Source organism: Prionailurus viverrinus, chromosome D2 (genome assembly GCF_022837055.1).
Source record: "Prionailurus viverrinus isolate Anna chromosome D2, UM_Priviv_1.0, whole genome shotgun sequence".
Lineage (NCBI taxonomy): Eukaryota > Metazoa > Chordata > Mammalia > Carnivora > Felidae > Prionailurus > Prionailurus viverrinus.
In genome coordinates, this window is record NC_062571.1 from 33,348,689 (window position 1) to 33,853,784 (window position 505,096).

At 41.2% G+C, this 505,096-nt stretch overlaps 5 protein-coding genes, 2 long non-coding RNA genes, 2 other non-coding genes and 1 pseudogene across 23 annotated transcripts; 3 read left to right on the forward strand and 7 right to left on the reverse strand.

The window, feature by feature from the left end:
• Positions 1-449: 449 nt before the first annotated feature.
• Positions 450-112,540, reverse strand: ASCC1 (activating signal cointegrator 1 complex subunit 1). Of its 7 annotated transcripts, none has more exons than XR_007145254.1 (11): positions 112,522-112,540; positions 109,751-109,884; positions 108,342-108,441; positions 102,345-102,442; positions 94,555-94,733; positions 61,325-61,461; positions 53,994-54,113; positions 32,993-33,117; positions 25,843-25,928; positions 9,008-9,267; positions 450-2,674 (listed from the first exon to the last, which is right to left on the reverse strand). XR_007145254.1 is itself a non-coding variant. In XM_047824733.1 (11 exons), exons 2-10 carry the CDS (start codon positions 109,860-109,862, stop codon positions 2,558-2,560), a joined length of 1,074 nt encoding a protein of 357 aa, XP_047680689.1. In that variant the 5' UTR covers positions 109,863-109,884; positions 111,840-111,978; the 3' UTR covers positions 450-633; positions 2,516-2,557. The 7 variants fall into 7 exon arrangements, 3 of the variants coding, with proteins under 3 accessions (XP_047680689.1, XP_047680688.1, XP_047680691.1); XR_007145251.1 differs by lacking the exon at positions 112,522-112,540 and adding an exon at positions 111,840-111,978; XR_007145253.1 differs by lacking the exon at positions 112,522-112,540 and adding an exon at positions 111,487-111,579.
• LOC125148497 (U6 spliceosomal RNA) lies at positions 32,745-32,851 on the forward strand. The gene has a single exon (XR_007145580.1). It is a non-coding gene; the product is annotated as a U6 spliceosomal RNA (small nuclear RNA).
• On the forward strand, positions 111,641-123,656 carry ANAPC16 (anaphase promoting complex subunit 16). 2 transcript variants are annotated; one of them, XM_047824741.1, is made up of 4 exons: positions 111,641-111,773; positions 115,928-116,096; positions 121,965-122,039; positions 122,824-123,656. In XM_047824741.1, the coding sequence occupies exons 2-4, from the start codon at positions 115,955-115,957 to the stop codon at positions 122,937-122,939; spliced, it is 333 nt and encodes a 110-aa protein (XP_047680697.1). In that variant the 5' UTR covers positions 111,641-111,773; positions 115,928-115,954; the 3' UTR covers positions 122,940-123,656. The 2 variants fall into 2 exon arrangements, with proteins under 2 accessions (XP_047680697.1, XP_047680698.1); XM_047824742.1 differs by lacking the exons at positions 111,641-111,773; positions 115,928-116,096 and adding an exon at positions 116,458-116,679.
• LOC125147661 (uncharacterized) lies at positions 116,069-141,495 on the reverse strand. Its single transcript, XR_007145257.1, has 3 exons — positions 141,449-141,495; positions 138,971-139,160; positions 116,069-116,137 (listed from the first exon to the last, which is right to left on the reverse strand). It is a non-coding gene; the product is annotated as an uncharacterized LOC125147661 (long non-coding RNA).
• A 2,272-nt stretch (positions 141,496-143,767) lies between these two features.
• On the reverse strand, positions 143,768-150,098 carry LOC125147660 (uncharacterized). The gene is made up of 3 exons (XR_007145256.1): positions 147,024-150,098; positions 145,114-145,209; positions 143,768-143,820 (listed from the first exon to the last, which is right to left on the reverse strand). It is a non-coding gene; the product is annotated as an uncharacterized LOC125147660 (long non-coding RNA).
• A 320-nt stretch (positions 150,099-150,418) lies between these two features.
• Positions 150,419-152,605, forward strand: DDIT4 (DNA damage inducible transcript 4). 2 transcript variants are annotated; one of them, XM_047824739.1, is made up of 3 exons: positions 150,419-150,557; positions 150,682-150,943; positions 151,230-152,605. In XM_047824739.1, exons 2-3 carry the CDS (start codon positions 150,742-150,744, stop codon positions 151,721-151,723), a joined length of 696 nt encoding a protein of 231 aa, XP_047680695.1. In that variant the 5' UTR covers positions 150,419-150,557; positions 150,682-150,741; the 3' UTR covers positions 151,724-152,605. The 2 variants fall into 2 exon arrangements, with proteins under 2 accessions (XP_047680695.1, XP_047680696.1); XM_047824740.1 differs by having other exon boundaries at positions 150,428-150,557; positions 150,706-150,943.
• Positions 152,606-197,325: 44,720 nt separating this feature from the next.
• Positions 197,326-215,300, reverse strand: DNAJB12 (DnaJ heat shock protein family (Hsp40) member B12). 4 transcript variants are annotated; one of them, XR_007145255.1, is made up of 10 exons: positions 215,086-215,300; positions 206,751-206,922; positions 205,899-206,044; positions 204,326-204,511; positions 204,120-204,199; positions 202,921-203,030; positions 201,118-201,290; positions 200,463-200,560; positions 198,820-199,250; positions 197,326-198,179 (listed from the first exon to the last, which is right to left on the reverse strand). XR_007145255.1 is itself a non-coding variant. In XM_047824736.1 (9 exons), exons 1-9 carry the CDS (start codon positions 215,216-215,218, stop codon positions 199,221-199,223), a joined length of 1,128 nt encoding a protein of 375 aa, XP_047680692.1. In that variant the 5' UTR covers positions 215,219-215,300; the 3' UTR covers positions 197,326-199,220. The 4 variants fall into 4 exon arrangements, 3 of the variants coding, with proteins under 3 accessions (XP_047680692.1, XP_047680694.1, XP_047680693.1); XM_047824736.1 differs by having other exon boundaries at positions 197,326-199,250; XM_047824738.1 differs by having other exon boundaries at positions 197,326-199,250; positions 200,415-200,560.
• A 9,583-nt stretch (positions 215,301-224,883) lies between these two features.
• Positions 224,884-481,217, reverse strand: MICU1 (mitochondrial calcium uptake 1). 4 transcript variants are annotated; one of them, XM_047824728.1, is made up of 14 exons: positions 481,085-481,206; positions 437,729-437,803; positions 434,643-434,804; positions 409,408-409,582; positions 397,697-397,859; positions 369,493-369,536; positions 368,715-368,888; positions 342,191-342,305; positions 313,116-313,198; positions 299,523-299,720; positions 265,165-265,302; positions 251,399-251,507; positions 230,517-230,606; positions 224,884-225,888 (listed from the first exon to the last, which is right to left on the reverse strand). In XM_047824728.1, the coding sequence occupies exons 3-14, from the start codon at positions 434,801-434,803 to the stop codon at positions 225,728-225,730; spliced, it is 1,611 nt and encodes a 536-aa protein (XP_047680684.1). In that variant the 5' UTR covers position 434,804; positions 437,729-437,803; positions 481,085-481,206; the 3' UTR covers positions 224,884-225,727. The 4 variants fall into 4 exon arrangements, with proteins under 4 accessions (XP_047680684.1, XP_047680685.1, XP_047680686.1 ...); XM_047824729.1 differs by lacking the exon at positions 437,729-437,803 and having other exon boundaries at positions 481,085-481,217; XM_047824730.1 differs by lacking the exon at positions 230,517-230,606.
• Positions 250,349-250,454, reverse strand: LOC125148518 (U6 spliceosomal RNA). Its single transcript, XR_007145601.1, has one exon. It is a non-coding gene; the product is annotated as a U6 spliceosomal RNA (small nuclear RNA).
• Positions 307,208-307,626, reverse strand: LOC125147657 (transmembrane protein 230-like; annotated as a pseudogene).
• Positions 481,218-505,096: the final 23,879 nt, after the last annotated feature.

Below are 505,096 nucleotides of genomic sequence, written 5' to 3' on the forward strand. Positions count from 1 at the left end.
ATTATGAATTTAGGATTTGGGGGTGCTTGGCATGTGGCTCTTCATCTCAGGGTTGTAAGTTCGTGCCTCACATTGGGTGTAGGGATTACTTAAAAAATAAAATCTTAAAAAAAAAAAAGAATTGAGGATTTGGTATATAGTTACATTTTCCAAAGATAAAAAAATTTACTAGAAACACAAGTCATAAATCTCTAACATCCAAAATAAGACCTCTTTAGGGGCATCTGGGGGGCTCAGTCAGTTAAGTGTCCGACTTCAGCTCAGGTCCTGACCTCATGGTTCCTGAATTCGAACCCGCATCCGGCTTTCTGCTATCAGCACGGAGCCTGTTTCAGATCCTGTCTCCTTCCCTCTCTCTCTCTCTCTCTCTCTCTCTCTCTCGCTGTCCCTCCCCCACTTGCACTCACTCATCTCTCTCTCTCTCAAAAATAAATAAACATGAAAAAACATTAAAAACAAAACAAGACATCTTTACTTCCTGGGCAAGGCTGCCCAGTGGCGGGTGGCAGAAAGAAGGCCGAAAGAGAGATGCGCGGAGATGAGGTGAGGGCACCAAACTCCACTGTCAACGTTGCTATGCAGCACAATCTCTGGGAGAACTCGTTGCACCGTGCACACCTCGCCATCCAACCACTGAAGGTAAACGAGATAAAATCTCATGTTACTAAGTGGGGAAAAACCAACCCTGCAGGCACGAACATGTAAGTTCTGGAGGAACGGTTGACAGCTATGCCAGCAACTAAGTGATGGCAACACTGTGTCCCGACATACGTTGACTAAGGGAGTCAAACTAAAACTGTGTGAGAGTGAAAGAAAAACAGTAACTCTGGAAATTCATTTATTCACAAGTGATCTGGGCAGTCGCACTGATAAGCAAACCTGAGTGTTCTACACAGCCCTTACTAGGTAGTGGCCTTAATGCACAGGGTTCAGAATCACACTTTTCAAACAGAAAGAATCAAGAGTAAGGAATGAAGGAAAGAGAAAGAGGGGACATGGAGGGAGAAGAAATGTGAAGAGGAGAGGAAGGTGAGAGCGAGGCTGGAGCAAGGAAGGGAGACGGTCCTTCCGCAGCTGACTCTACCCTGTGGAACCGTGGACGGCCCTGCTGGTGCCATCGCTGTTTCTACTGCTGCTGCCCCGCGGAGTTGACACAAAGGAGCTACGATACTGCAACTCCATCACTGGCCTGGGAAGGCTGGGGGTGGGGGGGTAGGATAAGGAACAGGAATCCAACAAACATAAAAGGCTACCAACTTCAGAAGAAAAAGGACAGACCAAAGTAAAAGATCAAAAAAAAAACGTGATGTTATTTCGCTGAAGATAAAACTGAGTAGTAAAGGAACTGAAAGCAGGATCAGGAAGAGGTATCTGTACAGCCGTGTTCACAGAGGACTGTTCACGACAGTCAAGGAACCCAAGCATCCATCGGTGGCTGAATGGATAAACAAAACACAGGGTACACGTAAAACAAAGTATTATTTGGCCTTTCTTAAAGGGAGGAAATTCTGACATGCACTACACAACGTGGATGAACCTTGAGGACGTCACGCTAAGTGAAATAAGCCAGTCACAAAAAGACAAATACCGTATGATTCCACTCATATGCGGTATCTAAAGCAGTCAAGCTCATAGAAAGAGAAAGCAGAAGGGTGGCTGCCAGAGACTTGGGGGAGGGGGACACGGAGAGTTGTTTAATGGGTATAGTTTCAGATTTGCAGGATGAGAAAGTTCTGGAGATGTTTCACAACAACGTGAATATACTTACTACTACTGAACTACATACTTACAAAGAAATGGTTAAGATGGTAAACTTTATGTCGTGTGTTTTTTACCACAAAGGAATTCTGGGTAGTGATTAAAAGTTACAGTACAAAGGGAAGTAAAAATCAAACCTGGTTAAAACTGGAGACATTCGATTTACGTGGAGACGGTAATGAAACCATGTCTTTAAAACTCTCTTTCAAGGTTAGAGTGGGAGAGAGCCAAAGCGTAAGAGACTCTTAAAAACTGAGAACAAACTGAGGGTTGATGGGGGGGGTGGGAGGGTGGGGAGGGTAGGTGGTGGGTATTGAAGAGGGCATCTTTTGGGATGAGCACTGGCTGTTGTATGGAAACCAATTTGACAATAAATTTCATATATTAAAAAATAAAAATAAAAAAATAAAACTCTCTTTTAAAGTGTTAAATATGAAAGAGCTTAACGGCTGGGGCAAAATCAGTATGTGTGTAAGAAATAATGTGAATCTTAGCTCCAGTGGGCTTGAGAGGTACGTTTCCAGAGAAGAGCTTCAGAAAGAAAGTAGACCCTGTGAAAGAGGAACAAGCCAAGGGTTCCAGACACAAGTTCCCCTTGTGCCCACAACCACCTGGGCTGACCGGCAGTTTGCTGACTGTGGACAAGTATTATATTAGAGACCATGCTGTGTTGTGGGGAACCACCCAGGAAAGTCACCATCCAAATTTCCACATCCCTCGTCGGCAATAAAAACAAAGATCTTCTTTCCCCTGGCACCTCGGGAGGATGTTCAATTTTTGGCACTTCCCAAGATCCTCCTCAGGAGAAGTCAATTTGCCCACAGGAGGCGTAGTTCCCAAAGCTGTCTACCGTGAACCTCTGAGAGATGTGAATGGAATTGAGCTTCAGGGTGCCAAAGTAGAAGTTCTCAAAGAGCTGAAAAGAGAGAATACAAATCCGAATGAGTATCCAAAGAAAACTAAAGGTGAAAAGAGCAAATAGCAGATTCTCTTGTAAAAAACACTGCAACAGTCCCAACAAACCTCTCATGCTTTTTCTTTTCGGTATTTATTCTGAAAAACGATCCTGGATGTGGGTGGGAGTGAGAAAAGAACAGTAGCTCTTCTCTCCGGTGAATTAAAAACAAATTTTTTTTTCAATATTTATTTTTGAGAGAGAGAGAGAGAGAGAGAGAGAGAGAGAGAGAGAGACAGAGTGTGAGCAGGGGAGGGGCAGAGAGAGAGGGAGACCCAGAATCTGAAGCAGGCTCCAGGCTCTGAGCTGTCAGCACTGAGCCAGATGCGCGGCTTGAACCCACAAACTGCGAGATCATAAGCTGAAGTTGGACCCTTAACTGACTGAGCCACCAAGGCGCCCTGAATTTTAAAGCCTCCTCTAACAAAATGCACTAGGGGAAGAGAGCTGAAAAGTCAATTTTAAAATTTATCTGCTGAGCAGCTCTGACCAAGAACTTATAACAAACACCCTGACTCCCAGGGCCCAACAAAGCTGTCTCTATGATTTTCAGCCCTGACTTGACAGGACCCTCGATGGGATCTTATGACAGTCAAGAGAAAATTTGATATGGTACCTTCCTCCAACCAGTCAACAACATTTGGTAGAAGCACTGACTAAAATAAATAGAAGAGAAGGTTCCTAACCCAGGAGTGATCCTGACAACCTCGTGAGGAATACAGAACACTTATATATACCAAATAGTCTTCTACTGGATGATATTACACGTGCAAACGATAATATATTTAAAAAAAATTGTTTTTTACATTTATTTATTTATTTATTTATTTATTTATTTATTTATTTTTGAGAGACAGAGACAGAGTGTGAGCAGGGGAGGGGCAGAGAGAGAGGGAGACACAGAATCCGAAGCAGGCTCCAGGCTCCGAGCTGTCAGCACAGAGCCCAACGTGGGGGCTCCAACCCATGAACCGTGAGATCATGACCTGAGCTGAAGTCGGACGCTCAACTGACTGAGCCACCCAGGCACCCCCAAAATGATAATATTTATCAACCTTCCACCTGACTTGGATTCAAGCTAGCATCCTAAAGTAAGTTTATATTATAATTCTTCACTTTTTAAAAAAATATTTTATTTTATTTTTTTAGAGTAGGCTCCATATCCAACCTGGGGCTTGAACTCATGACCCCAAGATCAAGAGTCACATGCTCTACCCTCTAGCAACTGAACCAGCCAGGTGCCCCAATTCTTCACTCTAAAAGCTTTCAAGGGTATCAGAGAGAGGGATGAGTCATACTCTGAGAGGGACCGGCCCTTGTGATTAGCACAATTATAAGGCAGAATCTAAAATGATAATCAGAACTCATCCCTGCTTAGGAAAATTAACTGCTTAGATAACGTTGTTGAAGTGTAAAGGGTCTGCCTTCTGTTAGGATACAAGACTTGCCGTTTCTTAAAATGTCAGTAAAATCTCAAGAAAGTCTTTTAATACACAAACCCAACAATGCTTGGGGAGAACCTAGGATGGGACGTTTGCACATAAGCAAGTGACCGTCTCTTCACTTATTTTTACACAAGCTCCACAGCCATGGACTTCAATAGCTGTTGCCTTTCCTCTTCCTGCAATTAATGACCTAGCAAAATGCCTGGGGTTCATTAAAGGCTAACTTTATAAAGCCCCGTAAATATTGATCCTTCGACATGACATCAACTTGACCCCAAAGATCTATTTAGAGGTTGTATGCTGCATTGTCTTGTCTTTCAGAAAGGTGATCAGCTCTTGCCTGCATTGATTTATACAATTAACTTCTCTTCCTGGCTTTGGCAGCCTGTTCAAACCATATCCACCCTTTTGTGTAAAGAAATACAGCCCGAAACGGTTATCTGCTAACCCCTTTGCTGAACATTAATTTGAAGTGAAAGCCATGTCGACAAGACTGGCAGATTTATAGCTTTGCAAACCCAAGCCTTCTACATGCTAAAAAGGTATCAACAAAGGGGCAATAAAAGACAAGACAAAACTAAACTAAAAGGGAACTCATAACACTTTCAACAAGTTACTTTTTAAGGATTAGCAGCCTAAGGGTGGGTCCTCTACCTTCCATTCCCTCTGCCTATGTTTCCAAGTGATAGAGCCACAGCTGGGAGCTGGCAAGTGATACCCCTGTAACTTTACCTTGCCTTATGCGGATAACCTGTAGACGGCGTGATCTGCCAGAGAGATCCTCATGCTTTAGGTTTAAAGTAAATAGTAAATATGGTGATAAGAGCAGCCTGGGAGAGTGCTGCAGTCAGCGTAAACTTACACCCGGCACACGGGAGCTGCATGACTGTGCGTAGATGATACCACCCACTGTACGAGATCAGAGTGGGCAAAAATCCAGTAAGAGGAACAAGTCAAAGTACCTTCCTTATAAACTGTAAGGTGCTCTTGAAAATTGAGTATTTCCTATGATGGTTTTGACATCTCTCTGTTCTCTCTAACCCTGAACTTGTTTTACCTTTCTGAGTAGCCATCCTCTTTCATACCTTTTGATAATATCATAAATGGATTTCTTACCCAGAAACCCCTAGGGTGGTGCTAATCTTCCTTTAGCCTCTCCTATCTCCATGTTCTTTTTCTCTCTGTATGTTGATGAGGATTTTGTAACAATTTGTCAGTTATCGTATTGTTTAGTCCTTGTATCTTTAGTCTTAAGCCTTTCTTTCAGTTCTGTCAACTACTTCTAGTGACTCATTAAAATATAAGCTCTACAGAGGAAGGATCTTTTATGTTATTCACAGCTGAATAGCACCGTACACTGGAACCGCACCTAGTAGGATGCATGTGATCAATAAATATTTGCTGGAGACAATGACAACAAAAACTCATACTGCATATGTCTGTGAACATTATGTCTGAAAAGAGAAAGTATGACATGGCCTTGTTGGCAACAGATTTAAAGGTCTTATTTACATACAGGTCACCATCTAGGAATCCTTGAACAGGACTCGCCAAAGCTGTATTCCCTCTAATCGTGCCTCAACTGTTAACTAGTTGTCAAGAAAGAATTTGTAGTTAGTAATGGAAATTTCGTGTACTCCTTTAAATTTCTATGTATTTCTTATTTGTCAAAGCCTAGACCCCTTTCTTAGCTCCAATTCCTGATCTGAAATGTCACCGAGTACCTGATGTGATGCATTTTTATGCAAAGGCATGGGATTTGGTTCTATCTCCCAGGTGCTTACCATCTAGTTAGGGAGACAGGGTGTGAATCAGAAGAGAGAAACATGGATGACAAGGGTGTGTCCACCTCGTGAAAAGTTACTGACTTACTCTGTGATCTAGGTACTTTTCTGTAGTATGTCCTGCTTCAATGAAAAAGTTTACCGAAGACGACAAAGGTGGCAAAGGTTAAGTGTGAGAGGGGAGGTACAGGCAATCAGTAAATGCATCAAGGCAAGAAAACAATGGGCGCTGAGGTTGGGCACCTAGGACAGCCATCTAGAGGAGACGGGAACTGAGCTGGGGCTTGCAGCAAGTATAAGACTCAGAAAACAGAAGGAGGAGATTAGCACGAAGGCAGAAATGGGCATGGGCAGCAGGGTCAAGCAGACCAGGTTAGGTGTTTGGAGGGTCCCTGAAAAATCATAGTGAGAAAGACTAAGTTGAGAGACATAGGACGGTGAATCACATTAAGGGACCCTGAGGGTCTGGTTCAGAAGTCAGACTCCGTTCTAGATGGTGGGGAACCACTGAAGGTCTCTGAGCAGGTTGGTGGCCCAACATGAAACCCTGTTTTAGGGAAATTGATCTGGGTGTGGTATACTGTGCCGAATGGACGAGGGAACAAGACAAAGTAAAGGAAACCAGGGCAGCAGCTCAGTCATGACAGAGATTAGTAGTTGCATGACTGGAAAGACTGCAGCAGAGATACTCTGCTCTGAATGAAACACAGAAAAGACTCAGTGACTTTCTGGAGATGGGGGAGTCAGGAAAAGGAGATAAGAAAAATCCTGGATGACAGAGTAAATATGAGGGTACCATGGACAGTAACAGAGCATTTCTGAGAGGGGGCTATCTTATGAGGAAAAACAAAAATTTCAGGTCTGTTTACACACTCATGGCCGTTTCTTTGTCAACATGTGTCCCAAGCCCCGCTCCAACCTTAAGTTTTCCTGTTTTGCTCGGAGTATATACGTATTCACAACATGAAATCTGTAGCACAGTTAAATGGAAGCATATCACCATTAAAAACTTTACAACTGTCTACTGTTTTAGTGACTAGTAGTTCTTTATACAGTAGAGAAGTAAACCCTTTTGTCTATGGTATGAATTGCAAATATATCCCCCCTTCCTTTGTCCTTTGTCTTTTGACTTCCCTTATGGTGGTTTTTACCAGGTCCATTTAAATTTTTATGAACTCAAATGTATTGTAACAGGAGATTCTTTTTTTTTTTTAAAGTAGGCTTCAGGCCCAATGCGGAGCCCAACGCGGAGCTTGAACTCATAACCCTGAACTGATCAAGACCTGAACTGAGATCAAGAGTTGGATGCTTAACCAACTGAGCCACCCAGGTGCCCCCAAAATAGGAGATTTTTTTTAACAAAGTTACCAATGCCGGTATTATTAAATGTCTATTAAAAAATCAGAGTGAACAGTACATATGTATTGACAACACTAATAAAATAAAGATTGTTACTGGCCAACTTACTGGGCAAGTATGTGTGCCAGGCATTATGCTTTGGGCTTCATGAGGCCATCTGACTGGATCCTCAAAACCCCAAGGAGCAGATACTAATTACTAGTTCCCATGTTATAGCTGAACTTGAAGTTTAAAAGGCTTAAGTAACTTGCCCACAGGTACATGGCCAGTAAAGGGTGCAAAAGTGAGATTCATAAAGCTGGAAAAGAAAAAGAAAGGCAAATGGAGATGTAAGCCTAGGCAGCCTAACTTCTGGAACCTGGGCTCCTGTACCCCTGCAGCCCCAGCCCCTTTCTGTGGGTGGTGCCCCTTCCAACACCCCAGCTCAAGCCCCAGTGAGGGCACCCCAGCCAGTCACGCTGAGGTGACTGAAATGAGCACATTCTTTCACCTGCTACTCCTACTTTCCTTGCCACCTTTGTATCCGGAACCTGCTGTGGGATTGCTCTAGTTCAGCTGGAAGAATTCTACTGGAATTCTGGATGAACATAAGCACAAGTGGCTCTATTTAATTAGGTACCTGAGACAGGAAAGAGGAAAGAGCTTAAACTCAAAAAAATTCTCTCTAGCCTAAAGTAGTTCAGGAAGAGCAAAGCAGTCTATTGTTTGGGAAATAAAAGACCTAACAGGAAAAATTTAAATTAAAAAAGAATCATGTTGAGGTATTTAAATCATGCTGAGTTTTTTCTCCTCACTGTTGTTTTATAACAACTCCCTTGGGAATTTTGAAACCTAAGCCACTTTCTTTCTGAAAACATCTCTGACACACACTCACACAGAGCCCTGTTGTGCTGGAAGCCAGCATTTTAAAAAAAGCCTGCTGTACAGGAACATAACGATAAACAGCTACACAAAACTACAAATATTTGATAAGGAAATAAAATTAGAATTTAAGACTTCAAACATTCGTGACACTATTTGTAATTAATAAGTACCAAACTGGACAATTTAAGAAGAAAAACGTAAATCTAAGTAAGTATAAATACAACATTTGAAAACTGTTGTGCACGCAGCTGCTATCCTTCACCGAATACTCCCAGTATCTTTAGAAAAGTGAACAAACCTTTCCTTTCACCAAGTAAAGACAGAAGTGTGGATTATCAAGATGAAACATTTTTGCTCTGTTAAAAAATAAACAAATAGGGGCGCCTGGGTGGCGCAGTCGGTTAAGCGTCCGACTTCAGCCAGGTCACGATCTCGCGGTCCGTGGGTTCGAGCCCCGCGTCAGGCTCTGGGCTGATGGCTCAGAGCCTGGAGCCTGTTTCCGATTCTGTGTCTCCCTCTCTCTCTGCCCCTCCCCCGTTCATGCTCTGTCTCTCTCTGTCCCAAAAATAAATAAACGTTGAAAAAAAAATTAAAAAAAAAAATAAACAAATAAAAGCAGGCCCCAAATGGAGTCACCTATGCTAAACCCGACGCCAGCAAAGACTTAATAACTAACCTCACTACAGTTTCAGCCTCTCCCAGGAATGTGACCTTTCACCAATCTGGAATTACCTGGTAAGTACTGGTGAGGTCATCTGCCTGACAGACCCCTGCCTTCACCCTAAAGGAAGGTGGCCTTGCCTGAAACAAACCATTCTTTGCTAGAAACTGCTTTTTCTCACCCAACTCCCTTCTTCCAATAAAAGCCTTCCATTTTGTACGTCTCCTTGGAGCTCCTTTTTATCTGCAAGGATGAGATGCTGCCGGATTCATGAATCATTTAATAAAGTCAATCAGATCTTTAAATGTACTCAGTTGAATTTTGTTTTTTTAATAGGTCAAAGCCAAGGCTTCCATGACAGATAAAATCCAACCATCCTGCTTTCCTCTGTTCACATGATCTGTGAAGCCTATCATTTCTTAGTTTGTACATGTTTGTTTCCTAGAGAGAACACAGAGAGAATTATTGATTTCTAGTAATGTCGTGGTATACACTGAAAGAAAACAAACAGCAAGATTTAAAGGCTAACTGTGGTCATTTTTCCTTGCATTCCTTTCAGACCTACTTCTCCCTTCCTAGGACCTGTGACACAACCACGAAAGACCAGAAATAACTCCATGTGTGACTAGGCTGCAAGATGAGACTAAAAGTCTCAGACACAGGTGGGAAGAGGGTGGAAAGGGGCCTTCTATCTGTGACCTCAAGCCACAGAACTGAATGAACGGCCGATCCTCAACAGCACAACGACAAATCTGTTGGGGACCTCTGCCCAACTGGCTTCCCAAATGAGGCTTGTTCCCTCTCTTCCATCTTAGACAGAGTAGTGGCCTCCTCTCTCCAAAGATCTCTCTTTTACGGAAATCCAATTCTTGTGCTGAGAGGCCCCAGGGAACTATATGCTGTCCAACATGACTACACTGTGAGGAAATTCAGTTCTGAAGTCCAAAATAGATCCAACGTATAGAAGTCCTGTGAAATGTATACTCATTCCTGGTAGATGTGAGTTAAACTAACCCTTAGAACATAAAGAAAGTAGTGCAACAGAAAATAAGTACTGGTGTTCAGTTAATGCAAGTATGCAGAAGGATGTGCCGGGTCCCATTTCTCCAGAAGAAGGGATGTTTCCTATTGTTTTCATGTATAGCAATCAGACTTATGAGACCCAAAGTAAACAGCAACGTCAAAAGCATGATACTCTGAGGTTTTCCCCAGTGTTTTTCTTCCATAATCTGTTTTACCAAGTTCTACTTTTTTACAATTACCCCGTTTTCAGATAAGAGTAACAGGAATAACACTATTTTGTACTTAATAACAATGCTTACCCACCTGCCTCCCTAGCAGGGAGGATGGTATGAGCATGAATGGAAGATAGTCTGACAAGCACTTGGGGTTCTGTAGGAAGGCAATCCCAGCATGAAGCCTTGCTGTGGTTAAATCACACCTTTCCTCTAAGGATCTAAAAGTATCTCAATAAGCCCAGCTCGTTAACCCTTCAAAAAATTGCTGTGATGTAAACCAGAGCTGAGCTTTATTAGCTCCATTTATTTTTTATTTGTTTATTAAAAAAAATTTTTTTTTTCAACGTTTATTTTTATTTTTGGGACAGAGAGAGACAGAGCATGAACGGGGGAGGGGCAGAGAGAGAGGGAGACACAGAATCGGAAACAGGCTCCAGGCTCTGAGCCATCAGCCCAGAGCCTGACGCGGGGCTCGAACTCCCGGACCGCGAGATCGTGACCTGGCTGAAGTCGGACGCTTAACCGACTGCGCCACCCAGGCACCCCGTATTAGCTCCATTTAAAAGAAAGGAACCAGATAGGCCAGAACCACTAACAATGGGATATAAATTTAAGAGACCCCAGGACCAGGCCCAGAACACGGGCCAGTAGAAGGCCACACCCACAAGCCAGTGTGTTTTGAGGGCCACGGTTCGAATAACAAATCTGTGCCAAAGAATGCCAAGGGGAGAAGTGCCATCCTTGGGCTACATGCGTGAATCAGACTGCAAAGAAAGTGTTCACGTGGCTCTGTGGCCAAGAATGAGAAACAAATGATGTGAAAAACGATCAGCACGGCCCCTGGCAGATCCTCTCTGAAAAGCAACAGAACAAGTAACGGTATATGTCAGAAATGCTCTTCATGAAACTGGCCTGCACGTCCAAGAGGAAGGCTTTAGGTAGTAGACAGAAAGTAATGGGCACCGGACTGAAAATATAATAGGTCTGAAGAATAGCACAGCTCTGCATAGGTCACAGTACTAATCTCACTTAGAATTAGGATCACAAATAAAGGTTTTTTCCCCACAAATAAGCTTTATTTCAAAGTTTTGTTAAAATTCCCCTCACCTAAGGAAAAAAAAAAAGATTCTGGATCTCTGCCCAGGTAGCATGCAATTCAAATTCTCAAGCCTTTCGGTACTTTACATTTTTCTTCTGGCTACACGCGACATTACTTCTGAAGCGAGGAAATGTGGGAGATAGGAGACAAGAAGGAAAACGGAGATCCAATGCATCCAGGGGTCAAAAAAAAAAAAAGCCTCCCATCTACTTTTAAAATACTCATAAAGACTGTACTCCTATGGATTCTTCCTAAATATCACAAAAGAACACAACCGAGCCTATTCATACTAAGCCTTGTTCCTCTACACACAGACAAAACACAAATTGGTCTGAAAACCAGAGATAGAAACTTCTTTTCTATTGAGAGAGAGGTCAAAATGGTTCTTAGGGCAGACTAATGCTTTCCTGTCAATGACCACATAGCCACTCTTTCCCCCAATTTCTCCATCTTTAAGCAGCGACAATGCTTTACAAGGATGTGCTGCACTACAGCAAGATCAATTATGAGATGGAATTTTGAGCTCTGATTACGATCATCACTCACTGACTATAACCATTAATCCATCATCATAGGAACCAAAGAGCAGAGTTTCCTTTAAAGAAAAAAATGAAAAGGTTTAGTAGGAACTGTGACAACTTACAGCCTCTGCAGTCATCATCTGGTCTCACAGGGCTGTAGTATTTTTAAAGACTGGAATAGGGACACTGCCTTCAGAATAAACAGACTGGAATAGGAACACCTACTTCAGAATAAAAGACAGAGTGGCCGGCAGGTACTTATTTTCCTAGAATCATCTCCAAATACAGCCCTAACTCTGCCCAAAATGCCACTTTTAATGTCTGAAACCACAAACTGCAGTGAATCAAGTGGTGAGAGGGCCAATAATAATAGCTAATAATAGCCAATACAGAGAGGACATGATGTACTTCCAGAAGGCCTGGGACACCGCAGCCCCAGGCAGCAAGGTGAAGGCCAGTCTGTGGGAGGAGGTCCCGATAACATCAGTGCCTGCATCAGGACCGCGGCAAGAAGTCTGTGAATCAGTGGAGTAGCTCTTCTACCATCGGCACGTCACTCCTGCTTCTGCACACATCCGTTAAAGGGGCACCAAGAGCCGGCACGTCACCAGAGCACAAGTCCCATCTCCAGTGACCGAAAGGGCTCCTTACACGGAATGGGAACGTGAACGTGAACGTGAGAGTCCTTCGTTCACTCTGCTCTCCCGGACCACCTGCCTGTCTTAGCCGCAGTGAGCATGAGGGATGTTAACAGCATGACCCGAGGAGGCACCAGGCAGAAGCCAGCCAGACACAGCCAGGGAATAAAGGCTTCAAAACTTCCCTCAAATCATCACTCAGGGTTGCACTTTTGGATGTTTGGCCTGAGCCTCACTGCTGACATAAGGATTATCAAGTTTAGTTTAAGACTCTGCTGGTAAGGCCAAATGACCTATCAGAGAGTGAATTAAAACAGCTACACACAAACAGGATGCCAGGCAGTTCTGCTGAGCACCTCAATACTCAAAATGCCAAGGGACTTCCCCTCCCTGCAGGGCTGTTCAATTTTAAAAAGCAGCAGGAAAAAAATGCGGGGTGGAGGTAGAAGGAAGGAAGAGGGAGGAGGCCATGCTGCCAGGGCTGCAGAGTCTGGACCAACCCTGCACACAAAAGCACGCTCTGCCCTGGTTCCACAGCAGCAGGTAGAATTACCATCAGAGATGGGCAGCTGGGAGTTCGTTCGGCTACAAAATCTATTCCAGAGAAGGCACTGCCTCAGGGCATGGGTATTACTGCCTCAGCAGGGCAAAACTGCTGCTGGTGGCTCCTGGTGGCTTCTGGCTAGCAGAGGCTCTTCCAGGCCCCCGGGAGGTGGCTTTTCAGAACGAATGTAGCTAATATTTCTGCAGATAAATTCTTGCCCTCGGAAGAAGGCCTCTTCACGGTCACTCAAATATGTCACCTCTCTTATTTTCAGTTTGGTAATCATCCCTCAGATATTATTTGTAATTATCCCTCAAACAAACAAATGCAACAGAAGAGAAGTGTTTGATCTTTGTATTATATATCAGACAGGAGGCGCAAGTCGGCAGAAAGAAATCCCTGAAAGGGAGCACGGGGGACAGCAGCAGAGATGGTTTCTCCTTGGCCTGCGTGTCTCTAGGCAAGTGGCGTTAGGGAGGCTGGGCATAAAGGGGCTGACTCCTGTGCCGAGCAACACATTCAGAAAAAGAACAACGTGAGAGGGGAGAAAACAAGGTCATCAGGCTCCGTCCACTCTGTTCCAACTTTTCCAACGTGAGAGCAGCATCCAGAAGCTGAGCGAATCAGATGGCCCTCAGCAACATCAGACGGTGGCAAGAGTATAAATACGTACAAATAACAGTTGCCCAAATAATAGCTGAGGTTGTAGTGGTTCCCGGGAAGATGAGAGAGAGGTTGCCACATGTTATCCTGGACTTTCAACTAAGTCATCTTATTACACAGGGAGGCATGAAATACTTCGTCCTCTGGCAGAACCACAGCCCCAGCAGCACCAATGCGGCATTATGTATTATGACACACACTTAGTTGTCCGTAACTCAGTTCAGACAGCCTCCTTCCCCTCTGCAAAGGGCTATACCTCAAATAAGCAAAAGGCCTCGGAAGCCCTGCCACACTTCAGGACTTAGGAGAACAAGACCTCTATAATTTAAGAAAATGGTGTCAATGTTTTAATCCACAACTGAGAGGGTCAACTCTGAATTGGTGTTTTGGCTGATTTACATCCTGTGTTTTCACTTTTAACTTGTAATAATGTTCACATTTGAGCATGGATTGGAAAACTGTTTCATCCTTGGGATATGGGAAAGAGGACATTGTTTCTTAATTAGTCATCAACTTAATATGTTTCCTGGCATAGTGGACTTCACTCTTGTTTCTTTGATCTGTTCGCACCAGTGTCCTTTAACATTTGGAATAACACTTAGGTATTCTTGGCACCAAGCCACCCAATCTAACACGGTCTTTAAACAATAGGCTGCTCCAGAGAAGACAGTGCCCTGTCACAATCTCTGGGTACAGATTTATATTTGGCTACTGGCTTGTCTACACTGTAGCTAAAAACACAATGGAGTATATATACGCACTGGGACATTATTCATTCTTAAAAAGAAATAAAATCCTGACACATGCTACAACATTGAGGAAGCCTGAAGACATGTAACTGAAATAAGCCAGAAACCTGAGCCTGGGTGGCTCAGTCAGTTATGTGTCCGACTCTGGCTCAGGTCATGATCTTGCGGTTTGTGAGTTCAAGCCCCGCATCGGGCTCTGTGCTGACAGCTGAGAGCCTGGAGTCTGCTTCAGACTGTGTTTCCCTCTCTCTCTGTCCCTCCCTTGCTCATGCTTTCTCTTTCTCTCTCTGTCAAAAATAAATAAACATTTAGGGGCGCCTGGGTGGCGCAGTCGGTTAAGCGTCCGACTTCAGCCAGGTCACGATCTTGCGGTCCGTGAGTTCGAGCCCCGCGTCAGGCTCTGGGCTGATGGCTCAGAGCCTGGAGCCTGTTTCCGATTCTGTGTCTCCCTCTCTCTCTGCCCCTCCCCCGTTCATGCTCTGTCTCTCTCTGTCCCAAAAATAAATAAAAAAAAAAAACGTTGAAAAAAAAAATTTAAAAAAATAAATAAATAAATAAATAAATAAACATTTAAAAAAAAGCCAGAAACAAAAGGGCAAAATATTGTATGATTCCTCTTATATGAGACACCTACAGTAATCAAATCCATAGAGCCAGAAAGTAGAATGGTGGGTACCAGGGAAAGAGGGGAGGAGAAGATGAGTACTTCCTGTTTAATAGGTACAGAGTTTCAACTGGGATGATAAAAAAGTTCTGGAGATGGATGGTAGTGGTGGTTGCACCATGTGAATTGCACTTAATGCCACTAAATTATACACTAAAATTGGTTAAAATGGGAAATCTCCTATCATGTATGTTGTACCACAACTTAAAAAAACCACAACGGGACACTTGGGTCGCTTAGCCAGTTAAGCGTCCAACTTCGGCTCAGGTCACGATCTCTCAGTTCATGAGTTCAAGCTCCACCTCAGGCTTGCTGCTGTCAGCACAGAGCCCACTTCAGATCCTCTGTCTCCCTCTCTCTCTGCCCCTCCCCAGTTTGTGCTCTCTCAAAAAAAATAAATAAACATTAAAAAAAAAAACCAACAACTACAATGGACCCCAAATGAACTATAACACAACTCACTAAGTTTGTGATATATACCCCAAGTGATATGACTGGATCCCTAGAAATGAGTACATAAAAGAGATTACTATTTCCCACAATGAAAACAAGCACCCTGTTCAAAGAGTTCACAGGAATGTAATTGGAGGGACAAAAGACAATTATTTATTCTCCCTCCCCCAATACACCGAGCGTCTAGCTTAGTGTTTTATATTTAGTAGGTATTCAAGAGGATATTTTCTACTGTCATTGTCTTTGCCAAACCATGGCCTAGATCTTGTCATTGTGCAGTTAGACCCTTCCAAACCCATCATTCCCTGCCTGAGCCAAGACAACACATACAAGTATTCCAGCACCAGTGCAAAGATGAATAACCAATAAGCATAAATTCAAGAGAGTGAAATACCATGTACGAACAGACAGCAACAGACCAGAGAAGGTGCATTTTTCTAGAATGGATGTTGGCTTTGTCGAAAATCAGCCAAATGCTTCTCTTCCAGTTTCATTTCAATGATGGTTTCACCTCACTGACAATCTTGTCTTTGCTTGCCCCCATTAATGATTTAAGACTTCGCTTTCCCAGCAAAGTGATACATAAACAAAGGCAGAGGAAAAGTTATGGTAAAATACTACCTAGGACAAGACATTGTCCCAAAATATGCATCTTCCCCATCCCCTGGCTCCCACCCCAACCCAACAGCCTAAAATAAGACTATGTAAAACTAAACTAAAGCATTCCAAATTGCACTTTTCTTTTACCTCTGATGCCTGAAGAAACTGTCCCATCACCTGTCAGAATATTTCATTTCTTTTCAAGTACAGTATGTTATTTCTATTACTAGTAAAATATCAAAAAGCCTCTAATGATTTCCTGCAATCTCCCATTTTCATGAGTTTTGTTTTCAACCGTCAAGAACAGGAGCACCTGGGTGGCTCAGTCAGTTAAGCCTCTGACTCTTGATCTTGGCTCAGGTCATAATCTCACACGTCAGTGAGTTTGAGCCCTACATTGGGCTCTGCACTAATGGCCCAGGGCCTGCTTGGGATTCTGTCTCTCCTTCTCTCTGCCCCTCCCCTGCTTGTGCTCTCTCTCTCTCTAAAAATAAATAAATGTTAAAAAAAAAAAAATGAATGAAGGCAGAGCCATATTTTATCACTAACTGCAAAATAATAGTGGCTGTATTTTGGCAAGATGTCTTGTCCCAGGCTTGTTCTTAAACTCCAATTTTTCTGATATTCATGCTAATTATAAAATCAGCACAATTTACTTACAAGTGCAATGCACTTTATTTTTCATTCAATAATTTTTATTAAAATATTCTGTAATAAGGCATAAATAAAACTGTTAAAGAAATCATTGTTTGTCTTTCAAGTTAATGAATGTATACCACAGAGAAATATAAAATTAGTTTTGGATGTATTCTGAAATAAAAGGAGGTTAAGTGTAAATTCAAGTTCATTATGATCTGTATCAGCTGAATCTTGCTATATGGAGTACTAAAGTTGCAATCAAATTTAACTGAAAAATGAACTTCACTTATTAACAGAAGATTACGAGTATGAGCTATAGGTATATTTAATTTGGGACTCTCTTTTTCTTGAATTTAGTAAACTCATTTTTTTAAGTGTTTATTTTTGAGAGAGAGAGAGAGAGAAAGAATGAGAATGAGCAGGGGAAGGGCAGAGAGAGAGGGATACAGAGGATCTGAAGCAGGCTCCACGCTGACAGTAGTGAGCCCCATGTGGGGCTTGAACTTACGAATCGAGAGATCATGACTTGAGCCAAAGTTGGATGCTCAACTGACTGAGCCACACAGATGCCCCTAGTAAACTCATTTTAAAAAAGAAACAAACATTTGTTAGAAAATATTCAAGTAGATAGAAATTCAATAGGATTGACTGTTAACTAAATATGACATAGTTAGTATATCTTGAGGGTCTATTAAATATGAGCATCACGTCTAATCATAAAGCAGGAAGTTGTGTTGGGTGGAATAAAAGAAAATTAAACTAAACTCTAACCACGTAGGTGTCAGCAAAGTTTTTCCATAAAAGGCAAGGTGCCCATATGGTGTCCGTCACAACTACTCAACTCTGGCACTGTGGCACAAAAGCAGTCAGTGCATAAACAAATGAGGATGGCTGTGTTCCAATAGAAATTTTATTTATGGACCCTGACATCTGAATTTTATATAATTTTTGCATGTCCTCAAGTATTGCTCTTCTTCTGATTTTTTTTTTCAACCGTTAAAAAATATAAAAAACAGGGGCGCCTGGGTGGCGCAGTCGGTTAAGCGTCCGACTTCAGCCAGGTCACGATCTCGCGCTCCGTGAGTTCCAGCCCCGCGTCGGGCTCTGGGCTGATGGCTCAGAGCCTGGAGCCTGTTTCCGACTCTGTGTCTCCCTCTCTCTCTGCCCCTCCCCCGTTCATGCTCTGTCTCTCTCTGTCCCAAAAATAAATAAACGTTGAAAAAAAAAAAATTAAAAAAAAATAAAAATAAAAAAAAAATAAAAAACATTCACAGTTTGAGGGCCACGTGCAAAACAGGTGGCAGGACATATTTGGCCCTCGGACTGCAGTTTGCTGGCCCCTGCTCTGAGCGTTTACAATCTCATGTATGGGGTAAAACTATCTCCTTTGGCAAACAAAAACTCTTTTTCGTCTCCTCTTCTAAAATCTGATTCCTGTAAAAAAAACAGTTTTAGTCAGTCCAGAAAAGCTTCCTGAGTGGTTGCCAGGGACAGGAACATTGCTCAACACTGGGGAGCACATGACAGGTCTCTGCACAATCAAAGTAAGGAGAGGGGGAAGAGCGTCATCAACCATTAGGGAGGATGTAGTATCTGTACGTGAAGAATGAGTAGAATTTGCACAAAACAAGACTGCAGTTAAGAGAAAAACATAGATAAGGACAAAACCTTAGCAGGTAGCCCTACAAGGCAGTGAATGTTTAAAAAAAAAAAAAAAAAAAGTAGATTCACTGGCACAGTAGACACCAGGAGAGCCAATTGCCACTGAAGCCAAGAGAAGAGAACATTTGAAGGAGAAAAGCGCTTAATACTCTCAATGTGGTTACTGGAAAAAAGTAAAAGTGGGTCAAGGCACTGAACAAATAGGGACTACTGGTGACCTTTACAGTGCTGTTTCAGTTCAACAATAGAGGTGAGAGATAGGTTTCAGGGAATTACATAGGGAAAACTTTGAAAGGGATGACAGCAGGGAGAATGAAATGAAATGGAACTCTCATTTCTTAAAACAAAAGCATTCTAGGGGCGCCTGGGTGGCTTGGTCGGTTAAGCGCCCGACTTCGGCTCAGGTCATGATCTCACGGTCTGTGGGTTCAGGCCCTGCGTCGGGCTCTGTGCTGACAGCTCAGAGCCTGGAGCCTGTTTCGGATTCTGTGTCTCTCTCTCTCTCTGCCCCTCCCCTGTTCACGCTCTGTCTCTCTCTGTCTCAAAAATAAATCAACGTTAAAAAAAATAAAAATAAAAATAAAAAACAAAAACAAAACAAAAGCATTCTAATGAAAGATGCCACTACCTTCCTAGTAGCTTGTTCTAATATGAAACATTCTAATCAGAAAATTGCTCCTTATGTTAAATTCTTATGCCCTTTGAAATCAAATGGCCCAATTTTTGCAGTAAGATCAACAATTAATAAAAGCTGCATCTATTCTAAACACTGAAACAAAACACAGCTAAGATTTCAACTCTTCTCGAAGGTGGTTATTAAAAATACAGCAAATGGCTAGTGTCCTATTCCCCTCCTATGTGCACGTCTGTCTTTCCTACATTTAGAAATTTTTATTCTGACAGTTTCAGAGCAAAGTTATACGAATAATAAAAAGACTTCCTGGATACCTTTTATCCTCCTTTTTTTTTGTATCATCTACTTTAAGAAAAGCATTCTTTAGCTGAATTTTCTGTTTTGTTTTTTTGTTCTTTGTAATGTAGCTATTGCCAACAAATTTCAGTCACTCAGTTTAATAAGTGTTGGGGCCCAAGTAGTTTAGTTAAGTAAGGCTGTCCGTTTTGTTGTCCATGATGCAGTCACAGGTTGTAGGAAAGAAAAGTACAATATAAGCTCACTTCACAAAACTCCTGTTTGGAATTCACGTGTCTTTCATCAGCTCTGCTCCATTTGCACTCTTCTCTCCTGGGACTTGGGACTAGATGCACGTTGGATCTTCTCGCTCTATCCTACAGGTCTCTTATCCTCTCAGCTCTAATTTTTACCTTTCCCTCTGTCCATGCAACGTTCTGGAGGATTTCTTCCGACCTTCCAGTTCACTGCATCTCTTTCTCTCTGTCTACGTTACTGCTGAGCTCCTAATTTCAATTACTGCATTTTCCAGCTCTAGCATTTCTATTTGGTTTAAAAAACTGCTACGTCACTTTGCTTTTGTAACAGTTCCCAATTACCTGATAACATTTTAAGCTTGGCTTTTATTCCTTTGAACACAGGAAGCACAGTTGTTTTTAGTCTGAGTCTGATGACTCCAGCATGTCGTGTCTGAGTTTTGGATGTCTGTTTGCTTACAGAGAGTGGTCTCCTCAGATGCCTCGCTATCTCTGTGTACTGGCCATTTTGGGGGGGGGAAAGTTCCTTGGAGGGATGTTAGTAGGTGGAGGGTGATGAAACTGTCTTCTGGAGAGGATTTTTCTTTGCAACTCCCAAGTGCCTGGGGGCAACACCAGAGTAGAGCCTCCTTCATCCAAGTTCAAGAACAGTCTCTCTATTGTCTCCTTTTAGAATCTTTTTTTTTTTTTATTTTTTAACTTTTGTGTGTGTGTGTGTGAAGTGGGGAAGGGGCAGAGAGAGGGAGACAGAGGACCCGAAGCAGGCTCCACTCTGTGAGCACAGAGCCTGATGTGGGGCTCGAACTCGTAACTATGAGATCATGACCTGAGCTGAAATCAAGAGTCGGCCACCTAACGGACCTAGCCATCCAGGAGCTCCCTCCTTTTAGAATCTTAATTTTTGCACTGTCTGAGGATCCTCTGTGTCATATTTTCCCCCTCATATTTTCTCTCTCTTCACCTTTGCCATTTTCTTAACTCTATCTTCCAATCCTTAATTGAATATGTGTGTGTGTGTGTGTGTGTGTGTGTGTGTAATTTCCACGGATTCTCTTATTCTCTAAATGACCTTTTCCACATCTTAACTTGACGAGTCAAATTCTTCAGAAAGTTGTATGTTTGCTCCTCTAACATGTTTCCTACTTCACATGATTATCACGAATAATGTGACTGTTTTCAATGCTATGGACAAAACTATTACAAACTATCTCTGTGTCCAAGGGAACTGAACTTAGTATCAATAGTGTATAAGCATAAATAGCTTAGAGAGGAAGTGATGTCTGTTTAGTGATTTTACTTACCTAAATAAAATTAAATTTTCAAGTCACAGAAAAAAAAAAAAACGTCAAGTCACAGAGACAGCAGTTAGTAAAAACACCACCATACTTACGGTGGTAATGAGAGAGAAGAACTTTAAGCCACGTTCAATTTGCTGTTATTTATCCTGATATAATAGTGCAGTGGAACAAGTAGTGATAGACTCTCAAGGAAAGTCTTTCTGAAAGAGCAGTTTTGAAGAAAAAAATTCTAAACAGTCATGTGACTAAGAAGTAATTTTCAATCACAGTATATAATATGGCTGAATACTGAGCTGGATAATGAAAGACACAATGTTTTCTTCCTTAGAAATAATAGTAGTCTTTCTTTGTAGTCATTAATATATATAAAATTTAAGGACGTTCCTTAAGAACGTTCCATGCCCAGTCTACGGCCATACCACCCTGAACGCGCCCGATCTCGTCTGATCTCGGAAGCTAAGCAGGGTTGGGCCTGGTTAGTACTTGGATGGAAGAACGTTCCATGCCCAACGTGGGGCTCGAACTCATAACCCTGAGATTAAGAGTTGCATCATGCTCCACCAACTGAGCCAGCCAGGTGCCCCTTGTATCTTTTTTTTTTTTTTTAATTTCTACATAGTTCCCAGTCTCACATCTCTTCCCTAGAAAAAAACAAAAATGAATTCAACTTTTCAATAGTCTTCTAATACTTTGAAACAAAGTAATCATTCAAAACAAGAATGTTCACTGAGAGTGTTTAAGAATTTAATTGTGCATTTGTTACCTAAGGAGAAACTAAAGAGTTGGCCAGGGAAGGACATGGGGGATATGTTCTACTTTTTGACCTTGTTAGTAGTTACACTGTTCATGATTATTTGTTAAATGTATATGTATGTTTCATTCACTGTTCTATGTATATGTTTTACCAAAAAAAAGATAAAATATTTTTAAACAGCTTCCTTAAGTAAATTAAATAAAGCTCTCATTTAAATTTATTTATTCTAACTGTCCTTTTTTAAAAAGAGGTTAAGGGACAGAGATGGAACAAAAGCAAAAATGAATGGAATATTTGAGTTACTCTCATTTACACCTTTCAAGAAAAGCTTCAATGATGCTAAACAGATTTAAAACATATTTTCAAAAATAAAACCACTTTTCAAGTAAAATATTAAAAAACAATATGGCTATTTTTGAGAGAGAGAGAGAGAGAGAGAGAGAGAGAGAGAGAGAGAATGAATGAATGAATGAATCAATATGGGAAAAGAGAGAGTCTTAAGCAGGCTCCATGCCCATCATGGAGCCCTGATGGAGGGCTCGATCTCATGGTCCTGAGATCACGACCTGAGCTGAAATCAAGAGTTGGATGCTTAACCTCCTGAACCAATAGTTACTTTAATGGCACCAATTCCCTCTTTCTCTAAAGATTCCTATATATAAAATGGAAAGGCACAAATTCATCTCCTTTTTACTTGGTTTATATTTTCCAGGATTTTCAAGTGTCTGAAGAAATGGCACTGTGATGATGTCCTTTGATTCTGGACCTATAGAACTTTCTTTCTATTCTTTTCCAAATACTGTGTCAACTGTGCCTTTATTTGTACGGCATCACCTCCTCTACTAAGTACAACCTAGGGCTCTAATATCTCCTCCTCTTCACTGCAGTCAGAAGCTATGCTTTCGAACAGTTAATACTGTACTCCTGTTCAATCTGCTGAGAGCACAGTCTTGGAATAATGATTCTACTGCTTAATGTAGGTTCACAAGCCCCCCAAACAGACTGCCATTAAGACCACTTCTCTCTCTGGGGCTGGCAGTTTCTGACTGTTCCACTTGCGAGGGAGCAGTTATTTCTGGCAGTATAGTATGTCTTTAGGTCAGCATGATTTCTCCAATTACAAGTTTATCACTGCCTTATAGATAAACAAATAGCATCTTTGTTCCTATCTCTTAGATTAGAAATAGAAACTGTCTGAGGGGACATTACCCTGTGAATTTGGCCTCAGTCATCTTCATGAGTACATGCTCCTTTCAGAGCTATCTGTCCGTCTTCATAAAAACCCATCACAACTACATATGCTCCTTTTCTAATCTGAAAACCACAGGAGAATGATTCTTTTACTTGTCAGTTCTTTCAAAGTCCTTCTTCAGGTAAAATTCTTATTTTAGTTATGAATAACCCAATACTGGTCTATTACAGCTGCAACAACTCTCAAAAGAGCCGTACAAAAGAAAAATGTGGCTTCTACCTCCAGAAGACATTAAAGACTTTTTTCTTTCTTATTAAGGCACCCAGAACGCATAATATTACACCAGGCCAAAAGGACCAATTCCCTTCATGGAGGAGAAGAGCAGTTGGCTGTTACTTATTAAATTCTCAGAGCAACGTGCGATGGCTTGCTTTCTCCTTTTGTTTCTCTTTGAATAGTAGATGAAGCTGATTTTTTTCCAAGGCTGCTTCTCACCACCCGCATTCCTGATCCTTGACCTAAGCAGCTGTTAATATGCTACACACATATGCTTGGGCTCCTGAACCACCAATGCAGTTAATCTTTCGGTTTTCTCCACGTCAGTTCCTATCTTGTTAGTGAAATTGAAGTTTTTTTTCTTTCTAAATGTAATCATTTTATCTGATACAAAAACTACATATACAATTCACTGGTTTTTTGGAATCTTTTTTGTCCCCAAAGGTGTCGGGGCCCATGGATTCTTATGTTCTAATTGAGAAAGGCATGTTCATTTATGGAAATTCCAAAAGGTGGGCTACCATAGCTACTTCTGCGTTTAGGGGTGGGTAATCGTTGGAGGCCACATATTACCTTTATTCTCAAAGAAAAGTGAATTCCTTTGATTGAATATAGGTGAAAGATTATATTTTCTGCAGCTAGTGATTAGAAAGTAAAATATTAGTGTATCAAAAGACACTTTGTTCTAACTATCTGTGTTCAAAGGAACTTCTCCATACTCGTAACCCGCCCCCACCATTTTATATTATAATTGCCTATTAACAGTCTGTACCCCTCAAAGACAGGAAGCTCCTAGAAGACAGGGATTGTATCATAATGACTGTTTTATCTGCAGGGCACATGGTCTGGCAGATGGTATACAGCCAATAAGTATTTCTGCTGGTGTTGGTGTTACATTCAATTCAACGTCTAATTCTTAATTAGCCACAGTTTTAGACTAACTGGCATACACCATTGCCCCAACATTTATGAAACAACTTCTCATCAGACATTATTACAGTTCAAACAGATACGCCAAACTGCAAAAACCTAATGATATCTACCTAAACACTGAGCTTCTTTATGAGAGGCAGCAGAGACGATGCTAACTTGTGATTTGAATCTTTTTGCTCTCATTTCAGACTCAGCTACTAACGATCGGTAACCTTTGGCCAGCCACTTTAATTATGTTGGATCTTGTGCCCTTAGAAATTAAAGTGGGAAACTGGATTAAGTAGTCTCTAAGTCCCTAGCTGAGCCCAACTTTGACACTGTGATGAGGCACCAACCAGTTAGGGTACTACTAACATAGCAAGCCCTTGTTAACACTAGAGGGAGCTGCACCCATGCCATCACTGGGGTGGATAGGAAGATTTCAAGGCAAAGCATCTTTAAATTGGAAGATGGACTTTTCAGAAAGAGAGGAATTAAGTATTAGGTGAGACACCCATACTGTTCATACAGCCACTGCACAGGCTTTCTGCCATGACCTCCCTCTTGCTGATGTCAAAGTGCCTCACACTTGACTTTGATCAGCATACCTTCTGAGCTCTAATTCGGATTCCAAAAGAACCAAGACAGCTTGAGTCATTCCTACAGATTTCTTTCCCTATTCAGTCTACTTTTCTTTCTTAATCAAACTAACAACAATGACAAAAAAAGCAAAATAACTAATGCTATTATTGGAAAAGGCCCAGAAAATGAGATAGAAGAAGAAAAAGATTCATATCACACTGAAGATGTGGCCTGGGAAAATCAGTAAATGGCTGCGGAATTCATTAGCACCTTGCCACTCAAACCAAAGCTACCATAGCTACTTTGAAAACAAGAAAAGTACTCAGAAAGAGGAAAGATATCAAGGAAAGAAGGAATCAACACAGCTCTATAAACTGTAGAAGCCTGAATGCCTGCCTACGAGTGGATGCGGTCATTGCCTTGTTGGGTTCTGTGGTATGAAGTCTGCAGGTGCTGAAGTGAGGTCATGAATTAGAGGTAACTGGATCACATTAGGCATCTGGCAAGAAAAGTGCCAAGTGACCAGATATGGCAATGGAGGATGAGGTGGGGAAGGAAAAAGAAAGAGCATTTTTAAAGCTAAAGTTTTTTCTGAAGTTATATACACAGACTCTCTTCCCAACTCTAAAAACCATCCAATGGCTTTGAAAATGTATGACCTAAACCCCTTACAGAACAAGTGAAATGAAGAATTAAAAACCTCTCCATTGTATCAATTTGTTTGTGTTTGCCCAGAGGCACAATGACATGTTAACCTGATGGAGAGGGTATAAATCATGGATATTACAGAATGTGGTCTGTAGGAGAAAGATAAATGCAATCCTGAAGAACCCTTTTTATGGGAATTTCATAGATTACTTTAACACTCAGGAAAGCAAAACCTCAACAGTCCGAGACAGACTGCCTACTTTTCAGACAGAGGCTATTCCTGAGTAAAAACAAATTACAAAACAACTTTAGAGAGCAGTGAGTGAAAAGTCTATTAGAACAAAACAATTCTTTTTCACTTAAAAAATGCAAACTCAGACCTCCAGAGGTAAAATACAAAGTAAAACTCACCACATTAAAATCAACTTATTGCTATGGGTCCAAGTAGTTTAGATACTTGTTTCTTAAATCATCAGTTTCAAGTACTCTAATAAGAGACATCACAGCCTCAACAGATTCAAAAAGATTTCCCTTTTCCTTTAGGACATTAGTTGTTTTTTTTTGTTTTTTTTTTTTTTTAGCCAGCCTTTCAATCAATGATCCTTATGGGAAGCATGAGAAAAATGTACTTTACTGTTAAAAGGAGAACAACTTGTTTTCCTCTCTTATTTTAGGATACATGCCAAAGAATTTCCAATTCACCTGCTATGTACTGACCTTTAAAATGTTTCGGCCATCAAATGATTCTCTTTCCTTGAAGATGTATTTGCCATCCGCTGTGTAGAGATTGTACCTGCCTTCAGCTGTAAATATTTCAAAGACAATATTAGAAGAGAAGCTTGGGTTATATACGTTTGTTTTCTTTTGGGTTTCTACAGGTATAGCTAGCAAAATGTATTACCTGGAAAGTGGTACAGTGGGAGGGAAAAGCAGCAGGCTGAGTCAAGAGGCCCGGGGTCCAGTCTCAGCTCTGTTATCAACTCCATACACATTTATTCATCCAACACTGTCCAAGCACTCGAGGTAGGTTATGTATGTCATTAGCCATAGTCTTTTTTTTTTTTAATTGAACTATAGTTGACATCAGTGTTGTATTCGTTTCAGGTGTACAACACAGTGACTCAACAATTCTATACATTACTCAGCGTTCACTGTGGTAAGTCTAGTCACCATGTGCCATACACCATCTGTCATACAACATTATTACAATATTATTGACTATATTCCTTCCCCATGTTGTACTTTTCATCTCTGTAAATTATTATTTTTTTAATATTTATTTATTTTTGAGAGAGAGAGAGACAGCGCAAGAAGGAGAGGGGCAGAGAGAGAAGGAGACACAGACAAGTATCCAAAACAGGCTCTAGGCTCTGAGCTGTCAGCACAGAGCCCGATGTGGGGCTCAAACCCACAAACCGTGAGATCATGACCTGAGCTGAAGTTGGACGCTTAACAGACTGAGCCACCCAGGTGCCCCTATTTTATAACCAGAAATTTTTACCTCTTAATCCTCTTCACCTATTTTGCCCACCCCACCTCTCATCAAACCCTCTGGCAACCACTGGTTTGTTCTCTATAGTTATTAGTCGGCTTCTGTTTTTTGTTTGTTTTTTAGATTCCACATATAAGTAAAATCATTGTGGCATTTGTCTTTCTCTGTCTGATTTATTTCACTTTGCATAATACCCTCTAGGTCCATGTATGTTGTCACAAATGGCAAGAATTCATTCTTTTTTATGGCTGAGTCATATTCTGTTGTATATGTATATACAAGTAGACACACACCCCCCCCCCACATCTTCTTTATCCATTGTAAAAAAAAGATAAGAAATAACAAGTGTTGGCAAGGACATGAGGAAAAGGGAACCCTCATGCACTGTTGGTGGGAATGTAAACTTGGAGCAAAAGGATGGAGGTTCCTCAAAAAATTAAAAATAGAAGTACCAAACAATCCAGTAATTCCACTTTTGGGCATTTACCCAAAGAAAACGAAAACACGAATTCAAAGATATATACACCCCTATGTTTATTGCAGCGTTATTTACAATAGCCAAGATATGGAAGCAGTTAAAATGTCCATCAATAGATGAATGGATAAAAAAGATGTGGGGTGTGTGTGTGTGTGTGTGTGTGTGTGTGTGTGCTTGTGTGTATAAAATGAACCATATTCTTAAGCAAATTATGTCTCTTCTATGGACCTCAGTTCATTTACACAGTTACGGGTTAAGATTAGGTATCTCCAAAGGTTCCTTGAAGTCTAAAAGCCCAAGATTTTGTGTAAGCTGCATGCCTTTTAAAATATGTAAAAAAAAAACAAAAAAAAAAACATACAAAAACTCACATTAAGTAGTCAAAAGTGCTGGCAACACTGATTTGGGTTGCAACCAACATGATGTGGGTTGATTTAAGGAACCCCCCCCCTGCAAATGAGAAAGCCCCCTTCAGTTCAAAGGTATCTTTACAGACATTCTACACAGAAATGCAGCAAATCTATGACCTTAGCCTCATCAAAGCTATGCTCTAACTCCTTGTGTTAATTTAGCATGCTTATTCCGAAGGACATCCTTGAAATATGGCAGGAAAGAGGATTTCAAAGGAAAGGGATGACAGGTAAGAAAGAGTGAAACACCTGATTCCTATCCCCTTTTCAAGTAAAAATTCATCATACAGAAGAATCCAAAGTATAGAAAATTCAAAGCATCCTTAAGAATTATTTAACCCTCGGAATATTTTCTAAGATATTTACCCTTTCCTGCCTACCAACAGACATTCCAAAAGTATTTGTATTGCCACTTTTGAATATGCTCTTTTATTGTATACAGCTATGGAAACTACCAAGTCAGAACTGGTAAAATATGTCCAGAGCGCTAACTCCACGTGCATAATATAAGTTAGCTAGCTCACTGGAATTACACACTGGTAACTTCTAATGACAAAGTATTCACTTAATCAAAGATCAATGACAGTTTCAAAATCTGTAAGTAGCACTAGCCATCAGGGAAATGCAAATCAAAACTAAAATGAGATACCACCTCACATCAAAAATGACAGCAATAATCAAAAAGATAGATAGTAACAAGTGTCAGCAAAGAAGGAGAGAAACTGGAACCTTCACACACTGCTGGCAGGAATGTAAAATGGTGCAGACACTTTGGAAAACAGTCTGGCAGCTCCTCAAAAAGTTAAACACTGGCTTACCATATGACCTGAAATTTCACTCTTAAGTATATACCCAAAAGAAGCGAAAATATATGCCCACACAAAAACTTGTATGAAAATGTTCACAGCGGCATTGATCCTAATAGTCAAAAAGAAGAAACAATATAAATGTCCGTCAACTGAGAAATGGATAAATAAGATGTGGTACATCCATATAGTGGATGATTATTTGGCAATAAAAAGGGAATGAGGCATGATACATGTTATCACATGGATGAATCCTGTATGCATTATGCTAAGTGAAAGAAGCCAGTCACAAAGGATCATATATTGCATGATTCTATTTATACAAAATATCCAGAGAAAAGGCAAATTTATAGGACAGAAAGTGACTGATGGTGTGTAGGACTGCAAGGTTAAGGAGTCACACCGCCAATGGGGTTTCATTTTGGAGTGATGAAAAGTGTTCTAAAATTGATCGTGGTAATGGCTGCGTAACTCTGACTATACTAAAAATCACTGGATTATATGCTTTCAATGAGTGAATCATACAGTATGTGAATTTATCTCAATGAAAGTGTTATATTCAAACTATCTCTAAGTAAGAAAGGATAACTATACCGTGAACACAGAACATTTTCTTACATGAAGCTCTGGTGCTAACTGAATATAAATCTGGATCCACACAATTTAGAAGATACAGGTTCCTGCATAATTCAACTCTTACATGTCAAAAGGTTAGTTAATAATGGAGCATGGTAAGAGCTCCAAAGAAAGATTTAAGGACTAGGACATTTGCAGAACGTACTACTGATGGTATTAAATGTCTCATAAAATACCGTCTGTACCTGCACAGTCCAAATCAGTAGCCACCAGCCATATGTGATTAATTTAATTAATTAAAAGGAATTAAAATGAAAAGTTGACTTTCTCGGTCTCACTAGCCACCTCCAAGTGCTCAATAACTACATGTGGATGGTGGCTACCATACTGGACATTATAGATACAGAATATTTCTATCATCATAGGAAGTACTATTGGATGGTGCTGGATACAATGTATCTTCTGAACCAACGAATCTATTGTATACTCTAGAGCTCTAAAATTCTGTCTTTACATAGTGATGTTAAGATGTACATCACATCAGACGATCTGTGTTTCCAAACTTAAAACTGACCATCCAGAAGAAAATAAATATCAAAAACTCCTTTAAATGTTTGCTCTGGACAAGGTACATACATTTATAAATATGAAGTATTCCAGAAATTTTTTTCCTGAAATTCTACATATTCTTCTGCAATACTATTATCCAAATGAAAGAAACGCATTCCATCAGAAAAAGAGCAAGCATAGAGCTTTGGATTCTATGAACTACCCAAATAAGAGTCTATAGGCTTTGACTGAGTCACTTGAGCCATTTTTGATCTCAGTGTTCCCAAAGGTAAAACAGTGATTTATTTAGAAAAACCTTAAATAAAATAGGATCTAACATCACAAAACGCTAGAACTGAAAATTAGCCAGCTACATATCTCTTAGTCCTACAATGGCTCTAACCAAATGGGCTTAATATTAAATGACTTCCACTTGGGATCTTTGGTATATATCTGAGATAAAGAAAAGATGCACAGATGACCTTGAACAATGGGGATAAGGGACAACAACCCCCATGCTGTTGAAAATTCATGTGTAACTCCTGACTCCCCTAAAACGAAATTACTATTGTTGACTAAAAGCCTTACTGATAATATAACCAATTAATATATATTTTGTATATTATATGTATTATATACTGTATTCTTATAATAAAGAAAAAAGAAAATATTAAGAAAATCATAAGGAACAGGAAATACATTTATAGTATATACTGTATTTATAGAAAGAATTCCGTGTGTAAGTGAGACCCACACAGTTTAAACCATGTTGTTCAAGGATCAACTGTACTTTGACAAAAAATGGGACACACAAACTGTCCTAAAGTATAAATCTACAAATAGTTTATGGGGTCAAGTCCTGATGGAGATCTCCTCTTCCAACCTAGACTTTCTAAAACCAAGGTCAGGGTCCTAAGCAAAGGAAATAAAACCCATTTCAAATACTTGAATTTGTGGCTCCTGATCAGATAGATGCTGAATGTGCTAGAAAAGCTTTCACTTGCTGGGGAGAGGCAATGGGAAGAAAAGAAGAATCCTTTTTAAATGTAGATTACTGTCCCAAATCAAGGGTTAAAACAAGGCATTTTTATACAAAGGCTTAGAATCCATTTAGATGGATTCTATGCCTTTATACAAAGGCTTAGAATCCATTTTAGAGTAATAAAAAATTATTATTCTAATTCAAGGTTCCTCAACTGTGGTGATACTGACATTTCTAGATACTTCTTTATTGAGGTAGGTTGTCCTGTACACTGTAGGGAGTTAAGCAGCATCCCTGGCCTCTACTCACTAGATGCCAGTAGCAAAGCACCCTCAACTCCTTATTTTTTTTTATTTTTTATTTTTTATTATTTTTTTTTTTATGAAATTTATTGACAAATTGGTTTCCATACAACACCCAGTGCTCATCCCAAAAGGTGCCCTCCTCAATACCCATCACCCACCCTCACCTCCCTCCCACCCCCCATCAACCCTCAGTTTGTTCTCAGTTTTTAACAGTCTCTTATGCTTTGGCTCTCTCCCATTCTAACCTCTTTTTTTTTTTTTCCTTCCCCTCCCCCATGGGTTCCTGTTAAGTTTCTCAGGATCCACATAAGAGTGAAACCATATGGTATCTGTCTTTCTCTGTATGGCTTATTTCACTTAGCATCACACTCTCCAGTTCCATCCACGTTGCTACAAAAGGCCATATTTCATTTTTTCTCATTGCCACGTAATATTCCATTGTGCATATAAACCACAATTTCTTTATCCATTCATCAGTTGATGGACATTTAGGCTCTTTCCATAATTTGGCTATTGTTGAGAGTGCTGCTATGAACATTGGGGTACAAGTGGCCCTATGCATCAGTACTCCTGTATCCCTTGGATAAATTCCTAGCAGTGCTATTGCTGGGTCATAGGGTAGGTCTATTTTTAATTTTCTGAGGAACCTCCCCACTGCTTTCCAGAGCGGCTGCACCAATTTGCATTCCCACCAACAGTGCAAGAGGGTTCCCGTTTCTCCACATCCTCTCCAGCATCTATAGTCTCCTGATTTGTTCATTTTGGCCACTCTGACTGGCGTGAGGTGATACCTGAGTGTGGTTTTGATTTGTATTTCCCTGATAAGGAGCGACGCTGAACATCTTTTCATGTGCCTGTTGGCCATCCGGATGTCTTCTTTAGAGAAGCGTCTATTCATGTTTTCTGCCCATTTCTTCACTGGGTTATTTGTTTTTCGGGTGTGGAGTTTGGTGAGCTCTTTATAGATTTTGGATACTAGCCCTTTGTCCGTTATGTCATTTGCGAATATCTTTTCCCATTCCGTTGGTTGCCTTTTAGTTTTGTTGGTTGTTTCCTTTGCTGTGCAGAAGCTTTTTATCTTCATAAGGTCCCAGTAATTCACTTTTGCTTTTAATTCCCTTGCCATTGGGGATGTGTCGAGTAAGAGATTGCTACGGCTGAGGTCAGAGAGGTCTTTTCCTGCTTTCTCCTCTAAGGTTTTGATGGTTTCCTGTCTCACATTTAGATCCTTTATCCATTTTGAGTTTATTTTTGTGAATGGTGTGAGAAAGTAGTCTAGTTTCAACCTTCTGCATGTTGCTGTCCAGTTCTCCCAGCACCATTTGTTAAAGAGACTGTCTTTTTTCCATTGGATGTTCTTTCCTGCTTTGTCAAAGATGAGTTGGCCATACGTTTGTGGGTCTAGTTCTGGGGTTTCTATTCTATTCCATTGGTCTATGTGTCTGTTTTTGTGCCAGCACCCTCAACTCCTTAAATGTGACAACCAAAAACGTCTCCAGACAATCCCAAATGTCCTCAAGGGGGGCAAAATTGCCCCTATTTGAGAACCACTGGTCTAACCTTTACTTTTACTAGCTAATCTTTCTTCCTTCTTTCTTCTTTTCAAAAAAAGTCACCAAATATTGCATGGGACACACTTATACTTTTATTTATTTTTATTTTTTTAAAGTCCCCTCATTTATTTGAAGGGGCAGAGGGACAGAGAGAGAGAGAATCCCAAGCAGGGTCCGCACAGTCAGCACGGAGCCCAACGCGGGGCTCAACCCCAACGAAGATCATGACCCAAGCCAAACTCGAGAGTTGGACACTTAACCAACTGAGACACCCAGGCACCTCTGGGACATACTTATATTAAAATAATTATTCACTGTTTACCTAAATTCACCTGGGCATCCTGTATTTCTATTTGCTAAATCTGGCAATGCTATGGGCAACAGAAATCAAAGATCTAGAATGTCATGGTCCCATGCTAGATGTCTCTGCCCACTTCCACTGTGCTCATCAAAACAAGGCAAAGGTTTGTGCTCGCTTCGGCAGCACATACACTAAACTTGGAACGACACAGAGAAGATGAGCATGGCCTCTGCACAAGGGTGATGCGCAGATTCGTGAAGCTTCCATATTAAAACAACAAAACGAAAAAAAACAACTCAAAGGTTCAAAAAAAGATATACCAGAGGCTCTTTGATACCCTGTTTTGTTTGAACCCCAGGGATATCATAAGGCCTTACTGATCACAAACTATGCTATAGTTCTATGTGGGACTTACCATTGGGGTCCTTCCTGAATAGAGTGTTCATGACTGTAGCATGGAGTTTCACACTATTCCACTCTTTCACTATTAGTCCAGATGCCTGAAAACGTTCCAGCACTCGATCGACTAATTCTTGCAGCCTGGAGCAATTGAAGACAGAAGTATAAAAATCTTAGTAAAGTCCTAAATCCCTGATTACTGATTGAACATTTACAGAGTATCTGCTCTGGGCCAATCACTGTACAAGACTGTGCGTAAGAGGAGGGAGAGAAAAGGCACGTGGTGCTCACAGCCTTATGGAGCAGATGGAGATGGAAACCAATAACTGTAATATATCATGGTGAGCGTTAAGGAGGGTTCAACCGTACATGGAGAGGGCCAGGTTTTCACAGGAGGTTTAAACATGACCTTGAAGCTTAGCATCTTGGGACAGGGCTCAAGAAGCCAGGCTCAATAGAGACATGCCTAAAAGGAAGTGCCTTATTGCTTCATCCCGTCACAGAACCTAAAGCTACCAGGTGGGCAATATGTTTCTGCCAGGATCAAAGGAGGTCTGGCACAACTCTTAAGACATTTGCTCACTGGGAAAGAGCACGCACTGTGAAGATCCCCGTAGCCTTGGACACTATCTCAGTGTTTCACTGAGGCTGAAGCATAGTACCCATAAAGACAACTATAGGAAAATCCATAGGCTGCGTGACCATTCCTCATGTGGACTCCAGGTAGCTCTAAGCAGTAAGGGTTCTGCAGTGGTTGTGTTCTATCTCGGCAACGACCATTCACTCTAGCACCTCCACCAGAAACAATGCTTGCACAGAAGTTTTCATTCTATGCAGGTGTTTTGCTCAACAGCTTGAAGAACTTCCTTTAACACTTCTTGTAAGGCTATTCGAGTGGTGATGAACTCTTCAGCTTTTGTCTGTCTGGAAAACTCTTTTCTCTCTCCTTCAGTTCTGAAGAACAGCTTTGCTGGTTGTGCCGACAAGAGGGGTCAGCATCCCAGCAAGTGTGTGGTGAGCAGGCCTCAGGAAGCAGCCATCTTCTGTGACCACCCACTCATCTGATGGTAAAATGCAGCCTGTGGTTTCTACATCATGTGCCAAAATGTCCACTCTGAGACTGAGGCAGCTGTCACTGGATATGTACCGAGTCCGTATCAAATGACAGAGCAGTGCACCTGGTGGCAAGTGCAGGGAGCAGCCTGCACCTTCAACCCTTCCTTAGCCACCTCTGAGATTAGTGCTGATCCTGACATCCCTGACCCAAAATAATCTCCCATTAGTCACTAGCGTACTAATGAACAATAGACTTCACATTTTTTGTACTTCACATTTTTAGATGTGCTGGTAAGAGTCTTTTGGGTCAAACATCACCTCTTTTCCTGGATACAAGTAGCCCTGAGAAACTTAGAGAGTTTGGGAATCTTCCATTGCTTCTTGGGCCATGGCCCAAGTGTAATGGCCCACAGTGTAAGCACTGTGGCCAGTGAGCAGAGCTAGACAGGTTTGCTTTATGTGAGATATGGGCCAAACCCACCTGTGTGGCCCATTTTGTGGCCCATCTTGCCTCAGGCAGAATACTCTGGCTACAGCAACTCAGTTGCTTGAGGTCTGTCTCCAAGTGGACAGCAGCCTCTAGTACCCCTACCCTCCAGTGACCTTTCACTCGTTTAGACGTGGGCAAAACAACTCTTTTTACTTGCACTGCATACACTGCAGCAAGAGGAAGCTACGTCCCCCAGAAACTGACTCGGGAACACAAACAATTATCTTCCTTTTCATGGTCTGCAGGTTCCAAAGTTCCGAATGAATCTTCTTAAAATTCTAAGTTCTTTATCTTGTGTTTTTTTTTTTTAATGAAATACTATCCATGAACCAAAAAATATTTGTAAATGAGTAAGGCATAGTTAACATTATTATTTATGATAATAATAATAATAATAATAATAATAAATTATAATCATAAATACTCATGTCCCCTCCACCAAACTTCAGAACTAGAACACAGGGCTGGCACTAGGGTGAAGCAAGTGAGGAAATTACTTTGGGCACAAAATTTAAGAGGGTGCCAAAAAATGCAGTAACCTAAATAAATCATACAGTTTATTTTTTTATTAATTTATTATTTTAAAGTTTATTTTGAGAGAGAGAGCGAGCACACGTGTGCAAGAGTGGGGGAGGTGCAGAGAGAGAAGGAGAAAGAGAGAATCCCAAGCAGGCTCCACGCTGTCAGCGCAGAGCCCAATGTGGGACTCGAACTCAAGAACCACGAGGTGATGACCTGAACAGAAATCAAGAGTTGGACACTTAACTGACCAAGCCACCCAGGCGCACCCATGTGGTTTTTTTTTTTTTTAAGATTTTATTTTATTTTGGAGAGAGAGTGTGAACATGTGAGTGGGGGAGGGGCAGAGAGAGAGAGGGAGAGAGAGAATCCCAAGCAGGCTCCACGCCCCAGTGCAAAGCCCAACATGAGGCTTAATCTCATGACTGTGAGACCATGACCTGAGCTGAAATCAAGAGTTGGATGCTTAACCTACTGAGTAACACAGGTGCCCCAATAAATCATGTCTTAATGCAGTATTTTTAATAATTAAATTAATGAAAAAAAAATCCATGACGAACAGAGTCTCAAAATTTTGAATGAAGTTGGGGCCAGTACTGCCGAGTCCGCCCTTTGCATCAGGATCCAGTGTGGCTGGCATGGGGTAGAACGTTACACAACACACCGGTCGCTCAGGATGCTCCAGGCTCTGGAGACCCTAGGGACCCCCTGCTGCCCCATGACCTCAGCACTCCTCAACATGCACATTTTCTTACCAGGCTTCCTCCACTGAGCGGCTTGACAACTGCCACCTCTGTGCCTTCTGTTCCCTGGGCTACAGTTTCCACCTATGCAGATCCTTCCAGGCCCAACTCAAATCCCACTCTTCCATGAAGCCTTTATAGCCACCCTAACACCCCCACTCCCCTGTATCTGTGAGCAATGACTCTGCCCTTCTCTGAAATGCTGCTTCACTTACGTGTGCTTTCCTTAGCATTCTCAGTGACAGTCCCTTGCTATTTCAAGTCTGTCTGTCCTGTTCCTCTACTAGATTATATGCTCAAGAGCATGTTGTATTTGTTTTGTATCTTCCAGTGCACCATTATACTTGGCTTTCAGTAACTACTGGCTGTGATTGGGTAACTGATGGATGTGACTGATTAAAAACTGAGAAGTGAATGTAAAAAATAAAATAAATGAGGTCTTGAAGTATCGCTGAGGATTTGCAGATAAAACCAGTGAAGGAAGGACACTTCAAGCAGAAGAAACAGCATGTGCAAAGATGCCAAGGCATGCACGATCACATCTTATTTGGAAAACTGATTACTGAATATAGCTATAGCAGAGAATGAGGGAAAAAGAACAGTGGAGATGAGCTTGATATAAGTAGTGGTTGGACCATCAGAAGCCACGGAGATTTAAAAAAGAGAACGACGTGGTCAGATGTCCATTCCTGAAAGCTGACTCTAGCAGAGTAGAAAACACTTTAGAAGGAGAAGAGACCAGAGGTACAGAAGTCAACTAGAGTGGTAGTATCAAGCACTATTCTAAGCACTTGAGATCTGTTAACACGTTTAATCCTCACAATGAATTATTATCCCCATTTTACCAATGAGGAAACTGAGGCACAGACAAGTTATAAAACTTGACCAAAATCATATTAACTAATTGGTGGCAGACCCCAAATCAGAATCCATGCCGTGGGTGGCTTCCGAGTACGTGCCTTAAGGACTGCGCTATAAAGGGGGAAAGGATGAAAACAACTTTGTCCCCACATTTCTAAAGGGAAAATAAAAATCTATTCACACTGCGCAGAACTCTAATTTTACAGTTAGCTGATTCAATTAATTGTGCATGTGGATCTCCAAGCAAAGACCTACATTATTTTGGGTCTAAAGTTTCTGATTAACTAACACCATGACAGAACAATAAGGTTTTGAAATACTTCTGAATGCTACAACATAACTTAAGTCTGAATATAACCAAGGACTTCAAAATCTACCTCAATTACAAATCACAGCAGAATGATGCCCTTCTTTTCTCTCCCCTCTATTAAAGAAAAAGAAGTGAATAGGGAGTTCAACTAGACAGAAACAGGGAGCAAGAAATATTAGAGGAAGGAAATTAAATAGACTAAATGAAAGAAACCAATTTCCAGCTCTGTCTTTCTGGAAAATTAAGATTTCTGTCCAATTCAAGACTTATTAGGACTTTGAAGGAACTGAAGTCCTTTAAAAAGTTCTAGTCTAACCTCTCATTTTATGCAAGAGGAGTAAAGCACAGGCAGTCAGGACAGAGACCAGAATCCAAATCGGTTCTGCTGTTATCAATTCACTGTGCATTCCACAAAGGCTGGCTCTTTATCTTATCCCGTTTCACCCTGGCACCTAAATTAATGCCTAATTGACACATAATCAGTTCTCAGTCAAGAGCTGTTGCATGCACACACGATTCACAGATGACAAATATTCTGGAGTTCTATTAAAAGAATTTAAGGGTACTTGGGTACAGTCACTAAATTTCAGGTTGATGTCATACATACCGCGTTGGACAATATGTCCATATATTTCTAAAAGTATAGCCTCCTGATTCTTTCTTCATTGATCCTTTCCTGGTTGACTATGAATGAGTCACAGAGCTGCTCTATGCCTTTCTTCCTCATAACAGAATTAAAAATAATATAGGGTTGCTATGTACAAATGATGTATTATTCTTAAGTAGCTTTATCATTTAGACAGTGCTTTGAATTTGAAAACAGAAGCCAGTTATTAATGCCTTAAATCTAAGCTCTTAGTTTAAAAGGCCTGTAAGCGCTCCAGAGCTCAAGCATTCCAGAGGCATCTTTACAGATATGTATTTGTATTGCAGGAAGATCACTGACTTCCTAGAAAGTACAAATTCCAGGCTTTTGTTTGGGATTTTTTTTTCCAGTTTAATTCAGTCCCATACAGTTAGTATTTCCTGAGAGATTACTGCATACAGGCATTATGCTGGTCTCTAAGAAAAAGAAGAACCACACGAGGGGCGCCTGGGTGGCTCAGGTGGTTAAGCATCCAACTCTAGATGTCAGCTCAGGTCATGATCTCATGGTTAATGAGTCTGGGCCCTGTGTGGGGCTCTGCGCTGATGGTGCAGAGCCTGCTTGGGATTCTCTCTGCCCCTCTCTTTCTCTCACTCTTTTTCAAAATAAATAAATAAATGAACCTTAAAAGAAGACTAAGCAAACAGCCCTTTGTATTAAGGAGCTTATAATCTACTGAGATAACTATAAAGAAGACTCTGATAATGACACAAGCAAGACAAGGTGCTTCAGGTAATTTAAACGTGGAAAAGAGTATAGCTGCTTTGGGAACAGAATAGGCTGTTTAGGAGGATGGGCTCAGGACAGGAAGCTAACTATACTCAATTCATCTTGTGTATCTGCTGAATGAGTGAACGACTTAGGTGAATAACATTCACTAAACATCTATGAACCTGAATTTTAAAAGTCACTGGATATACAGTGCTGAATAAGAGTACTCCCTGCCATGAAGAATCTTATAGTCTATTTAAGAAAAGGAAAAAAAAGATAGCAAAAAGGAAAAAGATGAGGAGTAACATGAGAGAAGTTTTAGTCACAAGACACAACACGAACAAAGACCCAAAGAATCATCAATAAGCAGTGAAGTTGGCTAGGGCCTGGGGGTAAGTAAGTGCAAAGCAGTGGAAGATCAAGTGGAAATATTAAGTTGGTTTCCTACTGGAAGATCTTGAATGCTAGACTGAGGAATATTAATTAATTCAAAAGGTATGTGGGACACCTGGGTGGCTCAGTCAGTTGAGCGTCGGACTTCGGCTCAGGTCATGATCTCGCAGTTTGTGGGTAAGAGCCCCATATCAGGCTCTGTGCTGACAGTTCGGAGCCTGGAGCCTGCTTCGGATTCTGTGTCTTCCTACCTCTCTCAAAAATGAATAAACGTTAAAAAAAAAAAAAAAAGAGAGAGAGAGAGAGAGAGATGAAATGATGGTAGATGTTTTCTCTCTCTCTTTTTTAAGGTTCTTATTTAAATACCAGTTAGTTAGCATACAGCGTAATATTAGTTCCAGGAGTAAAATATAGTGATTCAATGCTTCCATACGTCACCCAGTGCTCATCACTGCAAATGTATTTTACTTCCCATCACCTATTTTACCCATTCCCACCACACAACTCCCCTCTGGTAACCATCACTTTGTTCTCCATAGGTAAGAGTCTGTTTCTTGGTTTGCCTCTATTTTTCCCCTTTGTTCATTTGTCTTGTTTCTTAAATTCCACCTGAGTGGAATCATATGGTATTTGTCTTCCTCTGACTTATTTCACTTACCATAATACTTACTCTCTAGCTCCATCCATGTCACTGCAAATGGCAAGATTTCATTCTTTTTGGCAGCTGAATATTATTCCATTGTGTGTATGTATGTATGTACGTGTACACACATACATCTTTATCCATTCATCAATCAGTGGATACCTGGGCTGTTTCCATAATTTGGCTATTGTTGACGATGCTGAAACACCAGGGTACATGTATCCCTTTGAATTAGTATTTTTGTATTATTTGGGAAAATACCTATCAATGCAATTTCTGGGTTGTAGGGTAGTTCTATTTTTAACTTTTTGAGGAACCTCCACACTGTTTTCCAGAGTGGTTGCACCAGTTTGCATTCCCACCAACACTGCAGGAGGGTTCCCCTTTCTCCATATCCTCACCAACACTTGTTGTTTTTGTGTTGTTGAGTTTAGCCATTTTGACAGGTGTGAAGTGATATCTCATTATAGTTTTGATTTGAATTTCTGATGGGAAATTTCTAAGCAAGTAACTCCTATGGCATATAGGTTATGCCTCAGGACAAATGCAGTTTTATTTCATGGGATCTACAGGCACTGACATAAAAGTAATTTCTAGGTTACGTGTTATGAGAAGAATGAACTGTCAACCCACGTGTGTAATGTGGTCCTGTCTGTGTAAAACAATATGCATAGTACATGATGCCTCTCAGCATTATTTGTCCTGTGTACCGTCTACCGGGTGGCAGGGTCAGGGCAGGGGGTAAGGGAGCCAGTTAATTTTCACTTTACCCATCTGTAAGCCTTTACATTCATAAGAGAAAACAATGTAAAGAGAAGAAGCTTGGCTGTGAAAGGAAGATGGCAAGCCAAAAGATATGCCAGGCTGCACAGCTGTGGATTTTAACTCTTAACTGCACACATACATACACTTGTCTCATCTTCTTTTCACCAAACTTCTCAAAAGAGCAGTCTGTGTCCAAGACCTCTGTCTTCTTTTTTAATTTTTCATTTATTTTTGAGAGACAGAACAAGAGTGGGGGAGGGGCAGAGAGAGAGAGGGAGACACAGAATCTGAAGGAGGGTCCAGGCTCTGAGCTGTAAGCACAGAGCCCGACGTGGGGCTCAAACTCATGAACCGCGAGATCATGACCTGAGCTGAAGTTGGGTGCTTAACCTAACCGAGCCACCCAGGCGCCCCTGTCTCCAATTGTTCTTAATCCCCTGTTCTGCCCCAGCATGAACACGAGCTTCACAGTCAGAGCCAGGTCAAATTATAATTCTACCACTTACAAATACACACTAATTACTGCTGACCCTAACCTGACCAAGTAAAGGTGGACAGGTAGAACACTTGCCTGTTATAGCCACATTATTGAAAAGGAAAATCAGATAAGCTAAAGGGAAAAAAAATCACTTGCCATCTGGAAGGAACCACTGATAAGATTTTTATGTATTGAGATTAAGGGATTTATTTGTCTCTTGCTCTCTCTTCCACTTCCGAGGGGGAGAAAAGTAAACGTGTATTTATAAATTGTTTTGTAAACTGTTTTCATCACATAATACTCTATACGGTGAATATCTGCCATTTTTCCAAGACACAATTTTTAGTCGATCCCTAGTATTCTCTATTCTACAGTGTTCTATAGTTTATTTCCCACTCTTCTGTTTGTGATATTTACATTCCTTCCAGTATATACTATTACAGGCAATACTGTAATAGATCTATCTCCCACATACAGTGAACTGTCCACATATGTGATTAATTCCACCAGAAAAATTCCCATAGGGAGAATTAGCAAGTCCAAGGAGTATAAAATAAAACTCTTGGTATAAAGTGCCAGCTTGCTTTCTGAAAAGCTTTTCCTAATTTATACCTTTAGCAGCAGTGGACTTCTCATGTCATTTATCAAACATCTACTTAGTTTTCTTCTATTTTTTAAAATTTGTGTTTTTTTTTTTAATAGTTTAGTGCTTAGGTAGATTTCAGGTCCTTAAAATAAGGGTCATTTTACCCATTTTTGTATCTCTTATGGTGCCTAAAACAGTGTCTAAACAGTGTCTAGAACTAACAATTTGTTAGTACTGAACTACTTATTTTGGGGTATTTATCTTTTGTCCAACCACTTATTACACTGATTAGCACTTTTACTGTTTCCTTATCAATTTTAGAGCTTTTTTTTAGTAGACTATAATGTTATCCTCAGTGGCAATTTTTGTCTTCATCTGTCTTCTGTTTTATAGCTTAGGATTTAGCATGAACTTTCTGAACAATGTGTTTAAGAGTGGTGGTGGTTACATCGTGCTTTATTTCTGAATATAATGGCAATAACAAACCCAGTAAATTACCATTCAATAGGATTGTTGGTTTCTGCTTTAAAATTGTTATTTATCACATTAGGCAATATCTTTCTGTTTTCTGAAAGTTTTTAATGAAAAAAAAACAGGCTGAATTTCATCAGCAGGCTTTTAGGCATGTATTTAGACATTTTTAAATTTGATCTATTGAGTTGGATGTTATTAGATTTTCTGGTCTTACTTCATCTTTGTGTTCCTGAGATAAACCAGCTTAGTCATAATGGATCCTATTCATCGGACTCCTACACACCACCTTCAGAAAACTGCCAAATCCAGCAGATTTTACTCTTCTTGCATCCACGTACCAATTCTCATAGCTCTGTTCTAGTTCAGGCCTTGTTTCTCACCTGCATTCCTGTAATGACTTTTAACTACTTCCCCCTCCTGCTCCTGGCTCTTCATTTCAATTACATATGTAGTCTGTAATTTCATTAAGTTTATATAGAACATTTGGGGAGAACTGACATCTTTATGAAATTAAGTCTATCAATGAACATGAGCAATCTCTCATGTATATATATTGTAATTGATAAGTTACAATTATACTGTAACTTATAATTATTGAGTATAATTTATAATTTTCTGCAAAAAGGTCTTACACATACTTTATTATAGTTATTTCCTAAGTACCTATGAGTTTTGTTGCTACCATAAATGGATGGTGTCTTCTTATTTATTTTTCATTTCCTCATTGTTACTGCTCTAACCTGGCTACCTACTTTCATCTCTAGCCTAGATTGCAGTATGACCTGATTTCCCCACTTGCATTCTTTCCCCCTCTAATCCATTCTCCCACACACGACCTTTTTAAAAATATCATGTCATTATATTGCTTAAAGCCTTTTGGTCCACCTAGGGAAAAAAAATACCAATTCTTTACCAACTGTCTAAACCTTGTGTAATCTGGTCTCTCTGCCTCTCTGGCCTCATTTCCCTTGTTTATCTTCCTGGTCTTCTTTAAGTGCTGAAACACACTAGGCTCTTTCTCAAGGTCTTTGCACTTGCTCTTCTCTCTGCCTCATACACTCTTACCACAATTCCTTTGTATCCTTGAAGTCTGAACTCAAATGTCAATTCCTTACAGATGCCTTCCCTGGCCACTGCATCTAAAAGTAGGTTCCCCTATGTTATTCTTCTTATCCTCCTGTTTGTTTCTTTTGTAGAATCTATTATAATTTATAATTATTCTATTTACTCTTTTGGTCTGTTTCCTCTTTAGGCAGCTACACCCGGATCTGGAGGATCCAAGAGGGTCCCACTCACATGACTGGAGCCTTGGTGCCGGCTGTCAACTGGGGACACCTAAATTCTTTTCCTTGAGGTCTTTTTTCCAGCCAGAGAGTTTGGACTTCCCTAAATAGCAACCAAGTCCTAAGAGGTTAACTTTGAAAACAAAAGAGCTGCAAAATCTCTTCAGGCCTAGCAATGACAGATTTGCAAATCATTCCTGTCCCATTCCGTTAGTCAAAGCAAGTCACAGGGCTGGGTATCTTTCATAAATGACATTTTCTGTTTGTTGCTCCTATACAGAACTATACTAATTTTATAGCTAATCACTTTGTTAAACTCTCTTCTTATTTCTAGTAACTTGGTCATTGTAGATAATAACCTTGCTGTATTTCTGGTCAGAAAATGTGATTTGTAAGATACCAACTCACTGAAATGTATTAAGCCTTACTTTACAGTCTACTGTGTGATCAATTTTTGTCAGCTGTTACGTATACCTGAAAAGAATATGAATTATCTAATTGCTGGGTGTATAATTCCAGAAATGACTTATTGCATTAAACTTGCTCATTGTTTTTATATTTGCTTACTTTTTAATTTACATCCAAGTTAGTTAGCATATAGTGCTATAATAATTTCAGGAGGAGATTCCAGTGATTCATCCCCTATGTATAACACCCAGTACTCATCCCAACAAGTGTCCTCCCTAATGCCCCTTACCCATTTAGCCCATCCCCCTACCCACAACCCCTCCAGCAACCCTCAGTTTGTTCTCTGTATTTAAGAGTCTCTTATGTTTTGTCCCCCTCCTTGTTTTTATATTATTTTTGCTTCCCTTCCCTTATGTTTATCTGTTTTGTCTCTTCAAGTCCTCATGAGTGAAGTCGTATGATTTTTGTCTTTCTCTTAATTTCACTTACCATAATACCCTCGAGTTCCATCCATGTAGTTGCAAATGGCAAGATTTCATTCTTTTTGATTGCCGAGTAATACTCCATTCTATATATATACCACATCTTTATCCATTCATCCATCGATAGACATTTGGGCTCTTTCCATACTTTGGCTATTGTTGATAGTGCTGCTACAAACATTGGGGTGCATGTGCCCCTTTGAAACAGCACACCTGTATCCCTTGGATAAATACCTAGTAGTGCAATTGCTGGGTTGTAGGGTAGTTCTATTTTTAATTTTTTGAGGAATCTCCATACTGTTTTCCAGAGTGGCTGCACCAGTCTGCATTCACACCAGCAGTGCAAAAGAGATCCCTTTTCTCTGCATCCTTGCCAACATCTGTTGTTGCCTGAGTTGTTAATGTTAGCCATTCTGACTGGTGTGAGGTGGTATCTTATTGTGGTTTTGATTTGTATTTCCCTGATGATGAGTGATGTTGAGCATTTCTTCATGCGTCTGTTAGCCTTCTTCTTTGGACAAGTGTCTATTCATGTCTTTTGCCCATTTCTTCAATGGATTACTTGTTTTTTTGGGTGTTGAGTTTGATAAGTTCTTTACAGATTTTCGATTCTAGCCCTTTATTTTATAGGTCATTTGCAAATATCTTCTCCCATTCCGTCAGTTGTCTTTTAGTTTTGCTGATTGTTTCCTTCTCCGTGCAGAAGTTTTTATTGTGACGAGGTCCTAATAGTTCATTTTTGCTTTTGTTTCTTTTGCCTCCGGAGATGTGTTGAATAAGAAACTGCTGCGGACAAGGTCAAAGAGGTTTTTGCCTGCTTTCTCCTCGAGGATTTTGATGGCTTCCTGTCTTTTGTTTAGGTCTTTCATCCATTTTGAGTTTATTTTTGTGTCTGGTGCAAGAAAATGGTCCAAGTTCATTTTTCTGTATGTTGCTGCCCAGTTTTCCCAGTACCATTTGCTTAAGAGACTGTCTTTATTCCATTGGATGTTCTTTCTTGCTTTGTCCAAGATTAGTTCACCATACGTTTGTGAGTCCATTTCTGGGTCTTCTACTCTGTTCCATAGATCTGGGCGTCCGTTTTTGTGCCATCGTTGTTTTTTTTAAACTTGTTAATTGTTAAAATCTTCTGTGTCGGGGGCCTGGGTTAAGCTGTCAGTTGGTTAAGTGACCAACTCTTGATTTCAGCTCAGGTCGTGATCTCACAGTTCATGAGTGAGCCTCTCATTGAGCCCTGTGGGAGTCTCTCTCTCTCTCTCTCTCTCTCTCTCTCTCTCTGCCCCTCCCCCACTCGCACAGGCACATTCTCTCTCAAAAAAAAAAAAAATAAGTTAAAAAAAAAAGCTTCTGGGGGCACCTGGGTGGCTCAGTCGGTTAAGCAGCTGACTTCGGCTCAGGTCATGATCTCGTGGTGAGTTCGAGCCCCGCGTTGGGCTCTGTGCTGACAGCTCGGAGCCTGGAGCCTCTTTCAGATTCTGTGTCTCCCTCTCTCTGACCCTCCCCCGTTCATGCTCTGTCTCTCTCTGTCTCAAAAATAAATAAACGTCAAAAAAAAAATTAAAAAAAAAAAAGCTTCTGTATCTTTACTGACTTTGTATCTGCTTGGCCTATCAATTATTGGAAGATATGTCACAATCTCCTCCCATGATGATGGATTTCTCAATTAAAAAATTAAATTAAAAAATTAATTATACAAATTTGGCTGAATCTACTTTGGGGATGCTCGAGTGGGTACAAGTTTAAAATGATAACATCTTGGTAAATTGTTTATCATTATGTAACAGTACTCTCTGTTACTAATATTAATTCTGTTATGCCAACTTCATAATTTAATTTTGGTATTTGCCTAGTGTTATCTTTTTCCTTTCTACTACTGCAACCTCATGGATGGATGTATCTCTGGTATAGAGCATATAACTGAATTTTTTTTATATCCTTCTTATAATATCTTAAGCTGCAACTTTATTCATTAATGTGTATCATTAACGTATATATATGTCTGGACTTCGTCCTGCCATCTTACATTTAAATATTCATCCCACTTTTTTCTACGCTTGTTCCTTTTTGGATTTAATTTCCATTTGTTCCTTTTTCCTTTTTCTCTCTACTTGTTTATTATTTATATACTCTTAGATTTACTTTAAAATTTTTACTATGTGCATTTAGCTTAACAAAGTTAAAGAAATATCTTAACACCACTCTCCCCAAATAATAATAATACAAAAAATTAGAATACTTCAACTTCAAAATTCTCCTTAGTCTTGACTTACAGTGCTCTTAGCTGCCAGTTATGTTAACTGAACAATGTTAGTTCTTTTTTTTTAAAGTTCATTTATTTATTTTGAGAGAGACAGAGACAGCATGAGCAGGGGAGGAGGAGAGAGAGGGGGAGAGAGACAATCCCAAACAGGCTCCATGCCATCAGTGCAAAGACTGATGAGGGGCTCAAACCCATGAAGTGTGAGATTGCCCCAGTTTTTGTTTTTTTTTTTTAAAACTCTCCCAAATATATGGGGCACCTAGGTGGCTTAGTCAGTTGAGCATCCGACTCGATCTCAGCTCAGGTCTTAATCTCAGGGTTGTGAGTTCAAGCCCTGCATTGGGCTCCATGCTGGACGTGGAGTTACTTTAAAAACAACAACAATAAACCCACAACTCTCTCAAATTTTATAAAATAGTTATTTTATACAGACACTGTTTGCCATTTTATGTATCTACCATTCTTTTCTGCATCTGATACTAACCTTCCTGTATCTCAGACGTTCTGGATTCCTTTTCCCTTTCCTGAAATACATCCGTTACTCGTTCCTTTACTGCAGATCTCACAGTGATAAAGTCTCTGGGATTTTGTTCATCTCTAACAGTCTTCATTTCACCTTTGTTCTTAAAGATTTTTTTTCCTGAGTACACAATTCCAGGTTGATCATTATTTCCTCTAGAAAATACTCTGCTGTCTTTTCACTTCCACTGTTGTTACTGAGAATCCTTATACCTGCCATTCCTTCGTGGCTGACTTCTTTCGAGATCTCTGTCTTTAGTGCTCTGCAGTTCTATCATGATTTACTTTGATATGGATCGGTTTTTAGTTATTCTGCTTGTGTTTAATCTTCTTTCTCTTATCTATTACCCAAGCCCCTCTAATTTCTTCACATGGCCATCTCCTGTTACCCCATCCTCTCCCTCATTAAGCCTCATCCATACCTGGAATTTGCTAGACTTTTTCTTGCCTCAGGGCTTTTGCTCTATATTTTCTTTTGCCTAGGACAAAAGGTGAGAAGAGCCTTCCCACCTCTCCTTTGCCTGCAAACTCTCAGTCCCTTAGATCTCAATTCAATATTGGATCCTTAGAGACTTTCCCTGACCCTGTCCTCCTCCAGTCCACATTGCTATGATAGTTTCCTCTTTAATGGAGCACCATTTCCCCCCTGCCTCACCTTTATCACACTTTGCAATTATAGTTGACACTCGAACAATGCAGGGGTTAGAGGCTCTGACCCCCATACAGTTGAAAATCCATGGATAACTTTTGAGTCCTCCAAAATTTAACTACTGACCATCCACAGTTGATGGGAAGCCTTACTGGTAACATAAACAGCTGACTAACACTAACACTAATACTAACATATTTTGTATGTTATATGTGTTATGTACTGTATTCTTACAATAAAGCTAGAGAAAAGAAAATATTAAGAAAATCATAAGGAAAATAGATTTACAGTTCTGTACTGTATTTACTGAAAAAAGTCTGCAAGTAAGTGGATTCATGCCACTCAAATCCATGTTGTTCAAGGGTCAACTATTCGTTTCTGTGTTATTTGTTAGCATCTGTTTCCAACATTAGTCTGTAAACTACGTAGGGATAATGATTGCACCTGGCTTTATTCACCAGTCTATATTCACAGCCTAGCACAGTGCCTGGCAAACAACAGGCACTCAATAAATTTTTGTTGAATAAACAAATGACCAAATAAAAATCCAACATACTTTTTACATGGTACAAAACAGTGCTTCTAGATCTGTCCTTGCTATTATTCCCTTTTCCTAAAATGCTACTCTCTTGGCCTGTGAACTCCTTATTCAGCAAAGAAACCTTCTCTGTAAAGTCTTCCTTTACAAAACTTGCTCACCCATGAGCAGAGTTTTGCTGCCCATCTACGCACCTCTAGAATCTCAACCAGAGCCCTCACCCGACTGTACTCTAATTACTGACATCTGCCTCCTCCTTAAGACGGAAGCCCTGGAGTCTACTGCACCACACACACTGGGCATCTGGAAAATGCCTGAGGGAAAAGAAGCCTGAAAATGCACTGCAGGGTGGAATAACTGATGGAGCCAGGTCTTTGAGGAAATAAGAAGGAATGAGGTCAGGAGAATAAGAGGTTAGCCTCATCAGAGATAATGCATGCCATTCTTCAGAAAGAGAGTGAAACTGAGTGGGTTAGGGGTGATGAGAATAGCAGACTGTGAGGGGAAAAAGGAAGGAAATTGAGTTGACTTTGTATTGCCAGGAAAATGCGAGGAAGCCATTCTTCTTAGAGGGGCAAGGATGGAAGCTTGCGTGACAGTACCAGACAGAACAGCCACTGTGTTCAATACTTAAGTCTTAGCAACAGCTGACTACTAAGTAATGAGTAAAAGATTGCCACAGCTTCCTCACCCAGTCACGCTTTACCAAACCCAAGAAAGCATCAGTAAGTAAACCTCTCGCTGTCCCAACTGCAAGTTTCCAGACGAAAAATCTGAGCTAAGCAGTTCTATCCTTTTAAAGGTCAGGCACTTCACACTCAATCATTTTGAGGGAAGAAATCTCTGATTTAAACTACATGAAATCATACAAAGAAACTTGAATGTGTTTTTATTACAACATGGTCTCTCTCCCATGCCTCTTGTCTTGAGCAGGATCTCTTCATATAAACAAAAAAATTTAATGTTCCTTTAAAACAGACCATGTCTTACTCAATTCGTATCAATTTGCACAGCCCTCCAAAATACCCTGCACAAAGGAGGCATCTGAATTGCTTTAAAATTGAATTAAATAAGAGGTGTTTAAGTCTCTTAGTGTAATGCCCGAAGTTCCGAAACCTCCCACAAAAGTCCACCAGAGTCCTAAGTCAAAGCCAAGCGGCAAGGATCGTTTATTGCAGGTTCGAACCTGGTCCTCTGCGCACTCGTCGCCGGTGACGCAAGAGGCCACGATCAGGGTTGGTACAGCGTTTTTATAGACAGAGACAAATAGCACAGGGGAGGTTTCAAATTATGAGGGGCCTGATTAGTTGATTTTAAAGTAAGGACATTTGTTGTTCTCTGATTGGGCGTCCTTTGTCTGTCCTTTGGCGGGAAGGCTTTGTCCGTTACTTGTGGCGGGAGGAGAAAGGGGGAAGGGGGAAGGGGGTAGGGTAGGTGAGGAATGTGCTAAGCAAGCAGGTTTACAGAAGCGAGAAATGCCGGTTAGTTTATGTACAATCACTCATTCCATCACATATCAGACTACATTTAGGAAGGTTTACAACCCATTCTACTACACAGCGGGTTACATTCAGGAAAGGCCTCACAATGCTCGTAGCAAACAGCAAGCAAAACAGACTTCTCAGCAATTGTATTTCTTATCAAAGATCCATAATAAGCAGAAAAGAGAACTTTAGCTTTAAACTAAGGCAGGGCTGTCATTTGGATTTAAAGCTGTTCTTTTCGTTAGTAATTACCACACATTTGAGGAAGGAATTTTACAAATCTTTTTGAAATAACATAAACATGTCTCTCCCTGTGGAAGAGGAATGGGCAAAAGAGAAAAAAATGGGCAGGAGGAGAGATGGGAATTATTCAAAAATCTTCTTGGTTGATCACACTAGTGGATTCGGTGGATACTTCATAAGATCTTTCAATTTACAAAGCCTTGACAATAGTAAGTGTGCACAATTTCTAAGGGCTGGATCTTTGGGAAAATAATGAGTGTATTCACCTTTGGAGCACTCACCATTCCATTAATGTGGGTACCAATCGTGTCTGAACTCTGTCTTCAAAAGCCACCTAGCTTCTATAGCTCTTATTTTCTTCCAATCTCAAAAACATATTATTCTTTACACTTGAAGGCCTTCTATAGAACCAAGAGTCTAACTATTAAAGCAAAAGGTAAAGATACCCAATGGAAAAACTCAAAGTAATGATTTTATTATCTCTTCCCAGTAACCTCTCTTTTTCCCTCTGGGGGCCACCAAGAATAGAGTAAATAAAAAACTGTGATGTCTATGACATATGCAGACTTGAAGCCATAGATTAGGAAAAATTCACTATTGTATTGCTGTAATCCCATGTAAATTTTCCATATAGCTTCATGTTAACTGTATGTCTATAAGCTATCAAAGATTTCAGTTTTACAACAGTAAGGTTTAAACCAGTATGAACAAAAATTAAATAAATCCCATAACAGATACTAAGAAAGCAAATTAACAGAGGTCAGGCTCAGTGGCTATGATGTCCTATAAAACTATAAGGTTAATCAAGGAAATAAAAAATGTAATACATTTTAGAAGTGAGTCAGTCCAAAAGAATTGAAGACAGCTCCATTTACAATAGCCAAAAGGTGGAAACAACCCAAATGTCCATTAACTGATGAATGGATCAACTTGAAATGTGGTATCTCCATATAATGGAATGTTATTCAGCCATAAAAGGGAGTGAAGTACTGACATTGTTACAACAGGGATGAGCCTTGGAAAGCATTATGCTGAGTGAAAGAAGTCAGGCACAAAAGGCCACATATTGTGTGGTTCCATTTATAGGAAATACCCAGAATAGGCAAATCCATGGTGACAGTAGATCACTGGTTGCCAGGAGCTGGGGAGAGAACAGGGGGTATGGAAGAGTGACTGCTTAATGGGTACAGGACTTCCTTTTGGGGTGATAAAGATGTTCTGCAACATTGGTGGTGGTGGTTGCACAATGTTGTTAATGTCCTCAACGCTAATGAATTATACACTTTAAAATGGTTAAAACGGTAATTTTTATGTTATGTGAATTTTACCACTTTCAAAAAAAAAGTGGAAATAAGAACTGGAACATAGTCTATTCTACTCAACCTAGCATACACACACTGAAAACCTTCTTTATTCTGGCATAGGGATTCAGAGCATGGTTTTGCAGACTATATGTTCCTTAGCCAAACTACTTAAACTCTCTGAACCTCCCTATCTATAAAACGGGCATACGAATACTATCCATCTTATACAGATGCTGCGAAGATAAAATGAAGATAATACGATGTAAGCACAGTGCCAAGTAAGAGTAATTGCTAAAAAAAAAAAAAAAAAAAGTTACAATTTCCCCGGAAACTATGCAATCTTCAATATTAGAATTAAAACCTTACCTAGATGAAAGGTTGTTGCAGTAAGGTCTGTGGACCTTTGGAGATCCCTGAGACTCTTTTAGGGGAGCCCATGAGGTCACAACTATATTTATAGTAATTGTATGACACTGTCCGCCTTTTTCACTGTAATGACATTTGCACAGACGCTGCAAAAGCAATGCTGGGTAAAACTGCTGGCACCTTGGGGCGCCTGGGTGGCTCAGTCAGTTAAGCATCTGACTTTAGCTCAGGTCATGATCTCGCGGTTTGTGAGTTTGAAAACCCGCACTGGGCTCTGTGCTGACAGCTCAGAGCCTGGAGCCTGCTTGGGATTCTGTGTCTCCCTCTCTGCCCTGACCCACTCGCATTGTCTGTCTGTCTGTCTGTCTGTCTCTCTCCCTCTCAAAAATAAAAAAACATTAAAAAAATTGTTTTTAAAACAAAACAACAACAGAAAAACTGCTGGCACCTTAGTATAAACTAAGGCGGCGGCAGCAAATTGTATGAGCAGCAGTATATTCTTCACTATATATACATGGTTTTTAAAAAAACTAGTTTCATTTATCCTTGATGAAACTATAAAAATAATCGATTTTATTAAATCTCAGGCCTTGAGTACATGTCTTTTTAATGTATCTGTGTGATGCAATCAGCAGTATGGATAAAGCAGCTGGGCTGTATGTGGAAGCAGATGGCTGTCTGGAGGAAAAGCACTTGTGAGGTTGTCAGAGCTGGAGCTGAACTAGCCTCTTTGTCCACGAACACCATTTTTATTTGAAAGAACGACTGACAGACAAATTATGGTTATTCAGACTTGGCTATTTGACAGACATTTTCTCAAAAAAGAACTTCAAGGAAAACAGTATTTTGGGCCAATAATAAAATTTAAGCTTTCAAGTGAAAATAAGAATTTTAGAAAATGTGTCTCTGCTACCATGAGCTTGACAGCAGCTTCTTAATACTTAAAAGTCTGTGGTGAAATTAATAGTGCGATCAATACGTTTTTAACATCGCATAACGAAATATGTCAACATTTGGAAGATGTGCATAACTCAGTGAACCGGTATCTTCTAAATGACCAATACAAAACTGTGCATAGATTAAAGGTCCGGTCAAAATGTAAAAGAGATCAATGGATTTTAGTGCAAGAGTATGAAATGTTCGCTGATACGATTTCTGACCTTTACCGAACTGTAACTTGTCAAGTTTTAGTGTAGTATCAAATATCCAGAATTAGCTGAAAACACTGAAAGTACTCTTCATTTTTCCAAATACGTTTCTGTGTGAGTCCAGGTTTTCTTGTATACTTCAATCAAAACAACATATTGCAATAGACTGAACAGAGAAGCAGATATGAGAACCCAGCTGTCTTCCATTATGGAAATTCACAAAAATGTGAAGCAATGCCTATCTTCTCACTAAATATTTTTGATTTGGGAAATAGATTTTTCATGAAAAATGCATTATTTATGTAAACAAAAAATATTACTATTTTTAATGAACCATCAAATAAATTTCTAATTTTAATTTCTAATAAGGTAAATATTGATAACTATAATCCATATAAAGAAAGCTCTCTCGTGTCCTCAATAATTTTTAAGAAATTAAGTGATTATGAAGACAAAAAGCTTGAGAACTGCTATCTTATCGTTCACTGTTTTTGTTCACAAAACTGAAAAGTAATCTACTCCATACACAGGAGCCCTATAACTGGTGAAGACATCGGACTGTTATAACTCACAATGCAAAGGAAATGATCCATACCGGATATCAAATTCCAAGCTCATAAGAAATGTTTTGGGATGTCCTGAAAGAACAATGCGTCCCTACTTTTTAAGACAAGGTCATTAGTATGCTATTTAGGCACATGCCAGGTATCCAAGACAAATCTGGTCCAAAACACACACAACATTTGATTCCATACTGTGTTTTCCTTCCCCCCCACCCCCTCCCCCCGCCCAGCCCCGCCCCAAATTCACTTCCAATTGAAACGAGCTAGAAGATAACTGAGATTACCAATTTGAATTGAAATATGAGAAATCTTACAAGGGATCCTCTAGAAAAGCAAATCGATTTGGGGGCTTGCCTAAAGGCTTTCATTTTCTCTGGAGGGTTTCTGATTCAGGGTGAGCTCTGTTCTATCCCGCCTTAATAAAAAGACCACAAAAACAAACTTCCAATTCAAGTTTAGCTCCTCTGCTCACAGAAGACCTTGAATAGACTAATAAACAGCATTAACATTAGAAATGGCTCTGGATGCCTAAACTAGCCTCAGAAATAGCCTGGGTCATAGACTGAGAATCCCTAGAAGCGATCTGTGTAGTAACAACAAAAATAAGAAAACAGTAAACATCTGTTGGTATGTGTTTTGAGAATGTTTGTATGTGCTAAGCACTGTTCTAAGCATTTCATGTAGATTAGCTTAATCCTAATAATCTTATAGAGTTTGTATAGTTATCATCCCATTTTGTCATGGTATTCACTAGATCTGTGTTGTCACTTTTGCAACTAACTACCATCCTAAAATGCCATCCTTTCTGCCTCCTATAGACTGAAAAACATGAAGAAAGCATGCATCATAAAAACTAGATTGCTACAATCAATATCCACCATCCAAGTAACTCAATAATTATCAGACTAAAATCTGATACTTTTCCTACAACAAATTCCTCTTTTAAGATAATTGCTTACTATTTAAAAAAAAAAAGAATTGACACACTCTTTATGATAGTAAGATCTCAAAGAAAAGGAATCAAAACTTGTTGAACTTCTAGCAGTGCTTTTAGGCACCTCTTGATGGAAACAAAGAAGCATTTCAGAAACATACCTGTTGGAGCCGTCTTTCATATGGACTTTGGCATAAAGAACATCCACCATGCCGGGATCATCGTTCATGTATTCTATCCCTGCCATCTCTACCTCTAAGGGTTTGCCCCCAGAAATGTCACTGCAAAGGAAAACACATTACATTTTTACAAATGTTTAAACTAAGAGGGCCATTATATTTTAAACACAGTTATTATACACAGTCAAATATTACCAAAAATAAAATTGTTGGGAGGTTTTTTTTTTTTTTTACTAACAATATTATCTAACCATCCTTCTAATTTCAAAATTGTGTTCTATGCACACCAACTAGAAATACAAGTAGTTCCAAAGTCACACTACAGTTATCCCAATACCAGTTTATTAGTACTCACAAGAAAAAGCCAAGGAATGACAGTTCTGATTGACAAAGACATTTAATGTGTTGCCCATCTCTTGGGTTTTATTTCATTATTTCTATAAGCTGCAAACAGTATTTTACTCACCTAACAATGGTGGAGGCATAAAGTGGTATAACATCCTAACAGCAATATTTATAAAAAGTCTTCAAGAGTAGAAACCCTTTGTCCAAGCAACTCAATTTCTGGGAGCCAAACCTAAGGAAATCATTATGAATTCAGCTACGTATCCAACCATAGCTGACAAAGGGAAGTTCTTTACAGAAGAATTCCAACTAATAAATGCAGAAGTAATGATGAAATCAGGGTATCACCATTTTGCAACCCCTGATGAAATAATGGATGAAGACAATGATTAGCAATGGCTGCTAAAACTTAATGGCAAAAGGCTGAAATATAAAGAAAATATAAAGAGGGGAGCTCTATAATGATGGATCAGGCTAACCACACCTGAACCCACTGATCAAACTTATCACACACACACACAAAAGAACAACCAGACAATACTATTTCCTGATATGATGTAACAGGTTACACTTATATTCATGAAAAACAATTTGGGCACAGGGTTTTACTGAAGCTTTGTCTGGAACAACCAAAGATTGGCAACAAATTAAAAATTCATTAAGGTTTTAAGAAAAGGTGCACAACAATATACATGCTATAGATTACTATTTGTGCAAAAGATGGGAGTGAGAAAATTTATATATATATATATATATATATACACATATATATGTACATATATATGTATATATGTGCGTGTGTGTGTGTGTATATATATGTGTGTGTGTATATGTGTGTGTGTGTGTGTGTGTGTGTGTGTGTGTGTGTGTATATATATATATATATATATATATATATATATATCTCCATTCCCTGTACGTATAAAAAATCTCTGGAAAAATCTGTTGCCTTTAAAGAGACCAGGGTGCTTGGTGGGAATAGCAGTGGGAAGGAAACCCTTCACTGCATATCCTTTGAATCTTTAAAATCTTGCACCATGTAAATGTATTATCCATTAAAAAGTTAATATAAAAAATATATGCAAAAGAAGCCACACATAAGTTTATAAAATGCCCATATATGCCAAAGAAGCCAAACACAAAAGTGTACAGACTGATTTCTTATTCATATGACATTCAAGAACAAGCTAAATTAATCTATGGAAATAGAAATCAGAACAATAGTTGCTGCTGGGAGAAGTGAATGTACTGGAAAAGGTCATGAGGGAACTTCATAGAGCGATGACAATGTACTACATCTTGATTTGGCTGAAGTTACATGAGTGTATGCATTTGTTAAAACTCATCAACTACACTTAAGATCTGTGCATTTTACTGTAAGTAAATTACACCTCAAAGAAGAAATACAGACTTGCATATTAAAAAGTCTGAGAGTCCATACTCCACAGCATTAATAGTAATTATCTTTAAGCGGTAAGATTAAAAGTGATATTTTTGTTTATCTATAATTTTTGACTTTTCTAAAACTAATTATGTATGACTTTACTCATTTTACTTGAAATATAACTGAGATACAATGTTACATTAGTTTCATGGGTGCAGGTTATTACTTTCATGTTAAGTAAAACTTCACCGTTCTGCTTCCTTCCCAGACTCCTTAAACAGATTTATCCTTCAACCAGAAAAGGCCCTGCATTGCCAAGGTGAAACTCAGCTAAAAATCAGCTCACCATACACAGTCTTCTGCAAGCCCCATGAGGCTGGACAATCTATCCATTTTGTCCACTCTGATATCCTCAGCCGGGCACAATGCCTTATGTAAAATAGGTAAACTCCATAAATCTCTGGTAAACACTGACTGGATGTTCTACACTAAACAGAGAAGCTTTTCTGGACAATTTTGAGAAGAATGTGGACACGTGCCTACATCGTCATTGAAAAAAAATGTGGTACTAGCTCAAAGACAAAAGGAAGTTAGGATAAACCAAAGGACAATTCCTAAAAAAGCAAAACAAAACAGTTCTCTTGACACTGCACCAATGCCACAGAGAGACCCTTTGTAGTCTAGGAATCTTCACGGTAAATATTCCCTTAAAACTTCAAGACCATATTATTGCACAAGACCAGAATTTTTTTTCAGTAAGAAACTATTTTAGACAGATATTCAATAAAAATTACCGCCTCCATCATAAGTATCCCTGTTACCACCTCTAATAAGTGGGGTGTTCCAAAACACAAGCCACGCTCTGAACTATTACCTGAGGCCTATAGCTTCAACCAACAGCACAGAAGATCTCCGTTCCAAATAAAAGCGAAAACTCAACACAGAAGACTGCCATTCAATCCTATCAAGGTATAGTCAAACTTACATGAAAAAAAGTTTAATACTAACCATACATTCTTCTACATTTTTCCCCCCAACTCTGACCCCGCATAGATCACCCCAAAGCACCATACCATTGGTTTAGTTTCCCACTAAAATGTTTTTACTGGATTCTGCCTAATGCTCTACCCTCAAATTCTAGGGATCGAGCCAAGAGAGAACCATGTAAACAATATCTTTGTATTCTCTGCAGAAGTCTTGTTGAAGACACTGCTCATCATCATTTTGGGTTAAGATTTACATGACAAATTTTTCTTGGATTGAGAACCAGAAAAGGATTCTCTCCTAAAAAACTGTCATGCTCCTTTTTATCAGGTAAGAAGTGTAATAGTGGATGTGTTTCTTTTTGGAATTTAGTTCAAGTATACCAGTGCTTGAAAACTATTAAATTTTAATGCTCAAGTGTAATTATAACCATTCCTTGGTTTTCAGGTAAAACCTTCTCCCATTCCATCTTTATCTCTGAGCTCCCTGACTTTTAACATTTCTCTTGTACGTATATCCTCAATCCAAACCACCTCAAATCTTTGGAATTAGATGGGGTACCAGGAACAACAACAACAAAAAATGCAACAATGAAACAGGATCTAAAGCCTGTCTCAGGAGTAGGAACAGAAACTCTTTCAACCTTCCCTAGGATTTACCAAGAGGGAGAGAAATTCAGTGGTTTACCTGACTCATACTCTTGGTCATGGTGACAAAGAGTCCACCTGGGACACCCGTGAGCATACTTTTCAACTGACACTTGAGGCAATAAACAGGAACCAGCATTCATCCATGGGTATTTTTCCTCCTCTTCTCTCCTTATTCTTGTCCCTTTTTAACTTATTTGGTTTTACCTCAGGCCTACTGGGAACACTTAGGTACAAGAAGAGTGATACTGGAACCAAAAAAATACTGCGTATTTGTCAGACTATATACTCAGAGCCACCGCACTGTTTGTGTTCTCCATCTCACAAGGAAAAGTCACAAGGGATACATTTAAAGCTTCAGCGTTTACTGAACACTGAATAATTCATTCGGAATCTATACAGCTTCACGAGCCCTTAGCTTAAGAATTGAAATCAAAATTCTGTTCCTGGTCAGGTAACATCACTCAAAAAACACCCCCAAATTAAAGACAAATATTCAACTATTTCTTTAAAATATCTATTTAGCACCACAGTTTTAATTAAATCCCAATCTAGCCATGTAGATTTAATCTCTCAATTTTAAAAAGCCATCAAATTAAACCACAGCATGTTATTTATTAGTCTATCAATTTCAAAGTTTTCCCTTCTTATATTTTAATTGGGGATCTTTACATCATAAAAGGCCCAGGTTAGAAATGCCACTATTCTCAGGTCATCAAGTCAGGGTTCAGGAGATTGAACCCCAGGAGATCCAGCCCCCTGTGAGGCTCTGCGCTGACAGCATGGGACCTGATTCGGATTCTCTCTCTCTCCCCCTCTCTCTGCCCCTCCCCCATCTGAAAAGAAATAAATAAACATTTCAAAAAAAAGAAAAGCCACTATTTACTGACAATCTAAGTATATCAAGTACAAAAGCTATGATCAAAGAGTATGAATAAGAAAGTTAAATGAGAATTCTACTCACCAGGGCTGTAAGTGTGTGTGTGGCTATATGTATGTATTTTTAGGAGACATTTTTCCCTTGTTAGGGAAACAAGGCACTTCTAACCAACCTAAACAGCCAATTCTGAGTCTCATTCTCCTCAGAAATAAGTTAATTTTGCACTATGTGCTTTTTAAACAAGTATGTGTGGCAGAGGAGAAACTGGGAGAAGAGGGCTGGGGGGGGAGGGGTTGCTTTACTAGCTGGTTTCAAATCTTTTCAGCTTTTTGAAAAAAGCCTCTTCAAAAAATTTTTTGCCTGCACTGCAGATTTTTGGCAGTGTAACTCTGTCCTATTTCAAAAGCTTTGCTGAATTTGAAAAACTACAATTACTGTTTTCATCCTGTCATGTCAAAAATTCTTAGGAACTATTAAGGCTGCTCTTCATTTCCTATGCACACCAACCCTGACATGCTTAAAGGGCTCAGATTTGGCATTTAGTCACAAAAGGCACCAGGAGACATAAAAGGGAAGAACTCAGCTAAATCCTCACATAGCTCATGATAAAGCTTCAGTGATTAAAAACCTGTGGCCTGATTTTCACAGGTAAGAAAACAAACACTTCCCTAAACAAATAATTTATCTACCTTTAAATTTTTCTTAGCAGGATTACCCTCATGGCAGCCAAGAAAGTGCAGCTGCTTTCCGTTTCGTTTGGCAAAACATGATCTGGAAATAAGTTAAGTATCAGGACTAATTCTTAAATCAGATAAAATTGCTCTGCTTTGTAAGGTAAAGCACAAAGTTTTATCGTATGCAAGGAAATTGCAAATATCTAATTACAAACAATGATTTTGAATGTTAGGTTAAGATGGAGAGAGAACAGTTAGGTCCATCAGTGAGCAAAGATCAAGACAAAGAAGTATTCTTTGCAGACTGCAAACCCAGTCAGCTTATAATTTTGCTCAAGAAAAATACCTTGTCTTCAAAACTGTAAAAGAAGAAATGGCCCACAAACAAGTCACCCTATTACATAGTTTTATTTACAGCATATATAAGAAAATGTAACCCTTTTACCTTGCCTTACCCAATGAACTAGGTAACCCACTTCTACAAGGCCGTATCAAAATAGTATGGGGGGGGGCGCCTGGGGGGCTCAGTCTGTTGAGCATTCCACTCTTGATTTCAGCTCAGGTCATGATCTTGCGGTTCATGAGTTTAAGCACCGCATAGAGCTCCACGCTAACAGTGCAGAGTCTGCTTGGGATTCTCTCTCTCCCCCTCTCTCTGCTCCTTACTTGCTCTCTCCCTCTCTCTCTATCAATCTCTGTCTCTCAAAAATAAATAAGAAAACATTAAAAAAATAGTATGGGACCTAGGGGCGACTGGGTGGCTCAGTTAGGCATCTGACTTCGGCTCAGGTCATGATCTCATGGTTCAGGAGTTTGAGCCCCGTGGTCAGGCTCTGTGTTGACAGCATAGAGCCTGGAGCCTGCTTCGGATTCTGTGTCTCCCTCTCTCTCTGCCCCTCACTCGCTTGCACTTTGTGTCTTTCTCTCTCTCAAAAGTAAATAAAAGTTAAAAAAAATTGGGGTGCCTGGGTGGCTCAGTCGGTTAAGCGTCTGACTTCAGCTCAGGTCATGATCTTCCGGTCTGTGAGTTTGAGCCCCGCATCGGGCTCTGTGCTGACAGCTCAGAGCCTGCAGCCTGTTTCAGATTCTGTGTCTCCCTCTCTCTCTGACCCTCCCCCGTTCATGCTCTGTCTCTCTCTGTCTCAAAAATAAATAAACGTTAAAAAAAAATTTTTTTTTAATTAAAAAAAAATAGTATGGGACCTGAATATTATAAGTGACCCAAAAAGCTCTTCAAGTTATTTAGTTTTCAAATTTCTCTTACTCTTCGTCAGTCTTAAGTAAAAGGAGTAAAGGGTAGGGAAGAGATGATTCTTTAAAATAAAGCTGTTAGGTCAGATGTACATGTAAATTAACATTTTATAGTAAAAAGAACTCTACCCCCAGAAGAGCAATGCCTTCCCCGAGCCAAAACAGACTGCTTGGAGAGTTTTTGGTATCCTTACCGACTCAAACAATACTACCTGTATTTAAAAAAGAAAATTAAAGTGCATTTCTGAAATACAATAAACACCTCAGTAGGGAATCATGTTATTTATGTAATGTTTGAGTTACTGTGGTAACAGAATAATGGCCCTCCAGAGATGCTCATGTCTTATTCTCTGGAATTTGTAAATACGCTACCTTACATGGCAGACAGACTTTTGCAGATGCGATCAAGGTTAAGGAGTTTTAGACGGGATGATTATCCTGGATTATCTGGGTGTGTTCAGTCAAATTCACGCGTCCTTAAAAGCAGTGAACCTGTCCCTACTACGGCCAGAGATAGAGAAGCAGTAACAGAAGGATCGGAGAGATGCAGTGCAGCTAGTGATGAAGATGATGAAGATGATGAAGACAGAGGATTTGGTCACTAGCCAAAGGATGGGAGCGACCTCTAGGAGATGGGCGTGAGGCGCAAGCAAATGAACTCCTCCCCTGAGCCCCCAGAAAGGAACACAGCCTCGCAGACACTTTGATTTTAACCCAGTGAAAGCCATGTCAGACATCTACCCCAAAAAACTTGAAGATAATAAATTTGCATGGTTCTAAGCACCAAGCTTGTAGTAATGTGTTCCACAGCACACACAAAAAATGAATACAGTAGTCTACCCTGTTCAACAGATAATGAAGAGAATTTCCTTTTGGAGAAAATAATGGGATGTCCTATTAAGAACAAAATTTGCCTACTGACCAAGTAAAATTTAAGGTAGAGTCTTTCCATAAAATTTTGTAAATACATGCTTTAAATCCATTTTAAGCTTTTCAGACAACGTTCCAATGGTAAGTGTTAACAACTGGGTGAGTCGACAAATCTTGCTGCCACGTGACTCAGCTCCCTAGTGCAAAAACAAGTCTGTGACACCAAAAAGAAGCCAGTACGAGGTGACCACCCTTCCCCATTCCTGTAGATTACTCACTCAATGAATTCCTCTTTACACTGCTGTAGCATCTCACACGTCTGCTGGATCTCTTGCTCACTCAAAAGTACCAACATTCCAATAGTTAGGTGAAGCTTTCTGGGATTCTGGAAAATGGTGCTATCAACCCCATGATCCTGTTTATCAAAGGGAGAAAAATAAGAAACTCAGCCCACATAAAAGTAAATGGCAGGAGGGGTGCCTGGGCAGCTCAGTAGGTTAAGCGTCCGACTTCGGCTCAGGTCATGATCTTGCAGCTCGTGGGTTCAAGCACCGCATCAGGCTCTGTGCTGACAGCTGGGAGCCTGAAGCCTGCTTTGGATTCTGTGTCGCTGGCTCTCTCTGCCCCTCCCCAGCTTGTGCTCTGTATCTCTCGCTCTCAAAAATAAATAAACATTAAAAAAAAAAAAAGTAAATTGCAGGAATACAATTTAGAGTCCAGAGATAAGCCCATGCATCTATGACCAACAGATTTTCAACCAGGTGCCAAGTCAATTTAATGGAGAAAGAAGAGCCTCATCAACAAATGGTGCTGGGACAACTCAATAACCACATGCAAACAAATGAAGTTGGACCCAAACCTCTACCATATACAAAAATTACATCAAAACGGATCAATGATCTAAATATAAAAGCTAAAATTATAAAACCCTTAGAAGAAAGAGTTTTCTTAGGGGAAAATCTTAATGACCTTGGACTTGGCAATGGATTGTTAGATATGACATCAATGGTATGGGCAACAAAAGAAAGAAATAGACAAATGAGACTTCACCTAAATTAAAAACCTTTGTGTATCAAAAGACACTATCAAGGAAGTAAAAAGACAACCTACAGAATGACAGAAATATTTGCAAACCATGTATCTGATGAGGGTGTGTATCTATAATATATAAAGAGCACAACTAAAAAAAAAACCCCAATTTTTAAAATAGAAAATTAACTTAAGTAGTCATTTTTCCAAAGAAGAAATACAAATGGCTAACAAGCACATAAAGATGGTAACTTCATGAGTCATTAGGGGAATGCAAATGAAAACCATAAGATACCATTTTATACCCAGTAGGCTGGCTATAATCAAAAAAGTAGAAAATAACAAATGCTGGCAAGGATGTATTTAATGGATACAGAATTTCCTCTTGGGGTGATGAAAATATTTCCGAATAATATGGAGCTGGTAGATGCACAACTCTGTAAACGCACTAAATGCCATTCAATCATTCACTTTAAAATGGCTAATTTTGTGTTATGTGAAATTCCCCTCAAAAAAAATTGTTTTGTAAAAAAGGAACCGACAGCCTGATATAATGGCATGCCCAGGAAAAACAGAATGCCATCTAAACGTAGGCTCTCAGAATATCTTTTGCTCCTTTATCAGCTTTGTTAGGCCCAAAGCAACCAGGCCTTTTATGGGATTCCCCAAAGAACAATATACTCTTTATAAAAAATGTTGCTTCTATCTTAGCAGACACTGTAGTATTTCCAGGTAAAATACTATGTGTTAAGAATAAATTCTCCCAAGCAAAGAGATGAGTGAAAAATGAATCTGGAGAAATATCTAGACGCTGGAGTTGCCACATCAAATATAGCTATCCTTTTGTGTCATTCATCATTCCCTGCACTTTATTTTTTTTTTTTAATTTTTTTTTTCAACGTTTATTTATTTTTGGGACAGAGAGAGACAGAGCATGAACGCGGGAGGGGCAGAGAGAGAGGGAGACACAGAATCGGAAACAGGCTCCAGGCTCTGAGCCATCAGCCCAGAGCCTGACGTGGGGCTCAAACTCACGGACCGCGAGATCGTGACCTGGCTGAAGTTGGACGCTTAACCAACTGCGCCACCCAGGCGCCCCTCCTTGCACTTTAAATAAAACATTTGTCTCTGGGTAGCAAAAATAGTAAGTATATCTTCCTTTAAAAAAAAATGACGTGAGGAGCACCTGGGTGGCTCAGTAGGTTCACTGTCCAACTCTTGATTTCAGCTCAGGTCACAATCTCAACAGTTCCTGAGTTTGAGCCCCACATCAGGCTTCAGGCTGACAGCACAGAACCTGCTTGGGATTCTCTCTCTTCCTCTCTGTCTCTGACCCTCCCCTGCTCATGCTCTCTCTTCCAAAACAAATGAACTTAAAGTGTAAAAGTCAGTGATATTTACTGTATTCACAATGTTATGCAACCATCGGCTCTCTCTACTTTCAAAACTTTTTTCACCCCATAAAAACATTCTATAATCATTAAAGAATCACTTCCCATTCTCCATCAGTCATCCCCTGATAACCTCTAATTTGCTTTCTGTCTCTTTTGATTTGCCTGTTCTGGATATAGCAAATAAAAGGAATCATATAATATATATGACTTTCATGCCTGGCTTCTTTCACTTAGCAAGTACTCAAAGCTCATCCAAGTCGTACCACGTATTGGTAGTTCATTCCTTTTTATGGCTGAATAATATTCCATTGTATATATAAAATAACTGGTTTATTCATTCATCCCTTGATGGCCGTTTGGGTTGTTTCCATCTTACAGATATTATAAATAATGCTGCTATAACATTCATGTACAAGTTTCTGTGCCACCATGTTTTCAATTCTTTTGGGTACATACCTAAGAGTGGAATTGGTGGGTCATGTGGTAATTCTATGCTTAATTTTTTGAGGAACCACCAAACTGATTTCTACAACAGCTGAGTCATTTTACATTCTTAGCATTACTGTACAACGGTACCTGTTTCTCTCCACCTTTGTCAACACTTACTACTTTCCTTTTAGGGGTGCCTGGGGTGGTTCAGTTGGTTAAGCATCTGACTCTTGATTTCCACTCAGGTCATGAGCTCACAATTGTGAGATCAAGCCCCACATTGGGCTCTGTGCTGGGCATGGAGCCTGCTTCAGATTCTCTCTCTCCCTCTGCCCTTCCCATGCTTGTGTGCGCGTGTGCACGTGCTCTCTCTCTCTCTCAAAAAAAAAAAAATTTTATTACAGCCATCCTGGTGGGTATGAGGTGGTATCTCACTGTAATTTTGATTTGTATTTCCTTGTTCACCTATGATGTTGATCGTCTTTTCATATCTTTGTTGGACATCTCTTCTGGAGAAATGTCTATGCAAATTCTTTGCCCATTTTCTGTCTTCTTATTGTTGAGTTATGGAATTCTTTATATATCCTGATACTAGTCCTATACCAGATCATGAATCCCTTTTGAAGGTAAGTAGGTCTCAAGTTTTATTACATTCATTCTGCAAATGAAGACAAGGAAAAGAGTTGAGAATCTTCTCCTCCAACAAGAGCAAAGCTATAATTCTATTTTTGAATTGCAAGTTCTGGGCCCATATTCTAATCCTTGGACAAATAAACCATCCCAAAGGCAGAGAAATGTATTTCTCAAACACAGCTTACATTCTTTCTTGGTTTGCCAAAGGCTGCCTAATTTTTGCCTTGGCAACAGGAGTTAATGGATTATTCATTTTGTAAGTGTTAATGGAGCTTGAGCTATTTTTATATCCGATGAAGAGTTTTGTGATTCTACACATCAACCCAAATTGCCTCATTTAATGAAAGTGATTTTAAGGAACAATCAGCTTTGAATGTGTCAAGGAAGGCAAAGTGCAGTATTGATTACCCCAGCTGCTCTAACCTTTGGCAGTACCTGTCATTTTAGAAAGGCATGCGAAGTGTTAAAAAGCCCCTCAAAAGATTCCAATATGCACAACTCCATCCCAAACTACAGTTGAGAATTGCTCCCTTAGCAATAAGAGCTAATATTTTTTTAGCCCTTACTCTCTTCCAGGCATTTCCTATGCACTTTACATAGACAAACACCCTATGAGGAAAGATGTATTATCCCCATTTTACAGATGAGGAAACTGAGACAAAGAAATAAAGTCACTTTCCCAAAGCAACACTGCTAGTAAGGGATGAAGCCAAAATTCAAACCCAAGCAGTCAGGCCTGCACTTTTTATGAATATTATATTGCCTCACTAGTAACAGCTACCCAGAAGAGGATGGGACAATATGATCATCACTCAAAGGCAAATCCTTACACATTTCAACAAAGCTCACACAATAAATGGATCTCATCATTAAACTAATAGCACAAATCCCATAATTCTCTGAAAATTGATATTAATATTTGCCTTTTCTTGATATGACACCATAAAAGCATGATCTATAAAAGAAAAAAAGGATGACTTGAACTTGATCAGAATCAAAAATTCATACTTCAAAAGACTCCATTAAGAAAATTAAAAGAGGGGAGCCTGGCTGGCTCAGTCGGTTGAGCGTCCGACTTCGGCTCAGGTCATGATCTCAGTTTGTGGGTTCAAGCCCCACATTGGGCTCCGTGCTCACAGCTCAGAGCCTGGACCCTGCTTCAGATTCTGTGTCTCCCTCTCTCTCTGCTCCTCCCCTGCTTGCACTGTCTCTCTCTCTCTTTCTCTCTCTCTCTCGCAAAAAAATGAATAAACATTAAAAAAAAAACTTAAAAAAAAAAAAAAGAATATTAAAAGACAAGGGGCACCTGGGTGGCTCAGTCAATTAAGTGTCTGATTCCTGGTTTTGGCTTAGGTCATGATCTCGCGGTTCATGGGTTCGAGGCCCACATCAGGCTCTGCGCTGACAGTGCAGAGCCCTTTCTCTCTGCCCTTTCCTTCTTGTGTTCTCTCTCAAAATAAATAAAAAATAAGAAAAAAATGAAAAGACAAGAAACAGAGAAAAATATCTTGGAGAAAAATATTTACAAATCATATATTTGATAAATATAAATATATTAAAAATTCTTAAAATTCCATAATAAAAAGATAAATAATCCCACTTAAAAATGAGCAAAGAATCTGAATAGACATTTCACCAAAGAAGATATACTAATGACTAAAAAACATGTGAAAAGATGTTCAGTATCATTAGTCATCATGGAAATAAATGCACATCAAAACCAAAATGAGGGGGCTTCTGGGTGGCTCAGTCAGTTAAGCATCCAACCTCGGCTCAGGTCATGATCTCATGGTTCATGAGTTCCAGCCCCACATTGGGCTCTGTGCTGATAACCCAGCGTCTGGAGTCTGCTTCAGATTCTGTGTCTCCCTCTCTCTCTGCCCCTCCCCTGCTCACGCTCTGTCTCTCTCTCTCTCTGAGAAATAAATAAACATTGAAAAAAAAAAAAAAAACAGACAATAGCAAGTGTTGGTAAGGACATGGGGAAACTGAACTGCTCACAGATTGCTGGGTTAAAGGGCCATGACATCTGCAATGCACTCTAAAGTAGTTCAAAAAGAAAGAAAAAAAAAAGAGAGAATGATAAAACTAAAATAGAGTAAAATATTAACTACGGGTGAAAATGAGTAAAGGGTAGTGTCCTTAGTCTTCCAACCTTTCTGTGAGTTTAAAATTATTAATATCCTATGGCTGCTGTAACAAATTACTACCAACTTGATAGTTTAAAACAGCACAAACTGGGGAACCTGGGTGGCTCAGTTGGTTAAGCGTCCGACTTCAGGTCAGGTCATGACCTCACCAGCTCGTCAGTTCAAGCCCCACCTTGGGCTCTGTGCTGACAGCTCAGAGCCAGGAGCCCACTTTGGATTCTGTGTCTCCCCCTCTCTCTGCTCCTCCCCCACTCATGCTCTGTCTCTCTCTATCTCCTTCAGAAATAAACAAATATTAAAAAAAATGTTTAAATAAACAAAATAACACAAATTTTTTATCTTACTACCTAGCAGAAGGAAGCTCTAGAACTTTTCTTTCCTTACCTTACTCTCTGAGAGCCTATCACTTCAGTCAACCTAAGTTTGCTTGCCAAGACAACACTGAATACTGGGGGGGCGGTGGGGGGGGGGGAACCACGGAGAACACAAAAGAGCAGGAAAAAGAACAGATGGAATACCTAAAGGCCACATAATATGAACTCTTTTGGAGAACTCTGAGTCATAAGCCTTCAGTCTTTAACCGTATGGGAGGTTATATAATGTATATGTAATCCTATTGGACAGTCTTTCAATAAATGAAGAAACTCCCGGAATTGTAGCAATGCCATCTATTGAAAAAACCTTTTCTCTTACTGAATTATCTAAATTTAATGTGGAATGAGAGGCCCCTGGGTGGCTCAGTTAGTGAAGCAGTCAGTTAAGTCTTGATTTTTGGCTCAGGTCATGATCTCACAGTTTGTGGGATTGAGCCCCACAGAGGGCTCTATGCTGACAGCACAGAGCCTGCTTGGGATTCTCTCTCTTCCTCTCTCTCTCTGCCCCTCCCCCAATGCACATGTTCCCTCTCTCTCAAGATAAATAAACTTTAAAAAATTAAATTAACGTGGAACCAATCTTCAAGGCAGTGACATAAACCTCTAGAGCCATTATTTTTCTTTGCTCAGAATACATCATATTCCCAGCCACAAGCATCTTCGCTGAAATGAACAAAGACCAACATCAAATTCTGTACTCCAGGGGTTTTAATTACACTGGGCCCTGCTCCAAGTTAACCATTACTGAGAGCTAGAACTATTTCATTCCATTAGGTTGGACAACCAAGCTGACGCCTGAAAATTCTAATGGTGGTGACTTTCCACCCAACAAGAATAAGCAAAGGGTGAAGTAACAGAATTCCCTAGGGCAGGTGTGCCTAGATTGAAGGGGAAAAAAAAGTGTTTCTTTTTTTTTTTTTTTTTTTTTTTTTTTTTTATTTATTTTTGGGACAGAGAGAGACAGAGCATGAACAGGGGAGGGGCAGAGAGAGAGGGAGACACAGAATCAGAAACAGGCTCCAGACTCCGAGCCATCAGCCCAGAGCCTGACGCGGGGCTCGAACTCACGGACCGCGAGATCGTGACCTGGCTGAAGTCGGACGCTTAACCGACTGCGCCACCCAGGCGCCCCAAAAAAAGTGTTTCTTATGGCTAAGCCATACCATAAGCCTCAGTTTCTTTATTTGTTAGATAAGGTCTCATCCAAGGAGAAAATGATGCACAAACTACCTCCACAGAAAGCATATGTGCAGTCCTAACCCACAGTTCAGAGTTCAAAATCACAGTCTTACTGAGCAGTCCCAGGTGCAAGACCTTAACCCTCTCATTCAAACTGCAACTCCAAGATCTACCATTAGCAATCACCACACCATCACAGGCCCTTCATTGATTGCATTTTTAATCCAGCACCTGGGCTCCACTGGGGCAGAAATGCTGGCAATGCTATCAGCATGAACAAGTAATAAAGAATAGTGAAATCTAAAAATGTCAAGCTTGGGGAAAAGGCCAGTAGAGAGAAGTATGGATTAGATCACCATGGAGCATTCACTCTCTCTGCTTCCTTAAAGCCCTAGGTAGAACTCAATCATCCTCTCCACACAGATGGGATATAATCAGGTGCAGCTGGCAGAGCCGTCAGCAAGCAGAAGAGAAGCCTCTGGGCCGTTACATGTGAGTTAAGAAAAGAACACCTATGAATCTAACCCAAACCTGTACCACCCAGAAGCACTTGCCTTGACAGTACATGCTGAGAGCCAGAGACATGAACAAACAAACAAACAAATCCTCAATTAAATTCACATATATCATTTTCTAGGAGCTCCAGGCATAACAAAGGTTTGTGCTTTAGCTAAGGCCTTTAACCCAGAATACAGAGTCTAGGGTCCTAACTCCAACTCTGTTATAAACCAGCTGTAATTAGGCAAGCCATTTAACTTCTGACCTCGGTCTCCTCCTCTGTAACATAAAGGAGATGCCTCATTTACCTCTACGTCAAAGGTATTAAGAATTTTTTACGTGCTCCCACAAAACCTATAATTAAGTACAAAATAGGATTTGTGAGGGATCCACCGATTCACTTCTTGATATTCCATGCAAAGAAAAAGAGGAAATAAACATGGAAGCCTTCCCTGTGCTCATTATATTTTCTTTCTTTTTTTTAATGGCCAAATCCCATAAAATCACTTCTGGGCAGGTGACATAAATCTCATTCACATCAGAAAGTTATTCAAACAAGGCAGACTGGTGAAAAGAACATTAATTAGACTTTGCAACCACACAGGCCTACGTCCAAATTCTAATTCTGCCACCTATCAGCAGTGTGACTCAATCATTCTGAAACCCAACTTCATTATCTACAAAAAAGACAACATTTTCCTCTCAAAGTTGTTCTCAGGATTAAAAGAAATCTGGTACATAGCAGTATGGAATAAATACAGACTCCCCCTTCTTCCTGCTTCTTATGTGACCATGTACCACTCTAAACAAATGCCATCTTTGCTCTCTTTTACAAAGCACCATCAAGAGCTAAATTAGGCTCTGTTAAGTCATTTCTATGTAAGAATGTTCACAAACGCTGACTTTGAGAGTCTCTATATGTTATTAATATCTTCAGTATTAATATCTTCAGATACTAAAGTATCTTCAGTTGAATAAGTTTCAGAAAAGAGTTTGAATTCTTGTGGCTTATAAATTGTGTCCAGATGTAATTACAGGAAAAGTGGAAATTCTTAAAAACAAAGGACAGGGGTGCCTGGGTGGCTCAGTCAGTTAAGCATACGATCTTGATTTCAGCACGGGTCATAATCTTGTGGGTTCATGAGTTCGAGCCCCACATGGGGCTTCTCACACTGACAGTATGGAGCCTGCTTGGGATTCTCTCTTTCTCCCTCTCTCTCTGCCCCTCTTGTGCTCTCTCTCTCTCTCTCTCTCAAATAAACTTAAAAAGCAAAACAGGGGCGCCTGGGCGGCTCAGTCGGTTAAGCATCTGACTTCGGCTCAGGTCATGATCTCATGGTCTGTGAGTTCGAGCCCCGCGTCAGGCTCTGTGCTGACAGCTCAGAGCCTGGACCCTGCCTCAGATTCTGTGTCTCCCTCTCTCTCTGACCCTCCCCCATTCATGCTCTGTCTCTCTCTGTCTCAAAAATAAATAAACATTAAAAAGAATTTAAAAAAAAAAAAAGCAAAACAAAGGACAAATATTGAAACAGCAGATTTTACACTGACCAGAAAAAAAAGAATGCACTAAATACTCTTCCCCATTAAAAAGGAGCAAAGAGCATCTCCCCTTCACTGAAGAATGGATCCCTTTTGTCTTTGACGAGCACAATGAAGAGTCAAACCTACTTTTCTTAAAGCTTAACTATTCCTCCATAAGTAAGGTGTAAGCACTAATTAACAATCCATCTGCCAACCTATATTTATTCCCAAAGAAAGACACCGATCACTCACACATTAGTAATGGATTAACAGTACACCACCTCTTCAAGGCAGACCCTTTGCTTCTTCCTGATGCCATGCTTTCCTTCATCTCCCATACTGTCATCCGTGGTATTATTACAAAAAGAGCTAACATTTATACAGTACTAGCTAGGTGCCATGCTCTGCATATAGCTTAAACACCTTAATTTATTGACTTATTTACTCTTCATATCAACAGTAAGATAGGTACTATTGTTATCCCCACTTTAGAGAAGACTTCTGAAACATTTCTTGAATACGTCCCCTCCTGAATACACCAGCGATCTAGTCTCTTTTTTTCCAACAGACTACATCAACAGATTCTGACTGCTAGCTGCCTTTGGTACCCCACTCCTTAACTCTCAATCCATTCTCCACACTGTCTTCAGAATTATTTTTCTACAATGCTAAGTTAATCACATGATCCCTACTTAAATTCTTTACTAGTTCCTGACTATAAGATATACCTCAAATCCTTAACCCCCACAAGATCTTTTACCACCTGTATACCATTTACCTTTCCACTCTTCCCTACCCTACCCACTTTCTAGATTCCAATCTTAAAAAACTCCTCACTCTCCCCAGAAAACAGCAGACTAGAATGCTGCCATACCTTGCAAGTGCCATTTCCTCTGTCCAGAATGCTCATCCCCCATTTGCCAACCTGGCATAAACTTTTGCTCTTCCTTCAAGACTCTGCCTCCCTCATTAAACCTTTTCCATCCACTGGAGAACCTCTTCCGTGGGTACCCACTGCAGTCCCTTCTAATGGCACCTCACAGTGTTATAACTATTTCCATAAGAACGCTATTTTTGCTGCCAGAGTATGGCATCTGTAGGAGTAGAGTCCATTGTTAGTACATAATACATAGCCTGGCAAATCGCAGACATTTAATAAATAGTGAATGAATTCGTAAACAAAAAACATTTACTTGTTCATAACAACTGTTGCCATCCAAATGGTGTAATATATGAATCTTGTAAACATTTCTTACTTTCCTACCCCACAGGAGGACTCAGGAATTTACAAGTTTTCTTACTACCAAGGACGATTATTCCATCTCCATCCTAAATTAGTTCATAAGATAATTACAAATCCCACAACTCTCCTTATATATGAAGAATCCTAAATTATATACCAAAGCTTTTACATATAAATTTTCTTCAGAGGAATAACACGAAACAGAAAAATAATCCCAATTGGGGGAGGGGAGACCCAGAACCATTAGTCATTTCTGCCCAGTGTCAGCCTTCACACTACAATGTGAGCAGAATTATGTAGTTTCTGGAGCTATAACCTATTCAGGTTCTCCAGGCAGCCTGAGAAATCCCCTGTTGCTATAAGCCCTCAGAATGTTCCACCAAACACAGTTTTGAATTACTGTTTTTCATTACTGATGTGCTTTCTACCGGACCCTGCTGTGAGATAAAATGGAATTATAGCAGCATTACCAGCTATAGAATGACTGAGAGATATACAAGGTTTTAATATACTTCTTGAACTCATAGTGAGACATCTTTGAATCTTAATGCAAGAGAGGAAAGAGTAAAAAAATAAGGCACAGTTTATCTGCAGATCACACAAATGAAAAATACCTTGTTGATGTCTGTGAGCAGCTAAATCCTACATTAAATACTCAGGCTCAGAGAGTTGAAGCACAGGGATGATCATGATAATGTCTGTAGTGAAATAACATTTCTTATAAATTGATCAGCACAAAAGAAGGTGATTTCAGAAAACGCTCTTCTAAAAGGTAAGTTCAGTTTCCTTGGAGAGTCAAGGGTAAGGTCAAGGACGAGCATGCTACCAAATAAAGAGAAAAGAGGCCAAGTATTTGAAAGGGAGAAGAGTTCAAGGAAGGGTGAGGGAAGGATAGGATGAGACCTGGGAGTAGAAAGGTCATCTGCTGTATCTAAAATGTGACCTTCACAACAATGTTTAAAAATGAAAACTGGGGGGCCTGGGTGGCTCAATTGGTTAAGCATCTGACTCTTGGTTTCAGCTCAGGTCATGATCTCACAGTTTGTGAGCTCAAGCCGTGTTGGGCTCTGGGCTGACAGTGTGGAGCTTGCTTGGGATTCTCTCTCCCTCTCTCTCTGCCCCTCCCCTGCTCGCAGGCTCTCTCTCAAAAATAAATAAGTAAACATTTTTTAAAAATGAAAATTAATATCTGTGGTAGGCAGAATTCTAAGAATGGCCTTCAATGACTCTCAGCCTCATATAACCCCCTCTCCTCCTCTGACTGGGGGGTGGAACTTGTGGATGTGATGAGACATCATTGCTATAATTATACTATGTTACATGGCACAGCTGACCTTAAGATAGGGAGATTATCCCAATGCACCTGACCTATACACATGAGCTCCTTAAAAAGGCAGAGGGTTCTCTGATGACAAAAGTCAGAGATTTGAAACACAAGAGGAATTTAATAGAAGCTAGTCAAGGAAATGGGGCCTTCAGGCCTACAGCCACAGAGAAGTGAATTCTGCCAATAACCTGAACACATTTGGAAACAGAGTCTTACCCAGGGCCTCCAAATAAAAGACCAGTTTGGGGGGTCATCTGGATGGCTCAGGTGGTTAAGCATCCAACTACTGATTTTGGCTCAGGTCATGATCTCATGGTTCATGAGATTGAGCCACACATCAGGCTCTGTGCTGACAGTGCAGAGCCTGCTTGGGATTCTCTTTCTCCCTCTCTCTCTGCCCTTCCCCCACTTGTGATCTCTCGTTCTCTTAAAATAAATAAACTTATGGGGTGCCTGGGTGGCTCAGTCGGTTAAGTGCCTGACTCTTGATTTCAGCTCAGATCATGATCTCACAGTTCGTGAGTTTGAGCCCCATATTGGGCTCTGTGCTGAATCCTGCTTGGGATTCTCTGTCTCTCCCTCACTCTCTGCCCCTCCCCTGCTCACTCTCTCTCTCTCTCTCTCTCAAAATAAATAAATAAACATAAAAAAAAAAAAAGACCAGTTTGGCCAACACTTTGATCTCAGCCATGTAAGACCCTAAGCAGGAAACCCACTGAACCCACCAGGTCATCTGATCTACAGAACTACTACAGGACTGTGAGATGACAGATAGGTATGTTTTAAGCTGCCAAGATTGACGTAATTTACTATGCAGCAACAGAAACTAATACACTAAATAGGGTACAAATATAAACTAATAAACTCATAGTTCATAGTACATTTCACCCCCCCCCCCCCACCCAGAGATCCCAAAAGGACTTGATATATTTGACATAGGCTACACAGGAGGATAAATTCACCTTTTAAAAAAAATATTAATATTTGATAATAATGTTAATAAATTACTTTAAAAAGATCCTTCCATCCTGATTCAGGATGAAAGATGGACATCCCTAATGAACAAAAGTTCTTCTTTTTTAAACAATTAGGGAATAAGAGGGGCACCTGAGTGGCTCAGTTGGTTGAGCATCTGACTTCAGCTCAGGTCATAATCTTGTAGTTCACGAGTTTGAGTCCCACATCGGGCTCACTGTTGTCAGCATAAAGCTCGCTTGGGATCCTCTGTCCCCTTCTCTCTGTCCCTGTCCTGCTTGCACTCTCTCTCTCTCCCGAAAAAATAATAAATAAACATTAAAAAAATTCACTTACAAAACCAAAACAATTAGGGAACAAGAGATGATTTGAAGTTGAAAAACCCAAGCACAACTAGGAAGGCTTTGCTCTTCTTTTTCTAAATCCTCAAATACTATGTATATTACTATCCAATTTTAGTAAAGGCTGGTCTCATTGAAATACTTGCTCAGGGCACCTGGCTGGCTTAGTCAATGGCGTGTGACACTCTTAAATCTCAGTGTTGCCAGTTCAAGCCCCACGTTGGATGCAGAGATTACTTAAAAATAAAATCTTAAAAAAATAAAAATAAAAAAAAACACTCACTGAAAGACTGGTAAAACTGGTTAACAGACAAGCAGTCATCAAATATCTTCAATTTCTTTATTTTTTCAATATATTTTTTATATTTTATAAGTAATCTCTATGCCTAATGTGGGACTCAAACTCCCGACCCTGAGATCGAGAGTAACACGTTCCACCAACTGAGCCAGCCAATTTCAATTTCAACACCACTCACATAATTCCCTGCAGTGACTCCCGGAACTAACCTCCTGTATTTGTTATATTGCACTGTATGAATTAGAGTAGTGACTAGGTCGCACACAACCCTGTATCATTCACTCTACTTTAGGATGGTAGCACCCACTAACTGCAATATCTTGGGCAAGTTACCCTCCCTAAATTTCCATTTCTTCATCAGTTAAATGGAATACTAATACCTATCACACAGGGATAGACTGCAGATTAAACAAAATAAACACAGGAACACTATCCAGCACACTGCAAGAGCTCAACAATTACTTGTTATTTTATATGTTACTCAATGTTGAATAAGTGAATAAAAATAGTGGTAAACCCAGCCCTATTTATAATACTACAAATTATTAGAAGCATTGTTCATAATAGCCCCAAAGTGGAAACCACCCAAATGTTCAAGTGATGAATACAGGAACAAAATGTGGTATATACCCATACAATGGACTATTTTTCAGCCACAGAAAAAATGAAGTAGTGCTACATGATAAACCATGGATAAACCTTGGAAACTTTATAAGTGAAAGATGTCAGACACAGAAAGCTACGTACCATATGATTTCATTTACATGAAATATTCAAAATAGACAAATCCATGGTGAAAGTAAATGAGTGGTTGTCAGAGTTTGGGAGGAGGAGGCAATGGGGAGTAACAGCTTAATGGATAGGGATTTCTTTGGGGGGGCAATGGAAATATTATGGAATTAAGACAGTGGCGATGGTAGCACAATGTAGTGAATATATCACTGAACTGTGCACTTTAAAAATGGGAATTTTATGTTACATGAATATCTCAATTTCAAAATATATGAGAATATCTCCTTTAGCCCACGGAAAATTAACTCCCATAGCACTTGTCCTTCTGCCATCAATAACTATAAAAACGAGATAAAATATATAAAACAAATGTTTCTAGACATTAGATTAACAGATGGTCCTGAACGGTGACACCTACGTTAGGAGAAAAAAGCAAACTGGACCCCATCCTGGCTTTTTGAGTGGAGACAATTTCCAGACAGTGGCACAGAGTGGGAAACCCAGAGTCCAGTGATCCCAATGAGTTGAAGAGACAAAAAGTGGAATTCAGGAAATGAATGCCAAGGCAAATAAAATTTGAAGGGCCAAGTGTGAAAGAGGAGGAAGCTAAGTTTAAAAAAGATGGAAAGGGGGCGCCTGGGTGGCTCAGTCGGTTGAGCGTCCGACTTCAGCTCAGGTCACAATCTCACGGTCCGTGAGTTCGAGCCCCGCGTCAGGCTCTGGGCTGATGGCTCAGAGCCTGGAGCCTGCTTCCGATTCTGTGTCTCCCTCTGTCTCTGCCCCTCCCCCATTCATGCTCTGTCTCTCTCTATCCCCAAAATAAATAAACATTAAAAAAAAAAATTAAAAAAAAAAAAAAGATGGGAAGGGGGGAGCTCAAGAGATCTGCATAAAGTCTCTTTGAGACTCTGGCTGAACAAAAATCTGCACATGCAGAGGGTGAAATCCACAAGACAAGAACAGAAGCTGTAAGCCAAACAATACCCAAAGCTCAAAGAGCAGGTAAACACTCAAGTTCTCACCAGCCAGAGGGGACAGACCATTCTTGAATACACAGAGCATTAAACAAAGATACCAGAAAGGATACACCTAAGTACGTAGTGAGGCTAAATTAGCCCTAGAGTAAAGAATACTCTATTCTGTCCTTAAGGGGCTTAAAAACCAGCTTTGGGAGTACCTGGGTGGCTCAGTTGGTTAAGCGTCCGACTTCGCTCAGGTCATGATCTCGCAGTTTGTGGGTTTGAGCCCTGCGTCAGGCTCTGTGCTGACAGCTCAGAGCCTGGACCTGCTTCGGATTCTGTGTCTCCCTCTCTCTCTGCCCCTCCCCTACTTGTGCTCTCTTTCTCATTCAAAAATGAATAAAACATTAAAAAAAATTTTAAATAATAATAATAATAATAATAATAATAATAATAAGGTTTGGAATGATTATGCTGATCCACAAATAACTGTCTTCCTGAACAAAATTTTAAGACTCTCTAAAGAGAAAAAAAGTTGCTCTTAATGAAGTAAATTCACAATGTTCAGCATCCAATAAAAAATTACCATACATGCAAGCAGAAAAATGTGACCCATAAGTATGTAAAAAATCAGTCCACAGAAATAGATCTAGAATGCTATCATACTAATGGTATTGGTGGACAATGAGTTTAAAATAGCTATTATAAATATGCTCAATAGTTCAAGGAAAACCTAAAGATACTGAGAAAAGGGTGTTTTAAAAAAAGAAACAGGGGGCAACTGGGTGACTCAGTCGGTTAAGCATCCGACTTCGGCTCAGGTCATGATCTCACGGTTTATGAGTTCGAGCCCCGTGTCAGGCTCTGTGCCGACAGCTCAGAGCCTGGAGCCTGCTTCAGATTCTGTGTCTCCCTCTCTCTCTGCCCCTCCCCTGCTCATGCTCTGTCTCTGTCTCAAAAATAAATAAAACATTAAACAAATTAAAAAAAAAAAGAAACAGAACTTCAACAGGTAAAAAATAAGAGCAAAAATGAAAATTCCATTGAATGGGATTAATAACAGATTAGAAACTTGAAAAAAAAATCAGTGAACTTGAAGACATAACTACAGGAACTATCCAAACTAAAGCAAAGAGAGAGAGGGGAAAAAAAAAAAAGTATGGAAGCAAAATGAACAGAACTTCAGTAACCTGTGCACCAGTATCAACTGATCTAATATATATGTAATCAGAGTTCCAGAAGGAGAAGTGGAAGAGGAAAAGAAATAATAATGCCTGAAAATTATCCAAACATGGAGCAACATCAGCACAACAGCATCTAATAAAATCCAAGCCCTCATTCCTACATGAAAATACCAAATAAACAACAACAGACAGACCAATGTAGCTTTGGGAAAACTCTAGAAACTAATTATAAAGCAGCAACAACCAAGCAAATGCCTAACCCTACCCAAGAGAAAGCTGTACTCAAAATGGTAGGAAATTTCAAGTTTTCTCTCCACCCTTTGCCAGACTCCTTCCTCAGGGGAGCACAACAGGTCGGAGGAAGCCACTCAATTTCCACTCGTTCATGAGGGCTGAAGGAAGAGTGAAAGTAGCCTGCAGTGTTCTGGCTTGTTAGGTGGCTGTCTGAAGAACTGGTTTCTGTCCTGCCTGACTTGGAGTGCTGCTGGGAACAGTGGCATAGTCTGGACAACATGCTGGAGGCCATAAGTAATGCTGAATTCTGCCTATGAAGCAAGAGAGCTGCAGGAGAAAGCAGACCTACAGGTATCTGGGGGCAAGAGATTATAGGCAAAGGAATACAACAGAACTACAAAAGGCTCCAAAAAAAAAAAAAAAAAAAAAAGCAGTGGTGAAATCTTAAAGAAATTAAGGCACTTAACAGCAGCCATGTATATGGCTTGGCACACACACAGGCCAAGGAAGACACATCCCCAGAAAAGATTTGAGAGGACTCCGAAACAAATCTGAGACAATTTAAGCAGCAAAATAATTAAGCACAATAGTAAATTATAAGCACTTGGAAAAAACTGAAATTCATGAAACCATACTAATAATAGATAAATTTAAAAGTAAAGAGAGAAGGAAGGTGTCCACTTGTATGAGAATGTAGAAAGCTGAATACCAAATGCAGAGTAAGTACTAGAGTTAGAAAATTACCATTTTGAAATCATCATGGTCAAGACCGGATCAAGTAAAAATCATCAATGGCTGCTAAGTCCAGGGGAAATGTTGATGAGGAGAAGAGAATCTGCATGACCTTAGAATATCTCCCTACAGACTTATTAGTTGTAAGGGAGATACAATATAATTATTATACTTAGGAGAAATCGGGCAAATCTTGACTGGATATAACATGACTTATGAAAAACAGATGAACATTTATGCCCCCGATGTGATATTTTTATAAGAATACAATATCACCTATGCAATACTCTGATTGAGAAAGTATAGGGGCATGCCTGGGTGGCTCAGCCAGTTGGGCGTCTGACTTAGGCTCAGGTCATGATCTTGCAATCAATGAGTTTGAGCCCCACATCAGGCTCTGTGCTGATAGCTCAGAGCCTGGAGTCTGTTCCAGATTCTGTCTCCCTCTCTCTCTGTCCCTCCCCCACTGATGCTGTCTCTCTCTCTGTCTCTCTCTCTCTAAAATAAACCTTTAAAAAAAAAAGTATAACATCAAGCTAACTATGAGGAAACACAGGACAAATGCAAAAAGAATGCTGTTTTTAAAGCTTATTTTTCTTTATTTGAGAGAGAAAGTGCAAGCACACGCAAGTACAAGAGAGGGGAAGAGGGACAGAGAGAAAATCCTAAGCAGGCTCCATGCTCAGGGTGGAGCCTGAGGCAGGGCTTGATCCCACAACCCCGGGATCAAGACCTGAGCCGAGGGGCGCCTGGGTGGCTCAGTCAGTTAAGCAACTGACTTCGACTCAGGTCATGATCTCATGGTTCGTGGGTTCGAGCCCCACGTAGGGCTCTGTGCTGACAGCTCAGAGCCTGGAGCCTGCATCGGATTCCGTGTCTCCCTCTCTCTCTGTTCCTCCCTTGCTCATTCTCTGTCTCTCAAAAATAAATAAACGTTAAAAAAATTAAAAAAAAAAAAAAAAGACCTGAGCCGAAATCAAGAGACGGACACTCAACCAACCGAGTTACCTAGGTGCCCCAAGAATGCTCTGTTTTTAAAATATTTTTTTTAATGTTTATTTATTTTTGAGACAGAGAGAGACAGAGCATGAATGGGGGAGGGGCAGAGAGAGAGGGAGACACAGAATCGGAAGCAGGCTCCAGGCTCTGAGCCGTCAGCCCAGAGCCCGACACGGGGCTCGAACTCACGAACCGTGAGATCGTGACCTAAGCTGAAGTCGGACGCTCAACCGACTGAGCCACCCAGGCGCCCCAAGAATGCTCTGTTTTTAAAAGAATGTTGGAAAGGACTGTATTCTTCAAACATGTCAATAACATAAAAGTCAGAAAGGCTATGAAATGCTCCAGCTAAAAGAGGTTAGAAAAGGCCCTTCACCCCTGAGGCTGAAGGAAGGCAGCTCTTCAGAGCCAGCAGGGAGTTATACAGAACATCAGTTCTCTCTCCCAGAGAGCACCTGCTGCACGAGGGATAAAAGAGGCAAAAAAAGACAAATAGTAGTCAAGGGAAGAAATGCAACTATTAGGGTAAGGCCAGAGAGCAAAAGGAACAATGAGAACGAAGGTTACTTTGCAAGGTTGGGGAGAGGAACATATTGGCCAAGTAGATGGCGGGCGAGACTCTTGGAGATCTATGCACAACTGAAGCCAGTTTTCCAGTGTCTTAACCCTGAATGCTACAGCAACAAAGAATGATCTTTAAGTCTCAACCCAGAAACAGGACTAGAAACTCGGTGGAATTGGCATTACTGACTTTCCCAGTACACAAAACTAAACCATAACTTGAAGACCTTCCCTAAGAGGAGTGGTCACGGTATCTGTATCCCAGATTGGAGGAACAGGGAAGGCCCAGGGAACTTCAACAAACAAATCAAGGCACACGTGGAAGAAGGTCCAAACACTCTACCACTACAAGCAAGGAGAAGCTTTGTAGAGGACTGACCAGTGGGATAGAGCGGCCAAAACGCAACAACAGAGTGCACGCAACATACATCAAAAACACTTCCTAAAGTGACAACCCTGGACAGTGTATGACCCTCTTTTTAATAGAGTAGTACTCACAGGTGCAGGACACATAACAAGCTATTAAAACACGCAAAAGACAGAAACTTAGCCAAAATGACAAAATAGAAGCATTCTCCCCAAAAGAAAATTCAGGAAAAATTACAGCCAGAGAATTGCTCAAAACAGAACAGAGGTTAAACATAAAAACTAAATGCAATTCCTGACCTTACCCTGGAACTTGTATTGGAAAGTTTATAAAGGATCGATCATATTAGAGCATATGAGTATTTGTTATACTATTTCTTTTCCCAATTTTTATAAATTTTAAATTATTTCCAATTAAAAATAAAAAAGCAACTAAACATCTTACACATAGAGGAACAAAGAATTTTAAAAGATTTCTTATCAGAATCTACATAAGCCAGAAGACTATGGAATAATGTCTTTATGGTGCTGAGAAAAAAAAACTATCAACTTATTCCTATAGCCAGTAAAAATTATCTTTCAAAAAAGAGGACCTAAATAATTTTTCAGACAAATAACAGCTGAGAGAAAGTGTTTCCAGAAGACTTGAACTATAAGAAATCTTACAGGAAGTTGTTTATATAGAGAAGAAAATTAATGACGAGACAAAGTCAGAAGGAAAGAAAGAGATGATGTATTGTAAGGTTCCTCACTATACATAAAGTAGTGTAATATTATCTGGAGGTGATGAATTAAGGACGTACATTGTATACCTTAGAGCATTTGCTTAAAAAATGAACAGGTATAGCTAATAAGCCAATAGAGTTGATAAAATAAAAAATTTTAAACACCTGGGGTGCCTGGCTGGCTCAGTCAAAAGAAGCGTGCAACTCTTGATCTCAGGGCCATGGGTTTGAGCCCCAAGTTGGGTGTAGAGACTGTTAAAAAACAAACTTTAAAAGAAAAAAAGTAGCTGTTTAAAAATAAAATAGGGGTGCCTGGATGGCTCAGTCAGTTAAGTGTCCGACTTCATCTCAGGCCGCAATCTCATGGCTTGTGAGTCTAAGTCCCGCACTGGGCTCTGTGCTGACAGCTAAGAGCCTGGAGTCGACTTCAAATTCTGTGTCTCCCTTTCTCTCTGCTCCTCCCCTACTCGTACTCTGTCTCTTTAAAATGAATGCTAAAAAAAAAATTTTAATAAAATAAAATTTTTAAATACCCTCAATTCAAAAATTGTAGGAAAAACTTGACCAATGAAAAGACAGGATAAAAAATTGCAAAATGGTAGATCTAAAGCCATCCATATCTATAATTACATTAAAAGTAAATGGTCTAGGGACACCTGGGTGACTTAGTCGGTTAAGCATCCAACTTTTGGTTTCAGCTTAGGTCACGATCTCACAGTTTGTGAAAATGAGCCCTGTACTGGGCTCTGCGCTGACAGCACGGGGTCTGCTTGGGAATCTCTCTCTGCTCCTCCCTACCACCCCCCCCCCGCCCCTGTCTCTGCCCCTCCCCTGTCCACACACTCTCTCTCTCAAAATAAATAAATATTTATTTAAAAGAATGTCCCCTCTCACATTTTCTATTCAGCACAATACTGGAGGTCCCAGCAATGTAATAAGTAAAAGAAGTAATAGACACGTAGATTAAAATGGAAGAAGTAGGGGTGCCTGGGTGGTGCAATTGGTTAAGCATCCGACTCTTGATCTCGGCTCAGGTCATGATCTCACAGGTTTGTGAGTTCACGCCCCACATTGGACTGTGTGCTGATGGTGCAGAGCCTGCTTGGGACTGTGTCTCTCCTTCTCTCTGCCGCCCAACCCCCCCACCCCGTACACATGCCCTCTCTCTCCAAGTAAACTTAAAAAATTTTTTTTTAATTTTTTTAAAAATGGAAGAAGTAAAACTATCTTTATTCACAGATGGTATGATTATATACATAGAAAATTCTTTTTTTACATTTTTAAAAATGTTTATTTCTGAGAGAGCGAGCAAGTGAGCATGAGCAGCGGAGGGGCAGAGACAGAAAGAGAGACACAGAATCCAAAGCGGACTCCAGGCTCTGAGCTGTCAGCACAGAGCCTGATGCGGAGCTCGAACTCATGAACTGTGAGATCATGACCTGAGCCGAAGTCAGATGCTCAACCGAGACACCTGGGCGCCCCTATACATAGAAAATTTTAAGGAAACAACAAAGTAATTTGGTGTGAACTGAACTGTGTCCCCCTAAAATTCACATTGTTGAAGTCCTAATTCCCAGTAACTCATAATGTGACTATACTTGTAACTACGGCCTTTAAAAAGGTAATTAAGGTAAAAAGAGGTCATACAGGTATGCCCTAACCCAATATGATGGTGTTCTTGTAAAAAGAGGAGACTAGGGCACAAACACACAGTGAAGACCATGTGAAAACATCAAAAGAAAACAGCCATCTACAAGCCAAGTAGAGAAGAAGCCTTATAAGAAACCAGCCCTGGGGTACCTGGTTGGCTCAGTCTCTAAAGTGTCTGACTTTGGATCAAGTCATGATCTGTTGGTTTGTGAGGTCGAGCTCCGCATCTCTTTCTCTCTCTCCCAAAATAAATAATAAGTAAACTTTAGGGAAAAAAAACAGAAGAAGAAGAAAAAACCAGCCTTTTTAATACCTTGATCTCAGACCCAGTTTCCACTGTGAAAAAATAAATTTGTATTGTGTAAGCTATCCAGTGTGTGGTATTTTGTAAGAGAAGCCCTAGCAAACTAATACACAATTACAAGAATTGATAGATGAATTTAGCAAGGTCACAGGATACATACACAGTTTAACATACAAAAATCAGCTGTATTTCTTTTTCTTTTAACTGTTTATTTATTTTTGAGAGACAGTATGCCAGCAGGAAGAGGTAAAGAAAGAGGGGGACAGAGGATCTGAAACAGCCTCTGCCCTGACAGCAGCGAACCGATGTGGGGCTTGAATTCATAAACCATGAGATCGTGACCTGAACTACAGTGTGCCCCTCAACTGTATTTCTATACAGTAATAATACACAAGTGCAACCGAAATTAAAAGATACCATTTCCAATAGCATCACAAAATATGGAAAACTTAGGACAATTTTAATACAAGTAGCATAAAATTGGGAAACAAAATTAAAAAGCAGTTTTGTTTATAGTAGCATCAAAAACATAAACACTAGGAATAAAATTTAATAAGATGTATGTGCAACCTGTACAATGAAAACTATAAAATATTACTAAGAGAAACTGAAGAAGACCTAAACAATAAATATATACTATGTTTACTGAATAAAAGATTCAATACTATTAAAATATTAATTCTCCCCAAAATGATCTATAGACTCAACACAATTCCAGTCAAAATCCCAGCAGGCATTTTTATACCAATCAACAAGATGATTCTAAAACTTATATGAAAATCAAGGGGCATCTGGCTGGCTCAGTCAGTAGGGCATGCAACTCTTGATCTTGGGGTTGCGAGTTCGAGCTTCACAATGGGGGTAGAGATTACTCAAAAAATTAAAATTTAATTTAAAAAATAGTAAAATCTGTATGGAAATCCAAGTATTATAAATGGAAAAAAAATCTTTAAAAAGAACAAAATTGGATAAGTTACCTTATCTAATTAGAAGACTTATAAAGCTATAGTAATCAAGACTGTATAACATTGGTGCAAAGATACACATGTAGATAAATACACAGAATAGAGTCCAGAAACAGACGCAAACACAAAAGATCATTTGATTTTCAACAAAGGTAGCAAGGCCATTCAATGGGAAAAGGATGGTATTTTCAACAAATGTCCCTTGAACTAGACATCTATATGGGAAAAATGAACCTGAATCCTTATCTCCCACCACACACAAAAATTAACTTCAAATGAATTACTGACCTAAACATTAAAGTTAAAACATACAACATAGTTTTACAGTTTGTAGTTTACAAAAGAAAACTTTGACATCTTAAAAAGGCAGAGATTTTTCAGAAGCAACACAAAAAGTACAGACCATAAAAAAAAATTGGATTCCATCAAATTAAAAATTTCTGCTCTTTACAGGGCACCTGGGTGGCTCAGTTGGTTGAGCATCCGGCTTCGGCTCAGGTCATGATCTCACGGTTTGTGGGTTCGAGCCCCGCGTCAGGCTCTGTGCCGACAGCTCAGAGACTGGGGCCTGTTTTGGATTCTGTGTGTGTGTCTCTCTCTCTCTCTGCTCCTCCCCTGCTCGTGCTCTGTCTCTCTCTCTCTCAAAAATAAATAAACATTTAAAAAAATTATAAAAAAAAAAAAGAAAAAGAAAAAAATTTTTCTTTTAAAGTCTATTTTTATTTATTTAAAAAGTTTTTTTTAATACTTTATTTATTTTTGAGAGAGAGACAGGAGTGCGAGTGGGGGAGGGGCAAAGAGAGAGGAAGACACAGAATCAGAAGCAGGCTCCAGGCTCTGAGCTGTCAGCACAGAGCCCGACATGGGGCACGAGCCCACGAACAATGAGACCATAACCTGAGCCAAAGTTGGACCATAATGCCGGAGCCACCCAGGCACCCCTCTGTATCTTGTTTTTGATGGTTGTCACACTGCAGTATGTGTGTGTCAAAACTGGGACATTACACTATAAGTAAATTATAACTCAATAAAGTTGATATCTAACATAGAAATTGATATCTAACATAGAAATTGATATCTAACATAGGAAAAAAACTATCAAAAAATTAAACTTTATGTTCCTTTAGCCCACATATTCTACTTCTTAAGAATTTACCCCAAAATGTATTCCAAAGAAATCATGAGCCAAGAACATAAAGATGCATGTACAAAAATGTTCATTATAGCATTATTTAATAGAAATAATTTCCTTTAATGTTCCATTAAAGGAGGACTGCTTAAATAAGTTGGGGTACATTCATAAAATACTTTATGGTAATTGAAAACACTAATTAGATTTATATGTATTTACCTGGAACATCCTGTTAAATCAAAAGGTGGGTACAAAACAGTGAATACTGGGGTACTTGGGTGGCTCAGTTGGGTGAGTGTCTGGCTCTTGATCTCAGCTCAGGTCATGATCTCATGGTTCATGAGACTGAACCATGCATTGGGCAGTGCAGAGCCTGCTTGGGATTCTCTCTCTCTGCCCTACCCATTCACTCGCTCTTGTTCTCTCTCAAAATAAACAAACGTTAAAAAAACACACACACACACAGCAAGTATGACAAATGTTAATAAGCAAGTATAATAAATTTTATTTTAATATGTATATAATTGTATATATACATATGTATATATATATATACATGTATATAATGTATATAATGTATATAATACATATGTAAATTCAAAAAATTTATGTGCCAACTTTATACCAAGAGGTATCATCTTTTTCCTAAAAATAAGAGAATGTTGGGGCGCCTGGGTGGCGCAGTCAGTTAAGCGTCCGACTTCAGCCAGGTCACGATCTCGCGGTCTGGGAGTCTGGGAGTTCGAGCCCCGCATCGGGCTCTGGGCTGATGGCTCAGAGCCTGGAGCCTTTTTCCAATCCTGTGTCTCCCTCTCTCTCTGCCCCTCCCCCGTTCATGCTCTGTCTCTCTCTGTCCCAAAAATAAATAAACGTTGGAAAAAAAAAAAATTTTTTTTTAAAAATAAGAGAATGTTGAGCCCATTCTTATTTTGGAGCTAAGACATGATCAGAGATATCAAATGAGTTTCAGAGGAACCAAAACAAGACTGAACGCCAGTCTTTCATGAAACTTCGGTCTCAATGAATAGGTATGTGCTCTTCAAAGCTACCAGAAAGGGGTGGGGTGGGGGGGCACCTGCCTGGCTCAGTAGGTAAAACACCCAACTCCTGATCTCAGGGTTTTAAGTTCCAGCCCCACGCTGGGTGCAGAGATTACTTAAAAATAAAATCTGGAAAAAAAAACCAAAACAGGGGCGCCTGGGTGGCGCAGTCGGTTAAGCGTCCGACTTCAGCCAGGTCACGATCTCGCGGTCCGTGAGTTCGAGCCCCGCGTCGGGCTCTGGGCTGATGGCTCAGAGCCTGGAGCCTGTTTCCGATTCTGTGTCTCCCTCTCTCTCTGCCCCTCCCCCGTTCATGCTCTGTCTGTCTCTGTCCCAAAAATAAATAAACGTTGAAAAAAAAAAAAAAAAAAAAAACCAAAACAACCTACTGGAAGGAAACTCATCTAAGTTAGGGTAGTAAGTGCAGATCACTACTAGAAAATGCCTATAGGCTCTTACAGCCATCAGCCTGTTGTTCTAACATCAGAATGAAAACCACTAAAAATTTCATATAATAGGTAGATAATGGTCACTTACTACTTATTTACTCTTTTATGCTGTACTTACTCCCCTGCTGTTATCAGAACCTGATTTAAAAGCAGGAAGAAAGCAATGTCACTATGGAGTCTCCCTGAAAGCAGGAAGAAAGTACTCTGACCTGATTAAGGCCAGCATGACATCCACAGTGGCCAATCCTATTCTAGTTGAATTAAAGCAATCATTCTCCAATATTTGTTCCCTGTCAGCCCATGGCAGGAACCACAAGGAAAGGGAGAAAGTGTACACACACACACAGACAAAAAGGCTTACTTATTACAAGCTGCTTATTGCACACCAAACATTTGTAACTTTTCAAAACAATATAAATCACTGAGCTTCAATAAGTTGGTATTTATAAGGTAAAATAATTTCAAAACTTACCAGCCCACACTGAAACTTCAGTGTTCCTGATCTCCTACCCCACCCTCCAACGAGAATGAAATCATCTTGCTATGAAATGCTAAGGGGAAAAAAAGACATTCTGACAGCTTACTAATTTTATATGCACACTATATACATATATATATATATGTGTATATATATATATAGTACATACATATATATACTGCATACATATATAGTATTTAATTTATAAATGTGCCCTTGTTCAAGCACATAAATGCCAGTTAATCACTTAAAAATGGGTTATATAATTCCACACTGTCTACTTATATTTTCCAGTCTGAATCTACTCACCTTTCTAGCCTCCTTAAAAAAAATTTTTTAGGGGTGCCTGGGAGGATCAGTTAAGTGTCTGACTTAGGCTCAGGTCACGATCTCGCAGTTCATGGGTTTGAGCCCCACGTTGGGCTCTGTGCTGACAACTCAGAGCCTGGATCTGAAACTCAGAGCCTGGAGCCTCCTTTGGATTCTGTGTGTGTGTGTCTTCTCTCTGCCCCTCCCCCACTCGTGCTCTGTCCCTCTCCCTCTCTCTCAAAAATAAACATTAAAGGTGGCGCAGTCGGTTAAGCGTCCGACTTCAGCCAGGTCACGATCTCACGGTCCGTGAGTTCGAGCCCCGCGTCGGGCTCTGGGCTGATGGCTCAGAGCCTGGAGCCTGTTTCCGATTCTGTGTCTCCCTCTCTCTCTGCCCCTACCCCGTTCATGCTGTCTCTTTCTGTCCCAAAAATAAATAAACGTTGAAAAAAAAATTAAAAAATAAATTAAAAAATAAACATTAAAAACATTAAAAGCAAAATATTTTTAATGCTTATTTATTTTGGAGAGAGAGAGAAAGAGACAGAGACAGAGTGCAAGCAGGAGAGTTACAGAGAGGGAAACAGAATCTGAAGCAGGCTCCAGGCTCAGAGCAGAGCCTGACGTGGGGCTTGAACTTATGAACAGCAAGATCATGACCTGAGCAGAAGTTGGATACCTAACCAACTGAGCCACCCAGCCACCCCTAGCCTCCTTTAAAAAAAAAAATTTGGGGGGGCGCCGGGTGGCTCGGTTGGTTAAGCATCCAAATCTTGGTTTTGGTTTAGGTCATGATCTCATGGTTCATGGGATCAAGCCCCAAATCGGGCTCTGCACTGATAATTCAGAGCCTGCTTGGGATTCTCTCTCTCTCTCTCTGCCCCTCCCCTACTTGTGAAATAAACTTAAAAAATTTTTTTAATTAAAAAATAAATTTTTTTTTATTTCAATAGAGTTGACATACAATGTTACATTAGTCTAGTTATGCAACACAATGATTCAACTTCTCTATACATTATGTCATGCTGTAGTCTCCTTCTTAAATAATCAATTTTTGGGGTTTTGGGTGGGTCAGTTGGTTAAGCATTTGACTTTGGCCCAGGTCATGATCTCACAGTTCATGAATTCTAGCCCTGTATCAGGCTCTCTGCTGTTAGCACAGAACCCACTTCAGATCCTCTGTCCCCTTTTCTGTCCTCTCCTGCTCACGTGCATTCTCTGTCTCAAAAATAAACATTTAGAAGTGTCTGAGTGGCTCAGATGGTTGATTTTGGCTCAAGTCATGATCTCACAGTTCCTAAGTTTGAGCCCTGCATTAGGCTCTTCTCTGAAAACACGGAGCCTGCTTGGGATTCTCTTTCTCTACCCCTCCCCTGCTGCCCCTTCTCCCCACCTCTCAAAAACAAATAAAAAGGGGCACCTGAGTGGCTCAGTCGGTTATGTGTCCGACTTTGGCTCAAGTCATGATCTCATGGTTTGTGAGTTAGAGCCCTGCATCAGGCGCTGTGCTGACAGCTCAGAGCCTGGAGTGTGCTTTGGATTCTGTGTCTCCCTCACTCTGCCCCTCTCCCAGTCACGCATGCTCTCTCTCAAAAATAAACATTGAAAAAATTTTTAATTTCATTTTAAATGAACATTAAAAGATAAATTTTTAAAAATTATCAATTTTAGCAATTCTTACTCCCTGTCCCACACAAGTACTTGGATTCTAATACTTCTACATCTGCATATCTATATCTTGCTATATTCTAACACTGAAGACCTAGCTGAGCAATAGAATAGGATAGGAGAAAGCAGAGGAAAGGAAAGGAAAGGAAAAGGGGGAAAAGAAAAATAAAAGGAATAGGGGGAAGGAGAAATCTTATAAAACTTTTTCACCCAGAACATTTTCATTAACCCTGCACACAGCTATTAAAGACAGCCCTCATCTTTTCTTAATACTCCAAGGAATACAAATAACTTTAACCTAAACAGCCATAAGATAGGAGTAGTAGCTACCATTTATTACATGCTTGTTATGTATCAAGCACCGTGCTGAGTACTTTATGTTACATTTAATCCTTCCTGCAACTCTCCAAAGCAAGCTGTAAAAATCTGGAGAGGTTCACTTGCCAAAGTCTACACATATAAGGAACCCAGAATCAGATCCAGGTTCATCTGTTTCGAGAACCAAAGATACTAAACACTGTTCTATTTCATTCCGTATGCTTTTATTCCTCTCTTTAGTACAAGATTGAGAAAACATAGCATGGACATCCATGTGCATAAAAATGAACCTTGACCTAAATGTCACACCTAATACAAAAATTAACTGGATCATAGATCTAAATATAAATAAGCAAAATTACAAAAATGCTAAGAGAAAACCTTGGTTATTTGGGGTTAAGCAAAGAGTTCTTAGACATGACATTAAAAGTATGATCCAGAGGCTTCTGGCTGGCTCACTCAGAAGAGCATGTGACTCTTGATCTCAGGGTTGTGAGGTCAAGCCCCATACTGGGTATAGAGATTACTTAAAAATAAAATATTAATTAAAAATCTAAGGCGGCCTGGGTAGGTCAGTTGGTTAAGCATCCGACTCTTGATTTCTGTTCAGGTTCTGATCCCAAGGACGTGAGATCAAGCCCCTTGTCAGAGCCTGCTGGGGATTCTCTCTCTTTCCCTCTTTCTCTGTCCCTCTCCTCCCCAGTGCACACGCACATGCATGCACACCCACTCTCTCTCAAAATAAATAAACATTAAAAAAAAATTGGAGCACCTGGGTGGCTCAGTTGGCTAAGCATCCAAATCTTGGTTTCAGTCTAGGTCATGACCTTGCTGTTTCATGGGTTTGGGCCCCAGGCTGGCAGCCTGGAACCTGCTTGGGATTCTCTCCTCTCTCTCCCTCTATGTGCCCCTCCTCCACTCACACTGTCTGTGTCTCTCTCAAATAAATAAGCTTAAAAAAAATCCATACAAGTCCCAAAAAAGTCCATTTTACTGCATCATAAATTTTTTAAGTTTACTTATTTATTTTGAGAGAGAGAGAGAGAAAGAGAGAGAGAGAGAGCACCAGAAGGGGCTGGGGGGGTGGGTGGAGCCTGAGAGAGAGGACGAGAAAGAGAATCTCAAGCAGGTTCCATGCTGTCAGCGCACAGCCTGATGTGGGGCCTGAACCCACGAAATTGCAAGATCATGACCTGAACCGAAAAAAAGAGTCAGATGCTTAACCAACTGAGCCATCCAGGCGCCCCATTTACTGCATTATAATTTTTAAGGTAAAATAAGATTTTTAAATTCTTCTCTAGATAACTGGTTAACTAAATAGGGATTTTAAAAAATTAGAGTTTTACCTCATTATGTATCAAAATATATTCCAAATAAACTAAAAAGTTACACGCAAATTATGAAGTAATACTCATCCTCTTAATATATACGAAGCTCTTACAAACAAATTAAAAAATGAACACTCTTGGGGCACCTGGGTGGCTCAGTCGGTTGGGTGTCCAACTCTTGATTTCTGCTCAGGTCATGATCTCATAGTTCATGGGATCAAGCCCCACATCATGGGGCTCTGTGCTGGTAGCATGGGGCCTGCTGGGGATTCTCTCTCTCTCTCTCTCTCTGTCTCTCTCTCTCTCTCTCTTTCTCTCTGCCCCTCCCCTGCTTGTGCTCCCTCTCTGTCTCTCAAATAAATAAATAGGGGCACCTGGGTGGCTCAGTTGGTTAAGCATCTGACTTCAGCTCAGGTTGTGATCTCTTGGTTCAAGAGTTTGAGCCCTGCATCAGGCTTTCTACTGTCAGTGCAGAGACAGCTTCCGATCCTCCGTCTCCCTCTCTGTCTGTCCCTTCCCCGTGCTCACTCAGTCTCTCTCAAAAATAAATAAACATTTAAAAATAAACAAATAAGAATTTTAAAAAAATGAACACCCTCAAAGATAAACAGTCCAAGACATAAAGAAACAAGAATTAAATACATGAAAAAGTCTCATCTGTACTTAGATCGATGGAACAGAGTAGAGAACCCAGAAATGGACCCACAAACGTATGGCCAACTAATCTTTGACAAAGCAGGAAAGAATACCCAATGGAATAAAGACAGTCTCTTCAGCAAGTGGTGCTGGGAAAATTAGACAGCAACATGCAGAAGAATGAACCTGGACCACTTTCTTACACCATACACAAAAATAAACTCAAAATGGATGAAAGACCTAAATGTAAGGCAGGAAGCCATCAAAATCCTCGAGGAGAAAGCAGGCAAAAACCTCTTTGATCTTGCCTGCAGCAACTTCTTACTCAACATGTCTCTGGAGGCAAGGGAAACAAAAGCAAAAATGAACTACTGGGACCTCATCAAAATAAAAAGCTTCTGCACAGTGAGGGAAACAATCAGCAAAATTAAAAGGCAACCGACAGAATGGGAGAAGATATTTGCAAACAACATATCAGATAAAGGGTTAGTATCCAAAATCTATAAAGAACTTATCAAACTCAACACCCAAAAAACAAATAATCCAGTGAAGAAATGGGCAAAAGACCTGAAGAGACACTTCTCCAAAGAAGACATCCAGATGGCCAGCCGACACATGAAAAAATGCTCAACATCACTCATCATCAGGGAAATACAAATCAAAACCACAATGAGATACCACCTCACGCCTGTCAGAATGGCTAACATTAACAACTCAGGCAGCAACAGATGTTGGTGAGGATTCAGAGAAAGAGAATCTCTTTTGCATTGTTGGTGGGAATGCAAGCTGGTGCAGCCACTCTGGAAAACAGTATGGAGGTTCCTCAAAAAACTAAAAACAGAACTACCCTACGACCCAGCAATTGCACTACTAGGCATTTATCCAAGGGATACAGGTGTGCTGTTTCGAAAGGACACATGCACCCCCACGTTTATAGCAGCACTATCAACAATAGCCAAAGTATGGAAAGAGCCCAAATGTCCACCGATGGATGAATGGATTAAGAAGATGTGGTATATACATACAATGGAGTATTACTTGACAATCAAAAAGAATGAAATCTTGCCATTTGCAACTACATGGATGGAACTGGAGGTTATTATGCTAAGTGAAATTAGTCAGAGAAAGACAAAAATCATATGACTTCACTCATATGAGGACTTTAAGAAACAAAACAGATGAACATAAGGGAAGGGAAACAAAAATCATATAAAAACAGGGAGGGGGACAAAACAGAAGAGACTCATAAATATGGAGAACAAACTGAGGGTTACTAGAGGGGTTGTGGGAGGGGGGGTGGGCTAACTGGGTAAGGGGCACTAAAGGAATCTACTCCTGAAATCATTGCTGCACTAGATGCTAACTAATTTGGATGTAAAATTTAAAAAATAAAATTAAAAAAAAAGCCTTATCTCACCAATAATCAAATAAATGAACAATCAAGCAATAAACTAATATTTTTTTGGCAACTGGATTATAAAAAAAAAGAACCTTAAAAGAATGGTAACACCAATATTGGCAAGGATGAGAAAAGGAAACTCAAGAAAACTACAGTTTGACATATAGTGTTATAACATTTCCTAAAGGTAATTTGGAGACATATATATCAAAACCCTCACTCTTTCGCTCTCTCAAAAGTAAATAAACATTAAAAAAGAAAAAAAGGGGGAGGGGTGCTTGGGTAGCTCAGTCAGTTAGGCATCTGATTTGGGCTCAGGTCATGATCTCAGCACTCGTGAGTTCAAGCCCCACGTTGAGCTCTGTGCTGACAGCTCGGAGCCTGAAGCCTGCTTCGGATTCTGTGTCTTGGTCTCTCTCTGCCCCTCCCCCACTCGTTCTCTGTCTCTCAAAAGTAAAGACACATTAAAAAAAAAATTGTACACACAAACACTCTTTTCCATTTCCAAGAATTTACTAAGAAATTACTTAGACTAGCGCAGAAAAATGTATGCAAGAAGAGTCATAACATCATTATTTATAATGAAAAATAGAAATTTTAAAAGATAGAATAAATTATTATATATCTAGGTAATAGAATAATAAAAGCAGCCATTAAAAATCAAGTTATCTGGGGGCGCCTGGGTGGCTCAGTTGGTTGGGCATCCGACTTCGGCTCAGGTCATGATCTCACAGTTTGTGAGTTTGAGCCCCGTGTTGGGCTCTGCACTGACAGCTCAGAGCCTGGAGCCTGCTTCCGATTCTGTGTCTCCCTCTCTCTCTCTGCCCCTCCCCTGCTCGTGCTCTGTCTCTCTCTCTCAAAAATAAACAAACATTATGGGGCGCCTGGGTGGCGCAGTCGGTTAAGCGTCCGACTTCAGCCAGGTCACGATCTCGCGGTCCATGAGTTCGAGCCCTGCGTCGGGCTCTGGGCTGATGGCTCAGAGCCTGGAGCCTGTTTCCAATTCTGTGTCTCCCTCTCTCTCTGCCCCTCCCCCGTTCATGCTCTGTCTCTCTCTGTCCCAAAAATAAATAAACGTTGAAAAAAAAAAAAATTAAAAAAAAAAAACAAACATTAAAAAATTAAAAAAAAAAAATCAAGTTATCTGAACTGTTATCGAAATGAAATTATGTTTTTTAGTCATCACTGCTAGAATTTCCTTCCTGTCTCCAAAGCAAAAGTAAAGGTTTTTGTTCAATGACAAAACAATGATAATGGTATAATGCAAAATTGCAAAGAAAGCAGGATATAAAATCATACACAAACCAAATTCTAATTTTTAAACATTTGTTTTTGTGCCACAATATTATCTCTCAGTGGTGAGATTACGGGTGACACTTTATTCATCTTTTCTTTATTTTCTAAACTTTCTAGGAAAACATGTATTATAAAAAAAAAAGAAAAAAAAATTTATTAATGTTCATAAGTTTTTTTAAACCAATGTTTCTTTAAATTTCCCAAAATTATATCCAAAAGGAGGTTTAAAATTTGTTTTCTAATCTAGATTATCTGCTCTTATCCTGGTCACAAGCATTTCACTGTTATATAAGAGGACAATTCTATATGCAAATTTCTTCTAGTTACTAACCCCAAATAAGCCATTACTACCCAGGGCAGAAGATCTACAGATAATGGTACTTCATTAATATTTCCATACACAAGGTGCACAACAGTATATATTTTAGAATGATCCTTTTATGTCTTGAAATTTTTAAAGACTAGTTCAGTATCACACAGAGGCTTATGTGCTGATATGTCTATATCTTTTTTTCAGTTCAGAATCAAAACAAATCAGAAATGGTTACCTTTTTTGGTGGGAGAAGAAATTTATACCTTTCTACTGCTTGAATTATGAACGATCTTTGCACCCTTTCTTTTTAACTTTTTGTTTTGTTTTGTTTGCTGCTTACCATGGAGCACTTCTCCAGTACTTCCTCTTGGAACTTCAGGAATCGCTCCTGAACCTCAACTTCATTGAGGAAAAAGGCAAGGAAGTGAGTGAAGGGCTGCTTTCTTCTAAAAGTGAGCAAAAGAACATCGATCCGAGTTCGGGCTGAAATAACACCACTTCGATGCTGTCCAGTGATTACTGCAAGCAAAGAAAAAAAAAAAAAAAAAAAAGGAGGGATGTTTAACATGACCATCAGATGCTTGTAAAATAAGTGACCTTGATACTCTCATCTCTGGAGAGCTAAAACAGTCCCGAATGTGCACATAATTTCTGAACAAGGGACAGTATCAAGGGTAGGAAAGTTACCAATGAATTCAATCTAAGCAGGATGAGGTTTAAAAACAAAGCAGTGTCTGGGTGGCTCAGTTGCTTGGGCGTCCAACTTCCGCTCAGGTCATGATCTCGCAGTTCACGAGCTCTAGCCCTGTGTGGGGCTTTGTGCTGACAGCTCAGAGCCTGGAGTCTGCTTTAGATTCTATGTCTCCCTCTCTCTCTGCCCCTCCCCTGCTCACATTCTGTCTCTCTCTCTCAAAAATAAATAAACCTTAAAAAAAATTTAAAAACAGAATATCCTGGGGCGCCTGGGTAGCTCAGACAGTTGAACATCTAACTCTTGATTTTGGCTCTGGTCATGATCCTAGGGAGTGGGATTGAGCCCCATATTGGCTTCACATTGCATAGAGCCTGCTTCAGATTCTCTCTCTCCCTCTGCCCCTCTCCCCCGTTCACACTCTCTTTCTCTCTAAAAGAAAAAATAAAAACAAAAACAAAAACAGAGTATCCTTAAGACCACCTGATGAAGTAGGAAAATGAGTTTAAAAAGCTACACAGCCAACCCTTATATCTTGCGGTGAGAATGTAAAATGGTGCAACAGCTACAGAAGAGTACAGCAGTTCTTTAAAAAGTTAAAAAGAGGGACACCTAGGTGGCTCAGCTGGTTAAGCATCTGACTTCAACTCAGGTCATGATCTCACGGCTTGTGGGTTCAAGCCCTGCATCCGGCTCTGTGCTGACAGCTCAGAGCCTGGAGCCTGCTTCGGATTCTGTGTCTCCTCTCTCTGCTCCTCCCCGATTCATGCTCTGTCTCTCTCTCAAAAATAAACATTTTTTTAAAAAAGTTAAAAGAGAATTACCATATGATGAGCAATTCCACTGTTATATAGAAACCCAAAAGAAGTAAAAACAAGAGGTGCCTGGTTGACTCAGTCAATAGAGCATGTGACTCTTGATCTTGGGGTCATGACTTGGAGCCCCACATTGTGGGTACGGTTTACTTAAAAAAAAAAACAGATTTTAAAAAATAATAATATGAAATACAAGAAGAAAAAAATCCAGAAAAAAACATTAAAAAAAAACCAAACAGGTGTTCAAAACCACTTGTATACAAATGTTCAGAGCAGCTCTATTCACAATACCAAAAAGTGGAAACAATGGAGGTGTCCATTAACTGATAAATGGATAAACAAAATGTCCTGTCTCCATATAATGGAATATAATTCAGCCATAGAAAAGAGAATGAAGTACAGACACATGCAAAATTATAAATGAACCTTGAAAACATTATACTAAGTGGAAGACCCCAGATACAAAATGTCACTGTATGTTTCCATTGATAATAGCCAGAACAGACAAATGCAGAGGGACAGAAAGCAGATTAGTGGCAGCCAAGGACTGGAGGTAGAGAGGAGCGGGGAGCAATTGCTTAGAGGGTATGGGATGATAAAAATGTTCTGAAACTAGATAATGGTGGTGGTTATACAACACTGTAGATGTACTAAACGTCAGAGTATTCAACACTCTAAAATTATCAAAGGCAGGAGTGGGGGCTGGCTGGCTCAGTCAGTACAGCATGGAGCTCCTGATCTCGGGGTCATAAGTTCAAGTCCCACGTTAGGTGTAGAGTTTATGTAAAAAAAAAAATGGTCAAAATGGCAAACTTTATGTTGTGTATATTTTAACCACAATTTTTAAAAAGTATGAATACATCACATAGAAATTTAAATAACAATATAAAAAATTAAAAGCAAAAACTGGAATTTTCTGTCATGTGAATTTTATCTCAATTTAAAAAAAATACTGTGGAAATAATTATTAGACATTCACTACAGTGAAAGGCCAAAGGAGAGTCTACTACATATATATAATCCTATCATATATGTCTGAAAACAGGGGGTACCTGAGTAGCTCAACCGGTTAAGCGTCCAACTCTGGATTTTGGCTCAGGTTGTGATCTCATAGTTCATGAGATCGAGCCCCGCATCAGGCTCTGTGCTGACAGCGTGGAGCCTGCTTATGATTTTCTCTCTTCCTCTCCCTCTGCCCCTCCCCAGCTCACTCGCGCTCTCTCTCTCTCAAAATAAATAAATAAACTTAAAAAAAAAAAGTATGAAAACAGAAAATTAAAGTAAAATCTTTATCATTATCTACATTATATGGATGGATACCAAATGCCCATGTTTTGGTATAATCTGGCCTTCTTTGATCTAGACTATGTCTTTATGTATAAATGAAAGTTGGTGGGGGAGCCACAAAGCACAGACCACTGTCTGCAAAGAAAGAAAATCATTTAAGGATAATACAATCTCTGTGTAAGCAGAGATTAAATCTCTAGGTTGTAGAACTGGCAGGGCGTGGTTCAAAACAGCAACTAAGGAAAGGTGCAAAAGATAAAAACAAAGAACAAAATTGGCATTTTAACAGACTATTTTTTGAGAAAGAGAGGGCGCAAGTGAGCAAGGGCAGAGAGAGAGAGAAAGAGAGAGAATCCCACCAGGCTCAGAGAGGTAGAGAGAGAGAAGTGGGGCTCACCCAATGCAGGGCTCATGCTCACTTGAAGCAGGGTTCATCCGAAGTGGGGCTCATGCTAGTCCAAAGCAGGGCTCAAGCTCACCTGATGCAAGACTCAGACTCGTGAACTGTGAGATCATGACCTGAGCCAAAGTCCAAAGGTTAACCAACTGAGCCACCTAGGTGCCCCTCAACAGACTATTTATTAAAATGGTTAAAGACAGACTTCTGAATAGGATATAAAATATTAAGGTATTAACTGTAATAGCAGCAAAATGGGCTATGTGCTTTAAAGACCACAAAGCTTGTCCTTCCAAGCAACTGCAGAAGGCAAAGAGATAATTCCATGTATTTACCCTAACACTCTCTGTTAGAGCAATTGAAATGTTCAATAAAAACAACCTTTTCTAAGAATGAAAGTATCAAAGCCATTTTATTACAAAGAAACAAGATAGAAATATCCAGGAAAAGAGGTAGATTATTAATGAATGGATTAATAGCATGAGAACCATTTGCCTAAGTAAAAAACTGACACGAGTAATAGCCAAAAAACATAAGTAGAGATACAGTGTTTTCTAATGACATTATTTATATTATCAGACAGAATACTTGGAGAATCCAAAAGACTCAAATGCTCAGTGAAGGGATCTATCTATCTATCTATGCGTAGTAGATACTCAAATGTTGTGCTAGAGAAATGCTGATAAAGGAGGTTCAAAGGCAGAGACAAAATTAAAGGAGAGAAGAAATTACCTCTGCCAGTAGAAATTAAAGGAGAGTAGAAATTACCTCTGCCAAAAATTTGGTGAGAAATTAAAAGGAAAAGGAGAAGGAAAGGAAGCTTAAAACTCGTCTTTATGTTTTATTTCTGTAAACATCTGGTACAAAATGTTAAATCTATTCTTTTTTATTAAGAAGGTGGTTTGGGGGGCACCTGGGTGCCTCAGTCGGTGAAGTGCCCAACTCTTGATATCAGCTCAGGTCATGATCTCGCTATCTCCACCTTGGGCTCAGTGCTAAGCGTGGAGCCTGCTTGAGATTCTCTCTCTCCCACTCCCTCTGCTCCTACTCTGCTCACGCATGGTCTTTCTCAAAATAAATTTAACAACTTAAAAAAAAAAAAAAAAAAAAAAAGAAGGTGGTTTGGTAGGAAGTAAGACCAGGGTACTTGGGTAGCTCGGTCAGTTAAGTGTCTGACTTCGGCTCAGGTCATGATCTGAGTTCGTGAGTTTGAGCCCTGTGTAGGGCTCTCTGGTGTCAGCACAGAGCCTGCATTGGATCCTCTGTCCCCCACTGTCTCTTTCTGCCCCTCCCCAACTTATTCTCTCTCTCAAAAATAAGTAAACATTAAAAAAAAAAAGACAGACCAATGAGATGCTTTCATTTCTGTAACACAGTAAACTGAAAAGGGCACTGAAAGGTGCTCAGAGTGACTTCCCAAAAAGCCTCAAAAATGATCAAATAATGACTAAAGATCAAATACGATGAGGTTAGAAATATTCTACAAACACTAATATCTGAGAAGACCAAAATTCAGCTGGTCTAGTGACTACAACATGAGATACAGAGGAAAAAGAGAATTAAAGGCATTGACATTAAACTTTTTTTTTAAGTTCTTTATTTATTATTTATTTCTGAGAAAGACAGAGAGAATGTGAGCAGAGGAGGGGAAGAGAGGGAGAATCTCAAGCAGGATCTGGGATGTCAGTGCAGATCTCATGAAACTGTGAAATCATGACCTGAGCCAAAATCAAGTCAGACACTTAACTGACTGAGCCACTCAGGAACCAGACATTAAACTTTTAAGAACCAATTCTCTAACTACAATGACAATATAATTTTATTTTTTTTATTTTAGAGAGAGAAGAGAACGCATTTGAGCGGGGGAAAGGGGCAGTAGGAGAAGGAGAATCTTAAGCAGCCTCTACACTCAGCATGGAGCCCGACACAGGGCTCAATCCCCATGACCCTGGGATCATGACCTGGGCCAAAATCAACATCAAGAGTTGGATGCTCAACCAACTGAGCCACCCAGGTACCCTGAGAGTATCATTTTAAAAGCATTTTCTGAGGGGCACCTGGGTGGCTCAGTCGGTTAAGCGTCCGCCTTTAGCTCAGGTCATGATCTCATGGTTCATGAGTTTGAGACCCGCATTGGGCTCTGTGCTGATAGCTCAGAGCTGGGAGCCTGCTTCGGATTCTGTGTCTCCCTCTCTCTCTGCCCTCCCCGGCTCATGCTCAGTCTCTGTCTCTCCCAAAAATAAACACTTTTTTTTTTAATACAATGTAAATCATTTGAAAGAGAGAGTGAGAGACAGAGCATGAGTAGGGAATGGGCAGAGAAATGAAGACAGAATCCAAAGCAGGCTCCAGGTTCCGAGCTGTCAGTACAGAGCCCAATGCGGGGCTCGAACTCACAAGAAGCAAGATCATGACCTGAGCCGAAGTCGGATGCTAAACCAACTGAGCCACCCAGGTGTCCCAAAAATAAACATTTAAAAAAAAAAAAGAAAAGAAGCATCTTCTGATATCCTGAGACTTCAAAACAGCCTAGATGACCAGATCCTTGCCAAGAGGACAAATTAAAACCTACTAAATCATTCCCTTCTTTAGCCTCTCTAGTTTTAGGAGAGGCAAAAGAAAATGAATAAACGAAAGCAAATACCACACCAGTGCAACCTGTCTTAGTCTCACATTATGACTCAATTTACTCTAACCAATAAATTTGATTTTTCTGTATACTATACTTCCCTACAAGACCAATAACCAGTTTATCCTCGTTTTCCAATTAAATTAGTTCCACTAAATTCTTACTTTTAACGATTAGACACACGGGTTTCCACACTGAAATATTTGTGCTTTCTAAGTCAAAATGGAATCTTTACAACCTGCCTACCCTTTTCTGGATAAGTTTTGGAATGACTCCAGCATCTTAAAATGCCTAAGAACTCCACATTTATACCATGTTATAATTTTTACTGCAATAAAAGTTGTTATAGCTACTATACAGATAGAAAAAATGAGGAATATATTCAACTGTTAACAGTGATTATGTCTGAGGTTCATATTACAAGACATTTCCCTTTATACTTTTTTTTACTTTTTTTTAAACATTTCCCTTTATACATATATATAATTTCTATAAGCTTTTGTTCTTTTGAAAAGCCTGTATTAATCTACAATCAGGAAAAAAAAAAACAGATAAAGAAATAACCTTGGGGCGCCTGAGTGGCTCAGTCGGTTAAGCATCTGACTTTAGCTCAGGTCATGATCTCACAGTTGGTGGGTTTGAGCCCCGCATCAGGCTCTGTGCTGACAGCTCAGAGCCCAGAGCCTGCTTTGAATTCTGTGTCTCCTTCTCTCTCTACCCTTCCCCCAGTCATCCTGCTCACTCTCTATCTCTCTCTCTTAAAAATAAACATTAAAAAAAATTTTTTTAAAGAAATAACCTTCACTGCAATTATAAAATTACTTCAGTATTTGCAGCTTGAACTTTAATACTTAAGGAAAGACCTGGATTTTTCCATCTGTAATTCTAATGAGCTGAATATTTATTTTAATGAGAGTTCTTCAAAAATGTCATTAGAGTTCCTATGTTAACACCTGCTGATGTTACCAAAGGACTGAGAAAAACTCTAGCATTCTGCTGTCCGATACAGGAGCCCACACGCACCCAGTTAAATTAAAAGTTAAATGAATTAGAATTAAATGAAGTTAAAAATTCAGTTCCTCAGTCATACCAGCCACATCTCAAGCACTCAAAGTCACACATGCTAGTGGCTCCTGTACTGGACAATGCAGGTATAGAACATTCCCATCATTGCAGAAAGTCCTTCTGGACAGCACAGCTCTACAGTCAACTGCATCTTATCTGTCATGATGATTATGCTTACAAAATGAGAAGAAAACTAGTAATTTTTTTCTCCTAAGACTTAATAAAACCCATGGGTATTTATAAAAGATGTATTATTGGTGGCTGCTATGCTTATTGGACTTTGAAAAAGTCCTATCATTTTGGAATGAGTTTTGTAAAATGTTGTCCCTACAGTGAGTGCCCTTCACTCAAAGCCATTTTACCACACAAGCCTGTGCCCTTGGTTCACACTGATGCTTAGTACAGACACTTTCTTTTTTTTTTTTTAATTTTTTTTTTAATGTTTATTTATTTTTGAGACAGAGAGAGACAGAGCATGAACAGGGGAGGGGCAGAGAGAGAGGGAGACACAGAATCGGAAGCAGGCTCCAGGCTCTGAGCCATCAGCCCAGAGCCCGACGCGGGGCTCGAACTCACGGACCGTGAGATCATGACCTGAGCCGAAGTCAGACGCTTAACCGACTGAGCCACCCAGGCGCCCCAGTACAGACACTTTCTGACTTGATTTATACTCAACTATTTTTCCTCACTTGAGCAGTTACTTGAATCAGGTTGTTATTTTAATCATTGCTTTTACAATATCCTTCCCAGTCTACAAAGCAAGGTAAAAACAAGACAACACCTTTGAAAAGGGCTGAACTTGATTTCAGATTTGCTGACCTCACTGGTTTTCCTCGAATTCTAACTTTAAACAATTCACAAACTCCATTTCAAGCTAGGAAAGCATAGAAGAATTTTCCTATTACACAACAAAATCTGGAAATTTTATAACATCAGTGCATGGTAAAGTATAAAGTGAAGGCCCAGGTACTCAATGAAGATAAAGGTGTATAACTACATGTTCCCTCATCGGGAGACTGATACTGATTATTTATAAAAAGCCCAATTAATGTATCATAAAAAGGCCAAAGAACCCCATAAAGAATACAGTCACTATTCAGTTCTGCCCATGGACACACACACACACACACACACACACACACACACACACACAAAGAATATAGTCACTAAACACCTCTGTTGGGTTCACACTATTCCATACACATGCAAAAGTGATTGCAAATATCACACATATACCAAGTCTCACCAATTTCTCCTTCTTGTCCAGGCTTAGGAATGCTAATAGAAGTTTTGGTTTCCACTTCTAGTTTCTTCCTAGTGTCCCCTCTCTTTCCAACTATATGCCTATAATATAGAGAAAATTTAATTAATGGAAGGATAGTAAGTCAAATGCATCAGAATAAAAAATTACATATTTAAATCATACGTAGTCAGAGATACTCCCTTATAGAAAAGTGCATCAGTAAAGGCTCAATATTTGTAGAGGAAATTACAAGTCATATAGCTTTATAGAATGTGCTGCAATACACCAATTGGCAAAATAATGCCCTAGAGTCAGTTCAATATATAAACAAAATAACCAGGCCCAACACCTATTTGCTCTTCAAAGTTAGATTCAAAATCTGGGTCTGCAATTCAGTAAAAAGAAACCTGGCATAGTCTCAAAAGGCACTCCCAGCAACCAGTGGGTCTACAGTTTAGGGAAAACGTTGTCCTTTCAAGAGCAAATTAACTATATTATGAGTTCATCCTGCAAGAATTATCCTTAATAAAATAAGGGTTGGGGCACAGGGTTGTCTCAGTAAGTTAAGCATCTGATTCTGGATTTCAGCTCAGGTTATGATCTCATAGTTCATGAGATCAAGCCCCACATTGGGCTGTGCACTGACAGCACAGAACCTGCTTAGAATTCTTCCTCTCCCTCTCTCTCTACCCCTTACCTGCTCATGCATGCATGTGCGCGTGCTCGTACGTGCTCTCTCTCTCTCTCTCTCAAAATAAATATTAAATAATAATAAAATGAAATAAAGGTAAAGAGCTTGGCAAAGAGAAGGGTCCACCACTCAGGACAGATTATTCAGAACAGCTTCAAAAGCAAAAAGAATAAATATGTAACCCTCAGGCTGAATTCAGCAATACACGTTTTGTTCAGGAGATTCCACCTAAAAATGGGGAAATTTAACCTAAAAATATAGATTTCCAGGTTCTTTAGAAAAATTAGAAGATCTGACAACTCATGGCAATAGGCTGGAGCTTACTCTAGTCCCTAAAAATGGAACATGAGCTTATCACAATCCCCATCACTCCCTACTCTGTTTCATCTACTCCAATTCCACCATCTATTGACTCACTTACATTACTTGCCTGGGCCTCCTAGAATAAATAGCTCTGACAATCCAAGGTTATCTTCTGGAACCCAGAGTAATTAGATGCGTTAAAGTAAAGAGACTACTGGATCCCTGGAGAAAAGTTTCAGAGTCTATAAAGCACTGAAGATGCAAAGACAGGACCATAAAGAGAAAAAAACTTCCCATCATCAACAATATTTCATCTTTTATGACTTCAGTTACAGTACGCAACCACATGAGTGACTAGGTCTAAGACTGTGCATTTGTTTTTAAATGGAATAACCAGCCCAATTATCTCCATTAAGATGCACTGTAGTAAGCTGGTTTAAAAAACAAATGTTTAGGGGCGCCTGGGTGGCGCAGTCGGTTAAGCGTCCGACTTCAGCCAGGTCACGATCTCGCGGTCCGTGAGTTCGAGCCCCGCGTCGGGCTCTGGGCTGATGGCTCAGAGCCTGGAGCCTGTTTCCGATTCTGTGTCTCCCTCTGTCTCTGCCCCTCCCCCGTTCATGCTCTGTCTCTCTCTGTCCCAAAAATAAATAAACGTTGAAAAAAACAAATAAACAAAAAAAACCAAACGTTTATTTATTTTTGGGACAGAGAGAGACAGAGCATGAACGGGGGAGGGGCAGAGAGAGAAGGAGACACAGAATCGGAAACAGGCTCCAGGCTCTGAGCCATCAGCCCAGAGCCCGACGCGGGGCTCGAACTCACGGACCGCGAGATCGTGACCTGGCTGAAGTCGGACGCTTAACCGACTGCGCCACCCAGGCGCCCCAACACAAATGTTTAGAAGAGGACTGAAACACAATTCTCCAGTGGTTTGTCTGTGTTGGGCTAGAGAGTCTATTCCACCAACTCTCAGGCTTTAGTCTTTCCATGCCTTATCAATAAGTGGTACTTACCTTTTTTTTTTAAATGACAGAGAGAGTGAGAGAGAGCACGTGTGTGGGAGCAGGGGAGAGGGACAGAGGGGAAGAGAGGGAGGGGAAGAGAGAGAGAGAGAGAGAGAGAGAGAGAGAGAGAGAGAGAGAGAGAATCTTAAGCAGGCTCCATGCTCAGTGCAGAGCTCAACCTGGGGCTCAACCTCACAACCCCAGGATGATGACCTGAACCAAAATCAAGAGTCAGATACTCAACAGACTGAGCCACCCAGGATCCCCAATAAGGGTACTTTCAACCAGGCTACTGTTGTTAGCATGTGGCTAGTAGAGAAGCCTATTAACAAGTAGCTGGCTTAGGGCACCTGGCTGGCTCAGTGGGTGGAGCATGCAACTCTTAATCTCAGGGTTGTGAACTTGAGCCTCATGTTGGGCGTAGACATTATTTAAAAATAAAATCTTTAATGGGATGCCTGGGTGGCTCAGTCGGTTGAGCGTCCGGCTTTGGCTCAGGTCATGATCTCGTGGTTTGTGAGTTCGAGCCCCGTGTCGGGCTCTGTGCTGACAGCTCAGAGCCTGGAGCCTGTTTCGGATTCTCTGTCTCCCTCTCTCTCTGCTCCTCCCCCATTCGTGCTCTGTCTCTCTCTCTCTCTCTCAGAAATAAATATTAAAAAAATAACAAAATAAATAAAATCTTTAGGGCTAACAGACACACGAAAAGATGCTCAACATCACTCATCATCAGGCAAATACAAATCAAAACCACGATGAGCTATCTCACCTCATACCTGTCAGAATGGCTAAAATTAAAAACACAAAAAACAACAGGTGTTAGCAAGGATGTGGAGAAAGGGGAACTGTCCTGCACTGTTGGTGGGAATGCAAACTGGTGCAGCCACTCTGCAGAACAGTATGGAGGTTCCTCAAAAAACTAAAAATAGAACTACTCTATAATCCAGCAACTACACTAATAGGTATTTACTGAAAGGATACAAAAACACATTCAAAGGGGTACATGCACCTCAATGTTTATAGCAGCATTATCAACAATAGCCAAATTATGGAGAAAGCCCAAATGTCCACTGACTGATGAATAAAGAAGATGTGGTGTGTGTACACACACACACACACACACACACACACACACACACACACAATGGAATAGTACTCAGCCGTCATAAAGAATGAAATGTTGCCATTTGCAATGATGTGCATGGAACTAGAATGCATTATGCTAAGTGAAATAAGTCAGTCAGAGAAAGACAAATACCATATGATTTCACTCATATGTGGAATTTAAGAAACAAAACAGATGAACACATGGGAAGGAGGGAGGAAGAGAAGAGAGGGAAATAAACCATAAGAGACTCCCAATGATAGAGAACTGAGGGTTGATGGAGGGAAGTGGGTGGGAGATGGGCTAGATGGATGCTGGGAGCACTGGGTATTGTATAAAGTTATGAATCACTGAATTCTACTCCTGAAACCAATATTACACTGTATGTTAACTAAAATTTAAATTTCAAAAGTAAAAATAAATAAAAATTAAAAATAAAAATATTTTTAAAAAACACAAAAAGTAGCTGGCTCAAAGTATTATTAATAGCCTAGGCATTTTAGAGAGGAAGTAGTTGAGGTTAAAGAAGTTTCAGACTCAAATCCTGGGCAAGTCATCTAACCACTCTAAGCCTACTTCCTCACTTAGAAAAATGGAATGAATAATACCTAAGTACAACAAAGTTGGTGTAAGGCTTAAACGTGATCATATATAAAAGGGCTTCCCAGTGACTGGTACATAGCTCGGTATATTCCATGCTATCCCCAAATGGCATCCTTCCAATTAAGACTACTGCCAGGTTCAAAAGAGGTTTACATGAGGAATCTAAAACATTCACTACAATAAAAGATACACGGTGAAGGGGCACCTGGGTGGCTCAGTCGGTTAAGCGTCCGACTTCAGCTCAGGTCATGATCTAGCGGTTTGTGAGTTCGAGCCCCGCGTAGGGCTCTGTGCTGACAGCTCAGAGCCTGGAGCCTGCTTTGGATTCTGTGTCTTCCTCTCTCTCTCTCTCTGCCCCTCCCCTGCTCATGCTCTGTCACTTTCTGCCTCAAAAAAAAAAACATTAAAAAAATTAAAAAAAAAAAAAAAGATACACAGTGAAAAGGTGACTCCTTAAGGTAGAAAATCCAACCAGATCAAGTGGTTCTCAATCTTGGCTACGCCCTGGAATTACCTGGGGGGCTTCAAAAACCAATGATGCCTGAATCCAGCTCCCAGAGACTCTGTTTAATTGGTCTGCGGTACACCCAAGTATAGAGAGTTTTAAAAGCTCTCCAGGTGATTCTAATGTGTATCTGACACAGAGAACTAAAGAATTACATCTAGTCCATGGACAGGTGTTACTACTATTAAGATATCATTATAAATTAATTTGGTCAAGAAATTTATTCCTTGATCCAAATAAGCCTAAAGAAATTATTAATGAGAAAAAAATCTTCCTAATAAATACTGTCTATTAATTACAATTGAGCAGAACTAATAACTAATCTAACATGCAAGTCACCTAGAACATAATGAATACTTAGAACATATAGAATTCAAAAGATCAAGTTGGAATCAGACATGTAAGGAATTTTTACACACCTAAGTGGTGGCAAATACACACACACATTAAGGAAAACAGTTACATTGATTTCACCAGGAAACTGAACATGACTTTTTAAAATCTTGTTTCTTAGAAGAAAATGTCACTGGAACCTTAAAGGAAAATGAGCTGTCAGGTTTAGCATTTGGTTTCCCATTTGGGCACATGCCAAGAGAAGAATTTCATCCTTAACAGGTGTTTCAGAATATTCTCAAGAGTGGTGAAAATGAAATGATTTGCCTCTTGGAGCTTAAAGGGAATAGGATTCCCTATTTGTAGATCTCCTCCACAGAGGAGCTTGAACAGACCTAATTCACCTGGTACGACACAGAATAACAATTTACACACTTCCTAAACCAGCCTATATCCAGAGGTGTAAGTCCAAAAGAAGCCAGTTAACCACTTAAGCTAACCATGTTACTGGGGAGACAGAATGTGGGCAATCATGTAAGTAAGCACAGAGTGAAGCGATCACAAAGTTTCTGAGCAAATTCATAAAGATGACCCTGAAGAAAGCATCAGTCTTTGACAAACACTGGAGACTAATTGAACAGACACAGTCCTGCCTTCCAGAAGTCTCCCGTCTTGTGGAGAAGACATCAAACAATATGCAAATAAATATACATAACTGAAAAGTGCTACAAAGGAAAGGTAGAGGGTGTTACAAAAACATATGGTAGAGTAATCAGTGTGGTTGGTGGGGATGAAGATGTCAAAGCAAGGTTCCCTAGAAAGAAGAATTTAACAATATAACTAGGTAAGGAAGAGAGAGTATAAGGCAAAGGGAACAGCATATGCCAAGGCTCTAAGGCAGGAACAAACACTGCACACTTCAGGAACTGGAGAAAACTAGCTAGGCTTAAGTGCAAAACCAGAAAAAGAGTGGTGTGAGTTGTGACTGAAAATGAAGGGCTGGCAAGTCATGTTCAAGAGTTTGGCCATCACTCCAATGGAAGAGAATTCCATCTTCAATGGAAAATGTTGACAGATATAAGCAGAGGTAATAAAGTAACCACATTTGCCTTTTAGAAAGACGCCTCTACCCTCAATGTGAAGAACTGATTGGGAGAAGAACAATAATTATGTGCCTAGTAAGTAGGTTGAAGTAATTCACAGAAGATGCGGCAGGGTGGCAGTAAAGAGACAAGTGGTAGATTCAAAAGACAAATTTAAGAGACAAAACTTAACAGGACTTGGTGATACATTTGGAATGATGAAACTGATCCATTATCAGTCCTTAGAAATTCTAGGACATAAAACACTAAACTGTTTTGTCATTAGTCATCAAGCACTGCAGAAAAGTGTAGAAAAGAGTCATCTTCCTGCTGAATTTCCTGTCAGTATGTCCCGTGAAGCTGGGGGCCTCACTCACTTGTAGAGCAGGCTGGGGGCCTTCACGGTACACCGGAAACCTTGCTGGGTCTGCACCACCTCGTAGGCATCACAGGGCTCTTCTGCACACTCCATGAAGCCTGCAGAGAAACCATCACACCTCACTCACAGCTGCTGCTCTGCGGAGAAGTCTTCTCCCCACCTGCCAACCACTCTCAAGGTTTAAAAAAATACATGCGTACAAACACTTTATATTGCAGAACACTGCTCTGACAGATTCCTCCTGATCTGCTCTTGGAAGAAAAATAAAAAACACGTGACTATGTTAAACCTTCCAGTCTTAGAACCCTGTTAAAGTAGTATATACGTACCACTATTTAACTGTTTTCTCCCAGAAAGATAAGACACGATAAAACTTTTTTACTATTTTTTATGGAGATGTAATTCACATAACATAAAGTATCCTCTTACAATGTGCAAGTAAGCAGTTTTTAGTATGAGGACAAAATTACTTCAGTGAATGAGATAGCAGTGATACCAGGAGAACTTACACCATTAGGCCAGCCAAAGAGAAAGGAGGGTCAAATAAAGGAGATCAAGTCCCCAAGGCTAAAGGAAAACAATGGGAAAACCAAAGGGAAGACTGACCCCCAAGGCTTAGGGCCTGATGAAAAAGTTTATAAACCAAAAGGAAAAGGAAGCAGAGAACATGAAAGGCCCTATTTGTGCATTAAACCCAAGCCCAATTTAATTGACTTAGAAGTATTCATAATCAGGGCGCCTGGGTGCCTCAGCTGGTTAAGCATCCAAGTCTTGATTTCGGCTCAGGCCACGATCTCACGGTTTGTGAGTTTGAGCCTTGCATTGGGCCCCTGCACTGAGGGATTCTCTCTCTCCCTTTCTCTCAAAATAAGTAAACTTAAAAATATATATATTCATAATCCATCTCAACTGTTTATTTTACTTCTTAAAATCATCCCTATGTAATAATGAAGTTACATTAGTCACATATTTGGAAATGCCTATATGATTACAAAAAGAAAAATCACAACATAACAGTAATAACAGCTAACATTTTGGGGCACTGGATAAAATGTACATTTCATTTATTTCAACAATTTATATATACTACTTCACAACTTTACAGATAAAGGAAATTAATTTTGCCACAGAATATTAATGGCTACTGTTATCAGTTTATTAAAATTACCCCTTATTACATTTTTGTCTCTGCACAGAGATGAAACATGATTTACAGACTGCAACTGAGAATGGCTCATCAAATTGAAACTAATCAGTCCCCTCAGACATCCACACAAATGGAGCTAGGTAGAGGCCAAACATCTCAAATTTCAGTGCTCACAAAGAACACTTTGAAACAGAACAAAACACTGCTTCCACAATTCAGAGACCACTGTACTAATCTGACCCAAGAGCAACTAGGATTACCTTGATAGAAGTCTTCATCTTCTTCTTCATGTTGATAAGTCTGTTCTTGGATGGGATTTTTTCTGTAAATCCGTCCACCAAGTCTTATAAGCTGTGGGCGCAGAACTTCCATGATACTTTCTCCCAATAGTACTCTAGTGAAATCCGGAAAAATAAATGATCATTTTACCTTGTTTTAATCAGAAATGAAAACCCTCTATTATATGGACCACTATGCAATTGGACATCTGTTCAAAGTACACACTAAGCAAAAGCAGCCCTATTCCCATTAGATTTCCCCTATCTGCAAGCTGTTTTAAGTCAGTTGCTACATCTTCCATAACGGTATTCCATTCCTGGATCACTCTAGACAGTAATTTGTTTTTGTGTTTAAAGATTTTATGTCTACACCCAACATGGGCTTCAAATTCACAACCCTGAGATCAAAGTCGCATGCTCCACAGACTGAGCCAGCCAGATGCCCAGGTGCCCCTAAACAGTAATTCGTAAACTATTTCAGCACTCCAAGAAAAGGTGATTAAATGGTACTCAGCCCAGAGGCCCCTGGGTGGCTCGATCGGTTGGGCAGCAACTCTTGATTTCAGCTCAGGTCATGATCTCAAAGTTCATGGGTTCGAGCCCCTTGTCAGGCTCCACACTATCAGGAGCCTGCTTGGTATTCTCTCTCTCTCTCTGTCTCTCTCTCTCTCTCCCTGTCTCTCTCTGCCCCTCCTCCACACACGTGCAACCAAAAAAAAAAAATATTCAGCCCTCTATATACAGGTCATCCATGACTTTGTGAGAATAGTATTTATTACTATTATTTATTAGTTTAACCTAAAGAGAGTAAAAAACAATTTTCTGTTTAACCACTTACTAAGTGTCTCACCCTGGTTTATCCAACATAATTAAGAGGATTAGGAATGTTTAGCACACTTATCTTTCAGGAGGTAAAAATAACCTCTAAGTACTTTCAGAGATGCTAGAAACATATACCTCAAAATTAGATCCAGTTGCCCATCAAAACAGTTAAACTATGACTTAACCAAATGGTTCTTCAAACCAACACACTGCTATCCATTTCTACAGGCCACTACCCAAAAACTGTACATCACTCACTGAGAAGCCAAGCTTCTAGTCACCACTTAATGAATCAAGAATTAAAGCCAAGGTTCCTTAGGGACTAGCTGTGGTTAAGTTCAACGAATGTTCCTACATGTTACATAGTCTTGAAGCCCAAAATTTGAGAGATCCTCCAAAACCCAACCCGTCCTTACTAAATACACTAAAGCTCAACCCAACCCTCAGCAAGTAAGTCACTTTAATTGGTAATTTGCTTCCGGAATGAAGGAGAGATTTCGCGTTGCAAGAAGTAACAATATAGAAGGTAAGCATACTTGAAGACAGGCATAATTAGCAACAGTTTAAGGACACTACACCGTAGTGCCCTATTCCCCCAGGACCCCACAAAATAAAAAAGGCCCTTCACAAAGGTAGTTTAATGTTTACGCCGGGCCCTCAGACCATGAGCTCTGGAGTAAGAGCGTAGTGTCTCAAAGGCAGCAAACTTCGTCTGCCCTTCCCACTCAGCACTGGGGTACAGCTCTGAAAGAGGGGGGGGGGGGGGAAGAAGGGGTAGATAAGCAATTTAATCCTGCCTCGTGGTAGCCTGGAGAGAGGAGAGCAGAAGGCCTGAAATGTCCTGGGGGAAGCTAACGCCCCGAATCATAAAGCGAGCAAAAAAAAAAAGCGAGTACACCAAAACGACTGAAGAGAAAGGAACTCCAGGACTCCAAGCAAAACCACGGTAAGGTTGGGGGGGGGGGGGGGGGGGCGGAGAGACGAAGGACACGGAAGTTCTCTCCCTGAGCGCGTTCACCACTTCCCTCCGCCCTGGCCACGCCCACCAGCGCGAGCGCGCGCACGCCGGCGCCGGTTCCTTCCGCGCGGGCGCGCGCACGCCGCCGTCCTCGTCGTTGTAAACGCTGCCGCTCCGGCTGGCCCTGGGGGCGGGGCTGTAGGGGAAAGTGCCAAATCCTCTGAGGTAAGTGGCCGAGGGCTCAAGGACCCCGGGAGCTTGGTGGAAGGGAGTTGATCCCTGGGATCCTACCTGCAGGGACTAGTAAAACGGAGAAGATAGGAGGAGAAACTGGAGCCTGCCGCAGAGGGAGTGTAAGGAAATTTCCTCAGGCCGCGCCGCACTGGGTGCGCATGCGGGCCGAGGGGCGGCGCCTGCGCAATGGGGCGGTGCCGGTGGCGTCGCCCCGTTGGGACCGCACGGGGAAGGAGGAGGAAGCGTGCCTGGGAGTTAGTGGGGAAACTGCCAGCGTCCTGACCCCTCCCCTTTCTAGCCCCTTTCTCTCCACCCGACCTAGTTTTAGCTGCAGCATCCATTTGGGTGGTAGTCCTGCTGTTTTAATTGGAGCCCGATGGAACGATTTGTTGATGATGGAATTTAGTTATTGCTAGTAATAACTTGCCATTGTACCAGTGTCCTTTCAGCGTCTTTCATAAGGAGACTCCTTCTAAAAGAAGAATTCTTTTAAGAAAACAGACGTAGATCTGATAGAAAGTAAAGCTTATGAATACGAGGTCATCCCTGTCGTAGATAAAGTAAATGTTTGATCATCCTATCACTGGACACAGCCATGCTGTGTCCCCCAAAATAACATTGCCCTGCTATGGGGATCTCTACTGCCAATAGACTCAGCTTCGCTTATAAGGTTAAGCCCCACATTAGATTACTTACCATGAATATTTACTCATTAAACAGAATTTTAGCGAGTACCTACCTTGGGCCTGGCAGCCTAGTGTGTGCTAGAGTTGTATTAATACTGTAGATCTGCAGAATGAAGAAGAAAAAAAAAACAGTAATGGACCAACTCTCATGACACCCCACTTGTCTTTCCCATGCATATAATCTTTGCTGAGCCACTAGCCCTGTGTTCTATCATCGTTCGTTATTCATTCGGGAAAGTTGAGATCCGGGTTCTGTTGCTAGGCCTTGCAGGTGGAAAGACAACTCGTTCCCCCTTTCCTAGATCACAGAATTATTTCTAAACTCATGAACCGTAAAGTGAAAGTGTTAAGTGGGTTAATGGAGGGCATTTTCCCACTTGCTGAGCAGACCCTTTCCCCTCTAGGAGCTTGCTGACTCTGTCAAATGGAGAGAATTAAAACTTTTCTCATGAGTAAGTGTGTTGGGACATACTGTGAATGCAAAACTGGGATCTGCATTAGGGGAAAAAAAGATTCAGGAGTAAATATCCATTACTAATTTTGGATAGCTAGTATTAAGTGTTTACTATGCCTGTAACTATTCTAAATGCTTTAGTTATATTAACCTTTGTGACACCTTTCTGAGGAAGGTACTACTATGATTCCGATTTCAGAGATGAGGTAACTGAGGAACAGAGAGGTTAAACGATTTGTCCAGAGTTATAACAGCAAGTTAAATAGCAAAACCAGGACGTGAACCTAGGCCGAGAGGCTTCAGAGTCTGTACTCTTAGTGCTTTCATATGGCACATGATATGTCCACAAAGCCATTGCTTGAAAAGTGTCACAGCATAGAAGCTAACATTTCTATAGCTTGGTTTTGTTTGGTCATCCATAAAATGAAGGAATTGGATTAGATGACCTTTAAGGAATCTTGTAGTTCCTGTGAAATGTTTAATTTATTTAGCAAACATTTATTTAAATCAACAGCTACTTAATGTAAGCCAAGCATTATGTTTGGTTCTGATGATCAGAATGTGTGCCTTCATAAAGCAGTTACAAAGCAGGGTTTATTGTTAGTTTCATTTAAATTCCTCTCTTACCATCTGCTGATAGCATGCAAAATTCAACCTGTATCTTTAAAGCTAGAAATTACTTAGGTGTATTATTCTAACTCAGCAGAAAACTGCTTACCTGTGTAAAGGTACTTTGTGCTAATTGTGCACTCCAGTTTTCAACCTTAGCTGTTTTGTGTATTGAATGATAGTAGTTCTGAGTTTGAAAGAAAATGGGATGAAAGGGAATTCCTTTGATTATACTCAGTTTAGAAGTCACACTGTGTCTGGCCTTTGAAGCTGTCCTCACTCTGGCAGTCCCTAGGGAGCTCTGCTGAGCCACTGATTTCAAAATATAAAGCATCCCTTGCATTTGCAACTGAATAGAGCATTTATCAAGGTGTAGAAAAAAGATTTGGGGTTTTAAGTCTTAGGTGAGATATATAAACACTTCACAGTAGGTTCTGCTCTGAACTGATGGGAAATAAGACTGAGTACCTCTCCAAAAGATGGCTAAATTATCTGTATACTTTATTTGAATTCCAACAAGAATCCACTTAGAAATTTAGACCAGGTCCATTACTGCTTAAGTTCTGTTTAAAAAAGCATTTAAAAACCTGTCAAGCTATATTTTAAGCTAGTGTCACCCAAAGATTGGATATGTATCCAACTTGAAATGTTGTTGGTTTTCTGACTATGATTCGGAAAGTTACAGAGCTCAGAGAAAAAAGAAAAGGTGATCTAATAGCAAAATTGACAATGTCCTTAATCAATTTGTATTTTTAAATAGGCTGACATTCTAATTATAGCAGTTGCCTTACTGTTCCCATGTCTCCCTTCAGTTTTAATCAGTATTACTTATGGACATATAATGAAATAAAAAACTAAACTCTGCTTCCCTGACAGCCTTAAATCATCATCACAAAATTAAGGAAACAGAACAGCCGGCATTTCAGAAATGCACACTATATCATTTTTCTTGCTAGGACACTGGATTATGTATATATATATGGGATTTATGTCTCCATAGTATTCTCTCGTTTTTTCTGTTTTTTCAAAAATAAGTTCTGACTTTTGTAACAAATGTTTTTTGCAACTAGAAAAAAGAAGAAAATACCAGCTAAAATTCTTGGCCATTAAAGACAGAAATTCATTTTTAAAATCCTTTTAAAGTCATTTTTTTCTGTTTTTTTAAATTGAGCTAAAATTCTCATAACATAACATTAACCATTAGCCATTTTAAAGTATACAATTCAGTGTAAAGTCATTTTTTAGTCTAAATACTAGAGCTGTATTATCCAATACAGTAATCACTAGCCACATGTGACTATTTAAATTTCAATTAATATTAAATACAATTTTAAAATACAGTTTTTCAGGGGTGCCTGGCTGGTTTGGTTGGTGGAGCATGTGACTCTTGATTGCAGTTGTGAGTTCAAGCCCCACATTTGGTATAGAGATTACCTAAAAAAAAAATTTTTTTTTTTAATTAAAATACAGTTCTTCAGTCACACTAGTTTAATAGCCACAGAAGGTCAATGGCTATCATATTGGACAGCACAGAAATAGAATGTTAGAACATTTCCATCATGGCGAGAAATTCTAGCACAATGCTAGCCATTCTTTTTAGAAAACGTACATTTTTTAGAATCTTAAGTAAATGTGTAATATAAGCTTCGATGGCAAAAGTAGTATTTTGGTTTTGAACTTCTGTAAGGAATCATGTGTTCAGTACAGATTTTCTCATTTACATTTGGGCTTTCTGATTTTTTAATATGACATGGGGTTAAACACAGCTGCTGTATTCGTAATAAACCATGAATTCAACGATCCATTTCATGAGCTACTTTGTTCTGGTTTGGGGATGCCACCAAGTGACCAATTTGGGTATTACATTTGGATGAAAAAGTTTTTAAAACATTTTTAATGAAAGGACAAATATGTATTTCCTAACCAATTCCCTTTCCTTGAGAACAGAACACAGTGTTATTCTGGAATTTTATTTGGAAAATTTTATAAGTGAATTTTTTGGTATGGCTTGGTCAGGACGTAGCCAAGACAAACTGTCCTATGAGGCATGTTGTTTTATCCTCATATAATTTATTTCCTCAGTCCAATTGCTACCTTGGCCCTGCCGTATCACCCTTTCATAACCCATAAATCACCCACAGTCGATCCCAAGTGATATAAACAGTTTGCTAATGGTAGGAAGTAGTGTTTTAAGTAGAAAAGCAGAATAAACATATTTTCACTTAAAATCCTGAGATTTTGGCCTGAGGCATTAGTAAAAGATTGCGGAAGTAGAAAGGATAGAAAAAAAGGAGAGCTTATACTAAACTGTATGCTGGCTTTTATGGCAGCTAGAATGAAACATTGTCAGTCTCACTTCCATAAACTTGCCAATCACTGTTTTTCTTTCTCTGTAGTGAAGTGAGAATTCTGCTAGAGAGGAAATGGCTGCCTCTTCATCATCCTCCTCAGCTGGTGGGGTCAGTGGAAGTTCTGTCACGGGATCTGGTTTCAGTGTCTCAGACCTTGCCCCACCACGGAAAGCCCTTTTCACCTACCCCAAAGGAGCTGGAGAGATGTTAGAAGGTGATCTCATGCTGCTTTTTGCTGAATAATTGGATTCTGACCTGCAATGAATATTAATTGTAAAGAAGCTATTAAGTGGATTAGAGACAAGTGTGCCCTGATTTCAGCTTCACATTTCATCTCTTGTCCCCATTTCAAAATGTTATGTTCAAAACACAAATCTTTCTCCACTGTCAAAATTTTGGAGCTGAAAAAGACTTTGGAAATCAAGGAAGTCATCTAGACTTATTTAGACCCAGAAAAGTTAAAGTGATTTGACCACGTTAAAGACAAAGTCAGCACTAGAACCAGGAATTCTCTTGACCTCCTGCTCCAGTTTGCTTTATCCTGGCACCAGTCTGCCTCCCTATGATGAGTAGGTTTGATGCGTTTTTTTCTAACCTACACATAGATTAACCTCATCAAATAGGTTCTAAGAGGAAAACTAATATACTACTCTTATACGTGAAGATGACTCTCCTGGCCCATTGCAGGACAGTGCTGTGTGGTTTTACTAGCACTGGAGCTGGATTTGCGTCAAATCATCCACCATCTTACTCAGCACACATTTGCAAACTGGCTGGCCAAGATCAGAGCACAAGCTGTAAGCATGAAACCGCATTGATACCCGAAATTCATTGGATACATGTCACTTTAGGAGCTAGACCAATAAATTCCTAATAGGGAGCATAAAAAATCACCTGAAGAGCTTATTTAAAATGCACATTTCTGGCCCACCTTAGAGATTCCGAATTAGTCTAGGGTGCAGCACAGGAGTCTGTCTTGTGACTAACATTCCAGGGATTCTTACAAAAGAATGGTCCGTAACTATAAACTATTCGTCATACTTTGAAAAAAGTCAGCAAAGAACCTATTAAGGATTCAAAATCTACTTGTTTGTAGCACTTTTGTGCTTAGTTACATATTGATCTTTTTTGCTTTAAATTGCAAATCTTGGTAAGTATATTTTAAAAATCTGGAGATCTCTGAGAAAGGTACAAACTATAGGCGTCAGCTTTTGGGGGTGAACTTTATTCATTTATGTCGGGTAAAAAGAATTTTGGGTTAAGCCCAAACAGAAGAATCATTTGTGACAAAGAAGCATGGGAAGCCTGGGACCATAAGGCTCTCTAGAAGTGGTTGAAATCACAATTAGTGAAGTAGACAATTGGGTAATGTAGTTGGTGATCCATCTGTGATGTACGTACTTCTGTCTTTGCCTTTTCATCTTCAGTTGTGTTAATCGAATATTCGAGTTGGCATCACTGAGTCTGGACATAGTGAACAATTGGGGCCTTGTTTACCATATGTGGCACTAAAAATACATTAGGACTTCAACTGTATGCGGCAGACAACTGGTATTAAGGAAGTTGCCCACAAAAATCAAAAATTGGAGGCACTGAAATTGCTTAATGAGTTTTTAGCCGCAGAAGAGGAATCAATGTTTAACAATGGACTCTAAGATTAAAGTCATTTAAATTCTAGCTACAAGAGGAATTTGATACAGGAGGTACCTCCTTAGTCTCAAAGCTATAAGGGTTCTGTGTCAGCGTATACCAGATTACTTGGAAACATTAAAGAAGAAAGGCTACTGAGATTAGTCTGAATGCTGATGTTCTAACAAGTTTTAGTTCTCTCCATTTTTATTCCATCCCAGTGTGCTTCATGGAGGAAATGTGTTGGCTTTCTGTTGTAGGATGAATTTATATTAGGTTTAAATTCAAAGTGCACGGTTTTGATTCCCTTCCTTAGGTTAAAGTTTTAGCTATATTTTAAAGCCACTTACACTTAAGGACAAACTATGAAAACTCCAAGATGGTCATTCCTGAACTATCCTGGTCAAATCAAGAATGTTGAATTGAAAAAGAGTACTCCTAAAAAGAATTTTCTTAAATGAAACCTAATAAGGATGTTGGATTTCGAAGCATCTTCTACTATGTTTATGGGTGATACTATTATGCAGCTAATCTAACGCACATTAACGGACCAGTTTTCTTACACCAGTTTAATTGAATATGAAAATAGAGTAAGAAAAGTTGCCTTTTCAGAGAAGGAAGACAGGCAATCAGGAGCCAAGATTGGGTACTGTTTATAACAGGTTCGACTTGATTTTGCATCCTCCTCATAAGTCTAAGGATAATAAACCAAAGTAATATACTTAACATTATGAATTAACTTTCTCACGCATCCACTCTGTAACAGACACCTCAAATAATGTATACATGGTCCCCAACTTGCTGATATTTTGACTTAGGATTTTGTTACTTTACTATGATGCAAAAGCCATATGCATTTAATAGAAAGCATACTTCGAGTTTTGAATTTTGATCTATTCCTGGGCTAGCGATATTTGGTATAGCACTCTCTCAGGATGCTGGGCAGGAGCCACGGTTCTCAGCCACACAATCACCAGGGTAAACAACCGATGATACCATTCTGTACCCAAACAATCATTTCTGGTTTTCACTTTCAGTACAGTGTTCAATAATTTACATGAGATATTCAACACTTTATTATAAAATAGGCTTTGTGTTAGATGATTTTGCCCAACTGTAGGCTAATGCAAGTGTTCCAAGCACTTTTAAGGTAGGCTATGCTAAGTTATGATGTTTGGTAGGTTAGGTGTATTAAATGCATCTTCCAGGGTACCTGGCTGGATCAGTCCATGGAGCATGCGACTCTTGGTCTCAGGGTTGTGAGTCTGAGCCCCACGCTGGGTGTAGAGATCACTTAGAAAAATAAAATCTTGGGGCGCCTGCGTGGCTCAGCCGGTTGAAGTGCCATCTTCGGCTCATGTCATGATCTCACAGTTTATGAGTTTGAGCCCCGCTTTGGGCTTGCTGCTGTCAGCACACAGCTGACTTCGGATCCTCTGTCTCCCTCTCTGCCCCTACCCCACTCTTAGCTCTCTCTCTCAAAATAAATAATGAAGTTGAAAATAAAAATCTTTTTAAAAAATGCATTTTCAACTTGATATTCTTAGCTTAGGATGGGTTTATCAGGATGTAACCCCATCATAAACTGAAGAAGATCTTTACAGCAGTTTTCAGCATTCTTCCTGCCCTTGGCTAAGATTGTCCTCACCCAGTTTAGTGAGCAAATTAGAGAATGCCTTCCAACCCAGAAGTAGCTGAATTTTAGTGACATTGTAGGCTACTGAAGTATAAATTATCTGGCATAGTCTAATTTCCTGCTGTGAGGTAATATTCTTTTAAATGAATTTGATAGCATTTTATTTATTGGAGTTGGCATGGCATTTATTTATTAGATTTGGCAATTTACTGAACTTTTCACTACTTATAACCTTTGCTTGTCCCTTAAGAGGAAAGCTGATGTATTGCTGTTTGGTGTGTTACAAAGGGTTTGATTACAGTTTCTAAATAGAAGATGGATTGCCCCAGGCTGACTCCTCTCTAGAGAAATTCCAGGCTTTAGATTGGTACAGATACCACATCTAATAGGATGTGGCTAAGCAGTGGACTTTGTGGTTAATACAGAGCTGCAAGTCAACAAAAGTGTGTTCCATAGGCATAAAGTGGTAAAGTGATACGCAAGTGCCTTTTTGAAAGATTAGCTTACATCTTTTTGCTTTGAAGTTCATTGCCAAGGGAAATATGCAAATGTTATAATTTAAGCATTTTATCCTAATAGCACCTGTGATTAAATGTAAGTGCGAGGTAGCACTTCCAAGAGCTTCCAGATACATCTTGGCCTGATCCTTATAGCCCATAATCCCCACTGCCTTTCGTGAAGTGAGATCCTAAAGTTTAGGATCAAACTACCTGAGAAGTGGGCTCTAATTCTCTATGCTTTGCTCTTTCTAAAATAAAACTTGAGTTATAATTTGACTCTTTAAGCAAGGGTATGAAGAGGATAATGAACACCGGCATATTTACATAATAAACTGGACAGTATAATATTTAGGTAATTGAAAATAAAAAATTTTTTTGCTCAGTTTAGATTATCTGCTCACAAATGATTTCCATTCAGCCAGAGGAATGGGGTGGGAGGAAGGGATAGGATATTATACACCATGTAGTTCAATATGTAGAAGAGAGGTTGAATTTAACGAACGTAGCTTTCTTCCTAAAGTGTAGCACTTTATGAAATAATATTTTGAAATACAACGTTATGTATATATTAATACATAATCTGAAAATAGTTACATTTTCTTTTTTTTTTTTTTGCATCAATTTTGAATATAATATTGGACAGAAGCCCTCTTGGTTGTACATCCAAGCCATTTGGATACAATATCTATGGTTTTATTGTTCACCATTTTAATCTTTTTTTTTTTCTCTTTTTTTAAGTGAGTTCTAGCCCCAACGTGGTGCTTGAACTCAGGACCCCGAGATCACTTGTGCCACCAACAGAGCCAGCCAGGCACCCCTCACCCTGTTAATCTTAAAAATAAAACTGTCACATTATTTTACCAGCCAAAAAAATGGGTTTGTTCAGGAATAGCAGGGAATTGTAATTGGGGACAAGCAAGCTATGGCAAAACCATAGGCAAGTCCAGAGAACATAGGAGAGGCAAGGGGGGAGCTGGGAGAGACTATTATAAACAAAAAGTCCATTGGCACAAAGTAGGCATTTGGGAAGTGTAGTGGCTTTCCATTGGCTGAGTTATGACAGTTTCTCATTGGCTAGGCTGTTGCCTGGCAAGGAGAAAAACCTTTCTTCATCCTGCTGGGGTGGCAAAATAATAGGCTTCTTTCTTCCTGCTGGGAAAGCAAGATTTGCCTCTACCTGTTGGAGTCTGCAATTGACCCTGAGTGTTAGGGCATGAGAGCTCCCCGTCCTGGCCTTCTGCCTCCATTTGAAATGAGGTTTCCTTTTATTTCTACAATCATGACTTCTGAAATCAGGTCAGCCTTGTGTGAAACTCAGCATGAAGCCACAATGTGTTAGTCCTATCTCCTTGTCACTTAATAGCTGGGTGACACGCCAGCCCGTGACTGATGGGTGAGTGCTTGACACCTAGTAGTGCTGACGTGAACTACCACCTAAAAAAAGACAGCTGTGTCCTCTCCCTCCATTTGTTTTAGGATTTTTGCAATACGACACCTTCCCCAAATGGTTTCTGCTACCCTTCTAAAAGTCACATTTTCTTATATGAGTTCCGTGTCTTTGGGGAGTATATTTTGCTGTATCAGCCCTTGCCTGACAAAGAATAACATGAACTAGCTTATGTTTCATAATCATCTTCCAAGTGCTGTTGCGACTGAGTTAGCTACCTTCTTGTTGCCAGTTCTTGGCACCAGTACTATGCTAGGTTCTGAAATTGCACCATACTCTTATCACCATCCAAATTGCAGTGTTTTGGTTCAGTTGGAAAATCAAGGTTACAATTTGCGTTTACAGAATAAAATTTCCCAGCAGTGCTTTGTGATGGTCATAGTGATGTAACTTGATATATTAAAAATCAACAACAGCTATTCTGCCCTCAGTTTTACTTTTCAGAATGAAAATGATCTAGAGTTTTGGTGTACCTTTGTATTTGGATAGCACAGGAGCCATGTGGCCAAATGGGTCAGATGTCAGTGTTTGCCTGACATGCAGAATAAGAGAACATTAAGAGACTCTCAGGTTAGGAGGGGAGAAATGTTGACCAGGACATCACACTGAGGTTTCTTATTTTTGTTTTTCTAAATATTATTTTTAAACTTTGAAACAAGTAGAGGGACTGTTTTAATATTCTAGATATAGAAGAAGTAGCTTTTATAGCTAAGGACTGTTAGTTCTAAATGAAACAGAAGCCCTCTTTGTAAACACTGAAAACTGTACCCTGAATGTGAAAGCAGGGAAAAGAATGGCCACGCTTGCTTGGTTTATCAGAAGCCATAAAACCCTTAGAGCAGATTAAAACTTTTCCTCTTCTGTTTGTAGATGGCTCTGAGAGATTCCTCTGCGAATCCGTTTTCAGTTATCAAGTGGCATCTACGCTTAAACAGGTGAAACATGGTAAGCACATGAGTGTTGTATACTTAACTATGAGAACAAATTATGGGGCAGCGGGGATGGGAGAGAAGGATCAGAAAGGTCAGTGTGCTTTGTGACAAAAACTCCTGAAACTCTACAAGGCTGTTTAAGCGAACTTTCTAAATGACCTGCAGACAAAAACATTCCGTGATCTCTTAGTATATGTGCTGCCGAAGCGAGGACAACCTTCTGCGGTCTTAAGCCAGACGTCATGTCCACATTGAGGCTCAGAAGCTGAAGTCAGAAGTGTTAGTTTTCTAGAGGAGACTCTGCTTCCTACCATTCGTGTGTTGCTTTCCCTTCTCCTTCCTAAAAACTTTTAATGTTCTCCACTGTTTACCATCATCATCTTCACCTTCAAGTATTTATGTGATACCTTATTGTCTGTCTGGACTCTGAGAAGCCCGGACTCTAAGACCCTGATAGCACCTTTTCTGCGGCCTTCATTTATGCATCAGGGAACTGTGTTCTCCCACCAGATCGTTTCTCTCTATTGAAGGCATAATGTAGGAGGGAAAGCTGCAATTGCCTGGAGCTCAAGGATTTTAGTACCAAATCGCTATGGCATGGAGGGTACATACTCCTTGTTTTTTGTCGTTGTTTTAGATTAAGTCTTCTGACCAACAAAGAATAAGACCTCAATTCTTGACTAGTGAGGAAAAAAATCCTTCTGGAAATTATTTTTAAACCAATCATCATGTTGGTGGGTGGTGACTGTCTCGTGGGAGATACCTTATATTATATATTGCCTCCTTGACCCTTACAGATCAGCAAGTTGCTCGGATGGAAAAATTAGCTGGTTTGGTAGAAGAGCTGGAGGCAGATGAGTGGCGGTTTAAACCCATCGAGCAGCTGCTGGGGTTCACACCCTCTTCAGGTTGACCTTGCCCGGAAGGCCGCCTCTGGTGCACAGCAAGTGCAGGGCCAGCGAGGGACTTTTCTCGCAGCTTACACAGCCATCCAGAGATTCACAGCTCCATCGCTGAATTGTTAATTCGCATCCATGCTTGGTTTCTCTGTATCTATCCACAAGCAACAAATACTTAAATGTGTGATCTTGCAGGGAAAATTTTTGTTTATTTGTTTTAAAAAAGTATTGAGAATCAGAATAAGACAATCGGCGTCAGAGAACCCGAAGGTTTGGGTTTAAGAGAGATTTATAAAACTTTACAAGCCAGGTAGGATACATGCCGGAATTGGCCAACTGAATGACATCTCTGCTGTCATTCATGCAGTGCCTGGAATCCTCACTGGTCAAATCCAAGATCAGGATCTGGAGTTACACAACACAGCGTTTCTGACCTAAAACAGTTCTTCTTGCAGATGAATGTGATTTCAACTCAGGACCTGTTCAAATGAGGAATTTTAAAATTTCGGGTTTTTTTCTATTTTTAGACATCTAATTCTATAGATTCTAACTTTTTCTAACCTCTTCTAGACATGCCAAATGCTGGCAAAAAGAATTACTTTTTGAATGTTGAAGCACTTGTAAAAATAAATCTGTGAGCAAAATCCTTTTAAACACAGAAATCCTGAGTTCATCTTGTTGGTGGGCTCAAGCAATTCTGTAGCAAATAAATCCTTTGAAAGAGTTCCAAATTGGTTTTCTTTGTCCTTTCAAAGTCTCAGGGATTTGGGATACCAGGAAGAGGTCAAATTACTTTTTAGAAGAAGGGAGTCTAAAAACATTTCTCCTAAGCAAATGATAGATTTCCTTTATCCCAGGGATATTTGTCTTTACAAAACCATATGAACTTAGGTTGGGGTGTTTTTTGTTGTTGTTGTTTTTTTTTTTTTTTTTTTTTTTTTTAGAGAGCAAAAGTGTGCCCACAAGCTGGGGAGAGAAGCAGAGGGAGAGAGAGAGAGAACATCTTCAGCAGACTCCTCCGTCAGCGCAGAGCCCAACTCAGGGCTTAATCCCACGACCCTGGGATCATGACCTGAGTCAAAATCAAGAGTTGGATGCTCAACCAACTGAGCCACACAGACACCCCAAATTTAGTAGGCTCTTACACCAGGACATGGAAAAGCCTGGAAAGCTAAGAGATGTCCTTTGTTCTCCCTCATGGGACCCCAGGGTCCACACTGTACACTTAGGAAGATCATTTATTTTAGATTGGATGCTAAAAAATTAGCATACATTTGTCTTGATAACATTTGTCTTTCTCCTTCTTAGTAACTTATACCCAACCTGTTTAGAGTTGCTTAATGATGAATAAATATAATCCCAGTAGCAATTGGCCCTAATCTCAGGAGTTCAAAACGTTTAACACCTACTACCTGACAAGGAGGTGGTGACTTCATTGAGTCAGTAATCTTGACTCCCAGAGTCTGAACATGGGGATGTTAAAGACCTGCTCATGATCACATAGCCCAGGCAGAAGGAGATCTTGGAATTTAGAATAGATTTCAGTTTATTGATAATTCAGCCCACTGCTCTAGTCTCTAAAGCACGTCAGAGCACAAAATGACCAGCCTGCAGACTCACCTGTTTCCATATTAATACCTCTCAACCCAAACAAGTTCCATATTTGGAAGCCATTGAGTTTCCTAATGTACTTTTTAGCACCAACCATCTTTTTTTTTTTAAGGCTATTTATTTATTTTTAAATGTTTATTTTTGAAAGAGAGAGAAGAGGGAGAGGCAGAGAGAGAAAGGGACAGAGGATCCAAAGCAGGCTCTGTGCTGACAGCAGCGAGCCCAATGTGGGGTTTGAACTCCTGAGATCATGACCTGAGCTAAAGTCGGACGCTCAAACGACTGAGCCAGCGAGGTGCCCCAGCACCAACCATTGTGATGATTGCCAAAGGAAAAATTAAAAATACCTAGACTGCAGTAAACCTTTAGATCACATTTCCAGTGACAGTTGAGAAGCCATCGCTAACTTTCTCTCATTGTTCTCATTTGCATAACTACAACACACACTGTATTACCTCATCTTTACCCTTTAGTATTGGGACTTAACAGAATTTTTTTCGGTTGGCCATTTTGTTTTTATGACTTCAGAGACTGAAGAGAACGCAGGGTTGCACCTTTCACAGCGATCCTTCGGCTGCTGCTTGAGTACTGTCAGAACAAGACCTTCACTATTTTTTTGAAGATGCCCCTCCCTCTCTGCACCTTTCTGTTGGTTGTCACATCTCATCATCCACAACTCCTGTTACCACGCTTTGAGCTTGAAGATGGTCCTTGCTGCTTATCTGTCCTCTCTGCACTCACTATGTGCCAGTCACTCACAGGCATTAATTATAATCTTCTCAATATCGCTGCAAGAGATGTAATACCCCCAGTACAGAAGACGAACTTAAAGCTCAGAGCGAGCATTACCCGCCAAGTCTGCAGAGCTAAGCAAATAGCCACGCCTAGGTTTGAATTCAAAGTCTCTCAGATTCCAAAGCTGAGATTATTTTAGGTGCACCATGCTGCACCCCACTGAGCCCGACCCAGTGCCTTGAACAAAGAAAAACCCTAACACCTTTTTTTAAATGATAAAGTGAATTAACTACCAGGAGGAAATAAGCTTTGTCACTACTCTCCCTTCTTCCTCCCACTGATTGATGATAAGGGGTCTCAAGCAAAATGAAGAGACAGGCAGTTCCTTGAGGAGCTGATAGAATTAGCTATTTGTCAGTGTCTACATAACTCTTTAAGGTTCAGTATGGTGAAAAAATAGATGCTTGAGGGACACTTCCGTGAACAAGGAGGAAGGCAAAGGGCAGATGACAGCTAATGACCAGGACGGCACAGCCAGCCATCCTAAGCAAGCTGATGGCAAGGGTGCCTCTGCAATAAAATGCTCTGCTGCTCCCAAAGCATTGTCACATATGCTGTGTCTTGATTGTCACGTCAGCCCTGCAAGATAAATGAGGCAAGTACTGTGTTACGGTTGAAACGGCACCAAGAGGGTGAGGTTCCAAGATTATTAACCAAGATTGTAGTTCGTAAGGGAGCTAACCCTTCAAATCTTTGTCTCTGTGGCTTCTAGTTCATCAGAAACTAGCAAATCTCAAGACAGAATTTGCCGTTAATAAAGAATGATTCATGGGGTGCCTGGGTGGCTCAGGTAAGCATCCGATTCTTGATTTTGGTTCAGGTCACAATCTCGGGGCTCCTGGGATCAAGCCCCGCATGGAGCCACGCATCAGGCTCAGCACTGACAGCACAGAACCTGCTTGGGATTCTCTCTCCCTCTCTCTGTCTCTCTGCCCCTCCCCTGCTTGTTCTCCCTCTCTCTCAAAAATAATAAACGTTTTTTAAAAATAAATAAAAAGGGGTGCCTAGGTGCCTAGGTCAGTGAGTTAAGCATCCAACTCTTGATTTCGGCTCAGGTCATGATCTCACAGTTCATGGGATCGAGCCCCATATCGGGCTCTGAGCTGACAGTGTGGAGCCTGCTTGGGATTCTCTCTCTCCTGTCTCTCTGCCCCTCCCCAACTCGTGCTCTCTCTCTCTCTCTCTCTCTCTCTCTCAAAATAAATAAACATTTAAAAATAAATGAATAAATAATGATTCATGTCAGTTTGATACATAACTCCATATAAGTGTCTTGTTTCATAGTAATGAGATGTAAATAGTATATAAACAGTAAACTTAAACCCACTTTTACATCATTGAACAAAAATTTTACTTTAAAAAAATTGTTTTTAACGTTTATTCATTTTTGACAGAACAGAGCTTAAGCGGGGGAGGGGCAGAGAGAGAGGGAGACAGAATCCAAAGCAGGCCGCTGGCTCTGAGCTGTTAGCACAGAGCCCGACGCGGGGCTCGAACTCACTGACGGTGAGATCATGATCTGAGCCAAAGTCGGACACTCAACCGACTGAGCCACCCCAGCACCCCCCAAAATTTTACTTTTTAACTTCACATTTAATGATCCCAGATCAGCATTAAAGTCCTGACTTTTCACTGATACATTTACATGTGTTATTTATTAGTGCCATCCCATACCTGATACTAACAACAATGGTCTGGAACTCTAAATTGAGTCCCTCACCCAAGGACTTCTGTCCATTTATTTGCAACCTATGGCTTCCCTTCCCCCACATGGTTGGAAATCCTTCGATCCCTTGTTCCCAGTCACAATGCCAGATACTAAGGTGGTAGAAACTTTGGGCCTTAAGGTCCAGTCAGAAGTAGAAGAAAGAAGATAGGACCAGGAGATGTCTCTCATCCAGAAGGAAGAGGAGGAACCTGCCCAGGACATGGTGCCCTTTCAGGCAAACCTAAGAGATACTACACTTGAAGGAGGAGCCCGTTCTGCCTCTCCCTGTGCTTTTGCCAAAGCACCTAACTCTGCCTAAAATATCTTGCCAGGTCTCCTTGTAATTGCCTGAAATTCTAACCACGACAATCTTTTCCACAAAAGAGAAAAAAAGAGCTTAAATAACATACTTGGGAAAGTCAAATCTTGGGTTGCAGGCAGAGTACAAATGACACCAGATCTTTTCCTGTTTTCCAGAGCTGACTTTGGGATGGAGATGGCCCCATGGGTGAAGAATGGGGGAAGGAGGCTGAAGCGTGATACTTTGCCACTAGCCTGCCTTGTGTGTTTGCATCTGGTCGGAGAGGGAATCTCACAATTTTAGAGCCGGAAGAGACCGGAGCGCATCTAGTTCAGCTCCCTGGTTTACAGATAAGATGTTGAGATCTTGCCTGGCCCATTCACTGCCATATACTCAGTAACTAGAGTCCTACCTGGCACGGAGTAGGTGTGTTATAGGTATCGAATGAATGAATGTATGCATTTGTTGTCTGTCCACTCTGATTTAGAAGCTATGGTAGGTATTTACAGTGCAACATCCATTGTGGAGTAATGTCTAAGGTTATTGAGATGAGGTAGTGGGCAGAGCCGAGACTAACCCAGATCTCAGCCCACAGCTCTCTATAATACTACACTGACAAGTGGAAGCTGTGGAAAAATGGAAACTGTATGCCAAAGCAGCCATGGCTCACATGATCCCATGCACGTGAGGGGCCAAGGTAAAGGAGGCTTGTGCATCCCTGCCCTCCTCATGGGCTCCTGCACACGGGTCCGGTGGTAAATGCCACCACGAGCCAGTCTCCGCCTCTCCAGAGACTTTGATTTCTCCAGCCTGTCAAGTTTCCATGGAGAACTTATTTTCCAGAATCGGCTTATTTCATTTTTATAATACAGGCTCTTTAAGACAAGTGATAAAAACAACGTTCAACTTATTACTAGCAGTAGCAGAGGGGGATGTTCCTTTCCAAATGTTTTTTGTCATCCAACACACATTTATTGAGCACTTACTATGTATGTAGCATTTGCTATACGCTGAGGATATACTGTCAAACGAGACACAGTTACCAACCTTGAGGTTATAAATATATTAAGAGACAAAAGGGTAATTTTAAGTGTAAAACTTGTCCGATAAGAGGAAGCATGAGATGTTGTAAAATCAGAGACAGCTAATCCAGCCGAGCAAGGGGTCAGAAGATTTCCTAGGATGATGTTTTTAAGCAGAGTCCTGAAGAACAAGTCAGTGGGGTGGGAAGGAAGGATTTTGTAGGTAGACGGAATAAACTATGCAGAGGCCCAAGGGTCAGAAAAGGCATCATGCTTTGGTGGGGCTGTAGGTGTTTGTCATGGCTGGTTCAGAGCGTTTTAGACCAGGTGGGTTTTGCTAAGGAATTTGAACTTCAATCTGAGGACACTGGGGAATCCTTAAAAGGTTTGCATGACAAGATCTGGTTTCACTTCAGAAGTTTTAGTGGGAGGGAATGGTGGCGAGTCATTGGCAGTACGATCTAGGTCTTCTAGAAAGCTGTAGTGGAGATCCAGATGAGAAATGCCTGCAACCTGTTTAAGATGTGGAGACAGAAGAATGGATCTGGTTCGAGAGTTACTCAAGAAGCATCCTATACAGGACTTGGTGCCTGGTCAAACTTGGAGGAGAACTCAGGGAGGACACGTGAGTTTCTTGTGTCAGTGACTGAGGGACTAGGGGTACTATTCACTAAGATAGGGGTATGGAAAGAGCAGATTCAAAATGTCCCATAGGCAGGTGACCCTATGGGTTGACAGCGCGGGAGAGTGAGATAGGCTGGAGTTAGATTTGAAACTCATCAACGTAAAGATATTTATGAAACCAGAAGGCGGGGTGGATGGGATTGCCCAGGGAGAGAGCCCATGGAGTGAGAAGAGAACTGGACCAAGGAGAGATCCCCGAGGAACTCTTACACATAAGGGACAGGCAGAGGAAGAAACGCCCTGGCGGAAGTTGCCAGAGAGAGAACCAGAAAGCCCGGAATGTGGCATCGTGGAAACCAAGGGGAGAGGACATTTGGAAAAGGAGGCTGCAAACAGCAATATCTGGTGTATATTTTAGTGAGATACGGGATGGATTTTACCAAGGAGATCATTGGTGACTTTGTCTCAAGACCACCGGTACAGTGGAGGCAGAGCCAGACTGCTGTGGGTGGGAGACTGAGGGAAGGTGAGAACATGGTGCCAAATCAAGGCAACCCTTTCAAGAAGTTCGACGGGAAGGGGAGGCACAACTGAAGAACTAGGGAGGGTGACAGTTAAAAAGGAGTACATACAGTCAAGACATTGGTTTTCTTCTTTTACAGTGGGAGGGGTCAAAGAGAAAGAGGGGATAATTGAGGGTGTAAGGTCCCTGAAGACATGGGAGGGGATGGGATCCAGAGCCCAGTTGGAGGGATTACTCTTGGAGGGAGGGCAGGCGAAAAGGATAGTGCTGATGTGGGTAAGTGTGTAGGTGAGGTGGCAGGAAGCTGAGGGAGTTCCCATCAGATGGCTTCTATTTTCTCCGTGAAGGAGGAGGCAAGTTGGTCTACTGCCTGTGGTAAGGGGCAGGAAGAAGTGGGAACAGGGGGGTTGGGAACAGCAGTCTCTGTAAAGAACGGGAGAGAGCTGACCACGATCAGACGATTGCCAAGAACGTTCAGGGGCCAGTTGCAGTTAGAGTCCCTGAACTTGCAATGGCACCAATCTTTGGCGAGTGCGCTGGCAGCCCCCAGCAGCCCGGGAGTAGGAATGGAAAAAAATGAAGAGTTGGTCGTTACAGTTTTACATGGTAAGAGCAAGAGGGTAAGCACATTGTTGGTCTAGGGCTAGCAAGGAAAGGAAGTGAAAACAAAAAGAGATTACCAGAGAGAAAATAGAAGGGTCAAACACTTACTGAGGGCCTTCGATAGCTTTGGTAATATATGCAGGAAAAAAGAAATACAAAGATAGGGCAAACTTGGTTCCCAAATTGGGTTCTGGGGCCTCAGAATCGAGTGTTAACAGACATACGGTCTCCCTGGCCTCGTGCCTGCAGTCCAATAGGTCTAAGGTTGGGGGGTTCATGTGACTCTTCTGTAGCCAGGTTTGGAAAACACTGGGACCCGTGGGAAAAGCAGACAAGTAAACAGACATACGGAATACATACAGTGCCATCACTCCATGACTCGGGTCTATTTGGGGTGCTGTGCAAGCCGAGAGGGCTTGGAGAGGGCAATGAAGAGGGAACAATAAGGGAATTTTCCTGGAGAAGGTGAGTCTGTACCTGGGCATGACTGGTGAGTCGGAGCTGGCTGAGCAAAGAGGGGAAGATGCCAAATAAAGCATTCCAAGTCGGGGAACAGCATGTGCAAAGACGGAGCAGCGTGAAGTCACTCGCTGCGTTTGTGGGGTCATTTGGTGTGGCCAGAGCAAAGGGTGTAAACACGGGAGTGGTGAGGTCTCTCAAGAGAGGGAAGCAAGGACCAGATTGTTTGCAGCCTCATTTTCCATCAAAAGAGCATTTCTCTGACACGGCCAGGGCCAGGGTGCACTTAAGAAAGAAGCCAAGAATCCTGGCTTTCACAGTAAATAACTTAGAAAGCAGGCTCCTGGGGCCTGGGAGGATTAGACTGGCTGGTATAATGCTTCAGATGTGATTTTCGCAGGCCACTAGGTGGTGAACAGCATTTTTGCTCTGACGAGAAACTAAGCATTTTCCCATTTGTATTTATTTACTGACTTTTAGGGAAAGGCAGATGTCCTAAGCTCAGTGAGAATTATTGAAGGAGCCTCCCTTCTGGGCTCTGAGCCAAAAGCCAGAATAAGCAGCAGCCTGAAGTGATCAAATTTAAAATATATGGACATTGTGGAGAGATGTTTCCCCCCAGTTTCTCCTCCTTCTTTCCCTGACCCTGAAAGCCTCAAGTAGTCTTGAATGCCCTCTTTCCTTCACTCCTTATTCTCAGAAATCTCCAGGCATATATTTGAAGATAAACCACACAAACGCAGGCGTTTCATTTGTTTAGCAAACCCAAAGGTCACGTCTGGGGGCTGCTGAAGTCAGATTCTACCCACTTAACCTTCTGCAGAGTCTCCAAAATATAGTGAATCTGGAATATTCTATGAAGTCGGGGCAACGTGGCTCTCAAACACATACTGCCTGGAAGACAACCTAGGACTTTGCTATCCTGGACCCAGTGTCTGCCCAGAGAAGACTCAAGGCTCAACATTCGAGCCTAGAGTGCGTTTTGAACGCACTCCTGATAATGAGGAGAATCAGACTCTCTCAGCCAGCCTGCGTTTGCAGCTGGAGCACCAGGCCGTAAGGCCTCCAGAGACCTATGGACTTGGGAGCCAGGAGGAAAGCAGGACATCATCCCCATGCCATCTCTCAATATACAGTATTCGTTCCAAGAGCTAGAAAAGAAGCAAGAGGCAAGGGGAGGATCAGGGAGGAGGCAGAACCTTGCTGGCTAGGAGCCCAGGCCCACCTGCAGTCAAGCCTTCTCCAGGGTGCTTGCCTCATTAGGCAGCAGAAACACCGAGTCTCAGCCTCAGAATTCTGTAGCTCTTCGTGACCCCAGGGATTATCTTGTTCGAGCACAGAAAAACAATCGCCAGTGCTGAGCCTCTGCAATCCCTCGAGTCCTTCTGGCTCTGTGGCCAAAATGAGCTTTCCATAAAAAAAAAGAGGGTCTGGAGTTGCCGGTTTTAGTACTCTTAGATTTAAAAGCTGCTGAGGGGGTTGGGAAAGGCTTCACTAATGAAGATGTGACCGCGAGGTCCTGGGCACATAACCCACACCTCTCATTTTGGCACAGAGGGTCTCAGGCAGGGCAGGTAGGTACAAATAATGTCCAGGCACTGGGAACACTAAGAGTGTTCGTCATGGTTAAGATCTAGTGAGGATTACTGTATGTGGGGCATCGTGCTAAGCACCCTCACACATGACATAATCTACTCACTAGGAGAGGCTAAGAGATGGCAGGAAAGAATACCATAGTCCAAGAGCTGAAGGAAGGGTCTCGGCAACTGTATTCATTCAGGCTAAGGCTCCCCTAACAGCCTACTGGAGCTGCCTTAACAGAGTTCCATAGACTAAGTGGCTTAAACAACAGAAACTTAATTGTATCGAGCTGTGGAGGCTAAGCGTCCAAGATCAGGATGTCCCCGTGGTTTGTTCTTTCTGGAGGCCGTGAGGGAAGGGATCTGTTCCAGAGCTCTCTTCTTGGATTGTTGATGACCATCTTCTCCCTGTGTCTTTACTCATTGTCCCTCTGTGCATGCCTTTGTGTCCAAATTTCCCCTTTTTATAAGAATCCCAATCATTTTGGATTAGGGCCCACGCTACTGACTTCATCTTAACTTGATTGCCTGTCAAGATCTACCTCCAGGAGTGCCTGGGGCAGCTCAGTGGGTTAAGCATCCGACTTTGGCTCGGGTCATGATCTCATGGTTCGAGACCTACACGGGCTCTGTGCTGACATCTCAGAGCCTGGAGCCTGCTTCAGATTCTGTGCCTCCCACTCTCTCTCTGCCTCTCCCCTGCTTGCATTCTCTCTCTCTCTCTCTCTCTCTCTCTCTCTCTCTCAAAAAAAAAATGAATAAACATTCAAAAAAAAAAGATCTACCTCCAAATAAGGTCACATTCTAAGCTACTGGGGTTAGAACTTCAACATCTGAATTTGGGAGAGGGACATAATTCCACCTGTAACCATGACATCTAACCAGACCCTCTCCTTTTATAAATGAGGATATTAAAGCCTCGAGTGGGAAAGCAACTTGTACAAGGTCACACAACAAAGTGAAAAAACTAAGACTAGGGGCACCTGGCTGGCTCAGTAGGTGGAGCGTGTGACTCTTGATCTCGGGGTTGTGAGTTTGAGCCCCCATGTTGTGTGTAGAGATTACTTTAAAAAAAATCTTTAGAAAAAGAAAAAGGAAAAACTAAGACTAGAACCCAGGGCTTTTGGGGGCTGTGAGCCTTGAGCACACTGCCTGGGGAGGAGCAGCATTCTGGAAGCCCTTCCTCCAAGATAACCCCTGAGGTTGGGCAAGTCTGGGTGGCACCCACTAGAATCTCTTTACAGACCTGGGGTGAGGACACCCTAAAACTCTCTTATGAACCAGTACTTGGAAAAAGACAGAAATGGAAGGAGTCCTATGAACGGAGCTCAGTATAAGCACTGGGGTTTATTTTTTAATGGCCAGGCCCCTCGTTAACGAGGCAGATATGTAGTGCGTCACCCAGAACTTTGCTCCCTGCCTGCAGCCCCCCACAGCGTAGTTAGCCAGAATATGCTGGGTGGTGCTGGCTTCCCACAGCCTCTCTCTTTGGGCCCACCTCCGCCTAGAGGCTGGCATCTGGCCTCCATACCTTCCAGAAGGCAGGTAGTCCTCCATTTTGCAATCAGCTGTGGGAACTCACTGAGGCTCTTTTGAAAGTCTCAAAGTCTCATGCAACCTGCAGGAGGTACATGGGATTAAGAGCGTTGCTGTGTGGCTTCAGAAGCAAGGAGGCAAAAATTGAGATTGAATATAGCACAGAAGTGTGGGTGACACCAAACCACAGATGAACTGATAGGCTGCGGGGAAGGAAGTGAAAAGTTCACCTTGTCCTTCGGTGTAACAGAGGGCTGTTGGTTTTGTGGAGGTTTGCTTTAAAAAAAAAAAATTCATTCAATAAAAATAGCTCGGTGGGACAACACATTATAGCATTCGTGGAAATAAAAACGAGGAACCACATCACAGGCTGTTCTGCTCCGAACTTGGCCCTGCTTCCCTGGGCAGCTCCCAGTTCCTTCTGATGAATGCAGCAGCAGTGGAGGCCCTCGCCCCGTCCCAGGTGGGGTCTGGCCTTCAGGGAGGAAGGGAGGAGGTGGTTCAGAGGCATCAGCTGTTTCCCTGCATCTGAGCCAAGACCCTGGCCTCGGTAGAAACTCAGCTTTGTCCTCCGCGTCTGTCTTCCGCACTATGAAAAGTTTCCATCACAAAGGGCTGATTCAGGAAACTAAGGTTAGAGGCAAACGGGTCTTATTTGAAAATGGTGAAGGCCAGCAAGGCCCTGGGCTTCCTGCACTGATTGCTCTCCTGGGGCCTGGGACCAGCCCAGCAGGGTGGGGCAGGCGGCTCTGCAGGTTGCAGGATGTGAAAGTGGGGACTGAGGTTAGGAAAAAGAATCAAAGGCTGGGACCAGAACACACCCAGCAGAGGGCCATGTGCAGTTCTTCTCTTTAGGGTTTCCTGTGGGTACACTGAGAACATTGTGTTCTGGCTGTGAACTCGCCTGGCTGAGCAGGCTCCAGACTCAGCCCCTGGGTCCTAGTGCTGCCTCTCACCCATGCTCGGTTTCAGCTGCCAGTACCTGCCTGAGGGCCACTGCGGGGTCCCTGGGAGGCCATCTCCACCGTGTCCTCCCTCCTGGGGCAGCACTTACATTCCAATTCATTCTTCACGCAACAGCCTCTCGTGTCCCACATGACAAATCATCCTTCAGATGAAAAAACTGAGGCTCCAGGGAACTGATAGGAACAACTGTGGTCAGTATTCAAGGCTTTGGGATCCAGGGACGCTTTGGGGATATTTGATTTGGAGACATCACTTCAAACCCTTGAACCAAATGTGAGCCTTTGCCTTCAAAGTTTCTCTCCAAGTGAACTTGAGAATAAGGTGCTTCTTTCATAAATTCTCCAAAACAGCTCAAGGCTCATGCATGTGGCACAAAGCTATCCAGAGGAGCCATGGCCTGACCTCTGCTCTGCCTGGAGCCCGGGGAGCACTAGTACTCACTTCTGCACTGTGCATGAGCTCCCTGGAACCGCTGCCACGGGCCTTTGTGCAGCACCACACCAGGCCTCAGGTCCCAGGTCGTGCTGTGCCTGGGTGCCTCCTGGAACTCAGAGGCACATGCTGGGCTCCAGGCCAAGTAGCCAAGTACCAACAGGCCAGCAGAGAGGGAAAGGGGAACTTAGAGGATGGAGACTCTCTGGCAAAAGGAGACTTTTGCAGTTCTTAGAAGGGGTTCTCAATGATAAATTCTTCTACTAGATCGTAAACCTCTTTTTCCAAGTCATCTTTATATCCTGTGTGTGTGCTGGTCCTGGATAGACAGTCGTTGAATGACCTGAATGAAAGTCACTCACTGGAACGCCTTGCCTTTAGCTGCAGATCACAGTCCTTCAACAACTGCACAGTGAGCACCTACTGTGTACTAAGCATGGATGGAGACAATGAGGATACAATTGCTAAAAACAAAGATACAAACAAAGGAAAGGCAGCCATGGTGTCTGCTCCTCCTAGAGACCACAGTCCAGTGGAAAGACAGGCATTCAGTTAGCAAGAACAATCCTAAGGGTCCCTGGTTAGCCGGGGGGGGGGGGAGTCCAGGCTGCTGTGGGGGCGCACAGAGCAGGGAGAACTAACTAGGCTGGGGGCCCAGCAAAGTCCTCGAAAAAGGGGTCTTTCAGCCGAGACCCAAAGGAAGTAGGAGTTAGCCCGATGAAGGAGGTTGGAAAAGGGGGGTTCCCACAGAAGTTACAGTGCCTGTGAAGACCTGGAATTTAGAGAGCAGATGGTTCATGAAAGAACTGAGGAAAGCCTTCTAAGACTTCTGAACTCCCCCAACAGGAAAGATAGCTCTCCAGGGGAGAGCCCAGGTACTGGTGTTTTCAGTGAGGAGGGAATCCCACTACTTCTCTGGGGCCATTCTCCAGGCTCCAGACTCCATTACTGGGGAAACCAGAGGAATCCTATAAGATGGCTGGGACACCTCTTGAGGCAGGAAGGCTATGGGTGTGGCCGGAAGGGGCACGTCCTGGTCCAGGCATGGGGACCGTGGACTGAGATATTGGGAAAATCACTTCCCACCTCTCTCTCTGGACCTCTATTTTCAGGCTTTGACTATTCTCAGTATTTAGCCTGATGCTCAGACCTTCCTGAATTAATGGACGACTGCAGTTTCCATCTGTAAAAAATTATTCCTTCTAATGCTGAGATTCTGGGTCCGAGACCCAAAGGCAGTCGTGCCCAGGATGTTTTGGACAATGGAAGTGCCACAAAAGGAAAGAGCACAGTACCCAGCATACCCACAGCAAATGTTTGCTGAATGAATAAACGAGCAAGCGAATGAATGAATGAGTGGATGCCCTCCCTGGAGTTACTCTCAAAGCTCCTGACCCTGTGCACTCATTGTCACCGGTGCACCCACTTCCCAGGCAGCTACCAGACCGAATGGGGAAAATGAACCCTAGATCTTGTTTCAAGTTTTCCATCATCCTGGAGGAAGGGGTAAGAGGACTGCAGGGAGTGGAGAGGCAGTGTGAGGAAGAAAAAGGACTCAGGTGTGCAGAGTCTGAAAACTAGCATTCTTTCATGGAACTCCCTTATGAACCCCAAACCTGACAAGTGCTCTGCCCCCCTCCCGTGAGTTCGTGAGTCCGGCTAGAACTCACCAGGGCTTACCGGAAGAGCTCTGGACATGAACAAGTGCTCCCTGAGCCACCATATCTCCTGTCTGCCCTGAATCAGGCCCTGCAGTGAGAGCAAGAGTTCCCAGCTGGGCACACCCTCAAATGCATTTTCCCTCTCCAGTGGGTTTCCAGGCTAGCCCGCAGAAGCCTGATTCATCCACAACCACACTGAAACATAGAATTAATTCCGGCTATACCCTGGGTGAGCTAGGCCATTATGGCAACCAAACCACCACTTACAGCATTATTTTGATGGGAAAATGTGTTCTAAGCTCCAAGCAACCAAATTATAAGTGGGACACAGGCACACCCAGGTTCAAATCCCAGTTTTAACACTTCCTAACCATGTGGTCAGGGACACAGCACCATCCTCCCAGCCTCAGTTTCCCAGGATATCAAAGAAGACCTCCTTTGGAAGGTTGTAGTGCAGACTAAATAGACTAAATGGAGGTGCCTCATGGCACATGGCAAACATTTCCCTTCATCCTTTCAGAGGGCCTTTTATAGAGAGACCTAGAGACAAGCCTTCAAATGCAGCCCCTCAGAGGAGGGCTCCTACCCAGCTTGCAATGGAGACAGTATTACCATTGGACTCAGGCTTAGAGCAAGTGTTTATGAGATAAATGAGCTGCTGTCTTAGAAATCACAGAACATTCCTCATCTTTGACCTTCTCTAGGCTCTTACTGGCTTATCTGAGCCAAGAAACTTCTCCGTGCCCCTACTGAGCTCCCTCTCCCCCCAATCTCCATGAACAGCATTGTTCTGGCTTCCTTTGCTCCGGGTCCTGGGAAGGGGCTTCATCTCCGGAAGGGGCCAGAAGTCCTGGCCTTTCACCCAGGGCCTGGACATCGGCCCACAAGAGCAAGCAGGAGGAGGGCGGGGACCCAGGCGGCACACCACAGCAGCCTGTGGAAAGGCAGACCTCCTCCAGCCAGCTTTGGCTTTGGCCCCTCCTCACTCTGTTTGTTTCCACGCTGCAGCCAGAACGGTTTGTACCCTAAGGATGGTGAGCCGGCCAAGGAATCCGTAGGGTCCTAAAGGTCAACCGTCTTCGTTTTCTTGCCCTTGTTCCCAAAAGTCAGAGTTTCCTGGCCTTGGGCTCCTTGTCCCCTGCCCAGGGTCACCAGCACTGTGGGGGTGAGTCACCTTGAATGAGACCCCCACATCCTACACTGTGCTTCTCACATTCCACCTCCACTTTGGTACCGGGTCTCCACAGTAACCCCCCTTTTTCCCATTCGGACCCACATAGTCTTCTCAGACTCTTCCTCCACCTTTCTAGGTCCTGTCAGGGCCCTCTCACTGCGCAGTCTCCACTGCTCCAGCCCCACCCCCACCTCTTTACCCACCCCAACCCCCACCCCACCCCGCAATTCTGCAATAGCAAAACACAAAAACAAAAAACTCTTGTGAAAGTACTGAGTTCATGGTCAAAATTCAACAGTGCAGAAGGTGCAAAGTGAAAAAGTAAAACCTCGCCCTCCCCTCCATCCCTCGGAGATAACATCTGTGAATAGTTTTTCCAGCATCCTTCTAGTTGTTTTCTCCACAGAGTTCAACGTGTGTCTGCAGGGGAGTGTCCTGTTTTTGCTTCAGAATGAGATTAGAGGACACAAACTGTTCTGCAACTTGTTCTTTTTACCTAGCAATATATCTTGGACATCTTTCCAAAGTCTACCTCCCTCTTTTTCACACCCACATAATATTCTATGGCGTGGAGATAGTATTTCTTTAACCATTCTCCTGCTGTGACACTTCAGTGGTTTTCAGGTTTTGCAATCACTATCTAACTGGTTCCCTGCCCCAGGCCTCCAACCTCCAGTCTGTCCTTCCCAGGTCGCTTGACAGCAACAACACCTGGTCTGTCGGGCATTCCTGACTCAACCATCTTCCTTGTGTGAGGCTATTCACTAGGTGTCTCATCTCCCTTCCTAACCTTAAGCTCCTCAAGACAGGGCACTCGAGGCTTGTCAACTCTATGGTTTTTGATCCAATCTCAGTGCTGCCCTAGGCACATATGAGGAGGTTCTCAGGCCATATGGATACTTATTTTTCCCTGCTCATATATATTTATTGGCAACTCTGTGGACCTGCCCTGCACTAGAGCTCCAGGATGAAACAGATACAACCCCTGGTCTCCTGAAGCTTGCAGTTTAGTCGGAAAGACAGGCATTGGGGGCCCACACAGATACATACCTGTATAATTCCATACTGACTGAGTGCCTTGAAAGGAAACAACAGAGGAGAAGAAGAGATGGGGCCACCAGGGAAGGCCTCTCTGAAGAGGCGATGAGGTGAAGGGAGAGAGGGCCAGTGTAAGCCAGCGGACTGTGGGATCTGGTTCCCATTCAGGGTTGCTTTGGATACTTCCCTTTGGTCTTCTCATCTGACAAGAAGGGAAATCCCCCTTTCAGTTTTGACTTTCTGTGACAGTAATAATTGCTATCAGAGTTCACAGGAAGCAAGTTCCCCACTGCCTGGGAGGGGGCAGGGGAGACTTCCCACCGATTTCACATTGACCCTGAGTCACATGTAGGCTCTAGTTCCATTCAATTCTGGGCCAAATACTTGCTGAGCATATCTAACATACAGAGGTAGGTGTGTGTGTGTGTGTGTGTGTGTGTGTGTGTGTGTGTGTGTAGGTGGTGGCGGTGTTGGTGGGTGTTTAAAGATTTAAAATACATGAAGGAGTTTACAGTGTGATGTGGCCTCAGACCCAAGATGGGATCGTTTCAACACACGATGTCAAGTGAGGAGAGGAACACATCCCAGCCCTGTGAACTGAGCAGGGCTTCAAAGTCAGCCAGGTTTGGGTTGGACTCCCTGTCCTTACTCCCCAACAGGGGAACATGGAGATTCCCACCTATGTTCAAAGAGGGCTCCTGGAGGGCCCTGAACTTGAGACCAGCCTGCAGTCAGAGCTAGAAGGAGCTAAAAAGGCATCCAGGAAGAGTAATTAGTGTGAAGACAGGAGCCAGCTGGAAGGGAAGACACTTGACAGCACAGAGGAAAGACTCCCCACGCTGCACAGGGAACCTGGGTGAAGTGAATTATACCGGCATTGAAAGAAAAACCCAAGCAAAAAAAGAATAGTTTAAGGAGTGCGAGTATCCTCATTCTCCTTCCAGGCCAAGGATTTCATACTCTACTCGAGAGGTCACCAGATAGGACAAGACAGAAATCTGCTGTTACCTCTGCCAGTCTCACGTCCAGGTCTATGTACCTGTTTCTCTTTAGTGTGATTAAAAATACTGTAAATTATATGCTTATACTTTGATGTCCTCCTTTATGATCTACGGTACATGGCTGTATATATTTTGCACATCTACATACATATTACTGTGCAAAGTTGTATACACAAAGCCCTGCATACTGTACTTTATGGAAAATTTAAGAGCGTTTCAGAGGTAATTAGAGCCATATGTGATTTTCCCCTCCTGGGCTGTGGGAGGAAGATGAATCTAGAGATAGCAAGGGGCTGCCCTAAAGGCTCCTAGGCCAAGGGAAGGAGACAGACTTGCTCTAAGGACAATGGGGAGGTATTAAAAGGTTCAAGAGGGAGGCCTTAGTGATGTTGAACAAAGGTAATATCAAGAGAAATCGCCAGGCTCTTCCTGTTTCTACTTTAAAAAAAAAAAAAAAAAAAAGAGTTGCCTCTAGAATTGGAGCCGTAAATCCTAGCTACTTCTGTCCACAATTTATCTCTGTGCCTCACTTGCTCTGTCTGTAAAGGGAAACCTCACCGGCCAGAGAGTGGGGCCCCCGCAGGACCACAAGATCAACTTTCGCTGTAATGGGAGGCCCAGAGGCTAAGGGGGCTTTAGGCCAGCCTCAGCAAAACCCAGTAACATTGCTGTCAAATCTGAATGTCATTTCTTGCCTCCAGGGCTGGCCAGCTCTGGAGTTGGCGCTTCAGGATTAGGATCCTGTTCTCTGGGGAAACAGCTTGGGGAAGCTCCTGCAAGACCTATTGATGTCCTTCTTTCCAGGATCAGAGACTCTTAAAACTTTCCAGGAGATTGAGGCAACACGCCTCATTGTGCAGCCCTCAGCAAATGCAGCAGCTGCACCAAGTGCTAAAGAAAAGCTCCCATAATAACCATGTGTGATAATAAAAAGATAAAGAGGCAAATAGGTATGTAGGTCAGCTCAAAAATAGCCACCCACCCGTTTGGCCTGGGTAACCGTTTATGCCAGGTGGGTACAAAGGGTTTTCTTCCTTCCCCTCCCCAGCTGATCATTCTCTGCTCTTTTCAAGGTTGCCGTAAATAAAAGTCCCTTCCTGTGCGAGCTGGAGGTGGCCTGGGCGGCTCTGGCCTGCAGCCTTCCAGGGGCAGGCACTGCTCTCTGCACTCCCTCCATCAAACAAATCCTGGGGTCAGAGGGCACAGGGCTTGGCCTCTCTGACGCGGGTTCTTGGGGCTAAGTCAGGGTTTGGGGGTGATGACTCACAGACGCTCCCCCCACCGCCCCTCTAGGTTTTGCGTGCACCCAGGAGGCCTCCCCTACCCCAACAGAGAACGCTTTGTTAGCGGACCCGGTCGGAGGAGAGTTACAGCCTCAGGGTTGTAAGGGCCTCCTCGGCCTCTCCCTCCTCCCCCACTTCCCCCTCTTCTGCCCTCAACAGAAAGGCGCCGGCCCCTTCGCCCTGCCCCCACCCGGCAGCCCCGAGACCTGAGCGAAACGCTGAGCTCAGCATCTGTGGCGGGACAGCGTTCCCCCGGACGGTAGGAGGAGTCTCTTTCCTCACGGGGGGCGGGGCCGGAGTCAGCCCCGCCTTTCTCTCAGTCCCACTCTTCTCCCCCACCGGTCCCCCAGAAGCACGTTCTCCAAGTCACGTCCCGGCTTACCCCGTAGGGGTCCGCGGAGACAAACCTACCCTCCCTGCCCCCCATTCAGCTGCTCTGCATCTGTCACCTCCGCGGCCGGGCTCCCCTGAGGGCTCACCTCGGCGGGATGGGGGGAGGAGGGGAGAGCAGGGGGTTCTTCCCTTCCCCCATCCGGGCTGGCCCCACTGCAGACCGCTGCTATAGATATCTGGGGAAGTCGGTTCAGCTCTTGAGTGCACCTCTTCCCGGGGCAGAATCTGAAGATCTAGAATTTTTTGTGTTTCTCTGCGTTTGTTTTTTAAGCACAAAAAGATTCAGCACTGGCTCCTGGATTCCTGTGCCAAAGCCAGTCCTTTGTGGGTTACAAAAGGGACGCTGTGGGGAGGGAAAGAGCCCACTTTTGGTGCACCACTTCCCAGATTGGCCTTCCTAGAGGGGACCAGAACCATCAGGAAGGATACCTTGGGGGGGGGGGTGGTATGTGGTGGACTGTCACTTCTGGGTCTGAGGGTGTCTAGCCAAAGAGAAACCCGTTGGGTGGCAGTCTGCTTTGTTATTGAGTCAGCACTGCCGGGCCCTGCTGAATTCTGCAGGGGGAGGCAGAACCCTATTAGATAACACAAGGTCCAACCCAGGAGAGAAAGTTTTTTTGTTAACAACAACAAAGCAATTCCGGTGTTCACTCTGCCTCTTCCATACCACCACTCTCCAACACGCAGTGGCCGCCATTTCCAGCCATACGGTCCCCTTTGGCTCACAACTAAGCCTGTCAGTGGGGTGGGGTGGCATTAAGGAAACGAGCCGAGATCTAGAGTCATGGCTCCAACCTGAATGACTGTATGACCTTAGGCAAGTCACTGCGCCTATCTGAACCTGTTTTCTTACCTGTAAAAGGACACTGGTGAGGCACCAGTACACGATACAATATTAGTTATTTTTATTGATGGCGTTATGAAAATACTTTAGAACATGGACGTGCTCTTAACAGCACAAAGAGCTCCAGAAAGGTCACAGATCTTTGTGAGCACGTGGCAAAGTTGCCAGGTAGAACTGGCAGTTCCCAATCACCTGCCAGCCAAGGAATTTCAGAAAAAAGCCTAGTAGACCCTGGGCAGCTGCCTTTCGCATAGACCTGTGTTTCCCAAACCTTTGGCTACTAAAAACACACTTCTGAGTGAAGTTACAGACAGGCTTGGCAGGGGGGTGAGGAAGTGGTGCAAGCCTGAGAAAAGAAAGTTCCTAAAGACTGCATGAGGTCTAACTGCCAGGAGAGTGGGAGATCTCAGGCAACACTTAGGCCTACTCACCCTCCTGCTCGGTTCCTGGTACATAAAGTGGGCAGGTGGGAAGGCTGGAAGAGGTACTCTTCCAGGGCCCTCGGGCCCTAACATTCAAAGACTTTAAGGTTCATTCCACTGACAGAAAGATTCTGACAGTGAGAGAGGGTCAACTGGACCTCTCTGCTGAGCATTCTAATCCAGCCCCATTCACCTCAACCCCTTGGGGTACCCAGTGGGGTACCCAGAGGCTAGACAGCCCTCCCGGTGTCTTGTTTCTCAAAAAGCAAAATTAGTGAGCTCATTTTATAGTCCAGGCAAGCTGTGAGCCTGGATTCAGGCTGTCCCCATTGTGGCAGCTCAGATCTTTCTTGTCACCCCCCCCACCCCCCCCCCCACCTTGAAGAACAAACCCACTCTGACCCCTCCTTCCCTTTTGATATATGGCAATTGGAAACCCTCAAAAGGCAAGAAAACTGTAAGGGCTGGACCTGGACCACCTGTTTCTACCTTCCTGGGCAGACATCTTCCAGATGGTCCACCCCCCTACAGGCCAGGCCTGGGAGTTTTAGAAAAGCAGCTCCAGGGAACTCGTGATTTTTCCTTCACTACAATCCTTGTGGAAGTTAAAGAGGCCTTTGAGACGCTCTAGTTCTGGGTTTTCAAAACTGGGGTATGAAAATCCCAACACTACATGAAACCACAGGATAATCGCAGTGTCTTTTTTTTATTAAAAGGTTTTACCGGCGGGGGGCAGGGTGGGGCGGCGCCTGGGTGGCTCAGTCGGTTGGGCGTCCAACTTCGGCTCTGGTCATGACCTCGCAGTTGGTGGGTTCAAGCCCTGCATAGGGCTCTGTGCTGACAGCTCAGAGCCTGAAGCCTTCTTCAAATTCTGTCTCCTTCTCTTTCTGCCCCTCCCATGCTCATGGTCTGTCTAGCTCTGTCTCTCAATAATAAATACATGTAAAAAAAAAAATTTTTTTTTTTAAAAAGGTTTTACTCAGTTGTTTGTTTGTTTGTTTTGGGAGGGGAAGGGAGAAATTAAGTAATATTAACTGATGATTTAAAAGTTTGCTACTAGGGGCACCTGGCTGGCTCAGTTGGTAAAGCATACATGTCTCTTGATCTCCGGGTCATGAGTTCGAGCCCCATGCTGAGGTTACTTAAAAAATAAGTAAAAGTGGGGCTCCTGGGTGGCTCAGTCGGTTGAGCATCCGACTTTGGCTCAGGTCATGATCTCACAGTTTGTGGGTTCGAGCCCCACATCAGGGTCTGTGCTGACAGCTTGCTCAGAGCCTGCAGCCTGCTTCAGATTCTGTCTCCTCTCTCTCTGCCCCTTCCCGCTCATGCTCTGTGTCTCTCAAAAATAAATAAATGTTAAAAGAAAATTAAAATAAATAAATAAAAGTTTGCTACTAAAATTAACACAAATTACAGATAACATGTAAAAAGAGAATGCAAGATTGCATTATTTGTAAAAAAAAAAAAAATACTGGAATTCAAAGACATGTCATGCTTCCAAGAGGCTGCTTCAGGCCACAGCACAGTGGCTACATAACCTGAACTCAGGTTAGGTTATTCCTGTCCCCTCACAAGGCCAGAAATCAAGGGACGTTTAGCCTAGGCCTCGGGCACTAACTGGAGAGAGGTGTTGCCTCTGGCCTTCCCTCCTCTTTGTTTTCTTTCCGCATAAGGTTCAGAAGCCCGAGTGGGAGAGGGATCCTGGGAAGCTGGCTGAAAGCTCGCCCTGGAACATATGGGATTCCTTCCTGAGAGGCATCCTGGTGGATTAGTTAGAAAAGAGCCGGTGTCCTGGAGTCTGGCTGCGTCCCCTAGGACCCCTTGACCCCTCTGGCTACGTGGGAAACAAGGCGGGGAGCAGTGGAAGTCTGGTAAGCCTCTGTGCCTCTCACCACTGCTGGGGTAAAGGGAGGTCTGTCAGGATCCTCCGCTAGGCTATCCCACTAGCTCTCAAAAACCCCATCCTTTGACATGGTGGTTTATTGAGCCAGTCCTTTGTGGGGTTCCCCCTGCCCTTGCCCTGTTCCTGAAGGAAATGACTTGTGAAACCTAGGGGCCCAGAAGAACTAGCTGGCTGTGAGCTCACCATGACCCTGTGTGGGCCCAGTCTTCACAACTGCACGCCAGGTCACCTGCCCCTAACCCACCCCAACCCACAGGCAGGCCCTTTCATAGGCTGGGGAGCCAATCCAGCATTTCTTTGAGGACCTACCTTTCTTTCTGAGAGGTCAGCAGACATTCCAACTAAAATGGAGCCGAGCGTCAGGATCGCCTAGGGGGCTGTTGTACCAAAGTGCCCCACACAGACCTACCAAATTAAAATAGGGGGTGGAGAGATGAGAATCTACGGTAACAAGCTCCCCAGATGATTCTAGTTATCAGTTGGGCTTGAAAGCCATTGGTTGAAAGGATTCCTGGACTCACTCTGGGCCTCAATTTCCTCATCTGTAGAATGGCACTGTTTTCGTTCCTCAGGGTATAGATGGTAGTTTTTAAGACCTATTCTTTTTAAGCCTATACAATACATTGTATTGTTAGTATTTCCATTTCAAAAAGTAATTTCATTTGCAAAAAGACTCCCCACTGAGTTTTTAGTGCTTCTTCCAACAGTGCAATCAAAATCCTACCTGAAGCCCTGGGCTGTCAATAGCTTTTCACAACCCTCCTAATAAACCGGGTGCACTTACAGCGCTGCTGATTTTGACAAGGTTGTTTGTTGTTTTTCAAGTAAAAAAGCCGCAGAAGTCCTGGGAACACTTTTGCTGGCTCCACTGTCCCCACCTCCTACCACACCCCTCCACCTTCTCCCCACCGCCCTGACCCACTGGCTCCTCCCGCCACCTCCACTACCCTCAATGAGATGTTTCCAAAGAACTGCGAAGGTGCCCAAGCTGAGCCTTGCAGGCAAGCTGGCTGGCCTTCAGGGGTTCCCATCCTGACTTCTAGGGTTCCCACCCCGAGATCTGGTTTAACTTCCCAAACTCGACTCGGGCGACTTGCCAGACTGAGGCCCTGGGAATCGGTGCGCTGGACAAAAACCGCCTGAACCGGGAGAGGCAGGAGGCCAGGAGTGAGTGCTCATTGACTTTCAATTGCAGGCTGTGGCAGGTCCCACGGGAATAGAGCAGGGCCCGGGAAGAGGCAGTGTCTGTGTGGTCAGGGCTCTGGCCACAGTGACTGGGACATGGGGCCTGGTTACCAGCTCCAGAGGCCTGAGTCACTCAGGACCCAGGACGTGACACTAGGCCACTCCTGCTCAGAGTTCAGCCAGTCTCCCCGTGGTTGTCTTGATGTCCATGTTGCACATTACGTCTATGTGACCCGTGCTCCCTAGAGCACAATTCCCTAGAAGACATATGTAAATGCACAGACTCAAAAGCGAAGGATGCCCTCTGGAGTTGGGCAAAGGAGCAACCCTATTCCAACAAGGGAATATAAACTTCAAAAGGATTTTGACGAGAGTGACCCAGAGCTTGGATCTGGGGTCTCCTTTGAGGTAATAAAGATGTTTTGGAATTAGAGATAGTGGTTGCACAACATTGGAAATGAATTAAACGCTACTGAATCGTTCCCTTTAAAATTGTTCATCGTGGGGCACCTGGGTGGCTCAGTCAGTTAAGCTTCCAACTTTGGCCCAGGTCATGATCTTGCAGTTCATGAGTTCGAGCCCCCTGTCAGGCTCTGTGCTGACAGCTCAGAGCCTGGAGCCTGCTTTAGATTCTGGATCTCCCTCTCTCTCTGCCCCTCATCCCCTTTGTGCGCGCTCTCTCTCTCTGTCTGTCTCCAAAATAAAAATTAAAAAAATTGTGAATGTGTATGTGAATTTTATGTCAAAAGATTTTTTAAAGTATTTTGAAGCACTTGAAGGCAAAGTACTAATTGCTTGAAAAGATTCCCCACATCAGCCCTCTACACCATGTCCCCTCTCTCCCCAGCTTCCTTGGGTTGTATTCTATCTTCGAATTGGAGAACTAAATTGGGGCCTTAGAAGCCCCACTCCCAGACCTGAGCTGAGAAAGGAGGAAAAGGTTCAGATACATCCAAGACTTTGGGCAGCACTTGTCAGAAGAAGGATAGAAACGTAGCATCCAGGTCTTCTGAAGGTCCACCCCAAAGGCCCACCTTGGTCTTGGGAATCCAGATGTAGGTCTACAATTCTGGGAAAATTCACCTTCTTGCTTTATCCATCCATCTCTCCATCCATCCATCCATCCATCCATTCATCTGTTCATCCAAGGAATGTTCACTGAGCCTTTACTATGTGCTGTCCACTGGAAGTTAAGGAGAGTAGAACACCATCCTCAAGAAGCTCATAGTCCAATAAGAAGACTAAAGTGGAAACAATTATTAACAAGAGATATACACAGGTATAAGGATGACATGAGGAGGGGCACCTAAGGGATGGGAGGGTGGGGGTGGGCGTGCTGGGGAAGGCTTCTTGGCTGCAGGGATGCCAGAGCTGAGTCTCCAAAGCTTCAGGCAGGGGCATGTTCAGGCAAGTCTGACCTGCAGCCAGCTTAGGCCCAAGGGGAGTAGTAGGGAGAGAGAAGCGCACCAAATGCAGGGTTTATGGGATCTTTGAGGTCTCCAAGGGGGCCTGGCTTAGAGGTGAGGAGACTGAGCTTCCTCCTCCCCCAGGAGTTACACATTTTAGGTGTTTCCCACACCCCCATCTGCTTCAATAGTGGGAGGGGTAAGTGGGGTGGTAATGAAGTCTTTGCAGCCCCAGCCAGATGGAAGGGATCCTACCCTTCCCTTCCCCTCACACGATGGATCAACGCCCTTTACCCTGACTCCACAGAGGGGCTAACAGTTAAGAAATTCCTTTTCCAGGTCCAAAGGTTCTCCTGGAAGACAATGGTATGGGGCTTTGACCCCTCCTTCACAGGGGAGAAGGGGGTCAGTGAGGAAAGTCGTTTGGAGCCTCCCGGCCCCCAGTCCTCCTTGTAGGTGATTGTTTATTCTGCAGCCGGTGGGCCTTCTGCTCTGGGAGAGACGTCCAGGGCTAAGACTGCTGGTCTTTTTTTTCCATATTTTTAGAAAACACAATGAGGCAACAACATTAGTGGATTTCTTTTGAAAAGAAACAAAATTACTCAGTGCCCATTAACACAGGCCTTCCCATTTGGGAAAAACTTGGCAATAACAGAGTGAGACAGTGAATGATAAAATGTGCTTAGCACACTGTTTCATGACCATGTTTCGCTGCCACACAAATAACACACACATACACACACTGCACAGCCCACACTTACGCTGCATATACTCCACATATAAACCACATTCACAATTCATATATACCACACACACAGTTCACATACACCAAACCATAACCAACACCCACTAAGATCTACACATACAGCGCACTCACACCACAGATATTCCACACACATACACACAAAATACATACAAAGCACAAACCCTACACTGCAGACACACTGCACATATTCAACACACACACAAACACTCAAATGCACCACACAAATACCATATTGAATATGAATGGTTTCTGGTGAACTGAGCTCTCCACACGGTCTCTGGATTCTTTTGCTTATGAATATCCACTTTTTTAAAAACCTCTATTTTTCTTAGTGTTCCACATTTTTTTCTGAAATATTTCCTTTTTTTCCTGCCACAAAGAGAGGGAGAGAGAGAGAGAGAGATGAAAAAGAAAAACATCCCCAAACTATCTCCTTCTGTCTCAGGTGTCCCCAACCCAGTCTGTCTGGTGGGAAGAGGGAATAGTACTCTGATGGATTCATTCCCTAACCTTCTGTCCTGGCGACAAGGCCACATCCATACGGGTCACCCCACCTCAGTAAACTGTGATTTCAAGAGAATGTCATCTACCACCACCAGCCCTCCAAGCACTTCCCCTAACCCCCCTGACCCTGGTATCTTTAAGGCTCCCAGTAAGTGACTGGAACTCAGAGGACAGGAAGAAAGGGCCAGTGTTCAGGCCTTAATCGCCCCAGCGGCCAAAAGACTATTTTGTTGTGCGGCAATCTTAACGCTATCTCCTAATCCGACACCCCCTAATTTATTTTTTATCCATAAATTTGTCTCCATAATTGGTTCCTCCATCTGGAAAATGGGGGAGGGGGGCGGTGCAGGGCCTCAATTCCGGTCCTTTCTGGTTCGAGTCACGGTTTGCCCGAAAGGCCCACGGGTCAGCCTTTTTTTTTTTTTTTTTTTTTTAATTAGGTGGGGGTGGGGATGGCAGGGGCCCGACCTCCAGCAAGTGTCATCTGTCACGCGCAAGCCCGCCCCCGAGGCGAGGCCTGCCAGTCGGATCTGGTTAGGCTCCCGGAGTGGGAGCGTCTGCTGTAAATTTGGTTCCCTCTTCTATTGGGATCCCGGTGTCCCAGATTGATAAGCCTTTAAAGACGTAAAGGTCGAGTCCGTCCGAACCTCCTCCCACCCTCAGCAATCATTATTCGTCCCCGAGCACTGCCATCAAGCCAGATATCCTGTGGCCCCGCCTGAATGACGAAACAGGGGATGGCCATTGCACTCCCGGACTTTTCCGGAGATCTAGTCCTTGGTCCTGATGCAACTCTCCGGTTCTTTTACACAAAGCGCCTTGGAAGGAGGGGCGCTAGGACCCGGCAGACGCCCGAGGACTCTCGGGTACAGAGGGCGGGGGAGACACCACCGAACCGCAGTCGGTTTGTAGGGCCCGCGAAGGGCCCTTGTGTTCATCGAATTTGAGTCCCCGTTCTCAGACCCAAGACCAGGCGCTAGGAACCCGAGCCCAACAAACCTCTTCTAGCCACCCTCGCCAAACTCTCTCCTTGGAAGCAGTTGGGGGTGGGAGCGGACACGATCTAGCGGACGAGGATCATATGGGGGGGGGGCATGGACCTCCCCCATTAACCCACCCCCTGGGGCTGTAGAGTTAACAAACTGGTGGCGCTGCAAGAGAGCTCGGTGCTGGGACCAGCCCTGCCTGGACCCCATCCCCATATTCCGACCCTATGCAAGGCCGGGTCAGCGTGGGGTATGTGCGCGAGGTCCGGCCGGGTTAACGTCTGCTCCCCGCGCCGCCGTCCCACAGGCATCCACCCGAGCGCTTACTTGTGCCTGTAGTCTCAGGTTCCCAGACGCTGGGGGCAACCGTTTTCCCGGCCCGCCGCCCCCTCAAGTTCCCCTGCCTTTCCCCCCGCGCGGTCACGGCTACCCCCTCCCCCAGCAACAGGACCCTATAATAAACAAGTCGTTCCTTGATCCTCCCCTGCCGCGAGCGCCCTCGGGGACCTTGGCAGCTGCAGCCGCCGCGGATCCCTTCCAGAAAGGGGGCGTGGCCGCGGCGCGGGGTTCGGCTGGGAGCGTTCTGGGGCTCAGCGGGGGCGGGGCCAGACCTCTGTCACCGGGCAGGAGAGAACGTTGCGAACGTGCGCCCGGAGCCCATTGGCCGAGGGGGGCCACACTCCCGGATCTGGATTGGGCTGAGGCGCTGAGGAGGCGTGGCCTCTCCGCTCTAGTCCTTATAGGCCTCTGGGTGCTGGTGCTAGGGACCGCGGCAGGCCAAGGGGGAGGTGCGGGTGGGTAGAAGGGACAGGTCTGGGCAGTGCGCGGGGGTTGATACCAGTTCGCGCACCCATTCAAGCGGCAGTACGCACTTGTCCTAGCAGTTCTCGTCGACCGAGCTAGCTGGTAAGTGTCCTTTCAGTATGTACTGATTCCTGCGTGGGGAGGCCTCAATCCTGCGGGTCCGAGCGCTCTCAGTCTGGTCCAGCCCCCAGACTGACGCCGGGTCCGTGCGCCTCCTGTCTTACAGCGTTTTCTGCGTTCCCGCATCCAGAGCACAACTGCAAACGTCCTGGCGTCCGTCCTCATCATGCCTAGCCTTTGGGATCGCTTCTCATCGTCCTCCTCCTCTTCATCGTCGTCCTTGTCCCGAACTCACACCCCAGATCAGCCGCCGCGCTCAGCCTGGGGGTCGGCGGCCCGAGAAGAGGGTCTTGGTCGCTGCGCGAGCCTGGAGAGCTCGGACTGCGAGTCCCTGGACAGCAGCAACAGTGGCTTTGGGCCGGAGGAAGGTAAGCCGTGGGCGGAGACTGGACGCGACTCACGGGGCCCGGGAGGTGGAAAAGCACCGCTCTGGAAGGGGTCAACGCCGCCTGTCTTCCTATCCCATCAGAACCCTGATTGCGGAGGGGTGGCGGGATGGAGGACGGAGATTGGAGTATAGGGTACAAGTGTGTGGCAGAAGCTGAGGCACAGAGTGGGAAGGAGTGTTGGTTTCTTAACGCAAGAGCACCCCCCCCCCCCCCCCGCCTTTGGAGCTGTTCTTATATCCCTCTCTTGTGTGCTCTCCCTTACCAGACTCGGCATACCTGGATGGGGTGTCCCTGCCCGACTTCGAGCTGCTCAGCGACCCTGAGGATGAGCACTTGTGTGCCAACCTGATGCAGCTGCTGCAGGAGAGCCTGTCCCAGGCGCGGCTGGGCTCACGGCGCCCAGCGCGCCTGCTGATGCCCAGCCAGCTGGTGAGCCAGGTGGGCAAGGAACTACTGCGCCTGGCCTACAGCGAGCCGTGTGGCCTGCGGGGGGCGCTGCTGGACGTCTGCGTAGAGCAAGGCAAGAGCTGCCACAGCGTCGGCCAGCTGGCCCTCGACCCCAGCCTGGTGCCCACTTTCCAGCTGACCCTCGTGCTGCGCCTGGACTCACGCCTCTGGCCTAAGATCCAGGGGCTGTTCAGCTCTGCCAACTCTCCCTTCGTCCCCGGTTTCAGCCAGTCCCTGACGCTGAGCACGGGCTTCCGAGTCATCAAGAAAAAGCTGTATAGCTCCGAGCAGCTGCTCATTGAGGAGTGTTGAACTTGAGCCTGGGGGGGGCCTACCCTGCCCCCACGCCAGAGACCACTCAACTTTTGATTTTGAGGTGGAGGTTGGCAGGCAGGAGCTGAGGGATTGACGCCTGTCGCCTGTTGTTAGCATACTGACAACAGCCACCTGAGGGGAGGAAGGTGGAGGTGGGGGGAACATTGTGTTTCCTAGGAAGCTCACTGAGGTGTGCAGGTAGCTCCCGGTTGGGGGCCTATGCCCCTCAGTACTGTAGCATGAAACAAAGGCTTAGGGGCCAACTGGGCTTCTGGCTGGATGTGTATGTAGCATGTACCTTATTATTTTTATCGTTACTGACAGTTAAGACAACAGTGGTGTGACAGCCAGGTGAGCAGCTGGGCTGCACTGGCCTTTGCAAGGGGTTGTATGCTCCTGGTAGCAGCCCTGGTGGGAGGGGGGAGGTCAAGGCGGTTTTGTGTATCTCCTGGTCTGAAGGGGCCAAATGTGTTCTTTGTTTTTGTACCTTTTGTTTTTGTTTTGATCAGAGCTTCACTACTGACCTGTTCTAGGCAGCTATCTTACAGACGCATGAATGTAAGAGTAGGAAGGGGTGGGTGTTGGGATCACTTGGGGATCTTTGACACTTGAAGAAAAAAGACACCTGGGAGCTGCATTTGCCCCTCCCTCCCCTCCCCCAATGTGTACTGGGGAGTTGAGCTGTGAGGGGATGGGGCTGATTGGGGTGGGGTGGGGTGGGGGGCTGGAACCCCTCCCCCAGAAGAGTGCCATCTGGGTCTTCCATCTAGAACTGTTTACATGAAGATACTCGCTGTTCATAAATACACTTGATGTTCAAGTATTAAGACCTATGCAATATTTTTTACTTTTCTAATAAAAAAAAAAGGTTTGTTAAAACAGTTGAGTCTCGTCAGTGCTGTGAAATAAAAAAGGGGAATGGTTGCCGGTAAAAGGCAAGTTTCATCAGACTCGGGTCCACCCGTGTGTTGCTGTGTCCTTTTCCGGGGCTGCCTGCCAGCCTGGTAATGGAGGTATGTGGATTGTGTGCCATCTGTGCCAAGAACCCTGGCTCCCATGGCTGGCTGATGCTACCAGGGAAAAGCGCTGGAAAGCCCTGGAAGGTGAGGCGTTGAGTCAGACCTCCCACTGAGCTCAGTTGGGAGAGCTCACCTGGTTGCTCTGGGTTAGAAGGCCTGGGTACAGGGTATAGAAGCCCAAGGCACTTACAGAAACTCGAAGGACTTCCAGAGACTTCTTTTTCCTCCTATGAAAAAGTCACAGTTCCATTTGTTATGCAGTCACGAAAACCACAAAATTGATCTCTGAATGTAAGAGGCTAGGAAGCAGGAGCACCAAGAAATGGAGTTCGTTCTAGCCTCTTACTAGACCAAGAACCTAGGGCACCTAAGGAGTACGGCTTGCTCCTGGGAGGAGGTGTGGCCCTGGCAGGTGCAGAATGGACAAGGCACACAGACACACATGCACATGGAAGCAGAAAAGGAGGGGTGGGGAGGCCTTCTGAGCAAGGGGACTGCAGGCCTAAGGGAATTCCTTGGGTGACTGGGACTCATTGCCCTCTCTGGGCCCCAATTTCCTTATCAGTGAAATAGGGATTGGGCCAGATGAAGGCCAAGGCCCTTCCCACTTCTCCCTCCCCTTGACCGTCGTGGGGGGGCGGGGTGGTGGTGGGTGTGGGCAGACTTCCCACACCGGCCTTTGGAGAGCTGTTATCTCCCTTGTTTCTCTTCCTGGTCCCAGGCAGGCCTTGTTTGCCCGATGTTAAAACAGTAATTTTCCCACTTGAGTGTGTGGGGCCCAGGTTAAAACCCAGATCCCCGGGCTCTGGTGGAGATTCTGGCTGAGCGCACCTGGGGCAGAGCCCCAGGAACCTGCATTCTCGTCGGTGATTCTGACAGTCTCAAACTCTGGGATAGTTGAGAAGACTCACATCTCTTTGGTAGAGCTGGGTGACTTGTTCCCCAAATTGAATGAACTTGGGTTAGAACTGGATCTGAAAACGCTGGTAACAAATAAGTTGCCCAGAGGAGTTTTAGGAGAACCCTCACCCTCAATTTCTTAGCTCATCCTCCTGATAGCCACCCTGTGAAAGCTGGGTGGGACGGGGGTTAGTAATGTTTCACAGACTCGTAAACACAGGCCGCAGCCCTTGAATGACCGTCTTCTGACCGTGGCTGACCTCGTTCACTCTCGGCCCCTCAAGGTGGGAGCTGGGAGTGTACGGTGCTCAGCCTTTGGATGGTGTCTGGGCTCACTTTCCGGGGAATTAAGAGCAGCGCCAGTGCTCACAGCTGTGTATCCCTTGCCACAAAGGAAGAACAAAGAAAACAACCATGCCCAGCTCCAAGACAGAGTCTTATTGGTACTTAGAGGCAAGAACTGGATGGCACAATAAACATTAACCCCTCTCCAAGACCAGGAGGCAGCGAGCGCACTTTTCTTCGTTTCTTTTTCTTTTTTAAATGTTTATTTTTTGAGAAAGACACAGGGTGCAAGCGGGGGAGGGGCAGAGAGAGAGGGAGACTCAGAATGTGAAGCAGGCTCCAGGCTCTGAGCCGTCAGCACAGAGCCCAACACGGGGCTCGAACCCACAGACTGTGAGATCATGACCTGAGCCGAAGTCGGATGCTTAACAGACTGAGCCACCCAGGGGCCCCTCTTCTTAGTTGGTCAGACTGAGGCCTGGACTCCCAAGAAAGTACAGCTGAGTCACCATCTCCCTGAAGCCAGACTGGCTTTCCTCATCATAGGGCTTGCAAATGCCCCCCAGCTGGACAGAAGGACCCCCAGATGGGAGCTGGCAGGCTTTCTCAGACCCAGCAGGGAGCTTTGTCCCAGGTATTGGGTGGGCTCTTGAAGAGAAGCTGGGAAAGATTCCTTTGTTGCTAAGACCGAAAGCTAATAAAGCTTATAGACTTACAAATAACATCCCACTTTGGAAAATGCTTCCAGGCTTATAAAATTTGTTCTGATTACCTTTCTTATTTCTATTTCCCAGCTCATCAGGGTATTACTCTAGAACCTACGATAGCTTCCTATTGTCAGATTCCACGGTCTGCCTTTCAAGACCTTTGATATTGGGCCCTACTTGCCCTATACAGGCTGATGGCCCACCACACTCCCTACCACTCCCTGTCTTTAGGCACAGGTCAGTATGGCCTGCTCCCTTCTCTGGACTGATTTTGCTCATTCCAGGGCCCTTCATCAGGGATGTCATCCCTCTGTCCTGCCTGCAAACCCTCCCCCTTCCTTTAAGACCCAGAGGGAGTTTCAGCCCTTTTATGACTCTCCTCTGCCTCGTCCTGCCTCCTCCTTCACAATCAGTGTTGAAAACTTTGCAGTTTCCTGATCTCATTTTATGCACTTGCTTCATGTCTCCCAGTTCTTTGGGGGTACCCCCGGGTTCCCCTCAGGCCCTGGCTGGCTGCCTGCTTGCTCATTCCCCTCTCCCTTGGCTCAGACAACACAAGATTCTCTCACCAGCCTCAGACCCTCAGGCTAAGAAGAGAGGAGGGCAGGGTAGAAATACTTTATTGTTTTATTACGCCTGCCACCCAGTTTAGAGGAATATTAAAGGCTAAGGTCCTGGAAGGGAAGTAGTGTTCCTAGTGGTTAAGGCCACTATGCTGTAGTTAGTGAAATCTGGGTTCGAATCCTGACTCAGACATTTTTCTTCTTTTTTTTTTAGCCAGTGACCTTGAGCGAGTCACTTTAAGTTACCTCATCTATAAAATGGGGATACTAGTGGAGAAATGTGTATATAAAGTCATAACTGGGGTTCACCATTGGCAGAGGAAGCCAGTAGTTGGGCAAGAGATGGGGGCCTGAGCTGTGGCAGAGCTGGCTTCAGAGTAGGGGACACCTTTGACCTCCTTCCCCTCTGGTCCTCCTTTCTTCTAACATCTTTCCAAGTCACCATCTTTTTTTTTTCTTTTTTTAATGTTTATTTATTTTTGAGACAGAGAAAGAGAGAGAGAGTGAACAGAGGAGGAGCAGAGACAGAGGGAGACAGAATCAGAAGCAGGCTCCAGGCTCTGAGCCATCGGCACAGAGCCCAATGCCAGGCTCCAACCCACGAGCTGTGAGATCATGACCTGAGCTGAAGTTGGACAGTCAACCAGCTGAGCCACCCAGGCGTCCCTCAAGTCACCATCTTAACAAGAATTGTGTCAACATGTAACCTTAATACATTCCTGTGAAAAACACCATCTGGGGGGCTCCTGGCTGGCTCAGTCAGCAGAGCATGCGAGTGAGTTTGAGCCCCACGTTGGGTGTAGAGATTACTTAAAAATAAAATCTTAAACAAACAAAAAACCCCTCCATCATTTGGGGGTAATGTGCTTAGACAGCCTCACTTCTAAGCTATATTCTTCTAAGCCTGGAACACATTAAGCACCTATATTAGGTTGCTTCACTTCCCCCTCACGGTTCAGAAGGAAATGCAAAGGCCCAGAGTGAGCAAGGCTGCAGGGCTCAGAAGGGAAGAGTGCCCTCCTCCCAGGCCTTCCACTCATTCCTCTGAGCCCTCCCTGGCTCCCAGGTCAGGGTGTGTGGGTCAGCCACATCTGCTTTTGCTGCTGGCGGGAGGCAAGTACCACTGGGGCAGCCCCGCGGAAGGCTGAGGAAACACACAGCACAGAAACCAGGTCCACTTAATAGATTATTACAGGACTCTGTAATTATCCTGAAAGGGGGCACTTTATGAAGGAATCACAAATTAGAAAACAGTCTCTTAAAACTCAGACACGTCCATGGAAGGGCCAAGCTGAGGAGTGTCCATCTTGACCTCAACCATGGGCAGCTGCATGGAAACATCTGTGGCCATGTGGTGCTGATGGCTCTGAAGGCAGACGCTGATGGACTGTCATTTGATTACTGCGTTCATTCATTCAACTCGTATATAATTAAGTGGCTCTGTGGGGCTGCAAGACAAAGTTAAGTAAGTGGGAACCCCTAAGACGCAGACATCAAAATTCCCTCTCTCTCTCTCTCTTTCACACACACACACACACACACACACACACGCTCACACATAACTACACACGCATTTACAAGAAAACCGGGGGGCATAAGGAGAAGAGAAAATGGGCACACACTCAATTTTTCCTATCCCTAACATCCCAGGAAAATATATCCAGCAATACAGAATGATTAAAAGTGATTAAAGAAATTAATTAAACGATATACTTAAAATCAGTGAATTTTATTGAATGTAAATTATACCTTAATATCCGAATTAAAAAATATATGTGTGTGTGTGTGTGTGTGTGTGTGTACGCACAAAAATTAACTCAAAGTGGATCATAGACCTAAATGGAAGAGCTAAACTATGAGCATTTTAGAAGAAAATATAGGTATAAATCTTCATGATCTTGGATTAGGCAGTGATTTCTTAAATATGATACCAAAGTGCAAGTGACAGAAAAAAAGTTCAGTATGTTGGACTTTATTGACATTACAAACGTTTGTGCTTCCGGGGCACCTGGGTGGCTCAGTCAGTTGGGCATCCAACTCTTGATTTCAGCTCAGGTCATGATCCTAGGACAGTGGGATAGAGCCCTGTGTCGAGCCCCGTGTCAGGCACCATGCCAGGCACTGTGCTGATCGTGCAACCTGCTTAAGATTCTCTCCGCCTACCCTGCTTGCACACTCTCTTTCTAAAATAAAACATAATTAAAATTAAAAAACATTTTTCAAATTAAAAGAAAATTGTAAAAAAAAAACGCTTTGTGCTTCAAAGGATAAAGTCAAGAAAGCAAAAGACGACATTGGGAGAAAACATTTTGCAAATCATATATATGATAAGTGATTTGCATTTAGAATAGATGCGTCCTGGCTCAAATTTTATTTGTCTGTCTCTGCCAATAGAATGTTAACCCACATTTTGTGTGTGTGCCTACAACAGTGCCTGGCTCATAGAAAGCATTCCATGAACATGTGTGGAAGACAGGAAGGATAGAGAGGGCTATGACAGTCTCAAATCTGCCTTGTCCTGAGAGGCCCACTAGGGCCTGTTAAGTGAATTTGTACTTTATTCACCAAAAATTGCATCCATGTACATTTAGAAAACACTCCTTTTTTCAAATTGTGGTAAAATATATATAACATAAAATTTACCATTTGAACCATTAAAAAAAAATTAAGTATAATCTACACCCACTCCCATTGTGGGGCTTGAACTCATGACTTCAAGATCAAGAGTTGCATGCCCTACCAAGTGAGCCAGCCAGGTACCCCCCAAATTGGAACCATTTTTTAAAATATTTTTGCTTATTTATTTTTGAGGGAGAGAGAGAAAGAGAATCCCAAGCAGGCTCTGAGCTGTCAGCAAAGAGCCGGATGTAGGGTTCAAACTCACAAATCGCAAGATCATGCATGACCTGAGCCAAAACCAAGAGTCAGATGTTTAACTGACTAAGCCACCCAGGAGCCCCTGAACCATTTTTTTCCCAGTTTTTTTAATGTATTTAAAAATTTTTTTAATTAATTGATTAAGTTTTTAATTTACATCCAAGTTAGCATATAGTGCAACAATGATTTCAGGAGTAGATTCATTAATGCCCCTTACCCATTTAGCCCTTCCCCCCGCCCACAACCCCTCCAGCAACCCTCTGTTTGTTCTCTATATTTAAGAGTCTTTTATGTTTTGTCCCCCTCCCTATTTTATATTATTTTTGCTTTCCTTCCCTTACGTTCATCTGTTTTGTCTCTTAAATTCCTCATATGAGTGAAGTCATATGATTTTTGTCTTTCTCTAATTTCACTTAGCATGATACCCTCCTCCAGTTCCATCCACGTAGTTGCAAATGGCAAGATTTCATTCTTTTTGATTACCAAGTAATACTCCACTGTATATACATACCACATCTTCTTTATCCATTCATCCATCAATGGACATTTGGACTCTTTCCATACTTTGCTATTGTGGATAGTGCTGTTATAAACATGGGGGTGCATGTGTGCCTTTGAAACAGCACACCTGTATCCCATAGATAAATACCTGGTAGTGCCATTGCTGGGTCGTAGGGTAGTTCTATTTTTAATTTTTAGAGGAATCTCCATACTGTTTTCCAGAGTGGCTGCACCAGTTTGCATTCCCACCAACAATGCAAAAGAGATCCTCTTTCTCCACATCCTCGCCAACATCTGTTGTTGCCTGAATTGTTCATGTTAGCCATTCTGACAGGTGTGAGGTGGTATCTCATTGTGGTTTTGATTTGTATTTCCGTGATGATGAGTGGTGTTGAGCATTTTTCCATGTGTCGGTTGGCCATCTGGATGTCTTCTTTGGAGAAGTGTCTATGCATGTCTTTTGCCCATTTCTTCACTGGGTTATTTGTTTTTTGGGTGTTGAGTTTGATAAGTTCTTTATAGATTTTGGATACTAACCTTTATTTGATGTGTCATTTGCAAATATCTTCTCCCATTCCGTCGGTTGCCTTTTAGCCCCTGAACCATTTTTATGTGTACAGTTTGGTAGTGTTAAAAATATATTTACATTGTTGTGCAACTGTTCTCCAGAACTCTTTAATCTTGCATAACTGAGATTTTATACCCATTAAATAACAATACCACATGTCCCCTTCCTCCTAGCCCCTGGGAATCACCATTCTACCTTGGGCCTCTATGAATTTGACTTCTCTAGATAGGTGATATAAGGGGAATCACACAGTATTTGTCTTACTGTGCCTGGCTTACTTCCCTTAACACAATGTCTTCAAGATTCATTCATGTTGTAGCAAATTTTCTGTAGCCAGAATTTTCTTCCTTTTTAAGGCTGAATAATATTCCATTGTATGTATGTGCCGCATTTGCTTATCTATTCATCCACTGATGGACACCTGGGTTGCTTCCATCTTTGGGCTACTGTGAATAATGTTGCTATGACCACGGGTGTACAAATACCTCTTTGAGACTCTGCTTTCAATTCTTTTGGGCACATACCCAGAAGTGGAATTGCTAGGTCATATGGTGACTCTATTTTTTTTATGCTTTTTATTTTTATTTTTGAAAGAGCACGACAGGGGGGTTGGGGCCGAGAGAGGGGGACAGAGGATCTGAGGTGGGCTCTGCACTGATAGCAGTGAGCCTGATGTGGGACTTGAACTCATGAACTGTGAGGTCATGACCTGAGCCGAAATCAGATGATCAACCGACTGAGCCACTCAGGTGCCCCTGGTGATTCTACTTTTAATTTTTGAGGAATTTCCATACTGTTTTCAGCAGTGGGCTGTACCACATTACATTTCCACCAGCAGTACACAACACCTCCAAGCCCTTTTACGCCTCTCCCTATCCCAGTCCAAGCCCAAATTACCCCAACAGGCAAGCCCCACCGCACCCACGCCTACGAGGTTAAGTGGCCAAGGGCTGGGTGAGGGCTCAGGATCTGGGGAATTTTGTATGTTCTAGGAAGTGGGAGGAGAGAGGGACGTCAGTCAGGTTCCTGAGGAGGGAGGGTGAGACTTCCGCCCTGACGATGTGAGGGGTGTCGTCTTCATGGTCTCACCTGGGCTTTTCTGTCACACATTCAGATTCCTGTCAGAGCCCTCTCCAGGGGTAGTCTGGGGGCCAGGGACAGAGCAGTGGAGCTGATTTGGGTTGGCACATCTCAGGGGACAGGAGAGGAACACGGGCCCCTCAGGGGAGAAGAGCTGAGGATTGGGGCACCTGTCCAGGAGCCCCCAATCCATTACGAACCTTCAAAAATTTTAGTCGACTTTTGCCGTCACTGACTGACTGAATATAAGACAAACCTGTGACTTCACTAACACTGTGAAGTGAATTCGTATTTTATTCACCTCAAATTGCATCCATGTACACTTAAAAAGCAGTAGGATGGGGCACCTCGGTTCTCACTCTCTCTCTCTCTCTCCCTCTCTCCTTCCCTCATTAATAAATAAATAGATAAACTTAAAAAAATAATCGGGCTCCTAGCTGGCTGGCGCCTGGGTGGCTGAGTCAGTTGAGCATCTGACTCTTGATTTCAGCTCAGGTCACGATCCCAGGGTCATTGCATAGACCCCTGCATTGGGCTCTGTGCTGAGCCTGGAGCCTGCTTCAGATTCTCTCTCCCTCCACCCTGCTCATGTTCTCTCTCTCTAAAATAAAATTAAAAAAAAAAAAAAAGCATCAGGACAAATATGGGCAAGACTGCTACGGACACAGTCTATAGACAATACAGGGCCAGGCACCACTGGAACCAGCCAGCCCCTGGTGACAACTTCAAGGCCTCATTCAAGTCCCTGGAGGTGGGCCGCTGGCAGAATGGGAATGGCACCCTCCACCACTGGGGGCTACAAGGAAGGACAGGCTCAGGGTCAGAGAGGATACATCGCTCATATCCATAGCGTGCTCTACCTCTTTACCTCGCTTCACAGATCACCAATCCTGTCAAGTAAGTACAATTACTATTATGTCCATTTTACAGATGAGGAAACAGGAACGTGGGGCACTGGAGGAGCTTGGACTAGGAGTGGGGGTATCAGCAGTGTACTATGATTTGCCACTGATCCCTGTTCCTTCATCTTTGAACTAAGCGGGTGGGACTGGAGGACGTCAACAGCCATTCTCTGAGGCTGAGCTCAGCTGCCAGTGGCTGCTTCTCAAAGCCCCATCACTGCTCTCTGGGTTCAAGCCCAGGGTGGGGGCAGGGCGAGAGGAACAGCAGAACTGCCTTGCAGGTCACTGGGCAAATGCTTGACTGCTTTCTGGGGCGAGTCCAAGTGTGGAAAGAGAACGTTAAGAAGAAATTTCCATAGCCCTTCCCCCTGCCGGGGATTTTCCACTGTGCCTGGGCAGACATGCCTCTCGGTTTCCCCAGTGAGGGGATCTGGCAATCCATGGGTCTTTCTGAACCGCTCAGCTCAGGACTAGGAGGCAGGTGAAAAAGCTGCTTTCGGAGCCTGTCCTAAGAAAGGGGCAAGTTTGTTGGAGAGGCATGACTGCCCTAGAAAAGATGAAGGGGGTGGGGGGGTGATAACCAGGATGGTATAGAGTGAAGTAGTTAGTCTAGAGGAACCAGAGAGAGAGCCGGGAAGGTGGGGACAGGAACCATCAGGGGAAACCTCCTAGAACCCCGAACCCTGAGCTGGAGCGAGAGGGAGGAGGTTTGCACAGGCAGACGAGTGAGCACAGAAGAGATGAGAAGGGGATGATGTGGGCCAGCTTTACAAAGGTTGCCGTGAACACAGGGACAGTGCCGTCGCCAGGAGGGAGTTGGATGCAAGAAATGGAAAATTTGGCGAAACAGATTGTGCAATACAGAAATGTCTGTACAGCCGCCGCAGGCACTCGTGCTGTGGCCTCTGCGCTGAAGCTGCTCACTCTGCTGGGGACACCCTCTCCTCACTTTCACCTGATTGGCTCCTTGTCAGTCAGGTTTAGTTCAAATGTCCCCTGCAGCCTTCCCCAGCCTCCCCTGCAGAAGCAGCCGGAGTCTCTCTCTAGCACATCTCCGTGTTCCATTTTCTTCCCCCCCCCCCCCCCCCCCGCACTCACCACCACCTGCCCTTACCCCCATTTCTTTTAAGCAGCAGCCTCCCTCCTAGATGGCAGGTTCTGGGAGAGCAGAGGGCTCGCTCTCCATGGAATCCCCAGAGCCTGGCAGGTAGCAGGCCCTCAATAAATATGACTGAGTTTGACTGAACCACGCTTGGAGTGTTATGATAAAAGGAAGCCTACAATGTTTTGTTTTGTTTTTCCCAGAGCACTACTGTATGCCAGGCACTGGGTTAAGTGCTTTACGAACATTATCTAGCATGTTCTTCTGAAGGAGGTGCTACTGTTATCCCTGTCTTTTAGGTAAGGAACTGAAGCGCAGAGAGTTTGGTTAAGTTGCTCAAGGACACACAGAGCCAGGATTTGAACCCACACATTTAACCTCTAGGCTAGCACTGTCTGATAGGAATAGAATATGAGTCACGTAAGTAATTGAAAAACTTTCTAGTAGCTACATTCAAAAAAGAATCGGGTGAAATCAATTTTAATAATATATTTTATTTGCTATGCTGTGCAAAAAAATATTAATGAGATATTTTTACATTTTATATTACTAAGTGTTCAAAATCTGGGGCCTAGTTTATACTTACAGTACTTGCTAAATTTTCATCAGAAAATGGTCTCTACTTAGACTTTATAAAATTTGCACTTGAAAAAGTAGATTCACATGCCCAAGGTATTCCACACATATTTAAATGTTTTTCAATAACTACATTATCCATTTTGTAAAAAGATTTTATTTTTAACTAATCCCTACACCCATTGTGGGGCTTGAACTTACAACCCTGAGATCAAGAGTCACGTGTTCTAGCAACTGAGCCAGACAGGCGCCCCAACGGCGTTATCAGTTTTTAAATTTAAATGTAACTTGATTAAAATTAAATAAAATGTAAAATTCAGTTCCTCGGCAGCACTAGTCACATTTCAAGTGCTCAACAGCCACGTGGGGCTCGTGGCCACTCTACTGGATAGCACAGCTCTGAGCGGAACGGCCTTATCTTTTTTTTTTTTTTTAATTTTTTTTTTTAACGTTTATTTATTTTTGAGTCAGAGAGAGACAGAGCATGAATGGGGGAGGGGCAGAGAGAGAGGGAGACACAGAATCGGAAGCAGGCTCCAGGCTCTGAGCCGTCAGCCCAGAGCCCGACGCGGGGCTCGAACTCATGGACCGCGAGATTGTGACCTGAGCTGAAGTCACACGCTTAACCGACTGAGCCACCCAGGCGCCCCCGGAACGGCCTTATCTGGTGTGAAGGTAGGAAGGGGGGTGGGTCCAGGGGCAGGGATGTGGAACCACCTGGTGACCAGCTGTGGAAGGGAAAAAGGAGGGTACACTGAGGTGGCCGGCCTGGGCCCATCTATATGAAGAGGGATGACTGGCCACGACTTCCACCAAGCAGCACAGGCCTGTCCCACTCATAAGGGGGGGTGCTTCCTATGGATGCTCTGTAGGTCTGGGCTTCTCCCCATCAAGGAAGTGATGGCCCTCAGCTCCCTGGGTTGAGCAAATGGTGCCTCCTCTCAGAGTTCCTATCCACACCCCCCCCCACCCCAGCACCACTACAAAGGATCCTAGGGGTGCATGAGGCTGGATCTGAGCAGGTTCAAGCCTGGCAGGTGGAATGATCTCCATCTTCCAGGGGAAGGGGTGGGGGTCAGGTGTGTGGCCCTGGTGAAATAACTCAGAGGTCAACTATACCTGGGTTCCAATCCCACTTCAGCCAATTCCTTGCTATGTGACCTTAGCCAAGACGAGTCCCCTCTCTGAGCTATGGTTTCCTCATCCTGGAAAATAAAAACCAATAATGGAGTGTTGTGAGACTCTAATGATGTGTACAGATTGCCCAGCTCATAGTAAATGATCACTTGACATGGGCTATTCTTCCTAGGTAATATTCCTTCCCTGTTACGAACAGGAAGAACATTGGTGATCACTAGAAAGGAGATGTCGGAACTGGGTGTAGAGGGAGGGAGTTAATCCTGGGTGGGTGAGGGCTCCCTCCTCAGGGCTCCCCCATTTCCCCTGCATGGCACCGACCAGTTTAACAATCAGGAGTGGGGAGGAGGATCTGCTGCTCCCACAGGCCCCAGGTGCCCCAAGCATGAGGTGAGAACAGCCAAGAGCCACCTTCCAGAAATAGGGTGAGTCAAACTGAATCAGGAGCAGGTGAGGACACCTGGGTCTCCGGAATTACTCAGAGTGACACTAGGCACCAGGTACACACCTGGCAGGAGTGATAGATCAACTGGACTCCAGGAAAGCAGGTGGGGCTGGAAACCACCCCAGACGAGGAAACCGTTGGGGTAGAAACTCGAGGCAGATGGAGTGTGAGTATTTTGGGGTGGAGCAGCTCCAACTCCTCCCCAGACTTGAGCCAAGACTGCTGACCCCAGACCCCAGCCTTTCCCACTTCAGCTCCCCAGCCCCTAAAACCTTTGCTCTGCCGGGTCCTCCGAAATGTGGGAGCTGAGACAGCCCCAAGGGCACCTCTGTCCTCTGTCCTGCCAGAAGTCTTTTTGCTCCTGTCACTTTGCCCTGCCAACGTTTCCAATATTTCCTCTCTTGTCTGTCACCTCTCCTGAACCTGGAGCTCCTAGAGGTAGGACAAGCCCACCTTGCTCCCTGCTATATCTCTTGGACATAGCTCGGATTCTGGCATCCAGTTGAGTGTTTAGTAAATACTTGTTGGGGCAACAGATTCAAAACCTGGGTGGGTTTTCACTGCATTTCTAACACTCATTAGGTGGCTGTGGGCCAGCCTCTCTGAGCTTCATTTCCATATCTGTAAAATGGGAAACATAATCCCTATGAAGAACCTGGCAGTACCAGGTCAGAAAGCAGGGAGGGGGCACCTGGGTGGCTCAGCTGGTAAAGCATCTGATTCTTGATTTCGCCTCAAGTCCTGATCTCACGGTTTGTGAGACGGAGCCCCAAGTCATGATCTGTGCTGACAGCTTGGGGCCTGCTTAGGATTCTTTCTCCCTTTATCTCTGTCCCTATCCTGCTGTCTCTCTGTTTGTCTGTCTCTCTCCAAATAAATTTAAAAGAAAGAAAGCAGGAGGATGAAGCAGCTAGCTGGTTCTAGAAGTTTCTGATGGGTAATACTTCAGACACAGCCTGTGAGCAGGTCAACTTACAAGAGAGGAAACCAAGGCACAAGCAAGTCATGCTGAAAGGCCGCCCAGGGAGAATGAGTGAGGTCTTCTTCCAGAACCTCTGGTTAGGATCACTCTCATTCCATTTCCTTGGGGGGTTTCCATTCAGAGATCCTGGAGTGCTAGCCTATCCCTGCCCTGGGAGATGGCCTTTTCCTACTCAGCTCCTGTTTGGGGTGAGGGTTGGTGAGAAGGAGGGTGCTGGAGACAGCAGAAATGGCTGCCTCTGGAGTCACAGAGCCAGGGCTCTGTGTGTGTGTGTGTGTGTGTGTGTGCACGTGCACCTGCGCGCGCACGCACACACACACACACACACACACACACACACACTCCTCACTCTGTAAGTATCTGGATACTCACTACACCCCAAGAGGGAGGCAGTCTACTCCACTGGTGAGATGCTTGGACTCTGGAGTCAGCCTGGAGTCATATTAAATGAAATAATGCACTTAGCTCTTCCTAAGCCCCAGTCTTCTGCCCGAGAAAGTGAGCTCTGGGGATGATGCATGTTCAGCACCTAGCACAGAGCCCTACTCACTATAAACACTCAAGAAACAGCAAGTGTAGGGGCGCCTGGGTGGCTCAGTCAGTTAAGCATCTGACTCCTGATTTTGGCTCAGGTCATGATCCCACACCCAGTGCAGAGCCTGCTTAAGATTCTCTCTTGGGGCATCTTGGTGGCTCAGTCAGTTGAGCGTTGGATTTCAGCTCAGGTCATGGTCTCACGGCTCGAGGGTTTGAGCCTGCGTTGGGCTCTGTGCTGACAGCTCAGAGCCCGGAGGCAGCTTCACATTCTGAGTCTCCCTCGCTCTGCCCCTCACCCCTCACACTCTGTCTCTCTCTGTCTCAAAAATGAATAAATGTTAAAACAAAAAAAAAGATTCTCTCTCTCCCTCTCCCTCTGCCCCTCTCCTGCTCTCTCTCTCTCTCTCTGTCAAAAAAAAAAAAAAAAAAAAGCAAAAAAATTAAAACAAAAACTAAAAATAGCAAGTGATACCTGTTCATCTGTTTTTCATTTTTATTTTCAGTCATCTCCAAACCCAACGTGGGGCTTGAACTCATGAACTCATGATCAAGTTGCTTCACCAACTGAGCCAGCCAGGCACCCCTATTTGTTTGGTAGACTATCAACCCTGTGAGAACACAAGGAACACTTGTTTTGGTCACTGCTTACCCATAGCCCTCACCCTTAGTAGGTGCTCAGGTGGCTGAATGAATGAGTGGGAGGAATGAGGGAAGAAAGAGAAGGACTTTTTTTTTTTCAAATTTTACAAAATTTCATCGAAAATTCTAATCCTCCACTGTATAGATCCTTGGATACAAACATAGGAAGGGGTCTCTGGAAACAAGTCAAGGGACCATCAGATTGTCAAAGAGGACGATAACTTGCCTTGACACAGGTCATAGGAAAAGACCTAGAAGTTATGAAGGAAAAGTGGGAAACGTAGGGTGAAAGCAAACTTCCTTGGAGGACGTGCGTGAGAACTGCCTTCATACAGTTGAAGATCTGTCCCCTGAATGAGAAATCAGACAAGTCCACACAGTCAAGGGGAGACCCCTCCTCGGAGGTCACAGGGATTTTTTTTTCAAACAATCAGACACATAAAAGTTCTTAGTTTATTAATCCTCTCATGAAAAATCTGCACAATCGCCAGATAGTCCCTGAAGCATCTTTACTCCTTCTGTTGTCCAATCTCCAGCTCACTGCTAGACCCTTCATTTAGAGGGAGGAAGCAAGGGAGGAAGGGAAGAAGGAGTAGGATTGTTCTGGCAGCTCCCAGATTCCATGGCCCCTCACACTCTCCCTCTGTCCCCAGGACACTAGGGAGCTGACCCAAGGCTCCTCTCACTGTGTGCTATGCGGAGTCCAGGGAAAAGACTTGATCTCAGATGAGAATATGGGCTCAGACCCTGGATCTGCCGCTCATCTATTGACTGAAATTCACCTCCTCAATATTCTCCTTTATAAAATGAGGCTGATTATACTAACAACATTGCTGAAGGGAAGTCCAAAAGATGAATTGAATATATTTGTTTTTTTTAAAGGTTATTTATCTATTTTGAAAGAGAGCAGGGGAGAGAGAGAGAGAGAGAGAGAGGTGAACACATGTGAGAGAGAGAGCAGGAAGGAGAAGAGCTAGAGAGGGAGAGAGAATCCCAAGCAGGCTCCTCGCTGTAAGCCAGAGTCCAATGCAGGGCTTGAACTCACGAACCATGAGATCATATCCTCAGCAGAAACCAAGAGTTGAATGCTGAACCAACTGAGTCACCCAGACACCCCTGATATGGAATATATTTGCAAACTGAAAAGTGTTAGGGATTATTTCAGTGGAGTGATGGAGAGTGTAGGTTTTGGAACCAGACTTCATGGATTCAAATCCCTGTTCCACTACTTGGAAGACGTTGGGCAAATTCTTAACCTCTCTGGGCCTCAGTTTCCCCATTTGTAAAACAGGTTCAATAAGAGTACCCACCTCACAGGTTGTGAGGATGAAATAAGAGAATGCAAGAGAAGTTCTTGAATCAGCAGACCACCATATACTAGGCACTCAGTCAACAGCCTTGATAACAAAGACTGCCCTCGGGAAAGATTCTGTGAACTTCTCACTAAAGTGTGAATGAGTGGTAAGACCTACTAGGCTCCCTCTCTCAGGGGAATGTGAATCTTAATGGGAATTAAAGGGATGAAATCCCATCTACTGTTGGATTTTTTTTTTTACAGTAAAGAAGGTCCCTAGGGGGTAGAGAAGGGCCTTCTTAGGGCCCCTCAAAGTCACCACTGCTGCCTACTGCACACATTCTGCCTGGTCCCACAGAGGGACCACATACAGGGGAAGGGAGAACATAGTCCTAGTCCCCAAAGAATCTCCCTTCTGCTTGGAGAACCAGGAAGCAACTGGACCCCAGGACAATGCGTAACTCCAGCTAAACGTGGAAGGCCTTCTGTAGCATGGCAGGCAATAGCCCATGACCCAGCTATCAGATAAGGCTCCTAGGACCTTCCAGAAACAACAGCAGCCAGGGTGGGAGGTGGGGATGGGTACCAGATGTGATAAGGACTGACCTGGGACCAAAGAAGCAGGGCTGGGCTCTCTCCCAGGGCAAGGGACTTACCTTCCGCATCTGTTTTCTCTACTAGGTGCTTAGCAAGAGGCTGGCACCTATAGTAGAAAGTGTGGGGGAGGTCAGGTCGTGGGTTTTGGAGTCAGAATGCCAGGACCCAATCCCTGTCCTAACTCTTCTCAACCGTGTCACCTTATGACCTCAGCGTGGAAGACACAGGTCAAGCCAGCTGTTAGCACCCATTCCCCACCTTTTCCGTTCTTCTTTGGGAGAAACATTTCTCCCTCCTTTCCTTTCTGCCCCTTGGTACAGAAGAGGCTGCATGTGGCCAGGCCGCCTATCAGCACTGAATCTTGCTGAATCTTTCTGGGCAGTGCCTTTTGTAAGCGTTGTCACACGACCCCTAACTAGCGTCTGCATGTGTAATTACAGTAAATCCTGGGACTTGGGACGCAATTACTGAGACCCTCTTTTCTACAGAAGAGACCCTTATACAGTTCTACAGAACTAGGACTCAGGATGATGTGAACTTGGAGTTGCAGAAGACTACCCATGGAGCCCAAACACAGCACCAAGATGGCAAAGGCAAAGTGGAGATACTCTGTCTTTATCACATTTTGGAGACTCCAGATCAAGTCATGCTTGGATTTTTCAGTTTCCTGAGCTAGCAAATTCCCTTCTTAGCATAAACTAGTTTGAGTCCAGTTTTCTGTTACTTGCATCAAAGTCTGAAATTCACATGGTGAACTTTCTTTTCTATAAACTTCAGTTTGCTCATCTGCAACATGGGGATAACTGTTAACAGTATTTTTCGGGAGAAAAGAAGGGTTGTTCTGGAATGATTAAAAGAGTTGATCAGGGTTCAACACAATATAAGACCTCACGCATGTTAGGCACTCAAAAACATCAATTTGGGGGTGCTTTCGGTGGGTCAGTCAGTTAAGCATCCAACTCTTGATTTTGGCTCATGATCTCCCTGTTCCTGAGGTCAGACTCTGCACTGACAGGGGGGAGCCTGCTTGGGATTCTCTCCCCCCACCCTTTTTTGGCCCTCCCCTGCTCTCTCTCTCTTGCTCTCTCTCAAAGATAAATAAACTTAAAATTTTTCTTTTAAAAAAACCATCAATTTTTAGGTGCTCCATAAGTGTTCGTTACTGATTCTGACGCTGGCCCCTGGGACTGAACTGCAAGGGTATCTGAGCAAAAGCCTCTCCCTGACTGTGTGGTCCTTGGAAATTCTGGTGTGTGTGTGTGTGTGTGTGTGTGTGTGTGTGTGTAGGGAGGGCTACCTGCTCCACCCAGAGCACACATGGCACAAGAAAGTTTCTTGTGAGTGTCATGGTTATTTTTTCTAATCCTCACACTCCAACGAAGCCCATTTCACAGATTAGGTCCTGTCTAATGCTACATCCAGGGTCCACTCTGCTGGCTCAGCCCCTCCCTTGGAACACATCAGTGCTGTCTGATCCGGCTGCTCTTTAAAGCCCAGTCTCAACCTCAACCAGCCTTAGTTAAATGAGTGTTATTGTTAAACAGAGGCTTCCAGAGGTAATCTTGGGCGGTTTTGATAGTGCAAAAGTAGTTACAAACATCCTCCCCGTGAAGGCGGGCTCTATCTTCTTTAATCTGTTGTCTCCTGAAAAGGGAACTTTTCCGGAGAAGTGAGAAGGCAGAGAAGGCTTGGTTTCTCCTTCTGATCTGTTGTAATCAAAGCGCTGTCACCAGTTAGTGGCGGTTTACCCCCAGACGAGTCTGACGCAGTTTTGCTAAAGGAAACCACGCAAGTCTCACGGCTTGGCACGACGCTTCCTTCCGGGCAGGCCAGGATGCCTGGGGGTGGGGGTGGGGGTGGGGACGCACCACCCCTTTGCCCCCAGACAACCGCCAAGCCTGCCAGAGCCTTCTCAGGTTTGGGAATTGAGCTCACCCGAGGCTTTTCTCAGGGTAGCCTCCTTGAGCCTCAGTTTCCTCCCTTGTAAAATGCAGATAAAGATAGTCCCCATCTACTTCAGCGTCGTGTTGAAGGCATTTGGGAGAGAAACCTCCTAGGGTGTTCAGCACAGGGATCAGCACAAAGTAAAGTGTGATCTGACCCCTCCTCCGAAACAGAGAGAGGAAGGCACGTGTGTGTGTAAGGTCACACTGCTGATAAGAGCTGAGCAGGGATTCGAACCAGCGTCCTATCTGACTGCAAGCTCAGACTCCTGCCTCTTCCAGGAGCCCCAGCCGACTTTTGACAGCGGGATCCTCCCCACCCCCTTCCCTAATCCTTCTCCGCCGCAGCCTCCTCCCCCCACCCCCGCAAGCGCCTTTGCCACCGCCTCCGCCTCCGCCTGGAGGCCCTTGGGGACCTCTCCGCTGTGGCCCCAAGTAGTCACCCCCCACCCTCTGCCCTAGCTGGCGGCCTGAATTGCGGGATAGAAAAACTGCTTCCTTCCCAGCCCAACAACCCAGGTCTGCCTCTACCCAGCAGCACCCGAGGACACATCCTGCTACAGGCTCACACCCCAGCCCCGTCTCGGACACCGCTCCAACGAAGCCAGAATGGCCCTGAGAAGTGGGATCGCGTGCGGGTGGGTTTCCCTGCGGAAGAACAGGAAGCGAGGCGCATCGCCCCCACGAATCCCCCAACAGGGTCTCCCTCTGTTTGCCTTCAGTTGGTCCCTTCTAGTAACGGAGGTGGGATCAGGATCTCAGTGGCCAATGAAGAAGCTCGCGGGGGTAGAGAGGGGTGCGCGCGCGCTTTTTGGTTGCCATGGCAACAGGCAGCTGCATCTATCTTCCCCGCTGGGTGGAGCCCGCTTTTCCTAGAACCACATTCTATGATCCCAGTTCTACTTCAGGATAGAGTGGGGGTCGGAAGTTGGGGGACAGCTAGGACGTGAACTCTTCACAAATGGCAACAGATGAACCCATCGTGCCCAAGGTTCATACGAGAAGGCTGCTTAGAGGAGGGGCACTATGAATAGGGCTGTGTGAGAAGGGACAAAGAAACCCAATTTGCTGCAATGAACTGGAAATAGCACTGCGGGGGCAAGGCACAGGGCTGGGCAAATTCAGGTTGGAATAAGTGGGGTAGGTGCTTAGCAAGCAGATTAGGGCTTCCAAGCCAAGACCCACCCAGGGCAGGGTGGGGGACCAAGATGAGCAGCTACAGCTGAATTGTGGGTCTCACACTGTCCTTCAGTCCTGGGCAGGAGGAGAGAATCCAGGGTCACCTAGGCCATTCCCTTGCCTCCAGGCAGCTTGTACTCCTAGGTATAGTCACATCCGGTGTTGGGCATTCATTAACTTCATACTCTTCCCAGGAAAGAGGAAGGTGACCAGGTTCATTGTTCCCATTTCACAGATAAGGAAATCGATGCCCGTGTGGCAAATTATCTGACCCTGAGGCCGTAAGTCCTGGCATTGGCCCAAGCAGGGCTCTCTAGGCCTTTAATTCCCTGGTGTAGTGGCTTGGCCAAGGACTCCCATGCCATAGTTCTGATGCTGTCCCCCTTAGCTGATGATGCAGGGATGTCAGAGCCAACCGAACCCCATGTTTAATGAGGCAGGTGAACCAGGACAGAGAACCCTGCTCCTGCTTCTGATGGCCCTGGGTCCCCACCAGCAGGACTCTTTCCTCAGTCGCTCTGGGAGTGAGTGCAGTGTTGTCCCACACCCCTGATCTCAAAGCCCACAGTCCGGTGGGGAGACAGACCTGCAGCGACCACACAGGATGGTAAATGGTGCAAGGGTAACAGGGGTAAAGCACAAGAAAGGGTGCCCAGGGGAGCCAGCGGAGACTCACAGAGGAGGCAGCCTTTCAGGTGACACAAAATACATAAGCCTTGACTAGGCAGACAAACAAGGGAGGGCATCCCAGGCAAAGGGAACAGCATTTGCAAAGATCCAGAGGCCTGGCTGAGCACAGTGCACTGGGGAAGCTACAAGTCTGGGAGTCCGGAGTGGGACTGAGGCAGGACCTAAGCTATAGAGTGAATGCCCAGGACAGGACCGAGTGCCCTGCAGTGGGATGCTTTCAATCCCTTTCTGAACAATGGTTCAGGCACCCACATTTGCTGCTCTCCAGCTGGTAGATTAATGGAACCCTAAGAACTACTGAGGATCCTACTTTGAGAAGCACTGGATTAGAAGCTAACCACTATCAATTATGGCCACATGCCAACAACATGGGTGAATCTCATGGGCCTTATGTTGAGAGAAAGAAGCCAGGGGACCAAGGAGTCATTCTATATGACCCAATGATATCAAGTTCAAAAACCGGCAAAACCTATCTATGATATAAGTCAGGGTAGTGGTTGCCACTGAGGGGTGTAGAAGGCCTTGAGAAGGGTCTCCGGGGAGGCAGTAATAATATTCTGTTTCCTGTGTTGGTTTCACAGCTGTGTTCTCTTCGTGAAAATTCATCTAGCCATATACTCAAGGTTTGTGTATTTTTCCACATGTAGAGTCTACTTAAAAATTAAAAAAAAAACAAAACGAAAATCAAGTTAACTGTTTTCCATAATCATTAGTGCAAGTGTAGACACAGTAACATTTTGTGACTGAATAATCGACTGTAAGCCAAGCTTCCGGAAGATGTAGAATATGTTTATATGGATTTTTTAAAGATTATTCCAAAATGAAAGCATAGGCATCTTAAAGTCTCACGGAGACATCTCCAATTCCAGAGAACTTGTGTTCAGACACCAGGGTTCGAGAAACTCCAGCTCAAGAAGAGGCATTACAATGCTCACTGCGGAGTTTGGGCGTAGAGGGTACATGAGGGGCCTGGAGCCCTTTCCTGGAGCACAGGGCAATGATAAGATGCCTAGTCCCAGGAGGCCAAGGACCCTCAGGCAGAGGGAACCATTTCCCTCACTGCCCGAGTGGTGGACACAGCTCTGTCGTAGCTGGGATGGCCACAACGGGCGGATTTCCCTGGCTCTGCTGTGAGCTCCTGGAGAGCAGAGAGGCCTCACCCTCTCATTCTGTGTTCTGGTGCCCAGCAAGGGGCCTGGCACACAGAGGGTCTCAGATGACCTTTGCTACCAGGCCTCTTTGCCCAATCCCACATTGAGAGTAGGGGATGGGGGTCTGTTTGGGAAGTTGTGAGTTCCACGGCACAAGCTAACAAACCATAGCTGGGTGATGTTGCAGGAGGGAGTCAAGAGTAGGGTTGTCTAGGGGCGCCTGGGTGGCTCAGTCAGTTGAACCTCCGACTTCAGCTCAGGTCATGATCTCACAGCTCGTGGGTTCAAGCCCTGTGTTGGGCTCTGTGCTGACAACTCAGAGCCTGGAGCCCGCTTCGGATTCTGTGTCTCCCTCTCTCTCTGCCCCTCCCTAGCTCATGCTCGCGTGCTCTCTCTGTGTCAAAAATAAATAAACTTAAAAAAAAAAAAAAGAGTAGCTTGTCTAATTCTCCCTGGCAGGGGAAAGCTGGATGAAAGGGGGCTCAGGGCCCTGGGGACCACAAGATAGACATGAAATCCCAGTCCTTCCTGCCCACCAGCCTTGCTGGAGCTGGTTAACAGCCCGGCTCTGGGGGGACACTGTTCCAGAACCCAGAGAGGGCTGCATCTGGGGACAGTTGTCTCCTCCCATCTGGGACTTCACTCCCCATTCCTCCCCTGACTCAGCCGCTCTTGCCCACTCTGTGGGACCGGCCCACTTCGTTCTTGGCCAGTGCCTCTCAGCCGCCATTTCTCTAGCCACCTTCACAATTTCAGCCTTCACCTTAGGCTACCTGGAGTATCATTTACTCAATATTTTTTCTGTAAAACAATGGTAAGTTTTTGTTGTTGTTGTCTTAACATGCCTCTCTTCTAAGCAATAATACTTATAAAATGGGGAGGGAGGGGTGCCTGGGTGGCTCAGTTGGTTAAGCACCAGGCTCTTGGTTTCGGCTTGGGTCACGATCTCACGGGTTCATGAGGTCAAGCCCCATTTGGGTTCTGCGCTGACAGTGCAGAGCCTGCTTGGAATTCTCTCTCTCTCTCTCTCTCTCTCTCTCTCTCTCTCTCTGCCCCTCCCCCCTCAAAATAAATAAACTTCAAAAAATAAATAAAATGGGGAGGGAGGGATCAAAAAATACTTATAAAATCCTGGACTTGGTGTGCTAGTTTTATTTTTTTCCTACCACACATTAAATTTTAATTTAAAATACTTGTCTAAAATTACCTTGTGTACCACGCGTTTGGGAACCATTTTTATACAATGGTTCAGCCAGGATGGGTGGTTGTTATTTGTTAATGATAATTACAGCCTCACGTTGCTGGCGAGTTTTATGCCTCGTCCACACACTCGTATCTCACTTGACCCTCTCAATTCCTGCACTGTGGATGTCATCGGCCTCATTTGACGGATGAGGAAACTGAAGCTCAAGGAGGAGTAGTGACTTGTCTGCGGTTCACAGTGATTTAGGACTTTAGTCCTGATTTGAGGCTCCAGTGGCTCCTGACCTAGGATGAAGGCAGGGAAGAAAGGGGCATTTCCCTGTCTCCAACCACAAGAGCCACAGGATGGAAACCCTTAGCGTAGAAAGTTTAGATTCAACATGAGGAAGGACTTCCTGGCTAGAAATGTTTAGACATGAGAATGGCTGACCAAGGAAGGGTGTGGAATGCCCAGCTTCCGAAGTCCTCAAAACAAGATAAGGGCTTGCCCAGCTGGGATAATTTCAGTGCTGCCTGGAGACAGAAGAATGGACTGAATGACCTCTCCAGGCCTCAAAGATTGGGCGAGTCCCGCCATGAGGGTGGCTATCCTCGCCATTTCCCCAAAGCATCTGTGAAACAAGGAAAGGCCCGGTGAAGGCCCCGGTGGAGAGGAACTAGGAAAACCGTTGTCTAGGTCCCGCGCCCGGGAGGCAGGGATCATCGACAGCTGGCCAGGGTGGCAGGAGCCCCCATTTCCTTCCCACCTGTGGGGAGCTTCACTCCAGGGTCTCTTAGGCTGGGATTTGAAGACCTGGCTGTTTTGAGAATCACTGGGGCTGTTAGGCCACCTGGGCCAGGGAACCTGCATTTCTTCTCTCTTGGCTGGGGATTCTTTTCAAAATTCCCTGAGCTAGGAAGTTAGACACTGACACACACACGTTGCTTCTCCAGGAGCCAAATTGTTATTTGTTTTTGAAAGTCAAGGTGTTTCTAGGGACGCCTGGGTGGCTCAGTCGGTTAAGCCACCGACGTGGGCCCGGGTCATGATCTCATGGTTCATGAGTTCGAGCCCCACGTCGGACTCTGGGCTGAGCTCTCGGAGCCTGGAGCCTGCTTCGGATTCTGGGTCTCCCTCTCTCTCTGTGCCTCCCCTGCTTGCGCTCTGTCTTTCTCTCAAAATAAATAAACATTTAAAACAAAATTGAAAGTCAAGGTGTTTCTCAAAGCAGAAAGAACATTATCTTCCTTTCTGATTGTACAGATAATATATGCCCAATTGCTTAAGAAAAATCAAATAATATGGAAAAGCATAAAAATGAAAGTAAAATTACCCAAGTTTCAATCATCTAGAAATACAATGCTGTTGACATTTTGGAGCACATCCTTCTTCCAAAATGTTTGTTTTCGTGGTAAAATACACCTAACCTAAAATTTATCATGTTAAGCATTTTTGAGTGCACACAAATCATTTATTTATTTTTAATGTTTGTTTATTTTTGAGAGAGAGACAGAGCACAAGCAGGGGAGGGGCAGAGACGGGGGAGACACAGGATCCGAAGCAGGCTCTGAGCTGTCAGCACAGAGCCTGATGCAGGGCTCGAACTCACAGACTGTGAGATCATGACCTGAGCCAAAGGCAGACGCTTAACCAACTGAGCCACCCAGGTGCCCCTATTTTATTTTAATTCCAACATACAGTGTAGTGTTAGTTGCATATCTACCTGAATCATATATAGTGATTCAACCATGAATCATACTTTATAAGGCCTCCTGAGGATAGGGTTAATAGTGCAACTTCAGATGCCTCAGTGGGCTGGGGGGAAGGTGTTTTGGTGCAAGGGGCCTTCTGACATTGCTCACGTGGAAACACAGAGGCAACCAGCCACTCTGTGGGGTGGTAAGGTTGTTCCTGTTAAAATGTGACAGTCGATGGGTTGTGATCCCAGGGGCGTGGGATCGAACCCCGAGTCGGGCTCCACACTGAGCGTGGAGGCTGCTTGAGATTCTCTCTCTCTCTGTCCCTCCCTCTTGCTTGTGCACGTTCTCTCTCTAAAGGAATAATATAACAAAGTGACAGCCAAGAATTCCACTTGAGTGTATGAAGGAAAGTGGGCCTGTCTCCTGGCAGGAACTCGTGAGGAGAAGCAAGGGGTACAGCTTTGCTGAACTTCTGCAAGAGATCAGTCTGAGCCAAAGAAGGCGAGAGGCCAGCCAGCCCTCCCTGGGGGATGTGTCTGTGATTACCCAGCAGGACCCTCGGTCCAAGGTGCTTCCCCCTGGCCCTGACCTTTGGGGTGAGCAGGGGTGAACCCTGGTGGACAAGAAGGGCCGGAACCCAGCAGCAAGTCAGACACTCGGCAACCACCCCTGGCCAATGGCAGGCTGTGGAGGGCAGGAGGACAGGAGGGCAGGGGAGCCTCCAGGTCCCAAACAAGGATTTCAGAGGGTGCTTGGGAGACTTTCAATCAAGAAACCATAGGCATTGATTTAAATGATACCACGTGCTGGCTTCAAAAGATCCCTAAAGTGGGGGAGCTGAAACCAACTGGGCAGGGCCACCCCCTTGCCCCTGTGTGTTTATCGTCCCCTCATCTCCAAATCAGGAGACAATCTCCCGCCACGTTTATCATGTGCCCTCACTCAGCCTCTATCACACCCCCATTTGTGTATTTGCCCTCTGTGCACCCCAGCTGAGCCACAAGATCCTGAGGGTAGCTACTGAGCCTTCAGGGGTCTTCATAACCCCCACTGTGCAATTCAGTGCCCTGCACAGAGCATGTATTCTGGCTGCGTCCACACGGGGAGGCCTGTGTGAGGGGCCCTGGCAACAAGAGCAGTTGGAGTTCTGGAGGAGGCAGTTCTAAGCTTGGAACTGGCTTGGCAGGCTTCCAGGAGGAGGTGAGGAACACATAGTGTCTTGGGGGTAGCATAGGGCTCAGCTAGTGGACAGGGAGCAGGTAGAGGGGCATTCTGATGGGAGGGCCTGTTGGGGAGAGATGGGGTGGGACCCAAGCCCCAGGAAGGGGCTCACGTGGTGACTTCTAGGTTGAGATGTCCTTGCAGGCTTCCACCTGTATCTGCCAGGACGCGAGGGTGAGATTCAGGGGCTCCGATTACAGTCATGAGCCGGCATGGTCTCAGGGGTACCGCCTCTTCCAAGAAGCCGACTTTTGAGGAATCTGCCCGGTCACGGGAATCCTGATGTGTTTGCACTGGCTTCGGCTGCTGATCAAACCTCCGTCCACGCAACTAGCAGCTCAGGAAGAACACTCTCTTCCTCACAGTGTGTCCCTGCTCCTGTTTTTCATGTTTATGGGCATCAGGTGGTTTGCAGAGGGATCCACACCCAGACATGCGCACCCAGTGAGGTCAGCTGAGAAAACAACAGCTGGCACCCTGCTGCCCCTCGTCCCCAGAGCCGCAGGCTTGGCCACCATCGACCCCGGGCTCGCCCTTCCCTCCCGCCTTCACCTGCCCGTAGTGCTTCTCTCCCGTCCCTGCCTCAGCCTCGCGCCTGCCCAAACTATTGTTTATCGACACAGACCAGAACATTCTGCTGCCAGCAGAAACACACACGGTGATGGCACTGGCACCCCACACCCTGCCGTCAACACACTCCCACGCGCTGTTTGCTGCTGTCAAAGCTGTGCTCACACGCACATTCTCGCCCCCTCCTGCCAGCGCAGCTGTTCCCTGCTGCTTGGAATCGGGCCCTCCGTCTCACACGCACGTGTTCTCTGGGGGGTTTTCTCATGGGGACTCATGGTGGAGGCTCACACTTGTGCACAGGCCACCACACACCCTGGGCTGTCAATCTCCTCACTTGCTGTTGTGTGACTTTGGGCAACTGAGTGAGCCTCTCTGGGCATCAGATGCCTCGTCTGCAGGGTGGGGATAATTGCCTTCTGGGCTCTTTCCGCAGGCTTTGGGGTCAGGCACTGAGTGCACCATCAGTAGGAGCTCTAGTGGCCGTGGTGACAAGTGTTGCATCCTCTCTGGAATCTGGCCAGTGGGTTTCCTTTCCCACGCCCGGCTGGCAGCCTCACCTCATGTTCACGCCTTCCTGGCTGTGACCTTGAGCGAAGCACGCCACCTGTCCGCTTCTCATGCCCTTGCTGGTGAAGAGGGTGTAACGACTGCCTGGCCACGCCCACAGACCTGCTGTGACGGGCTGGGGGGGGGGGGGTGGTTACCATCAATGCCGGTCACAGCTACAGGGCATTGTGGAAGAAAGGGATCTGGATGGGGCAGCAGCCAAACGTGGACATTTTGAGCTGCTTTCCAGCATCCTGCATCTCCAAGGTCAATCCTCAAGCCAGAGTCTATGTCCCCAGTTCAGCTTTGTGGGTCTGCCATCCGCCCCAGAGGCCATGCTGGCCCCTCTCTGCCTCATCTGGGGGCCTCGCCGAGCTTCCACTGGCCCAACCACCAAGGCCTCCGTAGGGCACAACTGCTCTCCCTGGCACCACTCTGTGTGCTGAGCCCCCCACCCTTACCTGTCTCCTGCTCCCTGCTTCCGCCCAGAGCCTGAGGGATCCCACCCCCTTGCCCCGTGCTCCCCTTCACTTTCTCCAGGACACTTTCTGTCTTGTCCTTTCCACCCTGTCTTTCCTTCTCTTGGTCAGCACACCCGTTCTAGTCTTTCCTATTCTGGGAAGCAGAGAGGTGTATGCAGAAGGGACAAGAAAAGAAATGTGATTTGAGGACCGAGAACAATCTGGGCTGAGCAGGTGGGAGACTCCAGTTCTATAGTGGGTCGAGCATCACATCAGGCCATACGGGAGATCTGGACTTCTCCTCACTCTGTACCAACTTACTGCCTGACCCTTGCTGAAATCACATGCGGTTGCCCTAGGGCAGCTTCTGGCCTGGTCGCTGCTCAGAGCTTGTGGCTTCTCTCTATCACTCCGAGAGATTTTCCTGCTCTGACCACCACTGGGAGGCCTAGGAGAACCATGGCAAGTGGGCACAGGGCAAGAGCACAAATGGGAAACCTATATACCCCATGTCTAAATATCCAACATTTATAAATCAAGTGAGTAAGCTGTCAAATAAAATGTTGGATTTTCCTACCTCCATGAATATACACTCAGAATGACCTGGAATGTCAAGTTTGAATTTAGAATTCTTAGACTCTTCAGAGTCCCTCCCCTGAATGTGGTGGGGACATATGGGAGAGCCGGGCTGGTAGTGTGACCACATGTGCCTGGGGGCTCTAGGGCAGTTGGCTGACTTGGTACAAACACAAACTATGTTTTAATCTCATCAATACCTTGTGCTTTTTATTTTCTCCTAGGCCAATGTGGCAAAAGATCTAGAAGGCAGTATGCACAGTGGTTAAGAGCCGCATTCAAATCCCAGGGCTGCCCAAATTGAGCACTTAATCTCTTGGAGTCTCAACTTCCCCATCTGTAAAATGGGACAAATGATACCTCCCTGATAAAGTTATTGTGATTATTAAAAGAGGTAGCCCTTGTAAAGCCCTTAGCATGGTCCTGCAACATAATTGCTCAATAAATTGTGAGCTATTATTGCTATTATAATTTCTCCACACATGGGCAATGATAGCATCAGAATATGAAGTTGTCTGCCCTGTCTTGTCATTGTAGACACAATGAAACATATCACTCACCTAAGCAGAAGCAGATGTGGAACTACGTCTTCCAACCTTCCCATAGTCTTGGGTGTTGCCATAGCTAAAAAAAAAAAAAAAAAAAAAAAAAAAAAAAAATGGGGGCACATCAATGTGAACGCACTTAAGACCACTGAACTATATACTTTTAATATGGTTAAAAGGGGTGCCTGGGTGGCTCAGTCAGTTAAGCATCAGACTTCAGGTCAGATCATGATCTCACAGCTCATGAGCTCGAGCCCCGAGTCGGGCTCTGTGCTGACAGCTCAGAACCTGGAGCTTGTTTAGGATTCTGTGTCTCCCTCTCTCTCTGCCCCTCCCCCACTCACACTCTGTGTCTCTCTGTCTCAAAAATAAATAAACATTTTAAAAAATGGTTAAAGTCATAAATTTTATGGCATGTGTACTTTACCACTTAGTCTACTAGGGTTACCAAAACAAATTCCCACAGACCGGGTGGCCTAAACAACAGAAATTTATCGTCTCACAGTCCTGGAGGCAGGAAGTCCAAAATCAAAGTATCAGTAGGGTTGGTTCCTGCTGAGGGCTGTGAGGGGACGGTCTGTTGCATGCCTCTCTCTGACTTCTGGTGGTTTTCTATCGATCTTTGGTGTTCCTTGGCTTGTAGGAGATTCACTCCAATCTCCTTTGTCTTCACGTGGTGTTCTTCCTGTGTATGTTTCTCCCTGTGTGTCCAAATTTCCCCTTTTTGTATGGTCACCACTCTATTGACCTCACCTTAACTAATGACATCTACAATGAGCCTGTTCCCAAATAAGGTCACAATAAGGATCAGGACTTCAACATATGGGTTTCAGGTGACACAATTCAACTTAACAACCACAGTTTACAAAACTGATGCTAGGGGTACCTGGGTGGCTCAGTCGGTTAAACGGCTGGCTTCCTCAGGTCACGATCTCATGGTTCATAAGTTCAAGCCCCGCGTTGGGCTCTCTGATGTCAGCATGGGGCCCACTTAAGATCCTCTGTCCCCCTCTCTCTCTGCCCTTCCCCTGCTCATGCTTGCTCATTTTCTCTCTCTCTCTCTCAAAAATAAATAAACTTAAAAAAATTGAGGCTACTTTGTACTCAACATCAGATTATAGGCGGGGGAAAGACACCTTTTGTGAAGTTTCAGGGCTTTGCTCATTGTAGGTCTTCAAATTGTGTTTCCCTTTTTTGACTGTTTATTTGTTTATTTTTATCTTTGAGAGAAAGAAAGAGAGAGTGTGCACACACACACAAGTAGGAAAAGGGCAGAGGAGAGGGAGAGGGAGGGAGACAATCCTAAGCAGACTCCATACTCAGCGTAGAGCCGGCCATAGGGCTCAATCCCATGACTGTGAGATCATGACCTGAGCTGAAATCAAGAGTCAGATGCTCAACCGACTGAGTCACCCATGTGCCCCCAAAATGTGTTTCTTGACCAGTGTTAAATCTGGTGCCAAGCAGCTAAAAGGGCTGGAATCTCCCAGATTTCAAGATGAGTCCTCTTCTGGCCATGAACTTAAAGGATTTTTAATGATCAGTACTGTTTCCAAACAAGTACTTAGTAAACTCTTTAAAAATCATTGGTTCCATGGGCACCTGGGTGGCTCAGTCAGTTAAGTGTCTGACTTTGGCTCAGGTCATCATCTCACAGTTCGTGGGTTCTAGCCCTGAGTCGGGCTCTGTGCTGACAGCTCAGAGCCTGGAGCCTGCTTTGGATCCTATGTCTCTCTCTCTCTCTCTCTCTGCTCCTCCCCTGTTCACACTCTGTCTCTCTCTCTCAAAAATAAATAAACATTCAAAAAAAATAATTGGTTGTTTGGTTGGCTCAACCCCATATTCCTGGATGCTATCTTGTTTCTACTATTTCTATCCTCAGAGAAGTAAAGTTCAGCTAGTGCAAGATGAATTGTGTATTGTCTTGTTTTGCATGTGAATAAGCTTATTTTATTTATATGTTTCCCTTAATGTTTTACTGTGAAAGTCTTCAAACATAGAAAAGTTGCAAAAATGGCACAATAAACACCTAGATACCCTCTTGCTAGATTCAACTATTGTTAACTTTTTGTTTTGCTTTGTTTTTTTAAAGATTTTACTTTTAAGCAATCTCTACACCCAGTGTGGGGCTCAAACTTACAACCCTGATATTAAGAGTAGTGTGCTCAACTGACTGGGCAAGCCAAGTGCCCCTAGATTCAACTATTGTTAACTTTTTGACATATTTGCTTTATCTATATCAAGTTTTTTTTTGGTGAACCATCTGAGAAGAAGTTGCGGCCTCGTGATGTTTCACCTCCAAATACTTCAACATGAATTTCTTAGGAATAGCTGTTCTCTTTTTTTTTTAAGTTTTTATTCTATTTTATTTATTTATTTTTAATGTGTATTTATTTTTGAGAGAGAGAGAGAGAGAGAGAGACACAGAATCTGAAGCAGGCTCCAGGTTCTGAGCTGTCAGCACAGAGCCCGATGTGGGGCTCAAACTCACGAACCATGAGATCATGACCTGAACCGAAGTCAGATGCTTAACCAACTGAGCCACCCAGGTGTCCCTGTTCTCATTTTTTAAAGTAACTTTATTGCATAAAAAAAAAAAATTCCAGTATAATTAGCATATTAACATATAACATGTTAGTTTCAGGTGTACAATATAGGGATTCAGCAATTCTATACATTACTCAGTTGTTCCTCATAAGTGTCCTCTTAATCCCCTTCACCTATTTCACCCATCCCCCCACCCACCTCCCTCTGGCAACTTCCACTTTGTTCTTTATATTTAAGAGTCTGGGTTTTTGGTTTGTCTCTTTTTGTGATTGTTTTCTTAAATTCCACATGTAAAAAAAATTCCACGTATGAGTGAAATCATAGGTATTTGTCTTTCTCTGACTGGCTTATTTCACTGAGTGTTATACCCTCTAGCTCCACCCATGTTGTTGCAAATGGCAAGATTTCCTTCTTTTTTATGGCTGAGTAATATTCCACTGTATATGTGTACCACCTCTTCTCTACCCATTTATCTACCGATGGGGACACTTATGCTGCTTCCGTATCTCGGTTATTGCAAATAATTGTTCGATAAACATCCCTTTTTGAATTAGTGTTTTTGTATTCTTTGGGTAAATACCCAGTACTGCAATTCCTGGATCACAGGGTAGTTCTATTTCTAATTTTTTAAGGAACCTCCATACTGTTTTCTGCAGTAGCTGCACCAGTTTGCATTCCCACCAACCGTGCACGAAGGTTGCTTTTTCTCCACATCCTCATCAACGTTTGTTGCTTCTTGTGTTTTTTAGTTTAGCCATTCTGACAGGTGTGAGGTGCTATCTCGTTACGGTTTCGACTAAATGATCTCATTTCGATTCTCTTACCTGAGAAAACCAGCAGTAGCTCCATAATATCAGCTCATATCCAGTCCATATTCCAGGTGACCATGCTGATTTTCCAAAAATTCTGAATCTGATGAATTCCACATCTGCGAGGCTTAGGGTCTTAACAATATTACCTGTGTAACAGGACATTTTGGAGCTCTTGACATTTAGACCCAATGTCTAAAATTCTTCTAGGCAACACATCTAGCATTTCATTTCCTCCTTTCCTTTCACTGGCCAGCTGTCTCTATTGAATGCTCAAATGTGCTGGGGGTGGCGCACTCCTGGGGTTCCTTTTATTTGAAGATGATGGCCTTTCAAGGAGAACTGCAGGAAGACCCGTTTGCCTGGGATCTCCCTGTGGGAGTGGCTTCCAGGAGCAGGCCTGGAGGGAGGCTCACCCTGGACTGGGGTGGAGACCCTGGGACTGAGCTCTGCCCCCTCCAAAGCCGGCAGGGTTCCAATCCGGCATGGTTGCCACTGCCATGGTTGTCATGGGCCCCTTCTGGGGAGTTCCAGGTGGTGGCACAGAGGATTGTCCTGGCCTCCAAAAACACTGCTGCAAATCAACACTGAGGGAAGAAAAAGAGGAAAGTTCTGCAGTAAACTTCCCTGAGTTTAGGGAAAGTGTCCCCTTTCTCTCTCTTCTCTGCAAGTCCAGAGTTCAGGTTTAAACCTGAGGCTTAAACCTTAGTTTTAAAAACTTTTTCATTGGGGCGCCTGGGTGGTTCAGTCGGTTAAGCGGTCGGCTTCAGCTCAGGTCATGATCTCGCGGTCTGTGAGTTGGAGCCCCGCGTCGGGCTCTGTGCTGACAGCTCAGAGCCTGGAGCTTGTTTCGGATTCTGTGTCTCCCTCTCTCTGACCCTCCCCCGTTCATGCTCTGTCTCTCTCTGTCTCAAAAATAAATAAACGTTAAAAAAAAAAAAACGGTTTCATTGTTAGGAACAGCATTAATTAGTACAACTGTGCAAATGTAAAGAGGGCCAACAAGGATGGGGGTGGGGGTTGGAATATCTGGTCTGTGATCCCCGGCTGCCTTCCTCCTCCAGCCTCCAAGCTTGAGCAAGTTCCAGTCAATGTATTTCTGGTTGGGACGGGAGCCAGGGGTCAGATAAAGTTCCAATGTATTTTGCAGCAGTCCTGACACTTTGCCCAGGACTCTGAGCCTGTGACAGCTGCCAGGATGGTATGTTGGAAAAGCCAGGCCAGATGGAGCTGGTTTAAATGGGTTTGAGGGAGCAGGCAGTAGACTAACCAGCCAGCTCAGCAACACCACTGAACCAGCATGGCTGCCTGGGCCACTGAAAGCCCTACGTTCTATTCCCAGGAAACCATCAGCAGCTACCACGCTAATGCCCCACGTCTGGGGGACCATGATCTATACCCTCATCTTACTATCTTTATAAGCCAAGTAAACGCATAATTAACACAGCCAAGCACTCAACACACATTATCTAATTTAATGCTCACAATAGCTCAGTGAAGTAGGTACAGTTACTCTCCTAGCCACACAGATAGTAGCTAATTCATACAGGTCACAGATACACTGACATGTATGGGGCCTACTGCCAAAATTTGCCACGCATTAACTAGTCTACTAAGGAAACTGAGGCACAGAGGGGCAAAGCCAATTGCCCGGGGACACCCGGCTGGTAGGTGTGGACACGAGACTACTGGACACTGAGTGACTCCAGATGGAGAATGTATCCCTGCACTACTCCATGATTTTCCAGTTGGAGAGCCGGTTTTGAGACAGGCAGGGGAAGAGAGGCCGGGTGAGATGGGAAACTTAAAATGAAGGCAAAGGGCTGGACTCTTTTCTGCTTCCTGACGAGCATAATGAGAAGCACCCGTGGGAATAGAAGCTCAGACATCTGACCCTGAGCCCTTTGCCGCTCTTCCTTCCTCTGCCCTGGCCTGGTTGGTCTGAATTGTACTGTTCCAGATCTCATGGGAGCCACTGTGCTACAGACAGCAGGCAAGTGGGGAGGCGGGCAGGCGGCCTTTGGTTCACGCCAAGTTGTGTCTGTCCCTCCTCAACTCCCGGCACCGCGAGGGCAGTGAGACGCTGCCCTGGGTGCCTCCCACAACCAGGACCGAGGGGCCCGGATGTGGAAGCCAGCCAGCTAAGCCCCGCTTGCGCTGAGGCCAGGCTTCCTGTCACATTTCGGCTCTGCTGATGGCCCAAGGCAACCTGCAGTGAGGTCACCTGGCAGGTGGAGGTAGGCTACCTGCCGTCATCATTGTCTTCCCCAGTGCTGCTTTCACGGGCACAAAGCGGACAAACTCACGCCCCCAGAGGAGCTGTTGTCCTCCTTCCGGCTGCCCTCACACTCATCGCCTCTGGGCCGCACTCTGAGGAGGCAGCGCCAGGCCTTGCTCTGGAGCACCTGGCTGCATGTCGAGTGCAGGAGCAGAGAGGGCAGGAGCAGAGAAGGCTTCCCGAGGGGATGACGTCTAAGCCAGGTTTCAGGTGCACGGGAAACCACGATGATGTCTCTATTCTACTCCTCAGGGGTAGTTTGGTGTGTAGCATCTCGACTTTTCTTATGTTTACAGACATATCGATGCCTTTAACTATACACATGGTCCCCATCCCCCACCATCCCCTTTTTTGGCTCATCAGAAAGGGACCGACTTTCTTTCTCCATTTCTCACAGTATCGGGAACACTCTTCCGTGGAGGTGTGTACCTGCCTAGCAGCTGCCTAGTGTCCCATCCGGCTGTCGTCGTTTACAACACTGGCCTCCTACCGGTGAGCATTTTGGCGATTCTCAGTGTTTTTGCTAATCAACCATCCATCCTTTCTTCCTTCCCATAAACATTTATCAAGCTCTTATTATGTGCCAGGCTCCTGGGTGAGTGCTGGGTATATGGAGGTGAAGAAACGGACACGATCTCTCCTTCATAGACCTTTCAGACCAGTGGAGAGACAAGCTTCTAATCCCAAGGGACAGGAAGCTCAGAGAGGGGATAACAGGGCTCCTGCTCTAGACTGGGTACTAGGGAAAGAACTCTCCAGGGTGGTAACATTTAAGTGGAGATCTGTTTGAGGAGCCAATCACTGAGGAGTGTAGGGAAGAACCTCCTGGGGCAAGGGCATAGAAGTGTGAACATTAATGTTGTGTCTGGTTTGGGGGCGGGGGGACGGGTCGTCTGAGATTCCTCCTAAGGGTACAGTGTTGGGGTGCAGCTGGTACCATAGGCTCAATGTGAGAAAGCCTTAAGTGCCAAGCCAAGAAATTTGGACTCGATTCAATAGGCAACAGAGAGCCACTCACTCCTGCCACTCAGTGTAGACACAGAATACTGTGCCTCCAGCCAGGAAATGTGTTCAAGAGGAAATCTCAGCTTTAAATGGAAGGTTCTTTCTCCTGCTTGCTAGGTGTTCAAAGCCTGTCCCGAGCCCCAGTGCCAGGCAAGTTACCTTATTACTGATCGCCCTCAACCCCCCGCCCTGAAATGCAGCCCAGAGAGGTCAAGGGATTTGCCCAAGTGAAACTGCACACCTGTGCTAAAGGCAAAACCTAAGGCCCCAAATGTCAGCCTTTGGCTGGAGCCAGAAACCCATCCCCTTTCACCTGCCCGCCGGCCGACTCAAAGCGGGAGGAGGGCGAGGAGATGCATTTGAACAAGAATCTGCGGAGCACCTAGGAGTAGGAAGCACTGAGCCTGCCCTGGGAGGTGGAGACAGTAAGACCAGCCGGGAACGTGCTCGCAGGCTCACACTGCATTAGCCCCCAATCTCCTTGACGCCAGAAATTCTCCCAGCAGTCCCCTCCCCAGTCGCCCCTCCCCCCCCAAACGTTGCTGTAAAATCGTGAGTAACAAAGGGGCCCGGAGTTTCCTGCCTCGCCGAGCTGGGTTACTCAATTTCCCTCATTTGTCCTCTCAAAGCAGACGGAGCAAAGGGCAGCCATCAAAGGTGTCTGGGACGAGGCTGCCACCGCCGCTGGGTTAATGGGCCGCTGGGGACTCAGTCTGGCCGGGTCTCCGCCCGCCGCAGGGGAGCGGGCCGGGTGTGGGGCGAGGCGGGGGGGGGGGGGGGGGGGGGGGGTAAGAGGGGCGGGGCGGCTCGGTGCGCGATGTGCGCAACGTGCAGGACGCAGAGCGCTGCGGCCGGGCCGTCCAGATGGGGCAATCGCCGGCAACGTGCAGCGGGGCCCATCCGCCGGCGCTGGGCCAGGTGTTGGAGAAGGGCGCCGGCCCGCCCGCCCGCAGCGGTTAACCCCCTCCCCCGGGTTGGGTTTCCGGGGAGGACACCGCGCTGCAGGCTCGCTGTGCCCAGCCAGGCAGGCTTGCCCCAAGTCCCCCAGCCGCCCAGGAGCCCTGGCTCATTGTCCCCGCGCCACGGGCGTTCTGTTCTGAACTCGTACCTACGCGCTTGTACTGCACTGACCCACGCGCGAGATCCTGGTGCCAACCCGCAGACACACCTGGGCAGCCCCCCGTGGGAGCCGCAGACACCCGGGCCCCTCTCCCTGTTGGATTGGGAGAGCTATCCTCAGTCGACCCCCCGACTTTGTCATCCCATGCCTGTTGGAACAAGGGCTGAGCTGTGTGTCCTTGGGGAACTTGCTTAACCTCTCTGAGCCCCGAATAAGTCGTCTGTCAAATGGGAATGATGATAGTACATACCAACTTCATTGGGTTGAAGTAGGAACTAAAGAAGATGGTGATGATAAGGTGTTAAGCCCCAGTGGTCACTGGGACTCACCCAATGAACGATAGCCATGATGATGCTTATAGATGGGAGAACTGTGAGCTACGAGCCCCAGCTGGGTTTGGGGAGTCTGCGACTGGGGCAAGACGGCGTTTCTGGGTTGTTGTTTCTATATATCCTATTCATCCTTTTTGCAATATCTCTGCTCCTCTCTTCACCCAGGGCCTGCGACCTTCATCCATTCATTCAACACAAATCTCTTGCATTTGTGCCTACTATATGGCAACAAAAACTCTTTGAGTGCGTGGCGCCCCAGGAACGTTGTCCAGGCCATGCCAGCTACACCTGTGGCCTCCTGGCCGTGGGACTGGCTCCTGACGCATTGGCGTATGTCACTTCCTGCCTTAGTCTCTCCATCTGTACTATAGGGATAAGGTCTCCCGTCTCCTGGGACCAGCAGACGATGAGTCAGGTAACGGTGGGGAAACCCCAGAGAAACAGAAAGAGGCTTTTACTAGAGCCAGGGCCCATCTGGCTGATGCAAGGTTTGGGTGTTTCGGGTAATCCAGCGAGAGGGTTCAGGGAAAGTGTGATCAAGCAGAGAAAGCAGAGGGTTCCCCCCCACCCCACCAGAGAGCCGGGCTATGGGGAACGAGCCTCAGTTTAGGAGCCCGGGAGGCCGGGGTTTGGTCCAGGATCTGCTTTTCCCAGCTCTGGGGCCACCAGCAGGTTCGTGATCACTTTGATCTGACTGCCTTTTCTGTCAAGTGGGAGTTGTGCCGTTTCCCTCACTGGGCTGTTGAAAGGAGTGGGGGTGGTGACCCCGAGAGAGGGCATAGCACATTCTGTGTTTCTCAGAGGGACCCTGAGAGCTGGTGGGGGCTCCGGGTGAGGGAAGCGAGACAGAAGGAAGGCGGCCCATCCCCAGTCAAAGGCTTGGCACGTGCTAGTCCCCCGGGGGTGGTGTCCAAGGGCCCTCCCCAAACAGATCACTGTACCCTCAACTGATTTCCAGACTTAGGAGGCCCCCTGCCTGCACCCCGTAATGCACATGAGTTTGCCTCAGATTTGGGTCGAAATCCAGTCTCTACCATCTGCTGGCTGTATGATGTTGAGCAAGTTACTTAATGTCCTTGGGTCTCCATTTCTCCACGTGTAAAATGCGGACAGTGATGCCTGCTTTATAAGGCTGTTATGAGAATAAGAGAAAATGAGGTAACTGTGACGTGTTCGTAATGGAGGCCATCGTTTTATTGTAAAGTGCAGCTCCTCGCCCCCACTGCCCCTCACCCTTCAGCTGTCACAAGTGGGCACGCAGAGTGTCATTGACGGGTCTCAGGTCACGTGACCCGAAAGTGGCAGTGGCCGGACTTAACCCTAGGCTGCCCTAAGTCCAGATTATCCCACAACACAGAGGCCCAGGATCCCTGCCTCTTGTGTTTCTGCCCTGGGTGTTGTCCTGCCCTGTTCTCGGTGGGCCTCTTAAGGTGTCCTCCCGGCAAGTCATGAGTATTGTTTCCTTGGCTTCCAGGGTGTGACTCAAGCACACAGTAGGTCCTCAGTCTCTGCTGCTGACGAGGGAAATGGAGTCCCACTTAGCAAGGAGATGAGCCCTTTAAGGAGGAAATGACTCACACAGGCGGGCTGAGTGTGGTGGGGCTCTGTCTGCGTGTCCCTGTGTGTGTCTCCATGTGTGGATAGGGTGGGGAGTAAAGGTGGTTCCGTGGGGATGACGTGGGAGGTGAATCCAGGCTCGTGATCCAGTCCCGGCTGCCCCTGCCAGCCCCAGTGAGGGCCAAGTCTTCCGAATCACATCCCACGCATCCTCCCACCCCTCCCCAGGCTCTGTCTTCCTTCAAGCTCCTACCCTGCTCAACACTGCTTCTGTGTCTCAGCCTTTAGGATGCCTTCTCCACACCTCAGCACTATGCTGAGCCTGGGAAGGGGAGGGCAGGGGTCCTCAGGGCCATCCTCCTCCTCGGCCTAATGCCGGCATCTGGCTGGGGGCCACAGCTGGTGTCAGCTCGGATGAGCAGCTGGCTCCTCCCTTGCCCAAGGAGAAGCTCTTTGGGTATCTCCACCAGTCTAGGCCCTGCTATTTTTAGATGCCATCCCCTCCCTTCCCCTCCCAGCCTCATAGACAGCTGAGGGAGGAAATGACTCACCTCAAACTCAGACAGGTAGAGGCCGCCTCAGTGAGCCCCAGGCAGACCCTGCCTGGCTCCAGCCCTAGGGTTGCCCTAACTGGGGCCAACCAGAGTGGTGTTCTCCCCAGCTTGAGGATAAAGCTGGGTTGGGACTGGGGCCCAGGATCCCACTAGGCCTTTCTTGGGCTCTCTCTGCTACTTATCTCACAGGGCCTAGGGCAGGATGGGGCCTCCAACAGGTCATAGAGCCTCTGTTTACCTCCTAGCAGACTCTAGGCCTCTGACCATACTCTGGGCCCATGGTAGTCCCCAGCTCAGTCTGAAGGGGCCAGACAGCTTGAAGGGACTGACTGTGGTCCTACCCGTTAGCCTTAGCAGAGACCAGAGCTGCTGAAACAAGGAAGACCCTGTTCAGGGGGAGGGGGAAGGAGAAGGCATGATGACCCTGCATTTGTGTGTGCTGAGTAAGGTGACCAGTTGTCCCAGCCTGCCCATGTCTGAGGAATTTCTTGGAACCTGGGATTTTCAGTGCTAACCAGGAGAATCCTGAACTGCCTGGTCACCCGGGTGCTGAACTGTAGGCTGTACCTTAGGGAAAGGGCAGATGTGGGGAGCCTGTTTGGGTAGCACTAGGTTGGAGGGCCAAGTTCCTGGCCTGTGCCCTCTCTGTGGCTGAGGGAGAGCACAGGACAGGAGCTAGGCTAGGAGCTCTGGGCTGACTGAGAGACCAGTGGTTGGGCTGGCTGTCCTTGCTAAAGCCAGTGACGGGAAGGGTGGGCCAGTCAGCACCCGGTTGGGTGCTAGGGTAAGCAGAGATGCTTTGTGGGGAGGGGGGCAGCGACGCAGCAAGGGCGGGAGCTGGGGAGAGATGCTGGGGGAGCAGGAAATAAAGACGGGAGCACAAGGTTTGCATCAGGGAGGATTGGCTCCAGGCCCACTTACTGCCACTGCCTCAGTGTCTCCACCTGTAAAAGGGGGGCAGAGGGATACCCATCTGCCCTCCTCCAATACCTGCAGTGAGGAATCTGAGATGATGCCTGGGGTGCTGGGCAGCAAACTGGAAAGCGGGGGCTGAGGTAGGTAGTTAGCTGGAGAGGCCTTGCTGGGGCTAACAATTTGCAAAGCTCTTGATTGCTCAGGGAGGGGGCAGAAGACGACTTTGCCCTCCTATCATCCCAGATCAGCATCTGGGCTGCCTGCCTTGGGACAACATGGCTCCTGGCCCTTGAGGTCTTACCTCTGGGGTCATATCAGGGGAGCTGAGGCTGAGGCCCTGACCTTGACAGGGGCACCCCCCCCCCCCCCAACCACTTTGTCGTTGTCCACCTCATCCTCAGGGTGTGGGCTCTTTGTCCACGGACCGGGGGGTGAGTGGCCCAGGCAGCCGCTCTGGGACCACTGAGCTGAGCGACCTTAGCAAGCTACTTCTCTTTTCTGGGCCTCAGTTTCCTCTTCGGTGAAATTGTGGGGTTAGATTAGTTCCCTGGTTTTTGAATATTTGCTTTCATAGGGGGACCTCTTCTCCAGTCAAAGTTCTAACTGCCCTAAATGAAGAGATAACTGTGGGTGATTGAAACATGGGTGGGGCTGGGACAGCATGCCCCTTCCCCCCTCCCCTTGCACACTTAGGGGCCCGGGGGCTTGAGGGGACACAGTTTGAGAACCCCTCTTGAGGGTGCCTGCCCTCTCCAACACTCTATTAGTGGTGGCTCAAGGGCAAGGATGTCTTGTTTCCCTCCCCAGGCCGCCCAGTAATTAGATTGCAAGCCCAGCACCTTCTGGCACCTTCTATCAAGTGTAGGAATCTTCATATTCTCTAACTCCTGGTTCCTGCTGACACAGAGGTGTCTCAGCCCTTGTCACTGAGTTCAGTGGCGCCAGAGGCCCCTTGTCCCTTCTTAGGGAAGTTACAGGAATAAAACATTCTATGCCACAGGCAAGCTTTTGGGGGGCACTTCTGGGCTCATGAAGGACGTCCACATACCTCTTCTCATGTGCCCCCCCCCCCCCCATCTCCCAGCCTGCAGGACAAGTCTGAGATTCCCATTTGACAGATGAGGGCAAGGGCTTAGGGATCTTACTGAAACTGGCTCGAGACCCCGTCGCCTGGAGGTGCAGAGCTGGGTGCCTAGCCAGGAGTCCCGGTCCTTTGACCAGGCTCTTACCCCGGGATGCCGGCACCTGCAGGAACCAGCAACAGAACAAGGCAGTAGGAATCTATGAGGAAGCCAGGAAAGAGGGCAATCTTCCTAACCCTGGGGGGTCTAGGGCAGGCATTCTTCCCAGCTAACTACCACTTATGTCTTCCTTGCTTCAGAGAGGGGCAAGGCGGGCAGGGGGAGGGGGAGGCCAGGTCTCACAAGCTGAGACGGCACAAACAGGTACAGCGGCCAGGCCGCTGACCTGGGGTTGTCCAGGGACCCCTTGGTGGGAGGCAGTGCCCACATTGACCTCAGCAGTACCCCAGGGGGACAAACAGTCTTCTCTGGCTCTCCTGACAACAGGTGCATGGAGGGAGGGGGACAGCCAGAGGCCCCTCTGCCCAGCACTCCATGTGTCCCTCCGGCCAACTGGGCTGGAAACACGAGCCCAGTCAACAGTTCCTCGAATTGTGTTACAGGCTCGGCCAGCCGGCTCCGGTGCTAATAATATGAACAGATGTGGGTCATGTAACTCCATCCCGTGGCCTGAATCCAGTCCTGCCATGGACGGGCACCCTAGGCTGGCTGTGAGCTGGGCTCAAGTCCTGGGATCCTGGGGTAAGGCTGGGTCCGGCAGGGACCCCGGCCCCTGGGTTGGCCTATTTGTACCAAGCCCACCCCTGTTAGGCTAGCAAGCCCAAGATTCCACGGTTGACAGAAGCCAACATTAGGGACGAAACCGGTGAGGTCTGCAGGAGGATGGTAATAATTTTACCAGATTGTGTCTAATTTCAAAATTATAACAAAAAGATTTAAGTGATACAAATGGAAAATGATGCAAAGGTCCTTTCTAGCTGAGGCTTGAAACCTGATTTCTAAACTTTGTGCCCTGTTGCTTTAGTGCCGAGAAGGGGTCTGGAGGGAGACTGAGGCCCACAGTTGCCCGAACGGAGGCAGCCTGAGCACCACCCGTGTGCCACTTGAAGCCTGGGGCTCACAGCCTGGACGCCACTGAAACAGTTGTTGCCCACATAGCCCTGGGCAGGTGGTCAGCGGGTAGCGGACCCTGCCAGTGGTGACCCTGAGGCCTGCGGCCGGGGCAGTACCGAGGCAGCAAAGTGACAGAATTGGGTCTGAGCCCAGGAATGGGTGGTGCCACTGGCACAGGCCTAAGTGCAGGAGGGCATCCTCTACTCCCCATGGGGTGGTGGCTGCTTCAGAGGCCCCCTTGGGGATGAGCACTGTTTGCCATTCTCCCAGCAGCCCCTGGTACGCCCGTCCTCACTGAGGGAGACAGACACGGGGCATGTTCAGCAGGCCTCAGCTTCCCCCAGAAAGTGGATAGAGGCCCTACTCGGTGCTTATCCTGCAAGACTGGTTTACCTTCCAGCACCGGCCAGCTGGATGCAGGTCCCTCTAGGCAGATGGGCACGCCTCGCTTGAGCCCTCTCAGGTCTTGGAGAAGGGTCCCTAGTTCCGTATGCAGGTTTATGGCTGCAGAGCTGCCTACAGGGTGACCCTGAGCAGTGTCGGTGGGTTGGAGGAAGCAGTGGAGGGATGGCCGACGGTGGCCATGAGAAAGGCGTGTGCGTGCCCAGGGGTCCCCTGTCTTCCCTCAGCCGTGTTCGTGGAGGCCCCACTGTGCCCGGGGTTGCAGCGCTGAATGAGACGGACAGGCGCCTGACAGGCCTTTGCCTCTCCAGGCTGCAAAGCCTTTGTCCGAGAGCTGCACAAACACCTCTGGAGTGACGGCGTGAGAGGGCGGGGGCCCGGCCGCGGCTGTGGGAATGTGGCAGGCCTCCCAGAGGAGGTGGGGTGGAGGAGCAGTGGGCAGGCTGTGGGCAGAAGGAGCCGGGGCAGCATGTCAGGGGAGGGTGGATGGAGGCTCCACAGGCAGCGGGGTCAGAGCATGAGGGCCCCGCAGGCCACGTGGAGCCAGCAAAGGGCCGCACGCCCTCCGTCTGACCTCCATTTTCCCCATCTGTAAAAGGAGACCACGTGCTGCTCAGACATCTGTCTCTTGGGCTCCCTCACTGTGTCCATCAGAAAAATGGCAAGAATCCAGTTATGGAAGTGGGGCTGCTGACCAGAGCCCTTGAAGGCCCTGAGCCTGACTACTTGCCTTCACCAGCACCAACTCCACTAGGAACTGTACCCTGCCTGTCCCCGAGGGTAAGCCCAGCCAGAGTTGGATGGACATTCCTGCCCTCCCTGGACCAAACTAAGGAAGGAGAAGGGGGGGGTAAGGGTGGACACGGTGTGGCTGTCAGGCCCCCACTCTCCTCCCAAGCAAAGCCCCAACTCTTGCGCTCTGGCGGGGGGGGGGGGTGCTGCTTGGTGAGGGGGTTCTAGAGAGTAGAGTGCCTTTCTCACACCCTTTGTTGTGTCTGGGCCCCGGATCTTTATTTCCTACCAAACAGCTGTGGGTCTATACAAGTGACAGGAGGCCTAGGCCTTGTTCCTAGGGAAACATCTCTCCGTGAGAGGCCGGGGCGGGGGAGGGGGTGACAGTGAGGGCACAGCCTAGGCCTCCAACTTTGCCAGTCCCCTGCCCCCACTCCCACCACCCCCTCCGTCATGGCTAGCCTTACAGGGTTGGCTTGTTCCTGTGGGCCTCCTGGAGAGGAGGGCCCAGCACCCGGCAAGGTTAGGAATGCTTGTCAAATGCATAACTGAGTGGACAGGGGACAACCACAGTGTGGGAAGCAGGAGGTCTCTGGTTCATTCGTTCGTTCATTCCCGGTGGAGCAGATGACAATTGTGGATCGGGGGCCTGGCCTATGTATTGTTCCTAGAGTGTGATCACTTCCGTGCCTTGCCAGCTCCGGGACTTTGCTCACACTGTGCCTTCTGGCCAGAGAGCCCACTCTGCCCCCAGCCCTGCTGTACTCCCACCTCCTTCACGGTGCAGTTCCTCAGCTCATCCCCCTGCCCCGTTGCCACCTTTGTGGTTTCCGTGCCTGGAATGGGACTTGAGCTAGTGCTGTAGTCTTTGTCATCTAAGGGCATGTGACACTTAGAGCTTCCCGTGTCCCAGACGCCGTTTTAAGTGTTGCACGGGTGATGACCCTTTTACTCCTCACCACAACCCAATGCAGTAGGTGATTTTATGACTCTCATTTTGAAGATGAGGAAACTGAGGCAGAGGGAGGTTAAGTGGCTTGCCCAGGGCCACCCAGGTAATAGTAAAGGCATTCAGCCCCCAGCAGCTGGGCTGTGGGGTCCACGCTGATACCCACCAACCGATCTATTATGTTGTCTCCTGGGGGTGACGCCAACTCAGAGAAGTCTGCACTGGTAGCAGCAGGGGGTGGGATGGGGTGGTGGTGGTGTCACATTTGTAACTGCTGGGAGAGAGCGCACCTGCCCCTGCGGGAGACTCAGCCCCAGCCCCAGCCCCAGCCCCGGCCCCTCAGGTTAAGTCCCATTTTCCCTGGCGTGGCTTCCTCCCTTTTCCACCCTTCTGGACATGTCTCCTGCCACTCAACTTGGCACGAGTAGGGCCAGTGTTGTGGAGAATCATGAATTCAAGTTCAGCAAATGTTTGCAGAATGATTGCTTTGCTACACAGACCCCAAGGACATGCAAAGTTTCATGGGGACCCTTGGGCATTCACCTTCCCTCCCCAAAGCTTGTTTCCTGTTGGGGGCTGGGCTGACTCGCCCAGATCACAAGGTGTGACATCTGGTAAGGATTCCGAGTTGCTCCGGAGCCGACACTGTGTCAACAGTCTATTTACCGGAGTCTTGGCACTGCTGCCCGTGAACCTGCCCTAGACAGGCAGGTGACTTTGCCTGGCAACTCAGGGTGAGGAGATTACAGTTGGGGCAGGGCGGGTGCTCCTTGCTCCAGGAGCAGCTCCCTTCTAGAAACTTGGGGGCAGTCTGGGACGCGGAGATAAGCCGGCAGATCCCGGGAGCTCGGGTGAACTAGTGGCTCGTTTTGCCACCTGACAGTGGGTGGGGACACTTGTCAAAGGCTCTTTTTTTGCAGCAAACAGTCGGACAGAGTCCGCCCCGCCCCTGCTGGCTCCCTGAGCTGCGTGCTGCGGGTAGGGGGATGGGATGAGTAAATGGGGGTGGCTGGCATTTGCCTCTGCCAACTGCAGCTAACAAGTGGCGGCTCGCAGGACGAGGCAGGGCAGGCTGTGGTGACCCCGGGCAGGGGCAGCCAATGAGCTCCCGGGCTGCAGTGGCACCACCGGGCAGCCTGCCTGTCTTTGGCTGGAGCAGTAGCGGGTGGGGCCTCGGGCCGCCAGTAGGGCTGCCGGGCCCTGTCTCTGGGAGGCCCCAGCAGATCTGCAGCTCCATTCACAGAAAGTTCTACTCTGGCTGCCACATTTTTTAACTTTTCCGACCTTCTGGGGGAGGAGGGCAGGCTGTGGGGCGGTGTGGGAAGTACGTCTGGGAAGACTGTGCAGCCAGAGATGGAAAGAAACTTGTAACTTTCCCCCTGCTCTAGATCTGGAATGGGCTCTAGCTCCTGGCTGGGGAGGAGGGAGATTCTGAATATTTTACTCACAGCAGGGATGGAGAGGGAGCAAAACAAGGGGAACCAGAGGTTGTTAGGGAACCCCAGGATCCTGGCCTGATTAAGCCCCTTACCTTTTGCCTGGATGGAATCAGCCTTGGAACAACACTTGTGACCTTAGTGGCTGTCGGCTGGGGCAAGGGGTGAGGAGGACATTTGGGACCATCACCAAAGACTCCTAGCTGGTATGAGCTGGGCCGTGTCCGAAGCAACAGGTGTTTGTGGCCCATCACCTCAGCCCCCTTGTTCAACGCAGACCCACCAAGGCCAATCACATAATAAACATATATTTATAGATGTACAATTTTAGAATTCTAATTCAAGAAATACAGCTTCTCAAGGGATCCTTTAGGATCTATGTTCTTATTGCACATGGGTCAGCCCACCTAGGGACATCTACCAAGATCAGACGGTAGGGGTGGTGGGGGCAGAGCACCAGGGCCACCGCGGCGAGGGGGGGGGGGTACTCTTGCCCACGTCCACTTCTTATCATCTCTCTGGGCCGGGGTGGCTGCTGCATCACAGGGCAGGATCTTGTTCAAAAACCAGATCTGACATTTCTTTACCAAGCTTCCTTTCCCAGCAAGAATCTTTGTTCATTGGGGGCGCGGGGGGTGGGGTGGGGGTGGTGGTGGGGGCTTAAAAAAAAAAAAGAGCCAAGAGAAACTCTGAGAGGATGGTTATCACCTCCTGGCTGGCAGCTTGGGGAAGTAAGGCTTTGGAAGGTGGCAGGCTCAATGACACACCCACTGCCAGAGGAAAATTCGGGAAAAAGAGTAATTCCAAAAGGCCCAGTATAAACCGTGGGAATAAATAAAACCTCCCTCCCTTCCCCTGGCAGCAACTGCTGTTTTGAGAAAAATCCTCACATCAAGGTGAGTATAAGAAAACCCTTCTGGTTCAGGCGCAGCCTTTGTCCAAAGTGCAACAGAAGGCCGGGTAGCATCATGTCCATGGAGGGTGGAGACAGAGGTGCCCACAGGCCCGGACTTTCTTCAGGATTCGGCTGCTGCCCCAGGGTCTTAGGCACCACCTGGCTGACTCTCGGAGGAAGAACCTTCTGGAGTCCTTGGTGCATAACTTGGGAAAAGCCAGTGGCAACAACGGAGCCGTGGCCTGTGGCATCTATAAGGCAAAACCCACTTTGGGACTAAGAGGGGGGCAGGTGGCTAGGCAAAACCCGGTCCCCCTCTCTAACCCTGTTTTCTGTGGCGGAGGGACAGAGAGCTCCTGGGCTCCAGGACTAAGAGCCCACCTGAGCTGGCCAAAGCTTGAGGAGGGCGGCCTCCCACCGGCAGGCTGCCAGGGGCCTCACCATGACTCAGTACTGACATGGTACCTGGCCCTAGGGGCACTTTCTCCCCTGGAAGCCTGCTCCCCTCCAGCTTCACCATAAAGCTGGCAACCTCCAAGTTCTCTACAGACTTACACTATCATGATTACTGCTGCCACCAAAAGCAGGCTCGGTTTGAGGGGAACATTAAAAGCTACGACCCGACTTTCCTTCCACTGTCAGCCGTGGCATAATGTCCAGCCGCTGAAGGAACAGGCTGCCTTCCCCAAACACGCCTCATTTTCTAAAACAGGGAAGAAATCAGCTAAACAACTTAATCAAATTCCTGCATAGTTTAAAAAGTAGACTATATATATATCTATCTATATATATATCTTTATATATGCTATTTACATATAAATAGATATATATAGATATAGATATATATACACACACACACACACACACACATATGCACGCTCTGTAAATTACATTCTATGGAGAGTTCTTGTTCCTCCTCCTCCTATCCTTGGCCAACGCCTCTGACTGGCTTCCACGGAGAGGTGACTGGTGGTGGCTCCTGGGAGGGGGAGGAAGGCAGTTGGGCGCCCCCTCCCCCAGCCCTTTCCACAGACATTTGCTGCAAGTTTTACATTCTACTTTCGTTGCCATGGTTTCCGTATCCTAGGAGCAGCCGAAGTGGAGCCTCGGCCAGCCCTGGGAGGGAGGGAAGCAGCCCCGTGGCAGGTTTTCCTGTCCTAAGGCCTTTCAGCATTTACTGGGTGAGAGAGAGGGCAGTTGTGTGCGGTGTTCGGCCTCCAATTCCACTTTAATTTTTTTTCTTTTTATGTCTTTCCTTAAATATACAGTCCATCACCTTGGCTCAGTGCATGTCACCAAAAATTCTCCAGGGATTTCATGGTCTGGGGAGGAGAGTGGTAACAGTTAGCCTGGCAGTCCCGCGGCCTGGAGCCTCTAGCTCAGCCCGCACAAACAAGCCGACCTCCTGGCTGCTGTCCTGCCCACCTCAGCCCCAACCTGTCTCCCTCCTGCACTCTGTTACTCTCGCGGAGGCGTAGCAGATGGCCTCCAAGCACAGCTGGACCCCTGCCGAAGGGGACACAGGCAGAGGATGGATGGGCAGGTAACCAACCCAGAAGAGAACCTTTACTGGCTCTGCCTACCCTCTTCTGGGCTGGGTCCAGTGTGTCCCCTCTGGCAAATGCTGGAAGTGGAGCTCACTGCCTGCATGCAGGGGTAAAGGAGGAGTGGAGTCTGCTACCAGCAACTTGCACTTCCCACCCCACCCCCCCACTTTCTGTGCTAAAGGCTCTGCGTTCGACCATAAACTCATGACCTTCTGTTCTCTTCCTCAGACCACAGGTGAGGTGCCCGGGCAGGCCGGATGCCTGCGGCTTCCAGGCTGCCAGGTGCACTGGTACGTGAGAGAGTGCCTCTGATTCCACCAGAGGGCCAGTGGTCAGGGCAACGGGCCTCTCCCGCTCCCAGCCTGTAGGCGCCCTCCCTGGCCTACTGTGGGGCTGCCCATCCATCTTGTTCCATTTCCTCCTGCCTGGAAGGGCAGAGGAAGAGGATGGGATCTTGGCCCACTGGCTCTCACGCATTTCTTCTTGCCGTCAGGTGGAGACTGTGTGTGGAGGGGGCTATCTTGGGACCAGTAATACTTGGTGGCCTAAATACCAGAGCATAGACAATAGTCTACTGGCCCTAGGGAAAGGGCCACGGTGACTTGGTGGCTCGCTCAGACCAGGGAGGCAGGGGTGGCCCTTAGCCGTGGCCTTGAGGTCCCCCTTCTGCCTGATTCTCCGGCACCCCACGCTCCCAGAGCCAGGGAATTGGGAGGGGGTGGTAGACAGTAGCACTGGAGCCTGAACCAGACCTTGGTTTCTGAGCACACCCTAGAGCTGCCCCAGCTCTGCAGGCTGGAGGTCAGGCTGGGGAAAAGGAGTCTGTGCCATAATCAACAGGCTATTTTCCTCTCTCCCTCCCACCCTCCTCTGCCTTATGACCAGGGCCAAAGCTGCCAGGAGTTGCAGGGCAGAGGAGGCCCTGGCTCATACTTGGACCTCGGTGGCGTGGCTGGCCCAGGACTATCCATGCAGGGAGGCCTGCACCTCTGACAGTCGGTTACAGCTTGGGGTGCCCATCTTCTGTGCTTTGTGGTACATATCTGTGTCACCGAAGTAGCGGGCCCGGTACAGCAAGCCTTCCTCTGCAAAGCAATGGGGCAGAGTTTAGGGCACACCTGGTATCCCCCAAGGGTCACTGGAGCACTTGCCTAGCCTGTGGGGGTGGGAGGAAGACTGTTACAGGCCCCAGAGCTGGCGCAGAGCTGGCCTCCCTTTAGGAAAGGCCCCGGAAAGCAGACTATGGTCCCAGCTTGGGAGAGAACAGAGGCCCCTTTCTACAGACTTAGGTGAGATCAGCCGAGGAAAGAACCTGTCGTTCTGGTTAGACCTCCCTAGGGTCCCACAGATACAGCTGGATGGCCAGTCACTAGGTGGCCAGGACACGTGCTCCAATCCATCTCAACACACTTACCTCTGGCAGCCACACTCAGGCTGACGGGAAGTGACTTACGGGAACCTGGAGGAAATCTCCAGGTGGCCCCTGGCTCCCGGCCCCAAGGAAACAGGGTGGGGTCCCATTTTTGGCTGGGAGGTGGCTGGTGCGAGGCAGTGCCAGGCGCTGGGTCCACAAATCTCTGGTGAGCAGGGCTTTCTCCTTCCCCGTGCTCAAGCTCTGTCCCCGCAACACACACGCACTCACTCTGCTGCTTCTCCTTCCAGCAGTTGTTTCGGAGGTTGGCGATATAGTCGTCTTCCACATTCCGTTCAACTGTTTTGAGGCTGGAGCCTGTGTACTCCTTGGAGAAGGTGTCTGCCACGTAGTAGATGACGTTCAGGTGGTCAGTGACTCGCCTGTGGACGTGGCCCACCGACCTGGCCGGAAATACATCAGGCACAAAGTGGGCCCAGGTCCCCAGGCCCACGGCAGCTCTAAGGATGACAGGGTCCCCCAACAGGAGGTACCGCACAGGCCACAGGGCTGGCTTCCCTCCAAAACTGGAGAGGAACTCGCACAGCACCCAAAATGAGGGTCTGAAGGAAAGGCAGGGTGTCCCTCCTGTCTAAGTGGTCCAGACTACGGCCAGCCCTTCCTCAGGCTCTCTGCTTACCACACTGCTGACCTGGGGCCTGGGGGAGGAGCCCCTTTTGAGAGGCCCCGGTCAGTGCAGCAGGGGAGCCTGGGCTCTGCCTCTGATTAGGGGTGTGAGTCGGGGTCCCAGTGCCTCCATTTCCACATTCCTCCCCTAAGCTCACTGTTGCCCAGGGCCTGCCTGCCTACCCAGGAACTCCCAATCTGGGGTTAAGAGGCTTAGGAACAACAAGACACAAGGACTCCAAGGACCTCTGTCCTTCCAGCTTTTGGTCCTATCTTCCAGCTCCACCCGCAGGCTCTGTAGGCAGAGTCTTGACACGCAGCAGACAGGAGACAGTTCGGGTGTGGGGGGGCGAACAGCCCCTGCCTGCCCTCTGCTGCCTCTCCAGCTTCAGAGTGAAGGGCTGGCGACAGGCCACGGAGAGCCTATGTTGCCTGGTGTGGGTCCAGCCACCCGACTCTGCCCCCTGGTGGCCGAGAGGAAGGCTGCCAGGCTCTGAAACAGGGCCAGGCCACTTTGGGGGAACAGAGGGTTCCCACCAATAGAAGCTGAGCACCCACTATGTAACTATGTATCAGATGTGGTGCCAGATGCTGGAAATAAATGAGGGGAGCTGATGCCTTAAAAGGCCAAATAACTTGCCTAAGTTCACTACTGGCAGCTGAGACCATAAATTCATTGAACAAATACTGTTGAACGTTTCTATCGAGCCTGGCATAAAAAAAAAACCAAAAAACAAAAAAACAAAAAAACAAACCTTTTGCTTATTTATTTTAAAGTAATCTCTGTACCTCACATGGGGTTCAAACTCAAGACTCCGAGATCAAGAGTCTCATGCTCCACCGACTGAGCCAGCCAGGTGCCCCAAACCTGGCATTTTAAGTGTCTGTGACTCATTTCATTTCCACAAGCACATAGATGTTATTCGCATTGCACAGATGAGGACACCAAAGCTCAGAGAAGTCATGTAACTTGTCTAGGGTCACACAGCTGCTTAATAAAGTAGCTGGGATTCAAACCCACCTTTGTTCTGATTCTAGAACCCCTGTTCTTTCCACGGTCCCAAGGCCCACCACCCACAACTTAAGAGCACAGGTTCTTATCTCAAGGTCAGCAGATAAGATGGGGGGAAGTGTCATGAAGCCTGTGAAATCATATGCAAAGTTGTGTATATGTGTAGTGTTTGAGGGAAGAGATCTGCAGTTCTCTTTGCATTTTCTTAGGGGACTGGGATACTAAAAAGATCAAGAACCTAATCTCAACAGGGCAAGTGTATTTCCTTGATTCTAAGCCAGATTTCCGCATTGTGATCAACGACCCCACAGGATAGGAAGGAAGGCGCCCGATGCGGGTTGAGGATCCGAAGCCCCTGTCTGCCTACCACCCCATCCCTAGCGGTGGGTACTCACGGCCTTGGGCTCAGGCTGTACGGGGGACTGGAGACCATGAGTTGGCTGAGCGCCGACACGAGGATCAGGATGAGGATGGGCATCAGCTGAACAAACACCCCCAGCCCGCCCTGGAGGAAAGAACCAATGGTCACTCAGCTGGACCTGGTGGGAGTGTGGCACAGGCCGCAATCACCGCCAGCTTCCCTGGCACAAAGGAGCCTGGGCGGCAGGAGGAAGACACTGCTAACTGCGCGCGACACTCCTCTCTGCTTCCCTCCCACGGGCCCCCCAAACACAGAAGCTCCTCCACCTGCCGGTTTCCCCAGAGGAATACAAAGTAGCAACTGGTGTTAAATACAGGAAAAGGGTGCCTGGATGTATTTACTTATCTGAGAACACCAAAAAAATGAGCTAAAGAGGCTTCCTCCATGAGAACGGTAGGCAGGGCTGGAGGGAAATTTTCACTATATACATATATTTTTTTGGATTTTGCACCATATAACTATATTACCGATTTAAAAACTGCCAGTTAAAAAATTGTAAATATGAACAAATTTGTTCACTGTGTGATAGATTCTAATTTAAAAAACTCTTCCGTATGTTAAATACAAACACACACACTAAGTTTAAAATATGAATAGATAAAAACCTAAGAGCAATAGGGAACCCCTCTGTCTGCCATAATTTTAAAGGCTGTGGAATTGTCTGCAGTATTTTAATTTTAGTCCGTTAGCTGTTCTTTAACCCATGGCATTCAAAATGTTTTTGAAGCATTGTCTTGCTATAGCTTTTGTATACATTTTTTAAGAGTGCCGAAAAGAAGAAGATTCAACAACCTTTGTCATCCTTTACAATTCTCTCGTGAAGTTTCACTGCCCGTTGCTTGGAAAATGTCACTTTGGCCTTATGAACAAATGGACTGCGCAAAGGCCAATCACACTCAAACCTGTCTGTAGGTGGAGAAGTTTCTGCATTACATTTCCTGACAGAAGCCATCAAATCCCCACTCCTTCTGGGCAGCACTGTGGAGTGTGGCTCCCTCTAGTGCCGCTCAGTAGAATGGCAAGGGGGAACCAAGATGGCTCCTTAGCTGAGAACCGTGGGGGCACTGCCCCTGGGAGGACAGACAGCTGGGGATGTCACTCCCCCTTCAGGCCTCACACCCTGGGTGGGGCTTGGCACCCTCCCCCTGCTCTCCCGGTGCCTTCCTCACTCACGTCACCCTGGTTCTCCCTGCGGTCCTGCCTTTGTTGGTAGGTATAGCGCATGCGGCCGTTGCTGTAGACATGGACGTTACCTGGAGGTCAGAGGGACTGAGTCAGGGGGTGGGGCTGCAGGAAAAGGGAGAGGCTGTCTTCCAGTCTCCCACCATCACCCCCAGGGAGACCTGGCTGCAGGGGGTGGGGTGGGGTGGGGTACTTACTAGACGGAAAGCCACCGCCAAAGAACATGTTGAAGAGGTCTTCGGGGGAGATATCGGCCTCAAAGCCACGGTGGAAGTCCCCGTGCCCGTGGCCATGCCGCGCTGCCTGGTTCTTGTCATCACCGAACTGGTCATACTGTTTCCTTTTCTCTGGGTTACTAAGTACCGCATATGCTGTGCCGATAGCTAGAAAGGAGCCAGAAGTCAGGCTTGGAGACGGTGGGCATGGAGGTGGAGGTGCCCCTGGCAGCCAATAGCTCCCTTCTTTCAGGTACTCAAGTGGTGCCTTAGGAAGGAGTCCTTGGGGCCAGAGGGGAGTTTGGCTGTTGGGCCCGTGCCGGGAGGGGGGCAGGCAGGAATACCTCTGAGTGGATCTGGGTGGTCTGGGCCTGGCGGAAGATGAACCCTCAGGCTCCTCGTGCTCCACCTCATGACAGTGGTTGAGCTTTTTCTCTGCCTCAGGCCCCTTATGGGCATTATCTTATTTACTCCTACAGCAACTGTCAGGAAGGGCCAGATCCCCAGGTTCTAGTCAAAACTTCACCGTTGGTAGTGTGGCCTGGTGAGCCCTCTCCTCCCTGGGGTCTAGGTCCCAGCTGCTGTTCCTCGGCGTGGCCCCAAGGCCTCCCCAGGAAAAGCTCCCCAGGTGGGAAACCTGTGCCTCAAAGGACCCTGTTCCGGGCCCTCCTGAGTCTCTTGCTCCTTTTCAAGCGGCTCACTCTCTCAAGGGAGTGGGTCAAAGCGGCTGCATCTGCTTCAAAACCTGCCACCCTTGCAGGAAGGAGAATCCCCCCCCTCCTGCCATGGTGACAAGGTCCCAGGGCCAGATCTGGCGTCTTGGTGCCTGCGGGGCTGCAGGCAGGAGTCAGGGCTGGAGCAACGTTCACCACAGCTGCCCTGCCTCCCTGCTTCTCTTCACCGTCTCCCTCGGGGCAGGCTGACAGGCAGCAGTGGGGTGATGCCTGCACAGTACCCCACACCCACACACACCCACACCCACACGCAGCAGGACCAACCCCAAGCACCTGGAATGAAGCACCTGGGGTGGGGCCTAGGAAACAGCACACCAGGTCTTAGGGTGTGCTCTGCCACGGGCTCCCTACTTGGCTGCGGTCACTGCCTTGTAGGCACACACTGTGAGTGTGTGTTATGTGTGAGTGTGTGTGCACTGCAGGGCTGGCTGTGGCTGCTGGTGATGGGGAGGCCACCAGGCCCCAAGCCCACTGACCTGAGGCTTCCTTGCCCCTCAGCACAGGGAAACCGGTAGCAATATCCCAAGATGGGGACGTGCATACAGGTGAGTCAGGAGGCCTGCTTCTGACCCTCAACTGCTCTGGGACCTTGGAAAAGCCACTGGTCGGTCCTCTCTTGCCTCAGCTCCCCTCCTGTAAGCCCTGGGGAACGAAGAGGAAGGGGAGGCTATCTGAGCTCTGAGGCTCTATGCTAGAGGCGGCTACTAGGACTTTCTTCTCAGGAAGCATGAGCCCAGGGCACGTGGGTCCAAGGCCACTGACTCCTTCCCAAGGACAGGAGATGAAAAACACCAAGCACCGGGAAACCAAGGCTAGCTTACCTTTGAAAGCTTCAGTGGCGCCGGGTGCGTGGTTCTTGTCTGGGTGGAACTTGAGGGCCAGCTTGCGGTAGGCCTTCTTCAGGTCCTCATCGGAGGCCCCTCTGCTCACCCCCAGGATCTCATAGTAATCCTTACACTGCTTGACCCTGGGGGAGGGGGTAGAGAGGGCCCAGGGCCATGAGGTGAGGTGGGGGAGAGCAGTATGGGTGCACAGTAGGGCTCGGCCGTCAGTTCCTCTAGGTCCCTCGGGGGCAAGGGGGCCTCAGTAAGCTCCACCTGGAACGGGGAGCTAGGTAGGGCCCAGTGGAAACACCTGGAATACACTTAGGATTTAAGAGGGGGGCAGCTGCAGTCTTTCAGGCCAGTTTCCCTTTTTAGTTTCCCTTCGCTAACAGCACCTTCACCGGAGGCCACCTCAGAAGGACTGTCAGTGTGTGTGGGGCCTGCCCAAGCCCTGGAGGGATAACCGTCTCCTGTCTCCATTCTGTGCCACACAGGCCCTGGTCTGAAAGGGTCTTTGTTAGGGGTAGGGGAGAAGCTGGAAGGCGAGCCCACGCCCCATCTCTGTCTGATCAACAGAGCTATGTAAAGAGGCCAGGCTCGCCTGGCCAGCGGCAGAGTCAGCATTTCCAGCCTCTGCTGTGGGCTGACTTGGCAGGAGGGGACAGCAGAGCCCTGATTCCCACGCTGTATCCCAGGGCCAGTGGGCCCGCCCAGCTGGACCTCCTCCATCCTCAGGACCCTCCCAGGGCCCATCCAGACCACGGGCAGATGTGAGGCGGGGGCCACGCTGCAGGAAGCCTTCTCTAGATCTGAAAACTTGCCAATGGCGCTGGGCTCCGGCCCCTCTACCTTTTCACTGCTGCTACTTGCTCCGCAGTGTAGCCTTTGGTGCCCTCTCCTCCTCCAGCTTCTCCGTTGGCCGCGGGGGCTTCGGCCCCACCTGCTTTCCTGTGGGTGGTGTCTGTGGGTTGGGGATGGTCACTGGTAGACTGTGGTTTCTGGTTGAGGGACTCGATCAGGGCTGTGCAAGGCAAACAAACCATTCAGGGCTCTTGTTGCAGCAAAGCCACATGCCGTGGCTGAGGGCCTGCCTGGTCCTGGGAGAGGCCAGGGCCGCCCACATCCCACCTGCTTCTTCTCCCAGCAAAGCCAGTAGCTCCCTCCCCAGCTTGGGCCTGGGCGGGGTGCAGGGGGTGGGGGAGGGCTAGTGGGACAGTCACCTGCTCTCGTGAGTTGTCAGGGTATGGGTTATTTTAGATCTTTTTTTTTTGTTTTTCAGATTTTATTTTAATTAATCTCTATACCCAACGTGGGGCTCAAACTTACAACCCCACAAGAGTCGCATGCTCTACCGACTGCTCCAGCCAGGCACCCCTGGATATGGGTTATTTTAAAACTCCCCATAAAAACAAACCATTAGCCCTTCAGGCTTTAAAAAATCCCAAAGTGGTATGTTTCACAGACCCTGCTGAGTGCAGAGAGAGGCAAGTGCTCCGCCTATGTCAGTGGGGACCACACTTGGCAGGACCATCTGTTTCTGCTGGGACTGGGGGGAAAGGCCTTCTGGAGACCTTCACTTAGCTGTGAAGGGGGATGGGGGCAATGAATGTGCTCCAGGGCCAGGGATGGCACGAGACTCCGGATGAAGACCTCTCCTCTGCTACTTGCTATTCCTTACACTTTTCAAGTGGCTGGCCGTGTCAAACGTCATACTGCAATGTTCAGAGTCTATGCAGGGCATTAGCTATCATCCTCAGATAGGGTCCCAGTGACTCCAACCCAAGTCTGTGGTTCCTGCTGACTCAGTGACAAAGAGCCCAAATCTCTGGCAAAAGTTCCCTGCACCCATTGATTCCAGGCACGAAATCAGTTCTGGAAACCCCAGTCATGCCTGGGGTACAGTGCCCTGGGAAGTCAGGCACCTGGACCTCTGCAGGGACCCAGGACACTGTGCTGAGGAAGGACAGCAGTGCCCTCGGCTGGTCCCCAGCTTCTTTCAAACACGCCAGGAGCCTGCTGGGCTCAAGGCACTGTGCTGGGTGTTAGACACCCTCTAACGCAATGCACCTGGGTCTCACACGAGGGGCCTGGAGCAGGGCTCGCTGGGAGCAGAACACTGGGACTCAAGTGGACCACTGTGCCCTGAGCCACTGCTGTCTTAGGTGCAGCAAACGCACAGGATCTCACTGGGTCGGGAGCTGGCAGTCAAGCTTGCCTCGCAGGAGGGATGTGAAGGACTCCTGTAGCAAACCCCAAGGGTACGCACTGAGAAGAGTAACCGTAATGAGTGCTCACTATGTGTTAGGCAGGCCCAGGCTCTGCCTCTACTAGTTCATTTAATCTTGACAATGGCCTCAGAAGTAGGTCTTATTACCACCATCCCCACAATAAAGGAGCTGTCTCAGGTCGTGATCTCACGGTTTATGGGTTCTAGACCCCCATCAGGCTCTGTGCTGACAGTTCAGACCAGAGCCTGCTTCAGATTCTGTGTTTCCTCTCTCTTTGCCCCTCCCCTACTCACGCGCGTGCTCTGTCTCTCTCTCTGTCCAAAATAAATAATCATTAAAAAAGAAAAGTTAAAGAAGGAGCTGTGTGTTTGATCCATTGGCCCGTGGCTGCACAAGCTGGGCAGTCAGCACTTAAAACTCCTGGATGTCCGGCTCCCAGAACCATGTTCTTAACTATGCTATCCTGGACCGCATGAGGCTGGCATGGGGAGCCCTCTCCAGCACAGTCCTTCCAAATAAAGAGAAGTTAAATTCAGAAAGAACTGTGTTCAAATCTCAGCTCAGTCATTCCTAGCAGTATGGCCCTGGCCGATCTATAAAATCTGTTTGAACCTGTTTCCTAAGGGATATGAGGATAATGGGTGTAACAAGGATCAAATACCATTTGTAAGCACCTGGCACAGAAACTGACAGAGTAAAAATTCAAAACTGAGTAGCTGCTGATTTATGACACAGGCTGATGCCTGGCCAGGGAGGCGACCCAAGCTGGGGGGGGCCAGGGAGCTCCAGGGCTTAGGAAGGCTAAGTCTCAGCACCCGGCAGGCTTTGGACCCAACCGTAACCATGAAATTTCAGGCTGTCCCAGATGCCAGGTCCATACCAAGCGAATGGCAAAGGAAGAAAAAGCAAAAGACGAAGAGATGCTGATGAAGATGGGGAAGAAGGGGAGCTAGTTTGCTGGATTTGGAGGGCGTTTAAAGAACTTCTTTCAGGGGCTCCTGGGGGGCTCAGTCGGTTAAGCATCCGACTCTTGATCTCGGCTCGGGTCATGATCTCACGGTTTACGAGTTCGAGCCCCACATCAGGCTCTGCATTGACAGTGTGGAGCCTGCTTGGGATTCTCGGTCTTCCTCTCTTTCTGCATGCCTTTCTCTCTCAAAAATAAATAAATAAACTTAAAAAAAAAAAAGAATTTGTTTATATCAGTTTCTCTGGAAGCCCCAGTGGTCCAGGCTGTGCTGATATACCCTAAGGAGAATATGACCAACCATTCAATTGCTATAGATACACAAGAGCATTAACCAGGAGATGGACTCACTCTAGTATTTCTCAGGGAAGATTCTGGAAACTTTTCAGGGCAGTTACATGGAGTCAGACACTCTAATTTCTTTACACTGCAGAAGAGAGCCCAAAGGGGAATGGATGTGCTCTGGGTCACACAGAAGGTTTCTGCTTGAGTTGGCAATTCAAGATTGTTGGTTGGTGACAAGTAGGTCTCTCTCATGGCCTGGACACCCCATCTGCCAGACCTGTGGGATGTGACTGCCTCATTCTGACTCACTGTTACATCCCTCATGGCACAGGGGCTGACAGGCAAATGTCACAAAAGAGTACGACACAGCAGCTTAACGCAGCTCCAGAGTTAGACAGACAAAGCTGGGTTCCAATCCTGACTCTGCCCCTCGCCGTCAAGCTGGCAGACATCTAAAAAGCCTGGAACTTGGAGGAAGAAACCAGAGCTGCGGTGGGAGAAGTGGCAGCTGAGGCAGAGGTGAGAGCATTTCTATGGCCAAAGCCAGCAGCAGTGGTCACTCCTCCAACGCAGACTGGAGGGGCAAAGCTGTGGCTCTGACACCTACTACCAGGGTCATCTTGGACAAGCTGATTTAGCTTCTTCATGTAAAACTGTCTCTCCCTCACGAGAGCTGCAAGAGTAAATGAGCAAATGCATATAAGAGACTTAGCACAACACTCAGTAAATATTGTTATCTGTTACTGTTCATTTTATTCCCGGGCCCTCTCTCTGTTCCTGTAGTGCTCAAAGTGGTTCGGGAAAGGGAGGCCAGCAGAGGGCAATGGCCTGGGAGTGGAGCTGGACAGTCTGGTTCCTTTGCTACTTACCATGTCATCGAATCGTCAGTGAAGGCCTGCTCCCTGCCCTCGTAGGGTTGCTTTGAGGCATAAATAAGATTCAGTGAAATTCGGTGAATGGAAGGGTTGAGCGCACAGCAGGGCTCATGAAGGCCGACTGACGCGAACGGACAACCCCACCCCGGACCTCGCCAGTACCAGACCGTCTCTCACTCTGACACCGTGAAAGCAACCAATCCTTCCCTGCCCCACATGCTGGCCTTAGTGGCTTGGCCTTCCTGATTTCGCCTGGACCCACAGTCAGTCATTTCCTAGACCCTTAGGCAGCCTAAGCTGCGAGACCATCCAAGCCAACCCTCTCTTTGTGTGCTGGGGAAACTGAGGATGTCCTCACTGGCTCCCTGAAAAACATGGTACTTTCTACCAGCGTTGCTAAGCCTCAGGCAAAGGCGATGCCAAGGGGGCTCCCAGAAAGAGACTGGTCCCACTAGCCCTGCCCTAGGACCTCGAGGCTTAGGGCCCAGCTACTATTCCACAGTACAAGTGTCCAGCCCTTGGGCCCACCTCCTGCAGCACGAGTTTGAAATCCCTTCGTGGCCTTTTCACCGTGAGGTCCCTCCACCCTTTAAGGTTGCTCTGGACCTCCTTTCACCCTACCCTTCCCTCTGTCTGTTCTTCCACTTCTCTAAGACCAACCTTCCACCCATGCTCTCGATCCTTCCCCTCTCATTTCTCGACTCGCCCTTTCCCCACAAGGCCTGACAGTGTTGCTCACCACCTCCCTGCCACACCACTCCAGGGCCACCTGGCGGCTGCCCGCTCCTGGGATTGCCTCCTCCCCTTGTTCTCCATCTCACTCTGTTGCTTCCCTGGTCTCTGCCCACTGGCTGAGGCCAGATGTGGCCCATGGCTGTGCTTACAGCAACATCCGCTACGCGTTCCACACTTTCACACAGTGACCCTAGCCAGGCAGGCCTCCAGTGAGCTCCATCAAAATGACAATACCAGACTTCGAGCTGGAACCTGGGGCTCTCTCCTGAGCTCCCAGCTGACAGCTCCTCTGGAACATCCACCGGCATCCTGCCCCCTGCCCAGCTCTTCCCACTCACCATCCTCAACCTTACTTTCTCCCTGGCTACACAGGCTTGGATTCTGTGTCCCCACTTCTCCTCAGCACAGCTCTCTCACACAAGGCTCGGTACCTCCTCTCTGATGACCCTATCCTCATCCGGGATGCCTTACCTCAGGTGCTCAGAGCTCCTGAAATACAGAGTGCGATGAATGCCCTCCCAATTGGTTTCTGCCTTGGGTCTCTCTTCCCTTTCATTAACCCTTCTCGTCGTTCTCTTCTCAGAACGGTACCCTTATCTTAGTCCTGCTATCAGAATCTTCAGTGGTCTTTTCACCAACTACGGAATAAAGTGAATACCCTGGTCTGGCAGGAAAGGGTTTCCACAACCTGACCCCATCCTCCTTGCCAGCCTCAATCCTCTCTATTCAAATTACCACCTCCACAGCCTCCAAGTCTTGCTACACCCAGTCCTCCCCCAGCCTCCAGCCTCCATGTCTTTTCCCCAGTAGGTTCTTCTCCAAATCTCCTCCCTTCCTCCGAAGTGCAGTTTAAATGCTGCCTCTGTCCTGCTCCCTGACACCTTCCCTCACTGTCATCTACCATTATTGTTAAGTCCCAGTAAGGACTCACTCACTCACCCTACTGCTTGTAATTTCGCATTCAGGGATCCGACCCCAGCACTTCCCTCCACGTCCCCGGACTGAACTCATGGAGGGCGAGGACTGCATCTTTCCTGTCCATCCTTAAGTCCTTGGCATCTAACGCTGTGCTTCATTTTTCTTTAACCGCAGTATTATTTTTTCTGTGACTCTGTCTCCTTTACTACACTGTAGGCTCCTTGAGGTGAAGGATGATGTCTTACCAGTCCTGCCATACCACGTAGCACCAAGCAGAAGACTTTGCAAATAAAACAAAAAATGTCTGTTGCAGAGTGTCTGGGTGGCTTAGTTGGTTAAGTGTCTGACTCTTTTTTTTTTTTTTTTAATGTTTATTTTTGAGAGAGAGAGAGCAATGGAGGGAGCAGAAAGAGAGGGAGACAGAGGAACCGAAGCAGGCTCTGCACTGACAGCACTGAGCCCGATGCAGGGCTTGAACCCATGAACCGTGAGATCATGACCTGAGCCGAAATAAAAAGTTGGACACTTGGGGTGCTGACAGCCTGTGGAGCCCGCTTGGGATTCTTCCCCTCCCCTCGCCCCTCCCCTACTCGCGTGTACTTGCTCTCAAAAATAAAATAAACTTAAAAAAAAAAAAGTCTGTTGCATTGAACAAGCGCCTGGAATGAACTCAAACCTCAAACAGCATGTGTAGGCAGCTATCTAATATTTTTTTAACAAAGATTTCTCCATTCCAGGCCTAAGCTAACCCCAGGTCCTTGTCAGCTGAACACAGGGCTGTGGACGGTGCAAGGTGAAGTTTACAGAGAGGTATGAGGCATAGTCTCTCCAGAATAATGCAAATATGACAACTCTGCAGCAGGTGATGATTCTGCCTGAGCAAATTCCATTTCTTGAGCGCCAGGAAGGATATCCGTCCAAGCCCCTGAACTGGCCCAGGAAGCTGCTGACAGGAAGATCTCCACAGGCCATATTGTTACCATCCTTTCTTGGCTGCCTGGTTCTGAGGCTCCAGAAGCATCCAGCGTCGGACAGGATTCTGAGAGCTCATGCGCCCCCACCACCACGCGCCTCTCTTACGCAGTGTGATTTATTTCAGTAGGAAGTTTCTTGAGCAGGTGACCTCAGGAGTCCTGGCAAATATAGACTAAAACTCTCTCCAAGAGAAGGCAAACAGGCCAAAGATCAACCTGTAGTCAGGAGGGAGGAAAATTCAAGCATTCCAGGTGGCCTCTTTTGCCAGTGTTCCCCTTTCTCAATTCCAAATGCAGGCAAGGAAGGCTACGAGGCTGACTGCTGCTCTTTCATTTCACTCCTCTATTAAACATTTATACAGTCACAGGACTTTCCAATTTCTAGCTGTGTAATTGTGGGCAAGTCCCTTGCCTCTGAGAGATTTCCTTATCTATAGAACAAAGATAATGATCTTTGCTCCGCCTCCCTGATAGGGCAGGCTCAAGTGAGAAAATGCGTTTGAAAGAGCTTTCTTTCTTTTTGTTTTTAAGGATTTTATTTTTTTTAATAAAAATTTTTTTAATTGTTTATTTATTTTTGAAAGAGACAGAGAGACAGAGCGCAAGCAGAGGAGGGGCAGAGAGAGAGGGAGACAAAGAATCTGAAGCAGGCTCCAGGCTCTGAGCTGTCAGCACAGAGCCCTAAGCAGGCTTGAACCCACGAACTGTAAGATCATGACCTCAGCCAAAATTGGAGGCTTAACCTGCTTAACCGACTGAGCCACCCAGGCGCCTCTGAACATTTTATTTTTTTAAAGTAATCTCCACACCCAACGGGGGCTTGAACCCAGATCAAGAGTCGCACGCTCTACCGACTGGGTCAGACAGGGGCCCCTCAAAAGAGCTTTCTAAACAGAGAAGCCCTATGGTATTATTGTTATTCATATTGTCTGCACCAGCCTTCTGATTTTCCAGATAAGGAAACCCAAGCTCAGAAAGATCACATGGTAGCAGTCAGGATAAGAACTCAGGTCTTCTGATTCTGAGCACCTGTTATGTGCCTGACGGTTTACTGCGTGGTAACTGCTGGCACGAAACCGTATCTTTAATGGACTACCTCCTTCTCTCCTCCAGCTTGTATTTTTTTCACCGTTTTATTTATTTTTGAGACAGAGAGAGACAGAGCATGAACAGGGGAGGAGCAGAGAGAGAGGGAGACACAGAATCTGAAACAGGGTCCGGGCTCTGAGCTGTCAGCACAGAGCCCGACGCCGGGCTCGAACTCACTGACCGTGAGATCATGACCTGAGCCGAAGTCGGACGCTTAACCAACCAAGCCACCCAGGCGCCCCTCCTCCAGCTTGTATTAAGAAAAACTTCTTTGAAGTCTTAGGTTTAAAAAAAAAAAAAAAAAAAAAAAAAGAGGGTTCCTGGGTAGAGTGAGATGCTGAGTAGTTGGGACAACTTCACTAATCCCTCCCCGGTTTGGAAGCCTCAGCCGGGGGACACTTAGCAGTCTTGTGCTGTCCAGCCGTCCATTCGGCGGCCACAGATGGACTCTTGGGGGCCACAGTGGGCGGGGTGGCAAGACCAGTGTCTCCGACAAGCCCCGAATCTCACAGGCGGGTGAAGACGCTCCAGGAGTGAGGGGGCCCGCTCTCAGGGCGGACAGTCCGAGGCGGTGGTGTGGACTGGGAGAAAAAGGCAGGCTCTGGTTTCGGGACAGTGTTCCCAGGCCCTCGCCCGGAGACGCCTTTCCAGGCCTTCCGAACGTCGGAAGTCTTCTTTGCCTCTCTTCGAACCCATTCTCTCCGTCAAAGTAGTTATGTTTATTTTCCTAAACTATAATATTTCCCAGGCCGGCAACCGGCCCTGGGCCACCGAATGGCCCCTTGGGAAAAGTAGTTCGATTTCGCTTCCAGGTAAGTTCCTTTACCCCCGCCCGCCAGCGCCTTTCATCCTCGGGAACTCCAAATCTCAGAGGGTTCCACAAGCCCCCGGAAAGCCGAAGTCGCGGCCGCCCCAGCCATCAGGTGTTCAGCGTCCCGGAGAGGGGTGGGAGCGAAAGACTACACCTCCCAGCGGCCACCGCGCGTCTCAGTGCGCAGGCGTAGCCGCGCCTCGCCACCCCTCCCCCTCCTCCAACTGCTCCCCTCGGTCCGTTCCCGTATTCCCCCCATCAGTTCTAATGTCCCCTCTGTCTCTCCGGCAGCTCACACTCACCGCGAACTCGCGGCGTCGGGTACAGCCGCTGCGCCTTCTCCAGGAAGCGGAGTGCCCGGTCGGGCTGGTTGCTCTGGATGGCCTTGAGGGCGATGCTAATACAGCGCTCGGCTTCATCCTTGTTGGATTCCATGGCGGAACCAGAGCGCGGAACCAGGGAGGGGGAGGCCGGGCGAGCGGAGGGCTGCGCCAGCCGCCGGCACGTCGCGGGGCAGGCGGGCGCAGGCTGATGACACAAACCCTCCGCCCCTCCCTTTCCGAGATTTGAGCGAGGTTTGAGCGAGGGCGGAAGTGCTACCGTATGTCTTCTAAGAAGGGGACGGCTAGGAGAGGTCAAGAGGCTGCATGCCCACATTCCTGGATCCCGGAGGGTCATACTTGGAGGTCTTGAAGTCGAATATGCTTCCATTTCTTGGTAGTAATTCTGTGAGTTTGAGACGAAGGTCATTTATTCGTTCAGCAGACATCTGCCAGGCAGGGTGTACAGTGCAGAACAAAACAAAGTCCTTGCCCTCATAGAACTTACATTCTAGTGTGTGTAGGGGAGAAGGAAAGAGACAGAAATATTCCGAGAGTGCCAAATGCAATGAAGAAAATAAAAGGGAATAGAGAGTGGGAGGTGCTATTTTAAATAGGCTGATATGAAATCTCTCAGAAGCTGGCATTTTAACAGAAACCTCAATTCAGGAGAAGGAGCAGGTATTCCAGATATGACCGTCTGGAGGGAAGGAAGGATGGTCCAGGCAGAGGGAAGAGCATGCAAAGGCTCTGAAATGGGAATTTCCTTGGTGAGTTATTACAGAATCAGCAAGGAGCTTGTAGGACTTCACTATAGACGGGAGGTTCTATCAGGCTTTCTAGTGAAAGCAGTCCTGTCAAGGTTACCCACATTGCCAACTCCATTGGACATTTCTCAGTCCTTCTATTGCTTGGACTTTTAAGCAGAATTTGGTAAGAAGCTACTACTGTAATTCAGGTGAGAATTAATGGTAACTCGGACAAGGGTAATGGTGGAGGCTGTGAGAAGTAGTCAAATTCTAGATGTATTGTGAAGACACAAATCAAAACGATTTTGCTGGTGGATTGGATGTGTGATGTGGGATTGAGGAAGAGGAGTTGAGAATGATTTCAGGGTTTTGGCCAGGGTCAGTGGTGGAACAGAGCTTGTCTTTACTGAAACTGGGGAAACTGGGGGAAGACTGAGAGAAGCATTTTGATAGAGGGGATATTAGATGTGTGATTTGGGGTGTGTTAAGTTCATGATGCCTTTTAATGTTTTTATTTATTGATTGATTTTTGAGAGAGACAGAGACAGAGTGCGAGCGGGGGAGGGTCAGAGAGAGAGGGAGACACAGAATCGGAAGCAGGCTCCAGGCTCTGAGCTGTCAGCGCAGAGCCCGATGCGGGGATCGAACCCACAGACCGCGAGATCATGACCTGAGCCGAAGTCGGACGCTTAACCGACTGAGCTACCCAGGCGCCCCTGGGATAGGAATTATTTAATTGGGCAGGAAATGTTGGTGAGGCAGGAGAGGAGACACAGGAGTAGACAGTGGGGGTGGGATCTGGGGCACAAGCGAGGGGATGGCCTTAGATAGCTGTATGGACAACTCACTGATGTTTCAGGAGGGAAGACAGTGTGGCCAGGTACACTGCAGGCCAGCTGGTAAATTTGGAAGTGGGAACATAAGGAAGTTCTTTTCAAATAGGTTGTATTTTCTCAGTGTAATACGAAGCAAGGCATCCTTGGCCACACACGCTCACTCCTTGGAAATTTCTTCACATCCAGCTTTCCTTTCCCTTCCGCGGTTCCCTTCCCAATGCAAACGCTTGTGACTGCCAGCTGGCCTGTTAGAGAATATCCTGGTGGTGAAGAAATCAGCGCCTCCTTAATAAGAGGGCCCTACACTTAGAGAGAAAAGGTCTCCACAGATTGACATGTCCTTAACATATGTTAATGGATAAATACCAGGACACTTTTCAAATAGCTTTTGTGGGGTTTATTGACCTAGGACTGCAACGTCCATTTTCCCCTCTTCTGCTAAGTATCATGAAGTCTCCTCGTCCATTTCCTGAGTATCACGAGCCCCTCTTCTCTGGCTGACCACTAGTATTTCACTTTGTGAAGAGGGCACTTGTGTAAAAGAAGGCTTGTAATTTCATTGTGTTAAGGAATTGGGCTGTGATTGCCCAGCTGCTGGCTAATGAGCCCTCTTCTCCTTTCCTGCAAAATGTATAAATGACAAAATCTTATTTAAATTTTGAGTGTGTAGCTAGTAATTTGGCTTGGTTGGCAGTAAGCCTCTGAGTGTGTGTGTGTGTGTGTGTGTGTGTGTGTGTGTGTGTAGTAGGACGTCTTTAGGCCTTATTTTCCTCATTTTTCTCCTTCCCTCCTCTCTGCAGCTGAGCTGGGTCTCTGAATTGTTTCAGTTCAGAAAGGCTTTGGGGCACCTGGGTGGCTCAGGCGGTTAAGCATCTGACTCTTGGTTTCAGCTCAGGTCACGATCTCACGATTTGTGGGATTGAGCCTGGTGTCAGGCTCTGTGCTGACAGCACTGAGCCTGCTTGGGATTCTCTCTCTCCCAATCTCTCTGCCCCTACCCACACTCAAAATAAATAAACTTAAAAAAAAAAAAAGAAAGGCTTTGTTGTTTCAGAAGGGATTATAAACTGTGCCCGAGTGCTAGTCTAACCAACCTCCATGTTATCACTCCCTACCCTTCTTATAGATCTCACGCTGTGTGTATTGTCTTTTGTCTTGAGGCAATTTGTCTATGGGTCCTTCTCTGGTTCAAAGGCCAGGAAGGGAGTCACACTCCTGCTCAGTTCAAGTTAAACATTATGGTCCTTGGTCTATTGATTTTGTTTAAAAATGGAACTGGTATGCCAGCTTGAAATTACAGTTTCTCCTTGATACTTCTTGAAATCAAGACGTCGTGATTTTGATCTAAGGGAAAAAGTGGAAATGTCTATCCTGTCTAGCTGGGATCCTGGTATTTGTGGGAGGGTGAGGCTCAGAGAGTGAAGGAAAAAAAAAATCCTTAATTGCCTCCACAGATAACCAGGAGAAGTCACTGGAGAAATGGATCTCCAAATGAATCTTAGCGTCTCCTCATTTTGCTTCTATAGCTGAAACCATCCTTGTATTAGTTGACCACCGGCCTCCATATTTCTCTCCTCTGGGGACACCGAGAATTCAGTGTGACCTTAACGTGCTTTCATCTCCTGCCATCCCCTCCCCATCTCTATCTACACACATTTCACCCCAGCCCTATCTGTCTGCCTGTCCTCCTTAATTGTCTTTTTCATCTGTCCAAGCTAACTTGTTCTTGAGGGCTCCGCTTAAGCTCCATCTCTGTGAAGAGGTAGAATTAATTTAACAGGCAGATGTCTATACTGAAAGCCAGGTGCTGTGTGGTTCTAGGCATTCAGAATGCACCACGACTAAAGGAGAGCACCCGACCTCAGGGCGCTCACAGTCTAGTAAAGAAGCTCGATATTAAAAAAATAGAGGACACTGTGGCAAGTGCAACAGTGGGATTGTGTATAAGCTCCAGAGGAGACTCAGAAGACGGAGTTGCTAATTGCGTGTGTAAGATCGGAGATGACATCTGAGACAAGATCTGAGGCTGAGAAAGGGGCTCCTCCTTGGACACTCACCTTCACTGCCCCACACAGCTGGCACACCTGTCTCCAGTTACACCAAGATGGAGATCTTGACCTCAACATTCCCCATGGCCTGAGCACAGGGCCTGGTCCTCAACATGGGCTCCATATATATTTGTTAAATGAGTAAATGAATCCTAGAGACAGGTTTTTCTCTCTTTCAACATGTTATTCAGAGTTCCCCTCTACTAGCCATGGGGATAAATTCCTCCCTAAGGCTTCAGGAAGAATTGCCAAATCAGTGGAGTATCCCATACTCCCTGTCCTTTCCTCTTTTGCTTCCTGATTCCCCAGTGTCCCTTGCTGTCTCCAAATGTGACCTCCCAAGCCCTTCTTTTCAGAGAGCCAGATTCTAAAATCTCTCCCTGAGAAACTACTCTTATTGATTAAACCATGGTATACAAGGGAATACTATGCAGCTGTGGGAATGACTGGGAGGCCTTAAAACATATGCCTTTTTGTTGGAGGGGGGCACTTGGGTGGCTCAGTCCAGCACCTCTCTTTTTTTTTTATTAACATTTTTTTTATATTTATTTTTTTGAGAAACAGAGTGAGACAAAGTGTGAGTGGGGGAGGGGCAGAGAGAGGAGACACAGAATCCGAAGCAGGCTCCAGGCTGGGTAAGTGGTCAGCACAGAGCCTGATGCGGGGCTTGAACACACGAACTGTGAGATCATGACCTGAGCTGAAGTCGGACGCTTTCTCAGCCTCAGATCTTGTCTCAGATGTCATCTCCGATCTTACACACACAATTTTTGGTTCCAAAACCAAGCCTAACATAAAAAGGCATACATTTTTTTTTTAAGTTTATTTGTTCACTGGGGGGAGGGGGGAGGGGCAGAGAGAGAGGGAGAGAGAATCCCAAACAGGCTCCCTGCTGTCAGCGTGGAGCCTGATGTGGGGCCCAAACCCAGGAACCAAAAGATCATGCATGACCTGAGCTGAAATCAAGAATCAGATGCTGGGGGCACCTGGGTGGCTCAGTTGGTTGAGCGTCCGACTTGACACCTAGTGAGGCCAGAGGCTGGAGGCTGGAAGGAGGACACAGTGCACTTGAAACCCTTTCTACCAAACTTGTCCCCGCATAGATAACCCACCAAGTATGGGTTCTTTGATTCAAAGTCCTTTCACTTTGATGGTCTCTACTCCCAGTTTCCCTTGGGCAAGAGATGGAGCTGGGGTTAGTATTTCACAGCGGGGAAACCGATTCAGACTTTATGCATTTGTGGTTAGCTGGCCTTGAAGTTGGGAGAACCCAGATTTTTAGGAGATTCCTAAACTGTATCTCCACCCTAGACCCCTTTCCTGGATCCAGACTCTTGTATCTGACAACCCATTAGATATTTCTACCGGGATGTCTCTCAGGCACCTCAGCATGTCAGAAAAGCCACATCTTCCTCCAGCCACACCTGGTTCCCTGCTTCCCAGTCCCACTGAAGAGCACCATACACTCCATTATCTAAACAGAAATCTGGTGTCACCCTTAATTATTCCCCCCTCCCTCACCAGCCTCCAACTTACATGCCCCCACCCGAGCCCTCGGGCCTGACCTGACATCTCCCAATTCTGTTAGGGACTCCAACTCTGCAGCCATTCCCCCTAATCTAGGCATCCAGCATCTGCTAACTGGGTTATTATAGCAGTCTCCAACCTGGATCCCACTCCAATTCATCTGTGGCATTGCAGGCAAAGTCATCATTCCAAAATGCAAAGCTCATTACATCATCTTCCGGCTTAAAATCCTTCAGTGGCTCCCAATTATAATAAGATAAAGTCCAAACTCCTTACTGGGGCTTACAAGGTCCTACAGGATCTCATTCCATTTTTTCCCCCCTCTCATGTAAAGTCATTTGGGTTTGGTGTTTTTTGTTATAAATAGATTTGAAGTTACTGATTCAGTTTATTATAGTCTATTCAGATTCTTAATTTTTTCTTGTGTCTGTTAAATTATATTTTCTAGGACACTATCCATTTCAAATTTATTGGCATAAAGTTGTTCCCAATATTCCTATTTTTAAACTTCTGTAGTATCTAGTTATATGCATCTAAATTTTCTAATATTATTTATTTTTGCTCTTTTTATTTATCATTTTGGGTTATGATCTTGATCTTTTTTTTTTTCCTCCAACTTCTTGAGGCAGATGTTTAGCATATCGTCATCCTATAATCTGTATATAAGTATGGGAGTTGTTAAGGAGTTTTAAGTTTCCCTTTGGCTGTGTCCCACAAGTCTTAATATTTAGTATTTTCATTATATTCAGTTCTTTAAAAACATTTTTTTAATGTTTATTTTTGAGTGAGAGAGACAGAATGTGAGCAGGCAAGAGGCAGAGAGAGACAGGGAGACACCGGACCCAAAGCAGGCTCCAGGCTCTGAGCTGTAGCACAGAGCACCATGCGGGGCTCAAACTCACAAGCAGGGAGATCGTGACCTGAGCTGGAGTCAGACGCTTAACCCACTGAGCCACCCAGACGCCCCTATCATGCTCAGTCCTAAGCATTTAAAAATTTCCAGCATGATTTTTTCCTATAACCCAGAAGTGTGCTTTAAAATCCTCAAATGCATTTTAAATCTTTTTTTTTGTGAAGACTGTTACATTAATTCTTGGGTCACAAAATCACTTTCCGGTTTGTCCTGGATGCTGCCCAGAATTTCAGTTCCCAGAAACATGCTTTTTTTTTTTTGGCCTTGGAACCTTTGCATGCACTGCAGCCTCTGCTTGGGCCCCCTCCCCTGATGTTAGCTCCTACTCAACATGCAGACCTTAGTGGGTTTTTTGATTTAAAAATAAATCATTTCCTCTGCAAGCCTGCCTTGAGCTCCCAAATCTGCATTGGGTGGCCCTTCTGCTTTTCTAAGTGTTCTCATACCCGTATGTACTTAACCTTGTTTCCTTTCTCTAGAATACAAACTCCTTGGCTGGGTTTTGGAACCATGTGAATGGTTTTGGAACCATGTGAATGGTGGTGCCTGGCACATAGCAGGTGAGCAGTATAGAGTTGTGGAATGAATAGAGCAGCTCACACCCTCTCATTTGCTGGTAAAAATTCCCATTCTGAACCACAGAGAACAATCCACAAGCATCGCTCCTTTTCTCAATTATAATCATATCCATAGTGTCTCTCTTCATGGTTAGGGTCAATCTCTGGCTGTTCATTGCACCCTACTCCATGCCGTCCAGGTTCCTGGGAGGCCTCATTTCAGGAGTAGGGCTGGGGCTAGGCTGGACTCAAGCTGCCTCCCCTTACCTGCTCCAGACCAGAATCCCTGTACTGAGCCTTCTTGCCAGCAGGTGGCACTTGAGGCCTGAAAGCTGAACTCTTGACTCTTTCTCCTTCCCTTTCTGAGCGTCTTGAGGGCACATAACCTGGCTTGGGCTGTGCTCAGGCTTGGAGAGGATGCTCCAGTTGGGGGACCTGGCTCCTGGCTCCTATGCTGCTGTCCCTTCTTCCCTGTTTGGTAGCAGCTGTTGCCTGGATTTCTTTTGTCTTAGACTCCCATTCAGTTCAAGTGCGTATACTCCAACCATAGCTAAAATTGGGTGGAGTATTGAAAGCTATGAATATGATTTTTGAAGAGCATGCATGTTCTTAAGCCCATTTTTCTTAGTAACCTTGTCTTTCTGCTTGTCCACATTCTTTCTGCTTGTCCTCATGGATGATGCTGAGCTTAAGGTCACAAGGAAGCCCAGTAGCCTGGGTCCTCTCTACCTTTCTTTCCCTCCCTGAAGCCTAAGGGCTAGAACTAGAGAGTTCTTTTTGTGTCTTAAAGAAGTAGAGAACAGCAGCAAACATAGAGAATGGCTGTGGGTATGTGAGAGGAATTTACTGAGGCATTGCTCATATCACTTTTACATTGTCCACGAGCTATTTATTTTAAATGTCTATTTATTTTTGACAGAGAGAGAGTGGGGGAGGGGCAGGGAGTGAGGGGGACTAAGGATCCGAAGCAGAGTCCAGGCTCTGAGCTGTCAGCACAGAAGCTGACACGGGGCTCAAACTCACGAACTATGAGATCATGACCTGAGCCGAAGTCGGATGCTCAACTGACTGAGCCACCCAGGTGCCCCTGTATTTTTTAATGCTTTTATTTTTGAGAGAGTTTGAGCAGGGGAGGGACAGAGAGAGAGGGGGACAGAGGATCTCATGCAGGTTCTGTGCTACTAGCAGAGAGCCTGATGCAGGGCTCGAACTCACAAACCGTGAGATCATAACCTGAGCTGAAGTCAGAAGCTCAACCGACTGAGCCACCCAGGTGCCCCCGTCCAAGAGTTATTTTAAAATTAGCTTCTGGTGGTGGACCGTTTCGTTGACCATGTCTCTGCTCTGGGTCTGAACTTTGTGGGTGACAGTCTCACAAACATTACATGGATTACAGCAGTGGTGTTAGGGGTGGGCCAATGATCCTTGGGAGGGGGAGGAGGGACTACTAATCTTGTCTGGAAGAGGGTCCACAAGGGCTTCTTTTTTTTTAAAAAAAAATTTTTTTTTTTCAACGTTTATTTATTTTTGGGACAGAGAGAGACAGAGCATGAACGGGCGAGGGGCAGAGAGAGAGGGAGACACAGAAACGGAAACAGGCTCCAGGCTCTGAGCCATCAGCCCAGAGCCTGACGCGGGGCTCGAACTCACGGACCGCAAGATCGTGACCTGGCTGAAGTCGGACGCTTAACCGACTACGCCACCCAGGCGCCCCTCACGAGGGCTTCTTAAGTAGGGAACAGCTGGAGTGGAGTCTTGAAGAAGAGGGGAAGGTTATTCTATTTAGGTAGAAGAAACAATCTGAATAAAAAGAGAAGCACAAATCAGCCTTTTGTATCACCCAGTGCTTCCAGCCTACCCCAAGTGCTGCCTACTGAAATCCTCTCAAGCCTGCTCACATGCCGCCTTGCTCGAGGACATCCTCCTCCAGGGTAGGGGACCCTGGGTTCTTCTGGGTGACTTAGCTTGTACCTGCACACTTACCTGATTGTGCCAAAGTGTGGCCATCCTGTCTTCTTGAGCACCTGGACCTCCTGTGCTTCCTCAGGCACTTCCAGGAGCTAAAGTTGGAGTTCCACGTACCTGTGATAAGTGGCTGCCCTTGACCTTGGGCTTCAAGATGTAGGTAAGATCTTTACCCTCTCCTGTTGTGCTCTGGCTCTCCCGTATCAGTGAACCCAGGCCAAGCAGCAGGTCTCTTCTTGGAGGGGAATGAATGCCCCATAAAGGTTGTGAATGGGACTCCTCTTCCAGGCTGGAGAAATGAGGGCTGCAGAAACGAGGGATTTGGGGGTTCCGGGACAAATTTAAGAAAAGCTTACATTTTGCTGATGCCTCCACCTGGGTACCAGGTATATATATCCCAAGAAAGGAAAGAGTGGAAGGTAGATGAGGTGGGTGAGTGGCAAGCTCCTTTGAGAGAAAATCTAACCTGCTCCCAGAAAGGATGTTGGAAATGAACTTGTTACATTGCTCTAGAGGAAACACTGGGGTTGGCACTGTCCTTGTGGAGCCACAGGTGCAGACCCAGGCCTCTGCTCTTATTTGGCTGATAAACACTCCCTAGCAGCTTCCAGGCCTCACAAGAAGCACTGGGTTTTTGGTGTGGTTGTTTTATTGCATTAGACTCGAGACACTCTGATGCCAGGGAGCATTACCTGGAGGTTCTGGAGGAGAACTGAAGGAGAGGCTTTTGGGACCTGGAAGAAAACTTAGAGCCCATTACGCTCAACCTGGTCATTTTACAGTTGAGGAACCCGATGGAAAATTACTTGCTTGTTCAAGGCCACACCGAGTTAGTGAGAGCTGAGTCCATATAAAACACTGGTTGCTGTGGCTCTTAAATTTAGATCCACCACACCGGATGATTTCTCATATACTCCTCTACCCACCTTAGTTCCTAATCGTGGGGTAGGAGAGATCAAGGACTATGTACCTGGCCCAAGATGAATGACATCCAAACTGTGCAGGCACAATGCCGTCATTAACCTCCAAATGTTCTCACTTTTTGTTTGTGCCTAAAGTTGCCTTTCAACAGGAAGAACCAGACTGTGGTAGAAAGAAAACAGGTCCGCTGCTAGCAGGGTCTAAACCCAGTGGAGAAATGAAATGAAAAGTACCCCAGAGGATCCTAAAATAAAAGAGACAAGAGCCTTTGCAGGGGGAGTTTATTGCAAACTGTTATAATTAAAGTGATATTTTACAAGTGTTTAAGACAGAGGGCAGACAGGCTCTGAGCCAGGCCTCGGCTTTAGAGGCACATTCCTGGAGGGGAAATGGCACTTGCAGGGAACATGAACTCAATCACTACTGCTCATTAGGCACAGAGCATGGTGGAGTCCTCTTAGGAAGCCTGGGAGGAAAAGACGGGAGTGGAGAGCCATGAAGCAGCTACTTTAAATTCCAAATCTTGGTGTATTCCCACTGTGCACATCACCTTCTTGGAGCAGCCCTCAGAGCCACCCTGGGGACCGACATGGATCCTTCCTCTGGCTCAGGCTTCCCACTAGCTCAGATGCCCGGCTCTTCCTCCTGACCATTCACCACAGACTTCCTTTTGCCTTTCAGAGGTCTTCCCAACTTGTGGCTTAAGAATACCAGCAGGAGGAAAAGCCGGAATGTTCTTAATGTGAATCCACAGCAAGAATGACTCGAGAACTGGATGTTTCCCAGGGTTGGCAGGTACATGGATGCATTCTCTATCCATAGGGTGCCTGAATGCATGGTGCTGATGAAGGTGCCAAAAGTCTGAACTTTGAGGACTTGTTCAGGTTTTTGAGAACCTAGGTGGATAATCACTGGGCAGAATCAGAGCCGAGCAGAGATGCTGGGACAGGGGAAGGGTGGAGAGGGAAGACTGGTTGAATCCCGAGATCATTCCCAGGAGGAAGGGAGCACTACTTCCAGAAGCAGCAGCAGGAAGGATTGTGCCAAGGCTCTGCTCAAGGGGCCAGGGTGACTTGGGTGGAGGAGGAGGCCCCTCTTGAAGTTTTGGTTACTGTTTTGGCAAAGCAAAGTCCCAGGCAGTTTCTTGTGCACATTTCCACATGGCCTGCATGAGGCGGGTGAAGCCCATGTCTTTGGGCTTCTCTAGTCCTCTCATCAGCCGCTGCTTCATGATGGAAACAAATTCCTTATTGCTCAGCTCGCCATTGCCTAGAGGAAGAGGCAAACACAACAGAGATAAATGGAGGCCTTGGAACAAAGACACTGAGAAAATTCCATTGTTCACACCATGTGCAATCTCACAGCTAAATTCAATTCTTTTGGCTCAAGATGAATGGTTTGTTCCTTCCTTGATGTTTCTGGTTACAACTCAGTGACAGTTTAGTGTAGTGTGACAAAAGTTGAGTGAGAATATATTATAGGTCAGGTTCTATGCTAGGAGTTGAGAATAAAGACGTAAGTAAGACTTTGTTCCTTGAAATACTCCCAGGTTGTGGGAGAGACCAATACATTATTTCAACACTATGGTAAGTGCCATAACAGGGTAGACAGAAGATGCTATGGGGGCACAGAGGAAGATACGGAACCCAGGCTGGAGGTGGTGCAAGAACAGAGCAGTAAAGACTTCTGGAGGTGACTCCTAAGTTGAATCCCAAAGGATGAGCAGGAATTGGCCAAGTAAAGGGGAGTGCGGTGGGGGAGGCACTCTAGGTAGTGGTATTCGCATAAGCAAAGGCTCAGGCAGGGAGCAACATGGCTGCTGAACTACAAGTAGTTAGGAATTGTTGGACACGGGGGTGGGGACGAGTAAGCAGAAGAGGCAGGCAGGACAGAGGTCCCCAAAGGTCTTGTATTTTCATGAAAGGGTTTGTGCTTCATCTTCTAGGTGGTAGAGACCCAGGAAAGGACTGGAAGTAGGTAAGTGAGATGGAGTTAGATTTCCACTGTGGCTAGATCTCCCTGGCTGACTATGTGGGGATGGGACTGAAGAGAGGCACAATCGGAGTACCGGAGTCAGTCAGGAAGACTGTTGTCTAGGTGAGAGATGATGATGGAGGGTTTTCATGGCAAAAACCAAAGTCAAAATCTGGCTTTGGGGTAAGCCCATTTTCTCACCGCCTCCCATTCTACCTTCTTCAGTGGCAGACTCTCAGTTCTGGAAAGGAACTTGGAGAACATCTGGTTTAACCAAAGGTCAATCTCTTCAGCCACACAGAACAGTAACCACTTCAATAGTAGAGGACAGTTACCCTTTGGCTACATGCCCAGGGGTAAATGTCTCCTGATGAAAAGAATGGCACCATTACTGGAAGTGATAAGACAACAGGAAACCAGCAAATGGACTTTTACTAATGATCAGTCTGGGAAGAGAGTGGAAAGTAAGAATACATGGTTTATTTCTATAGAGAGAACCTGAAAACCTAAACTGGCTCATGTTTTCTGGCTGAAGAGAGTATGGACAGCCTCAGTGATACCTCACAGCAGGATCAAACAAATAAGCAAACCCAGGGAGACCTAATCTATGGTATTCCAAGTCAGGAAAGTGATTGCCCTTGGGAGAAGAAGTGACTGGAAGGCAGCACCAGGGGGCCCTGTGGTCCCGCTAATGTGCTGTTTCTGGGTAATACTGGATACACAAGTGTGTTCAGTTTTTTTTTTAATTTAGCAAGTTGTATACTTATGATATTTGTACTTTTCAGTATGTATTTTATACTTCAATATAAAGAGTTAAAAAGTAGCCTGGCTGGCTGAAAAGTAATCAATAATATGGTTAAGAATGTAATTAAAAAAAATTATTGAAAAAAAAAAAAGAATGTAATTAAGGGGCACCTGGGTGGCTCAGTCAGTTAAGTATCTGACTCTTGGTTTCATCTCAGGCCATATCTTGCAGTTTGTGAGTTCAAGCCCTGAGTCGGGCTCTGTGCTGACAGATCGGAGCCTGCTTGGGATTCTCTCTCTGCCCCTTCCCTGCTTGTTGTGTTCTCTCTTCTCTCTCTCTCTCTCTCTCTCACTCATAAACAAACAAACAAACTTAAATAAACTTAAATAAAGAATGTAATTAAAAGAACAAAAAGGTCTAAATAAGATTATTAATATTTTTATAATAAAAAGCTTATGACAAAAAAAAAAATGTAATGCCATTTAGACTACCGTGGGATTTGCTTCCTGCTTCCCCTAAGGCCACAGCTGATCAACTTGAATGGCTCCTGTTACTTTGGAAGCAGGTATATGACTGAATGTCATCTGTGCACATGTGTGATCTGTGAGTGCAACTCTGAATTCTGTGGTGAACAAATCTGAGAATTCAATGTCCTTTAGCATTTTGACCTAAGCTCTAGCACTGGTAGAGAGAACAGTGCCTTTTAAATTTAATAGATACTTCCTTTTTCTGCAGATTAATAAGCCCCAGAGATGTAAATGATTTTCTAAGGGTGATTCAAGTAGATACTGACAGTAGGTTAAGAAAATAAGCCCCAGAGATGTTAAACGATTTTCTAAAGGTGATGCAAGTAGGCAGCGACAGAACCTCCTTCTGAAAGGCTGGAAAATAAAATTTCATTTTCCAGGCCTTCCTAGGAGAACAGGGAAACTGAGAGGCTGGTTGCCTTTTTTCCCATACTTACTTCACAGATCAGCTCTCTGGCTTCAAAAATTATAAAATGACATGTTTTTGGGAAAAAATTCAAACCACCTAAAAGTGATAAGAGTAAAAACAGAATCTGAGGAAAGTTAACCTCTTTAGAGCAGTGCTGTCCATTAGAACGGTCTTTGATGAGAAACGTTTAAATAGTCACACTTAACTAGTGGTATCATATTGGACATGGCAGCACTAGAGAATAACCCACGCCTACCTGGAGGTGAGGCCATCTTCTTGTCCTAACCCTGGAGTTTTCTTTGACTCAGACCTAGGTTGTGGGTGCAGATGGGAGGTTTAAATAACTCAAGTTCAACTTAATAACTTCAGTAACTTAAGTTAATGAACACCTGTTATGTGCAAAGTACTTACTCGAGGTCCTAGGGAGGGGTTCAAAGGTGAACAGGGGACTTGTAACTACCCTTAAAAAGTTCACAATTTATAGCAGCATTATCTACAATAGCCAAGATATGGAAGCAACCTGAGTGTCCGTCGCCTGATGAATGGATAAAGAAGATGTAGTGTGTGTGTGTGTGTGTGTGTAGTGTGTGTGTGTATATACACACACACTACACACACACACAAAATGGAATATTATTCAGCCTAAAAAAGAATGCAATCTTGCCATTTGCAACAACATGGATGGAGCTAGTGAGTATAATGCTAAATGAAATCAGTCAGAGAAAGACAAATGCCATATGATTTTACTCATATGTAGAATTTAAGAAACAATACAAACAAGCAAAGGGAAAAAAATATACATATACAGAGAGAGACAAGCAAGAAATAGACTCTTAATTATAGAGAACAAACTTGTGGTTACCAGAGAGGAGGGGGTGGAGGGACGGGTGGAATAGGTGATGGGGATTAAGGAGGGCACTTGTGATGAGCACTGGGCAGTGTATGGAAGTGTTGAATCACTACATTGTACACCTGGAACTCATAATGCACTGTATGCTAACTCACTGGAATTAAGATAAAAACTTAAAAAAAAAAGCTCACAATTTAATAGGGAAGTTAGGTCACATATGCAGAAATAGAGTGTAACATGCAGTAATGACAACAAATTGAAACAAGGAATGAAAAAGCCGGAGTGATTCATTATGCTGGGACCAGAACAAAAGTTCACATAGGCGGGGACTTCTGACCTGGTTCCTGGATTCCATTAGCCTCGCTTCCTAGAGGGAGATGAATAATGAACCCTGGCTGTGAAACAAACAGTGGACAGAGGGAGGCAGCACAGGTTTGATTCAAATCCTGGTTATGCTATCTACTACCACCTATGTGATCCTGGGAAAATTACCTCACCTCTCTGAGTCTCAGCTTCCTTATCTGGAAAATGTGGTGAATAAGAGTTCCTATGTCAGAGGATTGCACGAGCAGCTTAGCACAATGCCTGGCTCTTAGTAAGCACTGAAAGAAAGTGTAAGCCTCTATTGTGAATATTAGTAGTAGTATTGTGTCAGGCGGAACAGCTGAGAAATGATTCTAGAGCAGAACCAGGATCTTTGAACCGGACTAAACTACGGAGTGGTCACAGACACAGCAGACCGCTGTGAGCTGGATGGCCAGCATGGAATGTGAATGACTGAAATGTGCCTTGGAGAGATCAATACCACCTTCTTTTCTTTCTTTTCTTTTTTTAATGTTTATTTATTGAGAGACAGAGTGTGTGCACAAGTGTGCACATGAGTTGGGGAGGGGCACAGAGAAGGGGAGAGAGGATCTGAAGCGGACTCCACGCTGACAGTAGACAGCCCAATGCGGGGCTCCAACCAACCACGAGATCATGACCTGAGCCAAAGTTGGATGCTCAACTGACTGAGCCACCCAGACACCTGGCACCACCTTCTTTCTAGACACATTCAGATAACTGCGAATCGTGTGCTCCTAGTCTACTAAGCAGCAAAGTTGGGTCTAATATTTTTGTTTCCATTTTTAAGATCTTTGTGGTCATAAATTAACTTCAGCCCACAGGCAAACTGGAATTATAAGAAGAAATGGAAAACACAAACCAGGACCTGGGGTTACGTTTCTCAATGTCATGAGGCTGAGGGCCGAGCTGTTGCTGTGAGAAAGGGGTAAGTTGAAGAGGTCGGTATTAGTACCCTGGGGCTGTCTGCTAGGCTCCATTATAAACAGTGTCTACAGCAAGGGCAGGCAGGCTCAGTTTTCCTGCCTGGCTTCAGAGGGCGCCACTCACCATCGCAGTCAAAGAGTGCAAACACCACATCACACACGTGGTCTGAGAGTTCCACTTTAGCCACTGTCCTGGCCACCTGCTGCATGGTCACTGAAAGAAGAAAGAAAGGTGCTGAATTAGCACAGCAGAAGGACTTTTGTTTTGCTTTCTCTGGGGAGACAGAAGTACTCAGTCTGGGAGGATAGAAGTACTCGGTCATAATAAAAAGTTCTCAACTATATTTAAGTCATATTTAAGAAAATGATAATTCAGGTTTTAGCCCCAAACCCCCTTTCCTTTTCAGCTCAGGGTCCTTTCTTTTCTACTGCTGCTACATTTTAGGAGGTATATATAGTTAAGTAAGAATGCCTGATATTAAGTTCATAGAGACAGAAAGTGGATTAGGGGTTACCAGGGCTGGGGGCAGGGGGAGCAGGAAGTTAGTGGTCAGTGGGTACAAGTTTTCTGTTTGGGGTGATGGAAAAGTTTTGGAAATAGTGGTGATGATTGTACAACAGTATGAATGTAATTAATGCCAGTGACTTGTACACTTAAAAATGGCTTACTTGGCATCTTTTATGTTAATATATATTTTGCCACAGTGAAAATTTATTTTTATTTTTTAATTTTTTTAAATGTTTATTTTTCAGAGAGAGAAACAGAGTGTGAGCCTGGGAGGGGCAGAGAGAGAGAGAGAAACACAGAATCAGAAGAAGACTCCAGGCTCTGAGCTGTCAGCATGGAGCCCGACACGGGGCTTGAACCCATGAACTGCGAGATCATGACCTGAGCAAAGTTGGATGCTTCACTGACTGAGCCACTCAGGTGCCCCCACCACAGTAAAAATTTAAAAGGTGAAAATCTACAAGATATTTAAGGATGGGATTCTAATGGTCTAGAGCATGCACTGGTGGCTTTCCTAATAAATTATTACCGTAAGAGTGCCTTGAAAAAAACCAAAGAATGCCTGAAATTACAATAGTCTCCTCTTGGCATTTCCTGCTGGCAGGAAAGAATCTGATGATAAAAAGTCAGGGGAATAAGCAGGCAGCAAAAAAATGGGAGGTGGGGAATAAGGAGGCTTGTGTCCGTACACTAAGGCTTCATCCTTCGGTTACTGATCGACAGCTAAGTACCTGCACGGATGAGCTCCTGGCCCCTCCTCCCTCCAGGCCTTCCACTGGCCACTTTGCCTTTGCCAACTGTGCCCTCAGGATAACAGTGGCCCCCATCTCCCTAGTTCAGCCTTTTTTGTTTTTCTTCTTCCAGACTTCAGCAGAAAATCTCTTCTCTCTTGCCATTTCTCTTTTTCTGACACATTTACTGTTAAACACTGGCTATCGTGTGGGGTTCTCATGAAAAACAAGCCAGGAAGGGCTAGGCCATTTCCACTGCCTTTTTCTCCCATCTGTCCTCAAACCTGATCGAGTGGCATGGATATACACTGCTATTGCTTATAGACATACCCTTTTTTCCCTTTTTTCAGACACACTCTTAAGTGAGGTAAACCCTGGAGGAAAGAAAAGGATTTTTACTTATCAATCACTTAGCAATGAAGTGTTCCCTCTAAACGTCAGATTAGATTGATCCAGAAGCAGTGTGAACTTGAACTAGAGTCAGTGTGCCTTCTCTGCTGATTTCATTCCTGTAACTTCAGTTTTTTCCTGTCATTTTCTTCTGCATTTGACCTTTCACTTCTCCTCTGTCACCTCCATGTCAGGAGGTATATGCCAAGGTCAGCAGACACAAATACCAGAGCAATGCGGAGGTGCAAGGGGATGCGGTAGGAAAATTGTGCTTAGAGTCACAAGACCTGAGCTCTGGTCCCGGCTCTTCCTCCACCACCTTGCTGTGTGACCCTGATGAAGTCACTTGATCTCTTTATTTTGTTTTTTAAGTTTACTTATTTTGAGAGCGAGTGTGGGGGAGGGATAGAGAGGGAGGGTCAGAGACAGAGGGAGGGAGAGAGAATCCCAAGCAGGATCCACACTGTCAGCACAGAGCCCGACGCGGGGCTTGAACTCACAAACCATGAGATCATGACCTGAGCCAAAATCTAGAGTTGGATGCTTAACCTACTGAGCCACCCAGGCACCCCTGCCTGATCTCTTTAGATTGAATTTTTTTATATTCTTATGAAGGGATGCCACAAGATAACGGCTGAGGTGAGTTAGTAGCGCAAAGAACAGTTTATTGGTGTTTTCTAGAATCTGAAGGTGAGGATGGGGGTGGAGGGATACAGATAGCCGAGGATCTGTGTGACGGAGGCTAGAACAAAGCTGTAGGCGACGCCTTGGTGTTCAAAGCCTCTGGCTTGAGGGGGACGGCTGCCCAGGAGAGCGGGAAGACCCAGCTTTCTCATCCTGCACCGGGATGTGAGTTAGGGTGAAGGAGGAACAAATGTCCCTTGGAACTGAAAGACTGAAGCAGAAGCTATTTCAGTGGAGGTTCGTGAGATGTGGTTTAACTGCTCAAGGAGGAGGTGGAAACTCTGCACGACTGAAGAACTTCTAGGCTTTAAAAAAAACTCCGCCTTGTGGGTCTAGACACTTGATTTTCCCTGCTGACCCAGGAAGAATTGATTCCCGCTAACTAAACTGCCCAGGGAAGGAACAGAAATCAGCAGGCCAATTTACCACGAGAATAGTAACTGTTAAGAGAACTAAAATGATAACAGCTGGTTATTATGCTTGTCAGTTGGAAAATCTATGAAGGAAACTCAATTCGCCTCAGAAGATTGCCCAGTGGAAACAGAATCAGATCAGAAGAAACTGGATGCTCTCAAACTGTGCCTGAGAATTACCCTTTGCAGTATGTTCTGAGAAATGTATTCTAAGAAATGGATCAAAACCTGTTTAGTATTAGATAAACAGGAGCACTTGTTTATTAACCATTCCTTTTCCTGCATTTCACATCAATCCCACACTTCCATCATCACTGATGACTAGCCTCTTTTTCTCTTTCCCAGTCCCTTCCATTCTCTCAGGGCAGAGTGCCTAATGTTGATTCCTCTTGATATTCACGTGCCCATCCTTCTCCCCACGAAGACAGGCCTTTTCCTCTAAATAAGCCATTAACTAAAATAATAATATCCAAGGATGTCAGTGAGAACTCTTGACAATTTTTAGTGAAAAACTCATTAAAGAGGTACTAAGTGGTTGTAGAATAGGGGCCTTGGGAGGCCATCAGCAGGAATGCCTCATTCCAAATGCCACCTCTTGACAGAACAGTTAGAGGTTACATTCCATCTCACTTGGAGAGGGCTCTGACACCATTTGTACTATAGGGGGAAAAACCAGGGCTGCTGAGTCATTGTAACTCAAATCACTGGGATGCTAGCAGCCAGCAAACAACCTAGCTGGGGTGCCCTTTCCCCATCCAAGACCCTCAGGTCCCAGGGGTGTGAATCAGAGCAGTGGAGGAAACAAATATTTGACTAGCTGGTGAACGGTCAAACTGAGAGCTCTTGGGACAAGCAGGGTGACAGCAGATTACAAGCCATGTGCTTGACAGCTGGTCCTGAGAGCTGGCTTATTCATATTTGCTTCCACATCCCCGAACCAGGAAGTCATAATTAAATCACAGCAAGCAGAACATCTCCCCACCCCCAGCGCCCCGCCCAGGTCTGACCGCCCCATGTAGACCAGGTATTGGTATTGGAATCTGGGTCTCTCTCGTGTGATGATGCTAATTGATTGATGGCTGGGATTCTAGTTTCTAATCTGAAAGATGTCTACATGGAACATGAACTCACCCTGGAGAAGGTCTATGTTTCCAAATGTGGAACAAGTGTGGCCCGGCTGCCTGAACAGCAGATGGACTTGAGATTGGGTGATTTCTACTAGGTTGGGATAGGGCAGAAGTGGGCTCAACCGGCTCTCAAAAACGGGGTATCCTTCGGCCTTTTGGAAAGTCCAGGCAGAATCCGAGTTGTGCCAGGTCCCCAGTTTACTCTCTGGCATGGTCCATAACTGGACAATTCAACAGTAGAAAGAACATACGCTGAGTCTGTGTGACTATAACGTCAGAAGCTACGTTACATAAAATTATTTACCACAACAGTCAAACAGAAGAGGGGAGAGTTCTGGAGGGATAAGGGCCCAGATACCCACTTGGAATCAGATAATCGTAGAACTAGAGGAAGCCCCAGAGAAAAGTGTGAAATCTAGAGAAGTTAAAAACCCAGGGTCACACAGCTAGCTGGCAGCAGAACTAGGTCTAGAATCTAGGTCTCTTGACTTACAGCCCGATGATATTTTCCCTATACACACTGGGTCTACTTGAACCCTTATGTGGACAATACTAGTTCCCCCATGAACGTGTCACCCTAACGAACAGAGACAACTCAGATGAAAGAAATGCTGAACTGGAGAGTGCTCAGTCCTAGCGGGTGGGGGTGAACAACTGAATAGCTGGGGGGTGTGAAGAGTCAGCATTATAGTTTGACCACAGCTCTGATTGCCCTACATGTTGGAAGACATGAGCATTCCCTTGGAACTTACACTGACGATTTCAGGGACAACTTAAAAGGTTTATTAAACTGCAACCCAACGAAAAACATGTACAACAGAGGCGGCCCTGGGAGTTCTTCCCCACGGTCGCCTCTAATGCACAGATACAGCTATGAAGCGCGTGACCCAGTTAGGAGCTGCCTGTCTCTTCCTAATTGCAAAGGTGTTTGGAAAGGTGATACGCCAAGTTGGGCTGACAGTCTCTAGCTGTGTGGCCATGTGATTATTCCTGCCTTCCTGGACTGCAGCAGAGAAAATGAAAAGCTGGCTTGCGACTGCCAAGGTTAAGTGAGGGGAGGAGACATTTCTGCTTCAGCCCTGGAAAGGATGATGATACAGATGCCTTAGTTTCTTAAGTCAGTCCCTAGATGGCTTTGGGGTTGGGGGTGGCGATAGGGGGAAGGGTTTTCCCTTAAAGACACTTGTCCTTTATTTTGTATCTTCTTCCAAGATAACTTTGGCTAATACAACATACACATTTCAACCTGATTCTGGAGGGCAGGGGAGGCGGGAAGGACAGCATTCAAGGGAACTAGCAATTTAAGGAGCCAAGAGCAATGCGGCACACTAATAATGAACACGGTAACAGTTCCCTGTCCTGCATGGTGCTCTGAAGCTGCAGGCAGGCTGACCCCCTCTGCGTGCTCAGGTCGCCCACTCGCCAGAGGTGCTGCTGGTGGTCTTGGCTCCTGAATACGAGCACATGACACAGAGAAAACCTGCAGTCAGGTTTTCTGAACCTCAGAGCATCAGCCCAGACGACTGCTTCCATGGGCTTACATGCTTAATCTAGTACCAACTGCTTTACAGTAAGGTTTATTGCCATTACCCATCATTGTATCTGGCTTCGTCAAAAATCCTCCTCATATTTTGTCCACAAAAGGCAAGCATTTCTACCAGCACCGTTAGGTGGGGATTTCAGCTGACACACCCAGTTTAGTAGTGGAGACCATATGTATCATTAAGATTGAGAAGTGAATAGGAAAAATATCAGACATATTGATAGACACATGGATTACAGTCGAATAGTGTATATTTGGGAGGAGGTACATTTTTAATTCTAAAGGATTAAAGAGACGACTCTCCAGACTTGTGCACGTGTGGTAGTGGGTGATGTGGGGTGGGAGGTGGGGAAGTCAGTCTGAATAAAGTACTGAAAGCATGAAGGGATGCTAACACCTGACTAGGGAGCTAGAACAGAAAGCATAGAGGGTGGTGAGAACATCACGACAGATTTTACAGAGGGCCAGTCAAGGCTGTTTGCAAGGAAACCTGTATAACCAAAGCCAGTTCTTATTTGGAGACCAATTTCCCATATTCACTTGCTTTTGCCTCTTTGACTCTTTAAAGTTTCATTCTTTCTCTTTGAAAAAGTCACTTTTCATTAGGTAATACATTTACCTAGCTGTCCAGAGGCAACCAATATCTTTAGTTTTCCCAGAAATATGGATATAAAATCAAATATTCATTTTTAATTTCTTCCTCCCAAAACGGTAGTATACTAAATATATGGTTTTGCTTTTCTTGTTTAACAACGTATCTTAGAAAGAATTCCATACCAGTACAGACACAGTTTCTTTTTTAACAGCTGCACAGTACTCTACCGATGGGATACATCGTTCATTTAACCAGTGCCTAATTTATCCTAACCTCCATCTTGAGGTGGAGGCACCTTTTATTCCCCTTCCGCTTACAAAGTTACTTCCTGGGTGGACTACAGTCGTCAGCTTCAACAGAGTTTGGATCTCTGATAGCTAAAGACAGAGCAACTGATATATTTAAAATTCGGCTTGCTGAGGGGTGCCTGAGTGGCTCAGTCGGGTAAGCGTTCAACTGCGGCTCAGGTCATGATCTCACGGTTCATGAGTTCGAGCCCCGTGTTGGGCTCTGTGCTGACAGCTCAGAGCCTGGAGCCTGCTTCGGATTCGGTGTCTCCCTCTTTCTCTGCCCCTCCCCCACTCACCCTCTGTCTCTCTCTCTCTCTCTCAAAGATGAATAAACATTAAAAAAATATTTTTTTTTTAATTTGGCTTGCTGAAATTATATAAAAGGCGAAATACTGTCCACCTTTACAAGTGCTTTATGAAAGCTTCAGAGGCTTCTAAGGGCAGCAACCCTTAAAGTCCCCCAAAAGCAGGGCTTGCAATAAATACTAGTCTCTATACTTCCTTAGTTGGTGGAATTTCTTTCTGATTCTTTTCCCAGTGGGATGGAATGTTGGCCCATTTTGTCCTTACTCATCTATTTATGTGGATTCGGGGCAGTTTATCCTATCCCCACACTCCTCTTTCTCTCACTGGTAATCATGAATCCCCAGAGCGGTGCTCTTCCTCCTTGGGGCACTTATATAATTTTACTAAATCACAATATATTCAAAGTAATGTAGTTAAGTCAGAATCAATCTTTAGAATTGCTAAGTGACTTTAAATTTGGGAAGATAAATGAAGTCTCTGCAGAGAAACTGCCTCATAAAGCAAATATTTCTTTCAGAACTTGAGCTTCCTTGCCTTCATCATGAATAATTTTAAACACTGATGACTTTGTCTTAAATGAATGGAATCCTGGCCAACATTCCTCTTCACATATAAATGTTTTTCACAAAATGCAATGATGAGCTGAAGCGCAGGGCTTGCCTCCCACAAACTTTAAGAGAATTTATAAAATAGGAGCTTTTTTCCACATAACCTGTTCCCCACACATCTTTGTGACATTCCTACTCCCGCTTTTATGCTACGCCTGTCTGGGGGATGTTCTCTCATATGGTTTGCTGTGAACTTTTCCCTATTTCCACTTTCACATATAAGCACTGAGTCTCCTACAAAATTCTCTCGGTTTCTCCAGCAGTGGGTGCCATGTACCAAAGAGAACAACGGTATGAAAGTCAGTGAACCCGAATCTCTGCTCTCAGTTTTGTGTCACACTAGCTGTGATCTGAGCAAGCCATTTCCTTCATGTGTAAATGAAGAGATAACAACAAAGGAAGGATTTATTTATATACTTTTTAAAAGTTTTTTATTTATTTTGAGAGAGAGCATGCGCATGAGGGGGAGAGAGAGAGACTGAGAGAGAGAGAGAGGGAGAGAATTCCAAGCAGGCTCTGCACGAGGGTCTCGAACTCACAAACTGAACCATGAGATTGTAACCTGGACTGAAACCAAGAGCCAGACACTTAACCGACTGGGCCACCCAGGTGCCCCCAAAGGAAGGGTTTAAATGATTTCCAAGCTCCCTCCTCACACTAAAATTTTATGGCTGCCATGTTATTTTTTAGATAACATGGCTTAAATCAGTTAAAATGTCCAGATCTTCAGAAGTTTTCAAAGAATGAACGTAAAGGTGTGAATTTCTGGAATTACGGCTGGTGTGGTGGGCAGAATTCTGAGACAGTCCTCAACATGCCCACCGTCTGGTATATATATATCCTCTCTAATCTCCTCTCCTTGAATGAGAGCAGGATCTGTGAATATAATGGGATACCACTTGTGGGATTAACTTACTTTATATGGAAAAGGTAATGGGATGGTCACTCCCAAGATTACAATTATATAATGAAAGAATGCAATTCAGCATACTGGGGAAAGAGAGTCTCTTGCTGGCTGTGAAGAAGTGAGCTACCATGTTGTGAGGGGAAGGGATCACAGGGCAAGGAACTGCAGCGGCCCCCTGAGAGTGATCCCCAGCTGGCAGCCAGCAAGGAAAAGTCCTCCAGCCGAAAGAAACTGAATTCTGCCAAGAACCTAAAAAAGTGTAGAAGAGGGCCCTGACCGGCAGATGAGAACACAGCCCTTCTGACACCTGTTACACTTGAAACCTTGTTAGGACCCGAGCGGAGAAGCCAGCTGTGCTGTGCCCAGACTCTGACTCATAGAAACTGAGGTAATGAATAGGTGTTGTTTTAAGCTGCTAAATTTGTATTATTGTGTTATGCAGCACGAAAGCGAAGTGGAGAAGGTATTTGTGGTTGGGAATGTCCTTCTGAGGTTCCTGGAATCATACTTCATATACAGCTGTGCTCATTTTAGGGACCTTTTACAGAACTATCACTCTTCTGCAACTACTCTACCAAGTTCCACAAATTAGATCTTTAGATACACTGGCCAAAGTCTAATTAAGTTTTAAATTTCTTAACAAGAAAATAAATTAAAACTGCCACCCTGCTTTTGGGAATTGAACAGCACTGCTCTGATTTCCAATGTGACTGATAATTATGTTAGTTCATTTTCACACAAATTTGGATATAACTTTAGGCTATAACATGTCCATTAAAACATTACTACATTCAGTAAAAAACTGATTTAATTAGAGTGCAAGAATTTCAAATCTGGAAGAACTTTTGGAGATACTTAGTATCACTCTAACCTGAGGGTCAGAGAAGTGACTTGACCGTGGGATCAAGAAAATGAATGACATGGAAGGGTGATACAGTTCTCTACCACTCTCCCCATCACACTAGGCTTTTAATAGAGCATTTCCGCATCCTGTCCAGGATATGACCATTAGAATTAATTCATCTATTTATTCAACATTAAATGAACATCTACTATATATAAAGAATTGTTCTAGGATCAGAGCAGGACACAAAGATGTGGAAAACAAGGTTCATTGTCCTCAAAATTTTATGGTCTAGTGAAAACTCCCCCTTGAATGCTGAGGACAGTAGAGATGTTAACAGGGGTTAGATATTCCTAGGAAGAGAGAATTTAAGTAAGATTAATGCCTGCTGAAAGCAATGGTCTCAAGAATTTTGGGATGAATGATGAATCTTAGGAGAAGCTAATGACTTCTAAACTGATATGAATCTCAACGTTATTTATTTATTTATTTATTTATTTATTTATTTATTTATTGGGACAGAGAGAGACAGAGCATGAACGAGGGAGGGGCAGAGAGAGAGGGAGACACAGAATCAGAAACAGGCTCCAGGCTCTGAGCCATCAGCCCAGAGCCTGACGTGGGGCTCGAACTCACGGACTGCGAGATCGTGACCTGGCTGAAGTCGGACGCTTAACCGACTGCGCCACCCAGGCGCCCCTAAACTGATATGAATCTCAAAAGTGACTGAAAAAAGCAGTAGATACTACTTCCTAAGAGAACAAAAGTAAGCCCCATGAGTTCCTAGGGTAATCTTTTTATTTTTTATTTTTTTAAAGTAGACTTATTTTTTAATTTTTAAAAGTTTATTTATTTTGAGAGAGAGAGAGGGAGAGAGAGCATGAGGGGCAGAGAGAGAGAGAATCCCAAGCAGGCTCTGTGCTGTCAGTGCAGAGCCCAATGCGGGGCTCCAACTCATGAACTGTGAGACCATTACCCGAGCCAAAATCAAGAGTCAGTCGCTTAACTGACTGAGACACCCAGGTGCCCCCTTTTTCTTTTTTGTTTAATAACTTTTTGCTCAGTTCCGATATTGGGATAGATTGTTTCCAGTCTATAAGCTCCTTAATAAGATAAACAGACAGAAGAAAGACAATATCTAGGGGTTGAAAACCAGAACAGGCATCCAGGTACAGTTGTACTTTCAATCTGGTATACTAATACAGTATTGTCTCATTAATTGTCACAATAGCCCCAAAGTGATATTCTATTATCACCATTCTACAGATCAGGAAACTGAGGCTTTGAGAACTTAAGTTCAAGGCCACAAAGCTAATGAATAGCAGGGACTCAAACTCGAGTTCGAGTTTAAAACCAAAATTCATACTTCCAAATTTCATGCATATACTTAACTGTCGATAAATGCTAGATGTTAGGACAGTGTCTAAAAGTGTAACAAAGCATTGCCACACCAATGAGTAGAGGTGGTTATTAGAATCTGACAGGTCCACATCTGTATATCCTATGTTTCAATGTGGAGAACCAGCCAGTGTAGTATACACACACGTGTCCTCCTCTTCTGTTTTCTTGTTACATGACCTTATTTAAGTGACTTTAGGCTTCTGTGTGTTGGTTTCTTCATGAAGAGTATGGTTAGAAAGGTGAAGAACACCTGTGTCTAGAAGACATTCCTATGTGGGGTAAGAAGCTAGATTAGACAACGACTCTAAGAGTCTATGTCACTATAAGGGATGCACTACAGATGTCAGAGGATGTCTGCAGAGCCTGGTCCTGAACAGACAAGACAACTGCAGGGGGAAAATGTCATGTCACATTTCATATTCGAGAGAAGGGCACTGACTCCAAAGTGCCATAGTTTACCAAAAGGACTGTGTTCTACTCTTAGTCAAAGGGAACTGGAAATAAATAGTCTAGACCCTGTCTTTCCTAAGCTACTTAAAAGGATGGTTCAAAATGGTGAAACTTCACTGCCTTCAGGGTTGTGTTTCAGCAAAGAGTTTCAAATTCCAGCAGCATTTTGGGAAATACTGAGAGACACCATGATGGTGTGGAAGGGATATACAGACTTTGGGATTAGAGAGGCCTGAGCTTGAATCCTGGCTCTATGTCCTTAGCTGGGTAACAATGAGCAAGCCGCTTTATTTTATATTTCCTTACCCACAAAATGGGGGATAATACCAACTACCTTTCAGGTCTTAAGGATTAAGAGAGATAATGTCCAAAAAGCACTTAGAGTTATGACTGGCAGACAGAAGCTGCAATGAAATGATAGTTGCTGTTAGTGTTCCAGATGCGTGATGGCCTTGTAGTCCTCAAAATGACAATGCTATAGGATTCTTAGGGCTCAGGAGAGAGTGGCAGCTTATCTGTTAAAGATAGTTGTTCAGAATACAGGAGTTTGTTGTGTGTTAGAATTTACTCCATTACTAATTTCTAACTTCCCCAACAACCCAGTAGGGACCTAAACACCAAAAGACTAAGATTCCTTTACTCATTCAAAATAATAGGCTCAAAGAATATCAAAGCCACAAAGATTCTTAAAGGTCATCTATGCCATCCAGGTCACTTTGGAGTAAAGGTAACTGAGATCATTTGATATGACTGATACTTCAAAAAAATACCTGGGGATGCAAAGAGCATCCTGTAGGAATTATGCTACAGGCTTTATTAGTTATTCTCTTGGCTGTCAGACAATAAGGTAAAATGTATGTATAGAATGACTATAAAAAATTAAGGACAGGGCACCTGGGTGGTTCAGTTGGTTGAGTGTCTGACTATGGCTCAGGTCATGATCTCATGGTTTGTGGGTTCGAGACCTGGGCTCGCTCCTCTCAGCGAAAGCTCACTTGGGATCCTCTGTCTCCCTCTCTCTCTGCCCCTCCGTCACTCACACTCTCTCTCTCAAAAAAGAAAAATTAAAAGAAATTAAGGGGGTGCCTAGGTGGCTCAATCGGTTAAGTGTCTCATCTTGACTTTGGCTCAGGTCACGATCTCATGGTTTGTGAGTTCAAGCCCTGCCTCAGGCTCTGTGCTGACAGTGTGGAGCCTACTTGGGATTCTATCTCCCTCCTTTTGCCCCTCCCCAGATTGCTCTCTATCTCTCTCAAAATAAATAAAAATAAACTTAAAAAAATTAAAAAAAAAATAAGGACAACCATGTCATAAATTATGATTTTCAATCCAAGTAGGGCATGAGTAGTAAAGCCCATGGACTATATTTGTGCGATTATTTTCCTGTGTTATAGTTCAAAGTACACAGGGGACACAACTGTACCTACAGGTTTACCAAATCTATAATATCCCGAGGTGCTCTATAATGGGGTTTCGCCATACCTGGAAACCTTTTATTCTCTTGGCAAGAGTTAGAATATTCTCTCTCTCTCTCTCTTTTTTTTTTTTTTTTTTTATTAAGTGGGCTTCACACCCAACACGGGGTTTGAACTCATGACCCTGAGGTCAAGAGTCACGCGCTCCACCCACTGAGCCAGCCAGGCGCACCAAAAGTAAGAATATTTGACGTTATACAAACCATAGCTCATTCTAGAGCTCCAATTCAATTTCTAACTTTTCCATCAGAGGATGTCATCAGGGAAGAAGTCGTGTTCAGTTTTTCATTACCTTCTTCAGCAGAGTAGGTAAATCATTCAGACAGCACTCTGAGAGGTTATATATCTAATTTTACGCCCAGTATGTGCACGAATAAGCAATAGAACCACTTCCTTTTAAGTGCTAAACAAGAGATGACCTATTGTGGAGACACACACTATTTCATGGAAAAAGGTTCTTTCTTCAAATGGTCAGAATTCACCAAGGACATTTCACACTTGCCTGGGAGGTGTTATTCCCACATGGGCCACGCAGAACTAAAGAAAGAGCCTCAATGAAATTACTTATTTTTACTCTGGAGGGATTGGATCATGCCGTCATGTTGTGAATCTGTAGCTGCCACCCGCCTGGGTTCTCAAACTGTTCTGAAGACCATTAGCTCTGCAAGTTGTTAAAAGACATTTTGGAGCAAATCAAGTTTGGGAACTATGTGGCTCTCTTGGAGATTAATAATGCACATTAGCATATTAAAGAGTTGGCAGGAGTAGTGCTGCAGGAAGAAATTCTGCATTCTCCAAACTTACTTGAACCATGGAACTTTTTTTTTTTTTTTTTAAACCCACAGAACCATTAACATATTGCAGTAAATAGTGTTCTTCACAGTGCTGTTTGGGAAATTCTGTGCTAAATTATGTCTAAAGACAGGGTTGCAAGCTCTAAAATAGCCAAGGAAGAGACAGTGCCAGGGCCTCTAAAAGGTGCCAATTTCTGAAGGTCCTAACCTTTTAGGAAAAAATGAAGGCAGCTGAGACTATGAGCCGCAGGCAGACCAAAGTATCTTGTCTCTACCCCTGACCCACTCTTTCCCCACTCCTGGTATGGTGGGGAAAGTATTAAAAGTATCCACGTTCAACCTTATGGCTAATCATGACTTATCACACCAAACTGGCAAAGCTTGTATACTTACCGTTCTCCTCTACAAAACTTCGAGCTTCTCGAGGGTAGAACCCAGCACAGTATCTGTGCTGCTAGTTGAACAAGTGGACAAACCACACCTAACTGGTTTACATCAACTTCATAATGAAAGCAGCTGACGTTTATTAAACAGTCACTGCATGATAGGTACAAGTTTAATAACCTATGAGGTAGGTGTCATTATCCTGATTTTTAAAAACATAGAGACTGAATTTAGAAAATGCCCAGAGCAACTCAGCTAGCTTAATGATGGAGCTGAGCTTAAAACCCAGACAATATGACTTCAGAACCTGTGTTCTTAACCACGACACTTTTCTACCCTTCTTCCAAGTTTCGTCTTAGCAGTAAAATCACATGATTCTGCAGAGGGAGAATTCGGGTAGAGCTCAAACCAGTGGAAACATCACTAGTAGGACTGCCAGGATTAGGAAGGTTTGAAAGCAAAGGGGAAAGTACAAGGAAAGGCTACTGAGGATAGGCACATCTGGCAGGGTGAGGGAACTTGGCAAGGATGGCTGAACACACACTAGTCTTTCCATGCACGTGCTGGTACATAAACAGTTAACATGACTGGTATCACCCCTTTAGGTGTCCAAGAAGGTGAAATATATGCCAAATCTACAAGATAGGGATTACAGAGGAACGCAATGAATTAATATAGCATGAGTTTGCTCTCTGGGTCTATTGTGAAAGTTGAGGGTTTATTGGCTCGAGATCCAATGTCTTATTTATATCCATCAATATGTTTATTAACTTATTCATTTATTGGTCAAATATGTGTAAAATGTATACTGTATCCCAGGTATTGTCCTAGGCATAGGGAATATATCCATGAACAAGACAGATAAGCATGCTAATAAGCAGAGTCAGATAACAAAACACATAAACACATGAGAAAATATCAAGTAGTGACAATTACTATGACACAGGCTGATGGAGTTACTTTAGAATGGGAAGGAAGTGAGTTATATGAAAACTGAATCACAGGGGCCCAAAGACACAGAGATCACGGGAAAGAGCACTTGAGGTGAAGGAACAGCTATAACAAAGGCCTTCAGGTGGGAATGAACTTGGTATATTTAGAAAATAAACAAAGAACAATGTGGAGGGGAGTGAACTGAGAAGAAAGTGATATTTGATGGACTCAGAGAGTATATAAGGGCCATGACATATGGAACCCTGTCAGACTGGATAGACAGACTAGGGCTTTAGCAGGGGAGATGGAGAAATGGAGTCAGAGGCAGGATATGCTTTGGAAGTAGAGAGACAAAGATTTAGTGAAAAAATGAATGTGGGGAGAGAGAGCAAGAAACCAAGGATAATGCAGTTTTTTTTTTTTTTTTAAGCTTCTGGATAGGTGGTGAATAATTCAGTAAGTATTTATTGAGCACCTATCATATAAAATATATTGTCGTTAGTGGTCTCTGTCTGATTAGCCATATTTGTGGAAATTAAAGTCTTTGTCCATAATTTATGGATAGGAATTGATGATAATAGTAAAGGCAGAAGATTTTAGGCTAATGCCTCTTTTTTTTTTTTTGTTTTAAATTATAAGAACAACAGACAATATAGTTAGTGTTTATAATTTATGTGGAATAGTTAGGGAAGGCCTCTCTGAGGAAGTGACATTTGAATTGAGACTTGAAAGCTAAATAGAAGTTACCCAGGTAAACAGCATAATTAGGTTTCTAAAAAAATTTAAGCTTTCAAACAGACAATACAAATATTCTCAAAGTAATTTAAATTCACTGCGTCCCCCGTCCCCCCCCAAACGTTTTGTTTTTACTTTGTGGACTACATATGGGTGATATTTAGTTCTTGGTAGTTACAGTGGGTTGAATAGTGACCCCCTAAAAGATATGTCCACATCTTAACCCCTAGAATTTGTGAATGTGACTCTGTTTGGAAGGAGGGTCTTTGTAGATGTAATTAAATTAAAGATCTTGAGATGAGATCTGGGCTAAGAATTACCCAAGTGGGCCCTAAATCCAATGACAAGTGCCCTTTCAAGAGATATATGGAAGAAAGATATGGAAGGAGAAGGAGGGGAAGGCTATGTGAAGACAAGCCAAGGAGTGACCAGAACCGCAATCAACCAGAAAAGGCAAGGAAGGACTCTCCCCTAGAGCCTTCAGAGGGAGCATGGCTCTGCTAACATCTTGACTTTGGATTTGTGGCCTTCAGAACTGTGGGAGAGTAAGTTTCTGTTTTTTAAATCCCCATGTTTGTGGTAATTTGTTATGGCAGCCCTAGGAAATGAATTCACTTGGCTTCTCCCTGCTACTTAGTATGAATCTAGGCCAGTTTCTCCTAGATAGCTATCGTTTTGCACTCAGGGATCCAAAGTTACATAGATAAAACAAACCAAGAAGTCAGAACAAATGCTAAATATCATACATCTCAAAGCCAAACATATATCTGGATGTTAGATGTGACTGTATAATTTGTAATACTGCCTCTATTAAATAGCAAGGATAATGAGGCATGGATTATATGGAGACTATACATCCCAGGAAATGGCCTGAAGTCATTTGAAAGAAACACTATTTTTTTTTTAACCACTAGGTTGAACTTTCCTTTGCCACCACTACTCTGAATCATTCTATTTTATATACCATATAATTTTAACACAGACAGTGATTCATCCTAGATAACTGTTCTTTAAAGCAATTCTACTGTCTTTAGTTGAGCTCTTCAAAAAAGGCATGCAAATATAAAGAGGAACTTATTTATTTTTATTTTACAATAAGTGATCACTTTAAGTCTTCTATCTTTGGATAGTCAGATGCTGTCCGATCCGTTTTGTGAAACAGAGCAATAGAACCAAAGCTATTCTGGAGAAATAACCCTGTGGTATTACACATACATACATACCCTCCGTGATATCATTAATTTTTTTCAAGGGATTCTACAAAAGGCAGAAGAGGTATTATTTTAAATAAACAAAAAAGCAAATAAGCAACTGTTTTTCAAAAAAGCTGTGGATTATGGGGAGCCTGGGTGGCTCAGTCGGTTAAGCATCCAACTTTGGCTCAGGTCATGATCTCGGGGTTCGTGAATTCAAGCCCTGCATCGGGTTCTGTGCTTACAGTTCACAGCCTGGAGCTTGTCTCGGATTCTGTGTCTCCCTCTCTCTCTCTGCTCCTCCCCCACTTGGGCCTGGTCTCTTTCTCAAAAAATAAAATAAACAAACAAAAAAAGCTGTGAGTTAAGAAAATGAAGTAAAAGGATTCAGTTTGGAAAGGAAGAAGTAAAATAATCTCCATTTGCAGATGGCATCATCTTATATTAGAAAATCTTAAGGAATCCACCAAAAAGTGCCGAATAAGCAAGACTGTGTTTATAAAACCTCAGTCAGTGTTTTGGAGAGGTTTAAAACTTACACATTGTAGTACCCAACAGTGAAATAAAGACATTGTCAGATCAACCAAATCTAAGAGAATTCATTGCTAGTAGATCTGTACCACAAGGAATGACTAAATAAGTTCTTCATACTGATAAGAAGTGGTATCAGATAAAAATTTAGATACTCAGGAATAAATGAAAAGTACTCAAAGTGGTAAATATGAGTAAATGGTAAAAGTGGATAAGTATAAAAGATTATTTTTCTCCTAATTTCTTAAAACTGTTCAAAGCAAAAATCCTCATGTTGTATTGTAGGGATTATGACATACACAGATGAAATACAAATGACAACTAAAGCATGAAACATAGGGCCATGGTAAATAATGGAACAGTATTATTGCAAGTTCCTTTTTTTTTTTTTTTTTTGAGAGAGAGAAAGTGCATGCACATGCGCATGGTGCAAGCATGAACGGAGGAGGGGCAGAGGGAGAGAAAGAATCTTACACAGTCTCCATGCCCAGCACGGAGCCTGATGTGGGGCTCAATCTCCCGACCACCTCACGACCCTGAGATCACAACATGAGCTGAAATCAAGAATTGGGACACTTAGCCAACTGAGCCACCCAGGCGCCCCTAACGTTTCACTTGAAGTGGCACAATATTAACTTTAAGTGAACCGTGAAATGTTATAATTTCTAGAGAAACCATTAAGATAAAAAACGCAAAGAGATATATACATACACCTAAAAGGCCAGGAGGTCCAACAATATGTCTAGAAGTGGTGCACTCTAAAGACACAGATTAAGTGCAACGCAAAAGAAGACATAGCATGCAAATAATAACCATAAAAAAAGCTGGAGGAATCATACCAATATCAGAAAAAGCAAATTTCCAGAAAAGGAGTCTTACTAAAGATAAAGGGGGAACATTTCTAATGATAATAGGATCGATTCATCAGGAAAGCATAATAATCCTAATCAATGTGTGTGTATACTTAATGCCAGAGCTCAAAATTCAGGATGCGAAGACTGACATCACTTAAAGGAAAAATGGACAAATCCACACATTATCAGTGGAGATTTTTTTTCTTTTCTTCCTTCCTTCCTTCCTTCCTTCCTTCCTTCCTTCCTCCCTCCCTCCCTTCTTTCCTTCCTTCCTTCCTTCCTTCCTTCCTCCCTTCCTTCCTTCCTCCCTCCCTCCCTTCTTTCCTCCCTTCCTTCCTTCCTTCCTTCCTTCCTTCCTCCCTTCCTTTCTTCCTCCCTCCCTCCCTTCTTTCCTCCCTCCCTTCCTTCCTTCCTTCCTTCCTTCCTTCCTCCCTTCCTTCCTCCCTCCCTCCCTTCTTTCCTCCCTTCCTTCCTTCCTTCCTTCCTTCCTTCCTCCCTTCCTTTCTTCCTCCCTCCCTCCCTTCTTTCCTCCCTTCCTTCCTTCCTCCCTTCCTTCCTTCCTCCCTCCCTCCCTTCTTTCCTCCCTCCCTCCTTTCCTTCCTTCCTTCCTTCCTTCCTCCCTCCCTCCCTCCCTCCCTCCCTTCTTTCCTCCCTTCCTTCCTTCCTTCCTTCCTCCCTTCCTTCCTTCCTCCCTCCCTCCCTTCTTTCCTCCCTTCCTTCCTTCCTTCCTTCCTCCCTTCCTTTCTTCCTCCCTCCCTCCCTTCTTTCCTCCCTTCCTTCCTTCCTTCCTTCCTCCCTTCCTTCCTTCCTCCCTCCCTTCTTTCCTCCCTCCCTCCTTTCCTTCCTTCCTTCCTTCCTTCCTTCCTTCCTCTCTCCCTTCTTTCCTCCCTTCCTTCCTTCCTCCTTCCCTCCCTTCTTTCCTCCCTCCCTTCCTTCCTTCCTTCCTTCCTCCCTTCCTTCCTTCCTCCCTCCCTCCCTTCTTTCCTCCCTTCCTTCCTTCCTTCCTCCCTCCCTCCCTTCTTTCCTCCCTTCCTTCCTCCCTCCCTTCTTTCCTTCCTTCCTCCCTCCCTTCTTTCCGCCCTCCCTTCCTTCCTTCCTTCCTACCTTCCTTCCTTCCTCCCTTCCTTCCTTCCTCCCTTCCTCCCTCCCTCCCTTCTTTCCTTCCTTCCTTCCTCCCTTCCTTCCTTCCTCCCTCCCTCCATCCCTTCTTTCCTCCCTTCCTTCCTTCCTTCCTTCCTTCCTCCCTCCCTCCCTCCCTTCTTTCCTCCCTTCCTTCCTCCCTCCCTCCCTTCTTTCCTCCCTTCCTTCCTTCCTTCCTCCCTCCCTCCCTCCCTTCTTTCCTCCCTTCCTTCCTTCCTTCCTTCCTTCCTTCCTTCCTCCCTTCTTTCCTTCCTTCCTTCCTTCCTTCCTTCCTTCCTTCCTCCCTCCCTTCTTTCCTCCCTTCCTTCCTTCCTTCCTTCCTTCCTCCCTCCCTTCCTTCCTTTCACCCTCCTTCCCTTCTTTCCTTCCTTCCTTCCTTCCTTCCTTCCTTCCTTCCTTCCTCCATCCCTCCCTCCCTCCCTTCTTTCCTTCCTTCCTTCCTTCCTTCCTTCCTCCCTCCCTCCCTTCTTTCCTCCCTCCCTCCCTCCCTCCCTTCTTTCCTTCCTTCCTTCCTTCCTTCCTTCCTTCCTTCCTCCCTCCCTTCTTTCCTCCCTCCCTTCCTTCCTTCCTTCCTTCCTACCTTCCTTCCTTTTGCCCTCCCTCCCTTCTTTCCTCCCTCCCCTCTTTCCTTCCTTCCTTCCTCCCTTCCTTCCTTCCTCCCTCCCTCCCTTCTTTCCTCCCTTCCTTCCTCCCTCCCTCCCTTCTTTCCTCCCTTCCTTCCTTCCTTCCTTCCTCCCTTCCTTCCTTTCGCCCTCCCTCCCTTCTTTCCTTCCTTCCTTCCTTCCGTCCTACCTTCCTTCCTTCCTCCCTCCCTCCCTTCTTTCCTCCCTCCCTCCTTTCCTTCCTTCCTTTCTCCCTCCCTCCCTTCTTTCCTTCTTTCCTTCCTTCCTTCCTCCCTTCCTTCCTTCCTCCCTCCCTCCCTTCTTTCCTTCCTTCCTTCCTTCCTTCCTTCCTCCCTCCCTTCCTTCCTTTCGCCCTCCCTCCCTTCTTTCCTTCCTTCCTTCCTTCCTTCCTACCTTCCTTCCTTCCTCCCTCCCTCCCTTCTTTCCTCCCTCCCTCCTTTCCTTCCTTCCTTCCTTCCTTCCTCCCTCCCTTCTTTCCTTCCTTCCTTCCTTCCTTCCTTCCTTCCTTATGCTTCATGAATTTACATGTCATCTTGCACGGGGGCCACGCTAATCTTCTCTGTATTGGTCTAATTTTAGTGTATGTGCTGAGGAAGCAAGCACGATATGTGGAGATTTTAACATCCTTCTCTCACTAACTGAAAGAGCAACTAGACAAAGAAGTCAGTTAGAAGATCTGAATACTATCAACCACCTTGACCTGACATTTTTACAACACTATACTCAAAAGTGCAGAATATACTTTTTCCAAATGTATTGAAATGTTCTTCAAAAAACTGACTATATCTGGGGCCCATAAAACAAGTTTCAATCAATTTTAATATTTATTTTTGAGAGAGAGACAGAGTGTGAGGGGGAGAGGGGCACAGAGAGAGGGAGACACAGAATCTGAACCAGGCTCCAGGCTCTGAGCTGTCAGCACACAGCCCAATGTGGGGCTTGAACTCAAATTGTGAGATCATGACCTGAACCCAAGTCGCATGTTTAACCGACTGAGCCACCCAGGAGCCCCAGTGTTTGAAATTTTTCATAATAAAATGTTGGGGGAAAAGCAGTGTTTTCACTTCCCCTGCTCTCTCACATTGCCTGTACTAACTGGAGCTGACTGTGTAGGAGGTAAGCCAATAGGGGGTGCTATTCTGAGCCACAATTTTATCTTAAAAACAAAGCCAAAAAACCCAAGTTAACACAAGAAATAAACCAAACCATTGCTTCCCACCAAAGAATGAATTGAAACGCATGCTGACTTTAGTTTCACAATATGTATATCATGACTCTGGCTCCAGTGAGAGAAGTTCCAAAGTCTCTAAAGATGGGCATCTGCCTTGACTGTGGCCTTTAGCACAAGAAAATACATTTGCTGAGCTTGGTCGCTCAGGGTGAAATGCAAGGCTCATCCAATGGCAACAAAACAAAACAAAACAAAACAAAAATCAACAACAATTGTCAAGAAAAACTCACACGTCACAGTTAAGGAGGGGTAGTCACCTAACAGATTACAGATTCAATATTTATACCTTCAAGAAAAAACTTCTGGGTTTCATTACCTTTATCAAGAGATGCCCCGGCCATATGGTAAAAGCTTAATGCAGTGTCCACATCATTGATATTCTTTAGGAAAGTAAAGAAGTTTTCCACTTCCTGAAATGTCAGACCCTGAAAGAAGAGAGACAGCAAGATAAGGCAGGAACCTGTAACAAAAAGCAGCACAAAATGCAGAGCACTAGGTGGTTATTCATGTCTACAAATCAGAAGTTTATGCTATGTTTCAGGTACCTGGGTGGCTCAGTCGGTTAAGCGTCTGACTCTTGATTTTGACTCAGGTCATGATCCCACAGTTGTGAGATCAAGCCCCATGTCAGGCTCCGTGCTGAGCATGGAGTCTGGTTAAGATTCTCTCTCTCCCTCTTGCCTTTGCCCCTCTCCCTCACTTGTGTGCATATGCTCTCTCTCTCTTAATACATAGATTAAAAAAACAAAACAAAACAAAACTATGCTATGTCTAGAACAGAACTGAATAAATTAGTCAAAGAATGCCAAATTTGTATAGGGAACACAACTCTAGAATTCTACCCTGAAAAAGGCAAGCTGGCTAATTGCTTTCCCCTCCCGTGTAAAATCCGACGTGAAGCTGTTTACAGTGTTGGCTGGACATCTTTACTAAAAATATTTCTAACTGTGCCCTCCAATTAGTCACAATATCTATTATGACACTTCTTAAATGAGCTCTAGCCCCTGGATCTGTTACATGTTATTTTAAGTTGTACTAGAATCAGGATGTCCATTTCAATAATCTACCCTTAGGCCAGCTAAGCTTTTTGAGGCTTAAGCCAATTAAAAAATCACCAAAGTCAGTGATATGCAGGGGAACGGTTTCAGGATTTAGCAGAACCCAAGCAATTGGGAAGCTGTTCATTATGTCAATCTAAAAGCTACTAACGAAGCAATTTGCCACTTAACTTTAATCGGATGAAATTCTCTGAATGGAGCTCTTTTCAAAAGCTGCTCCAAGATTTGCTGATCTCTGATGGGACTTTCTCTGATGGCTCAAGAGAGAGTAGTTGTATAACTAGGCCCAAGGGAGTCTCCTTACAGGGTGGAGGATTTGTCCTCTTTGCCCATTTCCCACTTCTCACACATCACGCTGTGATGGAAATGAATAGTTTCTAAGAAGTGGGTAACACTGGGGAGACATCAAGGTGAATGCCTTTTAATGAAGCATCAGATCCTTAAAGGGACCGCTGATGTTGACTGGCTTCTACTTAGTGCTGCTCCCCTTCCAATTTCCATTTCCCCAAAATAGAGGGCCCAGAAATCCACATGGGGAACTCAGTAATAAGGAAACTTTAATATAGACAATATATAGTTCTTTCCTGGTATTCTCCCAACTCAGGTCAATGGTATCTTTCTCATTTTATCAATCAGACTAAGAACTAAAATACTGTATGTATAAATACATCACACGATCTTTTATAATTTCCCTAGAACAATAGAAGTTAAAAAACTTTTTATTGTGGAATATGATGACCATATAGAAAGCTGAGTAAAACATAAGAGTACAACAAACTACAGGTATGCTGTTTTGAAGGGACACATGCACCCCAATGTTTATAGCAGCACTATCAACAACAGCCAAAGTATGGAAAGAGCCCAAATGTCCATCGATGGATGAATGGATAAAGAAGATATGGTATATATATACAATGGAGTATTACTTGGCAATCAAAAAGAATGAAATTTTGCCATTTGCAACTACGTGGATGGAACTAGATGGTATTATGCTAAGCGAAATTAGAGAAAGACAGGTATCATATGACTTCACTCATATAAGGACTTTAAGATACACAACAGATGAACATAAGGGAAGGGAAGCAAAAATAATACAAAAACAGGAGGGGGACAAAACATAAGAGACTCTTAAATATGGAGAACAAACAGAGGGTTACTGGAGGGGTTGTGGGAGGGAGGATGGGCTAAATGGGGAATCTACTCCTAAAATCATTGTTGCACTATATGATAACTAACTTGAATGTTAATTAAAAAAATAAATAAAACAAACAAAAAAACCCAGTGCTATTTTCAAATAAAGCCATATACAACAACAACAACAACAACAAAAAGAGTACAACAAGCTGTTATAAAAATGAACACCCAGAGAACCTCCACTCAGGTCAAGGAAGAGACTATTCTCAGCATCCTGGAAGCCTTCCTCTCTCCCCTCAACATGTCCCTTTCTCAGTCGTAAGCCCCTTTTCCCAGTGTTAATTACTGTTCTGACTTTTAGGGGATTCATTTCTTTCTTTCTTTTTTTTAAAAAACACTATCTATTTACTATCTATTTATGCATCCTCAAACAGAAACAGTTTAATTATGCTTGTTTTGAACTTCAAAAATGGAATCATGCAGTATGCATTCTATTATATATGGCTTCTCAGATTTGTCTATGTTTTTGTATTCTGTAGTTAACTCACTTTTATTGCCATTAGTATTCTGTTAGGTGAATATACCACAGTTTTTTAAAATGTTTTCTTTTATTTTTGAGAGAAAGAGACAGAGTATGAGTGGGGGAGGAGCAGAGAGGGAGACACAGAATCTGAAGCAGGTTCCAGACTCTGAGCTGTCAGCACAGAGCCCGATGCAGGGCTTGAACTCATGAACCATGAAATCATGACCTGAGCTGAAGTCAGATGCTTAACTGACTGGGCAACCCAGGCGCCCCTATACTACAGTTTTTTTATCCATTCTATTTGGTGTGTTTCCAGTTTTTGGCAATTTATGCAAAGTGGTACATCTGAATTCAAGCATGCATTCCAACATATATGGAGTACCTACTATGTACCAAGTTCCATAATTTTTGGCAGTGAACTAGAAGTAATTTTTCCCTAATTTGAGGCCATTCTTTTGGCCTTAACTTAGAGCATCCAGAGATAGGGCTTATTCCTTATACAAATGCCTTGGTATGCTATCTAATGTAAATACTAGGCTAGAATCAATCTTCTAGAGGGAAGTACAGGTTCTACAATATCTCCTGCTTGTGGATGGATGCCTAATACCGTCTCCTCTTCTCCTCCATCAGAAGACATGCAGTGGTGAAAAAAACCCAAGTGTCCATTGATGGATGAATGTATAAACAAAATGGAATATTAATCACCATTAAAAAGGAGGAAATTCTGACATAAACTGCAATATGGATGAAACTTGAAGACATTATATCAAGTGAAATAAGCCAATCACAAAAGGTCAAATACTGTATGATTCCACTTACATGAGGTACCTAAATTATTTAAGTTTATAGAGACAGAAATGGGAATTTCTTTTTTTCTTCTTTCTTCTTTCTTTTCCTTCCTTCCTTCCTTCCTTCCTTCCTTCCTTTTTTTTTTTTTTTTTTTTTAAATAATCTCTATGCCTAACATAGGGCTTGAACTCATAGCCCTGAGATCAAGAGTTAGGCACTCTGGGGAGCCTGGATGGCTCAGTTGGTTGAGTGTCCAACTCTTGATTTCAGGTCAGGTCATGATTTCGCAGTTCATGAGTTAGAGCCCCGCATGGGGTTCTGAGCTGACAGTATGGAGCCTGCTTGGGATTCTCTTTCTGCCCCTTCCCCACTCTCTCTGTCAAAATAAATAAATAAACTTAAAAAAAAAAAAAAGAAAGAAAGAATTGCATGCTCTATTTACTGAGCCAGCCAAGGGCCCCAGGGAATTGTTGTTTAATGGGTACAGAGTTTCAATTTGGGAAGACAGATAGTAGCGATGGTTGTATAACCGTATGAATGTACTTTTCAAGATTTTAAAAAATGTTCATTTATTTTAGAGAAAGAGAGAATATGAGCAGGGGAGAGGCAGAGAATGGGGCAGGGGGCAGAGGTTCTGGCGTGAGCTTTGTGCTGACAGCAGAGAGCCCAACGTGGGGCTCAAACTAACAAACCATGAGATAGTGACGTGAGCCGAAGTCGGATGCTTCAGGGACTGAGACACCCAGGTGCCCCAGTATGAATGTACTTAATGCCACTGAACTATACACTTAAAAATGGTTAACATAAAATTTCTAAAACAAAGGGCATGGTACAGGAAATGCGATCCCCTCTGACAAAAGCAAACTCTAATGTTTGCTACTTAATTTATCATGAAACATCAAATACAATAGGTCAAGGCCAGAATACTCATGCTGAGAATTATTTGAGGTCAGACAGTGAGAAAATCTGAATTGAATGGCTATTCATTTGATGATTTAGAAAAACAGTGGGATACACATCACATTATGGCATTATTAAATTGAAATATGTAACATTTTACCTTTTATTATATAGATACAATAAAAATATTTATTGAGCACTTACTAACGACTCAGCACTATGCCAGGAACAGTGAGGGAAATAAAATTGCTTTGGACATGGGCCTTGATTTTATAGAGCTTACAATTTAGATAGGCTTCTTAAAGAAAAGATGACACCAGTCACAAAATCCTTATTTCTTCATAACTATCTTAGTAAAAAATCCAAAGGGTTTTCTAGCAATAAAGCTAGAATAAGACTTTAACATGAGGTTCATGGATGGAAAGTGAAAGGATGTGCTTTCTGCAAATTGAGCTGTTCAGACTGGAAGGCAATAGTTGTGTACAGGCCACTGGCAGGTGACGTGACCTGTAGAATAGTAGGCAAGAGGAAATAACCTTCTCTTAGGCATGGCATCACAGGGAATTTCTTGACATACTATGGGGAAGTGGAAGAAGCAGGAGTTATTTTATTCTGGGTCCAACTGTTCAACAAACTGGTTATCTATCTACCTTGGGAAAGATGGACTTATAGAAAACTGGGCTCTAAGGGCACCTGGGTGGCTCAGCTGGTTGAGTGTCCAACTCTTGGTTTTGGTGCAGGTCATGATCTCATGGTTCATGGGTCTGAGCCCTGCATCAGGCTCTGCACTGACAGTGTGGAGCCTGCTTGGGATTCTATCTCTCTCCCTTCCTCTCTGCCCCTTCTCTGGTCTCTTGCTCTCAAAATAAATAAAAATAAAACATTAAAAAAAACCCTGGGCTCTAGATGACTCAAAAAAAGGAGATAAGGCTAAAAAGAATGAAATCTTGCCATGTGCAACAATGTGGATGGAGCTAGAATATATTATTCTAAGTGAAATAAGTCAATCAAAGACAAATACCATATGATTTCACTCATATGTGGAATTTAAGAAACAAAACAGATGAACATATGGGAAGGGGGGAAGAGAGAAGAGAGGGAAACAAACCACAAGAGACTCTTAACAATAGAGAACAAACTGAGGGTTGATGGAGGGAGGTGGGTGATGGGTATGCAGGAGGGCACTTATTGTGATGAGCACTGGGTGTTGTATACAAGTAATGAATCACTGAATTCTACTCCTGAAACCAATATTGCACTGTATATTAACTAAAATTTAAATAAATATTTAAAAAGTGAATTTAACATTAGAAATTTGTTGAATAAGCAAATAGAATTGTCTTTCAAAACTAAGAGCAATTGATAAAATGTTTAGAAGAAAACATAAAAAAAATCTTCGTAACCTTGAGTAAGACAAAGAGTTCTTAGATATGATAGACACCAAGGGTTGCCTGGGTGGCTCAGGTGGTTAAGCACCCAACTCTTGATTTTGGCTCAGGTCATGATCTCACAGTTTGTGGGATTGAGGCCCACATCAGGCTCTATGCTGACAGTGTGGAGCCTGTTTGGGATTCTCTCTCCTCTCTCTCTCTGCCCCTCTCCTGCTCACATTCTCTATCTGTCTCAAAATAAATACACTTAAAAAAAAAAGATATGACACCAAAAGTGCAATCCATAAAAGAAAAAAAAACTGATAAGTTAGACTTCATCAAACTTAAAAACTTTTGTACTTCAAAATACTGAGAAAACAGACAAATCACAGACTGGGAGAAAATATTTAAAAATCACATATCTGATAAAGGATTTGTATCCAGAATGATTTAAAGAACTCTTACAGGGTGCCTGGGTGGCTCAGTTGGTTGAGCGTCTGACTTCGGCTCAGGTCATGATCTCACAACTTGTGGGTTCGAGCCCCGCGTCAGGCTCTGTGCTAACAGCTCAGAGCCTGGAGCCTGCTTCGGATTCTGTGTCTCCCTCTCTCTCTGTCCCTCCCCAACTTGTACTCTGTCTTCCTCTGTCTCTCAAAAATAAATAAATGTAAAAAAAAGATTTAAAGAACTCTTACAACTCTATAATGAGAAAATAAGAATACAATTAAAAAAAATTTTTTTTAACGTTTATTTATTTTTGAGACAGGGAGAGACAAAGCATGAACGGGGGAGGGTCAGAGAGAGAGGGAGACACAGAATCTGACACAGGCTCCAGGCTCTGAGCTGTCAGCACAGAGCCTGATGTGGGGCTCGAACTCACGGACCTCGAGATCATGACCTGAGCCGAAGTCTGACGCTTAACCGACTGAGCCATCCAGGCGCCCCAAGAACACAATTTTAAAAAGTAATTGAATAGACATCTTACCAAATAAGATATATGAACGGCTAAAAAGTTCATGAAACAATGCTCAGGATCATCAGTCATAGGGAAATGCAAATCAAACCACAATGAGAAACCACTACCTACCTATCAGAATGACTGTAATCAAACAGTAACAAGTGTTGGTGCAAATGTAGAGAAACTGGAAATGTAACATTGGACATCTACTTTGGAAAACAGTTCGGTGCTTTTGTTAAAGTCAATTTTTTCCATACAAGCCAGCCATTCTACTCCTGGGAATTTTCTTAAGAGGAATGAAAATAGGTCCACATAAAGACCTGTGCATGAATGTTCATAGCAGTTTTATTTACAGTGGCTGAACACTGGAAACAATTTAAATGTTCAACTGGTGAATGGGTAAACAAAATGTGGTACATCCATACAATGGAACAGTATTTACTGTATTCAGCAGTAAAACACAGCAATCAATACAAGCAACAGAATGTATGGATAAGCCTCAAAATATGATGAGAAGTAACAGAAGCCAGACACAAAAGACTGTATTATGTTACGAAAGCATTTACATGAATGTCCAGAAGAGACAAATCTGTGGAGACAGAGAAAAGGTGTATGGTTGTCTGGGGTGAGGGCAGAAATGGGGACTGACCACAAGCTAGCGTAACAGATCTTTACGGGGTGATGAAAATATTCTAAAACTGGATTGCGGTGATGATTGCATAACTCTGTAAATTTACTAAAAATCATTGAATTGCTCATTTAAAACAGGTGAGTTTTATGGTATATAAATTATACCTCAATAAAATTGTTAACAATATAAAATGCAGTTGGAGTAGAAAGAGGGGTAAGGGATATGTGGCTTCCTCAGGAGTCAGCTGTTACCACTAGGTATCTCGTGCTGACAGGCCATGGGTGAGGGTAAACCCACTGTCACACATGATTCTCTTGCTTTGTCTTTTAATCAGTCATAGGTAATCCATCGCCAGGAATCAATCCACTTGCCCGAATTCCCTCTATGGCCCACTGAAAAGATAAAATATTCTCCTTTTTCCTTCTTCTCCTTGTATGCTATCTTATCATTTATCATCTGCTCAGTCTTCTGCTTATTTGTTAAAAAATTATTTTTACAGCAGATAATATATGAATCTTATTAAATAGTAATATATAAACAGTACAAAGCAATTCTTCCTCTACCCTTGTCTTTCAATCTCCCTCTCTACGGGTGGTCACTGTCACCAATTTCTTGGTTATTCTTTCATAGGTGTTACTATGACTATCTTGCTCCAGTAAAGCATCTTCCCATTGCAAACCCCACAATTCTCTTCAACTGTTGCCTGGCAGTGGGGGGAAATCACACTGTTTCTATTGCTTACATTTCTGCAAATATATAGTCATCCTGAAACATCACTTTCTTCATGTGTTCATTCCTCCTCCTCACGAAATATCAATGATCTCTCACTGCCAACTGGATAAACCCAACTTCTTAGCCTCATATTCTAGGTCTTACACAAAATGCTTCCATAGATTACCTTTCTAGCCATCTCCTTAAGAGACCACAGGCTAGAGTCTAGCAATACACTGGCTTTCTTATTTCCTCAAAACCCTTGTCCTTATTCAAATTATGGCGAATAAGGAGGAGCATTAAATAGGCTCATTAGTAGGAAGATTATTGACTGTGGAATAAAACAAGTCCTGGCTTTGAATCCTGTTGCTACCTCTTAAGATGCTGTGTGATCTCAGGCAACTAAGGCTCTGAAAAGTATTTTTCATCTGAAAAATGGGGATTCTTTCCACCAAGCAGGATGTGATCATTAAGGAGAAGATAGGTAAAATGCCTGATACATAGCAAGTACTCAGTAAGTGGTAGGTTGAATCCTTAGCAGGCTGGCAGGCTCACTACCATAGAACCAATGGTAATGAGTTTATTCGATTAAGCTTTCAACTATACTCTCTTCTCTGGTATGTCTATGACCTTGAGGAATAGGAAAGAGAGACAAGTATACTTCTCATATACCTTTGAAGTATATGAAACTAATTGTGGGGGAAACCAGAAATATAATAGTGAAAAGTCCATAAATTCTCTTAATAGTCATTCACAGCTTAGTACTTCTTTGGGGGAAGGACAGGTTTCAAAGCTAATCAGTTAAACAAAGCTAATCAGTAGAGTTTCTACTCTTTTTAGTTGAATGGCCACACCTCAGGTGCTCTGCTTATGACTTTGACGGGCACCTAATAATTGGAGTTTTTCAAGCGCTATGCAGCAATGTTTCTAGAATCTGATATCCCATGACGACCACATTCTGGCTCAACTCTCAAATAGCTGTGAAAATAAGTGAATAGGAGAGCCCACATGAATATTATCTACAGATGACATGCAAAGTTAATAATCTAATAGTTTTATTATAACTGTTTGGCTAAGTACAAACCCTGCTTCATGGCTGGTAGCATTATTAGTAAGACTGATACAGACAGAAGGTTGCTGGCGATAGCGATCTAAGAGGAAACATGTAGCAAAAGCAAACTTTTTTAATAACTTCTGCTTGTCAAAATCCTACTCTGCTTTTAAGGCCAAGTTCAAATTGTATTGCCACCAAGAATCTCTTCCGTGGTTCTAATCTTTCTCACTGGTGCTCCCAAAAGGTCTCATAGCTTTATTAGGGCACTTAATACATTCACCAACGCATATGACAAACATTTGCCTATGCGACACTCACTGTACTGTGGACATGCAAAGACGAGTAAGACACTGCTCTTAAGAGGCCCAAAGTCAAGTGAGTTGCCCTCTATTATAATTATTTATGATCTGACTCCCTGCACTAGGAATATTAAATGCTATGCGGCAGACTGGGTTTTGCTCATTACGGTATTCCTAATATCTGAAAGAGTGCTTTGCACATAGTGGTTGCTCAATAAGTACTGAATATGAAATTATATAGGTCTCTGTGTGTATATATATTTTTTCTTACTAAATTATTACAGACTATATATTTCTTGAGGATAGATGATGGTTTTTGTTTATCTTTTATCTTTCTTACAGCATCTGGCTTAGTGTCTTGCACAGAGCAATGTCTGACATTGAACTAAATGTAATTTTCAGTTCAGCCTTAAGTGGATTTGCTAAATTATTAAAATTCACAGCTTCTGCACTCTCAAGCATCGAGAACCATCCCTGTGAATTACATTGATAAAGTTTAGAAAACTCTGTTTTTCTTTTAATGAGGAGAAGACAATATGGAGGAAGTAAAATTAGCAAATTTTAGAGCTGAGTCAGATTTGGCCCAGAAGAATTATTCACAGAAAAAAGGATATTGAGGGAAATGGGGAAAATCTGGTAGAGGATAGGGACTAATTTTTATTTTATTTATTTTATTTTATTTTTAAATTTTAATTTAATTTTTTTAGAGAGACAGAGAGGAAGACAGAGAATCTCAAGCAGGCTCCAAACTCAGCACAGAACCTGATATGGGGCTCAATCTCACGATCCCAAGGTCATGACCTGAGCCAAAATCAAGAGTCAGACACTTAAGACTGAGCCACCCAAGCACCTTGGGGCTAATTTTTAAAACAAAGCCAAAACAAAACACGGTTCCCATTGAAAAAAAAGGATGAAAGAAATGAAAACTCTCCTTGTTAAATACGAAACATAACAGCACGAATAGAGCAATTTTTCTAGCATGGCAGGTTCTCCAGTCCTTCTAGCTATTACTCAGGGGCAAAGTAGCTAGAGACACCGACGGAGTGCAGTCCTCCAGAGCAGTGGCTCACGAGCGAGCGCAAGAGCACAGGAGAATCACCTCAGGAGCCTTTTAACAAATGATGCCTGGACCCACCCACTGAGCTTCTGATTTAGTCGGTTTAAAGAGGGCCCCAACAATCACATTTCTGAAAAATCGCACCCCAAGCGATACTGGGTGACTGGGGTTGAGAAGCACTGCTTTAGAGAAAGGGTATGGTTAGGAGAACTCTGATACAGAAAGGACAAGATCTGGAATTGAAAGTCTTGGATTTCAGTCCAGATTCTGGGTGGGTCATTAATTTCTCTTTCTCTCCATCTCTATATTCTCAAAGACAAGATGAGACCCAACAAGGCTGTTGGAAAGACAGAAAAAGAAAAATGTGAAAGGCTGTGAAACATTGCATGGTCATTAAGCAGTATGCAAATATTTACTTAATGCCACCACTAGGATCATCAATCTTTTAGGTCTGGACTGATAATTTGTGCAGAATCCCACACAGAAAAATGATTAATATGAGCCAAATGAAAACTTACATTTTCATGTTAACAAATCCAAAGTGGAATAAAAGAAATCATTAAGAAGCAGATGGTGATTCCCCTTTAATGAGACATGATCCTAGAGAGATAGACTGCTAACCTTAGGAGCAAAGGCCCTTCATTAACGCTCATTATAGTTAATTGCTATGTTCACAAACTAATCAACATGAGAGGACGATCAATCTCAATCTCCTTGCTATAGCAGCCTGGAAATTCAGGGCCAGAAGTAATTTAGCACCCCAGATTTTCATCATCTGACAAAATCTGTCCTTTCATTTCAGAGCTCTTTTGCAAGGTCTCCAGGCCTTATATTAACTTCTGCTAAAGCTACTCTATTCCTTCAAGGGAGATGTCTCCAACACCCTATTTATTGCTTTAAAAAATTTCATAATCGGGGCGCCTGGGTGGCGCAGTCGGTTAAGCATCCGACTTCAGCCAGGTCACGATCTCGCAGTCTGTGAGTTCGAGCCCCGCATCGGGCTCTGGGCTGATGGCTCAGAGCCTGGAGCCTGTTTCCGATTCTGTGTCTCCCTCTCTCTCTGCCCCTCCCCTGTTCACGCTCTGTCTCTCTCTGTCCCAAAAATAAATAAACGTTGAAAAAAAATTTAAAAAAAAAAAAAAAAAAAAAAAAAAAAAAATTTCATAATAAAACATGAATTAGACTGTTCTGATAATTATTTTAAGGTCAAAAAAATGTCTGGACCAAACTTATTTAAAACTTAGTCTGGTAAAAAGAAAAGAGTGTTTCCTAATGCAAACACTGTGCTTCCAGCATAGGGACTAAAAATCCATCTAAACATCTGCCATCGATTTTCTTTCTTTTTAATTTTTAATTTCTTATTTTTATTTTTTAATGTTTCTTTGCCTTTGAGACAGAGAGAGATAGAGCACGAGCAGGGGAGGGGGAGAGAGCAAGGGAGACACAGAATCCGAAGCGGGCTCCAGGCTCCAAGCTGTCAGCACAGAGCCTGACGCGGGGCTCGAACTCACAAGTCGTGAGATCATGACCTGAGCCACAGTCGGCCGCCCAACCCGAGCCACCCAGGCACCTCTAAACACCTGCCATCAATTTTCTGAAATTATAATTTCCAACAGATATGAGCTGGGTACTAAGCACTGTAAAAGTTGTCTCTGGGAGAGAACATTGTCCTCTGTCACTTTCCGTTAGTGATGAGTCTTCCCTCATAACTGAGGAAACAACTGCTGTGTAGGGACAGGAACATTTTTAGTGCCAGGTCAGGTTCCTTGGTCATGGCCACATGGTAATCACTGTCCACTGGAAAGGGTATTGGCTGGAAACGAGAAGATCTGGCATTGTGGGGTGTGTGTATATGTAGGTGATCTTTAAGAGGTATGCCTTTTAGCTGATTTCTGCTTCAGTTTGTCCACCCCATACCCTGGCAAAACCCCAGAGGCTGATTCAGTTCTGCCATCTGCTCCTTCCTGCACCAGGTGCAGCTGGTGTGGAAAGGTATCAGAGAGCAGCGTTGACTACTGCACCACTACAAACTCACGGTCTCCAATCGCAATGCTGCTCAGAAAATGCTCCATCATCTCTCCCTGAGTTCTCTAATAATCTTACTATCAGTCTTTCAGCTTCTTTGCTTGCTCCTTCCCAAACTGTTTTCCACAAAGTGGCCAGAGTCCTTTATTTAAACCTGCACACAACCATGTCATTTGACTGCTCACAGCCCTTTAAAGAGCTTCCCATTCCACCAAACTCGTTCCATGCACATGGGGGCCCTCATCTCCCTTTCAAACCTCACCTCAGGCCACTCTCCTCCTTGCTAGTATGCTCTAACCACAACAGTCCCCTTTTGGTGCCTCACATGCTAGACCTTTGTGTTTTCTGTTACGGACTGGATGTGTGCCTCCCAAAATTTCTACATTGAAGCCTTAACCCCCATTATGGCCGTACTAGGAGGTGGGGCCTCTAAGCAAATAATTAAGGTTAAATGAGGCTATAAGGGCGGGGCCTTGAACTGACAGGATTAGTGTTCTTATAAGAAGACGCATCAGAGAGCTGGTGTACATGTGTGCTCTTGTGCTCCTGCTTTCTGGTTTTCTCTCTTACCTTGCCAACAACCAAGGAAAGGCCATGTGAGGATATAGCCAGAAGGTGGCTGTCTGAAGGACAGGAAGAGAGCCCTCACTAGAAATTTAATTTGTTGCACTTTGATCATGGACTTCTAACCTCCAGAACTGCGAGAAAACAAATTTCTATTGGTGAAGCCACCCAGTCTGTGGTGTTTTGTTGTAGCAGCCCAAGCAGACTAATAAGATACTGCCTTAGAGTTTTTAACATATTCTAGTTCCTTCTTTCTGGAGCCCCCCTCTTCGGTCTTCCTCATTTTCTTCCTCTTTCTGCTTCCTTACTTCCCATTCTAATATGCCCTCCAATCTAATAAAACAGCTCTCCCAAAAGTCATTAATTATTACCATTTTACCAAAGCCAATGGATGTTTATCCTCTTAGTTTACTGGACCCTCTCTGTCCCATGTGACACCCCCCATCCCCCGCCCCCAGTCCCTGAACCCTCTACTCCCTTGGCTTTGATTGCACTACCTTCTCTAACCATTTCCTTCCTGTGCTGTTTATATGTTAGTGTTCCACTTGATTTTGTCTCTGGCCAAAAAAAGACAGTTCTTTTCTGAATACAGAAAATTCCTTGGGCAATCTCATGGTTTTAACTTGAATAGTGTGTTGATAATTCCCAAACCTATCTCAGTCATCTGAAGTAGATCTGAATATCCAAGTGCCTGCTACTCACCTCTAATTGGAGAGTCCACAGGTGTCTTACATTCAAGATATCTATAACTAAAGTCTTTATCTTCCTCTGTAAACCAGTCTCTCTTTTTAATTCCTCAGTCTTAGTTCATGGTGCCACCCTTTGTGTGAACAAGAAACCTAGGGGGTTATTCTGGACTCACCCTTATTCCTCGCCCACTGCTTTTTTTTTTTTTCTTCAAGTATGAGAGATGAATTACAGTATTTGCTTCATGACACTCTCATTTTGTTGGTACCCGTGCTAGTACCTTCCCACAGTTCCTTCTCTTCCTGTAAACGGAGAGACCCACCTTTCCCTCCTTGAAGTGCTTCTTGAGCTGCTTCTGCATGGCGGTCAGCTTCTTGGACTGTACCCCGCTGTAGGCCAGCAGCATGCCACCAAACTGCCTCTCGGTAATTTTCCCATCCACCGGGTCATGGCGCTCGAACTGGGAGGGAAACAGAAAGAGTGTTCTTGGGATCAAATGCAAAGTCTTTTGACATGGAATGTGGAATGAGCAACTGCGTTGGATGGCAGAAAATAGTTGATGGTTGCCAAGACTGCATTTTTGAACTATAATTTTCACTAAGATTTGAAAAATTAATCAGAAACAGAAGATCTGGGTTCTTATTCCAGCTTTGCACTATTTATGACTTCAGGAAAGTCACCCAACTACTCTGGGCTTCGGTTTCTTCACGGATAAGACGGAGCTGCTGTGATACCTCATGGACCTTACAGAGCAGGAGCGTCCAATGTTAAAACTCCATTCCAATTCATGAGTAATATTATTGGTGATAAGTGCTGTATGGGTGGGTCATCCATGTCCCCGTTACTCAGTGATAACTTGAAAGCTGATTATTCCCTCCCAGTATTTATTATAATCAGTAGGCAATTACAAAGGAGGGGAATCCTCCCCCAGGACTCAAGCTAGAGAAGACCGTCTACCTGTCACAGACTTAGAGGCATAGCAACTAGCTATGGCGCAGATGGGACGAGATTGAAGGAATGTAGCAAACACTGACTCTCAAATGCCCCTGCCCTTTGGGAAATGAGTGCAGTCTCCCAGGAAGCGGTAGGGGACGCCAGCAGAAGCTCACTGAGCCCTTGGACAGGAAGACTAGCACTGAGTGCTGGAGGTGAGGGACAGGTAAGGAGGTGCTCTCAGACATGGCAAAAATGCCAGGAACTAGAAGTTAATGACGGATGTCTATGGAAGTCACAGACACAAAACTCCTAAATAACTTTCACGAAACCTGCAATTACGTGCTGCTAGAAATGAATGAGAATGGGAACATGATAAATAAAACTTGGAAGATATGGCCAAAGGTGATCTTCCAATTGCCTGAAATGTCCTCATAAAACTTTAGTTTGCCTCATCAAAAAAGAAGAGAAAATCCTAGTGCACAAAATTAGAAATGACAAATTGTACGCAACAAAGAATACACATTGAAGATGAATTCATTTTATAATTTTATAAATTAAAAAATAATTTAATAAATTAAGAATTGGAGGATTTTAAGAAAAATACTATCTCCCCCACCCCCACAATTGAGTCAAGAAGTAGAAAATCTGAACAGGCCAAGAAAAAAAAAAAAACCCTCTGAAAAAAAGCTAATTATTATACATTTGATCAACTGTACATCCATAAAGTCATATCAGTTCCTCAATCTGTAATATATTCACACCTTTAAGGATTTCAAAGAAAAGCAATGCATTTTCAGGTTTTCCCCAAAATGGTAATCAAATGCTAGGTCGTCAATAGAGCTTAAAAAAATTCATGGTGTGGGATGCCTTTATTAGACATGCTTATTTATCACAAAACTACTGAAAAATCATTAAATATATTTAAATATGCAGATGGAAAGGCTAAGCATAAAGGACTTCTAGCTAATTTCAGTAATATCTGAAAAACTAAGATTTTCATTTAAAAATGGAGACAGAAAAGATATTTCTGTGCCAGCTGCACTGGTTAGCGAGACTTATAAATGCATAAAGAACAACATGGCTAACAATGGGCCCAGAAACCAGAAAGCAAAACAATTTGAAGATGGTAAAAATATCCCCATAGTTTTATTGGAAGACTTTAAGATTCTCATGTGGCAGGGCATAATCCTGTTCTCATAACAGGGGTATAGAAAGACATAAGACACTGCTAAGTAAGGTCACGTCAACAAACATTTCCTGAATGTCTACTAGTTATCTAGCACTGTGTTAGCCATTATGGACTGCAGGACAGAAGAAGATTCAGTTTCTGCCCTCAATATGTGACACAAAATAAGGAAGCATGTAGTCAAGAGTGAATTTCTCTTTCAATTCTCATTTCCTCAGTTAGCTTGGTAAGTTGTTTATACATTCATATCCTCACTAGTGGGACTGTATCAGTGAGCAGGACACAGAAACTACATTTTAGCAACAACAACATTTCCCGAGCACTACTATGGGCCAGGAACTTCACCCATGTATTCCTTCATCTAATCACTTCAAAACACTAGAGCAGGTATTATCAGCTCCAGTTTCGGGATAAGAAAACCAAGGCAACAGGAAGTTCCATGTGGCAGAGCTGGGACTCAAACTCAGCTCTGTTAGGATCCAAAGACTTTATCTCAATATCACACCGTTTCATCATTCTAAGCAATGTACGAATCCATCCTATGGGACAGCACTGCATTGTTTTGGATAAACTAATACAACCATGGGGTTTAGTCACATTTAAGTGAGAAGTAAAACTATTTCCAAAGAAATCGACATCATCAGTGTTAAGTGAAGGCCTCTTTTTTAAACTCAACTACTAGGGGTGCCTGGGTGGCTTAGTCAGTTAAGCATCTGGCTTCAGTTCAGGTCATGATCTTACTGCTCGTGGGTTCAAACCTCACGTTGGGCTCTGTGCTGACAGCTCAGAGCCTGGAGCCTGCTTCAGATTCTGTCTCCATCTCTCTGCCCCTCCTCTGCTGGTGCTCTGTTTCTCTCTCTCTCTCTCAAATAAAAAATAAAACAAACAAAAAATAAACTCAACTACTCAATCCTTCATTTCTTGTTACCCCATCACTTCTACAGAGCTGATTAATTTTTTGATTAATTTTTTAAAATATCAAAAGTTTTCAGGATTCAATTTAAGTTTGATTTATGGTTCAATTTACTATCCTGAAACAACATGGAAGACTGATAACATTTTTGCAAATTGGAGTACTTTCTACAATGTGTAAATTAGATCCTCAATGAAAGGTGACACTGGGCAGGAGCTGGAGATGCACAGGTGATCGACAGGCTTCAAGAGGTGAGTAAGGGAAACACAGCTGTGGCCCCTGCTCCCCCAGGTAGGCTTTACCAATTTAGATGCTCACTGTACCTCTATCTGTGAGATTTCACAGCGATGGAGAAACTCCACCTATCTGAATTAGAGGAGTCTGAAGCTGTATCCTATGAGACAGACTCAAGGGTGAAATGCTTGCTGTTCACAAGGCTGGCAGCAGTGGCAGCTTGTTCCAGGCAAGCTGTATTCGTCTGCTCTCCACAGGGGCACAAAGCCTCACCTCTGTGATTTTCAAAGACAATAAAGACAATTTCCAGTAGAGGTTTCCAAGGAACAGTTCCAATGCTCAAATTAGACTTTTTATTAATGTTCTTTGGAAAACTCAGACTTGACTTTGGGCAGTAGGTTCTATTATTATATTACTGTTATTATTTTTATGTGGCTGGAACTTGAAAGGAAATAGAAACTGTAAAATTCTGCTCCGGGAAGTATGGCCCACTACAAAGTTACTACCTCCTCTGTAATTTGATTTGGGGCAGCACCTCTCCTTTTAGGTTTTTAGGCTCTTCTAAGGCAACACTGCCTTATTTCTGCGGTCTTAAACACAGCTGGAAGAGGTGGGGGACAGCAGTTTCTCTTTACATACAAAACTGCTAATGGGAACTGGCTTGAACTAATGTGCTATTCATTCGACATTTATTCGCTGAGGACCTCCTATGTTGAGGCTAGGGAACTTCAAGGGCAGTTTCTCAAGGACCTTCACTGGGGCTACGTTTTTAAGAGCTACAGTTAGATATCACATGGCTCTAGGGATGAAGGGTGTATCTTAAGTCTATAAAATCCTGTGGATGTAACTCCTGGAGCACAGCGTGCATGTAATTCCCCAGGTCATGAGACTGTCTTTGGGGAAAGATATAGGTTATTACAAAATTATCACAATGTAGATTGTGTATTTGGAAGCAATTCAATGTAGATTGTGTATTTGGAAGCAATTCAAATGACTAGCTTGCATTTTACTTAGTCAAACATCGATACAGCCTCTTATGTTGCACTTCAATGGTAAGAAATTCCAATCTATTTGCTCCCGCAGCACAGAATGTGTGCGTTCCATCACACCATCCACCATTTGCTTTGTTTTTCTGTCTAGGAAGTCTTCTCTTCTGTAGCCACTGCCACTTTCCCAAAAGGATACAAGCTGTTGGCTCCCTTTTGTTCCCCAGGGGGTTGCAAAGAGGGGCCAAAGGAGAGGAGCCAAAAAACTGTCCACAAGATTTTTCCTGGCCTTCTTTTCATAGTGTGCCTCTTGTTCCCACTGCTGCCCCGTGTTGAGAGAAGGAATAGCTTTTTGGAAGGACAGATGGTCTATATACATCTAGATGAAATGATTTAAGGAATATGGGAAGCCAGAAAGAGAAGAAAACATGTATTATGAACAAAGGCCAAAAAAAAAACAAAACAATTTTTAAAGATTATAAAAGGAAAAAGAAATCAGTATCTGCAAGTGGATCTTGATTTATTAAAGACTTCCGAGGTTAATATATTCCAACAAATGTAAACTTCAACCTTGTTCTCTTTCACACAATTATCTTTCAGGAGATTTTGTCTATCTCATAGAGTAAATCCTGCCTTTATACAAGTATTTCAGAATGGTAATTTTCTTGATAGGCTTTTTCTAGTTTCTGAGCTGCATAATGCAAGTAATACATAGTAATCTCAAGCCACTGGGCTGAACACATCTATTTTTTTCAACATGACAGTGTTTGTCTTTTTTTTTTTTTTTTAAGTCATCTATACCCAACGTGGGGTTCGAACTCTGACCCTGAGTTCAAGAGTCACATGTTCTACTGACTGAGCCAGCCAGGCATCTCTTTTGAGATCTTCACCATACCACTGCTGTTCCCACCAGGAGTCTGAGGACAACTGTCTGTTAGGCCCACGGAAAGGAAGAACAATTACAGGCAATGTTCTCTGCAAACCCACATAGTGACCATGACATTCACACTTCATCCTTTGAATGGGAAATCCGTAACTATAGTTGGCAGGGAACATCAGAGAGCCCCAGGTCAAATTGCCTGGAGCCTGAATTTTCTTGATCATTAAAGATAAGATGCATCTTCACTGTCAACACTTATATACTTGTCTTTTGGCTAACTGGCAAGGTGAGGAAGAAGTCCACAATTTGGAATGGAGGCAACATGGTTCAGCATCCTCAGCAAGGGCCAAAACAATCCTTAGAGTCTAGGACCATGAGATTATATATTACCAAACTAAACTGCTGAACTTTTCTACTTCAAAACCAAGGATACTATCCATTAATTTTTTTTTTTTTTTAAGTTCAGGGTGATCAAATGAAGCAACAGGGTGATCAAATGAAGCAACTTAAATAAAATCAGTAACCAGAAGAAGGTTAACTTTCAGTCTGATAGTCAAAACCAAGAAGATAATAAGACCGATGCATAAACTTATTACAGAATAATAAAAATCAGGGTATACTTGACTGAGAGTGTTGGGGAAAAACATTTTAGATCTGGGACAAGGGGTTTCAAGATAAGTTTTGGCTTTATTTGAGAAAAAGTAATATACTAAAGTGACTAAGAACAAGGGTTTTAGAATCAGCAAGGCCTGGATCCGAATCCCGCCTTGAACCTATACTTGCTGCTGTGACTTTAGGTAAATGGCTTATTCCCTCTAAGGCTTCAAAATCTTCCTACCCAAAAAAATGGAGATAATATTCACAACCTCAAAGTGTTGTAAGTATTAAATGAAATAACATATGTAAAGAAATTAGCAGAGTTTGGTGCATAATTAGCATTCAATAAATGTGGCAATTAATATTTTTATCACCATGATGCCACTTCCCAGGAGGCTAAAAGCCTCAATTGATTATTCTGTTCTTAGTAGGTTTTACTTAAGTTCAATTATTATTTTTCACTGTTCTTTTCATAATTGCTTTTGGTCAGTCTTTGATTGCAGAATAATACTTTCACATTTGGAAAGCAGAAAAAGTAAATGCAACAAATTTTATTTATTATTCAATACATTAGAATGACTTCCAGATTAGATTGACTGAAGCAGAACACCACTTAACAAATCCTACATTCTGGTCATGTATGACCAGACAAAAAACTTGCGTGAAGGATGTGCTTAATAAATACGTATTGAGTGAGAACAGATGAAACACCTGAAAACTAATTCATAACACTGTCCTATTGTTGAGAGGATTTCCTATCTGAGGCCAGGGTTACCTTTCCATGTCTCCCTTAATGATATCTACTCCCATGATAGTGCTTTCCAGAAGAATACTCTTGAGAATGTTATTCATTATGGCTAATCAGTAACATATTTGAGTGATTACTACCTGGCAGATGCTGCCCTGGGAATTTATATAATCCTCACAACATTCTATAACAGGTGTTCCATGGAAACATAGGTAGAGTATTTAAATAACTTGCCTGTACAGTTAATCTGGGGAGAAATTTCTGTCTGGCTTCCATCAGAACAGTTGATTTGCTCTTCACCATGAATCATGTTTCCCTTTTTATCCTGGTTACTGGAAGCTAAGAGTCAAATTTGTGGCCCACCTCTAATGAGAACAGGAAATTTTATCATTCATATGGTTCATAATAACCTTACTCCTGGCTTTCTCTTACCTTCTTCCTTTAACTTTCATTTCTCAGCAAGTTTTAATTAACTTTTGTCTCACTGAATGTATTTATTAAGGCCTTTAAAAATCCCTTCTAGGGGTTGCCTGGTTGATTCAGTCAGTAGAGCATGTGACTCTTGATCTTGGGTCATGAGTTAGAGCCCCACATTGGGTATAGAGATTACTTAAATAAAATCTTTAACAAATCTTTTCTTAAACAAGGCAAGATTTGAAAAATGGTGTTGGATATGTAGGTTGTTTTCAGTTTTGGGTTACAATAAATACCACCATTGGGATAAACTTTTCCTGCACTTATTTTTTCATTATTATTTTTGGATTGATCTCTAAAAATGGAATTATGAAATCAAACTCTATAAGCTTTTTAAAATGTATTATGAAATATTTGATATATACAAAATAATATACATATAGATGTATATAATATGTGTATAATATATATGTGTATAATGTGTATAATGTATAATATGTGTATATAAGATGTGTATAATGTATAATAATAAAACACCATGAACCTCCCACTTAACCTGAGAGAGGAAGAATTAGCACAACAGTTGAAGCTCATCCCCCTCCCCCCTGTAAGAGGTAATTACCATATGGAATTCTTTTTCTATCGCCTTGTTATTTTTTTAGCTTAAAACACATGTTTGTGTCCCTGAGCAATATATTGTTTATTTCTCCTTGTTTTTGAACTTCATTAAATCGTTTCATACTGATTGCATTCTTTCGTAATTTGCTTTTTTCAGTGTTAGATTTCTTTTTTGTCCCAGTGTTATATTTCTAACATTCATCGATGTTGATACATTTAAGTGTGCTTCTTTTAGTTTTACAGTTATAGATTTCTATTGTTTGAGGGTGCCACTATTACCAGTTTTCCTATAAATGGGTATCTGAGTTATTGTCAGCTTTTTTGCTATTATGAACAAAGCTGTTATGAACATTCTTTTATTAGTGTCTTTGTGAAATGGGAATAAGAGTTCCTAGTCTAGACTATATATCTCGAATTGGAACTGCTGGCTTTTCAAGATAATATCCAATTATTCTTATATTTATTATAAAAATATTTCTATATTTCTATATTATTATATTTTATCTTATATTATTTTGGTCATATATTTTTGGTCTCCATATGTTATATACAATATGACAAAATATATTTTATATATTATTTATTATATATTTATTCTTATAAAATATCAAAGGAATCACCAATATGTTTATCAGCTATGTATAAGAGCTCCCCACTGCTTCTCATCTTTACCAGCACTTGGTATTGTCAGACTTTTAGTATTTTGCCAACCTAGTGTCTCTAAAAGTGATTGGTATAAACTCTTTTTTTTTTAACATTTATTTATTTTTGAGAGAGAGAGAGAGCATGAATAGGGGAGGGTCAGAGAAAGAGGGAGACACAGAATCTGAAACAGGCTCCAGGCCCTGAGCTGTCAGCACAGAGCCCAACGCGGGGCTTGAACCCACGGACCGGGAGATCATGACTTGAGCTGAAGTGGGACGCTTAACCGACTGAGCCACCCAGGCACCCCTGGTATAAACTCTTTAAAGCTCTTGATTCATATTACCAAGTTAATTTGCAGGAAGATGTATCTATTTACAGTCCCAGTAGTATATGAGAATACCTATTTCTCATACACTTCACAATATCAAGTTTGATAATAAAAAATTCATCACTAGGGGAAAATAACTTATTTTAATTAATATTTTTTTGATTATTAGTGAGGTTGTCCATTTTTATAATGTGTACTGGCCATTTCTATTTCTTCCTTTGAATTTTTTGTTTATATTCTTTGCCTATATTTTGTAGAAATGCTCATATTTGTCTCATTAATTTATAAGATTAAAAATATTTGCCCTTTATTAATATAGTTTTAAGTTTGTTTTATGCATAAAAGTTCTTTTATTTTTTAAAGTTTATTTATTTTGGGGGGGGAGAGAGAGGGAGGGAGGGAGGGAGAGGGAGGGAGGGAGGGAGGGGGAGAGAGGGAGAGAGAGAGAGAGAGAGAGAGAGAGAGAGAGAGAGAAAGAAAGAAAGAGAGAGAGAGAATCTCCTGTCAGCACAGATGTCAGCACAGAGCCTGATGCAGGGCTCAAACTCACAACCCATGAGATCATGACCTGAGCCGAAATCAAGAATTTGGAACTTAACTGAATGAGCCACCTAAGTGCCCCTACAAGTTTTTTGTTTTAATGCACAGAAGTTTTAAATCTTTATTGCAGTGAAATGCATGGATCTTTTCCTTTCTGAATTGTTTTCGCTGGTTTATACCTAGCAAATCTTTCCTTGTAAGATAAGAGGCTAATTAAGTACTGACTTATAGTTTCGTCATTAAAAAAAACAAGAAAATATTAAAACATCTCTCAACACCAACCAAAGTGATTAAATCCTCAGAACAAAAAGGGAGATCATCAGCTAAGTTTGTATTAAAAGTCCTCCAGTCTGCTGACTTTGTAACTAGTCTGAATGTTTGGGAATTTAGACTAACTTAGGGTCATTTAAGCCTACTAACCTCCAGTAAATTCAGTCCTTTTTTTTGGTTTTTGTTTGTTTAAATTCCAAAGAAAAGTTCAATTCCAGTTCAATTCCAAAGAAAAGAAGGCATAAAAAGAACTAGTATACTTACTTGAAAAAATTCCTTAGTTTGTTAAAGAATAACTCATACTCTATCATTTAAAACAGCAAACATTTATATAGCATATATTATGTGCCAGATCCTGTTCTAAGTGCTTTCCATACACTAATTCACATGGCATTTTGATTTACACAAAATTTGTGTGGTTATTTTTCCTTCAGAAAGACTCCAATCAATATGAACAAATCTTAGACTTTGGCAAAATTAACTGCTATTTAATATCCCAATCAATCTATGAAGCTAATCTTTCCACATGGAATTCTTATATATAGGATTAGTCTCAAGTTATTGTTTCCTTTAGCATAACTCTTTCAGCAAGCAGATCTTATTATATCCAATTTCCGCTTTCAATAACCATTTTATTCTAAATCACAGCAACAGAAGAACAATCTGTCTTGTTAATATATTCCTTTGAGGGTTGAAGCTCAGCGGTATTCAGAGTTCAAGGGCATTCTTTTCATATGAGATCACAAGAGTTTTGGAGACAGAATCTGACTGTTGGAAAAAAATATAAAAGCTCCAATTTTAGGAGATAAGAGCCAAGGACTAATTGTAGTAGGAAAGCAAAATGCTGTTTTCTTTCACTGCATGTCAGTTTTCCTCTGACTGCACCATTTCTGTAGCTAGCTCTCTGGGATCTACCGTCAAGGTGAAAATACAACGTTTTCCATACTGTTTGTGCCCTAGTGTTGCTGACAGCATGTCAGCATTCAGAAGAGAGTTAGAGATTTAGCTTGTTGATTATTTGACACTTGATGAACACTAGACAAGGCCTGATGTGCTGACTTTACCTAAAGGTGTGGCAAACTGTGGAGGGCAGCCGCCAGTGTGAAAAGCTTTTAAAAAAGATGATAATTAAGATATGCAATGTACTTTGGGCTTGGTGTATTCATAGTTGGTCACTTCTTCATCATAGTAGGAGACTGAATAGAGAAAAATAAGTCTCAGGGTGGCTGGGTGCCACCGGGCGGCTCAGTCGGTTAAGCGTCCGACTTTGGCTCAGGTCATGATCTCACAGTTTGTGGGGTTGAGCTCCATGTCGGGCTCTGTGCTGACAGCTTGGAGCCTGGAGTCTGCTTTGGATTCTGTGTCTCCCTGTCTCTCTACCTCTCCCCTGCTTATGCTCTGTCTCTTTCTGTCTCTCAAAAATAAGTAAACATTAAAAAAAAAATTAAAAAAAAAAAGAAAAAGAAGTCTCAGTAAAATACTAGTAAACCAAAACCAGCAACATATAAAAAGGGTTATACACCTATGACCAAGTGGAATTTATGCCAAAAATGAAAGGGTAGTTTAACACCTGAAAATCAATTAATGTAATAAATCATATCAATAGGATAAAAATAAAAAAGTATAGGATCAAAAAAAGAAAAAAGTAAACAAATTAAAAACCAAATAGGGGCGCCTGGGTGGCGCAGTCGGTTAAGCGTCCGACTTCAGCCAGGTCACGATCTCGTGGTCCGGGAGTTCGAGCCCCGCATCAGGCTCTGGGCTGATGGCTCAGAGCCTGGAGTCTGTTTCCGATTCTGTGTCTCCCTCTCTCTCTGCCCCTCCCCAGTTCATGCTCTGTCTCTCTCTGTCCCAAAAATAAATAAACGTTGAAAAAAAAAAACAAATAAAATATTTTTAATAGCAATCTTGGGGAGACAGGCACAAATATCTTTGTGTTACCATTTTCATATGGGGATCTGGGTAATTTCTCCCCTTATTATATGAGAGAAAACTCTCTAGGTCAGTAGGCAGTAATCACTGGCAACTAATCAGAATATCAAAACTTGCATAACAGAGGCAAGAAGGATATTAATTTTTAGTGGGCCCCAGCGTGGTGTAAATTAGCCATCAACTCACTAAAATATGCAACATGTTCCCCAAGCTGTGATCATGTGCCTAATGCTTTTTCACAGCAATAAAATATAAGCATAAAAGACTTTCTATAGCAAGGAGAATCCAATCAGTTTCAGACTTTCTGTATTCCAGAGAAGGCTTTTATCAGCTGTGAAAGGACTTGGAATCCCTCATCGCTCCAGAGAAAGACTTGCTTTATGCTGAGCATTTGCGCTTTTCTTTATGTTATTTTCCTTGCCTGGGATGTTGCCCCCTTATCTAAGTACACAAACCCTGTCCTCTCTTGAACTTAACTTAACATCTCTTCAGGGCCCTACTGATTATTCCAAAACACACTCAACTTTCCTGAGTCTTCTGAGCTCCTACAATAGGTAAGGTCTAGATCCCATAGAGAGTATGCTTTGCATTATATTCCCCCCCCCCCTTTTTTTCAGAGGGGGGATAAGGGCAGAGGGAGAGAGGGAATCTTAAGCAGGTTCCACACTCAGCATGGAGCTGGATGCAGGGCTTGATCCCACAACTGTGAGATCATGACCTGAGCCAAAATCAAGAATTGTTAGATGCTTAACCGACTCAGCCACCCAGGCACCCCATCCTTTATTTTTTAAAAAGCCTATATCTCTCTCATAACATTATTCACTGTTTTTTAATGTTTATTTATTTTTGAGAGACAAAGACAGAGAGTGAGTAGGGAAGGGTCAGAGAGAGAGGGAGACACAGCATCCAAAGCAGGCTCCAGGCTCTGAGCTGTTAGCACAGAGCCTGACACGGGGCTTGAACTCACAAACCATGAGTTCATGACCTGAGCCAAAGTCGGACACTCAACCGACTGAGCCACCCAGGCACCCCAACATTATTCACTTTTTGAAGGAGTGTATGCCTTGTATATTTTACTGTGTCATACCCAGAACACAGCATGCGCTCAATGAATATTTGGTAGACTGATTAAATCTCTCCCTCATTTATAAGATTCACCTACCAATTCTGTATTTATCATCTAATAGGAGCATAAGACACACTTTCCAGCCTACACTCTTGAATACCTAAGGAGAAGCTGTGCCACTTCTTTAGAATTGGTAATTATCCCCAGGAAAAAAAATCCCAAAGTTGCCCTTAGAGTTTCAAGGACATGACTAGATGTGGGCTCTGTTATGAAGTTCCATCTGCTTCTTTACCTGAGTCTAGTTATATACAGTTGACCCTTGAACAATATGGGTTTGAACTGTATGGTCCACCTATACCCATAAGTTTTTGATAAATACAGTACAATACTGTAAATATATTTTCTCTTCCTTATGGTTTTTTTTTTTTTTTGAGAGAGAGAGAGAGACAGAGAGAGAGAGAGAGAGAGAGAGAGGAGGGCAGAGGGAAAGGGAGAGAGAGAATCTTAAGCAGGCTTTAGGCTCAAGGCAAAGCCCAATGCAGGGCTCCATCTCATGACCATGAGATCATGACCTGAACTGAAATCAAGAGTCAGATGCTTAACCGACTGGGCCACCCAGTGCCCCTTTTTCTTCTTCTTTTTTTAAGTAGGCTTCATGCCCAATATGGTGCTTGAACTCACAACCCTGACATCAAGAGTCCCACGCTCTACCAACTGAGCCAGCCAGGCACCCCTCTTAATCAGTCTTTTTTATTTTTTTAATTTTTTTTAATGTTTATTTATTTCTGAGACAGAGAGAGACAGAGCATGAGTGGGGGAGGGGCAGAGAGAGAGGGAGACACAGAATCCGAAGCAGACTCCAGGCTCTGAGCTGTCAGCACAGAGCCTGACGCGGGGTTCGAACTCACAAACTGTGAGATCATGACCTGAGCTGAAGCCGGTTGCTCAGCTGACTGAGCCACCCAGGCGCCCCTCTTAATCAGTCTTAACAACGATTTCTTTTCTCTAGCTTACTTTGTTGTAAGAGTATAGTACATAATACATACAACATACAAAATATGGGCTAATTGACTGTTTTTGCTACCAGGAAGGTTTCTGGTTAACAGTAAACTATTAGTAGTTGAGTTTTGGGGGGAATCAAAAGTTATACACAGATTTTAGACTGCATTGGGGGGATGGGTTCAAGGGTCAACTGTATAAAATTTCTTTTTTTCTTTCAGCACTTTTATTTATTTTTGAGAGACAGGGCATGGGCAAGGGAGGGGCACAGAGAGAGGGAGACACAGGATCCGAAGCATGCTCTAAGCTGTCAGCACAGAGCCTGATGTGGGGCTCAAACTCACGAACCATGAGATCATGACCTGAGCTGAAGTTGGACACTTAATTGACTGAGCCACCCAGGTGCCCCTCGACTGTATAAAATTTCTCAATGATACTCAGCTCACATCTAACAAACTAAAAGAAATATTCGAAACAGGAAAATCAACAAGCACATAGGAGGATGCAGACACAACAGGCAATGGCAATGCCAGACTCCGTAGGCCAAAACAATTTGTACACTGAGTCTGAAACTATGCCAGAGTGATAAATTAGGTGAGAATGGCAGGTACATTTATTTGTTCAAGTGAAAACCACAAAAACCCATCAGTAAAGTTTTCCTTCTTCTGTCACTTGATATTAGAAAACTACTATATCCTCAGTTTTTGAAAGATTCAAGCTAGGGCACATTTTAAAAAGCATTATAACCACTTTAATCCACTAGGAAAACGAGAGTACTTTTACCAAAACACAGAGACCCACCCATCTGAATCAGAAGGCTATATTATATCACAGTATCTATAGTCAGGTGAAGATATTTGTAGGAGTCTTTTCATTTAATCTGTATTCATTAAACTTCTAGTTTGATAGCCTCTGAGAAATACGTTATACAGCACTATATACTCTCCGTACTGGAAGGATTATGATATTCCTCCTGCATCATTATCAGAGATCTTAATTATGTGGGGACTATAAACAAAGCCAGTATATTTCAGTGGCAGGAATTTAGGCTATGCAGTCAGATTGATTTGAGTTTGGTGTTTCTTGGTCACTTACCTATTATGACCTCCTGAACAATTTATTTAACCTTTCCAAGTTTGGTTTCTTCATTTGTAAGATGGGTATAATAAGTTACTTTCCTCTTGGGATTATTTTGAGAGTTAAGTTAGATAATGCTTGAGAAATAATCGCCCTAATTTATCTTTTCTAAGATGCATTTACTTATTTATTTTTTTTTTTGCATTTTAATACCTCTAAACTCAGTATGCTTTTACAATTGCTGTTAGCTAGGCAGCAACTCTAACATTGTTGTCACTGGCTGTGACAGTGACTGTGTGAATACATCAGAGTGTGCAGAATGGGTGGCTGTGGCTCGGAAGAAAATCCCAGGTAACAGTGGAGTATTCCTTTAAGAAATGCTGCATTACTAATGCTCTTGATGGCTCAAGGACAGTAGTGTATGGAAAAACACAGATTTTGAGTCAAAAAGAAATTCAGAACAGTTGGACTTGAATATGATGAAGTTTTAGACCAATTTTTTTTGTTCATAATTCCCTTATTATGTGTGTACAAGAATGACACATAATAAATGTCTAAACTTAAAGGAGCATTTTAATAGGTCTTAACCAAATATTTTTGGTGTAAAGAAAGCATTTTGTCATGGTTTGCTTGACGGCATTTTTTAATCTTTCTTAATGGCACATAAAATAATGGTCCATATTCCCACTGTTTGTGTTTTAGATCCCACAAAATAAGGTAGTACAGCACTTAGCACATACTAAGAGCAGAGTAAATATTAGCTGCTATTCAGAATAGTATTATTAATAACAATAAGTGTTAGCCACAAAATAATTTGGGGGTCACACCTGCTTCTGTTAACTTCAGCTCTGCTTATTTTTACTTTTTTTTCTTTTTAAGTTTATTTTGAGATAGAGAGAAAACATGAGTGGGAGAGGGGCAGTGAGAGAGGGAGAGAGAGAGATCCCAAGCAGGCTCCACAGTGTCAGTGCAAAGCCTGATGTGGAGCTCGACTCCATGAATTGTGAGATCATGACCTGAGCAGAAATCAAGAGTCCGATGCTCAACTGACTCAGCCACCCAGGCACCCCTAAGCCCTGTTTAAAGAGAAACAAAATTTCTGTTCTCTACAGAGACAATACAGGAAAAAAAAATGAGAAAGTAAAGAAAAACAACTTAGTAATTCTCTTAACTCTGCTTTCTACTCATCACATGCACATTTTGCATGTTTATAAGGAGGAAAAGAGGCAGGAGTGGAAACATGCTTAGAACATGGAAAATTAAATGATAAAACTCTTTCTCTATAAAAACTGGACTTATGCAAAAATTTATGGATATAGGAGCCATAAGAATAAATTGTAAACCCTGTAGTTAGTACATACAGAATACAAACAAATGGACTGAGGGATAATAATGTACAAAATGCTTCCTATTCATTCTCTTGAGTCTCATATTTACCCTTGAAAGAGGTGTAATGGCTATAATCTCCATTTACATAAGAGGAGTCTGAGATTGGAAGGGCAATGGGACAAGGTCAAGACCACAACATAGTCTGGTAGGTTTTAAAATTACTTCACATGGATGTGTATTACTGGCATGGTTACAGCCATGATAAAATTGCATAATATTGTTTCCACAAATTAATGAGCCCAGACTAGAGGCTGATTTTAAGATCACATAAGTATACATATTCCTAATAAATATGAAAAAATAAAACAGGTAATTATAAGTTACACTGCCAGTTTATACTCGGAAGGACATAGCATCGTAAACAGTTATTAGTTGGTGTTTTCTACAAGAACGATGTCACAGAAGCAAGATACGAAAAAATCAGTGTGGCTGAGTTAGAAAGAAGACTGTATTCATGGAATCCATCATGGTGACTCTATGTTCTACAAAAGTATATAGTTTAACTGAGAGAAACAGAGGTCCACTACACGAAAACAATAAAAGTGTTAAGGTTATACCTATTTTTACCCATATGCACTGAGCAAAATATTAAATTGCACATTCTCAATTTTCTACCTTATTCAGAAAATACTAAAAGACCATAATTTGAGGGCATTATCTGTAAAATTAGAAACACATTCTATTCTTTGGTCTCCAGACCTCCTATCTCAGTTTATCTCACTTGAAATGACTTATCCCTTTTTGGTGGGCTTATTCTTATCACTCATTTTATTTCTGACCATTCAGAAAGCCACTGCGTAGGCAATGAGTTCATACTCATTAGGTTCTATGGAACTGGTTAATATATTCCAAGAAACTAAAAATGATGTTGGAAAGTGTCAATTTTTTAGAACAGAAAATGGAGAGCCAGAGAGTGAAATACAATATACAGAAGTTGGAATTCAGGTCAAATTGAGTGACAAGCATAAGACAAATGTAAGGAAGATAGGAGACTGAAACTCACAAATAGGTAGCTCACTGAAGCTTTAAACAGAAAGTCAGATGAAACAGTGAATCCAATCACAGGCAAAGCGTTAGGCCAGACTACATCAGTATCATACTCCTTTCGTAAAAGAAAGAAGGAAAGAAAGAAAACAGGTTTCCTCTGGGAGAATTAGAAAATGAAAGAAAGCCATTAAGTTCTTTTATGATGACAATGATGAAAAGCAGAAAATGAACTTACTTTCTATTTCTTTTATTTTCTAGGTTAACAATATATTCAGCTGTCCCTGGCTGGTCAATTACATGTTTTAGAGTACCACAGAGAAACTATCAAGTGAGATTATGTGTTAAATCCTCAGCGCTGAAGCTCTTTGTTTTTTGTTTTTTAAGTCACCAAGCTAATTAAGATTGTCTTTCTTAAATGCTAGTTTTTCATCTTGCTTTGTTTTTTTAAAGCAACTTAAGAGACATGGAAGACACTTTTCAATTATGTGGTAGCCTCTTACGTTTTTAAAAAGAGCTAATTAGGAATGTTTCATGCTTAAGCATAAGGTTCTTCAACATGGCAGGGAATCAGAATAATCTAAACAAACGGTGATACCCTATAAGGCACCTGGAGGTCATCTGAAGTTCATTCATTTCCGATATGAGCTCAGTGACCACAGAATCTTCTTCCATTAAGTCTGGGCATGTTTGGGGGTCATTGTTTTGGCTTTTCTGGTTGTATTAAGGCTTCTTTTTGTTGCAAATAATGGAAACCGACTCAAGCTACCTTTAGCAAAAAAGAAATTTAGGAACCCCAAGAGACCAAGGCAGCTCACAGATGGGAAAGGACTGAAAGCCAGGACTAGAAAGCTGGCCCTCATTTCTGTGCAGCTGCTTCAGTTTCTGCTTTAGGTTAGCCCTTCTTCTCTGTGCTTCATGGGTCTACACAGTGGGCAGAGACTATTACCCTGGAGTTCTGGAGAACGTGCTAGGGTTCAACTACCAAAAAAAGAGACCAATTGTCCCTAATCCCAATTTCAAATTTCCTATGGAGAAATTCTGGCTGGTCCAACCTGGGTTAGGCAGCCACTCCTGATCCAATTACCTGGGGCAGGGGGAGCGATGGGTGATACGAGGGGAAACAAGGGGGAAGGCACAAAGTACAAAAATGGCTTCCAGGAGCCCACACCTGTGTTTGAGAAGTAGCGTGGAACAAATCCTGGAGAAGAAGGAATTGCTGAAATTTGAGTAGATACCCCAAGAGGGACCTGATACGCTAACCCATAATGATGCCATCGAGAGAGACAGGAAGGGTCTATGCATGTGTATGTGTGCCTTCATTAGGCTGGTGTTGTCCACATCTGATGAAATATTTACTAATTCCACACTATTTCCTGAGCATCTCGTTTGTGTCAGGTATCATACCAGGCACTAAGGAAATAATTATGAGCCTAATATTCTCTCTCAGAAGTTTTCAAGTAGTGTTTGGGGACAGGTATTTAATGATCAGGTGACTATTTAATTAAGTGATCTGAAGAAAAAAAAGTACAGGGTGCTTTGGCAACATCTAATATAAAAATGTGGTTTAATTTGGGTTTGGAAGGTGGTGAAACACAGGACTTCCTTGATTGAGAACTGAGTGGGGTTTAACTGAGCTCTGAGGAATAGGAAAGAGGTAACTAGGGGAAGGAAAGGGGGGAGAGAGTGTCCCAGGCAAATCAACAGTAGTGCAAAAGCCCTTAGGTGGAAGACTGATTGGTACGAGATGGATTTGGAGGAGGCAGCAGCAGAGGCCAAATTATAGAGAGCCTATAGGTATGGGTTTAAGTATTTATTCTAAGAATGATAAGGAAGCCAAGAGCGCCTGTAGTAAGACTAGTTAGGAGGCAACTGAAGTAATCCAGGCAAAAGATGACTATAGTTTGGGCTAGAATGGTAGTGGAGACGGACAGAAGTGGTTGGAGGAGATGATGTTACCAAGAGTGATTGGGAATGGGTGTGATGGAGAGATATGTGCCTAATTAGGTTCTTTTCTGCTTCACAAACATTTTTCTTTTTTAAAAGTTTATTTATTTTTGATTGAGAAAAAGAGAGAGAACCCACACATGTACAAGTGGGGGAGGGGAAGGGGCAGAGAGAGACAGAGAGAGACAGAGAGAGACAGAGAGACAGAGACAGAGACTGAGAGAGAGAATCCCAAGCAGGCTCTGCAATGTCAGTGCAGAGCCTTACTCGGGGATGACCGAAAGATCATGACCTGAGCCAAAATCAAGAGTCATTTGCCCAACCGACCTAGGCACCCAGGCAACACCCCCCCACCCAGCCCCACAGTTTCTGTATGTGACTCTTGCTATGTGCAAAGCCTGTGGTTGCTTGGTTTTCTTACTGCTAACCCTAAGCCTTTACTGAAGTAAAGTCAGATGACTCCTCATTTCTGTCTGGCAGGTCTTTCTCTTGCTGGTGCTAGCAGAATATTTTTATGTTTGATATTATACTCCCTTAAATCTTTAAATTATTTTGAATATCTTTCCTTCTTAGGGTCCTATTAGATTTTTGCAACACCTGATATATCAGTGTGAATGGCCAATGCAAGGTAATAGGTGCAGTGGTGACTATTAAAGAAGCTGCTCTTATAACCTCCTGGAGCTCCCAAAGACAGCAGAGATCCCGTACTTTCAAGGGTATTTAACTTGAGAAGCCAGATGTAACACAGAAGACAAAGATACAAATATCAGCTGGTCATTCTCAATTCTATCCCTTTAACAGAGTTCAGATACCTACCTTTTCGCCTCTGACCATCATGTAGCTGGGTGGCAACAATAAGCCCCAAATTATCTAGGGAGGATACATGCTGTCCACGGCTTTGCAATACTGGAGAAGACTGCCACGTACACATGAGGTTAAGATTACCGCACTGTTTTTAGTATGGAGGCAGAGAGGAAGTTAATTGGTATTTTAGATCAGAGCCAACCACTGAATACACTAAAATTATGCCACCACGGTAACATCAGCAAAATTGCACATCGTTCTGTCACATATTTACCAGCAAATACTGGCAGAGAGAGGCAGGTATCTCAAATATTTGAAGCTATCTAGTAACTAGGGCTTGACATATACTAATTATAGCCTAATGGTATTCATTTATCAAGATCATATAACTTTTCCTCTGCTCTGAGGATCTGCCTTATTGAGCCCTCTGGCAGATGGACGTGTTGACTACTGAAAACCCTGAGTGAGAAGGTGAGTCATTTTGGATGACCTCTATCTAGCAGGTTTATAAGGGCCTGGAAAGCTATGCCCATTATGCCAGTTTGAAATTAATTACGTTTCACTAGGACAGTAGGCTCCCGGGCACAGTTGACAAAGTGTGTTTAAAATCTGATTAGCTTTGGTGTGTTGATGATTGCGTGTTCAAATAAATGGACTTAGTATACTCACTGGATCAACCACCTCCACAATTTATTATTTTTCCTGGGCAGAAATTGAATGTAAAACCACATTAACATCACATTTGAGGTTATACATACTCACCAGTGAGGAAAACCAAAGAGATTGCTCCCCTGGCTATCATAACCCTGTCAGAGCATAAAGATATATATTTAAAGTGAACTATAAAACTTAATTCAAATCCACAGGAAAAAAAAATACCACATAGGCTCTTGAAAATCAGATTGAGATAAAATCAGTAAACCAACCACTATAATTTCCTGAGCATTACAAAAATCCCAGTCATTATTTTAGATCCAAATTTAACCTCACACACCCATTTACTTAATAAGAGATGCTAAGAGTTCTCTCGGAAAGGTCTAGTTCCATTTAAGGTGACAGAGGAATTTCCGGTGGGCAGCAAGGTTTGTTCTCATTTCTTTAGTTAATATCACAGATGGGTAAAATGAGAGTTTATACCTAAGTGAATAATTGGAAATTATGTAAAAGGATAACCAAAGAGTAGCTACTTTCTACTTTAAAAGTTCAGGGGCACTTGGGTGGCTCAGTCGGTTGAGTGTCCGACTTCAGTTCAAGTCATGAGCTCATGGTTTGTGGGTTCGAGCCCCGCATTGAGCTCTGTGCTGACAGCTCAGAGCCTGGAGCCTGCTTTGGATTCGGTGTCTCCCTCTCTCTCTGACCCTCCCCTGCTCATGCTCGTCTCTGTCTCTCAAAAAGAAATAAACATTAAAAAAAAAGAAAAAAAAAGTTCAAAGTTCATTAGACTTAAGAAATGAAAATTTTCAGATACCCAGAAGGCTAACACTAAGTGATACATTAAGTGTTTTTATATGTGTCATATTCTATGCATCATGAGAGCAAAATTCCTTAAATCTTGAGTATAAAAGTAACTTGTTAGGTTTTGAACACACTACCATTGTGTCACAGTGGGAATTTCCCAAGTTGATTATAAAATATCATGGAAAAAAATTATAAAATACTCTCATAATGGATACTGGATTACAAAGTGATTTTTATAGACATTTTCCTTAAACTGAGGGAATAAATTCACAAGCATGGACGCTAAACACAACATAATGTTTTGGCTGTGAAGTGAGATTTATTTTAAATGTCCAATACTTGTGCCACTAATGGGAGAAATAAACCATGGTTCACAGCATAAAAGGGACTAAACCCCATTCCTTGAGAAAGAAAGAAAGAAAGAAAGAAAGAAAGAAAGAAAGAAAGAAAGAAAGAAAGAAAGAAACTGAATCCTGAGGATTTAGAGAAAACTTCCTCAGGAGCACCTGGGTGGCTCAGCTAGTTAAGCATTGACTTTGGCTCAGGTCATGATCTTGTGGTTCGTGGGTTTGAGCCCTGCATCAGGCTCTGTGCTGACAGCTCAGAGCCTGGAGCCTGCTTCAGATTCTGTGTCTCCCTGTCTCTCTGCTCCTCCCTGGCTCTTCTCTCTCTCTCTCTCTCTTTCTCTCTCTCTCAAAAAATAAATACACATTAAAAAAAATTTTTAGAGGAGCCTTCCTCATCAATTCAAAAGCTACATAGTAGGCACATCTCTCTGGAGATGGCAGAGCCCGGGATAAGAATATGGCAAGCATTTGCATATCCTGGATCACAAGAACATATGGCTGGGTGTCTGGGGAAGCAGAGAGAAACTACTAACATACAATGCTTGAATACTCCTAGGAAGCAAGTGTCTCATGGGAGGGAAGGGAATGGGGCTGCCACTTTGTTCATTCGATCCAAAGTTCATGAAACATGGGGAGGACTGTGGTGACCCTGAGCAGTGCCAAATGGTACAGAAAGGCAGTAAGACCTGTGAAACTAAAATCACCACAGGGCAGAAAGATAAACTGGTGAGAGAGCCTATGCAATGAGCCAACTGCTGGGAAAGGGAGCAATGGCACTTGGGTCCATGAGACAGCACTGCTGTTGACGGCATGTTACTGGAACTGTTCTTAACACAGCCCTCTGGAGGCCAGCCTCATATTCTGGAGAAGGTGGTGAGATTATACATGTGGTAGCCTTTCTAAGGATGTCTCCCTGTGTGCCCCATCTCCTGATATTCATACTCTTGTCTAGGCTCCTCCCACAGTGGTCTAGGATGGGTCTATATGGCCAAAAGAGTATGGCAGAAGTGATGTCACTCCTGAGAGTGGGTAATAAAAGGCATCTTGGTTGCACTTTCTCTCTCACGGATCACCTGCTGTGTAAGACGCCAGCCGCCATGTCACGAGAGCCTTGTGAAAACATCCACAGAATGAGGAACTAAAGCCTTTTGCCCACAGCCATGTGGGTGAGCTTGGCAGAGGGTCCTCTAGCTTAGTCAGGCTTTTAGAGTACTGCAGTTCTGGTGACAGTGTGACCACACTTCATGAAAGACGGCCAGAACCACCCAGCTAAGCTGCTCCTAGATTCCTGTGCTTAGCAACTGTATGATATAGTAATATCTGTCTTCCAGTTGCTAGGTTTTGGGGTAATTTCTTATGCAATAATAGGTAACTAATACAGTCGCAATGCTCCACCTTGGGAGAGAAGGGGTTAGAAGCTATCTTCTTACTTTGCAAAACCACTAGAGCTTGAGCAGGAATCTCTACCAGCAGCATCAGCAACATCAGAGCTGGGGTCGCAGAATGAGACACATCACCTCAGACATGAGCGACAAAATTAGCCCTAATAACGTGAATTCATCCTGATTGTCGTTTTGTTATATAGAGAGGGGAGAGAGAGGGAGAAAAGGAGGGAGTGAAGGAGCAGGGGAGAGAGAGAGAAAAAAAAAAAAACAATTATCACTACAACAAAAAAGCTACCAGATGGGTAAGGTAATTCCACTACAGCAAATGAGATGCTTCCAGAATTTCTCAGTTTGTACTTTGCCAAATTTCATAGCATAGAAAATCTATGAGAACTATTTGTATACTAAAAAGAAAATACAGTACGTTAATATCTTAGCAATGATGACAGAGATAAAGAAATAATTCTGTATATGATGTCCAATAAAGAAAAAATGACTAATCCTGTATTCAAGGAAACTACTTCAGTTTCTTCCCTAATTTCTGGCATCATGCTCCATAAATGTCTCTACATAGAGATTTGAAAAATATCGAACATCTCACTGAGCAATATTTTCCAGCATGATGAATTCAATACACCTCACTTATTTTTCTAGTTGGATATACTGTGAATCACTGATTTGGGATTAAAAATCTAATCAACATAATGACTGTGAAGTTGGCAATTGCCTGGAATCTTTTCAAACTTTAAAGGCTATGAAGCTGGGGTGCCTGGTGGCTCAGTCGGTTAAGTGACCTACTCTTGGTTTCAGTTCAGGTCATGATCTCATGGTTCGTGGGGTCGAACCCCATTGCACTGACAGTACAGAGCCTGCTTGGGGTTCTCTTGCCCTCTCTCTCTGTCCCTCTCCTGCTTGAGCTCTCTCCCTCTCAAAGTAAATAACCATTAAAAAAATAATAAATGCAGTGCCCCTGGGTGGCTCAGTCGCTTAAGCGCCCGACTTAGGCTCAGGTCATGATCTCAGTCTGTGCGTTCGAGCCCCACACTGGGCTCTGTGCTGACAGCTTGGAGCCTGGAGCCTGCTTCGGATTCTGTGTCTCCCTCTCTCTCTGCCTCTTCCCCACTTGTTCTCCCTCTCTCTCTCTCTTAAAAATACATAAACATTAAAAAAAATGAAGGCTATGATTCTGCAAAGAATATCAAGATGGGCCACTAGACAGAGATGTCAGGAAGCACAGGTCACTGGTTCTTGCCCCGCTTCCTCTGCTGATAATGGAAGAAATGCAGGAGATACCAACAGTCTGTGGGAAGGTGCTCTGCGGAACAGTCTGATGCTAAGCGCCCAAACAAGAAACAGGGCAGCTGTGATTGAATGAGCACATGATGGATGTCAGGCATTGTGCTGGGTACTTTTTATTTTTATTTTTTTAATGTTTGTTTATTTTTGAGAGAGAGAGAGAGAGAGAGAGAGAGAGAGAGAGAATGCGAGTGGGGTGGGGCAGAGAATCCCAAGCAGGCTCCACACTGCCAGTGTGAGCCGGACACAGGGCCTGAAGTCACAAACAATGAGATTGCGACCTGAGCCAAAACCAAGAGTCAGATGCCTAACTGACTGAGGCCCCCAGGTGCCCCATACCCGGTACTTTCACATCTCAGGGAGTCTTCCTGACAACTCTGTGAGGGACATCACTGCAAACTGTACATCTGAAGAAACTAAGCCTCCCAAGGTCAAAGAGGTAAAATTTAAAAACCCAAATGACATAACTGTATACTGATTATTCTTTTGACAAATATTTACCATGCACCTATTCCGTGCATGCCTCTATCGTTATAGCTTTCTTCCCAGAGTATAATAACTGTCTAACTTCCAGTCTGATTATAACTCCTTAAATTCAGGAATTGGGGTCTATACCTGCTCTTTACGTAACAGATGCCTGGCACATACCTAAGGACTCAATAATTTAAATTTGTTATTAGTAAGAAAACAAAAACAAAAACTAAGTGTTACATTGGCTTTATTTTTCTGCTAGGTAGATAGGCTGCCAGATCTCAAAGAAAGACTGGTAAAGAAAAGGGGCATCCTAAAAAAGATGTTTTGGCATTACTTTATTTGAAGAGGCTTTTATTAATGCTAAAAAAAATTACTGGTGTAGTTTATATTTCATTAGTTCAAGATGCTTTAATAAAAGAAATCATTCAAACTAATGCGGGAGATTTGATATAAAACAAATGAGAATGTGGGTGGGGAGGGAGAAAAGGCATTCAATTGTAATAGGAAAAAGGAGAAATGAAGGAGACTTGTGAAAAAGCCATTTCTATGCTGTTAACTAAATTCAGAGGATAATAACTTGATGTAATATATATGACCCTCTAAAGTGGCATTTGCTTGCAGTCTGAATTCAACAGGCTGTAATGCATTATTTATTCACAAATTACTGCAAAGCTGGCTCTGGTTCCTAAGACATTGTCTAGACTCCCTAGACTCCTCTAACGCTGTATGGCAGGCTAGAGGCTACAGCTATTTTTAAAAACTCTCCTTTTCCTCTAAGGAAAAAAAAAAAAAGGTCTCCTAGAGTTATTTGAGGCCAAATTAGTTAAAAGGCAGGGTTGGAGGGACAAACGAGGTTCTTTCCACTCATTAGTACAACTGTCATTCTTTAAAGCCCTCATTCTTTATTTTAAAATGTCCACAAATCCCTAAGACCATAATTCTGAAAGGCATCCTCAGCTGAGGATGGCTAGAAGGAGAAAAATGAAAAGATCTACTCAGAGACCCTACACATCATTTAGCCCAAACTTCATTCTGAGTGTGAGTCAGAGGTCAAATTTGATCTGCTTATAGGCCCAGCTAGCTCTTGGGAGAAATCTGGAGAAAGCCTCTCTTTTCTTATTTTGCCTTATGCTTTTCTTCTGTTTCTTAATTATCTCCATGGACCTGGACCTCCTCAGGTCCCTTCACCAACATGAGAACAACTTGGAGACACATTAATTTAAGGCTGGTTTGGGACAGACTTGATAAGAAAGGTCATTTTCTCTGTCACCCTTTCCTGGCTCCAGTCCCAGTGATAACTCAGTGCTCCCCTGCCTCTTATTTATCCTACAGCCAGAACAAAGTGCGAATAAAAATCAACCACCCTATTCCTCAGATAGAATGGATTTTTGGTTAGAGCTGACTCAAATATTGCCTTCTCTGGGAAAGCTTCCCTGAGCAGTCTCTTGCACTCCTCACAGACTGATTTACATGTTCCCTCTTATATTCCCATTGCACCATATCAATATATCTGGTGCTGTACTTACAACATTGTGCAAGAATCATCTCACCTTTGTAAGCTTCTGGGGGAGAACGATGTTTTGTTCATCTTAGTATCTTGAGCATTTAGCCTAGCTTCCGGAAAGCTAGTGTAAGTTATAAGAGCAGACCCTAAAGGCAGACTGCCGGGAATAAAATCTCAGCTCCTCCTCAGGCAAGTTACTTAATCTCTTTATGCCTCAGTTTCCTTGATTGTGAAGTATGGGTAATTATAATACCAACCTCATAGCTTTGTGAAGATTAAATGGAATAATGTAGATTAAAAAACTCAGAATAGGGCCTGGCTCAATGGTAACCTCTCAAGAAATGTAGTATTTTGATTTTACGTAGTATGTCCACAAACTTTTGTTAAAAAACACTTGATGTTGCTAGAGGTCTACATCCAAGACTGCTGTGGCTAGAAGAGTGTGTATAGACGAAACCCTGAACTATGAGTTCACATAATCAACTCCTTTCATACTACTTCTCATTTCACTATATTGCATTCAACAATATGGTAAGTATTCTGCGTGTGTGAAACTAAAAAAAGTATCACTGCGTTCTGAATTCCAAACAATTGACCTATGAACTTTTGGTTCATTGGTATACAGCTTATTCATAAACTGAAAAGCTCCTGTGTTCTACTAAAAGATGGCTGATAAGACTATATGAATGATATATTGAGGAACAATTTCCGCGGGAGAAAGATCAAATCTTCATGATTTATTTGAGCTCCTTTTGTCTTGTACCCAGTTTAAAATCAACTTAGAATGTAAAGTTAAAGACACCGATGAGAGGAAAATCTTTGAGACCGCCCCAGTATTGCAAAGGTATCACTAACATATTGACTTTGGAATTGCAAAGCTATCTGCAAATCAAAGAAAAATATCAGTTTTCTGCGCTTTAATGATTAATCCAAAAGGTCAGATGCAGAAGTGCCAATTAATGCCTTTATTTTTCTTTTTTTTTTAAATGTTCATTTATTTATTTTGAGAGAGAGAGAAAGAGAGGCAGAGAGAGGGAGAGAGAGCATCCCAAGCAGACTCCACGCTGTCAGCACAGAGTCCAACATAGGGCTTGATCCCACAAACCATGAGATCACAACCTGAGCAAAAATCAAGAGTTGGACCCTTAACTGACTGAGCCACCCAGGTGCCCCAGAGAGAGCACACAAGGGAGAGGGGCAGAGAATCTTAACCAGGCTCCACATTCAGTGCAGAGCCTGACTTGGAGCTCTCCATCCCACAACCTTGAGATGAGGCCCTGAGCTGAAATCAAGAGTCAGATGCTCAACCAGGTGCTCCTTAATGCCTTTTAAAAATCATGCCTAGAATCATATATTTTAAGCAACAAAGTATCACTCTTAAACATTTTTCCTTGGGGCGCCTGGGTGACTCAGTAGGTTAAACATCTGACTATTGGTTTTGGCTCAGGTCATGATCTCGCAGCTTCATGGGATCTGGCACCACAGAGCCTGCTTGGGATTCTCTCTCTCTCCCTCTCTCATTGCCCCTCCTCCACTCGTGCTGTCTCTGTCTCTCTCAAAATAAATAAGCTTAAAAAAACCCCCTTTTTCCTTCATTCTCCAAAAGATATGAAACAAAAAAGCACTGTTTTATATACTTTTTACAGAATAATTATCAAGGTTGCATTTACAACATCAAGAGAGCTTTGTATCACCATGCACATTCTACCATAGTTAGTATTTTCAGCCTGATTCTACAGCCAGAGAACCTATAAGCGACAAATGATAGCAAACTTGAATTACAGGGCGTAAATGGAACTGCAAGAAATTAAATCAGAGTTTGGCTTTGGGTTTTACATATCTTTACCCTGTTAAACTAATTCACCCTAAGAGCTAACCTGATCTCATCAGAGCAAGATACTGGACCTACTTCATGATGTATGGTAAGAGAGAAATATAATTAGCTTTAAAAAGTGTTCACATCAAGTCATGGGTGACTGACTTCTAAATAATTATTGAGGGCAATTAAATTTTCATTTTATTATTTTTATATATTTCTATTCTTTTAAATTAATGATTATTTCCTAATGCATCCCTTGGTGTCCCAGGCAAAGTAAGACTAGTAGGTTGGATGGATCATGTTACTAATCCAATGTGTTATTTTTATAAAAGAAACAGATGTCTGGATTTAAGAAATAAGAAAAGGGGGGAGCCTGGGTGACTCAGCCAGTTAAGCTGATTTTGGCTCAGGTCATGATCTCATTGTCATGAGATTGAGCCCCACTTCGGGCTCCACACTGGGCGTGGGGCCTGCTTAAGATTCTCCCTCTTCCTCCTTCACCCACTCATGAAGCAAGAAATTAAAGTATTTTGTACGGTTAAAGTAACATCTGAGAAAATAATGCCTGTTATGGCTTTTTTCTCTTCAAAATTTTATAAGGGTACAGTAGTTCATTCATGCTAAGTACTTTAAATTTTTCAGAAAAAATGAACTAGTAGTTTTTTTTTATTGCAATCCAAATAGGAAAGTTACAATTGTTCTATAGTGGGGATTGTTACCTCAATAGGTTTTTATATTTAACCTTTAAACATATACTTGGCTCCTTAAAGTTATTAATGCCTAAAAGAGACAAGTACTGTTTAATAACCCGTTTAATGATTTCTGGAAAATTCAGGCTTTCAACATCTAAGGATGGAAGAAGAAATATAGATTTATTATTATCCACATTCTGTTTTGTAGTGGCAAAAGTTGAAGAACAAAATTAAAAGAAACCCGACTGAATAGATCTCATTTCATTTCTTAGATTTAATTAAATCAAGAGTCAATTCTCATCTCTGAGTTTACATAAGAGTCAGTTTCCCAGAAGAAAGAAAACAAAACAAAACTGGTATTAGAATGAAAAGAAATCTGCTTTGCCAAGAGTGTTCTAGTTCCAAAAAGTGTTTGATTGAAAGCCTTCTTGCCTTCGGGTCTTCTGCAAATCTTTTGGGCAGGAAAAGAGCTGATGTTTGTCTCTTAATATGGTCCTCTGCATCAGAGCAAGACAGATTTAATTCTCCTTTAGCACTTTAGACGGGTGAGTACAAAGATGTCAGCCTAATGATATAAAGGGTAGGTGATCTGGAATTTCCTTAGGCACTTTTAATCATGTAGCCATAGGTATAATTTTTTTTTTTTAAGTTTCTCAATACTTAAATACTCTTTTTTTTGTTTTACTTTTATTGACAAATGAGAATAATTAGCATTGTTCTTTATGTACCCCTTTTATTTTCTTCCTGGCTGAACAGATTTGTTAACTTCAATATTTTTTTTCCCTAAAGACTGGGAATATAAGACTGTCACTGTTATCCTTTGAACCGTATACAATTTGCCTTCAGATAATTGACACTCATGCCTTCTTAAAATGCAATAATCTGATTGGTTATGCAATAAGCATGTGAACCCCAAAACTTTATACAAAAAGATTACAGATTGGAATTCTATTAGATGATGCTTTTTCAGTTTTCTTGTATATTCTGGGGTTGGCTTCTTCCTTCTTGAATAAATTAGTTTTTGCTTTTCTTTGACATAATGACAGCTCCTTTTCCCCCTCCCCCCAAATTAAAATTAATTATACTCTTTCAAAGAGTTCTCTATTACCTTTCATTTTTGACTGACATCCTACTTACTGTAGTCCTCAAGAAATCAATGAATATATTAATTGGAATTAGACTTGGCACCTGTCTCTAAGGAACTCAACTCAATAGTTCCTCATAGCCTTAGATGGAATTTTTTAATAACTTCAAAAAAGATTTTTGGAGAAAACCAACTGTGTATTCTTAAGTCATTCCTTCAAACCCAAGTTTTTTGTTTCCAGACAGAGAAATAAACAAATCTGATCAGAATTAAGAGCATTAAAACATTTTTAAAAAATCTAACAAGTTAATTATTGTTATAAAAAGAAACTAAATGGCTAGTTTAGGTAATATAAACACAAAAGAACAGTGTTCTTAGTCATAAGACTCAATTTGAGGGGCCAAAGAACTAGGAAAAAATGGTGCTAAAAAAGGTTGACCATATATTCAACAAATATGGCCTTTTCCTGTTCCTAAAATTCAGAACATTTAGTTTTTCTTTAGAGTTCCAAATAAGTCAGGCATAGAAACCTCACCTCAGACGAAAACGAGTAATAACCAGATAAAGAACAGATGGTTCAGTCTGAAAAACTGAGTTGGAGTACTGGCTCTATTATTTAATTGCTCTGTTACTTTTACCTTTTTGAGTTTCAATTTCTACATCTGTAACACGGATATATTACCACTAAACATACTAGGGTCGGCAAGATTTAAAATAAGGCCATGTAGGGGTGCCTGGGTGACGGAGTCCATGGAGCATGCAGCAATTGGTCATGAGTTCAAGCTCAATGTTGGGGGTAGAGACTATTTAATAAATAAAAGTTTAAAAAATAAAATAAAATAAAATAAAATAAAATAAAATAAAATAAAATAAAATAGGGGCGCCTGAGTGGCTCAGCTCAGTTGGTTAAGCATCTGACTTCAGCTCAGGTCACGATCTCGCAGTAGTGGGTTCGAGCCTTGTGTCGAGCTCTGTGCTGACAGCTCAGAGCCTGGAGCCTGTTTTGAATTCTGTGTATCCCTCTCTCTCAAAAATAAATAAACATTAAAATAAAATAAAATAAAATAAAATAAAATAAAATAAAATAAAATAAAATAAAATAATATAAAATAAAGGCATGTAATATACATAAACTATGTGGCTCATAGCACGCACTCAATGAATGGTTATGGACTTTCCCCTCTTCCCTGATCCCTCTGGAAATTAAACTTGACAGATAAATAGTGTTTTCTTCACTCTCAAAGCTACTGTAGTGAGAAAAAGACAGAAATAACTAAGTGGAACAATAAATCTCCTTGATCTGAAATTTTAAAGTAAATAAGTTAAGTTATGAAATAAAACTAGTAAGAGGTAAATAGAATGATGGAATTATAAAAACCCATATGAAAGTTAAGCTACTATTAATCATTTCCATTTTCCTCTTGGCTATGATGATGAGATTATGTTTCATATTCAGTGAAGGGAGAAATTACCCATACTTTGAAAAGTAATCTTAAAAGCGTTTCATAAAAACAAAACTTTGCTTCCATTTTCCAGAAGTTTTATCAGAAAAGTATTTCAACACAGGACTTTTCAGTCATTCATTTGAGGTGACCTGTTTAAATGCCTACTATGCGCCAACTGCCATAGCAGTGGCAGAGGACATGCAGAGAAGTTGAAAGAATACTTATTAAAGGTATAGTACAGGTCAGCTGGTATCAGGCACATACCACTGTATCTGTTTGCTAGGGCTGCCTTACCAAAATACCATCAGCTGGGTAAACAAACAATGCAAATTTACTTTCTCACAATTCTGGCGGCTGCAAGTCTAAGATCAAGGTACAGGCAGAACAGGTCTCCTCTGAGGCTTCTCTCCTTGGCTTATAGTCGGCTACCCTCTTGCTGTTTCTTTACGTAGTTGTTCCTGGGTGCATGCGCACCCCTGGTGTCTGCATGTCAATAAATTTCCTCTTCTTACAAAGACACCAGTAAGACTGCATTAGAGTCCACCCTAATGGCCTCATTTTAACTTAATCACCTCTTTAAGGACCCTATTTCCAAATACAGTCACATACTGAGGTACTGGGGATAAGAGCTTCAAAATAAGAATTCTGGTGGAATACAATTCAGCCCATAAGAAACATGATCTCATTTAACCATTGCCCTGTTTGACAAATGAGGGCCTAGGCTCAGAGAGAATCACTCACTCAATAAATGTCACAGAGCCAGAAAGCGGTGGAAACGAAATTTTAATTCAGGTGTCATTATGAGAGCACCAAAGGTATGTTCTTTCTTCTATTCACACTTTCTCAAAGAATTACAAATCTAACTGGAGGGGCACCTGGGTGGCTCAGTCAGTTGAGTGTCTGACTCTTGATTTTTGTCTCAGCTCATGATCTCACAGTTTGTGGGGTCCAGCCCTGCACTGGGCTCTGCACTGACAGTGCAGAGCCTCCTTGGGATTCTCTCTCTCCTTCTCTCTTACCCCTTCTCCCTACTTGCATGCACTCTGTTTCTCTTTCTCTCTCTCAAAACAAATAAACATTGGAAAAAAAAACCCCAAATAGAGGAGGGCACCTGTCGGGATGAGCACTGGGTGTTGTATGGAAACCAACCTGACAATAAATTTCATATTACAAAAAAAACCCCCAAATCTAATTGGAAGGACAAAAAACTGACTTGTGAAACTTTAAATCTGGGAGTTATTGATAAGGAGGCACTTATTCACTGGACTCATACCATTACATGGAAAGAATGGATTCAGGATTACTAAACATTTATAGAATATTTATTACATGTTAGGCTGGGTTCTTTCACAAAAGGGTCTACTGATTCCCTTACACGAGGAATTGCTGATTGGCAAACAGGAAGAGTCTTGATAGTCTTAGACCAAAATCTATAGATGATCCTAAGTCAATATCAAATACAAGAGAGCTTCCACAATAAGTATCTTAGATACAACTGTCTTTTAGATCTCCTTTTGTCTGTATTTGGGTGTAGGCTGTGTGCAGGCATACATGTATGAAATTCCTCATCTGCTTTGTAACATTCTACCTCATTGGTGATCCACATTGATAATCTACCTCACTGGTAATGTTAGTGGGCTTGGTTTCAGCTCTATAACTTCTCAGAGTGAAAGACAAAAGCCCCATGCTCTGTCTCTTGAGACTCTGACCTGTGTGTCCAGGAATGAGTGTCAGGCTAGGTTGTGGTCAGGCTGGCACCTGCTTCGTGCCCTTGATGACCCCAAACTGTTGTTTAAAGTTTGTTGAAAGTACTGTTGCCTGTATTCTCGAACTGCATTTTATGCATCTATACTTTATGTTAAATTGTAATTATATAATTGGTAAGTAATTTACATTCCCAGATTATGTTATAAAATTTCCAAAGAAGACCATTCCAAAGAAAACCATGCATAGTGGGGAATAAGGCATATGCCTAGAATCCTAGTACATACCAAAATGTACTAGGTCTGATAAACAAAAGTTATCAGACTCCTGAAAGATGATGTGAAAGATGTCCTCTCTATACCAGCAGGAAAGAAATGCAGAGAGGCAACCATGGAAAAGTAACTAAAATATATGGGGAGACTAAAGGAAGCTAAGAATTATTTAAACATGATCTGTTTATATGGATTACTCTCAACTTTGACTCCACTTCTCTGGTGATAATAATGCAAACTTTATAAAGGTAAGCTGCCTGTCTTTGTTCAGTTCAGTATATAAACTCTCTTAAGCCTAGCCACTTCTTTGGGTTTTCATTTTCCTATGCGGGTTCCCAGGTGTGTGTTGAAATCTATGTGCTTTTCTCCTGTTAATCTGCTCTATGTCAATTTGATTGTCAGCCCCAGTCAGAGACTCTAGGACGGTAAAGTTTTGCTTCCCCTGCTCTCTCTCTCTCTCTGTGTGTGTGTGTATACACACACACACACACACACACACACACACACACACACACACACACCACTTCCCACTTACTATAGGGGACAAGAACTGTTCTCAAGCAGGCTGAATTGTAGAGATCCATTAGGTTTTTGTTTTTATGAGGGAAATTCTTTGAATATCAATTACATCATTTTTAAAAAAAACAAGTACTAAAGCACATTTCAAGGTTTGATCTGATTTTTAGTATTATCTACACTTCTTTCTTAAAGTATGAACATTCGACAGTGTTCTTATCAATACTGGGAATTCGGTTGTGATTTTTCAAACTGTCTCAATTGAGTTGAGTGGGTAAAAGGTGGGAGTAGCATTATCAGACTCTTCGAGAAAAATGGAAGAGCAGCTGAAGAAGTAATATACATAGTTTAAAAACAAAGCAGTGCTTTTCTCCAATACTTAAATGTGTTTTTAGTCAGAGTAGTTTGATGGTTTCAAATTTCAAATGAATATTAAACATGTTTTTTAAAAAAACAGGTTGAGAAATACCACCTAAGGGAATTTTTAAAAAATCTGAAGAAATGAGGTTTCAGTTTTTCCACAAAAAAGTGCATTAGGAGACACTTAATGAATATTTTGAATTGAATAGACTTAGTAGCCAATTAACTCAAAATACACTTAATTCAATAAGTAAACACACAGAGAAAGGTAATGTCCTTATAGAATTGTTTTTGGGAACTGAATAGCATGATGGTCTAAACCGTGAGTGGAAAAGTAAATCTCCAAACACCGTATGACATTTTTCCAACGTATGACATTTTTCCAACGCAGAGCACTTTTCCAACGCCGAGCACTATTCTGACATTTTGGGTTTCCAGCAGTTTTTACCTTGGTAAACTTTCAAAGAAAGATCTACTTATGATCCCCCCTCCACCTCTGGTGCCTTCTACAAAATAACCTAAGACTGGGGATACGTGGTCAGGGTGAGCACTGCTCTGGCCCCTGAATTTTTCCTTCCTCAAGCTGAGTATCCAAAGACAACTAAGATTTTCAATTTAGAGTGTTTTGGCTTTCGGTCCCAGAACCACCTCACTCCAAGACTTCTTCACAGAACATAATATTTCCCAACTGTTATCTGGTTCAAACCAACCAGTTCTCACAGCTGGAGACAGAATGAAAGAATGTCTATAGTGCAGGCCTCCCCAGCCCAGAGGATCTAAGTGCATATGTGAGGACAGTGCCCTGATCCCCTGAAGTTCAGGGATACCTACCTCTAGTTTCAGAACATCATGCTGAAGTTTACGCTGAAATTCAAGGAAGTTTTTGATTGTCAGCTTTCCCTTAAGATCAGCTCCAAAGAAGTAGGTCGTGAGGGCTGAACACAAGCCAGACTTGAGGGTGTTGCCGGTAGTAGGACGATCTCTGTGACGCATACCCATACTGGTTTGGGAGCGAATGATGCTCTGAACCTAAAAGAGAAGCAAACCCCCATCCAGAAAAACATTACAAAGTAGAAAAATATTTAAAAGTAAGAACAAGATGGGGCACCTGGGTGGTTCAGTTGGCTGAGTATCTGACTCTTGATTTCAGCTCAGGGCATGATCCCAGAGTTGTGGGATCAAGCCCTGCTTTGGGCTCCGTGTTGAGCACAGAGCCTGCTTAAGATCTTCTCTCTTAAAAAAAAAAAAAAGATCTCTTTCTCTCTACCCACCTCCATCTGCCCCTCTTCCTTGCTTCCATGCACTCTCTAAAATTTAAAAACTTTTTAAAAAAGTAACCAACTATTGATTTGTCTACCCTCTGCTACAATTGTATTTTAATGCTCACAACAATCCTATAAGTCTTATGACTATCCTCTTTTTATAGATCAGGAATTCAAGGCACATAATACTTAACGCTTAATAACTTGTTCAAGGTCAAGTAGCTGGCAAGGAGCAGAACCAGGATTCAAACATACGCCTCACACCTTTATCTTTGAGATGCTCTTAAAAACCTCTCTTCAGAAAAGAGTATGCATTTGTTTTTGAGGCTCAAAACCCTTCACACAATACTAAAATAATCATTAACTTCACAGTAATACAGTCCATATCTCAGGAGACTTTTAAAAACTTCACGCTTCTCACTACTGACTCTCCAGTTATGACAAAAGGCAGCACAGCTACGGGCAAATACTGACATCTAAGAGAGAGAACACATTTATTAGAATGATAAATGAAATACAAAGTTGATAGAAAATAATTCCTCAAGAAAAGCTGGAGAATTTTTAATCTTTGAGAAGTTTTAAATGAGCTTTTTGAGAAAGAATAATTTCTGGAACTAGCAACCATGGTTTAACTATATAAATGAGCTTTATGAAGCAAGTCTATGATTGTTATAGTTTTTTTCTTTTCTTTCTTTCTTTTTTTTTTTTTTACTTGTTCCTGCATTCTTTTCTACCTCTTCACAAGCTAAAAGAGCAACAATTCAAAATAATTAAAATTGGGATATGTAAAGATAAATAATAAAAGTATGTTATATAAATAACCAATACATACAGCTTTGTGGGTGATGGTTTTTAAATGGCCAAATTAGAAAAGCAGAACACTTAAAAACTTAAGAGTTGCAACAACAGATTTGTCTTAGTTAAATGTCTCATTTATTTTATTTATTATGTGTGATCATAAAGAAGGTTTAAGACAATTTAAGTCTGTGGCTCTATAAAGAGTGAAGTAGTAGAACTAGACAAGGAGTCAGGAGACATGGGGTCTGATTCTGTTGTTCTGCAGTGAGAAAGAATTTATGCAGGTTATTTAAACTCTTTGGGTCTTAACTTTTCTCATTGGAAAAGTTCACGGTTAGAGTATATTATCCCTAAGTCTCCTTGTAACTCTAGGTTAGTAACATACATGCTATTGATATGATTTCTTCAGGGTTCATGTCTTATCATGGTAATAAGATTAGCTGACAGAGGCGCCTGGGTGGCTCAGCTGGTTGAGCGACCGACTTCAGCTCAGGTCATGATCTCACAGTTTGTGAGTTCGAGCCCCGAGTCAGGCTCTGTGCTGACAGCTCGGAGCCTGGAGCCTGCTTCGGATTCTGTGTCTCTCCCTCTCTCTGCCACTCCCCTGCGCATGCTCTGTCTCTCTCTCTCTCAGTAATAAACGTTAAAAAAAATTAAAAAAAAAGATTAGCTGACATTTGTTTCTTATACACATGGAGATTTGAAAGACAGGTATACAATGGATTTTTCTTTTCTTTTTTTTAAATTAAAATTTTTTTAATTTAATTTTTTTTTTCTTATTATTTTTTTTTTTAAATTTTTTTTTCAACGTTTATTTATTTTTGGGACAGAGAGAGACAGAGCATGAACAGGGGAGGGGCAGAGAGAGAAGGAGACACAGAATTGGAAACAGGCTCCAGGCTCCGAGCCATCAGCCCAGAGCCTGACGCGGGGCTCAAACTCACAGACTGCGAGATCGTGACCTGGCTGAAGTCGGACGCTTAACCGACTGCGCCACCCAGGCGCCCCTTTAATTTAATTTTTTATTTTTTAAAATTTACATCCAAATTAGTTAGCATATAGTGCAACAATGATTTCAGGAGTAGATTCCTTAGTGCCCTTTACCCATTTAGCCCATCCCCCTTCCCACAACCCCTCCAGCAACCCTCTGTTTGTTCTTCATTTTTATGAGTCTCTTCTGTTTTGTCCCCCTCCCTATTTTATATATTTTTTGTTTCCCTTCCCTTATGTTCATCTGTTTTGTCTCTTAAAGTCCTCAGATGAGTGAAGTCATATGATATTTGTCTTGCTCTGACTAATTTCTCTTAGCATAATACCCTCCAGTTCCATCCACGTAGTTTCATTCTTTTTGATTGCCGAGTAATACTACATTGTGTGTATATATATATATACCACATCTTCTTAATCCATTCATCCATCAACGGACATTTTGGGCTCTTTCCATACTTTGGCTATTGTTGATAGTGCTGTTATAAACATGGGGGTGCATGTGTCCCTTGGAAACAGCACACCTGTATCCCTTGGATAAATACCTAGTAGTGCAATTGCTGGGTCGTAGGGTAGTTCTATTTTTAATTTTTTGAGGAACTTCCATACTGTTTTCCAGAGTGGCTGCACCAGCTTGCATTCCCATACAATGGATTTTTCAATTGTTTAGGTTGAAGATTTTTAGACTTTAAATTGAATCCAAGATAATCAGAACATTTTTAGGGGGGCCTGGGTGGCTCAGTTGGTTAAACGTCCGACTCTTGATTCTGGCTTAGGTCAAGATCTCGTGGTCAGCCCCACATATGGCTCTGTGCTGGGTGTGGAGCCTGCTTAGGATTCTCTATTTGCTCCTCCCCTGCACACACTCTTTCTCTCAAAAGAAAAGAATACTTTTCATCATTGTCTTGAAGGCAATACACAATTCACTTTATCTGCCTAATTCTAAGAAATGAAGAATTTTCAGTAGCAGTGAACCAGAACTGAAAATCTGCATCAGGACCTGCCATGATTTACATTTTGCCTGTGGCTATAAATATTGCAGCTTATATCCTTCCTGTGGTGGAAACTGTGTATATCAGCTTCAAAAGTGTGGTGCTGAGAATGTATGTGTAAGTGACTGGGAAAAAGGAATGTTTTTAGGTAAAATTAACTAGCTGATGCTATATCATCTTTTCATTAGTGATTAATAATAGCATAGTCTAAATACTATGTTATTATATGTAAACTATTACTAAAAATAGGCATTCTTTAAACATTTTTTTTTAAAAAATATGTATTACTAGATTTTGTGTGGGGGCATGGTGACAGAATGTTTTGTCAGAATTTCTCAGTTGGGAAATCTTTTCTTAAAATATTTTTATTTAGATAATTTGTTAAGGGTATAACATGAGAATCAATCAAACATCAATTCAACTTGTCATGTGAATGCTTACTATATGCTATATGATGTGGAGAAAATAAAAAAAATTTAAAACATGATCTCTTAAATAAAATTTCATTCTTTTTCTTCTGTCTCATAAATGAGTTATTACTTCTCATACTTTCCTACTAAAAAAACCCATTTCTGTCATGGCACTGGGTGAAAAGAGCCCAAACAATTATGAGGTTTTTGTTTTTAAGTTTATTTATTTATTTTGAGAGAGAGAGACAGAGTGTGTGTGTGTATGTGTGTGTGTGCGTGTGTGTACCTGCATGAGTGAGGGAGAAGCAGAGAGAGAGAGAGAGAGAGAGAGAGAGAGAGAGAGAGAGAATTCCAAACAGGCTTTGCACTAACAGTGAGGCTCGATCTCACGGACCAAACTGTGAGATCAATACCTGAGCTGAAATCAAGAGTTAGATGCTTAACTGACTAAGCCACCCAGGTGCCCCATGAAGCTTTTTATTTTAGCTATCTTTTGCTAGGTTAGTTCTGTTTTACGATCTGTTACGAAATGGGTTACAGAAAGGATCCGTGGTGATACAAAAGTCAGAGAAAACTCACATTTAGTATACAGTTGATCAATGCCTTTTAGTAATATGTATTTATGCATGATCAAAGTGATTTCTGGAAACAGAGCATCTGGGTAGCTCAGTCAGTTGAGCATCTGAATTTGGGGGTCAGGTCATGATCTCATGGTTTGTGGGTTCAAGCCCTGTATCAGACTCTGTGCTGACAGCTCAGAACCTGGAGCCTGCTTTGGATTCTGTGTCTCCCTCTCTCTGTGCCCCTTCCCTGCTCGTGCCTGCCTGTTCTCTCTCTCTTTCTCTCTCTCAAAAATAAACAAAAAAAAAAAAAAAAAAAAAAAGAAAAGTTTTTAAAAAATACATAAAAAAAGTGATTTTTGGAAAAAGATGAATCAAAGAGTAATAATAGCTATTAGTTTGCTTTATGTAACATTAACTTTAAAATATGTGAGGTCTTTTTCCTGGTTCTGTTTAACTTTTTTTTTTTTTTTTTTTTACAAGCTTGATGAATACACTGTTAAGAAAACACCTGTTTCCCTGGGAAATCAGAGCAAAGCTTGAATGTTTGGAAGCCTAGAACACTTTCAACTTAATAAATTATTATATTTCCCAAGAATGTAAAATATATAAAGATGAGCAGAGAAACTTCTAAAGAGAGCCGTTCACTCATGAACTACCTTATAATTTGTTGTTTTTGGTCTAAAAGAGTTTTTACATCAAGATTCCTTGTGATCAATATTATTAGTTGTAACAGTTTAAGAAGGCCAGTTATCAAGGCATCACGTTAGACGAAATTAGCAAATTAGCACTCCCTTCTCTAACAGTGAACGGGATAGTGAAGCGACTGCTCCAAGTCATTTTGCACATCAGCATCAATGCCAGAAATCAGTACCATTTGCTCTAAATTCAAATCTAGAGTTTAATATCTATAATAAGAGTAGAGAAGTTATGGCAATTTTGCTTCTGAGAGGTGAAGGAAGTCCCCAGTCTGCATCAGAAGGATTGGTCCTCTCAGTTTTTCTGGCTTTAAAAACCACAAGGACAGAATCTGGAGCAACTACACCCATTGGAAAGTGAGGGGGAAATCCTGAAAAGGAAAAAGCCAAAGAAGGGGAGCCTTCTTCCCCAAAGAAGGGTAGTTTATATATATTCTATATATAAACTCCAGTCAAATACAGTTGAGCTAATCACCTGCTAAAACAAAACTTTCTTCAGATGAATATAGCAAAATCCAAAGTCTACAACATGTCATTCATAATATCTAGACAAAGATCCAAAATTATTTGACATATGAAGGAACTAGGAAATAAGGCTCATCTTCAGGAGAAAAGACAATGGAGACAACCCCAAGATGACCCAGATATTAGAAATTATTGACAAGAATTTTAAAACAGTTAAATAATAGTGTTCAAGTATATAATATATACTTATGAATAAGGAAAAGATAGGACATTTCAGATGAGAAGGAAAACTATATCAAAAATGAAATGGAAGTTCTAGAACTGAAACATGCAGTACCCGAAATACAAATTTAGTGGATTAACTTAATAGCAGAATTGTAATGATCAAAGAGTCAGTGGATATGAAGATAAGTCAAGAGAAACTACACAGCTTGAACAGCAGAGAGGAAAAATATTGGAAAAAAAATAATAAAGCTTTAGAGATTTGTGAGGCAATATCACAGATGGTCTTAACATTTGTATTAGTGGAGGGTCAGAGAGGTAAGAAAGAATGCCCCCCGCCAAATTTTTAAGACATAATGGCCAGGAACTTCTCAAATTTGATAAAAATCATAAATTTATAGATACAAATAGCTCATCAAATACCAACAAGGACAAATACAAAGAAAACGACACTGAGGAACAATATTATCAAATTTCCAGAAACCAAATATAAAGAGAAAATCTGGAAAGCAGAGAGAGAAAAACAACATATTGCAAATAGGGGAGCAATGGTTCAAATAGCCAGACTTTTCATCAGAAGGAATCAGTAGTTAAACAACTGAGAATTTTACATCTACATCAAGAGCTGTATATCTAGAATTTCCTTCCCAAAATAATAATGATATAAATTAATTCATCACCAACAAATGTGCACTACAAGAAATGCTAAAGAAAGTTTTTCCAATTGAATGGAAATAATACCATATAGAAACTAGGATCTTTAGGAAGGAATGAAGGGCATCAGAAATGATAAATATGTTAGTAAATATAATAAACTATTTTTCTCCTATTTTCTTTAAAAAACTTATGACTTGGAACACCTGGGTGGCTCAGTCGGTTAAGCATCCAACTGTTGGTTTCGGCTCAGGTCTTGAACTCACGGTTTGTGAGTTCGAGCCCTGCACTGGACTCTGTGCTGACAGTGTGAAGCCTGCTTGGGATTCTCTCTCTCTCTCTCTCTCTCTCTCTCTCTCTCTCTGCCCTCTCCTGAGCATACTCTCTCTCTCTCAAAATAAATAAACTTTAAACAAAATTAAAAAAAAAACATATGACTTAGAGCAAAAATTACAAAAACTATTATGGGGTTTATTACATATGTAGATGTAATACATAGAACAAATATAGCATAAAGGATGAAGAGGTAAATAAAACCTTATGGTTGCAGAGTTACTACATTTCATGTGAACATTATATATTTTTTTTAGATTTTGGCATTTAATTTCTTTTGAATATGTCACTTTTTGCAAGCTAGGAAACAGAATCAAACTTAAGGCAGTCTAGTTCTCTAAGGATCTAGGCGGAGTCTTGCAATGTTCAGCAGAGTGACATCATAATACAAGGTGCTAACAACAGGCTTATAATCTCTAAATAATAACCATTTAGCTACACTTTTTTTCTTAGGAAACAGCCTACAGTCTAGTCTTTAAAGCCATGATATATAGAACATATTGATCTAAAAGAACAGAATGACCCAAATTATATGTTGGCCAACTTACTGGTGGGCCAAATCAAAGCTGACCAAGGATGGGTGAACAGAGAGAAGTGTTTACCTTTTGGAAACCTGCTCTGAGATTTTAAAAAGTCCTGGCTGCTGTTAGTAAGGAAGCAAGTAGCAAAAAATATTACAGATGCACCCATACTGACACTTGATTTTGCCAAGGTCTTCCAGTAGAACGCAAAGTTAGAGAGGAGTGTAAGGGTAAGATACTTAGATGTTTTCAAAATACATTACTAGTAATATGAAATTTGACATATTGAATTCTTCCATTTGCCACCAGAACAAACTGACAATGAGGACTATTTAAAAGAAATGCTCAACTCTAAAAAGAATGGTAGCAGTAACACTTTTCACTACAGAATAACCTCCTGCTTTCCCACACCATTAACATTGCTCCTCTTCCAAGATACATATTCATGTGGAAAAACTTGTCAGCTTTTGCCAGGGCCAGGAAAGGCAAAATAGAGCATGTCCTAATTCGTTAATTTGTTAATTGTAAGCTCATATGATATCCCGAAAATGGACCCATAAGTCTGGCCATTCTTTTCTTTAACATCTGCAAACTGCAGAATTCCTTAGCCTTAACCACAGTTTCTGCTCAATATCTTAAAGCTGGTCTCAGTCCCATCTGTGACTCTTCTCCTCAGGGTTAAGGGTGGGTGCTAGTCATTAAAATCTGGAATGTCATCATAAGAATAACCCTAGCAGTCTTTGGATACATAGTAGGCAGAGTGAAGGTGGTAAAATCCTGGCAGGAACACCAGGATGCCAATGATCAGGACAGGAACACCTGGTCTGTCGCCTCTTTGCTGATATAGCCTGCCAGTAGGGGGGAAACTACGATAATGCGAAAGGTGTCAATCAGAAACAGCCTTACATGGGATCTTAGGAGGGTTCTTCTTAAACTGAAGGTCAATGTAGCCATCGTCTGTGCTGGAGAGCTTTGAGTATTTCACTTTACTACTGGGGATTCCCATAGCCAGGTTGGTTTGAGATGGCATCATAACACACTGACACAATTACAGCTGGAGCGCCATGCCAGGCCACCGAAATGCTGGCAGTTAGCTCACTGTTGGCATCAAAGGCGCCTGAGGTCTCACAGCACATCTCACCTAACTTGTGAATATTAATTCTAAGTAGACTGTGTATATTTAACAATTTATGTTGTACTCCCTAGAGCAACCACTATAAAAATAATGCAAAAAGGTACAGCTAAAATGCTGAACAAATTAAACCAGAATTCTGGATAAAATATTTAATCTCAAAAAAGGCAGGAACAGGGGCGCCTGGGTGGCGCAGTCGGTTGAGCGTCCGACTTCAGCCAGGTCACGATCTCGCGGTCCGTGAGTTCGAGCCCCGCGTCAGGCTCTGGCCTGATGGCTCGGAGCCTGGAGCCTGTTTCCGATTCTGTGTCTCCCTCTCTCTGTGCCCCTACCCCGTTCATGCTCTGTCTCTCTCTGTCCCAAAAATAAATAAAAACGTTAAAAAAAAAAAAATTAAAAAAAAAAAAGGCAGGAACATAGAAGGGAGGAACAAAAATCAGAAAGGACAAACAAAACAAATAGCAAAAATGGTAGGTCTAATTCCAATTAAATCAGCAATTATGTTAAATGTCAATGGGCTAAATACTGCAATTAAAAGGCAAAGACTGTCAGAATGGATAAAAAACAAGAGCCAAATTACATTGTCTAGAAAAGATGTACTTTAAATAGAAAACACAGATATATTTAAAGTAAATGGACAAAACAAAAAAGACATACCATGCAAATAGTAAGTATAAGAAGTCTGAATTACTATGTTAATACCACATAGACTTTAAGATAAAGTATTACCAAAGATAAAAAGTAACATTTCATAATTATAACAGGACCGATTCATGAGGAAGACAATAATCAGAAATGTGCAGAGAATTTCAAAATACATAAAGCTCAAATCGGCAGAATTAAAGAAAAACAAACAATTGACTAATTATAGTTGGAGATTTTTTTTAAGTTCACTTATTTTGAGAGAGACAGAGAGAGAATGCAAGCAGGGGAGGGGCAGAGAGAGAGAGAGAGAGAGAGAGAGAGAGAGAGAGAGACTGAGGATCTGAATGGGATCTATGCTGACAGCAAAGAGCCTGATGTAGGGCTTGAGTTCACAAACTGTGAGATCATGACCTGAGCCAGTCAGACGCTTAACCAACTGAGCCACCCAGGTACCCCTATATTTGGAGATTTTAACATTTCCCTCTCAACAACTGCTAGAATGACTAGGTTAAAAAAAAATCCGTAAGGACAAAGAACACCTGAACAACACTATCAATCAACTTGACTAAATTGACATTTATAAAACACTGTGCTCAGTAACTGCAGAATATACATTCTTTAGTTAAAACACATTGATGTGTTTAATAAAACACATCAGATAGAGTTCTATAAAACCAGGCTCAATACATTTAAAAGGATTAAATCATGCAGAGGACGTTTTCTGAGCACAATGTAATTAAATTAGATAATAAAGATAACTAAAAAAACAAAACCTCCACACTTGGAAATTAAACAATATACTTCTAAACAATTTATGGGTCAAGAAGGAAATCACATGTGAAACAGAAAATATTTCAAACTGAATGATAATGAAAATACAACACATCAAATTTGTAGGATGCTTCTATAGCAGTGCTTGAAGGGAAATGTATAGTATTAAATGCTTACATTACAAAAGAAAATTCTCAAAACAATGACCAGCCATGTTATCTTAAGAGACTCATAAAAGAGCATAAAAAACCCTAAAATGAGTAGAAGAAATGAGAGTAGAAATCAATTAATTAGAAAAGACAAAAATCACTTGGGCTCTCTGTTGTACATATTTGAAACTAGTTTTTATTCCTTGTGAAGACAATATACTAGAGCGGGAGGGAGGGGAAAGTGGGTGATGGGTATTGAGGAGGGCACCTGTTGGGATGAGCACTGGGTGTTGTATGGAAACCAATTTGACAATAAATTTCATATTAGAAAAAAAAAGAAGGAGGGGCGCCTGGGTGGCGCAGTCGGTTAAGTGTCCGACTTCAGCCAGGTCACGATCTCGCGGTCTGTGGGTTCGAGCCCCGCGTCAGGCTCTGGGCTGATGGCTCAGAGCCTGGAGCCTGTTTCCGATTCTGTGTCTCCCTCTCTCTCTGCCCCTCCCCCGTTCATGCTCTGTCTCTCTCTGTCCCAAAAATAAATAAACGTTGAAAAAAAATTAAAAAAAAAAGAAGGAGAAAACACAAACTATAGAGAAAACTAATACAGCCAAAGTTGACTCTTAGGGAAAAAAAACAAAAAACAAAAAAAAACAACTAGATCCTGAACAGCCAAAGAGATCTTGAGAAAGAAGAACTAGAGGCATTACACTCCCTGATTTCAAACTATGTTATAAGACTATAGTCATCAAAACACCATGGTATTGGGGCACCTGGGTGACTCAGGTGGCTCTTAATTTCAGCTCAGGTCATGATCTCATGGTTTCATGAGTTCAAGCCCTGAATTAGGCTCTATGCTGGTAGCATGAAGCCTGCTTGGGATTCTCAGTCTGCTCTCTCTCTGACCCACCCCCACTCATGCTGTCTCTGTCTCTCTCAAAATAAATAAATAAACTTAAAAAAAATCACAGTATGGTATTGGTATAAAAACGGACACACTGATCAATGGAATAGAATAAACAATAGAAATAAACCCTCACATATATGGTCAATTAATTTATGACAAAAGAGCCAAGAATATACAATGGAGAAAGGACAACTTCTTCAATAAATGTGTTCAGAAAACCGGACAGCTACATACCAAAGAATGAAACTGGGCCACTATCTCATACCATACACAAACATTAATTTAGTGTGGATTAAAGTCTTGAATGTAAGACTTTGAAACTATAAAACCCCTGGAAGAAAACATAGGTGGTAAGCTCCTTGACCGTGGTCTTGGTGATGATTTTTTGGATTGAACACAAAAGCAAAGGCAACAAAAGCAAATATAATCAATTGGGCTGACAAACTAAAAAGCTCTTCGTGGCAAAGGAAACCAACAAAATAAAAAGGCAACCTACTGAATCAGAGAAAATATTTGCAAATCATATATCTGATAAAGGGTTAATACCCAAAATATATAAAGAACTCCTACAGCTCAATAACAAAATCCAAACATTCTGATTAAAAAATGGGCAGAGGATCTGAGTAGACATTTTTCCAAAGAAGGCATACAGATGACCAGCAGATGCATGAAAATATGCTCAAGATCACTCATCATCAGGGACATGGAAATCAAAGCCATAATGAGATAATACTTTACACCTATTAGAATGGCTATTATCAAAAGGACAAAAAATAACAAGCTTTGGCTAGGGTGTGGAGAAAAAAGAACCCTTGTGCACTGTTGGTGGGAATGTAAATTGATGGAGTCACTATGAAAAATAGTATGGAGGTTCCCCCAAAATTAAAAACAGAACTATCATATGATTCATCAATTCCATTTTTGGGTATTTATAAGAAGGAAACAAAATTACTATCTTGAAGAGATATCTGCACCCATCCATGTTCACTGCAACATTATTTACAATAGCCAAGACATGGGAACAATCTCAGTTTCCACCAATGGATGAATGGCCAAAGAAAATGTGGTATATATACACAATGGAATATTATTCAGCCATAAAAGGAAGAAAATTCTGCCATTTGTAATAACATGGATGGACCTTTGAGGTCATGAAGTCAGTCAAACAGAGAAAGAAAATACTGTATGATTTAACTTACATATGGAATCTAAAAAAAAAGTTGAACTCATAGATATGGAGAAGAGATTATTGGTTGACAGAGGTGGGGGGGATCCCCATGGGTGAAGGTGGTCTAAAGGTATAAACTTGTAGTTATAAGTAAATCCTGGGGATGCTATGTACAGCATGATGACTATATTTCACAAAACTGTATTGTATATTTGAAAGTTGCTAAGAGAGTAGATCTTAAAAATTCTCATCACAAGAAATATAATTTGTAACTATGTGTGGTGATGGATGTTAACTAAACTTATTGTGGTAGTCACTTTGCAATATATACATAGATCAAATCATTATGTTGTACACCTAAAGTAATACAATGTTATATGTCAATAATATCTCAATAAAAAATAAAATAGTGCAATGTAAAATAAAATAAGGGGATGAGCTGAATAGGTGATGAGGATTAAAGAGTGCACTTGTGATGAACACAGGGTGACATATGGAAGTATTTAATTACTATATTGTACACCTGAAACTAATTTAACATTGTATGTTAACTAACTGGGATTAAAATAAAAACTTAAAAAATAAAAAAAAGGGGGGGATATAAAACTCAGTTTCTCAACTAAAGTCTGAATGAAAATAAAATTAGCCCTAACTCCCACTAAAGTAAAATAAAATATAATTTTAAATAAAAAAAAATTTTTTTTAATGTTTGTTTATTTTTGAGACAGAGAGAGACAGAGCATGAATGGGGGAGGGTCAGAGAGAGAGGGAGACACAGAACCTGAAACAGGCTCCAGGCTCTGAGCTGTCAGCACAGAGCCCGATGTGGGGCTCGAACTCATGGACCATGAGATCATGACCTGAGCCAAAGTTGGACGCTTAACCAACTGAGCCACGCAGGCACCCCAAATACAATATAATTTTAAAAATAACAAAATAAATTCTATTTATAATCATCTGGGACCACCTGGCAATACTAGTCAAGTGCAGGATTATGGAAAAGTGAAGGTATTAGATGGACACAGGGTTCAGATTTGAATAAATGTCTCCAGATATTTAAATATTTTGTTTCTGTGAATTTTTTATTTACAAATACATACCTCATACTTTCCCCCATTTCTTTTTTGCCATTTTCCTTATTTTAAATACAAATACTTTCTTCATATATACATACATGTGTATATATATGTATACATATGCTTGTTTTGTTTTGAAACCATTCTGACAATCATAATCATTGTATCTAGAGAGATACCATGGCCCACCAATGATAGAAGTTTTATGGAAATGTAATCTCTTCCTAGGATTCATCAGAAACTGTACATCTCTGGCTTGAACATGCTATACTCAGAGGTATGGTACCATTTTTCCTTCTATTATAGAAATCCTTTCAGAACATATGTCATTCATCCTTATATTCTGGAACTGCCTGGCACAAAGGAGCTGTTTAATAAATGTTGACTAAACAGATGATTGAATATCCAAAACTTTTCCTCTCAGCATTATGATCTAATCCATGTTGGGGAATCAGAACAACTTTGACCTTCATCATATGCTCAAATAATTCCTTACATTTAGGGTGAAAACAAACAAAACCCACTTACTAAAAGTGAGGATGATTTTTTTACGTGATGGATTAGGTACTTCAAAAATTGGATTGCATCTGAGTATGCTGACCAGGACCAAAATAACTCCAAGGCACATGAAAAGGTGTTAAATATTAATGTACACAAAGGAACTTTCCAGGGAAACTTGCCTGTTCAAACTCCTCCATGTCTACTTCTCCATCTCCGTTCAAATCAAACATCTTGAAGGCAATTTCAAAATTTCTCTGAGGAGCTGCAGGGAGTAAGGAAGGAAAGAATGGGAAGGGAAGGAGGAGGACAGAAGGGGGGAAAATATTTAGAAGGCATTAACTAAAAACAAAAAATCATTCCTTTAAGAAAAACAGAGTTAAACATTAAAATTTATCTATCTATCTATCTATCTATCTATCTATCTATCTATCTATTTATTTACTGAGAGACAGAGAGAGCATGAGCAAGGAAGAGGGGCAGAGGGAGGAGAGAAAATCTTAAGCAGGCTCCACGCTCACACAGATCCTGATGTGGGGCTCAATCCTCCAACCCTGGGATCATGAGCTGAGCCAAAATCAAGAGTCCATAGGGCATCTGGGTGGCTCAGTCTGTTTAGCATCTGACTTCGGCTCAGGTCATGGTCTCATAGTTCACGGGTTTGAAGCACAGAGCATACTTCAGATCCTCTGTCTCCCTCTGTCTGCTCCTCCCTTGTTCTCTCTCTCTAAAAAATAAAATAAACATTAAAAAAAAAAAAAAAGGAGCCAGATGCTCAACTGACTGAGCAGGCGCCCCAAACACTAAATGTAATATCAGGTGTAATATCAGAATGCCACCATATTTATCCAGATCAATCTTGTAGCGATACTCCTTAAAATCAAAAGAGAAATTTTACTATGGACAGTAAAGATAGCGCTTGTCTCTTTGTGTTTCAACACCAATCTAAATGCTTCAGCTTTGCTTTCTTAGAAACCATCCTCTTAACTGTGTAATATTAATGTTGTGCTGTTACTTAAATGTAGCATTATTTATCTGGGCATGAACGTCTGCTTGGGGTGAGACATATTGTGGCAAAGAGGTTGAAGCTCTAAGTCTTTGTCTTGCCTTTTTAAAGCCAGCTAGACTTCTAGTTTGTTCTTTCTAGTCTCTCCATTGTAAGTGCAATCGCGAGTTCAGTGGATGTCATTCAGCCATCAGGTTATTTTCTATACTACTTTGCTCATTATCACTATAGCTCTGAGGTAAGGACGAAAAGCATACTGGTATCTACTCAGCCTCCTATTTCAACCACGTCAGCTGGGTATACAAATTACTGAGCAAAGTATATGGAAATGGTAAAATAAAGCTGAAGTTTAAAAAACAAAATGAAAAATGCAAAGCTTGAGAAGATGGCGTATGTAGTTTTTCCCCTTAGGTGAATGGCAAAAGCTCTTGAAGACTTTTTAGTATTCCTAGATCAAGAAATATAATATAAATATAATTAATACACTTGTGCATTAGAATAAAATGTAATGTCCCTCCTTCCTTACCACACTAAATGTTCTGGTAAAGAAAACAAAGTTGTTTACTTCCTTCCTTTGGTACTTCAAATTTATATAAATGTAGAGAATAAACCAAAATAAAATATCCTATATATCCTAATACTATTGAATTAAATTTTCAGTTAATACAATTTTTATTAAAAATTTTAAAGATTATGGGTGCCTGGTTGGCTCAGTCAGTTAAGCATCCGACTTTGACTCAGGTCATGATCTCACAGTTTGTGAGTTTGAGCCCCATGTTGGGCTCTGTGTGGACAACTCAGAGCCTGGAGACTGCTTTGGGTTCTGATCTTCCTCTCTCTCTGCCCCTGCCCCACTCACGTTCTGTCTCTCTCTCTCTCTCAAAAATAAATTTAAAAAATAAACCTTAAAAAAATAAAAAAAATTAAAGATTATAGGAAACAAAAAAGCAAAAAGGGGGCTTAGTACATTATGCATAGTTACAGAGAATCCATATTTCCACGTTACTCATGAATTTGTCAATCATAACACCTTATAGGGTTAAATTCCACTTTCAGCTAGCTAGCCAGCTAGGCTGGTGAGCTCTTGGGTTGTAGGTTGCCTGGGCGAATCATGTGCCTGTCAGCTTCCCACTGCTTGCCTCACTTGATAGTGGCTTCCAACAGGCTTATTCTTCTCTAGGCCACAAATACAACTGTTACAAAGGATACAGCCAGGGGAGTTAGATTTTTGTATACTTGCTGTCACTTCTTAAGTTTCTCCTACTTGTCTGGAGACACCTGGGTGGCTCAGTCAGTTGAACATCTGACTCCTGATTTCGGCTCAGGTTATGATCTCATGGTTTGTGAGACTGAGCCCTGCGTTGGAGCCTGCTTGGGATTCTCTCTCTCTGCCCCTCTCCAGCTCATGATCATTCTCTCTCAAAATAAATAAACATTAAAAAAAAATTAAAAACTTTCCTACTTGATGTTGTCTTTTACTGAAGAGTTACTACTATGTGCCAAGCCTTGAGCTTGATAATTTAAAGATGTTGATTATCTGATTTAGTACACTCAACTCTGAAAGTTTTAATTTTCTTTTTATTAAAAATGTTATTTATTTTGAGTGAGAGAGAGAGAGAGAGAGAGAGAGAGAGAGAGAATCTCAAGCAGGATCCACACTGTCAACACAGAGCCCAACACAGGGCTCTGTCTCACAAACTGTGACATCATCACCTGAGCCAAAATCAAGAGTCAGATGCTTAACTGACTGAGCCACCCAGACGCTCCTGATTTTTTTTTCAACAGGGTAGACAATTGGGGCTCACTAAATGACAAGCCCCAAATTACACAGCTAATATGTGGCAGAACTGGTAAGTGAACCTAGGTCAACACTGACTCCAAAGCCCATAAACTTTTTCATTATGCTCCATGGCCTCCAACAGGGAGAGAGAGGGTCTTAACAATAATAAACACATACTCTATTTTGATATGTTTTAACCTAGACACAAAACAACAAAACATGACTCACTGATTATGTCAGTCTCTACAATAGCTGAGTTCCAAGTTCTTCATTTCAAGGACATACCATCAGAGAAACGTTGCATATGCCTTGCTTATACTTTAGACTTGGCTGCACTAATTGGAAATCCACAGGTAACATTAGATTCTCAGATAGCTTTGTCACATGTTTGAAAAAATCATGAATATGAATTGCTTTAGGCAGTAATGCATTCTCCTATCCTCCCCCCCTCATTCAAATACATCATTTGCCTATTCCTTGTAGATACCTGAGATTGTAACAACCACAGACAGCATAAAGCTGCTGAGAGTTTTAAGGCGGGGGCCGGGGGCGGGGGGGGGGGGTGACACCATCAAACAGACGTTTATAAAGGATTTCTCTGGCTACAATGTGAATTGAAGGATGAGTTGGAAAACAAGAACCAGCTTCGGAGAAGACCGAGGAAGCTCTTGTAAATGCTGAAAATGTGAACTGGGGTGACTGCAGCGGTAATGGAGAGGAAGAAACAGACCTGAAATAAGGAGGTGGGATTACACAATTTAATGATTAATTAGCTGTGAAGAATAGACAGTAAAAAAGGCTGACAGCTTGACTGCCTCAGGCTAGCTTGCATACCATTAACCAAAAGATAAAACAGATGTAAAAGGTTCTGAGAAATAAAAGGAATTCTTTTCAGACCTGCTGAATTCAAGGGGTCTGCAGCCTATTCAGAGGAAAACACCGGGCAACTGGAAGCCAATATTTAAGGTAAAAGGAAGGAGAAAGGAAGCAGTGAGAGGAGGTGGCATCAGGAAGAAATTAGTCCAAATGAACAGAAATGGGGAAAAATCTGGCAAAAGCCAGTCAGTACGTTGAAGCAAAGCTCAACAATTAAAGCAGCATTCCCATTCCCTATCTCCACTCATTACAGAGAGGACACAGAGTGCTTACAATTTTAGCTTTATCATAATATTTTATTCTTATGTCCTGTGAGTTTTGTGAAGGCACAGTCATCATTTAAACGACTGAATGAGTTATTTCAGCACACCATAGTTAATATATCCTCTTACAATTATGGTCATTTTACCAAAGCACACCCTGTACTTCTTTTTATTATTTTTAATTTTTTAATTTTTCATTTTGAGAGAGAGCGAGAGAGCGAGAGAGCGAGAGAGCGAGCGAGCACAAGTGGGGAAGGGGCAGAGGGAGAGGGAGGAAGAGAATCTCAAGCAGGCTCCATGCTCATTGTGGCCCAATGTGGGACTCAATCCCATGACCCTGGGATCATGACCTGAACAGAAATCAAGAGTCTGACACTCAACCGACTGAGCCACTCAGGCGCCTTACCCTGTACTTCTTGAGGTTTCTGTATCTTTTGATTCTGCTTACTTTCAAATAGAGTATTTGCTTATGTGGAGCTACTCAGAGTGTTTATTAAAGTGCATGCACTGATACTACTCTAGAGGCTGTGCTTCTAGTGCACTGGTCATGATAAGGCAAGTCAGGGCAGCAGCCTTGCACACTCTCGGGCCTTACCAGTCTATCAGGAAAGGTCCTTCCAGGAGTGGTTCTCTCAGCCTATTCAATCTTCATCTGCTGATCATATCAAAGCATTTAAGACAAACAAGCAAATACCCATGTGCTTTTAAGTGAAACATGCTACCCGGGAATATGCTATTAGGCAACTCTTGTACTTCCCTGTCTCCCTTTAAACGTAGGCTTCAGAGTATTTTTTTTTTAATCTAGCTGCTCTGGAAAGTTTTAAGGTGTCCAGGGTTTCTGCTAACTCATAACCTGTTTCATAGAAAGGTACTGAGAGAGGAATTCTTTTGAATCCCAGGCTACTTACAGAGTGAACAGTGAAGCTTTCTCCCACTGTGTTATCAACATAATCTACTTTTAGTACAGTGATTCCCAAAATGATCGTAATATATGTTGGAAGTGATTAAAACAATAAGATTATATTCAAAGCTCGTTACTCAGAGTTCCATGACAATCTGTGCTACTAGGAAATGGAGATCCCTTAGGTCTGTTCTAGTTAAGAATCCATGTTTATATTATTCTATCATTAACAACAGTGATAAAATAACGACCCTAGATTGCTCTTGGAGGCACAGATTTTTCTGCTTTGTTTTAGTAACAAAAAAAAAGCATCTTTTTCTATATATATTAAGTCAAATATTCAGACAGCAGTAACACTAGCTGTCTCAAGACTTTCATGACTGTTCCACTTAGTGTTTTTTTAATAGAAAAGGCACAAGACTAGGCCTCTAATTCTGGTTCTTCCAACAACATGAGTCATTATGCCTTAAATTCTTTTTTGGTAGTACTGACATAATAAACAAAAACATGAATAGGTTAGATTCTTATTTTCTGTTGGTTTGATTCTCCTACTACAGAATTCCTACCAGCAGTATTCTTGTTTTAAAATGACGTTACAGGATAAATGAGGTAATTAATATGCAATATTAGAGAACTCTGAGTTAGAAAAAAAACCTTTAGATTATAATGAGTCTCTGTTTAATGATGAACCTGCCTACTGAATTTGTAAGGATGATCACATAACCTCTGATTATTTCTGAGAGAGAGAGAGAGAGGTCACCACTTCTGAGGTTCTAACCATTACTGGCCATATTAATTGAGCTTTTCTTCTCAAGCAGAACACAAATCTAATTCTGTGTAGCTCCTATAAACTGTCCTAGTTTAATTTTCTAGAGAGATAAAAAATAGATCTGCTTCCTCATTTATATGATGGCCCTCTGAAAACATAAAAACACATGATCATCTCTCTACTAAGGTTTCTCAGAAATTGCTTTCCAGAACTTTAGCATATAACAGCCCCCCCGCCCCCCTCCCCACTCCCCACCCCAGCTTTGGGGTACTTCAGATGGTCAATGCCTCCCACAAATGCAGTATATCCTAAATGTAGTTAATCCTGGAATGACTTATCCTTTCTAGAAACAATAGGACTGCTTCTTTGCAGACTAACACACTAGCATTCCTCTTATGTGAAGTGAAGGCTTAGTGTCTTGCTTTCTATATAACATTAGGCTTGGGGAAAGGGGGGGAGAAAAAATCTATAAGATTTGATTTCAAAATAGTATCCCTCCCTGAATTCTTCTAGTATGATGGTTAGGGTGCAGACTGAAAGTCGTCTTTCTGCCTTTTACAGAGTAGAGGGAAAAGGTTCTCATAGTACATGTTGTAGTTGGACTGCATTTCCTTGGGATGCTTTAGCCTCAGAAGAAGGGTGCTACACAAAATGAAAATATCCTAGGAATTATTTTAAACACACTTAAGCAGCAGCAGCAGATTGATTTTCTTTTCATCAATAATAGTTGCCTTATATAAACTCTGGTTTCATTTCTGAGTAACCATTTTACAGGTAGTAAATATGATAATGTTAGCCTTTTCAGCAGTTTCTAACAGTTTCATGGCATGTGTCACGTTAACCCTATAGCTAATAAAAAGGGCTGCAAATATTTGAAAAATCTAAGACTTACAGAATGACAAAAGAGAAGCACAAAGTCAAGAAGAACGTCTTTTTATAAAGTTACATATTCTACATTTGATTTTTATATACAGTTAACTGGGTATAAAGGCATATTTATGTGAAGCGAGGCATAATGAGAATATGAGTGGCTCAAAAATTTAACTCTTATACCTTCTGCTTCAACTCAGAAGCCCCATAGTTAGGCTTCCCCTCATCTTTGTTTTGTGGAATTCTCTACTGACCAAAATATACACTATTAATCTTGGCACCTGAACTTGATGAAGATGATGAGAACAGCTACAGCATTTGCTCTGAAATCAGGCAAATAACTATTCTTGAAATACAAGATATAGGATGGCAAATTAAAAAAAATCCACATAAGGGGCGCCTGGGTGGCTCAGTCGTTTAAGTGTCTGACTTCAGCTCAGGTCATGATCTCATGGTTCACGAGTTCGAGTCCCACATCAGGCTTTGTGCTGAGCGCTCAGAGCCTGGAGCCTGCTTCAAATTCTGTGTCTCCCTCTCTCTCTGCCCTTCCCCTGCTCATGCTGTCTCTGTCTCTCTCTCTCAAAAATAAATAAACGTTAAAAAAATTAAAAAACATCCACATGGACTATAAGTGGTTATAGAAGATACTGTGTTATGAAATGAAGTTAAAATCAAGGTATTTTCCTGTTCCTTGTGTCAGAATTACAATTTAAAACATTGTAATGACTTTTGACTATGCTATAAATTTTAGTTCCTTACCATTTAGTGATTTAATATGTTCAAACAAGGGTTATTTATTTATTTATGATTTGAGCGTGAGAGAGAGAGAGTGGGGGGGGCAAGGGGGGAGGGGAGAGAGAGACAAAGAGAGAGAGAGAGAGAGAGAGAGAGAGAGAGAGAGAGAATTTTAAGCAGGCTTCATGCTCAGCACAGAGCCCGGTGCAGGGCTCAATCCCATGACCGTGAGGTCACAATCTGAGCCAAAATCAAGTGTCAGATGCTCAACCAACTAAGCCACCGAGGCACCCCAAACAAGGGTAATTTAATTAGACTATTTCCTGAATATGTTTTCTGTGATTGTACAGCTATAGGAGTCCATTAAACAGGAACCAAACTATACAATATGAAATAGTGAATATTCTGCCACTTAAAACACCGTATCATATCATATGCAATTCAAAATGATAAAAACCTTTCATCGCTAACTTTTTGAATACAACATAAAGGAAATTTCTTTAGTGGAGGAAAAAAAGACAATAAGGCAATCTGAAATAGCCAAAGTTCATGGTATGTAAGTCCATCAATCTAGTTCTTCTTCTTAGCCTTGCTGTTTTAACACAGAACAGAAAAAATATTCCCCTGGAGAAATGACAAATGCTAAGGATAAAGAAAAGAGAAATCCTAAGCCATCCAGAAGGAAAACACATTAGTTATCATAAAGAAAGAAGTATTACATTGTATCATAATTCTCCACAATACTTGAACACCACAGAATCTTGAGAGAAAACAATTGTAATTGAAGAATTACATACAAGTGAAGTCATCATTTGCCTACATTAGTGACAGAAGATATTCTCAGACATGCAAGAACTTTAAAATTGTATAACTCATACATCTTACTAACATTACACAAAAAACAGAAGCACAAGTCTTGAGCAAGGGTCAGTAAACTGCCCTCTTGGCTAGCCATTGATTTATGTAGTGTCTATGGCTGCTTTTGAGCTACAGAGGCAGAGTTGAGACCTTAGTAGTTAAGTAGAAGTAGGTGCCATGGCTAGCAAGCCTAAAATATTTATCTTGCCCCTTAAGAAAAAGTTGGCAATCGCCGGTTGAGGAAATTCTTCAGCCAACAACAAAGATCCATCAAAATAAAGAAATAAAGACAGGGAAGATGAGATCAATTAGGAAGTGAGCAATAAATTAAGTGAGCAATAAAATCAGTAGAACAGAGTTAAGCTTAAATAATGGTTATTAATACAATAATAATCATGGCATCTGGCATTTATTAAATGTTATGTATAGGCACTTTCTATGAATTATTTAATCCTCTCAACCGCTCTGTGACATCGTATTATACCTACCCCCCGTTAAAGAGGAGTAAACTAAGGTACAATGTGTCCAGGGTCGCAGAGCCAGAATTCAAATCCAGACAGCCTACTAGAGCATGCACTCTTGGTTATTCTCCCCAAATATAAAATACATAATAATGAAATATGAGAAGCATCCTTGAAAGAGAAAGTATGTAATGTAAAGTCATTTATAAAGAAATACTGTGGAAGTGTTCCTGGGTGGCTCAGTTGGTTAAGCATTCAACTCTGAATTTTGGCTCAGGTCATGATCTCAGGGTTCATCAGAGTGAGCCCTGTGTTGGGCTGTGCTGACTGCTTGGAGCCTGCTTGGAATTCTCATCCTCTCTCTCTCTCTCTCAAAATAAGTAAAATAAACTTAAAAAAAAAAGAGAAAGAATGTGGAATAGAAAAAACTACCAGATTATTAAAAAGTAAACTGAGTAGAGAGAAGAAAGTGAAAGGAAGCTAAACGTCTCAGCTTCTAACAGGGGCGACTGGGTGGCTCAGTCGGTCAAGCGTCTGACTTCAGCTCAGGTCATGATCTCAAGGTTTGTGAGTTCAAGCCCTACGTCGGGCTCAGAGCCTGGAGCCTGCTTCAGATTCTGTGTCTCATTCTCTCTCTACCACTCCCCCAGTTCCGCTCTGTCGGTCTCTCAAAATCAAATGAATGTAAAAAAAAAAAAAAAAAAAAGAAATGCATGACTTCATCCTGGATTAAAAAAAGTCATGTTGCACCTCTCCCCCAAGAGATGTCCCTACCACCAGTGGAATAGCTGACTGGGTAAGTGAGGCCTCTAGTAAGGAGGAAGAAGGAAATGGGAAGGAAAAGTCCCCTAGAGCCACTCATATGTACACCAGGACTCTCCCTCTCCTCACTTATTTATTGTGTGGTTCCCCATGACCATCCTTCCATCCCAGTGATCACTGCTAAGGCTCACAATGAATAAGATGAAGCCCATCTTCTGCTGTGCAAAATTGACATGGTCCAACCATTTATCACTTCCATGACCAAAGTGACCCAAATGACTCCCTCCTTCATTTCTAACCCTTGAAGAGGCTCCGTCTGACCGAGTCCAGAGAATTATTTTTACAGCGTGCCTCCTCTAATTACAGGGTGTTGCTACTACATTTTAATTGGGACTGCTAAAACCATCCAAAAGGCACTAACACTCCCAAGAGTTTCTTTCTAGGTCCCTTGGAGATACCTCTGGGGGGTAACCAAAACACTAACTGAGAACAAAAGAAAGAAAAAGGGGAAGGAGGTCTTTTACAATACAAACTGCTATAAAAACTTCAGGAGAAACACAATGCCTAGAGCAAAGGTTTAAAAGAAAAAAAAAAAACCCAGCAAGAAAGCTCAGAAACATAAGGTGAGAGAAGACCAAATAAATCACAACAGAGTTAAATGAACTAAACTCCTCTATTAAAAGACAAATGCCGCCCTCCCAAGACAAAGGCTCTCAGATTGGATCAAACCATGTTATTTATTAAAAAATGTATCAAAAACAAAATAGTATAGAAAGATAAAAAAACTTGTTGAAAGTGGAGTATTGAAGTCTCCTAATATATTTTTTTAAACGTTTATTTATTACTGAGAGACAGAGACAGAGCATGAGCATGGGAGGGGCAGAGAGACAGGGAGACACAGAATCTGAAGCAGGCTCCAGGCTCTGAGCTGTCAGCACAGAGCCCAACACAGGGCTTGAACTCACAAACTGAGAGATCATGACCTGAGCTGAAGCTGGAAGCTTAACTGACTGAGCCACCCAGGCTGAAGTCCCCTAATATTAATGTATTGTCAATTACTCCCTTCAGATCTGTTGATATTTGCTTAATATACTTAGGTGTTCTAATGTAGGATGTATGTGTATTTAAAATTGTTATAACCTCTTGATAAATTAACCCCTTTATCATTATACGATGACTTTGTTTCTTGTTCCAGTTTTTGACTTAAAGTTTATTTTGTCTGCTACAAGTATAGCTATCCCTGTTCCCTTCTGGTTTGCATTTGTATAGAATATCTTTTTGCATCCCTGCACTTTGAATCAATGTGTTCCCTTTAGCAGAAGTGAGTTCCTTGTAGGCAGCATATGGTTGGGTCTTGTTTTCTACAAATTTAGCAACTATCTGCCCTTTGTTTGGAGAACTTAACCCACTTATTTAAAGTAATTATTATTATTATTTTAATGTTTACTTATTTTGAGAGAGTGTGTGTGCACATGACCGGGGAGGGGCAGAAAGAAAGGAAGAGAGAGAGAATCCCAAGCAGGCCATGGCGCTATCAGTGCAGAGCCCCAAGGTGGGGCTCTAACCCATGAACCATGAGATCATGACCTGAGCTGAAATCAAGAATTGCACACTTAACTGACTGAGCCACCCAGGTGCCCCTTAAAGTAATTATTGATTGCTAAGGACTTGGAGTTGCTATCTTCTTGTTTTCTGCATTTTTTTGTAGTTCCTTTGTTGTTTTTTCCTTTCTTGCTGTCTTCCTTTGTGAATTTATGATTTTCTGCAGTGATATACTTTGCTTCTTTATCTTGTGTTATCCACTATAGCTTTTTTTTTTTCTTTTGAGAGAGAGGGAGGGAGAGAGAGAGAGAGAGCACACATGCGAGTGGGGCAGAGGGAGAGAGAGGATCTCAAGCAGGTTCCATACCCAGCATGGAGCAGGACACGGGGCTTGACCCTGGGATCATGACCTGAGCTGAAATCAAAAGTCAGACACTCAACTGACTGAACCACCCAAGTGCCCCTTCTTTTGTGGTCACCATGAAACATAATTGAAACATCTTACAGACATAACAGTCTTTTTTTTTTTTAAGTAGGCTTCATGCTTAGCGCGGAGCCCAACGCAGGGCTTAAACTCATGATCCTGAGATCAAGACCTGAGCTGAGCTGAACCAACTGAGCCACCCAGCCACCTCAATAGTCTATTTTTTAAATTAATTACTTAATCTATCTATCTATCTATCTATCTATCTATCTATCTACCTACCTACCTACCTATATATCTATCTTTCTTTCTTTGAGAGAGGGGGAGAGAGAGCACATGCAAACATGTGTGGGGGGGGGTGGGCAAAGGAGCAGGGAGAGAGAGAATCTAAGCAGGCTCCATGCCCAATGTAGAGCATGAGGTGGGGCTTGATCTCACAACCCTGAGAGCATGATCTGAGCTGAAATCAAGAGTTGGATGCTTAACCGACTAAGCCACCCAGGTACCCCTAGACAGTCTACTTCGAAATGATAACTTAATTTCAAATACATACAAAATTTGTACCCTTCCCTCTCAACATTTTGTTTTTGATGTCACAATATGCATCTTTTTATATTGTATATGCATTATGTGTGTGTATAAATTATTGTTGTTATAGCTAATTTTAATACTTTTGTCCTTTAACCTTTATACTAGAGTTGAGTGGTTAACACATCACCACATTACTGTATTAGAGTAGTCTGAATCTAACTATAGACTTACCTTTACCAGTGTTTTCTGTATTTTCATGTTACTAGTGTCTTTTTATTTAAACATGGAGAACTTTCAACATTTCTTATAAGGTATGTCCAGTGGTAAAGAAGTTCTTCAGCTTTTGTTTGTTATGGAACATACTTATTTATCTCACCTTCATTTTTTGGAGGGTAAATTTGCCGGGTAAAGTATTCTTGGTTGGCTTTTTTCTTTCAGTCCTCTGAATATATTACTCCATTCTCTCCTGGCCTGCAAGGTTCCTGCCGAGAATTCAGCTGATAGCCTTATAGGGGATCCCTTGTATGAAAAATTTGTTTTCTCTTGCTACTTTAAACATTCTATCTCTGTCTGTGATTTTAGTCAGTTTTATTATAATGTGTTTTGGAGAAGATCATTTTGGATTGAAATTTTGTGGTGGCCTATTAGCTTCATGAACTTGAACGTCCAAATCCCTCTCCAGGTTTGGGAAGGTCTCAGTCATTATTTAAGCTTTCTACCCCCTTTTCTCCTTCTCTTCTCCTTCTAGGACTCCAACGATAAGTAGATTATTTCTCTTCATGGTGTCCCATAGGTCCAGTAGGTTTTCTTCATTTCTTTTCATTCTTTTTTCTTTTTGTTCCTCTACTGGATACTTTCAAACAATGTCTTTGAGCTCACTGATTCTTCTGCTTGGTCCAGTCTGCTGGAGCTCTTCTTCAGTTCAGCCATCATATTCTTAAGCTCCCAAATTTGTTTGGTTCTTTATGTTTTATATCATTGTGTTCTTTTATTGTTTTTCTGATTTTGTTATTTATCTGTGTTCTCTTATAGCTCTCTGAAGATATTTATTTATTTTAATTTTTTTTAATGTTTATTTTTTTTGAGAGAGAGAGAGAGAGAGACAGAGCATGAGCAAAGGAGGGGCAGACACAGAATCAGAAGCAGGCTCCAGGCTCTGAGCTGTCAGCACGGGACCTGATGCGGGGCTCGAACTCACAAACTGTGAGGTCATGACCTGAGCCGAAGTCGGACACTCAACTGACTGAGCCACCCAGGTGCCCCTCTGAAGATATTTAGAACATCAATTATGTTGAATTCTTTGTTAGATAATTCCTGTGTCTTCATTTCTTTGTGGTCAGTTACTGGAATTTTTCTTTGGTGAAGTCATGTTTTGGTGCTTTTTCTTGATTCCTATTGTGTAGGTGTCTGTGCATTTGGACAAACAGTTATCTTTTCCACTTTAAGAACTGACTTGTGTAAAGGAAGACCTTTGCTGAGGGTGGGGCACACATCCTGGTGGGGAAGGGTGCCAAGTGCAGGGGTGTATAGTGGCTCTGGGTCCAGATGTGGTGGTGACTCATTGGCTCAGGATGCTGGGGTCTACAGTATTGACGATTGCATAATCCTTTGCAAGAACTGCAGCGGATCTGCTGAGGCTGTAATGGTTGTTGGTGTCCTTGGGCAGCACCTCTAGATCTAGCAGGTAGGAACCAGGGCAGGCAGTGGTAGCAGCTGGAATGACAGTGGGCACACACTCAGCTATAGGAGCCAGTTGCAGGGGCCTGTAGTGGCAGGGGCCAGCTACAAACTCACACATAGTGGTGGGGCTAAGGCAAGCAACAAAGGCCAGGACCAAGTGGCAGTTATTGTGGCCCTGGCTGTTACACTGCACTACTGTGGCTGCTGGGTCTTGTCACAGGTGCAACAGCAGTGGAAATGAATGTCTTGAGTCAACTCATGGGCATGCAGGCACACAGGTGGAGGGATTAGCTGCAGGTGAGCCCAGTGGTACAGGACAGTGACAGGAGACAGGGCCAGGTCCAGGTCCAGGACCACAAATAGCTGTGGAAACCTTGGCTACTGGCATGTACTCTCATGGCTACAGGATCTTGCCACAGGTGCAGACACAACAATGGAGGCAGGTGAAGGGCATCAGACCAGCAGTATGCAACAGCACAGCTAGAGGGATTAGCCTTGAGTGCATGCAGTGGTGGGGATTAGCTGGAGGGGTCTAGGCTGGAGTATATGTGCAGCCTCAGAGGCTTGGGCTGACTGCTAGTGTGGGTCCCAGGCTCCAGTGGAGAATGGGGTGGGAAGGGTAGTTGGCATCAATGAATACGAATATTTTGGGGGCAAAAACCAGTGAAATCTGCAGGAAGTATGTGGTAGCTGTGTTGGCCATTGGTACCTTCATTGGTGAAAGCTGCTGGGGTCTTCTACAGAGCAGATCGCTGGGAATCCCAGTCACTCCATGTCTGGTAGTGATATCCCTGCTTTTCTTCCTCATTTCTAGTCAATTCTCTACATCTCCTTTTTGCTGGTCTCTGGGTGGGGTGAAACTGAAGCAAGTCCTTTGTATAGTGACCTGAAAGGCTGGGGAAGCTGACTGGTCATTTCAGTCTTCCGTTTTCAGCGAGGGGAATTCTGTATAGATATGGAGTTCCCTCTTGGTGCTGAGCAGTGCTGGCTTGGGGGATGGGATGGCAGAGGCAAATGGAGATGTTTATCCTTCCTTTTGTGTGATTATTCACAAATTATTTGTTTCACTGTGTTAGTGACGTTTCTTAGGTGGACTCCAGAGCTCTCCCAGAGCCACTTCTGTTTGTGGATAGCTATCTAATTGTTGATCTTTATTGGGAGGGACGGAGGCTGGGTTCTCCTGTTTCCTTGTCTTTGCAACATCACTAAGTGGGGCCCTCCTCTGGTGAATCCATTTCTGGATCTCTATTCTTCTTTAGAGAAGTTTCTGGGATTTCAACATCAGGTCATATTCTTATCTTTAAGAATCTTATTATACTGCTACCACATCCACTGTATGAAGCTCATCATTTAGGAAATCTTACAGACCTACAAATATCTTGAAAGTATTTCTAGAGCTATTACGGGAACTTATAGGTCATTTATGATTTAGTGTGAATTCATTTAATCTGAAGACTTAATTTTTTTTTAAGTTTATTTATCTTTCCTAGTAATCTCTACAACCAACATGGGGCTCGAACCCCATGATCTTGACCTCAAGATCAAAAGTTGCATGCTCCTCTGACTGCGACAGCCAGGCACCCAAGATTTAATTTTTAATTTTAATTTTTTTAAAGTTTATTTATTTACTTTGAGAGAGAGAGAGAGCAAGGGAGGGACAGAGAGAGAGACAGACAGAGAGAGAGAGAGAGAAAGAGAACCCTAAGCATGGGGCTCTATCTCACAAAACGTGAGATCATGACCTGAGCCAAAATCAAGAGTCAGACACTCAACTGACCAAGCCACCCAGGTACCCCTAATTTTTTAAAACTTAAATTTGTTGTATTGTGAGAAAGGCAATTGTGTCTTTTGGAATGATGGTTGAGGAGAGACAAATACAGATATTCCTCTGATAGCTTAGCACAAAGCTGGCTTTGTAGATTTGAATTAGCTCAGTGAAAGAAGAGGCTGATATCACCCATGGAGTGGAAGCCCCCTCTTTCTTTTTTTTTTTTTTTAATTTTATTTTTTTCAACGTTTATTTATTTCTGGGACAGAGAGAGACAGAGCATGAACGGGGGAGGGCCAGAGAGAGAGGGAGACACAGAATCTGAAACAGGCTCCAGGCTCTGAGCCATCAGCCCAGAGCCTGACGCGGGGCTCGAACTCCCGGACCGCGAGATCGTGACCTGGCTGAAGTCGGACGCTTAACCGACTGCGCCACCCAGGCGCCCCGAAAGCCCCCTCTTTCTAACAAGACCACTTTGTCAACCAGGATGCTCTTATTGTTACACAACAACCTGGATGTTCCCTGCCTCCCATCCCTGTAATTACAGAGAGTTATGGGGGCAGTATCTTTTTCCTAGAGCCCTTTTCATGATATGTTTCAGCAGTGTCCGGTCTAACAAAGGACATTTTTCTGCTAAATGGTATAAAGATGGGGACTGGGTAATTTTGCTGCTTTTCTGCCTGTGGGTTGCTCCACTATTTTAGATTCCATTTAGACTACATAGTACCAGTAGTATTTATGTCGGTGTTCCTTTTGTATAACAAAGGGGAAAAGTAATTCTTTTTGGATGAAGAATTTCCTAGAAGGCAGAGAATTTAGTCTACTTTGACACTGAAGACCAAGTCTTTTCCCTTCAACTTGTCTTGGTATAGATCTAAAGGCTTCCTTCCACCTGTGGAAAGAACTCAGGAAAGAAGGAAGCCCTATGTGTCTAACTGCTTATGTTCCACTAGTGGAAAACCTAGAGAGCCAAGCATAAATCAGATTTAAGAGCAGGGTTACTCCTAGAAAAGGCCAGGAAAGGATCTCCTGATGAATTTTGCAGAAAACAAGAAGACAGATGATCCCATCTGTGAGAACAATGGTGTTAAGATAAAACAATGATCTGCTTTGAAGACTTTCTCCTCTGGGTGCTAAAACAAGCTGAATCAACAAGATCATTATGGCTCCTGTACTGAGAATGGGCTGTAGAGAAGCAAGTGTGAAAAAAGGATGACTAGTTAGGAAGGTACTAAAATAATCGAAGAGACATGAGAGGACAGGGAAAAATGGTGGGATTCTGGATTATTTCAAAGTAGAGCTGACAGGACTTGCCACAGATCAGAAATACAAATATTCAGACTATTTTTCAAATACACATGCAGACACACACACATATTTTTTCTCTTTTCCCAAAATGGAATCATGCAATATATATATTTTGACTCATCAATACCTTGTGAACATTTTTCTATGCTAATAAATCTCTGTATTACATACATAATATTAAGTGCTATACTGAACTTCATTGCATAGATTTATTGTAATGTGTTCAGCCATCTGTTTGATATATGAGTTCTTTTCAATGTATTTTTGACCATCAACATCATTATACACATGATCATTTTTAGTCTAACTTATAGAAATGAAATTGCTAAGCTAACGGGTTAGCACTTCTGAAAGTGTTTGATAAACACTGTCAAGATTATGAAAAGGCATGCCAATAATTTATGCTCTTATATATATAGTCAATTACATTTAAGTGTCAGTCCAGTAGTTAATTTTCATGTGCAAATGGATATTCAAAACGGTACACTATGATTTTGGTAGTCATATGAGAGTAGGAACAACTAATTGTTCCCTTCAAGAGAACATAACCAACCCTAATTTTTACCCCAGTTTCTCAGAGCTCTAAAGGACTTCACCTTTGAGAGTGATTTCAGTTTAGGAAAGATTCATTCAACTCATAGAGGACTAAGCCCAAGTCTAAGCTGGTCTAACTGTAAGGCAGAGTGGGGGATAAAACTTCCCCAGATGCAAGGTACAGCCATGATGCCCATGATTTACTGGTCTATAGTCTGTCTCAGGGTAGCCAGGACCCCAAGATACAGGGGGTAGAGGGCAGGGGTAAGGCTGCTATTCCCAATAGCACTTACTGGAAGGATCTAATTAGAAGACCTATGGTTTTACTCTGATAAATTCTGACCATAAAGAAAAACATTTAGAAATGTAATGTATAGTCTTAGAACAGACTTAACATTCACATTTAGTTAGTCTGGCTTTTATTTGAAAATCCTCAAACAATGAAAGAAACTACATGGGCTTACCATCATTACATACAGGCTGTACGATGGCTACAAAGAGAGCTCTTTATTTTTATTGCATCTCAGTGTGATTTATTTAATGTCAATTTAAAGGTTTTCTAAAGAATATGGAACACTACATGTCAAGAATCTGCTTTTAAAAAATTCATGGGGGCACCTGGGTGGCTCAGTCAGTTAGGTGGCCGAATTTGGCTCAGGTCATGATCTCACAGTCTGTGAGTTCGAACCCTGCATCGGACCCTGTGCTGACAGCTTAGAGCCTGGAGTCTGCTTTGGATTCTGTGTTTCCCTCTCTCTCTGCCTCTCCCCACTTGCACTCTCTCTCTCTCAAAAATAAACAAACATTAAAAATTTTTTTTTAATTTATAAGATTGTGAAAATCTTCTGAATTCCTTCAGCAAGGTTTCAGCTATACAGACACTTATTCCTTCTAACTACTGCTTTTCTACCATTTGCATTTTTCTAGAAAATACATTTCAGCCCTGATTCTCAAAAAAAAAAAAAGATTTATAATTTCACACCTGAAAAAAGAAATAGCTAATGTTTCAAGTTCATAGCTCATAACCTATCTTTGAGCTATATTTCAGCCTCAGTTACTGGATGACCTTCTGAGAGCTGCCAGAAACAGTCTTTCATTTAAATTGCTCTTTATTACACTATTATTTGACAGTTGTGCTAAAGGAAGAGTATTCAATGCCACAGATGTCAAAAAGCTTGGATTCCCCAAGAGTTCCTGGGAGAGATTCTGGAAGGCATGCCAGGGCTTTACCCTTGATTAAGGTCATGTTCTACTTTAGGAATATATTTTCTTCAAATGCATGTTACTATTTTTATGCCCAAATTACATATGCCTGTGTGACAGATCGCCACCCCTATCTTGAAAGATCTTAAAAAATAATAATTTATGGGGGCGCCTGGCTGGCTCAGCATGCAGCTCTTAATCTCGGGGTTGTAAGTTCAAGCTCCATGTTGGGTGTAGAAACTACTTAAAAATAAAATATTAAAAAAATTCATCTGCTTGGCTTTCATTTCATCCTATGTGGTTTTAGTCCACTCCATGTACTCAATAGTAGCCAACGTGAAAGCTTACGCCAAGATGCAACTTACTGCATAGATGCTTAGAATTAGTTGCTTTAATAAATAAGATTGGATATTGGATATTTAATTTACGCTAATTTGAATGACCATCGTTACATGTGACTTGGTTGGGCATTCACCCAAAAGCTATGTGGTTTTTCAGTTTAGTGCTCCCTCCCCCAAATTTTAGCTATTTGAATTAATTTTGTAGATTTCATCATGTATATATTCATAGAGAGTAGCTATTATTTAAAACAGTTTTAAATACCAGGCAAGATTGCTAAGGGTACTTGGAACAATATAAAATTTTAGTATGTATACTAAAGTAACTTCACAAAAATTCTTAGCTATTTATTTAGCCAACAAATATATATGGAGTACTTATTGTGTGTCAGATACTGTGTTGAGTATCTTCTCCAGAAGGTGTAATGGTTAAGCAAACCATTCTGTGACAACCTTTCTTGCCTTGATTTCCTTTGTGTACCCTCAAATTCCCCAGCACAACAAATAAGTTTTTCTAAAATTGTTACAGGGAAAGGTGAACAACACATGATGAAGCCTATGCATAACCAAACACTAGCAAGTTGTGGTTTTAGGGAAAGGTCAACTATACAGATAGACAGATACACTTGATTCCAGTCCAACTTCTAAGAGGCAAACAATGTGAAAAAGTGGGGCTCCTGGACCATAAGCAAAGACCTTTAAATATTATCAATTATTAAGGACTGAATTCTTATAGAGCCATCCCAGCCATCAATAGAACAAAAGCAGGACAGGATGGAGCCTGAGGAGAATAGGACAAAAGTTAGAAGAGTTATAAGAGGCTGAAATCTGGGAAAGTTTCTATAATGTTCTAGGGAAGTAAAAGAAAGGCTATAGGGGCGCCTGGGTGGCGCAGTCGGTTAAGCGTCCGACTTCAGCCAGGTCACGATCTCACGGTCCGTGAGTTCGAGCCCCACGTCGGGCTCTGGGCTGATGGCTCAGAGCCTGGGCCTGTTTCCGATTCTGTGTCTCCCTCTCTCTCTGGCCCTCCCCCGTTCATGCTCTGTCTCTCTCTGTCCCAAAAATAAATAAACGTTGAAGAAAGGCTATAGTAGAAAGGTAAACTGAGGCCCATTTGACACTGTAATCAAGGATACGGAGATGGATGGGTGGCTGGGTCTACTTAAAAGCGACTCAGAGAAGCCACATCCCAAATAGCCTTTTGTTCAAATATTTTTAGAGGGGTGCTCGGGTGGCTCAGTTGGTTAAGTGTCCAACTGTTGATTTCAGCTCAGGTCATGCTCTCACAGTTTGTGAGATCCAGCCCTCTATTGCTGTTTCTCTCTCAAAAATAAGTAAATAAACTAAAAACAAACAAATATATATACATATACATATATATATATTAATGAATAGTAGTGGTAGGATACAGTTTTAGGTACTTTGGGGATACAAAGCCATATGACATAGTTCCTATTTCAAGATATTATTTAGTGATACTATATCCCTTGTCTAACTTTTATTAATTAGGGATTCTTTTGAATAATAAGCATTTCCTGCAAATGTCTCTGGAGCTATTATGATTCACAATTCAATGTAAAAAAAAAATTTTTTTTTTAATTCTAAATGTTTGTTAAAAACAAAAACAATAAAATCCTAATTGAGATATGCTAAGAGAAAGGTAGTTTTGATCTGAAGAATGAAGGGAGAAAAAGAGATAATTTTATAGATGAGGGCATTTTCTAGAAAGCAGAGAACTTAGCCTATTTTGGAATTTTATTTTTCCTGTTCCATGAACTTTTAACCCATTGATAAATGCAGCCTAAGAAAGTGGGAAGCCTTTGAGTTTACCAAATGCTTCCCCCATTAGGCTTTCCTTCCCAAGGGCTTAAGGAGCAGAGAAGTAGAACTGGGAAGGACCTCCTTCTCTTCTCTCTTGGAGAGCCCCTACCTGAACCTCAGGTATCAGAGAGAACGGACTCCCTAGAAAAGTAGCAGAAAGCTTTGAAGGCCAACAACAGCTGTTCAAGAGAGGACAAAGTGTAAGCAGACACAATTCTGGTGGCAGCATCAGACTACTGAGCATACAGAAAATACTCCTGACTACCTCATTCAACACTCTCTTCTTTAGAACACAGCCCTAGCTTGAGAGGAGAGCTACAGACATCATGTGCCCTTAACCAGATTTCTATAACATTTTAAGACAATATTAGAATTTTATTAGAATTTTTAAAAAGTGAAAGTAGATCAATTCAAATAAAACACAAGTATGAAAAGGCTAGTAAGAACTGGTTTCCTTGGAGGGTATAATTATGAAATCTTCCCCAAGATGCAGTCAAAATATATTTAGATCTGGGGCGCCTGGGTGGCGCAGTCGGTTAAGCGTCCGACTTCAGCCAGGTCACGATCTCACGGCCCGTGAGTTCGAGCCCCGCGTCAGGCTCTGGGCTGATGGCTCAGAGCTTGGACCCTGTTTCCGATTCTGTGTCTCCCTCTCTCTCTGCCCCTCCCCCGTTCATGCTCTGTCTCTCTCTGTCCCAAAAATAAATAAATGTTGAAAAAAAAATTTTTTTTAAATAAAAAAAATATATATATTTAGATCTTATTTTTGTTATAAGCCACAATTTGCTTCTTTAGTCTCTGTTCTTCGCTTAGCCTATGAACCCTCAGAAGGAATCTCAAGCTACTGTTCCCCAAATACATATTTCCTTTAGCATATAAAGAAAACATTTTAATCTTCCAGTATAATCATATGCAGGTCTGAGAGACTTAAACACAAACACGACTTATTTCTTGTTCATCTGAACTAAAATTCTTATGTGGTCGTTGATATAAAAGTGTAAATGCTTCAACTTTCTCCAAGAGTGGGGTTACCGAAACCTCAGAGTGCTCTCAGATACATCTGGCTCAAAATGAAGTGAACATCATAAATATTTGATACATTTAAAAGCATTGTTTTATTGTTTTGATAAAGCTGCATTATAAAATCAACAAATTAACCTTAAGAACAGGTAATGTCAGAGAAAGAAGTTATTGGTAAGTAACACAATGAGATCCTTTTGGCTGTAGAACATGCAAAAAGAATATTTTTAAAATTCTAAGCACCTTTTACAGGCAAAAATAGCACTGAATTCAGCCTTTCATCTGCTTCGTCTTACTCCTCATGATGTCAATTTAGCAATGGTAGATAATCCAAGAAATAAAAAACTTAGGCAGATTAATAGCTAAACCAAATTTTCTCTGTAACTTCCCCAACTCTGATGTCCCAATAAAAAAGATTTGTAGCTGCCTTAAATGTGTTGATAGATCTCAGAATGCTGCCTTGCTCATATTTTTCAACAGATCACTCAAGCTGAAAAACATTTTCATCTGTAACTAACGAAACATTTTCATTAGACAGAATGGCACTGATCAGCACCATGATCTCCAAGTCACGTACACTTTATGATCAGCTCCTGAGTTTGCACGGCAAGAGAAATAAAATATCATAAACTTTCACTTGAATGCTGATGTAATTTCTCAAAAATCTGTGAGAATTGTGGGTCACAATAAGAATGTGGTTAAACTGTCAGTATGTCAAACCCTGCTACAGTGAAACTCACTTAATTCAATTTCTCCACTGATTCCTCAAAATCTAAAGAGGGAATCAAAATCAGAACACACTGAATGATGCCTGAATTTCATTAGGTCAGGTCCTATGCACTGAACATGCCGTAACGTTTTTTGCTTCTGCTTTTTCTGCTGACTTTTCAAAGATTAATAGTAAAAAGTAAGGAATATGCTTAATAATCAACTTTTATAATTGTTTTACTATCGCTTCCTTAAGCTATCTAGAGTTGTTTTCATGTTATTAGGCAACAGCACTAATAACTTTAGTTAGAACACATATGGAGACAAAGAGCACAAAGTAAGTACTTCATAATTGTCAACGGCCAAGATCCAGAGTCTAAGTTATACCATCATTACCGAATGAATCTTAGCATTAGCAAGAATGATCCAAATCAATAAATGCTATGTAGCATTCCAGATAAATCTGGATGACCTTTCTCTGCACCTAGTTATGAGAAAAATCTCTGACTTCCATTATAAGATTTAAGACCATCAGCTAATGCTGCAGCTGGTTAGTGCAGACAATTAAGCCATTAATAATCATACTTCTGTATTCTCATTCAATTCCTATTAACCTACTTTAAGGATCAGAGGCTTCTTGGAAATTATTTAATAACAGTAATTATTAACAGTCTCTTCATCTTGCCTAGAAGGAATCTAGATTTATTTACTAAATACTTAATATTCTACTTAATACAGATGTTAAGACTCATGTAGAAAATTCTTCAAGTTAATCCATCAAACCTGATCACAGAGATATGGTATAAAGCAACAGAATTTATGAATTAGGGGGGCACCTGGGTGGCTCAGTCAGTTGAGTATCTGATTCTTGATTTTGGCTCAGGTCATGGGCCCAGGGTTGTGGGATCGAGACCCACGTCAGGCTCTGTGCTCAGTGCAGAGCCAGCTTGAGATTCTTTTTCTTTCACCCCCTGCCCCTCTTCCTGGTTCACTCTCCCTCTCTCTTTCCCTCTAAAGTAAAATAAATAAATAAATAAATAAATAAATAAATAAATAAATAAAGTAAATAAATAAATAAATAAATAAATAAATAAATAAGTAAAACCTTTCCAAAAAAAATTTATGAATTAGGAATGAAGGGGGAATACAAATACATGAATTCTAAATTATAAGAAACCAAGCTTGTGTGGAAATAGATTAATTTAAAAACATGTTTTCCTCATTCCATTTGTACTGACTGCAGACTGAAGACAACAGCTACAAGAACTGTTCTCAGTTTACTAAACTTCCTTTGGAGAAAATTGAAAAATATGTTATATTCTTGTTTTGCTATACCTTGTTTCAGTGCTTATATAGTGTAGATATGTCCATAGTGAATATCATTGCAAATCTATAGTGAATATCATTACAAACCTTTGATCATTGTCATGTAGTTTACAACCTAGATAATAATAAACAAGTAAAAGAAATCAATTACATAGAATGTTAAATATTGGTTAAGTGCCAAGGAGAAAAAATTAAGCAGGTAAGGGGTTTAGGAGGTATGTATGTTTAAGCATGTGTGTATGACAGTGGTTAAAACTTTTAGAGGTGTTTAAAATTTTAGATTGGCTAAACAGGGCCCCCATTATCCAAAGCACATGCAGAGAAGAGGGAGAAATTCATGCCATTGCTTATTATAAGCACAAGATATTGCTGCCAAATTGGTTGTTATTCTGGGTGTGTGTCCAAGATATTCTTGTTTAGCTAAAAATCAAACTTCTAAGAAGTTTAATAAACATAAGAAGAAATGACTCTCTTTAATGGGGGAAATTATAATAACATGCTTTTTTTAAGAAAAGCAGCTTTCTTTCTTCTTTCTTTCTAATATAGTATCCCAGCTTTATTTTTCATGGTTGCTTTTTTTTTGTTTAAAGTAGGCTCCACGCCCAGCATGGAGCCAAACGTGGGGCCCAAACTCACGACCCTGAGATTAAGACCTGAGCTGAAATCAAGAGTCAGAAGCTTAACCAACTGAGCCACCCAGGTGCCATGCCTATTCCTTTTTTTTTTTTTTTAAAGTAGGTTCTATGCCCAACGTGGGGCTTGAACTCATCACCCTGAGATCAAGAGTCACATACTTCACCAACTGGGCCAGTGAAGCATTCCAGAAAAGCAGCTTTCTCATTTTTATTTTTAGGAGAAGTAACTATAAATCGAGAAGGGAAACAAATGATTTGCTGTATATAGTTGTCAAATTTTATTTTAGACAAAACAGAGTTTTTAAGGTACTTGGGAGGTTCCAAATGACAATCCATTTAGACAGAGTATTCATATTCTTCAAAATGATGGCAATTTCTTGAACACTACTGGGTCTATCAGTTTTGGAAAAAACCCAGACGCTCAGAAATATGACAGTCTTGCATTCTCTGAGTTATGTTGTTTTACATTACTCTGGCTGGTTTTCTGTTGGAAATCTTTAGGACAGCTCCTGTTGTCCACCAGAGTAACAGATTAATGAATATGTTAATGCACTTCCCCTCATCCCAAACCACTCCTTGGCAAAGCTTTTTGTGTTTAAAAAATTGCATTCTATCTTGTAGGATGATTTGGGAACCATTTAGTGTGCCTAGATTGTTATAAAATCTTGTTAGCCACAGGAAGTTGATCTACTGTGAGTGTCATTTCCTAGCATCTTAGCAGCAAGGAATGGGAAGGAAGTGATCTTAGTATGATTTCTGTGGCACAAGTCCCCCCATGGTTTGTTAGACAAAGTGGACAATGCAACGTGCAATATTCAGATCACAAGAAGGCTTGGACTGCCCATTACCTCTAGGAGACTTTATGACTGACCTTTCCACAGCCAGCCTGAGAGAAAGAAGAGGCACTACATAAGTTACGGCTTATCACTGCTGAAAATGTGACCACAGAAGTAAAGTCAATCAACAGGAACCTAGATGCTGGATTCAAACCCTGAATCATTTACTTACTCTGGGACTTGGAGCAAATTTTTTGTATGTAACCCTCTGTATGCCTTAATTTCCTCATCTGTAAAGTGAAGACAATAATAGTACAAATATTATAAGGTTGATGTGAGAAAAATGTACGTGTAATTGAAATACCCAAAGGAGAAGAAAGAGAAGCAAAGAGAAAGTATCTCAGGAAATAATGGCTAGTGGCACCTGGGTGCCTCAGTCGGTTAAGCGTCCGACTCAATTTCAGCTGAGGTCATGATCACACGGTTTTGACATCAAGCCCTGTGTCAGGCTCTGTGCTGGGCACGCAGCCTGCTTAACATTCAATCTTTCCCTATCTCTCTGCCCCTCCTCCACTTGCGTTCTTCCGAAAGAAAAGAAGAGAAAAGGAAAGGAAAGGAAAGGAAAGGAAAGGAAAGAAAAGAAAAGAAAAGAAAAGAAAAGAAAAGAAAAGAAAAGAAAAGAAGGCTGAATTTTTTCCAAATTGGATGAAAACTATAAACCTATAGATCCAAAGAGCTCAAAGAATCCCAAGATAAGAAACTTGTAGAACACTACATCAAGGCACACAGTAACACAAAAGGAACAAAAAAACCCTGTCCCAAACTAGGGCATCCCCAAATAGGTATGATTCCTCCCTATCTCTGTCCCCCAGGGATCGTGAAGACATTTTTGATTGTCACAACTGGGAGAAGGGAAAGGGTATGCTACTGGTGTCTAGTGGGTAGAAACCAGGAATGTTGCTAAACCTCCTACAATGCACAGGACAGCTCCCACAGCAATAAATTACCCTGCCTCAAACATCAATAGTGCTAAGTTGAGAAAAACTAGAGGCATATAATAATGAAAATACTTAAAACCACTGATAAGGAGAAAATCTTAAAATCATATATATTTTTTAATGCAATACACAGAAAATGTTTTATTGATGAATTGCTAATTGTTAAGTTTAATAAATGCTTTGAGTTCAGAGACAGGAGGGAGAGACCACTTGGAATTTTAGAACTTTTGGGGAACATTTAAGATAGACTTTCTTTCTAAAAGTTGGATCTCACAACTGGGTAAGAGCTGGTTAATTCCCTTATAGGGAAGTGATAATGGAGAAGGCTGAGAGTAGTTCTATGAATACTGGGGCAGACAACCACCAAGCAATACCTTTAGAGCTGTATTTTTTCTCCAATGGGGTCTCAAGACCTCTGAGAAATCATAAGAATCTATAACAAATTGGAAAATATGTTTTTTTTTCATTTTGACGCTAATCTAAGAAATTAGTATTTGCATACACTTGGGATCCCCTGGATCACCCTCTTTTTTTTTTAAATTTTTTAAAATTTACATCCAAATTAGTTAGCATATAGTGCGACAATGATTTCAGGAGTAGATTCCTTAATGCCCCTTACCCATTTAGCCCATCCCCCCTCCCACAACCCCTCCAGTAACCCTCTGTTTGTTCTCCATATTTGAGTCTCTTATGTTTTGTCCCCCTCCCTGTTTTTATATTATTTTTGTTTCCCTTCCCTTATGTTCATCTGTTTTGTCTCTTAAAGTCCTCATATGAGTGAAGTCATATGATATTTGTCTTTCTCTGACTAATTTCGCTTAGCAAATCATATTCTTATTCTATTTTCTCATCCCTGGCAATATAGAAAGTACAGCTGACCCCTGAACAACACAGGCTTGAACTGTGGGCGTCTACTTATGTATGAATTTTTCTAGGCACAGTACAGTACTGTAAATGTACTTTCTCTTCCTTATGGTTTTATTAATAACATTTTTTTCCTAGCTTACTTTATTGTAAGAATACAGTATATAATACATATGGCATACAAAACACATGTTAATTGAATTTATGTAGGCTATTAATAGTTATGTTTTGGGGGAGTCAAAAGTTATACCCAGATTTTCGCCTGTGGGGTGGGTGGAGAGTATCAGTGTCACTAACCCCAGCTTTGTTCAAGGGTCAACTATATGTGACATTGTCATACCAAGCACTTTTTGTAAATCACTCACCATGTTTAAGCTAGGAGGTGGGTGTCAAGAAGTAAAGAGGTGCCTGGACCAGTAGAGCTACTTGGAGTGGTTTCCAGAATTTAAGGGTAATGTGACTTTTACCTGCTCTAAAATGGTTGAATTTATTAAAGGAGCTACACAATGTGCAGGGTATTCTGAAGGTTCTGCTCTGTGGTCCTTCTGACCCTCAGAAAGATATGAAGGTAATAGGACTGAGAATTAGATACAAATTAAAATCTCATTTCAGCTCAACAAACATTTGCAGGAACTACTGCCATTGTATACAGTGTATATTACTACAGTTCTCCAAGCTGGGTCTCTTCATTTAATGCAGTACTCTTTTCTGCCACATCATGCTGAATGCAAATTCTATACAAAGTCATACACACACACACACACACACACACAAAGCTTAAAAATCTCTACCAATTCTGCTGGTTTTTTTTTATGACAATCAGATATGAAATAACATTTAAATCAGATATGAAATAACATTTAAAATCAGATATGAAATAACATTTGTTACAGGATATCAAGAACAAAAACCCAGACAAATTTCATACTTACTAAATACTAGGCAGTGAAGTAGGTACTTTATATTCCTGATCTCATAATCCTCAAATCATGTGGGTTTGTTATTACTTCCACCTTCACTTTGCAAACAAAACAGATGAACAAGTTCACTGACTTTCCCCTAATCACAAAGCTTAGAAGTGTTGGGGCCAGGATTTGAACTGAAGACTATTTTGGAAACCATGCCCTACCAAAATCACAACTAACTTTAACAATACCCAACTTAAGACCGTAAATGTTATTTTATTTAGTTCACTACCTTGGATCTTCGTAACAAATCAATGTGTGTGTGTGTGCGTGTGTGCGTGTGTGTGTGTGTGTGTGTGTGTGTGTGTGTGTATCTCCTTTGTTAGAGCACTGGTTTACCACATGAATTTATTCAGACACTTTGGTATCCCAAAGACAGCTGTGGTAAGGCATGTTAGTCTATATTTCTTCATTTTTCTGTCAACAGAGGAAAGAAGGGTAAGAGTGGTCAGAGCCATGGCAGGAACTGTGTCTTGTGTATGTCATTTATTAAAAACTATTTTAAAGTTTTATCTTTAGAGATGACTAGCCTAGAGAAAGGAAGAGGCAGTAATTTTTGTTTGCTATGTCAAACAAATTAGACATCAAATTAGACATTATGTCAAAAGTAATTAGAAAAAATTTAGAGAATCATCTCTTTCAAACATACAAATCAGATCTCTTTGGTTCAATTTAGATAGATTTTAATAGGATATACACAGAAAGCTAGAAACATACATTTTTTGTTTTTGTTTTTCTGAACAGTTAAAAAAAACCCACTTAGAGTAGCATACTTATCAACCAAATTGTTTAGCTTTAAAAAATCAGCAGTTCATCAGTGCTCTAAATGAGTCAAATTTGAGTTTTTGTCTTAAGAGGTAATCCTTAAGATTCAAAAGTGAATATTCAACACAAGTAGAAAAATCGAGCCAATTTTCTTCTTTAGTAGAGAAATGACAGATTATGTGTGTTTTTTTTTTTTAACATTTATTTACTTATTTTTGAGAGAGAGAGAGAGCGAGCATGTACATGCAAGTGGAGGAAGAGGAGAGAGGGAGGGAGACAGAGAATCTCAAGCAGAGAATCCCAGGGAGACAGAGAATCGCAACCCCCCGATGTGGGGCTCAAATTCATGAACCATGAAATCATGACTGGAGCCAAAATGAAGAGTCAGACATTCAACCGACTGAGCCACCTGGGTGCTCTGATCAATACGTGTTTTAATGAGGAAGTAGAAACATTAATGAAGGCTACAAGGACCAGGCAATATACAATTTATCTTAAAAGAATACAGGGGTTCAAACACTTAAAGGTAGATTTAACTTCACTGATTTGTCTTTTTCTTTTTTTTTTTTAACTTTATCTTGATATTTTATTTTTCTTCCTCTTTCTCAGGTGGTTCTAACTACAAGTTATAGAGAATTTATAACAAATGAAATTGTATGTTAACTTATAATTAACTCTACAAACATGTCTTGTTTCTCCCTCCAATGAACTTTTTTTTTATAGTCCTTTATGCTCCCTATAAACGAATAAAAAGAAAAGTTTATACTTACTGGAAAGAACAGTTGTAAGGAAAATGTAGTCTGAAAAGGATATGAGTCCACATTCTCCAAGGGTATAAAATATACTGCCTTCATCAGCAAATTTTTCTCGTTCCTGGGAAATTTTCTATTATATGCATGGATCCCACCAAAAGATAAAAAGAAGATATAACAGAATGAGAACACAGATAGATAGAGATGAAACACCATTTATCTGACAGTTTTATGCTACTTATCATAAGCATTTCTCTGATGGCCATTCCAAATTAATGGATCCTTTACAGTTTTCAAGATGACTAAACTTATAAGACAAAAGATGATCTTGTTTGTCTCAACACTGGCTTAATAGTAACACTAGAAAATAATTTCAATTTTATGAACTCCTGCCATTTGACATATACAGGCTCACTTCAGGACTGGTTTTGTTTCTTGGTTTTAAAAACAATCCACCTGAATTGCTGAATCACTATATTGTACAACTGAAACTAATATAACACTGTATGTTAACTATACTGGAATTAAAAACTTCAAAAAAATAAAATTAATAAAAATAAAAACAATCTGCCTTTTTCTATAGAGGTATATAAAGTAGAAAAGATACAAAAGAAACAAATAAAATAAAATGAAATCAGTACAATTTGCCCAAAGTCAGCTAATTGACCAAGAAAAACTATACTATCAATGACCAGAAACAAAGAGGTAAGCAACTATTTTCAAGGCCCACACAAACTCTCAGAAAACTAATTTCTGAGAGTTCCTTGGCCCCCCAAGAATCTTAGCTTTGGAATGTAGGACAGTTTGCAGAGGGAACAACACCTCTGAAAGATACTGGCAAATCAGACATGCACACTAAGATTTAGGCATGATTTAATTTAGTTGTATTCATTGTTACCTTGCTGGAGGCTCCTAAGTTTCAGCTAAGTGATGAAATGCTCCTAAAACTTAGATTTTATTCTATGTATATATTAATTTTATTTAATCTATAAAACTCACAAAGAGTTACTTCTTAGCTTCAGTAATGGCCTGTCTGGCAAGTGGTGACTTCCTGGGTGTTTAAGGAATCCTACCCTGTTTTTTCAATTCGTAGCCAAATGATAAACTTAGTTGTGACATTGAAGATATTTTCAAAAACTGAAAAGGATCCACCAAAGAGTTAGACTTGGAACTAACTTCCATAAGTTCTGGACCAACTAAAGATATTCAATGAATTATTCTGGGTACCAAAAAAAGGAAATAGGTTTTAAGAACCCAAACCAACAAACAGCAATCAAATAATGTCATGCAAACACAAAATAAGCAGCAGCATTGCAAGCACAACCTCAGGAGGAGTATCATGAAAACGAAACCAACAAGCACCACCACACCAGCATCCAGGTACACAACTATCCAATAGGTTACCTCTGTCTAGTGAAGATCCCATCATACACCACAAAGGAAAGAAAACTGGTTAACCAATTGAAAACACAAGTACCAAATGAATCATCACGATCTTCTTTGTAATCCTATCCAAAATAGCCTTTACTGGGTATTTGCTTGTTCATATGAAACAGGAGGCATAAACAGGTAAAAATCCACAGTTGAATGCTGACAAAGCAGTATGAGGTTTTGATGGCACATTCTACTTAGGAAAGGATTTCTTTGATTCATCTCTGGTGGACAGAAAGCCACCTGTTTGGTCCCGTTTGGCAGGATTTAGACATTACTTCTTTGACTCATCTCTGGTGGACAGAAAGCCACCTGTTTGGTCCTGTTTGGCAGGATTTAGAGATTACTTCTTTGGACAACAAAAATGAGCACATAGTCCAATGTGTTTCAGTTAGGGTTAAATCTCATACCACACTTGATCTTCTACCAACAGACTGAACACAAATTTCAGACAGCTGGATGAGAACTAGAGCAGCAAAGCCTTTCACTGGAGGTTAATATTTTAATTTCTCAAAAAAGGGAAACAAATGGTTACATTTTTTACATTATCTAAGATACTGCAAAAATAAAGTATGTAAGAAAAAATACACAAAATGAGAATAGGCTCCCAAAGGCATAACATTACTAACTAAACAATAAATATGCATAAAGGCTGAATACTTTGTATTAATTATGCAATCATCTTTAAAACAATTTTTTAATGTTTATTTATTTTTGAGAGAGAGACAGAGCACGACCAGGGGCCAGGCAGAGAGAGAAGGAGACGCAGAATCCGAAGCAGGCTCCAGGCTCCGAGGTGTCAGCACAGAGCCGGACATGGGGCTTGAACTCGGGCTATGTGATCATGACCTGAGCTGAAGTTGGACGCTTAATCGACTGAGGCACCCAGGTGCCCCTAATTATGTAATGATCTTACAGAGAGATTGCTATAAGCCAATAAAATAAATAATATATTGGGATCCAGAAGAGGAGAAACAGACAAACATGTAAGGAAAGAGTGAAAAGAAGCACTTAAGACAAAGAAGCATGGCTAACATTATTTTTCTAACAATCACCTGGACTATGCTGCTGCTTGGAAGATATCAAAAGACAAATCTAATTCTGTTGGTAACTTTTAATTTTGATATAATTGCAAACTCAGAATAGTGGAAAGAGCAATATAAGACACTTTCATACACATTTTACCCAGATTCACCAATGGTTTACATATTACCCTAGTTGCTTTATCATTTTATATATACATATATTCTTTTGTCCCTCTGAAAGTTCAACACACATGCCCTTTTACATTTAAATACTTCAATATATACTTCCTATGAACAAAGACACATTCTCTTATATACCATAGCATAAATTTAATGAAACCAAGATATTTAATACTGATACATACTATTATCTAATCCAGTCTATTTTTAAATTCAGTTAACAATTCCAATAATTTCCTTTATAACTATTTTCTCCCCAGCCCAGGATATAATCCACCATCATAAACAGCATTAGTTGTCATGTCTCTTTAATTTCCATTAATCCAAAACAGATTTTTTTGTCCTTTATTTTTTCCTTTGGAGGTTTGTTACTATCTTTGTGGTAAAATTTATGTAACAGAAATTCACCATTTTAACCATATAATATGTGGGCCTTTGAATTTCGCTCCTTTCACATGTTTTCTCAGTTCATCCATGTTGTGGCATCAATTTCTTTTAATCACCAATGAATATTCCATTGTTTATCCATTCACCCATTAAGGGATAGTTTGGCTGTCACCACTTTTTGGCGATTGTGAATAGTGCTACTATGAACATTCATGTACAAGTATTTGTTTGACTATCTGCTTTCAATTTTTTTGGGTATGTACCTAGGAGTGGAATTTCTGGGTCATATCATAACTCTGTGTTAAGTTTTTGAGAAAGGGCCAAAGTGTTTTCCACAGTGGCTGTACCATTTTATGTTACTACTAGCAATGTACAAGGATTCCGATTTTTCTATACCCTCATCAACACTTATTTTCCTTTTTTAAAAAAAATTGTAGCCATTCTAGTGAGTGTGAAGTGGTATCTCATTGTGGTTTGATTTACATTTCCCTAGTACCTAATGATATTGAGCATCTTTCATGTGTTTGTTGGCCATTTACACACCTTCTTTGGAGAAATGTCTTCAAATCCTTTGCCTTTTTTTAGAATTGGGTTACCTGTCTTTTTGTTATTGAGTTGTGAGAGTTCTTTGTATATTCTGTATATAAAACCCATAACAGGTACGATTTGCAAATGTTTTCTCCACTCTGTCCATTGCCTTTCTACTGTACTTTGATAATGTCCTTTGATGTACAAAAGGTTTAAATATTGATGAAGTTCAATTTGTCTACTTTTTCTTGTTGCTTGTGCTTTTGATGTCATATCTAAGACTCCACTACCAAAGCCAGGGGTGTGAAGATTTACCCCTATGTATCTTCTAATAGCTGGGTAGTTTTAGCTTTTACATTTAGGTTATTGATCCGCTCAGAGTTAATTTTTGTATGTAATGTGAGGTAGGGATCCAACTTCTTCTTTTGCATGTGGATATCCAGTTGACCCCACACTATTCGTTGAAGAGACTTCTTTCACCACAGAATGGTCTTGGCACCTTGTTGAAAACAAATCGACTATGAATGTGTGGGTTTATTTCTGGGCTCTCAATTTCATTCCATTGATATATATGTCTATCTTACACCAGGACCACACTGTTTATGTTTTATAATTTTTTTTAATTGTGGTAAAATTCACCTGACATAAAATTTACCACTGTTAACACTTTAAAGTGTATAATTCAGTGGCAGTAAGTTCATTCACAATGTTATGAAACCATCACCACTATCTAATTCCAGAACTTTTTCATCACCCCATTTGGAAACCCCTTCCCCATTAAACAGTCACAGCCCCCTGCCCCCTTATTCTAGCCTCTAATCCAATTTCTGTCTCTATGGAGTCCCTGGTTATTTTCTATAAAAGGAACCAAGCATAGTTATCTTCTTAGTGGCTACCTTCAGGCTACGATGAACATCTTAAATTTGCAGCAATCTAGTTTGCATTAATACCAACCTAGCTTCAATAGTATTAAAAAAAAAACCCTCTGCTCCTGGAGAGGTCATTTTCACAAATTACATCTTTATACAGTGTGCCCATTAACACAGATTTATAATTATTATTTTATGCATCTGTCTTTTAAATCACAAAGGAAAAAAAGGGAGTTAAAAACCAAAAATGGCAGTAACATTGGCTTTTATTTACCTGTGTTGTCACCTTAACTGATGTCATTTGTTCATATAGCTTCAAGTTAGTATCTAGTGCCCTTTTATTTCAGCCTTAAGCATTTTCTTTTTTAATATGGTAGATCTACTGGCAACAAACTCCCTGCTTTCACGATTCTTCATTTTAGTTTTCAAGTTTGATTATAATGTGTCTCAGTGTAGGTATCTGTGAATTTATCCTAAAGTAGAGTCACATATTTCAATAAATTTGGAAGGCTCTCAGCAATTGTTTCTTCAAATATTGCTCTCTTCTCTTTCTCCTGGCCTTCTGGGATTCCTAGTAGACATATGTTGGTATACTTAATGATGTCACAAAGGTATCTTAAACTCTGTTAATTTCTCTTCATTCTTTTTTTATTTCTCAGACTGGATAATATCAACTGACTTATCTTCAAGTTCATGGATTCTTTTTTTCCTGCCTGTTCAAATCTGCCATTAGACCCTTTTAATGAAATTCTTTCAGTTATTGTACTTTTCAGTTTTCAGAATTTAAAACAATTTCTTTTGTTGATATTCTCTATTAGTTCATACATCATTCTCCTTGTTTCCTTTAAGTTCTTTGCCTATGGTTTCCTTTAGGTTTTTAAGTATATTAAGCCAATTGATTTTTAAAGTTTGTAGTAAGCTTTCTCAAGGATAGTTCCTATTTTTTTTTCCTGTGAAATTGGCCATACTTTATTCTTTGAAAGCATAATTTGTTGTTGAAAACTGGACATTTTGTATATTATAATGTGGTAACTCTGGGAACCTGAGTCTCCCTCCTCAGGGTTTGTTGCTGCTGCTTGTGTGGGTTGTAGTTACTTCTTTAGTGACTTTTCTAAATTCTTTTCATAAATACTGAATGCTTTGTCAAGCATGGTCACTCAAGTCTCTGTTCTATTACCTTAGAGGTCAGCTGATGATCTGACAGAGATTTCCTTAAATTCCTGGAGTCAAATATGTATGTGTGGGAATACTCTCCATGTCTTTACAGATTGGCTTTGTGTTGGGCCTTCTTTCAATGCTTAGCCATTGTTTAAAAAATCTGCCTTTCCCTTCACTTCTTGCTTGCATGGAAGATAAAAGGCAGCCAGAGGTGAAAGCTTAGGGTCTGCTAAGGTTTCTTATAAGTATTCATTCAGTTCCAGGCATGCATAGGCCTTCCAGATTCCTCAGTATATGGTGGAGCACTTCAAAGTCCTTGTTCTTTATCTCCAGCTGCCTCTTCATTTCCCAGGCTCTTTGGTTTGTCTGCTGCTTTTCTCGGCCCGCTGTGGCTAGTATATTTATTACCTTTAAGTGCTTTTGAAAAATGCCACTTGGGAAGCCACCCCATCCCTAAGAGTTCCAATAAAGGCAAAACAAAGGCAAGCCTGCAAGTAGAGATGCCTCATTGACCAGAGAGGTCACTGTCCACATCTATATTCTCCAAGGACAAGGTCTGCACTGCTTGCTCTGGCACAAGCAAGTTGTACTAGGACTGAGGGCCACAATCTTTATGGCTGCCATTGTGCTGTGGAGTGGGGAAGTGGTTATCAAGTAAGTACGCCACAACTGTATCTTATCAAATTTCAGCATCTTCTTCTTTCAACATTCCCCTGGTTGTTTAAAGTCTGATTCGATTCCAGAGATCTGAAAAAGTTGATTGACAGTTTTTGCCAGCTTACTGACTGTCTTAGTGGAGAGATGCAGTTTTGGAGTTACCTACTCCGCCATTTTTAAAAATCTCTTTACACTTTTTAACCCTAAAAGATTTGAAAAGTGAATTATATTGAAGAATATCCCTCACTTTAAATTAGGCTGATGCTTCCTCATGATTACATATCTGTTACAAACTATGAATTCATATTGGTATTTCTAATCCCATTCTAATACCATGGGAAACAAGGTAGTCTTACACACTTGTTATTCCCTTCTCCAACAGGGAGAAGCCTGGTTCGCATTATCCTCAATATATTTACTCATTTGCTCAATGAGAGTATATAGAGATTATATTAGAATATACAGAGAGCAGTTTCACAATTGCTAATCATGTCTGCAAAAAAATTATTATCTAGAGTTCAATATTTGTTACAGTTTTAAGTAAAATCTCCTTTGTAAAATGCATAAATCTAATGTACAAAACAATGAATTTTATAAAGAAATAAGTAAATATTTGGAGTAACCCACATCCCCATCAAGATATAGAACATTTCACTGGAAACATTTCCATTGTTTCCTTTATGCTCCTCCACAGTTAACTCCCACCATGTTTTTATACCATTGATTGTTTTGCCTCTTCTAGAAGTTCCTATAAACAGTATCACCAGGATATACTCTTTGGTGTACAGTTTCTTTAGCTCAGCCTAATGTTGAGAATCATCCATACTGTATTTTTCAATAGTTTGTTTTTATTGTAGAGAAGTATATTACTCATCAATAAAATAAAAATGAAATAAAAATTTGTATTATAACTTATTTTATATATAATCATAATGCACACATAATAACGTGATTTATTCATTCCTTTACAGATAAACATTTAGGCTCTTTTCAGTTGTTGGCTATTTAGACTTTCCTAAAAGTTATTTATTTAAAAAAAATTTTTTTTTCAACATTTATTTATTTTTGGGACAGAGAGAGACAGAGCATGAACGGGGGAGGGGCAGAGAGAGCGGGAGACACAGAATCGGAAACAGGCTCCAGGCTCTGAGCCATCAACTCAGAGCCTGACGCGGGGCTCGAACTCACGGACCGGGAGATCGTGACCTGGCTGAACTCAGACGCTTAACCAACTGCACCACCCAGGCGCCCCTAAAAAAATTTTTTTAATGTTTACTTTGGAGAGAGAGAGAGAGAGAGAGAGAGAGAGACAGACAGACAGACACCATGAGCAGGGAAGGGGCAGAGAGGGAGATACAGAATCGGAAGCAGGCTCCAGTCTCTGAGCTGTCAGCACAGAGCCTGACACAGGGCTCGAACTCAGACTGTGAGATCATGACCTGAGCTGAAGTTAGATGCTTACCGACTAAGCCACTCAGGTGCCCCATTCCTCAAAGTTACTGTACCTTTTTTACTCACACCATCAATGTATGAGAGTTCCAGTCACTCCACATCACTGCCAACATTTGTGTTGCCAGTCTTTTTAATTTTTGCCATTTGAGTGGGTAGGTAGTGATATTTCTTTGTCGTTTTATTGTGCATTTCCTTGCTGACCAATGTTGTTGAGCACTCTCTATTTATTGGAAATTATATATTTTCTTTGTGAAATAACCAAGTCTTTTGGCCTTTTTTTTTTTTTTTCAATCACTGATCATTCTACATTCTGGATATGAGACTCCTTTCAAGGAGTCTGGGTAGCCAGACTCCAAGATGATCCCAGGGATTCTTGCCTGCTGTTATTCACATCCTTATGTTGACCTAGTCTCCTTCACAATGAATCAGGGTTGGTCTGTGTGACCAACAGACGACAGCTTAAGTGATAATGTGTGACCTCTGAGGCTAGGTCATAAAAGGCATAAAAGGCATAAAAGGCATGCTGCTCTGTTGGAGGGAAGCCAGCTGTCATTTGAACAGAACACTGAGGCAGGACAGTAGAGAGCCTACAGGGAGAGGACCTGAGGCTTCTCAACAAGTCAGTACCAGATATTTTAGTGAGCCACCTTAGAAATGAATCTTCCATCCTCAGTCAAGCTAGATGGTTAAGGCTTTAGCCAACCTCTGACTTAAACCTCATGAAAAAGCCTGAGCCAGAACCATCTAGCCAAATTGCTCCCAAATTCCTTATTTATAGAAAGCATAAGTGACAAGAAATTATGATTGTTTTAAGCCTCCAAGCTTTGGATTTTTTACTCAGCAACAGATAACAAATATAGTCAAATACATATATTAAAAATATTTTCTGCTGGGGCGCCTGGGTGGCGCAGTCGGTTAAGCGTCCGACTTCAGCCAGGTCACGATCTCGCGGTCCGTGAGTTCGAGCCCCGCGTCGGGCTCTGGGCTGATGGCTTGGAGCCTGGAGCCTGTTTCCGATTCTGTGTCTCCCTCTCTCTCTGCCCCTCCCCCGTTCATGCTCTGTCTCTCTCTGTCCCAAAAATAAATAAACGTTGAAAAAAAAAATTAAAAAAAAAATATTTTCTGCTAGTTTATGACTTATAATTCTCTTTTAACAATCAAAAGTTTTAAATTTTCATGAAGTCTCATTGACTTTTTCCTTTATGGTTATTGCTTTCTATATGCTAATAAATTTTTGCCTCTCTTTAGTACATAAAAATATTCTCATTTTCTTTTAGAAGCCTTAAAGATATAGATTTTACATTTAGGTCTATGATCCATTCCAAGTAAACTGTGAGTATAGTGAGGAAAGGGGTAAGGTATATTTTTTATTCTTTTAAAATACGGATATATAGTTGTTTGTAAATCATTTGTTAAAACACCTTCCATTCCCCCATTTAATTATTTTGGCGTCTTTACCACATAAATTAATTTACCATATAAGTGGGGCTACTTTTTCCATGCTTTTTTCTGATTTGAGTAGCCCATTTTCTTTTGAAGGTCTTTTGATTATTAACAAAGTGTATGACTGTTTGCCAAATTATAAATAAATATGAAATTATCTAAATGGTTAAAAAGGTAGCTTAAGCCTCTGCGTGAGACATATTTAAGGTCAGGTTTAGGCTTAGCCACCTCCACTATTAGACGATTATAAAGTGTACAGAGATAATAAAGATGTCACCAAACAGACCGTCAGTTGTATACTGATTGAGAATTACTACTGGAACATATGTCCATAAGGGATATATAATAACACCTTGCAATGCTGATTTAGTGTGATTTTTCTCTAGGAAGGTACCTCTTCCTCTACTGCTTTAGACAGAATATGTCCATGTTTGCAACTCTCAGTCCTCTCGAAGGAGAAAATATTTCTGTTTGTGTAGCTACATGTGAGATCTCTGCTGAACTCAGTAGAGTGGTAGGAAGGAGAGGCCAAAAGGCCAATGTGCTCCATATAAGAAAAAGCTGAAAATATCTGAATGAAAAGATACAGAACGAAAAAGGATCCTAGGAGCACCTGGGTGGCTCACTTGGTTAAGTGTCCAACTCTTAATTTTGGGCTCAGGTCATGATCTCATGGTTTGTGAGATCGAGCCTGGCATCAGGCTCTGCGCTGACAGTGTGGAGCCTGCTTGGGATTCTGTCTCTCCTTCTCTCTCTGACTCACCCTGCCCCCCTTGTGCTCATGCTTTCTCTCAAATAAATAAAGTAAAAAACAAAAAACAAAAAACAAAAACAAAAACAAAAACCTAAAAGAAACTAAAAAAAAAAAAAAGATCCTAGAAAGATGAACAAAAAAAAAGGGGGGGGGGAGGGGACATGACAGAGGGATAGAAAGTATCAAAGTCAGGAAGAACAGAGAAAAGAGATAGCATGTATGCACATGTATGTGCATATGTTTAAGAGAAAGAACAAAGAATGTGTTTGTTTTGCAGTAGCTCCTTAAAAATGAGAAAGATGTTTAAAGAAGACTTTTAAATTAGCCACGCTTTTCAGTATGCTCTGTGCAACATAATCTTCTAATTCTTTATTAAAGCATTGTTCTTCCGTGCTTCTGGAGTCATGGCAGGGGTAGAAGGAAAGGGGGGGGGAGTTACATGCATATTTTCTAAAGCACCCACTTGTCAGAGAGTGGTTCAGGTGCATTTAAGATTAAGCACCTACTTATTAACTCTAAGAATTTAAAAGTGGGATGAATATCCAAAACTCCAAAGATGCTATTATAAAATTCATGACATTTATTAGTCAAAAACACCCAAACTGCCATAAAACTATCAAATTTGATCCCTCAAATTATTTAAAGCTAGGAGGAGAATCAAATAAATATATCAAAATTTGGGAAGAAATGAGAGTTACTAGAGAACCAATTTTTAGGCTATTTGGCATTGTATGACTGCTCCTTAGCTGGTATTTATAAATCAAAGGTCTAATTCTATTATAAATGATATCCTCAAACCACCTAGCCATGGCACATAGGGAATCTGTGAAAATATAGATATTTGAGATTGATACTGAATAAATTTTTAAAAGTCACAAAGTATGTTGAAAATGGAAAGAAAGAAAGAAAGAAAGAAAGAAAAAAAGAAAGAAAAAAAGAAAGAAAAAAGAAAGAAAGAAAGAAAAATGTAAACTCTAGATTCAAGGAAGGAAAGTGGAGGGAAGGTTTTTGGGTATTTTTTCTTACTCCAAAAGTCTTATCAATTGTTTAATTCTGCAAACTGAGACTTGAGAATGTCAAGTACAATGTTTCTTCACTTTTGAATAATGTTTAATCTTTGACTACATTTTAAGTTATTTTTTTTCCCTAGGCAAATACCATCTATATACTTTAGGGATGATATGGAGACATGTCCAAGGAAAACATAATCTTCCTTAACAGATTGGTAATAATGTTCACTTTCTCTCACTACCTCAGAGGTGGTTATTTATATTGTTTGTTACTAATGAACATTTATACTAATACGTGTATGTAATTCAATGTAAGTCATAAATTCAATATAAATAAACATTAGACAAACTAAAAGGAAGACATTTCTGTATATAAAAGTCAAATGAAGTAGAATATATTCCAAATCTATTGTAAGGCCATATAATGTGAGATTAAGTAATACATGAAGATGGAAGTTTAGCAAAAAAAGTTTATAGTAAGGGTCTAAGGAAAATTTGTTTCATCTTAAAGTTCCTGAGGGAAGATTCTAGCAATACACTTCAGTATATATGCTGAAAATTAACAGAACTGGGTATTTTAAAAAGACATCATAATTGAAGATACCCTCCAGAGCATTATGCTATTTTATTATTGTTATTTTTTAATTAAAGTATAGTTGACATACAGTGTTATATTACTGCCAGGTGGACAACACAGTGATTCAACAATTCTATATATGCTATTCAATGCATCTATTTTAAAAAGTTTATTTGAGAGAAGGAAGAGAGAGAGAGAGAAAGACTGTGCGCACATGGGAGGGGCAGAGAGAGAGGGAGAAAGAGAGAATCCCAAGCAGGCTCTGTATTGTCAATGTGGAGCCCGACTTGGGGCTTGAACTCCTGAACCGTGAGATCATGACCTGAGTCGAGACCAAGAGTCAGAAGCTTAACTGACTGAGCCACCAGGCACCCTGCTATTTAATGCATCTTATAGGTTACATATCAAACTTTATTCAATCACTTGAATCTCTGAAATTAAGGCTGTGAAAGCAAAAATGCAGGTCAACCAATCAGAATAGCATTTCTACCGAATTTACTGACAAATATTACTTCCTTTTAAAGAACAAAATTATGCAAAATATTTCAAAGCAATGCGCTCGGGGCGCCTGGGTGGCGCAGTCGGTTGAGCGTCCGACTTCAGCCAGGTCACGATCTTGCGGTCCGTGAGTTCGAGCCCCGCGTCGGGCTCTGGGCTGATGGCTCAGAGCCTGGAGCCTGTTTCCGATTCTGTGTCTCCCTCTCTCTCTGCCCCTCCCCCGTTCATGCTCTGTCTCTCTCTGTCCCAAAAATAAATAAACGTTGAAAAAAAAATTAAAAAAAAAAAAAAAGCAATGCGCTCACTGACTTAAAGAGGGGAAGTTTAACTGTTTTACTATTCATTTACATGACTTAGCCTAAGACCTTATGTTTCAAAATTTAAATCACAACTACAGACTCACTACTGTAAAACAGTCAACTTACGGAACTCAAGTGAAAACAAATAAATAAATAATCTCCTAAGGGTCCTGGTATTGACCTCAACTGCATCATATCCTGAATCTTTTTATTTTTTAAGTAAGCAGACACTTAATTAGAAAGTTATAGCAAATCATAGTGTGTAACTGCTATACTTCTCAAGGAGTCTAAAACCTGAACTGTTTTACCAGGATAGTTTCACGCTAACGCGCCCACACTGTGATTTCCGACCAATCACACAAATGTATAGAACACTGCCAAAGTTGCAGGTGCCATCAGGAGCCTTGGTACTGGGGATTCCAGTCACAACTCAGACTCGCTAATACTCACTGTGCTCAGTGAATCCTAATTTTAATAGGGTTGATCAAAATAGAGGCAATAATTTTGCCTTTAAGGACTCAATTGGATGAAGCCAAAAAGAAAAATCATATCTAGCAGTTTAATCTCATTATTTATTCTAGTTAAAACCCATTTCTCAATTTCTATAGTTTGAAATAAATTTTCTATCAAGTAGTAGTTGATAGACATGCCAGCAAAATAGATGCCAATATGTCATCTAGAAGCTCAAAACATCTCTGGTTTATAGAAAAATCTGATAAAGAACACAACACTGCTATTTAAATTAAGATGTCATCCTTTATGAGACTGAGATAATTGGCTTTAATATTAACATTTCTCTAGATGACTGATATATATTTCAAAGTCTAGCTAAATCCCTCAAGAAACATTTGAGATTGTACTTCAAAAACCAATTGATGATAATAATATGATTCTTCCAGAAAAAGCAATTTTAGCCCAGCATTTCCAAAGGATAAACAGTATTTCTACCTAAGGTTGGGGTTGGGTCAAGGAGGGGAAGAGTGTTAGAAATAGAAAATTGAGCAAATTTCCCATGCAATTAATGCTCATACTTAATTATTTAGTTGGTGCGTAGATGCCAAAGCCTTGGTAGATATCAATCTTAAACAATCACACTATTCCCAATCAAACAGAAAATGTTGCACAGTTAAAATATGTATTCTTCTTCCCCTGTCCGACACCTGAACTTGCAGAAAACTTGAATTTGAGGTTATGTCAGATAAAATTAAATCGAGATGTTTCTAATTTAGAGTAGTTTAGGAGTTCCTCTCCTGACTCAGAGTTTCCAACCTTTTCAAAGGTAATATTGCATTTGCGGCAAGCAAACATAAATGACTGTGCAACAGACTGCGGAAGGTGAGTGCTTAAGATACTGTAAAACTTCATTCTGCCAGAAAGCCATTCTCTTTTCAGTCCCAATTCTAACCACGTTAGCTCTGAGAACACCTCCAAATACTTATCATGCACATGTTTTCCTATTTCATTAATTAGATGGCTATAGAGAATATGCATACAAATGAAGATGCTTACCAAAAAAAAATGTGGGAGAAGATTTGATTCAAATAATGATAAAAATTTGGAAGTCTATTGGAGTAACGTTCACTTCAAGGAAATGATACAACTTCACTGAGTGGTTTGTTTCAGTTCTCAGTATCTGATGAAGTATTATCAAAACCCTCAAAGGGGAAAACTGTCAACTCTATTATTTTCTACCACATATGCCTGCACACTTGCTTCAAAACAGCTCTGGATGGGAGAATCTATGTTTTACCATTATTGATTATTTGCTACCTAAATCTAAGAATTCAATTTTGGACTTTGGCCACTCAAATCAATCAGTGCTGAAAAGAAGTGCCATCGGCTCGGCAGTAGTCTTGTGCTCAGTCATATGGGTTATGAAAAGCTTTCCTATTAATTCATGGAAAAGCAACCTCACAAACAAATTTTGAAAAACAAGTCAATATAGCATTTCACCTTCTCTCATTTGGAAAAAAAATTATTAAATGAAAAAAATCGCATCATAGAAACTAAGCTTCACTCTGAGGATCACCAACCATCCTACACTGTTCTAGTAACTGCCATCTCCCAGGAAGCCCTTTAGATGAAGAATTTTTAAATCATTTTTAAATTCAAACACTTATAGGTATCCCTTAAACACCACTAACCATTAAAGACATATCAAGAATTTAAAAATTATAGTTCACGTGTTTCATGCCAGGCACTGTGCTAACTACTTGAATTACATACACCTCTGTAAGTCCTCACTGCAATCCTTGGGGGTAGGTAATACTACTATCTGCACTTTACAGATGAGAAAACTGAAGTTCAGAGAAGTTAAATAAGTAGCCCACGGTGACAACGCTGTGAAGTAGCAGGACAGGTCCTAGTTTGACTCCAGAACCATTATTATGTTATATTGTATCAAATGCACAAAAACTGTTTGCAATTTCTAAAACTGTTAATGGGGACTGGGTATTTTCAGAGCAAAAATAACAGTTCATTATTGTAAAATATTAATCCTGGGGTTTAGCATATATCAGCTCATTTATCTTGAGAAGGAAAGTCTAGTTAATGATGTAGGTGCACAACGTATTTTTATGCTATGACTTGTTCAAAAGCATATTTTAATCATTTTGAAAATGAGTATCACTTCAAGAATGTAATGGTTGTGTTCTTCTTAATTAATAGACGTTAGACTAATCTGTCATTGGAAAAACTTTTCAAGTTTGGAGCTTTAAAAAATGCATGTTCAGGCTAAGTGGAGAACCCACTTTTATCAGAATAGGAGAAATAAAATGCTTTGAGTAGTTTTCACAGAACTTTGTATAATCTCAAAGCATGTTAATGTGCTAAAATAAGAAAAAGGAAGTTAGTCTGGATCCAAGTCCTCTCCTGTCAAAGTGAATTTCAAATCTTCTTTCATGATGGAAAAGTTCAATATGAACGTGTTGGAAATGTAATGGTTCGTCAGTCATGTTTATGCTTTCAAATCAACAATGATAAATCAAAGGGGCTCAGTTGATCTCAAGTTCAAACAAAAGAGAATCTAAAATAAAAATGTATTTAAAGACATATTTAATAGACGTCTGAATATTTGGGGTAACTAAGTAAACTACACTCTCCTTGGGAGTACTTAATGATTACATTATCATTTCTTTTTTCAACCTGAATAATCAAACACATGAGTTAAATCAACATACTTTAGTAGTGGTGGAACTTAGAGACTGGAAAGAGACATTATGGATACTCCTCACAGCAATATAATTCAGTATTTGACACCATTCATAAGCTGCATCTGAAGAACAGCTCTATGCTACTACAAAAACAAAATGATTCCAGCCTTTTCACAGGCAATAGGAACTTAGCATGCAAAGGACAAAATCCTGGTTAAGGAAGCAAGCAAGAAAGCCCTCGTCTATTAAGTAACTGCTCATTGACCTTTGGAAGCTTAAAGGATTTATACTAGTGTCACCAACGTGAGTGATATTTACCTATTCTAGGGAAAAAAAAAGTTTATTATTTTCAATACAAAAAGCTTATTAACAAGATACCCTTAATAATAGAGTAAAATTGCTCTTGACTCCTTACTCAACAAGGATATCACCCTTGATAGTCAAAGTTTAAAGAAAACTGGTGCTCTTTTGTCAATTATGGTGGTTGACTGCCCAATGCTGAATATTCCAGAGACTTCCAAGCACTTCACCAATTCCTACCTATCTCTTTTCACTTCTCCTCATTCTTTAGTAGGGACACCTATGTGAGGCAACTCATTTTAAATTTTCAAGTGTAAACCATACAATTATTATAGGAAAGGAAGAGTTTTTAGATTCCTCCTACAAATTGTTCTGCTATAATTACAGAAGTAGAAGCAATGTACCTCAATCACAGGTGTTAAGCATCTCATCTGATTTATGCTCCTTAGTACTATGCATACTAAGTTGTGCCATGGCTATTCTAAAATAGAATTTCCAGCATTAGAAACATCGATACTGAGACTATCAATAAATTATTCTGTCACAATTATTTAAGTATTTGTTGGTTTGTTTCAGAATGCAGTGAGAGGCAGAAGATAATTGACTATACCAGGAACAGGGTCATTGGTCTGGGGTTTGGTAAGTAGACTTCTAAAAATATATCCCATTTGAAAAACGAAGAAGCCCAGGCAGGAAAAATGTTATATAAAAATTAAGAGCACACTGTGATCTCATTAATTATATCATTAATTATTTTAAAACAAAAAAGATATTCTAATACGATTTAGTTTATATTTCTCTAAAGAAACCCAAGAGTAATGTCTTTTAAAAAATAAATGCATTTTAATAACTCATAAACTACAATTAAAGAGTCTGAGTCTTCAAAGATCAAAAAATGTACTTCTTAGGCTAGTCCTTGAAATTCTCCTTTGCCAGATTACAATCTATATATTCTCTTTCATGATCTTCCTCGTGTATTGGCTTCCTTTTCAAGTTAAAGTTGTTGGTTAGTTCAAAAAAACAAAATAACGAAGTCCTAAAATGTTCCTTTTGTTTCCTGTTAAGCCATTTAGTTGAGCAAAGTGCAACTAAGCAACTGCTTACCTGTATTTATCAGGTAAGAAATTTCAAGAAACAAAAAACATTAATTTTTCACTTGAAATTACCATTGCCTCACCCTTCCTGTAAAGCTCAACCAGGAACATGGCATCCCTACTATGACTGGTGAGATGACTCCATTATACTGCTGAGTATCTCTTATGCAATACAGTGGTAACAGTTTCTTAACCTTTTGTGTGACACTTGATGTTAAAACTTCCCTTTTAAATCATGCGAGGTATTATATTCTCAAGGACCTGTGCAGTGTTTGCATTGTCATATTAAAGATAAAGTATGTTAATTTAAAGTGACAGGAACTGAATCATTTTGAAAGGAGCAGGGGAAGGACATAGGCATGCACTGAACCTTTGTCCCTGAAGCATTACTATGGATTCTGGAATAATTAATTTAAAGCACATGCTGCTGAGTCAGTACCTGCCAGAAATCCTGATCAGAAGATGAGAAAAAGAAAAAAAAAATGGACATTGTTTGATTATATGAACAAAAACTCCAAAACCAAATATACATACCACAATACCACAAAGTATTAAAACATATAAAGGACTAAATTTAGATCTGTAATAAAATAACTGAACACCTGGAAACAAGAAATGAGGAATACATAGAAATGTTTCATAGATTATCTGAGAGGTACAATAAAACAAAAAACCCCAACAACTCAACTCCTAGCCTCCTCAAAATGAAACACACAATTGCAGAAAAATTTCACAATATTATGAAAAGAAAATACATGAATAATAATGTTTCTAAAAGGGAAGGAAAAATTTCATTTTTTGTCATGTGAAGTCAAAGCATTTCTTTAAGGTTTCCTAGTAAGATGTATCATGGATGTAGTATTTTAATTTTTTTTTAATGCTTATTTGTTTTTCAGAGAGAGAGAGAGAAAGAGAGAGAGAAGGGGGGAGGGGCGCGCACACACACACACACACACACACACACACACACAGAATCTGAAGCAGGCTCTCTAGCTTCGAGCTGCCAGCACAGAGCCCGATGCAGGGCTTGAACCCACAAACTGTGAGATTATGACTTGAGCCAAAGTCAAAGGCTTAACTGAGTCACCCAAGTGCTCCAATATTTTTAAACTTCACAGCAAATATGTTGCTTTACCACCCATATGGGCAACCAAACTCAGATTAGTAACTACTCTTAGGAAGAGTTCAGAATGACAACTCAGAAACAGGTTTCCTGAAAAATTATGTTGCACTAAATGAATTACTATTCACATTAGTGACAAAAAGCCAGCCATCATAGAGGATGGCATTTATGAGGCAGTGTAGGTTAGCTAATTTAGCCGGGTATACCACACCAAAACATCTTCATATATAAAATTGTTTTAAGGATTTTTTTTTTCAACAAATAAACTTCACTGGCTGTGAAATAAAATTTGACCCAAACTTACCACACTTTTCAAAACAAACTTAGCAGCTTGATAAAAGTTCTTGACTGTAAAATATACACTATTAGCAATTTACAAGCCTAAGGCTAGGATTGATGTGACAGAGGCTCAAAGGATTTTACAACACAGGGGTGAGATGAATCACTGTGCACAAAGGACGGCTCAGATATGAGAAATCAAATCAGACGTCTCTCTTCAGTTCATGGACTAGCTATTTAATCCCAGCCAATTGCTCTTTAAGAGGGCACAAGGAGATTTTTATAGCTGATTTAACTGGCAAGAAAAGAAGCATGGAGAGAGCAATTATGGAGAGGACATGCTACTCTGTAGCATTTTCATACAAACTAAGAAAGGAGATAATATATATGACAGCAGCTAACTCCTTTTATAAACTGAATAAAGGGCTCAAAGTCATGGAAGTAGCTATAACTTATAGAGCCAGACACTTTACCATATTGCCCTGATTTTACTGAGAAAGTAACTGATACTCAGAACGGTTAAATGGTCTTTTGCCCAAGGTTTTCTATCAAGTATGTGGCAGAGTCCATACATGAAAATAAGACTGTCATATCCAAAGTCACACTGTTTTCTTCATCTTGGGCTATTACACACTAAGAGGTACAGCAATCCATAATATGTTTTTCAGCATACCTACAACATCTACTAATTATTTACATATAGCTGTCAAATACTTAAATGCTCAAAATGGAAATCCCTTGGAAAATATTTCAGATGCCAAAGTCAGATTTTCTCAGGGCTGTGGTGTGTCACAAAAGAACTAAAGTTGCTAATTTATGAGAAGAGAGAAAAGTGAGAAAATGATTTAAAGGTAATTTAGAGAACTCTGGATGCAAAAGAAGGAAGATGAACAAACAGACTAAAAATAAAACAGAAAACTACAAGATGTCAAAGGATTTCTTGAAATGCTGAATCAGAACTTTGGTGATGTAATTACACTCTAAACTTTTGCTTGTTTAAAGACTATGAGTGGACTTATTCAAATGATGCTGCATTTAACATACAACCAATCAATATTGAGAACAAGTTTAGTTTGTAATAAAAACATTATTTTCTCTATGACCATGAGCCAAGATCCAATTTTTCAAATATATATAACAGTGCTCACTTTAAGAGATTGTTTCAAATAAAAAGAAAAAACATAGCATTTTTCACAATGCCAGTTGGTGTTCGTGGCATAAGAGAAAATAATGGAGCAAATAAAAATAAGGTTGAAATTCTGTTTTCTAAATTTAAGTATTAAAACTTGTATACTTATTTTTCTTTCTTTAAAAACACTATGTGGTTTCCCAGGTTAAAAGTAGTTTTCTAGCCGTACTTTAGCAAAGCAGGAAAAATTAACTTCAAAAAGAAAGTAAAATATTAAGTTGCTTTGTTTTGTTTTTGCACAAATGTCATTAAGGTAATAAAATAAAATAACTACTTAACAAGAGAAATTTCTATTTACAAGTAGGTCATATAGACAAACTGCTTAGATATATGAAAGGTGGTATACCACAGAGCTTAAGACAGTGAACTCTGAAGCCAGGCTACAAATATGGAATCCTGCCTCTCTATCACTTATTAGCTAGCTATATGATCTTAGGTTAAAAAAAAAAAAAAGAAAAAAAGAAAAACAAAAGCGAAGGGGCACCCTGGTGGCTCAGCCGGTTAAGCGATCAACTCTTGATTTCAGCTCAGGTCATAATCTCAGTTTGTGAGATTGAGCACCGCATGGGGTTTTGCACTGACAGCAAAGAGCATGCTTGCTCTCCATCTCTGCCCCTCCCCCACTCACACTCTCTCTCCAAATAAATACATAAACTTAGAAAAAGTTAAATTTTGGGGGCACATGGGTGGCTCAGTCGGTTAAGCACCCGACTTCAGATCAGGTCATGATCTTGTGGTTGCTGAGTTGGAGCCCCACATTGGGCTCTGGGCTGACAGCTCGGAGCCTGGAGCCTGTTTCGGATTCTGTGTCTCCCCCTCTCTCTGTTCCTCCACCTCTTGCACTCTCTCTCTCTCTCTCTCTCTCTCTCTCTAAGAATGAATAATGACTTAAAAATTTTTTTTTAACGTTTATTTATTTTTGAGACAGAGAGAGACAGAGCATGAACAGGGGAGGGTCAGAGAAAGAGGGAGACACAGAATCGGAAACAGGCCTCAGGCTCTGAGCTGTCAGCACAGAGCCCGACGCGGGGCTCGAACCCACGGACCACGAGATCATGACCTGAGCCGAAGTCGGACGCCCAACCAACTGAGCCACCCAGGCACCCCTTAAAAAAAAATTTTTTTTAGAAGTTAAATTTTTATGTAGCTTTTTATGTAGCTCCTTATTTGTAAAATGATAATAAAAGTAGTAAGTTATTTAAATGAGTGGCTGTGTGGATTTATATGTAAGCACTTAAAAAAAGCATGTAGCATAATAAACACTCAAAAAGTCTCAACTATTCTTTTTTTTCATATAGCTATTATTGATAATTCCTGTGGGAGACAAATAGAGTCAAGTATTTTTCATTTAGAGAGTTTACTTTATTATTATTCTTTTAAGATTTTATTTTTAAGTTATCTCTGCACTCAGTGGGGGCTTGAACTCACGAGCCTGAGATCAAGAGTCGCACCACTCTTCTGACTGACCCAGGCAGGTGCCCCTAGTGAGTTCACTTTAAATTGCAAAAATAAACCGGTGACAACTAATGAGCGAATATGTTAATGTGGTTTTTAAAAGGGGCTCAGTCTTCACCCCTAAAATAAGTATTGTGGCTTTGAAATATTTGTGAGGAGCTTGAGTCTCCCAGGAATTGAAATACAGGTTCTCTGCAATCTGAAAGTTTGCTTCATATTACTTCTCTTTTACGAAAAAACTGCACTAGTAAACTGCTTTCCCCGACTGAAAAAAATTCAGAGAGGATTTTTGCTCCTATGAAATGGTAATAGTTTCTTTATGCCAAGTCAGCTTAATGAAAGCTTTCATAGGAATGTTCTACTTCTAGAGAGTGGGGGAAACCTGTGCACTCTCAGAACCTGCTATGCTTTTTTTAAAGAATTTCCCTATTAAAAGAGAACACAGGTGACACACTCTAAAGATGGGATTGGTAGGACAAATAATAACATAGATTAAAAAAAACATGAAGCAAAACCAATAAAATTCTTTCTATATATTTGTATTTATTAATAAAAAAACCCTGAACAAATATATCAATTCACCAAGAAATCACCAAGAAACTTGACTAGTTTCAAGTCTTTGGAAGCCAAGAGAGAGAGAGAGATGTGCCTAAATCACAATGCAGAATTCATAACATCATAACCTGCTATATAAATTTGAGCAGAATTAAAGCAGTTCAAATGAATGTGAGAAGATTCATCAAACTCTTGTCCCATGGGAATTTCAGTCCCTCCCCTCTCCTAGTTTACATTTCCTTGATCTGCAAAACATTTCACTCTTAGAAGACAGGAAACTCCTTACATAACTTACTATGCATATCAAGAAGTTATACTATCCTTGCTGTACTCCAGACGAATCTCTTATCTATGATATGAAGTAAATAAACAACTCAAATAAAGCACTAGGAGTATTATGCTACAGGAAAATACGTGTCCACATTCCACTTAGGAAACCAAGATTTTCCCCTAAAAGGAATGGTATTTTAAAGTTCATTTATCAATATATTTTAAAGGACTTTTACCTAGTAAGCAATTAAAAGCACTGGTTATATTAAAGCTTTGCTTTTTTTTAAAGTTTATTTATTTATTTTTGAGAGAGAGCATATACATTGCTCACATGCATGAGCAGGGGAGGGGCAGAGAGAGAGGGAGAGAGAGTCCTAAGTAGGATTCTTTGAGGTCACAGTGCAGAACCCAATGCAGGGCTTGAACTCATGAATGACGATACCATGACCTAACCCAAAATCAAGAGCCAGATGCTTAGCAACTGAGTCACCCAGGCACCCCTAAAGCTTTGCTTTTTAATTATGGCTCCCATCTTTTTTTTCTTCTGATAATTTTTTTCTGTTATTAACACTGTAATCAGTCCTTTCCTTTCTAGGCTTTGACCATACTTTTATCTCTTTCACTTGAATGGGGACAATGTCAATTTTTTTTTTTTGGACAATGTCATTTTAATTTGATGTAAAATACTTTTCTTTTCCATGTGTACAAATATTCTTGTAGGTATCATAAAAGAGATAGAAATAAAACACATATTAACTCTTTATTCCAAACTGAAGAGATTCTAAGGGGACTATAATTACAAATAATGAAAAATGCAGTCCAGAGGCATGTTTCCTGAAATGTTCAGGGAGTAGTTGGGGGAAAAGGGAACTTGATAGGGAAGGAAGAATAAAAAATCTATATTCTGAAAAAGAAATGCATGGTGGAATGATAACAATGAACAATTTAGTTTCAAAGGGCAATTCATTGTTACTTAAAAAATGAGTATGAACTTCATAAAGTTTTTAGAAGAGAGAAGAAAATTATGTCAAAACTCTAGAGATATTCTTTGCCTAGGAAACAATTTTACTTAAGTAACTATTCAGTTTTCTATCGTAACTTAAAAAAAATATATATATGGTGGTGTTTGCTCACGAGAAAGTTGTCTATTACATACAACAGGAACAGAAACTACAAAACAATTTCTATCTTTGATATGCTGGAAAAAAGGAGGGGGTAAGAGAAAGAGGAAAATAAAGGGTAACACCACTTCAGCCAAACCAATAAAAAACAACAACTAAATCATTAAATGAAAGAAATATTTGACGATTTTGTAATATAAAGTCTCAATTTAGAAATGATGCTTCATTTTATAGACCAATTATTATGTGATTAAAAAAAATTAAATCCAGAAAAAATATAGTTTTCATTAAAGAAATAATCTAAAATTCATGAAGTAACTGCATTAACAAGTCACAAGGAGAATGCATGTACATTGCAGGGGGAGGGTACATTTTTTAAATCTATGATATCTCACACTAAAACAAAAGCCAGACTATATTTTGTATTACCATCTGTATAATAGTCCGAATACACTATAGTGATTTTCAAATACCCCTTATGAGAAAATGTGAACTTTCAAACTGTGAGGCTTTTGAACTCTTAAAACCTAGTTTGAATGTCTTTTAAAATATCACTTATCTACAACGCATATTCTTAAAATGAAGGGACATTGACTATAGCTTCTTTATACAAGGCCTGTGTTAGTAGATAGTTTTGAAGTGCATAAATCATGCAAGTGCCAATAATAAAGTATTTCTATGACTTTTCTACAAAGGAAACTGCTACTAAGAGTAAAGGATTAGTGTGCATTAACATTAGGTAGTGCTGAGGTCTGGAAAAAGATCCTCCCCCAAATTCAAAAGCTGCTTAACTAAATTCTGTTTCACTATCAGTTGAAACAGGAATGTTTCCTTTATTTCTTAAGGGCATTTACTAGTTAAACAGGAGTAGAAAAGGAGATAGGCACCAAAGCAAGAAATAACTATCCAATTATTTCTCATGATCATTTTGGCCTTCTTTTTACTTTGCATCTGGAGGTTGTATGAAATTCAAGCACAAATGAGAATATACCCCCCAAAATGATACTGTTTCTAGATTTGTTTTTGCTTTCAGTGACAAAAAGGCTCAAGCGCAATTCAATTAAAAGACAATAAAATAAGGCAGTGTTTCTTACTTGTCAAATGATGTACTTTTATTAAATGGTATGTTAAAAGTTAAAACAATGGCGGGGGGGGGGGCACAGATAAGAAGATGGGAGTAAATCCTTCTCTAAGTATTCATAACTAGTTTCTCTCCCAAGTTAAAAAAGAGAGAGAGTCCCATTTAAAAATCAAAGCAAGTTTAAAAGGAAATTCCTCTAGGGTATTAGCTTTGTACTAAATCTGTGGCCATCTGCATTAAATTTACTGTAATTACTATATAAATCTGTTTTTTCAAGAGGAAATTGTCTTAGGATTTATATCCTCTGGAAACTGCTACTTAAGAGTTAAGGTATTCTGACTGAGAGAATAAGAGACATGAAGATCTAAAGGAAAAGAATAAGATCAACAGTTGAATGAGCATTGATCTTTATCATAAATATCAAGTGAAGGACTTCACACATGGCAAAAATCCCTGGGAAAACTTCTAAAGTGCTTAAACACTGTATGAATGTTGTATTCCTCATTACGCAAGGTTAAAAATTTTTTTATGTTTATTTATTTTTGAGAGACAGAACGTACACCAGGGAAGGGCAAAGAGAGAGGGAGACACAGAATCTGAAACCACGCTCCAGGCTTTGAGCTGTCAGCACAGAGCCTGACTCGGGGCTCAAACTCACACACCATCGAGATCATGACCTGAGCCAAAGTCGGATGCTTAACTGACTGAGCCACCCAGGCGCCTCCCCCTTTTTTTAAAATTTTGTTTTATGTTTATTTATTTTTGAGAGACAGAGAGAGACCCTCATTATGCAAGGTTTAAAAACACAGAAACTACTTTCTTAAATTTCATATGAAATAAAAGACCATTCATAAAGACATAAACTAGAGGTGAACTCAGTTTAAAAATCCTATTTAAGAAGCATAACTTTCATTCCAAAACTAGACCTTCAGGATATATTTGATGAAAATTAATACAGTATTTAAATGAAGTACCTGGCAAAGGGATTAAATATGCATATCACAACATGGATGAAAGGGAATTCTGTGTGCTCTTGGCTAGGGGAGAAGCTGGCAGGCTCAGTTCTACACCCCCTACATGAGTATGCCATTCTTCTATTCTCTTTTAGAACTGGTTCCCCTGGTACCATAAAGCCAACTTTCACATGCCTGAATTTCATAAAGTCATACTTTCAAACATTACACACTGAGATCCCTAAATCTTGCCTTTCCTACTCCCATTTCAGAATGTGATACTTCAGAGCACAAACATTTGCACTACAATGTGTCAACAAAGTCTGCCTTCCAAACCAAGAAGTACTGCCATTTTTGTCTCTAGAGCAAGGTGGGCACTCACATATTAATGTTGTACTGCAGTTTACTTTAGTTGCTTTGTAAAAATAAGTGGAAATCAGAAAAATGCAAATGACACTAATGATAGGAAATGTAGAGCTCATCAATTTAATATGGTTGAGGGGCGCCTGGGTGGCTCAGTCGGTTAAGTGTCCGACTTCAGCTCAGGTCATGATCTTGTGGTTCACGAGTTCGAGCCCCACGTCGGGCTCTGTGCTGACAGCTCGGAGCCTGGAGCCTGCTTCGGACTCTGTGTCTCCCTCTCTCTCTGACCCTCCCCCCATTCATGCTCTGTCTCTCTCTCTCTCAAAAATAAATAAATGTTAAAAAAAATTTTTTTTAAATAAAAAAAAATAATAATATGGTTGAAACAAAGGGGGAGCTTATTGGTCATGCCCAAAGCTACAGATTTCTAGCATCAAGTAGACAGTTACGGGCTGAAATGAAAAAAACTAAAGAGTGTGTGTGAAATATGAATGACCACTAGGGATTTTATATTTGGGAGATCTCTAGGAATGGAAATTCCCCTATAATATGTAAACTTGCTATTCAACTTGCACATATTCAACTTCTTTATCTGTTTTCAGGTTTACACACACACACACACACACACACACACACACACACACACAATAGAGGACAGAATTCTCGTGCTACTCTGGATGCCTTCAGTGACCAAAAACTGTGATTTGTTAAACTGCTTTTGTTATAAAATATTACTGACTTAATGAGTCATATCTCCAACGAATATGTGATTTGACTAGCTGACTTTTCCAAGTCATCCAATATTTATTGGTCACATCCTGTATGCCAGACATCTGCTGGACTCTGAGTGACACAAAGACAGATAAGACAGGGACCTGACTTGCCACAGACTCTGAAATCAGACCCTGACATCAGTGCCTGTGGTAATGGATACAGTACTTGATTATATATGAAGTGGAGACACCAAGGATCAGAGGGAAGATGTAGCTGTCCTAAAGCAGAGCCAGGGCTCTGAACCTGTCTCCTAACATTTTAGTTCAATGCTCTTTTTGATCATTCTTTCTTTTAGGATATGTGACTTTAAAAAGAAGACACCTACAGAGGGAGGCATGGGGCTACCTGAATGCGACAGGTAATTGTTAGGCTGGAAGTCTTGACTAATATCTCAGCCCTGAAGGTGACCATTCATTCTCTCCACTTGTGCAAAAGACCTTAGCATTTGTATCTTCACCTTACAAGTATATAGAGATTTATGTAATAATGCAGGATTGACACAACCTGCAAGATCAGTTTCTACTAACCCTGACCTCCACCCATTTAGACCCTCTTGTAATCCTGCCTTTTCCAGCCACTGCATGATTATCCTTCTGATTTCCTTCTCTTTAAGCTTTGTAAAGCCATCCCGGGCTCTCTCTTCTTTCTGATGTGCTTTCTTCCTCCTCTTTAAAATTGACTTTTTACTTTTCTTTCTGACCCTGTGTAATATTTTCTTTTTCTTTTTGTAGAAGTCAGCCTGAAAGGGAAAAACATGTTTAACTGACTGCTTTGAGATAATAAAATTGAAAGTTTTGTTTTCTATATTTAAGAATAATTTATTATGCGGTTTATTTGCGCATAAAATAAAGAATTGAAAGTAAGTATAATGAAAATGTATATGTAAATTTGGGGTGGTCTTCATAATCATTATAAAAGCATGAGTAAAGACTTGTATAATTTTCTAGTTAGGATTATTGCTATAGAGTATCATAGTTTGAAGAAGGTCAAATCAAGTAAGTGTTTTTACAAGAAATGCAAATGTAGTATTGGGGGGCTTGTTAAACTTCATGAAGGCAATTGAATTAAAATGCAAATCTCCACCTACACTGAATTAGCCTTTATTATATACAGCAGGCTCCCTATGAGTGCTACCTTACACGGAAAAATGTAGAAAAACCTTCTGCTTGATTTTTTTCTGTAGAAGTATATGAAGGCACTTACAGGCCTTCCAACCTAAGAAACATGCTCTTTTGGTAAGATAAACAAGCATTCAGAAATTTCTCACAAACAATTCTAGAGGAATTTAAAAATATTCTCAGTAAACAACAGGATATATATGTTAAGTGTCATAGCTTGCTCACCTTCCCATCAAAGCGTTTTATTATATATTGATCCAGACCCAAGTCTGTAAAAGAGGAAAAAACAATATTTAATCAATGATTATAACTCAAGTAAAACATATGAAATGACAGCTGTCTGTCATTTCTAGTCATTCAATTATATATACTAGATGGCTTAGCCACATTATTCAAAGGCTATGTGAATAAAGAAATTTTTCCACTTTCAGACTCAAAGTTTAAGTCCTAAAAGATCCAACCTTTATTTTACACATGAGAAAGTAAGGCTCTGAGAAGATAGAGTATAAAAGTTCATGTGCAAACCTGTTCATCAGTAGAGCCAAACTAGAACCCTAGACTCTTTCAAGGGTGGGCTGTTTTCATTACATCAATGTACTATATTACCTTTAAATCAGGTGAAGGATATCAATTTAATCTGAATGCATACATTTTTTTGTATCAAGTTAAAGAGAGAATAGTATAACAAACTAAATTTTGCAACATGCCTAACGAGATACAAATAGACCATCTTAATATTACCTTAAAAAAAAAAGTTTGTTTATTTATTTATTTTGAGAGGGAGAGAGAGCGAGGGAGGGGTAGAGAGAGAGCGGGGGAGAAACAGAATTCCAAGCAGGCTCTGCACTGTCAGTGCAGAGCCCAACTTGGGGCTCAATCGCACAAACTGTGAGATCATGACTTGAGGTGGAATCAAGAGGTGGATGCTTAACCGACTGACCCACCCAGGTGCCCCTAACATTACCTCTTATCTATCTATTTATTTAGTTATTTTTAAAGTTTATTTTTTTTTAAGTTTATTTATTTTGAGAGAGAGTATGGGAGGGGCAGAGAGAGAGGAGAAGAGGCAGAATCCCAAGCAGGCTCCACACTGTCAGCTCAGAACCTGATGTGGGGCTCAAACCCACGAACCACAAGATTGTGACCTGAGCCAAAGCTGGAAGCCCAACTGACTGAGTCACCCAGGCATCCCCCAGGCATCCCCCTGAGCCATCCTATTCATTTAATTTGAGAGAGAAAGACGGTGCAGAGGAGGGACAGAGAGGGAAGAGAGAATCCCGAGCAGGCTCCGTGCTGTCAGTGCAGAGCCCAAGGTGGGGCTAGATCTCACAAACCGTGAAATCATGACCTGAACCAAAATCAAGAGTTGGACACTTAATCAACTGAGCCACCCAGGCATCCCCCTAATATTACCTTTTATTTATTCATTCATTCATTCATTCATTCATTCATTTTTTTTTTTCAACACTCATTCACTTTTGAGAGACAGAGCGAGACAGAGCACAAGCAGGGAAGGGGCAGAGAGAGAGGGAGACACAGAATCTAAAGCAGGCCCAGGCTCCGAGCTGTCAGCACAGAGCCTGATGCGGGGCTCGAACTCACGGACCGTGAGATCATGCATGACCTGAGCTGAAGTCAGACGCCCAACTGATTGAACCACCCAGGTGCCACTCTAATATTACCTTTTAAAGTTGGGTTAAGTGGGGCGCCTGGGTGGCTCAGTCGGTTGAGCATCCGACTTCGGCTCAGGTCATGATTTCACGGTCTGTGGCTTCAAGCCCCGCATCGGGCTCTGTGCTGACAGCTCGGAGCCTGGAGCCTGCTTCCGATCCTGTGTCTCCCTCTCTCTCTGCCCCTCCCCCACTCTCACTTTGTCTCACTCTGTCTCTCAAAAATAAATAAATGTAAAAAAAAAAATTAAAAAAAAATAAAGTTGGGTTAAGTAACGAATATTTTCTTTGGAAAAGCTGAACATCAGATTCTAAGCACTGTAAAAGATATAAGTAATTAAGTATCCTGAAAGCCAGGGATTATTTGTCTTTGCCCACTGCTTTATCCCAGTGCTTGGCATAGTGCTTGATCAATAAACACCTATAAAAAAATTAATCGGGGGTGGGGGGCTGAGTGGCTCAGTTGGTTAAGCAACCGACTCTTGATGTCAGCTCAGGTCATGATCTCACATTTCGTGAGTTCAAGCCCCACATCAGGTTCTATGCTGAGAGTGCAGAGCCTGCTTAGGATTCTTTCTCACTCCCTCTCTCTCTGCCACTCCCCCACTTGTGCTCTTTTTTTCTTTCACAATAAATAAACTTAAAAAGAAATTAATGAGTAGGATATAATCCCTGCCTTGAAGAGTCACAATTTAGTCAGGAAGGCATATGCATATAATAATTAACATTACAAGGGAGCATATAACTAGTTCAATAAGGGGGTGCTGTCGGGTGTTTACACTGGAGAAATCAGTTAATAAGTACACTTGTTTTTCATGCATAATTACTCAGTTCTTTTCTTTCAGTTCTCACTATATTCATACTAGTTCAGGTCCTTATGTCATTACATCCACAGTATTACAATGATCAGATTGTCACTGCTCCCAGAGGAAGCTTTTTGCATTTCTGCTTCTATGCTTTTGGTTCCACATTTTCTTTATCTTAAATGCACTTTACTTCTAGAAGCTTGTCCTGAAAAAAAAAAAATAAACCACTGACTGCAAAACAAAGAGGTAAGTCAGGAAACAGAAGGAAATTTTTTTTAAAAAAGAAAATCTAATTTGAAACTTTACAGATACTCAAGAAGATAACGCAGTCATAAAAGTAGAATACACTTGGGGTGCCTGGGTGGCTCAGTTGGTTGGGCGTCCCTTAGGCTCGGGTCATGATCTCGCAGTCTGTGAGTTCAGGCCCCATGTCAGGCTCTGCGCTGACAGCTCAGAGACTGGGGCCTACTTCAGATTCTGTCTCCCTCTCTTTCTATCCCTCCCCCACTCACAGTCTCTCTCTCTCAAAAATAAAATAAAAACATAAAAAATTTTTTTAAAAAAAGTAGAATGCACTTCTATGATAAAAGAACAGAGAACAAGAAAGAGTTGTAGACAGTTAACACTATGTTTGCCTATCTCCTCCTATATTTTAATAAACTGTCAAAAGATCAGGATAAGGTTTCCTCCCAGGACCACTGCCAAAAAGAAAAACAGAGACTCAATACTAGAAGTCTAATATCATACAAGACCTTTTCTCATTCAGAAATGGGGAGGAATTCTTTTCTGTTTTTTCAATATATGAAATTTATTGTCAAACTGGTTTCCATACAACACCCAATGCTCATCCCAAAAGGTGCCCTCCTCAATACCCATCACCCACCCCCCATCAACCCTCAGTTTGTTCTCAGTTTTTAAGAGTCTCTTGGGGTGCCTGGGTGGCTCAGTCGGTTAAGCATCCGACTTCGGCTCAGGTCATGATCTCACAGCTCCTGAGTTAGAGCCCCGCATCGGGCTCTGTGCTGACAGCTCAGAGCCTGAGGCCTGCTTCACATTCTGTGTCTCCCTCTCTCTCTGCCCCTTCCCTGCTCATGCTGTGTCTCTCTCTGTCTCAAAAAAAAATAAACATTAAAAAAAAAATTAAAAAAAAAAAGAGTCTCTTATGCTTTGGCTTTCTCCCTCTCTAACCTCTTTTTTTTTTTCTTCCCCTCCCCCATGGGTTTCTGTTAAGTTTCTCAGGATCCACATAAGAGTGAAAACATATGGTATTGTCTTTCTCTGTATGGCTTATTTCACTTAGCATAACACTCTCCATTTCCATCCACGTTGCTACAAAAGGCCATATTTCATTCGTTCTCATTGCCAAGTAGTATTCCATTGTGTATATAAACCACAATTTCTTTATCCATTCATCAGTTGATGGACATTTAGGCTCTTTCCATAATTTGGCTATTGTTGAGAGTGCTGCCAGAAATAGGGAGGAATTAAAAAAAAAGAAAAAAAAAGAAATAGGAAATAATTCAAAAAGCATTAGCAGAAAATTTCTCAGAGCTGAAGAGTGACACAAACTAGGGCTTACCAAGTGTTCTAAGCAAAATGAACAAAAACTACCTACAGTTCAGTGTATGCTTTTGAAATTTCAGAATACCGAGAATAGGAAAATCCTAAGACTTTCCAGAAAAAACCTTCTTGGTCCTTTATAAAAGAATAAGAATCAGATTAGAATCAGGTAACTCATGAGTAAACTTGCTACATCAACTAAGGGAAACATATGCTTACTAATAATTAGAGCAGCACTGTCCAACAGAAATATAATGTGAGCAACAAATGTGAGCCACATGCATAACTTAATCTAACAGTCACCTTTAAAATAATAAAAAGAAACAGGTCAAATTAATTTAATAATTTACTTTGTTAAACAAAATATATTTGATAGCATCATTTCAACATGTAATCAATATAAAAATTATGAAGTATTTTTCTTTTTTATACTGTTTTTAAAATCTCATGCATATTTTATAATTTTAACATATCTCGATTCAAACTAGCCACATTTCAAATTATTATAGTAATAGTATAGTAAATTATTATAGTAATTACTATAGTAATATAGTAATTCAAAGTATTATAGTAATAGTATAGTAATATCGTATTACATATTTAGTGTACTAAAAGAACTAAAAAGTTAACTTAAAATTTAAAAAGTGATTGCATATGTGACATGGACTGGGAGGGTGGAGAAAATGGAACAGATTTGTGTTTTCACTGAATGCTCTGTTATAGTTTGGAAAATGTTTTCCCATGTGCATTTGCAAAAAAAGGAGGTGTGTGTAAGGACAGCCTGGCACATGCTGAGAATTCCCGTCATTTATAAGCAAATACAGACATAAAGTAGGCCAAAAGACTAATACATTTAAGATGAAAAAAACATTAAGATGATTATTTTGTCTGTTATATTTAGATTTCTTTACCTATCAAATGAAGCAGATGGACAGATTAGATCAGTTCTTAAACGGCTGGGGTAGAGTATGGGAAATGCGGATGGATGAAAATTCAAGCTATTCTTCCTACTACTCTAGAGATTCTGTTAGGTCCATTTACCGGCGGGGGGGCAGGGGGAGGGGGAGGAAGAGTATGGAGAATGAAGGCAGAAACAGCATGTGTAGTAGGAAAATGATACTCAAGTGACTTCCATATAAAATGGTTCCCTTACATTTCTCCACCTTCATTCTTTGAGTCCCAGCTTAAAAACACTGGACACTATGCTATTCTCCCTAAGGGGCTTCCTATGATTCTTAGACTTTTATTCAAAGAAATTTCAAAGCCATTTAATGTTCATAGTGTGATGTAAACACACTTAACCTTGTTGTTAATGAGAAAGCTGGAGCCCAGAAAGATTAAATGATGGCTTTCTGATTTTGTCCAAAAACCTTTTAACTGTGGCAGTTGCTTCTCTTCTTGAGTCTACACCAAATATAATACAAACGTGCAAGAAATACTATAAGAATACTCTCAGTTTAGGGGCACCTGGGTGGCTCAGTCGTTAAGCATCAGCTCAGGTCATGACTTCATGGTTTGTGAGTTCGAGCCTGGCATCGGGCTCTGAGCTGACAATGCAGAGCCTGCTGAGGATCCTCTGTCTCCTTCTCTCTCTGCCCCTCCCCTATTCACACTCTGTCTCTCTCTCTCTTTCAAAAATTAATAAACAACAACAAAAATAATACTCTCAGTTTAAGCCTCAGAGTGAACAGTTAAAAGACCTGTTTTAAAGAAGACAGCAACTCCTTCTGTCAAAAGACAAAAGTGAAACTAAATCAAATTGATCATTTCAAGCTCAATAAATTAGAGCTTGGTAAACGAAAACTCTGAATAATTATAGTTAAGAAGTCTCAGCTATCTCCCCCAAATTTAAAGATTTGTTTTTCAGTATTTGCAATTACCCTAAAAATTTATTAAAATGATTATATTTTTCAGTAACACAAACTAACATAAGGCAGAAAAGTATAGTTCTAGTTCATTAGATATGTGACCTATTTATTGTACTGTAGTCACTTGATTTTATCTTCTGTCTTAATAATCACTGTAATAAGTTATAATCTACTAAGCATTTTTATAGGTCCTATACTACATGCTTTCCATGTATATATATACACACATATATGTAAATTTTAATTTTCTTACCCCTACAAATTAGTTGCTATGATCTCAATTTTACAAATAAGAATATTAAGATTTAGAGATGTTAAATAATTTGCCTAAGATGACACATCTACATTTCTACTTTCTTCCAATAATCTTCATTTATTCTTGGTAACTCCTTAAACTCTTTTGGTGGCTATTCTGCCTGTACCCTAAATACATGTACTTTTTAGAATATCCTCCTTGGATACCATCTCTTCTCATTTTATAGGTTTGTCTTCAGTAATTTCATTACAGATTCAAGATGCCTAGTAAACCCAAAACAAGGTACATTAAAAAAAAAAAATCAAACTTCTGAAAACTAAAGTCAAAGAAAAAATTCTCCAAGGCAGCCAGTTTAAAGTGCTAAAAGACGGGTGCCTGGGTGGCTCATTCTGACTTCAGCTCAGGTCATGATCTCACAGTTTGTGAGTTTGAGCCCCACATGGGGCTCTGTACTGACAGCTCAGAGCCTGGAGCCTGCTTCAGATTTTGTGTCTCCTTCTCTGTCTCTGCCCCTCCCCTGCTCATTCTCTCCTTCTCTCTCTCAAAAAATAAACATTAAAAAAACATAAAGTGCTAAAAGAATTTCAACCCAGAATTCTTTATCTAGTGAAAATATTCTTTAAAAATGAGGACAAAATAAAAATGTTCTCAGATGAAGGTAAACAGAATTCACCACCAGCAGACCTGCTCTACAACACATTCTATCTTTCAAGGGGGGAGGAAATGATATCAGAGGGAAATTGGAAATTTAAGAAATAAAGAGCAATAGGAATGGTTAATATTTAGATACATATAACAGACCATTTTTTCCTCTTAAGTTCTTTATGTATGACAGTTGAAATGAAAACAACGTCTGGTGGAGTTTTCAATGTATGTAGCTGTAATACATATGACGCTATATCATAAATTAGGGAAGGACCTATATAGTGGTAAGATATCTATATTCCATTTGAAGCAGTAAAATATAAATTCTCAGTTAACTGTGAAAAGTTAATTATGCATATTATAATCTCTACAGCAACCACTACATTTAAGATATACAAAGAAATACAGTCAAAAACCCAAAATCAAAAATTTTTTAAAGTCTTCAAGTAATCCAAAAAGGAAGCAAGGAAGGGGTAAAGAACATTTAAAAAGATGGAAAAAAAGAGAAAACAAATAATAAAATGGTAGACTTAAATCCAAACATATGAAAAATTACATTAAATACAAATCATCTGAACATACAATGAAAAGGTATAAACTATCACACTGGATAAAAAATAAGACCCAACTGTATGTTGTCTACAAGACATTCATTTTAAAGATACTGATATATTTAGGTAGATTAAAAGTAAGAGGATAGAAAAAGATATATCATGAAAAATGAATCAAAATAAGGAGGTCTACATAAATAGGATACTATGTAGACTTTGCAGCAAAAAAAATATTAGCATAAAGGTCAGTTACATAATGATAATTGGGTCAATTCATGAAGAAGACAGAATAATACATTCTAAACATGTATGCACCTAATAAGAGTTTCAAAATATTTGAAGCAAATACTGATAAAACCGAAAGGATGATAGACAAACCCACAATTAAAGTTGATCAACACCCTTCTCTCAATAACTGACAGAATTTAGACAGATAATCAATACAAAACAGAAGATACTGGGGCGCATGGGTGGCTCAGTCGGTTAAGCGGCCGACTTCAGCTCAGGTCATGATCTCACGGTCCGTGAGTTCGAGCCCTGCGTCGGGCTCTGTGCTGACGGCTCAGAGCCTGGAGCCTGTTTCAGATTCTGTGTCTCCCTCTCTCTGACCCTCCCCTGTTCATGCTCTGTCTCTCCCTGTCTCAAAAATAAATAAAACGTTAAAAAAAAAAAAAACAAAAAAAACCCCGGAAGATACTAAGCATATCACTAGTGGCCTGGGACCTAGGAGGTAGGAAAAAACAGGAAGGAAGAATTACGAATGTGTATGAAGAAACTTTTGGGAGTGATGAATATGTTCATTATACTGATTATGCTGATGATGGTTTCACTAGGACCTACATGGGACTAGTATATCAAAACTCATCAAATACTTTAAATATATGCTACTTATCCTATGTTAATTACATCTCAATAAAGTAGTTAAAAAGAAACAGTACAAACCATCAAGGAAAACACAACTACATTTGAAAATGCCAGCAACTTCTGTATACTAAAAATTATTAGAAACAAAATAAAAAGACAAGCCATAGACTAGGAGAAGATATCTGCAAGATATATATGACAGCTTTCAACAGAGAATATATAAAGGACTTCTACTAATAAAAAAATCAAATAGAAAAGTGAGTAAAGAAGATAAATAATTCATAGAATGGCAATATGAGTAGCCAATAAATATTTGGAGATGATAAGCCTCACTAGTTGCTAGTGAAATGCAAAATAAAACCACAAGGATTTAATAATTCATTCTAATCAGTTTGCTAAAAAATTAAGTCTATCAATACCAAGTGTTAACAGGAATGCAGAAGAGAAAACCCATACATTCTTGGAGAATATGTAAATTATTACATCTAGTCTGGAAACCAGCTTGGTAATGTTTAGAAAATTTGAAGAGGAATGTATCCCAGAGGCCAGCAAGTCTACTTCCAGGTATATGTTGAAAATAACTTCTTGCAAATATGCACAAGGGCACAAATGGAAGAAGGTTCATTGTGGTACAGTTTGTAATAGTAAAAACACTGGCATACTACAGTTCTCAAATATTCACTTTCTTTCTCTTGACCTCCAGGGACAATCCAATGACTTTGGGCTCAGCCACATGACCTGCTTTGGCCAATGGGATATTAGCAGTATGACATAAGACATCCTTCAAATGGACTTCTGAGGTTGGCTTGCTTTCTTGCACCTCTGCCAGTACTGTAAGAGGAATATATTCTGGATAGCCCAGTGGTCTAAAAAGGATGAGAAACATATAGAGCAGCCTGACAAATTTGCTGACAAAACCATGAAGCAGAGATGCCCTTGCTTAGATGAACCAAACCTGAGCCTACGTACAGAGCCAGGCCAGTGGGGATCAGCAGAGTCTACCTCACATGGCCTGCAGATGCAGAAGCTACATAAATGCTCACTGCTTTATGCCACTCACATTTTGTGGTGGGTTGTTACACAGCAACAGATGACTAACAAAATTGGAAATAAGTTAAATGTTCATCTACATGAAAATGGATAAATTAAATACTGACATATTTATACAAATGATAAACTATACAGCAGTGAAAATAAGAGAACAACAGCTACGTGGATCAACAAATATATAAACGTGCATATGTAAAAATATATTCAACATATTAAAAAACAGGGGAAATGTAGCAGTCAGAGTAGACCAGGTTACACTGTAGTAATAACCTTAAAATCTCAGTGGCTTCCAATAAGGAAAGCTTATATATCGTTCATGCTACTTATCTATCACATATTGGGTGCAGCTCTACTCCACAGAGTATTGAATCTGGGATCCAGGTGGATGGGGCAGCAGCCTCTTTGTGGAAGATGGCAGAGGTAAAAGACAACATAGCAAACCACAAACTGACTCTTTTTAAAGATTCTGTTTGAACACAATGTATATCATCATTAGTCAGAGGAAATCACATGGCTAAGTCCAAAGTCAGTGCGGGGAAATGAATATAATCATTGTCCTTCTCTAGGGGTTATGGAAGGAAAATGGATATATGTGAATGTTATAATCTTCAACAGGAATGATAAATACCTAATTAAGGACAGTGGTTATCCCTAAGAAGACAGGGAGTGAAATGACATTTCAGAGCGATACACAGGGTTTTCAAAATAATTCAAAATAAAGGTATGAAACAAAAATGGGTAAATACTAAAATTTGAAAAAAACAAGTAATGGCTACAAGAGTATTCTCTATTATTTCCTATATTCTCTATATATTAAAAAAAATTCTAAGTCCAATTTAATACCTATATTTAAATTGGTTTCATCTCAGAAACAGAATATAAAAGGAGGGAAAGAAAAGAGGAGGGGAGTGGAATGGACTTTTGAGGTTGGTTTCATTTCTTTCAACTCTGCCATCAGTATGAGAAGAACATATCCTGGATAGCTCCCAGAATCTTATTTACAAGGACTTTAGGAGCTCTGTGTCAGGAACTAGGGTCAGAGAACAATGAATAGATTTCTTATTATTTTGGAAAGGGTCAGTAAATTTTTTGCATAAAAGACCAGACAGTAATTATTTAGGCTTTGTGGGCCACATATAGTCTCTGTTACAACTATTCAATTCTGCTATTGCATGAAAGCTGTCATGAACAACACCTAATAAATGAGTGTGGATATACTCCAATAAAACTCTTTCATGGACACCAAAATTTCAGTCTCATGTAATTTTCAAGTATCACAAAACATTCTTTTTATTTATTTATTTATTTTATTTTATTTTATTTTATTTTTTTTCAAAACATTCTTTTTAAATAAGAAAAAGAAAAAAGTAAAAACCATTCTCAGCTCATGGGCCATATAGAAACAGGAAGTTCATTGCTGCTGATCAATACCTTCTCTACACTCAGCAGCACTACAAGGAACTAAAAGTAAAACTAGAAGAGAAGGTTCTTCTACTAAAGTAACTTATCTTGTTGGGGAGAAAACAGCACAAAAATGTTTCAAAAATATATTCATTTTCTGTACTTTCATATGTTTTTTCTGTTACTGATTAGTGCCTTTTGTTTCAGCTTAAAGAACTCCTTTTAACATTTCTTATAAAGCCAGTGTAGTGGTGATACACTCTAGCTTTTGCTTGTCCAGAAAACTTTATCTCTCCTTCAATTCTGAAGGACAGCCTTGCTGGGTAGAGTATTTTTGTTTAGCAGCTTTCTGCTTTAAGCAATTTCTGGATATGGTCCATTTCCTTATGGCTTGCAAAGTTTCTGTTGAAAAGTCTGCTTAGAGTTTTATGGAGGTTCCCTTATACATAACAAGTTTTCTCTTGTTGCTTTTAAGATTCTCTCCTTGTCTTTAACTTTTGACACTTAAAATGTGTCTTGGTGTGAGTCTCTTTGGATTAATCTTATTTAAAACTGAGCTCCTGAGAGAAAAGGCAAGATGGCGGCTTAGGAGGACGCTGGGCTCACCGCACGTCCTGCTGATCACTTAGATTCCACCTACACCTGCCTAAATAACCCAGAAAACCGCCAGAGGATTAGCAGAACGGATTCGCCGGAGCCAAACGCAGACGAGAGGCCCACGGAAGAGGGTAGGAAGGGCGGCGAGGGGGTGCACGCTCCACGGACTGGCGGGAGGGAGCCGGGGCGGAGGGGCGGCTCGCCGGCCAAGCAGAGCCCCCGAGTCTGGCTGGAAAAAGCGGAGGGGCCTGACGGACTGTGTTCCCACAACAAGCGCGACTTAGCGTCTGGGAGGACATAAGTTAGCAGCTCTGCTCAGAAAGAGGGAAGGCTGGAGGAAAAAGGGAGGGAGAGCTGCTGAGCCCCCTGACAACAGAGCTCAGTTTGGTGGGGAACAAAGGCGCTCGCCAGCGCCATCTCCCCCGCACATCCCCCAGCCAGAATCCCAAAGAGAACCGGTTCCTGCCAGGGAACTTGCTCGCTCCGCGCAAACACCCAACTCTGCGCTTCTGCGGAGCCAAACCTCCGGCAGCGGATCTGACTCCCTCCCGCTGCCACAGGGCCCCTCCTGAAGTGGATCACCTAAGGAGAAGCGATCTAAGCCTGCCCCTCCTGCCCCCGTGCACCTTGCCTACCCACCCCAGCTAATATGCCAGATCCCCAGCATCACAAGCCTGGCAGGGTGCAAGTAGCCCAGACGAGCCACACCACCCCACAGTGAATCCCGCCCCTAGGAGAGGGGAAGAGAAGGCACACACCAGTCTGACTGTGGCCCCAGCGGTGGGCTGGGGGCAGACATCAGGTCGGACTGCGGCCCCGCCCACCAACTCCAGTTATACACCACAGCACAGGGGAAGTGCCCTGCAGGTCCTCACCATGCTAGGGACTATCCAAAATGACCAAGCGGAAGAATTCCCCTCAGAAGAATCTCCAGGAAATAACAGCTAATGAGCTGATCAAAAAGGATTTAAATAATATAACAGAAAGTGAATTTAGAATAATAGTCATAAAATTAATTGCTGGGCTTGAAAACAGTATACAGGACAGCAGAGAATCTCTTGCTACAGAGATCAAGGGACTAAGGAACAGTCACGAGGAGCTGAAAAACGCTTTAAACGAAATGCATAACAAAATGGAAACCACCACAGCTCGGCTTGAAGAGGCAGAGGAGAGAATAGGTGAACTAGAAGATAAAGTTATGGAAAAAGAGGAAGCTGAGAAAAAGAGAGATAAAAAAATCCAGGAGTATGAGGGGAAAATTAGAGAACTAAGTGATACACTAAAAAGAAATAATATACGCATAATTGGTATCCCAGAGGAGGAAGAGAGAGGGAAAGGTGCTGAAGGGGTACTTGAAGAAATAATAGCTGAGAACTTCCCTGAACTGGGGAAGGAAAAAGGCATTGAAATCCAAGAGGCACAGAGAACTCCCTTCAGACGTAACTTGAATCGATCTTCTGCACGACATATCATAGTGAAACTGGCAAAATACAAGGATAAAGAGAAAATTCTGAAAGCAGCAAGGGGTAAACGTGCCCTCACATATAAAGGGAGACCTATAAGACTCGTGACTGATCTCTCTTTTGAAACTTGGCAGGCCAGAAAGAATTGGCACGAGATTTTCAGGGTGCTAGACAGAAAAAATATGCAGCCAAGAATCCTTTATCCAGCAAGTCTGTCATTTAGAATAGAAGGAGAGATAAAGGTCTTCCCAAACAAACAAAAACTGAAGGAATTTGTCACCACTAAACCAGTCCTACAAGAGATCCTAAGGGGGACCCTGTGAGACAAAGTCCCAGAGACATCACTACAAGCATAAAACATACAGACATCACAATGACTCTAAACCCGTATCTTTCTATAATAACACTGAATGTAAATGGATTAAATGCGCCAACCAAAAGACATAGGGTATCAGAATGGATAAAAAAACAAGACCCATCTATTTGCTGTCTACAAGAGACTCATTTTAGACCTGAAGACACCTTTAGATTGAGAGTGAGGGGATGGAGAACTATTTATCATGCGACTGGAAGCCAAAAGAAAGCTGGAGTAGCCATACTTATATCAGACAAACTAGACTTTAAATTAAAGGCTGTAACAAGAGATGAAGAAGGACATTATATAATAGTTACAGGGTCTATCCATCAGGAAGAGCTAACAATTATAAATGTCTATGCGCCGAATACCGGAGCCCCCAAATATATAAAACAATTACTCATAAACATAAGCAACCTTATTGATAAGAATGTGGTAATTGCAGGGGACTTTAACACCCCACTTACAGAAATGGATAGATCATCTAGACACACGGTCAATAAAGAAACAAGGGCCCTGAATGAGACATTGGATCAGATGGACTTGACAGATATATTTAGAACTCTGCATCCCAAAGCAACAGAATATACTTTCTTCTCGAGTGCACATGGAACATTCTCCAAGATAGATCATATACTGGGTCACAAAACAGCCCTTCATAAGTTTACAAGAATTGAAATTATACCATGCTTACTTTCAGACCACAATGCTATGAAGCTTGAAATCAACCACAGAAAAAATTCTGGAAAACCTCCAAAAGCATGGAGGTTAAAGAACACCCTACTAACGAATGAGTGGGTCAACCAGGCAATTAGAGAAGAAATTAAAAAATATATGGAAACAAACGAAAATGAAAATACAACAATCCAAACGCTTTGGGACGCAGCAAAGGCAGTCCTGAGAGGAAAATACATTGCAATCCAGGCCTATCTCAAGAAACAAGAAAAATCCCAAATACAAAATCTAACAGCACACCTAAAGCAACTAGAAGCAGAACAGCAAAGGCAGCCTAAACCCAGCAGCAGAAGAGAAATAATAAAGATCAGAGCAGAAATAAACAATATAGAATCTAAAAAAACTGTAGAGCAGATCAACGAAACCAAGAGTTGGTTTTTTGAAAAAATAAACAAAATTGATAAACCTCTAGCCAGGTTTCTCAAAAAGAAAAGGGAGATGACCCAAACAGATAAAATCATGAATGAAAATGGAATTATTACAACCAATCCCTCAGAGATACAAACAATTATCAGGGAATACTATGAAAAATTATATGCCAACAAATTGGACAACCTGGAAGAAATGGACAAATTCCTGAACACCCACACTCTTCCAAAACTCAATCAGGAGGAAATAGAAAGCTTGAACAGACCCATAACCAGTGAAGAAATTGAATCGGTTATCAAAAATCTCCCAACAAATAAGAGTCCAGGACCAGATGGCTTCCCAGGGGAGTTCTACCAGACGTTTAAAGCAGAGATAATACCTATCCTTCTCAAGCTATTCCAAGAAATAGAAAGGGAAGGAAAACTTCCAGACTCATTCTATGAAGCCAGTATTACTTTGATTCCTAAACCAGACAGAGACCCAGTAAAAAAAGAGAACTACAGGCCAATATCCCTGATGAATATGGATGCAAAAATTCTCAATAAGATACTAGCGAATCGAATTCAACGGCATATAAAAAGAATTATTCACCATGATCAAGTGGGATTCATTCCGGGGATGCAGGGCTGGTTCAACAATCGCAAATCAATCAACGTGATACATCACATTAACAAAAAAAAAGAGAAGAACCATATGATCCTGTCAATCGATGCAGAAAAGGCCTTCGACAAAATCCAGCACCCTTTCTTAATAAAAACCCTTGAGAAAGTCGGGATAGAAGGAACATACTTAAAGATCATAAAAGCCATTTATGAAAAGCCCACAGCTAACATCATCCTCAACGGGGAAAAACTGAGAGCTTTTTCCCTGAGATCAGGAACACGACAAGGATGCCCACTCTCACCGCTGCTGTTTAACATAGTGCTGGAAGTTCTAGCATCAGCAATCAGACAACAAAAGGAAATCAAAGGCATCAAAATTGGCAAAGATGAAGTCAAGCTTTCGCTTTTTGCAGATGACATGATATTATACATGGAAAATCCGATAGACTCCACCAAAAGTCTGCTAGAACTGATACATGAATTCAGCAAAGTTGCAGGATACAAAATCAATGTACAGAAATCAGTTGCATTCTTATACACTAACAATGAAGCAACAGAAAGACAAATAAAGAAACTGATCCCATTCACAATTGCACCAAGAAGCATAAAATACCTAGGAATAAATCTAACCAAAGATGTAAAGGATCTGTATGCTGAAAACTATAAAAAGCTTATGAAGGAAATTGAAGAAGATTTAAAGAAATGGGAAGACATTCCCTGCTCATGGATTGGAAAAATAAATATTGTCAAAATGTCAATACTACCCAAAGCTATCTACACATTTAATGCAATCCCAATCAAAATTGCACCAGCATTCTTCTCGAAACTAGAACAAGCAATCCTAAAATTCATATGGAACCACAAAAGGCCCTGAATAGCCAAAGGAATTTTGAAGAAGAAGACCAAAGCAGGAGGCATCACAATCCCAGACTTTAGCCTCTACTACAAAGCTGTCATCATCAAGACAGCATGGTATTGGCACCAAAACAGACACATAGACCAATGGAATAGAATAGAAACCCCAGAACTAGACCCACAAACGTATGGCCAACTCATCTTTGACAAAGCAGGAAAGAACATCCAATGGAAAAAAGACAGCCTCTTTAACAAATGGTGCTGGGAGAACTGGACAGCAACATGCAGAAGGTTGAAACTAGACCACTTTCTCACACCATTCACAAAAATAAACTCAAAATGGATAAAAGACCTAAATGTGAGACAGGAAACCATCAAAACCTTAGAGGAGAAAGCAGGAAAAGACCTCTCTGACCTCAGCCGTAGCAATCTCTTACTCGACACATCCCCAAAGGCAAGGGAATTAAAAGCAAAAGTGAATTACTGGGACCTTATGAAGATAAAAAGCTTCTGCACAGCAAAGGAAACAACCAACAAAACTAAAAGGCAACCAACGGAATGGGAAAAGATATTCGCAAATGACATATCAGACAAAGGGCTAGTATCCAAAATCTATAAAGAGCTCACCAAACTCCACACCCGAAAAACAAATAACCCAGTGAAGAAATGGGCAGAAAACATGAATAGACGCTTCTCTAAAGAAGACATCCGGATGGCCAACAGGCACATGAAAAGATGTTCAGCGTCGCTCCTTATCAGGGAAATACAAATCAAAACCACACTCAGGTATCACCTCACGCCAGTCAGAGTGGCCAAAATGAACAAATCAGGAGACTATAGATGCTGGAGAGGATGTGGAGAAATGGGAACCATCTTGCACTGTTGGTGGGAATGCAAATTGGTGCAGCCGCTCTGGAAAGCAGTGTGGAGGTTCCTCAGAAAATTAAAAATACACCTACCCTATGACCCAGCAATAGCACTGCTAGGAATTTATCCAAGGGATACAGGAGTACTGATGCATAGGGCCACTTGTACCCCAATGTTCATAGCAGCACTCTCAACAATAGCCAAATTATGGAAAGAGCCTAAATGTCCATCAACTGATGAATGGATAAAGAAATTGTGGTTTATATACACAATGGAATATTACGTGGCAATGAGAAAAAATGAAATATGGCCTTTTGTAGCAACGTGGATGGAACTGGAGAGTGTGATGCTAAGTGGAATAAGCCATACCGAGAAAGACAGATACCATATGGTTTCACTCTTATGTGGATCCTGAGAAACTTAACAGGAACCCATGGGGGAGGGGAAGGAAAAAAAAAAAAAAAGAGGTTAGAATGGGAGAGAGCCAAAGCATAAGAGACTGTTAAAAACTGAGAACAAACTGAGGGTTGATGGGGGGTGGGAGGGAGGAGAGGGTGGGTGATGGGTATTGAGGAGGGCACCTTTTGGGATGAACACTGGGTGTTGTATGGAAACCAATTTGTCAATAAATTTTATAAAAATAAATAAATAAATAAATAAATAAATAAATAAATAAATAAATAAATTTAAAAAAAAAATAAATAAATAAAACTGAGCTCCTGGATCTGGATGTCTGTTTCCTTCCAGAGCTCAGGGAAGTTTTCAGACATTATTTCTTCCAATAAGATTTCTCCCCCTTTTTCTTTTCTCTTTCTGGGACTCCTATGATGTTACTGTTAGTCCACTGATGTTGTCCCATTTGTCCCTTAAGCTATCTCCACTCTTTCTTGTTCTTTTCTCTTTTTTGCTATTCTGATTGAATGAGTTCCACTGCCCTGTCTTCAAGGTCACAGATCCTTTCTTCTGCTCATCTAGTCTGCTATTGAAGCCCTCTAGTGTATTTTTCAGTTCATTATTGTATTCTTCAGCTCTGTGACTTCTATTTGATACTTTCTTATATTTTCTCTTTTTTGAATGTCTCACTTTTTTCATGCATTATTCTCCTGAACTTGGTAGGCATTTTTATGACTGTTATTTTGAACTCTTTATCAAGTAAATCACTTATCTCCATTTCATTAAGGTCTTTTTCTAAGGTTTTATCTTGTTCTTCCTTTTAGAATACATTCCTCTATTTCTTCATTTTCCTTGACTCTCTGTATTGGTTTTTATGCAGATAAAATAGTCACCTCTCGGGGCGCCTGGGTGGCTCAGTCGGTTGAGCGTCCGACTTCAGCCAGGTTACGATCGCGGTCCGTGAGTTCGAGCCCCACGTCGGGCTCTGGGGTGATGGCTCAGAGCCTGGAGCCTGCTTCCGATTCTGTGTCTCCCTCTCTCTCTGCCCCTCCCCCGTTCATGCTCTGTCTCTCTCTGTCTCAAAAATAAATAAAAATAAATAAATAAAATAAAATAGCCACCTCTCTCAACCTTGAAGGAGTGACCTCATGTAGAAACTGAACCTTATTGGGGTGCTTGGGTGGCTCAGTTGGTTAAGCATCCAACTCTTGATTTCAGCTCAGGTCATCATTTCACAGTTCACAGGTTCAAGCCCTGTGTTGGATTTTGTGCTGACAGTGCAGAGCCCGCTTGGGATTCTCTGTTGCCCTCTCTCTATCTGCCCCTACCATGCTTATGCTCTCTGCCTCTCTCTCAAAATAAACATGTTTTTAAATGTTAAAAAAGAAAGAAAGAAACTGAACCTTATTGTTCAGCCCTGCCCTAGTTCTTGATTGTCTTTCAAACCTTTGATTGTCCAAGCAGCCTACTTTATTCTTAGAGATTCCTAGTAGTTGAGGGCATGCCAAGATCTCTCAGTATCTCAAAGAAGAAAATCTCAGTCAGCACCTAGATTCAGGCTAATTGGACTCTCAGCCCACAGCTTTTAAATTATGCAAATATACCTCTTTCAAGGGAACAAGGGGACGTGGGTGTTTCTGTTTGCTTCTTCTGCACTGAGCCCTGCAGTGATAGTCAGTTAAAAATTGGTTTTTGTTTGTTAGTTACTATCCATTCAATCTGTAAACACAAGTCCCACTGTCACCTGAGCCAAATTATTAAAAGATGTGTCTTCTGGGTGGAAGCCACAAAAACTAGGAAGCCAGATAGGCACACAAGCTCCTTTCTCAGAAACACCTGCAACCTGGGGCAGAGGAAAGAGAGCATGAAGATGGCACCCGTCAGTCTCCCTAGTCTCCGGAGAGAACAGTCGCTGCCCCCTAGATGTGTGTTTAATTAGAAGCCTGCTCTTCTAATAATAAAGATAAGCCAATAAGCCTCTATCACAGAAAAACTAGAGGTGTCTTTCAGTCTCTTCTTGCTGCACTGTGCCCTGGGGGAGTAGCCAATTAAGAAGTGTTTCTCCATTTGTTACAGTCCTACGGGACCTGCAAACATAAGCCCCACAGGACACCAACCACAGCCAGGTAATCAAGGGGTGTGTCCTGGGTGGCAGTGACACAAACCAGAGCACTGGAAACGTGCACAAGTTCTTTTCTGGGAGATACTGGCAACCTGGAGCGAGGCAGAGGGAAAGTGCAAAGATGGAGCCCACTGGCTTCTGTCTTTGGAGAGTGTGTCTGTATGCCTCTAGATGTATGTTAAATGAGACGCCTGCCCCTCGGGCTGAAGCTTTAAGATAAGTAACATAGGCCTCTTTCACCAAGACTGGGAGCTTTTCAGGCAGCTGCCTCTGGGTCAGCCCTATGGGTGTTAAAGACATAAGGCCTCTTGGCCTTAAAGCTAGATGTTCAGGAAGCTCATCTCTCAGGCGCAGGTCGCAAAAACTGGGGTGCGAGCTGTAGCATTCAATGCCCTCGCATCTCCAGTAGCTCAGAGCTAAGTTCTCTCCTGACCACTGGATACTGTGCCAGGGATGAATTTATGGCAAGACTGTGTCTCAGCCTCTCCTATCTATTTCAATGTGGGTTTTTTCTCATTTGTCCAATGTGTAGGAGTTGCTCATCTAGTTTTTGGATTTCTTTCAGAGGAAATTGTTTTGTATGTAGCTGCAGATTTGGTGCGTCTGTGGGAGGAGATTCAGTATCCTCCTACATCACCATCTTGAACCAGAACCCAGTGTATATGATCAAGTATAAAATTATGTGTCTCAAAGTTAAAAGTGTGCTAGGTAAGACTATTAAATGCATGAAGGGTCATTCTTGAGAGAATGTGGAATCCAGGACAATCGGGTCAATATAAATACAGTCAGTCAGTGGGGTAAGGTGAAAAGGAAATAGGGATCTTCTCTGTCTTGACCAAAGCTCAAGTTTTTCTATATAGTACTTTAAAAACTCTCCCCATGCTGCTGCTTCTCCCAATCACTAGCTGGCTATGTAAAACTGGTTACTACAGCAGCAAGAGTACTCAAAGTCCAGAGCCTGAAGCAACTGCCTCATTCACTATACCAGGGATGGTGCTGACATTAAGACTGCACATAGAGGGAGATGAAACATATTCAAGTCATATACTAGACTTTTTTTTTTCCCATTTAATGTCTCTCCTACTTAACTGTGGCTACTCTAAATTAAAAAAAAATTTTTTTTTAACGTATATTTATTTTTGAGAGACAGAGATAGACAGAGCACAAGTGGGGAAGGAGCAGAGAGAGAGGGAGACACAGAATCCAAAGCAGGCTCCAGGCTCTGATCTGTCAGCACAGAGCCCAACGCGGGGCTAGAACTCATGAACCATGAGATCGTGACCTGAGCCGAAGTCGATGCTTAACTGACCGAGCCACCCAGGCACCCCAGGATACTCTAAATTTTCTTGGTAGTCACACAGAAATATTCTTTTTTTTTTTAAGTTTATTTATTTATATATAGAGAGAGGCAGAGACAGAGTGCACGAGTGAGGGTAGGGGCAGAGAGGGAGGAGAGAGTGGGAATCCCAAGTGGACCCCTTGCTGTCAGCGTGAGCCCAACACAAGGCTCAATCTCATGAACCACGAAATCAGGATCTGAGCCAAAATCAAGAGTTGGACACTTAGCCAACAGAGCCACCCAGGCGCCCCAGTACAAAAACATTCTTAATCAGCTTTTTACTGAAATTCATCAGCTCTCCACTCATTTTAAAACTGCTTAATTTTAGGACTTTGTGTGCTTTGTGATTATTTTTAAACTGTTCTAAAACTAAAACTTAATAAATTTAGATCTGTTAGGTATCCTGGGATATGGTATGTGTGAAAGACATGACAAAACAAAGCTGAAATATGAACTACTGGCTAGAGTCCAGCCATCTGATGATAGAAATTTAAACTATAAAAAACCAGCCTTACTCTTTTCTTTATTCTAACCCACACAGGAATAATATATATTTTACTTCTGCTGCATCAATATTTGTGGATATTCCTGTTCATGAGCAAACAAAAATGAAGCCAAATTTTCCAATCTCATTTTAATATTATTATAATATTCCCTCATGATTTTCATCTTAAAGGGAAATCAATCATTCATTATTCTGGCTTTTTATGAAAACCAGGAATGTGCATGGCATATTAGACATTTAGTAACTATTCTGTTCGTGTAACAGATCTTTTGATAATTAAAAAAAAAAGATTACAAAGTTAAATATCAAAATGCGTGGAAGCAATTAAAAAATATGGTTTCCAAAGGGAAAAAAAATAATCTTCCTCAAATGACCAAATACCTTCAGTGAGCTGCCTCAAGTCTTGCTTCATTTTCACTGTCACACTGGAAGCAAAACACATTCTTAAAGTTACTGATATAATTTAGATTTTATCTGGGTATCAGAAATAATTTCACAGGTACAAAAATATTTTACTACCATAAAAACCAAGAATATATTTTATAATCTTTTTTCCCTATCTTACACAGAGGCCTTCCTTTTTTTTTTTTTTTTTTTTTTTTAAATTTTTTTTTCTCAACGTTTATTTATTTTTGGGACAGAGAGAGACAGAGCATGAACGGGGGAGGGGCAGTGAGAGAGGGAGACACAGAATTGGAAACAGGCTCCAGGCTCTGAGCCATCAGCCCAGAGCCCGACGCGGGGCTCGAACTCCCGGACCGCGAGATCGTGACCTGGCTGAAGTCGGACGCTTAACCGACTGCGCCACCCAGGCGCCCCAACACAGAGGCCTTCCTTAATCTCTCCCACATCTCCCAAAACAAGGAGCTAAAACTAATTTAAAAGGCTCTTAATCTAAAATTCAATGCAATTAGTGGAAATTTTATATACCTTCTTTCTGATTATAAAAGACGTTCTACTCTATAAAGACAGGAAGTTTTGCCTATTTTATTCATTACTGCGTCCCTTCCATATACAACAGTGTCTAACTCATAGCAGAGGTCAAGCAATACTTGTTGAATAAATGTATATGAAGTGTATTAGAAAATAAAGGAACATATAAAAAAGAGTAAAATAATTCCTTATAATCTCAGCATTTAGAGAATCAACATTTTGGTATACTCTTTTAGTTGCTTCATTATTTATTTGCAACATGGGTGAGAGGCAAAGTACAGAACATATTAAATAATACCATAGGGATACAATCAGTAAGATCCCAAATGAGGGAAATCTATAATATAAATGACTTATATTCCTTCACAAATAAATGACGTCTAGACTGAGTTTCCTAAAAAGTAGGGAACCAGTGTAAGAGGGTCAGGAAGAGTGAACCAGGAAAGGAGGGAAAGCCAATTCAAGGGTGTGTTATGGAGCTGACTGCTGCTTTAGACAACTGGTGCACACTTCTCCTTGGCCCATCTAAGAAACCATGTAGTTTGTGTCTCAGAACCGACCACCCAAGACAATGGAGAAGAGAGAATTTATCTACTAAGTCTCAACAAAGAGTAAACTCCTTTGTACCTCCATACATGTGTACATGCCCATATGGTCGAGTGGTCTCTTGCAAAGGTCCCATGCTACAGTAGCAGAGATGCTCTAAAGTAGAAAGCAAGGGGTGCATTGTACAGTTGAGGTTTCTTCCTGCCAGGCTAGATCTCTATTCTAACTGCTGCAGCAACAATCTGAGCAAAAAGGGGAAAGGGGGGTTGAGAGATGTAAACAAGGCATAAAACTCTTCTTGTACAAACGGTAAGAAAAAAGAGAGAGAGAGAAAAAAAACGCTGTTAAGACTTAAGAGGTAACAAATACAGTGTGACCATCTTTGGAGGTTGGTTTGAACAAACAAACTATACATAATGTTTTTTAGAGAAGGAAATTTGAACAGTGCCTGGATATATGCTATTAAGAAATAAATGCTATTTTCAAAAAATGTAGCATTTAAAAATTATTATTGTTTTTTTTTAGTACTTATCTTTTAGACCCACACAGGTATTTACAGATTAAATGATATATCTGAATGGCTTTAAAACAATCTAGAGTGAGGAGAAGAAATAAGAAAGTTATAAATGAAATAAGATTGGCCATGTGCTGGGGTGACTGGGTAGCTCATTTGGTTAAGCATCCAACTCTTGATTTCAGCTCAGGTCATCATCTTGTGGCTCATGAGTTTGAGCCCGCATTGGACTCTGCACTGACAGTATGGAGCCTGCTTGGGATTCTCTCTCTCCCTCTCTCTGACTCTTCTTTGCTCTCTCTCTCAAAATAAATAAACTTAAAAAGAAAAAAAAGATTGGCCATGTGTTGACAACTGTTGAAGCTAAGTGATAGGTATATATAGGCTGATTTATAATTGATTTTATTCTCTGCATTTTTATATTTGAAAATTTCCATAACAAAATATATAAATATATAGATTTCCTGTACTGCTGAGAGGTAATAGTTCTACCTGGAGTTTTCATTTGTCCTAGAGATATTTAATGTTAATAAATATGGGCAAAACATTATAAACTCCTTGGCTAGAAAACATAACTCTTGCTGGTTCCCCAAGCTCACACTGCTATTTCACGTCTGTATTCTGACCATACAATTTACTCAATCTGAATGATGCCCTTTCCCTCTCAAATACATGACGAATTACTATTCAGTTTTCTTCTTTTTTTTTTTTTAATTTTTATTGATTTTTGAGAGAGAGAGCACAAGCTGAGGAGGGGCAGAGAGAGAGAGGGAGACACAGAATCTGAAGCAGGCTCCAGTCTCTGAGCTGTCAGCACAGAGCCCAACGCGAGGCTCAAACCCATGAACCATGAGATCATGACCTAAGCCAAAGTTGGACACTCACTGACTGAGCCATCCAGGCACCCCTATTATTCATACTTCAAAGCTTAACTCAACTGCTGCCCCCTTTAGGATATCTTCTTTAAATATACCCTGTAAAAGAACAGTTTCATTTTTATATCCTACTCCTGTACCATATACAACTGATTTCTGCTAATTGTGGCATTTATGCTCTATAAAATTGCCATGAAAAATGAAGTGCTGAATACTGACCTATTTCTCCTAGGGGAAATACAGGGTTGGGTTTCTCGAACCTCTGGTCACAACATTTTTGTTAACTGATCGATATATAAACTTGATTTATGTGCATTTCTGTTTAAGACATTTTATTCTCTCTCTCTTTCTCTCCTGCCCTCCCTCCATGGACCCTTGTTTAAAGAAAGAAAACTGAAACAAAAAGGCAGAGTCTTCGTTTGCTTGACTTCAGCTGGCCAACATATGTAATGGGTGACTCAAATTTTTGCTGTTCTGCATGTATCTGCAGATGACTCAACAGCACTGCAAGTACTGATTATGGGATTACAAGTACCTTTTAGTGAGGACGCAAACTTGCAAACACAAAATTTGCAAATGAGGACTGACTGCACATTCTTTTTTCCACTTTTAAAAATTGAGGTGAAATTCCATTAACATAAAATCACCATTTCAAAGTATCCATCCAGTTCAGTGGCATTTAGTACTTCGGTGTTGCATAACTACCACCTCTATCTAGTTCCAAAACCTTTTCATCACTCCAAAATAGAAATTCTCACACCAATTAAGCAATCTGTTCTCATTCCCCCAACAAGCTGTTGGCAACTAACAACCCACTTTCTATCTCTATGGATTTACCTATATTAGATATTTCACATAAATAAAATCAGAGGCTATGTGGCCTTCTGTCTTTAGCTTGTTTCACTTAACATAATGTTGTCAAGGTTCAACCACATCTGAATAATATTCCATTGTATGTATACGCTATACTTTGTTTATCCATTCATCTGTTAAATGACATTTGGGGTGTTTCCATTTTTGGGGTATTGTGAACAGTGTTGCTCTGAATATTCATGTACAGGCACTCATTCAAGAACCTGTTTTCAATTCATTCGGGCTTATACTACTAGTGGAAGTGTTGGGTCATACTGTTAATTCCATGTTTCTGAGAAATGGACAAATTGTTCTCCATAGTGTTTGCACCATTTTACATTCTTACCAGCAATAGATGAGGGCTTTAATTTCTACACATAATCACCAACTCTTCTTTGTTTTTTAAGTATGTGTGTGAGGGGCGCCTGGGTGGCTCAGTCGGTTAAGCATCCGACTTCAGCTCAGGTCATGATCTCACGGTCTGTGAGTTCAAGCCCCGCATCGGGCTTGGTGCTGACAGCTCAGAGCCTGGAGCCTGCTTTAGATTCTGTGTCTCCCTCTCTCTCTGACCCTCCCTGTTCATGCTCTCTCTCTGTCTCAAAAATAAATAAATGTTAAAAAAAAAATTTAAGTATGTGTGTGAGGTAGTATATAGTGTTTTTGATCTGTATTTCCCTCATGCTTAATTTTTTTTTTTTTAATTTATTTTTTTTTTTTAATTTTTTTTTTCAACGTTTATTTATTTTTGGGACAGAGAGAGACAGAGCATGAACAGGGGAGGGGCAGAGAGAGAGGGAGACACAGAATCGGAAACAGGCTCCAGGCTCTGAGCCATCAGCCCAGAGCCCGACGCGGGGCTCGAACTCACGGACCGCGAGATCGTGACCTGGCTGAAGTCGGACGCTTAACCGACTGCGCCACCCAGGCGCCCCTGCTTAATGACATTTAGCATGTTCTCATGTGCTTATTGGCCATTTGCATATTTATCTGGAGAAATGTACATTCAAGTCCTTTCCCATTTGTTAATTGAGTTGTCTTTTTGTTGAATTTTAAGAGCTCTGGTAGTTTGTGTCTGGAAATTTTTCCATCTTTATCTAGGTAATTCAATTTGTTGGTATACAATCCTTCATAGTAGTCTATTATAATCCTTTTTATTTCTATAAGTAGGTAGTAATGTCCCCACTTGCATTTCTGATTTTAGTTATTTTGCTTCTTTTTTTCCCTGGTCTAGCTAAAGGCCCCTCATTTTTTTGGATCTTTTCGAAGAATCAAATTTTGTTTGTTGATTTGCTCTATTGTTTTTCTATTCTCCATTTGTTGCTGCATTAACATCTATTATTTCTTTATTTCTCTACCTTTGGGTTTTGTCTGCTCTTCTTTTTAGTTCCAACACCCATTTTTAGGAAACTGATTTGAGATCATTCTTCTTTTTATTTTTTTTTTTATTATTTTTTTTTTAAATTTTTTTTTTTTTCAACATTTATTTTATTTTTGGGACAGAGAGAGACAGAGCATGAACGGGGGAGGGGCAGAGAGAGAGGGAGGCACAGAATTGGAAACAGGCTCCAGGCTCTGAGCCATCAGCCCAGAGCCTGACGCGGGGCTCGAACTCACGGACCGCGAGATCGTGACCTGGCTGAAGTCGGACGTTTAACCGACTGCGCCACCCAGGCGCCCCTTATTCTTCTTTTTAAATGTTGGTGGTTATAGGGGCGCCTGGGTAGCTCAGTCAGTTAGATGACCAACTCCGCTCAGGTCATAATCTCGCAGTTCACGAGTTTGAGCCCCGTGTCAGGCTCTGTGCTGAGAGCTCAGAGCCTGGAGCCTGCTTTGGATTCTGTGTCTCCCTCTCTCTCTCTGCCCCTCCTCCACTCATGCGCGCTCGCTCGCTCTCTCTCTCTCTCTCTCTCTCTCTCTCTCAGAAATAAACATTTAAAAAAACTTTTTAAATGTTGGTGTTTATAGCTATGAGTTTCCTTCTATGCACTACTTTGCAGCACTGCATAAGTTTTGTTAAATTCTATTTTCTCTTTCATTTATTCAAAGTATTTTCCAACTTCTCTTGTGATTTCTTCTCTGATCCAGCGGTTAAGTATATGCTGTTTACTTTCCACACATTTATGAATTTTCTAGTTTTCCTTCTGTTACATATGGATTGTTTCATTCTATCGTAATCAGAAAAGATACTCTGTATCATTTTAATCTTTGAAATTCATTAAGATTTATTTCATAACCTAATATACAGTCTATCTTGTCTATTCTGGAGAATGTTTGATATGCACCTGAAAAGACTGTATTCTGCTGCTCTTGAGTGGAATGTTCTATAAATGTGTATTTGGTCTAATTGGCTTATAGCATTAAGTCCTCTTTCTTCACTAACCTTCTTTCTAAATGTTCTATCCAGTATCAAAATGGCAGTACTGAAGTCTCCGACTATTACTGAAGAACTATTCTTCCCTTTAATTCTGTCAGTTTCCTTCATATATTTTGGGGTCAGTCATTTGGTATGTATATATTTACCACGCTTATATCTTCTTGAACTAATCCTTTTATCAATACATAATGTCTTTGTCTTGAAAGAGTTATTTTCTTAATGTCTAATTGGGGGATTATAATTAACATCTTTTTTTCTTAATGTTTATTTATTTTTGAGAGTGAGTGAGAGAGAGAGAGAGCGCGCCCTAGTGTGTGAACGGGGCAGAGAGAGAGAGGGAGACACAGAATCCCAAGAGGCTCCAGGCTGAGTTGTCAGCACCAAGCTCGACACAGGGCTCAAACCCACGAACCCTGAGACCATAACCTGAGCCAAAGTCGGACGCTTAACCAGCTGAGCCACCCAAGTGCCCTGAGACAGTTAACTTAAAGTCATTATCTAGTAAGTGTAATGCTTGGGCTTCCTCAGGGATGGTTTCTGTCAATTTCTTTTTCTTTCTATTGATGGGTCATTTATTCCTGATTATTAGTATGCCATGAAATTGTTTTATTAAAGATTGAACATTTTGAATATTATAATGGGGTAATTCTGAAAACCAGATTCTCCCTATTTCCCAGTGTTTGGTGTGATATACATTGTGGAAGACTACATTCATCAATGTTTAGTGATTTTTTTCCAAAATATTTTTTTTGCAAAGGCTGTGTTCTCTGTTTTGTGTCATCGTTGAAATTTCTGTTCTGATATCTAAATAGCAAGTGACCAGACAAAGACTTATTCAAATGTTTGAGGCAAAAAGAATGAAAACAAAACAAAACAAAAAAACCACCAACTCTCTTAATGTTTGCAGACTGGCTCTGAGCTGGGGACCTCCTTTAATTTTTAGCTAGAGCTGCTACACCTCTGCTTTAACTTTCACTACTTCCCTGCATGGGGCACAAAGATCAGCAAGAAGTACAAGCTCACTCAAGTGTTTTCCAAGCATGTGTCTGGCCCTGGGCATGCATGCTGCACTCTGGATTTCCAGGTATACACAATGGTTCTTCGAAGCTTCTACACCCTGAAATGTCTTCCTCCAAAGTCTCCTCCTTTCTAGGCTTTTTAGTCTGTCTGCTGCTTGTCCCATCTGCAATCACTTGGCCCAATGACAACAAGTACCATATGTCTTTAAATCTTTCCAGTAGATGATACCTGGCTACAATCTCCTCAACCCGGTACCCTGGTTGAGGATTGGCTCATTAGACTGTGGGCTCCTCTTTTATACTGCTAAAGACTGGAATAATACGTGACATTCAGTCAGTACACAATGAATATAATTATTGCACGGACCTATGACGTTTAGGCAATACAAAGAAGAACATAAAAAAATTAATATCATAATCTTATTTTTCCCTTTAGCACTTACGTTCTGGTTGTTTTTCATTAGGTGTTATGGATCGCACAAAATCTTGGGGGGTCATAAACACTTCAGATTCACCAGGTTCATTGATTACTTTCAAGGTGGCAAAATAGCGGAAGATCTTGTCTGGTGTGGAATATGCTCGAATCCTATTCTCATATTCCATCACCTGAAATTAGAAATTCAGAGTGTTACTATATTAAGCAGTTCTCATTTTCATATATTTTCCATCTTATATCTGGAGTTATTCTATTATATATTTTTTTTCTACAGCTGATTTTTTATACTAGACATAAACTTGAATTTCAAAAACTTTTCAACCTTTCCCCTCTGATAATAACATTCATATTCCAGTTGAGAAAATGCTTAACTTTTGTTTAGAATTTTTTGTGAATAATTTTCTAATTTCTTAAATTACTAAAAGCCACAATTTGAAAATATCATATAATTCAAAAGGTCTCCGTAATAGGGTATAATGACATATACATGGAAGCCTTCAGATTCCAAAATACCAAGTTTTTTTTTAAAGGGATTGATTTTACAGTTTTTACTTTGATGCAATTTCTTAAATCCTAAAACAAGACAGAATTAGGAATCCATAGGTTTAAACAGCTAATGATCTTTCAAACACAAAGTACATTGAATTATAGCATTAAAAAAATAAAACTACACATCATGGAAACTCAATTAACAAGTCTGAGGCAAAAAACCTTTTACTTTTGACTACAAAATTAAGGAAACTGCTGGAAATCCTTTATATATATCACATTTATTTTTTTATTTAAAAAAAGTTTATTATTTTGAGGGAGAGAGTTACATGAGTGAGGGAGGGGCATAAAAAGAGAGAGAGAGAGAGGGAGAGAACCCCAAGCAGGCACTGCGCTGACACTGGGGCTCAATCTCACAAACCATGAGATCAGGATCTGAGACAAAATTCAGAGTTGGATGCTTAACCGACTGAGCTACCCAGCCACCCCTACATATGCCATATTTAGAAAAGAGCAGAGCTGGGAAGAACACAAGTGAATACTTGAATAGTAACAAAATCAAATATGGCATATATTAAACTAAAAGGGTATAATATTAATAGGCCCATTTTTTATCTGGCATCCAAGCTGTGATTCTGTGTATGCAACATACAAAACACTGCATCTTCTGCATAATCTTATCTTACAAATATAGGTATGAGAAAAATCTTTACCAAAATACCAGCTACACAGCACTCTGGTGAAAAGATTTCTCTCATACCTGAATTTTAGATGTTGAGATAGCCAAAAATAAATAGTAGCTTATAAATAACTAGTATGAAATGTCAAGGCAATACAATCTAAAAATCCAACAGTTCAAAGTCTAAAAAGCAATTTGCTAATATTAAAAAAAAATTATTAATGTTTTTAATTTGCCGTATTAACATAACTAACACTGTAATTGCCACTCCTGGCTAAATGGTCACTTTGAGGTCACTGACTGCAGCCGTTCAAGAGTCTTCTTTTTTTTTAATTTTTTTTTTCAACGTTTTTTATTTATTTTTGGGACAGAGAGAGACAGAGCATGAACGGGGGAGGGGCAGAGAGAGAGGGAGGCACAGAATTGGAAACAGGCTCCAGGCTCCGAGCCATCAGCCCAGAGCCTGACGCGGGGCTCGAACTCACGGACCGCGAGATCATGACCTGGCTGGAGTCGGACGCTTAACCGACTGCGCCACCCAGGCGCCCCTCAAGAGTCTTAATTCCACTACATGATATGCTTTCAGCAACTAGGAAAGGATCTCTAATTTATAACCATACATGACAGGAATCTTCCAAGACTAATTTGCATTAAAATCTGAGTATTGTTTATCAAAACATTTTGCATGTGGCAAACACACTAAGCCTTAAGACATAGCTACAAGTCTTAACTCAAAGGCCCTTTTATATTATATTGTAACTACCTGCCGGATAATACTGGCTATAGAAGAAATAACTTTAGGACATCTGTATTCTTGTTCTTTAGAATAACGACAACAAAAATAATCAGTTTGTAATGTTTAGGGTATAAGCTATAGCTATTGCCACAGATGTTTTTGTGAACTAAAAACTTAAGTCAATCTTATACAAGATAAAGATAGAAAGACAACAACTTAAAAGTCAATAATTTTTAGACTCAAACCAGATTTGTTGATTGTTGCAAGTCCCTAAATTATGTTGCTGAATATTATTAGTTTTGGTTTCAAACAATAGGCCAAGGAAAGTAATAGACTTTCTGCATTCCCATATTGTTAAGAGTTTAATATAGACATACTGTATAGTACATATTTTATTTTTTTTCACTTAGTAATGTATCTTGGAGATCACACCACAACAAATGATATAATGATACAAAGCAGTCTCCTTTTAAGTGGTTTTATTCAAAAGAATTCTAACAAACTATTTCATAAAGCGTTTGGAATATAGCATCCAAGGTAACAATGGCTTAGAAGCCAAGATATATAGAAAAGTGGTGAAGAATTTTGAGATTGTTAGCCTGGAGAAAAGATTTACTAAGGGAATTATAATAGTTACATTCAATCATTTACTTAAAACATTCTAGAACTTCATGATGCTAATGCTAAGACAGTTCTCTTCAATAAAACTGCTGGTCCCCAAACCAGTTCTCGGGTTTAATTTTGGTACAATGCTTAAGGAAAACCAAGGCTATAATATCTTGAGACCAAGTGAATGCAAGTGACTGTGAATCCCTGTGGGCCCTGATGTCAGAACTCATACATAAGCTTTGAATGCAGACTGCAGTCAGACCTTGGAAAAGGTAGCAGGCAGAAAGATCTTGTAATAAATTAGTGTCTGGCACATTTTCTTTCAAGAGGTGATTTATAACACCCAATCTGTACCCTAACAGTTGTTTTCCATGTTAAGAACTCCCTCTCTTTTTCATCTAGTGAATTTCTGGCCATCCATAGTAACAATCATCTATTACAGGATGACCTCTTGAAGTTCTATGAAATTCCAAGCCCTATGACACCAGTCTCACTGAATATAAAGCAAATTAATTTCTGGCGGAAAAATTAAGGAAACTGCCTAATTACAGTAACAAAAGAAAAGAGAATAAAAAAGAATGAAGACAGCTTAAGGGACTATATATAGCACATTGTCAAATGGACCAAAGTGCACATTAAAGGGATCCCAGAAGGAGAAAGAATGAGAGAAAGAGGCAGAAAACTTATTCAAAGAAATGACTGAAAATATCCCAATCTGGGAAAAGAAACAGACATGGAGACCCAGGAAACTCAAAGAGTCCTAAACATGATGAATCCAAAGAAACACACAATGAGACACATTACAGAGTTTTCCAAGAAAATAAAAGTTGAAGGAGTTCATCAACACTAGATCACTCTTACAAGAAATGTTAAAGGTAATTTCTGAACCTGAGGTGCCTGGCTGACTCAATTGGTAGAGCATGTGGCCCTTGATCTCAGGATCATTGAGTTCAAGCCCCATGTTGAGTGTAGAGACTACGTTAACTTAATTTTTATAAACTTAAAAAAAAAGTTTTATTTATTTTTGAGAGACAGAATGTGAATGGGGGAGGTGCAGAGATAGGGGGAACAGAGGATCAGAGCAGGCTCCTCACTGACAGCAGAAAGCCCAAGGTGGGACTCGAACTCAAAAACCCTGAGATCATGACCTGAGCTAAAGTTGGACGCTCAACTGAGTGAGTCACCCAGGCGCCCCAATAAACTTATTTCTTTTTTAAAGGTAATTTCTGAACCTAAAACAAAGAGATATCAGTATAAGCAAAACATATAAAAATGTAAACCTCACTGGTGAAGGTAAATAGATAGTTAATTTCAGAACACTCTAATTTTGTAATGGTGGTGGGTAAATCACTTCTCATTAACATGGAGATTTTTTAAAAAGTATTAAACATAACTATAATAATCTGTAAATGGATAAACAATGTAAAAAGACATAAATTATGATATTGAAAACATAAAAGCATAAAAGCATAAATGTAGAGCTTTTGTACACATTAGAAGTTAACCTGTTATTGCTTAAAATACACTGTTACAAGATATTTTATGTAAGCCCCATGGTAATCATAAAGCAAAAACCTACACCAGATACACAAAAGGTGAAAAGAAAAAAAAATCTAGGCATACTGGTACAGAAAATGATCAAGTCACAAAGGAAGAGAACAAGAAAGGAAATAAAGGGTAAAGGAATTACAAAACACTCTGAAAACAAATAACAAAATGGCAATAGTAAACCCGTATCTATCAATAATTACTTTAAATGTAATGGATTAAATCCTGCAATCAAAAGAAACGGAATGTTGAAATAAAAAAATAATACCCAACTATACTATATACAAAAAGCTCGTTTCAGTTTTTAGGACACACACAAGCAGAAGTGAAGTTGATGGTAAAAGATATTCCATGCAAATGGAAACCAAGAGGAAAGGAGGAGCAGCTACACTACCAAACAAAACACACTTTAAGCCAAAGACTGTAGCAAGGGACAAGGAAGAGAATAATATAATAATAAAAGGTCAATTCATAAAGAGAATATAAGATTTCTGAATAGTTATGCATCCAACACAGAGAACCTAAATATATAAAGCAAATGTGACCAGAATTGGAGGGAAAAATACACAGCATTATTTATAACAGCCATATTATGGAAGCAACCTGATGTCCATTGATAGACGAATGGATAAAGAAGAGGGGGTATGAAATATAACTCAGCCATAAAAAAGAATGACATCTTGCCATTTGCAGCAACATGGATGGGTCTAGAGGGTATAATGCTAAGCGAACTAAGTCAGAGAAAAGCAAATACCATAAGATTTTCACTCATGTTTGGAATTTAAGAAACAAAACAAATGAGCAAAGGAAAGAGACAAAAAACCCAGACTCTTAAATATAGAGAATGATGGTTACCAGAGAGGAGGGGGTTGGGGGGATGGGTTAAACAGGTGATGGGGATTAAGGAGTATACTTGTTTTGATGAGTACTAGGTGATATATGGAATTGTTAAATCACTATGTTGTACAATTGAAACTAATACTGTATGTTAACTAACTGGAATTAAAATAAAAACTTTAAAAGGCAATAAATAAATAAACAAACAAACAAATAAATAGCAAAACCAAAAACAACCCATAAAAATCAATTCAATTAAATGGGCAGAATGAACTAAACAGACATTTTTTCAAGGAGGACATCCAAATGGCCAATGGATACATGAAAAGATGCTCAACATCACTAATTATCAGGAAAATGCAAATTAAAACCACAAGGAGATATCACCTCAAACCTATTAGATGGTTATCATCAAAAAGAAAAAATATAACAAGTGTAGATGAGGATATGGAGAAAAAGGAACCTTTTTGCACTGTTGGTGGGAAAGTAAATTGGTTCAGCCTTAATGGAAAATAGCATGGAGGTTCCTCAAGAAACCTAAAAATAGAACTACCATATCATTCAGAAAACCCACTTCTGCCAAAGGAAACAAAATCAGTATAGTGAAGAGATATCTGTACTGCCATGTTCATGACAGCATTAGTCACAATAGCCAAGGTATGGAAACAACCAATGCATGCCATGGAATCCCTAAGGACTCCATGTAGCCAAATCAATTGTGAAAAAAGAAGAACAGAGCTGGAGGACTACTACATGCTGATTTTAAAACTTAATACAAAACCACAGTCATCAAAAGAATGTGGTACCGACATAAAGACAGATATACAGATCAATGGAATAGAAGAGGGCCAGAAATAAACCCTCACATATATGGTCAAATGATTTTTGACAAAGGAGAAACAACCATTTAATGGATAAAGGATAGTCTTTTCAACAAATGGTGCTGGGAAAATTGGTATCCACATGCAAAAAAAAAAAAAAATGTTGAACCCTTATCTAACTCTACATTAAAAAGTTAACTTGGGTTAAAGACCAAAATGAAAGACCTAAAATTATAAAACTTATAGAAGAAAACATACAAAAGCTTCATGACATCAGATTTGGCAACAATTTCTTGGATATGATACTAGATGCACAAGCAACAGAGGAAAAAAAAGAGACAGTGGACTTCATGAAAGTTTTTAAATTTTGTGCATCAAAAGATAATATCAATACAGTAAGGAGGTAATCCATAGAATGCGAAGAAATTGTTGCAAACATGTATCTGATAAGGAGTTAACAAACAGATTATATTAAAAAAACCCTAAAATTCAACAATTTAAAAAAACAAAAATGGAATTCAAAAATGGGCAAAGGATGTGAACAGACATTTATCCAAAGAAGATATACAACTGACCACTAAGCACATGCAAAGTTGTTCCACATCACTGATCATCATGGAAATGCAAATGAAAACCATACTGAGATACTGCTTCACATCTGTTAGGATGACTAATATAAGAAGAACAGAATATAACAAGCACTGGCAAAGATATGAGAAAAACAGAACCCTTGTTGGTAGGAATGTAAAATGGCACATCACTGTGGAAAACAGTATGGGCTTCCATAAGAAAAATAAGATAGGATTACCATATGATTTAGCAATTTCACTTCAGAGTGTATACCCAAAGAACAGAAAGCAAGGTCTCAAATAGATATCTGTATATCTACATTCACAGCATCATTTTCCACAACAGTTACAATGTGGAAGCAATCCAAGTATCCACCAATGGATGAATGGATGAGCAAAAATGTGGTAAATACATATCCTGGAATATTATTCAGCCCCCAAAAGTAAGGAAATTCTGACATATGCTAAAACACGATGAATCTTGAAGACATTATATGAAGTGCAATAAGCCAGTCAGAAAAATACAAACTGTGCGATTCAGTATCTATGAGGTATTTTTAGCATTCAAAGCATGAAGAGAAAGTAGAATGGTGGTTTCCAGGGGTTGGGAGAGGAGGGTAGTAAAGAGTTATTGTTTAATGGGTATATATTTTCAGTTTTATAAGACGAAAACAGTTTCAGTAATGGATGGTGAGACAATGATTACACTCTATGATAAACTGCACACTTAAAAATTGGTAATGTGGTAAATGTTGTGTTTTTAAATTTTTTTTAATGTTTGTTTTTGAGAGAGCGAGAAAGAGAGAGAGAGAGAGAAAGAGAGAGAGAAAGAATGTGAGTGGGAGAGGGGCACAGAGAGATGGAGACAGAATCTGAAGCAGGCTCCAGCTGCTGAGCTGTCAGCACAGAGCCCAACACGAGGCTCGAATTCATGAGATCATGCCCTGAACCGGAGTCAGACACTTAACAGACTGAACCACCCAGGCACCCTTAATTTTTTTTTTAAGTTTATTTATTTTTGAGAGAGAGAGAGAGAGAGAGGGAGGGAGGGAGGGAGGGAGGGAAGGGCAGAGAAGGGAGACACAGAATCTGGAGCAGGCTCCAGGTTCTGAGCTGTCAGCACACAGCCTGATAAATGTTATGATTTAACTATTTTATTTCCATAAAAAAAATGTGGAAGAAAAAAAAAGAGACCCTAGGAGATTAGGAAAAGAACTCATGAGAAAAACTGTAACAGGTATGTATGCCTGGGTGGCTCAGTCAGTTGAGCGTCCAATTCTTGATTTCAACTCAGGTCATGATACCAGGGTTGTGGGATCAAGCTTCGCACTGAGTCTGAAGCATGCTTAGGATTCTCTCTTTCTCTCTCTCCAGCTTTCCCTCTCCCCTGCTTGTGCTCTTTCTCTCTCTAATAAAATAAAAAATATATAACAGAACAGCTACAAGATATACAGTATAGGTTGTGAACATTCAAGATACATTTAAGAAGAGTTCCAAAAGAAAATAAATTACAGTGAAGCAACAGTGAAGCAGTATGCAAATTTTTCTGAATTCAGGACTTAAAGTTCCAGAGGGAAAAATAAAATTAAAAATTTAAAAATCAAAAATAAATCAAATGGAACTAGATAAAAGAATATAAATATTAAACAGAGGAGCATGTACAACAATGGTATAGCATAAACTGAGTGACAGCTCTTTGCACCTGAGAATTTTTTTTTAATTAAAAATAAAACACAAAAATGAACTATTGGGACCTCATCAAAATAAAAATCTTCTGCACAGTAAAGGAAACAATCAGCAAAACTAAAAGGCAGCCGATGGAATGGGAGAAGATATTTGCAAATGACATATCAGATAGAATCTATAGAAAACTTATCAAACTCAACACCCAAAAAACAAATAATCCAGTGAAGAAATGGGCAAAAGACATGAACAGACACTTCTGCAAAGAAGACATCCAGATGGCCAATCGACACATGAAAAAATGCTCCACATCACAATATAAATCAAAACCACAACAAGATACTACCTCACACCTGTCAGAATGTCTAACATTAACAACTCAGGCAACAACAGATATTGGCGAGGATGTGGAGAAAGACAATCTCTTTTGCACTGCTGGTGGGACTGTAAACTGGTGCACCCACTCTGGAAAACAGTATGGAGATTCCTCAAAGAATTAAACATAGAACTACCCTATGATCCAGCAATTGCACTACTAGGTATTTATCCCAGGGATACAGGTATACTGTTTCAAAGGGGCACATGGACCCCAATGTTTATAGCAGTGCTATTGACAATAGTCAAAGTATGGAAAGACCCCAAATGTCCATCGATGGATGAATGGATAAAGAAGATGTGGTGTGTATATATATATATATATATATATATATATATATATATATATACAATGAAGTATTACTCAGTAATCAAAAAGAACGAAATCTTGTCATTTGCAACTATGTGAATGGAACTAGAAGGTATTATGCTAAGCGAAACTAGAGAAAGACAAAAATCATATGACTTCACTCCTACAAGGACTTTAAGATACAAAACAGATGAACATAAGGGAAGAGAAGCAAAAATAATATAAAATCAGGGAGCGGGGAGACACCTGGGTGGTTCAGTTGCTTGAGTATCCGGCTTCAACTCAGGTCATGATCTCACAGTTCTTGTGAGTTTGAGCTCCACATCAGGCTCTGTGCTGACAGATCAGAGCTTGGAGCCTGCTTGAGATTCTGTGTCTCCCTCTCTCTCTGCCCCTCCCCTACTCATACTCAGTCTTTCTCTCTCAAAAATAAACAAACATTAAAAAAATTTATAAAAACAGGAGGTGGACAAAACATAAGAGACTCTTAAATATGGAGACAGAGGGTTACTGGAGGGGTTGTGGGACGGGGGATGGGCTAAATGGGTAAGAGGCATTAAGGAATCTACTCCTGAAATCATTGTTGCACTATATACTAACTTGGATGTAAATTAAAAAGTGAGTATATTATTTAAAAATCAATCAATCAATCAATCAATCAATCGCACAAAACCACCAGGCCATGCATGGCATTAATAAATCATGAACTAAGGACAATACAGCAATGTATTTTTTTTTCAGTTTATGTATTTTTGAGAGAGCACGTGTAAGCAAGGGAGGCACAGAGAGAAAGGGAGATAGAGAATCCCAAGAAGGCTCCACACTGTCAGTGCAGAGCCCAATGTGGAGCTCAAATCAACAAACCATGAGATCATGACCTGAACCAAAATCAAGAGTCGGACACTTAGCTGAGCCACCCAGATGCTCCAGCAATGTATTTTTTATATTCATTTTGTTTCTTAATAAAAAAGGGAAAAAAAATGAAGCAAATATAATCAAATGTTAAAACTTGACAAAAATGAGGGATGGATATATGTATGTTCATTATAGTAGTCTCTATTTCTTTCTCTCTGAATATTTTAAGTATTACATAAAAATCAAGAGAATGTAAAAGATCAAAGCCAAAAAATTTAAGTGAAAAGGGAGGATGTCAAAGAGAGCCTATGGAAAATGGAGCAGTTTGGTATTGCAGGGAAAGAATGTGAATGGCAAAAACAAAAAAAAACAAAACACCCAACCAAAAAAACCAAAACAAAACATGCTCAAAAATGCAATTTATTATTTTATTAAAGATGGAAAAATCTCTAACATGTCCATGTAGACTATGTAAAAAATGACAAGACAAAGAGCAGCTGAGAAAACAGGCAGAGGAAAAAATAAGTGTTGAAATAGGTTGTTAGGGAAACAGGATAACATGTGGAATGGTTATCCCTGAATAGGGAAAACATAGCTCTTCCACTAAAACTTTACTGAAAGAATTATTTCAGAAACAGATTAGAAAGGTTTTATAGCCTTGGGAGCTACAAGTTAAGTAAATTACAATTATCAAGCTTTCATTTTTATCTGGGAAGTATGACATATGGTCATTGCTGAGCAGAAAGCAGGAGAAGAAAATGGAAAGTTCAAAAATAAATGCTCATTTGGATAAGTTTTGCTCTATTTTGTAAAATGGAAAATTTGACTTTATAAATGAAACTGCTGGCACAAGGTGAGTGTGAACTTTCTTCTAATTCACTCAGGGCAAAAGATTAAATAAACGTATCATTGTGGAAATACCAATAGTTGACACTTAACTTATAATACATATTTTTGTTCAAATTCACCTCAACCAGTAATGGATTTGAGGGGCGCCTGGGTGGCTCGGTTGGATAAGTGTCCGACTTAATCATGATCTCATGATTCATGAGTTTGAGTCTCGCTTGGGGCTGGGTGCTGACAGCTTGGAGCCTGGAGCCTGATTCAGATTCTGTGTCTCCCTCTCTCCCTGCCCCTCCCCAGCTCATGCTCTCTCTTTCTCTCAAGAATAAATAAAACATTTTTTAAAATTTTTAAAAGAAGAAAAATGGATTTGAGAAATGAAAAGATTTATTTATTTATTTATTTATTTATTTATTTATTTATTTAGTAAGCGAGCATAAGCAGGACAGAGGCAGAAGGGGAGGAAGAGAGAGAATCTGAACCAGGTTCCACAGTCAGCACAGTGGGGCTGGATGTGGGGCTTGATTCCACAAATGTGAGATCATGACCTGAGCTGAAATCAAGAATCAGATACTTGACTAACTGAGCCCACCCAGGCAACCCAGAGAAATGAAAAGGCATATTTAATAACTTCATCCAAACACAGAAGATCCAAATCTCTCAAAGGAACTTTCCTTGCAAATATATACCACACACATGCAACACACAAATAACTCAAATTATCTTGTTGTATTTATTAGCTACATTTTGGCAAGTGAAGGCAATTCCCTGAATTTCAATGTTATTGTGCAAAATGAAATTCATCCTTTTGACTTTTCATCACTCATGTCTGCTGAATTCAAATGCTCAATATCAAAGGTATTACTATACCAGAATTGAAATTTTTCTGAGGTAGAGCTCTATAACAGCAGGTTGTGTTAAAGATATAAAATGTTGAAGTCATTTAAAGTTTATGCTATCATCAAAATTAGTTGAATTTTTGGAAATATTTGTATATTTCCAAAAGGATGTTATCCCGCCTTTCCAACTGGGCATCATCAATCAGTCGTTCCAAAGACTCAACATATACTAGAACATTTAGCATCTGAAAGATCTGGAAAGTATGAACCAACGTAGATAGTTAAATTGAAACGGAAAATATACGCAAATCCTGAGTACCAATCTTGGATCTTTTCACTACCCCCATTAACTTCACATTTCAAGATTACACTTGCCTTAGAACATGACAGAATATAGCAAAAAAGGTGAATCTCTGCAAAGAGAATATGAACCATCTGAAATAAATGATGAAACAGACTCAACTGCATTATTCTAACTTGTAATTAACTACAGTTCTAATTAATTTATAAGATTGTGTTCCATACTTTTCTGTCTCTGAATCCAGAACGTTTCTTCTTTTTCTCTTCTGGATGAGGCTCGAGACAAATACCTGCAGCCTTTTTTTCATGGTTACAAACTTCCCCTTCATCTTTATTCTTCCCTTTATCACCAACTTCACTCTTCAGGTTGTTTATAGATGGTGGAGATTCTGCAAGGGCCCTAGGTATGCAAAAAAATAAATTTGCATTAATCCAGAAATAAATATTTTCAGGTACAGTTTAGCGGGAGCAATAGTACTATGAAATTTGCAAAAAGTTCTACAGGAAGAGGTTCCTTAAAAAGTTAAAAATAGAACTATAGTATGATCCAGCAATTCCACTTCTGGCTCTATATCCCAAAGAACTGAAAGCAGAGTCATGAAGAGATTTTTGCACATTCATGTTAACAGCAGCATTATTCACAACAGCTAAAATGTTTGAAGCAACTGGTATGTCCATTAACAGGTGGGTGGATAAAGATAATGTGGTATATATATATATATACAAAGAATAATATCCAGCTTTAAAATGATGGGGATGATACCAAAAGCATAGGCAACAAAAAGCCAAGAGACAAGCAGGATTATGTGAAACTACAAAGCTTCACTACAGTGAAGGAAACAATCAACAAAATGAAAAGACAACCTATCAGTATGGGAGAAAATACTTGCAAACCATGTATTTAATAAAGGGCTAATATTCAAAACATAGAGAATGCTTATAATAGCCAAAAAAAAAAACCCAAATAACCTGATTAAAAAATGGACAAAGGAAGTGAAGAGACGTTTCTCAAAAGAAAATACATAAATGGCCAACTATACATGAAAAATGTGCTCAACATCAATAATCATCAGGGAAATGCAAATTAAAACTGCAATGAAATATCACCTCACACCTGGTAGGATGGCTTTGGTAACAACAACAAAAAAAAGATAACAAGTGGAGGTGAGGATGTGGAGAAAAGGGATCCCTGGTACATTTTTGGTCAGAATGTAAATTCATACAGCCACTATGGAAAACAGAATGGAAGATCCTCAAAAAAACAAACAATAGAACTGCCAAATGATTCAGGAATCCCACTTTGGGTATATATCCAAAGGAAATGAAATCAGGATCTCAGATATCTATATTCCCCCCCTCACTGAAGCATTATTCAGAGTAGCCAAGGCATGGGAAGCAACCTAAATGCCTCTCATTCAACAAATATATAAAATGTGGGGGCACCTGGCTGGCTCAGTTGGTGGAACGTGTGACTCTTGATCTCTGGGTTATGAGTTTGAGCCCCACACTGGGTATAGAGATTACTTTTAAATATCTTAAAAAAAAATACCCACAAATAAATAAAATGTGGCATGTGTGTACTCCCCACCCACAGGAATACTATTCAGCATCAAAAAGGGAAGGAAATCCTGCCATTTCTGGCAACACAGATGAACCTAGAGAGCATTATGCTAAGCGAACTAAGCCAAACACAGAAGAACAAGTACTATATTATACCACTTACATTATGAATATAAAAGAGTCAAACTCATAAAGGCAGAGAGTGGAATGGTGCTTTCCAGGGGCTGGGGGAGGAGGAAATGGGGAGATATTAGTCAAAGGGCGCAAATATTTAGTTACACAAAGTAAGTAAGTCTTAGAGATCCACTGAACAGCATAGTGCCTACAGTTAACAAAACTGTATTGTATACTTAGACATTTGCTAAGAAGGTAGATCTAATGTTAAGTGTTTTCTCACTAAAGCAACCTATAATAATAACAAATTAGAAGGTTAGAGAAAACTTCTAAAGGTGATGGACTGGTTTATGGCATACACTAATGATGGTTCACCGGTACATACTTCTCTCCAACTCCTCAAGTTGTAGGCATTAGTTATGTACAACTTTTTGTATGTCAAAAAAATTTAAGTAACTCAGAAAAAAAAACTAAAAAGGAAAGGATATCATATTGCATGCCACAACATGGTTGAACCTTGAGGACATTACACTAAGTGAAATGAGCCAAAAAGACAAATACTGTATTATGACCTTACTTATATGAGGCATCTAACAGAGTCTATTTCATAGAGACAGAAAATAGAATGATGTAACCGGGGGCTGCAGGGAGGGTGGAACAGAGGTATTTAATGGGTAATGAATTTTAGTTTTGCAAGATGAAAAAGTTATAAAGATCTCTTTAACAACAGTGTAAATATACTTAACACTACTTAGCTGTATACTTAAAAATGGTTGGGATGATAAATTTTGTTATTTTTTTAACCAAAAAAAAAAAAAAATGAATTGGAAGAATAAGTGTGAGACCAAAGGAATCAAAAATTGATACTGAAGTTAAAACATGTACATTAACAAAATTCTACAGGAAGACAAAAACCTAATGGGCTTACCAAATTAATTCAATTATCAGTAGCAAGAAAAAACCTGAATGTACAGGAGAAGCCCCTCTAGCTAGAGTTTGAAACTGACAATCTATTCTATAAAGATTTTTCCTAACTTCTTCATACAAGAGAATGATTCTATTCTTTCAAACTGCTACATGATTTGGTAACTGAACCATATCATAATTTATGTTACTTTTGTATTCCCAGAATCTATCTTGCTCTTTAACTATTAGGGGGACTCAAATGACTTCGTCGTTTTCACAAACCAAAAACTGTCAAATATCAGCACTGTCATATGGTTCAACATAATAGGTAAGAACATTAAGAGACTGGTTGTTCAGAAAAAGGAAGGAAGTAATAAAGATTAGAGTAGATATATACAAAATAGAAACTAAAAAAACAACAGATCAATAAAACCAGAAGCTGGTTCTTTGAGAAGATCAATAAAATTGATAAACTTTTAGCCAGATTTATTGAGAGAAAAGAGAGGTGAGAGAGAGAGGGAGAAAGAGAGAGGGAAAGAGAGGACTCAAACACAATCACAAATGAATGAGGAGAAATAATGACTAACACCACATATATACAAAGGATTATAGGAGAAGATTATGAAAAATTATGTGCCAATGGAGGCACCTGAGTGGCTCAGTTAGTTAAACATACCTCACTCTCACTCAGGTCATGATCTCATGGTTCTTGAGTTCAAGCCCTGTGTCAGGCTCTACATTGACAGTGTGGAGCCTGGTTGGGATTCTCTCTCTCCCTCTCTCTCTGTCCCTCCCCACTTGTGCGCTCTCTCTCTCTCTCTCTCTCTCTCTCTCCCTCCCTCCCTCCCTCCCTCTCCCTCTCTCTCTCTCCCTCTCTGCCCCCCCCATTCCTCTTCCCTGCTCATGCTCTGTCTCTCTAATATAAAATAAAATAAATTTAAAATATTATACTGGAATACTAAATAACAATAAAAACTTTAAAAAACAAAAAGAAGAGACTGGACATTATTTTTTTTTTTAAGAGAAAGTTTGTTTTTTTTAAAGTTTATTTATTTTGAGAAAGACAGCATGTGTGTGAGCAGGAGAGAGAGAGGATCCCAAGCAGGCTCTGTGCTGATAGCAAGGCTCAATCCCACCAAATGTGAGATCATAACCTGAGCCAAAATCAAGAGTTGGTCATTTAACTGACCGAGCCACCCAAGAAAATTAAAAAAAAAATTTTTTTAACGTTTGTTTTTTGAGAGAGAGAGAGAGAGAGAGACAGAGGGTGAGCAGGTGAGGGGAAGAGAAAGTGGGAGACACAAAATCTGAAGCAGGCTCCAGGCTCTGAGCTGTCAGTGCAGAGCCCAGTGCGGAGCTAGACCCCATGGACCGCAAGATCATGACCTGAGCTGAAGTTGGATGCTTAACCAACTCAGCCACCCTGGCTCCCCGAAAGTTTTTTTTTAACTTTTATTTATTTATTGTTGGGGGGGAGGGGAAGAGAGAGGGAAGAAGGGACAGAGGGCAGGGGAGAGGGACAGACAGAATCCCAAGCAGGCTCTGCACTGTCAACGCAGAGCCCAATGTGGGTCTCAATCTCATGAACCATGAGATCATGACCTGAGCCAAAATCAAGAGTTGGATGCTTAACTGACTGAGCCACCCAGGCGCCCCCACTATTCTTTTAATTATCCAGAGTTCCCAACCCAGTGCCTCACACAGAGAAAGCACGCAATGTGCTTTCTAACACAAAAGGAACAAAAATGGAAGTCCTCATCTATGTTGACCAGAAAAAGGATTGGAAAAATATACACTGGGATTAAAATACTGGAATATGAGAAATTTCTTAATGTAATCATTTCACATGACTATTTAGAGAGGACTTAAACAAACAGTTCTTATTTCATTTACTTGCAAATAATATTTTATACATGTTAACAAAGTCAAAGAAATATCTGAATTTGTAAGCAAGAAAAATAATTGAATGTTTTAAAGGCTAAATCCTAAAAATAAATTTAAAAAACTTTTGCAATGTTTATTCATTTTTTGAGAGACACAGAGAGAGCACAAGCACGGGAGGGGCAGAGAGAGAGGGAGACACAGAATCCAAAGCAGGATCCAGGCTCTGAGCTGACACAGCCTGTCACAGGGCTCCAACTCATGAACCGTGAGATAATGACCTGAGCTGATGTCGAACAATTAACCAACTAAGAAGCCACCTAGGTGCCCCCAAATAAACACATTTTTAAAAATCAACAAGAAACTAATACACTACAGGCTTTTTTCCCAACCTGGTTCAAAAGCAATCTTTTGACCATAGCTTGAATTTCCTTTCAACTTTGGCCAAGTGTTCAAGGTTGGATCATTTCCCTGTTTTATTTCCCTCTGACAAGTTTGTGGAGCCAAATGATGATGGGCTGGTAAAGTGAAGACCCAGGGAATTTATGGGTAAAGAAAAGAGGCAGCATTCATTCATTTCATCATTCAAATGCTGTAGGAACTACAGCTGAGATAAATATAAATAAGACTATCTTTGTCCTCAAGAAAGTCAAGGTGAATTGGGAAAACAGATAAATCAACTGATAAAAGAAAACATAAGGACATAGAGTAGGGTCAGGAAAAGCCCTGTAAAGGGTGACTCATAACCTGACTTCTCCAAAACCTAAAGTTCTAAAAAAGAAAATCTACAGACATTCAGTATCATCTGGTATAACAGAAACTAGCCTAACCACACTGCTTCTTTCAATTCAATTAATTAAACAGAATTCATAATTTCTTCTGAAAAACTCACACACTGATATCCTGATACTCTGAATGCTGCTCATATGTAGTAGGCAGGTTACACCCCATTATATCCCTGCATCTTTTACCACCTTCGGAGCAGTTCACTTCCAAGAGTCACTTTGATTTTTTTCCTATTTTATTCCTGATAGTTGAAGCCATCATGATAATAATATAATACAGTGATTAAACATTATAGAACTGGTAAAATATAATGATATACACAGATAAATGTGCCTTCCCACAGTGGGGAATAATACAGAAAATTCAACAAAATATATAAAACATATTCAGATAATGAACGACAGTAACTCTCTGAAAAAAGTTAGGCCTATAATTGTTCTGAAGTTTCTTTTGGAGACATTTTATTTTCCAGATCAGGAGCAGGCTTCCAAGCAAAACAGAATGACTATGCTAAGTTGAGAAGACAGAGGTCACAATTTGGAGAGGCTGAGGTGGCTGGAATTGGTGGGGAAGAGGACCAGAGAGGAGGAAATCACACAAAGAAAAAGTTCCACGAACCCAATGGGGTCTCCCTTAAGTTACTATTAAGGATTCTTAAGATTAAAGCATCCAAAATTAGGCAAAGAACAATTATCAAAGAGCTGTAGGTCAAATATATTTCCAGGACTCACAAGTGGGAAACGCTCAAGCTGTGACAAAACACTGAACACCCAAGGCATTCAGTAAACACAACAGACGGGTCATATCTTATTAGTAGGGTTAAATTAGCTCTAGAGAAAAAGATACTGTAAACTATGTTGGGATTAAAAAAAAAAGCTTAAACACAAGCTTTAGATGATAAAACAGGTTCTTCAATAAATTAACTGCCTGCCAATACAAAAATCAATATACTTTTAAAGGAAAACAACAAAATCCAGGCATGCAAAAGTGTTAACATACACAATGAAAAATACCTAATAAAGTAATTATTAGCTGTCAGCAAGATAGCAGAATAGGTCCCAGCCTTTGTCTCCCACAGAAAAAATGATTTAACAATGATGTACAGATCAAAATATCTTTATGAAATTCCCCAAATCCAGTTAAGAAGTTGCAGTACACCAGGGAAGCACAATGCCAAAACCAGACACATTGAAATGGATAAAAGGAGCTACTTCATTTTACCCATGTCAGTCCCTCCCACAAGCAGGCACAGCTTAGCACCAGGAGAGAATGCCCCAGCTAGCAATTGCTCCTATAGGGAGGAATGAGAATGGAAGGGTGTTCACCATTCTCGCTATTCAGAGGGCTCTCAAGGGATTGGTTTCTGTTCACCTCATTTGGACTCCTGACAGAAGGTGGCATGGTTTGCATGCGAGGGAGTCGAAAGAAAAGAGAAGCGGGAGGTGGTTTGGGGAGCTGGCACAGCTTGGCACAACTAGGAAAAGGTACAGAATGAGTCTTCTCCCTCGTGAGGGAAGAAGTGGAAGGAGTGTCTAGTGTTCTAGTTTTTCAGAAGGCTGCCTGAAAAGACTAGTTGGCATGTGCCTCACCTGACTTGGGGTGATAACTGGGAGCTGGAATACTTTGGATACTTGGTGGCCGATTAGAAGAGACAGTAGGTGGCTTGCTGCTATACACAGAGAACTTGCAGTACTACAGACAAACACCAGAGGGAACAAAAGGTTACAAGCTCTTGAAAAAAACTGGCAAGCCTCTGCAATTAAAAATTTGCCCACACAGATCCAGAGAATCTGTCACTTCTTCCAAAACAGAATCAGAGACAACGGGATCTATAATTAGGCTGATTGCTGAGGGCCTTCTTCTGTATGAAGTCAGTCTGACTGTGATATGTGCTTGATTCTTCAAAAATATCTCATAAAGTTAGAAGACACATGAATAGAAATGTGGATCAAACAAAAGAGCAAAATAAGTCTCCAGAAACTAATCCTAAAGAAACAGAAATATTTATTACTTGAAAAATAATTCAAAATACCTATCATAAAGATGCTCTATAAGCTCAAGAAAACACTGCATTAAAAAAACTACTATCGGGGCGCCTGGCTGGTGCAGTCGGTTAAGCGTCCGACTTCAGCCAGGTCACGATCTCGCGGTCCGTGAGTTTGAGCCCCGCGTCGGGCTCTGGGCTGATGGCTCAGAGCCTGGAGCCTGTTTCCGATTCTGTGTCTCCCTCTCTCTCTGCCCCTCCCCCGTTCATGCTCTGTCTCTCTCTGTCCCAAAAATAAATAAACGTTGAAAAAAAAAATTAAAAAAAAAAAAACTACTATCAAGAGAGATTTAAAAAAAAAAAGGCAAACAAATTCTGGAGCTGATGAATACAATTACAGACCTGAAAAATTCACTTAGGGTGGTTCAAAAACAGACCTGATCAAGTGGGAGAAAGAATTGGTAAACTCGAAGCTAGATCATTTGATATTATCCAGTCAGAGGAACAAAACGCAAAAGAAAAAGCCTAAGGGGCTTATGGGATCGGGTCAAGAAAACCAATACATGCATGAAGGAGAAGGAAGAGGAAAAAAGGGGTAAAAAGTTTATTTAAAGAAAATATGGCCAAGAACTTCCCAAACTTGGGGACGTTAGTGGACATCCAGACTGAAGAAGCTCAACAGACTTCCAAGATGGCACCCAAAGAAATCCACACTAAGACACATTATAATCAAATTGCCAAAGTCAAAGACAAAGGGACAGTTTTAAAGCAGCAGGAGAAAAGTGATTCATTATGTACAAAGGGACCCCATAAAACTCTAAGACCTTGCAGGCATAAAGAAATAGGGTGAGGGGCGCCTGGGTGGCTCAGTCAGTTGAGCATCCGACTTCAACTCAGGTCATGATCTTGCAGTTTGTGAGTTCGAGCCCTGCGTCGGGCTCTGTGCTGACATCTTGGAGCACAGAGCCTGCTTCGGATTCTGTGTCTCCCTCTCTCTCTGCCCCTCCCCGCTCACACTATGTCTCTCTCTCTCTCCTTCAAAAATAAATAAACATTAAAAAAAATTAAAAAAATAAAAGAAATAGGGTGAGATACGGAAAGTGCTGAAAGAAAAAACTGCCAACCAAAGGTATTATATCTGGCAAAACTATTCTTTAGAATTCAAGGGGAAATAAAGATGTTCTCAGATAAACAATGCTGAAGGAGTTCACACCATTAAACCTGCATTACAAAAAAACGCCAAAGGGAGTCCTTTAAGTTGAAATAAACCACACTGCAACATGAAAGCATATGAAAATATAAAACTCACTGGAGAAGGCAAATACATAGAGAAATACAGAATACTGTTGTCTTATAAAGATGATGTGTAAATCTCTTTAAATTTTAAACTCAGAAGTTCAAAAATCAAATACAAAAAAAACATTTAACTATAAAAATGTTAATGGGCACACAACATGAGATGTAACTTGTGACATCAGTATCATAAAGAGTGAGAAGGAAAGGAATAAAAGTATAGAATATTTGTTTTTAACTGAAGTTAACTTCTGTGCTTTTTAAGGAATAATACATTTTGTTGGTTTACCCTTACTTTTATATTGGTCATCAACTAGAAGAGCCAGCAAGTTAGTAAGGTCTTTTCCACAGATCTTTGCAAGCTTTGTGGACTAATTTTTACAATCATGATTATAATTAGTTTTCTTTACCTTTATCTGAAAGCATATTTTGCATAAAAGTGCATTTTCAAAGCAGTTTTTTATTGAGATATAATTGATAACATTTTGTAAGTTTAAAGTGTATAATGTGTTGGGGTGCCGGGGGGGCTCAGTTGGTTAAGTGTCTGACTTCGGCTCAGGTCATGATCTTGCAGTTCGTGAGATTGAGCCCCGCGTGGGACTCTGTCTTCTCAGCGCAGAGCCCACTTCAGATACTCAGTTCCTCATCACTTCTCGGCCTTTTGGCTAAGATCAAGTGCAGATACTCTGTTCCTCTCTCTCCCTCCCATGCTGGTTCTCTCTCTCAAAATAAACTTTAAAAAAATTATAAATATAAAAATAAAGGTACAACGTGTTGATTTGATACACTTCTATATATCAATCTGATTGCCACCACTGCATTAGCTAAAATCTCCATTAAATCACATGGTTATCATTTTATTCTGGTGAGAACATTTAAGATCTATATAGTCTCTTAGCAATTTTCAAGTATATAATACTGTATTGTTAACTATAATCACAATGCTGTGCATTAGGTCCCAGAACATATTTATATTCTGACTGTAGTTTCTACTCTGACCAAAAACTCCCTAATTCCCCATCCACTCAGCTTCTGATAATCACTGTTTTAATGTCTGTTTCTGGGAATTCAGGTTTTTGAGATTCCACATATAAGTGATACCACACAGTGTATGTCTTTCTTTGTCTGCTTATCTTCGTAGCAAAATGCCCTCAAGATCCATCAATGTAGAGGCAAATGGCAAGATTTCCTTCCTTCCATTGGCTGCATGATATTCCCGTGCATGTATGTGTGTACAGCACATCTTCTTCAAGTATTTATCTGTTGAAGGACACTTAGGTTGTCTCTATATCTTGGATATTGTGACTAAAGCTGAATTAAACATGGGAGTGCAGAAATCACTTCAAGATCCTGTTCTCATTTCCTTGAAGTGTGAATGGTGGATCGTATGGTAGTTCTATATTTAATTTCCTGAAAACCCTCCAGTTTTCCACAGTAGTTGCATCAGTTTATATCCCCACCAATAGTGCACAAGGATTCCTTTTTCTACACATCCATACCAAAATTGTCATCCCTTACCATTTTGAGAATAACGATTCTAACAGGTATGAAGTGATATACTATTGTGGTTTTGATTTGCATTTACCTGATGATTAGCGATACTGAGCATCTTTTCATGTACCTGTTGGCCATTTGGATGTCTCTGGGAAAATGTCTATTCAGGTCCTCTGCTCATTTTTTAAACAGATCATCTGCTTTTTCACTATTGAGTTATATTAATCATTTATACATTTTGGATATTAACCTCTTAACTAACACATGGTATGCAAATATTTTATGCCATTCCATAGGTTGCCTTTTCATTTTGTTAATTGTTTCCTATGCTGTGCACAAACTTTTTAAATTGATGCAGTCCCACTTGCTGATTTTGCTTTTGTTGCTTGTCCTTGTTATCCAGAAAACAGTTTTAAGACCAATGTTAAAGAGCTTTTTCCCAGCATTGTTTATCTGAAGGAGTTTTCTTTAGGGAGTTTGCAGTTTTGGGTCTTCTGTTAAAGCATTTTTCTGTGACTTATTTTTTGTGAATGGGGTAAGATAGGGGTCCAATTTCATTCTTCTGCAGGTGGTTATCCAGTTTTCCCAAAACTATTTTTTGAAGAGACTCGTTTTCTCATTGAGTGTTCCTGGCTCCCAGTCAAATATTAATTAGCCACATTTGCAGGAGCTTATTTCTGGAATCTGTACTCTGTTCCATTCGTCTATGTGAATATTTATGCCATTACCACACTGTTTTCATTAATACAGTTCTGTAGTTTGAAATCAGAAAGTGGGATTCCTCCAGCTTTGCTCTTCTTTCTCAGGATTGCTTGGACTATTCATGGTCTTTTGTGTTGGGTACATATTTTATGATTTTCCCTCCATTTCTGTGAAAAATACATTGGAATTCTAGTAAGAATTGCAATGAATCTATAAATTACTTTGAGTAATATGGACATTTTAACAATATTAACTTTTCCATGAACACAGAATATCTTCCCATTTATTCTGTGTCTTCTTCAGTTTCGTTCACCAATGTTATAGTGTTCAATGTATATGTTGTTCACTTATTGGTTAAATTTATTATTAGGTATTTTATTCTTTTTGATGCAACTGTAAATGAAATTGTTTTCTCAATTTCTCTTCCTGACAGTTCACTATTAGTGTACAGAGGTGCAATAAATTTTCGTGTATTTAGTTTGTAACTTTGCTGTATTTAATAGTTTCAATAGTTTTTTTTGTTTTTTGTTTTTTGTTTTTGATGGAGGGTATTCTGTATATATCATGTCACATGCAAATAGAAGCAGTTTTACTTTGGGGTGCCAGGATGGCTCAGTCGGTTAAGCGTCCGACTTCAGCTGAGGTCATGACCTCACGGTTCATGAGTTTGAGCCCTGCATCGGGCTCTGTGCTCACAGCTCAGAGACTGAAGCCTGCTTCAGAGTCTGTGTCTCCCTCTCTCTCTGCCCCTCCCCTACCCATGCTCTATCTCTGTCTCTCAAAAATGAATAAATGTTAAAAGATACATAGAAAAAAAAGAAACAGTTTTTACATTTTCCTTTCTGATTTTGATGCCTTTTATTTTTTTGTTATTAATAATTTATTTTTTAATTTATATCCAAGTTAGTTAGCATATGGTGCAACAATGATTTCAGGAGTAGATTCCTTAATGCCCCTTACCCATTTAGCCCATCCCCCCTTCTACAACCCCTCCAGTAACCCTCTGTTTGTTCTCCATATTTAAGAGTCTCTTATTTTATCCCCCTCCCTGTTTTGCTTCCCTTCCCCTATGTTCATCTGTTTTATATCTTAAAGTCCTCATATGAGTGAAGTCATATGATATTTGTCTTTCTCTGACTAATTTCGCTTAGCATAATACCCTCTACTTCCATCCATGTAGTTGCAAATGGCATGATTTCACTCTTTTTGATTGCCGAGTAATACTCCGTTGTATATGTATATACCACATCTTCTTTATCCATTCATCCATCAATGGACATTTGGGCTCTTTTCATACTTTGGCTATTGTTGATAGTGCTGCTATAAACATTGGGGTGCAAGTGTCCCTTTGAAACAGTATCCATTGGATACTCTTTCCTGCTTTGTCAAAGATTAGTTGGCCATATGTTTGTGGGTCCATTTCTGGGTTCTCTATTCTGTTCCACTGATCTGAGTGTCTGTTTTTGTGCCAGTGCCATACTGTCTTGATAATTACAGCTTTGTAGTACAGCTGGAAGTCCAGATGCCTTTTATTTCTTTTTCTTGCCTAAGTGCTCTGGTTAGAGCTTCTAAAACTATGTTGAAAAAGACTGGCAAGGGCAAGCATTCTTGTGTTGCTGTTCATCATAGATGAAAAACTTTCAGTTTTCTACCACTAAGTATGATGCCACATTTGGGACTGTCATGTATGGCTTTTACTATATGGAAGCACATGCCATTTATGTATGTATGTATGTATGTATATGTATGTATTTATTTATTTAAATTTATGAGAGCAAGAGTAGGGGAGAAGGGCAGAGGGACAGAAAAGGAAAGAGAGAGACAGACAGAGAGAAAAAAAGAGAAAGAGAGAATACCTCAAGCAGACTCCATGCTTAGTGCAGAGCCTGATGCAGAGCTCATGACCTGAGCTGAAATCAAGAGTTAGATACTCAACCGAGCCACCCAGGCAGTCCCTTGTCTGTCTGTCTGTCTGTCTGTCTATCTATCTATTGAAGTACATTCCCTCTATCTATCTACCTACCTACCTACATAGCTATCTATTGAAGTACATTCCTTCCTTCCTACCTACCTACATATCTATTGAAGTACATTCCTTCTATACCTCTATATATTTTGTTGGGAGTTTTTATCAGGAATGGATGTTGAATTCTTTGTCAAATGCTTTTTCTGCATCTTTTGATATGATAATATGATTCGATTCTTTATTTTGTTAATGTAGTATATCACATGGACTTATTTGTGGCTACTACATCACCTTTGTTTCCCTGGAATAGGGATACCTGGGTGGCTCAGTCAATTGAGCATCTGACTCTTGATTTCAGCTCAGGTCATGATCCCAGTGTTGTGGAATTGAGCCTCATGTCAGGCTCCATGCTGAGCATGGACTCTGCATGGGATTCTCCCTTCTCTCTCTCCACCCCTCTCCCCTGTGCGCTCTCTCTCCAAGATAAATGAATAAATAAACAAACAAGCAAACAAACCAATAAATAATTTAAGAAATGTACCCCTGGAATAAATCCCATTTGACTATGGAATACGGTTTTTTTTTTTAATGTTTATTCATTTTTGAGAGACAGAGGCAGAGCGCAAGTCAGGGAGGGGCAGAGAGACAGGGACACACAGAATCTGAAGCAGGGTCCAGGCTCTGAGCTGTCAGCACAGGGTCCAACATGGGGCTCAAACTCACGAACCGTAAGATCATGACCTGACCCAAAGTCGAACACTTTACCAACTGAGCCACTCAGGTGCCCCATACAATTCTTTTAATATATTATGAATTCAGTTTGCTAACATTTTTCAGACTAATTTTTTCATCTGTACTCATTGGGGATACTGGCCTGTAATTTTATTTTCTTGTGGTGTCCTTGTCTGATTTTGGTATCAGGGTAGTGTTAGACTCAGAAAAGGAGTTTGGAGTGTTCCCCCTTTTATTTTTTTTAAAAGAGTCTGAGAAGGATTCAACAGTGAAAAACTGAAAGCTTTCCTCTATGATAAAGAATAAGCTATTACGGGCGTTTGTATGGCTCAGTCAGTTAAGCATCCAACTCTTGACCCAACTCACTGATGTGAGATCAAGCCCTGCATTGGGCTCCATCCACACTGGGCATGAACCTTGGTTAAGATTCTCTCTCTTTCTCTTTCTCTCCCTCTGTGCCACCCCATTCATGTTTGTGTGTGTGTGTGTGTGTGTGTGTGTGTGTGTGTGTGTGCTCGCTCTCTCTCTCAAAAAAAAAAAAGAGAGAGAGAGAAGCTATAAATGCCCATTGTTGCCATTGCATTCAACACAGCACTGGAAGTTCTAGACATCCAATTAGGCAAGGATTGAGACTGAAGAAGTAAGATGATCTTTCTTCACAGGTGACATGATACTATATATAGAAAACCCTTAAGATTTTATAAAAACTGATTACTAGTAAACAAATTCAGGAAAGTTGTAGTATATAAAAAAAATATATATATATATATATATAAACCTATTGTATTTCTATACACTACCAACAAACTATACCAAAAAAAAGGAATTAAGAAAACAATCCCATCAGAAAGCATAAAATACTTAGAAATAAAGGTGACCAGGCCGGGGTGTGTGTGTGTGTGTGTGTGTGTGTGTGTGTGTGTGTGTGTGAAAGATTCATATACAGAAAAGTACAAAGGACTGCTGAAAGAAATTACAGAAGACATAAATAAATGGAAACACAACCCATGTACCCTTATCTTACACCATCCAGAAAAGTCAACTTGAAATGAATTAAAGAATTAAAAGTATACCCAGGGGCACCTGGGTGGCTCAGTCGGTTAAGCATCCAACTTTGGCTCAGGTCATGACCTCAAGGCTTGTGGGTTCGGGCCCCACGTCGGGCTCTGTGCTGACAGCTCAGAGCCTGGAGCTTCTTCAGATTCTGTGTCTTTCTCTCTCTGCCCCTCCCCCGCTCACACTCTGTCTCTGTCAAAAATAAATAAACATTTAAAAAAAAATTTTTTTTAAAAGTACACCCAAAACTATAAAATTCCCAGAAGAAGACATAGGGGAAAAACTCCATGACTTTTGGTCTTGGCAACTGAAGCTAAAATACACAAGTGGAACTGAAAAGCTACTGACCAGCAATCAACAAAATGAAAAGGTAAACTACAAAACAGGAATAAATAGTTGTAAACCATGTATCTGATAGGAAGTTAATATCGAAAATATATAAGGAACTCCTACAACTCAATAGCAAAAAACAAACAACAAAAAAACCAAAACCAAATTATCTAATTAAAAAATCATAAGAGCACTTAAATAAACATTTCTCCAAAAACAAAACAAAACAAAACAAAACAAAACAACCCATAAAATGGCCAAGATGCTCACCATCATTCATCATCAGGGAAATGGAAATCAAAATCAAAGTAAGATATCACCTCATACTTGTTTTCATTGTTGAAAAAACAGGAAATAACAAGTGTTGAGCAAGGATGTAGACAAACTGGAACTCCTGTGCACTGTTAGTGGGAAAGTAAATTGAAGCAGCTGGTATAGAAAAAAGTATAAAGATCCCTCAAAAATTTTTAAATAGAACTATTATGAGGTCTAGCAATTCCACTTCTGGGCACGGACCACAAAAAAGTAAAAGCAGGAACTTCAACAAATATGTATACAGCAGCATTATTCACAATATCCCAAAGGTAGCAGGAACTCAAATGTCCATCAACAGATGAACGGATAAACAAAATGTGGTGTATACATTGCTACAGTTTGAATGTGTCCTTGCAAAATTCATGTTAAAACCTAACATCCAAGGTAATGGTACTGGGAAATGGGGCCTTTGGGATGTGATTAGGTCATGAGAACTCTATCCTCATGGGATTAATGCTCTTATATTTTAAAAAAGCCCAAGAAAGCCCCCTTGCACCCTTCTGCCATGTGAGGTTACAGTGAAAAGAAAGCCAGTAATTAGTAAACTGACCCTCGCCACACACTGAATCTGCCAGTGTCATGACTTTGGACTTCTAAGCCTCCAGAACTATAAGAAATAAATGTTTATTGTTTATAAGTCCTCCAGTTTGTGGTATTTTCGTTACAGCAGTCCAAATGGACTAAAACATACATACATACAATGGAATATTACTCAATCTTTTTTCAAAATAGGAAATTCTGACATATGCTACAATATGGATGAAACCTGAGGACATTATATTAAATGAAATAAGCAAAACATAAAAGGACCACGAGATACATATTGGCCTATAATTATTTTTCTTGTAGGGTCTTTGCCTGGTTTTGCTATCATGTCCTCATGGCATAAATTTAGAAGTGTTCCTTCCTCTTCAATTTTTTGGAACAGTTTGAGAAGGACAGGTATTATTAACTCTTCTTTAAACGTTATGCAGAAATTCACCTGCAAAGCCATGTAGTCCTAGACTTTTACTTATTAAGAGGTTTGTGTGTGTGTGTGTGTGTGTGTGTGTGTGTGTGGTTTTGTTTGTTTAAGTGATTCGATTTCATTACTGGTAACTGGTCTTTCAGATTTTCTATTTCTTCCTGATTCAGTCTTGGAATATTGTATGTGTCTAGGAATGTATCTAGTATTTACCTAGTACTTCCTCTAGATTGCCCAATTTGTTGGCATGTAATTTTTCATAGTAGTTTCTTACAATATTTTGTATTTCTGTGATGTCAGTAGTAACTTCTTTCATTTCTGGTTTTATTTAAGTTCTCTCTCTCTTTTTTTTTATGTTTTTTTTTATTTTTGAGAGAGAAAGAGTATGGACATGAGAGTCGGGGAGAGGCAGAGAGAAAGGGAGAGAATCCCAAGCAACTCCACGCTCAGTGTGGAGCCCCACATGGGGCTCAATCCCATGACTGTGTGGTCACAACCTAAGCCAATCAAGAGTTGGATGTTTAACCAACTGAGCCACCCAGGCATCCCTAAGTCCTCTCTTTTTTTTATTGAGTCTGCCTAAGGTTTATCAATTTCCTTTATCTTTTTGAAGAACAACCTCTTAATCTTTTTTTATCTTTTCTATATTTATCTTTAAAAATTTTTTTCTATTGTTTTTTAGTACCTATTTCATCTATTTAGTCTATTTTGTTTATTTCTGGTATGATTTTTATTATTTCCTTCCTTCTATCAACTTTGGGCTTTGTTATTTTTTCTACTTCTTTTATGTATTAGATTATTTGAAATTGTTCTTATTCCTTGGCGTAGGCCTGTATCACTATAAACCTCCCTCTTAGAACTACTTCTGCTTCATCCCAAAGATTTTGGAATGTTGTCTTTCCATTTTCATTTATCTTGAGATATTTTTAAATATCCTCTTTGATTTCTTCATTGATCCATTGAATCAAAGTTGTAGCATGTTATTTAGCCTCCACGTGTTTGTGTTTTTTCCAGGTTTTTTTTTTCTTGTAATTAATTTCTAGTTTCATACAGTTGTAGTTGGAAAAGATGCTTGATGTGATTTCAATCTTAAATTTATTGAGACTTATTCTGTGTCCTAACATGTGATCTATTCTGGAGAATGTTCTTTGTGCACTTGAAAAGATTATATATTCCATTGTTTGGGGATGGAATGTTCTGTATATATCTAGTAAGTCTATCTGGTCTAACATGTTGCTTGAAGCCACTGTTTCCTTATTGATTTTGTCTGAATAGTCTATCCATGTATATCAAAGTCTGTCAAAGTGTGTCAAAGTCTGCTACTATTATTATGTATTACTGTCAATTTCTCCCTTGTTAATATTTGCTTTATGTATTTAGGTGCTCCCGTGTTGGGTGCACAGATATTTACAAGTTATAGCCTCTTGTTGGATTGATCCTTTTACCACTATGTTATGACCATGTCTTTTATTATAGTCTTTGTTTTTTTTTTTGTTTTTTTAAAGAAGATTTTTATGGAGCCCTTTGGCTTCCAGTCTCATTCTTTTTTTTTTTTTTTCAACATTTATTTATTTTTTTGGGACAGAGAGAGACAGAGCATGAACAGGGGAGGGGCAGAGAGAGAGGGAGACACAGAATCGGAAACAGGCTCCAGGCTCTGAGCCATCAGCCCAGAGCCCGACGCGGGGCTCGAACTCACGGACCGCGAGATCGTGACCTGGCTGAAGTCGGACGCTTAACCGACTGCGCCACCCAGGCGCCCCTATAGTCTTTGTTTTAAAGGCTATTTTGTCTAAGTTTTGCTACCCTGGCTTTTTTTCCACTTCCATTTGCAAAGAATACCTTTCTCCATCCCTTTCCATGCATACAATCTGTATGTATCTTTAGGTCTGAAGTGAGACTCCTGTAGACAGCAAATAGATGAGTCTTGTTTCTTTTTCTTTTAATCTATTCAATCTCTCTATGTCTTGATTGGAGCATTAAGTCCATTTACATCTAAAGTAATTACTGATAGATACTACTTATTGTACTACTTATTGTTCATTGTTTTCTGGTTGTTTTTGTGGGTCTTCTCTGTTCCTTTCTTCTTCTCTTGCTCTCTTCTCTTGTGATTGGATCACTTTCTTTAGTGTTATGCTTGGATTCTCTTTACTTTTTATGTATCTATTACAGGTTTTGGAGTTGTGGTTACATTACTATGAGGCTCATGTATAACACCCTGTGTATATAGCAATCTACTCAAAGTTGCTGGATGTTTATGTTCCAATACATTTTTTATTTTTTTTGTAATATTTTTATTTATTTACTTTGAGAGAGAACGAGCACCAGTGGGGGAGGAGTAGACAGAAGGACAGACAAAATCCCAATCAGGCTCTGCGCCATTAGCCATTAGCGCAGAGCCTGATGCGGGGCTCAAACCCACAAACCATGAGATCATGACCTCAGCCAAGATCAAATGTCAGACACTTAACTGTGCCACCCAGGTGCCCCAATGTTCCAATACATTCTAAAACCCTCTCAACAATTTTGCTTTTACTCACCCTCCCAAAAATTTATGTATCTGATGTCATATTTTACATCTTTTTTTATTTTGTGTATTCCCTTAATTATCATATACTTGATTTCACTATTTTTGTCTTTTAACCTTTAGAGCAGCTTTGTAAGTGACTGATCTACTATCTTAACTATGGTTGCTTTTACCAGTGACTTTTTCTTTCATAATCTTCTTACTTCTACTTATGGCCTTTTCTGCTTAAAGAAGTCCCTTTATATTTCCTCTGAGGCCAGTTCAGTGGTGATGAATCTTTTAACTTTTGTTTAGGAAACCTTCTATCTGTCCTTCAATTCTGAATGATAACCTTGCCAGGTAGACCATTCTTGATTGTAGATTTTTTTTTCCCCTTTCAGCACTTTGAATATATCATGCCACTCCCTTCTGGGATGCAAAGTTTCTGCTGAAAAATCACCTGATAGCCTTAGAGGTATTCCCAGTGTGTAACTAGTTGCTTTCCTCTTGCTGCTTTTAAGATTCTCTCTTTAATTTTTGATATTTTAATTATTATGTTTTGGTGTGGATCTCTTTATGTTTATCTTGTTTGGTGGTCTCTTTGCTTCCTGGACCCAAATATTTCCTTCCCCAAGTAAGGGAAGTTTTCAGCTATCATTTCTTCAAATAAGTTTTCTGCCTCTTTCTCTCTTCTCCTTCTGGGACCCAAGAATGCAAATGTTAGTATGGTTGATGTTGTCCTAGAGGTCCCTTAACCTAGCCTCATTTTTTTTTAATTCCTTTTTCTTTCTGCTATTTAGCTTGGTTGCTTTTCACTACACTGTCTTCCAGATCACTGATCCTTCTTCTGCATCCTCTAATCTGCTGTTGATTCCCTCTAGTGTATTTTCATTTGGTTATTTTGTTCTTTAGCTCTGATTGGTTCTTTTTTATATTTTCTATCTTTGTTAAAGTTCTCAATGGGTTTACACACTTCTCCCAATTTTGACAAACACCTTTATGACCATTAACTTGAACTCTTTATCAGGTAGGTTGCTTACCTCCATTTCATTTAGTTCATTTTTCAAGGTTTTGTCTTGCTTTCATTTGGAACATATTCCTATATTTTTATTTTGCTTGACTCTGTGTTTGTTTCTATGTATTATGTAGGTCAGCAATGTTTCCTGGTGTTAAAGGTAGTGGACTTATGTAGAAGACATCTGTGGGGCCCAGAGGTACAATCTACTCTGGTTACCAGAACCAAGTGTTCCAGGGGTATCCCCTGTGTTGTCTGTGTGCACCCTCCTGTTGTGACTGGGCTGCAACTGCTGGGGGTACACTGGAAGATGGGGCTGGCCCGAGCTTGGCAAGCTTAGAGACCAGGTTGCAGCTGCTGTGGGTGTCTAGTGGGTGGGGTCAGCACACGATGTGGTTGGCCAAGAGGCCTGGCTACAACTGTTATATATGTGTTCATGAGCAGAGCTTCCCCCCCCCAACTCTCCCAAGGAATCACTTTGGAGGGGTACTGGTCCTGACTAAGGATGCCCATCAGGTGAGGCAGGGTGGAAGCTGCTTGCTCTGCCGTGACAGAAGGAGACCACAGGGAAATGCCACAGCAGGGCAAGCAGTGCTAGCCATGTAGATGGAGAATGTCAGAACTGGCGCCTACATCAGGCCAGCTAGGCTGAAGTAAGGCAAGAGAAATGGTGGCCACCAGCAGTTCCACTCCTGAAGAAAGTTCACACAGAACCCCGCCCTTCTGGCACAAGCCCTAAAATCAGTGAATAAATCATCACATACGGCCCAGGTGCTTTTCAAACTCCTTCCAATGGCTGGATCTCAGAGTGAGTGAGATTGTGGAGGGGCCCTGTAAGAGCAGAGTTGTGGTTTCCTATGGCTCTCTACCTCTCCTGGAGTTATGCCCTGCTGATTTTCAAAGTCACACAAAATGGACACTTGTCTTCTCAGCATAGGGTGGGTGCAGGGAGTGCCCAAAGTGGAGCCTGAACCTGGTGCTCCTTAGGAAGGGCCTCCACACCTGTGATATGCCTTCTGTTTGTGAGGTCACTGGCAATCCTTTTCAGACTGCTGGGTTTTTTCTGGGTCTTAGAGCAAGTGAAACTACATATGAGCCCTCTAAGACCAGAATCTCAGTTTCATATAGCATTTTGGGACTCCTGCATGTCAAACCCATTGGTTTTGCAAGTCCAATATTTTCAGGCTCCTCTCTCCAGGGAAAATCCCAGGTCATGGGGTGACTAATGTGGGGCACCAACCCCCCCGCCCCCACTCCTCCAGAAGAAGCACCACCTGGTGAAATTCCTTCTCTGTTCAATGTTGTTGCTCTGAGGATAGGGTTTTTTGCAGGACTGTGTTTCTGCCTCTTTATCCATCTTGGTGTAGTCCTTATATCTTTTGTTGTAAATGGAGTTCATACAGTTTTCAGATCTTTTACAGAGGGAAATTACCCATATGTAGCTATAGATCTGGTGCGTCTACAGGATGGGGTAAGTTCAGGATCTTCCTATGCTGCCATCTTTCCAGCTCCTCCAATTAACAATATTGTCCAAATGGTACTTCTAGAGATTAAAAATATAATGTCCAAAATCTTTTTAAAAATAAGTAGACACAGCAGATAAGATACTGCAGAAAAAGTGATCAGTGATCTTGAAGAAACAAACAAAAACTCCAAAAACTGAAGCAGAGAGAGAGAGAAGGCTGTATAAAATATAAACAAAACCTTGATGATGTGTAGGATGATACCAAATGGTCTAGCACATGTGTGAACGAGTCCCAGAAAGTATATGTATATGAGGGGGGTTGTGCAGATGGGAACAAAAAAATTTAATGAAGAAATAATGGGCAAAATTGTTCAAATTTCATAAAAAGCATAAATTCACAGTCTAAGGAAATCAATAAATTTTAAACAGAATAAGCACAAAACAGCACTAAAACATCATAATCAAATTGCTGAAAACAATTTAAAAAATCATAAAACTAAGCCAACGAAAAAGATATCATTCACACATAAGGACAAAGATAAGAATTACTACGGACTTTTCCATAAAAAAACCTGAAGACACAATCCAGCAATGCTACTTCAGGTTATACACCCACAAGAAGTGAAAGCAGGGGCTGCAAGAGATATTTGTGCATAAATGTTCACTATTCACAACTATTCACAATAGTTGAAAAGTGGAAACAACCCAAGTATTCATTGATAGATGAATAGATACACAAAATGGTATATAATACACACTATGAAAAACTAGTCAGCCTTTAAAAGGAAGGAAATTCTGATACGTGACATGTGGATGAACCCTGAAATTACTATGTTAAGTGAAATAAGCCAGACACAAAAGGACAAATATTGCATTATCCCATTTATATAGGCACTAGAATAGTCAAATTCATAAAGCAAAAAAGCAGAATACCCAGGTATTGGGGGAAGTTGACTGGGGAATTACTGTTTAGTGGGTCCAGAGTTTCAGTTTGGGAATAATAAAAAAAATTCTAGAGATGAATGGTGGTATTGGTTACACAACAATGTGAATGTAATTAATGTTAATGAAGTTAAAAATGGTTAAAATGGTAAATTTTATGCTACATATATCTTACCACAATGAAGAAAAATACTAGAATATAATGAGGATACCATACTGAAGACAAAAAAAGAAAAATCAAAACTGGAGACAACTGAATGATATACTTAAAGTGCTAGAAAGAAAAAAGTCAACCTAGAATTCTATATCCAGTGAAAATATCCTTCAAAAGTGAAAGCAAAGTAAAGACATTTCCAGACAAAAGTTGACAGGATCTATCTCCTGCAGACAAGAACTCCTAGTAAAGGAAGTACTTTAGGCTGAACGAAGAATGATGCTAGATAGGCTACATAGCCAGTTTAAACCCAAATATTCAGACTTCAAACCCTGAGTCCTTAATACTGTATCTCAGTATCTTTTTTAAGACTGAGTATCTGAAAACAAAGTAAAATGTGACAAATGTTCTTTCTCTAACAATACCGTAATATGGTTTCTAAGGATCATACTTAAGTTAATTCATGAATTTAGGTAGTAAACCTGGTCTTTACACATACCTAATTGTATAACCCAGAACATATACACTTTGGCTTGAAGGCAAACATTCCAAATTGTATTCTTTGTCATCCACCTATATAATTCAAAACTATAACTACATACGCTAAATATTTATTTTTTGTTCAGGAAAAGGGATTGGGGATGGAAACTTCTACATTAGACTTTTTAGATCCCATTGTTCTTTTGTCATTTACATTTATGAAATTTAAAGTTTTGAAATTTAAGTTTATAAATTTAAATTTTTTTAAACTTCAAAATTATATCATGCCCTCTTTTAAAAAGAAGTTTATTTATAAAAATTTTTTTTAACGTTTATTTATTTTTGAAAGAGAGAGAGAGAGAGACAGAGACAGAGTGCAGAGTGCAGGTGGGGGAAGGGCCAGAGAGAGAGGGAGACACAGAATCAAGGCAGGTTCCAGGCTCTGAGCTGTCAGCACAGAGCCCGATGTGGGGCTCAAACTCATGAACCATGAGATCATGACCTGAGCCAAGGTCAGACGCTTGACCAACTGAGCCACCCAGGTGCCCCTGAACTTTATTTTTTTTAAAGAACTTTAAATCTCACTTCTTAGGAAAACATTTTATTTCTGCTCATTTCACAAGTTTTAAAAAGAGAATGGAAAAAAGACATAAAATTAAAGGGCAAGCCCTATGCCTATATTCTCTGACATGATAACTCACAATTATTTTATTTATTTATTTTTTAAACTTTACTTATTTGAGAGAGAGAGTGAGTGAGCAGGGGAGGGGCAGAGAGAGAGAGGGAGAAAGCTAGAATCCCAAGCAGGTTCCGCGCTGTCAGCATGGAGCCAGACGGAGGGCTCAAACTCACAACCGTCAGATCGTGCCCGAGCCAAAACCAAAAGTTGGACGCTTAACCAACTGAGCAACTCAGGAGCCCCAACTCACAATCATTTTAGAGAGTGTTTGCTATTGATCTTGATCTCAATATAAACATGAAAATTTCAACAATTTTTTTTTGTTTTTTGTTTCAAAACTTTAGATTATGGTTCTCTCATTATAATTTCCTACATGGCACAGCAAAGGCACAAGACTAACAATCCTCAAGCACTAAAATCTTGGCACTTAGGTATATTTATGATTTTGAAGCATTCATCAAATTATAATCTGTGACAAAACATACTGTCAATATGTAGATTTTCTGCTTTTGGATATTTTGGGGCTTAAAAATTATAACAAAAAGAGGAATGTTTCCTCTACATACCAGTCCAAATTATCTTCTTATTCTTTTTCTGAGGTAATATTACACAAAAACAACACAAACTAAGATAAGTAAAATAATCTAAACTTGTTCATTAGCATTTAATCTGAATAGTATAAACAAAGTGACTCAAAGAAAAAGAGTAGTAACTTCTTAAACATTCAAACCATCAAACAACTTCTCAGCTTCTTCAGGTAGAGCCTGTTGTCATCTTTGATATTAGACTAAGCCAAAAGGCAATCTAAATGCACCTGCCTGGAGTCCTCTAATTCCATTATAGGAAAGCATTCCTGAAGAAATTGCTAAGCATTTAATATTTATTACAGTGAAAGAACAAAAAGTGTGTTTCCCATTCCTCCTTTCCTTCTTTTGCCTCCCTCTCTTCCTCCTGTCTAGATCTTTCTCCCCCTCTCTTCTTCCTAAACCCATCCACCCCTTTCTAAGGTACCTGCACCTGCATCATCATCTCAAACTAGTATTAGTGTCTGTCAGTAGATCATCTTCCCACTCCAGTTTATTCCATTATTGTTGCTGTATTAACGTCTCTTAATACTTGTTTGTGATCAGACTCTTGCTTCAAACCCTCTTAGCTCATCATTGCCTACAGATTAAAATCACAACTTTTGGCATAGGAGATAGAATCTAATATAGAATCTTTTATATCACAACTCCAACTTTTTTTTTTTTTTTTGGAAACCCAGTCTTTTCTGCTAATACTCTCTCTCCTCTCTTCACCATTTCTCACCTTCGGCTTATATCCAGTAATAATAGTTAACATTTATTGATAGCGTACTATGTGCCAAGTACCTTCTACACAAAATATTTATTTTACAAAGTTATGTGCCAAGCGCTGTTCTAAGCACTTAACAAATAATACCTGAGAGTGCCTAGCTGACTTAGTCAGTAAAGTGTATGATTCTTGAGCTCAGGGTCGTGAGTTGGAGCCCCATGCTGAGTGTACAGCCTACTTAAAAAATAAAATAAAATGTTATTTAAAAAAATAATAACTCAATCTTCATAACAACCTTTGAGATAGGTACTATCATTATCCCTATTTTACTGCCTAATGGCAGAAAGCAGATCAGCAGTTTCCCAGGTCTGGGAGGGATGGAGAAAGTGGGAAGTGACTACTAAATGGCATGGAGTTTCTTTACGGAGTGATGAAAATTTTCAGAATCAGAGAGTGGCAATGATTGTACAATTTTGTAAATATACTAAAAACCAGTGGATTGTATACAGCAAATTGGTAAATTATTAAATGTATTTACTTATTCATTTAGTATTATATATTATTTATTCAAAAATTTATTAAAATTATTAAATTGGTAAATTATTTTAAATGTTTGGCAGAGGAGACAGGCAGATAGTAAGGCAGGATATCTCCTATTGGTTGCTTTGACACAAGTGCTGAATTCTTTGAAACATCTTACTTCACAAATATTAACACCAAATTATTAGGGCAAGAAATTTTAGTGCAAAGTTAAGCCAGAAATCAATATAATCCTTCTAGGTAACAGAGACAACTGGAAGAATGAGAGCACACGCAGGAGCAGAATGCTCAGATAACACGCACCTCTTCCACAGGAGACCAGTGCTCGCAGTTACTGCAGATGCTCCCAGGAAAGCCACCATCATTAGTCGTCGCCTGATCTGGGTGGGCTGTGATCCTCCATGGTAACATCGAACGCCCACGGCCAGTTCTGCCAATGCAGAGAGTGAGTGAAGACGAAACATCCTGTGGACAAAAAGTAGAAATGTTATTCCTAATTAGTGATGGGAACAGCGATGATGATGATGAAGATGATAGTTTCCACATCACCCACACGTACTACAGACTTACTCAATGGCAGACACTAAACACTTTGCGATCCCATGTAGTATTCCATTTAATCCTCAGAACAATTGTATGAGAAAAATAGCACTATTACCCTGACATATGAGTCAAAGTACAATCAGAAGACAAGAAACCGCATAGTAATTTCAACAGGGAAAGGTTAATATAAAGCATTATTAATTATAACAAAGGATAATACCAAGAGTCAAAGAGATAGCAGATACAGGGAGCAGCCACTACTTCAAGGGCTGATGCAGACCAACAGGAGAGGAATAAATCTGTAAAGGGGCCACTCTCAACAGGGCTTAGATACAGGCCTGTGACAAGGACATGGCATGGATGTCTGAGAAATTCACTAAAGTATCAGGCCAACAGGTCACTCACTGTAAAGTCATCTAGTAGAACTCAGCACGCCAGGGGAACTCAGGAAGGTACCAAGGGGGAGATGTCAGAGTACGGAACTCACTGGGAAACTGCATGTAGGAGTGTTGCTGCTAAAACTCCCTAGGCGTTGAGAGCCCCACGGTGTCCCACATTCTGGGGGCCTCAGTGTGCTACAGGAGCAAGCAGCCAAGACACTAGAATCAGGAAGAAAAACTCCTCCCTTCTCTACTCTCCCTCTAGTCCTTCTACTGACAAACCTTAACAAAAGCAAGAGAGAAATTTCCAGTGTTGCAAATAGGGTGATGAAAGATGGATTTACAACTGCAAAGTAACAGATTTGTAAGTGGCACATCCATTTTACAGATGTGAAAACTGAGATATAGTGACTTGATCTAGAGTATACAGCTAGGAAGTAGATCCATAATCTAAACCGACTGGACTAACGTCAGAGCCCAGGTTTTTAACTAGGACACTCTGCAGCCCCCCTACCTTTTAATGTTGATATTGTTTTTGTTAAAATAATTTAAGTTTTCATTAAATATTCCTCACTCCCAGGTCCTTGGAAGACCTCCTACGCACCAAATTCTTTGGTTTCATACTTATAACTTCACCTGTTCCTCTAATTGTTAAATTCAGAAACATCTGTATTAGGTCATATTATTGTTCACTAAACACTCACCCTCCCATCCCCCATCCCATGGGAAAATACTACTTTCCACACTCTTCATTTTAGGTATCTTGCCATATGCCTTGCTATGGCTAATGGGATGTGGGCCAGTTCCATAGAGCGCTTTTAAGAAGTACTGCTGTTAGCCTTCTTGTGCTTCTGCATTCTACCAAGAGAAGATCATGCCCCTAGTAGGCATGCTCTTTCAGCCTGGGTTCCATAATGGACAGATCTCAGCCTGCAGCCAGGCACTGGGAAGACCAGCTGAGCCAGTTGAGCACAGCTGACATATGGAATGCTAGTGAGAAATAAATGTTTACGATTGTAAGCCACTAAAACTGGAGGTGGTTTATTGCCACAGCAAAAGCTGACTAATTCAGCATCTAAGAGAATTACTGGGAACTTCTCATTCAACAAAAATGTATTAAGTTCATGCTATTCAGGCCTTGCTAAGACCTAAAAGGCTAAAAAGAATTCCACATTCTAATTAGGCAAGATACACATGAAATATTTTTTTAATGTTTTATTATTTATTTTTGAGAGAGAGAGAGAGAGAGAGAGAGAGAGAGAGAGAGCAAGCATGACTAAGGGAAGGGCAGAGAGAGAGAGAGAGGAAGACAGAATCCGAAGCATGCTCCAGGCTCTGAGCTGTCAGCACGGAGCCCGATGTGGGGCTCGAACCCACAAACTGTGAGATCATGATCTGAGCCAAAGTCGGATGCTCAACCGACTGAGCCACCCAGGTGTCCTACACATGAAACATTTTAAAAGGATACATTTCTAAAATGGTATCTTGAAGAAGTATAAAAATATTGGGGTATAGATATTAGAGAATTAAAAAAAAAATTTAAACACCAGGGTAAGACTGGGTTAGTCAGCAAAGGCTTTTGTTTAGTTTTGAGTCTCAGAATGGTACAAAATCTTGATTAAGTGATAGAAATCTCACGGATACTCCAAAAGACAGGATCATTTCTGGCACCTCCATATAGAGTATTAATAGAAAATGATTTTTCTCCTCTAGACAGTATCTTGACACCAGAGTAGAGTCTTCATTTTTATTCCACCAGGTGGACTGAAGGAGAAAGGGGCATTTCTTCCTGGTTATATGACTTTTTATAGTGGCAGTTTGTTCAAATTACACCAAATATCCATTCTCTTCTGTGATCTTCCCAACACACAGTTCACTGCTTCCTAAATTATCTTGCACTTTATACATATCTTCCTATGGCAATTAACACATTCGTTCATGTGCAAGTTTGCCTTCCCCACTTGGCTCTCAGCCTCCTTTTAAAGCCAAAATTATGTTTCTTCCTCTTGGTAAACACACAGTCTAGCACAGAGACTGTTACATTACAGGTGTTTAAAATACTTAACCATCTAATTTACGTTCACATGAAGATGAAGGTACAAATTATACAGGTACTGGGCTCCTGACATTTAAGTATACTTCTAAGCCCCAATATACTAAGAAAACTATGTCTTTTCCCATTTGGATTCAAATCAAGTTAAGACTACTTAGCTGTCCCTTAAAATCACTGAGCCAGTTACTAACTCTTCTATGGGACCTATACCTGTAATCTCTTAAGTAAACCTTTCCATTAGCCTTCTTCATTCAACCTAGGCCCAATTTCAAAGCTAGAACTAAATCCTGCCCTTATGGACAAAGAGGGAAAAGAATTAATTTTCTATCCTATTTCCTAAGACCTAAGCTGTGGCAACACAATTCTTATGTCCCTCCCCAATCCCAGAAATCATCTCATTTTACCACACATACTTTAGCAAACTCCAGCACCAAGGAGACTATCCACTATATTTTCTTCCTGTCTGTCAACAACTGATTCATTTTTATCTGGAGAGAGAGAGAGAAAAAGAGAGAGAGAGTGTGAGTGGGGGAGGGGGGCAGTGGGAGAGAGACAGAAAATATTAAGCAGGCTTTGCGCTGAGCATGGGCTCGATCCCATGACCCTGGGATCATGACCTGAGCCAAAATCAAGAGTCAGATGCTCAACTGACTGAGCCACCCAGGTACCCCTGATTCATTTCTAAATTAGTATTTTCCAAACCCACAAGTGCATTCAGATATATAACACTACTTTTGTCTGTAATAAAAATGAGCATAACTAAAACATATATATCTGGAGAAAACATTATTCATCACTGGCAACAGAAAGAAAAGAACACTCAGAAGTTTCCAATGTGAAAAACAAATAACCAGTTCAAAAGTTGGAACAGGCAAGGAATGTGTAAGACTGGAAGATAAATTTAGAACTGATCAGACATGGAGAATAAGTAGATGGATATCCAACAACGTAATAAAACCATTTTTCAGTAACAACAACAAAAAAGGCATGATCAAATAGGTAAGCCATAATTATTTGAGAAGATCGTTTGAATTGTGAACTGAGAATTTTGACCAAATATACAACAGGAAAACACTAAATATCTTAAATTGGAAAAGAACGTGATGAAAATGTTTTTTTAAAGAATATCACTATTCAGTAGTGAATAAATTCCAAAGAACAAAAAAAAAAAAAAAAAAAAAAAACTAACAGGAGTAGTGAGTACAGCCCAAAGGCAATTAATAACCTAAGTACTGAGTGATAAGTATCTAGATGATTAGTATGGAAACCAAACATAAAATAAAAACAGCCAAAGACAGACAAAACTATCAGATAACAGTGTCCAACACACATTCATAGGTAAGTGTGTAGGAGATATGGAAGACAGAAACGAGAAAGAGATTGAGATAATAACAACACTAAGTAGAATACAGTAGAAAGTAAAATGGACTAGGAATCCAATGACCCAAGATCTAGTCTCAACTCTACTACTAAACAGCTGCGCACAAAGGAAGCTTATCTCCCTTCCTTAAGGAAGAATTTCATACAAGGAGAGAATTGCCTAAATGAGCTTTAAGGTTTCTTTTATCTCTTAATGCTCTCTAATCTGGGTGAAAAACTATATGGCAAAGTTTAATCTATTTCATGGTGGGGGAGGGGAGTAAGATCATGCCATACAATCAAAACTTACTAGTTTTGAGAATCCAAGTCTGTATGCTCTAGTGTTAGAGGATTTTTAATGTTGAAAGTTCTGAGTTTTACTAACAGTCTACTTATATTTTGATGTTGTAATTCAAATGTTACTGTCTACATCTCATTTTACCACTGGTTTTAATCTCATTCCCCAAAGCACACATCAAAAGATATATTTAGGGGCCTGGTGGGTTCAGTTGATGGAGCATGCAACTCTTGATCTCAGGGCTCTGAGTTCAAGCCCCGGTTGGGTGTAGGAATTACTTAAAAATAAAAAAATCCTGGGTTGCCTAGGAGGCTCAGTCGGTTGAGCGTATGATTTTGGCTCAGGTCATGATCTCACAGTTCGTGGGTTCGAGCCCCTCATCGGGCTTTGCACTGACAGGGCAAAGCCTGCTTGGGATTCTCTCTCCCTCCTTCTCTCTCTGCCCCTATCCCACTTGTGTGTGTGCAAGTCTGTCTCTAAGTGAATAAACTTAAAAAATTAAAAAAAAAAAAAAGATCTATTTGTCTTCTCTAGTGCAATTTTCACAGATGCCAAGTAAACAAAGAAAAAAAAACCATCAAGATTACTATAATTTAATTCCTAACTCGTAGTGCAGAAATAGTGTAACTAGTTGAATGTGTTAATTTTTGATGAGGGACCATTTAAACAGATTTAAGGAGATCAGATTTCCAATTGAGTCTGGAAAATTGAACAGGCCAATTGGCAGCAGTTATGCAGTAATGAAGCACGTTTAGGAGAAGGATTAAATTAAATCAAAAACAGTGTATTTTTCTTCCCTTACAGTACCCCACCCTCCGCCCACAAAAAGCATGCCTCTAAAAAGTGGCTTTGATGTGAAGTGAAAAAAGATGAAGAGGTATTTCTAACCAAGAAATGTCAAGGGAGGCAAATGAAAGATAATTTTTTTACCAAAGAAAAGCATTATTTATCCAACAAGAAACAGAACAAGTCTTTTAAAACCTATAACAACATAATATTGCTCTTTCTATATCTATTATTTTAAGACTATTAATAATGGCTTAATATAATGCTTTTGATAACTTTCAAAGGGTCACAGGACGAAGAAATCATTTAATTCAACATCTTTATTTGCAGATGGAAGAACTGAGATGCAGATAAGTTACATGGTTTACTCACAGCTAATTAGTACAAAAGCCTACAACAGATCCTGTAATTCTTAATTCCCAAATAACCTAAAGGGGAAACACTTTTTAATAACTGTTCTCAGCAAAATAAATGTAATAGCCACACTCAAAAAGGAGATCATATGCCCACCTACAGAAAGATAAATAATGGTATAATTACATAATACAATGTAATATAAACATTAAAAATGCTAATCATAAAGTATTATTAAAATATTATTTCACAAATTAACAAAAAGTTGAGCTAAAGAAATAAAACAGTGGAAAAAAGAAGTAAAATGGCTCTGAGGGGGAGCCTAGATGGTTCAGTCAGTTAAGAAAGCATCTGACTTTGGCTCAGGTCATGATCCCATGGCTCCTGAGTTCAAGCCCTGCATTGGGCTCCCACTGACAGTGCAGAGCCTGCTTAGGATTCTCTCTCTCTCTCTCTCTCTCTCTCTCTCTCTCTGCTCCTCCCCCACTTGCTATCTCTCTCTCAAAAAAAAAAAAATAAACTTTAAAAAATGGCTCTGAGAACTGAGACACTTGGTCTCACTAATAATAAGAGAATGCATATTACAACTGAGATACTGCTATTCATTCATCAAAAGCTGGCAAAAATCCAGAAGTTTGAAAACGCAATTGTTGGCAATGTTGTAGAAATGGCACTGCTAAAAAATGTGTAAACTGGTACAGCCTACTTCCTAAAAGAAAAAGGAAATGGTACAACAGAGGGCAATTCAGCAATGTCTATCAAAATCATCCACATAAAACTGACCCAGCAACTGCACTTCTGATAAAAATATCCTAATGACATACTTGCACACCTGTGAAATTATACATGCACAAACACCATGGTACATCATGGTTTGTGATAGCAACAGACTAAAATCCACCTCAATGTTCACCAGGAGAGAACAGGTTAAACCATGAGAAACACACCCAAGGCAATACCATGTGGCAATAAACAGGGAATGAAAAACTACATATAGATTTGAATACTTTCATAACATACTATTATCTTTAAAAAGCAAGTTACGGAATAGCATATATAGTATGCTACCCTTTTAGGTAAAATGAGGAGAAATAAGAATGCATATTTGTATGTTCCTCCTGTTAAGTAACTCTGGAAGGACACACAACAAAGTAATAGTCGTGGTGCTAGGAGGGGCGGGAGATGGGTGACATTAGAGACAAGGAGACTTTTATAATATACTACTTCATTTTTAAAACTATGCTTATGTATTTATCCATGTAAACAAATATATAGTATTTCTCATAAACTCTTTAAAAGGCAGAATATAAGATAATATGTGCATGTCAATTAAAATAACATAAAACATATATACATGTTTTTAACTTAAAGAAAAATTAGATGATGCAAACAAAATTTAATGATCTTCTGGGGAAGAATCTATTTACACTTTACATTTAAAGAAAAATAAAATCAGGTCCAGAGACTGATGTTTCACTTCTCAGCCAGGGACTATCATTTACCAGCCCTCATAGTGGGCACAGGCCCAATAATGTCTTAGCAAGCAACCCATATTGTGGCAAGTTTCCCTAGTAAGATAAGCTTTACTTCAATCAAACTCATATCCTAATACTCGGATTACTGGCACATCCCAATTTACCAAACCGTTAGAATTCCACACCTTATCCTGATCCTGACTGAAAATACCTGCTTGCACTTTTCTATGTTTTTAATTGTCTTCTATTTCTGACCTCTGACAACTGCACATTTAAAGGAGGACTGCTTGACTCTTCTAATCCTGACACTGGCCCAATAAACCACTGTTGTACTATTACCAACTGTTACCCAGCACTACTGTTAAAGGCAACGTCTGCTAATTCTGAGGCCAAGATAAATTTTTGATATCTACCCAAATCTGGCCACCAACAAAATGTAGGCCTCAGTTAAATAAAACTTCAAGGTTCCAAAGCATTTAGTTAACGTGAACTAAGCTTGAGAAAATAAGGACCAAGTAAGTGTCTTTTCTGTCTGCACTTCGGGAATCTACTACAGCATCTGGCATAGATAGCATACGTAGGTGATGGTTCAGGGCACTCTGTGAAACCGAAATATGGTTTATCTCTGAGAACCACATTGTAAAACCAGCATTATCTGAGGTGCCCACAAGGATTCACCCTATTCATCCCAGTGGCATCAAACCAACCTTAAAACTGTAGGCCATCAGAGTCTCAGCCATTAAGTATCTAAATTATATACTTAATTCTTCTTTATTCTATTTCCATGTTCACTAAGTATGTTATGATTCTAATTCAGCTTCCTGTTTAGATGGCCTTCAAAGAGAGAACATGATGATCAGAAGATGACAGACAGTATCCTAGTTCTCATGCCAGCTGTATTTCTCATGGTAAATTAGTAAATTGGCAATCTGTTTTAATCTCCTGTGATATTAGTCAGCCTAAGGAAGCTTCTCTGAATCCAATCAATTCCAAGACACTGATAAGATCCAGTTTGGGGATTTTCAAGGTTCAAGGGCTAGACCTTGCACCATGAGGACATCTTGACCTTGGCATTCATTCAAATTTACAAAAGTCTTGGCAATTCATTCAAATTTCCACCCTGGAACAGATACCAGTGAGAATTTCCCAAAAGTTTGGTATGGCCAGAGTCACTGAACCTAAGGAACCACACTCACTTGCCTTTTGTTCTCATGTTACGAATTTAGGGGAAGGCGATAAATGGAAGAGTCCAAAGAAAGGGAAATTATGGGAATATAGATTTATTGGATATCATACAGATTTTTGAGCAGAACAAGCAAGACTACCTGCATTTTTGTTTACAAGTAAGATTTTATGATATTTTCATTATCAAAACTGTCAAAAACTATGATAGTTTCTTTTTATACTTCTGAAATCCCACCACTCTCCCTAGAAGCAAACTGAGAAAGAAGTTTGTATGTATCTTTGTTGATAGTCTGCTATTTGTTTACATATAAATAATATTCCATATACATATGTACACTCACCTATTCAGCATTTGGGATGCTTTGCATTATCCTTTCTTTTATATAATGGAATCATACGATACACATTGGAAGATTTTTAAAGCTTAATAATACAATTTAAAATCATTCCAACAAAGGATATTCTTTTAACTATAACAGAGTAGTTCAATCTATAATTGTTCCACAATTTAACTATAGGGCAATTAATAATACACTAAGTTTGTTTCCATCCTGTGGCATTACAGCTACAGAGACTTTTTCCCTGTGCATTTATTTTTTTTAATGTTTATTCACTTATTTTTGAGAGAGAGAGAGAAAGAGAGGCAGAGGGGGGGGAGACAGTGAATCCCAAGCAGGCTCCATGCTGTCAGCACAGAGCCCAACACGGGGCTTGAATTCACAAAACATGAGATCACCTGAGCCGAGATCAAGAGTGAGATGCTTAACAGACTGAGCCACCCAGGCACCCCTGCATTTACTTTAAAAAAAAAACTTTTTATGTATTTATTTTTTTATTTTTTTTTCAACGTTTATTTATTTTGGGGACAGAGAGAGACAGAGCATGAACGGGGGAAGGGCAGAGAGAGAGGGAGACACAGAATCGGAAACAGGCTCCAGGCTCTGAGCCATCAGCCCAGAGCCCGACGCAGGGCTCGAACTCACGGACCGCAAGATCGTGACCTGGCTGAAGTCGGACGCTTAACCGACTGCGCCACCCAGGCGCCCCTTAAGTATTTATTTTGAGAGAGAGCAAGAGCAGGGGAGGGGCAGAGAGAAATGGAGAGAGAAAGAATCCCAAGCAGGCTCCACACTGTCAGTGCAGGGCCTGATGAGGGACTCAAACACATGAACCGTGAGATCATGACCTGAGTCATGATGCTCAACTGACTGAGCCACCCACGTGCCCCTCCTGTGCACTTATTTTGATTCATTTTTATTCAAGTACATCTATGGGACAGATTATCTACAAATGAAACTACTAGGTTAAAAGTAATATCTTTTTTTTTTTTAAGTCTTCCTTGCTTTGTTGTCAAGGGGGTCCTTTTAAATTTTTTTTTTTAAACATTTATTTATTTTTGAGACAGAGAGAGACAGAGCATGAACAGGGGAGGGGTAGAGAGAGAGGGAGACACAGAATCTGAAACAAGCTCCAGGCTCTGAGCGGTCAGCACAGAGCTCGACGCGGGGCTCAAACTCACGGACCATGAGATCATGACCTGAGCGGAAGTCGGACGCTTAACCGACTGAGCCACCCAGGTGCCCCAAAAGTAATATCATCTTTAATGATATTAAGTAATGATCATCTTTAACTTTGATAGATACTACCAAATAACCCTTCAAAACTGACATTCCAATTTACATACCACCAGTAGTATATGAGGGTACTCTTTCCCTGTATTTGTTATTATCAATCTTTTCCATTTATAAAGTGGATTTAAAAATGACACCTAATTTAATTTGTACATTGCCTCATCACTGTTGTTCTGAGGGCTACTGGAATATTGAACTGTATTTATTTTCTTTGGTTCTAGTCATATTTCCTGAAGGCCTGAGGCTTCACCTTTCCTTTCTTGAAAAAAAGAGGGGGGGGGGGGTGACTTTTTCCATCTAAATTTAAATATAAAAGATTTTTAAGTCAGATGCAATAGTAACACTAATCTATCCAATGTTATTTTTTAGTAAAATGTTTTTATCAAACAACCAAAAACAAAAAAAGACGAAAAATTTCTCAATACGAACCATTTCAATACTTTTCCAATTCAATCTGAGCTCTAGCAGAGCTGACTGGGAAGATTTTTTCTATGTAACATTTGTTATCTAATGGCTAGTCATACTTTCAAAAGACTCGAATGGATTAACATTCGAAAAGAATAAGTTAAACAGCAACAAAATTCTCAAAAATATAAAACAAGTGTTTCATGTTTACACAACTGGAAAATGAGGGTACACATCAGTCGGCTCCCATATCTATCCTATTGAAAACAGGAAAAAAATGACAAACGAAATACTGAATTAAAATGGTAAAAAAACCAAAATGCCAGAAACCATACTAATTTATAGTATTCCCAATTCAACTGCAGTATAGTGGCATAATTACCTCTGCGTTTCACAACACAGATGAATGAACTTTTTCTTAATTTTACTAAAGCTAGAACAACTTATTAAATACACTCTAGGCAGTAGTGCAAACATAAACAAGTATATTTATTTCACTGATATTTGCAATGCTTCTTCTTTGTAAAGGGTGTGTGTTATCCCCAAAACATGTGCCATCTATGAAAAACAATAGTTGCCATGAATATAGGAGAACAAATAACAAAAAATAAGCATCTGCTATTGTTAGATTTAAGATTTACGGAATTCTTGGGGTGCCTAGGTGGCTCAGTGAGTTAGGATCCGACTCTTGATTTTGGCTCAGGTCATGATCTCAAGATTCATGAGATCAAGCCCCGTGTCGGGCTTAGCACTGACAATGTGGATTGGGTTCTCTCTCCCTCTCTCTCCTCCCCTTCCCCACCCTCAAAATAAACATTAAAAAAAAAAAAAGATTTATGGATTTCTGAGGGAAGATTTAAGTAGTTTGAGATTAGTCAATTGAGTTTTTCCTTGTGCAGACTACAAGAATTATTATAGTTAATATATGTTCAGAATGGATTTCATACTTCATAGTTTACCCACAGAACTCACAAAACTGGGCTTCTACACCTCATGAAAGCTGAAACTTGGCTACTGTGCCTAATACAATACACAAAGCCTAATACAATACTCTGGGCATTAAACACATTTAAATCTTTATAGATTTAAATAGAAATATAAGTTAAATACTTATAAATATGATGACTATATAATACACAAGCTATTGGACTAGAAATGAGGAGAGTCAACTTTCTGGCTTGGTATTATCATTGTTTCTATATGTCTTAACATGACAAACTATTTGTGTACTATTCCTTAGCCCAGCCCTTCTTAAGGTCAAAGGAAATCCTACCTCATCTGTAAAAATTATGTAAGATCATTATCACTCTTGATTTCTTCCTTTAAATTCCTGTGGAATTAATCACTACTATGGTACCTGATGTATGAAGTAATTTTGTTTGGGGCGCCTGGGTGGTTCAGTCAGTTGAGCGTCCGGACCTGATCTCACAGCTCGTGAATTCGAGCCCTGCGTCGGGCTCTGTGCTGACAGCTCAGAGCCTGGAGCCTGCTTCTGCTTCCGTGTCTCCCCCTCTCTGCTCCTAACCCACTCACTCTGTCTCTGTCTCTCTCAAAAATAAATAAACATTAAAAAAAAAAAAAGAAGTAATTTTGTTTGCCTTTTTTTTTTTTGAACAAATGAATGCAAATACATCTGGGCAAAAATAAAAGACAAAGAGTAAAAGATGATAAAAGGGTTTTTTTGTTTGCTTCACAAATGAACACATGAAATAATTTTAATGTATACCTGTCAACTTGCCCAGGATATCAAAAATCTAAAAGCAGGAAGTATGTTTTAGGTTTCTTAGTATCCTCAGTGCCAATTAATGAATTTAAAGTTATTACTAGCAGTAATAAAAAGTATTACTGTTCAATTACACAAGCAGATACAGAGAACTTAGGTTCTCTTTCTAGCTCTAGCCTGCTATATGACCAGTAAATGTTTTATCCTCTCTGAAACTGAATTCTGGGAGATACGGGGCACAGGTGGTATTTGTTTCTAAGTCTTTTCTGGCTTTAAGAGTTCATTTCAGAAAAACAAAATGTAAAAGTATTTTGTACTTTTTGGAAGAAGGCCATCCTGAGTGGTAATAAATGAGGCAACATCCTACATTAGACTCAGTAGCTGAAGCAAATTTCACATAACCCAAAATGTCCAATTGCTATTATTTCACTCAAGTCATTAGCTATGTATTTATTGAGTAAGGTATTATGAGAGCAGTGCAAGAAGCACAAAGATGAACAGACAGTGTCTGCCCACAAACATCGTATAATTTGGTAGGGGATATAAAACAACTATTCACCTATCCATTATGTAAAGGGTGGAAAAAGTGTAAGGGCTACAGAACATATTAATACGGATTCAAAGAAAGGAAAAATTACATTAGGTTGGTAAGTAGAAAGGGCTTAAGGCTCCAAAGAAAAATATTTACTTAGAGTAGGAAAAAACTAAGCATTCTTTACAAAAGTGTTTGGCTAAATGCATTATCTTAGAAGCCTTTGCCACATTATCTGAGGAATGGGATAAACTACTGGAAATACAACCTTTACTGCACAACTATGGCACTGGTAAAAATGCAACAATATATTGGACTTTAATTGTGCCAGGTAATTTTAAAAACATCTCTGTACTTTCTCTTAGATGAAATGAATCAGGCTGAAAGTTCTGCACTGAAGACACCAGGATGACTGCCAAAATACAGTAAAGATTAACATCCACGTCTAGAAAAGATGCATTTTCATACCTCAAAGTGACATTACTGACAGAATAAATGAGGAAAGCTCACACTTCAGCTAACTCTGTTCTGAGAAGTATTTTCCAACAGCAAAGAAAGCTATTTGAAAGATCTAGGTGAGAATGTGAAGTTACGTTATACAAGTCTCTAACAGTAAAAAATGATAACTGTAAGGGGGTGCCTGGGTGGGCGCAGTTGGTTAAGAGTCCGACTCTTCATTTCGGCTGAGGTCATGATCTCATGGTCATAGGTTCAAGCCCTTTCTGGCTCTGTCCTGGGCGTGGAGCCTGCTTGGGATTCTCTCTCTCCCTCTCTGTTTGCCCCTCCCCAGCGCATGCATGCACGCAAGTGCTAATTAAAAAAAAAAAAAAAAAAGGTAACTGTAGGAACTCTTAAGAATCAACTCACAGAAATGTTAGGTTTGACAAAGAACTTTTTAAAGTTTTTTTTTTCCAGAGGGTGAGACAGAGAGAGCATGTGCATGCGCAAGCACACACACGCAGGCACACACAAACACACATATGCACAAGCAGGGGAGGGTCAGAGACAGAGAGAGAGAGCGAGAGAGAGAGAGAGAGAGAGAGAGAGAGAGAGAGAGAATCCCAAGCAGGCTCTACGGCGTCAGCATGGAACCCAAAGGGGGTGGGAGGTGGCAGGGGTTGCTGGAACCCATGAACTATGAGATCATGACCTGAACGGAAATCAAGAGTCAGTCACTCAACCTACTAAGCTACCCAGGTGCCCACTGACAAAGAATTTTTGTACATATTCTTGTTAAATGAAGATGCGATGGAAAAGCAAGTCACAATCCTACAGTAGTAACCTTCTGATACTCTGGGAAACATTCTTTCACCCATCAAGTATGCACCTCCATGGTTCACTTTTTTTTTTTTTTAATGTTTTTATATATTTTTGAGACAGAGAGAGACAGAGCATGAGCAGGGAAGGAGCAGAGAGAGAGGGAGACACAGCATCCGAAGCAGGCTCCAGGCTCTAAGCCGTCAGCACAGAGCCCGACGCGGGGCTCAAACTCACAGACCGTGAGATTGTGACCTGAGCCAAAGTCAGACGCCCAACCAACTGAGCCACCCAGGCGCCCCCCCCCCCCCCATGGTTCACTTTTTGTGTGCATGTGCTCACACACACATACACACTCCTGAAACTTCTGTCTGGTGAAGGAAAAAGTCTAGTGGAAATTTCCCTTCCTGAATAACTGCACACAAAAACAAAGTGTGCAAAAGGAAAATAAAAAATAAATCAACCAAAGAAAGTCTGGGTTTTTTAAGTTTGTTTATTTTGTGACAGAGAGAGTGAGTTGGGGAGGGACAGAGAGAGAGGATGAGAGGGAATCCTAAGCAAGCTCCTCACGGTCAGTACAGAATCTGCTACAGGGCTTGATCCCATGAACCATTAGATCATGGTCTGAGCCAAAATCAAGAGTCAGATGCTTCCAACTAAGCCATCCAGGTGCCTCCAGAAAGAAGTCTATTTAAAATGAAAACCCAACCACCCAGAAACCAATATAAATTGGTTTCATAACCAATATAAATTGGTTTCATAACCAATATAAATTTTCTAAACCCTCTAAGATGTGCTAATATGTTAGGTCATCATTAAGTTTTCAATATTTAAAATTTCCATAAAACAAAATCTCCAACTTGATTTTCATTTCATGTTTTGGAAACTAGGTAGCTATAGAGTTTTAATGGTTAATAAATACTTTTAATATACCTACAAGCCATTATAAAAATACAGGATGAAAAAATTCAGCTATCAATAAGGAAAATTTAAGCATTGTTACAAAATAAATTAGCATCAATAAAATATTAACTTGTATAAAGCAATGGTGAGGTTGTGTAAAAGTGAAGAAGATGAGGAACAGTCTAGAAGAAGCATTGTTGAAAAACAGTTTTTACTCTCCTCTATGCCATTTTACACCACCTCTGTACCAGTTTGCATTTCCACCAACGTCGTCAGAGGTTTCCTTTTTATCCACATTCTCACCAACACTTGTTGTTTCTTGTTTTTTATTTTAGCCAGTCTGAGAGGTATAAGGTGGTATCTCTTTATTGTTTTTATTTGCAGTTCCCTGATGATAAGTGATGTTGACAATCTTTTTAATGTACGTGTTGGACATCTCTAAGTCTTTTTTGCAGAAATGTCTATTCATGTCTTCTGCCCATTTTTAAATTGGATTATTTGGTTTTGGGGTGTTGAGTTGTATCAGTTCTTTATATATTTTGGACACTAACTATTGTCATTTGCAAATACTTTCTCCCATACAGTAGGTTGTCTTTAGTTTTGTGGATTGTATCCTTCACTGTGCAGAAACTTTTCATTTTGTTGTAGTCCCACTAGTTTATTTTTGCTTTCATGTCCCTTGCCTTAGGAGACATATCTAGAAAAATGTTGCCACAACCAACGTCAGAGAGATTACTGCCTGTGTTCTCTTTAAGGATTTTTATGGTTTCAGGTCTCACATTTAGGTCTTTAATCCATTTTTAGTTTATTTTTACATATGGTAAAAGAAAGTGATCCAGTTTATCCTTTTGCATGTGGCTGTCCAGTTTTCCCATCATTTGTTGAATAGACTCTTTTTCCCCACTGTATATTGATCCTTCCTTTGTCAAAGATTAACTGGCCATATAATTGTGGTTTTATTTCTGGGTTTTCCATTCTATTCCATTGGTCTATGTGTCTATTTTTACACAAGTACCATACTGTTTTAATTATTACTACTTCATAATATAACTTGAAATCTGGAATTATGATACCTCTAGTTTTGCTTTTCTTTTTCAAGATTACTTTGGCTATTCGAGGTCTTTTGTAGTTCCATACATATTTTAGGATTGTTTGTTCTAGTTCTGTGAAAAATGCTGTCGGTATTTTGATAGGGACTGCATTAAATCTGTAGATTGCTTTAGGTAGGACGGACATTTTAACAACGTTTGCTCTTCCAACCCATGAGCATGGAATGTCTTCCCATTTCTTTGCATTGTCTTGAATTTCTTTCATCAGTGTTTTATAATTTTCAGAGTACAAGCTTTCACCTCTTTGATTAAGCTTATTCCTAGATATTTTACTGTTTTGGTGCATTTATAAATGGGATTTTCTTAATTTCACTTTCTGCTTTTTCATTATTACTGTATAGGATTGCAACAGATGCCTGTATATTGATTTTGTATCCTGAGACTTCAGTGAATTCATTTATCAGTTACAGTAGTTTTTTTGTGGAGTCTTTTTTTTTTTTTTTTAATTTTTTTTTCAACGTTTATTTATTTTTGGGACAGAGAGAGACAGAGCATGAATGGGGGAGGGGCAGAGAGAGAGGGAGATACAGAATCAGAAACAGGCTCCAGGCTCTGAGCCATCAGCCCAGAGCCCGACGCGGGGCTCGAACTCACGGACCACAAGATCGTGACCTGGCTGAAGTCGGACGCTTAACCGACTGCGCCACCCAGGCACCCCTTTTTGTGGAGTCTTTAGGGTTGTCCATATACAGTATCATGTCATCTGCAAATAGTGAGAGTTTTACTTCTTACCAATTTGGATGCCTTTTATTTCCTTATGTTGTCTAAATGCTGTGTCTAGGATTTCCGGTACTATGTTGAATAAAATGGGTGAGAGTAGACATCCTTGTCTTGTTCCTAACCTTAGGGGTAAAGCCTCTCAGTTTTTTTTGGCTGTGGGATTTTCATATAGAGATATATTCCTTCTAGACCTACTTTCAGAGGGTTTTTATTATGAATGGATACTGTAATCTGTCCAATGTTTTTTTGCATCTATTGAAATGATCATATAGTTTTTATCCTTTCTCTTATTGATATGATGTATCATGATGATCGTTTTCTGAATATTAAACAATCCTTGCATCCCAGAAATAAATACTAAAAATCCTTCTTAAAAAAAGGATCTGACTAGATCAGATGAAGGACTTAAAATTAAAAGTATACGTGATTTGAAAAGGCTTTCTTCAAAACTTTCAAATTCTAAAGAAGAATCTTAGCAACATAACTCATAAGGTATATCTTACAGAGGTACCAAATAATACACTGGTCATAGGGAATACATCTTTTTCTCAAGTGCCTCAAGGAACATTAATAAAAATATAGGTTAATATTAGGCCACAGGAAAACAAAAAAATAGAAATATTTAAAAAAACCTTCTAGGGGCGCCTGGATGGCGCAGTCGGTTAAGCGTCCGACTTCAGCCAGGTCACGATCTCGCGGTCCGTGAGTTCGAGCCCCGCGTCGGGCTCTGGGCTGATGGCTCAGAGCCTGGAGCCTGTTTCCGATTCTGTGTCTCCCTCTCTCTCTGCCCCTCCCCCGTTCATGCTCTGTCTCTCTCTGTCCCAAAAATAAATAAAAGTTGAAAAAAAATTTAAAAAATAAAATAAAATAAAATAAAAATAAAAAAACCTTCTAAAAACAATAAAACTAGAAATTAATAAAAACAACAAATAGGACAAACCAGCTAAAAATAGAAATAAAACAACTATTAATGGCACTTAGGGAAAAAAATATAAGCTGAAATTAAAAATTTATTTTAAGTGGAATGTAAACGGCTGCAGCCACTATGGAAAACAGTGTGGAAATTTCTCAAAAAAATGAAAAACAGAACTATCATTTGATCCAGTATTTTCCTATCCATTAATCCACTGATGGACACATGTTGTTTCCATACATTGGGTATTGTAAATAATGTTGCAAGAACATGGGGTACATCTATCTTTCCCAGTTAGTGTTTTGTTTTTTTAATTTGAGAGATAGAGTAAATTCAAGCAGGGGAGGGGGCAGAGGGAGAGAGAGAAAATTTAAGCAGGCTCCACACCCAGCATGGAGCCTGACAAGGGGCTCGATCTCATGACCCTGCAATCATGACCTGAGCTGAAATCAAGAGTTGGATGCTCAACTGACTGGGCCACCCAGATACCCCTTGAGAATCAGGTTATGAGGTCTTCAAGATTCTAACATTCTGTGATTCTCTGATGTAAAAGTCGAAGATTCACAGAAATCTATCACCAAAAATCTCCTATCCCCAAAATTTTCAGAAACCCAAAATTCCCAAAGCCTTTCAGTTCTATACTTACTTCACTTTTCTCCTCTAACCCAAAGTTTCCTCTTCCTTTATCTAGGTAGGTGCTATTACTTACCAGTAGCACCACCCACCTCATTTTGGTTGTGAGAATCAAAAATGTCTCCATACATTGCCAAATGTTCCCCAGGGGTAGGCAGAAACCACTACCCAGTTTTTCAACCCAGTTGAAAACCACTGTGCTAGACGATAGAAAAGAAAAAACAATATGAATCCTGCCTATGTTCTTGGGATCACAGTTCCTTTGTTCAGAAAGAGTTCCTCTTTCTCAGACTTTAGATGCCTGCATAGTGCTGGTGCTACCACTACCCTAGAGATGATCTGCATTTTCTAGAATTTTCTATAATCATAAAGTATATACAAAAAACCCAATTAAGGAATGAGCAGATGATTTGAACATACACTTCTTCGAAGAAGATATACAAATGGCTAATAAGCACTTCAAAAGATGCTCAACATCATTAGCTATTAGAAAAATTATCATGAAAACCACAGATACTACTATACACCTATTAGAATGGCTAAAATATTAAATAAACAAACACAATATTAAAAGCAACAGTATCTGACATTATGAAAGATGCAGAGCAACTGTAATGCTCATACATTGTTGAAGGGAATGAAAGAGGATACACTCCTAGGTTCTCTAGAAATGAAAACTTAGGTCTCCACAAAAACCTGTGCATGAGGGGCGCCTGGGTGGCGCAGTCGGTTAAGCGTCCGACTTCAGCCAGGTCACGATCTCGCGGTCCGTGAGTTCGAGCCCCGCGTCGGGCTCTGGGCTGATGGCTCAGAGCCTGGAGCCTGCTTCCGATTCTGTATCTCCCTCTCTCTCTGCCCCTCCCCCGTTCATGCTCTGTCTCTCTCTGTCCCAAAAATAAATAAACGTTGAAAAAAAAAATTTAATAAAAAAAAAACCTGTGCATGAAATGTTCACAGCAGTTTTATTCGTAATTGCCAAAATTGTAAATAACCTAAGTCACTTTCAACAGCCGAATGGATACACAAACTCCAGTATGTCCACACAATGGAATACTACTCAGCAATCAGTCAATCACAAATGAGTTACTGACATGCTCAACAAGAATCTGAAAGATATTACGGTGATAACAAAAGAAGTCAACTTCAAAAGGTTACATGCTTTTGTTTTTTTTAATGTTTGTTTATTTTTTAAGAGATGGAGAGACAGAGTGTGAGTGGGGAAGGGGCAGAGAGAGAGAGGGAGACACAGAATCCTAAGCAGGCTCCAGGCTCCAAGCTATCAGCACAGAGCCTGATGCAGGGCTCGAACCCAACAGCTGTGAGATCATGACCCAAGCCGAAGTCGGACGCCCAACTGACTGAGCCACCCAGGTGCCCCAGAAAGTTACATGCTTTTATAGGACATTCTGGAAAAGAAAACTATTAGAGACAGAAAATAGATCCAACTGCTACAGGTTACAGGTAGGTAGAAGATCTGAGTACAGTAGAACCACACAGAAATTTTGGAGGTGATACTCTGTACCCTGACAGATATTCTGTATCCTGTGTGGGACAGTCATACAAATCTATACATGTGCTACAACTCAAAGAAATGCACAGCAAAATAGGTCAATTTTACTGTATATGCAATTTTTTAAATTACGAGATTTTAAAAATTCAGAGGTGCCTGGGTGGCTCAGTCAGTTGAACATCCCACTTCGGCTCAGGTCATGATTTCACGTCTGTGGGTTCAAGCCCCTCACCAGGCTCTATGCTGACAGCTCAGGGCCTGGAATGCTTTGGATTCTGTGTCTTCCTCTCTCTGCCCCTCCCCAGATCATGCTCTTTCTGTCTCTCAAAAAATAAAAATAAAACATTAAAATAAAATGTTTCTTAATAAATAAAAACAAACAAATAAATAAAATTCTATTTTGGATGCATGGGTGGCTCAGTTGGTTAAGTGTCTCACTCTTGGTTTCGGCTCAGGTCATGATCTCAGGGTCGTGACATCAAGCCCTGCATCAGGCTCTGTGTTGGGTGTACAGCCTGCCTAAGATTCTCTATCTCCCTCTACCGCTCCTGCATGCTCATGCTCTCTCTCTCAAAAAAAAGAAAAGAAAAAAAGGAAAATTGACTATTTCATTTAAGATTTCTGTATCTTCTTTACTATAGATGGTAGTCTTTTATTTTTCTGATTTCTGTCAAATTTTGCTTCAATTCAAATTTAAATAATGTAGTAAGACAAGGTGCCTGGTTGGCTTAGTTGGTTAAGCTTCTGACTTCAACCCAGGTTGTGACTCACAGCTCATGGGTTTGAGCCCCGAGTCAGGCTCTGTGCTGACAGCTCAGAGCCTGGAGCCTGTTTCGGATTCTGTGTCTCCCTCTCTCTCTCTGCCCCTCCCCCGCTCACGGTCTCTGTCTGTCTCTCTCTCTCTCTCTCTCTCAAAAATAAGTAAACATTAAGTGAATGAATGAATGAATGAATGAAGCAGTAAAGCAATAATCTGCTTACTAATCTCTGGGCAGTTTAAAATAGTATAAAAATAATGTTTCTTTGGCATGTCTATTAAACCATTTAATGATCCTTTTGGTTTTTAATTTGAGAGGTAGTTCTCTACAAAGTGTTTTTTCCCTAATGATTGGTTTAAATTTTCTACTTCTACCCATTTCAGGTGACGAAAATGTACTCAGGAAACATTAAGTAGCTCTAAGAACACAAAATGAAAGATAAAGGCCTTTCTAAGTCAAAAGGCCTTTTTAAAATTATTATTATTATAAGTAATTATAAATAAAAGGCAGATGTCATTTAGAAAACAAATACACAAATCATTGTCAAAGAGTCTTATATATGGGGTAATTTTTATATATTTCTTAATCATAAATTTGTTATTTTGTTATTTTGACCTTGAATGCTGGTTCTACCTGAAGCCAAAAAGTATAAATGGTATCAGCCATAACAACTAAATACGTATATAGTCTAATCTACTAAGGAGTAAAACTAGTAAACAGTTCACCACTTTAGACTTTTCCAACAGCAGGCCCAATCTGATATGAACTAGGTAAAGCCATACTACACTGTTAGCTTCAGAGACTTGAAAATCCAATATATTCCACTAATAAACATTTCTTTACATACTGGATGTAAAGATTTTCTGGCCTTCCTTATAGTATCTGAAGCCTTTCTTTAAGAATAAAATCACTGGTCCCACAACTATATGGTCAACTAATCTTGGACAAAGCAGGAAAGAATATCCAATGGAAAAAAGTCTCTTCAACAAATGGTATTGGGAAAACTGGACAGCAACATGCAAAAGAATGAAACTGGACCACTTTCTTACATCATATACAAAAATAAATTCAAAATGGATGAAAGACGTAAATGTGAGACAGGAAACCATCAAAATCCTAGAGGAGAACACAGCAACCTCTTTGACCTCAGCCACAGCATCTTCTTACTAGACAAGTTGCCAGAGGCAAGGGAAACAAAAGCAAAAATGGACTATTGGGATTTCATCAAGATTTTGAAAAAGCTTCTGCACAGCAAAGGAAACAATCAACAAAACTAAAAGGCAGCCTAAGGAATGGGAGAAGATACTTGTAAATGACATAACTGATAAAGGGTTAGTATCCAATATTTACAAAGAACTTATCAGGGTGCCTAAGTGCCTTGGTCAGTTAAGCGCCTGACTTCAGCTCAAGTCATGAAAAATCAAGGTTTGTGAGTTCAAACTCCACATCAGACTCTGCTGTCAGCAAGGAGCCCACTTCGGATCTTATGTCTCCCTCTCTCTCTGCCCTTCGTGCACTCATGCTCTGTCTTTTTCTCTCAAAAAGGTATCTAACTCAATATCCAAAAGCCAAATAATAATAATAATAATAATAATAATAATAATAATAATAATAAATGGGCAGAAGACACTAACAGACATTTTTCCAAAGAAGACATCCAGATGGCTATCAGACACACGAAAAGATGCTCAACATCACTCATGATCAGGGAAATAAAAATCAAAACTACAATGAGATACCACCTCACACCTGTCAGAATAGCTAAAATTAACCACACAAGAAACAAGAGATGTTGGTGAGGATGCAGAGAAGGGGGAAACCTCTTGCACTGTGGATGGGCATGCAAACTGATGCAGCCGCTCTGGAAAACAGTATGGAGGTTCCTCAAAAAATTAAAAATAGAACTACCCTACAATCCAGCAATTGCACTACTAGCTATTTACCCAAAGGATAAAAAAAATACAGATTCAAAAAGGTATATGCACCCCAATGTTTACAGCAGCATTATCAATAATAGCCAAACTATGGAAAGAGCCCAATTCTACTCCTGAAACCAATATTGCACTGTATGTTAACTAAGTGGTAACTGTATGTTAATTAGAATTTAAATAAAAATTTGAAAAAAAGAAAATGACTCATGAAGTTAAAAGCAACTTTAAAAATTAGTAATAATAAAACAAATTCAATCAACAACAAAAAATAAAATCACCACTTCGTATATTATGGTCTCTATTTAAATATTAAATATTCTTCTTTTAAGAGAAATTATTTTAAATTATTTTTTTTTTTTAAGTCACAGTTTTCTAAACAACATGCTAATCTGTAAACTTCTATCTTCACTGTTAACAGCCAAGTCCACACCACCATCCTATCAAGCTTGGATTTCTGCAATAGTCTCCTAAGTGGACTCCTTGCTTTCATTCTTTATATTAGCCAGAGTATTTTTTTTCCCCAGAATGATCTTTTAAAAATGTACATTAGAAATGTTCAAACTAGATCTACAGACAGAAAGTTGCTTTAACTGGTAAGGGGGAAGTTAGGAGGAAATGAAGAGTAAGTGCCAAAGGGAAAGAGATTCTTTTTGGGATATGAAAATGTCCTAAAATTGATTCTCGTGATGAACACACACGTCTGTGAATATACTAAAAGCCATTGAGTTGTATACTTTAAATAGATCAAGTACACGGTATGTGAGTTATATCTTAATAAAGCTGTAGTTAAAAATGTAAATCAGAGCCTACAGTTTTCCTGATAAGTAACTAAATTGAGATTAAAAACCAGGATATTCTACCCTCCTAGCCTATGCTCTTTGTTGCCTGATATTTTCAACTCTACTTTAATTACTTTATCAATCACAAGGTACAATGAGGCTTTCTTATTCTCTTCATCTTTTAATAAAATTGCAAATATTAAAGGTATTAAAAATCCCCGATTCTGAATTTAAAACCTGACATTTATGGTGTAATAGGCAAGACATTTAAATGTTATTTTTCCTTGCTGCCTTCAATTCTGCTTGCCTAGTAACTTCAAAAAATGACCCCAGCTGTCAACTTAAAAGATATGTGAAAAAGCACTTGTCAGATTTCATTATCTTCTCCAAATACTTTAATCTCTTAATTAAATCCCATATATTCGTCTTTCTACAAATCTGTACTTCTTTATCTTTAACAAGAAGGGCAAAGAATATAATAGAAACTCATCCATTACAGAAATAAATACCCTGCATAAAAAAAATTAAAGAATCAAAACATTAAAACACTGGTGTTAACTGAGAGAAAATGAAAAAAATTGAACAGGTACTAAATGATTTCCTTGAAGCAGACAAGGAAGAGAATTAGAAGATGGGGATGTATGTAGTTTCTTCTTTAAAAAACTCACACCATTTAAAAGAAACACAAAATTGCATCCCAAAGTTTATATGGAATTGGCATCTCACCAAAGAAAATATACAGATGGCAAATAAGCATATAGAAAGATGCTCCACATCATATGTCATCAGGGAAATGCAAATTAAAATACTGAAATAGAAATACCCTCCAATTACAATGACCAAAACGTGCTACACTGACAATACTAAATGCTGGAGAGGATGTGGAGCAATAGGAACTCTCATTCATAACTGATAGGAAGGCATAAAGGTGAATGATAGAAGGCGGAGGAGGGTCAATAATGTATCCTCCAGACTGGTTTCAATACCAGAAAACAAAGCAAGCCACCACATATGGTTACAAAGAGTTTTATTCAGGGTAACTTACATGACAGGGAGGATCAGGGGACAGACAATCCAGGCAGCACACAGGTATTCTTCACCCCTATTCTACTCCCCTATCTGGACGTTACTTTCCAGCTTTTATGGAGCAAGGGGCACAGAGGCAAGGTCATAGGGTAGTTATCTAAAGTGTGCCATCTGTGCCATCTGTGTGCCAGAGAGGCTCTCTGCTAGTTATCTAAGGTAGTGCCATCTGTGCGCCAGAGGGGAGAACAAAATGGAGGGCTAAAGATGGAGTCAGTTTTGTCAGCAGTCCTACAGTACAGTAACTCTGGAAGACAGTCTGGTGGTTTCTCACAAAAGCAAAAATACTCTTACCATATGATCCGGTGTTGCACTCTTTGGTATTTACTCAAAGAAGCTGAAAACTTAAGTCCATAGAAAAACCTGCACACAGATGTATACAGCAGCTCTATTCACAACTGCCAAAACCAGGAAGCAACCAAGATGTCCTTCTGTAGGTGAATGGATTAATAAAATGTGGTATACCTTGACAATGGAGTATTATTCAGCACCAAAAAGAAATGAGCTATCAGTTCATGAAAAGACATGGAGGAACCTTAAATGCATGTTACTAACTGAAAGAAACCAATCTGAAAAGGCTACAATGCAGTTGATTTCAACTATATGACATTCTGTAAGAGGCAAAAGTGTAGGGACAATGGGAAGATCAGAGGTTGCCAAAGGTTGGGGCAGGAGGAAGAATAAATAGGCAAAAAACAGAGGATTTTTAGGACAGTGAAAATGCTCTGTATAATACCATAATAATGAACATGTCACTATACATGTGTCCAAATCTATAAAACATACAATACGAAAAGTGAACCATAATGTAAAATATGGACTCTGGTCAATTATGATGTATCAGTAGGTTTATCAACTGTAATAAATGTACCACTCTTATAGGGGAAGATGATAATGGGGGAGGCTATGTACATGTGAGGGCAGTGGGTTATGGAAAATCGCTATACCTTCTCCTCAGTTTTGCTGTGAATTTAAATGGCTCTTTAAAAAAAGAAGTCTTCTAAAAAATTTCATATGAAATCTTGGGGCACCCGGGTTAGTCAAGCATCTAACTCTTGATTTCAGCTCAGGTCATAATCCCAGGGTTGGGGGATCAAGCTCCACATCCACCCCTGTGCTGTTTAAGATTCTCTCTCCTCTCCCACTGCCCCTCCCCCCCCCCACTTGCACTCTCTGTCTCTCAAACAAACAAACAAAAAAATCATATGAAATCTCAAGGGATCCCAAATAGCCAAAAAAATATTGAAAAAGAACAATGTTGAAGGACTTCCACTCACTGATTTCAAAACCTAATACAGAGCTACAACAAGAAAAACAGTGTGGAACTGGCATAAAGACAGACATATGGTTCAATGGAATAAAATAGGAGCATAGAAATAAACCACATATACGGTTAACATATTTTCAGCAAGGGTGCTAAGTCCATTCAACATGAAAAGAGCTATTCAATAAACAGTGATGAGAAAGCTGTATGTCCACATGCAAAAGAATGAAATCAGACTCTTACTTTACACCATATACAAAAATTAACTCAAAATTGAGCATAGACCTAAACATAACAGCTAAATTAAAAAACTGCTAGAAAAGCACAAAGATGAAAATCTTTAGGACTTTGGATTTGGCAATAACTTCTTGGATTGAATGGCAAAAGCACTGTCAACAAAAGGAAAAACAAACTGACTTCAGCAAAATAAAAATGTTTTGTACATTAAAGGACAGTATCGAGAGAATGAAAAGACAACCAATAGAAAGAGAAAATATTGCAAATCACATATCTAATAAGGAATTAATATCCAGAATGTATAAAGAACTCCTGGGGAGGGAGGGAGAGTGGGAAGAATTCCTACAACTCAACAAAAAAGGAACAATCCAATTTAAAAATGAGCAAAGGACTTGAATAGACATTTCTCCAAAGGAGATATACAAATGGCCAATAAGTTCATGAAAAGATGTTCGACATTAGTCATTAGGGAAAGGAAAATCAAAACCACAATGAGATACCACTTCACACCTATTGGAATAGTATTGTCAAAAGTGAAAACGCAAGCATTTTTAAAAGCTTGAAGCTTTTAAGATTTTTAAGCTAAAACTCTACATACTGACAAGATAACAATACATCATAAATAACATGTTTATCATATGTAGTTTAAAGCTCTTAAATGTTAATTTCCATAAGAGCTTAAAATATTACTTTAACAAAGTTCAAGACCACACAAAAAAAGAGATAACTATCTTTAGCACCCTCTAACACAAATACATTAGACTTAAGTAACACAACTATGTATTATTACTTTAAATTTTTTTACGTTCATTTATTTATTTTGAAAGAGAGAGAGTGCACATGTGCACACAGAAGGAGAGACAGAATCCCAAGCAGGCTCCACACCATCAGCACAGAGCCCGATGCGGGGCTCAATCTCATGAACCACGAGATCATGATCTGAACAGAGATCAAGAGTCAGATGCTTAACCAACTGTGCCACCCAAGTGCCCCTATATTATGACTTTACAGAGCTTAAATTTCAAAATAAACTGCGGTATAAGAAAAAAAAAGTATCAGTAAAAACATTTTTAAAATCAGGAGGGATATAAAATATTTTTATTAACATGATCACCAATTTAATGTAATGGCCATATATGGAACACTGAACAACTGCGTATTACACATTCTTTTCAAACACACGTAAAAATTACAGAAATTAGAACAAAATGACATCTGGGTTTTGCAATTAAAAGTCAAGAGACAGGGGCCCCTGGATGGTGCAGTCAATTAAGTATCCAACTCTTAACTTTGGCTCAAGTCATGATCTCATGGTCCTGGGATCGAGCCCTCTATCAGGCTCCATGGAGCCAGCTTAAGATTCTCTCCCTTTTCCTCTGCCCCTCCCCCACTGATGTTCTTGCTCTCTCTCAAAAAATTAAATTAAATTAGAATTAAAAAATTAAAAAATTAAAGTCAAAAAATAGTGAGAGTGGGAAGTTACAGATTAAATAGATTGCCCAAATGTTGATAAATGGTGAAGCTGTGCAATGGGTACATGGGAGTTTTGTGAGTGTATGACAGAATTCATAACTTTGTATATGTTTAAAATTTTTCATAATAAAAAGTATTAAAAACCTGACTATAGAGGGGCACCTGGGTGGCTCAGTTGGCTAAGCATCTGACTTTGGCTCAGGTCATAATCTCATGGTTTGTGAGGTTGAACCCTACATCGGGTTCTGTGCTGACAGCTTGGAGCCTGGAGCCTGCTTTGTATTCTGTGTCTCCCTCTCTCTGCCCCTCCCCCACTTGCGTGCACTCTCTCAAAACACACACACACACACACACACACACACACACACACACACACTAAGCAAGTTAAAAAAAAAAGAAAAGAAAAGGAAAGGAAGTTTACCTAAAACTTGACTATAGAGATTCTGCTTCAGGTTAAGATGAAGTCAGCACACTCCTTCCTGTCTCCCACTGAATGCAACAAAAAGCTCTGGACGGAATAACTATTTGAGACTCTGAAAAGTAGTATGTTAGCAGGCAGAATGGAAAATGAAACAGATCTCAAGGAAGCACAGAAATGGTAATGACTTTCCCCAATTTTTTCTTCTGGTCTCTCCTACCAAAATTTAAAGTTTGCCTGACACCAGATAAGTCCCAGATGCAAGCAGGTCTCCAAGAAGAGCCATTTGTTTCTGATTTGATGAGTAGGAAAAGGGCTTCAATGAGTAAGAGAGAGTGGGAGAAATTCCCTGGATTTGTGTGTGTAAATGTGTATATGTCTTTCCTCATCTTCTCCCATCCCAGGAACAAAGCACACCTATAGCAGTGCAGAATAAGTAGCAGCTAGGAAGGCTAAAATCAGAAAAAAAGGGAAAAATTCTCTCTGACCAGAGGAACTGTGCTCTAAGAGCACTGAGGGAACACTTTTGCTTAGTTTTCTACCCTCTGGTCACTCGATTCAGGAGGCTGACATAGTCAAATTATGTGACAGAGTAGGGAAGGAAAATTTCAGGATTGAGTCAAAGGAAGAGGGGTTCTTGGGAGCGAAGAAATGCTGGGAATATCACAGAGAGCGAAAGTTCAATAAAGTGAAACTGTAAGGTGCACAGGCATGGGCCTCATCATAAGCAGCAAAACAAAGGATTTGTGAACTAAACTATGCAGTAGACCACCACCAACATCCAAGACTGGCCACTGTGTGGTACACACAAGGGAAAAGTCTGGATAGTACTGCAAAATTATGAAAACAGAACTGACATTGGAACTACAACCCATAAAAGGTGGGTTGGAATTTGCAGCCTAAACCTAATTAGGCCAACTGCCTGCTAAGACAAAAAAAAAAAAAAAAAAAAAAAAAAAGCCCAACATTCTTCATAGAATTAAATTAGATCTGTAGTATCAAAACATGATAACTCTCTGCCTGCACACAGCTCTAAAAAACTACAAAAAGTTCTTCAGATGGGGGGAAAACAATACTGCAGAAAAACCTGGAAATTCAGGAATAAGGAAGAAGAAATTGGCTTTCATCATTTCTGAGAAGTCTGCTATAATCCTTTGTTCCCTTTTAGGTAACATGTCATTTTTCCTGAGTGCTTGTTACTTGGTGTGTGCTAGCCTGGTGATGGGTTCTTTGCTGTCCTGGGATGGCCACAATTTTCAGAAGAGACCCATGTCACTGTGCCTGGGTCTTGTGCACGGGACTTTCTCAACGGCCCTGTCTGTCCTCAGATATAAACTTCTGATTCTGGGCTTCTGACAGTTTTCTGCCCCTTTCTCAGGGGTTGAGGATTTATTTTTCTTTTCCTCTCCTCTAGCTTCAATGGCTGAGGTGACAGGGTTTGCTCTCCCTCCCCAGTGGCTTGAGACTTATGTTATGTAGGTCTGAAATGAGCTTTTTGCTTTTCTCACTGTGGTGGATGCCCCCTACTGTGGGCTGAATCCTTGGGAAGTACTTTCCCTGATGTTATGGGTGAGCTTCTGGTGGAGACCTATTGAGAAGAGCCTGTGAACTTTCCTGTATCTATGGTTTCTAGAGATTCTATATGCTAGTGCTACCTCAAACTTGATCTTTAGCAATGTATAAAAAATTCTAGCTGAATTTAGGTAATTACCCTAGAGAAATCAAAACATGTTCACACACACAAAAGTGTAAATTAATGTTCTCAGCAGCTCTAATTCATAAATAAATGGGCACATAAAAAGGTATTCAACACATTAGCAAAATGCAAATTAAGACCATAACGATACCATTATACACCTATTTGGCTAAAAGAAAAATTACTGACAATATAAGTGCAGCAAAAGAATGCAAAATAAGTGAGCTTTCATACATTGTTGGTGGGACTACAAAATGGTACCTCCATTCTGGCAAACAGTTTGACATTTTCTCATAAAGCTTAACATCTATTTACCATATGACCCAATAATCCACTCCTGGGTATTTACTCTAGAGAAATGAAAACCTGGGCTCACATAAAACCTGTATGTGAATGTTTATATTTATTTTAGTTGCCAAAATCTAGAAACGACTCAAGTATCTCTCAGCAGTTGAACAGATACACAAACTGTGGCATAACTATACAATGGAATATAACCACAATTAAAAAGGAATTAACTCTTTTTTTTTAACTTTTTTAATGTTTACTTATTTTTGAGAGAGAGAGACAGAACATGAGTAGGGGAGGGCAGACAGAGAGGGAGACACAGACTGCAAAGCAGGCTCCAGGCTCTGAGCCAGTTTTAACTGGCCTAGTCAGTTAAGCATCTGGCTCTTGATTTTGGCTCAGGTCATTATCTCACAGTTCATGAGTTTGAGCCCCACATGGGGCTCTGTGCTGACAGTGCAGAGCTTGCTTGGGATTCTATCTTTCCTTCTCTCTCCGCCCCTCCCCCATTTGTGTGTGCATGTGCACACACCCTCTCTCTCTCTCAAAATAAATAAATAAAAATTTAAGAAATATATTTGTTTTAAAAAGCCAAGTTATATACTGTAGGACTTGTATGACATTGTAAAAAAGGCAAAACCCTTGTTAACAGGAAACAGATCAATAGTTGCCAGAGTTGGGAGTGGGGGAAGAAGGTGGGGGCCTAAGGCAGTTTCTAGGAGTGGAAGGAACTTCTCTATATTTTGATTATTGTGGTGAATTCATGACTATGTCTATTGAAGCTATTTCAAAAAATCTCAGTATAGTTGCCTTTATAAAATACCTGTGGGACACACTATTTAAAAGAAAATACTTAGCTTTAAATATATTTATTAGGAAAGAAAGAACAAATTAAGTGTCCATCTCAACAATTAAAAATAAAGACAGAAGAAGAAAAAGCAAAAATATAAAGGACCTAGGAATAAGTCTAATAAAGGATGTTCAAAAAATGATAGAGAATCTTATAACACTTCATTGAAAGACCTCGTTAAAGGAGATCTTAAAATAAATAAATAAATAAATAAATGAATACCTAAATAAATGTAACACCATGTTAATACACTGAAAAACAAAACTTTGTAAGATGAAGATTCTCCCCAAACTAAACTATGGTATCAATGCAATCCCAATGAAAATCCTAATGGGATTTTAGTGGGCCTTGACAAACCCTAAAATGAACAGAGAAGTACAAAGGACCAAGAAAAGCTAAGATATGCTTGGGGGAAAGTGGGGGAGGGGGGGAAACACAACCAGGAGATCCTGCTCTAACATTAATTAAAACTCATTACAGGGGCGCCTGGGTGGCTCAGTCGGTTGAGCGGCCGACTTCGGCTCAGGTCACGATCTCGCGGTCCGTGAGTTCAAGCCCCGTGTCAGGCTCTGTGCTGACAGCTCAGAGCCTGGAGCCTGTTTCAGATTCTGTGTCTCCCTCTCTCTGACCCTCCCCCATTCATGCTCTGTCTCTCTCTGTCTCAAAAATAAATAAACGTTAAAAAAAAAAATTAAAACTCATTACAAAATCTTAATACCTAAGACAATGTGATAATTGCCACAGAGGAACAAATAGAACAACAGAAGAAAAACTTCAAGCCCTAAGACATATCCACATAAATAGATACATCCTGTATGACAAAGGTGGGATACCAAATCTGTAGGAAAAGGAAGACTTCCCAATAAATGAGGCTGGAACACTGAATATGCATGAGGAAAGAAATAAATGGATTCACAATACACAAATATCAGTTGTAAGTGGATTAAACTCTTTAGTATAAAAGGAAATACATCAAGTCTCTAGCTGATGAAATAAGAGAACATCTTTATGACATCAGAGTAGGAAAAAATTTTTTAAACAATACCAAAAAAATTAAATATAAAAGACTATAAAAGTCTATCAAAAGCAATCATAAAAAAAAAAAAACCATACAAGGCATCAGAAAAGATACCATAAGAAACATTACAAAAGACATCAAAAAAACACTACAAAGTTAAGTCCAGAGAGGGACAAAACAGTTAACTATTCATATAATCAACAAAAGACTAACAGCCAAACTATACCACTAGTTCCTTATAAAGGAAAAAAAAAAAAAAAACAAACATGAGGGGGCGCCTAGCTGGCTCAGTTGGAAGAGCATAAGACTCTTGACTAGGGGATCATGAGTTCAAGCCCCATGTTGGGTGTAGAGATTACTAAAATAAATAAATCAACTTCAAAAAAATTTGAAAGGAAAAATTAAAAAAAGAGAAATGTACAGATATGTAAGGGAATGTTCATAGCAACATTGTAGTAATCAAAAACTATTAACCACCCAAATGCCTATTGACAGTTACGTGGATAAAAAATAATAGTTCATGCACATAAGAGAACTCTATATGGTAACAATACAAATGGACTACACTATATACAATAAGGATAAAACCTTACAAACATAATGTTGAAAAAAGAAGACACAACAGAAAACTCACAGTTGTATTCCATTTTTACGATATTCAAAAAGACACTATTAAACCATACTGCTTAACATAAAAATAAAGGAAAGCCAAGAAATTGATAATGATGAAGGTCACAATAGGGGTTACCTCTGAAGGAAGAAAACTGTAATAAGAACAAAAACATGGGGGCGCCTGGGTGGCGCAGTCGGTTGGGCGTCCGACTTCAGCCAGGTCGCGATCTCGCGGTCCGTGAGTTCGAGCCCCGCGTCGGGCTCTGGGCTGATGGCTCAGAGCCTGGAGCCTGTTTCCGATTCTGTGTCTCCCTCTCTCTCTGCCCCTCCCCCGTTCATGCTCTGTCTCTCTCTGTCCCAAAAATAAATAAACGTTGAAAAAAAAAAATTTTTAAAGAACAAAAACATGGCAGTGGAAATGAAAGAGTCTGAGGGGCTGGCAATGTCCTAATTCCTAATCTGGATAATGAATAAACAGGGAGGGATTCACTTCATAATTATTCATTAAAGCACACCTTTATTTTTTATACATTTTTACTTCAATATAAAACATATTTTTTTAATGTTTATTTACTTTTGACAGAGAGAGAGAGAGACAGAGCATGAGTGGGGGAGGGGCAGAGAGAGAGGGAGACACAGAATCTGAAGCAGGCTCCAGGCTCTGAGCAATCAGCACAGACTCGAACTCACAGACCACGAGATCATGACCTGAGCCAAAGTCGGACACTCAACCGACTGAGCCACCCAGGCGCCCCATAAAACATATTGTTTTAAAAAGTGAGAGAAGGGTGCCTGGTTGGTTCAGATGGAAGTGCATATGATCTTGATCTCAAGAGTCACATGTTGGGCACAGAGATTACTAAAAAATAAATAAACTTAAAAGAAAAAAAAGAAGATAAAGAATCACAAAATTAATTTTAGGAAAATTTACATCTCCCCAAAAATGCTTTACCAGTAACAATGGTAAGTCTCATGAATATAATGTTGAGTGCAGAAGCAAATCATAAAGTATATAATTAGATTTCATCTATATAAGGTATTTAGTGATACACGTAACCATGATTATCCCCAAAATTGTGGGTGGTAATTTGTCTCCTAAAGACAGAAGAGGGCAATAAATAAACGTTAAAAAAAAATTAAAAAAAAAAAAAAAAAAAAAAAAAAAAAAAAAAGGGGCGCCTGGGTGGCGCAGTCGGTTAAGCGTCCGACTTCAGCCAGGTCACGATCTCGCGGTCCGTGAGTTCGAGCCCCGCGTCAGGCTCTGGGCTGATGGCTCAGAGCCTGGAGCCTGTTTCCGATTCTGTGTCTCCCTCTCTCTCTGCCCCTCCCCCGTTCATGCTCTGTCTCTCTCTGTCCCAAAAATAAATAAACGTTGAAAAAAAAAATTAAAAAAAAAAAAAAAAAGACAGAAGAGGGCTGTGATTAGGAAAAGGCACATGGGGGACTTCTGGGGTGATAGAAGTGTTCTCATTTGGCTTGGGCGATGGTTATCTACATAGTTCACTTCCTTAATTACTCTTTGAAGTGTACAGGGGCGCCTGGGTGGTTCAGTCAGTGAGGTGTCCAACTTCGGCTCAGGTCATGATCTCACGATTCGTGAGTTCGAGCCCTGCATCAGGCTCTGTGCTCACAGCTCAGAGCCTGGAGCCTGTTTTGGATTCTGTGCGTGTGTCTCTCTCTCTGCCCCTCTCCCCCTTGTGCTTTGTCTCTCTCTCTCAAAAATAAATACATATTTTAAAAAATTTAAAGGGTACATATATATTTCATGTAATTTTATACATGCTATATGTATTTGTAATATATGCAATATAAAATTGTTTTTTAATGACACTCAACCATTCAAAAAGCTATTAGGTTAATTTAATTGTACGACAGCATAAACCTTAAATGGCCTATGTAAACCAAGTCCTCATTTGTAATTTGCTAATCAGCTAATTCTTTCATTGCTAAGTCTGTTTGCTTTGTCCATAAAGTTTTAACATGGGAATGTATGGTAAAAGTACTAGTTGGCTAAGTCTAACTCTACAAAAAGCTGACAGTGACAGGAAGAGTAAAATTTTTTTAAATAAAGAAAATACAAAACTTTGATCAACAACAGTGCATTATATGCACCACAGAATGAGAAGGTACTTTATGGGCTTCACTATTAAATTAAAAGCTCTAAATCCTACTGTGATACAGAAATGATATGTGAAGACAGAACAAAGGGATCAATATTTAATAAGCATGTCACTTTGCGTTTGCAGAAAACTCTTCATTTTATAAGTGCTCCAATGAATACTCTCTCATTTGTACTGTATTTAATTTTCAGATATGGAAAGTGGGGCACCAGGATTAAAATGGAATAATAATTTCATGTCAGAACTCCCCTGTGGGTCCACTCAGTTTCATTCAACAGCAAAGAACTGATCAGTACCATGGACCAATTATTAAAAATAATACATATTTCTGCCAAAGAAGTCTCTTTCAACATAAATAACAATTTCAGTGGAATTTTTTTTAGTCTTCACAGAAACAGACATCTTTATCAATATTCTTTTATAACAATCTGTCTATATTTATGTTCTCTCTAGAAATGAACCTGCTAGGCTGACAGCAATATTAGATATTTCACTGCATACTGTCCTGCCTTTTTTTACCTTTACTTCTATTTAAAGAGGTACTTCTTTTTTTTTTTTTTTTAAGATTTTTCCCTTGCTTACTTGAAGATGTTTTCAACTTCAGGATTTAATGAAAGCAAAATTAGATCACAAAATAAAGCTTTACTGAACAGGTAGATAAATTTGCACTGTGTTTTGTTTTGTTTTGTTTTTTTTTTAATTTTTTTTTTTCAACATTTATTTATTTTTGGGACAGAGAAAGACAGAGCATGAACGGGGGAGGGGCAGAGAGAGAGGGAGACACAGAATCGGAAACAGGCTCCAGGCTCTGAGCCATCAGCCCAGAGCCCGACGCAGGGCTCGAACTCTCGGACCGCGAGATCGTGACCTGGCTGAAGTCGGACGCTTAACCGACTGCGCCACCCAGGCGCCCCTCTTTTGTTTTTATAAACTGAGGAACAGAGAGTTTTGTCAAGGTAATCTGCTAATTCATTAATTCTAGATATCAGAATTTATAAACTTGACCTCTTTCTGGCCATATTGAAGTCAGTCAGATTTGTGTTTGTTTTTTTTTTTTTTTAAGTTTATTTATCTGTTTTGAGAGAGACAGAGACAGTGGAAGTGACGGAGAGAAAGAGAGGGAGGTGGAGAATCCAAAGCAGGCTCCACACTGACAGTCTCAAACCCACGAAATTGCAAGATCATGACCTGAGCCAAAACCAAGAGTTGGACACTAAATGGACTGGGCCACCCAGGTGCCCCAATCAGATTTGTGTTTGATTCCTGACTTGGCAACTTTGTGCTGCCATAAAACGGGGTTAATAACACTTACTGCAAATGACTATGAAGAGGATTAAATAAGAAAATGCTTGTACAAAGCTGAGCACAGTGTCCAACACACAGGAAATTACGAATAAATATGATAACAGGATGCTGCTGTGATAATTCAAATAAAAACTGTATTATGTAGGGGCGCTTGGGTGACTCAGTCAGTTAAGTGTCTGACTTCAGCTTGTGATCTCACGACCCATGGGTTCAAGTCCTGCATGGGGTTCTGTGCTGACAGCTCAAAGCCTAGAGACTGCTTCAGATTCTGTGTCTCCCTCTCTCTCTGCCCCTTCCCTGCTTGCTCTCTCTCTCTCAAAAATAAACATTAGAAAAATACTTTATAAAAAAAACCGTACCGTATTATGTAATATAAATTTCAATAAAACATCAATAAGTACATTACACCTAAATATCTTCCTTTTAATGCAAACAATTGGTAATACTAGTCATAAACCTTGCTAGTCTACTCAAAGAAATGAACAGAAAAAACAAGTACTGGAGAAACTGGAATCTTTGTACACTGTTGATGGGAACATAAAATGGTACAGCTAGGTGCTGTGGAAAACTATGGCAGTTCCTCAAAAAATTAAACAGAGAATGATCATATGATCCAACAATGCCACTTTGGGGAATATGTCTAAAGGAACTGAAAGCAGAGACATATTTGTAGACCCATACTCATAGCAGCATTCTTCACAATAGCCAAAAAGTGGAAGCAACCCAAGTGTCCATCAACAGATGAACAGATAAACAAAATATGGTTTATACATACAATGGAATATTATTCAGCCATAAAAAGGCAGGAAATTCTGACACACAATACAACATGGATGAATGTTATTCAATATTACACTAAGTGAAATAAATCAGTCTCAACAAACACTGTATGATTCCACTTACATGAGGTACCTAGAGTAGTCAAAATCTTGGAGGCAGAAAGTCGAATCATGGTTACATGGGGCTGGGGGTGGGGGGTGGTAATATAGAGTTATTATTTAATAGATGTATTAGGGCACCTCGGTGGCTCAGTCAGTTGAGCGTCTGACTTCAGCTCAGGTCATGGTCTTGCAGTTCGTGAGTTGGAGCCCTGAGTCAGGCTCTGTGCTAACACACAGCTCAGAGCCTGGAGGATGCTTCAGACTCTGTGTCTCCCCTTCTCTCTCTCCCCCTCCCCTGCTCATGCTCTGTCTTTCTCTGTCCCTCAAAAATAAATAAATGTTAAAAAAAATAGATGTATTTAATATACGTTTGCAAGTTCTGGAGATGGATGTTGGTGGTGGTTTCACAGGAATCTGAATGTACTTAGATTAATACCACTGAACTGTACACTTAAAAATGGTTGAGATGGTCAATTTTATGTGTATTCTACCACAATAAAAACAATTTTTTAAAAAAGGAAGGAAATTCTGATGCATCCTACGACATGGATGAACATTAAAGACATTATATAAGTGAAATACGCCAGTCACAAAAAGACAAATACTATAAGATTGCACTTACAAGTTCCTACAGTAGTGAAATTCATTGAACCGGAAAGTAGATTGGTGATGCCAGAGACTGGCAAGAGAAATAAAAGGAGAGTTACCATTTTATGGGTACAGTTTTCCATTTGAGAAGAAGAAAATGTTTTGGAAATGAATGGTGGGGATGCATGCAGAACAACAGAGATATACTTAATGCCTCCCAACAGCACACCTAAAATGATTAAAATGGTACTTTTTAAAAAATATGGTAAAATATACATAAAACTTACCATTTTCTCCACTTTTTAGTATACAATTCAGTTACATTAAGTATATCCACCATGTTGTGTAATCACAACACAACCTTAATTTTCAAAGAGAACAGGGCAAGTAAATTGCAGCATTTCTCAAATTCTGGATTTATCTAGTTGCTTCCTTATAGCATGGTTTCAATGTTTCTCTAGTCCCTTTATCTCCCATAAATTCAAGTTACATGTAAAAACTTGACCAGAGTCAAATTAAGTACTTATAGGGGCGCCTGGGTGGCGCAGTCGGTTAAGCGTCCGACTTCAGCCAGGTCACGATCTCACGGTCCGTGAGTTCGAGCCCCACGTCAGGCTCTGGGCTGATGGCTCAGAGCCTGGAGCCTGTTTCCGATTCTGTGTCTCCCTCTCTCTCTGCCCCTCCCCCGTTCATGCTCTGTCTCTCTCTGTCCCAAAAAAATAAATAAAAACGTTGAAAAAAAATTAAAAAAAACAAAACAAATTAAGTACTTATAGCAAGAGCTCTTCATAGATTATTTTGTATACTTCATGCGCTTCAGTATAAATTTCCTTCTCCAATGTCTAATCTATCATTAATGCCAACAAGTGTAGTTTTCATCTCAGACATTATAGTTTCTATCTCTGGAAGTTCCATTTGGGTCTTTTCCCTATCTTCCATGCTTCTATTTAACATAATCAATCTTTCTTTTAGTTTCTTAAGCATATGAAACACAATTATAAAAACTGTTTTAATACTCCTCTCTACTAATTCTATCACCTGTCACCAGTTTTGCTTTTGACTATTTTTTTTCTTGTCATCATAGGTCATATTTTCCTGCTCCTTTACATGCCTAGTAATTTTTTTTTTTTTTTTTAAGTAGGCTCCACACCCAGTGTGGAACCCAATGTAGGGCTTGTACTCACAACCCCGAGGTCAAGACCTGAGCTGAGATCAAGAGTCTGGTGTTTAACAGACTGAGTCACCCAGGCACCCCATGCCTAGCAATTTCTGATTGGATGCTAGACACTGTGAATTTTACCTTGTTGGGTGCTAGATATTTTTGAATTCCTATAACTGTTCTTGAGCTTATAATTAAGTCTCTTAGAAACAGTTTGACCTTTTCAGGTCTTGCTTTTTTTTTTTTTTTTTTTTTTTTAAGCTTTTTAGGTTGGGCTGGAGCACCTAATTTTATCCCACTACTAAAACAAAGCCCTTCTGAGTACTCTATATGACCTAGTAAGACATTTCCCACTCTGGCTGACAGGAAAAAAACCCACTATTTCTGCCTTTGCGAAAACTCTTTCGAGTACTGTTCTCTATTCTTTCCAGGTGGTTCTTTTCCTAGCTTCAGTAGTTTCCTCACATGTGTGCACTGATCAGTTCTCCACTCAATACTTGAGGGGGAGCCTCTGCAGATGTCCAAAGTTTTCTCTCCTTTCAGCTTTCTCATCTCTAGTACTCTGTCGTGCAAACTCCAGCCGCCTTGGCCTCCCCAGGCTGTGTCAATTCAAGGAGACCCCTGTGCTCTGCTTGGGATTCCCCCTCCCTGCTCTACAGGGGGGAAACTCCAGGCAGCACACCAGAGCAGTCACAGAGCTCACCCCATCTGTTTCCCATCTCTCAAGGACCACCTTCCTTTGCTGCACCATGTCCAAAATCTAGGAAACCACTGCTTTGTATATTTGGTCTGCCTTTTTAGCTATTTCAGGCAGGAAGGTAAATATGGTACTTATTAAGCCTTCTTCACCAGAAATGGATATTAAGACCAATTTTTCCATCCCTTTTATTCGTATGTCTTTGTGAATCATTTTTATGCAACTCTCAAGACAGTCTATCATTTCACTGCTATATATTTTGATATGTCTCCAAAAATATAGACTTTCCTTCCACATAATCATGTCACACTTACACTTAACAAATTTCACATTAATTCCTTGGTATGTTCTAATACCCAGCCTCTATTCCAATGTCTCCAACTTTCTCAAAAAATTGTTTTCTTTTAAATAACTTTTAAACAACTCGTTGTTCAAAATTCTCTTCAATGCCAGCATTTAATGAACAATACTCTGTGAGGGGTACTATGCTAAAAGCCTAATATCTGTTACCTTATTTAATTTTCTATAACCCTTGCAATAAGTATTATTACTCCTATTTTACTGAGGACACCACAGCTCAATGCTTTTAGAAAATTTGCTTAAAGTCACAGCCAACAGATGGCAGAGGAAGATTTCTCTGATCTCAAAGGCATTGCTCTTAACCATTATGCTACACTGCCATCTCAGAAATTATTAGGATAGAAAGTCAGATGATACCAATGCTGAAGTTAAAAATCAAATTCTGAGGGGCACCCGGGGGGCTGAGTCAGTTAAACGTCTGACTTCGGTTCAGGTCATGATCTCATGGTTCGTGAGTTCCAGCCCTGTCAGGCTCTGTGTTGACAGCTCGGAGCCTGGAGCCTGCTTCGGATTCTGTGTCTCCCTCTCTGTCTCTGTACTACCCCCACTTGTGTTCTCTCTCTCTCTCTCTCTCTCTCTCTCTCTCAAAAATGAATAAACTTTAAAAAAATTTTTTTAATCAAATTCTGAAACTACTTAATTTAAATGCTATCACATACCAAAGACATGAGAAAATGAACAATATCACTTTATTTGAAATGTATTATAAAATTCACTTGATAATTTTAAAAAATACAACTTTCAAATCTAAAAGCAAGTTTTATTTGAACAAGGAAGGAATATGATTGAAATGAAAATTAACTATCAGCTGAAATTAGGGAATGTAGGTTCAAGTGTATAATGTTCTACAACAGCTCTGTCAAACAGAATGTGGTGCAATGATAGAAATATTCTACATCTACTATTCAATACAGTAAGCACAAGCCACATGCGGCTACTGAGCACCTGAAATGTGTCTACTGAAGCGATAAACTGAATTTTTAATTTGAATCTTAATTAGCATAAATCTAAGTTGTAATTATCAATTCATCTGGCTGTCTCTACCACTAGACTATGAGCTCCTTAACGAATGGAAATGTTTTTCCTCTCTCTCTCTCTCTCTCCACTGCCTTGGTATATATTACAGATAAAACATGTTTATTGATGTGTGGTAAAAAGTGTGGATGGAATTTTCTAGAGGTCTCCAAGTTAGTTTTCTTAATGCATCAGACTGATATAAGTTACAGTGTGCAGACTTAATCTATTGAATTATATCTTATTTCTATTCTGATTTTTAGGCAGATGAAATATCTTACTCTTCACCAAACATGTTCTGAACTTGTATAGACTACAAGTACTCTGCTGCATATTCAGGATATTATGATGAGCAAGACTTGTTTCTGGCATCAAGAATCGCTCAGCCTAGGGATGCCCGGGTGGCTCAGTCCACTAAAAGTCTGACTCTATTTCGGCTCAGGTTATGATCTCATGGTTCACAAGTTCAAGCCCCGTGTCAGGCTCTTGTGCTGACAGTGCTGAGCCTGCTTGAGATTCTCTCTCTCCCTGTCTCTCTCCATCCCTCCCCTGCTCATGCGCTTGCTTGAGCACATGTGCACCCTCTCAAGAAAAAAAAATAGACACGAAGTAACCACCAACTCTGAACAAGCAAGGTATTAAGATAGGGACTTTAAGATTTAAATGACCAATACGAAATCACTTTGAAGAGAAATGTAAACATTATTTGTATACCTGACATGAATTATATGAATATATTTCTCCAAGATTACATTAAGTTTTCAATTTTCTCATGGTTAGTAAAAACCACCTTGAACTTATTGTTAGTTAGCCTAGGAAATGTTAAAACTGATTACTCTATCAGTTCGGGGAAAAAAAGATTAATCCATTTCTAGCTATTTATTTGCTCATAAATAGGGCTAAAACACCTCTCCTCTCAAAGTGGCAATATTTAATTTCCCATACCAGATAAAAATTATATTTAAAGCCAGTCACTTTTCACAGTTGTTCAATCCTACAGCTGCCCTTTTTTGTTTTTCAAGTAACATTCTAAACTATTATCTCTTCCACCTGCAGGTGTCCAATATAACATGTTCTCAAAGCATTACTTCATGTAACCATCACCCTGAACTCATCCTTAAAAATAAAAACTAATCCAGGGCTCTTGGGTGGCTCAGTCGGTTAAGTGTCCAACTTCAGCTCAGGTCATAATTTCATGGTTCTTGAGTTCGAGCCCCGTGTTGGGCTCTGTGCTGACAGCTCAGAGCCTGGAGCCTGCTTCAGATTCTATCTCTCTCTGCCCCTTCCTCACTAGCGCTCTGTCTCTCTCAAATATAAATAAAACATTAAATAAATAAATAAAAATAAAAGCTAATCCATTTTTATTATTTCTGCCTATTACCAAAAGTCACCATAAATTCTTATGTCAACACATAAGGTGTTCAACACCTAGGTCGCCTTGTATAGCCAAGGAATGTAAGACCTACTTAATATTAAACTTTGCTGAGCTCAGAGTCTGTGTAAAATTCTCTCAATACATTCCCCTATCCTAACGGTTTTCATACTTGGACTAGGCCATCTTCAAATACTTGGGCAGTCCTCTAATAATTATGTAGTTTAAACAGTCTTTTAGTTTATTGCTATCTATGTATCACAGAATTTTAAAACCTGCTAAAATCAAGACAAACTGACACAAAACAATTAATTCTGTAACACCTATATATACATTTAAACCCTCTGGAGCTAAACATTTTGAAATTGGGGTAGTAAAATCTTTTTAGACGTTATTTCTTGTTCTCATTATTATTAACAATTACATTTAATAAGTACCTACTACATCCCAGACCCTTGGCATACACTAAATTACTCCTCATAAGACCCCCCCCTTGAGACAAGTGTTATTATTTCTATTTTGAAAATGGAATAAACTCAAGTTCAAAGAGATTAAGTAACTTGCTCAACATCAAGAAGTGATGGAGTTGGATTTTATAATATGAATCTGTCTAAACTAAAGCCCGTGACACCAACGTTTGCAATTAAAGCTCAAATGTCCATTGAATTGAACTGCTAACATTTCCTTTAAACAAAATCAAGACAGTGGAGTAAACAATATGTAACGTCAATTATATTTTCTCTTAAAATATAATGAACCATTAGAATAATCCATAAAGATACAAAACCAGACATTAATGTTAACTATAGTCTTAAAGTTAATGCCCAGTGACAGCATTTTGTGACAATTATAATTTCTTTCTCATACAATGCTCAAAATGAAATGGTTACTATACTAACACATTTTTTTAATATATTTTTTTAAAGTTTATTTATTTTTGAGAGAGAGAGAGACACAGCATGAGCGGGGGAGGGGCAGAGAGCAGGAGATACAGAATCTGAAGCAGGCTCCAGGCTCTGAGCTGTCAGCACAGATCCTGATGCGGGGCTTGAACTCACAAACCGCGTGATCATGACCTGAGCCGAAGTCGGACACTCAACCGACTGAGCCACCCAGGCGCCCCTCTACACTAACAGATTTCTAAACGTGTAATAATTAAAAGAATCAAGCATTTAACCATACTGACTAAATACATTTAAATATTCAAAACTTTATTTACTATTTATAAAACTACAATTTATTAAGTTCACCTATAGTAAAAAAAAAAAAAAAAAATTACCAATAAATGATTTTAACAAACTGACAAACACACAATATACCTAAAGTTAGAAAAGCTGAATACTCCAGAGTACAGGGCTAAACATATAACAACAGCACACATATATGCTAGTCAAGGAGTTTAAATTTCAAGTTCTATAAATGAATAAAATAATAGACATTAAAAAAAAAATACTAACACCCAAACTGCAAAATACAATTAATTTATATTGGGTAAAGGAAAGCAAGTTCTCTTAATTAAAAAAAAAACAGGGGCGCCTGGGTGGCATAGTCGGTTAAGCGTCTGACTTCAGCCAGGTCACGATCTCGCGGTCCGTGAGTTCGAGCCCCGCGTCAGGCTCTGGGCTGATGGCTCAGAGCCTGGAGCCTGTTTCCGATTCTGTGTCTCCCTCTCTCTCTGCCCCTCCCCTGTTCATGCTCTGTCTCTCTCTGTCCCAAAAATAAATGAACGTTGAAAAAAAAAAATTAAAAAAAAAAAAAAAACAAATACATATAAAATTATTTCAGTGAACATCTGTTGTTTTTGCCTGTCCAGGAATCGTTCTCCCCTCTCCAGAAAAATGACACCTCAATTTCCCTAAAGAAAAACTGTTGCCTATTTTTTTTTTAGGTAAACTCTACACCCAATGTGAGGCTTGAACTCCCAACCCCAAGATCAAGAGGGGGGATACTCTACCTCTGAGCCAGGCAGGCACCCTGACGTTGCCTGTTCCTAATTCATGTAGTTTAAAACGGTATCCCCCTACCCCACTTCATGGTGAGAACAAGATCCAATCTTGACCACACAAAGCATTCTATCACTCTGACCATAGAGACTACTGCCAGGATGGGCAATGACCCAAGTCAGGTTAATGAAATTCTCATATAGTAGTTTGCTGGAATCACAGACACAGGGAAGTTCTCTCTCTTTTGGAGTTTCTAAGGTTGTAGGATGTAAGCCTGGAGCTATTAGTACCATCTCTCCCAGGGAGTTTTACTTGAGACTCTACTTTTGCACACCGATTCACAAATATGCAAAGGGAACTAACTAGTGGTTACAGGGTGGCAGGGGAAAACATAAATTAGGATTCCGACTTTCAATGTTATATTTTCATCATATTTCCATTTTTCCAAAATAGGCACATATACTTTTATAACAGGAAATATAAAACATTTAAAAATCCTGCCCTGTGTTTTCTTCTCAAATATGCTCACGTAACAACATTTAATGTCTTAAAAGCATTAACAATTTTCTCATAATTTACCAAGTGTATAGAAAATCTATTTTAAAAGAATCAACTTTTTTAGTTGGCCAACACCCAAGCTATTTTTGTTTTGAGTGGGGAAAAAATAAAAAGTGCAAGTAAAACTTTTTTAAAAAATTGATTCCCTTTTTGAAAGGAATATATAAGGGTGCCTGAGTCAGTTGAGCATCCCACTCTTTTTTTTTTTTTAATGTTTATTCATTTTTGAGAGAGAGAGACAGAGTACGAGCAGGGGAGGGGCAGAGAGAGAGGGAGACAGAATTCCAAGCAGGCTCTGGGGCTTGAACCCATAAACTGGGAGATCATGACCTGAGCCGAAATCAGATGCTTAACCTACTGAGCCACCCAGGCACCCTGAGCACCACACTCTTGATTTTGGCTCAGGTCATGATCTCGTGGTTCAGCCCCCGTGTCTGTCCCTGTGCTGACAGTGTGGAGCCTGCTTGGGATTCTGTCTCTCCCTCTCTCTGCCTCTTCCCCACTTCTCTCTCTCTCTCTCTCTCTCTCTCTCTCTCAAAATAAATAAATAAACTTTAAAGCAAAAAGACGAATATAGTAAACAACTCTATATGGAAAATACTGGGTAACATTCAGCACGTGATGCCACCACTACAAAAATTGCTCAAAAAGTAAAACTAAAGATTAAAAGTGTCCAAATTTTGGACACTTAAAAGTGTCTAAATTGATAGGTTTAAAAACCTTATCAATTACTTTAGTCCTATAATTCTAAATAAGACCCGAAGGGTCAGTTAAATCTTTCAGCTATAATTATTTCATGTAATAATGCATCATGGGAAAAGTTACATACCATTGTTCATTCTTAAGTATAGGAAAGTCAGTCTCAAGATGCATCCATGGGAATATAAAAAGTCTACTGAATATGGTCTATAAATTACACAGGAAGGTAGCAATACGTGCTTTTGTTCTCTTGCTTTTATTAGCTTCTATCACTCTTTCCCTTTCTCCCCAAGCACAGAACCAACTCCTGAATCTTCACTTTCTGTTAGCATTACTCTGTGTTTCACAATTTTCAGTAAGGACACTTAGAGGGTGTCAATGACATAATTAGATGGCCAGACATAATTAGATGGACAGAATGATGATCTTAAGTGGAAGAGATAATCACCTATCAAGGGTGACTATAAAGAGTAGCTGGAGGCCAACACCATCTTCTCACAAACAAGTGAAAAGTTCTAAAAAGTTTTTTTTTTTTCAACGTTTATTTATTTTTGGGACAGAGAGAGACAGAGCATGAACGGGGGAAGGGCAGAGAGAGAGGGAGATACAGAATCAGAAACAGGCTCCAGGCTCTGAGCCATCAGCCCAGAGCCCGACGCGGGGCTCGAACTCACAAACCGCAAGATCGTGACCTGGCTGAAGTCGGACGCTTAACCGACTGCACCACCCAGGCGCCCCATAAAAAGTTTTTAAGACAAGATGATGTTCAACAAACTCATTACCTTGTCCAACACCAGAAAGACAGCGTGTTGGTCATCCAGGGTGATATCTGTGTTCAAGATGCTGACGTTTTATTAGTCATATGGTTTAACTTTAAACTTTAATTCTACATCTATCAACCCAATATTGGTTCACTTTGTCAGCATACTCCTTTCTTCTACTGCTAGATTACTTGCACATGGGACCTAAGGGGTACTTTAACATAAACAAAGGTATAGCCAAACCACCCCAAAATTTGGAGATAAAAACATTTATAAAATAACAAAGAAAGTGAGTCTTTCCAGGTACCACAAGGGGAATAGTTTATTCTAGTCCCTTGGCCATAAAATAGTAATTCTTCTTACATTACATTTACAAATACTTAACAACACTTTTTAGGCATCTGAAAGGGAAGGAAAAGTAACCATAAGATAGCAGAGACAGCAACTTAAAGAACAGTCCGTTTTAAACTCTTCTCTCAACATTCACACAGAGTCAGTAACACTCGGCTCATTCTCAAAACATCGTACGGTGGGCCAGGACGGGATGGTAAAAAGGAAACTTAAGCGAGAATGAAAACGGAAAGCACCGTAAAAGATAAAAACTGAACAGTCCAAGAAGGCTGCACTATGTTTTGCTCCTTCGGGTCCCCACTGACTTTCTACTTCTTTTGCCGATTCAATAATTAATATTTCTACCCATAAGGCATCTAAGTGTAAACTCCATCACCCACGTCCATCCACATCAACAAATCCCAGCGAAACTAGTCAGGTCTACCTGTGTATCTCCAGGTTGCCCGAAAAGAGAGGGACATCGGCGCCCAAGTGAACCTCGCCGTTGGGAACTCTGCACTGGGAGCTCTCCCGGGACAGCGAAAAGGGACGAGGTGAGATGAAGGAAAGCGGAGGACGGCAAGCAGACACGACTAAAGACTCCTCTCAAGCCCCTGAACTGAGCGCGTCAGGGAAGACAGCTATGCCGCCAGACCCGAGAAGTCGCCGGATCCCAAAGCCAACACACGGGCGGCCAGATCCTTTAAAGCTGTTTCGCCCTGCCTTCCCTTTCGCCTTCCCTAAATGGCTGTCCCTCACACCTTTAAGGGTCCAGGACTCACCTGTCCACAGTGGAGCTGCCAATGCCTTTGGATCAAAGCCGCCCACCTCTGACAACCATAGAGACGAAAAACCAGCGGAGGAAAACCTCCTCCTCCACCGCCCACCCTCACGTGACCCTCCTAGCCGCTGGGCCTGTTGGGATAATGGCGAAACGCATGTGGGAGGGGCACGGAGAACTAGGGTTGAGGCGGGGCCAGGGAAGCAACCCGCCCCGGTCCGGCCTCGGGCCCCGCCCCCCTCAGTATTGAGGCGGGAAAGTGAAAGGGCTCCCAGAAATTCTCAGGCTTTTCCTCTGGTCCCCTTCTGTTCCGTCCCTCCCCAGCACACACACAAGGAGTGTACACACATAATTCAGTTAAAAAGAGTCCGTTTACGTGTTGACTAAGAAAAAAGAGTCAGTGAAAAGAAAACTGGACCACAGTGACTTGGGAATTGTTCCTATTGAACTGTATTTAGGTTTAGGCTTCTAGTAAAATTTCCCTATTTCCTGACCTTGAAGCTTCTTTGAATTTAGAAACCTCACCACTACTTCTACTCTGGGTTTTTCGGCTGTTTTCTTTGCAAAGTAACACTGTTGGAGTGTTTAGCCCTAAGCCACTAATAACTTGTTTTTCATCAAAGATGTTGCTGTCAGAAGTGGGGATGGAAAAGGATCATCACTACTGCTAGGGAAATAAAATAAAAATATTTTGATTATGATACCAGAGGACTTTCAAAATAAAAACTTTCCTCTTCAATAATTTCCTTAGCAGAGCTGTGGAAAAGGCTACAACCATGGAGGGGCCCCTGGGTGGCTCACCGTTCGGGAGTTTGAGCCCCACATTGGGCTCTCTGCTGTCAGCAAAAGCGCCAGCTTCAGATACTCTGTCCCCCTCTCTCACTACCCCTCCCCTGCTCTCTCTCTCTCTCTCTCAAAAACAAATGTTTTTTGAAAATCTATTTTTAAGTTGGTGTAATTTAATCTAATTTTAGATTAGATTTAATTTTTTTTAATGTTTATTCATTTTTGAGAGAGACACAGAGTGTGAGCGGGGGAGGGGCAGAGAGACAGAGACACAGAATCTGAAGCAGGTTCCAGGCTCTGAGCTGTTAGCACAGAACCCATGAACTGCGAGAGCATGACCTGAGCTGAAGCCAGACGCTTAAAACTACGAGTCACCCAGGGGCCCCTACATTAATCTTAATTTTAATTTTAATTTTAATTTAATTCTTATATTTGTCTGTATAAAACTAAATAACATGTAAAAACATGAATCACTGTTTCTCAGACTTCTTGGTCTTTTTGGATCCCTTTACTCTCCTAAAAATTTTTGAGGACTCCAAGCAACTTTTGTTTATGTGTATTATACCTATCAATATTTAACATATTAGAAATTAAAACTGAAAAAATTTTAATTTTAGTCATTAAAAAACACTAAACCTTGGGGCACCTGGGTGGCTCAGTCAGTTGGGTGTCTGACTCGGGCTCAGGTCATAATCTCACAGTCCATGAGTTTGAGCCCCTCATCGGGCTCTGTGCTGACAGCTCAGAGCCTGGAGCCTGCTTCAGACTCTGTGTCTCCCTCTCTCTCTGCCCCTCCCCTGCTCACCCTCTGCCTCTCTCTCAAAAATAAACATTTAAAAATTTTTCTTTAAATATTAAACCCATTATATGCTGACATAAGTAACATTTTTATGAATAATAACTACATTTTCAACAAAATAGAAGAGCCTGTAAATTGCTGTACATTTTTTTCTTTTTTTTTTTTTTTAATGTTTATTTATTTTTGAGACAATGCGAGAGACAGAGTGCAAGCAGCGAGGGGCAGACAGAGGGAGCAGAACCTGAAGCAGGCTCCAGGGTCGGAGCTGTCAGCCGGGAACCGGAACCGACGCGGGGCTCATGACCTGAGCTGACGTCAGACGCCCAACCCACTGAGCCACTCAGGGTCCCCTCCTGTACATTTTTTTAGCATCCAGGTTGTAGAAGAAGCTAATTCTTGTATCTTTTCTTCATTAATTTCTTTTGATACACATATGATGTAGCCTCTGGAAAACCCCACTGTATCCTCCAAGAATGAGAGTGATAAAGGCAAATTACGCCTTATATTACTGGCAAAAAGTCTTGACCTTATGGATCTCCAGAAAGGGTTTCAGGAACCCCAGGAGTCCTGGGACTACACGTGGAGAACTGCAGTTTGATATCGTACAAATGTTAGCTACCATTTTATTTTTTGTCTAGTCATTTTGTCAACAAGTAGAACAGTTAGCGGAAAGAGGAACGAGACAGAGAAAATTTACACATTACATCAGTCATAAATGGGAGTATTCTTTATCTTTTTTCAGAAGCATAGAGTAAGTTAGAATTCAGGGTTATAACTGAGCACAGCTACTTCTGCAATAGAAGTCAGTCCACCGAGGTGCCTTGGTGGCTTAGTTGGTTAAGCATCCGACTTCTACTCAGGTCATGATCTCACAGTTTGTGAGTTCAAGCCCTGTGTTGGGCTATGTGCTGACAGCTCAGAGCCTGGAGCCTGCTTTGGATTCTTTGTCCCCCTCTTTCTCTGCTCCTCCATGCTCATGCTCTGTCTCTCTCAGTCTCTCAAAAATAAACAAACATTAAAAAAAAAGTTTTTAATAAAAGAAATCAATCCACCAATCCAGGACTGTCTTTCAGGTTGCTGTGCAAAGTAGTTCTTCTCACATGAATATAGAATATCCCTAAGGTGCGTTTACATTCCTTACACAAACTAGGTATTAAGACTCCAATAAAATTTGAGGTCAGAATTATTTTCATAAGCATATGTTAAATGCCTACTGTATGCAAGTCTCATAATAGGTGCCGAGCTTATAAAGTTTAGAAGCACATTTCCTGCCCTTGGGCAGCTTATTTATATAATGAGACTTACATCCTGGTATAAATGTATTTTTTGCCACATTCAATAGTTCATAAATCAGTTTAATGATCAAATATCTCAGAATTACCTGGGGAAAATTAATAAATACAGATTCCCGGATCGTGAGATATGCTGTTTAAATGGACCAGGGTGGTGCTCAGGAATGTAGGAATTTGGATTTTTAGAAAGTGACCCAGGTGATTCCCATGCAATGAGAAATACATGCAACAAACAAATGGATTTGGTCTTTGCCCCTAGTACTATCACACATAAATATGATTTATTTATTTCATCATCAATATTTGAAAAGTATATCACTGTTGAAAGATCTGTATTATCAAGAGACAGAGTACATATTTAGTTTCATTCAGTTAAAATAGACATTGATGTACTTATTTCAAACATTTTATACTTCGTTTGCCTTTATCAAATAAAAATAATAACAGGAGATGTTACCACAGCAGTTTCCAACATATCACAGCACCATAAAAAGCAAAACATCTTTTGCAACAAGCATCTGACTGTAGAAAATGTTATTTCATGGAGCGTTGATTCAATGTCTTTAAAATGAATTCAATGAAATGTCCCATGTTGCATTACACTTATCTTCAGGGTTCTACAGATTATGTGATAGTACGTATTTCAAAACCTATCCAGTCTTCCATCACAAATTTCTCTTGATGATACACTATATTTGAATAGCTATTTAGACATTTAGAATCCATAGTTACTGTGGCAGGGAGTGTTCTTTGCTAATAATTGTAGCCAGAGCTAATTAAATTCAAGTAAATAAGAAAAATCCAAAAAACAAGCTAAAGTTTCTTTTTTTTCTTACCACAAAGAGGAAAAAAGGACATAGCTAAATCAGCCATATATGTGATGATTTGTAAAAATCGATATATATTCCTCTTGATTTTATGATCAAAACTAACTTCAACCTTAAAGGTTCCCTGCCCAGATCTTGATTTCTAAACACCTGTCCCTATGGAAAGTAACCAGGGATTCTTAGAGGAACAGCTAATTTGAGGACTAGGGAAGGAAGGTACAAGATGACATGAGACATCTTAATGCCAGAAATAGGGAATGCTCAGAAAATAAAATGGGGGCATGTCCACAAGAGTCAGCTAAAAGGGCCTCTCATTGGCCAAATCTGGTGTAACTCAAGTACCAAAATAAGAACAGTAATGAATTATGCTCCACTGAATAAAATAAAATCCATGAGTCTGTAGTAATGTAAGAGAGAGAAATGAGGGAAAGGGGAAAGATGTTCCTAAATAGAGAGAATGCCCATGATTAAACACAGAGAGAGTGATGGAGTTGCAACTATTGTAGAAGAGATCGGTTTGGGGAAACATCACCAATGGAGTCTAAATCCAGGGGGAAAGCTTGATGAAAAGGAGCATATTCTCCTCTTTTCAGAGTACCTTCCCACATATTGTATATATGCTGGAAGGGGAAAATAGTAACTATACAGTGGAGAACCTAGGCAACACTTTCATCAGTGATCATGTGCTTCCTGATGCGATACCCTGAGAAGGACATATCACTTGAATCTAATCATGGGGAAGCATCAACCAAACCCATACTGGGGAACATTTTATGAAATAACCATCATGAAAGATGAAAAAAAGTGCTGAAGAACTAACTGCTCCATATTAAAAAGGAATAAAGACTTGACTACTGAAGTAGTCGATATACGATTGTAGTAGTTAATATACGATCCTCAACTGGAACTTGTACCAGTTGGGGGAAAATGCTAGGAAATATCTATTGGAATACGGACCATAGATTACAGTAGCTCCCACATTTGGTAACTATATGATGATTATATAAAAGAGTATCCTTTTTCTTAGTAAATATATACTAATGTATGAAGAGCTAAAGGGGCATGATGTATGCAATCTATTGTCAAATGGTTTGGAAAAAAATAAAGCAAAATATTTAGAAAGAGAATGATAAAGTAAATGTAGCAAAATGTTAAAAGTTGGTGAATTTGAATAAATGGTATTCAGGAGTCCTCTGTCCTATTCTTGCAATTTTTCTGTATGTTTAAATTGTTTTTAAAAGAAAAAAGTTAAGGGCTCTCCAATTTCTCTCTCTTAGGATTCATTCCAAAATGGACTAGAACATTCATCATGAATCTTTTCACTGTTTTTAGTTCTTTTATTTCCACTATCATTATTAGAGTCACATGGCAGTTATATTTTATAATTTTAGTTGATTACATACAGCCGATAAGAGGAAAAGTAATGGAGTTTAAAAGGCCAAACAATTTCCTAATCCCAGTTGCAGGGACTTTTTATATTTGCAACTGAGATTTTATTCTAGAGGTTTTAAGAAATGGACTAATTCGGCCAATTATCCAGTTGAATCAAGGTTCAACAAGCAAGACAAAGCAAAGGTAGTACACATGTTTCAGTTCCTCAAATTATTAGTTTTCAACCTCCTGTAAGCATCATCTAAAGATTTCTCTACAATAATTGGCAAGTCAGAGTTTTTCCCTATTTTTAGGTTTTAGTTTGTCTCATAGTTTTTAAAAATTATTGTTTAAATACAAAGGTATACATTCCCTTAAATTCAAACAATTGAGAATTAATAACTGCTATTAAGCTTTGATTCCTTCTAGACTCTTTTCCATGCTTCTATCAATGTGTGTATCTGTAGGTGTAGACAAATTTTTCTAAAATGGAAATCATGCTGTACAATTTGTTCCTTTTTTTCTTATGTAATAGGTAGTTTTTAATTTTTATTTTCTCAAAGCTGTGCATAGTTTTTTATATGTAGTTTAAAAACAATTTTTTAATGTTTATTTATTTTTGAGAGACAGAGAGAAACAAAGCACAAGAAGGTGAGGACAGAGAGAGAGAGGGAGACACAGAATCCGAATCAGGCTCCAGGCTCTGAGCTGTCAGCACAGAGCCCAATGCGGGGCTTGAACTCACAAACCGCGAGATCATGATCTGAGCCGAAATCAGATGTTTAACCGCCTGAGCCACCCAGGCCCCCCATATGTAGTTTAAGACAAATAATTCAACTAGTGAAAGTTTTTTCTAATCATATAACCCAATCACATGGTTTAAAATTCAAAAAGTACACTGTGAAAAATCTTCCTTCCACCTCTGTCCCTGAGACACCCAAATCTACTCAGGAGCAACAAATGACATTAGTTTTTATGCATCCTTTATGCATATACAAATTTACACTTGCAAACTCATACATTTTGAAAATCTTTTCATATCATTATACAAAGGGCTTCCTCAGTTTATTATACAGCTGTGTGTTATTCCACTTATAGATATGTCCTTATTTAATCAGTCACCTGATTTATTTAATCAGACATTCAGAGTGTTTCCAATGTTTGCTCTTTCAAATAATCTGCTATGAATAACTGAATATACATCATTTTTGCCTATGGGTGAGTAATCTGTGGAATAAATTCCTAGAAATGGTGTTGTGGGTCAAAAGTTTCTAAGTTAGGTTCTCTGGGAAGCAGACTCTGGGACAGAAATGTAGAATTCAGGGGGCACCTGGGTGGCTCAGTCAAACTTTGGACTCTCGATTTCCGCTCAGGTCATGATCTCTGGATCGTGAGATTGAGCCTTGCATCTTGTTCTGAACCTACAGGACAAAGCCTGCTTGGGATTCTCTCTTTTCCCCTCTCTCTCAAAGTAAATAAATAAACTTAAAAAAGAAAAAAGAGAGGCGCTTGGGTGGCTCAGTTGGTTTAAGCATCTAACTTTAGCTCAGGTTTTTGGGTTCCAGCTCTGCGTGAGGCTCTCTGCTGTCAGCAGAGAGACGGTTTAGGATCCTTAGTCCTTCTCTCTCTGCCCCTCCCCCACTTGCACTCACTCTTTGTCTCTCTCACAATAAATAAATACACTTTAAAAAAAAGAAAAAAGAAATTTAGAATCCAGGATGCTTATTAGGCTTCAACAGCTATGGAAGGGAGGAGAAAGTGAGACTAGGCAGAAGAAGTTAGGTGTTGTGGCACCCGATGCAGTCTCAGCCACCCCCCCCACCCCCCTTTCTTAACTTTATTTAGTTTCTTATGTGACTATTACTAATTCTTCTTTCAGCCCTTCAGCAGATGTACCACTGTAGTTTACATACACCAGATGTAGCCCTGGCAGTCTGTGCTACCAACATCTCTTGCCTGAATTACTGGAATAATTGCCTCCTTAGGCAATCCAATTGTCTCCTTATTATCTCCCTGTTTCCACCCTTATCTGCAGAGTCTTTTCTAACATGACAGCCAGAGCAATCATTTTAAAATAGAAACCATTTCATTCCTACATTGGATCTCCGGTTCCCTCTGAGAAGCACCACTTAGTACAGCGATCTACGAGGCCCTACGTGACATATCCTTCACCCTGTCCCTCTCTGACCTCATTTCCTCCTGCTGCTCTGGCATCTACCCCTCTCACATTTCTCCACCCCATCGGGCCATTCCCTCTGCCTGACAAGTTCTTCTGCCAGATAGCCACATGACCAATTTCCTAATTCCCCTCACGTCTTGGCTGAAATGTCTCTTTATGGTGCGGTCTAGCCTCACCAACCTATCTTAAATTGTAATACACACTCTATTCTCCCTAACCTAGAGTAATTATAGTCTTTCTTACCCAGCTTTCCTTTTTCTTTTTCATAGATTTTATTGCCTTCTAATATAAACTTTATTATACTTATCATCTTACTCCCTATGCCAGAATGAAAGCTTAATAAGAGTAGTAACTTGTTCAAGGTGGTCACTAAATAAATATTTATTATGAACAAATGTATTTTCTCTTGATATGTTCAGACCGATCAGAAAAGCTATCATTTCCAATTTTTGTGCCTCTTAGAACCCACCGCCCCACCCAATCTCTATCTTTTGTTTTCTTGTCTTCCTGTAAAGCTGTCATCTGTGAACCTGCTTCATTATCAATTTGGGTATCATCTTCACCTCACTCCTTTGGTAAATCTCCTAGAACCTAGACCCATTGTCCTTGTGGCTTTTCTCCCTCTTTTCAATGAGTGATTCCTTTTTCTCAGCTTATTGTTTCTTTTTGGTGGCAGCCTCCTAAGAAAGAAAGCAAAGTTTTTGAGATTTTATAAATATGAAATTGTCTTTAGTCCAGCTATATGCTTAATTGATAATATGACTAGGTGTAAAACTCGAGATTAGAAATAATTTTCCAAGGTACCTGGCTGGCTCAGTCAGTGGAGTATAGGACTTGTGAGTTCTAGGGTTGTGAGTTCTAGGCCCACCTTGGGTGTAGAGATTATTTAAAAATGAAATCTTTAAATGGGGCACCTGGGTGGCTCAGTCAGCTAAGCATCTGACTCTTGCTTTCAGCTCAGGTCATGATCTCACAGTTTGTGAGATCAAGCCCCGCATCAGCATGGAGTCTACTTGGGATTCTCTCCCTCCTCTTTCTCTGTCCCTCACCCCCCCCTCAAAATAAACATTAAAAAAAGAAAGAAAATAAATAAAATATTTTTTTAAATAAAAGAATTTTCCTTGAGGATTTTTAAGGCATTGTCTTAAAAGACACTGTCTTCTAGCTTCCAGTGTTGGTCTCAAGAAGTGAGATTCAATTTTAATTCTTGACCTCTTTTTTCTTTTTTCCCCAGACTATGATGTACCCTGTGGACCTTTTTAAAATTTAATTTGCCAGGGCGCCTGGGTGGCTCAGTCGGTTGAGCGTCCCACTTCAGCTCAGGTCATGATCTCACGGTTCGTGAGTTCGAGCCCTGTGTTGGGCTCTGTGCTGACAGCTCAGAGCAGAGCCTGGAGCCTGCTTTGGATTCTGTGTCTCCCTCTCTCTGCTCCTCCCCTGCTCATGCTCTCTCTCTCTCTCAAAAAGAAATAAAGCTTAAAAAAATTAAAAAATGAATAAAATATAATTTGCTGGCCATTCAATAGGTCCTTTATCAGATGACTTCTGTCCTTTGTTCCTAAGAAACATTCTTGATTTATTTCCTTGATAATTTCCTATTTGTCTTCTCTCTTCTCTCTAAAATTTCTTCAGATGTGGTAACTTTTTTCAGAAGTACTCAGCAGATCAGTGTTCTAATTGTTATTTATTAGACATAACTTGCACAATAGTACAGAAAAAAGAACTTATAGAAACAACATATTCCAGAATTTAATAACACATAAAATTCTCAACCAAAAGGCAAAGTTAGTAAGCTGCTACTTTCTAAGAGTAACTGAGCTAAAGGTGTCTTTAAGGTCAAACAGGAGTCATCTCCCCTTTTAAGGATCTTCAAATGTTCTAAAATTTAGAATAGTACCTGGCACATTGTGAGCAATTGGTAAATATTAATGGAATAAATAGATGTCCTTTGCAAGTATGTGCACTCAAATACATTCATTGGATAATAGAAAATAAACACTGAACACACATCCCAAGCAGCATTATCTCTGGAAAGTCCTAATTTTTAGCCCTTAGAACATTTAAAATTATTAGGATCTAATATTTACATTTCTTGTTACATTTACTTTTATGTCAACCCAGAGTCACAGTTCACAATCACTCTAGAGAAAATGGAGCTATTTTACTGCAATGCAAAAGTATCATTTTTGATATTTCAACATTTCAGTATCATTTTGATACTTGATACTGATTTTCAACAAAGTAATATGAAGTTTTTTTTATTAAGTGCTGGATATCTTCCAAGGTATAGGACTTAAAAATAAGCCAAGAAAGTATAATGGCACTTCTTTTTTCCCAAATCAAACTTCCTTTCATTGTTCTTGATGGACATCATATGATTTTGTCCAAAGCCAAATGACTGACTACAACTAATTTTTCTTTTGGGAAATCAAAACAAAATACTCAAGGAATCCATGGCTTTCTCAGCATGGTATAGAATGGTATGTGAGACGCAAGGTAGGTGAATTTGGTCCAGTATCGAATTGGCTTTGGGGAATGCCTAGGGCTTGCTGTTTCCATTTATTTTTGCTTTGCACCAGAAATAAAGTACACCAAAGTTTTATAGTATTGCTGCCAGTATGAGGAAAAATATTAATAAACCATGAACTATGTTTCTTTTACTTCTTTAGTCCTTTTACTTTCTGTTTCTACTTCTGCCAATATGCTTTACTTAACAGCACATAGAAACACGGGCCTTTAATATTTCACAATCACCATGAAGAGCTAAGAACAAGCGGGAAGTAGAATTTGAATTATGAATTGCTTTTATCATAAAATTCATAAATAGTTCTAGAAAGAAAGTTCTGCTGTACATAATTACATTATCCCCAAACTAGAGAATGGCACGTACATAGTGGATAGATGTACCTTCTAAGACCAAAAACCCAAGAGAAATTGTGATTGCTCATTAGGACCTTAAAACCATTCAATAGTTTACATGTAAATTTGCATCAATATTAATTTTTAAAGTAGTATTCTAATTGTAAGCCATCTATTGATCTATATAGTTTTTCAAGAAATTGTCTGTACTTGCTATAAACAGCTGTGAGTTTAATCTAATGGGCTAAACTCTTGTGTAAGTGTATCAGTTTGAATCTATGGAGAAGCAGACACAGAGATTAGATGTGCAAGGGATTTACTGGAGGGAGTGCTTATGGAAGAGAAAGGGAAGGGAGTAGGAGTAGACTGGGAGAGTGATGCAGGCCTAACATCTGTGACAGGGAAGAGGGAAGGAAGGATTGAGTGGGAGGAGCCTCAGATTGTAGAGCAGTTCTGGGGCACCCGGGTGGCTCAGTTGGTTAAGCCTCTGACTTCTGCTCAGGTCATGATCTTGTGGTTCATGAGTTCGAGCCCCACATTGGGCTCTGTGTTGACAGCTCAGAGCCTGGATCCTGCTTTGGATTCTGTGTCTCCCTCTCTGCCTGCCCCTCCCCTGCTCATGCTATGTCTGTCTCTCTCTCTCTCTCTCTGTCTCTTTCTCTCTGTCAAAAATAAATAAACATTAAAAAAAATTTTTTTTAATTAAAAAAAGAAAAAAAGACTACAGCACTTCTGACAAAATATTACCCAGGCCAATGGGAAGTCCCTGAGCTAAAGTAGCCAATAAAAGGAATCCCGCTTTGTGCAGAAATAGACTGGTCTCTATCCTGCTGTGCTCAGTCATTGACTGGAAGAAGCTTAGGGAAGGTAAGGCCAGACATTAATGCATTAGAGCCCAAAATGTGTCCTCTGTCAATCAGCCATGTTTCCTGATGTAGAATCTATAGAAAGGAGATCTGAGAGGAGCACCCCCATGACTACCACAGTCCACCTCTTGTTCTACACTGATCTATCTCTCCACATATGTTCAGGAAGCAGATTTGCCATGGTTCTTGTAGGCTTTTTTTCCTAAGGGGAAGCTTAGAAGAGGAAGATTAATGGGCTGAGCTATGGTCTCCCCTGCCTGCAGTTAGTCTCGGGCTACAATTGGACTCATCATTTCCCTCCATTCCATGTTTATCTCACTCTTAGCTGTTACCTCCGCAAGTTATTAACATGAATCAAGTAAGTCTAGCACATTCAATTGAGTATATGTCCAGTTTTAGGAACATACATTCTAATACGTTCATGAGAGGACAATGTGAAAATTTCCTTCAAGAACTAGCCAACAACCCCCTAAATGTCTGTTTAAAATTTGGGATCATGCCCTCTTAATTTCTAAACAACTGTGGTATTGATATTTGTGAGCAAAATGAAGTAGATAGTGAATCATGGAGAATATTTTGTTGACTAGACCCCAACAGACCATTGTGTTTTATTGGAAACAAGTTTTGACTGAATATTAGGTATTTCTTCTTTATCTATAATACTAATATTATATAATGTTTTCTAGAAAATTAAGTTTTGCTTTACACAAGTAGGTTGTATTTGGGAGAAGGGGAATAACTAACATGCCATACCTTTATAGAAGGAGTCGCATTCTTTCAGATTTTCATTGCTAACTCTCTTTAATAGGCCTGTGTATATAAATTATTGAATTCCCTCAGGCCACTTCCTTTAACTCTTTGTGTCTCAGTTCCCGAGCTAGAAACTATTCTGTTGTTACTACACCATACAAATTAACTAGGAATAGTATTAATTATTATAACTACATTTCAAAAAATCTCTGAGGACTAATTGTTAATGCCACTTAAGTGCCTGAAATTTTTTGGCTCAAAGCAATATAATAGTTTTTATTTTTAAACAACTTCATTAGCATTTCAACATGTTTTTGTGCAGTCTGCATAAATGGCAGAAATTACTTACAGGAATATGAAAGCTACTGCTTTTGTCTAGCAATATAAAATATTTTCTTCGTGCTTTTGCGCAAATAATTTAAAAATTAAAAGTAACTGGAATTTCTTACACATATCCTATGGTTATATTAGAACCATTAATATTTTGAACCATTGAACTCTACACAAGATAAATTGTACAGTATTTCAAAAGTAACCAAATGGCTGAAAAGGCAAAGTTCTTGATAGGAGAATTCTAGCTAATAATTGCAGAAGAAGTCATTGAATTTTAAAAATCACAGTTTTGCTATTCCTTGTGAAATACTGTACTTAGGTAATGATTATGAATAGATGCTAACATCATTGAGAGAAAGGTTGAATGGATAACTTCATAATGGATCTATCTACTTGAAAACACTTGAACCCACTGGTCAAAATTAACATCATTAAAAGCGAGTAGTCTTGATATCTTGGTTGGGGTCCTGGAATAGAAAAAGGACATTAGGTAAGAAACAAAGGAAATCTGAATAAACTATGAACTTCAGTTAATAATGAGGTACCGGGGTACCTGGGTGGCTCTGTTAGTTAAACATCTGACTTTAGCTCAGGTCATGATCTTGTGGTCTGTGAGTAAAAGCCCTGCATCAGGCTCTGTGCTGACAGCTCAAAGCCTGGAGCCTGTTTCTGATTCTGTGTCTCCATCTCTCTGTCCCTCCCTCGCTCATACTCTGTCTCTCTCTCTCTCAAAAATAAATAAACGTTAAAAAAAATAGTAATCAGGTACCAATATTAGTTCATTAACTGCAACAAATATACCAGATTAATGCAAAATGTTGGTAATTGGGGAAATGGGGAGAATGGAGGTGGGGAAAATAAAGGAACACTACATACTATCTGCTCAGTTTTTCTGTAAATCTAAAACTGTTTCAAAAAGTAAAATCTAATAAAATAATTAGACAACCAGATATTGCATTCCTCATGATGTAATAAAAGAGGAGGTACATAGAACCACCTACAAACTATTACGGCCAAAAGGATTGAACCTGGAATCTAATCAAGCATCTAGATCAAGTTACTAGTTTATAGGAAATGTGGTGACTAGATGACTATGTTAAATGATACCACAAGGATGCAATCGACCAAATACAGAATGTGGGATTTGTACAAATGACCCTGTTTCTTAAAGAAATGACATTACAAATTAGGAGAGAAAGAACTGTAATAGACCAAAGTTGTAAAAGATGTGTCAGTGAAATAAAACCTGTTGACCTTGTTTGAATCCTGATTTGAAGAAACTAACTATGAAAACATATTTGGAAAATTTTGAACATGGATAAGAGATAAAATAATATTATTAATTTGTTAGGTGTGATAATGGCATTGTGATTATGGGTGTTTCATTTTGGTTTTAGTCTTTATCTGTTAGAGAGATACAGATATGAAATAGTTCAATGTGAAAAAATGGGAAATTTTCATATTTTTTCCATATGGAAAAAGATAAAATTAGATTCTTACCTTACAACACACACAAAAATAAACTAAAAACCAAAAGTTAAAACTTTCATCCTGCAAAAATTATTATAAGCTGCATGGAAAGACACGCCATTTCTATGTAGATATCCTAGAGGAAATAGCACATGTGCACTGAAGCATTTTGCATAATAGCAAAAACTGGAAACAACTAATATCCACCAGCAGAAGAATATAACCTGTGTAATTTATTCATACTATAGAAATCTATACAGCACAAAATGCAACAACCTTGATTAATCTCTAAAATTAAATTTCAGGGGAGCCTGGGTGGCTCAGTCGGTTAAGTGTCTGACTTTGGCTCAGGTCATGATCTCCCAGTTCGAGAGTTCTAGCCTGGGATCAGGCTCTGCGAAGACAGCTCAGAGTCTGAAGTCTATTTCGGATTCAGTGTCTCCCTGTCTCTCTGCCCCACCCCTGCTTTTGCTCTGTCTCTCTCTCTCTCACAAAAATAAACATTAAGAAAAAAAAATTTTAATAAAATAAAAAAATTAAAAATTAAAACAATTTAAATTTCAAAAGGTGATATAAATTATTATGCCAGTTATATAAGTTTAAAAATGCAAAAAATTCTATGTTGTTAATGGATACATACAAGGTAGAAATATAAAAACATACATACTCTAATGGAACCAACAGAAGTTCAGTTCTTGGTGAGTCAGGAACTGCACCAAGTTGAACTGTCGCACAAAGAAAACTTCTATTTGCAAGATAAGGCGATCACAGGGAATGGCTTCCAAAGCCATGACTCCTTGAGAGAGGGTGAATGGATACCTTTTGTTTAGGGTTAGAATGAATATTTACACAGGGAAGCCTTGTCATCCTTGTATAGAGGCAGGCATAAGGTCACACATGCACCTTAAGGAAATATGCCCACACATACATTGTATGTTATGCAAATGAGGCTGAGGCTCCTCCTCCGGCAGAGCTTTTAGGATCATAATGAGGCAAAGGCAATTGCCAGTCATTCCAGGGGTCACTCCATGGTCTAGCTGCACAGACATGAGTCGGGGGTTTAGCTCAAATGGTCTGGCTGTTCTGGGCCAACTGAAGGTCCTGTCAGGGCATTCGCCATCACCTGAGGGGTGGTTTCAGGTTTCATTTGCCTGAGTTAAGAGGTAAGCTGGAAAGAAAAGCCTAAGGGGGGGCACCTGGGTGGCTCATTTGGTTAAGTGTCCAACTTCAGTTCAGGTCATGATCTCACAGTTCATGAGTTCAGGCCATGATCTCACAGTTCATGAGTTCAAGCCCCACGTCAGGCTCTGTGCTGATAGCCTGGAGCCTGCTTCAGATTCTGTGTCTCCCTTTCTCCCTGCCCCTCACCCTCTCCCCCCTCCCCCTCTCGCTTAAGGAAAAATCTAAGACCAAGGTTGGTGAGTACAAGCAGGTGAGTGATGCAAAGGCAGGGCTTTACCTTATCCAGAGCTTCTTGTTTATTTAAAAAAAAAAACAAACTAAAGCAAATAAAGTAAAATCTGCATGGTGAATATATAGGTCTCTTACACTATTTTTTATGTTTGACATATTTCATAATATAAAAAAATAAGAAGAAATGCCCGAAATAAAAATGAAAGAAAGAACATATATTCAAATATTTTGCCATAACATTTATTTTATTTTATTTTTTTTATTTTTAGCGTTTATTTATTTTTGAGATAGGGAGAGACAGAGCATGAACGGGGGAGGGTCAGAGAGAGAGGGAGACACAGAATCTGAAACAGGCTCCAGGCTCTGAGCTGTCAGCATAGAGCCCGACGTGGGGCTCGAACCCACGGACTGCGAGATCATGACCTGAGCTGAAGTCGGACGCTTAACCGACTGAGCCACCCAGGCGCCCCACCATAACATTTATTGACATACTTAGTAAGATGACCATCCAGGATCATAAAGGGTCTAGAAGAATTCTTATGGAGCGGGGCTTTCTCCACCCCCATCTGTTCCAGGATAGCTTCTGAATTTAAATAACTTTGGACTCATGGGGATGGGTCCAGTATTAGTATCATCATATATCATTGTGCATTTGTCTCAATTCAGTAGAAAATTACTAAATGCTCACCATATGCAAAATACTGTGCCAGTGTTCCAACCTCTTGAAGACTTCATTTATTTCTGAGCTAAATAATATTAACAAGTATTAACCAGAAGGTGGAATAAATGAGGGTGAATCGCACTCAATAAACTTGGATGCACAAGAAATGATACACTAGTTTTTTAAAGTAAAGTCATAGCCCAATTCTGAAAGCTGGTAAAAAATTTAGTCTTGTTGGCTGTTGGTGCCCTTCCCATATTACCTCAGTAGCCATCTTGATATTGCACCCTTTATTGACTGCCTTCTTTTCCTATCTTACTTTCCCATTCCCCTAGCCCCCAAATAAACGACTTCCATTTGAATCTTCTTAGATGTGCTTGTAGGTGAACCTGAATGAAGGCAATTAAGCATTAGGGCATCCTAACCTCAATACAACCTCTTTGTTCCTAAATATAAAAATTGTTAAGTCACGAGGGACTCACTTACCATACTTTGTAGCATAGTAAACTTAACTTCATTTTGTACAGTTGTCTACTCTAAAATGAAACCAATTTAACATCCTTTACTAGTAATTAAATCGTACTGAAATTTTGATGACATATTTTCAAGAATGTACATTGTATAAATATATATAAGTACACATACCAGCAAGATGTTACGGTAATGAGTCACAGGTCAGAGGTAGTCATAGAACTATGATACACCTTATAAATACGTTATGCTTCACTGGGCTTGAACTTCCATCCAGATGGCTTGGGAAATCTATTTACTGGACAGACAGGATGCTAGTCAGATTATATCAGAAAGAAGTTTCATAAAAATAAAAGCAATAACAAACATTAGGTACTCTGGGTACCTAATTAAATCCTTCATTTCTAAGATGAAAGCATTTAGTCAGCAGGGCGCCTGGGTGGCTCAGTCAGTTAAGTGTCCGACTTTGGCTCAGGTCATGATCTCACAGCTTGTGAGTTCGAGCCCCGCGTCGGGCTCTGTGCTGACAGCTCGGGGCCTGGAGCCTGTTTCAGATTCTGTGTCTCCCTCTCTTTCCGCCCCTCCCCTGTTCATGCTCTGTCTCTCTCTGTCTCAAAAATCAATAAACTTAAAAAAAAATAAAGCATTTAGTCAGCAATGTTAACTATATACAGGTAGGGACTCCCATTCTTGCATGTTCTAGGTCTCCATAAATGCATTAAATGTTTCTCTTCCAAGAGATTATTACAACCTGACCAAAGGCTGGAAAATCACCTCCTTTTGTCTCCCTGTTTTCCACCTTCATGCAGTAAGAAGAGAATCCACTTTAGTTTCTCAGGGAGGAGTAGTGAACATGACTCTACAGCCTAGATAAGGCTTTCTTCCGAGTAGCAATTAAAGTACAGCCACATCCCTGGGAAGCCGCTTTCCTGTCTCCTGAATCAATTTAGACATGGGGAATTGGAGCTCAAAATACTTGTTCTAGCTAAGTCATATTTTAAAAATAGTACTATGCCATGTTTTAATTTTTTTATTGTGCAAATGATGTATGCACATGACTAAAAATTTTTAAGCAGTACTGCAAGATATAAAATAAAAATAAAAGATATTTCCATTTCTTGACTTACCAACTTTCAATAATATCTATTGATTTCTAATTATGAAAAATACAAAATATTTCACTCTTAAATTACTCCTCACTTTTCCTTCTCTACTCTTCCCATCAGTTTCTGTTGTTTTCTTCTAGTAATTACCTTTATAACTTTAAATGATATGCTCAGGTCTGTCTTTCTTAATCCATCAAATTTGGTTTGATAAAGTTTAAATTTCACCAGGCTAAAGTATTGTAGGATTGTGAGAAGCTATAGAACAAGACACATGCATTATCTAATGTGTTTAAATACAGTCAATAAATATTTGCAAATCAATCAACAAAATACACAACATTAATAAAAGAAAGGAAAAGAACTATATGATCCTCTCAATAGGTGCAGAAAAAGCATGTGACAAAGTATAACATCCATTCATGATAAAAACCCTCAACAAAGTTGAGATATAGAGAACATACCTCAACATAATAAAAGTCATATGTGAAAAACCCACAGCTACCATCATATTTAATGGTGAAAAACTGAGAGCTTTTCTTCTATGGTCAGGAACAACATAGTACTGGAAGTCCTAGCCTCAGCAATCAGGCAACAAAAAGAAATAAAAAGCATCCAAATCAGCAAGGACACCTGTCAGAATGGCTAAAATTAACAACACAGGAAACGACAGCTGTTGGCAAGGATGTGGAGAAAGGGGAACCCTCTCGCACTGTTAGTGGGCATGCAAACTGGTGCAGTCACTCTGGAAAACAGTATGGAGGTTTCTCAAAAAGTGAAAAATAGAACTACCCTGTGATCCAGCAACTGCACTACTAGATATTTACCCAAAGGATACAAAAATACTGATTCAAAGGGATACATTCACCCCAATGTTTATGGCGGCATTATCAACAATAGCCAAATTATGAAAAGCGTGCAAATGTCCACTGACTGATGAATGGATAAAGAAGATGTGGTATATATACAATGGAATATTACTCAGCCATGAAAAAGAATGAAATCTTGCCATTTGCAACGATTTGGACGGAGCTAGAGAGTATTATGCTAAGCAAAATAAATCAAAGAAAGACAAACACCATATGATTTCACTCTTGTGTGGAGTTTAAGAAACAAAACAGATGAACACAGGGGGAGAAAAGAGACAAACCAGAAAACAGGCTCTTAACTATGGAGAACAAACTGGTGGTTACTGGAGGGGAGGTGGAAGGGGTGTGGGTGAAATAAATGATGGGTATTAAGAAGAGCACTTATTGTGATGAGTACTAGGTATTATATGTAAGTGATGAATCACTCAATTCTACTCCTGAGAGTAATAATACACTGTATGTTAACTAACTGGAATTTTAAAAAAAATGTGAAGAAAAAAAAGATAAAATAAAATACAGCCAATAATTCTTATTGAATTAAAAACCATTAGCATTCTTTAATTAATGGAACATTTAGTATCAAACTAATCAAAAATTTAAAAATTAGGTTTATAACTTTCTACATTTTGAAAAAAACAATTACCAGCCATGTTATGAACTCAGACTCTATGAAATATGAAACCTTATGTATATGAAAATGAATAGAAAAATATTTACCTAAATTTCTATTATCTTTTTTATATCTCTTTAACAATTCACTTGTATTAGGAGGAGCTAGAATTATTATAATCCAGCTAGATTGAGCCCCTCTCTATAAAAAGATAGTGTTTATTATTGTATTTTCAAAATAAGAACATACAGTCATAACATCAACAACTTTAATTGCAAAGACTACATAGTCCAGTTTATCCATATCAGGGTACATACGCTGAGCCCTTTGTCATATACTAACCATAAAAGTACCAATTGAGAGAGATGCCTGGGTGGATCAGTCGGTTAAACATCCGACTTCAGCTCAAGTCATGATCTCACGGTTTGTGAGTTTGAGCCCCACATAGGGTTCTGTGCTGACAGCTCAGAGCCTGGAGGCTGCTTCAGATTCTGTGTTTTCTCCTCTCTCTCTGCCCCTCCCATGCTCATGCTCTGTCTCTCTCTGTTTCTCAATAATAAATAAATGTTAAAACAAATTTAAAAATAAAGTACCAATTTAGATCCTATGAGACAATGTCTAATTTAAGACCAAGCAATAGAAATTAAAGGTGACTGTACAAGAAGGGTCCCCAATCATTTCATGTTCTTTTACCTAAAGAACAACAACAAAAAAATCTCTTTAGGAGAGAGTTAGGGTAAGCAAGATTAACCCAAAAGAAAATGAAAACCCTGAACTTGCTAAATAAATAAAAATGTAAAATAATGTATTACCTGTTGCCAATTATTACACCTCCGCAGTAGGTCAAAAAATGTCTTCAGTAAGATTAGATGAAAATAGAAAAGAAAAAGTCGTTATGATTAATCCTCAGGCAATGTTTAGCATACTGGTTAAATTAGAAACAATACTCTAGAAATAAAATACTTTTAACTGGTATGGAATACTTATAGTAACTTCAAATTCTTACTTTGCTCAGAATTGTATTTAGGAGGAGGGAGAATAATAGATACATCTATCTCAAATTTTACAAATACAGTTCTAGTACTATATCCTGAAATTTCAGCTCTCTTGTGGTTCCCTGTAAAGCATCAACATACCACCAACTGTTAACTTTCTAAAAATGAAGTTCGGTCTTTTATCTTGCAAAGATTTTATATATTAGTATTAACTGGAGCCTGAAGAACACACCCCAAAATTGTCAAGAATGTTGGTAGGTAGTATGCCAAGGTAAAGGCACTCTGATCTGGCATTTAAAGAGCTGGTTTATTGTCTCAGCTAGTTTTAATCTCTCTGAGCTTTTGTTTCCTCAGCTGATAATGGGGATAATATTATTTGCTCTCCCTACCTCCTTGGGAAATTTTGAGGGTCAGGATGAGGCAATGTATCCGAAAATGCATTGCAATCTTTAAGTTACTACACAAGTATTTATTACAACTTCAATAAATATTCATGGAGAACATGATATAAGAATAATAAGTAATATGAAAACAGAAGAAAGGAAACGGATCTTGCCCTCAAGAAGAAAGAGACACCCTGCAAAAACAATAACAAAAAGCTAAGAGGAAGGAGAAGGGGAGGGGTGGGGGGGAGAAGGACAGGAGGAGATGAAGGAGGAAGAAACATTGACCAACATATTTTATCATTTTGCTCAGAGCCATGATACTTGATCATGTCCTTTGGTCCTCAATATGGGAGTCCATAAAGAGGACCTAACTTCTCAATGTTCTTCCCCCTACTTTCATAGTAATCAAAGTTAATATTTAAACAAAAGTTAAATATATGAATTACATGCAATCTTCACAAAACCCTTTGAGACAAATATTATTAATCTTTTACAGATGAGGGAATCAAAGCACAGCAAGTTTAAAGTTACTGGTCCCAAGTCCCACAGCCAATGAATGACCAACTGAGATCACTGACTCAAGGGCTAATGCTTTGAATTTCCATTGCCTGAAGCAATTGCTTCTAACATCTCTTGGCCTTCCAGAAAAATATTATCCATATTTCCTACCTTAAAATTAACAGTTGTATAATAGCCAAAACTATCTTGAGAAGAAAATCAAAACTGGAGGCATTATATCCCCTGATTTCAAACTACACTACAAAGCCATAGTAATCAAAACAGTGTGGTATTGACATATAGACATATACAGACACATAGATCAATGAAATAGAATAGAGAGCCCAGAAATAAACCAAGACATGCATGGTCAATAAATTTATGACAAAGGAACCAAGAATACACGTTGGGGAAAGGACAGTATTTTTAATAAATAGTGTTGGAAAAACTGGACAGTCACATGCAAAAGAATGAAACTGAACCATACCCAGAAATTAATGCAAAATGATTAAATACTTAAATGTAAGACCTGAAACCATAAAACTCCTAGAAGAAAACATAGGAGGTAATCTCTTTGACATCAGTCTTGGCAATGATTTTTTGGATTTGACACAAAAGCAAAGGCAACAGAAGCAAAATAAACAAGTAGGATGAAGCACTAAAAGCCTTCTGTACAGCAAAGGAAACCATCAATAAAATGAAAAGACAACCTACTAAATGGGAGAAAATACTTGCAATTTGTATATCTAATAAGGAACTACAATCCAAAATATGTGAAGAACTCATAAAACTCAATAGCAAAAAAAAAAAAATCCTCTTAAAGAATATGCAGAGGATCTGAACAGACATTTTTCCAAAGAAGACGTACAGATGGCCAGCAGATACATGAAAAGGTGCTCAACATCACTCATCATCAGAAAATGCAAATCAAAATGAGGTCTCACTTCACACCTATTAGAATGGCTATTATCAAAAGAAGAAATAACAAGTGCTGGTGATGTGGAGAAAAGGGAACCCTCATGCGCTGTTGGTGAGACTGTAAATCGATGCAGCCAATTATGGAAAACGGTATGGAGGTTCTTCAAAAAATTAAAACTAGAACAACCATATGATCCAGCAATTTTACTTCTAGGCATTTATCTGAAGAAAACAAAAATAGTAACTCCAAAAGGTAGATGTGCCTACACTTTCATCACAGCATTATTTTGAGTAGCCAAGATATGGAAACAACCTAAACGTCCACTGATGGATGAATGGATAAAGAAAATGTGACATATATACACACAGTGAAATATTAGTCATAAAAAAGGATGAAATCTTGCCTTTTGTGACTACATGGTTAGACCTTGAGGGCATTATGCTAAGTGAAATAAATCAGACAGAGAAAGACAAATACCCATCTTAAAAAACCCCAAAACTCTAACAGATTGGAGATTGCCAGAGGAAGGGGGTAGTAGTAGGTTAAATGGGTAAAGGAAGTCAAAAGCTACAAACTTCTAGTTATAAAATAAATAAGCAGGGGCACGTAGGTGGCTCAGTTGACTCTGGATTTTGGCTCAGTTTATAATCTCACTGTCCCCACGAGATCAAGCCCCATGTTGGGCTCCATGCTGAGTTGGAGCCTGCTTAGGATTCTCTCTCTCTCTCTCTCTCTCTCTCTCTCTCTCTCTCTCCCTCTGCCCCTCCCCTGCTCACGCTCTCTCTCTCTCAAAAAGTAAATAAAATAAAATAAAATAAAATAAAATAAAATAAAATAAATAAGATAATTAGGTAATGAGGATGTAATATACAGCATGACAACTATAGTTAATGATATTGTATTGTGTATTTGAAAGTTGTTAAGAGAGTATGTCTTCAAAGTTCTTACCACAAGAAAAAAAATTCTGTAACTACATGTGGTGATGGATGTTAGATTTATTGTGATGGTTTTGCAATGTATACAAAGATCAAGTCATTATCCATATACCTGAAACTAATATAATGTTATATGTCAGTTATACCTTAATTTTAAAAAGACATTAATAGACAAATTGACATATATCCATATAAGGAAAACTATTCAGCAATAAGAAAGAAAGAACTATTACTGATACATACAACAAAATAGTTGAATCTCAGAATAATTATGCAGAGTGAAAAAAGTAGGCAAAAGAATATAGAGTTTGATCTATTTATACAAAGTTCTAGAAAATGCAAAGTGGCAGAAAGTAAATTAGTGGTTTCCTGGGGATGTAAGTAGAGGGAGGGATTACAAAGAGGTACAAGAAAGTTTTGAAATGGATGGAAATGTTAATTGGACTGTGGTGATGAATACATATATCAAAACTGACATATTATATATATCAAATTCTATACATTAAATATGAGTAGTTTGGTATATTGATAAATCAGTAAAGCTGGGGGGGAGGTGATTAAAGAAAAATATTATTCTTGTTTTAATTTCATGTAGAATGGTCTGTGATTCTTTTATTTTATTTAAAAAATTGTTTTAAATGTTTACTTATTTTTGAAAGAGAGAGAGAGAGAGAGAGAGAGAGAGGCAGAGCGTGAGTGTGGGAGGGACAGAGAGAGAGGGAGACACAGAATCTGAAGCAGACTCTGGGCTCTGAGCTGTCAGCACAGAGCCCAGTGCAGGGCTCAAACTCACGAGCTGTGAGATCATGACCTGAACCGAAGTCAGCCGCCCAACTGACTGAGCCACCCAGGTGCCCCTGTGATTCTTTTAAAGAGCAGCTTATATTTTCCATAATTCAAGGGAGTTCACTTAATTAGATCAGTTTTATAATTTCTCAATTTTGACTTTAAATGGTTTTTACAACACTGCCACCTTTATTTTTAAATCTGGACACTTAAAAAAAGCTGAGGAGAGTGTCATGATTCTTTTCAGTAAGTGGCCTACTGGTCTCAAATGTCTTTGTTTTCAAGACTTCTGAGAGGAATAAACTACTCTCGTTGTGCCCAGCATTTTATTAGGGTACAAGAAACCACAAATTACTCAGAGACTATTTTAAAGGAAGAGAGTCTATTGTAAAGCTATGCTTAGACTAAAATTGGAACTGGATTTCAAACTGGAAAGTCATCAAGATCTGAGGCAACTCTAGGAATTAGCTACCCTTTCAGTCGTTCTAGCGGGTAGTGTCACTCGTTTCCAGCAACTCTTTCTCTGTCCCTGTTTATTCTGTTGTCCTCCCTCTACTCATTGTTCACTTTTCTAAAATATGTTCAATTTGCTCCTCCAGATCCACTCTTCCTCCTTCACCATAGGGCTCTCTTTCCTGGAAGCCAGACCTGTACAGATTATATTAACAAAATGAAGTCAGTGTATTTATTCTCCCAGCTCCCTCCCTGCAAGGTCACTTTAGGCACACTGTGCCTATCGACCAAAGATCACTGCTCCTCTCAAGGTGACTCACTCCATACAACTTTCCCCTTCCAACCTCTTCTTTCCCTTGTCCCTTCACGTCTAGGGGTGGTA

Bases quoted from the DNA above. Each gene is read 5' to 3' on its own strand.
- ASCC1 (XM_047824733.1), bottom strand. From the start codon at position 109,862: ATGGAAGTTCTGCGCCCACAGCTTATAAGACTTGGTGGACGGATTTAC. The intron at 108,442-109,750 runs GTAATCCTAGTT...GTTTCTCTGCAG, and splicing joins AGATGAAGACTTCTATCAAG to GCTTCATGGAGTGTGCAGAA. The intron at 94,734-102,344 runs GTGAGACTTGGT...CTTTGCTTGCAG, and splicing joins TGGACAAGAAGGAGAAATTG to TAATCACTGGACAGCATCGA.
- ANAPC16 (XM_047824741.1), top strand. From the start codon at position 115,955: ATGGCTGCCTCTTCATCATCCTCCTCAGCTGGTGGGGTCAGTGGAAGT. The intron at 116,097-121,964 runs GTGATCTCATGC...TTCTGTTTGTAG, and splicing joins AGCTGGAGAGATGTTAGAAG to ATGGCTCTGAGAGATTCCTC. The intron at 122,040-122,823 runs GTAAGCACATGA...TGACCCTTACAG, and splicing joins GCTTAAACAGGTGAAACATG to ATCAGCAAGTTGCTCGGATG.
- DDIT4 (XM_047824739.1), top strand. From the start codon at position 150,742: ATGCCTAGCCTTTGGGATCGCTTCTCATCGTCCTCCTCCTCTTCATCG. The intron at 150,944-151,229 runs GTAAGCCGTGGG...CTCCCTTACCAG, and splicing joins TGGCTTTGGGCCGGAGGAAG to ACTCGGCATACCTGGATGGG.
- DNAJB12 (XM_047824736.1), bottom strand. From the start codon at position 215,218: ATGGAATCCAACAAGGATGAAGCCGAGCGCTGTATTAGCATCGCCCTC. The intron at 203,031-204,119 runs GTGAGTGAGGAA...TCTTTCCTCCAG, and splicing joins GCAGGGAGAACCAGGGTGAC to GGCGGGCTGGGGGTGTTTGT. The intron at 199,251-200,462 runs GTGCAGGCCTCC...TCTCCTCCCCAG, and splicing joins GCTGTAACCGACTGTCAGAG to ACCATGAAATCCCTGGAGAA.
- MICU1 (XM_047824729.1), bottom strand. From the start codon at position 434,803: ATGTTTCGTCTTCACTCACTCTCTGCATTGGCAGAACTGGCCGTGGGC. The intron at 313,199-342,190 runs GTAAGTATAAAC...TACTCCCTGCAG, and splicing joins CCTTACAACTGTTCTTTCCA to CTCCTCAGAGAAATTTTGAA. The intron at 299,721-313,115 runs GCAAGTTTCCCT...CTTCTCTTTTAG, and splicing joins ACATGGAGGAGTTTGAACAG to GTTCAGAGCATCATTCGCTC.